The sequence below is a fragment of the Macaca mulatta genome, chromosome 1 (assembly GCF_049350105.2).
Source record: "Macaca mulatta isolate MMU2019108-1 chromosome 1, T2T-MMU8v2.0, whole genome shotgun sequence".
Lineage (NCBI taxonomy): Eukaryota > Metazoa > Chordata > Mammalia > Primates > Cercopithecidae > Macaca > Macaca mulatta.
The window spans coordinates 151,758,744-152,335,459 of record NC_133406.1 but is presented as its reverse complement, the minus strand read 5'-3'; the positions used below and the strand labels follow the sequence as shown (position 1 = coordinate 152,335,459).

General features: G+C 37.8%; 1 protein-coding gene, 2 long non-coding RNA genes, 1 other non-coding gene and 2 pseudogenes across 9 annotated transcripts; 4 read left to right on the top strand and 2 right to left on the bottom strand.

Moving 5' to 3' along the window:
• Positions 1–120,564: 120,564 nt before the first annotated feature.
• Positions 120,565–127,657, bottom strand: LOC144332726 (uncharacterized). The gene is made up of 3 exons (XR_013400763.1): positions 122,382–127,657; positions 122,078–122,264; positions 120,565–120,906 (listed from the first exon to the last, which is right to left on the bottom strand). It is a non-coding gene; the product is annotated as an uncharacterized LOC144332726 (long non-coding RNA).
• Positions 127,658–252,172: 124,515 nt separating this feature from the next.
• Positions 252,173–405,636, bottom strand: LOC106999565 (uncharacterized). Of its 3 annotated transcripts, XR_003721755.2 has the most exons (5): positions 405,396–405,636; positions 281,514–281,721; positions 274,351–274,375; positions 268,764–268,908; positions 252,173–252,547 (listed from the first exon to the last, which is right to left on the bottom strand). It is a non-coding gene; the product is annotated as an uncharacterized LOC106999565 (long non-coding RNA). The 3 variants fall into 3 exon arrangements; XR_003721756.2 differs by lacking the exon at positions 274,351–274,375; XR_003721759.2 differs by lacking the exons at positions 268,764–268,908; positions 274,351–274,375.
• On the top strand, positions 348,316–349,478 carry LOC694503 (COP9 signalosome complex subunit 6 pseudogene; annotated as a pseudogene). The gene has a single exon (XR_009860.5). The product of XR_009860.5 is annotated as a COP9 signalosome complex subunit 6 pseudogene (transcript).
• Positions 404,447–567,263, top strand: PKN2 (protein kinase N2). Of its 3 annotated transcripts, XM_077953236.1 has the most exons (23): positions 404,447–404,858; positions 422,024–422,159; positions 467,840–468,140; positions 488,157–488,311; positions 498,543–498,660; positions 499,309–499,454; positions 499,550–499,763; positions 513,117–513,302; positions 514,616–514,725; positions 534,549–534,692; positions 535,011–535,086; positions 535,662–535,836; positions 536,053–536,179; positions 537,772–537,902; positions 537,988–538,063; positions 538,140–538,231; positions 544,017–544,193; positions 552,739–552,801; positions 555,112–555,188; positions 559,927–560,069; positions 564,214–564,321; positions 564,544–564,624; positions 564,712–567,263. In XM_077953236.1, exons 2-23 carry the CDS (start codon positions 422,136–422,138, stop codon positions 564,913–564,915), a joined length of 2,928 nt encoding a protein of 975 aa, XP_077809362.1. In that variant the 5' UTR covers positions 404,447–404,858; positions 422,024–422,135; the 3' UTR covers positions 564,916–567,263. The 3 variants fall into 3 exon arrangements, with proteins under 3 accessions (XP_077809362.1, XP_077809364.1, XP_014999933.1); XM_077953238.1 differs by lacking the exon at positions 422,024–422,159 and having other exon boundaries at positions 513,117–513,254; XM_015144447.3 differs by lacking the exon at positions 422,024–422,159.
• LOC114674792 (U6 spliceosomal RNA) lies at positions 547,236–547,342 on the top strand. Its single transcript, XR_003725901.1, has one exon. It is a non-coding gene; the product is annotated as a U6 spliceosomal RNA (small nuclear RNA).
• Positions 560,490–560,903, top strand: LOC693632 (elongin C pseudogene; annotated as a pseudogene).
• Positions 567,264–576,716: the final 9,453 nt, after the last annotated feature.

The window sequence follows — 576,716 nt, the reverse complement described above, 5'->3', positions numbered from 1 at the left end:
GGACTGGTCTTGGCTGAAAAGAAAGATATTTACCCAGGTAAAGGAAGAAGAAGAAGATGGATGCAGGTGAGGGTAGGTTTGCAGATTTGCTCACTTAACCCAACTGAGCCAAACTTCCCTGGAGCTGCCCATAGCTAGGAATTTCATTCAAAGAAATGTTGCTCTTATATCCGACACAATCGAAAGGCAATTAAATTTTTTTTGCAGTCTCTAGAAAAATCCTCAGAGGGAATTGCATTAAAACACACAATAAAAACCAAACTTGCCCAGACTTCTCCCTTTCTCCCTCCCGCATCTCTCTCTCCTGTCCCCATGTCTACCTTTTCCTGCCACTCCAAAATCCCAAGAAAATCTCTTACTAAAAACAACACATGGAGTGGATGAAACGATGTCTAGCATTAGTTCTAAAATTTTATGGTTGTATAAATAAAACCTGATATTTAAAACTTCACCTTTTCATTTACAAGAGGCTAGACAAGCTTGGAGGAATTATGAAGGTTACCAGGGTTTGTTGTTTTTTATATAGTTACTAACATGTCACATCATAATACATGTAAAAAAATGAAGGTGGAAAATTCCAAAATTGCAAGGCAAGTAGAGTGGGGGAAAAGACTTTGGATAAGGCAAGAGGAGGAGGAAGAAGACTAGAGAAAAGTAGGAGAATCAGGGCCAGTACTGCCAAGCCCAGAGGAGAAATTAGAGATGTAGAATGAGGCATAACATCTGTTCTGTTCCAAGCAAATTTGTTTCCAAATTCACCTCCTCTTTATTCCTTGCCTCATCCAGGACCTATCTCCTTTTTATTTGAAATCACAAAAACAGTAAAGCTTTCTCATCAAATGGTGAGACCATTCTTATACCACAACCCAAAGAAAATGGGTGCACATGGGCACATAGGATGATAACAATAGAACCATGGATTTCTAAATGTTTCTTAATTCAGGGAGAAAGAAGCAAAGGGAGGAAGTAGAATAACCTATCTCTTAAACTGTTTGTTTGAAAATAATACACAGAAAGAGAAAAACAATCCTCAACTAAGAACTGCCTTTCTTGCCATCTGCTTAATCTAAACATTAGCATATCACATATCTGAGTGAACTCAAATTGCACTGAAATTGGAGTGCTCTGTTCCACTTTTTTAGACCCTTGATAGGAGAGTCAAGTGAGAATTTTCTATGGGATTATATGGGTGTTACAGGCTCCCAACATATGCATTTAGGGCCACATTTTCAGTCCAGCCTTAACTCATCATACTAGGACCAGAGGCAAAATTGTGCCTGGCTTAATTAGCACAAGTACTAATCAAGTACTAATGAAATTTGCCCATAAGCATTTTCTCAGACTAAGGCACAAGTAGTGCACACAATTTCTGTATGTATCACTTAGCTTGTCAGCACAAAAGGGGGAAAGAAATGAACAATTCCTCCCTAAAATTTGCTTCAGGCTAACCACAGGCAAACATCATTTCTACCCAGAAGTAACACATTAGTTTCATCAGTGTAAACTCGGCAAATCCTAAATCTGCAAACTGCATCTCAATTTGCCACATTAGGTAACACATTCATAAAAATATAGACTGGGTGCGGTGGCTCATGCCTGTAATCCCAGCACTTTGGGAGGCCAAGGAGGGTGAATCATGAGGTCAAGAGAATGAGACCATCCTGGCCAACACAGTGAAATCTCATCTCTACTAAAAATACAAAAATTAGCTGGGTGTGGTGGTGCACACCTGTAGTCCCAGCTACTTGGGAGGCTGAGGCAGGTGAATTGCTTGAACCCAGGAATTGGAGGTTGCAGTGAGCCAAGATCATGCCAGTGCACTCCAGTCTGGCAACAGAGTGAGACTCCGTCTCAAAAAATAAATATGTGTATATGTGTATACACACACACACACACACACACACAGAATGTTTTGAATGAAGATGCTTCATTCTTAAAGATTAGCTATTTAAGGCCTAAATTTGGAAATGAGTATAATCTTCAATATACCTTAAAATATATAAGACGTCTTTCAAACTGAAATGTCAGTTGTTAAGAGGGCACAATGATGCTGGACAACAGATCTATTTGTTTAAACTCAGAATAGTGACAAAAAAAAGAGACCCAATTTTCTCTCTTCCATCACCAATAAACCTTTAGTCTTCTTCTTGTTGTGTTTTAAGTACACTATTAAGACCTGTCCAAGCATAAGCATTTATTTACAACATAAATATTAAACTAAGGAAGATTATTTCAATCTATCAATTAAATCATACTAATCAGAGATGCAGCGAGCACATTGAAATAAGTATCTACATAATCAAGCTTTGCACATAGGAACCATTTTGCTCTGTTTACTTCACAGTACTTTCCACCAAATAAAATTCTGGGTCATCCCATTTTGGAGGCACAAGAAAAAACAGTGATTAATCCTCAAGAGCAAGGTCACGTTAAAAATCAGGGAGAAAATCAAGAGAGGACTGCACGAGGACCAAATGCTGTCATCTCTTCTGCCCACGAAACTACACTCCTTCCTCAAAGGGCTGTTACATTTCTGGAGGGAAAGAATCTCACCTTTAAGAAGCTGAAACTTACCCACTTGAACAGGTGCAAGGACCAGATGACCAGTTGTTCCCTTTATGGACTATCGACAAACATCACTTAAAAAAATAATAATCATTGGCAAGTGCTAAAAACCATCCAATTCACACAATGTCCTCATAAAATGAAATTCAGGAGAGAGGAGAGAAAACAATCCAGAATCAGAGTAACCTTGGATGCAACCAAACTGTCACCTGTGGTCCCATGCAGCAAAAGCCTCCCACACAGCTTCGTGAGTTACGGACAACAGATTAATTACAACATTGACTTCTGTTGCTGTTTCAGAATCATGTTGTCTGAGTATTATGTTAGTCTCATTTTTCTATTTGTAAACAGATCTAACTTATCTCTATAGAACAGCAGAAGAGGAAAAAAAAGGTTTTCTTGCCATTAGTGAGTTTTATTTTTCTTGATTATATAAAGGTTTGTGAACTATAAAGAGTACAAATTTAACATGCTGTAAAAGCAACAAGAAAAATTCACGCAGACCACAGACATGAACAAAATTCAAGCCCTGGCATTCTTCTCAGGAATCAAGGGCCCCATCTGCTGATGTTTAAATGTACTACAGTAGCAAACGGACTTTAAAAAAAATTTTTTTTAAACTTACTGAACAAAAATACAATAAAGAGCCTGAAGCTGCAGAATCTTAGCAGCAGAAGGCACCTTTAGAAGTTAGAGAACCTCCCCCTGATCCAACACTTCTCACCCTCTTCTGTACTGCTGCATAGCTGTATGGAAGTCATTTGAAGCAGATAGTAGTTTATTTTTAATTTTCTTAGCTCTCAGGAAAAAAGTGCCAAGCACTGCTTTCCCTGGCCACCACCTCTCTACTGACAGACCTTTGGCTGAAGCGAGTTCTCTAGTCCCTGTTACTGACGACTCTTGTTTTGAAGTGACTGGATGGTTAGGGTCTTAATACTGGGTTTTGATGCTGCCCATTTTGATGATGATAAAGAGGAAGACATTCCCATTACTTCTCAGCCTGGCCTCCAACATGGGATAGTATTGGGGTTCTTTCTCTGAAGTTTGTTTGGTTTATGACCATTTTTGCAACTAAGCGAGTATGTGAAGCATAAGAGAAAGACCCTAGATGGGTTAGATTAATGCAGTTTAGGGGTCTAGTCCATCTTTGTTAATACTCACTACTGTCCTGTCTAGTGCTCCTCTCTTCACCTTAAAAATAAGGTGTCAGATTGCATGCCCTTTAAATGGATAAAGTTTCTTTCCTCCTAGCTCTGTAATTCACTGTAGCATCCATATAGCACATTGCATACATGAGATACTCAGTAAAAAGCTGATGAACAGACACATTTTCAGTCAAAACTATTTGTTGGCAATTATCCTTTTTATTTAATCTAGCCATTCTGAGTTCCTTATACCCTTTTATATTTCGAATCTAATAATACTTGCAGTGAACATTTATGCTTGGAAAACCAGACCCCTTTAACCTTTATTTAGAAAACTACCCCCAATATCTCTGGGAGCAAGTATCTCTTCTCCATTATGAACAGTCCAGTGGGACCATCAGTCAATGTTCTCTGAGCTCTCCTAGCTGAACTGTGAGCACATGAACCAAATTTGGCCAACTCTCTCCACTGTGACTTTGACTCTTGTGCACAGTAAAACAAGAATGGAAAAGCAATGAGGTTAGGTCATTCTGGCAGTATAATCTGAAATGCCTGTCAAATGGTTCCTATTACCTCAACCCCTAGACCCCAGTAGCTGACCTAGTTCCTGTCCTACTTCTGTGATGAATTCTCCAGCCTTTCCTTCAGGAAACTGAAGCATCAGGCGCAGCTACCCTCTAGGCCTCCCAAAACATTCATTTCCTGCTTAAGTAAATGTGATAGACATTAGCTGATTGTCTCTCCCACATACAAACCACCTCCCTCCCTTGCTTTCTTCCTAACAAAGCTCTAGACATCTAGTCATGCAATTGGTGTGGAATTGACTTCATGTCTGTCTCTAGGAGCAGATCTGGATTGGCTCAAGCTAATTATCATGTCCTCTTCCCTTGGCCACAGCAAATGGTTTTAAGTGGACATATAACTGAATTTGGGCCCATCAAATATAGGGCATGTTTGCTGGGAATTCTAGGAAAGACGTTACTTCTATCATCAATGGGAATTATTTAAAAATAATCAGACATGGACATGAAGCCCTGGTTGTGTCAGCATCTACCTCACTATCACAGGAGAAACCAGTCTTAGGATGAGCCCAACATTGTGAAAACTACAGGGGAAGGAAAGAAACCACATCCCTGGAGATACTGTAAACAGCCTGAAGCCTGAACCTTTTAGCTATATGAGGCAGTAGATTTCCTTTGTTGTTTAAGGCATTTTGATAGAATTTTCTATTACTTATGAGTGAAATCATCCTAAATAATATCCAGGGTCTATTTCTGTTGATAAAAACCAAAGAACTTTAACAGATACACTATTCAATCGGGAATACGACATCCTAGGAAGAAGATGAACCACTACTGTTCTTACATGCTATACTTTTATTTAGGTATTTCAATATCATACTTGCTTTTATATTTACGTTGTTGAATCTGTTCAATCTATAGTCCACTCTAACCCATATTTTTCTGTCATTCTTACCTAAAGCAAATCAATCATTTATTCTATTCTCTTGGTAGTTTGTCTTCTTTTTTTCCTTTGTTTACTAACATGAATATTTTCTCACTTACTTTATTTTCCTAAACACATCTTCAATTTATCAAAGTTCTTTACAGGTAGTAAGCAAATTTTGCTAAGTTATTTAACAAAGTCTGCCATACAGTAGGCATTTTTTTTTTCAAAGAATGGATAACGTGTTTATGTTTATTCATCTTTTTCCAAACTACCCTTTCCTATTAGTTTAATGAATACCCTCCGATTATATCATCAGGGTCAATGGGAATAAATTTTACTGAAGGTGCAGCAAGTTTTATGTTGGGATCACACTGGGCTCCCAACATTAGGCTGGAACTGACTGCTGGAACACCAGGTAGTGCAGTCATCTGTGATTGGATGACTGAAGCTAAATCTCTTTTGGGATGAACCTTTGGTTATCCCCTTTTGCACCTGCCCCCACCTATTCCATTTCCAACTGTGCTTTTTCTCAGTAATATAGAGAAAAGCTGGATAGACCACTTCATGGATTAAGATGCCATTTATTTCTCTTCCTCTTCATCTCGGTCATTGACTTCTTTCATACTTAATTCCCAGGTACTCCCAACATAACATCTCTCTATTTCAATTTCCACCCATCACATTCCCCCAGAATTACTTTCCTTTATTTCTTTCCCGTCTCAAGTAACAATACTACCTCCACCAACTTTGTCAAACTAAAACCCAGACTTTTCTCTCCTCTTCACCTTGCACATCTTAATGAGTCACCAAGTAGAATCAATTTTACTCAAGAAATATTGCTTTAACATAATACTTTCTTTCTAATCCTATTGCACCTTCCAGTTGGGATCCTTTCATCTCTTACCTGAACTATCCTCCTACCTGTTGTCTCTGCCTCCAGTCTTGCCATGTTTATGTACATCTGCCATCTGCCACCAGGATGGTGCATCTCAATTATAAACATAACCTAGTCACTCCCCTGTATAAGGTAATGTTTTCATATTACTTTCCCTATGCATTCTAACATAGATCCTGTCTTGCTCTATTCTTCCCTCCCTCCACTCTGTACTTAGCAATTCAAGTTTCAGAAATATTTATTAAACCATATATGATTCAGTCGATGAAACATATTTCTTTCTGTCCTTATTTCTTACTGTGGTGTTTTCTCTGCCTAACACAGTTCTCCACTTCTTCACTGGATCAAACTCTACTCAACCTCAAGGGTAATCTTCCCCAAGAGGTCTGCTCTGACTAGCCCCAGACTCAACCAAGTGATCCAACTCTGAGTCCTTAAAGAGTTCTGTGCACCATCCCATCCTAGCACTTACAAGGTAAATTTGAACTAGACATATCAACACAGTGCCTGTTCTATGCCTCCTTTGATAGCCTCTGATGAACAGACAGTACTTAGACATGTTTTTACTATGTGATGTTGCCCTCCTTTCACAATTTACTGAGTTAGGGATGGGTATGGAGTGTCTAAGGGCATCCATGGTTGCTTTGAAAAAACATGGGCTGGGCCAATTCACTCATCTTTCTAAGTATTTTGAACCAAGAGATGCAGAGACAAAATTAGAATCAGGGGCAAATTTTAAAAGCCAATTATTAGAGAAAACTTATAATTCATCTCTCACAATAACAAGTTTTAATAGCAGAGAAACCCAAGTAAGCAGAAGGTAAGAGACACAGAAACAAAGAGAACATCCTGAAGACTCAGGAACCTCTGCTCTGAAACTACTGACAGCCTGAATCAAGAACTAACCTGCATTTCCGCTCTTCTTTAAGTCAAGAGGCTCATATTTCCCTGGATTGTTGTGTTTTATCTTCTTATAATAATCTCTATAAAAGTCTCTCTAGCACACAATGAAGTTTGAACTGAGTCTTATCTCCAGTATGTAAGAGGTTAATCAAAACAGAATTGAATTTTCCTCTTTTCTCATCAGTCTTTACCACTAGACAAAGAGCTTCCAATGGGTAAGGGACATAAGTATTCAGAAGATAGTAAATACTGAATAAAATGGATACCTAAACCCATGAATGAGAAACCGAATGGGAGGAGGGCCAAAGGGAACAGATGATGGAGATATACTATGTGTAAACTTATGTTAAGAGAATTTATGCAAAACAATAAGAGAATATATACTTGTCTCATCAATTACTGAAACATATTTCATTCTTAACTGATAATTATTCAAAGGAAAATTTTCTATACTACTCTCTGTCTTATAAAAAATAAGACTGGAAATTTGATGCTAGGCATAATTCTCAATTACACTTTTATAAATTAATATTACAAGGACTTAATGATCCCCTACTATGTGCTTAGCACATTGCTCCATGCAATGAAAGATACAAAACAAAAAGTGTGAAATTCTTAATCTCAAGAACCTTATCTTCACCATCTATTCTTTACAAAGCTTCCTTATTCCCCACTCTTTGATCTTCACCAAGTATTTTGAAACTAATTATCCTGCACCTTCCTCATAATAAAGGCTTCTTTAAAAATTGAGTATTTTTTAAAATGCCACAAGTTCTAGCTTCTTGCCCCAGTTAATCTAGTAAAGGCACAGTGAAATATTATCAACAGGAGGCTTCATTTTTTTGACTGCTTCAGCCACAATAAAGAGATTATGAAAATTCTAAATGCCTTGCAACTTAAAGCATATAAACTCTATTTTTCAAACTATATGAATAGCTAGAAGAAGCAGCTAAGAGTAAAGGCAAGCAGGGAATTGTAGAATAAAACTTTCATAAAGTCTCTGAGATGTCTAGTGAGGAAGTCTCAGGGCTGACTGTTAGGATGATTTAAAACCTTAAACACCATTTTGTTGACACATAATTCTTTTATATATTTTCAGTATATAAATTGTGAGCTACTCTAAAGGAAACACAGTTTTTCACAGCAAAAACAAAGAAAAAAAGCCTCTAACTCTTATTACATTTTAAGCACTAGATAACTTTGTGAGCAGGTAACCAAGTTTATAAAATCATGTAAATCAGCAGCACTCTGTGAATCGGTGTGGCAGAAAGCATTTCATATGCTGACTTTCTATTGACACATATCTAATCATGTTCACATTTAATATTTTTTCTTGTGGTTGCTAATGTACCTAAAAATATATAGAAACATGAAAACCAACAGATTCCATGGCTACAAATTAGATAGTTACTAATGCACATAGGGCTTGTTTTTTGTGTTTCTGATTTTTTTCTTTGGGCCCAGAAAAGTTTTGAACAACAGCGAATGGGTTTTTGCTCCTTTGAAGGAAGCCTGTCTGACTCATGACACTATCTCTACTAAATGTAATATCAGGAAAGAGGTGGAATTTTTTTCTTTATTAAATTGGGAAAAGAATTCATGCTCAATATACATTTGCTGAATGAATATTGAATAAATAAATGAAACATGAAAGTAGTAGTCAGGGATCAATGGGAGAGTGTGGAGGAAACTGGGGCCAAAGCATTTTTTGCCAGATTTTCTGAAATTTCTTATGCTCAGGCTGCATCTAGGTTGGCTATCGTCACGGTATTTTGTACCGTGAGAAAAGAACAATCAGTCTCTCCTAAGATTAGATAAGGTTGTTTTGAGAAATCAGATGACCATAAGCACTTATTAATCCCTTCATTCATTTATTCAACAAATATTTGTCAAGCTCCTACTGTGTCCTGGGCACAGTTCTAGGTGTTGGGAATACAGCATTGAATAAGAAAAAAACTGTCACACTTGGGAAGCTTACATTCTCGTGGGTGAAACAGACAATAAACAAAGAAACAGGTAGCTCCCTAACTTAGACATAATGCTATGAATAAAAATGAAGCAGGGAAAGGGGGCAGAGTAACGCGAGCTATTATTTTAGGTAGAGTGGCCAGGGAGACCAATGGTCCGAATGAAGTGAGAGAAGAAGCCCTATGAGCATCTGTGTGAACTGCAGAAAGGACTGCAGAAGGTCTGTACAGGAAGCATGTGAGATGTGCTCCAGTAACAGCAAGGGGCTGGCAAGAAGGAGGTGGTAACACACTCAGATTTTATGCTAAGTGTGTTGGGAAACCATTGCAATAGGTACTCAGACACTACCTTTTTTAAGCTAGGCTTTACAAACTTGAGAATTAATAGTCTGGGATACTTATACCACAACAAAGGCTCATGAGATCAACCTCAGGTTCACAACAATTTTTCAATCAAGTCTCCAAATGCAATTCCAAACTCTGCACTTGAGGGAAGGTAGACATTGTTATTTAACTATAGCAATCAATCAAAGATGTAGCAACCCTAATGATGAACCTTAAAAACCGACTGACAGCTTCCCATCAATAATAGTTATTTTCAGGAGACAATTAAAGGTGAGCATCAGGAACAAACCATTGACCATCCCAGTTAACAGATGTCCACATGGGAACCAGGCTTTGCCAATGCCAGGTCAACACATATTTAGAGCCTAGGGTTATCACAACTTCTAACTTGGAATAATTTTTCAGACCTAGTTCAAAAGAGCATAAATCTGATGATAAATTTTTGAAAATTTATTTTTGAAAATAGTATTTTATTGTTGACAGTAGGCTATTGTTAGCAATAGGTTAACAGTTGTTTAAAAATATTCCCGAAGATCAGAGGCCTAGTACAATAAAATGTTACTTCTTGCCTTCATCACAGTCCAGGTTGGGAGCGAGTGCCTTGGCTTCATGCAGTCCTCCAGTGACCAGGGTCATTACGTCTCATGATTCCCCTCCTCTAGGTCCTCAGAATCCTTTCCATTCAACCAGAGGTTGGGTAAGTGAAAATGTGTACAAGGTTTTCATTCTACTTTCACACCAGCATCAGGGCACCTCACCCCCTAGATTTTTTTTCCCAACTTCACTGGTCATTCCTGCTTGGTGTCCTTTGCTGGAGCCTCTTCTCTTGAGTCTCCTCTTGGTAACATAACATAATACCTCATGGCTTTAAATAACACCTTTATGTTAAAACCTCCAATCTTACATCTCTATTTGGATCTCCCTCTCCAAACTCCAGACTTGTATATATCTACCTGCCTGTTTAACACCTTTGCCCAGATTATAACAAACATTCAACACCAAATTCAAAGCTGAGCTCAAGAGCTTCCTCCAGTATCTGTTCTACTTGCAGCCTTATGCATATCAGTTGATAACTACTTTCTTCCAGTTACTCAGGCAAAGTCTTTGCAGTCATCCTGGATTCCTTTCTTTCTTACCTTCCTGCTGCTCTAGCTTCAAAATACATCCAGAATTTATGACTTCTTACCTCCTGTACTGCCACAACCTGGTCCTGGCCACCAGCAGTTCTTGTCTTATCATTAAAATAGTCTCCAACAGGTTTCCTATATTCTACTCTTGAACCTCTAGTCTTTTCTAACACAGCAGTCAGAGTGATCCCTTTGAAAGGATGAGTTAGATTATATCCCTCTCTTGCTCAAAACCCTGCAATGGTTTCTCATTTCCCATTTCACTCAGAGTAAAAGCCAGAGTCATTTCAATGCCTATATGGCTCAATGCTGTCTGGCCTTCCTCTAAGCAATCTGTCATGAGAGAGAGTCTCATTCTGCTTCAGACAGACTGAGTTTTGTTACCGGTTTTAGAACATACCAGGCACATTCTGGTCTCAGTGCCTTTACTCTGCTGAGAATGCTCTTTTCTTGATATCTACCTGATTCATCCCTTCGCTTCCTTCAAGTCTTTCCTCAAATTATACTTCTCAGTAAAGGTAATCCTGCCCATGCTATTTCATGCTGAATCTTGCCTCCCGCCTACCTTAGCACAGTACCCCCTGAAGCACTGTACTAATCTATATTTTATTTTGTACACTGTACTTACCACTGTATAGCATGCTGTACAATTTCTTTTTATTATGTTTATTTTCTGTTACCCTACCTAGGATTTAAGCTCCTCAAGTGCAGAGATTTATGCCTGTCTTGATCAAAGATGGGAAGATGGGAAGATGGGAATCAAAGATGATTCCCACTTACCTAGATCAACAAGTGGGCATATAGTATTAATAAATTTTCTTTTGGATGAAAGAAGAAATGAACATAATAGTAGGAGTTAGAAAAAAACTATTTAGAAAAATTCTCCTGATACTCTTGGTACCTGATCCTCTGCTCTTATCTGTAGTAGCTTTTGTTTCCTGGATGAGTCATATCCATGGACTTAGGATTTCTAGTTCCCATTAGATCCAACTCTTGGTAATTTTATGCTGTATCTGGAGCAGTACAGCATGAGTTGTTAGGGTGTGGGTCTGTAAGCCAGATATGCCTGAACTCCATTCCTGGATCTACCACTTTGGGCAAGTCCTTTCCACTTTTTAGTCCTTAGTTTCCTCAATAGTAAAATGGCAATGATGGTAGTACCTATCTCACAATATTTTGTGAGAAACAAATAATATTATAAGTGTTGTGACTAGACTGTCTTAACAGTGTTTGCATTTAATAACTGTTAGCAACTGTTAACTATTGCCTTTAAATGGATATTTTTAAATGTGCTAACCAGGTGGCCGACCCACAACGCTCCCCTTGACCAGGACAAGGTTAATACCTGATCACATAGCCTCCACCTCTCTCAAGTTGTCACACATGGACTTGGTCCTGACATATTCAAGAAAACAGCTTGTATTTATAAGAAGAATCCACATTTATAAATAATCTAATTTATATTCCATTGAACTATATAAAATTACTGTATTTTTTAGCAAAAAATAGATGTCAAATGTTAGTAATTTCATATGGTTTGACCTAATGTTTCAGTTTGATTAGAGCACAATTTTTCAATGTGTCAAGCAAGTGTTAGTTGAGCTTAGTTCTAGTTGTGAAGTTGCAATTTGAGATAGAAATAATATTGAAGTTACAGAGCTACATCCTAAGACCTCAGAAAACATGGAATATTTGTCTCCTTTGTTTTTCACTCCTTTCTGGGGCTTGAATCCTGCCCTGCTCTGAAGAAGTTTGTCTGTCTCTTTTTACCTTTTCTAGTTCCCCTCAACCCCTCCATAAGTACTCAGCCTTCCCCATGATATGTCAGGGTTCTCCAGAGAAACAGATTGATAGGTAGGCAGGTAGGTGATAGATAGATGGTACATAGATAGATAGATAGATAGATAGATAGATAGATAGATAGATAGACAGACAGACAGACAGACAGACAGAGAAAGAGACAGACAGAAAGACAAAGAAAGAAAAAGAAAGAAAGAGAGAAAGAAAAGAAAGAAAAGAAAGAAAAGAAAGAAAGAAAGAAAAGAAAGAAAGAAAGAAAGAAAGAAAGAAAGAAAGAAAGAAAGAAAGAAAGAAAGGAAGGAAGAAAGGAAGGAGGAAGGAAGGAAGGAAGGAAGGAAGGAAGGAAGGAAGGAAGGAAGGAAGGAAGGAAGGAAGGAAGGAAAGAGAGAGAAAGAAAAAATATAGAAGATAGATGATAGGTAGATGATAGAAGATCGATCGATTGATCGATAGATAGATAGATTGATTGATTAGTGGGGCTCAGGCAGGCTGGCACTGCTTCTCCTGGGAAGGGAATGAGTTGACAGGTGTGCATCAAGATGTCTCTGATTGGCCTTACTTTTTTGTACCATACCTGCTACCTGGCTTCCTACCTCACCAAAACGTATGTCCTGTATGTCTTGAAATTTATCTACCCCACATTATTTCAAGGGTTGCAGACATTTATTAGTGGACTCATCTATCTATCTATCTATCTATCTATCTATCTATCTATCCATCCATCCATCCATCCATCTATCTCTATATTTATATCTATATCTATATCCATATCATATTGGTTCTTTATTGGTTCTATATATCTATATTTTTATCTAGCTAGCTAGCTACAGAGAGAGATGGATATTTTAAGGAATTGGCTCACTCAGTGAGCTGATAAGCCTGAAATCCATACGGAAAGACGGCAGGCTAGAAATTCAGGTAAGAGTTGATATTGCAGTTTAAAATCAAATTCCACAGGGTAGGGCAAGTAGGCTGGAAATGCAGTAGGATTTCTGTACTTTAGTCTTTATTGTAGATTGTTATGGTTGAATTTTGTCACCTAAAAGTTCATATGCTGAAGTCTTAACCCCCAGTACCTCAGAATGTGGCCTTGTTTGGAAATGGATTTGGTGCAGATGTAATTAGTTAAGACAAGATACTACTGGAATTGGGTGGGACCTTACCCCAATGTCTAGTACCTTTATAAAAAGAACACCATGTAAAAAGATAGGTATGCATACAGGGAGAACGCAATGTGAAAAATCGGAATTACACTGCCACAAACCAAGGAATTACCAGAAACTAGAAGAGAAATCTCAAACAGATCTTTCTCTAACACCTCCAAAGAAAGCATGGCTGACATCTGGATCTTGGACTTCTAGCTTCCAGAATGTTAAAAAATAAACTTCCATTGCTTAAGCCACACAACCAGTAGTATTCTGTCATGGTAGTCTTAGCAAACTAATACACCCACTGACCCAAAACTATGTTGGGTTCCTCCTTGTCCTTCTCTTTTAGTTTTTAATGAGTCACTATATCCAGTCCAATCTAACATTAAAAACATCTCTCTAGTTTCTTCTCTCCCTTTATTTCAGGCCTGTATCATCTCTCACCTTATATAATAGTCTCCTAAGTGGGTCTTCTTGGTTCAGCTTCTTCTTTTCCCCAGTCGCCTTTCCCTACTGTTTCCATAGATCTCTACTTACAACAGAAACCTAATTGTATCCCTATCTGGCTGGAAACCTCCACTGACTCTACCTCATGAGATGCTAATGATGGATTCCTGATCATGGCACCCCAAAGTCTTCATAATCTGGACCCAAACTTGCTTTCAAGCTTTATCTCTCTACTTTGTTTCTTTATACTGTACATTTTAACCAACAAAACTCCTTTTTTTTAATAGACTGTGACCTTACATGTCACCAGCTGTACTGACTGACCCCTTCACTCTGCTGTAACCCAGATTCCCTGTTCTTTGATTTAATGCCTTTTCCAAATGGCTGCACCACCATTGTCCAATACCATGCTTCTCTTCCCATCCCAAGTTTAAATCAGCATGGTTATCAGGGATAGAGAAGTTCAGCCTTAGTTCACAACTCCAAAAATAATGTACAAGGAGTGATAAAAGGTATAGAATCCAGAGAAGAATAGAAGGAAAAAAGTGAGTGGGAGACAATGAAATAGAAGAGTTTAGAGTTGATCTCTGGCATAGAAACAGCTTCACAGCTTCTTGAATTAACTGTTTTTCTGTTAGTTTGGAATTCCTTGGAGATGTGTCTCAATATCTCTTCGTATAGCCTTGCGCACAGGAATCTTAGAAAGGCTGCAGTTGCACATTGTGTACAAGGCTCAACTCCAATATCCAAAATACACTGGCTTGTTCAAGCACAATAAATAACAAAGGAAGACAATACTATATGGAATAAAAGTTGTTGCAATGCAGTTGATAGATGTGCTAAGACTACACACTTGCTAAATTTTACTTACCAGATGCTTAGGAAAGAGAAAATTCTAATTCCAACTGGTCAGTGGTCAGAAGGTAATATTCAAAACATCCTACCACATGGATAAACAAGAAAATAATTAGAAATCAAAATGTTAGAGAATTCTGCAGTGAGCATGAATGTAATCCACAGGATAAACAACACTTGGATGACATTTGACTGAATAAATTAAAACCCAAAGTAATTTGAATAAAAATTCAAGACATGTATCAGAGAAGTTCAGGACAGGAGACAAAAAATGAAATCTTCCTCTTGCCATTCGAGCTCTGTTGGACTTTATAGGTAAGCCTGGAAAGAGTGGTCAAAGGACTTCTTTTTTTTTTTTTTTTTGTATTATCCTACAGTACTGTGGGATAAACTTCAGTGTAGCAATGCCATAACTTGACTCAAGAAATCCATTAAGCTAAAATGTGTACATTCAAGATAATGTGTGGGTGAAATTACCATACTCATAGCAAATAAAAAGTCAATCCAAACCATCCACCTTGTCTCATGTTTCCTTGAAACAAGATTAATAATAACAAATTAAAGACATTCCACTGGCCTTTCATTACTCTCTGTAAAACAGCATCAATAACCAGCTACCCAGTTATGGTGCTGGACATCTGACTGTCACATGCACTAATGTGTGCACGAACACACACACACACACAAAGTGATGGTTTTCTCTAGATAATAAGGGCTTTAATTTCACAAGGTTTACAGAATCGACTCTATTGTTGATCTTATTACCCTGCAGCAAATATTTTCTGCAACTGAATTAGTTGTACGAAATTTGCGCAGTTTGAGTTTTTGTACTTTAGGTTTACAGAAAATATCAGTCATTGGCAAATCTGATTCTCCACATTGAAAATATTTACTGCCACTTGCGCACATAAAAAAGTAGGTTTCTGCTTCCAGGAGACTTAAAAAGTACCTAAACTTATGGTTATATCACCACAAGTCTCAGGAGTTCAGCTTGCCCCAAATCTCCTCATTCATGTTATTGCTGCACTTGGTATTTAGAGGGAGAAAAAAAAAAGCCCACAGATACTCAGAATTCTGATTGGAGAGAACACAGGATAAAAGGTTTGTCCTGGTGACCAGTAAAGATGCAGCAACTTAATGATTGTACAGAGTGAGCAAGGCCACTGCCTAATATATCAAATCCATCAAGAAAAATAATTACATCCATATCAATTATTGGTCTATTAGAAATAAAGACCTGGTGGAAGGACACTATCCAAAGGTGATTGTCTAATGCTTTCAAAATAAATGTCTTATCTCTGCCTTGGCATTTTCTGTACCATCAAAAGGCCATTATCCCATGACAGTTCCATTCCACCGACATTAACATTAGATACCAATTCTTTCTAAAGGCTCTTCACAACGCTTTGTCTCATTTGGTGGGTTTGCCAAATGTTCTTCACATTTCATTAATAAATTGACCCACACAAATCCCTTAGGACTCTAGGGGAAATTAAGTTTCATTCTTTTTTCTTCTTCTACCCTAATTAATACTATTAAGAATGAAAAGATGTTATCAATAGATCAATCAAGTCTAGTAAATTAGGAAGCACAGTTTAAATGAAATAACATTAAACAGCAAAGCTATGCTAATAAATATAGCTATATGCCATTTGTAGTTACACTTGGGGTTATATATCAATTGTTACACACACACGCACAAATCCTCAAAGACAAGTGTTATTTGCCCAGTTAACTAAGTGCTGAAGTCAGAATCTAGGTCTGTTTGACTTTAAAGTCTGGGCTTATAAACATTATGCTTTATAGCCTTTTAGGTAGTATATTTGAGGACTGTCTCAAGGACTGACTTCAGGCAGATCACATGGGCACTCCATGCCCCAGTTTTCCTACGAATGAAAGTGAAAATAGATTGATCTATCTCATAGTACCTCCTTAGATTATCTTAACCTTTTAGGTGATTTGGAAGACTAAACCATATTTTTAGTGACAAAAAATAAAACTATGTCTTTATATAAGAGAGTCATATTAATAAATTTTACTAGATCACGTTATTTTCTAGTTTCTGTCTTTTCAATTGCTCCAGGTGAATGTTAACTAGTGACTTATAAAACTACAATACAGATCCCCATCCTCTGTAAAGAAGCCTAGACAAGTCAGTTCTAATAAAATACTAGAGTTATGCGTGGTAATGACATTGCAAGCCTTGATTCTCAAGTTCATTAAATGTTCTACATGTTCATAACTTGATCTTTCACTTGATTTTACTTTTTTAATAGGAAAATGCATCTTAATTCCCTTGGATTTATACATCTGGAATAGCTAACTCATTGTCTATGATAACCTTCGAACTGTTCAGATAAAAGAAAGTTGTAACAAAGTAATTAGAAACCCCAGAGAGGCTCCACATATGAATTTTTGTCAGTAGCCCCAAACCAAGAAGAAAATCAGCTGCTGGTACATCTCTGCCCAGATCCAGGCCTGACTTTCCACAAGTGTACTCAAAGATCAGAGGGTAAGGAAAGATTAGCAGAGAATTGGCCTGAATGGAGAAAAACTTTTCCTTGAGCTTTTACAGAGCCATACAAATCAGTTTTCCCTATTGACAGATAATAATGACAGACTAAGGAAGGTAAGAATCAACAGCATTTATGAGTTAAAAGGAACTGTGAGAACCTATCATCCTACTGCCTTCTAGCAAGTGAGTGTCAAGATAATTCAAGGCAAGTGAGGAAATCTGACCTTTTAAAAATGGAACATTTATACAGGGATGTTGTCCAGTAATGGGGAAAGGAAACGACCAGAGAAAACTTTACTGAGATGTTCAAAGGCAGACTAAGGGTCCCTTCTGTCTCCCCTGCTCCTCTCTGGGTAACAGCCTGAAACATCAAAATGGTCCTTCCCGGGGTGAAGTAGATGACCCTAGTGTCAACCTCTCCATTTCCCAATGTGCTCCATCATTGCCTCACACCATGGTAACCACAGCCTCACAGCACGTTCAGTCTAGATATTTCTGCAATGTCATTTAAATATAGTATCAGCGTTGTTCTTTTTCTTCTTAACATTTATAATTTGAAAATATTGAGTCCATTGCTCAGTATGATTTTATTAAATTTTTGGAATCAAGAATCTTTTATGAATATATTTAAAATATGCTTTCTATTATGATATCAATAAAAAAGTATGCTTTGATTCTAAGAAATTGATTTATGGATAGCTCTAGTCATTCACTTGTGGCATAGTTTGAGGAATCCTGCACAATTCAATACTTAGAGTGTTTGAATATAACAGGATGATAGAGCAGTGGAGGCAAGAATCATTTTTAAAATAAGATCAAGGAGAGGTGAGGCTAATTCTCATAGTGTGAAGAGTTAATCAGTTAAAAATGGAAGATAAGAGCCTTAGATTGAATAATAGATTCTCCTATGGATGGGGAGAAAAAGAAAGTAAACAGAAAGAGGAAGTTAGTGGTTGGATGAAGAAGAAACTATTTATTGGATTACATTTATATTCCAAGACTTGTGTTTCAAGCCACTTCGAGTAAAGTTTTGTACAAATTATTTTTGGCATATGCCCATAAAACTTAGGTGAAAGAAAACTAAACTGTCAAATTGCAATAAAGCTCTGGTTTGACAATTTAAGACAAAGATATCCAGAGTGAAGGTTGCTTTTCAATCCTTTAATCATCTGTTGTGTCCTGACATTCTAGGGGTCTCAGAAGAGTGCATGACAAATAATGCTCCATATGTGCAGCTAAAACTATCCCCAACAAGGGTAACTGACAACTGAAGCACCCTGGCTCTAAGTGATTAATATCAACATACTAGAGCCATCCTTTCAATGACCTACGTGATGGATAAAGTCACACACAAAAATAAAACCCACAGCTGGTTTCATCGTGTGACCTAAAGAGGCCGCGTTGATCTCCACCCTCCTGGGGGGGGAAATGCTCACAGTTCATTCACTGTACAACTTTATCTGGAGGTCTGTGCTCACAGTTGTTGATTATCTGCCCATGAATTATCCAAACCAGAGTCCAGCACATCCCCACTCTCTCTCTCCCTCTCCTTTCCAGGGCACAATTAGTGATCTAATCATACTAACTACTTTTTTTTTTTTTTTTTTTAAATTGGAGAGAAAAATGAACTTGCTAAAGCAGCTTGTAGTATAGTCTAAAATCACACATAAGTGAGTTTCTGTGTTTCTGGATTTTCTGTGCCCTTCCAAATGCAGAGATAATGGGAAAATGATGCTACACAGGCCCCTTTCAGCAGAGTTTTACTGTGCTTGGTTTCTCATAAAACACACACATACTGAAATATACATCACTTTTTTTTTTTTTTTTTTTTTTTTTTGGAGATGGAGTCTTGCTCTGTCATCCAGGCTACAGTGCAGTGGCATGATCTCAGCTCACTGCAACTTCCGCCTCCTGGGTTCAAGCGATTCTCCTGCCTCAGCCTCCCCAGCAGCTGGGACTACAAGCATGCACCACCATGCCCAGATAATTTTTGTATTTTTAGTAGAGACAGGGTTTCACCATACTGGCCAGGCTGGTCTTGAACTACTGACCTCGTGATCCACCCACCTCGGCCTCACAAGGTGCTGGGATTACAGGTGTGAGCCACTGTGTCCAGCCTATATATCACTTTTATCAACCCTTCTCCCATATATACTGTAGACAGCTGAGTAGCTGAGCAGCATAACACACTGCATGAGCTCTGAGAACATTTTAATATAAACAGGAAAGAAAGTTGGAAATTTTTCATCCATGTACGTGAAAATAAGTGGATTTTGGTATTTGTGCATAGATTCATATTCTCATGATCAGAGTAAATTATAAATGTTTTTGTGGTTAAAAACACTAATACTTTTCTTTGCTAGATATCTGTAAGCACTCTATGTATACAGTATGCTTGCTGTATTGAGTTTTGTTTTAAATATTGGATCATGAAAGGGTAGATTCTCCCCTAGATCCATATTGGGAATCTGTGTATGTGTGCGCGTGCGTGCGCATGCGGAATTTCTACAATGACATAATTTTTTTTTTCAAATTTAAATGCATCATCAATCAGTATAAGAAATTATTCCAAACAAGTTAAAATACATTCAAGTCCTTACGGGAAAATGTTTTAAAAGAAAGTTGTGCTTATTTAATGAGAGCAATGTTTTGCTACAAAGGGAATCATTTTTATGCTTCAACAACCAAATATTTTCTGTTCTACGCATTTGTGACATGAATGTACAATTTGGGGCAGTTATTCTGAGTCAAGTCCCTAATATTCAGCATTGTTCCTGCGCCTATCATACCGCACCCTTTCTTAATCATACTGTATGTAGTTGCTCATATAAATTCTGTAACTGAAAAAGGGAAGGAAGAAATGTAACAGAAAATTTCTTGCCAGATGGAGAAAATTGAAACATTACCCTTGTTTCTTTGCCAGCACAGATCCATTTTGACAAGCTGGAAATGATTTATGGGGAAAAAAATGTATTTACACTGGCAGAGATGTTATTAATTGCCATACAATGTTCACATTTTTGCATTGTTTTGTATATGATTACTTACTAGATTTAAATATACAGTCCAAATACGTGGCTTTTTTTGCATGCTGATTATTATATGACAGACAAACTTACAATACATGATGCATGCTATAAATTTCATTTAAACCTTCACAGACAACACCGCAGGAAAGACATGTAGCAGAAAGCTACAAAGAGTGTTCAAAGGAAATGCACCATTACTATATGTGTGTTCATTTACACAGACGCACACACATGATGCAAATGGTTTTGAAGGACTATATACAGTATATGGGAGTTGATGAATGAAAAAAAAACTCTTGATGGATAAAGATATTACTTTTATTACTTTTCAGAGTAACTGTTGCTATACGTAACTACTAACAAAGGTCCCAAAATGTGTGAAAATGAAAATATTAAAGCAATATATAATTTCCAAGTTGACAATTTTGCATCATAAAAGACTTCCAGATGTACTAACTTATACAGCAGAAGTTTAGAAGGCTATTTTTTTTAGGTACGTTATTTTAAGCAGTTTAAAAATAATAATATATTTGGAGGGAAATTTCCCTCTCATGTACACATGTGGTTACAGGAAAAAGAAAAATTGGGCTATTTAGTGAGAATAAAAGTGGTTGCAGTAATGACAAGTCGATTAATTTCAGAAATTGGCCATTAGTTGCCTACCTGTTTATTGCTCTTACAATATTGTCACTTTTTTACACTAATACAGATGAATATATTTATTACTACTTGCAATTTCAGATTTTAATCTTATATGAGAAAGATGTTCTTCTATAACAGCTATTTTGTCCAGGAAGCATTTATAATGTATCTATGTCCATTGAGCACATTTAAAAATACCCTTATTTGTAGTTGTAGAAATTCATTTTGAAGATCTTAATTTAAAGCAGTCATATCAGCATTCCTATAAGTGTTTGTATACAGCTGTCCCTCAGGTTTAATGTTTTAGTAGCACAGTCTCTCTGCAATTAGTTTTATGCTCCTTAAATGTAAATCAGATGTAAGTCTCTAAAACACTCCCTTCTCTATAGTGTTTTGCAGAGTGTTCCCATTGTATTAGGTTACTCTAGGAGGCAAATAACTCTAAATATGAAACAAAACCATGTGATGTGCCAAAACTACAATTTAGTTGTTTATGATTTATCCAATTCCATTTTTGCTTGGGAAAATGGATTCAATATGTCTATTTGAAATTAGTGCATAAATAAGAGCTTATTGTGAATGATTAATGAGTGTAGTCCTGCTTACATAAGATTAATTCCCCTCAAGGTCAATCTAGCCTACTGTGAATTTGGGCATTTGCCCAGGGACCCCTTGTGGGTGGTCTTCACTTTTCCAAGATGGGACACCCAATAGGAAAGCAGGGACATCCAGCTGCCAAATGTCACATTCAAACTAGTTCTTCCACTTTATCTTTCCTAGAAACTTCCATAAGTTTCAACTCCAAAGGGTCTTCGTAGGATTTATTTGCTGCATACTCCTGCATATGTAATCATCAGCTCAAAAAACTTTGATTGAGCATCTACTTTATATCCGGCACTCTGCTAAGCATCACTGGGTGGCAGAAATTAGAATAAAAATCACTGTTGCTGCTGTTTTAATGAGTTAATAAATACAAAGCATTTAGAGCACTGTCTGGCATACAGTAAGTACTCATTAATATGTACTACTACTTTCATCCAGAATGCATTTGCTTTATGGTAAGATCCTTTTAACCAAGAGGAATTGGAGAAGCAATAACAGTTCTAAGTAAAGTATAAAATTATAGTGTATATTTGGATGTTTTTAACTCAACTATGAAGTCCCTGACACCAGGAATGATATATATTCTTCTCTATAGCCCCAGATACTAGCAAAGTGCTGGTATTTAGTAGGTACTCAATAATTACTTCTTGAACTAAACTGAATTCATTAAACTTCTGAAAAACTTTTGAATTTGAGGGTTATTACTCAAATGTCCTTCTAATTCCTGAACCAGAGTCTTCAATCCTGACCATTTAGGGTTGATTGAACAAACATATAATTCCGTGGAAGAGGAGCTTTTTTCCATCTTAAGATGGCTCCAGGGGCAACAGCAAGAGTGGGGGAACTTACACAGGTTGGAGATGGGGCAAGGACACAGACATGGCTATGTGAGGAGTGGTGTCAAGACAGAAAACAGCAACAGTAACTGAGGAATAGGAAATCTCCACATCTGGGACTGTGAAAAGAAACTGACCTGCATGTTCCAGTAACATGTTGGGAAGACCAGAAGTGGACATTTGTCAATTGTGTGTTAGCCCACCCAGCATGCAAACACCTTCCCTGTTTAAGAGTAATTCCAAAAGAGGTGGGAATCAGGGGCAAAGAGAGAAACAACATTCCTTTCCTCTCTTCCCAGGCACTGAGTTGTAGGCATGATATTGGGGCTTGCTATGGAGATGAAAGGGCCAAGGGCTGCTATTGGCAGTGGTTGTGGGTGAAGAGCCCAGAGACCAGGGGCAAGTGGCCACTGGCAGCAGCTTTAGTAGTAGCTTCCCAAGTTGACTATTTCTGTGGTATTTTTCTGTAAAATTTGCTGCCAAATATGCTTTGGCTTCTGCCTATTTTGTGGGCCTGGTTCTCAAGACTTCCTGGCTAAAGAAATCCCTTATATTTCCCCCATACATTGCTTTTTTGCTTCAGTTAAACAGTCAATTTCCCGTTTACAACCAAGAACCCTGATTTGTACAAGGTCAAGGCCAAATGAAATACATAGTTGTCACTCAAACTCTTGACTGCCCATGTCTGGGATCCTGTGATACTTCCTGACTATGCGACCTTGGGCATGCTACATGTTCCCAGGTGTATCAGTTCATTCTCACACTGCTATAAAGAAATGCCTGAAATTGGACAATTTATAAAGAAACGAGGTTTAATTGGCTCATGATTCCTTGGGCTATACAGAAAGCATGGCTGGGGATGCCTCAGAAAACTTGCAGTCACAGCCGAAGGGGAAGGCGGCAGGTCGTACATAGCTAAGCAGGGGGAAGAGAGTGAAGAGGGAGATGATACACACTTTTAAACAACCAGATCTCATGAGAATTCACTCACAATCACGAGAACAGCCAATCGCCTCACACCATGCCCCTTTTCCAGCACTGGGGATTACAATTTGACATGACATTTGGATGGTGTATTAGTCTGTTTTCATGCTGCTATGAAAAAACACCTGAGACTGGGTAATTTGTAAAGGAAAGAGGTTTAATTGACTCAGAGTTCTGCATGGCTGAGAAGGCCTCAGGAAACTTACAATCATAGAGTAAGGTACCTCTTCACAGGGCAGCAGGAGAGAGAGTGATAGCAAGCAGGGAAAATACCAGATGCTTATAAAACCATCAGATCTTGTGAGAACTCACTCACTATCACAAGGACAGCACTGGGGAAAGAGCCCCCATGATCCAATCATTTCCCACCAGGTCCCTCCCATGACGGTGGGGATTATGGGAACTACAATTCAAGATAAGATTTGGGTGGGGACACAGCCAAACCATGTCAGGTAAGGGCACAAATGAATAGTGATGGCAACTATCTCAGAGCTTTGAAACAAGATTAAATTAGATAATAAACATGAAGTACTTAAAAGAGTTCACAGTACATAGTCCTCAACATAGTTTGCCTATTATCATTGGCTATAAGTGAAGCAAAGCTAACAAATGAGTCTCTGAGCCCTTGTGGCAATAATGTTATCCTGCTTATGTTGCACATCTCACTACTATATCTCCACACCAATGGAAATCATTTAATCATATTTAAGCCGTTTCTCTGATGCATCACACATAAAGAATACAATTTTAAGGAATGGTTTTTATAAACACATGCGTCATTTTCTCCCGTGTTTGATTTTACACATTGTCAAAGAAATAGAAATAAAAGTTGACTTTTGTTTTTTGTCCTTTCATGCTCTTACAACTTATAATTAGACTACAGATTTAGATGAGAGGAAAAAAAACTAGTCCTATATTTCTATGTCTCTTCACAAAGTCCAGCACATAATGGGTGCTAAGTATCTGCACATTAATTGATAGCCAGCATTTAATTTGATTACTAGAGCCATCTGGGCCACTACATGGTATAGTTTGCAACCAACCATCTGGAACCTAGTCCCCATTAGTTAGGACCAGTGACACAAACCACAAAGCCACCCAGATATATGAAGGTATGGCTTGTAATGCCTGCCTAACTAAAGAGAGGGGATCCAATTCAGCCTTCTTCTCTCTAAGTCCCTTGCACTACCTTACACGGTTAAATAAACTGGCTTTCTGGAACAGAGCAGGCTACGTATCCTAACAGTTTTCCTAAGGAGTTTCCAGGCCAGCGCTCCACGTATCCAGGTTGTGGGCAGCTGTAAGATTTGCTCTTCTGAGCCCCTCAAGAAACATTGGAATGATGAGCTTCAGTATCATTTTTTCTCCTTGGGGAGAATACTGTCACTGATTCCTCTCAGCATACACTTTATTATTGTCTATGTTCCCAAAGGCACTTGAGAATATGTGATTAAAGGAATTCCCTACTGTCATAAATACAATAAATCTAACTGGCTTTATTATCTAGCACGGTTTTTTTTTCTCTTTCAATCTAATGCTTCCTGGCTAAAGCTGAAGTCACTTACCAAATCAAGTATCTCTAACTCAACCTTACTTTTTTGATGCTGAATTGAAGGTGTGTAGGTCAAGTGTCAAGTTGCCAGTATACTGGCTGTCTCCAGATCTGGTTTTTAAAAAAAAAGACTTGTATGTTTTGGATATTTTAGGATAGATGATAGATAATAAAAAACTATAAATTTCTCCCATACATGTGTGCACCACCCTTCTCTTTGCAGCATACTTTGCTTGCAGGGTTCTCTGCTGCTCCTACCATTAAGAGGTCAAGTTCTTTTCCCTAACCTTTGAATCAAGGTTGAGCTTATAACTTATCCTGACCAATAGATTGAGGCAGGATAATAGTGTGCCAGCTCCAAACCAAGGTCTCCAGAAGCTGTGAAGCTTCTGCTTTCACTCTGTTGAGGTGATGCTGCCACCTTGTAAAGAGCCTAGGCTAACGTTTTTAAGGATAAGAGGCCACATGGAGTGAAAATGAGCTACTTAAGCTGAGAATTATTTCACCAAACACTTGACAGTGAGAACCAATTGCTAGACACGTGAGTGAGGCCATGGGAAGCCATCCAGCCGCAAATGAGTTGCCATGTCTGACTACAACCTCATGAATGACTCCACATGAGACCTGCAGACGAACCAGAGCTGAACCTAGTCAAAACTACATACCCATAGATTCATGAATAAATAAAAGTATTGTTGTTTTAAGCCGTTAATTTTGGGGGTGGTTTGTTATGTAGCAATAGATAAGTGAGTCTGTGAGTATTCAATACAGGTTTATTCAATGAATAAATAAGTGACTTCATTAGGTAAGAAAAGAATGGGGAATCTCATGATATGATTGCAACCCCTTATCCTTGTGGCCAGTCCAGCACATTAGCAGAACAGGTCAGCACCTATTTGGTGTGGCAACTTTGTCTGTACTTCTTTTTTTTTTTTTTTTTTTTTTTTTTTTTTGAGACGGAGTCTCACGCTGTTGCCCAGGCTGGAGTGCAGTGGCGCGATCTCGGCTCACTGCAAGCTCCGCCTCCCGGGTTCCCGCCATTCTCCTGCCTCAGCCTCCTGAGTAGCTGGGACTACAGGCGCCCGCCACCGCGCCCGGCTAATTTTTTTTTTGTATTTTTAGTAGAGACGGGGTTTCACTGTGGTCTCGATCTCCTGACCTTGTGATCCGCCCGCCTCGGCCTCCCAAAGTGCTGGGATTACAGGCTTGAGCCACCGCGCCCGGCCCTCTGTACTTCTTTATGGTAATGATCACACAGACCTCAAGAGACTAATTTCCTACATGCCCAGAAATTCTAGCAGAGTCTTAAATACAGTCATTAGATTTGCCTTCTAGTCCAAAATCTGTCACTTTTCAAGATAGATGGCTTTTGGAACATTCATGACCCCTCTGAATAAAATAAACAAACCTCCCAGTTTGCCTAGGACAATTCCAGTTTAATGCCCCTTTCACTCTCAAAATACCTGGTTCAGACCAGAAATTATATGGTCACTTTATCTCTGAGTCTCAGCTTCTTATAAATCGGAAACAATGTTAAGCAGAAATGTAGTAGGATTGTTTTCAGAAGTAAACAAAATAGCACCTGTGTAGGTAATAAAGCACTATATAAAAATAGTAAGGAACTACCTATTAATAGTACTGATAAATATTTTTGAAAAAATTATGGCTTAGAAGAGAAATTAAAATGAATTACCTCCCAAATGGTTTCTTCCCACCTGCTATGATTGTAACAGTAACTATAACCATATATTGAATGCCTACTAGGTTCCAGACACTGAAGGAAGCACGTTATGTGTTACGTAAGTGCCCCATCACTTGACCCACTAGTGAATATAAACCAATAATATTCCTAGCAACCAGTTCAATTTCTCTCCCAACTTGTGTCTGGCTTCTGTGCAAAAAGAAAAAAGAAGTCACATCATTTGGCTAGACATTTATTTCAAAACCACCAAATATTATGTAGTGGTTAAGAAATTCCCCAAATACATTTTGACAGAAAACAAATATACCTAGACTTCACATAATCATGGGAGAACATTTTTATCACTCATCCTGATAAATACTCTTATATGTACATCACCTCATTCATCTACAAATTCTTATTATTATCCCTATTTTGTAAATAAGGACTCTTGTGGCCTACAAAAGTTAGACAACGTACTCAAAGTCACTCATCTAGTAAGCAATGAATTCAAACCAAGATCTATCTAATTCCAGAGTTCCGCTCTTAAATTTTCAAGTCCAACATTAGATTACCTTTTGTGGTAGATGACAAATGTAGGGCCACTGCAAAAAAAAAAAAAAAAAAAAAAAAAAAAAAAAAAAAAAAAAAATTTCACTTATTTTAATCCTATTAGGGATAAGCAGATTGGGTTAAATGCTAGCACATTAGAGCCCTGAGGTTTTCAGATGTAAATCAGTAAGTTTAATTGGAATGTTGGATGAGGGGTAAGGAAATCAATAGGCAAAGTATTCAGATGGAGAGAAAGAAGTGGGACAAAAGAAAGGGGGTACGCAAAGGGGAAACCAAGGCAGGAAACAGTGGGGTAGGAAATCCTATGGCTGTTGGGTCAAAGAAAGTCAGCCCTGGGCAATGAGACTTCTCGGGTAGCTACCAGTTTGGAACAAGGTCTAAAAATGGGAGGAATGAGATCCTCAAAACTTAATTTTTTTGCTCTGTTGACAGGGACTAGCACAACCTTCATTTTTATAAAAAGAAGCTCTGTTTTAGGTCTAATTCATAGGCAGAAACACTAATGTCCTCCCATTATTCATTGATGGGTACTTTATACTTGTTTTACTGTTGCTTAATAAATAAATTAGAACATAAACTTGTTCAACAGCCAGTCATTAGTGCAGTTATATCTACTGTTCAGAAAACTGAAGGGCTATTGACTCTGCTCAGTTTAATGAAGGAAAATGAGTCACAAGAGATCTAGGCAGGAATGACTCATAGCTACACCAGCAGCCTTCTCTCCATTGTAAACTACTTTACATCATTTGTAGTCAGCAAGAAGCTAAAAGAATGTTGATGTTTCTTTCCTGAATGGTTAACTTCCTAAGTTCAGACAGACTGAAATTGTGGATAACAGGAAGTCAACATTTCTATGGCAAAGGAACAATTACATAAAAAGCTAGCAGGCAGTCAGATATCTCATCAGCCTTTTAGAAACTGAGTGTAGTGCTGTCCTAAGGAGGCAGGAGAAGATCTTATAGGATGAATCTCCTAATTACAAAGTCCTTCTGATATGGTAATTATCGGAAGGGAGAACTCCGCAAAATCAACAAAACACATAACTGAATTCTACTTTAGAATAATGTTACCACAAAACTCACAAGTAGTTTTTTGGTTTGTCATGAGAACAGTTTTTTTTTTCTCTTTTGTATGCCTCAGCCTTGAAATAGACATGCCACTGATACAGTTATAGATGTTATTAATAGGGACAAAAAGAAAATTTGCCATTTTTCAAGAGAAAATTTTCTCTTAGAAGCAATGATCTGAGTAGACACTGATGGGATGGCCTAGCAATAGGATTCTGCAAGCCAAGACTATGGAAGGAGGCAGATTCTTATGAAAAAGCATTGTGGCCACCAAGGGATAAAATGATCCATAAATTATATACAATTCTTGAATTTAATAAACAAAAGAAGTATACATGGAAATAGTCAAAGCCCACATGGTTCTGAGAGTGGATATTTAGAGACTCAGAAATAGAATTAAAGTAAATTACCGTGGGCAATACCACATCTCTATTACTCTTGGCTTCCCCTTGATCTCAGCTTTACCGAGGCCACCTTGGGGAATGTTTGGAACTCAGATTAGAATTTAATGTTCAAAGAATGATACACAACCAAATTGTAAATAAATGCAATAAAACTTTCTCAAAATTTTCCTGAAGACAGAAGCTTCTATTTAAGGTAAATACCTTCCATTTTAAAATTATGGAGCTGGCATAATGGTGAGAAAAATAGAGATGTCCCTTATACTAAAGATACTTAAAGTTTAGTAGGGGATACCAACAAGCAAACAGGTACGTAATATACATTTATGAAGATCGCTACGATGACATCTATGCTAGGAACTGCACAGAATGCTATGAGAAAGTATAGGAAGAGCTCCTAACACAGATTTGAAGAGTCAGGAGGGCCTTGTTGTATTAGTCAGAGTTCTCCAGAGGAATAAAACCAATAGGATGTGTATATATAGATTTATTTTAGGAAATTGGTTCACATTATTGTAGAGGCTCAGCAAGTCCAAAATCTGATGGGATGGGTGAGAAGGCTAGAGACTAAAGAAAGAGTTGTATTTTAAGTCCAAGGACAGCAGAACCACTTCTTGATAAGGAGAGGTCATTGCTCTATTCAGGCCTTCAACCGACTGAATGAGGGTTACACACATCATGGAAGGCAATCTGCTTTACTCAAAGTCCACCAATTTAAATGTCAATTTCATCCAAAAAACACCTTCATAGAAATATCCAGAATCAGGTTTGACCAAATATGTGGACACTGTGGCCCACCTAAATTGACACATTAAATTAACCATTATACTTCCTAAATATATGGTCTCTACAGCGAGACTAGAAGGATGAATAAGAGTTGATCATGTAAAGGCAGAATAATGGGGAGATGGAGAGAAAGCCTCAGGCAGAGCTAAGAGCATGAGCGAAGGCCCACAATGTGGTATTACCAAGTTCAAGCAGGGCAAGGGTTTTTGTCTGTTTTGATCACTGCTGTATCTTTAGCATGATCAACCATGCCTGGCCTATGACAGAGGCTTAATGAGTATTTGTGGAATGATTCAGAGTTAAAGGGTGAAAACAAACCATGTTAGACAGTATAGATTCATCTTACAAGCATGGGAAGTCATTGGTGTTTTTTAAGCAAAAAGTTTGCATTTTTAAAAACTCAAAATTATTATCAAATGCTAATCATAGCATGATATTGTATTCATCTGAGTCACAATATAGGAACTAGATTTAATAGGCCACACAGTCTGTTTTTTTCTAGAGTGCTTTGGCTTTTCAATGTTTTTATTGATAACCTTTTGTTGTTGTTGTTGTTGTTGTTATTGTTGTTAGAGACAGGTTCCCTCTCCATCACCCAGGCTGAAGTGCAATGGTACGTTTACAGCTCACTCACTGCGGCCTCGAACTCCTAGTCTCAGGCAATCCTCCCACCCAACCTCTTGAGTAGCTGTGACTACAGGTGTGCACCACCCTGCCTAGCTAATAACTTTTTGATAATACAGAATTTTAAACAGTAAAATCTGAGCATTATAATACATTGAGAATGGAGCTTCAAGCAGATTTGATAAGGATCAGCATGCCATAATGGTGATTTTTTTACTGGTATGACGATAATAATATGGCCTTGCATTTGCTCATAGAAATGCTTTTTCATTTTCAAAGTGCTTTTCAATCATTAATTAATACTTATAATGCTGCTTTTAGAACTTTCATTGTATCACTCATCATATTGGTATAAAATGGTTAAGGCAGGAAACACACACACACACACACACACACACACACACACACGGACGGACGGAACAGCTTCTCTATAATAGTAGTGAGATACAAATGCTTTATTTTGTCACCAATTAATATCTATTTTTGTCTTTCCTTTTCCTGAAAGCTGTTCCCTCTAGACTCAAACTACTAAGGTCAACAAGTAAAACTGTAGAGAAAAGTGAAAATGGGACAGAGAACCAAATGTTCTTCTCTTTCTTCCCTCTTTATCCAAACTCCACTTTTGTGTGTCAAAATGACTTAGGAAAGATTTTTTTAATAACATGAAGGGGAGAAAGGATAAAAAGGCAATAAAGGACAGTAGTAACTAGGGAGAAAGGAGCCACTTGAAAGACAGATCTATAAGGGCAAAAACAATTAAACTGGTTCAGGATCCTAAGAGATATCTTTGTCTCTTTAGAGTGAAAGCAGAAATTTTGTGTTATGGACTGAATTGTGCCTGACCACACCCCATCCATTCGTATGTGGAAGCCTTAACCCCAGTAGCCCAAAATGTGATATTTGGAGATAGGGCCTTTACAGAGGTAATTAGGTTGAATGAGAGCATATAGGTGGGCCTTCATTCAATAGGACCATTGTCTGTATGAGAAGAGGAGATTAGGACTCAGGCACAAAGGGAAGACAATGTGAAAACAATTGAAAATACCCTCTGTAAGCCAAGGAGAGAGGCCTTAGAGGAAACCAACTATGCCAACACCTTCATCTTGGACTTCTAGCCCCCAGAACTATAAGGAAATAAATTTCTGTTGTTTAAATCTTTGCTGTGACAGCCCTGGCAAACTAACAAACTTTGCATATAGTGATAAACTTGTTTCATTATTAGAACAAAGATCTTTTCCAAAGAAGTTCCAGTTGTATCTGTAACAAGTCCTCTAGTAAAGTTATTGTGTTGACCGGTATAATCAAACATTGATTTATTGTTCTAACTGCCCAGAATCCTCCAGTTAGATCCAAGCTGACATTTTCATGGAAAGAATAAACCAAGAATTGGATTAGTTTAAGTCCATTGGATTTTCAGAAATAATTTCAATATTACTCAAGTATGTTAATAATGGTGTTTTTCCCCTTGTTTTGCTCCAATCTATGGGTGGCCCTATGTCTATGTGAAGAACAGAGCTGCAACGCAACTGTCTTTGATGGGTATTTCTGTACATTTATGAATACATGCATATATAATTTTATAGTTTACAAAGTTCTAATGATCCATTATCTCACTTGATCTTCACAACAATACCGAGATAAATCAAGGAAGATGTTATAGCCTTTTTGTTTAACTGATGAGAAAAAAGTTCAGAGAGGATAAGTCACTTGCCCAATATCACACAGCTTGTAGAATCACTGTACTCTGCTACATGCTGACCAAATCGATTTACTTTTCCTCCCGGACCAGATGTTCACAAATTATGGCTCACTGGCCAAATCCAGCTTGCCACTTCTTGTTGGGAATGAAGATTTGTTAGAACCCAGACACACTCATTTATTTACATATTGTCAGGGACTGCTTTCATGCTACCACAGCAGAGCTGAGGAATTGAAGCAGGGGCTGTATTGTCCGAAAAGCCTAAAATATTTCCCATCTGGCCCTTTAAAGAAAAGGTTTGCCAATCCCTATTTTAGACACACAACCAAGCTACATTTCCCTGAAATCTCTTTTGCAATCTTTTTCCTCTGGGGCATAGGCAGAGGACCCAGTGGAAGATTCTAAGGCCGTAGAGAAAACTCAGAGCCTCTAGATGGAAGACAGTGTAGAGTGGCATAGAGCAGAGCCCCATAGCAATACAGGATTGGTCTAGGACCTGCATGAGAATAAACCTTAATTGTATTAAGCCACTGAGGTTTGGAGGTTTTAACAGCAATTAATTTATCCTAAGACAAAAGCAGAACTTGTATCTTTTTATTCAAAATCTGGAACTGTTCCCCTGCTTGAACTAAAGAAAGTAGCCAGAAATGAAAAGGAATACGGAACCAAGAACAGAGTCTAGAGCTCAGGACATCACACTGATCCCTCTTAGAGTAACCTTACAGCAGGAAGAGGCAAATGGGTTTCATCTCACCTCTCTATTCTCACAGTAGCTGACTCAGGTGCTTCTTCTGAAAGCAAAGCTTCAGAGGCCACCTCCAGGCTCCAAAGAAAGCGGCGGCAATGCCAATTAACAACGCCTACCATGGGATTGGAATTTTGGAGTGGATGTTGCCATCCACACCTCTGCTATTCTCCTGAATAATGAGAAAGCATTTTCTACCTTAAGGGTATGAAAGGAACAGCTTTCAATATGAGCTGCACTGTCAAATATGCTGCTACTAATTAACAGAATTAGAGGCATATCCTAAACACCAATTTCAAGTGATTCGGCATGGTGAGGAGCAGTGTTTAAATCAGAGAATTAAAAACTAAAAATAAAAAACATAAGACCACATAAACTGAATGTCACCAAATAATAAATACTAGACCTTACACCAGAAGTTTGGCTCCATCTTTCTTTCAAGTCACTTATTTGTCACATAGAGATTTCTCCCAACTATCTTCCCACATTAAGTGGGAAGGTTTATTATTATTATTTACTTTCCTAAGCTTTTCTGCATTTAGCTGGGAAAGTGTGGAAAGGGAGATTCTCATGGGGAAAAAATCCATTTGATCTGGAACAAGACACAATTAAGAAAAAGAAAAAAATGATCTTTATTTCTTCTGCCACTTGGAGTTAGTCCTCAAGCAAGCCGTGAATCTCAAAATTCTGCTCAAGTCTTCCGTGTTTCCTCCAGCTTGCTCCTGCCAGTGAATGCAGACGTCCTCGGAAATACGGTCTGCTCTGAAGTTTCATTATATGTCTTTCATGAGTATTTACTTTCAAGGCAATTATAGTAAATAGAAATGAGGAGGCAATATGCAATTTCCCCCGACCCTTCTTTCCCTTATTTTGGTAACCACCATTGGAGGTCATTCTCCTGTTGCTGACAAATTTTCCATCCTGTTTTCCAGCGTATTATTTTTATATATTTACCAGGTTGCTTACAGGCACTGCAGCACCAGTGAAAGGTTTGTGGTAAGTGGTTCCTGCTCGAGTGAATTACCCAGCTTTCATGAACAGCCATGCAGAAGCAAAGCAGGCAGAAAAATAATGAATACATTTTAACCACAGCAGTCTCCCCAGCTATGAGCGTCTCACCACCATACAATTTCCCCACGAGGAAAGACAAGATTGCACTGTCATTAGAATAGGTAATCATTAGATTTATCTTTTATATAATTTGTAACATCTTAAACTATTCTATGTAGCCTCATTACTGCCAAGAGTCCTCTTTAACTGAGATGATAAGTAAATAAACTAGAAATTACACACCAACAAGAACCTAGAATATGTTGTTTTAGTGTATGTCTGAGAGCTCCCTTCAGCAAACCTAATCTGCACAGCAGTTACCATTATTTCTACCTCAATGAGCATCTCCTAATTGCTGTGTTATTGCTTGTGAAGAATATATTATTAAAGTCCACAACTCATGACTTGTTGCACATCTATCCATGAAAACACTTTCATTTCATCAGCTGTTAATCGGTTTCAAATGGGATGATCGGCAGAAGGGTCCCCCCACCCCGAATGCCTGTTCATTACCATTTCCTAATGCCAATGTATCCTTCTAAAGTCAAGATGCATTCATAATTTATTCAGAGACCTGAAGACTTTTATTAAACCAAATCTATTTAATTCTCCATGAATCAGCTCAAGATGATTTTGGTGGCTTTTTATAATGAACAACAATTAGAAACTCCAAGGACTCAGAACCCACTTTTAGTTGTTAATGTTTTATGCTCTGCTGTTGGTCTGTTGCCAGATAATGATCCACAGAGCATTAAAATTTTGTATTAATATTATCTTTACAAATGTGATATTGCTCAGTGGAAGATGAGGTTTCCATAGGCTTCTTTCTGTTTGTGTTAGGTGGTTGTCAGAAATTTTATATTAGTTAGATATTTGAGGCTGAAATATTGGACTCCGAGTCAGGGATTTAAAAATCTTGACCCTTTTCCTTCCTTTACTATAGGATAGTCTGGAGTAGGTCATTCACATCTGTTCATTTTCAATCATAATTAAGTCAAAACAGCCTTGTGGCCTCTGAATGAATTTAAGAAGGGTAACAAATTTTAAAAATAGATTTCATTCTTTAATAACCAAATAATAGCTTCCTTAATGATTGAAAACAATATGGGTCAAGGACCATACTTAAGTATCAATCAATAAATATACACAGATAACATATATTCTTCTAAGAGTGGGAAGTTAGTACATTTTCATTCACTTGTGACAGAGATTTGGAAAGATGATCATCAACACTCAACAAATTTCTCCCAGCATACCTGATTCCAGTAAGAATTTGACTTTTCAAGGACCCTAGAGGTCATCATAATGACCTGGTCAGAACTCAAATAAAATATTTATAAGAGTTGAAAAGCAGAAGTAACCAAAGTTCTCTTTGACTGAATGCTGTACTTTAGGAAGAACATACCTGGGGTGGAAAAAGACCAGGCTGACACCCACGTAGCCGGTCAGATTCGCCAAATCAGCCAGTACAGTTATATGAGCCAGTGATCCATTCTTACTCCAAAAACTTCAAAAGGATGGCACCACTCTATTATCCATGAGATTTTGGATGAGTCTGGTTTGAGAATGAGTGACAGAGATGCTGCCAAGCCACGCCACCCCACCTCTCCCATAACATTCCTATTCCCACCTAGAGCCTGGCCAACCCGATAGCTACAAAAGTCAGATTGGCTTTATTCTAAAAATTCAAGCTCTTTAAAAATAACACTGGACTATTAAGGAGAAGATTACCCTAGGCCAGAATGCAAGGGGGGAAATCTTGTAGTATTTACTAGGCTAACCTTTGCTTTAGTGTTTTGCCTTTAGCCTTTTCCAAATGTCACCCACACGAAACAAACATAAGAACTCTGCCTTTGGATTTTCCACAGAGAAAATATTAAAGACATCATCTATGTCACCAGAGCATATGGTCAGAGGGATGAGATCTGTAATCAGATTACCCAGATTCAAATTCTGCCTCAACCATGTACCACCTGGATGACCTGGTACAATATTTAGCTTCAGTTTTCTTATCTGTAATGGTATAGACATAATCATAATTCCGACTTCGTAGACCTCTTGAAGGAATTAAATTAACTATTTTATGTAAAGCCCTTAGAACAGTACCTAGTAACTAAGAAGTGCTCAATAAATGTTAGTCATTTTCATTCAATGGACAGAGGCTTACCAAGTACCCACCGTAGCTTAGACATTATTTAGGCACTAGAGATTTAGCACAATTGACAAAAATTTCCATCTTCTTGAGTTTCATTTCAGACTCTAGATAAATAAGTATATGTAATATAAAATTGATACTATATGACTTAGGAGCAATGGAAAAGAAATTAAGATGGTAGGAATACAGGCAATTCTGAAGTTGTTATTTTTAATATAATGAAAGGAAGCCTAACCGAGAAGGTGACATTTTAGTGCAGGCCTGATGGAAACAAAAGAGTGAGCCAAAAAGATATCTGGAGGAAAAGTGGTTTGTGCAGAGGAAACAGCAAGTGCAAAAGCCCAGAGGCAGAGCGTGCTTAACGTGTTTAAAAAATAGCACAATAAATATTAGCTACTCAGACCTGCTGAATCTTTAAGGCGTTGCATCTCTGGAATCTGCATTATAACAAATGCTTTAGGCATTATTGGTAAGTACATGCTGATCTGATTGATCCCTTTTTATTCTACACAGATCTGTGAGTCTTCATCATTCCATCGCTGACTTGCAGCTGCCCTATAGACAGATGAACTTGGAATCTGCTTTGGAGAGAGATGCAGTGGTTGATAAAAGCCAGAAAGCACGCTGGCATACATTTACATTGGATGAAATACCAATTCCATTTAGCTACAGTATGAGATGCTTCTTTTATTTGCATGGGAGATCAACCATATAAGGCATAATAACTTCTTTCAGAAGTTCATTGCTAGTCCCATACTAGCTTATCCCAGCAGGAATGGCTGGCAGCTCTTCATGCAGTAAGTGGAAAGCTATAGTCTGTCAAAGCATCAAGCGCTAATGAAATAAACAAAAACTTTTCTTACCTGAGGCAGGTGCCAAAGCCTGCTACTCTAAGTGCCCCCACTGGACACAATTTAGACTTGCTTTCAAATGTTAAAAACAAATAGGTTCTCCTAAGTGCAATTAAAACTAAGCCACACATCGAATCTATTGATACTGATGGAGCTATTTTGATTCCAAGGCTCTTAAGAGTGGTTCCTGAGACTATCACATAATTTGGCAATTATTGTTTTATGCTAATATATGACAAGGAATTTCAAAAACAGTCATGAGCTTCCTAGACTTTTATAATAACCTTGAATCAACAGTGAGTATTTCTCCAAAGAACAAAGTAGTTACCATGCCATTATAGCACAATATGATTTAATTTAAATGATTAAATATACTGGTTTAATAAGATGTATTTCCATATTAAAAATACTTTATATCCCCTCCTGTTTCATAGTTCCTTTTCCCACCTCAGAGTAAAAGTATAATTCCCACCCACGCCAATTATTTCACTATTTCTTTTGACTTAAGGGTTGTATTGGAGAGGTTTCTTCCTATCTAGTTTTTTAAGCCAATCTAAAAAGGCTCCTCACGAGTATCTGCAGTTCTTACCACCAACAATTTACACTGTGGGCAAAAGAAACTTCTATGGCAAGATGAAAGAGGGTACTGAGTCATCCTGACTATATCTATAATCATCCTATCTACAGGCATCCTAAAGAAATAACCATAAATGTTTGTAGATTTAGGAATACCCTTAACAACAGTGTTCATCATATCTAAAAAATGCCAATTATTATGCATCCCAGCCCCACGTGGATACCTCTATTTAACTTAGATTATTAGTACCTAACAGAATGAAAGGCCAGCAATGTTTGGCCAGGAGAGAAGAGTTAAGAATATGAGATAGGATACTTTCTAGCAGGGCAACATGGTGGAAGAAAATTGGCAACGGAAGAGCATAAAATCATTAGGCTCCTAAACCTAATGGATAGTGTTTAGGAAGATGCTGAGAGACGATGGCCCATAAAGAAGAGAGAAGAAGATATTTAAGACAGGTTTTACCTACTGCCTTCTCCCCAACCATGGAAGAATTCAGGGTGCTTTGCACAACATTCAAGGCCTTTAGGTTTTTTCTCTAGTCCTTCACCTAACCCAATTTTCTCTCTTCACCCAGTCTTTGTATTTCTTCTTAAGTTCCCAAACCCTAAGCAAGTGCTGAAAATGTATCCTTCAAGCCCAGATACGGCAAATACTCCCAGTCCCAAGCTAGACCACTAAACAGACCGCACTTCCTAATCATTCTCAACACATACTCCAATCAGCCACTAATGATTTATCATTATTGACTGGTAAGAGAAAGCTATTTATTTGTAATTTTAACCCTGGCCCAACTAGTAGTCATGACAACCTCTGTTGTTCATGCTGCCCAGTGATAGAGACTAAAAATGATATCATGTTATGAGAATGGATCATAATTTAGTTAACAAATTCTCTGTTGAACATACAGTTGCTTCCATTTTTCATAACATGATCAAAAAACTTTTGCAATGAACATATTTCTAAAATATAGAAGAATATAAGCTGCATAAGATAAGTTAGTTGGGTCTGTTTTGCTCATCTAACACAAGGCCTAGCACTTAATAGATGCTTACTAAGGATTTCATGACTGACAACTGATAGAGGGAAAGAAAGACCTTTGAGAAACACTGCAATCCAACAACTCATTAATATGTAGGAGCACAGATGAAAGAGAAGTTAATTTTACTTATGAAGAATTAGAAGATGATACAGAGAAGAACGTTTGAGCTGGATATTAAAGGATAAATAGAAATTAAATAGAACAGGAAAATGTGGAGGCAAGCATTCCAGATAGAGCAGCAAGAAATAAAAATAAAGATGTAGAAGTACATTAGCTTTTGAAAAATTCTGAATCAGTGTTATGTATGTTTTGGAGCAATGATATAAATCCAGAAGACTAATAGCCTAAGACTAGATTTTGAAAGATCTTGTATACATGCTAAGAAATTTGGACTTAATCTTATAAAAAAGGGAGATGAGCAGAGATGGGTTCTTTAGACACAGGTATCATACTTTCTTTTTTTTTTTTTTGAGACGGAGTCTCGCTCTGTGGCCCAGGCTGGAGTGCAGTGGCCGGATCTCAGCTCACTGCAAGCTCCGCCTCCCGGGTTTACGCCATTCTCCTGCCTCAGCCTCCCGAGTAGCTGGGACTACAGGCGCCCGCCACCTCGCCCGGCTAGTTTTTTTTTTTTTTGTATTTTTAGTAGAGACGGGGTTTCACCATGTTAGCCAGGATGGTCTCGATCTCCTGACCTTGTGATCCGCCCGTCTCGGCCTCCCAAAGTGCTGGGATTACAGGCTTGAGCCACCGCGCCCGGCCTAGGTATCATACTTTCAAGCATTTCTCCTTAAGATTAAACAGTTAAGTGTGTAAATATATTTATTAGAAATGTTTAAACAAAATTTATTATAATATTTAAAACTAAATGTAAATGACCATTAAAGGGGTAAAGTTAAATGAATGATGGTCCATATATAAAATTTAACCACTAAAAACAATGATGATCTTTAGTTATCGTTATGGAAAGCATGTCCACACTATATCGAGGGAGAAAAGAAGGTTACAAAATATGCGAGCATGATCTCTGTTTTTTTCTGTTTTAAGTGACATATGTATAGAAAAGACTCTGGAAGGATAGACACCAAAATATTAGCAATGGCTATTTCTGGATAGCATGATTGGGGGAAATTTTTATTCTATGTACTATTTTTTACATTTTACTGCCTATTTTTTACATTGTAGATGTATTATTTTTTAAAATCAGAAAAACAGTGACTTTTTAGAAAGAAGTCAATTTTATAGGTAAGTTTACTTACCAAATAAGATTTACTTCATCTTTCTCTTTGTTTCTGTGTCTCTGATTCTCTCTTTCTCTGTTAGGTCATACATGTCTAGATCTATCTTCATAGTCATCTTCACCCTAGTTAGGAACACTTGGGCTCAATATACTTCATTGTTCCTAAATGTCTGAATGGTACTGCAAGAAGCTTGGCAGGAAAATAGTATTCAACATGCTGAATAATAATTGTGATTATGGAACTACAGGTCCAGTTGAAACCTGGTAAGAGTATTAAATGTGAAAAAGCAGTCGTTACAGGCCACAAGGCATTGCAAAGACACGTGAAGGAAAGTAAAAGGCAGTCTAAATAAGGACCTAACTTAGCAGAGCAGTTGTGGTGGGAAAGAGACTTTCACAGCCCAAAAACTGGTTGTATAAAACTGCAACAGCTGTAGACCACAGTCAGAAAATGAAGAGATCAGATGTGTCAACTCTTCAGGGGCCAATTAAAGTCTTCACAAAGATAAAAGTAAATTCTAGCCATAAACTGGGTCTATCCTGACTCTCTTACAGCTTACAGGTAAGAGAAGGAACCCAAGTAGTTCTGATGACACAGCTGAAATGCAAATTGTGGCAAGAGAGAACATATAAATATATACTTCTCCATTTTTTTTTTTTTTTTTTTTTTTTTTTTGAGATGGAGTCTCACTCTGTTGCCCAGGCTGGAGTACAGTGGCACGATCTCAGCTCACTGCAACCTCTGCCTCCAGGGTTCAGGCAATTCTCGTGCCTCAGCCTCCCAAGTAACCTGGATTACAGGCGCCCACCACACACCCAGTTAATTTTTGTATGTTTTAGTAGAGATGGGATATTGCCATGTTGGCCAGGCTGTTCATGAGCTCCCGACCTCAGGTGATCCACCCACTTCGGCATCCCAAAGTGCTGGGATTACAGGCGTGCGCCACTGTTCCTGGCCTATTTCTCCAATTTAAAATATGTGATTTATAGGCTAGGAAAATGAATGTAGATAATTCTCACCCAGAAAGAAACAGAAAAGAAAGCAAAATATTTAGAGAATACTTTCATTTTATTTTAAAATGTACATGTAATAAGTATGTATGACACTTGTTTTATTATTGCTAATAATATTTATACAATGAAAAGGCATTTATAGTTCACTACTATATCCTCAGTGACTAGAATAGTGTTGGGAACACAGTAGGTGCTCAATAAATATTTATATTATTAATTTTCTACTAACGAATTTTAGAAGGAAGTTATACAATTGGTTTAGACAATAAATCAGAGAATTCAGGAATAATAATTCTGGTGAAATATATTAAATTCTTAATAAAGACATGAGGTATGATAATTAATAAGTCATTTATATTTGGTGCTCAAAAGTAATGCTCTCAAAGGGCCCTCCTGCTTTAAGCATTCTATGATATTAGGCAGAATGAAATTGGAAAGCTTGAGCTTGGAAATCAAACATTAGAATCCTGGGTCATCATTTAATGTTGTGACTTTGAGTAAATTACTTGTTCTATTACCAAGATCCTTACTTATCTCATCTTTAAAATGAGGACAGTAATAAAATCTGCCCAACTCATCACATATATTTATTTTATAATGTGTTAAAATTCTAAATAAGGGTTATTTTGTGGTAGAAGAATATTTTTTTTTTGGACAACTAATTTACGTTTTTATTTATATTTGACACAATAAGGTCTTGATAATTGAGTGACTGCATTCTATTAAGCACATTGCAAACATTACCTCTTTACTTCAAAGTGTAGGCAATATCTTAATTTTATGGAAAAGGAACTGATGTTCAGAGAGGTGCAGTAACTTGCCCAAGGTCACACGACCAAGAACTGGTGAAGTCGTTCAGTTAGTACTGAACCACATCATAAGCTTACCTTAACTAACTACGTTTTCAACAACCCTGTTTCCAAATAAGTTTACATCCTGAGGTACTGAAAGTTGGACTTCAACATATCCTTTTAGGGGAATACAACTCAACCCGTAAAAAATGGTTATCCTCAACAATTCAGGTTATTGAACATGAATCAAATGAAACACGTTATAAAATGGACAAGTTTTAAAACAGAGTCACAGGGAAAGAATATCTATAGAAGTCTAAACTCCTATCAGTATCCATCGTTCAGCAAAAGTAAATATTTAAAATCCTACAGGAGCAAGGTTAAGAAGGAAATTTAAAATGAATTAGCACCCAGAAAAGCTCATAATTGTATTCACTCTATGTAAAAAGCATCTTAAAAAAAAAAAAAGAAAGAAAGAAACTGTAAAAGTTACTAGACCTGTTTGTATTCAAACGAGCAGTTTAATTACCAGAGGAGACAGAGATCTAACCCCATATATATCTACCCATACAAATCATTCTCAATATTACTTTCCAGAGAATTGAAATCTGGAGGAGAGAAACTCCCTCATTCTGTCATCAATGTCTGCTGATTTCGGTGAAGCATAAAGGCGCCCAGGCACAGGAAGGTAAGTGGTAGGAGTAGAAGCCTTGTCATTACCCAGCAGTATGGATCGTGTTATTGTGTCTGACCCTGAGTTCTGCATGGTCACCCACCTCTGCATTGAGTACCCAGGGGATAATTCATCATAAATGAAAATGTTCTTGGTAAAGGTGGGGGGAGGAGTCACTGGTCATGGCTAGAGCTGGGATTTATGGCATTATAATAAGTTAATTAACTGCTGCACTCATTGCATTTTAAAGAATGAGAATAGCATCTAAACGCACATGCTTATTAGAAAAGATATCTTAAGGCATACCAAATGCTTGTTAAGGAAGGTGTCTCAAGATGAATTAAAATATAGTTTTATGAGGTCTAGCCCTACACATTAATCATAAGAACTAGAGAATTACAGACTAATAGTGCCATAAAGATTTGATTGGGTTACATTTGTGGGCATATGCTGAAATTGCCAGTTCTGAAAAATACAGGAAATACTAATAGGAATAAGTTGATTTTATTCCAAAATAACCAATGCTCCTGGATATTTGGGGAGATTCTAAAACTAGTGAATAGGATGTTAATAAATGGGGAGAAAAATCTTGATTTATTGTTTTGAGGTGTTTCAATATAGTCACAGAAAATCATTCCAAAAATAAATTTATCCAAAAACAATTTTATAAAAACCATGATACAGAAAAAAAAGAAGGGCAAAAAGGTCAGAGAACACAAACAACTAAAAATCTAATGAAGAGAAAAAGGTAAAATGTTACAATTTTTTAAAGTGAGAAATGAAACGCAACAAATAGAGAAGACTTCAGAGTTCAACATGGTTGTATGTTAATAAATTTCAAAACACCAACACATTTAATGCTTTATGTAAACTAAAATATATCAAAATTAGCACAACATGTTAAAAATTAAAATAAATTGAGAAAGTTATCCAAAGGTTACATCCATGTCCCTAGAAAAGGAACTTAGTGACATCATAGATTTACTAGTAAACGCCTTCAAATTCCTTCAGACTTTCAAGGAACAGATCTTTCCCACATTATATGTTCTGTGAGAAAACAGGAAATGATTAAAGGTAATCCAGGTCATTCTAAGAAACATACCCTAATTTTCACATACTTAACAGAAATACAAGGAAAAAACATAGAACTGAAATGTCAATAAAGGAATTAGAAACTTAAATAAAATGCCAGCAAATAACTCAATAATATAGTAAAAGTTAATCTTTTACTTCTAATCAAATTATGTTTATTATAGGAATCCAGGAATAGCCCCAAATTAGAAAACCTACTAATATAGAATATCAGCAGACTTAAATTCAAATCAATTACAAAAAGTAATCATCTCAAACGTGGATATATCTTCTAAACTTCTTAAAGTAAGATACATGATTCAAACCATCAGCCAACATTTTACTTAACGGTGACAAAATAAATAATTCTCATTAAAATATGATTAAAATACAGATACATAAAATTACTGTCATTTAATATTGATATCATTAATAACAATCTGACATTCATTAAGTTCTTATAATATGCCAGGCCCTGGCTAATGAATATACATGTTATTTATTTTATATCATTTCAAAAAGTTGAGACATAAAACATGAAATTAGAAACATAAAAGAAATAAAATATGATTATAGGTGACTTGGTTTTAGAACATAAAAACCAAAAGAAATCAAGTGAAAAGCTGTTTGAATTCATTAGCAGTTGCTATAACAGACAAAACATTTTCTTACACACCAAACAAGGCAATAGAACAAAGTAAACTAAAAAGAGATCTCATTTATAATCACAAAGTAAAATTTAAATTATCACAAGAAATGATGTGTTATGTGATAAGTGCAATACTTTACTGAGAGACATAAAAAATGAATAAAAGAGGCATATTAGTTTATTTTCATACTGCTATAAAGAACTACTGACACAGGGTAATTTATAAAGGAAAGAGGTTTAATTGACTCACAGTTCAGCATGGCTGGACAAGTCCTCAGGAAACTTACAATCATGGTGGAAGGCAAAGGGAAAGCAAGACACCTTCTTCACAAGGCCGCAGGAAGAAAAAGTGCCGAGCGAAGGGGGAAGAGCCCCTTATAAAACCATCAAATCTCGTGAGATCTTACTATCATGAGACCCGCATGGGGGAAACTGCCCCCATGATTCAATTACCTCCACCTGGTCTCTCGCTTGACACGTGGGGATGATGGGGATAACAATTCAAGATGCGATTGGGTGGAGACACAAAGCCTAACCATATCAAGAAGAGACCTGACATTCCTAAATGCGAAGACTAATTTTTATAAAATGTGAGGTTTTGCTCTCAAAATGTTTAGTGTATTTGTTAAAATTCTAATTCAAATTCTAATGAAATTTTTTCCTAAAATTGACCAAATAATTTTAAAGTTGATTTGAAAGTATAAACAGGAGAATAATAATTGTTTTAAAGAAGAACTAATTTTAACAGAATATTAAAACACATAAAGCTAAAATAATCAGGCCTTGTTTGCAAGCATAAGAAAAATCAGATCACTAGAGAAGAATAGCCCACTAAAACGTAACCCATTGTACATACACAGTCAGTATTTGAGTAGGCCTGTGTGACATATTTAACAAAAAATAATCCTAGCTTACTTACATGAGGAACATAACATTTAATCTCATTTAAGCCTCTTAAGAGAGAAGGACTTTCTAAAGCAAAAGTCAACAGGAAGAGAGAAAGGGGCAGTAAATAGAGGAAAAGCACTGGAAATTTTTATAAACTGAAAGAATTATTTAAAAGAAAGAAAAAAAGAAGGAAGGGAGGGTAAAGGGAAGAGGAGGGAAAGGGGGAAGAAAGAGGAGGAGAAAGGAAGGAAGGAAGTGGAGGGTAGGAAAGTGAAGAAACTAAAACCATAGCAAAGTAAAAGAATACATTTAACTATACAAAAAGCAAAAACTGTACTAGAAAACTAAAAGGCAAATTAAAAGATAACACATCTCAGTGAAAAAATAGTAGAAAACACATTAATTTAAAGGGATGTCTTTACTTTCTGTAGAGTTCATATAGATTGATACACATCCCTAGGATAAATAGGAGCTTAGAGGCCACCCCCAAGAGATTCAACTCAAATACTCCAAGTGCCCAGGTGAGCCAAGTAAAGAGGCAAGCAGGTAGGCAAAGAGCCCAAGCACACGTGTGACAGATAGGAGCTGGCGAGCCAGGTGGGGTGGTGGCAGGATCCTAGCAGAGTGTTCTCCTGCTGAAATGTGGGCGCGGTATTATCAGATCTTCTGCTCTTTTCAGGAGAAACCAAAACTTCAGATTTTTAGAAGACTGACCAATTTGTTCAGCAACGTGCTGACAAAACAATGCAAGCACAGTGAGCTACATGTCATATAATCTACCAGTTTACAACCCCTAACTCACACAATTAATGGGGAAATAATAGTAAAAATACTTTGAAAGTGAGTTGAAGATCAACTATTCATCTTGTTTGTTAGCTAGTCATATTGCTCTCATTTGTATCGGGAATCTTCAGGATGTAAGGAATTTCAAAACCAGGCAAGAAGTAGTAAAGACAGCCTCTGCTTGCTGTCCCATTTTAATATCCACTGGCTCAACCTCTCACCACTAGGCCCTACCATGACCATCCCTAGGCTGTAGCTACCCTCAGGTACCTGCAGGTAGCCAAACACTCACATTCTTTTGTCCCTGTGGTTGTTTCTTCCTAGAATTTTCTTTACTCTTGATAAAGAAAATCTTATTTACTCTTTAAAGCTTAGTTCAAATGTTACTCCACTGTAAAACCCCAGGCAGAATTAACCATCAAATCAACACATCTGTTGAGTATCTGCTCTTAATCAGGCAGTGGGGACTACAGCAGCAAACAAGACAATCATCTCTGCCTTCGTGGAGCTTGCACTCTACTTTCCCATAGCCGTTAGTTTCTGAGTTACAGTCCTTGGCATGTTCCTGTTTATAATTGTTCACTGCCACCCCCTACTCCCCCAGGTCTGTGAGCTTTTTCAGAGGAAGAATGTGTGCTCCTGTAGTCCATACTCTGTATTCCCAATTTCAGGGTTTATAAACTGTTTGTGTACACAGTACACATTCAATATATGCTTGTTAAATGTAGGAGGGGAACTATCCTGTTATGAAAAAAACCACCACCATGATTATGAAATCCTAAACTTTTTATGAAAAAACAAAAAACTCAAACTAGGGTAAAATGTTTAAAGGTAATTTAGAAGTCAGTACTATTCATTACAATTTCCTCGTACTCAGTGCTACACTGCTACATTCTGCTTTCCCTAAAGAAATGACAAAAACACTGAAACATTAATCAATCCAGATATCTGCTAATCACTCTTACAGTTAGTTTGAGCAACAGAAAAGGAGTCAGTATACTTAAATTAACCCTGCAGAGATGTATTAGCATAGAAATCCAACACAAATCTGTTTTGACATCTGGAGTTCGGTGCAGTAACTGTACCCAAAACGGACTCATATTGGGCATGTCCTCTGAAAGCATCTGCAAAATCGTTTCTTCTGGTGTCAAGCCACAAAAGATTCCTACCACAGAAATTGTCCTGAGTCCATGGATAAGGTCTACAGTTTGGGCTAAAACAAACAAACAGAAAAAGTTAATGATCAAGACAGGAAGTGAGAGTGCTGAATTTATAACTACATTCAATGCTGTTCTGGCTGTGAGCTTTACATAACAGAGTTGGGCTTGTTAAAATAAGAAACCATATAAGATGCATGTAAAGACAGGCATTTGTGCTCTGTAGGCATTATTATGTACTTACCAAGCTCTCCCTATGTCTACATGTCTGTCTCTCTCAGTGGACTGAAAATTCTCTGAAGGTGAGAAGACACAGAACATCATACACCTTATAGTGCCTTGACCAATGACTTGCATTTACTAGGTGTGCAGTGAAAAGTATTTTCACTATTAGAATATGTATTATATTTTATTATATAACATGGAATATAAACACTGTATGTTTGAAAATATACCATGCAACATTACAATATTTTCCATGTTTGACATTTAAATAATATGTATCTATCGTAAATCCCAATATAAAATATAGAGGATGAAAAGAAGACAGAAGTCAGAGGGCTCAAACAGAGGAAAAAAAAACAGTAAATGAGTTCCCCACTTAGGCTAGAATCTTTTTCTCCATAGATCGCCCTTAAAGGACGAACTAAACCTGGTGTGCTGTGAGATATCTCATGCTGAACACTAAAATCATTAGGAGCCACAGCAAAACTGAGTTACGTATTCTGACTGAATGCAATAAAATTGCTCTTAAATATAATCGTTCAAAGATAAGAACTGGCTCATTGTTGGGAGCAATAATCATTCATAATACACATTATTCAATCGTTCATTTGTCAAATATTTTTGAGTGCTGGTATTGTAGGACAGTAAAGAGCCATCATTAGGGTTATAAGCATAAGTAAGACATTGTTCCTGTCCCCAGGAAGATTTATAGGCTGAAGGAGGAGACAGAATGGACATAGCTGGAGTATCAATTCCTTTTGTTAGCCAGTTGTGTAGAAAGTTGTTGACTCCGTGGCATTTACCAGGTACTATCCACATTTGTTTCTATACTTCTCTGTGTGAGAAGGTCAAATCAGAGAAATGGCTAACATCTCAAGACTATATGAAGTACTACATGAAGTAGTCATGAAGAGTTTGAAGAATCCATAGACATAATTTAGTTTCTCTCTTACATGTTAAAAAAGAAATTCCATAAATGTTAAGTGCCTTCTTCAAAATTATATGCAACTTAGCAACAAATCTGAGAGAAGAACATAAGTTTCCAGCCCTTCTTCTAACACAATACTATGCATACCTTTTATAGCAAGGTATTACATTTATACAGAAAATCCAAATGGTTTCTTATTTTAACAAGCCCAGCTCTGTTATGTTCTTGCCTTTCAATTGACTTTTAGCAATTCTAGCTCAGCGATAGTCTCATGACCCCCAACAACAAAATGCACACCTCTTTATACATATTTTATAATTTGTTTGAAGTTGCACTTTACAAGGTGTCGAAGTTTTTCTCTGGTATCCTGATTTTAGTTAATAGCAGTAAAACAACAACAAGAGCAAAAATAAAATAAAATAACAGTGCTTGATCTAGACCTGTTTAGTGTACCAAGGAAAAAAATGCACCAAGGCTGGAGGCACATGAAAACATGTCAATCAGATGTAATTGCTCTCCAAGAGAAACACTTTTTAGGCAAGTAAAAAAGAACTCATCCTCAACAGAAGGCTTTGTAGCAGCAACTAATCTACTAATGACAAGCTCCGTGTGTTATTCTCATGCTTGTTTTTCAAGATTCAACATCTGAAACATGACAGAAAAGGACAATCTGACCAAGTCATGGCTCTTAAACAATTATAAAAAGTATATGGGAGGCACTTTTGGATACTATCTACACACATATACACATATAATAATGACATTTCATTATATCATTAACAATTGCTGAAAATCCAAACAGCTTTTAAGTATTTCATAGTTTCTCATATAGTGCAGACAAATATCAGAACTCTGGCACATTTAAAAAAGCCTCTACATTTTTGCACAATAACTCTTAAAGATACTCAATAGGCCAGATTTGGCCTGAAGACAGTGAAGCCTCCATCCCAGGGAGTAGTATTTGAAGGCTATATTTGGCTGGATGCATATAAAGACAGCTTTAAAGTTCTATGTTTTTTTTCACTATTGCAGAGTCTACGTCAATGGACACTTAACAACCCCTGTAACAAAGAGCAAAGGGCAACTGCTAACTCCAAAAAGAAAGGCACAGAGTCTATTATCAACCCTTACATTCATTACCCAAACACTGAGGTGTCCTATTTTTAACAGCACCAGAATTGGAGTATTCGCTAGCTAGAAGGTATGAGTTAAAGATAAAATAAAACAAAACAACAATAAAAATAACAAATCCTATAGTAAGTCTTAGCCAAACACTCCATTGTAATCTGCACTTAAATTTGTTAAAGTTGGATGCTACCTATTAAGACACTGACATTTTCTGAGATGCCATATTGGGGAAAGCCCATAAACTATCTCTACCTAAAACTCATTCTAAGTTTTAAAATAATTGATTTTCAGTTTTAATATAACTATGCACATGGGAAAAAGCACATATAGTCAGAATCTGATGGAGATTGGGTGGGCAAATTTATTAGATAATTGTTTATAATTTGGGGTACAGAATGGCCATATTTCACTAGTGATCATGTTATGGTGACTTAAGATAGAGCCAGACTCTACCCTCTCTTTTCTCTTCCTACACTATCCTCTGAGTCTGATTTCCAGGTTGTAGGTACAGTGTCTAAGAGACAGAGCAGCCAGCTTTGCCCATGTGGACTGTTTATAAGAATGTTAGGTTGGTGTGATGGACACTATGATGTACTGCCCAGATTCCCCTTCAAGGAAGGACTTGTTATACTAACTGCTGAGATCCCTGGTAGCCAATAGCCTTTGATGTCAGCTCCTTTGCGGACTGCCTTAGGTATAAAGAGGCATCCACAGTCCCACCTTCCCAAGGCAGGCCACACCTAATAATTGATTGATACAGGGATATAAAAGCCTGGTGGTCTCAGTTTACCCCAGGAAAACCCTGAAGATCCATTCTATCTCCAGAACCCCCCATGGAGTCAGCCCATGTTGTCATGGGCCTGCACCCTAGCCCAACTTCTTCCTCTGTCCGTCTTGCTTCTTTATTTTTCCTTACACAGCTGTGGATCCCATGGGCACTCATTAATAAACATTCTTCACACAAAATTTGACTCAGAGGCTGCTTCCTGGGGCACCTGACCTGAGACAATAGAGTTCTGTTCTCCATTCTTAACATTCTAGGTTCTGTAGAATGAGAATCTCTGCTTAGGACTCTAGATCTGACTCCTGCTGCAGCTTCATTTACCAGGGAAGATTTGCACTTGGATGTAATGAGGAGACTCTAGCTATTAATAAAAATTATATCTCACGTCCCTTTTGGATATTGCTATTATGCCATGGACCACATGTCACTGGAGCAGATTAGGAGTGGGTGATAGAATTCAAACATCAAAATCCCACCCCATAGCTCTAATAAGGCCTATTCCTGGAGTCAACTGGAAAGTAAGAGTACGAGTCTCCAGAAATGTCAAGCCTTCTTCAAATCATTTAAATTTGCCCTCTTGAGATTCCTCATTTCCATGACAACTAACTATAAGGGGAAGGGTTAGTGAACAGTTTGCAAAATGCAGAAAAGTTTTGGAGACTGAGGGATTTAGGAATTAAATTAAATTAGCTTAATTAAGGTGAGTTTTTTATTGTTTAATAAATGGAAACAACGTGAATCTGGAAGAGTGTTTTTTTCTACTCATTCTCACCAAAAGGAGCAATAGATACCCAGTTTTCAAAAGACCAGTCTTCAGGGAAATCTTAATTTAACTTTTAGAACATTATGAGAACATTCACATTTTAGTGCATACTAATGGTCTGGGATTTGTAGGCAGAGGGAAATGACACAAAATTAATTCACACTCCAAGTGAATGGTACCATGATCTAATATTTAAGTAAACTACTATCTTTGTGCTGCCAAAGAAAGTTTAACACTTAAATTTCTGAATTCTACCTACATGAAACTATAAAATTATACTCCTTTTTCTAATGTTATCATATTATGAATCTGCAAAAACTCTATGCACAAAAAATGAAAGGGCAATTATCTTGTAAACCCACAAGAATAGCAATCAGAATCCCTTATATTTTGATCTAGACACCTGATGTAGTCATCTGAACATTTTCCCCCATCACTATACAAATGTAATGTTTTTGTGAGGCAATTCAGTAATTTTATCCACATTTACAGAAGAGAAAACCAAAATTGAATTTAAATTACTTGTCCAATAAAATGACCAACCGGAAGGCTACCATGAAGACTTAGAATCACAAACTCCCATCAGCTTATAGGGCAACCTGGCTTCTCCCCCTTTTTGGAGTTATATTTGAGAAATTAATATCTTTGGCATCAAAGATACTGGCCCTGCTCAAAATCCAACAAACATTGTTTAATACAACCTGACAGCTGACATTTCTGTTCCTTAAAAAAGAATTGATGTTTCGGGAAAATACTAAGAGAGGCATTTTAATTATTCCTAGCATCTCCAGGTTGGCCTGTGTCCACCACCAACTCATTTGGGCCATCAAAGCAGGTATGGCTAACTTTCCAGCCTCAGTTCTTACCTATAACAATGTTCACCCTTGCTAAATTTGCCTGAAATGACCTGTGCTTTACTTTTACTATGTATTTGCTCACTCTATCACCCTTTTTTATAAAATAATACAAGTTTACATTTCAGCAGCAATTTACACAGCAGCTTTACAAATACTATATTTTACAAATGCCATATAGAGTCTCTCCTCACTGATCTGGTCTTAAACAACAAGGAAGCGTGTATACATTTCTTATGTGTGCTATGAACATTTATTAAAAAGTAAATCCTTATTATTACATAATATATTCATAAGTAAAGCAGTAAGCACCTAGAGAGTCAGAAGGCCATATGCTTCATTTTATACCCTGAGTTCAGAACAGTGTCTTATAAAAACTAACATCTCAAAATGCATCTTCTGTTTTGATCTTGTTGATATTTGATCTTGTTTTGATCTTGTGAAATTCTAATTTCACATCAATTTCTTTTCTGAAAAATAAATTTAAATGCTTATTTAAATAAAAATGAAGTTAGCATTCTTATTAAAACCATAAACTGAAAGTGTTTTGCTGAACAAACTTAAATGCAAAGGGATTATCTTGTTATGAACATAAATTATTTTAAGCCCTTAGATCATTTAAACCCTTACATTTTCTTTTAGTTTTTAATCAGCTGCTAATAAGTACACAGTTGTTGAATTTGGGTTAAGGTAACAGACTAGGCTATTGAATTTGCTTTCTGCCCCTTCCAAGATTCCACTGAATTAAAGCATTTAAAAAATCCAGAAGAGAAATAGATATATAACAGAAATGAGACTTAGGAGTGAAGGGGACCCATGACTGAGATACTTTAATTTCTGGAGTAGGGAAGCAGGCAGTTGGACGAAGCAAAGCAAGTCTCAGCCTTCACAGTTATAAAAGAAAACTTCTGTGAAGGTGGAAGCCAATCTCCACCTGAACATCACGGAGGCCCTGGACTCAAGGTTAGCAGAGTAAGGTGTGGGGAGGGGGTTGAAGTCATGTACTAGTTGAATATTTACACATGGGACATCTGTAACTTATCACAATACGCCTCCTTCGTCTCTAACAACAAAGCTCCGGGCAAAACTCCCGAGGACTTAAAAAATCAGAGGCTAAAAATAGACTCTGAGAAAGTAGACCACAAAAAAAAAAAAAAAGCATAGTAGATAAAAGGAAAAAGGCATAGAAAATGAATTTATGATTAACGCATCCAGCTAATGTAGTCTCAGGAAAAGACAATGAAGTAAAATGGAGAAAATATAATTATAAGAAGAGAATTTCCTAACACTGAGGAAAACAAAATGTCTTCAGATTGAAAAGATCCCCTGAATGGGTACAAGAAGACAAATTTTGAGGGAAAATCTTTTCATCTCTGAATTAAATACTCCCCTATAATCAAATTTGAAAGAATAATAGACATTTTCCAAGATATAAGGATTCAGAAATTTTATCTATCATACATATTCTTTTTCAAGAAATTCACTTAGGATCTACCTCCCAAAAAGGAAGAAATATATAACAGGCAAAGCAGAAAAGCACAGGTCCAACCAAGGAGATCATTCAGAAGTCTTAGGATTGTGACTGCACATTAACCCACCCAGCCTGACACAGCACAGAAGACTCTACAAAGTGTCTTAGGGAAAAAAGGATCTTGATAGAAGAGAATGTGTAATTTAAGCAGGAGAATTTAAGCAGGAGAAAAAAAAAAATTTATTTTATTCAAATAAATCAGAATAAAAAGAAACACAATTTAAAAATTCAGGTGCCTACCAGTAACTTTCCAAGTATGATGCAAACTAAAGTAAGTTAAAAACTGAAGCAGTTGATAGCACTCTAGAAAAAAGACTCTATTTGTATTTAAAACAGGAAGAATGTTCTTGTGTCTAGAGTAACCCGCTTGGTACTGCAGAGAAGGAAATGTCATGCCCTAGTGGCACCAGCATTAAACAATAGCATCATAATGCGAATGCTGTTCATTGCTTTTCAACTGTTTTATATTTAGCCCACAAACAATCAAATACTTGGTTGTGACTATAGGACAGAATATATTGTTGGTAGTCTTGACAATGTAAAAATAAAAATAAAGCTGACAGCAAATGGTATTTGAAAGAGGAGAAGAGGAGATGGAAAGAGTAGAAATAAAAATATTTTCTTCCAACTTTGAGAGTCAACAGATAATAGAGGAAATTGATGCATCAAAAAAATAAGTGTTTAAGGATATCATTTAAAATTACTGAGATAACCAATGTAAGAAGTAAAAATTATATAAATGTAAATAATTAGAAGATAAGTGGTCTAAATGAGTCAGGTGCTCATCTTTCATATATGAGAGCTAACAGATATTGTTAAAAGCTTATAAATCATAAAACAGAAGCACAAATACATGATCCAGTCTTCTAAAAGTAAGTACCAAAAGAAGACACACAGTTAAAAGCAATTGACTTGAGATTGGGATTTAGGGAAAGGAGAGCATTGATGGGAGACTGGAATACTTGTACGATTTATTGCCACATGCATATATTTGATGCAAATGATAAAAAACAATGAATTGAAGGCAAGTGTTAAGTTCCAAAGAAGAAGTAAATGACTTTGGGGGCAGCAGTCTTACTCTCTTGCAGGTAGGCCATCTCTGTTTCCTCCTTTTCCTCAGCCACTGTGCACATGTTCTGCATTCTCTTGCCATCTAGCACCTCAGCCCTTCAGTGTCTGCTCTGAGTTCTCTTTCTGCTTTGACTCAGAATCACTTCTAATTGGGAAACTTACAATATCCCTGTGACACCCCTGCCTTTCTCTAACATCCTACACTTCTTCCCTTCACATTCAATGGAATGTGACTTCGAATATGATATGATGACACAGAACATCTGAATAGGCAAAATGTCTTGGTGCTGTAAGTGATGATGGGAGAATATTCTCTCATGAACATATATGAATCTGGACTCTTGATTGCAAGTAACAGAAATCAAATTCAAACTAGTTAACAAGATAAAGGAGACATGATTGACTCTAGCACTCCAAGGAAGAGTTATGATCAAATTGCAGGAAGGCGTACAGGTAGGCCTCAAAGAAAGAATGGTACCAGGGCTTCAAGCACTGCACTGCTACGATTCCCTTTCTCCACCATCACCTGATTTTTCTCTGCATACCAACTTTATCACCCTTACTGAAGACCAGAGTCCTCTACATGGTGGCAAACACAGGGCATGTGTGGCAGCTCTCAATCCTCATAACAGCCAGCATTTCCATCCTCAGGCCTAGTTTACAAAATCTCAGAGAACAACATTAATGGGCCCACTTTAGGTCAGGTGCTCAACTCAGGACCGATTAACTATGATCAATGAATACTACAACTGAACACATTGGGTCATGCACCACATTCCCTCACCTCCACTGACCAATCAACTGTGGTCAGGGACACAGTGTTATGCAAGAACAAGACACATCCTGCTGGAAATATATGGTTAGGCTAGAGAAAAAAAGAAGTATTAAAAGAAGAGAGACACTATTCCAGGAAGTGGTATTGGGAGACAGAGGTACTAAACAGATAAAACAATACATGTTCACATATAGGAGATAAAATTGCTTCAAATAAATTATCTGGTGCATGGTAACTATGAAAAAAACTGTCAACTTTCTTAGCATTAAAACTGTTTCAAAGAAATTATCTGGCTCATGGTAACTGTGCAAAAAATATTAACTTTCTCAGCATTGAGGCTTTATTATTGAGAAACAAGAGTTAAGGCATTAATTAGAACTTACCTATCAAAAAAGCTAACAAATGGGAGAAAGGATGATTATTTATAGTTTCAACAATTATGTAACTTTTGCCCACCACTCCATTAAAACAGCTGCATTTGAATATCCTCAAATCTGACAAAATTTTGTCCTTTGGGCAAACATGTATTTTCCAAACAGTTACAACTTAATTGGATATATGTGTGATAATAAATAAGAAAGGTGATAAAGCTAAATGCTTTGATTTAAAAGCAATGTTTAGGGATTAAAAAATAAAATAAATAATTATAAATAATAAAACAAGTTTTCCTCTGTGACTCTAAAAGTAATTCCAAAGAAGGGAATGCAAAAAATCATTTTTGGAGCAAGAGAAGTATTTTTTGTTTTTTTTTTTTACATTTACTTATTTATGCATTTATTTTATTTCAATGGTTTCGTGGGTACAGGTGATTTTTGGTTATACAGATAAGTTCTTTAGTGGTGAATTCTGAGATTTTGGAGCACCCATCTCCCATGCAGTGTACACTGCACCCAATATGTAGTCTTTTCTCATTCACCCACCTCCCATGCTTACCCCAAGTCCCCAAAGTCCATTATATCATTCTTACGCCTTTGCATCCTCATAGCTCAGCTGCCACTTATAAGTGAGAACACATACTCTTTGGTTTTCAATTCCTGAGTTACTTCACTTAGAATAATGGTCTCCAACTCCAAGCAGGCTGCTGCAAATACCATTATTTCATTTCATTTTATGGCTGAGTAGTATTCCATGGTGCATATATACATTTTCTTTATCCACTCGTTCATTGATGAGCATTTAGGTTGGTTTCATATCTTTGCAATTTTGCAGCAATAAACATGGGTGCAAGTGTCTTTTTGACATAGTGACTTCTTTTCCTTTGGGTAGATACCCGGTAGTGAGATTGCTCTATCAAATGGTATATCTACTTTTGGTTCCTTAAGGAATCTCCATACTGTTTTCCATAGCGGTTGTACTAGTTTACATTTCCACCAGCAGTGGAAAAGTGTTCCCTTTTCACCACATCCAGGCCAACATCTATTATTTTTTTATTTTTAAATTCTGGCCATTCTTGCGGGAGTAAGGTGGTAGTGGTAGGTATCTCATTATGGTTTTCATTTGCGTTTCTCTAATAATTAGTACTGTTGAGTATTTTGTATATGTTTGTTGGCTGTTTGTATATCTTCTTTTGGGAATTGTCTATTCATGGCATTTGCCCATTTTTTAATGGGATTATTTTTTTTTTCTGGCTGATTTGTTTAAGTTCCTTGTAGATTCTGGATTAGTCCTTTGTCAAATGCATAGCTTACAAATATTTTCTCCCACTGTGTGAGGTGTCTGTTTTCTCTGCTGATTATTTATTTTGCTGTGCAGAATCTTTTCAGTTTAATTAGGTTCCATTTATTTATTTTTGTTTTTGTTGCATTGATTTTGGGTTTCTTAGTCATGAATTCTTTGCCTAAGCCAATGTCTAGAAGAGATTTTCTGATGTTATCTTCCAGAATTTTTATGGTTTCAAGTATTAGATTTAAGTCTTTGCTCCATCTTGAGTAGATTTTTGTATAAGGTGAGACATGAAGATCCAGTTTCATTCTCCTGCATGTAGCTTGCCAATTTACCTAGCACTATTTATTGAATAGGGTGTCCTTTCCCCACATTATATTTCATATGCTTTGTAAAAGATCAGTTGGCTATAAGGATTTGGCTTTATTACTGGGTTCTCCATTCTATTCCATTGGTCTATGTGCCTATTTTTATACCAGTACCATGCTGTTTTGTTAGCTATAGCCTTGTAGTATAATTTGAAATCAGGTAATGTGATGCCTCCAGCTTTGTTCTTTTTGCTTAGTATTGGATTTAGGGAAAGGAGAGCATTGATAGAAGACTGATATATTTGTATTATTTATTGTAGTCTTTTCTCTTTTACTCATCTCCCATGCTTACCCTCAAGTCCTCAAAGTCCATTATATCATTCTGATATATGTAGCCACCTGTAATGAGTTACTTGAAATAAATAGATCACTAAAAGACATGTGTTTATTAGACTTACCCTGTCAGGGTTTGAGAAGCTCTTTCTATACTATTTTCTATACAGATAAATAGTTTAGGTTTAGCAAGCTGTACTGTCTCTATCAGGGCTATTCAACTCTGCCATTGTTACTTGAAAACAGCCATACACAATTAGGAAATTAATGGGTACGGCTGCTGTGTTCCAATAAAACTTTATTTACAAAACCAGCATATTCCTCAGGGTTCTCTAGAAAAAGGAATCAATGGCATAGATAAATATTAGGTTCGTGCAAAAGTAATTGCAGCTTTTGCCATTATTTTCAATGGCAAAAAAACGCAATTACTTTTGCACCAACTTTTAATAGAGAGAGTGATAGAAGAAATGTATTATATGCATGGGCTTATGTGGTTATGAAGGCTGAGAAGTCCCACGATATGCCATCTGCAAGATGAAGGCCCAGGAAAGCCGGTGGTACAATTCAAGTCCAAAGACCTAAGAACCAGGAAAGCTGATGTAACTCTCGGTCTGAGACCAAAGACCTGAGAACCAGAGGGGCCACTGGTAGGATTCCCCAGAGTTCAAAGGCTTGAGAACTAGATTTCCACAATCTGCCATCTACAAACTGGAGAAGCAAGATAGTTGGTATGTAATTCAGTCTAAGTCTGAAGGCCTGAGAGGATGGTGATGATATAAGTCCTGGTCTGAGTCTGATAGCCTAAGAACCAGGAGCACCAGTGTTTGAGGGCAGAAGGTAGATGTCCCAGCTCAAGCAAAGAGAGAAACTTCCCCTTTTTTCTGTACTTCTGTTCTATTTAGGCCCTCCATGTGTTGAATGGTACTGCACACTTTGGTGAGGGCTGATTTTCTTTACTCAATCTACTTATTCAACGCTAATCTCTTCTGGAAACACCTCACAGGCACACCGAGAAATAATGCTTCACCAGCTCTCTGGGCATCCCTTAGCCCTGTGAAATGCATATGTAAAATTCGTCATCAGGCTGTTGGATTTGGTCAGCTATTGTTCTGTGCTCTATACTAAGCAAATATTCATCACCTCCATTCTTTCACTGTCTTCCTTCATATACCTTACCTATTATATTCATCCTCTTTTAAAGCATAAATGGGATGCTTGAAAACAGTCTCACAAATTTTCACTGATAAATTCTAGTTCTGATCATGACAGAACAGACTGTATCAGATCAACTCTTCTGCAAGAATACCTATAACACTAGATATACTATAGAACACAGCTGTTTGAAGTTAATACACAGGAACCAAAGTAGCCAGGACTGGAAGGGTTCATATAGTAGAGAAAAGGGAAGCACATGGAGGAAAGCTGCACCTGTTCCTTCAATTTCTCACTTCAGTGAATTTTTCCCTTCACAGCCTAGCACATAGAGGCCAAGCTGAAGAAAGTAGCACAGAGCTTTTGGGATTTTTAGAGGCAAGGCGAAGATTCTTGAGTCAGTCAAGGCTTAGAGAACAAAATCCCAGAGAAAATGGAACTTTCTGCAAAACAGTCTGTATAGTTTTTGCTCTTGAATTGTTTGCTGAATCCCATGTGGCAAAGGACCGAGAAGCTCAGAAACCAACTTCCGGCTTGAAAACAGCACCTTATAAGGCAAATATTTAGCCAAGAACTAAAAGACAAGGCCTTTAACTTCAACATACCATCTCATTGAAAAGTACCTAGCATCGGCACATGAAATGGCATTGAAACAACAACCCAAAAGAAATTAATGCAGAAATGAAACACAGGCACGGATGAAACAACAACATCTTCAGGGCTCTTTAGCCCGTGATTCAACAGCATCATACTTTTAAGCCTCTGTGATTTCTGTTCCATCAAATTCTCTTTATCATTTCCTAGATGGGTCCCATTAATTTTAATAAATCCTTGTCCTACAGAAAGTTCAACTTCTTTGCCTATCTCCAAAAAAAAAAAAAATGCTTTAAGACTAGTCTCATCTTGAAATTCTTCAAAAGTATAACAGTCATTGACAAACTGAGGTATACTAATATACTATTCACATTTGTGTTTGCAATCTCACACAAGAAAGCATCAAGATGCTTTTTGGCTTTGTAGATATCATAGTCCTTTTAAAACTTTCCATTATTTGCATTTGTTAACTTGATTTAAGCATCTTCTCATACATTGTGTAGAAACAAAACAAACTCATTACATAATATTTTAAACAATATGGAAAATGTTGAAAAATTTTTTAAACTCATTTAGTATCCACCACTCAGTAATAATTATCCTTAATATCTGAAAAAATTAAGATAGATGGATTGATGGATAGTGTGGTAGGTAGAATAATGACCCCCTAAAGACGTCCACACCCCAATTCCTGTTGATATATTACCTTATATGTCAGAAGGGACTTTGGAGAGATGATTAAGATTATGAACATTGAGACGGCAAGATTATTCTGAATTAATCACCTGAGTCCTTAAAAGCAGAGAATAGTTCCAGATTTTTATCAAAGTGATGCAACATTGGAAGAAGAATTAGACAGATATAATGTGAGGACTTGCCCTGCCTTCTCTGGCTCTGAAGATGAAGAAAGGAGGCCATAAGCCAAGGAAAGCAGGTGGCTTCTAGAAGCTGGGAATGGCCGTTAGTTTATATACAGCAAGAAAACAAGGCCTTCAGTCCTACAAATGAAAGAAACTGGATTCTATCAACAACTCCAAAGACAGGAAAATGATTCACCCCTCCAGCCTCCAGAAAAGAACACATTTCTGCTAACACCTTGATTTTATCCCAGTGAGATCCATATTAGGCTTCTGACCTATAGAATTATAGTTTTGGTAATTTGTTATGGCAGCAGTAGAAAACTAATATATATAGAAAAATATATAGATGCAGGGCTTTCAGAAAAAGACTCATTGTAAATTGAATAATATCACTTATTTATTATATCACATTTTAGAAAAACTAGTTTATTAAATATTATATGAATTTACTAGAAACTAAAAATTAAAATTGAACAATTCCTTTATAAGAGATTTGCTTCTTTAAAAATCACCTATTTTTAAAGATTATGAAAAAAATCTTGAAGTGTTGGAGTCACTTTAAAAAAAAAAAACTTTCTGCTCTATTGTCCTTAACATATGAGGAAATCAGCATACTCTCACTTCCTCCCATTCTCTTCCTCATCTCTAAATTGTATTTACTGTATTATTTAATTTACTACATCAGAGTTTATAACATTTATATTTTTTCTCCAAGAGTTTTTGAGTTGTTATTTCTATGATTCAGTGCTCAACACCAATCCTTTTTACGATAGCTTCTTTATTCATGGGTTTTACGATTTTGATTCATTTTTGGTTGTATGGAAAAAATAGCTATCTAACACTTTTTTACTGAAGGCTCTTGAGTGGTGTGTTCCCTGAGTTCTCACAGACAATGAATGCTTTAAACTTTGAGCTTGAAGGATAAGATGGTTTGGTATAAAATTCCTTGATTATATTTTATTTCCTTGAGAAGATTGGCAGATACTGCACTGCTTCCCTATGACACTAGATGTTGCTATGAAGAGATTGCGGCTAACCAAGTATTACCTTCGTCTATAATTTTATTGTTCAATGTTTCCTCTCCTGATAGAAAAGCATTCTTCCTTTACCTCTGAAGTTCTCTGGAATATATCTTTGTGTGGATAGTTTTACATGAATCATTTTGTAAGATAGGGTGAACACTGTTTATCTGTACATCCGGTCTTATTTCAAAAGATTTATCGGCTATTATATCTTTTTGTATTTTTTCTGTGCCCCTTTTCTAGTTTTTTCTTCATTAACTAGAGTTGTGTTTCGGTCATATTGACTAATTTTTTCTTTCTTAAACAGCTTTCATCTCTATAATATTTTTATTTTTCTCTTTCATTTCTTTCCTGATAACTGCAACCTCTCTTCTCAGCTTCTGCTGTTTTAGGTTGTTTTTTCCCCTTGAAAACTAGCATTTTTTTTGAGACTTTTTTTGAATAGAGATCAAGCGGCCTACATTTTCTTAAAACTGAAATTTTTGCCTTTCACTATTTAATTACTGCTGCCCTATATTTTTTCATTTGCCCTCTTATTATTTTTTTTCTATTTTGTCATGTAGTTTATGTTTGTAGGCCCCATGCTAGTTCCTCTGTGATTATTACCCATCTTAAAATGTAGCTAGCTATTTATGGAAGAAGAGCTTCCAATAGCCGTGAGGAAATGAAAAGCGTTAAGTCAAGACAGTCAGTAACTTCTATGGGATGTGTGTCTTAAACACTATCCTAACAAGTCTGTTATTGCCTCAAAAAAATAGCAAAGAGATAAGCAAAAGGACTTGCTGCCCTTGAGCACATTAAAAAAAAATAGTACCTTTCAATGACATTTTTAAAAATAGGTTGAAATGAAGCCTAAAATGAAAAGACTTTGGGGTTGGTCTTCTTATTGTACAATTGAAATGTCAATGTTCAAGCTGTGCTGGCTCATCAAACTGTACCAGATCCCCTTTACAGTTCTTTGCACCACCCCTCCTTTACCTGACAGCATCACTTCTTTACTATAGAGGGTTAAAAAATGAAGAATAAGAGGGTTTGTTGACCTGTGCCTCTCAGTACCATCTCCCCACTTCTTTCTTGGCCCACTCATACTCCTAAATCTCATCTGTGATGCAAAGATCCTTATAAAAGATCATTTCAGTAAAAAGACACTTACTATTAGGGAAACAATAGGTTCTGCTTGGGGTTCACAGTGGCATTCATGGGCTCTCAGCCTCTTCCTCAACTCTCTTTCAGACTACACATTAGAGCGGTATGCTTATGTATGCAAGTTTTCAGTTATAGCTGATATTTTGCTTTTTTATATGGAGTGTCTTTTTCTAGTTTAAATTCTTATAGTTTTTATTGGTGGGTTTTGAGGGAAAGAAATAGAAAAAAATGCTTTTACTTAGTCATTTTGAACCATCACTCTCAGATAATATTTCTTAAACCAAAAATAAATGAAACCCTTGGCTATAGAATTGGGGTAGAATCTGGACATATGTAAATAGCCTAGATATTAGAATGATAATCATTAAATGACAAAATGGAAAGAAGTCAAATGCCCATGGGAATTATCAGAACAAAGAAGTTTTTAAAATGCAGCATATTCAGGTTACAGCATTTTTTTCATCTGAGGAATGATGTGGTGGGAAAAACAATCTTCAAAAACAGTAAGTATAATTTACACTCTTGATTTAGCTTTTTAAACAGCAGATAGATCTCCAGTAATACTCTGAAGGGGCCTTAGACTTGCTGCACAAAAAGCATGAGGGGTTTCAGCTGCAGTTTCAGATCATTTCCATCAAATAGGAGTGTGAGTTGGCCCATCACAGCTTTAAACCTTGTTTATATCATATTTTTCAGGCATCTTATTCTAAAATAGATCAATTTCATCTATGTTGAAGATCCATTGAAGCAAATAAACCTTTTCGTGATAATCACGGCAAGGGTAATAGGGAACTTCTCAGCAGTAACATTTCTACCTTCAGCGTGCTGACCACTCACTTTGATGTTGTGCAGATTGGAGAAAGTTCCATCTGGGGCTTGATGAAAGTTTCATCAGTGTTCCACTATGCTTAGCTTTTAGGTTCTCAAATTCTTAACCTTCCATTGAATTTACATTAAGATAATGTGCACTCAGAATTTACTTTGATCCTCTAGTCACACACTCAAAAGGTTTTCCACCAATCACATTTTTTTCATCTCTTGTTAATTATAGTTGAATATATATGTGCTGTACATTTTTGCATTATGACTGATTCACTCTGTATTTCCGAATTTTCTCACTGTCAAATGATTAATTCACAACGCATTACAATTCTTATCATTGCCTCACCCCTTTCCACTTTTTAATTATCTGAACTCTGTTTGCATCATAACCTATACCTCTCCTTACTAGAATTTTCAACATTGCAATTATTGTTATGTTGTGATTAATAATATTCCCCAAACTCCTCAAAACTAAAGATCACTGTAAACATGTAGGCCTACACAAATGACAATGACAGGATAACATGCTTTTTGTTGTCAATACCACACCTGCTGGTTTAGGATTGTGTGCACTAGTACACAGGTGTCTTGGTCAAGGGTTTGTGAAAATATACCTTTTTGAGCCTTGAAAGACACATTTGGTAATTCTGCTAAGTTACTAGCTGATTTAATAATGCTGCTTTTCTGGGTCAGTGATCTCAATTAGAAATATGAGCAACTGGTGTGGGGGTGCGGTGGCTCACGCCTATAATCCCAGCACGTTGGGAGGCCCAAGCAGGTGGATTCACTTGAGGTCAGGAGTTCAAGACCAGCCTGGCCAACGTGGTGAAACCCCATCTCTACTAAAAATGCAAAAATTAGCCAGTCGTGATGGTGCATGCCTATAATCCTAGCTACTGGGGAAGCTGAAGCAGGAGAATCTCTTGGATCCAGGAGGCAGAGGCTGCAGTAAGCTGAGATCGTACCACTGCACTCCAGCCAGGGTGACAAAGCAAGACTCCATCTCAAAAAAAAAAAAAAAAAAAAAGAAAGAAAGAAAAGAAAAGAAAAGAAAAAGAAAAGAAAAGAAAACATGAGCAACTATTGCTATGTTCCTGAAAGAATTAGAATATTTGGCTAAAAATGGAGTCTACTGGCATTACAATAGTTTTATTTGTACCTCAGCTTTCACATAAGGAAAATCTTGACCTCTTACTCTAAGGAGATAGATCTTATTTTAATGATTACCTAACTCTCTTCCACATGGCAGCATCCTCTCCTTTAAAAGTTTGGAGATGTGCTGCTTAATACTCTTCAAGTTAGGCAGCAGATTGTTACATTTTTATTTCCATCTGCATAAATGTGAAGGTTACCTGTGGAGAAGCCCTCGGTATCACTGACATTTAGAGAGAAAGCCTACACTATTCATTCACTTCCCATTCACTAAACGATTAAGCTAGAGGATTCAAAACATATACTTCCCCATTTCCCTCTTCTTATCCCGGCACCTTACACAAGGCAAAAAAAAAAAGACATAGTCAAATATTTTTATGGAAAGAAAGAGGGCATTATTTGGTATTTGTAGCTATCATGCAATATAATGACATTAAAATCTTCTAATTCTCTGCTTGGGCTCCAAAATGTTGGCCTCGGAATTAATAAGAATCTATTTATTACCAGCATTTATCCACAAGGTCCTTGGAAATCCCACAGTATTCGCTTCTGATAGGTCTATTACAGCTGTGAAAAATGAAAATACATGTATCATGACTTCATTTATTCCTTCTCAAATACACATTTTCCAGATGGAATTCTATGGTTTGGTTTTCTTAGAGGAAAAGAAATGTGACCTATAGTATGATTGCTGTTATTCAGAATATCATTGAAATACATTTAACTAGGCATCTACTGTTTGGGGAATTTGCAGTGATTGAGTTTCAGTTCATTACTTTCGGGGCTACGGTGCTATTGTCAAGGCCTCAAAATCAGTGAGATGGCCTAAACCCAGGTCAGAGAGGCTACAATAGCACAAAGGCAATTATGCTGCAAGAAAAATGTTGTCCACTAATCAGCTGGCAATCAATTACTAAGAAGAGAAGATAAGCCTCTCCCCACTCCAGCTCTTCAGTATTAATAGTGCCATCGTGTAATGACTTTAGACTTGCGCAGGTGCACGAAAGGACAGACTCTATAGCACACTGCATCGAAGATTAATGAGTTCTGTCAATTTGCCCAGCAGACATCTGATTCTCCAGCTTTCTGTAGCTACTAGTTTTACACTTGCCTCAGGGTTTTTCCCCCTGAAAAAAATTAGCTAGTAATTTAAATACATTCAATAAGCGTACATCTTTATGGCAGGAAAAAACAGCCTAATTTTGCAATGAAGTACAAACCAAAAAGACTCTTCATCTGAATATTAACACAGCAAGTGGTTTATAATGGCAGTATTCTTTTAGTCATACTTTATTTTTAGTTGTCGCAATTAGTGATGTACAGGATTCGGAGGCTATATAAACCCCTCAAAGTGGAATCATGTAAATCCAACATCCCTGATATTCTCCATTCCCCTGCTGAAAAGGAAACTACTGTGAGAGCTTCAGTAAGTTATGGAACTGTTTTAAAGCCTCCTGCAATACAAATGGTTTGACTAAGGAGGAGACTTTGAGCCCACTGATTTTCTGGGTAAAAGCCATTGAAACCTTCCCCACACCCCCACCTCGAAGGAAAATGCAGCACTGGCCCAGAGAGCTTGGTCACCCAGGCCTATACATTTATGTCAGAACAGGAATTGCCTATAAACTGAAATGAATATCAGGAAATTTGCTGTTGCTCTAAATTGATATTTTATAACCCAACTACTGTAAAATCTCATAATCTTTAAATACACGAGGTCAATGTTCTAAATGGCTATTTTATGATGCTCCCTAAAGCCTGTGATTTGTTTCTCGTGAGGACCTAAGTCTTCCTAGTTCATGGCTCTCCCTCAATTGCTCTTTCAATGAGTGTATGAATAAAAGGAGAAAAGCCTTTGACTCAGAAACATTATTTGTTCTTTTACCTTCCTACCTACATTCAATGTCACAATCACCCATCCATGAAATATTTTTGCAGAGTACATTGATTGGATATTAGATTTTGCTAATTAATTCTTTGTATGAATGTCTTCTGATGCAATGTTATCAACCGTTTCCAGTAAAAATAAATAAATAAACAAACAAAGACATTTTTTAAAAAGGAAAAAAAACCAGCCCACTATAACTTGATTTTCATATAAATGGACTTAAGCCTCCCCAAATGTTATAGTTACATTGATCATTGATCCATGTTTGATAGCTGATGCTGTTTAAATTATTATTTTTTAGAGTAAGAAACAATGGAGTAGGAAATATTTTGATCTGGAGAAACTATTCCTAGGAAGATACCATTACCTGTGCTTCCTTGAAAAAATAAAAAGTCTCACGTTCTCAAGCCACTAATCTTCAAAGTTAGAAACATTTTGAAACCCACATCAGTCACAGATTTTTCATCCAAAAGAAATGAGAGACACATAATTGAAGCCATGACCTCGTATGAGTCAACAAGGACTAATGTCACCTCACCTCCACTATAAAAAGATCTTAGCTGCTTGAATTTTGCTCTGCATAGTTTTATCTGCGTCAATATCTGTTTATCCATCCAGGATATGAAAATGAGATTATTTTTCCCAAATATCTACTACCTTTGAATGAAGCCTTTGGCAGGCCTTTCATATGGCTCACCTATAGGAGGGCTCTGCCCAGAGCTGAGAGCTGTTCTGCCTGGAGACATAATTCTGGGAGCCTAACCCTGATGCATGGGAACGAGGCTGCTATTTGGAGTGCTCCTACAGGTATCAAAGACAGAGCTAATCTCAGTCACATTTAATCACACATTGAAGTATATGCTTATGTATGTATATGTTACCAAGTTCTTAAATAGCATCTGACTACTAATTTTGGGTCAAAATTAATGGGATACTTTAGAAACCAATACCTAAGATCTATTTGGATGTTCTGGCTAAAAAATAGAACCGTGTGAATTGAATGGATATGCAAGGAAATTTAACAATGCTATGCACAATACTAGCACTCTGGTCCAAAAAACCATCTAGGTTCATTAGTCTCTTAATATCACTGTTTCAGGATTGGATATTATTGTCTGATCCTCAGGTGTGTACTAATCATTATTATTAGATTTTTTAAAAAGACAACTCTTATAGAGATAAAAAAAAAAAAAAAAAAAAACTCTGGACCCCTGCAAACTCAGACTATGGAGGGCAGAAGAAAAACTGAATTTTATTTCAAAATATCTTTAAGGAGCAGGGGTCAGAAACTTAAATAAATATAAGCAGAAGAAAAGGTCATAGAAGAACAGGGTGATTTCCTATCTCTGCCCCACACCAGTCCTGGGCTGTGTTTTATCCAGATGGTTTTCAGTCATCAGGCAGAGCACTTCTCAGGTAGGGGCTGCCTTTAACTGGAAAGGGCCTACTATGACAGTCAATGCCAGCCTGTCCCTTTGATGCACATCCTGCAGGTGGCTGCATGATTACGCTTAGAGGTAAGCCTGGTGTCCACTTAAACATAAGGATATTTCCTGTAGACACGGATCTCAGTTTATTTCAGCCAAGAAAGCGATTTAATTAGCCTGCCATGAAATAAAATGGCTGATAGAAACAAACACCTTGTCTCTGTTTCCCACTCTGTGAAACCAATCACCTCTTCGAAAGCATCTATTCAGAACTTACCTAGTATACATGCTAGGATAAATTCCCAAAGCAGGGCACATTTGAAATGTAGGCCTCAGAACGATTTTCCAGCCCATCATCAGATACTCTGAAACATCAGAAATATCAGAAACACCCTCATTAAATACTCCAACTATGAAACCATTTAACTTTATAAAATAAAATTTTATATTTAAATTCAAAGAAAAGCCTAAAAGCTTTTTCAACTTTTAAAATAATGATAACTAACAGTGCTCATTAAAGTCAGACACTGTTCCAAGTGCTTTACATGTGCTAACGCTTTTAGTCCTCCTGACAACTTTATAACATAGGTACTATTATCGTCCCCTTTTTACAGATGAGGAAACTAAACTGGAGAAAGTTTTAGTCATTTGCACAAGGTCAAACAGTTGATACATAGCAAATCCAGGGAATTTCTCTTCGGTCTATGCCTTTTTTTTTTTTTTTTTTTTTAACCACTACATTATGTGTAGAAATTTGAAATGATCATCCTACAATGAAAGACAAAAACCATAGAAATATTTTTTAAATTGTATGAAATAATAGACAATAATGAGCATAGCACATAATTGGGCAATAGGGTGATAGAGCTATTTAATCAACCTAACATATCAAAACTCCCCATTTGTAAGTCCAAGCCTGAGTCAATTAAATTTCCTGAATTCACTCGAGTTTCTTTTCAGTGTTCATCTTGGACGTCCATTTTTCATGCAATGAATTTTTGTGGTGAACTGGTGCTGTGCCTCCTGGGATTTCAGCCACATGACATACAGATATTGGACTTTTTCTGGAAGAGCATATATGAGAATCAGCTTGGATGGAAGATCATCTCTTTCTTAGAGGACCTACTAAGGACTGCAGAAAGTCCTCAACACCTTCCAGTACTCCCACATTGCCTACATGTTCTCCCTCTAATGCCCCAGGCTTGGTAGGCTTTGGATGGAGTATCAAGATACACTGGCAACAATTCAAGTAACTGCCTTGATATATCATTTTGGTAATAGGCTCAGCTACACATAACAGAAATTGAATTTATGGTGGGTAAACCAAACAAAAGTTGTCTTTTTTTTTCATACAATAAGAGATCACAAAGTTGACGGTCCAGGGCTGGCGTGGCAGTAGCATGACATCATTGGTGCAACAGCTTTCTTCTCTCTTCACTACATGTTAGGGATGTGGACCCACTCTGCACAACCTTAGACACTATGATTTGGATACAGACAGGATGAAGGGAGAAGAGCGAGGTGAAAAGAATGTGCCAGCTGAGCCTGGCTGTTATCTAAGGAACTTCCCTGAGACTCCTGCTCTAAGATTTCTGTTTATATCTCATTGTCCAAAACTGCATCACATTGTCGTCCTCAGTCGACAAAGAAGTCTGGGAAATGTGTTTTTAGTTGGGCATTTTGCCACCAGGAAAAATAATTTCGATTATGACAGCAATAAAGAAGAAAAGAATAGAATTAGGTAGTCAACTCTCAGTCTGCCACACTCACATTAGTCATGGATGGAAGAATCCTCACATTGCTGCATCTCGCCCCTACTTAACCAATTCCGCAATTTAGAATCTGTCATCTGCAGCTCAGATATGTAAGAATACTTTTGGTTACAAGTAAAAAAAATAATTCAAAGTAGCTTACATGTAAAAGGAAATGTAATAAATTTATATAACTTAAAAGTATAGAGTATATTGGCATCAGCTACAGCTAAATCCAGGAGCTTAAACAGTCTCGCAGAGCCCTTCGCCTCTACTTCCTCTTTCTCCTCTTCTTCCTCTTAGATAAGCTTTCTCTATGTAGTACAGGAAATGGCTTCTGGTCATCTTCTCCTATAAACTTAGCTTTCCCAGTGGAAAGATGATTGTGTATTGTGTATAGTACTGAGGTTCCAAAGATAAATAAAATAGTATCCTACATTTAAGAAGTTCATAAGTCAACGGAAAAGCTTTAATTTTCTTGATTGAATCAACTTATGTGAAATAACGTATTATACCCTACTTACTTTAAGTATTTTTTAAAATTTATCTGTCATCCCTAGTCTGTACTAGTATCCATCGCTGTCAGATAAATATCCCTTCAACTCTAAAGTCCTAAGACTGGATATCATGTCCCAAAGTGTATTCTAAAAGCAGAAGTTCCAGCATGCTACGTAGAAAAATACCTAAACAAGTGTCAGAAATCACGCATGCTACATCTTATTCTTACCAACTGTAAATGTTCACTAGCATGTTAAAGATTCCAGAAGGTCCTAAACTAAGAATGTCTGTATAATTTATATAATCTAGCATTTTCCAAATTGTAGCACACAATAGTGTTGTTGTTGTTGTTGTACTTGAATAGAAGAAACTCAGCCCTACAAAACTAGTCTTTGGATTTGAAAGAAATTTTAAAAGTCCCAAAATAAATGAGAATTATAATGTACATTTTATAATATGTCACACAGTATGCCACAGTAAAGACATAATTCCACGTTCATGTCATAATATGCATCATAACTACACCAAAGGTAAACAGTGACCAAAGGAGTGAAAATAGGAGAGAAAAGTTCACTTTTGTATGTACTGGGAGAATGAGTTATTTCTTTTGGAAGCAATTCTGTCTTCCAACAGGAATCTAAGTGCATTTTGACAGGAGAATGCTGAATGGTTCATGTTGTTTACTTAATTATACACTGAAATACCTGGGAATGAAATACGTCTTTTTATGTGCAACATACCTAATGCAGCAGTGTCTAGGTTGAAACTACATTGTGCTCTTTGTGTCTGGCATGTTGCTCAGTGGCTTGCACATTAATAGGTTCCCTGTGTACTTCAAACTGACAATAACCATAAGCCTCAGCAACATCTAAACTCGTCTAGCTTCCCTCCATTGCTACACTTTCTACTTCCCTACATTCATGCCACCGTGTAAGCCATTTCTGCTATGTCAATGCCCTATTCTGAGGCTGATGCAGTGACCCCCAACTCAAATCCTACTTCCTCTGTGAAGTCATCCCTGACCATAATATTGGTTAATATTTACTGGGCACTTACCATGTGCCATGCTATAAGTGCTTTGTACACATAATTCATTTCATCCTCACACATCTTGAAGTCCAATGAGGTCAATTTGATCATTTTCTCCATTTTATGTGAGTCCTAGCCATCACATCCTGGTCACTTCCTTTTCTAATTGAAAATTAAAGCACTATTTTAGAAAACTTCCATTGACGTGTGTGTCTATAGATAGGACAGGAACTGTTCACATCCCTTGACCATTTGACACAGCACTAGTTGCAGGTGTTTTGTGGCAGATTGTAAATATAAAAGGTTATATAGAGTGTATTGAACTAAGGCTGCCTCTGCCTCTGTTGAGGGATATGTTAGGTTGTTAAAATCAAGTAAATAGAAGCTTACTGGGACACATGGACATTGAACATCATCATAATCTAACCACACTCTAAGCTGTCCAAAGTCTGAATCAGATGTTTTATATATATATAAAGTCTGTTATATAAAAAGAAAGAGGCAGGAATCCATTCACTGAAACCGATATTGTGCCTTTAAAAAGTATTTGATTTGAGCATTTAAAATGCTGTGCTCCACTGCTGGTTTAATTTTTATAAATGTTCTCTCCCTTATAGATCTTCTCAATAGCCACATCAGAGGAGTGTGAAGCAAGAATAAGCTCCTCATTCAGGCACTCAGTACACTCCTGCTTGATTGGAATGGATATTGTACATAATATGTCCCTACAGATGTTTCCTCCAGTGGGGCACATTGAATTTCATTTAAATGCCAAGGCACAAAATCTAAAACAATGTGACTTTAACAAAAAATCTGATGAGGAATTTGATGAGAAAATGGCAAGAATTCCTGTGGCATTTGGGTAACAATTTCAAGCCTTCATTTTAATAGAATAAACAGGATCATATTTCATTCAAATCTGGCAATGAGATGAGCTTTGGGTATTACATTGATATAAACCAATAAAGAATTTGCAAATTTGAAGCACTAATTAACAGACACAATATTAAATGAAAAAAGTTTGCTCCAGGGGCAAATATATTTTGAAGACTTTAAACTTTTATTAAAAGACATTTTTGAATCACTTCTTTGGTAGTTTATGCTTTTGCTGGTTTTTACAAAATACAGGAGTACTGTGACATTTTCAAACTGATACCTTTAATATGGCATCTGACATTCCTTTCTTTTTTACCTTTTTGAGGCAATACATCAATGTCACAATGTTTTGAAATGTAGAGAAAAATAAGCCAAAACATGAACCCAATATCACAGAATAGTCAAAATAAGTTTCATTTAAGATATTCTGTCAGTGTTTAGAGTTCAATAAACTACAGATGTTCAAATTGACCATAGTAGGTACATCCCAGAACAATTATCAAAGCTACTTCCAGGGTATAACAAATCAGGCCAACTACCTCAAGAGTAGGGTGAGTGCTCAGAATGATGGTCAGAAGGGCAGAAGCACAGGGTTCTACTACCTTGTCCTGGAAGAGACCTCAAGATTTTACTCATGTAGTCAGGTGATAATTTCACCACCACCACCAGTGTGCCAATGGCATCCACCCACACATCACATGAATGCCTTTGTGCCTTGCTGTATCCTAGATGTCTCTGGGATGCTAACATGAGCCTAATTTCACCGGGGCAAATATGTGAAGGGACGTAAAGGGATGGGTGTAAGGAGATACGGTGGATTTAACTCGAGTCTTGCAAGCAGGTAATACTTCTTAAATGAATCATCTATTAATTTTTAATTCTACATGAATAAAGTTATTTCATGTTAGTTCTAGAGGAAGAACTCTCTGAAGGCTTTGCTTACTGGTCACAAGTGCACTACAGAAAGAGAATTTTCTCTACCTAATTGCAATTCTGCACAGTTGCTTTCTTGAGACTACAATATCTAAGACATATGTATCTAAAGACTCATACTTCAGAAAATAGGAATGTCAGCCAGAATGTTAAAGTATCAAATATACGAGATCAACCTTCACCTAAGGTGATGTGGTCTGGCTGTGTGTGTGCATGTGTGTGTGTCTTTTGCTGTGTGTGTGTGTACATATATACATACACACACACACACACACATATATATATATATTTTGAAACGGAGCCTCGCTCTGTTGCCCAAGCTCCACCTCCGAGGTTCACGCCATTCTCCTGCCTCAGCCTCCCGAATAGCTGGGACTACAAGCACCCACCACCACGCCTGGCTAATTTTTTGTATTTTTAGTAGAGACGGGGTTTCACCATGTTGGCCAGGATGGTCTCGATCTCCTGACCTCGTGATCCTCCCGCCTCGGCCTCCCAAAGTGCTGGGATTACAGGCATAAGCCACTGCACCCGGCCTGCTGTGTATATTTTTAAGTAGTTATTTTATCCTAAACATGTATTCAGCAGAAGTCAGCTGGTGTTAATATTACCTGTACCAACAATTCTGCAATTTGTGCCTCACTTACAGGTTTTCACAGAGAATTAATTTGTTTGCATTATGTCTAAATATATTTTCCTTCTAAGGAAGGAAAAGGAAGGGGGATTGAGATAGTACAAGGAGCTTTGTATACACTTGATTGTCACAACCACCCCACAAGCAAGATACTACCGCATCTACATCACAGATGAGGAATGTAAGACCCAGAAAGGTTAAGCAACTGGCCCAAGATCACACAACCAACAAATGAAGGAGCCAGCATTTCAAATCAACCCAAGCTTTTTCCCGCTATACCTGAGCACTGGTAAAATTGGTTGAAAAGTGAAAGATTTAATCCAATTAGTTAAACCATCAAAAAACTAATTTTACTTAACTCATTTTCACTCAGAAGAAATTTAAGAATGTCTGTGTTTCACAGAAATTGTGAGCCAGCTTTTCAGCAGAAAGCTTAGGAACAAATTTGTACTCGCCCACCCACCCTCTTTGATGCATCATGTTATCAATTAGAACCTTATTCCTAGCTCCATTTCACCTGACCTTTTTTACTATTTTGCCAATTTGTCGTATTTTACACACTGTTAGCCATAAGAAATGCTTTCTGGAATAAACATGCTATAAATAAATAAGCAACTAAATACCTTTTCTTGTAATGCATTAATCGGTCATTGGGTGGAACTTAAATGGTCGGCCAGTGTTTTGAGTACCATGTTCCCTCCTCCCCCTCAGTTTTTAATTTAAGGGATATTTCATTGGCCTGTCTACATTGTTCTTAACATAAACTAATGAGATTATCCTTTTAAAGGCTGGAATGGAATTCTGCCAGTTGCTGAGTATGTCTATTCTATTATGAATTCCAGAACTGGGGAAATAATCACAGGATGAGTTCGTGAACACACTGCACCCACTGTGAGACAGACCTGAGCTAAAATTCCATCAATCACCTGACCTACATAAGCTTCTACTCTAACTGGTAAACTGCAGTGATGTTTGGGGTCTCCTGAAATTAGTGTTGTTTCACAGCCAAAGCCCAGCAGTCACCCAAAACCATGATAATTTTCTTTTTCTCAATTTGCAGTAACCCTGGTAAAAGGAGATAGATCCCCTTGGGGAAGGCTAAAAGAAAGGCCAACAGTCTAAATTTTGGGCAGTGTATCCAGGTTCTTCCTCACAGGAATGTGGCCTCCCCCTCATTTAAAGGATTCTGTTTCTGTAAACTGGTTCAAGACTGGGAACTGATTGAGGGACTGTGACTCTATGTTTTGATTATTTTCATTTGATTTCTGTTCACTTGACCTTGAACTCTCCCACTTATACAAGTCAAGTAAGAATTCGGTAGACTGCCACCTATGTCACTGCTAGGGACACCATGAGCAACTGGCCAACGCCACATACAATTTTCTGCAAGTCAGACTCTTCTGATAACTGCTTTGACTCCAGTGTCCATTATGGTAACCACACCCATTTTGCCTTTGGTGATTAAGTGCCACCACATGGCCCCTGCCGCTCTGGGACCCAATGATCCCCACTGCATTTATGTTTTCAATTCAGGGGCAGCAGCTCCCACTATAATTTCTGATTTAAAGGTAAGAATGACCACAGACTCTTCAAGGATGCTGGGGCTCCCTTCACTAATTTGTTTCTCACAATGGTATGAAAGATATGTCTTCCGGACCTTCCCAGGATGGGTAAGCAGAACTAATGTGATAAATCCCCCTCTAACATGCCAGAGTGGTACAAGGAAATGTGCGAGTATACAGACCAGAGAGCATGGGACAGAGGATGGCATTTTAAAATTAAAACAAACAGAACTCACAGGTAAAGTTTTTAACAATAAAGCGCTTTCATCCTCACTGTACTAATTCTATCAAACCACAGTCACAAACCACAAAACATAAGAACTCAGCTTTTCCTTTTGATTGAATATAGTCTTTCCAAGTTTGGGACATCTCAGTGCCCTTCACACTGATTCTCCCTGTCTTCCACAGAGAGTGACACAAGTCCTCTCCCACTACCATTTTGTAGCAAGAGTTCAGCACGTACAAATATAAATGAGCTACAACTCCCAGATGAAGGGCTTGATTGTCTTCTTAGACACTGGCATGAATCAAAGCAAAAAGGAGAGGAAAGTGTTAAAGTCCAGCATTGATACTATCAACAAATTTTGAAGAAAATGCAATTCTATGTTTAAAATGTCATGAACTATGAAATTAATTGAACCAGAATACAAAAATACAAAAAAATTATAAAATTTTTACCCAAATACCCATTCTAATAGTTTAGCCTAGCCACTTCAGTATACAGAGTAATGCAGAGCTATTTTTTAAAAAATTAAACTTGTAAACCTTCACATAAAAAAATCATCTGGGAAAATGATTTGCATATTCTACAATTTAAGTGCTAAGACTGCAATGGCTTTGCCTCCTAGGCTAGTGCATTTGAAATATAAACATATTTCAACTTAACTTAGTGAATACTGTTTACATCTGCATTCTGATAACATATAAGGCTATTTTCCTTGGAATTTTTTGGAAACATTTGGTTTTACATAATGAAAAAAGGAAACCAAAGGGTTTTTTTCCTTCACTTATAGATAGACATAGGTTTATGAATATTAGTTTCTATGAGTCACTCTATATCGTTTGACAAAGGTCAAATTTTGAATATTAAACATTATTTTTTAAATTCCAATTAATATCTACCAATGAATATACCAGATTTATTTTAATTATGTATTTATGTTATGTAATTATGCATTGATGACCCACTAGACCTGTGGTCCCCAGACTTTTTGGCACCAGGGACCTGTTTGGTGGAAGACAATTTTCCCATGGACTTGGGCTGGGGGTGAGCAGTCATTAGATTCTCTTATGGAGTGCGCAACATAGATCCCCCACATGCACAATAGGGTTTGCACTCCTATGAGAATCTGATCTGACAGGAGGCGGACCTCAGGCAGTAATGCGAGCAATGGGGAGCAGCTGTAAATACAGATGACGCTTCATTGGCTTGCCCACTGCTCACCTCCTGCTGTGCGTCCTGGTTCCTAACAAGCCAGGGACCAGCAGCAGGCCATGGCCCAGGGGTTGAGGACCCCTGCATTCGACTGCAAGTTTTTTGAAGACAGAGATTCTGTCTTCTCAGTTTCTCACATCCCAATGACTAGCACCATCCCTAGTATGAATCTCTACAGTCGGAGTGTTTTCCAGCTCAGGACCTCCATGTGAACATTTTTCTTCAGTTCTTACAGTGGGATGGAAAGCAATTCAGTGAATTAGAATTTACATTAAAAAACTGGCCACAGTGCAGTCTAGCTAGCAAGCTGGCTGATCCCTTCTCTGAAACTGCAACCACTGTTAGTATGATGAAAATAATACTTTATAGTAATCAAATCCTAGAAAATCTCCATTTCCATTTAATATAGAGACCAGTGCAGTAGTCTGGGAGCAGTTCTGGAAATACTGCTACTGCCTCTGTGATCTAATCAGTCAATGCCATCCCCAACTTCATACCTTTTTTAAAAAACCCCTAGTGCACAAAATTTAGTTATACGCTTTAGTTTATGACTCACTGTTATCATCTATCTGTACAAAAAGCCTCTCGTTTTATTTCCTTTTCACCCACTATATATATATATGTATATAACCCATATTAGACATATATGTCCCTAGACACACAAATTTCCTTGAAAAGTAGTGTTGCATAGTGTAAATAAATTTAAAACGGTTTTATTATACATTAACATCAAGTTATTAATTGTACTGATAATCACATGTTCTTTCTTATATGTTCACTAAATATTTTTTTTTAGTTCTATTCAGTTTGCCGGGTATAAATATAATGTATGATTTCTGGCTTCTGCATTCCATCATATGTATACACCACAATTTTCTTATCCACATTTTTAATATATCCTAATCTTTACTACTTCAAATAATCCTGAAATGAACATATATTTCCACTTGTAGGTTTTTTTGTACATGCCTCGTTTCACGGAATACTTCCAGATTTCCCTTCAAGATGGCTGCACTGGTTTATATTTCCATCAGCAGTTCATAAAAGTTCTCATTTCTCCATGTCCTTGCCAACACTTGATATTATAAACTTTTTAATCCTTGCCAATTTGATAGATATAAAATGATATATCACAGTTATAGGCTCAACATCATTTCATATAATTAATTGGCTTTTTAAAAATTTCTCCTTTTTGGAAGTGCTGATTATATATTTTTTCCTTTTGGATCCTGTATTTGTGATAGTTATTTGTAGTAGTTTATTACATAATCTAGATTTCTCTTTCAGTTTTAGATATTATAATAACTTTTCTCAATCTGTAATATGTCTTTAATTTAGCTATGGTATTCTTAATTAACAAAAACATCTTTAATTTTGATTTTGTCAAACCCATAAGATTTTCCCCTTTGATTTGTCACAGCTTACCACAAAACCATAGACAAAAATGGAACCAAGAGATCAATGGAAAATATGTACTTGTCTCTCTCTGCACTGGTTCCATTTTTGGCAAATGGTTCCATGGTTTTGCGATATGCTTTCCAATCTGATAGGGTATACTCCCTGAATTAGTAAGAGTTCGACAGAGAAACAGAGCCAATAAGATGTATAGAGATATACATAAAGGGAGATTTACCCTACGAATTGGCCCATGCAGTTATATAGGCCAAGGAGTCCTACAACATGCCAACTGCAAGATGGAGACACAGGAAAACTGTTGGTTTAATTAAGCTTGAGCCCAAAGGCCTAAGAACCAGGAAAGCGAATGATGTAACTCTTAACTGAAAATGAAGGACCTGAGAATCAAAGGGGGCACTGGTGTGAGTCTCCAGAGTCTTAAGGCCAAGAGATTTTTTGTGCAAGAGCAGAAGAAGATAAATGTCCCACCTCAAGGAGAGGGTCAGTTTGCCCTTCTACTCTTGTTCTATTCAGGCCTTCAATGGATTGGGTAATGCCTGCCCACATTGGTGAGGGTGGACCTTCTTTACTCATTCTACCAATTCAAATGGTAGTGTCTTCCAGAAACACCCTCATAGACACACCCCAAAATAACGTTTCACCAGCTATCTGGGCATCCCTTAGCTTACTGAAGTTGACACACAAAATTAACCATCATACCCTCCCCAACTTTTCTCTTAGTTTTTAAAATTGTTTAGTTAACTTATTTTTTTCCCCATATAAATTGTGACTTGTGTCTTATTTTCTAGTTAGAGGTTGCTACACTGAAGGGATGCTGCTGATTTTTGTTGCAATGATTGCAGGCATTCTAGTCTTGCTCCCATTCTCAAAAGGAAACTGTTTAATATTTTTCCAAGGAACATGATACTTGCTGTATTTTTTCAGTGGATAGACTTTATTAATTTAACACATTTTCTTCTATTCTTATTTTTTGATAGATTTATTCAATAAGTATTGAGAACTTACTGTGTAATAGTCACTCTTCTAGGACCGGCAGATACAACAGTGAACAAAACAGACATAAATCCTTGCACTCAAAGATCTTATGGTAAGAGAAAGAAACAAACAAACCAAGATAATTAAGTCACATAGTAAAATATACTAGATGCTAAAGTAGCACAGTTTCTGGGCCCTTCCCACAAATCCAATCCCACTTAAAAAGAAATCACAATATTGAAAAAACCACTAGGGCATTGCTGGGAAAGGGAATATTATGTTGAACTTGTTCATGTGGAATATCAGCATTAGCCTGAGGCAGGAGGCCAATGGGTAGGACTATAGAATAAGAAGATAAAAGAGAGAGGACTCTCCTGGGGTTCTGTTCTTGCTTTTCCTCCCATTTTGCTTCTGCCTATCCTCATTGCTCCCATATCTGCAGGACTCAGACTTCTTGTCCAGGTATTCTCAGAGGTTAAGTCAGAGCAAGATAAAAGTCTTGTGCTTGTGAGCCACTGTAAGAAACAGGTGAGAACCTCAAACAAGTGGCTTCTCACTCTTACCCCTCTAAACCCTCAGAGCTGGTAAATTATAATCTATGCATATCTCTTACTGAAGCTGCTTCTTCCTGGAGTGCAAGGTGTGAAGATCTGATCTAACTAAGGAATTGCTTAGTAGGCTATAGTTTTCTGGTGTCTGGTCTCTTCACCCCACATCTCTCACACACACACACACACACAAAGACACACACTCACACACACATACACACTGACATCTTTGGGGCTGATCTTAACAAGAGCCTGGCCTTTCTCTATTGGTATTATGTAACAGCATAGCTGGTACTTCCAGATGAAAAGAACCGGCAGGCCCAGATAACAAGACAATTAAGGAGCACAGCTATTTCAATTACTGCAATACAGATACAAAGAGAAGGAGAAATATTAGAATAGACAAACCAAGATTTTGATATTGAAAAACATGTTAAAATACATAAAGGAAGATATTAGTAGTACAGAGCAAAAATATTTAAAAAGTGGCAAGAAGGGAGGCGCTGACAGTTTCAAATAGGGTGTCCAGGAATGGATTCACTAGAAAGGTAACATTTCTCCTTCAAAAGACTCCTAGATTGAGGACTCCTAGATTCAAGTTACAAAATCAAGATACACAAATCAATAGCACTGCTATACACCAACAACGACCAAGCTGATAATCAAATCAAGAACTCAATCCCTTTTACAATAGCTGCAAATAAAATCAAATACCTAGAAATGTATCTAACCAAGGAAGTGAAAAATCTTTACAAGGAGAACTACATAACACTGCTGAAAGAAATCATAGATGACAAAAGTGGAAATGCATCCCATGCTCATGGATTGGCAGAATCAATATTGTGAAAATGACCATACTGCCCAAAGCAATCTATAATTCAATACAATTCCTATCAAAATACCAATATCATTTTTCACAGAATTAGAAAATACAAACCTAAAATTAATATAGACCCAAAACACAACCCAAATAACCAAAGCGATCCTAAGCAAAAAGATCAAATCTGGAGGCATCACTTTACCTGACTTCAAAATTATACTACAAGGCTATAGTAACCTAAACAGCATGGTACTGGTATAGTAACCTAAACAGCATGGTATCGGTACAGACCAATGGAACAGAATAGAAAACCCAGAAATAAGGCCAAATACAACCAACTGATCTTCAATAAAGCATACAAAAACCTAAAATTGGAGAAAGAACACTTTATTCAATAAATGGTTCTGGGAAAACTGGTTAGCCACATGTAGAAGAATGAAACTGGACCCCTATTTCTCACCATATACAAAAATCAACTCAAGATAGATTGAAGACTTAAATATAAGACCTGAAACATAAAAATTCCAGAAGAAAACGTAGGAAAAACTCTCCTGGACATTGGCCTAGGCAAAGAGTTTATAACAAGGACCCCAAAAGCAAATGCAACAACAACAACAAAAATAAATAAATGGGACCTAGTTAAACTAAAAAGCTCTGCACAGCAAAAGAAATAATGATCAGAGTAAACAGACAACCCACAGAATGGGAGAAAATATTTACACACTATGCATCTGATGAAGGATTAATGTCCTGAATCTATAAGGAACTCAGACAGATCAGCACGAAATAAAACAAATAATCCCATTAAAAAGTGGGCAAATGACATGAGTACACATTTCTCAAAAAAAGATATACAAATGGCCAACGAACATGAAAAAAATGTTGAATATCACCATGGAATCATCAGGGAAATGCAAATTAAAACTTCAATGAGATATCACTTTACCCCAACCAGAGTCATCATTATTAAAAAGGCAAAAAACAGTAATGTTGGTGTGGATGTGTTGATAAAAGAACATTTACTTATATACTGTCTGTAGGAACCTAAATTAGTACAACCTCTATGGAAAACAGTACAGAGATTTCTTAAAGAACTAAAAGTAGATCTACCATTTGATCCAGCAATCCCACTACTCAAAGGAAAATAAGTCATTATGTCAAAAAGACACCTGCACACATGTTTACTGCAGCAAAATTCACAACTGCAAAGATATGGAACCAACTTAAGTGCCCATCAACTGATGATTGCATAAAGAAAATGTGGTATACATATACCATGGAATACTACTCAGCCATAAAAAAGAACAATATAATGTTTTGCAGCAACTTGGCTAGAACTGGAAGCCATTATTCTAAGTGAAGTAACTCAGGAATGAAAAACCAGATATCATATGTTCTCACTTATAGGTTGGAGCTAAGTGGGTACACCAAGGCATACAGAGCATCCCATGCTCATGGATTGGCAGAATCAATTGGCAGTATAATGGACATTGGAGATTCAGAAGGGGGCAGGGTGGAAGGGGGGTGAGAGATTAAAAACTACATATTGGGTACAATGTATACTACTTGGGTGATGGATGCACTAAAATCTCAGACTTCACCACTATACAATTCATTTAAGTAACCAAAAACCCACTTGTACCCACAAAGCTATTGAAATAAAAATTTTTAAAAGACCAGAATAAATGGAGGAAGTTTGTTGTGTGGATATCTGGTAGGAGAGTAACGCAATCCATGCTGGTGAAAGTCAAGTGTTGAGTGGGAGGAAGACAGGGGAGAAAGTGGTAGAACATGAGGCCCATAAAGTAAGAAGGCAGACCACAGGGGTCTTAGAGGCCATCGTCCAAACTTCGTTTTATGTTTCTTTAATTTTTTAAATTTTCACTTTTTTGAAAACATAGTAGGTATGTATATTTATGGGGTATGTAAGATATCTTGATGCTGGCAAACATTGTATAATAATCCCATCCAGCTAAATTGAGTACCCATCTCCACAGCAAGTATTCATCATGTCTTTGTGTTACAAACATTCCAATTGTACTTGCTTTTATTCTGAGGAGTAAAGAAAGCTGTTGGCGTGTTTTGAGCCAAGGAGTAGCATGATCTAACTTACGTTTTAACAGGATGATTCTGTTAAAAATAGAAGGTAGAGGAGATTGATAACAGAAAGTTGATAACAGAAAGACTGTCTAACAGACTACTCCAGGTGAAACAAGGGCAACGTGGGCTGCAGTGGTCACAGCAGAGGTGTCCAGAAATGGTCAGATTCTGGATGGAATCGATGAAAAGACTGGACATTTACTGAGTAAGGGAACACTAAGAAAGAATCAGGTTTTGGACAAAATACCAGTAACTCATTTCTGGATATGTTAATTCTGAGAATGCTTATAAAACATCCAAATGTAGATGTCAATTACACAGATGGATATAGAAATTTTGTAGTTCAGATGGAACATCTGAATTAGATATAAAAGTTTTGGAAGTAATATGATATTAAAGAACTTAAAGATTCCTTAATGTGATGAATTAAATGGATAGATTATCTGAGTTTAAACAATCATTTTATTCCTGGGATTAAAAACTACTTGGTCATGACATATTAGTTTTAATATAATATAATATTCAGTTAGCTAATATTTTATATGGGATATTTGCATCTATGTCCATGAATGATCTTGGCTTATTAGTCTCTTTCCTTGATCTCTCTTTATCAAGTGTTGGTAACTAGGTTTTAGTTACTGAATAAAAGGAATCTGGAAGCTTTTCCTCTTTTGCTATATTCTAGAACAACTTGTATAAGATAGAGTCCAGGCTGTATGGGCCAAAAAAAGAACTTGGGTTTTATTCTAAATATGACTTGAAGGCATTGAAGGGTTTTGATTAAAAAAATGACAAAATTAAATTTGACTAATGAGATTAATTTGACTATGAGGTGGAGAATAAATTAGAGGGAGCTATTGCAATAATCCAGGTGAGAGATGATGATGCCTTAGACCAGAATGATAGTAGAGAAGATGGAAGTAAGTAGATAGATTTACAATATAATTCAGAGAATATGATTGGTGACTGTGTATGTACACTTGAGTTTTAAAAGAAGAAGTGGGGTTGGGCGCGGTGGCTCACACCTGTAATCCCAGCACTTTGGGAGGCTGAGGCGGGTGGATCACAAGGTCAGGAGCTCGAGTCCAGCCTGACCAACATGGTGAAACCCCATCTCTACTAAAAATACAAAAATTAGCTGGGCGTGGAGGCGTGTGCCTGTAATCCCAGCTACTCAGGAGGCTGAGGCAGGAGAATTGCTCGAACCTGGGAGGCAGAGGTTGCAGTGAGCTGAGATCGCACCATTGCACTCCAGCCTGGGCGACAGGGTGAGACTCCCTCTCAAGGAAAAAAAAAAAAAAAAAAAAAAGTGGCAACTATTGGACTTCTTAAAATCCAAGATAATCATGTGAGAGCAAAACAATGATGTCTAGCTGCAGCAGACACATGACATCTTTATCTACCCCTCCTCCAACTATAAATTATATGTAATGATATTAAAATTGGCATTAACCTGACTAGGATTGATCACAAATCTCCCAATAATATAGTGAGAAGATATGTTTAAGTCCACTTTACATTATCACCAAGTGCACATAACAATTTCAAAAAATTCTTGACTGAAATTTTTAAATTAAAAAAATTCTGTTTACTTTTTTCAAGCAGGAAGATCCAGCTATCAATCCCGGATAAGGATTCCCAAACTTTTGAGGATGGCAAAGAGTGTAACAATGCCAACCACCAGAAATAGGAGCCCACAGACCTCAGCCTACTGCATCACCCATGGGCACAGAGTTACCAAGAAGAACACACAGGCACTGGTTAAAACAAAGCTTTGCTCATGCAAAGAAGAAAAAACACAGCAAGATCAGCATCTGTGGGGTGCACTAGTCTCCCATGACAAACAGACACCTCCCAAGGTACTGGGATGTACTGCACGCCACCCATCTCATCATGCTGGTGAAGACCTCGTTTTTTTTTTTTTTTTTTTTTTTTTCCTGGGGCAGAAAGAGCAGTAAGGCAGATATAGGTGCCATATGACACACACACTTATGCACTGCAGATAAGTTCGCTGTGTAACCAGAACATGGAAAGATTTTCTCATAGTAAGGAAGAGTCTGGAACCAAGCAGCAGCACCACCCCAGCCTCTACATAAGAGGGTATGTCCAGGCCCAGAGCACTGATTGGGCAATCCTGGGGTGGGGCAACGGATGGCACAATGGCTGATTTCTCAACAATTTTTATAACAAGCCCCTATTTATTCTAACTTTTCCATTCTCAAGTACTTTTTTACATGCGCATTACAAGGACTGCTGATAGGAAATCACAAAACGCCATTGAGAAAATGCTATCCTAGTGTGTTGTGTGCTGACTTCAGATTTTCTAATCCATCCTTCTTCTCCAACACATGTCATATTGATTAAGAAAAAATACTGATTTTGCAAATAGTATAAAATAATTGCTATACCGCTTTGTAAAGCATCACAAATAAACCTATCACAGATAATCAAAGGTAGAAAATGTTCAGAAAACCTCATTGAAAACAAATATATTTATAAAAAAAAGTTTTCAACCTTTCAAAAGCAGTAGGTGGGTTATGGAATTCCACCATCTCAAGTAATTTCAGACTCTGTTTGGAGATGACATTGCTTAAATTTTTACCACTATTGCACATACCCGTAACACATATTTGAACCAGAGCAGACTTTATATCTGCTAAAATCTTCTCTCAAACTTAAGAGCTTATTGTCACTCATCCTCAGAGGACTAGTCACTTTTATGAGTTTACATATACATATCATATCTTATTTAATAAGCTCTATCAATTTAAGACAATCAACAAAACTTATATCAAAATACAGACAGGCCAAAAATCTAATATATTACCAGAGACATCATCCATGAAAATGGATTGAAAAGGTCAAAAGGAATTTACTGCAGGCTTTCTTTAAGCACTATATTTGTTGAGAAAAGCAGTCTATGTATTTGTGAGAAAGAATAAGAGGTCTAATTCCCAAGTACATAAAACTAACATAATTCAACTACATGGTTTCTGAAAACATACTGAGAAAAATAGGACCTAGACTTATAAAAAGCAAGATACACTGCTCCTAAAAACATGCTATCAGAATATGTAACCCAATTAGGCACCGTAATCTCCTGTTTACTGGTATAATTTGGGGGGGAAACAAAGTTACTAAGATGACATTTATTTTTCAATTACACTCTTCCCACATTTGAGGCTACGTACGTTTCTCTCACTTTAATGTGGTTGTTTAGGGCAGAGAATCTGATATACTAGAAATAAGATGAATCCGAAAGTTGCAAGACTTGAGTTGGATCCCCAAATCTGGGACTTGTTACATTCCAAAATTTAGGCAAGTCACTGAATCTGTTTTCTTCTCTGTTAATGGGGTAGCCATTATACCTGCTTTCCAAGATTTTAAATGAGAAGAGATCCGAGAAATGAATGTGTAAACTTTAGAGTGCTCTATAAATACTGATTATTATTATTGCATATTCTTGAATCCCCCAGCGTGAAACACGCTACTCTGAATATTAATAGTATTCAACACTTGCTTATTGAGTGCAACACACTCAATTGAAATGGTGAATTAATCTTATACGGTCAGAATTAGGAAGCTTACTCTTCATGAGACACATTTCAAAAGCAGAGAAAACTCGAATTGTGAAGCAAGCCTAGTTTTCCTTAAAATATACAGTATGTTTAATGACCTCAAACTGTCCCTCTGGCATCCAAAAGCTTATTACTTCCCTGATTTAACCCAAACCTCTCTTTTATCCTTATTATCTACTTCTCAATAATCTTTTTCCCTAAAACGTGAACTGTCGGCTAGCCAACTGGGTACACTAAGCTTTGCCAATAGGGAAGAAAGGAGTCATGGATCAATGACACCTCCCTTCCTGCAATTTTCTCAACATTTCCCTTTGTGTGTTCATCAATTAATTTCTCATAAATCCTGAGGCCTACCCTAATTGACATTAAAAGCCTGCCTTATGAACAACATTTAAAATACATATTCAGTTATTATATTTAATGAATATTGCGGTAGCCTTCTAAGTTTCCATAATTGTTATGAAAATTCAAGGTTCTACCTGGCCAAATTTGGCCAATACACTAGTAGCACACTGACAACCAGTTGACTACCTAACTTTTATGCTCTGTTTCTTTTTGTTTGTTTGTTTTGTTTTTGTTTTTCGAGACAGAGTTTCGCTCTTGTTGCCCAGGCTGGAGTGCAATGGCGCGATCTCGGCCCACTGCAACCTCCACCTCCCAGGTTCAAGCGATTCTCCTGCCTCAGCCTCCTGAATAGCTGGGATTACAGGCATCTGCCACCACGCCTGGCTAATTTTGTATTTTTAGTAGAGACAGGGTTTCTCTATGTTGGTCAGGCTGGTCTCGAACTCCTGACCTCAGGTGATCTGCCCGCCTTGGCTTCCCAAAGTGCTGGGATGATAGGCGTGAGCCACCGTGCCCAGCCGCTGTGTTTCTTTTTTCATTATAAATTCTGATTTTAAGGCATTCCTTTACTGTTATAGCTGAGCATAAGCTGTTAAAAGTAACCATGCCAGTTCTTGAGTGCTTTGCCACTTAGAAACTTCTTCTGCCAGATATTTTTAAGTCATAACTCTATGTTTGGCCTTCCATAAAGCCCCAGGGTATGAACACAGGTCTGCCAAGCTCTTTGCTACTTTATAGTGAGGGTGAGCTTTGTTCCAGTGTACAAATAAATACTCCTCATTTCCATCTGAAGCCTCATCAGAATGGCCTTTATTGTCCATACTTCTATCTGCATTTTGGTCATGACAACCAAACTTTCCCTTGTCCTTTTGTCTTCTTCCGAGCCTTCACCAGAATCTCCCTTAATGCTTCATTCACTGTCACTGCAGTAGTCTTTTTCTAGCCTCCTCCTCCAAACTCTTCCAACCTCTGTCCACTCCCAGTTTCAAGGCCTCTTCACATTTTCAGATGTCTGTATAGCAAGAGCCCCATTGCTCAGTATCAACTTTTTGTCTTAGTCCATTTAGTGTTGCTATTCATATAACAGAATACCTAAGGCTGGGTAATTTATAAAGAAAAGAGGATTAATTAGCTCATAGTTCTTCAGGCTGGGAAATTTAAGGGCATGGCTGAGCTTCCAGCCAGGGCTTTCATGCTGAATCATAAGATGGCGGAGATCAAAGGGCAAGCAGACACGTGCAAAGAGGCAAAATTCGAGGGGCATCCTGGTTTTGTAACAACTCATTCTCATCAGATCTAATCCATTCCCTTGAGAACTAATTCAGTCTCACCAGAGTGAGAACTCACTGACTACCGTGAGAACAGCACCAAGCCATTCATGAGGGATTCCATTAGGTCTCACCTCCCAGCAGCACCACATTGGGGATAAAATTTTAACACAGGTGTTGGTGGAGACAAACTTAAACCATAGATACCCACACACGCACACACAACCACATTTATAACCACCAATGTGAATAATACTCTTTACAATTTATGCAGTGCACAACCTGCAAAGCCACATATGGTAATAACCTCTTCCTCATAAGTAAGACTTACCTTGCCTTTTAAGGCTTTCAATACATATCTATGATCATTATTATTAACACTATCTATAGTAATGCCCAACCTATATGTCCTTGATACAAAAAGCCTATAACTGATATTGCCATTCCCAGACAATAATATAACATCACTACAATAAAGTTCTACTGTACCATTATTTTGCACTTTGTAAATAAGCAAAGTGAACAATAGGAGCACAAATGGTTTTCTAAGTACTTTTCAATATTTTGGAGTCTGGTAAAATTTCTAGTCAGTTAAAAATGTTTGCACTGGCCAATATGTATCTACCAATGCCACCCAAAATTTTTCTTTATTTTTTTGAGACAGAGTTTCCCTCTGTCACCCAGACTGAAGTGCAGTGGTGTGATCTCAGCTCACTGCAACCTCTGCCTCCCAGGTTCAAGTGATTCTCCTTCTTCAGCTTCCCGAGTAGCTGGAATTATAGGCACCTGCCAACCACACCCAGCTGATTTTTGTATTTTTAGTAGAGATGGGGTTTCACCATGTTGGCCAGGCTGGTCTTGAACCCCTGATCTCAAGTTATCCTCCCTCCTCAGCCACCCAAAGTGCTGGGATTACAACATGAGCCACTGCACTCAGCCTCATATTTCTTACCTTAATGAAAAACCAGCATATGGCTACAGCAAAGTCTACTTGTGGTTCAAATCTGGACTTAGATTTCCAGGAAAAGCAAGTACAAAAGAAATATTGAGGGGTAAGAAAATATATTTAAACTACATTAGGTTCTTTTGTTGAACTGAAATTAAAACTTCCTAAAACTGCTGAAAGAAATCATAGATGACACAAACAAATGGAAACACATACCATGCTCATGGATGGATAGAATCAATATTGTAAAAATGACCATACTGCCAAAAGCAATCTACAAATTAAACACAATCCCCATTAAAATACCACCATCATTCTTCACAGAATTAGAAAAAGCAAATTCATATGGAACCAAAAAAGAACCCACATAGCCAAAGCAAGACTAAGGAGAAAGAACAAATCTGGAGGCATCAAACTACCTGATTTCAAACTATACTATAAGGCCATAGTCACCAAAACAGCATGGTATTGACATAAAAATAGGCACATAGACCAATGGAACAGAATAGAGAACCCAGAAATAAACCCAAATACAGCCAACTGATCTTTGACAAAGCAAACAAAAACATAAAGTGGGGAAAGGACACCCTTTTTAACAAATGGTGCTGGGATAATTGGCTAGCCAAATGTAGGAGAATGAAACTGGATCCTCATCTCTCACCTTATACAAAAATAAACTCAAGATGATTAAAGACTTAAACCTAAGATCTGAAACTATAAAAATTCTAGAAGATAACATCAAAAAACCCTTCTAGACATTGGCTTAGGCAAGGATTTTATGACCAAGAACCCAAAAGCAAACGCAATAAAAACAAAACAAATACAATAAAAAAAAAATTAGCTGGGACCTAATTAAAGAGCTTTTGTATGGCAAAAGGAACAGTCAGCAGAGTAAACAGACAACCCACAGATTGGGAGAAAATCTTCACAATCTATACATCCAACAAAGGACTAATATCCAGAATCTACAACAAACTCAAACAAATCACTAAGAAAAAAACAATCGTATCAAAAAGTAGGCTAAGGACATGAATAGACAATTCTCAAAAGAAGATATACAAATGGCCAATAATCATATGAAAAAATGCTCAACATCACTAATGACCAGGGAAATGCAAATCAAAACCACAGTGTGATACCACCTTACTCCTGCAAGAATGGCCATAATCAAAAAATCAAAAAACAGTAGATGTAGGCATGGATGTGGTGATCAGGAAACACTCCCTCTACACTGCTGGTGGGAATGTAAACTAGTACAGCCACTATGGAAAACAGTGTGGAGATTCCTTAAAGAACTAAAAGTAGAACTATCATTTGATCAGCAATTCCACTACTGGGTGTCTACCCAGAGGAAAAGAAACCATTATCTGAAAAAGACACTTGCACACGTATTTTATAGCAGCACAATTCACAATTGCAAAATCATGGAACCAACTCAAATGCCCAACAATCAACCAGTGGATAAAGAAACTGTGGTGTGTGTGTGTTTGTGTGTGTGTGTGTGTGTGTGTGTGTAGACAGACAGACAGACACATGTATATGATGGAATACTACACAGCCAGAAAAAAGAATGAATTAACAGCATTTGCAGTGACCTGGATGAGTTTGGAGCCTATTATTCTAAGTGAAGTAACTCAGGAATGGAAAACCAAACATCGTATGTTCTCACTGATATGTGGGAGCTAAGCTTTGAGGACACAAAGGCATAAGAATGATACAGTGGACTTCAGGGATTTATGAGGAAGACTGGGAGGGAGGCGAGGGATAAAAGACTACAAATATGGGGCAGTGTATACTGCTTGGGTGATGGGTGCACCAAAATCTCACAAATCACCACTAAAGAACTTACTCATGTAACCAAATACCACCTGTACCCCAATAACTTACAGAAAAAAAAACTTTTGATGTTTTAAATAAAACTTCCTTAGAAAGTTAAAATTTGCCTATTTGGTTTGGTTTTGTTGATTTGATTTGCTTGTGAGGTAGAGGAGGGTTGTTATGGATTTGGAACAGGTGACAAGAACCTTTAGTTTTTAAACAGAATGGGTTTATATATTATTATTAATTTGTATATAGAAGGGCTAAAGAAACCTTAGCTTAGCTGTTGAGCTCCAGTCACATGGTCATACGCTAGTCTAAAAGTATTTTCATTCAGATTAAATGTAGGGGAAAATAACATATTTATAAATGGAAAAAAGAAATAGTTTATAATTAAGCAGAACTGAATGTTCTGACAGACAATATGCAAGGAATAAAAATGAAAAACATCTCGGTCCTTCTTTTGCTCTCTTGATCTAATACATCTCTCCTTGATGAGCTGGTCTGACCACAGCTGGGCTTTATATTTCTGTAATTAGCACAGCAGAAGCCCAACTAGGGCACGGCTTTTCTTCTTCTATTGTTTGCACACTGGGGGGCAGAATTTTAAATGTCAGGATTCTAAATGCTTCTCGTTATAAAGTGGCCCACTAGCTCCTCAAAACCAGTTTGAAAACCATTCAAGAATCATTGCATTGGGCCCCATATCACACATTAGATAGGTATTCTACCAGCAGGGACCTCCAAAGGGCTTGGCAGTTTTCTTAGGCTGGAAAAATCTAAGAATGAAAACAAATGAACTTTTTAGATTGCTTTGTGGAAAGCTCTGATGTAAATTTAGGTGTACGGGCCCAACCCTTTGATTTCCTTTTTATGTCATTTCATTGAAGGAGAGATGCTTTCTTTTAAATCCGCAAAGAAAGCTGGTGTGTGGGGAAGGCGGAAGGCAGTCGGGTGGGGGGGGAGAGGTAATTGTGACCTTTTATTGAAAGTTTCATAATGCCTTGACACCAATTTTCATACCTACTGACTGACAACTAGATTTCCTAAGTCAGTAAATAAGCTAAGAAGAAAGAGTTTGGGCTCTTGTTTTCCTGACAGTCATATAATATGTAGAACCAGTAAAACACCAGGCATTGGTTTTATATCATTAGAAAATTACTGGCTATCCTGACACCTGAAAGTTTTATATAGTCCTAATTACTGGAGTGTAGTGTGGCAGGAAACTAAATCAACCCTTCCATTTTTCTCTCCCTGGGAGGTTCCAACACCTGGACATAAAACTGAGGATTAACTTAAAGGGAAAGAAACCCAATGTTGCTTAGATTATTTGAAAGTCTACACAACTTGGGCTGGGCACAGTGGCTCATGCCTGTAATCCCAGCACTTTGGGAGGCTGAGATGGGTGGATCACAAGGTCAGCAGATTGAGACCATCCTGGCTAACACGGTGAAACCCCATCTCTACTAAAAAAAAATACAAAAAAAAATAACTGGGCCTGGGGGCAGGCACCTGTAGTCCCAGCTACTCGGGAGGTTGAGGCAGGAGAATGGCGTGAACCTGGGAGGTGGAGATTGCAGTGAGACCAGATAGTGCCACTGCACTCCAGCCTGGGCAACAGAGCAAGACTCCGTCTCGGGGAAAAAAAAAAAAAAAGGAAACCACACACTTGAACACCACACACTTTCGTCTACTTCCTTATTTTTTTAAGTTAGATCAAACTCTAGAAACCATGATGAAAACACAAGAGTTATTATTGTTCTGGGAGCTGTGCAGACCAGCCTTGTCCAAGACTCTGTGACTCATTAGCATGTAACATGGTATAAACCTCAGTACAAACCAAACAATAAGACCACAGGTTCATAACATAAAGGGCAAGAGTTGGAGTGATGGGGAGAAGGAGGGTGGAGAGTAACAGTACCATGTAGGACTCAGTTTTTCATCCCTAATAGGTAACGCTCCCATCCCCAAATTAAGAACCATCACACTAGATAAAATTTCCCAGACACTCCTCTACTTTTCTTCTACCTAGAAAGGGAAGAACTTGGTGTCACCACCACTAGGACAGTCTTGATAGAAAGGAATAATCATATCTAGCAGGAACCATTCTACTGATGAATAGTATTTTCATCCTCACATTTCAGTTGTCTAGTTAAGTAACTAAGTGCTTACCTATGCAGCAGTTTTTTCATTTTTAGAGAATGAAATGGAGTAGACAGTTTAAGGAGAGAGAAGAGAAATTAAAGAGTAGTGTCTTGTACTCACTTGGTTCTACTCCATTCTTAACAGTAATGCCCATCACCCCTTCATGAATTTCCATAATTTTGCTTTAAATCAACATATTATTTGGTCTACAATAGAAAGGACACTGTGGATAGTCACAACACAATTTATGTATTTGGATTCATTACCTTTCCTTCCTAGCTGTAAAATACGTATATGTTTATCTATTAATATATGTATGTTTGTTCATGTGTGTGTATGCAAAGTGTTCAAAGTATACATCGGTACCTGTATAAGCATAATATTCAACAGTATAGCTCAGTGCTGTCCATTAGAATTTTCTATGATTATGAAGATGTTCTGTGTCTCTACTGTCCAATATGGTAGCCCCTAGCCATGTGTGGCTATTGAACACTTGAAGTGTGGCTAATATGACTGAAAAATTACATTTTTACTTAATTTAAGTAAAAATAGTCACACATGACTAGTGGCTACCATATTGGACAGAGGAGATAAAGATGATCAATATCTTTACTAGATATGATACTAACATGTATGTGTGTATGTGTGTGTTCTGATTGTTCACACATCAGTCTCCTATACATAGAACAGTAATCCTGGCATATACTAATTGTCTTAGTCTGTTTGGGCTGCTATAATAAAATACCATAAGCTGGGTGGCTTATGTTTTGGAAGCTGGGACATTCATTCAGTGTGCCAACAGTTTCAGTGCCTGATGTGGGACCTTAACCTGATTTTGGCGAAGACTTCTCACTTTGTCTTCACATAGTAGAAGAAGCAAAAGAGCTTCCTTGGGCCCATTTTGTGAAGACATTAATCCCATTCATGAGGATTCTACCCTCATAACCCAGCTACTTCCCAAAAGCCCCCACCTCCTAATACCATCACCTTGGGGGTTAGGATTTCCACATGAATTTTGACAAGACACAAGAATTCAGACCATTGCATTCCACCTCTGGCCTCTGAAACTCATGTCCTTCTCACACACAAAGTAAACTAATTTCATCCCAACAGCCCCCAAAGTCTTAACTCATTCCAGTATCAACACAAAATTTTAATGTCCAGAGTCTCATCTAAATATCATCAAAATCAGATATGGATGGAACTCGAATTACTAATCATTCTGAAGCAAGTTGCTCTCTAGTTGTGAACCTGTGAGATCTAACATGTTATGTGCCTCTAAAATATAATGGTGGGAAAAGTATAGGATAGACATTCTCATACCAAAAGGGGGAAATAGAGAAGACAGTGTTAACCGTTCCCTAGTAAGATCAAGACCTTAACGTTTAACAGTAATCTTCTTTGACTTGAAGCTTTGCCTTCCATGCCCACTGGAGTAGAGGTTCTACTTCTGCAGTATTACTGGGCAGAGAATAGGCCCCCAAGACCCAAGAAAGCCCTGCATCCATGGCTTTGGGCAGCCCTGTCCTCTCTACAGCTCTCACAGGTTGAAGTCTCCTGCCTGTAGCACTCTTGAACTGGAATTACATGCCAATGGCTCTATCACTCTTGGGTTACAGGGGTAGCCTTGCTCCCAAAGTTCTATTGAGCATTGCCCTAGTGGAAACTCTCTGTTGTGGCCTCACCCCTTAAGCAGTCCTCTGCCTAAGGCTCATGCCTGAGGCTCCAGGTGACTCAAGCCTTGGAAATCTAGGTGGTGGTAGCCACACACACCCCATGGCTTCCGCACTCTGAGAGCAGCAGAGGTAGACCTGAACTGACACTGCCATGCTTTATCATCTGTGCCCTCTGGAGAGGCAACAACCAAGGCCAGTGCTGCACCTAAGTCTACTGGGGCCAAACCTGGAAGAAATGAAGAGCTCCAGCGTGGCACAAGAATTTGGAGAGTAGAGCCATGTGGCAGCCTGAGGCAGCTTGCTCTGAAGTCCCCCCAAATGCCTTCAATCTTTCCTTTGAAATCATTCTGCCCTCAAGGCCTTGGCACTATAGGAGCATTATGGTGTTAATGTTTGTTCCCTCCCAAACTCCTGTTAAAATTTAATGGCTATTATAACAGTATTAAGAAGTGAGATCGGCCGGGCGCGGTGGCTCAAGCCTGTAATCCCAGCACTTTGGGAGGCCGAGACGGGCGGATCACGAGGTCGGGAGATCGAGACCATCCTGGCTAACACGGTGAAACCCCGTCTCTACTAAAAAAATACAAAAAACTAGCCGGGCGAGGTGGCGGGCGCCTGTAGTCCCAGCTACTCGGGAGGCTGAGGCAGCAGAATGGCGTGAACCGGAGAGGCGGAGCTTGCAGTGAGCTGAGATCCGGCCACTGCACTCCAGCCTGGGCGACAGAGCGAGACTCCGTCTCAAAAAAAAAAAAAAAAAAAAAAAGAAGTGAGATCTTTAAGAGGTGATTAGGCCATGAGGGCTCTGCCTTCATGAATGGATTAATGCCATTATCATAAGAGTGGGTTCATTATCACTGGAGTGAGTTCCTTACAAAGAAATTAATTCAGCCCCTTTCTCTCTTTCTTGCTCTCTGCCCTTCCACCTCCCACTATGGGATGCGTCAATAAGAAGACCCTCACTAGATGCTGGCACCTTGGTCTGGGAGTTCCCAGCCTCTAGAACTGTGAGAAAATACATTTCTATTCTTTATAAATTACCCAGTCTGAGATCTTCTGTTACAGCAACACAAAGTGAACTAAGACAGGGCCTGTTATGACAGCAGCACCAGTGATCCCTGAAATGTCTTTAGGGCATTATTCCATTGTCTTGATGAATACTACCAGACCCATCCATATTAATCTCCTTATCAAATGGTCTCCTGGTCAAACCCTTGTGTTCTTTCCCAAACATACTTTCTCATATTTTACAATATGGACAGACTGAGAATTGTCAATATCTTATAGTTCTGCTTCCCTTTTGATTAAAATTCTATCTTTAAATCATTTATCTTTTCATATTTCACTATAAGCATTCAAGAGAAACTATTCTACACCTTCAACACATTGCTTAGAAATTTCTTCAGCCAAGCATCCTATTTCATGACTCACAAGTTCTACCTCCCACAAAACACTAAGGCATGAATACAATTTAGGCAAAGTTCTTGCCACTTTATAATATAAAGATCTCCTTTCCTCTGGTTTCTAATAATATGTTCCTCACTTCTGTCTAAGACTTCATCACAATGGCCTTTACCATCCATATTTCTATCAACATTCTGTTCATGACCACTTAGATAGTCTTTAAGAAGATTGAGGGTTTTTTCTAGAGCTCTTCACTTCTTCTGAGCCCTTATAAGAATTACCCTTTCTGGTCCATTCGTGACAATGCAGGCTTTTTCTAACATGCACCTAAAAACTTTTTCAGCCTCTCCCCATTATCCAGTTCTACAACCACTTCCACATTATAGATACTCATCACAGCAGCACCTCACTCTCAGTACTCTTTCTGTTTTAGTCAGTTCAAGCTACTGTAAAAAAAAAAAAAAACATAGACTAGGTGGCTTATTAACAAAAGAATTTTTTTCTCACAGTTCTGGATGCTGAGATGTCCAAATCGAGTCACAAGCAGATCTGGTCTGGTATGGCCTGCTTTCTCATAGATGGTGCCTTTTCACTGTGTCCTCACATGATAGAAAGGGCAAGGCAGCTCTCTGGGTTTTTTTTTTTTTACAAGGATATAAATCTCATTCATGAGGGCTCTGCCCTCATGATCAAATCACCCCTCAAAGGCCCTACCTTCCAATACCATCACTTTGGGAGTTAGAATTTCAACATATGAATTTATAGAAAACACTAATATTCAGATGATAGCAGTAATATGTGATATTATAAAATAATATCATATCATATGAATGGATGAGTCTTAACTAGCTCATTGTAAGCAACAAGATATGAATTCATTTAGGAAGCCAGTATTCCAGTGACCTCCAAGGTTATCCTAGAGGATTGCCATTCCATTTAACTATAATTAAAAAGCATAGGGGAGGTTGTATCCAGGGCTTTTATGGGTCAGGCCTGGAAATAGGACACTTCCACTTATGTTCTATTGACTAGATTCAGTCACATGTGCATCTATCATCAAAGAAGGCCAGAAATATAACAGTACATTCAAAAAAAGGGAAAATAGATGTTGGTCACCAGCTAATAGTATATTCTACCACAACTGATTGTATTTTTCTTTCTATACTTCTATATTTTGCAAATCTTCAATAAAAGCATGTATCTCCCCGAAACCAGAGAAATACAAAGTATGTTTTATCTTTGAAAGGAATACTGAATATCTTTCCATAAGAAGATCACGCTAATCATTATTTAAAATTGAAATACACATTATAGGTCCTTCAAAATGATTACTCTGGGACCACAGGCTTTACTTACAGAAGATATAAGAAATTAAGTCTGAAAAAAACATTAGACATTACCTTCTCTTTGTCTATTTATATAGTGAGTGTGCATACATTCACACTCACTATATAAATAGATATACAGTATATCTGTGTTATTTTCACAAATGTGCTATATATCTATTTTTAACACCTTTGGGTGCAATATCACCATGAGATAAGAAATATGAGTCCAGAAAAGTTAAATTCATTCACAAAAGTCACAAAACCAATTAATTCATCAATCAGAAAGGATACCCAGTTGTCCTGAGTACCAATCCAGTGATATTTTACTATACTATATGCATGTTAGTATTCCAATTATCCACAATGTATAAAGGAAAAGGAAAAAAAAAAGCAGTGTCTTATAATGATATAGACGCTGGTTGGAGGTATTTCGTTTGCTTGCTTTTTGGCTTGTTTATTTTATTTTTCTTTTAGATTTTTTTTTCCTGTGTCATAAATAACACAGGCAGAGCTATATCTAGATTTTCAATAACCATCGTTTGTAAAATGCTATGAAAGAAGAAATGAAAATCAAACCAAAGTGAAACTCACACCCAGTCATCTATCTAATGATCTGATGACTAATTCAGTTCACAAAATGTTTCCTCTCTCTACACTTCTTTCAGTGATAAAGAATGGTGAGGACCAGAAAGGGTGGTCTAGCTATGCCTTCTCAATACAAATTCAAGACTTGTTTCTTTTTAAAAGTGTCTCAATGTTGCCAGTACCAATGGGATCAAGATGGCTTACTTTTCTAAGGAAATTGCATTCCTTAGAAAACCTCTCCAACCAAGCACTAGCCAATGGAAAAAAGTAAAATACAACCTCACCTCACAAGCACCTACCTGAAACATGCTCTGTGTTGAGACAAAAGACAAGAGGCAAATGTGTGCTACACTCAAAATGCTTTCCAATTCTATGAAAGTAATTTTTAGAGTGACTTTAAAATACTGTATACAGGAAAGATGATAGTACTGCTATATACATTAGAATAATTTAACTAGAACAAAGTTAATGGTCCTAATGTTTCATCTGGTTGATAATAATGACATTTTTATCAGATTTTATTGTAGAATATTATAATTGTATTTGGGAAAGAGAAGAAACTGCCAAATATCAGAATTATTTAAAGTCTTTCAAAGTACCTCCAGAAATAACCATAATTCAATGTTTTCTTTTTGTAACGCTCATTCTTAAATGGTAAGAAAAGTTATGTTCTTTCCTTTTAGTAGGACAGGTAAAATTGTCACTTAGAACATGAAGTCACTAAATTTGTTTTTTAAAAGGATCGTCTCTTAGATTCTATAACTAGTATTCTAGATAATTTTTTTCTACCTTTTCAATTAAAAAAAAAAATCTGGCTAAAATTACTCTCTCTGACCTTTACATTAATATTCCTGCCTAATAAAGAGTTTGGGGAATCCTAAAGACTCATCTGGAAATGATAGAATTTCTGTTTTTGTCTTTCTTCCCTGGACACTAATGGCTTTTTGTCAGTCCTCTTCACTCAGTGTATGACACGTGAAGCCATTCCATTTTAGTTGTCCATTAACTTCAAGCATAGTGACAAGAACAAAGCAACCCCCTAAAGAAACTGAGCTCAAACCCTCATATTAAATTTCCCCAATTCCTTAGCTTATAAGGTGCTGTTTTCAATTGTCAATAATGTTCATAAGAGTAAGCGATATCCATTACTAATTAAAACAAGCTGTTTAAACAAACACAAAAGGTCACCAAGCCTGTAGATCAACATATCCATTCTATTGTTTGGTTTCTTGGTGCATTACTATCTGATGATTTATTTCTATCTTCTGTTCACCTATTTTTCTAAGTAACAAATATAGAGAATAAACACGCAGAAAGCAACCTTCCACAATAGGTGCCATGAGGCCCAGGGCTCCAATGTGGCACTGGATATTGTTTCCTTAAGATCAGTAATGTGCATCATATCACTGCAAATGAAAGCAAAGAAATTTTCATTTATTTTTTCTGAGTTTGTAGGGATCAAAGGCATAAACTACAGGGAAAATGCAGTTTTTATTAGGAAAAGTGACACCTGCGGTTTTCTGCAAGATTTTTAAACAACCTTTTATCTATATGGATGTGCTATTAAGGCACAAATAAAATGTAATACCTTGTCTGCCATCCTGAACAATGGCTTATTTTTAAAGTTTTCTTTATTTTTATGCCACTAAGTCCTCTACAAAATATTTTGAAAGTATTTGCTCAATCTTTGCTTGAACTCTGACATTGGAAACTGACTTTTCTTTTAAAATTGTATTCCATGACAGTATATTAATTACATAGAGGGTATAATCTCTGAATTAATATCAAACCAATTGCTTAAGCCAGTATAAAAGTCAGATAGACTTTTTAAGCTACTTACTATTAAGTTGTGTAATTCAGTTATTATAATCATTTCCAAATTATCAACAGAAGTGGAAGGTAAGAATAATTTAAATGAACAAAACCCAGCACTAATTCCCAGACCTCACTTTAGTCAACATTATCAACATTGTCCTCCAAAGCTTTTATCCAAAATGCTAATGCACAATTGTGTTGTTAATTTACAGATTTTTAACTCATCTTATTTAATTCTTTTTGGACACAAACTCTAGCAGATGAATTAATTTTTAAGAAAGGAAGAGTGAAAAATAATATTTGATGCTCATCTACTACATCTCTGAATGATAAACTCTTTACATACATCATCTCATTTAACTCTTACGCCAGTTCTATGAGTCTGGTAATACTGTCCACAATTTACAAATTAGGTACTAAAGCTCAAAGAGTTTATATAACTTACTTAAGGTCATCCAGCCAGTAAGGAACAGAGTCCATGCCGAGACTACATTCATATAATCAAGCCCAGCAGCCCTAGGAAGGCTAAATTCAATGTGATACTTTTATTTTAGCAAAATATAAGACATTCTGAGTTTGAAAGTTTTAAATAGTGTTTAGTTGTAATACATAATGGAGTTGCCCTATTCCATTCTGACTCTATGATTACACATATTGTGACTTTGCTTCCAACTTTGCAGCATGGTAGTTCTTTGGTGCATGGAAGTACTTCATTAGTTTCCATATGGTAAAAACAGTACAGCTGTTTAGTAATGTTGACTTGGTTGTTCAACGCAATTTTTTCAGATGTTTGTATCTTGAGTGTTCAAACATTTAGACCTTTGAAAATGTTTTTCTTTGTCATATTCTGAGATTCTGCAAACTTATACCCATCACTTAAACTGTATTCAACCATATTCTTATTTTCACAGCCTGCACAATTAAAAAGCAGGCACACTTTTTGGTACATACAACACTGTGAAAAATAAGCAGCCTCAAAGGTAGAGCCTGCAGGACGGTGCACTGAAAATTAAATTTGATACTTTTCCTGCTCATCTAAGTATTTGCCAGTTAAAAAGCTATCGTATCAAGTATAAACTGTGCCAAAATGAACAAGTTTTCCCAACTTCTGAACCTGCTTTATACATCACCATTTTGTTTTGACAAATTAAGTTTAAAACATTTTGAGTGATTAGAAGAATGAGAAACTGTACTAAATATTTCCATACTTTCAAAACATTTAAGCTTCATAGATATTCAAAATAACTTAAAAATAGAATGTATGATTTAAGTATAAAGAAATCAAATTACTGAATTAAATGTCCTTAAATAACCTTAGTTTCTGAAGCACAATGCAAAATATATTTTCAACTTTTTTACATTTTCTGGAACACAAAACATTATAAAAGGAACTGGAAGTACTTTTAATAACAACAAAACAGTTTATCTAGGTTACTATTGTCATGCAATTTCTCCATTGTCATGAATTTTTCTTTTCCTTCCCACTTAACTGGATATTAACATCTTCACCAAAGCCTTAAGAAAATTCCAAGGAAATGAAATTCAAATCCATTGATTCACGCTGTATCTTTGCTATTCTTGTAAAAGATTTGATGGGGAAAAAGGCTTAAACTGCAGAGTAGAGCATCATTTGATGATTTGTAAGACTGAATTTCTTCAGGTAATTAAGAGCTAGCTATAGACCACTTTACCCCAGATACTATTAGAAAGAAAGAAACTCCAGTGTGACATGCTTTGTGAACATTTTTGAGAACATGCTTTGTGACATGTATAATTGTTCATTAAACCCTAAGAAAATAAAAGGACTTCATTACACAACCACCTCTGAATGTCAGTCTTCCTAAAGAACTTCCCAAAGAACATAAGAGGCCTAGTTTAATATCCCGGCTCTCCTACCTTTTATATGACCTTAGACCATAGAATAATCATTTAACATTTCCAGAACTCAATTTCTTCACACATAAAGTTGAGATAATAATACAGTAATGTATTTCAAGAATTAAATAACACACTTAAAGCATCCAGCTCAGTACCTGGCAATCAAAAGGTATTTAATAAATGCCAAGGATAATTCTAATAATGCAATTATTCTAATAAAATGTGTGAGTCAGTGAACATGATCCAAAGACTTTATTCTTATCCACCTTAATTCCCATAAAAATGATCTAAGTAAGAAATTCTACCAGATTGCACTGCACAGGAGGACAACCCAGAGGGAAAAAATAGGATTCAGACATACTACATTGACAATTTTTTATTTTTACCACAAGCTTGTATGTACACATTCATGGATTTGTGGTCAAGTCAAGGACAGAACAGGGTAAGTATATTTTGACTGACCCCGTTTTTAATGAAAAATCAAATGGCCATTTTATTATGCAGAATATCTTCAGTGGCAAGGTTTACAAACTTGGTGGTCAGTTATTAATTTAACAGCACATAATAGCCACATATGTGGCTCTGTGGAGATCACCAAGTCATAAAAAATGTTACATATTAGCACATATTATGAGAAAAGTGATAAAAGTGAGTGATTCCTGTGTTTTGCAGAATGGATTGAAAAATATAGGATTAACTAAATATTAGATATAGGTAATTTTAGTGGGATTAATGAGAAAAAATTCAACTATATAATATAATAATATAATAATGGACATTTTATTTCATAGCAGGGAAGGCTGAAGTGAGAAACAGAAAGAAAACAAAATGAAAAATTTTATGACTGGTGATTTCAAGAGAATAAAAATTTATATGTGTTCGCAATGCCATTTTCTGTAGCCATATGTAATACTTGACTTTAATAAGACGTTGCATTTGATATCAACAAAAATGTATAGCTAATTACTATATACTTAAAAATAAGCAGGTATGATTAATGCAGAATTTCACAGTACAAATATTATAAACATAATATGCCATATATACTTACAAAGAGCCCTTCATGATGCTTGCAATCAAATTTCCTCACCCTGTTTCTTATTCACAGTAGTTAGACTCCAAAGGCCATTTTATTTTGAACTTTCCCTGTCCCTTTTAGTTTAAGTTGTCAATGGTTCTATAAATACAATTCTCTGGTCGGGCATGATGACTCACACCTGTAATCCTAGCACTTTGGGAGGCCAAGGGGTTCAAGACCAGCTTGGCCAACATGGTGAAATCCCATCTATACTAAATATATATATATATAAATTAGCTGGGCATAGTGGCACATGCCTGTAATCCCAGGTACTCAGGAGGCTGAGGCAGGAGAATCGCTTGAACCTGGGAGGTGGAGGTTGCAGTGAGCTGAGATCTCACCACTGCCCTCCAGCCTGGGCAAGAGAGTGATACTGCGTCTAAAAAATTTAAAAATAAATAAATAAATACAATTATCTTAAAAACTTTGTAGGTGCTCTACAAATCTTATTAAGGTTCACTCTATGAGACAAAAGCCATACCCACAAATCTTGTTGAAATAAGTCCTTCTGTGCCTTAGGCTTACTGTAATGCTGCTACAGAAAAGTACCCTAAAAATTCTTAGGGCCTCTGTTGTGTAATAAAACAGTTTTACAAATAATGCTTTTAAAGTCTTTATGGGAACTTTTTTCTGTTAAAGGCACTACCTTAAATCTTTTGGAGGCGTTTACAATGATTTTATAGGCACCTACTTGGGTTCATCTTTAGACTATGGTTTTCCCGACAATACCTGGATATAATATTTTCTCAGAAGCCTTTTCTTATTTTTAGCATTATTTACCATTTGGAGAGCATAAGAATAAGAAATAATGTTACTTTTTGAATGCAGCCCCTTACTATTTAACTGAGCTTCTTGGAATTTATATTGCTTTTCTTGCATTTTACTATAAGTGCAAGAAATGATCAGGTGGCACTTCAACACTCTGCCTGTAAATCTCCTTAGTTCGACTGTCCAGTTTATTAAGCACATTTTCCATTTTTAATGTTGCCACAGTGATACCATTGATGAACTTTCTATCACCATGTAGCAAGAATTCCTTTTACTCCAGCTTACAACCACATTTTTCTTACTTGCTTTAAGCCCTCACCAATAGCCTCCTCAAAGGCTTCCCCTAACAATTCCTTCAAGGCCCTTCAACTTCCACTCGCCATTGCTCAGTCCCAAGCAACTGACACATTTTTAGTTTTTCCATTCAGCAAAACCCCACTTCTGGTACCAGAATTTGTATCGATTACTACAGTTGTGCAACAGGTTTCCCTAAAACACACTGACTTACTACCACGATAATAATTTATTCTGTCTTACGATTTCTGTAGATTATGAATTCAGAAAGATCTCAGGTGGAAAGTAATCATTTGCAGTCTCTCATGGGACTTCAGTCAGGTGTTCCCTGGGGATTCAGTCATCAAATTTTTTATTGAAAAGGAAGGACAACTCAGGAGGTAGAACCAAGGGCCCAGAGGCCAAAGTGAATTATTCCCAGGCAGTAGGACTGAGCATTAATCAAGGGACTGGCAACATGTGCCTAACTAGGTTTCAGAATGCTTTGGAACAGTGATTTTTATGTGCCTCTCTTTTTCCTAATTTGTACAGGAGACTCTACAGTGGTTACCCTTGTGTGGAACACCATTGTAAGGTGGTTAGATGGGGAATCAGATAAAATATTGCTCTTATTTCATGTCTTCAAAAAAGTACCACACTTGAGGAGAATTCGTTGTGGAGCCTTATTCACCAGTGGATCTGATTTAGATGACAAGATCCTGGACCTAGAGCTTGAGCTGATGCTGTAAGACAGTAGTCCCCAAACTATTTGGCACCAGGGACCAGTTTCATGGAAGATAATTTTTACACAGACCAGGGAGGGGATGGTTTCAGGATGGTTCAAGTGCATTACATTTATTGTGTCCTTTATTTCTATTAATATTCCATTCTAATATATAACAAAGTAATTATACAGCTCACCATAATGTATAATCAGTGGGAGCCCTGAGCTTGTTTTCCCACAACTAGAGAGTCCCATCTGGGTGATGGGAGACAGTGACAATCATCAGGCATTAGATTCTCATAAGGAGCATGCAACCTATATGCCCACATGTGCAGTTCACAATAGGGTTCACACTGCTATGAGAATCTAATGCCACTGCTGATCTGACAGGAGGTGAAGCTCAGGGAGTAATTCAAGTGATGGGGAGTGGCTGTAAATACAGATGAAGCTTTACTTGCTCACCTGACACTCACCACCTGCTATGTGGCCCGGTTCATAACAAGCCACTGACCAGTACCAGTGTGTGGCCCCAGGGTTGGAGACCCCTGCTGTGAGAGATTAGATATTTTTGGAGCCTTGAAAGGGAGGCCGTATATTGCATCTGGGTGAGATGTGAATTATCAGGGGCCTGAGAGAAGACTATCATTGCTAACCCCAAAGATCCTTTACTTCTAGTGTACATGTCCTCATGTATTACCCTCCCACACTGAATTAGGGCTGGCCTATAGGACCAATGGAAAGGACAGAACTGATTATGTGTAACTTCCAAAGCTAGATCATAAAATATAATTCAGCTTCTGCCTTACCCTCTTGGATCTCTCACTCTAGAGCAGTGGTGTCCAATGTTTTGGCTTCCCTCAACCACACTGGAAAAAAAAGAATTATCTTGGGCCATACATAAAATACACTAACGATAACTGATGGACCAAAAAAAAAAAAAAAAACTTACAAAAAAAATCCTAATGTTTTAAGAAAGTTTTATGAATTTGTGTTGGGCTGCATTCAAAAGTTGTCCTGGGCCACATGTGTCTCATGAGCCATGGGTTGGACAGGCTTGCTCTAGAGGAAGCCAGTCACCATCTCATGAGGGCATCCAAGCAGCCCTGTGGGGAGGGAGGTCCACATGCATAGAAACTAAGGCTCATGGCCAAATGTCAGCTCCGGTGATTAAGCCACCTTGAAATTGGACCCCCTGGTTAAATTAAGCCCTCAGAGCACCTCAATCCTAGCCAACATCTGACTGCAGTTGCTTGAGAGATCCCAAATGACAGCTACCCACCTGAGCCCTTCCCACATTTCCAACTCACAGAAAACACGACAGATAATAAATGACTGTGGTTGTTTTGAGTAACTAAGTTTCAGGACAATTCGTTACACAGTGATAGGAACCTATACAGAAATATAAGATAAATCAAATATTGAAAATAGATAATTACTCAAAAGTAAAATTATAATAAAGAAAACATTATATTTTATAGCAGGTAAGCTACATTGAGCAAAACGGAAAATATAACATGAGGAAAGACATTGTGAATGAAGAGAGGAAAATGTATGTGTACTTTGCAATGTACTTTGAGTAATAAGATATAATTTGGGACATTAATAAAACTGTATATAAGTTAACTCGAAAAATACATGCGATAATTGCATACTAGATGTTAGCAAGTATAGTTAACCTAGAATTTCATAGTACAAACATTGTAAATATGTTAAAGTCATACATAATAACAAAGTGAACAGAATTCATTTTTTAAATGTGTCTAGAAATGCATAATTCACAAATAGAGACCTTATGTAATTTCAGAATGCAAGCTAAGTTAATCTTATTTATCATTTTATTTGGGGGATAGGAAGTTATTTTTTATTATTATTTAGGAATCCATTTCTACAACTGTCATGAAGGCCAGACTGAGTTAACAGTGACGAGCTCTAGAGGTAACTACATCCCACTATGAATTTTCTGGTTACAATCTCTGTCTTCTCTAATGATCTCAACTGAAAACTCAGACTCAGGAGGCCTCAATCTCTTCCCTTCTATTGTTGGCAAATGACAAAGCCCAATATGTAGGAGGCCTTTTTTGGAGAAGACAAACCCTACACTTTGCTTTATGAGGCAGATAGCAGACCCAAACCACGGACAGGTGGGGACTGTGCAGGCTTCAATTAACCTTATTTATTATTTTAACAAAATTTAAAATACAACAGAATTTCTTTTAAACAAACTGGTATTTACACAACATCAAAAGTATGTTTACTTTTATTTTGCCTGCAACAGGCAATATGTATTAACCTATCCAACTTTACATATAAACTAATTGTAATTATTACAATCCATATAATTTAGAAGATTTTAAAAAAGGTTACACCCAAGCAACACCTTTCCATATGGCCAATTAGTACAGTCATAAAATGCAGCAAATATATGATGCTGTATTGAACATCTGTGTTGGTTATCCTATGGGAATTTTTAATAAAGGACCAAGCAGCATATTGATGTTAATTCTACATTACCGGGACTTTAAATAAAAAACTAAAATAAATAGCATCCATTAAACTGATCATACTGTTGTAACTCAAATTGTGTTTATTATGCTAATGGAACATGAAATTAAGAAAAAGACCTTTATGCCAGTGGAATTAATTAATGAGCTTTATGAAGGCATTGGGATGTAATTTATTTCTAGATAAGTAAGTCTAATTTGCAGTTCCATGGGTCTCTGCAATGCTGATTGTAATAGTTATTCCTGCAGATGTGCTGCTCACAGCATGTCTTTCCATTAGAACTGAACACCTCATTATATAAACTGTACCTAATTAAACATAATACAGTGGTGACTTGTTAAACTGGCCTTTTTAAGTCAGCAGCTGCCTAAGCTAATAATACTGTACACAAGATTTATATCATCTTCCCTAGAATACTGATATTAAAATATACTGCCCAAGGGATTGATAACTAATTTACCAGTATGTAGCAGGTACATTTCTGATTCTGTGATAAGAGATTAAAGACCAGCAGTCCATAAAAATAAAATGAATTCAAATCCATTTGGAACTTAAGAGTACTTGGGAAACTTTATTAAAACTATATACTTTTAAAAAATCAATAAAATAGTCATGAAAAGAAAGTGGACAATAAAAGTAAAAAATATAAATAAATAAATGTGAAAGATCTGGAAGTCCTTTAGGTATTTTTCCAAGGGCATATAAAATTTTTTCAGACTTGACATGTTGAAATTACATTTGTCACTTATTGTCATATCTGGATTGGAAATATACAATCCCTATCTTTATGACATTTGCTACTAGGGATAAGGTAAATACTTATACTACCAGACTTACCCTACTTAGATTAGGTTTTGAACTAATATTCTTAACAAATACTATACTACTCTTTCTTTTTCTAATTTTTGGCTGGTAAGATGAAAATGCAGTAATATAAAGTAAGACATATACAGCAATATCCATGCTAATTCATGTTCTTCTCCAATTCCACATTGACCTGATTATACCTATTCATCCTTCGACACTCAATTCGGGCCTCAAGTGCTCTGAAAAGTTGTCTGTGACTCATCCAGTCTGTTTTAGGTGTCTCTTGTTTTATCTCTTAACTACCCAGTGCTTTTTCCTGATTATTGCAGAGATAATGCTACAGTGTAGAAGTCCAGAATGTATGTCTGTCTCCTCACGCCTACCTATCAACAACTTATGGGACAAGGGCTATCTATAATTTATCACTGCAACCCAAGTCCAACTGGAACATTGTGGTGCCTAATAAATACTAGTTGACTGAATGATTCAAACAATCCTCAACTTGTGACTTTGCTGTTAATAACTTCTACATCCAACTCCAACAACTTTCTAGGAAGTTAGTGGGTTGCTTGGTAAATATTTGTGAATTTAATCCATTAATGGACATTATTAAAGCCAAAGTCTACTTAACTTATGAGTCAAATACTAATTCAACATCAAATTTAGAGATTCCACACTTCCTTCAACTTGGTAATTCTAGATTGTATCTTTCTGGTCCCCAACAGCCATCTCCATTTAAAATACATATTATTTGGGTCTTGAGATAATTTCATTTTAGCAGTCTCAAATACCATCTACAAGAAATTTTGAAAAGTGCCCATATGGCCACTTTGAAACATTTAAACATAGGCATAGTAAGTTTGGATAATTATAAATTGATATTTAGTTGCAGTATATAGTAGAAGGCACCATAATCCCTGCTGTTAGCTCCTCCTGAAATATTTGTGAGCTCTGCTACTCTCTTTTCAGGTTATCAAAGGGCATTAAACCAAGGCAAATACACACAGACGCACGCACACACACACACACACACAGGCTAGCTGAAGACCTTTGGCACACATTAACTGACTGAAAAAGATGAACTAGGCAAACCAGATTTCATTTTGGAGAACACTGAAAAAACAAACATGGTTAGTCACTTAGAAATGAAGCTGAAGTGAAAATATTCACAAAACTGTGTAAGTTCCATGGCAGGCCAAAGTTATTTAGAAGCTAAACACATGAAAGAAGAGAAAAGGCAAAGAGGAAAAGAACAGAAAAGGTGAGGAAAACTTGATCAGTCAAGAATACAGTTGCTCAATTGGAAGTAGATATGCTACAAGGAACTACTGAGACTTCCTGCCATTACATCAATTTACACAGGAAAAAGTCTCCTTTTCTTGAGACAACCTAAGTGGACCTCTGTTTTTATACAGCCAAAGAAACAAATTCAAATGCATCGCTAAAGGGGAGGCATATAAATTACATAATACATGTAAATGAAGATAATGCTAGCTATTGTAACAAGCTAAGCTCAAAACTTCAACAGCAGTTCTATTAAGTAGCTGTTCTATTAAAAAGTAGTCTCACAGAAACCATTGCTTCCAAAGCATTTGCAATGATTGGACTAGAAGTGTTTGTTTCAATATGAAATGAAGATATTGACTATACCAAGAAAAAGTGATAATTCTATCAAAGACACAGGGGATAGGGAGGATGGCAGGGAGAAGAGAGATTGATTTTTAAGTTCGATTTGTTTTTAAATAAAATTCCCATCTTACAATGACTTGGGAAGGTAGGTTGTGAAATTTGATGAATGTGAAAACTTGACTGAATGCAACTGACACCAGCAGAAGGTAAGCTTCATATTCCAGATACTGAAGGAATGCAGTTTAATTGTAGACACTCTTGCTACCAGTTCTTTTCTTCACTGTTCTGTTTATCTGCCTTAGAGAAGAGGTAACAGGGCATAATACATGAAGTCAGAGACAAGATTTAATCCAGTCTTAATAATTATGTAACTTTTAGCAAGCTTTTTGAATATGTCTGGGCCTCAGTTTCTACATCTGAAAATGAGATAACATCTACCTTCCAACTATTGTGTAAACTAAGGGGACAATATATATAAAGCTCCTATCACCTGGTAGACTATAGATCTTTATTTTAAAGGGCATGACTAGTTCAGTTTTGAAATGTAACCTGAGTACGGCACTATTATTTTGATAACGTGTTATATCTAGATTCCTAGACGGATCAAAATTGTTCTCCTGCTTTCCAAAATAACTGAGGCCTCAAATTGTGGATATGCCAACTACTCTTAGATTAAAAACACAACTCTTCAAATTGTGAGCTCACCCCTGGGTTATACAGGCACCAAACTAACAGTTTAAATTATTGTCCCAATCTATCTCTATCCATGATCCATTCAGTAGAATATTAACCCCCTATTCTGAATTTAAAAAGACAAACATATGGTAATTATAATCCAAACTTTCCCCAAGCCTCTCCAAACTGCAGCTAACGATGTTATCTGAAAAGCAGCCACCCAAATTTCATGGTCACCTTTGCATAATGCTGGAACTCAGGATCCAGTCAGTCTCAAGACATTTCTAGGAGTACTGGGGTATTGTCTCATATGTTCTCACAAATGACATGTCTTGGATTTACAGTCTGCCTTCTCCATGCCCTCTTCCTCCCAAAAGCACTTCTGAATTTTTAAAGCTCAGGAAATCACTTGAGGACAATTTTGCCTGTATTGCTTCTATTTCCCTCCTTAGAAACAAAGATTCTCTGCCTAGGATGCTGTCTCCAGTGTACTCAAAACTACAAATGCAAAAGTGTTCAAGTAAGACTATGTTTTCTTCAACTCTTACTACACTGAAAACTTGTTAGCTTTCATAGAAATGGAGAGAATACCTTCTCTTCCAGAATTCCATCATCTAGGTCCCACAACAGCACATCTTCTGCTTCACAACTTAGAGTCTAAGAGGAAACTGTGCTTAATATTCCTAAGTTTCTCCACCCTTCTTCTCCCATTTTACTTCCAACAGAAGTACCATGTATATCTCTTTTGTTCATACAGATCAACTCATACAAATAAATATAAATGTAGAGATATTTTAGGTTTGGTTCCAGACCACCTTAATAAAGTGAATATCAAAATAAAATGAGTCCCAAAATTTGTGGAGGTTTTGGCATATAAATCATATTTACACTGTACTGTAGCCTCTTAAGTATGCAATAGCATTATGTCTAAAAATATGTATATACTTTAATTAAAAATACTTTATTATTAATAAGTGTTAACAATCATCTCAGCCCTCAGTGGTCATAATCATTTTGCAAATGAAGGATCTTGCCTCAATATTAATGGTGCTGACTGATCAGGGTGGTGGTTGCTGAAGGTTGGGGTGCCTGTGGCAATTTCTTAAAATAAAACAACAATGAAGTTTGCTGTATCAATTGACTCTTCTTTTCATGAAAGATTTCTCTGTAGCACACAATGTTGTTTGATATAATTTAACCCACAGAAGAACTTCTATCACTTGAGGTCAGGAGTTTGAGAACAGCCTGACCAACATGGTGAAACACCGTCTCTACTAAAAAAAATACAAAATTAGCTGGGTTTTTTTTAGCATGGTGGTGCATGCCTGTAATTCCCGCTACTTGGGAGGCTGAGGCAAGAGAATCACTTGAACCCAGGAGGCAGAGGTTGCAGTGAGTCACAATCATGCCATTGCACCCCCGCCTGGGCAACAAGAGCGAAACTCTATCTCAAAAAACAAAAATTTTTTTTTAATCAATCCTCTCAAATCCTGTCGCTGCTTTATCAACTAAGTTTATGTAATCTTCTAAATCCTTTGTTGTCATCTCGACAATGTTCACAGAATCTTCCCCAGGAGTAGATACCATCTCAAGAAACCACTTCCTTTGCTCATCCATAACAAGCAATTCCTTGTCCATTAAAGTTTGATCACAAGATTGCAGCAATTCAGCCACATATTCAGGCTCCACTTCTAATGCTAGTTATCTTGCTATTTCTACCACATCTGCAGTTGCTTCCTTCACTGAACTCTGAAACTGCTCAAAGTCATCTACAAAGATTGGAATCAACTTTTTCAAAATTCCTGTTAATGATAATATTTTGATCTCCTCCCTTGAATCACAAAAATTCTTAATGGCATCTAAGATGGTGAAACTTTCCAGAAGGTTTTCAATTTACTTTGCCTAGATTCATCAAAGTAATTACTATCTATGGTACTTATAGCCTTATGAAATATATTTCTTAAATAATAAGACCTGAAAGTCAAAATTACTCCATGATCCATGGGCTTCAGAATAGATATTGTGTTGACAGGCATGAAAACAACATTAATCTCCTTTTATTATACATCTTCATCAGAGCTCTTGAATGACCGGGTACATTGTCAATGGGCAGTCATATTTTGAGAAAATCTTTCTTTCTGAGCAGTAGGTCTCAACAGTGACCTTAAAATATTCAGTAAACCATGCTATAAACAGATGTGCTGCCATCTACACTTTGTTATTCCATTTTCAGAGTACAGGCAAAGTTGATTTAGCATAATTCTTAAGGGCCCAAGGACTTTTTGAAAGATAGGTTAGCACTGGCTTAACATTAAAGTCACCAGCTGCATCTTGTTAGCTGCACCAGCTAACGAGAAATTCAGCCTGTTCTTTGAAGATTTGAAGCCAGGCATTGGCTTCTCCTTTTTAGCTATGAGAGTTCCAAATGGCATCTTCTTCTAATATAAGGTTGTTTCATCTCCATTAAAAATCCATTATTTAGTATATCCAACTTCATCAATTTTCTTAGGTAGATCTTCTGAATAACTTGTTGCAGCTTCTACATTAGCACTTGTTGTTTCACCTTGCACTTTTATGTTCTAGAGATGGTTTCTTTCCTTAAACCTTATAAACCAACCTCTGCTAGCATCAAACTTTTGTTCTGTAGCTTCCTCACTTCTCTCATCCGTTATAGAATTAAAGAGAGTTAGGGCTTTGTTTTGAATTAGGTCTTGCCTTAAAGGAATGTTGTGGCTAGTTTGATCATCTATCCAGACAACTATAACTTTCTCCATATCAACAATAAGCTTGTTCCACTTTATTTTCATTTGTGTGTTCACTGGAGTAGCATTTTTAATTTCCTTCAAAAACTTGACTCTTGCATTCACAACTTGGCTAACTGTTTGGCACAAGAGGTCCAGCTTTCAGCCTATTTTAGCTTTTGATATGCCTTCCTCACTAAGCTTATTTCTAGCCTTTGATTTAAAGTAAGAGATATGCAATTCTTCCTTTCACTTAAACACTGACAGGCCATTGTAGGGTTATTAATTGGTCTAATTTCAATATTGTTGTATCTCAGAAAATACACAGGACTGACAAGAGGGACATATATGGGAAAATGGTTTGTCAATAGAGCAGTTAGAACACATACAACATTTATAAATTCGTTCACCATCTTGTATGAGCACAGTTCATGGTGCCCCAAAACAATTACAATAGTAGCAATAAAGATCATTGATCACAGCTCACCATCACAGGTTTACCAATAATGAAAAAGTTTGAGATAAAAATTATGAGAATTACTATCATGGAATAAAGAGATGCAAAGTGAGCTCATGCTGTTGAAGAAATGAGGCAGATAGATTTGCTCGATTCAGGATTGCCACAAACCTTCAATTTGTAAAAAGTAAAGCAAAGCACAGTAAAATGAGATATGCCTGTACAAAGAAAGAACCTTAAAAGCACCAAGAGAAGTGATTCATCATATACAAGTGATCCTCAATAAGATTATCATCAGAGTTCTCATCAGACACTTGAGTGGCCATAAGGTAGTGGGCCAATATATTCAAAGTGCTAAAGGAAAAAAAACTGTCAACAAAAATCCCATATTCAGAAAAATTGTTCTTTAAAAGTAAGAGAGAAATTAAGAAACTCCCAGATAAATAAAACCAGAAAAGAGTTTATTAAGACTAAATCTGCCCTGCAAGAAAAGTCCTACAGGGTGAGATGAAAAAACACCAGACAATAACTCAAAACTGTATGAAGGAATAAAGATCTTAATAAAGGTAAATGCGTATGAAATTATAAAAGCTAGTTATATTCTAAAAATGGTTTGCAACTCCATTTCTTATTTTCTACATGATTTAAGACATTGTATCTTAAATCTTTAATTTAGAACTTTTTAATTTAAAAAGTTTTACTCTAAAACTTTTTGAAAGTTATTCATCTAGGCCAGACACAGAAGCTCACCCCTATAATCTCAGCAATCTGGGAGGCCAAGGTTGGAGCATTGCTTGAGCCCAGGAGCTCCAGATCAGCCTAGGCAACATAGTGAGACCTCGTCTCTACAAAAAAATTTTTAAATTAGCCAGATATAGTGGCATGTGCCTGTAGTCCCTGCTACTCAGGAGGCTGAAATGGGGGAATCATTTGAGTCTGACAGGTCAAACCTGTAGTGAGCAGACATTAGGCCATTGTACTCCAGCCTTGGTAACAGAGCAAGACCCTGTCTCAAAAAAAAATTTTCTTCATCTAAAAACTAGTATTATTTTATAACTTTGGTTTATAACTCCACCCATTGTTTTCTACATAATTCAAGAAAATCACACATTTAAAATAATTAATGGCTTATTTGGGGGGCACACAATGTACAAAGATGTAATTTTGTTACATCAAAAACTGAAAGAGGTGTGACAGAGCTATAAAGAAGCAGAGTTTTTGTGTGTTAGTAAAGTTAATCTGGTAGAAATTCAAATTAGAGTATTATAAATTTAGGGAGTTAATTGTAATCCCCATGGTAACTACAAAGAACATAAAGCTATAGATTATACACAAAAGGAAATAGGAAAAGAATTTAAACATTTCACTATATAAGAAAACTAAACACAAAGTCATGCAGGAAATTGGAGATAAAAAACTATAAATCATATAGAAAACAAATAACAAAATAACAGAAGTAAGTCTCCTCTTATCAGTAATTACTTTAAATATAAATGGATTAAATCTTCAATCAAAAGACAAAGATGGGCAGAGTGAATTTAAAAAAAGTTGATAGAACTGTCTACAATAAATTCATTTTAGATCCAAAACCACAAAGTAATTGACAGTGAAAGAATGAAAGCATATTTTATGTAAATAGTAACCAAAAAAAAAGCATGATGGCTATATTAAGGTTAGACAAAATAGACATTTAATCAAAATAGGTGACAAGAGACAAAGAAGAATATTATATATTAATACAAAATTCAATATCACAAAAAACCATAAGCATTTACACACCAAATGACACACCATTAAAAAGAATAAAGTAAAAACTGACAGGATTGAAGGGAGAAATAAACAGTTCTGCAATAATAGTTGGAGATTTTAATGTCCTACTTTCAATAATAGATATAACAACCAGACAGATAATAAGTAAGGAAAAAGAAGTCTTAACACAATAAACCAACTAGATCTAACAAATAATATAGAACACTCTACCCAATGACAACAGCATACACATTCTTTTCAAGTGCATATGGCAAATTTTTCAGGATAGACCATATATTATACCACAAATTAAATCTCAATAGATTTTAAAGTGTAGATACCATAGAACGTACCTCCTTTGAGCACATTGGGGTGAAATTTGCCATCAGTAACAGAGAACAGCAGAAATTCAACAAATTTGTGGAAATTTAATATTCCACTGTTAAACAAACAATGGATCAAATAAGTAATCACAAATGAAATTAGAAAATACTTGGAAATAAATGAAAATGAAAGCACAACATACAAAAACTTATGGGATATAATGAAATTAGTGCAAAGAAATAAATATGCAGCTATAAATTCTAACATTAAAAAATAAGAAAGTTTAGGAGATGGGTATACTAAAAGTCCAGATTCCAAAACTCTGCAAAAGAGTTGCAGAGTTGAAATGCATGTAAGAAATCTGCATTTGTACTTCCTAAATCTATAAAAATTTAAAAAATTAAAACAAAATAAAAATAAAAAACAAGAAGAATCTAAAACCAACAGCCTAACTTTACAAGTTAAAGAACTATATAAAGAAGATCAAGCTAAACTCAAAGGTAGTAGAATGAAGGAAAATAGATATTAGAGTACAGATAAATGAAATAGAAAAAGAGTAAAGAAAATCAATGAAACCAAAAGTCAATTCTTGGAAAAGATCAACAAAATTGACAAATGTTTAACTAGAAGCACTAAGAATAAAAAAGAGAAGACTCCATTTAATGAAATCAGAAATGAAAGTTGAGACATTACTACTGATTCTACAGAAGTTAAAAGAATAAGAGAGTGCTATGAAAATTGTACACTAATAAATTAGACAATCTACATAAAATGAAAAATTCGTAGAAAGACAAAACCTACGAAGTGAAATAAAAAAGAAATGGAAAACCTGAATAGACCTATAACGGGTAAGAAGATTGAATTAGAATAAAAAATATTTCAACCCAAACAAACAAAGCAACAACAAAAAACCCCTGGACATGATGGCTTCACTGATGAATTCTACCAAACGTTTAAAGAAGAATGCCAGTACTTGTTAAACTTTTCCTCCAATAAATTGAAGAAGAAAAAACATTTTCTAGTTCATTCTATAAGATCAAAATTCTGTGAGAATATTTTATGAGATCTCTGATGCTGATGCCAAAGACACAACAAGAAAAGAAAACTATTGACTGATATCCCTTATGAACATTGAGTCAAAAATTCTCAATAAAATACTAGCAAATTGAATTCAGCAACATATTTGAAGGATTACAATCTATGAACAAGTGGTATTTATTCCTGGTGTGCAAGAATGATTCAACTTAATAAATCAATCAGTGTAATACACCATGATAACAGAATGAAGGGAAAAAAATATGATCATCTCAATTAATGCAGAAAAAGCATTTGGCAAAATTCAACAATCTTTCATGATAAAAACCCTCAATAAGCTAGGAATAGAAACTACTTCAACATAATAGAAGTTATATATGTAAAAGCCCAGAGTAAACATCATACTCAACAGAGAAAGTCTGAAAGCTCATAATAGTGAAAGACTGAAAGCTTTTCCTCTAATATCAGGAACATGACAAGGATGCCCGTTTTCACCTATTCTATCTTATTTTTTTCTTGCCTTATTTTCCAGATGAATGAAGCAAATGTGACACATATGCACAATGGAGTAATATTCAGCCACGAGCAAGAATGACAGTCATTTGCAACAACATGGATGAAACTGAAGATCACTATGTTAACTGAAATATGCCAGACACAGAAAAACAAATATCACATGTTCTAACTTATTTGTGGAATCAAAAAATCAAAACAATTAGACTCATGGACATAGAGAGTTGAAAGATGGTTACCAGAGGCTGGAAAGGGTAGTGGGAAGCTGGTAGTGGGAGGTGGGGGTGATTAATGGGTACAAAAAAATAGTTAGAAAGAATGAAAAAGACCTACTATTTGATAGCACAACAGGGTAACTATAATCAATAATAACTTAGTTGTACATTATAAAATAACTTGAAGATTGTAACTGGGTTGTTTATAACTCAAAGGATAAATGCTTGAGAAGATGGATATCCCACTGTCTATGATGTGTTTATTTCATATTGCATGCCTGAATGAAAACACCGCATGTACCCCATAATTATATACACCTACCGTGTAGCCACAGAAATTAAAAATATAAACATTTAAAAATAAAAAATAAAAAAGATCCACATTGGATAGAAAAAAGTAAAATTACCTCTGTTTGCACATGATATGATCTTATATGTAGAAAACGCTAAAGATTCCTCACCAAGAAACTGTTAAAACTAATAAGTGAACTTATCAAATTAGCAAGATGTAAAGTCAATGCACAGTAATCAGTAGCATTCCTATACATTAATAATTAACAACCTAAAATAATTAGGAAAATTCCATTTATGATAACATCAAAAATAATAAAATACTTAGAAATTAATTTAATCGAGGAGAAAGACTTGCCTGATAAAAACTATAAAACACTGCTAAAATAAATTTTAAAATAGATAGCTGAAAATGCATCTCATGTTCAAGGGTTGGAAGAATTAATATTGCTAAGATGTCAGTACTACTGATGGATGCAGGAAGCAGATAAAGGAGGGTCCCCAGAGAATCTTCAACCTGCCCCAATATCAGGAGCCTACACCCTCTATCAGTGTGTCCTGGATGTGAGACATGGAGTCAAAGGTTATTATTTTGGAGCTTTGAGATTTAGTGACTGCCCTGCTGGGTTTTGGACTTGTATGGCTCCTGTAGTGCCTTTATTTTGGCCAATTTCTCCCCTTTGAAACAGGAATGTTTACTCAATGCTTGTACCCCCATGGTATCTTGGAGGTAACTAACTTGATTTTCATTTTACAGGTTGATAAGTGGAAGGAACTTCCTTGTCTAAGTCTACTTTGGACTCTGGACTTTTGAGTTAACACTGGAATGGGTTAAGATTTTGTGGAATTATTGGGAAAGTATGATTGCATTTTGAAATTTGAGAAGGACATGAGATTTTGGAGAGGCCAGGAACAAAATGATATAGTTTGGATGTATATCCCTGCCCATATCTCATGTTGAAACATAATCCCCAGTGTTAGAGTTGAAGCTTTGTATTAGTCCGATTTCACATCACCATAAAGGTACTACCTTAGACTGGGTGATTTATAAACAAAAGAGGATTAATTGACTCACAGTTCTGCATAGGTGGAGAGGCCTCAGGAAACTTTCAATCATGGCAGAAGGCAAAGGGGAAGCAAGACATGTCTTACATGATGGCAGGAGGAGCAAGAGCATAGAAGTGCCACACTTTAAAACAGTCAGCTCTTATGAGAACTCACTAATTATCACAAGAACAGAATTGGGGGAAACTGCTTCCATGATCCAATCACCTCCCACCAGAACCCTCCCTTGACATGTGGGGATTACAATTCCAGATGAGATTGCAGTGGGAATACAGAGCCAAACCATATCAGGCTTGGTGGAAGGTGATTGGATAATGGGGACGGTTTTCTAATAAACGGTTTAGCATCGTTTTTTTGGTGCTGTCCTCATGATAGTGAGTGAATTCTCATGAGATCCAGTCCTTTAAAGATGTGTGGCACCTTTCTCTATTCTCTCTTGCTCCTGCTCTGGCCACATGGTGTGTCTGCTCCCCCTTCATCTTCCAGTATGATTGCAAGTTTCCTGAGGCCTTCCCAGAAGCTGAGCAGATGCCAGCATCATGCTTTCTGTACAGCCTACAGAACTGTGAGCCAGTTAAATGTCTTTTCTTTGTAAATTACCCAGCCTCAGTAATTTTTAAAAGGCAAGAACAGCCTAAAATACTAACCAAAGTAATCTACAGATTCAATGCAATACCCATCAAAATCTCAATGATGTTTAGCACAAATATCAAAAATCCAAAATTTATTTGGAATCTCAAGGGATGCAGATTAGCAAAAACGATCTTGAAAAAGAAGAATAAAGCTGGAGAACTCATACTTCACGATTTAAAACTTACTACAATACTACAGTAATCAAAAGAGTGTAATGTCTCCATAAAGAAAGATTTATAGACCAATGGAATAGAAGGGAGAACAAAAAAATAAAACCTTACATATATAGTCAGTCATTTTTGACAATAATGTCAAAATCACTCAATGTGGAAAGACCAGTCTTTTCAGCAAATGGTACTAAGAAAACTCAATATTCACTGCAAATAATAAAATTAGACCTTTACCCAATACCATATGCAAAAATTAACTCAAAATGTATTAAAGACCTAAGTGTAAAATCTAAAACTGTAAAACTTTTAGAAGAAAAGATAGGACAAAAGTTTTATGCCATTGGATTTAGCAATGACTTTGAATATGAAAGGCATAGACAACAAAAACAAAAATTGATAAATTGAACTCCATGAAGTGTAAAATGTTTTGAGTGTCAAAAAATACTATCAACAGTGTAAAAACGCAACCCACAGAATGGGAGAAAATATTTGAAAATCATATGTCTGATAAGGAATTAACACCCAAAATATAGAGAGAACTTCTAAAACTCAGTAATAACAAAAACAAACATCTAGATTCAAAAATGGGCAAAGGGCTTCAATAGGCATCTCTCCAAAGAACATACACAAATGGCTAAAAATGACACGAGAAGATATGACTAATCATTAACAGTAAAGCAAATCAAAACTATGAGACACCACATCACATGCATTCAGGTTTTATATTTGCTACTCACAAAAATAAAATAAACTAACAAGTGTTGGAGAAAATGTGGAGTAATTGGAACCCTTACACACTGTTGATGGGAATGTAAAATGATTCAGCCACTATAAAAAAAAAAAAAGATAGCGGTTTCTTAAAAAACTAAAAATAGGGGAGAAGCTTCAAATGGCTGAAAACAAGCATCTCTTACTCACCTCCTCTACTAAAAACTAAAATAGTGAGTAATTACAGTTCAAATAGATCAGCCAAGAGAGAACACTGGAGTTGAATAGAAAGGTGCCAGGAAACACCCAAAGCAAGGAAGAAAGGAAAATGAGGCAGCCTGCTTGGCCAGGATCAGCTAAGAGCCCAGAGAGACTCTGCAGTATTGGGAAACGGTGAGAGACCCCTAGTGATCTACACTCCAACCATAGACCTCTGCAATCCTAGCCACAGGAGAGCACTTAGACCCTTGTGGGCCCTGAAACAGACAAGACACAGAGAGCTGTCTGGAGACTACATGACAGCACTGCCTCAGGGAAGGAGCTTGCACTGGGTCCCACACTTTTCTGAGTCCTAAGCAGCAGCCCCGTGTGCTATTTTGAGAGCCCAGCCCACAACAGAATATGCACTGTTCTGGGGCCCAGTGGCACCACAGCTGAGGCATGAGCAAAGTGCAGGCTGCTGCAAGGGCTGAAACACAAGCAAAGCATGGACTGCCACCACTGGTACTGAGGCATGAGCAAGGCAGAGGCTGCTCTATCCAAGGCTGAGGCACAAAAGGGGTGTATGTTTCCCACTCAGCAGCACAGGCTGCCACCACTGAGGGTAGTCTGCCCTCCCTAGTGGCAAGGCCAGAGCACAGTCTCTGCTGCCCCAAGCCCAAATATTCTGCTGGGGGTCTGGGAACTGCCTCACTGCTACCTACAATGACAGGTGCTTGCATACACCACAAAGAGGCTTGAATACAAGCCTGCTCAGCCTAGCTCACCCTCACCTGTGCCAGATCAGGTAGTCCAGAGACCTGGAGATTGTCCAGCCCAGTCCAAAACTGTTGGCACCTGAGCATTCTTTCCAGGTACCTGAGGTTGGGCCTATCCACCCTGCCACTACCACCATAGCTGGCACCTACCTGCACACACCACCTATGGGCCTGGAGACTGGCCTGCCCAACTCATCAAAACCACTGCCAAAACCAATGTACACCATTCAGAACCAGAGAGTAACCCCACCTCTACTATTGCTATCGTCCATGCCACATGCCTTTCTGGAGGCCTAAAAACCCTCCCACCTACCCAGCCTGCCACTGCCACTGACAGCATCTGAACAAGCCACCTAGAAGCCCAAGAATGGGCCTGCCTATAGCCACTGATACCAATGCCAGTATATGCTGCCTGGGAGCAAAGAACAGGAACAATCCGTCCACCATTCCTAGCAATGCGGTGTGAAGACAGGCCCACCTGGCACTCCACTTCCCATCAAAATTTTACCACAACCTTGACTAATAAGCATAGCCTAAATCACCAAGGAAATTATAGACATCACTAATGCTATTCACAGTTGAAGAAATAATGCAGAGAAAATGCTACTGCACAACTCAGAGCCAAAACCAATGTACTCTACCCTACTAACACCATAGACAAATCATTAGGAAAAGTCTTCCCCTATGAAACCAAATTTTTTTTAAAAATGGGAGAAGTGATTGTTACACCAAATTCACAGACATCAATGTAAGGACATGAAAAAACAAAACAGCAAAAAAATTACACCTCCAAAGGAACACAATAATTATTCAGCAACAGATCTCCATCGAAAAGAAATTTTTGAAATCCCAGAAAAAATTCAAAATATTGGTTCTAAAGCTCAGTGAGATAAAACAGAATTCTAAAAGACAATACAAACAAATTAGAAAAATAATTCAGGATACGAATTTCTAATTTAACAAAAAGACAGGTATTTTTAAAGAATCAAACAGAAATTCTGGAACTAAAGAATTTATTGAAAGAAATACAAAATTCATGTAAAAGCTTCAACGATAGATTAGATCAAGTAGAAGAAAGAATAAATCTTTTGAAATAGTTCAGTGATATAAAAAATAGATTTAAAATGAATAGAAAACAATAAGCAAAGCATTTATGACATATGGTATATTATAAAGTAACCCAATATACAAATTTTTGGTGTCCCAGAATGCAAAGAGAAAATGAAAAAGTTAGAAAACATATTTAATAAAATAATAGATTAAAACTTCCCAAGTTTAGCAAGAGATATAGACATCAAGATACAGGAGGCTCAAAGACTCCCAAATAGATACAATGCAAAAAGATCTTCTCCACAGCATCTATACCTGTCAAAATTATTCTTCATAAATGGAGGATAAATACAGTCCTTCTCAGACAGGCAAAAGCTGGGGGACTTCATCATCACTAGAACAGCCCTATCATAAATCTGTAATGGACAAAATGGGTAGAGTAAGATAGTAGAATAGATAGCCCCACTGATTGTCCTCCCAGCCCTGCACCACCACCCCCACACCCCGCCAATGATAGGAATATCAAATTCAAAAACCACCATCATAAGCACCATCGTAAGAGATAAAAATCAGGTAAGCACTCGTAGTACCTGGTTTTAACTTCGTATCACTGAAAGAAGTGATGAAAAGGGCAGAAAATACAGTCTTGAAATGCCATTGCCACCCCTCTCCCATCCCCCTACAACAGACACATGGCACAAAGAGATCTGTGTGTTGGGAGCGGGAGAGCTCAGTGACTACAAGACTGCATTGAATTCAGTGCTGCTCTGTCACAGTGGAAAGCAAAACATGCTGAAATCAGCTGACACCTGCCCATGCCGAAAGCATTCAGATCAGCCCTAGCCAGAGGGTAATTACCCATTGCAGTAGTTGAAACTTGAGTTCTGGGAAAACTGAGGGCTGAAGTGTTATGGGGTCCTAAATCAACTTGAAAGCCAGTCTAGACCACAAGGACTGCAACTCTCCTACTGGGTCCAGAGACAGTGGACTTAATGGGGCTTGTGACTTATTGAGACACCAGCTGGGGAAGTTAAGTGAGTGGTTGTGCCACCACTCCCACAATCCCAGGCAACACATCTCATGGCTGCAAAAGAGATTATTTCCTTCAGCTCAAGGAGAGGGAAGAGTAAAGAAGCCTTTTGTCTTGCATATTGGATACCAGCTCAGCCATAGTAGGATATGGCTCTGGCCAGAGTTGTGAGGCCCCCATTCCAGGCCCTAGCTCCTGGACAGCATTTCTAGATACACCCTGGGCCAGAAGAAAATTCACTACCTAGAAGAGAAGGACCCAGTGCTGACAGGATCCATCACCTTCTGACTAAAGAGCCCTTGAGCCCTAAACACCAGTAGTGATATTCAGGTAGTATGTCGTGGGTCTTGGGTGAAACTGCAAGACACGCTGGCTTCAGGTGTGACCCAGCATATTCTTAACTGTGGTGGCTACAATGAGGGATACCTTCTGCTTGATACAAGCAAAGAGAAAAGTAAAGGAGGCTTTGTCTTCCACCTTAGGTACCAACTTGGCCACAATGGGGCAGAGAATTAAGTGGGCTTTTGGGATCCCTGATTTCAGTACTTGGCTCTTACATGGTATTTCTGGAGCTTCCGTGGGCCAAACGGGAGTCAACTGCCATGAAGAATGAGTCCCAGACCTAGCGGCATTCACCACAAGCTGACTGAAAAGCCTGTGGGCATCAAGTGAACATTGGTGATAGCCTGGCAGTACTCCCAATGGGACGTTAGTGATGCTGGCTATGGAGTGAGGCTCCTCTGCCTGTGGAAAGGGGTGGAAAGAGTGGGAAGAATTACATCTTATGGTTTAAGAACCAGCTCAAGCACAGTAGAATAGAACATCAAGTAGATTTCTAAGATTTTTAACTCCAGTCCCTACCTCCTAGAAGCATCCCTGGGCCCAAGTGGGGCCTGGGGGAACATGCTGCCTTGAAGAGAAGGATACAAATCTGGCTGGCTTCACCACTTGCTGATTGCAGAGGCCTAGGCCTTGAAGGAACATGGGTGGTAGACAGGTAGTGGTTACAGCGGGCTTTGAGTGAAATCCATTGCTGTGCTGGTGTCAGGTTTGACCCAGTGCAGTCCCAGTAGTAGTGGCCAAAGGGTGCTTGTGTCACATTGTGTCCAGAATTGGTGGGTTCTTGGTCTCACTGACTTCAAGAATGAAGCCACGGACCCTCACAGTGAGTGTTACAGTTCTTAAAAATGGTGTGTTGGAGTTTGTTCCTTCAGATGTTCAGATGTGACTGGAGTTTCTTCCTTCTGGTGGGTGTGTGGTCTCGCTGACTTCAGGAGTGAAGCTGCAGACCTTCACAGTGAGTGTTACAGCTCTTAAAGGCCGCACGTCTGGAGTTGTTCGTTCCTTACAGTGGGTTCGTGGTCTTGCTGGCCTCAGGAGTGAAGCTGCAGATCTTCACGGTGTGTTACAGTTCATAAAGGTGGCGCATCCAGAGTTGTTCGTTCCTCCCATCTGGAGTTGTTCGTCCCTCCCAGTGGGTTCATGGTCTCACTGACTTCAGGAGTGAAGCTGCAGACCTTCACGGTGAGTGTTACAGCTCATAAAGGCAGTGCGGACCCAAAGAGTGACCAGTAGCAGATTTATTGAGAAGAGTGAAAGAGCAAAGATTCCACAGTGTGGAAGGGGACCTGAACAGGTTGCTGCTACTGGCTTGACTGGCCTGCTTTTATTCCCTTATTGGGCCCTGCCCACATCCTGCTGATTGGTCCATTTTATAGAGTCCTGATTGATCCGTTTTGACAGAGGGCTCATCGGTGCATTTACAAACCTTTAGTTAGACACAGAGTGCTGATTGGTGTGTTTACACTCCTTTAGCTAGACACAAAAGTTCTCCAAGTCCCCACTTGATTAACTAGACACAGAGCGCTGATTGATGGGTTTACAAACCTTTAACTAGACACAGAGTGCAGATTGGTGCATTTACAATCCTTTAGCTAGACAGAAAAGTTCTCCAAGTCCCCACCCGACCCAGAAGACCAGCCAGCTTCACCCCTCAATCCACCCTCTAAACAGGACACCCCAACTGCTGTTGGGAATTTGGCCAATGACCACTCTAGCTACTTCCTGCTGGATGGGGCGAAGAAGGGGCCCTGCAGTTGTAGTGTCCTCCAGTGTAGGCCAGTGGAAGGGCCAGCAGGTCAGTCCAGGGGTCCTCGGTAGAAGTTGTTAGTTGAACTCATTTGGGGTTCTGTTTGTAAGACCATCTGTAGCTTGATGGCCTTGATTCTAGAGGAAACGAATTTGACAAGAAGGTTAAAAATACAGGGCCCCAAAGGCGAGTAACAGCAAGATAGCTGCCATGGGACCTATAAAGGGGAGAAACCATGTTTCCCAACTCCAGAGGTTGGTATAAGATTTCGAAAGGCGTTGTCTGATTTCAGAAGGTTTTTCCTGTAAACACCGGGCGGCATCTTGTACTATCCCTGACTGGCTAGTGTAAAAACAACACTCTTCCCCTAAGAAGGTGCAGCGTCCTCCTGTCTCAGCAGTGAGGAGGTCTAGGCCTCGGGGGTTTTGGAGAGGCACTGCTGCCAAAGAGTCTATTTGAGATTGTAGAGTAAGGATAGATTTTGTTATTTCTTATAAACTGTCTGAGAAATCCTTTGACTGTGTGTGGTAATAGGCTAATGCATGTTACACTGTTAACTTTCAGCAAACTTTACTTTTGTTGAAAACCTTATAAGTTTGGGATTTTAATTTTTCTTTGCTATTAATAAAACCTTGTTCAGTCCATATTAACTTAGAATTGGTATAGATGACTCCTTCCTGATTCTGTAAGTACTTTAAGATTTGGCTGAGTGCAAACAACTCCCATGTTTGAGCAAACCAATTATAAGGCAATTTTCCTAACTGCTTTTATAAGAGTTCCCCTATCACTTACTGAAGACCCATTGTGTCTTCTTCCTTAATCACCCAGGCCCACCTGGGAGGACCTATCTGTCTCCTGTCCTGAAGGGACTTCCTCCTTTGTCTGGTCGGACCTTCAGATTTAGATCCCCTGTTAGGAAACCTGATGAGTTAAGGATTTTTGATAGGAAGGCTACGTGTTGTCAGTGGCCTTAGTGCTTTTGGGCTATGCCCTTGTTTACACTGACAACAAGGTGGTATTGGAGTGTTATAGGGTTATGGAGAAGACCTTCAATTATCAATTATACGTTTTAAATTTACCCTGGCTTTTAAACGAATAGGGTACACTGTTTTTTCTTTACTACTTTCATCTCTCTTTCTCTTTGACTTCTTCTTTGTCTCTCTCTTTCTCTCTTTCTGACTCCCTCTTTGTCTCTTCCTCTCCTTCCTTCTTTGACTTTCTGTATCTTCTTCTGTCTGCCTTTGTCTGTTTCTTCCTCTCTCTCTCTGACTTCCTGTCTCTTTCTCTTTCCTTGACTTTCTGTGTCTCTCTTTCTCTCTCTCTGACTCCCTCTTTGTCTCTGTCTTTCTTTCTCTCTTTGACTTTCTGTCTCTTCCTCTCTCTGTCTCTCTCTTTGACTTTCTGTCTCTCTGTCTCTTCTTCTCTCCTTCTCTTTGACTTCCTCTCTCTCTCTTTCTCTCTCTCTCTGTCTCCTCCTCTCTCTCTCTCTCGCTCTCTCTCTCTGACTTTCTCTTTCTCTCTTTCCTTCTGTCTTTGACTTTGTCTCTCTCTTTCTCTCTGCTGGTCTTTCCCTGTCTCTGCCAGCTGCTTATGCTGCTGTTCTCCCCTCTCCTTCCCCTTTTTGATGGCTTTGGCAATGTAAGACTGCCACCCCCTTGGGTTTTTGCACTGAGTGCAGTAACTCCATGATTTCCTTGTGATATTTAATGGGGGTTCCCCCAGAGGTTAGGAACTCCCTTTCTTTCCATATTGCAGCATGGGCATGTAGGATTAGATAAGCATACTTGCTATCTGTATACACATTTATTATTCTTCCCTTTCCCAGTTCTAAAGCTCAGGTAAGTGCCACTAGTTCTGCTAACTGGGAGCTGGTCCCTGGGGGAAGAGGCTTACTTTCAAGTATGGTTACATCACTAACTATGGCATAACCTGCCCTTCATATCCCATTCTCCACAAATGAACTTCCATCAGTACATAAGTTAAGGTCAGGATTAGCTAAGGGGACTTCTAAGAGATCATCTCGGGTGGCACAAGCCTGAACTATAATTTGTTGGCAGTTACGCTCGATTGGTTCCCCATCCTCTGGGAGAAGAGTGGCAGGGTTGCTGGCCATGCATGTACATATTTGAAGCACAGTCCCTCAAGGAGTAGCGCCTGGTATCTAAGTAGGCAGTTGTCTGATATCCATAAACTTCCTTTGCCACCTAGTATGCCATTTACATCATGAGTAGTCCAGACAGTGATATCCTTTCCTTCTATTATTTTGATAGCCTCTGACACTAAGACAGCCACCGCCGCAACTATCCTTAAACAGTGAGGCCAGCCTGTTACTACTACATCAATTTCCTTACTTAGGTATGCCACTGGTTGTGGGGTTGTCCCACGAGTCTGAGTAAGGACTCCAAGAGCTATCCCTGCTCTCTGTGATGTATAAAGAGAAGTTTTGTCCTGTGGGAAGGCTTAAAGCTGGAGCTTGTACTAGGGCCTTCTTTAAGATTTTGAAGGCTGTTTCTGCTCCTGATTCCCATTCTACTAGATGAGTATTAGCCCTCTGGGTCTCCTTGATAGAGTATAGAGGGGCCTTGCTATCTCGCTGTATCTGGGGATCCATAGTTGGCAAAAGCCAGTGATTCCAAGAAACCCCCACAACTGTTTTAATGTCTTAGGGCGAGGATAAGCCAGTATAGACTGTATTCATTCCTTGCTGAGGTCCCTGGTCCCTCTGGCTAAGATTAGGCCTAGATATTTGACCTGCTATAGGCAAAGCTGGGCCTTCGACCTACATGCATTGTACCCTTGATTAGCTAGAAAGTTCAAGAGATCTAGCATAGACTGCTGGCATAAGGCTTCTGAACTGGTAGCCAAAAGGAAATCATCCACATTTTGAAGGACCAGAGTGCCTGGACTTGAGAAGTGGCCTAGATCTTGAGCCAGTGCCTGACCAGAGAGATGAGGGCTATCCCTAAACCCTTGGGGCAAGACCATCCACGTAAGTTGGGATGTGTGGTCTGAGCGATTCTCAAAGGCAAAGAGAAACTGGGAGTCAGAGTGCAGGGGAATACAGAAGGAGGCACCCTTGAGGTCCAGAACAGTGAACCATTCTGCTTCCTCTGGTATTTGACAGAGCAGGGTATAGGGGTTGGGTAGAAATAGATATACAGAAATTACTGCCTCTTGATGAGTCTAAGATCTTGCACTAGTGTCCACTGACCATTTGGTTTTTGTACTCCTAGAATTGGGGTGTCACAGGGACTGTTGCATTTCCTTACTAAGCCTTGAGCTTTTAAATGTTTAACAGTATCCTGTAATCCTTTATGAGCTTCAGGCCTTAAGGTATATTGCCTTTGATAAGGAAAAGTGGTGGGGTCTTTTAGCCTGATTTGGACCGGGCAGGCATTTTTTGCCCTTCCAAATTGTCCTTCCAATGCCCAGACTTCAGGGTTGATTCCCTCCTCAAGTAGGGGACAACAAATGGGTAACTTGTTCCCCATATTCATGTAGATAATAGCTCCAGCTTTGACAAATATATACCTCCCTAATAAGGGTGTGGGACTTTCAGGCATAACAAGAAAGGCATGTGAAAAGAGCAAGGTCTCCCAATTACAACTGAGGAGGAGGGAGAAATACCTGGTTACAGGCTGTACCAGAATTCCACAGATGGTAATGGACCTTGAGGACAGTCGTCCAGGACAGGAGATTAATACTGAGAAGGCCACACCAGTGTCCAGGAGAAAGTCAATTTCCTGGCCCACAGTGGTTCAATGTACCTGGAGCTCAGTGAGGGTGATGACATGAGCTGGTGCTTGCTCAGGGCACCCTCAGTCCAGTTGTTGGATCATCTGGTTGAGGGTTTCTGACCCAGAGAACCTTTGTCCTCTGGGGCAGTGCACCTTCCAGTGATTGCCTTGGCATAGCAGACATGGATGAGAGGGCGGCTTGTTTTTCACTGGACAACCTTTTTTTAAAGTGTCCTTGTAAACCACACTGATAACAAGCCCTACAGGGTGATTGGCCTGCTCCATTTTCTGTCTTCTCTGAACCACCAAGGTTTGTTAGTCTGGAGGGCATGACTAAGGCTGCGGCCTTTCTCTGATCTCACTTTTCCTTTTGGGCCTGTTCCTCTTGGTCCCTATTATAGAACACTGAGGTTTCCAGGTTTAATAATGCCTCCAGATTTTGTTCAGGGCCCAGGGCTTGCTTTTGGAGCTTTCTCCTAATATCTGTGGCTGATTGGGTAATAAATATATCTTTTAGAATCAAATGACCCTCGAGTGATTCAGGTGACAGGGGAGTCTATTTCCTTAAGGCCTCCTGTGATCGCTCAAGGAAGGCAGAAGGATTTTCTTCCTTTCCTTGAGTTATGGTGGACATCTTTGAATAATTCATGGGCTTCTTCCTAATTCTCCTTAGTCCTTCTAAAACACTGGTCAACAGATGTTTACGAATCCAGTCCCCATGATCTGAGTCAAGGATCCCCAGTGGGGATCCATACTGGGGTTGACTTGCTGACTGGGAGGGAATTTGTCCCTTTCTTCGGCTGTCATTCTATCATTCACTTGACTAAGATACCAGGTATCTCCAAACTCTCGGGCTGCAGTCAAAGCCGCATTCTTTTCATTAAAGGCCAGGGTTTGATCTAACAATAGCATGACATCTCTCCAAGCGAGGTTGAAGGTTTGCCCTAGACCCTGTAGGATATCTATGTACCTATCAGGATCATCTGAAAAATTCCCCAGGTCTGCTTTGATCTGCTTTAAATCAGAGAGGGAGAAGGGGACATGTACCCGGGTTGGGCCAAATTCCCCTCTCCCTACAGCTTTAAGGGGACATAACCGATAGCCCGGGGATTTTTGTGGTCCTTTGGAGATATTTCGCTTATTTCTTTCTGGGTGGGGGAGATTAGAGGAGGTTTATCATTAATAGGAAGGGGAATTAGAGGGAGGCTGGGATATGGGGGTAAACTGAGAGGTCCTCCTATGGGATGTAAATCGAAAGCTTTGCATAGTTGTGTATTCTCCTTCAATGAAAAGAAAGCTTGGACATAAGGTATTTCACTCCATTTGCCTTCCCTCTTACAGAAAACGTCAAGCTTCAGGATAGTATTGTAATTTGTACTTCCCTCAGGTAGCCATTTTTCCTGATCAGAGAGAGAATATTGGAGCCAGGCCATACTGCAGAAAAAAAATGAGCCACCTCTTTTTCAGGGTTTGCAGGTCAAATTGGTCCCAATGGCTTAGGATGCGTTTCAAAGGTGAGTCTGTTGATGCCTGAGTGTTTCTCATCTGGAAGACAAAACCGCCCATGGTTTTGGTTTGTTTTTTTTCTCCCCCTGCCCAAGAACCCACAACAGTCCCTGGACCCTGCTGATCGGAATAGTTGCGCTCACTGACGCAGCAGCAGAAACACTAGTTTTCCTCCCAGACCACAAGGAGGACTGAGGAAGGTCAGATTTAGTGGCCCTTACTAACACATTCTTGAAAACCTGCACCCTTGCCTGTCCTCCTAGACCACAAAGAAGACAGAGAAAAATTGGATTTAGTGGCCCTTACTGACACACTCTCAAAAACCTGTTAGAGTCCTAAGCATTCTCCTGTTAGTATTGGGACTTTACCTGTGTCCTATAAAGATATTATGCCCCAAAAATGAAGTGGAGGGCTATACCCTGAGGGAGGAAAGGGATCTCTAGCATTGGAAGAGTGACACCTTTTGTCCTCGTTTATATGAATAGGAAGGATACAATTTCTGAGGCTCCCCATATCCTAGCTTCAGGAATAGCTTTTGTTAGGCCTGCTTGTCTGAGGAGGGATCCTAAAATTCCAGATAGTCCCCCTACGATGGGGCTTTGGGCAAAAATTATGTTTTTCTGGTTGGTGAGCTAAAGAAGGGTGCCTAAAGAAGGTAACAGAGTCCTGGAGTTTATACTAGAAATCATTCTTATAGGAGAAACTAGAAAAGCACCAGAGACAGGGAGTGCTTTTTAGAAGAGGGACTAGCCTCAGAGAAGAGAGGCGAGAGGAAGTCTGTCTGACAGGCATTAGGACCCAGGAGGCAAGGGTCAGGATAGATAGAATAGATGGGTGAGTCTCGCTTGGGCGACATGACTTTCAGAGTTCTGCTCATGGCTGCAGGGCCAACCAACTTGTTGGGACTCTAGAACTGAATGGCTTTCCTCTCTGTTGACCCTTGGCTCAACCCAGAAGTACAAGAAAAGCAGAAGCTGGTTCTGGGCAAATCAACGCTCCCAACTCCGAAGAGTCGGGGATTGTTAGAGAGCCCTTTCTCAGAAAGTCTGACACTCCTCATGTCTTTAGTGTGGCGGCCATGTTAGTCTCTTTTAACCAGCTAACAGGTGCCCAGTATTTAGCTCCCAAATTCTAAGGAAAAATAGGACAAATAGCAAGCGAAAGGGGTCCAATGGTACTCACCGCTTGGCGATAGGTGATAGTCTCACCACTTGGCGATAGGTGATGGTCCCATCTGGGTCACCAAAATGTGCCCAGAATTGGTGGGTTCTTGGTCTCACTGACTTTAAGAATGAAGCCTCGGACCCTCGCAGTGAGTGTTACAGTTCTTAAAGATGGTGTGTCGGAGTTTGTTCCTTCAGATGTTCAGATGTGTCTGGAGTTTCTTCCTTCTGGTGGGTTCATGATCTCGCTGACTTCAGGACTGAAGCTGCAGACCTTCATGGTGAGTGTTACAGCTCTTAAAGGCGGTTCATCTAGAGTTGTTCATTCCTTCTGGTGGGTTTGTGGTCTCACTGGCCTCAGGAGTGAAGCTGCAGACCTTTGTGGTGAGTGTTAATAGTTCACAAAGGTGGTGCATCCGGTGTTGTTCGTTCCTCCCGTCTGGAGTTGTTCATCCCTCCTGGTGGGTTTGTGGTCTTGCTAGCTTCAGGAGTGAAGCTACAGACCTTCACAGTGAGTGTTACAGCTCATAAAGGCAGTGTGAACCCAAAGAGTAAGCAGCAGCAAGATTTATTGCGAAGAGCGAAAGAACAAAGCTTCCACAGCCTGGAAGGGGACCCAAGCGGATTGCCACTGCTGGCTCGGGTGGCCTGCTTTTATTCCCTTATTTGGTCCCACCCACATCCTGCTGATTGGTCCATTTTACAGAGAGCTGATTGGTCCATTTAACAGAATGCTGCTTCATTCATTTTATAGAGTGTTGATTGGTCCATTTTACAGAGTGCTGATTGGTTCGTTTTGACAGAGAGCTGATTGGTGCATTTACAAACCTTTAGCTAGACACAGAGTGTTGATTGGTGTGTTTACAGTCCTTTAGTTAGACAGAAAAGTTCTCCGAGTCCCCACCCGACCCAGAAGCCCAACTGGCTTCACCTTTCAACATCACCACAAGCCACAAGTGGCTCAGCATGAACAAGGAGACACCATTTGTTCGGGGGAAAGTAAGGAAAGAAAACAAGAGTCACTGCCTCTTCATGAAAATCCAGATAATTATTCCAGACTTTATCCAAGACCACCAAGGTGGTACTTCTACAAGTCTGCAAGAACCACCATGTTACTGGGATTTGGTGCCCCCTAATGCAGACACAGCTTAGATCACAACACCCAAATCCTTTCAAATATCTGGAAAGCCTTCCCATAAAGGAAGGGTACAAACAAGTGCAGACTGCAAAGACTAAAATAAATACCTGTCTCTTCAATGCCAAGACACTGGTGAACATCAGCAAGCATAAACAACATCCAGGAATACAAGACCTCACCAAACAAACTAAATAAAGAAGCAGAGATCAATCCTGGAGAAACAAAGATCCTGACCTTTCAGACAGATAATTCAAAATATATGTTGAGGAAACTCAAAGAAAGTCAAGACAACACAAAGGAGTAATTCAGAAATCTCTCAGATAAATTTAATTAAGGAAACTGAAATAATTAAAAAGAAGCAGAAATTATGGAGCTGAAAAATGCAACTGACACACTGAAGAATGCATAAGATTATCTTAATAGCAGAAATGATCAAGCAGAAGAAAAAATTAGTGAGCTTGAAGACAGGCTATTTGAAAATACAGTTAGAGCAGACAAAAGGATAAAGAATAAAAAAGAATGAAGCACACCTAAAACACCTAGAAAATAACCTTAAAAGGGCAAACCTAAAATGTATTGGCCTTAAAGAGGAGATAGAGAAAGACATTGAGGTAGAAGGTTTATTCACAGGGATAATAACAAAGAACATCCCAAACCTACAGAAGAATATCAGTATTCAAGCAGATGAAGGTTATAGAACACTAAGTAGATTTAACCCAAAGAAGACTACCTCAAGACATTTAATAATCAAACCAGCAAAAACCAAGGATTCTAATAGCAGCAAGATAAAAGAACAAATAATATACAAAGGAGTTCTAATACATCAGGCAGCAGACTTTTCAGTGGAAACCTTACAGGCCAGGAAAGAGTGCTGATGATATAACCTTATATCTAGAAAAACCTAAAGACATCCTCCCCCCAAGAAAAAACTTATATTTGATAAATGAACTCAGTAAAGTTTCCAGATACAAAGTCAACATACCAAAATCAGTATGATTTCTATACACCAACAATTAAGTAACCAAGAAAGAAATCAAGAAGACAATCCCATATAAAAGAGTTACCAAAAAATGTACCTCGGAATAAGTTTAACTAAGGATGTAAAAGACCTCTACAAGGAAACGTACAACACACTGATGAAAAAAAATTGAAGACAACACAAACAAATAGAAAGACATTTCATGCTTATGGATTGGAATAATTAATATTAAAATAACTATATTGCCCAAAGCAATCTATAGATTCAATGTAATCCCTATGAAAATACTAACCTCATTGTTTACAGAAATAGAAAAACATATCCCAAAATGTTTACTGAACCAAAAAAGAGCCAAAATAGCCAAAGTAGTCCTGAGCAAAAAGAACAAAGCTAGAGGCATCACAATTATTTACCCTATATACAAACCTATAGTAACTAAAACAGCATAGTATTGGTATAAAAACAGACACATGGACCAATGGAACAGAATAGAGAATCCAGAAATAAGTCCGCATATTTACTGTCAACTGGTTTTCTAAAAAAAATGCCAAGAACATACACTGGGAAAAAGACAACTTTTTCAATAAATAGAGATGGGAAAAATTAGATATCCATATCCAAAAGAATGAAACTGAACCCTTATCTTTCATCATACACAAAAAATCAACTCAAGATGGATTAAAAACTTAAACACAAAACCCAAAACGATTAAAATACTAGAAGAAAACTAGGGAAAACACTTCAGGAGATTGGTTTAGGCTAAGACTTCAAAAGCACAGACAGCGAAAACAAAAACAGACAAACAGGACTATATATATCAAACTAAAAAGTTTCTGCATAGCAAAGGAAACAATCAACATAGAGAAGAGACAGTCTGTTGAATGGAAGAAAATATTTGTAAACTATTTCTCTGACAAGGAGCTAATATTCAAAATATACAAGGAACTAAAAGAATTCCACAGTAAATAATAATGATTCCTGTTTTTAAAAAAGTGGGTAAAAGCTGGGCATGGTAGCTTATGCCTGTAATCCTAGCTACTTGGAAGGATGAGGCAGGAGGACTGTGAGGCTGGGAGTTAAAGACCAGCATGTGCAACAGAGCAAGAAACTGTCAGTAAAGAAAAACAAATTAAATTATCTAGGCATGGTGGTGTGCACCTGTAGTCCCAGCTACTCAGGAGGCTGAAGTAGGAAGATCACTTGAACCCAGGAGTTTGAGGCTGCAGTGAGCTATGATTGTGCCATTGCACTCCACCCTGGGCAACACAGCAATATCCTGTCTCAAAAAAAGTGGAGAAAAGACAAAAATAGACATTTCTCAAAAGAAAACACACAAATGGCCAACAGATATATGAAAAATTGTTCAACATCACTAATCATCAGAGAAATGCAAATCTAAACCACAATGAGATATCATGTTATCCCAATTACAATGGTTACTATCGAAAAAAAAAAAAAAATGGGCCAGGCACAGTGGCTCACTCCTGTAATCCCAGCACTTTGGGAGGCCGAGGACGGTGGATCGCTCAAGGTCAGGAGTTCAAGACCAGCTTGGTCAACATGGCGAAACCCCATCTCTACTAAAAATACAAAAATTAGCCAGGCGTGGTGGCATGCGCGTCTAATCCCAGCTACTTGAGAGGCTGAGGTAGAATTGTTTGAACCCAGGAGGCGGGAGTTGCAATGAGCCTAGCTCGCACTGTTGCACTCCAGCCTAGGCAACAAGAGTGAAACTCCATCTCAGAAACAACAATAACAACAAAAGAATAAAATACCAGGTGCTGGTGAGGATGTGGCGAAAAGGGAACTCTTATATACTGTTGGTAGGAATGTAAATTAGTACAGCAAAGGGGTATGTTGTATGTTTATTGGTCTATTCATAATAGCAAATATATAGAATCAACCTAAGTGTTTATCAATGGGTGAATGGATAAAGAAAATGTGGTATATATACATAATGGGATATGATTTGGCCATAACAAAGAATGAAGTCATGTCATTTGCAGCAACATGGATACAACTAAAGGTCATTGTGTTAAATGAAATAAGCTAAACACAAAAAGATAAATTTTGCATGTTCTCACTCATATATGGGAGCTAAAACAGTTTACCTTATGGAAGCAGAAAATGGAATAACTAGTACCAATAGTCATTCCACTATAGTTAGCAACAATGTATCATATATTTCAAAGTAGCTTGAAGAGAGAACTTGAAATATTCCCAACACAAATAAATGACAAATACTCAAGGTGATGGATACCCTAAATGCCCTGACTTGATCATTATACCTTCTATGCATGCAGCAAAATATCATATGCATCCCATCCATATGTAAAATATCATGTATCAATTTTTAATTACTATGCACTCCAGTGATTTCACTTCTGGATACATACTCAAAAGAATTGAAAGCAAGGTCTCAAAGAGATATCTGTACACCTGTGTTCATAGCAGCATGTTTTACAATAGCTAACAACATGGAAGCAATCCAGGTTTCCATCAACAGCTAAATGGATAAGCAAAATATAGTGTATACCTATAGAGTGGAATAATATTTAGCCTTAAAAAGGAAGAAAAATCTAATATATGCTACAACACCAATGAACCTGAGGACATTATGCTAAGTGAAATAAGCCAGTCACAAAAAGATAAATACTGTGTAATTCCACCTACCTGAGACAATTAGTGTAGTCAAATTTTTAGAGACAGAAAGTAGAATGATGATTGCCAAGGGCTGAGGGAGAAGGACAAAGGAGAGATGTTGTTTAATGGGTATAGAGTTTCAGTTTTACAAGATGTAAAGAGTTCTGGAGATTGATGATGGTGATGGCTGCTTAACATTATGGATATAATTAATTCCATTGAACTGTACATGTGAAATGGTTAAGATCATAAATTTTGTTATGTGTATTTAACACAATTTTTTAAGATTGAAAATAATAAATAAAATCACAACTGAAGGTAATAAGTTCTTATTTCAGTGCTTGAAAGTGGATTACTACTATCCTGAATCTATCCATTTCTCTCCAATTCCAGTTCCATTGCCACCATTTTTGCCTAAGCCAGCCTTATTTCCCATCTGGACTACTGTAATAGCCTCCAACTTGGTGACCTGCAACCTTCTCTGTATTTCTATTTTCTTTTCACCTAGCCAACTCCCATGTATTTTTTGAGCTTCAATGGAAATGTCAATATCTCAAAACCTTTCCTGACCACTCTTGTTGTAGATAAATTATGACCCATGTGGCAGGTAGAATAATGACCTCCCCTACCCAAAATGCTCTAATCTGTGGAAAGTGGATCATGTTCCATTACATGGAAAAGAAGGAAACAAAATTGCAAATGAAAGCAAGATTGCCAACCAACTGACCTTAAAATAGATTATCCCGGACTATCCAGGTGGGTACAATGTAATCACTCAGCTGCGGAAAAGGCAGCAGAAGAGGATCAGAGTAAATATGAAAATAACTCTGCCCACCGTTAACTTTGAAGATGAATGAACAGGGTCACAAGCCAAGCAATGCACATGACCTCTAAAAGGCGGAATGAACAAAAAAACAGTTTTTCCCCCAGATCCTCCAGACACTGTGATTTTAGCCCAGTGAGCCCCACTTTGGGTTTCTAATGTCCAGAACTTTAAGATAATAAATGTATATTCTTTTAAGCCATAAAGTTTGTGGCAGTTTGTTACAGCAGCACTTGAAAACTATCACATCCCTTTAGTATAAATTATCATAGGACAACTTTGAGTGAACTTGTTCAAATTGTAAATTACACTACTTATTTGGTCAATATCTCTATGCTTACAAAGTGTATTTCCACTCTGTCCTGCTCATAACTGGCTTAGGACATTGCCTGGTACATAGTAGGCTCTCTACAAATATTCGTAGAGTGAATGAACTGTATTGTAGCAAAATATTCTGACCCCATACAACCAAAACAATTGCACTCCAAGAAATGTACAATCCAGCCCAAAAACTGAAGTTCCTGTGGCTAAATGATGTGTGTGAGTCTGTACGTATTTTTTATTAATCACTTTAAAAACAGAAATACTTCAATTTATAACTATTAAGACAATGCAACAATGAGTGAGAAATATTTAGGAAAGGCAAAGAAGATCCAATATACATATACGTCACCAAAGAATATGATCAAAGCAGAGGAACAGAACAAATACTATAAGCTATAACTAAAAATTTATTTAAAAATATTGAAACTATATCTTGAAAGAATACACTATGACATCTGAAGATGTCAACTTAGAACAACCTTAGGTATTATTAGTAATTATGAAATATTTTAATTCTATCCATCTCTATGTCCTTTAGAAACATCATCCTTAGGGTGGAATAAAAGAAATAAATACAAATATAAGAAAAACTGTGTGTGGAGGTGGAGAAAGATGGTGAAATAGAAAGTTCCACTGATTGTCCCCCTAACAAGGACAGCAATTTAACAACTATCTACACAAAACAACAACAACAAAAAAAACACCTTCATAAGAACTAAAAATCAGGTGAGCCCCTCATAGTGCGTGGTTTTAACTTTACATTGGTAAAAGAGGCACTAAAAACAGTAGAAAAAATAGTCTTGACTCACCAATGACACCCCTCTCACCCCAGCAGTGGTGGCTTGGTGCAGAAAGGGTCTCTGGATGCTGAGGGAGGGAGAACACAGCAATTGTGAGGCATCAAACTCAGTGCTGTCTTGTTAGAGCAGAAAGGAAAACCAGACCAAACACACCTGACACCCATCCAAGGAGGGAGCATTTAAAACAGTCCAAAACAGTGGGAAATCACTGATCCTAGCAATCCAAACTGGAGTTCTCACAAACCTGGCCACTGCAGGCTAAACTGCTCTGGGTCTCTAAGTTAACTTGAAAGGTAGTCTAGGCCATAAGGACTGCAACTCTTACCTGAGTCCTAGTGCTAAACTGGGCTCAGAGACAGTATACTGGTATGTGTGTGTTGGCTGGGGCTAGGGGTCGGTAAGGGGATACAACCTATTAAAACATCAGCTGGAATAGCTAAGGGAGTGCTGGCACCACCCCTCACCTAACCCCACGCTGCACAACTACAGTCTTCAAAAGAGACCCCTTCCTTCCACTTAAGGAGAGGAGAGGGAAGAGTGGGGAGGACTTTATCTTGCATCTTGGATATCAGTTCAGCCACCACAGGACAGGGCACTGATCATACTTGTGAGGCCCTCATTCCAGGGCCTAGCTCCCAGAAAACATTTCCGGACCACATTGGGTCAGAAGGGAACCTGCTGCCTTGAAGGGAGGGACCTAGTTCTGGCAGCATTCATCAACTGCTGAATAAACTGAAGAACCTATGGGCCCTGAATAACCAGGAGTGATATCCAGGTACTATGTCAAGGGCCTTGGGTGACCCTCTGAGACATGCTGGCTTCAGGTGAGACTCAACACATAACCAGTTGTGGTGGCTATGGGATGAAATTCCTTCTGCTTGAGAAAAGTAGAGAGAAAAATAAAGTGGACTTCGTTTTGCACTTTACGTACCAGCATGGCCATAGGTGGGTAGAGAACCAAGTGAGCCCTTGAGGCTCCCAATTCCAGGACCTGCACCTTGGATGGCATCTCTGGACCTGCCCTGAGCCAGAGAGGAGCCCACTGCCCTGAAGGGTGAGGCCAGCCAGGCAACATTCACCACAAGCTGACTTAAGAGCCCTTAAAGAGAACATCAGCAGTAGTCTGGCAGTATTCCCCAGGGCCTATGGTAGCAGTGGCTACAAGATGAGGCTTCTCTGTCTTTGGAAAGGGAAGGGAAGAGTGGGAAGAGCTGTGCTTCATGGTTTGAGTGCCAATTCAGCCACAGTACAATAAAACACCAGGTAGACTAGGGTTTTTTTTCTCTAGTCCCTAACTCCTATAGCACCCCTGGACCTGCTTGGGACCTGGAGGAACACACCACCATGAAGGGAGGGGCACAGCGTGGCTGGCTTTCTCAGGGCCTTCAGTAAACATAGGCAGTAGCTAGGGAGTAGTTACAGCAGGTCTTGGGGAAGATCCATGCTGTGCTGGCTTCAGGTCTCACCCAGCACAGTTATAGTGGTGGTAGCCACAGGGGTGCTTGTGTCACTCAGCCCCCAGCTGTAGGTGACTCAGCACAGATAGAGAGAGAGACTCTATGTTTGGGACAAAGCAAAGGAAGAGAACAAGGGTCTCTCCCTGGTAATCCAGAGAATTCTCCCAGATCTTGTCAAAGACCATCAAGGTGTTACCTCTATGAATCTGAAAGAACCATAGTGTTACTGGGTTTGAGGTGCCCCCTAAAGTAGATATAGCTAGATTACAATACCCAAGACTTCAAATATCTAGAAATCTTTCCCAAAAAGGACAGATACAAAAAAGCCCAGACAGTGAAGACTACATAAATACCTAACTCTTCAATGCCCAGACACCAACAAACATCTACTAACATCAACACCATCCAGGACAACATGACTTCACCAAATAAATTAAATGAGCCACCAGGGACCAATCCTGGAGAAACAGACATATCTGTACTTTCAGAGAGAATTCAAAATAGCTTTATTTAGGAAACTCAAAGAAATTGAAGAAAACACAGAGAAGAAATTCAGATTTACATCAGATAAATTTAACAAAGACAATGAAATAATTAAAAAGAAAAAAGCAGAAATTCTGGAGCTGGAAAATGTAATTAATATACTAAAGAGAACATCAGAGTCTCATAAAAGCAGAATTGATCAAGCAGAAGAAAGATGCAGTGAGCTTGAAGACAGGGTATCTGAAAATACACAGAGTAAACAAAAGAGAAAACCATTAAAAACAACGAAGCACACCTACAGGATCTAGAAAATAGCCTCAAAAAGGCAAATCTAAGAGTTTTTGGCCTTAAAGTGGAAGTAGAGAAAGAAATAGAGGTAGAAAATTTTTTCAAAGGGATAACAGAGGACTTTCCAAACCTAGAGAAACAAATCAATATCCAAGTAGAAGAATGTTACAGAACACTAAGCAGATTTAACCCAAAGAAGACTACCTCAAAGCATTTAATGATCAAACTATCAAAAAACACGGATGAAGAAGGAATCCTAAAAGCAGCAAGAGAAAGAAAACAAATAATATACAATGGAGCTCCAATACGTCTGGCAGCAGACTCTTCAGTGGAAATCTTGCAGGCCAGGAGAGAGCGGCATGACATATTTAAGGTGCTGAAGGAAAGAACTTTTACCCTAAAGTAGCATATTTGGTGAAAATATCCTTCACACATGAAAGAGAAATAAAAACTTTCCCAGAAAAACTAAAGCTGAGGGATTTCATCAACCCCAGACCTGTTCTACAAGAAATGCTAAAGGGAGTGCATCAATCAGCAAGAAAGAATGTTAATGAGTTGTAGGCAATCACCTGAAGGTACAGAGCTCATGGATAACAGTAGTACACAGAAAAACACAGAATACGATAACACTGTGCCTGTGGTGTATAAACTATTCTTATCCTAAGTAGAAAGACTAAATGATGAATGAATCAAAGATAATAACTACAACAACTTTTCAAGACATAAACAGTACAATAAGATATAAACAGAGACAACAAAATGTTAAAAAGCATAGGACAAAGTTAAGGCATAGAGTTTTATTAGTTTTCTTTCTGCTTGTTTGTTTATGCAAACAGTGTTGAGTTGTTATCAAGTTAAAATAATGGGTTATAAATATTTGCAAGCTTCAAGATAACCTCAAATCAAATAACACCCAATGGATACACAAAAAATAAAAAGCAAGAAACTAAATCATATCACCAGAGAAAATTACTTTCATTAAAGGAAGAAAGGAAAAAAGAAAGAAGGAAGAGAAGACTACAAAACAACAAGAAAACAAATAACAAAATGGCAGGAGTAAGTCCTTACTTATCAATAATAACATTGAATGTAAATGTACTAAAATCTCCAATCAAAACAATAAACATACTTCACTTATAAAATCACATATAGACTGAAAATAAAGAGATGGAAAAAGATAGCCCATGTCAAGGGAAACCAAAAGAGCAAGAGTCACTATACTTATATCTGACAAAATAGATTTCAAGACAAAAACTATAAAAAGAGACAAAAAAAGGTCATTATATCCAGTCAATCCAGCAATAGAATATGACAAGTTTAAATATATATATGCACCCAACACTGGAGCACCCAAATATATAAAACAAGTATTATTAGAGCTAAGAAAGAGACAAGCCCCAATACAATAATAGCTGGAGATTTTAACACCCCACTTTCAGTATTGGATAGCTCCTCCAGACAAAAACTAACAAAGAAACATTGGACTTAAATCTGTACTATAGAGCGAATGGATCTAATAGATATTTACAAAACATTTCATCCAACAACTGCAGAATCCACATTCTTTCCCTCAGCACATGGATTATTATAAAGGATGGATTATATGTTAGATCACAAAACAAGTCTTAAAACATTCAGAAAATTGAAATAATATCAAGCATCTTCTCTGACCACAATGAAATAAAACTAGAAATTAATAACACGCAGAATTTTGGAAACTATACAAATACATGGAAATTAACAATATGCTCCTGAATGGCAATGGGTCAATGAAGAAATTAAGAATAAAATTGAAAATTTTATTTAAGCAAATGATAATGGAAACACAATGTACCAAAACCTATTGGATACAGTGAAAACATACCAAGAGGGAAGCTTGTAGCCATAAGTGCCTCCGAAGTTCAAATAAACAATCTAATGATACCTCTTAAAGAACCAGGAAAGCACGGGAAAGCAACCACAAAATTAGTAGAATAAAGGAAATAATAAAGATCTGAGCAGAAATAAATGAAATTGGAATGAAGAAATCAACACAAAAGATCAATGAAAATAAAAAAACAGGTTTTTTGAAAAGTTAAACAAAATTGATATATCTTCAGCCATACTTAGAAGAAAAGATTGAAGATACAAATAAAATCAGAAATGAAAAAGGAAACATTACCACTGATACTGCAGAAACTCAAAGCATTATTAGTGGCTACCATAAGCAACTATGTGCCAATAAATTGGAAAATCTAGAAGAAATGAACAAATTCCTAGACATATACAACCTACAAATACTGAACAATGAAGAAACCCAAAACCTGAATAGATCAACATCAAATAATGAGATTGATGCCATAATAAAAATATCTCTCAGTAAAGAAAAGTCCAAGACTTGATGGCTTCACTGCTGAATTCTACCCAAACATTTACAGAAGAACTAATACCAATCCTATTCAAACTATTCCAAAAAATAGAGGAGGTGAGAATAGTTTTAAACTCATTCCATAAGGCCAGTATTACCTTGATACCAAAACCAGACAAAGACACATAAAAAAATGAAAACTACAGCCCAATATATCTGAAGAATATTGATGCAAACATCCTCCACAAAATACTAGCAAACCTAACTTAATACATTAGAAAGATCATCATCATGACGAAGTGGGATCCATTCCTGGAATGGTTCAACATATACAAATCAATCAATGTGATACATCATATCAACAAAATGAAGGATAAAAACCATATGATCATTTCAATTGATGCTGAAAAATCATTTGATAAGACTCAACATCCCTTTATGATAAGAACGCTCAAAAAATGGGTATGGAAGGAACATACCTCAACATAATAAAAGCCATATACAACAGGCCCATGGGTAGTATCATAAGGAATGGGGAAAAATTGAAAGCCTTTTTTCTAAGATCTGAAACACGACAAGTATGCACACTTTCACCAATGTTATTCAACATAATACTGGAAGTCCTAGGTAGAGCAATCAGACAAGAGAAAGATATAAAGGGCATCCAAACTGAAATGGAAGAAGTAAAATTATCCTTGTTTACAGACGATAGAATCCTACATTTGGAAAAACAAGATTCCAGAGAAAAACTATTAGAACATATAAACAAATTTGGTAAAATTGCAGGATAAAAAATCAACATACAAAAATCAGTAGCATTGCAATTTGCCAACAGTGAAAAATCTTAAAAAGAAATAAAAAAGTAATCCCAAATACAATAGCCACAAATAAAATTAAATACCTAGGTATTAACCAAAGAAGTGAAAGATATCTACAATCAAAAGTACAAAACAATGATGAAAGAAATTGAAGAGGACCACCAAAAATGAAAAATATTCCATTTTCATAAATTAGAATAATTTGTATTTTTAAAATGTCCATACTACAGAAAGCAATCTACGGATTCTGTGTAATCCCTATCAAAATACCAATGACATTCTTCAAAGTAATAGAAAAAAAAATCCTAAAATTTATATGGAACCGCAAAAGATCCAGAATAGTCAAAGCTATCCTTAAGCAAAAAGAACAAAACTGGAAGAATCACTTTACCTGATTTCAAATTATACTACAGAGCTATAGTAACCAAAACAGCATGGCACTGGCCAAAAACAGACATGTTGACCAACTGAATGGACTAGAGAACTCAGAAACAAAACCTTACACCTATGGTGAACTCATTTTCAGCACAGGTGTTAAGAACATAAATTGCAGAAAAGACAGTCTTTTCAATAAATGGTGCTGGGAAAACTAGATATCCATATGCAGAAGAATGAAACTAGATCCCTATCTCTTGTCATATACAAAAATAATATCAAAGTGGATTAAAGACTTAAACCTAAGACCTCTAACTATGAAACTACTACAAGAAAATATTGGGGAACCACTTTAGGACATTGGTTTGGGCAAAAATTCCTTGAGCAATACCCCACAAGCACAGGCAACCAAAGCAAAATTGGACAAATGGAATCACATCAGGTTAAAAAGCTTCTGCACAGCAAAGGAAACAACAAAATTACAAGACAATCCACAGGATGGAGAAAATATTCACAAACTACCCATTTGACAAGAGATTAATAACCAGAATATATAAGGAGTTCAAATAACACTACAGGAAAAAAATCTAATAATCCAATCAAGGATCAAAATATTTGAATAGGCATTTCTCAAAGGAAGACATACAAATGGCAAATAGGCACATGAAAAGGCATTGAACATCATTTATCATCACAGAAATGCAAACCAAAACTACAAAGAAGTATCATCTCAACCCAGTTAAAATGGCTTTTATTCAAAAGTCAGACAATTACAAATGCTAACGAGGATGTATAGCAAAGGGAAGCTTCATACACTGTTGGTAGGAATTTAACTTAGTACAACCACTATGGAAAAGAGTTGGGAGGTTCCTCAAAAAAACTAAAAATTGAGCTACCATATGATTCAGCAATCTCACTGCTGGGTATATACTGAAAAGAAAGGAAATCAGTGTATTGAAAAGATATCTACATTCCCATGTTTGCTACAGCACAGTTCACAATAGCTAAGATTTGAAAGCAACCTAAGTGTCCATCAGCAAATGAATAGAAAAGAAAATGTAACACATATACACAATGCAGTACTATTCAGCCTCAAAAAAAAAATTAGATCCTATCATTTACAACAACATGGATGGAACTGGAAATCATTATGTTAAGAGAAATAAACCAGACACAGAAAAACAAACATTGCATGTTCTCACTTATTTGCGGGATCTAAAAATCAAAACAATTGAACTCATGGACATAGAGCATAGAAGGATGGTTACCAGAGGCTGGGAAGGGTAGTGGAAGGCAGGGGGAAGGGGGGAAGTGGAGATGGTAAATAGATACAAAAAATAAAAATGAATAAGACCTACTATTTGATAGTACAACAGGGTAAATGTAGTCAATAATAACTTAATTATACATTCTTAAATAACCAAAAGAGTGTAATTGGATTGTTTGTAACACAAAGTATAAATGTTTGAGGGGATGGATACCCCCGTGGTCTATGATGTGCTTATTTCACATTGCATGCCTGTATCAAAACATCTTATGTACCCCATAAATATACATACCTACTATGTACTAGCAAAAAAGTAAAAATAAAAATAAAAGAAAAACAGAGTAAGAAAAAGCCTTTTAGTTCTGAATTTGAATTGAAATTATCAGTATAAACTCATGAGGCATTTAAATGCTAAAGGTAGATATACATGCATACATTTCCTAGATCAGTCCACTAAAATGTCTAGAAACTATGGCCAATCCAGAATCAATGAGCACCCCTGGGGCCCAGACTGGTGTCACCATATAATTTCCCTTTAAAATAAACCATAACCTTTTAAAGAAATGGCTAATTTCAGGCCAGGGACAATAAATGTACAAGACTGACCTGGAATATCTTTACATACCAGATAGCAAGAAAATTGTCAAAGACTATCAGGGTGTTATCAAAAACAAAATAAAACTCAGGAGACAACTTAAAAATGGAATCCAACAGTTCCAAGATAGAAAATTTTGAGCTTTAATAATGCTAATATTGCAATGGATTGAAATCCATAAATTATGCTTAAATTCATCCATGAGTTAACAATAATATTTATGAACAAAAACACACATTTTATCACCATCTGGGAATGACAAGTAATTGATTCATTGTCTTGAAAACTGAACAAACAAAGGGAAAAGACCAAGAATTTATCCTGTTTTCTCTATGTGAACTGTACCAATGGGTAATCAAACAGTATATAAGGGGAAGTATATTTTTATAAAATTATTACAGCTAATAAGTATAAGCAACTTGAAAAAATTAGAATACAACCCTGTATAATGAATTAAGAGATCCAGGTATAAGCATCAACAGCTGTTAATAACAATAGCCAAAAAAGAGCAAAAACCAGATATCATGTCTCCTGATAAAAGAATATAATAGCACCTATAATACAGACAAAAGATTAAACCTCAATATCAATCAGTCTCTTGATCCAAATTCCAATTTGCAGGAAATGTAAAGGATAGGGTGTCACATAGACCTGTTTCATAAGTATGTAATCAAGAAACTCTGCCCGTGGGAAATTCTCCAAGCCCAGTTCTTTGAAAGATGGGAGAGAGATAGGGATGGGGAGAGACAGAGGGAGAGAGATAGAGAGAGAGGAGAGGGTGAAAGAAAGAGGGAGAGAGGGAGAGAGGGGGGAGAAAAGAAGAAGAAGAAGAAGAAGAGGAGGAGGAGGAGGAGGAGAAGGAGGAGGAAGTAGAAGAAGGAGGAAAGAAGAAGAAGGAGGAGGAGGAGCAGCAGGAGGAGGAAGAGGAGGAAAGAAGAAAGAAGAAGAGGAGGAGAAGAAGGGGAAGGAGGGGAGGAGGGAGCGGAGGGGGAGGAGGAGGAGAAGAAGAGGGAGGAGGGGAAGAAGGGGGAGACGATGAAGGAGGAGGAGGGGGAGGAGGAGGAGGGGAGGGAGGAGAAGGAGGAAGAAAGAGAAGGAAAAAGAAAAGGAGGGAAGAAGGAAAAAGAAGAGGAAGAAGAAGAAGAAAGAGAAAAGGAGGAGGAGGAAGAAGAGGAAGAGAAGGAAAAGAAGAAGGAGAAGGAAGAGACAAATTACAAAATTTTAATTGCAGAATAAAAGTGACATAAAAGGCATATCTTTTTTTTAATGGGCAAGACTAAACTGTAGTGTTTAAGGAAGCGCAGTTGTGTAATAAACCATAAAGACTTCAAAAAAAGTGATGACTGCAGAAGCCAGGAAAATAACTACTTTTGGAAGGAGGATGAGACTGTGATGAGGAGAAAGTATTGGGGTTTCTGTAAATGTTCCAATTTCTTTGTCCCAGATGGTGGTTACAATAATGTTCACCTTATGATAATTTGCTAATTATGTATTTTAGTGTGGTTTCTTATACCTGCATTTTATTTTACAATAAAAAGATTTAAAAATACTCATGCTCTTTTTAAGAACACAGACAACAAAGAAATAGAGAAGCAACTTTTTAATCCCTGAATGGGTTAGGCAGGTATCTTGCAAGACATCAATTATGACCAAAAGCTAGTAAGAAAACTACCTAAAGAAAAATTCTGCCTAGCCCCATGACGTTATTCTGGAATAAATACCTCAGACTTTGGGAAACACATTGTTGCATCCATTTATGTCTAATATCTTGCACTGATGGGTAGATACATGGGAAGAATAACCTAGCAGGTAGAATGTGACATTTTTCCAAATGATCGTGGTCATTTTGCCTGGTAGGTGAAGAAAAAAAAAGATAAAATAAACCTAACCTAAGGCAAGCAGAAGGAAACAAATAATAATGATAAGAGCAGAAATTAGTTAAGCCAATGGAAAAATATGGAAAATCAATGAAACAAAGAGCTGGGTCTTAGAAAAGATCCAAAAAATTGACACACTTTTTCAAGACTGATAAAAATTACCAGTACCAATGATTAAACAGGGGATATGACTTACAGACTTTGCAGACATCAAAAGGACAGTAAGAAAATACTATGAACAACCCCACTCACATTGATGCAATAATTTACAAAAAGGGACTAATTCCTCAAAAACACAAGCAACAAAATTGACCCAATATAAAATAGACAATTTGAATAGCCCTATAACTATTAAGACAATCGCATTCATCACTGGAGAATTTCACCAAATATTTCAAGAAAACTAATGTCAATTCTATGCAATACCTTTCATAATATATGAGACGAGGGTACACTTCTACATTCATTTGATAAAGCAAGTGCTACCCTGATACAAAAAACAAACTAAAACAGCAGAAGAGCAAACAAAGAAATTACACACCAATATCCTCAAAAATACAGATACAGAAATTCTTTTTTCTTTTATTATACTTTAAGTTCCAGGGTACATATGTACAATGCACAGGTTTGTTATATATGTATACATGTGCCATGTTGGTGTGCTGCACCCATTAACTCATCATTTACATTAGGTATATCTCCTAATGCTATCCCTCCCCCCTCCTCCCTCCCCACAATAGGACCCTGTGTGTGATGCTCCCCTTCCTCTGTCCAAGTGATCTCATTATTCAATTCCCACCTATGAGTGAGAACATGCAGTATTTGGTTTTCTGTTCTTGCGATAGTTTGCTGAGAATGATGGTTTCCAGCTGCATCCATGTCCCTACAAAGGACACAAACTCATCCTTTTTTATGGCTACATAGTATTCCATGGTGTATACGTGCCACATTTTCTTAATCCAGTCTGTCACTGATGGACATTTGGGTTGATTCCAAGTCTTTGCTATTGTGAATAGTGCCGCAATAAACATACGTGTGCAAGTGTCTTTATAGCAGTATGACTTATAATCATTTGGGTATATTCCTAGTAATGGGATGGCTGGGTCAAATGGTATTCCTCGTTTTAGATCCTTGAGGAATCACCACACTGTCTTCCACAATGGTTGAACTAGTTTACAGTCCCACCAACAGTGTAAAAGTGTTCCTATTTCCCCACATCCTCTCCAGCACCTGTTGTTTCCTGATTTTTTAATGATTGCCATTCTAACTGGTGTGAAATGGTATCTCATTGTGGTTTTGATTTGCATTTCTCTGATGGCCAGTGATGACGAGCATTTTTTCATGTGTCTGTTGGCTGTATGAATGTCTTCTTTTGAGAAATGTCTGTTCATATTCTTTGCCCACTTTTTGATGGGGTTGTTTGGTTTTTTCTTGTAAATTTGATTGAGTTCTTTATAGGTTCTGGATATTAGCCCTTTGTCAGATGAGTAGATTGCAAAAATTTTCTCCCATTCTGTAGGTTGCCTTTTCACTCTGATGGTAGTTTCTTTTGCTGTGCAGAAGCTCTTTAGTTTAATTAGATCCCATTGGTAAATTTTGGCTTTTGTTGCCGTTGCTTTTGGTGTTTTAGACATGAAGTCCTTGCCCATGCCTATATCCTGAATGGTATTACCTAGGTTTTCTTCCAGGGTTTTTATGATATTAGCTGTAACATTTAAGTCTCTAATCCATCTTGAATTAATTTTTGTATAAGGAGTAAGGAAAGGATCCAGTTTCAGCTTTCTACTTATGGCTAGCCAATTTTCCCAGCACCATTTATTAAATAGGTAATCCTTTCCCCATTTCTTGTTTTTGTCAGGTTTGTCAAAGATCAGACGGCTGTAGATGTGTGTTATTATTTCTGAGGGCTCTGTTCTGTTCCATTGCAAGAGAAAGAAATAAAGGGTATTCAGTTAGGAAAAGAAGAAGTCAAATCGTCCCTGTTTGCAGATGACACGATTGTATATTTAGAAAACCCCATTGTCTCAGCCCAAAATCTCCTTAAGCTGATAAGCAACTTCAGCAAAGTCTCAGGATACAAAATTAATGCGCAAAAATCACAAGCATTCTTATACACCAGTAACAGACAAACAGAGAGCCAAATCATGAATGAACTCCCATTCACAATTGCTTCAAAGAGAATAAAATACCTAGGAATCCAACTTACAAGGGATGTAAAGGACCTCTTCAAGGAGAACTACAAACCACTGCTCAGCGAAATAAAAGAGGACACAAACAAATGGAAGAACATACCATGCTCATGGATAGGAAGAATCAATATTGTGAAAATGGCCATACTGCCCAAGGTAATTTATAGATTCAATGCCATCCCCATTAAACTACCAATGACTTTCCTCACAGAATTGGAAAAAACTGCTTTAAAGTTCACGTGGAACCAAAAAAGACGCCACATTGCCAAGACAATCCTAAGCCAAAAGAACAAAGCTGGAGGCATCACGCTACCTGACTTCAAACTATACTACAAGGCTACAGTAATGAAAACAGCATGGTACTGGTACTGATACAGAAATTCTTAACAAAATATTACCAAATAGAATTTAACAATATGTAAAAACAATTATACATTATAACAAAGTGGGGTTTATTTCGGGGATGCAAGGCTGGTTCAATATTCAACAAATCAATCAGAGTATTCTACCACATTAACAAGTTAAAGAAAAATTGCACATTATTATATCAATCAATGCAGAAAAGGCATTTGACAAAATTCATTTATGACAAAACCTGTAAGAAAAATAGGAATAGAGGAGAACTTCCTCAACTTTATCCACAAAGAGCATCTACTAAAAAGCATATAGTCTATATTACATTTGACAGTGAGAGACTGAATGCTTTCCCTCTAAAATCAGGAGCAAGGCAAGGATGTTCATTCTCACCACTCTTATTCAACATAGTACTGAAAGCTCTAGACAGTGCAATAAGGCAAGAAAACAAAATAAAAGGCATACATATTGGAAAGGAAGAAATAAAATTAGCCCTATTTGCACATGACATGATTGTCTACAAAGAAAATCTCAAGAAATTTACAAAACCTCCCAGAACTAACATGTGAGCTCAGAAAGCTCACAGGATACAAGATAAACATACAAAAAAATCAATTGTATGTCTATAATAAATAGTAATGAACATGTCAACACTATAATTGAAGTACAATACCACTTAATTGATCAAAAAATGAAATATTTAGGAATAAATCTAAGAAAATATGTATAGGACTATATGTTGAAAACTTCAAAACCCTGATAAAACAAACCAAAGAAAATCTTAAAAAAATGGAGCAATATACCATGTTTATGTACAGGAAAACTCGACAAATTAATATATAGGTTGAACACAGTTCTTATCAGACCCCTAGCAAGATTTTTTGTACATATAGAAAAGAGCTTTCTAAAATTTACATGGAAAGGCAAAGAAATAGAACAGCTAAAACAATTTTCTAAAAAAAAAAAAAAAAAAAAGAGCAAAGTGGGAAGAATCAATATAACCAATTTCAAGACTTTTATTATATAGCTATAGTAATCAAATTGAATGAACCTGCCTCACTGTTACTCTGATCTTTCCTATTTCAAGAAATGGCAACCATTTCTGATTAAAGTGACTTCTCCTTATTACATGTATTTCTAATAGACATTAATAGCACATTACACATATTAGATCCATTAAGTGAAACACACATCAGCAAATTTGTGTGCTGCATGACTCGAATGGAGCAGACACGATAGCACACTTGATTAAAATACTGGGTAAAAGTGCTTGTATCCAAGAAATCTCTAGTACAGCTTTCATTTAGTTTATGTATATATAAATTATATTAACTGCTTTGGTTTCTAAGTGTTTACGTGTGATGCTACAGTGATTTTCAGCAGCATGTACCTCTACTACATTTTTCATGCCACTACAGACTAGATATGTCTTCAAAACATAAATTTAACAGCAGAATTTTATCTAATCTTCTGGCTGCTATCTATAAACCAAACACTTCAATAATGTTTTCTACATTCAAACAAAACTACTACAGTTTTTGCATTGGAAATCTTAAAGACAAAACTAGGCTTTAATTGCATTCTTGCTGATCCTGATTATTTGAAAAGCATACCAAAGTTTACTTATAGTAAATGCTTAAATTTTATTTTATTTGCATTTGTTTTAAGGCCAGAGATTTATTGAAACAATATCAAAAAAAACATTTTTAAACTTTAGTAAATACAGTATCTCATTTTATAAAGCAAAATACTCAAAATTTGTGCCAGTTTTCCTGTGGTTTGTAAAATCTGGTGTACAGTATGTTTGGTGAGTAAAGCCAAATCATTGGGACAGAAAATACAGTCCCAAGCTAATACATCACTTTACCATCTAGCATTTATCAAACACATAGGAGGAAGCAGGAAAACAGTGCTAGGCATGTTTTACATTTTAAGGTAGCAAATAGATTGAAACATTCTCTTAAAGTTAGCTATCTTTCTCTGAAATAAACAAATTCTCATTTAAAAAAAACAAAAATAGGAAATTTCTTGAAAATGACATGAAAGCAATTGCAAGAGAGGTCTATCTGTGATGATTTTCTGTTTCCTGAATAGGGAAAAGTGGAACATATTCCTACTGTCACAATCCCTTTTAGCTATGTGACTTCAGTCACACATATATTTAAAAAACAGAATTTCAAACACTTAGTTAAGCCTTACAACACGAGCCTAAGCCCATGGCATTCTTACTCCCTGATTTTTTTCATGCCAGGACATTATTTGAAATACATTGTTTGACCTAGTTACAGACATTCTGATGGGCAGCACTAGGAGGTTGTCAAGTTTATTATTTCTCCCTTTTTTCCTAAGACATTTTATGTTTATTTCCTTCTGATTTCCAAAAGTCACCTTTTTGCAAGAGACTACAATTTCCTCTGTTAATCGTATGTGTGTGTATGTTTGTTTGTTTGTTTGTTTGTTTATTTTTGAGGCAGAGTGTCACTCTGTCACCATGCTGTAGTGCAGTGGCACAATCTCAGCTCACTGCAACCTCTGCCTCCCGCGTTCAAGCGATTTTCCTGCCTCAGCCTCCCCAGTAGCTGGGACTACAAACATGTGCCACCATGCCCAGCTAATTTTTTATTTTTAGTAGAGATGACATTTCACCCTTAGCCAGGATGGTCTCAATCTCTTGACCTCAAGATCCACCTGCCTCGGCCTCCCAAAGTGCTGGGATTACAGGCGTGAGCCACCGCACCAGATCAATTCTGTATATTTTTAACTAAACTCACAAACTTACTGTTCCAAGTAACTTGTAACACTGATCAGCATGTTATGAAGTCATTAGATGTATATTGAAACCTGTTTCTAACTTGAGTTGTCATCTTGTAATAATCAGATAACTAAACTCAATACATAATCTAATGATCACACTCATTTTATAAATTCATCTAGCCTAAACGTTGGCTATGAGTCACTCTCTACTTGTCAAGACACACTGATTAAAGTAAGAAGGATATCATATGTGACAAGGAATGTGTCTAAATATAAAATATTCACTGTTTTATATTATCAGGTATGATTCTTCACCAAAATCAGCAAAGCCTGCCTGAATTTAATTCCCCTGAGGGCAAGATCTTTATCTCATTCACCACTCTATCCCCAGCACCTAAAACAGAGTCTGGCACATATCAAGGGTTCATTACATATGCACTAGTTAAATGACTTACTAGCGAATTAATAAATGAAATCCATGTATAACTGTATCGATAATGTCTCATGTAAATACTTAAAACTTTAACGCATAGAGAGACAGCATAGAATGGCTGTGAGTTTTAAAAATTTTGTAAATACCCAGAGTGAGTGAAAATGTAGAAAAATAAAACAGGAGCTATCATCTGCTGCTGGTGAAAATGTAAATTGATAAATTTGTGGAGGATAATTTATAATATATGCCGTATATTTACATCCAAAAACTATGCTTACAAATATATCTTAAGAAAATGATCAGATAAAGATTTATTGACAAAGATAGGATAATTTTTATAATAATAATAAAAGTAAAATGTTCTATATATCCAAAATAATGGAGTGGTTAGTTAAATTATGGCATACCCAAAGAATGGAATATTATGCAGCTAGTAAAAATTGTCATTCAATGAAATTAAAAAGATGTTCCAGAGATACCACCAATTTTTTGAATTCTATATGCATATTCATAAAAAAGAGTGGAAAACACATCAAAATACTAAGTAATTTGTTGTTTCTTGATGGAATTACAGATGATATGTATTTTCAGTATTTTTGTAATTGCTCTTTTCAATATTTTCTAAATTTTCTACAATGAAAAAATATTTACTTTTAGGATAAGATTATTTTAATAAAAATAATTTAAAATCAAAATACAAAGGAAAAAAACTAGTATTAAAACCAGAAAGACCTAGGTTTGAAATTAGGCTTGGGCACAACTTCCTCAACCTCCTCATCCTGTTGCTTCGTGCATATAATGCTGGCTACATGGCAGGGCTTAGCATGGTGCTGTGCACATAGTAGATAATCAATAAATGATGCCCCAGAATAACTACATTCAGTTAATAATAGACATAAGGATTTATAAATGAAGACTATGAAATATATTTTTGCAAAAATTTCCCTTTTAATACCTTTATCCTTACCAAAAACTTATTTCATTGCCTGTTGCAAGGGTCAGTTCAAAAAACAATTAATTACATACGGAAGGATTATATGAAGTTACGATCACAGCAATTACTAATGTAGTTCACCAATATATTTTTGAGCATATTGCTCGAATGCTTAAAATGTGACTTTTTAAAAAAAAATCTATCTAAAACATTTTATAACTGGCTAGCTTTTATGACAATTTAAATTTTTCCATATGGCCAACAGCTGACAGTATTATGCCAGCTTTAATGTTCCTCTCTTTTTTTATATAAATATGCACTTTCAAAAGCAGATTTAAATTATTGAGAACCATGAATTTTTATAGAGTTCGTGTTGACATAGGACTTTGTAATACTTAAACTAAACCTTTATGGTATATCGTTTACGTCATTTTTCTCCATTGCACACACGAAGCTTTAACTCTATGCGATTGTTAAAGAAGTGGGTTTAAATTCTCTTTAACATGATTGATTCTTCTATAACAAATGTGCTAACAGCCTACATCAATATGGGCTTTTGACCTTTGAAGATCCAGACTTAGAGTTTGAATATCTACATTTGGGTCTTAACCTCATCACTTCTAACTTAGTTTTAGCATGAGGATCAAATAAGCTCAAACACAAGCGAGCACTCTGTCAATGGTAAAAGCATATCTATGGTCTCTTGGCCCCAGCTCTGCATGAAATTGTGGTTCTGTACTCATGCGAGCTTGGGTAACTATTTCCATGTTGGAGAAACACAGGTACATTAGCTCAAATAACCTGTCATTCTCAAGGTTAGAGAAGTGTTTGATGCACAGTGGCAGAAATATCTCAGAATTGCCTGGAGAATGTTATCAGAATAAACATGCAGTCTCATTCCCCTCCACCTCCCACAACTAGCCATCAGATCTGAACTCACCCTTGAGGTGAAAATATATTGTTGAAGTGAGGAAATGAAACCTGTTTTTCAAAAGCATCTTAAGGGTTTCTGATAATATGGTTATGCCATGAGTACTAAGGATGATAATTTCTACATTAACATATGGTCTTGACTTTATAATTCCATTATTTTACATACTGTTTTGAGTAATATCTATTAATCCCCCACAAAATTTGGAATTGTGATTCTTTCTCAATTCTGTTTTTTCTACCCACTTCTTTCTTCTTCACTTCATTGAGGCTTCTAGGACAAAATATAACCAGTATTCACTTTCTGATGTAGTGAGACGTATTTTCACCAAAATGACAGATGGGATGTTCAGATGAGAGTAATTGCAATGTCTTGAACGTAGTATGAAATAGATAATAATTTAATACGATTTACTTGATATTTTAAAACAACAACTTTACTGAGATATAATTCACACACTATTTCACCCATTTAAATTATACCGTTCAGGGACTTTTGGTATATTCAGAGTTTTGTGATCACCACAATCAATTTTAGCACATTTCAGCATCTCCAAATAAAACCCTGTATCCATTAGTTATCACTTTCCATTTCCCCTCAACCTCCACATCTGTGTACACGTTTCTGTTTGCACATATATTTTAAATCCCTGCGGGCAATTGCCTCAGAATAGGATGCTGGGTCACATGGTAACTCTATATTTAACCTTTTGAGGAACTGTCAGATTGTTTTGACAGCCATTGTGACTACTAATTCCTACTAATATAATTGTTGCAGGAAAATCTATATAAAAATGATAACTGGAATGTAAGTCTCTGAAAATAAAATCCCCACTAAAGCTGCATGATTTTACATTCCCTCTAGCAAAGTATGAGGATTTCACGTTCTCCACATTCTCATCAACACTTGTTATTGTATGTCCTTTTTATTATAGTCATCGGAGTGAGTATAAAGTGGTCTCTCATTGTGGTTTTGATTTGCATTTCCCTAATGGCTAAGAATGCTGAGTATCTTTTGGGGTTTTTATTGGCCATCTCTATACCATTTTTGGAGAAGTGTCTATTCAGAATCTTTGCCCCATCTTCAGTTGGATTATGTCCTTTTATTATTGAGTTGTAAGAGTACTTCATATATTCCAGATACAAGTCTCCTATCAGATATTTGCTTTTTAGCTCCCATCTGTGTGTCGTCTTTTCACTTTCTTGATGGTATCCTTTAAGCACAAAAGTTTTAAATTTTTAATGACGTCCAATTTATCTATTTTCTCTTTTGTTGCTTGTGCTTTTGGTGTCATAATTAAGATGTCTTTGCCTAACCCAAGGTCACAAGATTTACTTCTCTGTCTTCTTCTAACAGTTTATAGTTTTGCTCTTATACTGAGGTCTATGATGCATTCTGAGTTATTGTTTTTCAAAAGTAGGTCCTTTTACTTATAAAGTCATTAAAATACATTGATTTGTGTAAATGTGATCAACAGAGATTATGTCCCATTTCACAGGATTAACAACCGGGAAGAGGAAAAAAAATGCAATCCAAAAACATGCTATGAAAGAGCATTTCCAATTTATGAAGTCCCTGAAGGATATTCTGTATCCTCAATGTCATGAACATTAACTCAATCCACTCATTGAGGCTGATTCTTAATATGTGTTTTGGCAGGGACTTCTTTGGGTTTTCCTATTTGCGGTCAGCTCAGCCTCTTGAATTTGATTGTCTTTTGTAGGTTTTTGTAGGTTTGTAGGTTTTGTGGGTTTTGTGGGTTTGTCTTCTGTCAAACTTTCGAAGTGTTCAGCTCTTATTACATATCTTCAAATACTTTTTCAACCCCATGGTTTTTCTCCTCTCCTTCTAGGACTTGGTTGATATGATTATTAGATCATTTTTTACAGTTACACAGGTCCCTGAGGCTCTGTTCACTATTTCTAATCTATCTTTTCTCTGTTATTTAGATAGGATGATTTCTATTGTTCTATTTTCAAGTTTGCTAATTTTTCTCTTTGTCTTTTCCATTCTACTGTTGAGCCGATCCAATGAGTTTTTAATTTTATTTACTGTATTTTTCAGTTCTAACATTTACTTTTGGTTCTTCTTTATATCTCCTATTTTTCTGCTGATACTTTCCATTTTTTTCATTTGTTTCAAGTGTGTTTATAGTTGCTCACTGAAGCATTTTTATGATGGCTGCTATAAAATCCCTGTCAGATCATCCCAACATCTATGCCATGTTGGTGTTGTCTTCTGCTCATAATCTTTTATCACTCAAATTTAGGTTTTCCTGGCTCTTAGTATGACAAGTGATTTTTACTGTATTCTGGACATCATGTTTATTATCTTATTAGACTTTGTATCTTATTTAAATCTTATGTTTTAACAAGTTTCCTCTAACACAACAATACAGGGGAAGAGGATGCTGCCTCATTTCTGCTGAATGGCAGTGGAAGTTCAGATTCCATTCATACCACCATGGAAAGAGACTGGCTCATGACCTCTGGGAAAAGATGCAAATCCTACTTTCTACACCCTGACACACCCCGGTAACCAGTGGAAGAGGTACCCCATTACCTCCAGGTCAGGGTGGAAGTCCAGGCTTCCCACTCAACCTTTGCTGACACGGGTGGAAATAGGACCACCATTTTTTCTGTGATGTATGGATAAAGTAGGGGGGCAAATTTCTAAAATTTTTCTGTTTTGCTAGAATGAGCTTTTCCTAGTTCTTTGGCTAAATAGACAAAACTTTTATTGGAGCTTTTCTTGTTTGTTTGCACTTTTGGCATTTCTATGCTACTGCCTTCTGGGATGTATGTGGCAAAAATAAAACTCAAGGAGTTCACTGAGATGTTGTTCCTCAGGTTCCAAGGTCCCTAATTCATCTGTCTTCTCCCCATTCTTCAGAGTTTGCTTGTGTTTATTTTATGCATAATGTTCATAATTTGTAATAGCACTTAGCAGAAGGAATAGAGAAGTGTGTGTATCTTATCTTTTTCAGAACCAGAATTTAATATATTTGATGTGAATGTTCTCTATATGTTTATTATTTCTCCAAAAATTTTTGTGGTCTGATATTATTGTGATTTCACTCATTCAGGGCTCACTTAGAAATGTTTTTCATTATTACTATATCTTTGCATATTTCTCTGAGAATTTTTCATTTTATCATTAAAATTTTCATAATCTCCAAAGCATATCCAATTGCATTTTTGCCACAGACCTATGCTTCTGGGAAGGTATAACATCCACAGCCACAAAACCCAATTTTAACGAAAGTACAAAGGTAGTATATGATCATTCCACATGGGTGAAGGATAAGATGCTACTCATCATATCTTGCATAGACTTTTTCCAAATGCACACGACCAGAGCTTGATTATTCTCTTAATTTAAGCCTCACCTGAACAGATGTTCCTAGTTGATTTTCTTCTACTTGTGCACTGATAGTCTCATTTATTCTGATTATCGTTTTGTGTTTTTATTGAGCATGATCTTCTATTTGCTCATTTTCATTCCCCATTTCATTCCTCCATCATCTTTCACACAGTTTGCTTTTCATGTCTGAAAAAGCCAATAATACCCACAAATCTGCTGTGGCTCAGATGCTCACTACAAAAGTCTTTTCCTTTTCAGTCCATCTCCTGAAGATATTTTCCTGGCAGGCAATAAAACAACTTTAGAGAAATAATGTCGCATTTACTTCTCTCCACTTAATTTGCTTTTTTAATTCTTTCTCATCTTGGGAATTTGTATGGAAGAAAAACTTCATTGTTTTGAGCCTGTCTCATGAACTAAACATAACCTTTGACAACATTTCAGTGATACAATGCTCATTTGGAAATTTTACTAAAAATGTAAAACCTGTTTGGTGCGGCATGCTTTGCTAACCATTGTTACTTTCACATCTGCAATATTTTGAGACAAAGGATGATAAAATCCAAGTAATCTTGTCCCTGACTGTTCTTTTGGTTAGCAAAGGGGTTTCATAAAACTTAGTAGGAGGTAATATAAATTCACACAAGTAAACTAACACAAGCTGATTTGAAGTCTCCATACCACCACTCCTTTTATTTTCTCCAATCACCTAGGAAAGGGTAAAACAACTAAAAAACAAACAGAATCATCAAGCCTGCTACATTGTTTTTTCCTGTTCTTGGCATGAATAGAATTGCTACTGAAATCCTCTTGGCTCTTATGATGTCATTATAGAAATGTCCTCTCACAGATCATTCCCATTTGTCTCCTTCCCTGCCTGCTCTGTAGTTGGAATAATTCTTTTCAAAAATAATTTATAAATTATTTTGTATGACACCAGTGACATTTATTACAGGCATCAAGTTCAGCAAAAAATAACAAAGTATTTCTACTTAATTCTTTTATCAAATTCTAAGGGCTATGGTAAGAATTTAGAAGTCATGTCACTTAGTATCTAACAGTGAGGAGAACAGTTTTGTTCCCAGTCAGATGAGTTAACTTGGAAGGCATTGGTCAACAAGAAGTCTGCCAGAAAAAAAGAATTGTGGCATTGAACAGAGAAGTTCGAGACAGAGGCCAAAGAGTAACCACAGTACAGTTAGTTGATTTGATTTGTTGTCATTCTTTCCTTTAATTTTAGAAAGTGGTTATTTTCCATTATTTCTTTAAAATTGTTTTCCTTGGGTTTTTTTTTTTTTTTTTTTTTGCAAATTGTTTTATCACATGGGTAAAAATGATTATTTGATTAAATCTAACTCTTCAACCTTAATTATTATCTAACTGGTATACCATTATATATACACTAGGATTACATTTGAAAGGTAGGTCAAAGCCATGTCCAATTTTCCTAACTGTACTGCACACCATAAAGTTTTAATGTAATGCAAGTATTTCCCCAAGTACTTTTCTCCACTGGAATTACATCAGAAGAATTTATCATAATAGGATGTGTTTGTAGAACTCAGCATCTCTGTAAGACAACGGGATTCCTTTTCCTCCATCTTTGCCTCCACTCATTTGAGAGCATTTTCAAAATCATAGAGATCAGTCTCTGCTTTAGTTTCATTGATTTTACCCAATGTAAGAAAAACACAATTGTTTCATAAAACTGGGATATCACTCTCTTATTAACTTCCACACTTACTATGTTTATATCTGTAGCTGTAAAACTGGCCATACCATGTTTTAGATGTAGTGATGCTCAACCTCAAAGAAGAAAATATTCCAAGATCTGTATTAAATGACATCTTAAATTGAACTATTTTTAATTGAACTATTTTAACTCAGGTATCAACATTAATTATTAATATATTATGGGTGTTGTGGGTTAACTAAAGAAAAAATTATTTGGGCAGAAATGAAGCTCTTCCGTGGTCCTCACAAATGGGAAAGGATTCTGAAACCGATTAGCAGGAATCTTCTACATGCTGGAGTCTTGAGGAATGAATGAGAGAGATATCACTTGGAAAGGTAACAAAGATCACTAATGAGTGAAGGCTCTACTAAAGTCATCTGAAGCACCCTGTTCAAAGGGATCTCTAGCCTAACTGAAGAGATAACATTGTACCATCATGTAAACTGGCCTTTGACAATTACTAAGAATTCTCCATTGTACCAACCCCACACTGGCACCTGCTCTTGAGGTCCTTCTCTTCTTGCAAAGTGGGAAACGAGGAATTATTCATTCCTCATGCTTAATGCATTCATATTAATTCTTCATATGCTATTCGAACACTTTCATGTGGATAGTACCTTGAGGTTTTTGATGTTTATGTTTGGGCATTTTCATGTCTCCTGGCCCACATATTCCCTTTTCTTTGTCCATCTGCCTTTATTTCTCCCACCGTATCTATCTATATCTTGCAAAGAAAAGGGACTTTTAACATTTTCGCTTGCAGTACTCTTTCCCTAGAATCGGTGCCAACAAATTACAACCATTGACGGGCCCTGGTGTGCTCATACGCTTCTGTACATCACCACTAGAAACAGTAAGAGACGACAAGCAACTGCAGATTGAGCATCTAGTGTGGATATATAGAGCTAACATCCACCACTTGGCAAGCTGTGTTCAGGGAGGCTTACTTAGCTCTCATTCCGGGATTATTATAAAAATAAATCTTTTAACATTTGTTTGGGATTAAAAGTGAGGGAATCTAGACTCACATTTTAAAATGCACATCCTGATGAATAATAAATACACTTAGTAAATATACATTAAGGGAGAATTATATTTTCTGCAGCTTGTTGTGTTTCACTGAAGGCATTCTCCACATAACAATGAATTAACAGAACCCAAATATCACACCAAGATTGGAGTAGGACGTGTCTAACTTGTACCATACCTTAGAAATTAAAAAAAAAAAATGCCTAAAACAAGAGCAGACCAAAATGAAGGGGATGCGAGGTATTTATGAGAGGGAAGAGGAGAGGCCTACAAGGCATTCCAGGGCAACAGACAGGAGGCTGTCTGGGCTGTGCTGGAAAGAGCACCAAGATCAGAGCAAACAACATGAGTTCCAGTCTTACCTTGGCCACCAATCCTTTGCCTTGGAGTCCTCTGCTGCAAAAGGGAATTAGAATGCCTGTGAGGATCATAAGACCTCATGGATACAGAATGACATGCAAACTATGTGACTGACACATGTATTTGACAACCATAAAAGAAGGATAGAGATCCTACAATTTCAGGATCAAGAGAACATCTAAGAAAAAGAATCTGTCAAGTTAGCCATAAACAAATCCGTAAAATTAACTTTTGACCCCTTTAGCTTCTCCTGTTTTCCTATATTCATCTCCACTAGTCCTTCCCTTTCAACCCCTCCGTGATGGTCTGCTCATGCTGCCCATTAGTCTTCCCCTCGTCCACACTCCCCTACCCAGCCTTGTCTGTTGAACAACCCTATCTCCAACTGACCATATGCGAGTTTAATTGTCCTGTAGTACTCTCTTTTCTCTGGACCCCATTCTCTGTTAATGCAAATCTGATGAACACATGGGCTCAGGAGTTAGCGAATCTAGGTTCAAACCACAACTCTTCTTCGTGTCAACAATAAAACTTGGCAAAATAAAATAAATAAAATAAAATAAAATAACGTCCTATGTGCCTTTGTCTCCCCATCTGTAACCTAACAATAATAATAGTACTGGCCTCATCGCACTCATCTGAGGTTAAATGAGATAATAAAGGTAAAGCCTCTAGCGCAGTAACTGGCACATAAATCGTCAGTGAGTGTTAGGTATTATTGGGGCTCATTGTTACTGACCGATATCAGTTTAATGTCCCCCCCTCCAAAGCAACTCTTGATTTTATCAGTAGCCTTAATATTAAAGGACAGCATAATTGTGTGATTTTTAAATGCCATGACAAGGTGCGGATTCTTGATGGCAGGGGACACAGTGCCCTTGGACCAGGCTACCAAGGATCCTGCATTGCAGTGCAGGATATTCCATCACACTAGACCAGCCCTGCTCGCTGTGGCCGCTACCCTGTAGTGTCTCCTTCATTTGCACAACAACAGAAAATGCAGGAACCCGCACCAGAAGACAGACGGGAATATTGGGATATCGTTTACTCGGAGGCCTTGTCAAATGATCTGCTCTTTATCCAGAACTGGGTAAATAGAAATAATTTTGCAGAAACAAGTAAACACTGTACTGTGCAGTGATTTCACAAACAACTATTTAATAGTCCATTACCAGCTTTTCCAGGCAAACAATCACCAAACCTCCTTTTTCCTGGAAAGGGCCGTCATCGGCCTTGTTTACGGCTTGGTAGGGAGAAGGTGTTGGGAAAGCAGGGGGTACAAAAGAGGTGACACTAAAATTACTTGTCCCTCTTTGAAGCTTTTCAGGTAAGCTGTGTCCAGACTCAAGGACACTGTGTTAAGGCTAACTCCTGTGTCGCCCCTGAAAAGCCCTGGGAATTTTAATTGAAATTACTTTTCAGCACTGGCACTCTGCCTTATTTGCAATTTGTATTATGAAGGACAATGCTAAAGAAGGGTGACTTTTTTTGAAATACGGACTCCAAAACTGTATGTTGGCAACCCTCTCCTCCTCACCTAAGAAATAAACACAAGATTCCTTTTTTCCTTTTCTCACTAAAGGACAGTAAACATCTTTGGTGATCGATATTCAAAAGCCAACTAAAACTGCATGGCAAGCTGGAGTGGGAGAAGGTCCCCTAAGTAGAAAGCTATTCATGGAAATGGAAACAAGCAGAAGAACAAACAGAAAAATCTCCATGTTTTCATCCTACATTTCAAAGCTGCATTGAAACTGCAGTTCTTCCCGTCACAAGGCATTTCCTAAAAATTCATGAAACTCTTTAAAACAGGAAGTTCACACTTTTATTTTTTCAGTATGATTCTTCCTCCTCAGTTCTACTTTAGCTCATTTACTCACTTAACAGAATAATTTTTAAACTAAAAACTGATACTTACCATAAATATCTTTCCTGCAAAGCACCCCCAACCTCACCCCAGAGCAGCCCTCTCCCTTGTGAGGTTTTCCAAACTGGTGTCCTGCTGCTTTCCTGCGACTTAGGACTGGTATTCCCTAGAAGGTAATACCAGATGAACAAGATGTAGCATTTCAAAAATGCAACCAAGTGAGAGAATATGTAATGCTTAGCTAATTATGAAATATGATGGCATCTTAGGGGAAAAAATATCAAATCCTGCTATTGAATAGAAGCAATCTCAATAAACCTCCAACTTCTTAATGTAGGAACATGGAAACCCTTTGCTCAGGGCCCAGATACGTGCCAGAGATAATACGCCAAGAGAATAATTATTTCCCCGTGATGGGCTTCTCTGATTATCTATCCCATTATGAATCAAGCCCTTGAAAATCCAAAGGTAAGCAGCAGTTAAACAGCTATAAACAGTGGTTAATGAGAATTTTGAGGAAATATGATGAGGTGACAACACTGTGAAACCCACTGCAGAAATGAGTTCCTAAGTCTGAAAAATATATGGTTTCCTGAACTTCAGACCCTGTATGCCCTCTTTCCTTTTCCTTCTTTCTCCCATTCTGCATCCATCCTTCCAGTTTATTTTTCTTTCTCCCTGCTTCCCCTGTCTCTTTTTCTCTTCCCATCTTTGTCTCCTCACTTTCCCTCTATCTCCACATCTTACCACTTCACTCTCCCAAAGACTTGTCACGATATTCACATGGGCATTTACCATAAGCATAGTTGATTCCTTGTTGGTATTTTTTAAATCAAAGTTAACTCTTTCATACCACCCTCTTTCTGTGTCCAAAATAAAACCAAGTTAAGATGCTTAATATTTTCATATGATATCCCTGTTTATTTGAAAGTCATTAGCCACTGATGGGGTGGGGGTAGGGGAGGCAGAATAAAATTAATGACTCTAACTCTCAAAAAATACTAAAGCTCTAAGAACCTCTTTGAATTAGGTTCATTTTGGTCCATCTGCCTGTTTCTCAACTTTTTTTTAATTTGCTCATCATAAATTTATTGAGTACTTAATGTTTGCCAGGAAGTTTAAGCATACAAACAATAGGTTGGTGGAAAGATTATAAGGGGGAAGATTTTCATATGTTTTTACTTTTTCTTCCAAAATGTATTCCTTATCTTTTCTTTGCAAGAAAACCAGTACAGAAAAAAATCGAAGGGCAAGAACACACACACACACCCCACGTACAAATCATACATACCAAACACATCACACACCCAATACACACCACACACACCACACGCATCACACACCAAAAACACACCACATGCATCACACACCAAAAACACACCACACACACCACACACATCGCACACCAAAAACACACCACACACATCACACACCAAAAACACACCACACACACCACACACATCACACATCAAAAACACACCACACACATCACACACCAAAAACACACCACACACACCACACACCAAAAACACACCACACACATCACACACCAAAAACACACCACACACACCACACACATCACACATCAAAAACACACCACACACATCACACACCAAAAACACACCACACACATCACACACCAAAAACACACCACACACATCACACACCAAAAACACACCACACACACCACACACCAAAAACACACCACACACATCACACACCAAAAACACACCACACACACCACAACAAATCATACATACCAAACACATCACACACCAAAAACACACCACGCACACCACACGCATCACACACCAAAAACACACCACACACACCACACGCAGCACACACCAAAAACACACCACACACACCACACACCAAAAACACACCACACACATCACATGCATCACACACCAAAAACACACCACACACACCACATGCGTCACACACCAAAAACACACCACACACATCACACACCAAAAACACACCACACACATCACATGCATCACACACCAAAAACACACCACACACACCACATGCATCACACACCAAAAACACACCACGCACACCACACACATCACACACCAAAAACACACACACCATATACACACACTGTACACCACACACACATCACACACCACACACCATACACCCCATACAGACCCTACACACCATGCACATACCACATACCACACACACCTTACACACCACACACCATACACCACACACACACCATACCCCCACTGCACACCACATACCTCACACACACACACACCACATCCCAAACATACCACATACAGCACACACATACCATACTCACCACACACCCCACACACACCACACACCAAACACACACTATACACCACACACCACACACACCATACACACACCCCATGCACACACCAGACACCACACATACCACATGCCCCATGCACACACCACACACCACATACACCACACACACCACACCACACATCACACCACACACACACAGAAGTCAAGCATGTATGAACTTCTACTTTCCTCTGCTCCCCAGTTCCTGCCTCTATGTAGACTTCACCCTGAAATATGACTCCCTCTAGGCACACTGAAGGGGAAAAATATAGGGCAGAGATAGTACCCAGAGGCCAAATTCACTTTGAGCAGGAAATGCAGATGGTGGTACTCTAAGAGACATGGAATATATGACCACATGCTCTGCAGGGGAGATGCCATTCTCTCAGCTGAGTTTCCAAGGTGAAACACTTGGCTCAGCAGGGATGCAGCAGGTCCTGACCCAGCTCTCTGACTGGGATAGCCGTGCCCTTTCCATTCTTCTCCAGCGCTGCCATCTAGGGCTTGACAAACTCTAGCTGATTCTTTAACACTCAGGTTACATTTCTTTCCTACTTGAGTGATCCTACCCTTTCTTTCCTCAGAGCCCTGTCTCCATTATAACACTTATTATTATATTGATGATAAATATTTCCTTCTCTGTCACCTTAACCACTCATACATGAACTGCTTGAGGCCACAGTAGCCCTCCTGGCCATGTTTGTAGCTCTCAAGATCCTTCAGATGGTGCCTTACAAAAACTGATTGGATAAATGTTGGTTTCATCTAATTAAATTAACCATGGAAGTACAATACATAATGCTGGGTTTAGAAAAGCTGTCTTATTCTATAAGAATAAGTGGCAAAGCAGTTAGATTATCACAGAAAGAAAAGAGACACAAAGTCCAAATATCACTTACACTGCCTCAAACTGAGAGCGCAGGTCAACAGAAATGATCTTTCAAGAGGAACCTGTAAGAGATGCAAACACAAAGACAAGAGAACCCAGTGGGTGGATTTGGGGTTGCAAAGCTGATAAATAAGGCAGAAAATGTGTATTGTTCAAGACTGACAAGACGACTGCTAAAGTCCTCAGAAGAAAAGTAGTGAAGAGATGTTCTCTCATCAGTGGTCCCCAGCTAATGTCCATCAGTGGGGTTCTAACATTACACCTGACTCACTGGCCATCTAAAAGCCCCATAATTTCAGATTCAAGTTGCCCTTACACACATTGAGAATTTTTTCGAGCAGTTGTTTTCATTCAGCTTACGGTGACAGGTGCGGAAGAAAATCCTTACTCTTTTACCCTTAACTGAAGCTTGAGCAGATCTTTAAATCAGTGTCTCTGAATTGCATCAACCATAAATAATAAACATAACCTTCACTCTCAAGTGATATCACATCTCTTAAGACTTTTGTTTAATTTTCTACCACTTCCTTTAACATATTCTTTACACCAATTTTTTAACATGTTGAACTCTTATCATTGAAATTATGTAATTGTGTCTGAAATTTTTTATCTTAATTGGAAGAAAATGTCATTGGTCTTGTCTGTAATGCTTTTATGTATGCTACTTTAATATTTACCTTAGTTTTCTTACACAGAGGATTGAAAACTCAATTTTATAGGTCTGAAAGGAAGAAAATAGACTTAGTAAGCTAACTTATTTAGAATGGTGGGGAAATGTGGTATTCTGATTAACTCAATGTTCTAATTAACCGAGCAACTCTGCTCACCAAAAAATTGAAGGCTGATTTTTTAAAACTTGGATATGATACTCCAAGACATAATATACGACTTTATCTGTTTTGATTTCATTGGGGTATTGAGCTCTTACAGTCGTTCATTACAAACTTTACAAATTCTTACTATATAGTGTTTCCGAGGTAGAAGTTGTAAAATTCTAGCCATTATCTGTGAACAGAAGGGGCAGAGGTGATTTTAACAAACCAAGGGTTCAAATTATAGGCAAAGCTCGGGATAGACAGTTTATTTCAGGAACCTCCTTCCCACCTTCATCAGTGTCTTCATTCCTCATTCTCTTTTCGTTCTCCCATTCCATCCTCCAAATTCCTCTAACCTCCTTTACATTCCAGCTAATAACTGCTGAAGTACTAAGCAATACTAAGATACTAGTTAATAAGGGATGAAAATGAGATAATTATGATTCAAGGAATATCTGTACTCAGTGAAGCTACTTAAACAGGCCCTCCAAACTGAAAGGTTAAATGACTTATCCTCGATACAAAAAAGACTTAGGGGTCTCCTGACCCTCGGCCTCATAATTCAACCGCCCAACATTTCCTGGGACAAAACTTCAGCCCCATCCACAGGATTTTCCTCCTACCTGGTGAAGCCTTCCTTGCATCCACCCTACCCCATCCTACCACCGCCTTCTTCACTTTGGTAAGCTGCCTTTGGAGGTAGGGCTCAAGGAATCACTGCACGGAGAAGTTTTCCTAGTCTCCTGGTCCGCCTTAGACACCCCCTCAGTGTGGCCCCCCAGTGCTCTGTGCGCACATTAGAACATTTGCTATTTCATACAATAATAAGTATTTTCCCCCGCTAGCTGCACTGTAACCTCCTTACCAGACTTATCAGTCTTCATATTTTCAACATCCAGCAAATTGTCTGGTGCCCTCAGCCCATTAAGGTTGAACAAATGAAAGATGGCAATGAAATGAAAGGGGTTTGGGACACCCACATCTCAGTAGAGGTGGGATTAAAAAAAAATGAAAATAGTAATTTTAAATGTTGCCAACCCCCACCATTAAAGATAGAACTTCATATGCACAGAGCGTATAGCACTATAGTGTTTCTTGCTTTTTTTTTATTTAAAAACTCTCTGATACTAGCCTATTAACTTTTCATTTGTTCCTCTCTCACTAAAGCAGAGCACAAAACAATCCCATTTATTTAGGCTTCCCAATTGTCTGAGATGCAGATAAATAGGCTTACCGCGTTTGTGTGTGCTTTTATGCACTTTAATCAATATATTTCCGAGTTTGAACAAGACAATAAATTAATTCCTGTCTTTTTTAAACTAGTTTCTACTTACTCAAAGATGTCACTACATAACTTGGAGTGAAAAACTTGAATAGTGAAAGAGAATTTCTTGGTCCAGAAGTTAGTATACCTGCAAGTTTTAGACCTGTCTCTGTCTCTGGCTGACTCTGTGGCCTTGGAAAAATTACATAACATTCATGGACCTCAGTTTCCTCATCTATAAAACCATCTCTAAAACACAGGAGTTGAACCAGGTTATTTTTTAGAGCACTGTCCATTTTTAAATTATATTATTATATAAGTCTTTAATTCTAACATAGAGCAGGTAGACTCTGAAAAGTACCGGAAATAATGACACTGTACTGTCACACAAGGAAGATAATCTCCATCACATGCATTTCAATTTAAAATTCACAGCAAAGTCGAATTTGCACGCACTATGTCTGAGTGGCCAAGAGTATAGAACAAGTATGTGAAAGGAGCAGGAAGCAGGCAGAGGGGACCCATGCACTCTGCGAAACAGTACACAGCCTAAATGTATTTTCTCTCACTGATGTATTTTAAATTTGCGACTATGAATATACCACAGTGAACAGCTTGAAGTTCTTTGGAACAAACATCTTCTAAGGTCACTCCTGAAGGAACTGCAATAATAACATTTGGCATATGCAGATAGAGTGCTTTGCAGACTGGAGCATGGAGAATTATGCTCGGCATGTTCCAGAAAAGATGATCTATGATTCAGGTGAAAAAAATGTCAGGTACATTTTTGACAGTGGCAGCAAACCCAAACAGTGTAACCAAACAATCAATATGAACGCCCTCATTAAAATCCCCCAGTAGCTGCGAGTTTGATTTTCAGCAGGGTCTGGACAGGAATAATAGATTTGGTGGCCTGGAGGAACATTAGAGGTTTTAATAAAAGGAACTTAAAATTACCATTGTTGGTCCTGGTTCCAAGGAAGCCCTGGCTGGGTGTCTGTAACAACACAGGATGAACCTAATTCCTTGCCTCTCGTATTCTTGCTATTCAGCTTAAAATGCCATTTTATGTACAGCCTGATAATTTCTCCTCAAAAATAAATTCATAAAAATTGCTTTAAAATTCCTGATCAATGTTTTCAGTTCACATAGATATTAAACCGAATTTCCTAAAGCCTGAAAAGCTAATTATGCATTCAATTAGAGTTTCTTAATAAAGATTAAAACTCTGAAGTCTATTACAAGCCCATATTTAATTCAACTGCCATTTCATCCACGCCATGGAAGTGTAAGTGGTAACAATGAATATAAATTATAATACACGCCATAGAAAGAATGCTATTTGTCCAAGTACGTTACTATAAAGAATTAAATTTTGCTATCAGTTCCATGATCTAGTTAAAATTGGTATTCTTTATTTGGTCTTTCAATGTAGTCCAATTTCCTACTTTGAAAAACAAATTCTGGGGAATAAAGAAAAGAGATTAATTTATCATTAAGACTCTGCTTAATTGAAGTCAATTCCGAACAAACTTGAATTCAATTTCTGCTCATTAAATTGAATGTGCTCTGCGTTCCTCTCTGCATTGCTTTGAGCAAGCAGCTGAGAACAAGGGACTAACATCAAAATTATTAAATTGAGGAGATTTTATTTGGTCTTCACATGCCAGAGCCGCTTTGATGAGGAGCTGTTTTGGCACTGAAAGGAAAGAAGAGCAGCTGGAGGAAAAATCAAATGAAACTAAGCCTTGGAAAATTGAAGAAAACGCAAGCTTAATAATATTTAATAATTAAATTTCCACAAACAATAGCGGCAAATGAAGTAATCTGCAAAGTCTGTGAACTCATTTGCATAATTGATGCCGGTCCCCTGTAAATGAATAATGAAGATAATAAAAGATGTTGCTAAAAATGGGCACAATAACAGCAAATTTCATCAAGCCGCGCTCTCTGATTAATCTGCTCTTGCAAATCAGCAGCGAGAGGGGAGCGCGTGATTAACCGCGCCGAGGACTGCAGCAGGCGGCGGCGCTGCCCTTTCTCTGCGTGTCTCTGGGCGCGTCCTGCCCGCTCCCTATGCCGCCCGCGCTCCTCTCGCCGCAGCTGCCGCTGGGGCTGCCGCGGGCGCCGCTCAGCCGGAGCGCGCCTCCGCCCGGCCCGCCCGCGCCCCGCAGTAGCGCGCTCGCTCCTTAACCACTTCGCCGCTGCCTTTCGTCGGGGCCGCGTGCAGGGCGACGGCCGCCCAGCGCCCCTGGCGCTCGCAGATCTCCAGCCGGGGCTCCCGGCCCGCGCCTCCGTGGCGGGAGGCCCAGGATTGCGCCACCAGCCCGGGCTCACTTCTTTGACGCCGAATAAACTGACAAAACAATTAGCTGGCCGGCTGGGGAAGGTGGTGGGTGACCCAAATGCCAGTCGGCTGCGTGTCCCCGCGCTTAAATGAGTTTGGGATTCTGGGCAGTTGGGAGTTTCTTTTCAGGAAGAGAGGTGAGAGGTGCCGGGGAGGCCCACGCGGGCAGCCACTCTTGGAGAAATGGGGAATGGCGCTGTAAAAGCCCAGGCCCTCCTCCTCCTCCTTTCTCCCTATCACACAAAAAGAATGGGCCTTGAAAGGGATGAGTTTATTATGCACTTTTAAATGCCTATTCAGAAAAGAACAAGAGGCAAAATAAAAATGCTTCCCATCCCACCAATTCCCTTTCCTCGAAGAAAAAAGGAAAGAGAAAGCAAACCACAAAGGTAAGCTGGGTATTTCAGATTTTGTGTCTTTTTCTTTTTTTTTTTTTTTTTGGAATCAAAATAACATTTTCCAGTTTGCTACTTACATTTTCGAGTGTATTTTTCTCAGGGCTAACTCTAGGGGTAATAAAATCTCTGGAAGCTATTATGCCCAAATACGTTTTAAGCAGGAGTTTGTGAAAGCAACTTTGCTGCGTGCAAACCTGAGACGATGAAACTGAAAATACTTCGAAAAACACAAGATCCTCTTCCAATCGAGGCGCCGCACTTTGCCAGCTCTCTAGGATAAAGTCTCAGGAAAATGAAATTGTTGATAAACCATAGTTCCAGACTGTTACTTACTTCACGGCCCTCAGGCTGCAATCAATCATAGCTCGGGCCTAACAGGACTGACTCGGGCTTTTCATTTGTTTATAGTGTGTGCAATGTTTTATGCTTCAAATGCATCATGTCAACTATGCAAAATGATGCATAATTTTTGTTTGCATCCTGGATCCACCTCCACAATGGTTTTTGTTTAAAATAAAGGTCATGATTATTTCCCATTATTACAGAATGGAAACCGATCCTAGACATCTATGAAACATAACTTAAAAATTCCGCTACTGAGTTGGGAAAAGCAGAGACTTCATGTTTACTTCATTGGCAAAGTCCAATTGAATCTACTTAACTCGACTAGCTTTAATCCAATCTAATAAACCATGAGCTTGCTCCTGTGTCAAAAAAAAAAAAAAAAAAAAAAGCCAATATGCTGCCCTGAGCCTGTGAAAGTTGTCAGAAACAAAATGGAGTCACTTGTGTTAAAAAATTAATTAATTAATTAAAAGAACCCTGACAAATATAGCTGCAGAAGGCTATGAAAAAAAAGGTTCTCATGCATAAATGCCTGATAACAAAAATTATCACAAAAGACCCTGCAAAAACCACAGTCCTTGCTCAAAGACCATTACAGCCTTACACGAAAAATACTTCAGCAAGAACATCCATCCAGCGACTGCCTATCCAACCTTAGACTGGCATCACCCTTGTTATTGTTATGGATCTCTATAGCCAAGGATAATTATCTCAAAACAATGATATAATTAATCTTCATTTTTCCTTTAAAAGCCTTTGTCTTTCTTTACCTCCTTGCATGCCTGTAGTTTACTATGGCATGTGTATTCCCATTCCAATGCTCTGTTCCCAAGTAAATATCATTTCCTTTTAGACAGCCTCTCTCTGTTACTTAGGCCAATAGCCCCAAATTCCATCTTTCTCATTGCCATGTCATCAAATAAACCTGTGATTTTCTTGTTTTTGCTAAGCAAATGGCTTGTGTTGTGGTTAGTGTCCCTAGTGTAACAATCACTTTGTGTTTTCCTGACTCCCCTAAGTACAAAGAAATAGGAACCCCCGCACTTTACGTGGGGAAAAAAACAGAGACTAAGAGAAATTAATTAACTGCCCACTCTCACATGGGCCTACCGCCATCTTCCAGGTCTCTTTCTTTCCAGACCGGTGGTCTCTCCCCACCTCCAGCCACTTATGAACAGCAAAGGAAGGAAACGGGAACAGGACTCAACAGCAACATTCCAGGAAAATGAATAGAAGTGGGAAGGGTTCGAAATGATAAATCCAGGAGATAGAACAAGTTTCAAAGAACAGGAGTCTGATGGTAATAGGGAAGCCAGGGGAAGGGCAGAGGTTGTGCAGAAGAAGAATCTGGCAAAATAAGGACTGTGGAGAGAAAGTAAGTGTTTTTTAAGATGTCTTAAACATGGGATCAAAATTATACCATGAGAAGAAAGAAAAAGTCCCTGTGAGTGTTTGTAGACAGACAAAAGGACAGGACGTGAAGAAGGGCCTGTGAGAGAATTGGTATCTGAAAGATTCTTTATGTGCAACACTTCTGAGGAACAAAGGGTGACAAACTGCCTCATGAGAATGAACTACCGAAAGGACGGAGAGACACAAGGAATGGCTGCAGTCAAGGTGAATTGTAGGCTGTTGTGAGAGTTTCATCCCAGGGGCATGATGAGAATGCCAGGGCCTGATGCACGTCAACGGTGCTTCATCTGCTCAGAGACAGAGTGTCCTAAAACCAGTCAGACCCTAGGTGGAGAAGTATGCCACCCAATGTCACCTAGCAGTTCAATGCCAGGTAGAGAAAATTCAGGCTTTCTGATCCCACGTCTACTGCAAGCCCATGGAATATGCCACTTTCCTGGTTAGGATTTGGAATTGGTCATTGGGAAGAGCTCCGAAGAGAAACTCTGAGAATTGTTGATTTCCATTTCGAATCCCCCTAATGTATAAAATAAGAATGTGTTCCTCAGCTTATTAACTTTTATGAAAGAAAGGAATGATCTTTGTTGTTACTTGAAAATAGCCACATTTGGAAAGGTCTAGGCTACCCAAATGTAATAAAAATAAATTTTAGTGCAATTGGTCAGTCTTGAAAGCTAATTGAACAGTCATGCTTTATTCTAAGTATTCCTGGCTACCACTAAAGTGAAGGAAAAGTAAGTAAGTGTTTATTGCCAACTCCTTGGGTTTTTTTCTATTTTAAATTTGTTTGTTTTGTTTTTAAATAAGACTGACCAGTTTGGGCAAGGGCCTAATGCTCTCTCAGCAGGTAAATTTTCCAACAATGTTTCTGAAACCCTGGGTTCTGGGATGCTGTGTGGGTCTCCATCACTTGCAAACGCTGTCCTTATGGAGACAAATCCAGCTGAATTCTGTATGGGTACAAAATATTATGTTCTGGTTGACCGGATACCATGGTTAACTGATAGCGACAACATACATCATAAACCATTGTCTGATTCTTAAAAAATTCAAAGATTATTCAAGGAGTGTTAGATGCTGGCTCATCTTACACAGAGCACCAGGCAGAACTTGTTGGTAATCTGACAAATGAAAGTACTCCTATCCTATGATGTTCAGTTTGTTTATAGACTGAATTTGCACATAATCGAGAGTTATTTCCTCACAAATAATTTATCTCTAATGAATAATGATGTCTTTGTTGTGAACTTATGGTCCAAATAGCAAGTTTCCCCTAGTCATAATTATCTACAACTATTACGTTTTCCCATTCAATTAAACTTTTCTTACAGAAACAGAAAATTTTATTAAACTACTCAGAAATGATTAAGAAATTAGCATATAAACTAAAGAAGGCAATATTTAAGTAGGATACCCACAAGCCATTTAAAGCATAATTTATAGATATATAGACACTTTAAATGAGTAAAGATTTTCCCCTACTGGTTATTCGTTCTTTTTCGTGATAATTTTGCCATCTATGCTCCTCCCAAGCTAAAGCACAAATTATTTATCTTCCCTGATTTGTTCAGGATTTCCCAGGATTTATTTACCACCCGCTAAAAGCAAGTGTCAAAACCCCTGCATCTGCCCCGTTATTTACCCTTCCCTCTAACTGGAAAACCATAAAGAAAATGAATTAAAAGAAAAGCTTGCAATTCTAAATTCTACTCTTTCTTTTTTCCTATCACACCAGATTTGATTCAATCAATGTGTACTCAGCATCCACCATGTGACAGACACTCAGAAAACAGGTGAATAAATATGGGCCCTGCCCTCCAGGAGTTTCCCCCCACCTGGGTACCTATATGTACACAGATAACGTATATGTAATGTAGTAAATGCAGTATCGGAGCCTCAAAATTCTGGAATGGTGTCATGAGAAGAAAAATGGGAAAATTATGTGGTAGCTTAATTCATGACCTCCTTGTTAACTTTGTGGTGATTTTTTCCAACCACAAATCCTATAATCCCTCACCTTCAACAGGTGTGAAGATGCTCACTTATTAACAGTTCTAGGAGGCTATTGACAATCACAGACTTCATTCTAGATTGTCCCACAGAATGACTTTTTCATCTAGCACACCTTGTTCAGCATTCTCCTATACAATGTTGATTTGTTAAGTTGCTATATACTGTATATTGGAAATATTTAGATATGTATCTATGTATACCTAAATATCTACATGTTTCACTCTGGATATTAAATTACAAGTTTCACCGTGGCTTGAGATGCTATTAAGAAACCAAATATTAAAATTATCAGGCAATTAGTAATTGGTGGAAATTCTTGGACTTTGTGATTGGCATTATAAACATCATTGTAGCCTGAGAGGATTGTCCAACAAACGTATGATCAATAGCTGCCGGAAACTACAGCTGGAGTGTGTTATAACTTTAAGGGATATGAAGAAAATGTAAAAGTGACTGCCAAAGTAGAGTGCCACGAACCTGTATCTGCAGAGACAATGCTCTAACAAACCTGTGTGCCAGACTCTATTGCCTTCACCTGTAAGAGGAACCCTACTAAAATGGCTTAACCAAATAAGGATTTGTTTTTCTTTTAAGGGGAGGCATGCAAGGGCTAGTTTAGCAGCTCCACAATTCCATCAGCGACCTAATTTTCTCTTTCTTGTTCATCATCCTTACCATGTAGCTTTTTTCCTTATAGTCATAAGATGGATGCTTTACCTCCATGCATTTTTCTGCATTCTAAGCAGAAAGAATAAAGAAGGGGAAAAGATGTGTGTGATCTGAGTTTGTTCCTTTTTATAGGAAAATAATAGCTTGCCCAGGGCCTCACCCAGTAAAGTTTTACATACCAATTATTGGGTAAACTAGATCACACAGCCTTAACTGTAAAAGAACCTGGGGAAGTGAGAAATTTTAACTGGGCACGTAGTTGTCCCAGACAAATCCAGGTAAGGAAAAAAGGGGAAACGGATATTGGTAAAGAACCAGTGTTGATTCAATTAGTGTTTCCAGTTCTTATAAGTATCCCCCTGACACAAACTAGTGTGTACAACTATCTTGTATTTAAATTCCATGTACTGCTGTTGTAAAATAAAGATTCTAAATAATTTTCATCATATCTTCACTTATCATCACTTTCACATATCATCACTTTCCTTGGGCAGAAGGTAATGTTTTTGTAAATGTATCAAGTGGCCTGACCATTTTTGAAGGCTTGTCAATACAGCCAATATTAGTATAACTAAATATACACACACACACACACACATATATATGTAAGTTTAAACATATATATTTAAACTTTATTCTGGATCTTGATCTCACACTATGCTACATTTTTTGAAGGAGTTTGTGTCCATCCTACTGCCAGAAGTTTGTTGGCTAATTTAGAATAAATGAATGAATAACATTAAGAAATGGCTTAATACACAAGACAGGTAGGAAAGTAGTTAAGTAACTGCAGGATTGTGATGTGGGTCAGCAAAAGAAGTAGAAGGGTAAGGTGGACGATGTATGCTTATCACTCTATATCTGTCTCATTAAAAAGCATTCAGTACCACATGCACATAGCGCAGTTGTCAAAATAAAAGAGATGTTTTACTTGAGTGAACTCTTGATTTTATTAATTCTGTTGGCTATATATATATATATTTTTTTTGAGATGGAGTTTCACTCTTGTTGCCCAGGCTGGATGCAATGGCGCGATCTCAGCTCAACTGCAACCTCCACCTCCCAGGTTCAAGTGATTCTCCTGCCTCCTTGTCTCAAGTAGCTGGGATTACAGGCGCCTGCCACCATGCCTGGCTAATTTTTTGTACTTTTAGTAGAGATGGAGTCTCACCATGTTGGCCCGGCTGGTCTCAAACTCCTGACCTCAGGTGATTCACCCGCCTCGGCCTCCCAAAGTGCTGGGATTATAGGCATGAGCCACCGCACCCGGTCTGTTAGCTATTTTTTAAACTATTTTTCCACTTAGCAGTACCTCAACCAGAGTGGAGGTGGAGGAAGATAAAGCCCAAACTTGTACAAAAGTTGGGTTGAATAAATGCTTTTTGACGCTAATTATCATTTAACCAGCTCAAACCAGTCAACCTAATTATGTTATCAGCTCCAGTTAAAGGTTTGCTGAGGGAAGAGATTGAAGCTATTTGTTAAATGAGGTTTATGTTTGTCTGTGGATTTCAATTATCCATGCTGTTTCTAGCCCCTCTTTCCAGTGAATTATCAAGAGTTGGATGAATCGCAAAGTATTGTTTTGGAGCATGACTTGGTTACTATCTGTCAGAAATGATAATTAGTATCAAAAAGCATTTATTCAACCCAACTTTTGTACAAGGCACTGTATTAGCTCGTAGCAGTGGGGGCATTTGGAAAAAGCAATGAATGGTATAGCAGCCTCTTCCCAGATGCACATTTTCTTAGAAAAGGCAAGTAATGAGTATATAAGTCTATAACCTTCAACATGATGGGAGGAATGAGTACAAGTATTTTTTCCTCAATAATTAGATTCACATTCTTAAGAGTCTGGCTGAAGGCATCAGCAGACATATATCATCTCATCCAGTTATCCTAAAAGGGAAGTTTGAATGTTCAGTTTACACAAATGTGTTGACTTAGGTTTTGCAAATGAGGGACTTTTTTAAACATCTCATGCTATCCTCCACATTAGGCTCTGCTCTCCAACTTCCTTTAATTGTAGTGCAAAGACACTTAGCTCTGCTAATTACTATGATTTTAGGCAAGTCACTCAGTCTTTCCGAACTTCCTTCCCTTCCTTCGTCTTTAAAATGGGGACAACAAAATCTATGCCATGGGGTTGTTAAGGGGAAGAATAAAGTCACTTTAGATATAAAATCATTTGGTAAAATGTAATGTGTTATACTAATATAAGGTATTATTGTTTTGTTAATCTGAAAATAATATTGAGGAACCTTTGTCTAGTGTTGACATCATTGAGCATTTGAATGACTTTGAGCTTTGAATAATTTTGTTGAAGTAACACATGGTCTGCTCTCAAAGACCGGTCAGTGATGGCCAGCTCACTGGAAAATCTCTGGTTTTTGAAGTAAAGCCAAGGGAGTATATAATACACTTCTACTTCAGAAATCCTGCCAATGGTAATCCTCCTTTGGAAGTAGTCACAAACCATTTTTCAAGATTGCTGAAATAAATGGTTCTTGGGATTCAGAAAGAACTGATAGGCAAGCAGACATGGTCATCCTCTATGTAGCATAGAGTGCTATTAATATCTATGAAATCTGTTAAAAGAAACATTTGCTTTTTACATGCATTTGCCCTTTTAAGGAATATAACAAAATTAAGAATTGGTGTGTTTGTTAGTCTTCACAAATTTCTACCACCCCAAAAGCTGGTTATTGTTTTCTCCTTTATAACCTAAGTTTCAGTTTTGCCCAACTCAAGGGCTCTCCAATGATGAATATCCCAAGTAATTATTACCTAATATTTTGTATTAAATCGTCCATTTTCTTTCAACTCTTTAGTTGTTACCACAATAAATCCTCTCAAGTGCCCAATTTTTGTATCAAGTATATACAATTTTACGAACATAATTAGATTAAAGGCATTTTTAATTCTTTCTAAACTTCTGCTCAATTCTGGTGATTTGTAATGGTAGGTTCATGCTGAATAACATCAGATATTGTGCTAAACTGTTTTTTCATACATGCTTCCAAATATTTGTGGGTAGTTTCTAAAATGGGTTCTAAGCAGGGTCTTAGAGAAGAAAAGGTGTCCTTAGCATCTCTCCTCAGCTAATGTAGCCAAGTACATTCCACAACTCTCCCAATCAGTATATTAAGCAGATGTGGTCTTTGTCCACCTAGTAAGTTGCATTAGACCTTTCAACACACTGCAGTCTTTTTATCACTCAGCTGCCAAGTTCCCTAGGGTAATCATAGACAGCTTGTCAATTTAATTGCAAAGAAACAGGCTTTCTCGTGACCATTCCAATTTTAGCTGCTACTTTAAATTGTACATGATAGTTCTTCCATGCTGTCTGCCCTTTAAAGAGTGTGGACCTCTGCAAGCCTCTTAATGGCGATGGGAAGAAGAGGCAAGGCTGAAATTTTGGCTTATTGATAAAGCCTATAACATGCCTTTTATTAAGTTGCTGCTTTAGGAGAAGAAGCTTTTTCTCGAGCTCTGTATGTTGTCGCTACATAGCCAAAGCTAAATTATTTTTTCTTTTAAATGTTCCACTTTCATGCACATTTTCCTCCTTTCTGGGTGATAGAGGATTCTTAGGCCATCTGGATTCTGAAACATCTGGACACTGAATTTCTGCAGAGAATTGGAAGGAAGAGACAATCAGTGGTACAGGGTGTCTCCAGAGAGATTTAAATCAATGATGATATTTTGGTTGTATCCCTTTTGGAAAGTTAACACAAAAAGTGAAAGGAAAAAACAACACATTACATGAACTCAGTGTTCTAGGAATACCAAGAGTACACTGCATAAGAAGTTTGGACTTTTAGATATGAATATAAGTCAGTAACTAAATACATCTTTATATTATATATCACTCCTAGAATCTCCCCCTATTTTTTCAATTGTTATGGAATTTGGATTTAATTTATTTAGACATATTTTTAATAGTTCTAGATTTAGATGGTGCATCATTTGAACATTACTTATTTTACCTTAAACTGAGTATAATTCAATTCACTTTTATTAAGCATCTATGACTTGAAACTCATAAAACTATCATATTAAAAATATTATATTCGACTAGATAGAAAGATTAGACATAGACACCACTTGGGTAAACCAAGAAGAGTTACTTTCAAAGATGTACAGAAGAAAATAAGTGCAAAAGGAATAAACAATATTTCCCAGGACAGCTGGAGTTGTGAGCTTCTGGACCCAAAACTCAAAGATCCAAGAGGATAACATATGAGTGAGAGTGAGACCCAGTGTGTCTTACTGGGACTTTATCGACTGACCCCCCACAAGCTCAGCTTTGTGTGTGTGTGTGTGTGTGTGTGTGTGTTCACACACATGCATAAGGACCTACAAAGAGGCTGCTCTGGCAATGTGCAGGGGACCACCTCTTCTAGGCCATCAATCTCAGTAGCATACCACGTATAATATGACTACACAGTTCAGTACAGTCTGGTCAGGCATGAGCACAGTGCTTATGTATCACCCTCAGCCTTTCCCTGCTAATACAGCCCGGTCTAGTCCTCCCTGAAATTAGAGCTGCAGAGCCAGAACAAGGGTCGATTGCCCAGATTGCCCAGTGAGCACAGGCCCTTAGTCCAGTCTTAAAGCTGCTCCTTTAAGTCCACAAAGGTACTAGACTTACCGTGCGGACAACTGGGAGGAAATGTTTAGATCATGTGATTTTATTTTCTCATGTTATTGAAAAAAATTCTTCTTTCCTTTCACTGTATTTTCTCTGGTAAATATTTGAGCTCTTAATAGATTTTCTTTCCTGAAAAAAATTAAAATTGTTACAGAGTACACTTAAAGAGATGTGAGTTTGAAGCAACTAACCGGTACTTTTCATGCAGTTTTCCGGAAGTATGTGAGGTTCTTCTACATATTAAAAATAAAAAAAAACTTCAGTGAAAGGTGACTTCTATGAAACCAGAACAGTTCAAAAGATTAAAAAATCCAACAGCGTAATTTTATGTGACAACTATTTTTTTTTAAATCAAATGTACCCACATTTAAATAAAGTAACTCTTTGAAATAAGTGACTATAGACTTATTCTCTGGTTTCTGCCAATTCATTGTGTCCTTAATTTCCTCTAACTGCATCTTCACTGAGCGCCACAATGAAGTACAATATTAGATGTTCACTTGTATGATACCACTCTTGTATGAAGAGAATGAATAAAAAATGAAGTTCTTAGCTGTGATCTATTTCAGATTAGCCATTTTCATTTATAAAATTGTTTATTTTACTTTGTCAGCTTGAAGGTCAATCTAACTTTAAATTGCATATTGCAGAATTTCAACAAAGATCTGAGATCCATCTCTGCTTTCTTTAAGACTAAAGGTGAAAAGCTGATTCTTAACCGGAATATTAGGCAGAGCTTTATGAAATGGACCAGATCATATTGATATAAGACTTGCAAAGGCACTTCACTTTGAAACCAAAACATCAGGGCCTAGCCAGGACTACAGATGGCATCAGAATTAGCAAATATTAGCTATGGACATTAACCCAGGGCAAACTATAAGAGCAAGTTCAAGGGAATACTTGCTGCATGCTAAGGAAAGAATAAACAATAACAATCATAATACATACCATTTTTTCAATACTTACTATGTATTAGGCACTATTCTAAGCATTTTAATAGAGTTTCTCACTATATCTCCACAACAGCTCTTTGAGGTAGGTATATTGCATCATATGTTACAGATGAAGAAGCTGAAGGATCAGGAGGTTAAGAATCTTGGCCAAGATCACACAGCAAGTACATGATGGAGCAAGGATTTAAAGCCAGGCAGAAAGACTCCAAAGTCCATATTCTGAATGATGAGGCTATGTGCATATGCAGTGAGATGGATACTAGGAAAGTCATAACTCAGTATGCTCCAGTATTGACATACATTAAAAAAGGAACAGCTCCTCCTAAGTAGCAAACTTGCATCATCACACCTTACTATAATTATGTAGTTCAAACCTGCCCCACTTAATTGTAAGCTTCACATAGGTGGAGACCGTGTCTGTTTTGTTCAGGACAGTAATGCAAGTGCATGGCACATTACCTGTCACACTGTAGCTTTTTGATTAATATTTATTGAAAGTGAGGGGCTGCCTATTCCTTACAGTGGCTTTAAATAAGGCCACAAATTCTAGTAAAAAAGACATGGGATTTGGACACAAATAACTTAGGCTCTAGTCTTAATACTGATACTGCAGCATTCTAGTTCTGTGGTCTTAGCCAAGCCACTAAACCTCTGGAGTCTCTATTGTATCATCTGATCAGTAAACACAATGAAGACCAACATATTTCTTTAAAAAGTTTTGGGTGCCACACAAATTAACATTGTTATAGGTTCTTCTATTTGATGATAAAATACCTAAAAAGATAAATACACATGAGGAGGCCAAATCTTTTTTTGTAGATTCTGAGGACAGGAACACAGAATAGGAAGTCACAAAATGCTAAATGCTCATTTCACTGAAAAGGCCCTATGTCCTCAAGCTTAGCCTATATAGGCCTGGTTGGTTTTCTTGTTACATGTCTTTCTTGTGCTGAAAGAAACTACAGGCTGAGTATGCCTCTGGGATTAAAGTATTTCTTAACTGATTCAGGTCATCAAGCCTTCTGCCCCTTAACACAGTCTGGCTATTTAAAAATTTTAAAACGTACCCCAAATTCTTTGCCTAGAGCTTAACTCCCTAAAGGCATCTTATAATTTTACTGAAGTAGGTCTCAACATTCCAACCATGCTTCCTGAAGATACAGTCTCCTTTATTTGGGAAGCAGTCTTTTGTCTCTAGTAAGGAAATAGTTTTGCTTTTTGGTTACACATTTTCTTTTTCTGAAAGGACCAAGCTCAGAAACTACTGAGAGATAAAATCATAGATGCCCTATTTCATATGAAGTGAACCCAGATTTATTTTTTCCTTGATGGGAATTTTAGTAATACCCACAGAATACATAGCTTTCCTAAATCAGTCAGTTATGAAAAAGAAGTATGACTGTATTCGGCAGGTAAAATGTTGTTATAATCCCTTCATAAGTAGAGTTACTTAGTAAAATAGTTTTATCGTTTTAACCCTACCTTACACAATTAGTAGTCCATTCAGCTCTAGTTGAAACCCACAACTTTTAAAATATATTTTTTAACTACTCTGTAACAAAAATAATGAGGCCAGGCATGGTGGCTTACGCCTGTAATCCCAGCACTTTGGGAGGCCGAGGCAGGTAGATGACCTGAGGTTAGGAGTTCGAGACCAGCCTGGCCAACATGGTGAAACCCCGTGTCTACTAAAAATGCAGAAATTAGCTGGGTGTGGGAGCGGGTGCCTGTAATCCCAGCTACTCAAAAAACTTAGGTAGTAGAATCATTTGAACCCAGGAGGTGGAGATTGCAGTGAGCCAAGATCGTGCCATTGCACTCCAAGAGTGAAACTCCATCTCAAAAATAATAATAATAATAATAATGAATAATGAACAATTATTTGTTCTTAAGTATAATAATAACTGACATTTTTATGATCATAGTATTGTTAAATTCTTAAAACAGATTTTTTTAGTTGAAAACACATCTTCAAAGGTAACCTGTCCAGGGATTTTTAACTTGGGGTTCATGTATAACATTTTTAAAGTCTTCAAATTTGGATAAAAACAAATTTTTATCATTTTAGTAACTTCTAACTAAAATTTTGCATTTTCTTCCATTATGAATGTTAAGAATCAATCACAATAGTATTAGCAATACCTGTAATTTGTCACCAATAAAAATCACAGAAATTTTCTAATTCTATTACAGTTACTACAAATATCTCAAAATATCAGTTTTATCCATCATTATATCAAAATTATGGTGGTTATTAGAGCAACCACTAGAGCATGTTATTTAATGTATTAATAATAAAGAAACTCATCTGTTTCTGTATCACAGTGTTTTAACAGTTTGCCAACTGCTTTTACATATAATTAGTTTTCTTTATAATCCTATGTAATGTATATGTTTGTAAACTTTGTTCTGAGAGGGACTCCACAGGTTTTACCAAACTGCCAAAGGGTCTTTGGCACCAAAAAACATCATGAACTCCTGTTTTAAAACTTACAGTATGGTGTGAACTGAATTATCTCCCCTCAAAAAGCAATGTATATGTTGAAGCCCTAACCCCCAATGTGATTGTTTTGGAGATAGGGCCTTTAAAGAAGAAATTAAGGTTAAATGAGATCATAAGCCTATGAAGCCCTGAATCAATAGAATTAGTGTCCTTACAAGAAGAGAAGCCTGAGACCTCACTCCCTCTCTCTGCCATCTCAGAACACAGGGCCAGGGCCCATTGTCTGCAAACCAGGCAGAGATCCCTCACCAGAACCTAACCATGCTGGCACCCTGATCTTGGACTTCCAGCCTCCAAAACTGAGAAATAACTCTCTGTTGTTTAAGCCACCCAGTGTATGGTACTCTCTTATGGCAGCCTAAGCTGATGGATAACAAAATAATACTAGCTTTTTTCTTTCTTTTTTTTGTTTTTGTTTTTGTCTTTGACATTTTTTTTAAGACAGGGTTCTGACTATGTTGCCCAGGCTGGAGTGCAATGGCTATTCACAGATGCAATCCCACAGGAGTTTTCCCACTCAGCACAGGAGTTTTCACCTGTACCATTTCTGACCTGGGCTGGTTCACCCCTCCTTGGGCAACCTGGTGGTCCCCTACTCTCAGGTGGTTGCCATATTGATGTCAAACTTAGTGCAGACACGCAATTGGAATAGCACACTACATCCCAGAATTCCTGGACTCAAGCAGTCCTCCCACCTCAGTCACCTGAATTGCTGGGGCTACACTTGCCGGCTACCTTTTTCCTTTTTGAAGGCTCTCTAGCTTCTCCCTTTAGTTGAAAATGTGGGTGCTATTGGAGAATTTTCTCTACTTCAGTATTTAAGACCTGGAACCACTTTGAAGCCCAAAGTCTTGTGAGTTGTTATGTAAATAAATATCATAAAAAGGAACTAACCTATTAGACAAGAATACAGAACATTTTAAATACAGTTGCCCTTTGTCTGAGACTTAAGTGACAATTGCTACAACTGCTTTCAGATTCTGCTTCTGTCAGCAATATTGTTTTCTTTTACAAGTCCTCTGTGATCCAACTGCTTTATAAGATACTCAACAACTCCAGGTATACACAGTGACTTTGCAGGGGACACCATGATTTGCCCAATTAGGCAACTGAGTATCCTGATTGCAGGTGGCTAATGGTGAAAGGGATTTTTGTGAGGGACCCATATTCCTACATCAACACTTATAACCTACTTCAGGAAGCACACCATACCATTTCTGGTTAACCTTAAAACAATCACATTAAAATAAAGAGGACTGTCAGTAGAGCAATTTTATAAACAGCTAAAATTAAACAGAGCAAGACTGGCAATGCTAATGCATAAGCAAAGAACTGACTTCCTGCATTTCATCGAGAATTCCTGATAGCAAACTGCAGTATGTTTATTATACATTAATTCAACACAGCATTCAAAATGAATTTACGCCCTGGCTTAAGGGTGCTATATTGATACTAAATATTATTTATTATCTTAATATTAGTAACCATACTAAAAAAAATCATGTTAACAATTCAGTGTTTAAAAAGCTAAGGATACCATAGCTCCACTTACCAACCAACTGCTCTTGCCTTAATTTATGCAAGTGTAGCCTATAGCTAAAAGCTTTGTATATTTGTTTCCCCATGGTATTAGTGCTCAAAAATAGGACACTCTTTCAAGGACACCTTATAAACACAGAACTATAATTTATTTGGCAAATTAAAGCTCATATAAAATGTGCACACTGAGGTACAGATTAACATATTTAATTTCAATATTACCTGCAAACCTATTTCTTTCCCATACACTGTTCTAATTAGTCATATAAAATCGAGTCTGTGTATCATAAGCAATTATTTTAGTGTAAGTAGAAACTGGATCTGAAATATACTGTAAAAAGATAACATTTTTATGGAAAATAATATATCCATTTGTATCTAGAAAACTGTTCTAGTTAAATAGCATGAGAATGTTGAGCATTCAAAAACCTGATTGTGGTAAAAGTTGAGATTTTGATTTAATAACAGAATAATATGCAATCATGGTAATATACTAATATTTATATTTTGATGATAGTTCCAGGTTTCCAAATCCCTGCTAACCATTATATTCACTTTGTGTAGTGGCATTTTTCTTATTATGAATATTCACTCCCCCATAGTTGAACATGCAAATTGTGAATACTTTATTTAGCAAATGATCCTTTTCCTATTAAACCTATACTAGGAGTATAGTGGTGTACATAGCAAGCTTCCATAGCATTAGAATAGTTATAAATAGGCATTCATGAAAGATTGTGCCCAAAAGTAAATCAAAGCTATCACTTTAGTGGCAGGATTGTTAGGCTTTCTGAAAGTTGCCGTAAACTGACATAAAGACATCACCACTTAAGGATTTTTGAAAAGGTCAAAATTAAATTGAAACCACTGGACTAGGGATGATCTAACACCTTGGACTATATGGTCCTCGTTCTTAGATCTCAGCTCAAATGTATCCTCACCAGATAAACCTGCACTGATCCCCCAATCCCATGTGGCCTCCCTTCTCCAGCCCAACCCAGGACTTCTACATCCGCTTGTGTGGTACTTTTATAGGACAAATCAAATTTATTTCCTCATTCATCATTTTTCCCCACTAGAGTAAACTCCATGAGGGCAGGGATCAGTCAAGCATTGAGCACTGTTCCTGGCACAAGCAGGAAAAGCTCAATTACCATTTTCGAATGAATGAGTATCTTTGTCTGTTTGGGTGGCTATAACAAAATACCATAAATTGGTTGACTTATAAACAACAGAAGTGTATCTCTCACAGTTCTAGAGGCTGGGAAGTCCAAGATCAAGGTGCTAGCAGGTTCAGTGTCTGTTGAAGACCCACTTTCTTTCATAGATGGTGCCTTATCACTGTCCTTACATAGTGGAAGGGTCAAACAAGCTCCCTTGGGTTTCATAGGGACACTAATCCCATTCATGAAATCTCCACCCTCATGACTAATCACCTCTCAAAGGCCCCACCTCCTAATGCCATCACCTTGAGGGTTAGGATTTCCACATATGAATTTTAGGAGGACACAAAACATTTAGGCTGTAACAATAAGCTAATGTGCATTTTCTTCAAGATGTTTCTGGAGGATTATTTTGTATTTTGTTGTCAAGAAATCTCAGACTTCTTAACAAATTTTCAAATATCCCCTTCAATTCAGAATTAGCTGTCCATTATATTCACAAAAACATGTCCATCCCTGTTTCATGTACCCTCTCAAGAAGGTGAGACTCTGTCTTATATGTTTAAATGCATAGTGTGTGTCAAAGCAGGTACATTGCTTGAGCCCAGGAATTTGAGACCAGTCTGGGCAACATGGTGAAAATCTGTCTCTACAAAAAATACAAAATTTCAGCCAGGCATGGTGGCACACACCTGTAGTCCCAGCTACTTGCAAGGCTGAGGTGGAAGAATCACCAGAGCCCAGGAGGTCAAAGCTGCAGTGAGCATAAATCATGCCACTGCACTCCAGCCTGGAAAATCAGAGTAAGACCCTGTCTCAGTAATAATAACAATAATAATAACAAATGCATAGTGTGTGGGGAAAGCCCATGGATCTTCATGAATGATACACTACTGCTTTTATGGCTATTCCTCATCATCCCAAGTCATTCTTCCTACAAAATATTGCAGACCTCCAGATATCACTTCTCCTACCTCTCATATACACTGCTCTCCCACACTTCTGGAATGGTTTTCTAGTTTGGGGCTGTTATGGGCTGAACCATGTTCCCAAAAAATGTATATGTTGAAGTCCTCTAACCATCAGTACCTCATAAAGCAACTCAAATTGGAAATAGATTCTTTGAAAAGGTAATTAAAACGAGGTCAGAAGTGTGGGCCTTAATACAATATGACTGGCTCCGTATAAGAAGAGATGAGGACATAGACACATAGAAAGAGAAGACCATGTGAAGACTCAGGGAGAAGGCAGTCATCTGCAAGGCAAAGAGAGGAGCCCCAGAAGAAGCCAACCCTGCTGACCCCTTGACCTCAGATTTCTACCTTGCAGGATTGTGAGAAAATTAATTTCCGTTGTTTAAGTCACAGAGTCTGTGGTACTTTGTTATGGCATCCCTAGAAAACCAATACAGGGGCAGTTTTAACTAATAAGTCAACCTCCAAAACACACTAAGATTCAACATAGTTGTTCATCTTACACATCGTCAACCTTTGGTCTGTCCATCCTCCAAAGACCTTCAGAAAAGGTAAGCCCAGAAAAATCCATTCTAACACCTTATAATGTCAAAAAATTCTTCCTCCTACCCCTTCTAAATCCTTAGTAGGAGTCTTTTCCTCTTGGATTCTCGGGGTAGATAGAAAACAGCTTGTCACCACTCATTAACTATGACCTCTTCTAACATTTCGACACAGGACAAACAGGACCAGCCACCTGGTCTTTTCCTTATCACTCATTATTTTACATGCCTGGTTCTATTCTTTTATCCAGTTTTAAAAAGGCTTTCACAACTCTCAATATGAGGGTTACACCATACTTGGTTTCTATTATCCTCTTCAGCCTCTTATGTTTCTTTCATATTTTTAAAAATAAAATTACTGTAATATTAAATATTACTCACAGTTCTACCTTGTTTTGATTGAAATCATTGATACCTCATAAGCCCACTTTGCAACTTTGCCATTCATCCTGCTTTTTCCCACATCTTTAACATAAATTTTTAGCAGAAACTTCCATTACACTGTCCTTGAAACACTTTATTATCAAGTTCTTTCCAGAGAAAGGATTTTAATTCATTGCTTCATAGTCTTTTTCTTCTTAGTATTTTGAAAGGCTTCATAGAGTTCAAAATCTTCACATGGCCATTGCTTGATCTGGCCCTACCTTTCTCTTCAACTTCATGCCACATCACCCTCCTCCTGGCACACAAAGTTCTTGCCACACTTACCCGCACTGTGTTCATCAAACACACCCCATCCTGCCCTAGGTAATTTGCTCATGCTACCTCTCTGCCCTCACTCTCCTTCACTCAACCTCTCTCCTCCCTTTTTCAGACTAACTCCTTCCTATGTATCCTTGAAAGAGCCACATCCTATGAGTGGCTCACCTTGAGCTTCTTTTACCCCCTACCTCCATGAGGTTTTCCTTTATAGCATTTTGTCACAATTGCAATCACATGTTTATTTCTGTATGTGTGTGTTTAACATGTACGGCAGGAAGAGACCTTGGGTCCTTGGTCCTTTTGTTCTGTCCATGCTTAATCCCTTGGCAGTTTCATTGGTCTTTGGACTTTAGATACCATCAACATGCTGACAATTCTCAGATGCACTCCAGACTTCTCTCCCAAACTTCAGGTTCATACATCTAACTGCCTGCTCAACAGTTGACCTCAATATACATATAGAACTATCAAACTTCACATGTCCACCTCTAAACTCCTGTCCTTCCCCCTGCCAAACCTGCTCTGCCTGCAGACTTCCCTCGTTTCAATTGATGATATCTCCATTCTTCCAGGTGCTCGTGAAACCAAAAAACCTCAGAGTCCCCCACATGTCTTTCTCTCATACCTTAAACCAATTTCTCAGGAAGTTCTGTTGGCTCTGCCTTCAAAATAAGTTCAAAATGTGGCCATTTCTCACTATTTCCACTGCCCCTTCCTTGTTCTGAGCCACCATCACCCCTTTCTTGGGTTACTGCCTTGGTCTCCTGACTGGGCTCTCGGCTACCCCTGCCCTTTGCACTCTTATCTTGACACAGCAGCTGGGTGTGACTTTTAAAACCTAAGTCAGGTTTTTAAACACACTTAGGTTGCATCACTTCTCTGCTCAAAATCCTGCAGTGGCTCCCCATTTCCCTTTGAGGAAAGAGCAAAAACCTTACAATGGCACACATTATCTGTCCAACCTTCTCTCTTCTCTCTGCTCCAACTGCACCAGCCACCTTGCATTTCCTTAAACTGCCAGCCATGCTCATTGCTTGAGACTTTGCACTGGCTCTTTCCTCATCTAGAATGCTCTTCACCCAGATATCCCCACGATTAAGCCTTCAACTTCTTCAAAGCTTTGCTCAAAAGTCAGCTTCTCAATGAAGCCAACACCAAATATTCTATTTGTGATATTCTATCTAGCAATGCTCCCCATTCCATATCCCCCTCACTCCATTCTACTTATTTTTCTATACTAATTATCAGCTTCTCATATCCTATATAATTTTTACCTTTTTTACGTTATTATTTATTATCTGTACTTCCCACTAGAGTGTCATCTTTATGAGGTCATTGATATATCTGAAGTAGCTGAAATATAACAGACTCCCATCTATTTGTGAAATGAACATAGAGGAACTTCCTATACAAACTGCAGTTTATAAGAGTTTACAGGGTTCTTTTAAAGATAAATGAAATAGTGTATGTGAAAAGGCTTTGTAAGCTAAAGTCTCCTTTGACAAATACCTAAATCTTTATTCTTTCCACAGAAGTTACCCGTATTACCAGTGGTGTATTTTTTTCACTTAGCTATGTAAATATACTCAGGAAAATATCGTATTATTTTATATGAGCTTTTTAAAATAGTGAATGGCATCATAATATTAAAAACAAAAACACTTTGTGATATGTAAAGTTCTGTCTGTGTGTGAGATTATTATTACTTGGGAGTAGGAATTAAGGGACTCAAAACAGATGACAAATTACACAGTTTTCCAGTAACTGTGTACCCTAACTTCAGAATTACCCTGAATATCCCTCTTTGGAGAATGGAGTGCCTTGTAAAATTAGAAATAAACGCAATTTCCTTAAGTTTGAGGCAAAGATTGGGAAGATAAAATTAACTTTCCTAAGAGATAGTCTATTTCGTTTGCCATTCTCCGTGTGTTCTGAAGGATTCTGGTAAGATTTATATTCAATTTCTGGAAAAAAAATGCTGAGAGTTATACATTCAGAACATCACAAAACAAGATATTTTCTCAGTCTTCTAGACAGTCAATTCTTGTATCTACTTTTAGATTCTGATGTCAAAGTTGATGTAAATTATAATTCATTGCTACTTGTTTCTAAAACATTTGACTATTTCTAAACTACCTCACTGAATATTTTACCTTTATTTTCCATGTATGATAACATATAGCATTAACTTCAACATTTTCTTGCATGAATAACATTAGTTGGCTTTTTTTTAATGCTTTTTGCCTATTGAACGCTGCTTATTACCTTAAAGGTAGATTATGCCACTTTCTCTTTTAAAGACCTTGTCTTATTATTGTTTATATACTTTTGCCAATTTTTATATAATTTTGAGGTCTCCATCAATATTTTTAAATTAATTATGATTTCTAAACAAGTTAAAATAGGCCTATAATCGTTCATTGTAGTTTAACCCAATACATCTAGCAAGTAAAATTGAAGGATTGAGTCAATGAAGCCATACTGGGATATCACTGCCAATTTAGCTATCAAAAGTAATCCATTATGATGTAGTTTATTATAAAGTACATTTTACACATTAATTATTAATCCACAGTGCAAAGCTTTTACCAAAAGCCTGTCCTTGATTGCTTTGTTTTCCCATACTTAAGCAGTTAGATTCCACAGTTTTGTAATCTAAGATTAGTATTCGGCGCCTTGATCAAATTCCCAGAGTTCTGTAATGTCTCCCTTTATTGCCAGTAAATCCAGATGGAAGCTGCTTTTAGTGTGGTTATTAAGTGTGAGTTTATTAATGTTATCTATTAAGCCCACACTACACATTGCTCATATAAGAACTTTCAGAATCACACGTGATAAATGCACCATGCAAGTCTAAAAGGTTTAAGAACAAAATTAAGACTTTAATATATAAATTAGAACACTGTTGGTGCTCAAAAGCACCTTGGACATGGGGTTCTGACTCATTAATTATATATTAGAGTGGAGCCTCTCATCAATAAAGTTTCTTAAACTATAAGCACAAGTTTCCAAAATGGACCTTAACTAAAACTCAAGGAAAAGGAGAGAAATTAAGGAAGTCAGAAAAATATTAGTTCCTCACATGGGATTTAGAATGAGGGATGGATGGGGCCCCTGTGTCAGGTGGCAAATTTATATTTGTCCACTGTCCGGAGGCCACTTATGCCAAGCTGTGGGAATCATCTGGTTTTGTCAAGAATTTCTACACGAGACTAACATAAAATTAATACTAGCACATCCTACATAGTTGCCCAGAAAATAACTGTCACAGAGGGAAGCATGTAGTCGCCAACTGTTGATCCTTTCACTATAGACCTGGAAAAAGTCACCCTGTTTACATCTCAAACACTTAACCGACATACTAAGAAAAAAAATAAATAAAATCAACAGTAGATGGAGTGTTTATTACATTTTAATGTCCCTAGAATTCTTCTGATTTTATTTCTTTGAATTGTTTTACCTTAAAAATCAAGTTCATTTAAATAGCTAGGAAAGACAGTGACCATTATTGTTGCAGAGATCCTGGAATGAAGTCCTGACATGTGCACTCACTGCAAAATCAAACTTGCCTAGAACTCCGTCTCATGGGTGGTGGTACTGGAGATCAGTCCACCCCAACTCTTCTGCATTCCTCCTCAGGAAGACTCTGAGCTCAGTGGAGATCAAGGACCCCTGTGTCCACCCAGGCAGTGTGGGAAAGGGTCAAGGAGGAACAGAGTCAGGCTGACTTCCCTGCCTAGGGACAAGGGCTGGAGGAGAGACTGGTTTTTAGAATAGCGCGATATGGAACAACAAGATGGTCCTCTGCCTGCACCCCACCTCCTTGCTAGAGTCCACAGCCAAAGGCACAGATATGAGACACCCATAATAACCAATGAGTGGAATAAAACCCTGTGTTATTGAAGGCTCTGTAAGAAACAGAGCCCAAGCCAAATGTGTTTTGTGGCCTTGACACAAGTGAGAGGAAGGTGTGCATCCACTTTGACAGGGACTGGGGCTGCATGGGTATGCAGCTATGGCAACACCTAAAGTGATAGTGGTGTCACGGTCCCATCCGTATTTGGGAACAGGAAGAGATAATGTCATAACATTGCCACACAGAAGATTCTTTTCCCTTACCCCTATCCCTACTCAGAGACTTCTTGCAAAAGTCAGAAAGGATTTAGGACATGGGTGAAAGAGATTAAACCAAAATTTACCCTCTGACTCTTACTGGGGCCCTATTACACACCCTTGATTGTTTGCCATAGAACATTCGAATTGCATTTCTCTTTCCTCCTCTGAACATGTAGCATTCATTAGCGGCATCTAAAGTAGCAGAGAATTCAACCTGAAATGTGGAATCCAAACAGAATCCCCATACTTAAACAACAAGCTGCTCTGAGAAACGTTCTATGAATGATTGTGGTGCATGATGCTACAGCAAGTCATTTGCTTAATGTGCAGTCAAAATAAAATGTTGGGATGACTGGCTTTTAAATTTACCTCCATTTTTTGCTTCTTCTTTGTCTAGTCTTTGTCACTTCTTAAAAGTGCTTAGGTAAGGAATCATTAATCTAAAAAGAGTAAAGATTTGTTACTTTCCTTGCTGTTTGTCTGCAGTATTCACCCCCAAATCTACAAGTCAAAATAACTCTGGGCAGCTGTAGGTGACCTCTCGGGCCATCACAAGAGTAAAATGAGGCCCTCTCTTTTTATTGCAATGGAACTCAAGATATGACAGTTGAACCAATGCCTCACCATAAAGTGCAAGGGGAGTGACAGAAAGAGTGACAGACAAATTAAAGAGTAAGTAGTGTTTAGCAATTTGGGGTGGCAGCACTAAAAATTTTTAGTGCCAGGCCGGTTTAGAAATGACAGTATGCAGCTGAGAACAAGGCAGCTTACCCATTATAAAGAGGAATTTGTGTGCGAACTTAGAAACAGCAGTCCTCAAAACTGGAAAAAAAAAAAATCTTTACATGTTATTTAAGTAGCTGCCTATTAAACTTTTATATAGTTTTCATATTGCCTATTGCCACTTTACATCATTAACCCAATGTTTGAATCATGGCTTTCAGACAGATTTTTGGATTTTTGTCTCATTGTTCCTATAGAGATGTCACTAGAAATTGGATTTAGCATCCATTTGTTGTTCTCAGTGTCATTTTTCCAACCAATGGACTGTGCTATTAGAGACACCAGCTTCCTACTAAAAAAAAAAAAAAGGCATTAAGGGACTCTTTAGTAAGGTTCTCTGTGCTTATGGTAACAAATGACACCAAAACTTGTATTAATCTCACTATGGATAATCATTTATTGAGCGCTTACTATGTACTAGAAATCATGCTAAGTACTTTGTACTCATCATCTGTCTCTAACATATATAATGGACACTCAATAAATGTGTGTTGGTGGAAGACAGGAAGGAAGAAGGAGGGAGAAAGGGAAGAAAGGAAGAAAGTTTCATTATCACTTATACTGAGCACTTTCCTATAAGTCATTTTGAGAACTAGTTGAACAGGTAGAAATATTCCTTTCTTCATTGGGATTTATTGAGGCAGGTCCCAAACCAGGCTGAAACACACCCAAATTACCTTTTGATTTTTGCACTTACTGTCTTCCATCATAAATAACTCTGGTGCCAACAACTTAGACTAATAACTCAGAAGTAAATAAGTAAACAAAACTGAGTTTTCCTCACTTCAGAGAAACTCTGAAATGAATCCAGTTACCATAACCTCCTTGGTTCCCCTTTACAATTTTCACCCCAAAGAATTGAAGCCAAGAGGCAACCCCTAAGGTGTAAACAACTAGAGATTACTCATAGATGGTATAAACAGAAGATGAGGGCAAAGTCCAGGCCAGGACCCAGTTGTCATCTAAAGAGACAGATCATTCCCAAAGCCTGCCCAAACATTCATCACAAACAGGTTTGGGAATGTTTTATATGGCTGTGAGCCAGGTTTTTGCCTTGTCCATATTCCAAAAAGTTGATCCATCCCAGTGCCATAAACTTTCAAATAACAATAAAAATGATTTGATTATAAGATGGAAGGGGGAAAATAATGACGAGCCTTCCAATGACTCAAACAGAGCCTGAGTCATCGGGGTCAAGGAGAAACTACACATATTACAGATTGAATTTCAACAGGCTATATGGGATCATTATGACTAAAGATGAAGCTGGAATTATACTGCCTCCAGCACCAAAGTGTTGTACATACTTACCCTTCAGGGTTCTTGTTTGTTTGTCTTTTTTGTTTTTGTTTTTTGTTTTTTCTGTTTGTTTGTTTTTATTTGTCGTTGTTGTTTTTGAGACGGGGTCTCACTAAATTGCCCCAACTGGAATGCAGTGATGTGATCACGTCTCACACTGGAATTCAGTGGCGTGATCACATCTCACCACAGCCTTGACCTCCTGGGCGCCAGTTTTTGTTTTTTGTTTTTTCCTATGCTGGCGTTTCACTTAAAAGCACAGAATAACTGTGCTCTGTATACTACAAAATGAAACATATGCCCTTTTATTTCTATTGTTTTTGAGGTATCTGGTGAGGAATATTAATGTTAACTATTATCGATCATGTTATTATTACTATTAATACCACCTTTAAGCTAGTTCTTACATCCATATATTTTCACCTGCCAAACAATAAAGGCAAACAGCCATTCCTGTGTTTTTTTGTTTGTTTGTTTCTTGCTTTGCCCTCAGCCCAGGCTGTGTTCCAAACAAGTTTCCACTCAACTCCTAACCCATAGCCTGAACTTTCATTTGCTACTCCATTCCTATCCTTTCCGGCTTGATCCTGGAAAACAACATATGAGTATCTCAGCAGACGCAAAAAAAAAAAAAAAAAAAGTATTTAGTACTCATTCAGAATGTAATTTGAAAACTCACTAAAATTATGACTAGAAATAACTTTTCTTAACCTGAGAAATGATAACACCCTAGCCTGTAGCAATCACATTTAATGATAAAATGATAGAATATTTTTCATTTAAATCACAAGCAAAACGAGGTGCTCATTATCTTACTATCACTGCTGCTATTCAACATTATATTGAAAGTCTTACAACAATAACAAGGCTTATCCTACAATAATAAGGTAAGAAATTGAAATAAAATATATAAAATCAGAAAAGACAACATTACCTTTTCTATACAATGTGATTATCTAAACAGTATATTCAAGATAGTCTGCAAACTATTGAAACCAATAGGAGTTCAGCAAAATTGCTAAATAAAAGTCACTTGATTGGATTACACACTGAATTCTTACTGTAGAACAGGCATAGTTTTAAGGATTTTCCATATATTTTTGACTAATAATATTAACTAATCTAATACAACAGTCCTTGAAAATAATACAGTTATTATCAGAGTAATTGATACAATTATGTCAGAGAAAACTTAAGCAAAGGAAGGTTAAGCAACTTGCTGTTATAGGTTGAACTGTGCTCCCCAAAAAGACATTTTGAAGCTAACCTTCAGTGCTTGTGAGTATGCCCTTATCAAATATCAGATCTTTGCAGATATAATCAAGTTAAGGTGAGGTCATTTTAGGGTATGCCCTAATATAATATGACTGATGTCCTTGTAAGAGGAGGGAAATTTAGGCACAGACACACACCGGAGAACATCATGTGACAACAAAGGCAGAAATTGGAGTTATGCAGCTACAAGCCAAGGGAAACCAAAGATTGCTGGCAACCATTAGATGCTAGGAAGAAAAAAAGGAGGGATTTCCTACAGTTTCTAGATGGAGATGGCCTTGCTGACACCTTAATTTCAGACCTCTAGCATCCGGAACTGTGAGACAATACATTTCTGCTGTTTTAAGTCACCCAGTTTGTGGCACTTTGTCATGACAACTCTAGGAAACTAACAAGCTTGTCATGGGTCACACAGCTAGTAAAATGACAGAGCCAGGACATAGGATCAGCCCACCAACATTAACAGTCTGCACATCAGTTACAACCAAATTAGAAAATAGAGCATCAAACAGATACTATTCACAGTTACATAACTACAAAGTGATATAAACAAATAAATCTAATAAATAACATTCAGGATACGGTCCATTCTCATTATTTGTAGTGATTATGTTCCATAAAGTTGCCACACACAGTGAAGTAGCAAAAACTGAACTATTGCTCCTAGGGGAAATACAGGATTAGGTTCCTGTGAACCTCTGGCTACAACATTTTCGTCAACCAATCAATACATAAGCTTGTTTTATGTGTGTTTCTGTTTAAAGACTCCTTATTTAATAAATATTGTTGGTTCATTAACATTGAAGTCACAGCCAACAGCACTATAGCCCAGGCTTGAACAAAGCTTATTTAACACATGTATTTTTCCTGTAAGGCACAACACAACTGCCTTGCACTGAGAAACACAGACAGCAGATCAGCACAATGCTTGGGGGGCATTTTAAACAGCAAAATCACCAATGAAAAACATAAAAGTGTGAAAAACATGGTACTATTAGACACAAAAAGGATATGCTTTCATTATGACAGCAGAAACAAGAAGGCAGAGCGCCACCTTTTTGGAACTCGGCTGAGAACGTACATGTGTGCCAGACACTCAAATATTTCAGCACTCTACTCATGTCAGTGAATGACCATGAAAGCACAGCAAGTATTGACTTGGAGGTTGCAAATAAGTTTTAGGAAGTAGGCAAATTCACAAATATGGAATCTTTGAATAATGAGGACTAATTGTATTTATGGAGAAAATTACAAAACCTCATGAAAAGACAAAAAAAAAGAGATCTTAATAAATGGAGATGGCATATGGTCATTAATAGGAAGGTTCAACTTTTAAGATGTCAATTCTACCACAAATTAATCCCAGCAAAATCCCTGAGAGTATTTTTGCAGAATTTGACAAGCTGATCCTAAAATTCATGGGGAAAAGTAAAGAGCCAAGAATCAGTAAAATAACTCTGAAAATTGAGGCGCAGAGATTTATTCTACCAAATATGACAACTTAGAATAAAGCTATATTAATTAAAATAGTGTGATTGTAAAAACAAGGCAAGAAAAATAGAATACGGGAACAGAAGAGGGAGACCAGAAACTGACATAAACCTGTATAAAAATGTTGTGTATGTCTGAGATGGTGTTAAAAATCAATGGATAGGCCGGGCACGGTGGCTAAAGCCTGTAATCCCAGCACTTTGGGAGGCCGAGGCTGGTGAATCACCTGAGGTCTGGAGTTCAAGAGCAGCCTGGCCAACATGGTGAAACCCTGTCTCTACCAAAATACAAAAATTAGGCAGGTGTTGGTGGTGGGTGCCTGTAATCCCAGCTAATTGGGAGGCTGAGGCATGAGAATCGCTTGAACCCCAGAAGCGGAAGTTGCAGTGAGCCGAGATCATGCCACTAAACTCCAGCCTGGGTGACAGAGCAAGACTCCGTTTCAAAAAGGAAAAAAAAAAATCAAGGGATAAAAATTATTCAGAAAACATGATCAAGAGAAGTAAATTAACCATATGGAAAAAAAGATAGATCCCTACCTCATGTTATGTCAAAAAATAAATCTAGGGAAAACAGTGAGAGACCCAGATGTAAAAAAAATTTAGAAAAAATAGAGAATATACCTTAATGATTTCTAGGAAGTAATTAATCCACTTAGTAGGACAGAATAAAGCACAAACCATACAGGAAAATATGAATAAATTTGACATTACATTTTCTAAACTTTTGTTCAATAAAAGATATCACACAGTGTTAAAATGCAATCCGTGGCTAAGATAAAATATTCACAATGCACATTAACAAAAAGTTAATATAAAAACTTCATATAGAAATTCTACAAATGAACAAGAAAATGACAAAAATTGATTAGAGAAATAGACAAAGGATACAAACATATAAAAGATACTAAACAACTAAACAACAACAGTTATCGGATAGATGCAAAAAATTATTAAATTTCATTTTATACTCATTTGATTGGCAAAAATTACAAAGTCAGATAATCACATATGTTGGTAAAAATGTGAAAGAACAAGAACTTTCAACACTGCTGGTAGAAATTGAATTGGCAGAGACATATTGAAAAGCAATTTGGTAATACCTACTAAAGTGAAAGCTGTGTATATCCTTACACTCTGCAATTCTTCTTCTTGGTGTAGCCCCTGAGGAGGCTTTTCCACATGTGCACAAGAAGACATGTACAGGAATGTATACGGCAGCATGATTGGTAATAGCAAAACATCTAGAAATTATTTAAATATCTACCAACAGTAGATTTGATTAATTATGGTCATAGCCACACAATAAGATACCATAAAGGAGCTCAAATGGATGGATCCAAATAATGATAATAATAAGAAAAATGTGTAAGAATTCTCTTTACATAAAGTTTAAAATAAAGTAAAATCACATGGTATTTGTGTGTGTGTGTGTGTGTGTGTGTCATAATAGTATAAAACTTTCATGGGAATAATAAACATTATTAGGATAGTAGATTTTTCCAGGAGATGACACAATATTGAAGAGGGCTAGTCAATTAATATACTATTTATTACTATTTTTAAATCTTTAGAAAGTATGGTAAAACATTAAGAGTGGCTACAAGAGAGACTAGGTGGGTGTTTGCTGTAGTCTCTATAACTTTCTGGTGAATAATTGCAATATTCCATTTAAATAAAAAATGTTAAAGTGTGTTAAAGTCAGAAGGAGCTCATCAGTTTAAGTCCTAAATTCAGCACTTGCTGTTAAAATTTAGAGCCTTCCATCAAGTTCTATAAATAAGATAATAGAATGTAGGAATTATACTTAATCCTCTAATTACTCTCAGCTTTAATCAAGCCTTTATTAACATAATGTGTCTAGCTTGGGGTCTTAAAACCTGAGAGGGGATTTAGGGAAGAGTAATCAAAACAATGAAAAATAAGTAGGTGATATAAGGAAAGGCAATAGGAACTGGGATAATTCAGACTAGTGAAGGAATGCAAAGGGTAAAATATGTTGAGGTGAATGCACAGTTTGTTTCTTTTATATTCATGTCTATTCCTTAGTTAAGGCCTTACTAAAACTAGCTGTTCTGGCTGTCTATTGCTATGTAACAAATCACTCCAAAATACAGTGGCTTAAAATAATATTAAGCATTGATTTTGCTCATGAATCTTTAATTGGGTCAGGACTTCAGCTGGGGACAGCTCTTTGCTGATCCATATGGCATCAGTTGCAACAGCTCAGCTAAGGCTGGAAGATCCACTTTCACAATGATTCTCACATGCTTGCAAAATGGTACTACTGGCTGAAGCTATGCCAGGACTGTGCCCATGATCCTCAGCTCTACTCTTTGTGGGTCTCTCCACGGGTTTCTTGGACTTCCTCCCAGCATGATGTCTGGGTTCCAAAAAGGAACATCCCACGGGGAAAGTGCATGACATTTTTATATCCCAACCTTAGAAGTCACAGAGCAACACTTTTACCAAACTTATTGGTTAGGGTAGTCACAAATTGCTTCCCACTCAGTTTCAAGGGAAGGGGACATACAAGCCAACTCTTAATGGAGGAGTGACAAAGCTATAGAATAACTTTGGATATGGAGATAGTACTCCATCCATCTTTGTAATAAATACAGTTAGCCACACCAACATCCTTCCTGAAATATTTCTCCAGGTCAATCTGTTTTTCTTACTGCTGCCAAAACAGAGATCTTGTCACACCATTCTCTTGTTCTTAACAACGAGGGAGTCTGTCCTCTGCTCTTTATCCCCACAAAACCAGATTTATTCTGTGGAACTGCAAGTCTTCATGTAGTCAAAAGGTATATAATACTTCATGGAATCAAAAAGGTATATAATAAAACTTTTTACAGTTTTCTTGAAACATTCATTTCTATGACCAAAACTTAGAAAAGGCTCACCAAAAATATTAATGTTTTTGGATGCATTTCTACTTGAATTTTATCTGAAATAATGTGACAGCACATTCATATTTCATGTAACCTGGTGTCAAGACCATGTACAGACATATCAGCAACCTAGGTGAATTTGGAAGAATTCACATAACAATATTTCTGCCATCCTCTAGACAGTCAAGCGAATGTAACTCACAAATCAAATCAGATTTTAAAATCCTTTTTAACCCAGAGAACTGTAAGTGAGGCCTTGGAAAGTTTTCCTTTAAAGTTCTTCCTTTAAGTTACTTAATGTGGAATATTCAGCACAATAGTCAAAAGTGACAGTATTTGTCAATACAAGGATATGAAGATACGCTTTGGATATGAAGATGGTGTTGCATCCATCTTTGTAATAAATACAGTTTGCCACACCAACATCCTTCCTGAAATATTTCTCCAGGTCAATCTGTTATTCTGTTAGTTGGCTACACCATTAGGTTTCCACTTTCTCCCTATTCATCATTAAATAATTGTCTTCTTTTTTCACTAAACATGGAAAATTGACTACCATTTTTCACCAAAACATGCCCTACCCTTTCTGTATTGCTTAATTTGTTAGTTGTTAAGCACACTACCAGAATGGATACCAGCAAAAACTGATCAGTATGTGAGATTACTTTGCCCCAGTACCAATTTGACTAAGATGGTTCTTGAACTCTACCTTCATTAGGTTGAACCAGACTAAATTGCTGATAGTCTACCAGTTTGGACCAAGAAAATATGGAAATTTCAAATGGTTCAATTTATATGTGTTGATCAGATTGAGAAATTTCCTTGCAAACCCCAAGAATTCAGGGAGTTGATTCAAAGTCAGTCTAGGATGAACTCTAACTGAAGAATCAAACTGTTTTTTCTTATGCATAATGTTTGATATAAAAGCCCACAAAAGTGGTACCACTGGCTCAAGTTAGTCAACCAGTTGTTGAGTCCTCTATGTGGACAGACTACCCACAGGATAAAGTAAATCCAAAATCCTTGCTTCTCTGGACTGGGTGGTTTTTTTGTGTGTTTTGTTTGTTTGTTTGTTTGTTTTGTTTTTTCCCCAGTTACTGCGTAAATTAGTCAATACAACTTAAGTATGACAGCATGTAAGAGGAGGTTTAATATTATTGGATAAAGACTTTGGATTTTTAATAGACCAAATTTAACTGGAATGGTTGAAGATTTTTGTTTCCTATACTGTGAAATGAAATGGAGAAACAAATCCGGATTGCCCCCAGAAGTTAGAAGTAATGAAAAGAATCCTTAAGCAATACTTAATAAGTGCTTAATACTATAATCATGATCCATAAAATAGAGATCCACAAAAGATATGACCAAAATTATTGGCAGTTATTAGTAGTATAACATAATAATAAGGCTGTGGTAGAGTTTAGAAGGTAACTGCCAATTTCAACTGCTACAAAAAAACCACATGCTAAGAAAATAAAAATCAAAGAGATGTATAATTTAAAAACACATTAACCTTATTTGATAATCTTTGGGGATAAACAAAGGATTAGGATAAAGCTCTTGTGAGTGTTTTGGGGGAGTACAAAGTTTACCAGAATGGCTACATGTTTCCAATTAAGTTTTGGAATTTTTTTGTCTTAAAAGACATAAAAAGCCCCAGTTCTACTTAGTGTGCTCCAGGTTGAGTGATGTAACAATTAAAGGATAAATATTATGTTGAATCTAATATGCAAAATATATTACTCTGAACTTAAAGTGCAATAAGTAGTTGATAGCATGGCCTTCTGGATCTGGGAGGAGGATAAACTGTTTTGTACACTCAGCCATCCAATTCCATCCCGAAATTCTTTTCTCCAGTCACAACAGTACTTGGCCAGAGACAGAAATATGAGGACAAATTCACACCTCTTATTTTTTCACATGTGGTGACAAGAACCTCATGATCACTAACTCATTACATTTGAATCTGTACTGCTCATATTATATATAGTTTTTCCTATGTTATCTTTAAGTAACACATTTAGCAGCATTTCTGAAAGTGTGCTCCACACAGGTCCAGCTCCACAAGATGTTAATAAGTTTATTATGATATGAAAGAGTTTCATATTGCTGCCAGGTTAAACATATTTACTGCAGTTCTCATCAAAACTTCTTACAGGCTGGGTGCAGCAGCTCACACCTCTAATCCCAGCACTTTGGAAGGCCGAGGGTGGATCACCAGAGGTCAGGTGTTAGAGACCAGCCTGGCCAATATGGTGAAACATTGTCTCTACTAAAAATACAAAAAAAAAAAAAAAAATTAGCTCAGCTTGGTGGCGGGCACCTGTAATCCCAGCTACCTGGGGGGCTGAGGCAGGAGAATCGCTTGAACCCGGGAGACAGAGGTTTCAGTGAGCCGAGATCGCGCCACTGCACTCCATCCTGGGTGACAGAGCAAGACTCCTCTCAAAAAAGAAACACTTTTTATGTATAAGTACACATTATAAATCTCCTAGGGTGTATATAGTATGTATCATTTCCAAAAGTTACTTCAATCACAGAAAACATTTTGCAAAAATATCTCAACAAACTAGAACATACATTGTGAAACTCCAATTTAAGGCATTTCTGATAATATTTTCTTGATATCAATGTAAATTATAAGTTTCTTTTTTATTTTAATTTAAACTCACAGATATCTAACTATAGGTTTCTTAATGATAGCTCTCATATCCAAGCTTTTTAATCTCCCTCAGATTCTAATGACTTCTAAATATTTATTTATGAGTTTATTTATTCAATAAATATTTATTAAATGCTTACTATGTTCCAAGCATTAAGTGTAGACTTTGGAAACATGGAAATGAACAATTTAAAAATGTCCCTTTCCTTATAGAACTTACATTATAGTTAGGGGAGGTGCCAGTTTACACATAAAAAAGTAAGTGCTAATGAACAAAAATAAAAAACAGGATAATGAACTAGACAGTTTCCTGGAGTAATTGTAACATTTTGGAAGGATTATCAACATGGTTTTTCTGATAAAGTAACATTTGAACTTAAGGGGTATTAAATGGATTTTTTCCTTCCCTATTTCTTTCATTCTTTGTTTTATTTTTAATCAAAATAATACATGCATATAGTACAAAATAAAAATATACCAAAAAGTTTATAATAAAAAAATTACTGCCCCAACTCTCTTCATCCTAGCCCCAATTCCTGAAACAGCCTCTTTTAATAGTTTCTGACTTTTATTTTTCTGACCATGACAGAAGACAAAAATAGAAGACATAGTGGCAGTTGGGAGGGCAATAAAATGGGAAGATCCTGGACCCCTCAATGATTTTCAAGCCACCATACCAGCCCTGAAGTTTCTACTTTAATGTGAGAGAGGAATACTTCTTTCTTGGGTCTATGTTTTTTGGAGATATCTGTCACTTGTAGCCAAACTCTAACTGATACAGGATTAGATATCATAACCCCTGGCAATTAAAAGGAAAATATTCCAAGCATCCAAGTCAAATGTATTATTTTTTCTGTATCTACAGTAATTGCTGAAAATCATGCTACACTTTCGTTTGCTTCATATCTGAATCGTAACTTTCCTATACAGTTGTTTCTCCTTTTCTAATTCTCTTTTCTGTTTCCTTATAAAGGAATAAACATGCCTGCTTCACCCTGTTGTTCATGGCAACAGCTTTTTTTTTTTTCCCTAGAAACAGAATCAGGCTTTATTTTTGTTATTTTTAATACAGGTATTGTATTATAGACAGCTGTTAGTCTCGCGATTCAGTATGGCCGATACACAGAAATTAAAGTAGAAACGAAATGAGGGCACACTCGCTCCTGTCCTCTGGTTGGCGCCCTCCAACCCTTGAAAGAACTGTCCTCCCGGTCTTCATATCTTTTCCCTGTTGCAAAAGGCAAAAAACCAAAATGCCACTCCAAAGAAAAATCCCAGATGCTCTCTCCCTAGCAGTCAGTGGGACGAAGCGAGACACTGTTACCTTGGGTGGGATGGAGAAGCCACCAGGTCCATACCACGGAGACCGCGGTGGGATGGAGAAGCCACTAGGTCCGTACCGCAGAGACCACGTGCACCACCACTGGAGCCAAACCCTGTTCATGGCCAGCAAAACTCGCCACCAGGCGAGACCAGAGTGTGTTATCCACCAGCAATCCCCGAGGTCCAACGCCACACAAGTCAGGCAGCCCTGAGACAGCAGAAGGAACCCTGTCCTCTGGGGATGTTGGTTCCAGAGGAGAAGGCCAGAGGACAGTCTCTTCAGAGAGGAGCTCACCAGGGAAAGAGGTTCCTGAGGAGGCGTGCAAAGGTCAAGGGAGCCACCCTTGCCACCTGTCCCAGGGCTTACTGCTGACTCCACTGTCCTTGGAGTGCTGGAGTCTCTACACCACTACTGCTTGGGGGCTGGTCCCAGCACACTTCACCTCTGAGGTCTCAGAGGCTCTCCTCTAAGTCTTTACAAGCAGCGTCTTGAGAGGTAGACAGTTTCCCTTCCTCACTTTTAAAGACCACAGTCTCTGCCTTGGCATATACAGTGAGGCTGAGCATTTCCTTCATTCCTCCATTCATCAGTGTCTCCGTTTCCTTGTCTGTACTTTCTGCATCCTCCTCTCCGTCGGAGCTGGCTTCCATGGCCACACTGCCCGGTGCTTCTGGCTGAGCTGCCAGGGCAACTGCAATGGGCAGCAGCTTTTAATCCATTCTATCTAATCTTTAGAATCGGTTCCTTTCTTCTACTTGAGTCACGCTTCGAGGGGGCTTCTGAAGCTTCTAGCACAACTGCCATGCTACAGTGTCTTTCCCTTGGACTCTTGGTTCCGTGCCACAGTTTCTTTTATGCCCCATTTTTTTTTTCTTTCACGGATCTTACCTTCATCATTCCGGAGTATACCATAAAGTATTTTTCTTTTTTTTTTTTTTTTTTTTTTTTTTTTTGAGACAGAATCTCTCTCTGTCGCCCAGGCTAGAGGGCAGTGGCACAATCTTGGCCCACTGCAATCTCCACCTCCTGGGTTCAAGCAATTCTCTTGCCTCAGCCTCCTGAGTAGGTGGGACTACAGGCGCACGCCACCACGTCTGGCTAATTTTTTATTTTCAGTAGAGATGCGGTTTTGCTATGTTGGCCAGGTTGGTCTCGAACTCCTGACCTCAGGTGATCCGCCCGCCTCAGCCTTCCAAAGTGTTGGGATTACAGGTGTGAGCCACCGTGCCTGGCCACCATAAAGTATTTTTCTAAGTAAAAGTGCCTGCAAGTAAATGTTCCAAGTCCAAGTGCTTGTATATTTGAAAAAGTCTGCTTTTCCTTCATACTTTGGCTGTAATTTTTTCTCAGAACATTGCAGGTTGTGTTGCCTTCAAGATCTCATACATTTGAGATTGCTGAATGTTAGGCTGATCCTTGTTCCTTTTGTTTGTAGCCTGTATTTTCTTTCTGGAAACTTCTCAGACTCAGTATCTGAAGTTCCATGATGCTATCTAGATGTAGGTCTTTTGCACTGCTGAGCTTAATACCTTGGAGTTGGTGGGCGGGGTAGTGGGTGGGGGTTCAAAAACAAAAACTTGTCTCTTTCTATTCAGCTCTGGAAATGTTTCTTCTACTGTTTAATGATTTTCTTCTTGCTGTCCTGTCTTTCCAGTACACCTATTAGTTAAGGTAAAATCTGGATGGATTCACTGTATTTGACAACTCTGAGCAGCTGAAGCTTCTGGCAGATCAGTTCTTTGCATTGTTGTAGTCCCTGCCTGAGTGTCCTGGGCTGACATCATCTTCTCAATTTAAAAAAAAGAAAAAGTCCATCCACAAGCTTATGTTCTCCTTCCATCCTCTAGAAATATGTTGAAATACCTCATCCACAGATGGCATCCCTCTCTTTCTCTTAGTTTATTCCTTTGTATATCCTATATTTTCTTTTCCAACCTTTGTGTTCTGTCTGCCATCTTGCCAGAACATTGAAGTTTACCTTGGGTGACACAGTTGAAATAAAACTGCTGCACCAATTTCTCAGCAGTGCTATTTTTAAATATAAGAATATGTTATACAACTTAAGTAACATCAAAACACACGTTTAAATATCTAAGTATTTTATCATTGTAAAGATAGGATACAAAGAGCAAAATACATTCGTTTTCTTTTCTTAAAAAAAGTAATAGAGTACTATTTTTCTTCTGTTATTTTTCACTTTCCTCCTGAACTCACATAGTTTTAAAAACATTTTTTTTTTCATTTAAGTGCTATCTTAAAAGCTTCTTTGTACAAAAACTTAAATGATTTTCTGTAGAGATTTTCCATGTGTCCTTGGACCAATATCTGATACTTTAAAGACATGTTACCCAACATGATATTAACGTATTATTATTATACAAGTTGTAATAGCAGGACATTGATTTTTTCTGCCAAAGGAGAGGTAGAAGGGTTATGTGTTGATATGGTCTGGCTGCGTCCCCACCCAAATCTCATCTTGAATTGTAGTTCCCGTAATCCCCATCTCTCCAGGAAGGGAACTTGTGGGAGGTGATTAGATCATGGGGGCAGTTCCCCTATGTTGTTCTCATGACAGTGAGTGAGTGCATCTGATGGTTTAACAAGGGGTTCTTCCCTGCTTCACTCTGCACTTATCTCCTGCTGCCATGTGAAGAAGAATGTGTTTGCTTCCCCTTCCACCATGATTGTAAGTTTCCTGAGGCCTCCCCTCAACCATGCAGAACTGTCAGCTAAACCTCTTTCTTTTATAAATTACCCAGTCTTGGGCAGTTCTTTATAGCAGCATGAGAATGGACTAATACATGTGCCTACATACTCTTGGCTATAAATAAAGTTCTATAGTAACATTTCTTCAAATAAGTAGGCTTCTAGTGAACCCAAAAATATGTAAGCAAAACATAAATTTATAAATTTGTGACTCTCCTATCTAGTTGTTTATTGATGACTGAAATATATTTATTCAATAAATATTTGTGCTGAGCACTATATTTCGCCCAAGATACATAGTAAACAATACATCATATGCTTGAAAAACTATTGGGCCTAATAAAGGGATGCAAATTAGGAAACAGCAAATTTTCAAAAATGTGATCAATGATCCTGTGGAGTAAATATACAATGCTACTAAAGCATATCAAAAGGAGAATGAACCTTGTGGAGGAGGAGGGGGCCAGTTTAGGTGAGAGATGGCTTCTCAAGTAGGTGACTCCTGAGCTGAGACTCAAAAGATGGGCATGAATTATCCAGGGAAGGAATTGGGGTCCTGGGAGATAAAAGGAACATTCCATGCAACCAGAATATATGTGTGAAGGCCTGGAGGCAGGACCAGTCATGAACCAAAGTCACAAGCAAAGATGGCGAGAGATGAAGCTAGAGAAAGGAGCAAGAGCTAGATTCAAAAGTTACCAGGATACCCTATCAAGAAATGTGGACTTTCTTCTGAAACATAAAGAACTATGCTCAGCATAAGAGCAATTCCTTCATACTCTCTTCAAGGAAGTTCTGGGTTTTTTAATAAATGAGGTAATAATATTACAAACTTTCATTGTGAATTTATCATGTCCAAGATACTAGATTTAGCAGGTAGGACTTAAAGGCATTTAACTTCAAGAATCAGTGTGAAGATAGGTTAGAATATTTGAGATGCTATGTATTCTGATAAGAGGGGAACATACACAGGAGAGAGCTGAGTGATGCAAAACTGAAAAGTTATGCTACAGCCTAATGCTATAGTAGGAATTTGGACTTTAACTAACAAAGATGCTATCCAAAATTTTGAGTAGGGAAGAGGCATAATTACATGTGTGTTTTACCCAAAATGAGTATTTCCACTCTTTATTTTACTGCATACATCAGGAAGTATATTACTTGGCTTGAAGCAACTTCAGCTTCATTTCTCTTTTAGTTAATTAGGGACCTAGGTTATCTAAATGAGTCACTATGGTTTGTTTTAAATATTGATGTTGGAGACTGCTGCTCAGCATTCTCTTCAGATTCAATCAAACTGAACATTTGTTCAACTTGCCCTCAAGGATCTCATCGTCTAAAGTTAAAACCAAAAGTAGCCCTATAAGCCCCCAATATATTTCTCTGTTATCATTCAGTGATAGTGAAGTTGAACAGGCACCAAATCTTATGATAATCTCATGAGTTTTTCTGCATTTTCTCCATCCCCTTCGTGGGGCTTCTCATTTAGTGATTCAAGTTAATTTGGAGAGAGTGGTTTAAGTCAACCCATAATCTTTCTTCCATGGAAACTATCAAGAAGTCATTTGTGTTCTGGAAACTAAAAAAGGGTTTCTATTGCCCTTTCTATCTTCTCAGGAATAGGGGTAGATCCAAGTCGTGTGGATATGCAGTTTATTCATTGAGAAGGAGAAAAATCCTTTAAGAAAAAAGGAACACAAAATTACACATACAAATACCTAGCTTTTCTTCTTGGAAGAACTTGAAAGGGATACTTATAAATAAAGGGCTAAGCTCTATTAGCTTAATGGCAAATACCCTTCTCATAGGTATCCAATATATAAATATGCAATACACTTTTAAGAGTTACCAATAAAATTTACACCTACACTGGCCATTTTGGATATAAGAAATATGTCAAAAATATGGAGGTCCTTTAAAGATTCCTGCTTTTTGTTATAATCAGCCTACTTTTGCCAAAACCTTGACTGTCACAGGGAGAAACTCTCATCTGAATATGCAATCAACAAGAAAATACTTGTGGATTGCCGACCTCTCTCCCTCTCTTGCTTTGAACTGTTTTACTAGTCCTAAATTCCAGTCCCCAACACTTAAAACTCACAATGAATCCTTGCTTCATATCTGGCCTTTCCACAATGTCCACCCAGAGAGTGAGGCCATTTTCAAATGCTGGCAGCCATATAGCTAATAAGGTAGAAGAGATGTGTTCCATCAGGTAGAAAAAAAAAAAAAAAAAAAAAACAGGAAAAAAAGAATAATAATAAAGCTGTTTGGGTCAGCGTCCTTAAGTTTGTTCCTGAGGCTAATGTTGCCTGCTGCATTTAGCAGCTTAGTTCCGTGGAAATGAGTGGTACGACTCTGCAGATAAAAGGCTGTAGACCTCTGGAATACAAGCAAGTAGCTCCTCATTATACAAATAGAAGCAACTCAACTATGCATGCCCTCAAACTGAGCTCAGTGTTCTGCTGCATTTCAAAAATATCCATCTGTTCCAAGAGAAGAAACAGGAAGTTTTGTTAATTATCTCTCACAACCCACTAGTTAGTTTCCAGAAAAATCACTAAAGCCATCTTTCCTGAATAAATTTAACAAGTAAGTTACAAGATGCAACGCAGTAGATAAACCTTACATTACTCCTTTTAAATGAACTGAATCTATCAGTTGGCCAATTTCACACTCACTGCCTGTATGTCCCTTTTCGTGTCCTCAGGATTCAATAGACATAGTTTCTGTACACAACTTTTTTATGTAACAATATTGATTAATAAAGCAATATCACACTAGTTACATGCAAAATACTAGATATTACACAACTGCTTGAGAGATATTTTCTGATGTATTTGCTTTAAGCACAACTTTGCTTCCAGATTCCATTAAAATCTTACAAATGTTCACAGTATTAGACAAAATAGATTAATAGGAATTTTTTCTTGGTTATTAGCTAATTTAAATAGGTACCTCTAAAACTTCTTCCTCAGTCCAATTATGTTGTCTTAACAAAGATTCCATGCCAGAGTGCTAAGGATATTAAGGATACACATGCCCAGTTGGACTATTGCCATCATTCTATAAATCATTGCCAATTATGCCAATAAAGCATCCTGAGCAATGATTGATTTCTTAGTTATGCAGTCAGCTGTTCTTCAACACTTTGTTTTCCTTGAAATGTCTCAATCATGGCCCAGTTTCCTGAAACCATGATGGTTTACATTCCTCCAAAAGAGACATTTGTACACATCTGTTGGTAAGTAAAAAAGAGTTTAGAAATTCAGTGAAACCTCATTAATTCCATCTAACTGTTGGGAAAGATAATTCAAGTTCATGAAAATTCTGGATTTTGATTTTATAGAAATGCAAGGTAGGCTTTTTTTGTCTACTTTTTATATCTGTTAACAACCCAAATTTGTCTAACAAAGAATCACTTTTTGAAGTGCTCAGAGTGTATGGCAAATTTTTAAAATGTAATAAATATTTAGCATTATCATAACAATCTGTTAACTTGGGTCATTTCTTCACTAGCAAATAGAGACCTATCTTTGAAATCTGAATCAATCAGCCCTTTAATTTTTTACTAGCATTAATTACTTGCCAAAATTCAAATATGCTTTTGATAAAATATCCTGGATCAAGGCTGGATATTTGATATTTATTAAGACATCAATCACGAGACACAACTGGAAAGCAAAGTGATAGAATGGAAAGCCTATAGACCTTTAAGCCAAACAGAACAGGGTTCAAATCTCAGCTGTACCACTCACTTACTCTATAGGATTTATCTGTTAATTCAGCCAATAAATATATAATGTACAGGTACTCAGGGCAGCAGATACAGTGATGGTTTCAACACTAAGGTCCCTACGTCCCAAAGGTTAAATCCTCTCGGTAAGGAGAAGAAAATAATCAAATAAAAAACCAAAAGATTTTCAGATAATGTTAAGGCTGTAAAGAGTTAACAGAGTGAGGGTTACAATGGTATATAGCATGTTAAGGTGGTTAGAGAAAGCTCGAAGAGCCGGTGATGTCCCATTTGAGATGGAAATAACACAGAGGGCCAGTTATGCAAAGGCTGGGAGGGGGCAGGGTGTTCAAAGCAAAGAGAACAGTACAGTGGTCCAAAGTTGGAACAAGTGTGGTGTGTTTAAAGAAAAGAAAGAGGCCATTGCACTTGCTCTCTCTGAGAGACAAAGATCTTCATATGTAAGGTGGGATTAACAATAGCAGGACCATTATTACATATTTTATTTGCAAAGTACCTCAGCAGTGCCTAGCACATTTTAGACACTCAAAGAAAGTATATATTAACATGATAATGAATGTTTGGAGTGCTGGTATCCTGTGACCAATCTAATATCTACAAAACCAAAAAATGCTACCTACTCAGAACATGAATGATTTATTGACCAAACATGTCAGTTTATGCCTTTAATCCCAGCACTTTGGGAGGCCAAGGAGGGCAGATCACTTGAGGTCAGGTGTACGAGACCAGCCTGGCCAACATAGTGAAACCCCGTGTCTACTAAAAATACAAAAATTAGCCAGGCATGGTGGCGGGCACCTGTAATCCCAGCTACTCTGGAGGCTGAGGCTGGAGAATCACTTGAACCTGGGGGCGGAGGTTGTAGTGAGCCGAGATCATGCCACTTCACTCCACCCTGGGTGACAGAGCGAGACTCTGTCTCAAAAAAAAAAAAAAAAAAGAATCATGAATGATTTCCAAATAATGCCAGTGAACTATATTCATCTAAAATGCCAAAGCTGAGTATTGTTTTATCACCTTTTAGAAGTGTACATTCATATTTACTTCTAAACATCTACAAGTATATCATTTTGGTCTGCCATGTTCAAAACGTTTTAATAAAAACCAGCACTGAAAAGTGGCTCACAAACCTTGTGGATGTGTGAAAAAAAATTGATATTGATAAAGTGGCAATGTGTCACCGTGGGTCATTTATAAATATGCATGATCTCTGAATTGTCAATACAAAAATGTTTAAACATATAGACTGTGTCCGAATTGTCATACCACTGCAACTCAAATTAAGTGTTCATAATGTACTTTCTAAAGTACCAGTCTAAACCTGTTAATTATCCTAACCATAATCAAATTCATAAGCAGCCCTTTTAACATTTAACTTTAAATCACCTCTGGGCGATAACTGACTCAGTCATACTACTTCATAATCATTGCCCTAATATTTACTAAGGCCTAAGCTACTTAATTCTTCCAAACAACAAAAATGTCTACACATCAAGAGAGCTACTTTCAAATACAATTCAGATCAAACAGACAAAACCTTGGAATTGTAGAAGAGAAAAAACAAATGCTTTCTAATTCAGTGAGAAATATTAAAAATTAAAAGAAGCCGTCTTCTTTATTTTAAAAACGCTATTTGTCCACAGGTAAAATGAAAACTTGCCAATGTCGATTACCTTCTCTCCCTGGATTCTTTGTGATCCACAAGCCACAGAAAAAAAATAAATCATCTCACTTTTACTTAGACATCTTTATTCTAAAATCAGAAATCGGAAAAAGAAAACAAATTTGAATAAAGTAAATAAAGTAGTATGGGATTGTAATACAAAATATAGAAGAGATATCTGTGAGTCCATACTAATGTGAATAAATGATTGAATACATAAATGGGCAAGAAGAAACAAATCTCCCACACAGAAGAATTCCAGATAATTTACGTAGATACTCTGCCTGCAAGGGAATGAAGCAAAACTCCCCACTCAGGTGTTAGCTAAGGAAGTGGCTTTCTTCTAAACAGCACAGTAAGGAAACAGATAAAAACTAGACCATGGAGAAACCTGACAACCCACCCCCCTCAGCCAGGTGATCAGGTTTGCCATCAACAGTGATAAGGCATGCTGACAATTATGCACCTTGACATGAGATGATGCTCTGAGAAATGATGCTTTCAGAATGGTACTTTACTTCTTCTCAAAAACCCATAATCTCCATCTAATCATGAGAAATACATGGGACAAATTCCAATTGAGGGTCATTCTACAAAATATCTGACCAGTACTCCTCAAAACTGTCAGGAACATTAAAAAACAAAGTCTGAGAAAGAGTTACAGCCAAGAGGGATCTAAGAAGACATAACAACTCATGTAATATATCCTGGATGGGATTTGGGAACACAAAAAGGAAAAGACATTGGGTTAAAACAAGAGATATGAATAACGTATGGACTTAGTTTTAAAAAAAGGAAACAATGTACATTTACAAGTCTCCTGAATCCTTTGAAATGAGCCTAAGTGAACCAGGAGTAAAATAGACTATTTTCATTAATTGCTTTTCTTTTTTTCTAGCATAGGTTATTAGTTAACTCAGAATAAAATATTATCAGTAACCAAAAGGCAGCATCTGAAGAAAGCATCGAAGTTGTCAACACTATGTCCTCAAGGTGTTTTAAAAGTTTACTGACTTAAATAACAATGGTAATCTATTTGGAAGTGCAGGGGGAAAAAAGCTCAGGAATCTCAGCTACCACCTAGGAATTGCTCTGCTTCTGCAGACTTCTTGCTAATATGAGCCCTTATGGAGAAATAACAATATTAAATATTGGCAGACTTTTATTTAGCACTTACTATGTACCAGGAACAATTATAAGCCCTTGTACATGTCAACTCACTTAAATCTCACATTATCATCATTATTATTATTCCCGTTTTACTAATGAGGAAATTGAGGCACTAAGAGGTTAAGTAACCTGCCCAGTAACCCAACTAGTAAGTAACACAGCCAGATTGTGAGCTCAGGCAGTCTGGCTCCAGAGCAGGTACATCAGTTTCCTAAATGGGCTCATCCCATCCCCTCCACTTTCTCTTAAGGATTTCATCTGAGCTGGTGGATGTCTGCCTGCCTCCTTTGTCCCATGCTGAGTGCTCTCCTTGTCAGCCACCATCACCAACTTTGGGGAAACCTAACAGGATTTCTGAGTATGCAGATCAGTTTCTTGTCTGTAGCAAGTTAGTTATCCAAGAAACAGATTCTGACGTGGAGTTTAGCATGTGTGCTGTTTATGAAGGAGTGTGCGAGGGACCAATGCCTGTGGAAGGGAAAGGTGGAAAGCAGGGGCGCAGGGGAGAAGTCAATCAGTTATACAGGCCCAAACAACAATCTCAGCCAACTTCAAAGGGGGCTCTGGGTCTGAAATGGCCTTTGGAGTTACCTCCAGGTGGGACAAGACGGCCGGGCCTTCATAAATAGGATGATGAATTACCTGATCATGCTACCTAAGACCCACCCCAATCAGCATAGAGCAAACGCTTCAGTTCCCTCAGCAGCCATGCCTATTCTAAAACATGTGTCATGGGCTCCTGGTGGATAATTTTGCTGAAGCAAGGCCCATTTGGAGTAAGTTATAATCAGAGTGATTTCTCCCTTTGTACCTAAGTATCAAGCATGGAATTTGAAATTCCACCATTAGCAATTTTTTTTTCTATTTTAAAGTTTTTTTAATCATCAAAACATTTTTTCTAAATTGCAGATATCCCTCCAAAGAGGAAATTTAAACCATTTTCAGCTAATATTAGTGGCCTTTAACGGATCGTAGCTGAGAGCAAAGAAGAGAACACTCTGAAAGAGAAATGGGGCACTAAAAGAAGAAGTAAGAGTGTGCCAAAGATAAATACTATCTTCCTTCACAGCTCTGCTGAGAGTCAGTTCTGCCCCTGGGTTTCCACAAAGAGGCTACTCTCTTCTCGTTTCTGATTTATCATTTTAGCGCCCTCAGGCTTCTAGAAAATAACATAAAGACATTTCATAAAGTGTCATATGATTCATAATTGCATTATGGTGCTTAAGATAAAATCTATTTCTCTGAAACTAATTTCTTCCCAGTTGGACAATGTTTATTCCCACTTGGGTCTCCTGATTTCTGTTGCATAATGCCGGGAGGAAAATGCCTAGAGATATCTTTGAGACAAACTTTAGTCCTAGTCGATCATGGGCTTCCACAAATATAACTGAAGATTTAATATGTACCCTTATATTTACAGATGTCAGTGCAAGTTGAAGAAGATGTGAAAATTACTAGAAACCAATTTACAGCAGCTGGAGCAAATTAGGGCTCATTGCAAACTTTAAAAAAAAAAGGAAGTAATGAAACAACCAGCTCTAGGCAAACCATATGTGCCAGCCCAAATCTTTATTAATGGAAGTATAGCTACATATTAAAGGAAATTTAGTTCCTACAGCAAATCTCAATAGTGATATGCAAAGATTGTAATTCTTTATTCTCAAGGTGTGTTATCGAAAATATGTACAGTGATCTAGAGGCAGTTTTTATAGTGGCCTTATACAGTACTCACATGTTTGAAAGACCTCCACATTCTTCATTACACTGCCCAAAAACTACTATTTTTTTTTTTAATTTGGGAAAAGATTACATTTAATTTGCCTTGGAATTGGAAAACTTAATTACCTACAAAGAACATTCAAAGTAGTTGGCACATATATCTGGACGACAACCAAGATTTATAGCAATTACCAAAAAGGACTAAAGCTTAAAATACTGGTAATAGGTCAAAAACCACATTCTTCTTATGTTAGTAATAACCTGTATGGGGTCACAATTTGCATATATATGACAAGATGTTGGCTAGAGAATGTGGCATCTCTGAACACAAATGAAGATCCAAAGGAATTTTCCTGTTCAGAAGGCACCAAAAAATGACCCTTCAAATGAGCAAATCGTGCACAAGCTCTATCTGTGCACAACAGTGGCACAAAAAGATTATACAGCATGCCATAAAAGTCAGCTTGACCCCATCAAGTTTCAGTGAGTTTCATTGTGACTCATAAGCCTTGCTCAACTCCCAGAACTGATCCACTCGTTTCAGACATTCTCCATCCCCAAATACTCACATTTTGCAGAGTTGGTCCAGTGTTAAAGAAAAAAATCATGAAACTATCACTGTGGATTAGAATTGAGTCAAGGCCTAACACATCTTGTCCTCATTAATGCAATTGCCTTCTGATTCTCAATCCCGTGCACATGCCTAATTTCCTCTGGTTAAACCTTTTAGCTCTCTAGCTGGCTGTTCTATATGCAAAAATAAAGACAAATTGATGAATGTCTCTTAAACTTATCCTGCCATTGATTCTACTTACATTTAAAACATTTTTTTATCTATAGTTTACTGTTATCATATATAAAAATACCATTAATATAATATTGAAAAAGATACATATTATACAATTATCTCTGCTGTTATGAGCTACTATTCTGAGTAAAAATTACATTGTAATTCTTATAATAATACCTTATATATTAGTAATAATAGTTCTATGCTTTTTTAAATCTACCATAGTTGAAGTATACCTGTTGATATTCCTTATTATTACCTATGATTTAGGGTGAAACATAATCAGAGTTTGCTCTATGATTTGCTTTTTAAAGAGGAATCAGCTGGTCTTTGATTCCCCTGACTGCTGGTGATCAAGGTTGCTCTTAAACACTTGAAGATACTGGCACAAAATCCACCAATCACTAATCATCCATATACATGTCTCTCTGGAACACTCCATTACCGAGGCAGTAAAAAATGATGGTGCTTTTGAGTACAGCATCAGTATTTATATACTGTAGATAGTTTTACAGTTGAACATGTTATTATGTTTATGCTTAGCAGTTATAGCAATGTTCCCTGTTTAGTGATGACATACTATGGGAGAGTACTCTTATGGTAAACTGACTAGAAATAATTCACACACTATCATCATCATGAGATGGACAGCCTGACACTAAAAATCCTATTAGCTACAACATTAAATTATCCTTTGTATATTTCTTACTTCAAGATTAAGATACTCCAAGGTCAACTAATTCAAAGATAGACTGCCTCACAATTATGCTACTATTTTTTCCTATTTAAAACGTTGAATCTCCATGTGTGGTTTTAATTATTTTGCATTATTAAATGCTCAACATGTACTGTATGTAAATTCTGACTGCTGCAGAAGTTTCTACTAGGAAATTATATGATCAGGTGATTATGTGGTCAGTATACTGATCTCATGGTATACTGACCACATAATCACCTGGTCATATAATTTCGTTAGTAGGTCCCTTGCAAAGTTCTCTCAATTTCTGCATTTCTCTCAATGTGTGTGGTACAGAATTCTTTCAACACATGGTATGCACCTATCAGAAGTTTCACTACTCTGTTTTATTAAAAGCATGGAGGGTGTGATTTCCAATCCTTTATAATTTCCGGATTTACTAATTAAATTGCTTCAATCGTGTCAAAGGCACTTTTTATCACGTAGAATATTAAAATCAGCCCTTTTTGGAGAACAAAGTCAATCAGAAAAACTCTAAAAGCATGAAAAAGTGTTTCCTGTGTTCAGATGACTTAAAAGGAGCTCAAAGGAAATTCACCAAATTTAAATAAAAATTCATTATCCTAAAGAAAATAAGCCTGCAAATTAAAGCCAAAGCAGCCAGCACCCTGAAAAGAAGCCTATGGTAAAAGACAGCCCTCCCTACAAGGAACACACTCTTCTACTCTTCTTATTCTCTGTATGCATGCCCCTACATTTATATATGCAGAGTAAGTTATTTATCTGATGTGATCAGCAAGTGAGATGCCTTGATTGATGTGTTTGACCAGGAAGACAGGAATTAAACATTTTTAAGCACTTGTATGTGGCAAGCATGGTCCACTGTATTTCATATCATTCAGTCCTCACAATATCCTGCAAGGTAGGTATTGTTATACCCATTTCTCAGATGCAAAAACTGAGTGGAGAGACGTTACCTAACTTTTCTGAAGTTACTTGGCTAGCCAATAAAAAGCTGTGATTTAAATCAAATTAATTCCAAAGCTCCTACTCTTATAAATTCACCATGCTGAATATATATATCACAATATATACAAATTAATAGTTTCTGGAGAATTCGAATATGATACAAATACATTTGGAACATGAGAAACATAATTTATTCTCTTTGAAGATCCAGAAAACATTTTTTGCCATGCCCTAGGGTCATCATTATACACATTAATTATCCTTTCATTATCAATATATCAGAAGTGTCTATTATCAGAGACTTATGATTAATGATTAATGTAATAACAAAGAATATATCTGTACATGTACATTATATCTATGGGAACATGACAAATTTCAGACTTCCATGACATCTAAGCAACCATTTCATGATTGAACATTAAAGCGTGATTTTTTATTAAGCATAATTTTACAGGGCTGTTTGCACATTGCCCTCACATGAACCTTTTAGAACAGAACTTATTCAGTGCATAAGAGTGTGACATGCTCATCTTCATACTTACCCTTTAAACTCCAGGGCACACAGGGTCCAAGCCTAACATTCAAATCCCCAAAGAGCTACTACTTTTAATTACTAATTAGGCATGAACTGGAGTAACCCCTGTCACCTGCCAAAGGAAAAGATGCTTTCATTTGTTTTTCCAAATCCTCAAACTAAAGATAACCCTAAACAAAGTCACTTACATCACATGACCACTATAGGGCCAAACACTGTTTAGCTCCTCTAGGCAGAATTTGGATTTTTAAAGAAATTTTTAATGACGGAATATTTTCCTGGCTCAAAACGTAGATTATCTAATGGTAACTTTTCTATCCTGGACTACGAATTAAGGAGAGATATGGAAGACGTGAGGTGCCTCCTTAGCAATTCATTACCTTCCTAGCTGCTTACCCTACTAGGCTGACCATGATTTTCCCCACCCTAAAGGTGAATCTCAGTGGACACTCTCATCCTATGCCAAATACAAAATTGTAATCATTTTTCTGTTTCAGTCTTTGTATTTCTGCATTGCTATGGAGTGTTAGACTGGGCAAGCTGAAGAAAGGTAAAAATAAATGTGTGTGTGTGTGTGTTTATCCATGCATATCCAAAGTTTAAATGAACCTAGATCTATTGATGTTTTCTGCACAAGTTCCATTTTAAATGATACAGATACATGCCATAGATAGAAAATCTTCTTCAGATGACTTAGCTAAGAATATGATGAATAAACCCTTTCTGATTTATAGGAACTTCCTGAAAGTTCTCCTATTTGATATGTTGCAAAAACTAGGAAATATGCAGCTGTTAATATCAGAGAAGGAGATAGTCTGGGAAAAATCCCGTGGTCAGATTTATTAGTGGTCTAGGAGGTGCAGAGAAAGCAAACAAACTTTACGTTTTGCATATAACATGAAGCTTAGGATATATTTCAAACTTTCAAGGGCTAGTGATATTTGGGAAAGAAGTGTACGAATTTAGAAAAACAAAAATGGTATATAAGTTTGCTAGAGTTGCCATAACACAGTACCACAGACTGGGTGGATTAAACAACAGAAATTTATTTGCTTATAATTCTGGAGGCTAAACATCTGAGATCAAGGTGTCAGTAGAGTTGGTTTCTTCTGGGGTTCTTCTCCTTGGCTTGTAGATGACTGCCTTCTCCCTGAGTCTTCACATGGTCTTCCCTCTGTACATGTCTGTGTCTAAATTTCTTCTTCTTCAAAGGACACCAGTCATATTGGATTAGAGCCGATCCGAATACCTCATTTTAACTCAGTTACCTCTTCCTATCGCCATATAGTCACATTCTGAGATACTGAGGGTTAGGATTTCAACAAAGAAGTTTTAAAATAAACTCAGTCCATAACAGAAGGAGGTAGCAAATATAATCTCATTCCAAGACTGTCTGTGCCCTCAGATGATTTCTGTTATGAATGATGCAGCTTGAAGACCCACTGCAGAAGGTGAAATCAAGGCATGAGGTATAGATACCAAAGATGTTGCCATAGTTGCATGGACAAAGACAATATTAAAAGTAACCTGAGTAGATGGGGCAATCATTTCATAACAAAAGCTTTTAGTAATAATTATAAGCTTTGATATCAATTTTATACATATTAAGAGAAAAGAAAGCACATACAATCTATTCAAAATTTGATTCTTATGTTCCCGTATAATTGCGGATACTTTCATCCATCCATTTTATTCAATGTTTATTATTAATAGTAAAGCCTACTACATGCCATGCTGTTAGCAAAGCCCACATAATAGCCAGTGTTTTGTTTTCTGGTGAATAATAGCTATCAAAAGTCAGCCCTTTGGCAAGTCAGTTAACCTAGATTTCCTTTTAATTGCTGGGTTATTTCTTCTAGTTTCTAGAAAGACTGGGAAACATAAATTGTAGTGAGTTTTCAAATGTTTAACATATGTAAGAAACAATTACACATACATGTGTATACCATCGTGCTTTGTAGTCAAAAGTACCATATCTGAAGTGAATATTTCCCAGGTGCTTTCATGTGTTTGGAATAGTAATTATTAATGGGTGTCCTTTTCTCAGTGACAATATTTGGGTTAGCAACAGTTACCAATGAGATCTGGAGGCCTGGCTGGTGCCATGAAATTTACACTCAGATTGTGCCACTTAAGGACTCCAAGGATTCATATCTGACTTTTCCCTTAGCTCTGGATTTGAATGGCATTTCTAAGGAAAATAACAAAAAGATGTCTATAAATCAGGCATTCCCCCTTAGGTTTATCCTTCCCCTAAAAGAAGTGATAAACAGACAGTCATGAGTCAGTGAGGTCCTTCCAGGCTACTAATTGGTTGCCAGCAAGTTTTCAGGTAGTTAAATCCAATTTTCAAAATGTCATCTTCAAACACCAAAGCTTGGTAGGGAAATTGCAAAACCCACAAAGGGAGAAATCACTGTAACACAGGTTGTCTCTGTTCATTCTTAATGGACTCCTATTACTCGAATAGACCCATGTGACTTGGAAAGTCTTTGTCTGCATGAAATTGCAGAGTGGTTTGAATATAGCACAGATGCCATGGAAAGCAAAAATGGACATTTTTTCAAATTGAAAACATGTAATGGTTGCCTAGTACAGAGATAAAAACTTGGCTGATGAAGTATCCCAAATTGACTTGTAAACTCCAGAAAACAAACAACTTTTCATTATACATCTCATTTCTCATCTCCAAGCTTTGGCAGGGAACATTCTTACTTTGGAGAGCTGGTCTGATGAAGAATGCTTTTACTGCTCCATTTCATGAAAACCACTGTTTGTGTCTCTGAGTTCAATAAAAAGTCAAAATTAGCAAGACAGCAGGAAGAGTTAACATGCAAGAAGGTTCCAAAGATCCTCTAGATATTATTAATCAGTCAGAAGACAGCATCGCCTGTTTTTCATAAAATCTCTTTCTTATAAGTGAAGCAAGCCTGGCATTGCCAACAAATGTCAATGCCATACAGAGAGAGTAGATAAATTTAGAGTGAATGATTTTCCAGTTAAATAGGGACCAACAGTGAGTTAACAGTGTGCATAAAACAATTTGCACACAGTTTGGAATATGACAATGGTAATTGTTCTTATGTTGAAAACGAATCTTTTATGATGTGTGCTGTGGCAAAGCAGGGCATGTCCTACCTAATATAGCCCTTCCCACATCCACACAGTACCAGGAAGACCATTCTATATTTGTAACTCTTGCCCAGCTTACCTAAGAGAGTGGCACATTTAAAGGCATGATTAGATACAGGAGTTTTTAAACCCTTATTTTGAGCTGGAAATACAGTGTTCAATACCAGACATTTGAAAGCAGCAAAAGAATGGAATGTCCTTTCATCTTCAGCTGGTGGTTGATGTTTCTGTTATCTGGAACTTCTGAAGCTGTTTTAATCATGCTAGAGCACTGACTTTCAACCTGGCTCCACAGTGGGACCACCTGGGGAGCTTTAATAAACTGGTATCTGGGACCTACCTCCAGAGATTCTGATTTAAGTGATCTGGGGTGTGGCCAGGCACTGGGATTTTTAAAAGCTCCCCAGGTGTTTCTAAAGAGCAGACAAGGTTCAGAAAGACTGTTTTTTAAAAAAGAAGAAAACTATTAGATGACACTTTGTCATTTATAGCTACAAAAGTTAAATCTACCTAAATAGTTCATATCTCATTTTTACCAGCATCACGACAATCAACCAAATCATCACATAAAATGTGGAATAATAGAATATTTTAAGTATAAGGGACCCAAGAGACCATTTTAGTCCAGGTATTCTCAACCAGGAGTCCCTGGCCTCCTAGAAGTCCCTTAGGGAGTGTGTGAACCCCCTGAAATTGCAAGTATGTGCATTTTTCTGAGAATAGATTCTATCACTTTCTAAAAGGAGGGCCTGGCCCCAAAAAGGTTAAAAAAAACACTTACATGGTCTAAGTTCCTCAATTTGCAGACAAAGAAATGAAAGACCAACATGAAAACAGAAAATAATATATTTCTCACCACCCCCTCCAGGACATCTAACAACGAAGCCCATTATGGCCAGTATGCTTTTACACAAAACTGATTAAAATTCCCCCCACAAAAATGAAGCCCAAATAGACTGATGTTTTGACTAGATCAAGATTTTGGCCAGATAAATCAAGTTTTCAGAACTGCAGAAATAGTAATATTTTTTAAGAAGACTTTCCTAAACTTCACCGAGAAGAAGTTGGCAGAATGAACCTCCTATGTAAGAACTTTCCCCACAAAACTTACTTATCAGATTAAATATAAAGTCAGGAAATGAGCAAATATTAGCCAAGCCCAAGCAGAGATTATCCAGTGTTCCCAAGGTAGTGTTGGAACCTTAATTTGATTTCCTCAAAGTTTGTATCATGTTTAATTTATATTGTCCCACTACCTAGTTATTATCGCCAACCTTAAGAATTACTCTAATATCTTATTTCTCTTCTGATTTTTGGCCTATGATAGAATTTCATAGAAGTTCCCTCTGGCAAAGTGTGAACAAATACAACAGGATAATCAGGTACAAGTTAGTAAATTCAGAAGGCCAGAGTGAAGCCTGTGTCCAGTCGATTCCCACAGAAATTATGATATAGCTTTGACTATGATAGACTAAAATTAGTGTGGATTTTGGGAGTCAAACTAACTAATTTGCATTTGTAGAATAAGATTAATTACACCTCCCTCATAGGTTGATGTGTTCATGTAAATACTTAATATACCTAATGTAGAGGCTTGAAAATAATATTAAATATAATACTAAAATGTGATTCACCTCTTACTATCTTCTAAGGTTTGTGTTCTTTCTCCTAGATCAAGTAACTTTTCTATTCCTCTTTCTCACCTGAGCACTGCTAAGTAAAGATGAACATTGAAAAAAAAAAAAAAAAAAATTATCCCGAAGCAAGATGGCCAAGTAGGAACAGCTCCAGTCTCCAGCTCCCAGCGCGAGTGACACAGAAGACGGGTGATTTCTGCATTTTCAACTGAAGTACCAGGTTCGTCTCACGGGGGAGTGCCAGACAATCAGTGCTGGTCAGCTGGTGCAGCCCGACCAGGGAGAGCTGAAGCAGGGCGAGGCATTGTCTCACCTGGGAAGCCCAAGGGGAAAGGGAATCCCTTTTCCTAGCCAGGGGAACTGAGACACACAACACCTGGAAAATCAGGTAACTCCCACCCTAATACTGCGCTTTACCAAGGGTCTTAGCAAACGGCACACCAGGAGATTATATCCCACACCTGGCCCAGAAGGTCCCATGCCCACAGAGCCTCCCTCATTGCTAGCACAGCAGTCTGCGATCTAAGGGCAAGGCAGCAGCAAGCCTGGGGGAGGGGCGCCCGCCATTGCTGAGGCTTAAGCAGGTAAACAAAGCCGCTGGGAAGCTCGAACTGGGTGGAGCCCACAGCAGCTCAAAGAGACCTGCCTGTCTCTGTAGACTCCACCTCTGGGGACAGGGCATAGCTAAACAAAAAGCAGCAGAAACCTCTTCAGATGCAAATGACCCTGTCTGACCGCTTTGAATAGAGCAGTGGATCTCCCAACATGGAGGTTGAGATCTGAGAATGGACAGACTGCCTGCTCAAGTGGGTCCCTGACCCCTGAGTAGCCTAACTGGGAGACATCCCCCACTAGGTGCAGATCGACATCTCACACCTCACACGGTGGGGTACACCCATGAGACAAAGCTTTCAGAGCAAGACTCAGACAGGAACACTCGCTGTTCAGTAATATTCTATCTTCTGCAGCCTCTGCCGCTGATACCCAGGCAAACAGGGTCTGGAGTGGACCTCAAGCAATCTCCAACAGACCTACAGCTGAGGGTCCTGACTGTGAGAAGGAAAACTAACAAACAGAAAGGACACCCACACCAAAACCCCATCAGTACATCACCATCATCAAAGACCAAAGGCATATAAAACCACAAAGATGGGGAAAAAGCAGGGCAGAAAAGCTGGAAATTCAAAAAATAAGAGCGCATCTCCCCCTCCAAAGGAACGCAGCTCATCGCCAGCAATGGATCAAAGTTGGACGGAGAATGACTTTGACGAGTTGAGAGAAGACAGCTTCAGTCCATCAAACTTCTCAGAGCTAAAGGAGGAATTACATACCCAGCGCAAAGAAACTAAAAATCTTGAAAAAAGAATGGAAGAATGGATAACTAGAATAATCAATGCAGAGAAGGCCATAAATGAACTGACAGAGATAAAAACCACGACACGAGAAATATGTGACAAAGGCACAAGCTTCAGTAACCGACTCGATCAACTGGAAGAAAGAGTATCAGCGACTGAGGATCAAATGAATGAAATGAAGCAAGAAGTCTAAAGAAAAAAGAGGAAAATGAAATGAACAAAGCCTTCAAGAAGTATGGGATTATGTGGAAAGACCAAATCTACGTCTGATTGGGGTGCCTGAAAGTGAGGGGGGAAAAAGGAACCAAGTTGGAAAACACTCTTCAGGATATCATCCAGGAGAACTTCCACAACCTAGTAAGGCAGGCCAACATTCAAATTCAGGAAATACAGAGAACACCACAAAGATACTCCTCAAGAAGAGCAACTCCAAGACACATAATTGTCAGATTCACCAAAGTTGAAATGAAGGAAAAAATGTTAAGGGCAGCCAGAGAGAAAGGTCAGGTTATGCACAAAGGGAAGCCCATCAGACTAACAGCAGATCTCTCAGCAGAAACTCTCCAAGCCAGAAGAGAGTGGGGGCCAATATTCAACATTCTTAAATAAAAGAATTTTCAACCCAGAATTTCATATCCAGCCAAACTAAGTTTCATAAGTGAAGGAGAAATAAAATCCTTTACAGACAAGCAAATGCTGAGAGATTTTGTCACCACCAGGCCTGCCCTACAAGAGACCCTGAAGGAAGCACTAAACATGGAAAGGAACAACCGGTACCAGCCATTACAAAAACATGCCAAAATGTAAAGAGCATCGATGCTAGGAATAAGCTGCATCAACTAACGAGCAAAATAACCAGCTAATATCACAATGACAGGATCAAGTTCACACATAACAATATTAACCTTAAATGTAAATGGACTAAATGCTTCAATTAAAAGACACAGACTGGCAAATTGGATAAAGAGTCAAGACCCATCAGTTTGGGTGAGTCTTCAGGAGACCCATCTCACATGCAGACACACATAGGCTCATAATAAAGGGATGGAGGAAGATTTACCAAGCAAATGGAGAACAAAAAAAGCAAGGGTTGCAATCCTAGTCTCTGATAAAACAGACTTTAAATCATCAAAGATCAAGAGACAAAGAAGGCCATTACATAATGGCAAAGGGATCAATTCAGCAGGAAGAGCTAACTATCCTAAATATATATGCACCCAATACAGGAGCACCCAGATTCATAAAGCAAGTCCTTAGAGACTTACAAAGAGACTTAGACTCCCATACAATAATAATAGGAGACTTCAACACCCCACTGTCAACATTAGACAGATCAATGAGACAGAAAGTTAACAAGGATATCCAGGAATTGAACTCAACTCTGCACTATGCAGACCTAATAGACATCTACAGAACTCTCCACCCTAAATCAACAGAATATACATTCTTCTCAGCACCACATCACACTTATTCCAAAATTGACCACATAATTGGAAGTAAAGCACTCCTCAGCAAATGTACAAGAACAGAAATTATAACAAACTGTCTCTCAGACCACAGTGCAATCAAACTAGAACTCAGGATTAAGAAACTCAATCAAAACCGCTCAACTACATGGAAACTGAACAACCTGCTCCTGAATGACTACTGGGTACATAATGAAATGAAGGCAGAAATAAAGATGTTCTTTGAAACCAATGAGAACAAAGATACAACATACCAGAATCTCTGGGACACATTTAAAGCAGTGTGTAGAGGGAAATTTATAGCACTAAATGCCCACAAGAAAAAGCAGGAAAGATCTAAAATTGACACTCTAACATCACAATTAAAAGAACTAGAGAAGCAAGAGCAAACACATTCAAAAGCTAGCAGAAGGCAAGAAATAACTAAGATGAGAGCAGAACTGAAGGAGATAGAGACACAAAAAACCCTCCAAAAAATCAATGAATCCAGGAGTTGGTTTTTTGAAAAGATCAACAAAATTGACAGACTGCTAGCAAGACTAATAAAGAAGAAAAGAGAGAAGAATCAAATAGACGCAATTAAAAATGATAAAGGGGATATCACCACCGACCCCACAGAAATACAAACTACCATCAGAGAATACTATAAACACCTCTACGCAAATAAACTAGAAAATCTAGAAGAAGCCGGGCGCGGTGGCTCAAGCCTGTAATCCCAGCACTTTGGGAGGCCGAGACGGGCGGATCACGAGGTCAGGAGATCGAGACCATCCTGGCTAACACGGTGAAACCCCGTCTCTACTAAAAAACACAAAAAACTAGCCGGGCGAGGTGGCGGGTGCCTGTAGTCCCAGCTACTCGGGAGGCTGAGGCAGGAGAATGGCGTGAACCCGGGAGGCGGAGCTTGCAGTGAGCTGAGATCCGGCCACTGCACTCCAGCCCGGGCGGCAGAGACTCCGTCTCAAAAAAAAAAAAAAAAAAAGAAAATCTAGAAGAAATGGATAATTTCCTGGACACTTACACTCTTCCAAGACTAAACCAGGAAGAAGTTGAATCCCTGAATAGACCAATAGCAGGCTCTGAAATTGAGGCAATAATTACTAGCCTACCAACCAAAAAAAGTCCAGGACCAGATGGATTCACAGCTGAATTCTACCAGAGGTACAAGGAGGAGCTGGTACCATTCCTTCTGAAACTATTCCAATCAATAGAAAAAGAGGGAATCCTCCCTAACTCATTTTATGAGGCCAACATCATCCTGATACCAAAGCCTGGCAGAAACACAACAAAAAAAGAGAATTTTAGACCAATATCCCTGATGAACATTGATGCAAATATCCTCAACAAAATACTGGCAAACCAAATCCAGCAGCACATCAAAAAGCTTATCCACCATGATCAAGTGGGCTTCATCCCTGGGATGCAAGGTTGGTTCAACATATGCAAATCAATAAACGTAATCCAGCATATAAACAGAACCAAAGACAAAAACCACATGATTATCTCAATAGACGCAGAAAAGGTCTTTGACAAAATTCAACAGCCCTTCATGTTAAAAACTCTCAATAAATTCGGTATTGATGGAACGTATCTCAAAATAATAAGAGCTATTTATGACAAACCCACAGCCAATATCATACTGAATGGGCAAAAACTGGAAGCATTCCCTTTGAAAACTGGCAAAAGACAGGGATGCCTTCTCTCACCACTCCTATTCAACATAGTGTTGGAAGTTCTGGCTAGGGCAATCAGGCAAGAGAAAGAAATAAAGGGTATTCAGTTAGGAAAGAAGAAGTCAAATTGTCCCTTTTTGCAGATGACATGATTGTATATTTAGAAAATCCCATCATCTCAGCCCAAAATCTCCTTAAGCTGATAAGCAACTTCAGCAAAGTCTCAGGATACAAAATTAATGTGCAAAAATCACAAGCATTCTTATACACCAGTAACAGACAAACAGAGAGCCAAATCAGGAATGAAATTATATTCACAAATGCTTCAAAGAGAATAAAATACTTAGGAATCCAACTTACAAGGGATGTAAAGGACCTCTTCAAGGAGAACTACAAACCACTGCTCAGTGAAATAAAAGAGGACACAAACAAATGGAAGAACATACCATGCTCATGGATAGGAAGAATCAATATCATGAAAATGGCAATATGGCCCAAGGTAATTTATAGATTCAGTGCCATCCCCATCAAGCTACCAATGACTTTCTTCACAGAATTGGAAAAAACTGCTTTAAAGTTCATATGGAACCAAAAAAGAGCCCGCATTGCCAAGACAATCCTAAGTCAAAAGAACAAAGCTGGAGGCATCACGCTACCTGACTTCAAACTATACTACAAGGCTACAGTAACCAAAACAGCATGGTACTGGTACCAAAACAGAGATATAGACCAATAGAACAGAACAGAGTCCTCAGAAATAATACCACATATCTACAGCCATCTGATCTTTGACAAACATGAGAAAAACAAGAAATGGGGAAAGGATTCCCTATTTAATAAATGGTGCTGGGAAAATTGGCTAGCCATAATTAGAAAGCTGAAACTGGATCCTTTCCTTACTCCTTATACTAAAATTAATTCAAGATGCACTAGAGACTTATATTAGTTAGAACTAATACCATAAAAACCCTGGAAGAAAACCTAGGTAATACCATTCAGGACATAGGCATGGGCAAGGACTTCATGTCTAAAACACCAAAAGCAACGGCAACAAAAGCCATAATTGACAAATGGGATCTAATTAAACTAAAGAGCTTCTGCACAGCAAAAGAAACTACCATCAGAGTGAACAGGCAACCTACAGAATGGGAGAAAATTTTTGCAATCTACTCATCTGACAAAGGGCTAATATCCAGAACCTACAAAGAACTCAAACAAATTTACAAGAAAAAAACAAACAACCCCATCAAAAAGTGGGCAAGGGATATGAACAGACATTTCTCAAAAGAAGACATGCATACAGCCAACAGACACATGAAAAAATGCTCATCATCACCTGCCATCAGAGAAATGCAAATCAAAACCACAATGAGATACCATCTCAGACCAGTTAGAATGGCAATCATTAAAAAGTCAGGAAACAACAGGTGCTGGAGAGGATGTGGAGAAATAGGAACACTTTTACACTGTAGGTGGGATTGTAAACTGGTTCAACCATTGTGGAAAACAGTATGGCGATTCCTCAAGGATCTAGAACTAGAAATACCATATGACCCAGCCATCCCATTACTGGGTATATACCCAAAGGATTATAAATCATGCTGCTATAAAGACACATGCACACGTATGTTTGTTGCAGCACTATTCACAATAGCAAAGACTTGGAATCAACCCAAATGTCCATCAGTGACAGACTGGATTAAGAAAATGTGGCACGTATACACCATGGAATACTATGTAGCCATAAAAAAGGATGAGTTTGTGTCCTTTGTAGGGACATGGATGCAGCTGGAAACCATCATTCTCAGCAAACTATCGCAAGAACAGAAAACCAAACACTGCATGTTCTCACTCATAGGTGGGAATTGAACAATGAGATCACTTGGACTCTGGAAGGGGAACATCACACACCAGGGCCTATTATAGGGAGGGGGGAGAGGGGAGGGATGGCATTGGGAGTTATACCTGATGTAAATGACAAGTTGATGGGTGCTGACGAGTTGAAGGTTGTAGCACACAAACATGGCACAGGTATACATATGTAACAAACCTGCACGTTGTACACATGTACCCTAGAACTTAAAGTATAATAATTAAAAAAAAAAAATTCTAAATCACGGCAGGCTCACTTAAATGGTCTTTGAGTTCTTAATTGTTTTTCAGGTAGATTTTACATTTATTCACTGAAGCTTTTAAAGTCCAGAGCAGAAAACATTTAATTAATGAATAAAAGATGTAGAATAATTTTCTTCCCATGTGCTTTGAACTCTTACCCCGATTACAATACTAGGCCAAAAATTAATATCATGAATTGAAAAGAAGAAAGAGATATACAGAAAAGAGCCAAATCTAAAAAAGAAGAAAGAGGAGAAGAAAGAAAGAAGAAAGAGGAAAAGAAAGAAAGAAAGAAAGAAAGAAAGAAAGAAAGAAAGAAAGAAAGAAAGAAAGAAAGAAAGAAAGAAAGAAAGAAAGAAAGAAAAGCAGGCAGGAAGGAAGGAAGGAAGGAAGGAAGGAGAAAAAAAGAAAGAAAAGAAAGAGAAAGAAAGAAAGAAAAAAGAAGGAGGAGGAGGAAGATGAAAACAAAGATGAAGACCAAGAAGAAGGAAGGAAGGAAGGAAGGAAGGAAGGAAGGAAGGAAGGAAGGAAGGAAGGAAGGAAGGAAGGAAGGAAGGAAGGAAGGAGAAACAGAGAGAGATCGAGAAAGAAAGAAAGAAAGAAAGAAAGAAAGAAAGAAAGAAAGAAAGAAAGAAAGAAAGAAAGAAAGAAAGAAAGAAAGAAAGAGAAGGAAAGGAAGAGAAGGAAAGGAAGAAAGAAGGAAAAGAAGGAAGGAAGGGGAGGAGGAGAAGGAGAGAAGGAGGGAAGAGAGGAAAGAAGAGAAGAAGGAGAGAGAGAAAAAAATAGAAAGGAAGGAAAAAGAGAGAGAAGTATTTTGGCACCTACTCTCAGTTCTGGGCTGAGGTTTTAACTGAGACTAGGTGCCATGTATTCACTTATTCATTAAATGTTCTTTGAACACCAAATCAACATGAAGCCAGAATTATGTTAGACTGAGGGTGGGGTGAGGTGTCTGATGGATATTTTACAGGACATCATTTCAGCCTTTGGGAGTTCATTTTACTGTAACATAAAACTGCTTGGTAAAAATGTAAGGATATATATTTTTTATTTAATGAATGATATAAATATTAAATGCTATAATTATTCATAAAAAGAGAAGAGAGACTTAGAACAACTGCGGAAGGCAGGCATTGAACTAAGACAGGAGTGACTCGACTATTTCAATCTAGAGGATATAAACTCTGGTGCAACTGGAGAAAGCAAGTATTGAACAGATACCTAAAGTACTAGAAGATGTAAATCTCTTAAGTCGAGATTCTAAGCAGGTGGGCTAAAATCCTAGGGTTGAGGCTTGTTCATGGGGCATTAAAGAAACTAATCTCTACCAGATGGTGTTTTGGAGTCCTAAGGGATAAGATAGTTAAAAGACTTGAATGTCATGACTATGAGATGTAGCCCTTGGACATTTTCTAAGCTTCATAAGCACATTCAGGACATAAGGAAGAAATAATTAATAGTAGAAACAAAATTCTTCAGAAGTTCCTTAAGAATGTAAAGAAAAACAAAATAAAGAACAACCAAAATAACGGCCCATATTTAAGTTTTCTTCTACTTTTTCATATATGGCCATTTTCCAATAATTTGCAAAAATGCTTCAGAACTTCAAATAAACCTTGGACTACAGACATTAGCCTATGTCTCAGTTTGGTGCTCCCAACCTTGGTATATCGGTACCGCTCAGAATTCAACTGATACCCAAGACACGTCATGTGGACATATTTGTGTCATCTTTTCATTTCTCTATCATTTTTAAAGTGGGAGACCTGGCTGGGTGCAGTGGCTCATGCTAGCACTTTGGGAGGTCAAGGTCGGCAGATCACAAGGTCAGGAGTTCGAGACCAGCCTGACGGAGTTTAGTAGAAACTCCGTCTCTACTAAAAGTACAAAAATTAGCCAGGTGTGGTGGCGCGCACTTGTAGTCCCAGCTACTCAGGAGGCTGAGGCAGGAGAATGTCTTGAACCTGAGAGGCGGAGGTTGCAATGAGCTAGATCACGTCATTGCACTCTAGCCTGGGTGATAGAGCGAGACTCCATCTCAAAATAAAAATAAAATGAGAGACCTAAAATTGTTTGCCAAAACACACAACATTTTTTTTTCTAATTTTACATTGTTCCTCTTGCCAACAAAAGCAACTGTTTTTTCACTATACTCTCCATAGTTCTTAGGGAATGACCATACTTTCTTGGTGACTCTTATTCCTGAATTCTCTATATTAACAACTCTCTAGGCCACAGCCGTGACTCAGGCCGCAGAATACGATTTTTTGCCTAGAATACTTTTAAGGGCTCGTTTACACTTTTAACAGTAAGACTTAACATGAATGATTCCTAGGTTTGCAGAGGAAAAGGGACAAAACATCATTTTTCTCTCAGCCTCAAGCTTCGTGTTGGCTGCCAAGGGACACTGGCCCTACTCAGTTTCCCTTGGAACTCCATGTAAACAACTTGAAGCCAGGGGGAATCAACTAATTCTAGCTAGTAAGATCAAGGGTTTTGTCCTTGCTCTGGGAATGCTAGCCTGCTCTGGTTATAATCTTACAAAGATGAGCTGATAGATCCAATATTATTATATGAGTGCCTGCTTCTTCCTTATGGGTGGGGAAAAAATCAGGGAGGAGGAACAAAAAAATAAAAATAAAATAAAATAAAAAGCAGGAGTGAATAAGCAGAAACAAAGTTAAATATGAAGAAAAAAGAACAAATGAGAAGACAAGTAAATACAAAATTATAACTAAATTTTAAAAGAAATGAAAAGAAAGGTTGAAATGGAAATAATGTCGCTCCTAGCAGTATTAAGCACTATTACTTTCTTCTCCTACTTAAACCACCATTGGCACCTTTGCAAAAGTTGCTATCCTTTCCAAAGTTAAATGTAATTTATCTTAAAGGCACCTTACTGGTTAATACATCTTTACAATAAACACTCTGCAAAGTGTAAAAAAACTGAAGAAATAAATTGAAGTGGCTTTTAGTAGTGGCTGGGGGTACCAGATTGACAGCTTTGGAAACTGATGACTTCTTTTTCTCCCAAGAATAGATACAGCCTGATAAACAGAGGTGTAAGATTCCCCCAACGCTTCTCCAATAAGCCTTCACCCTGACAAAGTAATGGCTGCAAGGAAGAAAGAACAAGTCACCTTTTCCAGCCAGTTCTCTGCAGATACTGCTCAGGAACTGCCATTTAGCACCAAGGTGATAGGAGTATTTTCCTGACTACCAGCAAAACAGAGACAACTCACTTATTTCACTTGGAACAGTGAACAGTCAAATCAGATAGTGATAACTTTTAACTACCCTGAACTCTGCTGGATTCAAAGCACTGAACTTAAAGTGAAAGTTAACTTGAGTTTCCCATTTCAGTTTCCCACATCCATCTAGTTCCCTAACAGTCCCCAGCACTAAATCAGGTAATGCAGTATAGTGTAGCTATTTTATCTGGTTCTCCCAAAGTTATTTGAAATGAGTACCCTGCCATCCATGAAATCAAATGAATCTCAGGGACATTTCCATTTATGTGGTGTGAGGGGGATCTTTCAAAAGAGAAAGGAAAAGCATAAAAAAGGATGGAATGTTTCCAAGAGAATAAGTAACATGTATTTTCCTTTCCAAAAGAAAAGCAGAAACTATGTATGAAAAATTGAGGTGCATAAGTTAAAGTGGAGTCTTAACATTATTTATTTACGTGCCTAACTTAAGAACCACTAAAGTCATCTTCATCACATAACCCTAAAATGAGCAGAGACCAGTATAACATGACTATCAGATTATCTTCAGTAGATGTTAGAAAACATATGCTTTATCTTGTACTTTTCCTAAACAATCACGCATAGCTTTCTTTTGTTCCAGGAGTCATTCAAGCATATAAGAGCTCCATTAAGTTGAAACCTCTTGTATCTGGTTATTTTCCTGGAGTTGTAAACCTGCTGCCACCAAGTTGGTAATTTTCTTATGTTAACAGCAAGAATGGAAAAAAAAAATGCCAGCTAGAAAAGAGCTATTCGATCTTCAGTCTTTCTTCCATTAACTCTTATTAACAGTTTGCATTTTTTTTAAGGTCTCACTCTGTTGCCCAGGCTGGAGTGCAATGTTGCAATTACAACTCACTAAAGGCTGGAACTCCTGGGGTCAAGTGATTCTCCCACATCAGCCTCCCTAGTAGCTAAGATTGCAGGCACGCACCATCATGCCTGGCTAATTTTTTTTGGTTTTTTGTAGAGATGAGGGTCTCCCTATGTTGCCCAGGCTAGTCTCAAACTCCTGGCCTCAAGCAATCCTCCCACCTCAGCTTCCCAAAGCACTGGGTTTATAGGCTCGAGCCACTACATCTGACTGAATTTATTTTTAAAACAATTTTAAACTCTTACAATGTTTTCAAGGTAGAAAGCACTCACCCATCAGTCTGCAGTTCTCACTTATTGTTCCCTTAACTATTTTAATTCCTCTTCCTGGCACTCTTCGCTCCTTGCATCTCAGAGCAAATCTCCAAATTTCTGTGCCGCATGGGCCTTCAACTGGTTTTCCTACACATTTCAAACCTTGTCTTGTCTTTGCTCATCTGTTAATTCATTCATTCCTTTATTCATTCATTTACTTAACAGACATTTACCTAACATTTCCTGAGTCTTCCCTTGTCCTACGTACATGTGGAATCAAATCCAAGAATAAATATTGTGCAGTGGAAAAGGCAGTATAACAAAAGTCCTGAACTCTAGTGTCATTGCTATCATTCATCAATTATGCGACCTTCAGCAGGTCACTTTTTTCCTCTATATACCTGTAACAATAGGAGTTTGGTTATGTCATATCTAAGATCCCTTATAGCTCTGAAATCCTACAATTTTATCACCACCCCAGTAGCTCAGTGCAAACAAATTCATGCATCTGTGTTAATAACTTTGAGGTACCCATTCCAAAATGTTTACATTTTCAATGGCTGAATTATAAGGGCTCTCCAAAGGGAAGTTAAAAAATCCTAACTGATATTTTTGGCATGTTAGCAGGCTAATGGAGGAGTTTTTGAGAAGAGCAAATTTCATTGAGGAGGTTAGTCTTACCTACTAGTGCATTTGCTGTCTACAATTCATCTCTTTTCATTCTCCCCTTTACCCACTTCAAGTAGGCTGTTACTTCCACACGTCCAATGAAACTACTGCCATCAAGGTCACCAAGTGACTTTGAGAGTTAAACCCAGTAGTCAATTGTTATTCCTCATTATATGTGCCCTGTCTTCAGCATTTGACATATTTGATCACCTCCTCCTTAATATACTTTCTTCATTTACCATCTGTGACTCACACACTTCTCTACCTACTGATCACTCCTCAGTTTGCTTTGCTAGTTCTTCCTCTTCACTACTTCCTCTTCACTTAGTGTTGGTGTGCCTCAAGTACTGAGTTTTGGGTCCTATTCTCTATCTGAACGTAATTCCTTATTAATCTTACCCAACTCTTTGGCTTTAAACTCCATCTATGTGCCAAATACTCTCACATTTATGTCTCTAGCCAAGACACTTTCCTGAACTCAAGACTTGCACATCCAGATGACTAGCAGACCCCTAAAAAAAGGACTCATGACATTATTGCCCAAACCTAATCCAACTAGTTCAGCTGATAGAAGCTCCATATTTTCAGATATTTTACCAAAAAAGAAATATTTGGGCACATCCTTGGCCCCTTTATTTCTCTCATATCCTACATCTAATCCATTAGGACATTGGCTCTAGGTTAAAAATATATCAGAATTTAATCACTTCTCAAGTCTAATGCCACCCTCCTGCTATGCACCATTACTGTCTCTCCCCTGGAGAGCTGTAATAGCTTTCTAAGAGGTGTCTCTGTTTCTTCTATCCTTGCTCCCTTAGAATTTGTAATCAACACGGAAGTCAGAGTGGTCTTTTAAAGACACTAACTCAAATCCTCTGATGGACCACCAGAGTCTTCACAATAGCCCATGAGGCCTTACATCATCTGGCCCTCCATACTCTTCTGATTTCATCTCTTACTCTCCACTTTGCTCCCTCCGCTACAGTCACACAGGCCTCCTTACCTCAAATATGAGAGGCATGGCTTTGGTGCTAGCTCTCTTTCTGCCTGCATATATTTGCATGACTAACTCCCTCACCTTCGTCAAGTTTTTGCTCAGTTCTCATCTTTCCAATGAATCCTATCCTGATCATCCTATTTAATCTGCAAACTGCCCCCCAAGCATTCCTCATCCCTGTGAGCCTGATTTACCCTTTTGTCCTATAGCGGTTATCACCTTCCAATGTTGTACATAACTTACCTGTTATATTTATTGCTTATTTTCTGTCTCCTCATGCTAGAATGTAAGCCACAGGAGGGCAGGAATCTTTTTTTCTTTGTTTGTTCATTGATGTCTTCCAAGTACCTGGGAACTATCCCAGGCACCTTGTAAGTGCTTAATATTTATTAAATGGATTAATAAATCAATCAGCAAATGGATGAATGGGGCATGGTCCTGTAGGTATCAGATTATCACCAACAACATGAGAAGCTACATATGAAATGTGTAAAGCCTCACTTTAATTATCTAATCAATGCCCAATCGTGCTGCTGCTTTTTGATTGTTCCTGATGGAGAGATGGTCTTTGGAGTTCATGTCTTTCCATTGTGGAAACTCTTGACCTTTCACCCATCAGAACCTCAAAACAAAACATACCTTGGGTTGGAAAGATATAAAGAGCTCTAGACCTATCCCGGGTGATTTACAATAAAGCCTATAAAATAATTACCTCACATTTCTGCTATAAGACATGTAAATGAGAAGAGTAGTATCTAACAGTTATTGAGCTCTATATGCCAGACATTATCCTGAGGTTTAACAAGTATAAATTCGTTTCTTCCTTGCAACAACACCTAACTCCTGACCTCACATCTCTAGCTTAATTATTGGGTGAGTTCCTTCTGGACAACACTCAGAAAGTAACAAAAAAGTGCAATGGGTCAGAAGGGATGACTTGAAACTAAGGAAGTAAACCATAGCCCTTAACATTTCTAAAGAAAAATGTTATCTCTGTCAAACACAGCTGCCATATCTCCATGAAGCCATGTTGAGGAAATATTTATGTTGACACACTGAAGGTCAAATATTCAAGGGTAATTAGATCTCTCCAAGGTGAATTATGGAGATGACCTAGTTAGAAATAAATATAGAATTTTTGCTGTCCAGTCATAAGTCAGTACTAGCCCGCCCAATGCACTTAAGCACGTTTATAAGTATTTTTGCTCATAGTTTAATTAATTATTTTATATATTTCCTATTACTAGTCTTTTACAAAAATGATTAGCATGACAAAAAATTTTACTAGCTTGACCATACTCATCTCAGTATCATTTCAAAGAGCTTTTTATTATCCTACTTTCCCATCTCCATAAACCCAAGAAAGAACTCTTATTTTAACTAACATTCTTGCAGTCACCCTCTACCTGCTAATCATGTTCATCTTCTGAAAGTTGAAGACCTTCATTTCCCCAGTTAGCTTCATCAGTTCACCCAGCATACATTTATTAAATGCCTATTGAATTGCAGGCATAGTCCTAACCACAAAGAAGCATAACCCACAGTCTCTCAATCAGAGAACTTAGTGTCTAATAGTAAAGGGGAAACCAATACAGTGAAAAAAGTTTCACATACAAACCTGAATGTCCATAAAAAGAGGACTAGATAAATAAGATATTTATGTTCATGAAATGGAATATTACACGGCACTTAAAATGAATTTAAATGAATAAATTAGATTTAAATGTATTAATATTACTCTCTTAAAAATTGAGTAAAAAACAAGTTTTCAAAATGCAAATGCAGTAATTACACGATTCTCTTACAAAATGTCATTTTGTATCACAAATATGAGAATATATAACAAAAAATGAAAAACATAGACTTGAAGGTTAGGCACCAAATTCAAATTAGTTGTTGCTACAGGGGAGGCAGGAGGCAAGTGGAATTGAAACGTGTATAAAGTAGACTTCAACTTGATCAGTAGGGAGCTAATTCTTTATATAAAGAAAAATACTTAAAGCCAGTATTTTTTAAATGGTAAATTGTGTCATTTGGGGGTAGTAGTTTACATAGTGCTTTCCTATAACTTTTTTTCCAAATGTCTTACAAATGTATAAATGAGAGAAAGAGAGAGAGCTCACCCTCAAAATACTACTCACAGTAGAAGGAAGTCCCAAAGGCTACAGGGATTGGGTCAGTTAGGTTGGCAGGTGCCACATGAGCAGCGCAGTAAGAAGGGCTGAGAAGTTACACTGGGGAGAGACTAGAAGCTGGGAATGCTCCTGGAAGCCTCCCTAAGAATGCTAGACTTGAGCCAAGCATGAAGGATGACTAAAAGCTGCACAGGCTGAGATGAGCAAAGAAGGTATTCCAAGAAGGAGAAACAGCCAATACAGGAAAGAATATGGAGCATTTTGCAGAGATGGAGCCTCAAGACACAGTCGAGAGTCTGCATTTTAATTTTGCTATTTACTAGCTTGGTGACTGTGGGAGGGTCACCTGATCTCTCTGAAATTGCTTCTCCAACTTGAACGTGGGGTAATACTATATTCTTGGCTGCGTTGTTGCACAGGCTAGAGAAAATGTAAACAAAGATGCTGAACAAAGAGTAACACAGTAATTGCTCAGAAATTAAGATAATGATTAAGGATTATTAGCTGGGACTAAGACTCAGGTCTCCTGATTTCCTGAGTTAATGATCTTTTCATAACAGCACACTGCTGATTTTGTAATTAGCATTATTCTAATTTCATGTGGCCAAAAGTTTCACAATAATATACAAAGGGACCTCAGTGGAGTACTGGGCAATTCACTGAATCTGATATGAAATACCTCTCTTTTCTCACCTGCTCAACAGCTCCAGACTCTGTCATTTACTCAAGACTGTTAGTTGTTCCCTGAGGCCTAATATATCTGATTATTTGATATGTCCTATCTATGACCTTGAAACAATCAAAGCTGAAACTTTTGGTAAATTGGCTTTCCAGTTATTGAGCCAGCTGCTGGCTGAAATTTGGAATACCAAATTTGTCTCACCCAGGAAGTTAAAATAGGAGTGTTACATGTTGAATTAACTGGCTTTCATTTGCTTAACAGAAAACATAAGTATGCACAACTTTAGTCACATTGCTGTTATTGATCAAGCATTCGCAGAGCTCCTCAACAGACTCTAACATACTTTTCATGTTATTCAATTTGTTATGAAAATAAGTTTAAATAGCTTTAAAACAAAAAGGGGGAAAAGAAACTTCTGAGACTGAAAATGCCATGTTGTGTGAATAGTACATACTATTCTGAAAGTCCTTACGACTCTTTGGTGAGATCCAATTATCAGTAAAGGAAGGCTACATCCACATGATTCTCAAACATGACACTTCCTCCAAAGCAGACTGATGGTCCCTTGCCACTCTACTGAGCCAGCTGCAGCATGTTCTAAGCCCAATTTGGGCAATTAAGTTATTTTTCTCAATGAGGTTTTAGCAACCATTATCACTATCCCAGAAAGTGGTCCTTTCTTAGAGATAAATTGCAATGGAAAACTATGCTTCTCTCTCAGCACGTATTTCCAAATTTCACTGCTCTGCATGGAGGAAAAGAAGCATATGTTGCTTCTCAACATCACTCACTTTAAATAACTGAGAAAGATGGGGTTGTTTCAGCCACAGGAGCAATTGACATGTACCATCCAGAAATCTTTGGTCTGACAGCCTCAGCTAAATACGCCACAAATTTGCATTGATAACACTTTGTTTTTGTGCTCCATACCTCTGCCACTACTACCACCCCCACCGCCACCAACCCTTCCAGATGATTTCAGGGCTCTTTCATCTTCCATCCCCCTCCATACCTTTTCCTTCTCCCAAAGAACAAAGAAACAACTCGGTGATTTTTATCAAGGTTAATTAATAATAGGTACTAAAGGTACAAATTTTATCACATTGTTTTTGGTTTGCAGTAGGGTTGTCAAAGAAGGAATTTGAAATGAACTAAGACAACATGTCAGCTCTTCAGGAAAAACATGCACAAAACCGCAGCCAGTGTTGGTTCTAGTAGTTGGCATTTGGATCTACAGTCTAGGCAAGGGATCCAGACAGAAGATAGGCCAGGATTCAGCAATTCTCTTAACACGATGTCCTTCCAAAGCACACTAGAGGACAAAGAGGGGTGGTAAATTGCCTTCCTCTAACTGTTCTAAAGAGAGATATAACCCATCCCTGAGATTATTGGTCTAGTGTCTTCTCTGGTTATACAACCTCCCAACAATTACAGGTAAGAAATAAATGAAGATAGGAAAAGCCTCAATTTTCTTTTCATTTTCTACTTTTGAAAAATTCTAAAATTAAAGGAATCTTTTTTCTTTAAGAGAAGTAGAGACCGATAGACACAGTACATCTAATGATGCTTTGAAGGTAACATTTTGGTGTTCATCCCCAAAGACAGGCTGGTGTAGAAATCTATGGGACTTCGATTAGCCATCACAGTTTTTCATTTTATTTTTTGATTAACTTTTTCATGCATAGCTGAAAAACACTAAACAGAATGAAAGGCAAGTGACTGTAATTAGACTAGATTGCCCAAGGCCAGAGAAAAAGAGAGGCAAATCCTGTAATTCAGCTCCTAAGTAACATCCTCCACATGATAGAGTTGCATCATACATTTTTAAATCAGGCTTTTAAAGTTTTGCATGCATACATTGAAATGGAAAAGTGTTTCTGTTGGGAAAATATAATTTGCATCAAGGTTTTCATTGTCTCTTAAATACACCTTTCCTCCAAATTTTAAAACGTATAGTACATAGAGGTATGTTGAGGCAGGAAGAAAGGAAAAATAAGAAAATTTGAAAAAGGATAATAAAAGTTACATCTGTGAATGTAGTTTTTCAAAAACACTATTCATTAGTATACAGATTAAAATATAAAATAGACTAAGTCCTATTCTCTGGGTTGGCAAATAAAAAACTAAATGTTATATGTTTATTATGTGGAAGACTAAGTGTTATATGTACATTATGTGGGTTACATACCCATATTAAAAACACCTGATTTAAACAAAATATGCTTTAATTTTGCAAAGGTTTTCATGTTATCTTTATGGTCAAGACATAAAAATGTAGACTAAATGGTAGAATAACCGAACGAATGTTCACTATCACTATGCCAAGGCAGTGATAGCAGATCAGTGTCATCCTGGAGTAAGGTTTCTCATGGGTGACATAGCTCTCGACATTTATACTATCCGCATATGTAAAATAATAAGCTTAGATAATTAGTAACAAGTGCACAAAGGGAGAGGAATATCTGAGATGGCAAAATGACTGTATTAAGATTGCTGAAGGACACAAGAGGCTAGAAGTATAGGACAAAACTAACAAAATATAATTTAGTGAGGATAAAAGTATAAATCTACATTGGGATCAAATGCACAGGCACAAAATTAGAAAATGATAGATAACCAGAGCCAGGGTCCTTATGAAAAAAAGGCCCAAACATAAAATTAGAGAATACCTATGCTTTGAATCAGCTTAATTCCCTTGTTTCCCTCTGTTTTCCCATCTGAAAACTGGCCATAACACTATCTGCCTCTCAGGGTTGCCAGGCAGTTTAAATGAAATAACCTATGAGTTAGTCTTACAGCAGTCCATGTGCACAGAGGTATTCTGAGCCCACACACTGTGTCACATCCAGTCAAGCATTATAATGCCTCCACTTGCTCCGTGCTGATCAAGTCAATGGAATAAAACTAAAATCAGATCTAGGGGCCTCATTTTTAGAATAACGGAGAAAAGTCAGAAAACATCTATTGAGCATCCACTTACTTGTCTAACATCAGGCTCTGGGGATACTCAGGTGAAGCCATGGTCTCTGCTCTCAAAGAGTTCTCAATCCAGAATCAAATGATGGGATACTTCATCTAGAAAAAGGTGGCCAGTGTGTTGATGGCTCAGTAAGCAAAGTCCATGAGAAATAGTTGTCTGAATATTCGTACATCACCCATTGCATCTAACCTAATATTTGCTCTTTGAAGCTACTCAGTAAACACTTTTTGAATGAATGATTTCAGTTTCACCTGAAAATGAGAAAAGTTAGAAAAAAAATGGGAAAGTTTTCTTTAATTTTTTGAAATTCTAACTTAAAAGAGAATATATGTATATTTGCAGCTCCGGAAAGCAGAACTGAAGCAAAGGGTTCAGAGGACAGGGAGGCAAATGGATCCTGCTCTTTTATGTTTGTTACTATGTTAAGGAAACTGATTATATTAGAAAACTAATGTTTATTTATGGTTCTTAATGGCCATATCATTGTTGCTTTGCCTCCGGGCCTATTGACTAGAATCAAGGTAAAAAGAACACTCCTGAGTTTTCAATCCAGGTTGCATATAGAAGCAAAACCAAAGACTTAACACAAAAGGGAAGTAAAACTGTGAAAAGTCCATTTCCAAAATTAACAAATAGAGAAAGCCTGAAAACCACACACCCCAGGGCTCCATTACATCTTCAAGTAAAACCAGGATCTAACTTTTGGCTCAGAAGTTTCCATCCCAGGCCACTTCAGCCGCACAATATTTCAATTCTATTATTTAAGGAATGGTTTGAAATATCCCCCAATTCAGCTTAACACCTCCCATAGCACATTTCTGCAGAACATAAGCGCACTGCCAAATAGCCAGCCCTGCCGCAAACACAGGTAGAGTAGCTGGGCCAACAGGAGAGGTTACATTTGTTTGGCAACTTCCTCCAGGCTATTAGAACTGAGACTGCAAGAAGCTAAAATGAGAAGTGCCTCGCCACTTTTACAGTAAACGAAACAGAATAATAGCAAAGAGCATGACTCAGGTCCCAGTCAAAAGCAAAGCAGGAGCAGTGATGTGCCCACCCCCTGGATGTTCCAGCCCCTCAGCAGGTCACACGCTGAAATGCTTTCTGAGGTCCATGGCTATAACTTGAACCTGTGACCCTCTGAATGAACGCCAGTACCCAGACCAGCATGTCACAAATAGCTACTTCAATCCACCTCCCCAGCCTACATTTAATTAAGTGAACATGATGAAAAATAAATGAGGTTGTACTTAAGTCTTCAAAGGCCTCCTAACCTTACCTTTCCAGGGGATTTTTGGCTAGTTGGCTCTACTCTCCTGCTACCTCCATTTGCCACAAGTTGTTATATTACATTTAGGCTCAAATCTGCTCAGGCTATAATCCGCAATCCATCTTTCATTTAACTTCTAAATGTTAAGAGAAATGGAAACCTCATCAGCAAACATTGTGACAGTTATCTTTTTAACTGTCATTTATATAAACTTAGGCACATCCCATTCTAAATCACACTCAGATGAATCAGTTGTTCAAATATAAACATATTTAGCAGAATTCTGTCATTTCCTCATATGTATATTCATTTGCGAATGACTCACTTCATACATCTTCATAAACCTGCGAAACTATCTTTTGAGTTATTCACAGATTCAGGTGATGATGCTGGCAGAGTCAAAAGCTGACAATGTATGCAGGGCCAGCACTGGGAAAAAAGTAGCCAAAAGTCATAGCTCTGGGATCACTTTAATCTGTCTTTGGGTACAAGAAATGTCACAGAGGTTCACCTGAAATGAAATTATCCCTTTCTCTTAGTTTGTTTCATACCACCTAATCCTCTAACTCTTTATTAAACATTATCTTTCCCATCTGCTCTAGTGAATGTTCAACACCTTGTGGACCAACTCCGGCCTGATTGGTTTTTATGGGCAGCATGAGCTCAGTTTTATGCACATACTTAGGATTATCTCAAGGACAAAGAGGATGAACAATCCATTAACTGTAATAAGCAACTGCACATCTCAAGGTAGCTACAGCATATATTTGATTTCAAAAGAAAAGACTGAATTAAAATATGTCTGTCCAGAAATGTCTAACCTCCAACACACAGAAACAGCATTTTCTGTTCTCCATGCTCTGGTAAGCGGTGCCACTAGAAATCACATCTCAGTCCCCTTCAATCAGACTTTCCAGCTCTTAAATCTTATTTTAAGATCTGACACTAGAGCAAGAAAAAGATCCTTTTGAAACTACTCTTCCTGATTATCTCTGGGCAAAGCGTGTAGAGCATGTGTGGACACACAACACTTTTTTTTTTTAAAGGAAAATGCATTGTTATTGCTTTGTGTAGAAAACTTAAATTCTTCACTTTAGAATTACATGTGTACCCATTGCTTAAATTTGTGAAATATAAATCATGGAAATTTAGCCAAATACACAGTGTTATCTGAGAAAGCCAATCTATATTGCTAGCCTGTGTTAATTACAGACATTAGAACCACATTACTATTATTTATTTCAATATTTAATTCACTCTAAAGAAATCCACTAAGACCTCATTTCCCTACTTCCTAATTTAAATGTGAACATTATTGAAAAAGTCTTTGCTTACTTCTTTTCATTAGAATTCCTTATAAATGCTCATCTTCTTGCATCTGTTTTATTGATGAGCTCAGTTTGATTTTTTGGCTAAACTTTCAAACAAAGGTACCTTGCTTTTGCTGTTACTATAAAGTTTTATGATCCTGTAATAACAACAATTATGATGACATCTGATCACACTATATACCTTAATGACCAGACATATCTGACCACGTATCTTCACAGTTTACTGATCTCATTGATGAGCAATGTCAGGCTTCCTTCTTGCAACTTGTATCTGAAGATAATTAAAAGCTAGCTTATTTTTTTAGCAGTTTGAAGTTTGTTTTTCAGTGAATTGGTAATATCGCATACTGCACAAAGAGAGAATGTACCAGTCACCTGCTCAGCTTTACGGCACAGAAAGTGTGAAAAACGGGTACAGGAGTTAACGTACTCAGAGTGACAGCTCTCGAGATCTTGTATGTGCTTCTTTATTCGTTACTTTTTCTAAGGAAACAATACTAAAATGCAGAGCTGAGTGTCATCTTCCAATTTCAGTTCAGACCCTTACTTAATAGGTCAAAGTCAAAGTAAAACCAAAGTGAAGAACTAGACAGGGCATTGAACTGGGCACAAGCTATCTTGAAGAATGCACAAGCCAGGGGTGGTGGCCTCTGGGGATAGAAGAGGAGGAGTAGAAGTGAGAAGGAGAACTACTTTTCACTGGGTTCTCTTTTGTTACAGTTGAACATTTTACTTGATACCCACATTACTTTAATAACAAGAACAACAATGATAACAACTTAGAGATAACTAAATCATGTTTTCCCCCTCCCAGTGCTGTAACAACCCACACCCATCCCAAAGGTCTGCCCTGGTGAAATGGTGCAGTAGCAAAGGTTGTGTTCCAGAGTCCCAGACCCTCACTCTTTGCTCCTGCTGCCTCATGGGGATCCCTCTTCACCCCTGTCCTCTCAACCTCAGCCAGTATCCTCAGGTTTCATCCGGTCGGAGCAAGTTTCCAAGAAACTATCTGATCTACTGAACATAAATAAATAACAATGGTTTTGCTTTTATACATAGACATCAAAAAACAGTGTCAGATTGAAACAGTCCCTTCAAAACCTCATTGTGAGAACACTGAAAACAAATTCGCCTGTATTAAATAATCAGTTGGAGAAGATGATTATGCGTGTTTTCTGTTCAGGGGAAGAGGAGTATCTAGGCAGGGAAGTGAAGGACAGCTGAGATCACGGACACAAGGGTTAGCAAGTTTATGGGATCCTGTGCTAGACACCAGCCCACTAGGTACCAGGTTGGGAGTGACCCAACACATCTCTGGATGGAAGGCTGAGAGAACAATATCCTGGCCCCCAGCCCCTCCTGACATTGCTGGTGTCTGCTTGAACCCTAAGCACAATGATATACATAAAACACTGACACTAGATATCTTCAAGGAAATGGTACAGCCATTTCATCAAGCAGGACCCTGGACTAGTGAAAATGTGCTCTGCAAGGTTTTTTGAATGCTTTCCATGAGGTTGCTCTAAGCTTAGACTGATGTTACTACTTCTCTGCGTTCTCAATGCCCCATTTTTGATACTGCTGTGAACACAAATTTTCTTCTTCTATTCACATATACATGCATTAGAACACAGTAAGACAAAAGATTGCCTACTTTGAGAATTAAATTTTTCACCTTTAGGTGGTTAGTAAGGCCAAACTCATTAATCTTTTCCTATTTGCTGTATTCTGCAGTATAATTACATGGCAACAACCAGTGAAATTGCTGGTGAAAGGCCTGTGTTATCACTCCAGGGCTATTCTGCGTGTCTATGTCATTCTGTAAAAAGGTGGCATCAGAATACTGGCTCCCATTACTAAACAATTTTAGTAAGCATCTACTTTAAGATATCTGGTTTTGTGTCCATCTGGGAAATTATTACATTAACATTAAGCATCATGCTGTTTTGCAAAATGTGAACATACTTAATACCACTGAACTGTATACTTAAAAATAGTTAAGATCATAAATTTCATATTATGTATTTTTACCACAATAATATTTTTTTAAAGATTAAGCATCACTGATTTTCCCCCAAGTTAGAAACATGTTTATTGTTTTTGCTACATTTAGAGTAATGAATATCTGCTTTATGAAATCTAACACCAGAAAACAGTACAAAGCTATAAATGAAAGAACTTTTCATAATCTTCCCTGACCAGGATATTCACTCTTAGCTGTTTTGTATATACTTTTGGAGATACCTGTTTTCTACAACCTTAATGAGAGCTTATAGCGTGCAGCATCAGACTGTTTTTGTTTCAAGCGACAAAATCTAACTCAAACTAGCTGGAAAATGAAATATCTCACATAACTAACTCCACGTACACATCTAGCTAACTTCAGGCATAGGTTGATCCAGACTCAGATGATATCACCAGGATTTGGTTTCTATCCATCTCTCACCTGGGCCATTCTCAGACTCCACGTGGTAACCTCCAGCAGCTCCAGGCTCACAGCCCTTTGAATTACATTCCAGCAACAAAAGGCAGAGAATCTCTTCCTGCTAATTCTTAAACAAGTCTTATGATTTGTATAGTCCAAACATGTTTCAGACCAATCAACATGACCAGGAAAATGAAATATTCTGATTGGCCAGGTTTGAGTCTCACGGCACCCGTAGAGCCAGCTGTCAAGTCACCTCCTTCCTAAAAAACTGACTTATAGGGGATGCCCCCAGAAAATCAGGGACTATTAACAGAAGGGTCAATGAATGCTGATAAGCAAAAACAACAAATGTCCCCAATGTGTTTTCTTCTTTCATCTTTGGCATCAGGGCCAGCTACATAATTTGTGGGGCCCAGTGCAAAAGGAAAATATGGGCCTTCTTGTTCAAAAGTCAGTAAAAGAAAAAAAAAAAAGGTGCTAAGTCTACTAATTCCATCTTTCTGCAGCCTCTTCTTCAACTTATCATGGTTTTTTTTTTTTTGCGCTATATAACGTAAAGAAAAAATCTAAATTTGACTTATTAGCATGAACTTTACCATTCATCATTCTGTTGTTTTTAAATCCAAATATGAAGTTTTTAATTCATATGTGAAATCAATTACAATTCATATTTTGTAGTTCATGAATGCACATGTATTTCATTCTTAGCAGAACTCAACTGTTTTCATTTCACTTTCTGATGTGTGCATCTTCTACAACACTTCCTACCTTCAGCTTACTGATGAGTAAAGTACGACTTAAAGAAAAAGTAATTACATGTTGCCTTTCTTTCCCTTTACTTCTTTGTCATCATTTTTAGCATAAGTACTTGTCAAATACACAGAAGTACAAGTATGAAAGGATATGATAGGGTTTCTTGAACATTCTTGTTTCTTAGAATGTCGTTGTCTTCTTTCTTATTCAAAGCAAGTTCTGGTTTGAGTGAACAAAGTGGCCTCTTGGGGCTGTCAGGGACCCCATTTGCTGAATAATAGATGGAGCTCCCTTACCTTTTATTCACTTTGACCTCCCACGCATCGTGGGTCCATGGGAATTCTGTGCCCACGGACATCGAAAATGCTATGTGCAAATGGGGTGGCAAAGAATGGCAGACATGCATATTGCATGTGTCTTCTCTGCTCATGCGCATGCTCCATTGTCCCATCAGACTACTCTAACAAAACATGACTTCAAGATAGAATTCTTAAGAATTTCAAGACAGTGACAATTGATCATTAAACCAAGCATGGGGCCCTTCTGAGCACAGGGCTCTTTGCGACTCTGCACAGTTCACACACCCATGAAGCTGACCCTGGGTCTCAATAAACTAAACCAAACTATTCAAAAAACCAAAAGTGACTGAAAAGTTCTGCAAAAAGACTGAGATATGGTTAAGGAAACCCCCTTCTCAGAAAGAAAGGGCATTCTACAGAGAGCAGTGACAGTTATTAAGGTTAAAAAAAAAAAAAAAAAAACAAAAAACAGGAATCATTTCAAGTGTCTGCCCTACAATTTATGACTACTCAATTCAACCTATCACACATGTAAAACTCATTCATTTTTAATGGTTTTATAGTATTCCATTGTCTGATTGCACTACAGTTTAACAGTCCCATATTAACATTTAAGCTCTTTCCCATTTTTAGTAGGACTTTCATGACTATTCTTGAACATTTACTTGATTATTTTCTTAAGATAAATTTATAAGAGTAGAATTGCCGAGTCAAACAAGATGCATGTTTTAAATTTTTATACTCATTGCCAAACTGCCTTTTAAAATGGCATACTAGTTCACTAGTGCTATAGCAGTGTATGAGAAAGCCTATTTCTTCATACTCAGCACTGGATATTACCATTCTTTTTCATCTTTGCCAATCTGAATGATGAAAAATGATATTTCTGCACATTTATTGAACTATGGATGAGGATGAGCATTCTTTTTATGGTTATCGTTCAACTTCATTTTTAACGTTTCTGAACATTCAAACTCTACTGAAGGCCCCTATCCCATTCTCTATGACAGATGAAAGAAAAAAAAAATGAATTGAAGCAATATGTTATTATTTCCTACCAAAATGAGTGCTAATAATAACAGCAAATATTTATTAAGTGCTTACTATATACCAAGCACTTTATATACATTTTTCTTTAAATTCTCACAATCTCACTGAATTGAAAAAATCTTGAGGATGATTATTATCCCCATCTTATAGAGGAAAAAAACAGCTATTTGGAAAGCTTAACTAATGTATGTGGCAGAGTAAGGACTCCGTGGGAACATAGATCTACCTGAAACCAAAGTCTGCTATATGACTATGCTTTTAAATTCAATCTGATGTTTTTAATTTTCATATTAATATGGCAAGCAGTCCTGCATCTGGTTGAATTAGAGCATAAAATAATCCTTAGCCACAGAATGACATTGTCTAATACCTAGCAAACCCTGAGGATATTAACCAAAAGGAAGAATGTTACCCAAACTCTATCTGTCTGGCCAGGAGCTGAAAGCAACTAGGAAAGCTGAGTGTGCATCACTCATCTTGAAGCCTCATAAAAGAAGGGAAATTGTATTTGCAAGTCCAATTTCTGAATGTTTGAGGAAGCCTCGCAGGAACACTGCAGTGAGGAGTTAAAATGAAGGCCCTGAGAGGGAATGTGGATAATATAGTGTGTGGGGCTCTCTACTGCAGGGTATGTAAATACTTTATGCACTAATTCAATTACATTTTCAGATTATGCAGAAAGACTGATTTAAGCAACAGTTCACACCGCTGCCCCATCACCCATGCATGCATGCAGGAGAACAGAGTTAAGAGACCTGGGTCGACCTTAACTCTGTATTTCTTGACTTTTATGGGCATAAGTTGGAACTTTAATGTTTTATTAATGTCGAGTTTTTGGAGTTGGTATTCAAAATGTTTCAAGCAAAGATATGACAGATCTCAAATACCTGGAACCTGTTCACATTGGCAGGTAGTAAAAAAAAGTCCACTATCTTAGACAAATTATCGACCGAAGAACTCAGTGGGATTATTTTGCTTAAATTATTGTATAAAGGATTAAGACCCCACAAAAAGTGAAAATATTTTACTTGCAATTATTTCTATATTGGCATGGATAATGCATATACTTAGGAACTTTCGAAAGTCCCTGTTCCAATGTATAACTAAATACATTCTTAAATTGATCATCTTCAGCGAATGGGCAATAAGGAACTATAAATATGATTTACTCAAAGCACAAAGGAAATGAGCTAATCCTTGCAAATGCCTCAAAAAGTCAAGAAATTATTGTGTCTTCCTTTTTATTCGTACCCTATATTGATTTATGCAAGAAGTCCCTTCCAAAACCTTAAGGCGCTGATTGTATTTATTATTTTCTAGGAGAAAATTCAAAGATGAGCCAAGGTTGCAATTTTCAGTAATAAAAACTTTTCTGTCAGACTGGTTCTCTTCTATTTCAAAAGGTTTATCCTCTGGAAAACAGTGAGATTTATGTAATAATTTTCTGAGGGAAGAGGGTGGAGTTACATTGAGAGTTTATTTCAGCTTTTTTGCATCTGAATAAATAAATGTATTTGGTGACATGTATTTTCCTTGAAAATATTATTTAATGACAGATTCCCTTTTGAAAGGCCAAGGATCGATGTGCTATAAAAATTTTAATCAGATTGTTACCATTAACGAGTGTTAACACATTTTCTCAGTGTTACTTGTGTTTTTGCCAACGTTTATATGGCTTGCTTTACCTCTTTCCCAGTTCATTTGCAATTTTCACAGGTTTTATTAGGGAGATTTTTATTTTTCCAGAAACCGAAGATTTTAGGTTACGTGTTTCCATATTCATAAATGTCTTAACTATGAAGAATAAAGTGAAAAAAGATTTAAACAGGGCAAAAACACTGCTTATAAAACAGTCATTCAGGAATAATCATATCAACTAAAGCAACTGCTTGTGCAAAGACAAAGGGGGCCAAATCCTGTCCTTGGATGTGCACACACAGCTCCTATTAGCCGTTGAAAACAGCTACGTGAGTGTAGCCAAGGACAGTGTTTAGCCCAATTTGGTCTAATTTATCCAGACCACTGCAGTCATGAAAGGTAAAGACAGATTATAAGACATTTTGCATGTCAGTACAGTAGTATGCTTTGTGTTTTTCCAATCCCCAGGGTTTCCTTGATCAGGCCAAATGTCAGTGACTGCATCTGAGAAGTTTGAAAAGTATAGAGAGCAAATTTATATGCTTTGCAATGCTGCCTGCCATAGTTGGCAGCCCTATCTCAGAGGATGCCTTTCTTTCAGTGTTAGGGGCCAAACTGTAGCAAATTAAATTTACCAAAAAGAAACAGACTCAGTCATATGCAAACAAAGTAAATGCTAAAACAGAAATAGAAGAACATTTGTTTTAAACAATTTTTTAAGATACCAATCAAGAGATATTGAACTAATGTGTTTTACTCAAGAATGGGGCCATAAGTCGTAGGACTGGCTTTGTATAAGCCAGTGCTTAGAAGATTGGTGAAAGAGTCATCAATTCCCTGCCAAATTGGTGCCTCTGTGCACTATATGTATCTTGAATATCAAATAACCTATCTTTCTTATACAATATTATAGAAGTTATCTGATAATGGGACCACCATCCCCCTATTTTTTCTTTCACTGACATTTCACAGAGAAAAAGAAAAAAATGATTTGGCAAACTCCTTTGCAAATCCATGTCAAACAGCACACTGCCAAATATGTTCCTTTTATTGAATTTAATGGATACCCAGGGATATTTGCTCTTGTGGTGGACACTTTTTTGACACTTCTTATTCACTGGCAACTTTTGAATGCTTCTTGTCTGCTTCATGTGTCTGGTAACCCAATCCAGGGCTTTTTAGATGAGTAAAATTCCTATTGATGTCAACAAAATACTTGACATGAGTATAAGATGTATCACTAAGGCCATCTCAAAACTTTTGGGGACATGTCAAGAACAGATTAAGGGAGAAAGAGAGATTTATGAGTAATTTGTCAAATTTCACAAAATGTAAGCTGATATTTTATGTAAATGTTATACCATTCTCTAAAGAAAGAAACATTTCAAATTCCATAAATCTGACATGCTGATGGAATGTGTGTATGTGCGTGTGTGTGTGTGTGTGTGTGTGTGTGTGTGTGTGTAGGGAAGGGGGGAATACACACATGTGTGCATCACACAATTATATTATGTGCTCAGACCTGTCAGGTTTAATCTATAGCAGTAGTTCTGCAAATGGCTTAACAAACTAAAAAAAAAAATAAAGAAAGAACAAAAATGTTTAAACTTTTGGCCAAAATAAAGCAACTGAATGTGGTTTTAAATTGCCCACACTATGCTGTGTTCTTCTCTGGAGATGACAATGAATTCAACATGCCCATAAAATTCCAGAGGAGGTGTGGATTAATAATGATGTTGGAAGCATGGTGGGTAAGAGGTTTGGGGAGACTGCAGTAAAAATATCAAGCTATATCCTTCCTTTCCTACATAGTTCTTTTCTCTTTTTTTGCCCTTGAATTTGCAAAAGTTGATTGCAAAAGTCTGCTCCTGGTTTTAAGGCTGAAGTTGGTCATCCAGACCATGGATAACTGCAAGACAAAGGTCTGTGATGCAGAGCTTATGAAACAGGAACCAAAATCAACGCAGATGATACACTGGGAATTTCATACTCCAAAGGCACAGGGAATTAGACACAGTTTCAGGCAGTAAAGGGTTAACAATTCAAAGTTAAACCAAAGAAGGCTGAGAGTTCAAGAAATTGGGTTGTCTGAGGAAGGGTGCTTGCCTCCTCTGAGACATCAGCCATTAGCATCATCCCAAATAATTGTTCATTCACTGTTTCTGCTTTTTGCTGGACTTGTGTAGCCCTGGAACTACAGGCAGAAAAGGAATGAAAGGATTCTTCTGCTTGGTACAAGGACAATTGTGTTAACATTATCAGGTCATTTTGATGGTGCCACTCTAACAAACTGAACAATTCAGCACTCTGAGGCAGTCCCCTAAAGGTCTCATCACGTAGAAGATCTAATTACAGTGGCAAATTACATGACAAGGAATATGGACACCTGGAATTTTCTTTCTCCACTCTGTGGCTTGCAAACTTTTTGCCAGTTTCTCAATCTGTGCATTGAAGTTAACAATAATTAATGTACTAAAGCATCTTGAGCTTCAGGGGGAAAGTTTGAGAATTATGTAGATAGAAGTGCTATTGTTTATAAAAACAACAATAATAGCAATACTAGCTTCCACAGATTAAACACAAACCATATGCTCAATAGCGTACTAGATAGTTCACACATCATCTCATATTCATAAAAATTCTAGGAAGTGGGTTTATTATCCAAGTCATACAGATTTTTTAAAATTACAGGTTCAGAGAGAGTAAAAAATTTTCCCCACTTCATACAAGTAATTCAAGGTATAAGCAGAGTTGTTACATTTGCATAAAAACTGGACTCCAGGTTTGTGCTTATCAACTCCTGGGTTAATATGGAACCAGGGTCAAATCCTTACCAAGAAAAAGATTGATTTTTATTTGTATGTCCACCCTTTCCAAAAGTCATCAGAAAGATTCCTGGTTCCACAAATACAAATTTGTCTGTTACCTTTTCTCAGTACCCTTGTGATTACAAGTGCTTTCTTCTCCTTATAACATTAGGTGTCATGGATATCTTCGTTTCTGTTTTTGTTTCTCTAAAAAATAAGAAGAAATGGATAAATACTCACAATATGTTTGTATCCACAAATGAAGCTGAATTGAAATTGGTAATAAATGGTCTCTCAAATATTGTTTTCATTTGCTAGTGCTATACCTAATGACTGACAATTTCCTCATCTTTATTCTCAAACAAGCTCAATGGCACTGGTGTTCTGAGCATTGTATGAAAGAAAGACAAGTCTGAATTTTTTTTTATTTGACTGGTAAACTGATTTTACAAGATTGGCAATTTGTATTCACATCCTGATATTCTTTGGGAACTCATCAGGGCCTCAGTACACCAAACAAGGTGATAATACAAAAGCAAAGAACATTAACTATTTCTTGTGTCACCAAATGTTCCCAATAATCTACACATCAAACTAGGACTTTGACAGTTGAATTTTTAAAGTCATCCTTGAAACATTTTCTTTAGGCATTTTTGTCCTTATGCTAAACTTTTTGAAAAAAGAAAACTCACTAATGTTTAATCAGAATATTTTTCCAACTCTGTCTGTCTCTACGACCTACATCCCTGCTAGGTCATATTGGTCAAGGCCATCTCTCCTGTGGAGTCTCTCCTTCAGCCCTCCAAGGCTGCTGTGTTAGGCCATTCTTGCATGGCTATAAAGAAATACCTGAAGCTGAGCAATTTGTAAAGACGTTTAATTGGCTCATGGTTCTTTAGGGTGTACAGGTGTGGTATGAGCATCTGCTCAGCTTCTGGCCTCAGGAAGCTTACAATCATGGCAGAAGGTGAAAGGGGAGCAGACATATCATATGGCAAGAGAAAGAGCAAGAGAGAGAGAGAGGAGGGGGTCAGGCTCTTTTAAACAAATGGCTTTTGCATGAACTCACTCATTACCAAAGGGATGGCCTTCAGCCATTCATTAAGGATCCACCCCATGATTCAAACCTCTGCCCCATGATCTGCTCCACCTCCAACCTTAGGGATCACATTCCAACATGAGATATGGAGGGGCAAACATCCAAACTATATCAGCTGCCTCTCAGGAAAAGAGAAAAATTGGTATCTGAAGCTCTCTGAGCATATGAGAAGAGCATTTGGTTCATATGAGAAGAGATCACCACCCCCATCTCTCCTCTTTTTGCCATTTTACTCCTTTGTCTGCCAAAGTACACAGCAACAAGAAGTTCCAAGAAGACAGGAACCTGGCATGCCTTATCCAACATCATATTCCTAGTGCACAGAATAGTGTCTGAGAACCTGACAGATGCTCATTAAATATGTATTAAATAAATAAAAAGTCATATCTGAATATGGGGGCTATCAAGGAATTTTAATTATCCAAAATGAAAAGTTTTGATTCTCCATTCCTCAGGATCAGAAATTACAAGGGCTTGGTATGATTACAACAGGTTCACACTGCCTCCTCTCTCCTTCCTCAGAGCTAAAAATCTGTCTCTATAATTGTTTCTGGTCACAAAATTATATTCGTATATTTTGCATCATTGGGACATTATTATCTGGGCATCTTGGCTAGTGAAAACTGATCCTTTACCCATTCAACATAGTAGGTTCGGGTAGAAGGGTGGAAAGGTTAAAAAACAAATCTAAAAACTCAGTATGTAACAAATGATAGATATGATAAGATTATAGGACACTTTCTGGAAAAAGTCATGGCCAACACTACTGATTAATTTACAATATGACATTATAGGGGTGTCTAATTTATTATATAACTTTTCCCAATTTAAAATAGGAATGTATTAAATAGAGTTTCTAAAATGTTCCATTCTAGTCTCCAGACTGTGAATATGACAAAATATCATGCCCATAAATATATTACATCACATGGCAAAAGGAGCTTTGCAGATGTAATTTAGGTTGCTAATCAGTTGACTCTAAAATTTGGAGATCACCCTGGATTATACCAGTGGTCCCAATGTAATCATATGAGTCCTAAAAATCTGAGAGCAAGGTCAAAGGGTGAAATCTGAGAGAATCAAAACAAGACTTGCCATGGCTGGTTTGAAGAGGGAGGAGGCCAGGTGAAGAGAAATTTGAGTGGTCTTTAGCAGCTAACAGCAGCCCCCAATTGACAGCCAGCAAGGACAGAGGGACTTCCATCCTACAACTGCAAGGAACTAAATTTTGCCAACAGCCAAACAACCTTAGAATGGAACCTTCCCAGAGCTTCCATATAAGAGCCTAGCTCAGCCAATATCTTGATTTCAGGTTTGTGATACACTGAACATAGAACGCAGTCAAGCTATCCTGGACTTTTAACCTGTAGAAACTGTGAAATAATAAATTGTGTTGCATTAAGCCTCTAAGTTTGTGGTAATTTTTACAGTAGCAATAGAAAGCTAATAAAGGGATGACAGAGTATCTGGCTTCATATTATTAAAAATAAATATTTATAAAGAGCTTAAACATAAGAATAAATTTTTACTTGCACTTTTTTTTTTTTTAAGGTTCAAACTGGGAAACATTCTTTATGGTTCTATAATGAATGGAAGGGTGAGAGGGGTGGAAGATAATTTGACAGAGGTATACACTACAAATTAATATCAAACATTACCCAGGGAAGTTGAGTCACTCAGTCAACCAGCCTTGATTGTTTATCTGTTATCCACAAAGCATCAAGCTGAGCAATAGAGATAGAGATTAATCAAATAGAGTCCTAGTTATAGACCCTATACTATAACAGAAAAATAACATAAAATGCGAGAAATGCTATCATTTTTATGGATAAGTGTGACACAATGGGATAGAAAGGAACTGAAGATAATTGAAAGGGATAGCTCAATCCATTACCAAGTCTTTTCCATTATTGTTCTTTGATATCACTAAAACCCACCATTTATTTTTACCTCCATATATCCATATTACCACTCTACGGGATCAGACCAAGGCCATCTTGCCTAGATTTCTGCCACAACGTTTTAACCCAACTTCCTGCCACCATTCTTACCATCACCAAATTCATTAGCGCAGCAACCAGAGTGATATTTCCAGAATGTGATTGTGATGATGTTACTCCTCTGTATAATATTAACATTTTTCAGTAGTTTCTCATTGCCTTTATACAATTTCCAAACTCTTTAAAAATGGCTCATGTGGCCTCCCATGACCTGGTCCCTGCCTCCTGTCCAGGCCCATTTCTTACAATACACACCCTAACCGCCGTGCTCCAATCACACTGAACTCCTTGGAGTTATCTGAACATTCCTGTCCTCTCTCCTTTGAATTTTGGCAGAATTTCTCCTTCTTCCTGGAACTCTCACCCTTGGTCCCACATGACCTAGATATTTCCTAATCATCTCTCAAGCTTCTGTCTAAAAATAAGTCCTCTTTGACCCCCACAAGCATAGGAGTGAGTGTTTTCCGTGTGTAGACTTTACATCATGAATTGTATTTGCCTATTTACTTGTCTTTCTTCTACCCTACATTGTAATATCTGTGGGGGCAGAGACCATGTTCCATTCCCCTTTGTATCTCAAGACTTGGAGTAGTAGATAATCAGTAAAATTATGCATACTGATAGATGTGCTGGAAGCCAACAGTTGGAAAATATCAAAAAGTCAGAAGTAGTTGATAGTGTTAAAAGATGAGACAATATTGAAAATTGGAAAAGGGCCACTTGGCCTAGTGTTGGCCAGTGGGCTGTTGGATCTAGCATTAGGAAGTCATCTTGCTTGTGGGGGTCAAAGAGGACTTACTAGTCATCTTAGCAAGACCAGCTTCAATTGGATAAGAAGTGAGTGGGAGCTGAGGAAACGAGGACAGTGCTTTTGTAGAGAACAGAAAGAGTACTCCAAAGCACAACTTTAAAAGGCTTCATAGTTCAGAAAAATGTCTAAAATCCCATTTCCTGGCAGAAAGGGCCAAACTTTGGCCCAAAAACTAAGGTTGAGACATAGTTTAAATGAGGAGTATATGAAAGTTACAATCGAGGAAACCATAAAACCAAAAATTGAGTATCCAGAAACAGCTCTCTGAAGACAGGGTGTAAAACCAAGCAATAGAGAACAAAGATTATGAGCTAGGAGAGAAAAGAAAAGGACAGGACATGAGCTCCTAGGTGATTACCGGGAATAGGTGTGGCCTTCTTTAACTAACTCCCAATGCATGGTGAGTGGGGAGGAGGATGGTAAGCAAAAGAAGGCTGGCTGCACACAAAAGGCCAAGGTAGATAAGATGAGAGTTGGGAGGAGGTTGAAGCAATAGGAGATGGGGAAGACTAGATTTGATCATGTCTGCAGGCTGAAGAGAGGGATTCAGAGACAAAAGAAAGAAAAAAAATGTACATCTAGGGAGGAGGTCACAGGAGATGAAATCCAATGAACCCAAAAAGTTAATAGTGGGATGAAAGAAAAACCCTCTTACTTTAAGACTGAAGAAGAAATATTAAAAGATGTGTGCTTCTTGGCCAGGCGTGGTGGCTCACACCTATCATCCCAGCACTTCGGGAGGCCGAGGCTGGCAGATCACTTGAGGTCAGGTGTTCAAGACAAGCCTGGCCAACATGGTGAAACCCCATCTCTACTAAAAATACAAAAATTAGCTGGGCGTGGTGGCGCATGCCTATAATCCCAGCTACTCCGGAGGCTGAGGCAGGAGAATCGCTGGAACCAGGGAGGTGGAGCTGAGATCGCGCCATTGTACTCCAGCCTGGGCAACAAGAGCAAAACTCCATCTCAAAGAAAAAAAAAAAAGATGTGTGCTTCTGTAGGCGAGTCTGTGGGTGGAAGAGAAGGGAGTCCAAGGAGACAGCTTGGAGCTGCTATAGTCTTTGTAAATTATGAAGTAAGGGTAAAGGCTGAGAGTGAGGGGCATGAGAAGAATGGCATGAGTTTAAAGGTTTCAAACAGCTGCCTCAAGAGGAACTCGAGAGGAAGTCCTTTGGGGACAAGTGAGAGGATTGCCAAGCTGCATTGAGAGCCCAGCCAAAGTTACATAATTAAAGAATAATGATTATATTTCCTGAATCTTAATTTCCATACACATCTAGAAAACGTTGCCCTGCTTGCATATATCGCTGCTTTCACAAAAGAAGCTAACTTTGAGAGAAAGAAAATCCAATCTAATTTTTAAAATAATTTCTTTTGTAAAATGGTTTTGCAAGTGTCCGTGGTTAATTTCCAAATACTGGAAAGTCAACAATTTTTGTAAATCACAACCACGTGTGTTTTATGCTTTTATGTGTTTCTACCTTTTCACATTTGGTTTAAAAAAAAAAAATTACAGGTGGGGGTAAAAACATCAGCCAACAGGGTTTTGTGGATCACACAGCCCCATGCAATTAAGGCGCCATTGTTAATTTTCAAATTGTCATAATCCATTTGAGAATTTAAGACAATTCAAAAAACAATTATGAGTGAATGAAAAGTGAATTGGGCAATCAACTGAGATGAAATTCAGCCCAGAGAAACAAAACGTTGAGGAAAAAAAATCCTAGATTATGGGAAGAATGAAAGGCATATGGAAGTGACTGATTGTGTGGGGATGGTCTTTAAAGGCCAAGGTTACTTGACAAGAAGGTGGTAGGGGTTTGTTTTACACTGAATGGGATTTAGCTGTTTCGTTAAGTGCAGCAGATTTGGCTTTTTCATTTTTAAGTTGCATAATAAAAATGTTTAAGCCTACCCAGATGCACATAGATATAGCTGTATGTTGTTTACCTAAGACTATCATATAGCAGCAAATAAACAAAACCAGTCCCCACAGACATTACGGAGCAGCTTGCCACAAAACAGAATTTCAATTGCTTGTTCCGATTCTATGAGGGAAGATTAATTTGTGATGCATCTAAATGAATTATTTTACCCTAAATCTACAAGTTGAAATTACCATGCCCTATAATTTTTAATTTTTGAACTTGAAATAATGTAGGTAAGAGGATCATCTTCATCTTCAAACAACCTAAAAACACTCTGGCATACTCTGTGGAAGGGCACACTAATGTGTTCCAAATTAATGTTTTAAAATTCCTGTTCCCTGAAATTTTACATTCCACACAAGCAAATAGGCCCATGGAGAGGAGTCAAATATTATTACATGATGGCTCCTGTCCTTTTAAATTCTTCTTGCTAAACCTCCATTTTCCTCTAAGCCATTTCCTCCTCGTCCAATCATCATTCTACGCCTTTTTTAAGGCATCAGCCAAGATTCGACAGATGCTTTCCTTCATAAGTCACAAACCATCATGATTTTTCTCATGGTTTAAATTCCCTCCGAACTCATTCATTCATTCACCTACTCATTCATGCATCGTTGTGCACCTACCATATGGGACCTCCATAGCATCAAGTTCAGTGTTCTCCATGCAAAGTGCATTTATTCTATGACTCCTTAGGGTCCTGGACCTATGCTAGGCACCATAAAACTTATAGGAAGAAGTAAGTATATGCAATGATTTGTTTCTTTCAAAAAGACTTAAAGCAACCAGCTGTCAAAAACAAACTATAGTACAGTAACATGACATACAAAATAAAAGAAAAAAAGTCAAGCAATAAAAGAGAAGAAGAAATTTATATCAAAACTCCCTGCTGAATTTCTGGCAGTTACAAAGGGGAAATCAAATGGATCACGAAGCCCTCATTCTCTAGTAAAAAAAAAAAAAAAAAAAAAATACTATTTCTTTTAAAAAGATGGTAAGTTGAGCAGGAATAACAAAAACATGGCAATGCTGGTACTGCTAATGCCACAGCCTCAGAATCATTCTTTACAGAGCATACCAGTGAGCAACTACTAATTCATCAGAGATGCCACTCAAAAAACAAATTCTTCTCATTATCCCTTGTATAAATGAAGTTTTTCCCTCAAGAATTTTGTCATTTGAAAATGATAATAAAGCATGCATACCTGTAAAAATTGGAGAACATTTTAGAGCTAAACTGTGTGATGCTAGTTAATTATTTCTGATACTTCTTTGTACCCCTGCTAGCAATGAATGTATTCCTTGCCCATGGTGGCCACATAAAAATCATTGCCAGGTTAACTTATAACGCAACATTATTTCAGAGACAGAGGACTCTGGTAGTGAGAAATCTTCCTTGCAGAGGAAGAATGGAAACCGAGCCTAAAAAGATGAGCGTTTGTTGAATGAGCGAACTAAGATCTTGAATCAGTTAACTTTTTAGAAGAGATTGTTTTTAAAATCATAATAACTAAACTTTGAATCTGTACTCTTGCATAGCGACTTCTCCATCTAAGGTGCATTTTCCCAATAATTATTTGTTCATTTTATACTGAACCCTGCTTTCTTCTGCTTTCAGACTGTAATACGTTAAAAATCCACAGCTACCAACTCAATGTGTTGGCCTTTATAGCCACACAAGAAAGTAGGGGACAGCTTGTTGATGCCCTCCGCATTGTCTTCTTGAGATCCACAAGAGTTTTGTGTCATCTAAGGTTAAGAGTTCAAGGAGTAAAAGACCATTTTAATTGCATCAATAATCCACTCAACAGCACCTACTGGATTTGTCTACTAAATTAGCCTTGGTTTTCATCCCAAAAAAGAAAAAAAAATTTCGTTCTCATTTCCTTCCTGTTGCTGGTAGAGGTTACAATATGCAAAAGCATATATGCTGTAGACCCCCCCAAATCAGTAAGTACTCAAAATTGTGTGCAAAATATGAATAAAATATTGATTTCATTAAAAATGTTAAGGACTACTTAATTCAAAAACATTTTATATGTTTGCATATTTATTTCTAAATTTGCATATTTGTTTGCATATAACTTGTAAAGATGAATGTTAATTATACTTTAAAATCATTTATAAATTGTAACTAAGAATGTTGTATGAATTTTTTAAACTGCCAAATTCTCAAGTACCACTAATTATAAAGTGTCATGTAAAGTACACTGGAGCAGACTTCATATTGAAAAAATATTGAGATCTTGACAAATAGAAAAGCAAAATTATTAACTGCGCTTGCTGATTAAATGATACCTCAGGCAAGTGAAACTTAAGTGACACTTTATGCTTTTCCAAAGCATCCATTTACCGCCACTGAATTATGACAAGAAACTCATGCTCCTAACCAGACAAATATTTTACCTGATGCCTCCACATTATCCCATGTTTAAATGTGAGCTTCTGAGAATTATTCCATATTTTTGTTGTAAATATTCTGAAAATGACAAAGAATAAGTAAACAGGAATCATAATAAGCAGTAAAGCTACTTCAGCAGCACCCTGTGTCAAATGAGGTGAGCTGAGGCGATTTGACTGTGCACTAATTGGATTTGTAAAATGATTCAGAGTAATTTAAAAAGCATTTACACAAGGTCAGATCTGAACTGGTTTCTAAAAAGAACCATAGAGAAGAATGAAATGTCCAAGTAATTACACTGGACATGTAGATCTAACACTGTATCTATTAAATTGGGCATGAAATTGGACTTTTTTTAAAGTACAGTAGGTCTTACACTATAAATCTCTAGACATTTTTCTATATTTTTGATAAAATGTTTAATTATACTAAGTACAGATATGTCATAGAAAGGAACTATTGCTCATGTACTATTTTTCCTAAATTAGCAACTACTGTAAGCTAATTTCTTTCTTAAATTTTGTACAGTTGTGGCATATTGAAAATTAGCTGACTTGGTTTCAGCTTATTCCAGTATCTACAGTCTTGCCAATAGAAAGAGACACTGTTATCACTTTCTCCTCCACCACCACCATGCCCCTTGTCTCTCTTAGTTTAGGGTTGATTTGTAAATGTCTTACTATATAAAATAATTAATGCTAAATTATTCCATGTTGTTATGTTATCAGTGTCCTATCTGAATCCATACTAATATAATTAGAGATAAAGTCGACACTGAAATAACAAGTAGCTCTTAAAGTTCCATGCATGTTAAGTGGCACTTACTGTGCTGGCAGAACAGAATTTAGATCTCGAAAATAATTTGATATTAAAAGACAAAAGTAAACAAATTAGACTGTAAGTTTGTTTTTTCCCCCTGGGTATTAATCAGCCCCGGTAAACCTTGTATTGTACTCTTCAAATCTGCATTAATCAGAATTTAGGTTTTGAAAGTCAAAAGGAAAAAAATTGTCTCCCTCTGGTGGGGAATATAACAAGTTTTTCTTTCCTTTTTTTCTTGCAGTCAATTTCAGCTAAGTTTCATGATGCTTTAGAAGAGTACACTTGGATAATCAGTTTATCATCTTTTGAACAGATTTTGCTCTCTTTTGACATGCTCAACACTCAGAAAATCCAGATTCAAAAGTCATTTTTACTGCTTTTACTTTTTTTCCTGAATAAAAGGATAAAAGAAGGAAAATAGAAAGCCAATGTCAAGAAGTAGGAAAGTTCTGTTTTACATGAAATACTCAGCTCTAAATGGACTGGGGATAAAAATTTTATTTTAGAATCTGTCAGTTTTGAACTTACACCCCTGAATAAGCTGTTTCAGAAAAGGAAAGTCCTGGAAGACCACCCCACACTCCCTTCACCCAGATCGTCTGTCAAGAGTTCCCTGGCTTCTCTCCTTTCTCTGTAAGGCTAAAACACTGTCCCGTGACCTCCACTGTATCACCTATTGCTTACGTTGCAATTCTTGTTTCTTGTCAATATCTTCAGTAAGACTATGAGCCTCTCAAAGAGAGAGATCCTGCCTCATACATCTCCAAGTCACTAGTATTTAGCTTGGTCTTCAGCACAAAGAAGAACTTACCTCTGTGCCGGGCAGTGTGCAAAGCTTTCAGCATACAACCATGGAGAAGATACATCTGTTTCCTGCCTTCATGAAACTATAATCTAATGGGAAAAAATGGGTTGATCTGGAGTACATTTTACCATAGAAAGAATATATTAAATAGCAACTACTAACCCATAAAAGCCTATACAGTTTATATTTGACTTTGAAATGAGTTAAAATTTCCCTTTAGGCAGATTCATCCCTTAAAAGTTCTACAGAGTCATTCTCATTGTGATGTGTAGAAAGAATTTTGAACTAGAAGTTTTTATGTCTGGAACCATTCAGTGAACAAACATGTACTGAGTATCTACCATGTGTCAGGCACTGTGCTAAGCCATGGAAACACATTCTGGTCAGGAAAGCCGGGTAATAAATAAGTAAACACATTTATTAAAGCTGAGCATAGCTTGTAATTTGTGCTGAAGGAAAAAAAATAAGGTGACAGAGGATGGAGTATATCAATTGGTGTTCGAGCAGGAAACAGATTTTATACTCAATGAGGTAATTGATGAGAGTTTAATAAAGGGACTTTGTAAAATTTGTGGACAGTATTAAGGTAAACCAGTAAGGGAAAGCAAAACACCTTAGAACTAGTAAAAGTGGAAAGTCACTACTACCCGTAGGCCTCAGTAGAGAGGGAAAGGAGCAGTTACTAGAACACAAAGAAAAAACTATAGCTAAAGGAAAGGATCTTCCAACAAGAACTCTGGTTTTCAGCATCAAACACAGCCACCAGTGACTTGCAGTCCAGGCCTGGAGGGTCATAAATCCATTGATCTCTCTCTCCTCTGAGAGTACCCTGCCAAGTCTCCCGCTGGTCAAACTCAACCAGAAGCCAGAAGGCAATGGAGCTTTCTGTTGCTTTCCTTAAAGGTCAGCTTCCTGTCACAGGTAGAAAAAGGCTCTAAAGAGTGGCAAATGGAGAACAGTGGCACAGAGAGTTATTAAGTCATCCAGTGCTGGAAGACGTGATATCAGAGTCAAAATCCACATAAAATTTTGTTAATGGGGACCAGAGCAAGTAGAGATTTTGAAACAGGAAAAGTCTTGGTGGTTCAACTCTACAACTAACTAGAAACGTAATGTTGTACGAGTCACTTCACATTTTGGGCTGTATCAGTAAAATGAACAGATTGTACTATGACGAACTCTAAGCTCCCTTTCATCTTGAACGATGTGGAATTCCCTTTGAATTTCATGACTCTACTTCCTCTTAATATCCCCTCCCATGATTGCTTCAATAATATGAGGATACATTGAATGTTTACAAATTAGGGCCTCACTAGATTTTCTGAGAGTTGACAGTCCCACAAGTAAAGAAGAAGGGAAATGAAAAAAACCTGCCTAGACTTATCCTACTCACAGAGTTTGCAGCAAATCTTTGCCTATGTGTGAAAGCATATGAAGAGACCTGGCTCATGACATACCCAAAGCTGACACATCTTCATAGAAAATGGTTTAATTGAAATTATCCCGAGAACATGATTTACTCCTTTTGAAAATTTCACCAGAGTTCTTCCATTGTCAATTAAAACCTTTTACAAACCACATTTTAAAGCTGGTGAAAGAAAGGTCAAATGACATGCATTATCTTTCTCTTGCAACTAATATACATACATCAGGGTTTATTGTGACAGTCACAAGTGAAGTACACTAAATTAAATTATTATTCCCATCTTAACTGACTCACTGGGTAGAAATAAGTTCACATGCCAATATAGGGGCTGATCTTGGTCCACATGACTGTACTATTGGGATATAAATTATCACAATATTTGTGTACTAACTGGATGAAAAGTGTAAACTTTTTCTTTTTCTTTCTTTTTTTTTTTTAAACTTTTTTCTTGCTTTCATGGGGACTGGCCTATACATGGAATTCTATGTAATGGGTCAGAATGCAATAGTAGAAGGGGTAGACATTTCTCAACCCAAAAACTGTTAATTCATTCTCTTATTCATTCATTCCAAATTGACTTACTAAATGCCAGTCACCAATGTTTGTGTAATAGATGGTAAAGAAGAGCTAGTACTCATGGAGCTGATCAGTAGGAGCTGCCACCACCAGATGTCCCTAACTCCACCCCTCACCAATAATCCTCTCTGAGTATGGAAACACCTTTTTAACCTTAAAAGGTTTCATATTCACCACATTTGTACAAAAATAGGTACGTTTTAGTGTCTGTTAACTGAAAAAATACTTAATGACACATATGACAGTAAATTCAGTAATCCTTTCAATAAACATATTTATCCATCATAAGAATCTCTACGTATATTTGAAAGGAAGTAGTGCATTCATTCAGGAAACACTGTTTTGCCCATTGACAACATATCATGTGCTTATGGAACTGCAGACCTTTTGCCATGGAGCCTAACCCCTCCCCAGAAGTCTACAGACGTCAGGTACAGATACTGTGCTGAAGTCTGTGATGACCTAAAACCAGGCTGTGACCTCCACAGGCCCAATGCACTTGCCGTATTATGCCATAAGAATGATGCCATGTTCATACAATGTTAACTCTGTCAGTTTCTAGCAATGCTATTTTCTTGCCCCCAAAATCTCATAGTTTATATGAAAATAGTTTTCAGATGTTTTAGTCATATCCTGTTTCACACCGCACCACCTTTTGCCCCAGACACAACTGCATGTTGGCAGAAGGAAAGCTGAACTCTTCAAAGAAACTCCACCTTCTTACCATAAGGATGATGGTTTTTAGACAAAAGTTGTGTTTCGGATTCTCTTGTTACCTAATATCATCCCTGCCCTCAAAAGACACTTCTCGATCACTCAGCTAGATTGACTTCTATCAGGTCCACCTCACTAAACGTCCAAATGTGCCAGTAAATGTCCAAATCCCAAAAGAAAACATAACTTGACCTGATGCTTAGCATGACTACACCATGCTAAACGATAGGTAACAAGTATCAAATAGTTGTATAGCCAGTGTGCTGAGAGACAAGAGAGAAATTGTCGCTAATTCTGCTGGGGGAAGAGTTCCCAGAAAGTGCATTTGACTTGGGCCTTAAAGAGTAAGTATACTTTTTTCTTTTTCTTTTTCTTTTTCTTTTATTATTATACTTTAAGGTCCAGGGTACATGTATACTTTTAACACATTGTGGAGATAGAAGAGTCATCCAGGGGAAACACTTCTAGGGAAAAATGAGAATAGAGGAACACAACAAGCTGTCTAGGGACTCGGTTTTTTATTTTAGGCAATAATTACTGGCTTAGGCAGTTTAAGAAGTCAGTGTTGACCATTGCTTGGTAGACGGAGAAGAGCACACCAGTGAAGGAAAACAACATCCCCAAAGAGCAGATGAAAAAAAAAAGATAAATGCCACAGTGAAGACAGAACCCAGAAATAATCTTTTCCTCCTTCAAACCCTTTGGTACTTTTCATTCCACTCACATGGCACTTATCACAGATTACTTTGCCATCCAGTCCTTTATGTTCTTTTATTTTTTCCTCTAGTGGATTGTAATTGAATTCACACAAGGGGCAGCAATGTGATAGAGTGTAAATAGCAGAGGATTTGTAACCAGACAGTCATGTTCAAATCCTAGCTTCAACACTCCATGTGTATCACCTCAGACAGGTCTCTCAACCTCTCTTGGTTTTCATTCTTTATAAAATATGGATGATAATGCATATTTATGACAAAATGACAAAACAACTCTTGGGGTTGTTTTTAAGAGTAAGTGAATAAAATAAGGCATACGAAGTCTAGCATACAGGAGACACGCAACAAATATATTTCTTCCCCAATCTTATCTCCATGTGAGAAAATGATTATCTTCACATCTTTCTCATAGTTGGTGCTCATTATGGGCTAACAGCAAAGTAGTTGTGTTATAGTATTGCATTCCACATCACCCAGATTATACTGCCTTAAATAATTTGGATTGGTTTGTAGTCTACATGAAGTTTACTCCAAAAATCATTTATGAATCACCTTCAATAACTGGCACTGCTAGTGCCTAGGGCCATAAAATATGTTCAACAGGGGTCTTGCACTCTGAGTGAGTTATTTCTTTGGTGACTTATCCCTATAGAAAGACTTAAGGAAATTAACCAATCATATGGTGAATGGGGTCACTAAACCGGAGTAATACAATAATATATTCTTAGAGTCAGGTAACTCCTTCATGAGAATGCTTGATAATGCTATGAGGGCTTTAGACAAAAACTAATACTACAGCTAAAATCAAGACTCTTACCAGAAGAAAATATCTGGGGAGAAAATGTTGCATTCTACACTCACAAAACTGTGTTTGATCTTATTAGTGGATTGGTCCTTTGAGTATGATTGATGGATAGATTTAAAACTGGTTCAGTGGTGTAATAAAATTCCTGTTTACACACTTTTGTGTAACCTCAGGAGCTGGGAAATCACCACCCCAGGTTGTGATCCAAGATGAGATTATTTAAGGTAGCACCATGCATGATAGAAGCCTAAAGGAAAGAGGCTCAGTGAGGAACAGGTCAGACAGTGGCCACAAGTCATCTCCCAAGGACAGAATGTCCCACTATCATAGATAGAGCAGTACTAAATGTGGCAGTACTTGTGGACAAACACAATAATCCAAAGATGCAGAAGAACAGGAAGAGATAAGAAAACTCAAGCATACCTTAGATAATCAAGACTAAGAGGCTGCTTAATTAGAATTTAATTGGAGTGGCTCAAAAATAAACTGTAAATAGGTCCAGTTTAGGGAGAAACCTTATCCCTAATCACATTGCCATTGTGACTATGCTCTGTTCTCTCTCCTTTACTCCACTCTCTAGCATCTTGACCCAATCCCTTATCCCTTTCTATATTTGTAAGGAGAGAATATTTATCAAGCCCCTCATATTTGCTGGACACTGTGCAAGGCATTCACACATGGTATCTATTTCATATTACAATTACCCTAAGAATTCAGTGGTAGTATTAACCCCATTTCGCGGATGAGGAACTCAAGACTTAGAAAAGTAAGGACCTGCCCATATTTATACATAGCTAAGTAGAAGAGCTGAAATATGAACTCAGGTCTGTCTGATGACAAAGTCTGTGCTTCTTAGACTGGTCAAGTTTCATATGTTACTCCTCTAACCAGTACTTATATTTTATACATTGATAAGTACTTGTTAAATTTTAATTTATTATATACTATCAAAAAAAATTTTTAAATCATTTTAGACTCAAAGAAATACATTTCTAATGGTAAGATTTCAGCTGAGGTCCAGCGATAACTGGAAGCCAGGGAGATAAAATAAGCAGTAGAAAATCATCCTAGTTGAACTCAAATTATATCCCATGGGTGGCTAAAGCAGCCAAGTCATAGGGCTAGATGTGAGTCAGAAAGAAAATGTTTTTGAACTTGCAACAGAGCTTCAAAGTGGTATGGTTGAAGGAGAGTGATAAGGTCGAACAAAAACTGCCTCCAACTTAACCTCAAGAAATGGGAAAAAAAATGGGAATACACTTCAGAATGGGGATAAGAGCTGGATATACTAGTACTAAGCTTCCCTCCTTCCTAAAATACATTCTATGACTTTACTATTCATGAGTATAAATGTTGTCTAGGCTATTCCCAGTTTAAAAAAAAAAAAAAAAAAAAAGCAAATGGCCATATCCTTTTCAGCATTTTAATGTTGAGCTATTATAATCTCACATTCCAGTGGCCTTCTAACTGCATGGTTATAGTCTCCTTACACTTACTCTGAAATTGTTTTTCCATTGTTATCTTACATTATAGTCGCATCGTAATGTCATGTTTAAAGGTTCCCCATACACTTGTAATGAAATCGTTTTGCAGTTCAGAATGGCATCATATTGGCACTTTAAGCAGGGTATCCATCACCCTGTATTGATAGTTTTCACAACAAAACACCCTATTTTAGTGACTGTGAAAGCAAATAGCTGTTGCCAGTGATCTGTTCTTCCATTTCAAACTTAAATGGTCTCATCTGTTTTATTTTACCTTGCAATTTTCACACCCACTGTGGTATAGGCCAAATTTATACTAGTTGCTTTCAAATGAGGACTGTCATTCATTGGCTCATAAATGTTTATATGACAAGCCACTTATCTGTTTTGGTTTGGCCTTTTTGCAACAGATAACTCCTTACAGTCTGATAATCAATACACTTTGGCCACTTTATTAGTAAAGTTAATGTAGATAAGTCTTCTGCTAATCAAAATTTAGAGGCAAATTATTTGCTAAAGTTTTCAAATCAAACAAACTGAATATCTAAAAGCAATGTGTGCAACTACGAAAATTTTATAACACACTAACACCAAAGAAAGAATTCTACTTCCAAATGGTCACACATGAAAAATTTGAGTGGTAATTTGAGGCAAAATTTAATGAAAGACAAGAAATTTAAGAAGAATAAGTGTCATATTATAATTATTATATTAAAACAGACACTTTTTATTTAATTTTTTTAAAACATCATCATCACCTCTTGTTGGTTAAACTTTGAGAGATTAACAATTTGGTTCGAGTCTCCACTTCAGAAATTAAATGTTACCTTACTCACACTTGGAAGTAGGCCAGGATGGGTGCAAGTCTCCTGACAACAGGCTTTGTTTTCGAGATCTTTCTATTCTCTGATACTAAAGGGGCTATTATTGCCTCCAACACAATTCCTCTACAGCTGTTTTGACAGTTCTTCACAGGTCCAGCTAGAAGTTGGAGGAGCAAAAGAGAAAACAAAAGTGATAAATTCTTGTAAGAAAAGATTTCTGCTAGCATTTTCAAACTCAAATTTGATATTCAGTTGGAGCTGGGGGCAAAGTTTCAGATAAGCCTTTATTGTATATAAAACTACTTCTCTGTCTTTGGGAGTTAACACTGATAATGAGGATGATGCAGCTAGCAAATCAGTTACATCCAAGTGTTAAAGACCATATATCACTTGTTTTGGGTGTTTTTGCTTGAGCTAATGCTCAAATATGTTTTCTGTCAGGAAACAAGTGGCAGTAGCTGCAGCAATGATATTGGTTCTTGGATAACCCAAGGTGCCCCAAGAAATGATAATAATTTCTTTAAAATCTCCTCCCCAAATTTGAATGCACTTTATTTAAAAGCTAAATATATGCTCTCCACAAGAGACTATGGCATGAGGTGAAAAGCCTAATTAAATACAAAATAGGATTAAGAATCACTCCACAGTGCCCAGTCCAAATGCTACCATCTCAGTGTGAAGGTCCCCTGACTTTCATTTCAAAATTGCATTTAAAATAAACCAAAGACAAAAATTCTTATTTGAATGACCACACATGAAAAACTTGAGTGCAGTTTTAAAATATAAGCCTAATTATAGGCAGCTGAGTACTGCCTGAGGAAAAAAAAAATCATATAACCTTGTAGAAGGGCCTAACTATACATTCATAGTGTCTGAATTTCTCTTCCCTCTGGCTCTAAGAGCATTTTAACTGCTTATAATCAGCATCCTCCTCTACTCCTGAAAGTAACTGGTAGTTCCAGACTTTCTTCAGTCTCCACAGAGGCTCAGCCCTGCCCCTCTCATTCATAGCAGTTAATACTGCTTCCCTCTTCATCAGGAAAATTGAATTCATTGGTGTGATCCCAACATCCAGCTTTCTATCTCATTGTACCCACTACAACCTACAAGTGTATCTATGGCCACACACATTGACACTTTTCTTCAAGTCTCAGAGAAAAAGGTGAGTTTTCCTTTGTTTAAGACCCATCTTCTTCCTCTGGGTTGAGGAATCATTTAATCAGGTGAACCTCTCTTACATACATCTCAAGCCAGTCTGTCTCTCTCTCTCTCCTACTGTCTCCTTTTCAGCATATAAACATCTTCAAGCTGCTCCCATCAGTGGAAAAAGATTATCCCTCAATTCTCTATCTCCCTTAGCCCCATATCTGCCCCAAATTATGGTCTAGCTTCTCTCCCCACTCCACCATATCTCCAGCTAAACTTTTCAAAACATCAGCATCCATCATTTTCATTCCAGCTCCATTGCAATGTCCTCTACAGCTTCCTTTCTACTGAAATGTTCCTTATTTCAGTAGTCATCTTTCGGTATTTCACTAGTTACACTGAATTCTGTTAATAATTATCTCCTCCTTAATGAAACTCTATTCTACCTCGACTTCAATTCAACCATCCTTTCCTGATTTTCTCCAATCCACTCACTATTTCTTCTCTCCTTTTGACATCGGCTCATCTTCCTCTACCTACCCCTTCAGTGGTGTTTCTTCACCTTCTAAATACTGTTCCTCCTTTACCCTCATAAAACTTCTTTCATCCTTGTGACTCTAAATACCACATAAAAGTGGATGTGTCCTTTACCTCCAACACTGATTTCTCTCCTGATTTTTCTATTCATATATATAACTGCCCACTAAACAACTCTACCCGAATGTCCTGTAGACATCATAAACTTAGCATATCCAAAGTGGCATTTATCATCTTCTCCCAAACTCATCTCTTCTTGCTATATCCTCTTTCTAAATTAATATCACCTCTATCCCCTGAGACATCCAAACCAGAAACTTAGGAATCATCCTTGACTGGCTACTTCATTCTCTACATTAACCAAGCATTTCTGACTTAGTCAATTAAAATGTTATTGAATATCATACTCTCCTCTCCATCCCTACTGCTTCTCCCTTAGTGAAAGCCCTGGTGATCAGAAGCTAGTCTCTTCAACAGTCTCTGTATCTGTCTGCCTTTATTTGGTCTTGCTGCCTTCAAACAATCTTCTGCAAAACCACCAGACTGATATACCTAAAGGCCTAACCATATCATTTCCCTTCTTAGAAACCCTTTAGTTACTTCTCTCCACAGTTTTCCAAGCTCCTTCACATTGCATACTTTACCTTAAAGAGCTCTCTGCCCCTACTGATCTCTCCAGCTTCATCTCTCACTTCTTCCTGACTCATGTTGTATGATCTAGAAACACTTCAAAATTTCTCACAAATACTACTCTTCTTCACACATCCATGACTTCACATGGACTCAAGGGAAGATATGTGGGGTCCTTCTCTAGTTTGACTTTGATCTATCAGTCAAACTGTGGGTATTTCTCGGCCTTTTTTGGATTACATACTCAAATTCCCTCAGTTAAAGCAGCTTTATGGTAACATAACTGGGGAAATAAGAGACAGGAAATCACACAAAAGCAACACAGAGCCAGACCTAAGGGAGCACTGGAATATCATTCTAAATACAACATTAACTCTAGTAGGGCAGGAGCAGTGGGGAGCACTCCATGGCCACTCACAGTTTCCCCTCCAGAAGTATCTATTCATGGCTCAATTGTTCTACCATTAAGGTGGTCCAGCTGTTCATAGTGGTTCTGCTTTACTGGTTTGGGCACAATTGATTTATTTACCATCACCACACTGTGGCTTTTCTCTATTCTCTTTTCTAGTTCATGGATGTTTATTGTCTTCTCTCTGCATGTCTTTCTGTTTTACCTCATACCTGCCTTATCATTTTATGTATGACCAGAATTTAAATTTTCCCTAAGAGAGGATCAGATTAGTTGGTCAGATACCATGTGTATAGATATTGTAGGTACCTCTTTGAGAAGCATTATCCCTCGAAGTGTCCTTGTCCTGAGTGTGAGTTTCATATAGAGAAATTATGAAGATTTTTGAAAAATCTGCTACCAAGAAGACTTTGATATAAGTGCACTCTGAGATCCCTCAAGAGAAGGTAATATAACTGGCAGAAACTTTTTATGACTTGTAAGTTCCCTTTTTAGACAAGATTGGGCACATTTAGGGTGATGTGGTCTTAGATGTAAGTTCACTGTTTAAATTCTTACAGTTACACCATCATAACACTCACCTTTTACTGAGCAATGGTTAGGTGACAAACACTTCAAATACATTATTTTAATTCTTATGAAAACACTGGAAGTCAGTCACTATTCACACCTTACTGAAAATCAACAAGGAAAATTAGTATGTTCAAGGTTGCCCAAGTGACCTAATAAGTGATAAAAGAATTCTAATCCAAAACTTCCTGGTTCCAAGGACTTCCTGGTTCCAAGGAATTCCTGGTTCCAATTAGACTTCCTGTCTAATCCTATTCCTTCTGTACCTTTGCTACATCTAGACTATATTTCTTCATGCTCTTGTCTGTAATTTACTACAGAACGCTCTATAATACTAACTACTTTATAGCTTTTCTTATTCTTCAGCCTTGTCTTTGTTCAATACAAGAACAAAGTTGCAGCTTTTGACACATGATGTCCTAGTCTCATTGTGTCGAATATATGTGAGAACTTTTTCTCCAAATTTCTGTCTGTATCATTCTCAGTCAAAAATTGATCAAAGTTTAAAAATTGACAGTATGATGTCCTCATTAGTCCAGCTCTTCTCTCATTGAGAAGATGGCTTCAATATAGATGTAGCCCAGCAGCATTTTTTTCTTTAGTATGTGGCTGCACATTAAATATACAAATATGCTGACATCTAAGTAATTTTAAAGGGAGAGAAACGAATGTGGTGTTTTAACTTTTGTTGACTCAGTAAAGAGGCTGGGAGTGTTCATATTTTAAATAAATGTATATAAAATAAAAATGTACATTTCAATGAAGTAACAAAAATGTGTGCTACAGTGGAAATACAAATATCCTTTTCTTTCTGAGTGGAGTTTTCAAAACTGAAGAGCTTAAGACCATGAACAACTACACACACCCCAGCTTATCTTAGTTCAAATACCACTCAGCGGTGCTGAGTTGAGAGAAATCCTTTGTGACATCAGGATGTTACACAACTAAACATGACTTCCAACATTTTATTTCTATCGTTCTTTTCAAATTGCATTCACGGCCACAACTGCTCTCTTCTAATAAAGGTGAGAGCAATAGCATTTCTTCTTTTAGAATAGCAATGATATTACCAAAGAAAAATAATCAAAGTTGGCAAATTTATTTTGGAATTCTCAATGGAAACCAACGTTCATTTAACTTGTCTCATAGCTCGCATCCCCCAAATCATCACCCGGGAATAGTAGCTTACAAATTTTAACATTAAATAAACGTAAAGCATTAGAACTGATGCAAAGTACTATTATTTTGACATACTGTAATTTGAAAAGGGTAAATCAATTTAAACCATTTTTGTTTAAAATCAGCTCCTAAGGCTATAAACTCATAGTGGTTGCCAAGTTTCAACCCAAAGTGAATGTTAAGGTCTATGTTATTAACCCTTGAAAAATGAGCTCCATCATGGAAACAATGACAGACCTGGGCACTACCAGGTGCAGCTGCTGAAACTGACAGTCAGTCAAGTAAGAGTAATGCATGGTTTCTTCATATGCAAATCATATAATATGTGCTTACCTTTAAAGAGCAATGTCAGATTATTGTAAAAGTGTTTAGATATAAATACCTTTTCTTAAGAAACCAAATTCATTTATACTGAACTCTCTATGGCTGACATAGCATGATAAATCACCTCATTACACAGGAAGCCATAAATATGGCTATTGAGGATGAGTGTGATTGTAAATGAGACTGCTGGAATTCTACTGTGTTTTGCAATGACCCTCAATAAAAAGATACCTGTAGATCATGGTAAGTTTCCCTTGGAAATAGTGCCCCACACTTACAATGTTATCCAAATAAGTTTTCTGATCCTTGGGGTTTGTTTCTTAAAATAACACTATTAGGGTATATTTTTCATGGCAATGTCCATGAGTTAAACAACCATAAACCTTCTAAACATGTTGCAACACATTAGTAAATACAAATTGATGAGTTTATATCCTGGGAAAAGTCACAAAGTAGCCTTCTGGGGTGCTAAGGATATTCTAAATCTTAATCTGATGGTCATTCCAAGGAGTATGTCTGTTAGTTCATTTTCATACTGCTATAAAGAACTACCCAAGACTAGGTAATTTATAAAGGAAAGAGGTTTAACTGACTGACAGTTCAGCATGGCTGAGGAGGCCTCAGGAGACTTACAATCTTGGCAGAAGGTGAAGGAGAAGTAAGGTAGCTTCTTCACAAGGTGGCAGGAAGGAAAACTGCTGAGCAAAGAGGGAAAAGCCCCTTATAAAACCATCAGATCTTGTGAGAACTCACTCATTATCATGAGAACAGCACAGGGGAGATGGCCCCCCAAGATTCAATTACCTCCACTTGGTCTCTTCCTTGACACCTGGGGATTAAGGAGATTATGGGAATTACAATTCAAGATGAGATTTGGGTTCCCACGCAAAGCCTAACCATATCAATGTGTGTGTATATATGTGTGTGTATAATAACAGAGCTGTACACTTAAGATTTGTGCACTTTATGCAGATTATTTTGCAATTCTTTACAAAAAGTTAAAAAGCAAAACAAAGCAAAAACATTCTGACATCCGTAAGTCATTTTTTAAATAACAACTTAGAACAAGAACTGCTAATGTGAACTTTAAGTATCACCTCCCAAATTGGAAGCCCATGTCCTATTCTCCAGTCCTTGCCTCCCAAATCCTTTTATATTCTTCATGTAAAAAAAATGTCAAGGTAGAACTCTTCCTGGGGTGAATTTACTATTCAAGTCTGGAAACATTCAGGCTAAAGTGAGATTTCCAAAAAAGATTGTAATGCCTTTATAGAGAAGAAGTAAGATGAGAAGTCGTCCAGACAGCTGGCAGAAAAAAAGGACAGAGAGAAGGAAGATGTAAAGTGTTCTGAAATATATACAGAGCTGAAGATCAAAGATCCCTAGTATGTCCATCCAAGGGAGTCCCCACAGGTTTCTTGATCCTCAGTTCATCATTCCCACCATTATTCATATTCTTATAAACCTCTCACATCCAGCTCACTTCCCTCTCACCTGCTCAATCACCAGGTAAAGGACAAAAGGAACTACAAAGTCCCCAGCTGTGCTGTCTGCCAAAGACAATAGGTGCTGTAACAATAGCTCAGGCTCATGTTTAAAAATCAGAACGTCCATTTGATTTTCAATTTATCTTTACATTAGAAACTTTTCTGGCTCTTGGTACAGAAAACCCAAAGCATATCCGATATCTGTGCTTATGCAATACACAGACACCTGAGTATATGGTAAAGGTAGTTTTTGTAGCACATGTTGCTCCTTATTTAATTCATTTAGCCTGACAGAGTTCATAAAAATGAATGCAACAATAGTAATATTTCATTTAGGTCCACTGGCATTTCTCATGATGTACATTAAAAAGATGTAATACATATTATAAATGTGAGAGCAGATGTATACACAGACATGCTTTTCACTCCAAGGTACATTAATAGAATGATAAATTCCATGCATTAAATCTATAAGAACCAAAATACTCCGAGTTAAGACATCTGTACAGAATTAGGTGCCAAATGAAATGTCACAATCAAATAAAACATTTCTTTATGAGAATCATAGGGTTTTTTTTTTTTTAGAGCTAGAAAGAACCTTTGAAATCATTCAGTACAACTTGCTCATTGACAGACATCTAACCTGAGTTTTTAAAAAATTAAATGACTTAAACAAGCCTACACAGCAAGTTAGTGAAAAGGCCATAACTAGAATCTTCCTTCTCCAGGTGCAGTGCTCCTTCTACCACATCATTAGCAGTAACGGCTTATGAAGAAAAAAATGCACAAGATGTGCTCATTTTAGTGTGTCAACGGATGCTTTTTGTGATGCATGCTCATAATTTCTCACACTTCTGCTAACTTGATCAATCTTCCCTCTTCTTGAAGACTGGAACAGGAATCAAACTGGATTCTTTAGACCCTAGAGCACATAGGGCAAATTGAATGGACCCTGTGGGCACTCAGTTGGTTGGTGATGGAGTCAAACATTGGTCATTTATATTCTACATGGGTATTCACAAAGTGTCTACTTATCCAAACAAACAAGATCAAAATTGTATTTAATATAAAACCTGCATCCTAACTAGACCAACCTAATCTGAGAACTGAAATTTTAAAAAAGTATTACAATTTAAAATGTCTCAACATAGAGCTCAGAACCAAAGCAGACAGAAGCCATGGCAGCAGGGAATGAAAAGGAATAACAATTTAAGTCCCAGAGCACACTGGGTCCACCAAAAAGGTTTCAAAATCACAAATTTAAAAGATTGTTAAGACATAGTCTAATTTCTGAAAAGTATATGAAAATTTCAACTGCAATACTTCACCTGATATCTGACACGCGATTACCAAAGACCTAAACTGAAGGCCAGAGAAAACACTAAAACAAACACCCAGCATTGCTGTTGCCCAATTTGGCTTTGAGAAATTATATTTGAGTAACACAAACTTCAGTTTACCCTTCTATGCAGCAGCATAAGTCAGAAACTGTGCCTGTGTCTCAGCTGAAATGTGACATGAAGCTAAGTACGAAGCAGCCAAATCCAGTTTAGACGATGCAGTCTTAGAACAACTCTGACCACAAGGACAGTGAAATATTGCAATAGTAGCAGGTTGCTAACTAATACAAATGATTGGAAGACTCCGTGTAAATGTTTGAATTCAGAAAATTATCAAGGAAGCAAAAAAGACCAAGAAATTAAGGTTAACACAAGCTGTCTTTTGTTCTTTTATAGAAATGTGTGGATGGAAACCATTAACAGCACTGCCTTGGACACTAGTAAAATTCCTGCAGAGTGTTTTATAAAGGCAATGAACTTGTATGTGCCTCACTGAACAGACCTGCTATTAAATCTTCCCTAAGAAATGGGATGAGATTGCTGGGGTGTTTTGTGAGCAGTGTGAGCTTTGCCCGTACATAGCCAGGAATTTTAATCACTGATCCCCAAATTATGATTTCCCTAAGTGAAATAAAATAGAAACCAATCCAGTACACACTCTACATCATCAATTTTTAATCTACCTCATTTTAAAGATTTCTCTTGTTAGAAGTAGATTTGGGGGAAAGGAGTAAAGTAGAAATCTCAAATGACAAATATCCAGCCTTGACAACCCAGTCACAAACAAATTAAATGTCCATCTCTGTCACAGCTGGCAACCCCAGCCTGGCCTGAGGGAAATCCTCCATGTTGTTTAGAGCAAATGTATTGGAGGTTAATCAAAATCTAATGAATCCCTTAGGCAAATAGCTCCTTAGTCCACATCTGTAAGAACCGTCCTAGTTTGGAGGAGGTATATACCAGTTGTTTTCTGGGATAACAATTGTTGTATAAATAAGAGAACTGGACACCCCCAGGAAAACATTTCAGCTATGTCTGTTATCCAAATCTACGTCTTCACCCACCAAAGTGTCAAGGTAATTCATCTGTTGATCTGTCTAACAATACATTTTATTACTGACATGTAGGGAGAGAAAAGACCAGAAGGAGGAAAGTTGTCAGGGCAAGGGAAGAGGCAATTTTTGACTTCTAAACAAAGCTTGTCTGTAATTATTTGGTCTGATCAACCCCTCCAGTTTATTTTGAATTTTCTAAAAGTACAAAAAAAAAAAAAGATGCTTATAAGGGTGAATTTGGAACATTAATCAGAGGAAAACAAGGGACATGAAAAGGGCAAGGAAATAAGAAAAAGGTACCAAGAAAGTTATCATCAGCAGTAATCATATTTGTCCTGAACCCTGGTTCTTTTCAGAACTGCTTACAGTGCTGAAAAACGAGCCCTTTCAATAAAAAAAAATAAAACCTGTAATAACTACATCAGACATTTTTCTTGGGCTTCCAAGATTCCAGTGCACATTATCTCTAAATCTCATTATTGCCTGGCAAGGAAGGGGTCATTATCCCCATTTTGTAGATGATGAAACTGAATTTCGGAGAGATTTGAACCTTGCCAAGCACAGAGCCGATAAGTAGCAAATAAAAATTCCTACCCACGGCTTGAGCTGTTTTTACCTCACCAAGATCAAATTCTCTCCTTTCTGCCCCTCTCTCTTTCTGGTCTTCTCAATGGTTTTCTCTCTCAGGGAAGTCCTATTGTTTATAGTTCCAAATCTAAAGCAAATTAAAAGCTGCCTCATACCAAAAGGCTACTCCAAAGCATGTAATCAGCAAGACAGGTAAAATCACTTGGTTCTATTATGTTGCAGATTATATAATTAGTCAAAGCAAAATGGGGCAAAGAAATGTGGGAGCAAACAGGTTTAGGGCTACACTTCCCTTATGTATATTCAACCTTTGCACAAAGACTTATTGTTCCCGCCTTTCTTAGCAGACTCGAAAGTGCTGGGTTCCAATGCCATTTTAAGGTTTACAATCCCTGGAAGGGCACACATGAAAATAAGGCAGCAACCATATGGTTCCAGTTTCCTCCTCTGCCCCCACAAAGAAGCCTACTACACACCTCTAATTAAAGGATAAACATTCACACTAGAAACTGTAATTAAAGGATTTATGCACACCTAGGATCCTCTTGACAACACACTCATTCATATTAGTATGTAAAAGTTTTATTTACTCCCATGCGAACTTACAATTGTAATGCGGTTTTATGGTCCATCCCAAAGGCATAACTTGAAGGGGCTGGGGACGCCTTTGAAAAAAGAAAAGAAAAGAAAAAAAAAAAACTAGAAATCTAACTTTTGATTGAAATGATGACTTTTTTGCTGGGTGTGGTGGCTCACGCCTATAATCCCAGCACTTTGGGAGGCCAAGGTAGTCGGATCACCTGAGGTCAGCAGTTCAAGACCAGCCTAGTCAACATGGTGAAACCCTGTCTCTACTAAAAATACAAAAAAAAAAAAAAATTGGCCAGGCATGGTGGCACATGTCTGTAAACCCAGTTACTCAGGAGGCTGAGGCAGGAGAATCGCTTGAACCCAGGAGGCGGAGGTTGCAGTGAGTGGAGATGGCACCACTGCACTCCAGTGGGCAAAAGGGTGAGACTCCCTCTCAGAAAAAAAAAAAAAAAAGAAAAAAAAAAACATGAAGAAATGATGACTTTTTAAAACTTTTTGAAATCTCTCTGAGAACTGTATTTAGTAATCTTGCTAGGAGCCATTTTGGTGTCCACATACTAGCCCCCTTAGGGACAACATGTCATTTAGTGTCAAAATATTATGGGAGCAAGAGCCTAGAAGTTGGAGTCAGAAATGCAATAGCTTTGAATTCTGGCTTTGATTCTTTCTAGGTGCTGACTTGTGGTATATTTAAATTCCTTGAGTCTCAATTTCCTCATAGAGTAAGATCAATATATGTTTCACAGGGTAGTTGTGGGGATTGAATGAGGTAAAGTACATAAAGCCCAACAGAATACCTTGGCACATATCAGGGTGAAAAGCTGCTCTGTTCTATATTTCTTTCTCTAAATTCTAGTAACAGATTCATTCAGCCAGTGTTTCAACAAGTGCTTTTTGTGCTTTTCGAGGTAAAAAGCACAAATCTAAGATTTTAGGCACTAAAAGGGGTAAGTTATTATCTTTTCTTATTCTTAAAGAACTTATAGATTAGTGGAGGACTTACTTACACATTACGTACAGGTATATAAGAAATTTTATCTTAGGCACAATGTGATAAGTAAAACTAATAATTAATATTTATTTAACTCTTTCATTATGCCAAATACTGTGATTTATACCATTTAGTTTAATGCCTATAACCTTAGTGCTATAGGCGGTATTAGTAAAGTTCTGTGAAAGCCCAGAGAAAGAAATTATTAATACCAAGAAAGGAAACTCTGAAGGCTCTTCTAGAGTATTTGTGATATTTAAATTAGGTTTTCAAAGATGAGCAGGATTTTAACAGCCTGAGATATTTAATTGTCTAGGAGGAAAAGGCCAGGCACAGTGCCTCACACCTATAATCACAACACTTTGGGAGGCTGAGGCAGGAGAATTGCTTGAGGCCAGGAGTTTGAGCCAGGCTGAGCAACATAGTGAGATCCCTATCATCTCTACCAAAAAATAAAAAAGAATTTTTTTTAATTAGCCAGGCATGGTGTCACATGCCTGTAATCCTAGTTACTTGGAAGACTGATAGCTGGAGCTCAAGAGTTGAGGTTACAGGCAGCTATGATAATACCACTGCACTCCAGCCTGCATGACATAGTGAGACCCAGTTTCAAAAAAAAAAAAAAAAAGAGAGAGAGAAGTGGAGGAAACAGAAACAGCAAATGTAAAGATCATGAAAGCATTCAGTTCAGTATTTCTAGAAAACACAAGTATCCCATAGTAGCCACTGGACTAGAAGATGAAGCTGTAAAGTTAGGATGGAGATAAATGGTAGAGACCACAGAGACCATGCTAAGGACTGGATCATTTCCCTATGAATCACCCAATCAGATCTATGTTTTAAGAAGACCATAGGAGTGAATGCAACAGATTAGAAAGAGGAATAACTGGATATAGAGAGTCCAATTCTGGGCCTGGAAATAAAAGTCCAACAAGTACATATGTTCACTACTATCCCTGCCAACGAGTTAAGGTAAATGCAGTTCTTTCCAGCGGCATCAGTCTATGTAGGGGAGAATAAAGATTCAACCTGAATTTGTGGCTGTCACTGTCTTCCAGGAAGATTGGACTCCTGGCAGCCTGAACTGTGGATTGAAGGGGTCTTCACGTGGGAAATTCAACAGGCTAAGAAAAAGTTGTTTAATAAAATTTAGGAACCAGAGAGGAGATATAAGCCAAGTCTAGGCCTCAGGAAGATTCATACCGGAATTTTTTTTTTTACGTAACTGGGCCTTTTGTAGCTACACATCACACTCATAAAAATTCAATCACCAGTAATGCATCAACTCCAAAACAATGACTTGATAGCCTTTTTTCTTCTTTTTTGCAGTGGGTGGAAGGATAGTTTTTTGATTTTTGTTTTTGCGGGGGTTTTTTTTACATTTAATGTTCCTCAGCCTCTCAAGGAAAGGATTTTTATCCTCATCCTTGTTTCCTAAGCCCCTACACAGGACATGGAACATAGAGGATACTGCATAATTTAATAAATGTTTAATTATTTGATCAATTAATTCAAGTTAGAAGGCCATAATAGGCTAAACCAGACTTCAGCTGGTTCTAGTTATGTGGATCAATGTGAGAGCCACTTCTTTAGCATTTTAGACAAAGTGGCTCCATAAGGACCTTAGGTCCACTTCCAGGCCATCCTTGCATTTGTAAAAAGAAGGTTTCTAGGAGAAGGTTGTTTCCACTTCCCCCAAGCTCTGTAATATGTATAAGACCGCACAAAATGCAATAGAATTTTTTCCCTAAATAGATATTTATTCTACTCTTCAGAACCTTGTAAGCATGGAGTATTAGCATTTTTGTGAATTGGTCTCCCCTGAACAGATAAATGCCTGATATATGCTAATATATATGATTTATGTATCTTTTTAGATAGACAAGCCTATACAAGAAGTCTAGAAGTTACAAACCTTCATTTTCTTCCTTGAGTCTTCTACCAGTCTGTAACTGAGTCCTCCTTGTCTGGTCTCTGTCTGTCTTCACCTTTTATTTATCCCTGCTCTTTCTGCAGTGTCTCAGCTCTTTCTTGCTGGCCTTGGACATGGATTTTCAGCCAAATGGTTCCATCCAGTTTTCTCTCCAATGGAGCTGTGTATGACTTGTACAGCTACAGGGTAACTGAGAAAATAAAGGAAAATGATCATTCCTTGTCCGACTCAAAATTAAATATGTAAAAGACAAATATTTCTTTTGTCTGGTTGCATATTCAAGCAGATTCTATTGATATGCTTATGGAGTTGTTCTGATTTCTTTATTTTTCCAAAGAATCTTTTCTGTCATCCTTGATAGGTATGTGCCAGAACTCCAGAGAGTATGGTTAGAACCCTGACCCCCCCAAAAAAAGAGGTGGAGGAGACAATCCTGTCTTGATACAATGCCATAAAGATATAAAGTAGGAAAAATTTTAAAAATTAATTTTCATGACATTGAGATTTTTCATATTTAAAAATTATACATCTATTTAACAAATACTTCTTAATGACTCTACTATGAAGCTAACTTCAACCAGCTGGGACATAACATGAACAATGCTGACAGGCTGCAGTTGAAAACATGAGCCCCAACAAGCCTTAATTCCCATGAAAGAGTACAAATTATTACGAACATAATCCAGATGCAAAAAAGGGCTGGCAAACAGAGAACTTTGGATAAATTATGTTCCATTAAACATGCCATTACTTTTAATGCTGTACTTACTGGACACTTTGTAGACCTTTTTTTTTTTTTTTTGTTTGACAGAGGATGATTACAGAATTATCTTCATTTTTGAAAGAACAAAACCAGAAAAAATGAAGTTAAACTTCAACTTAAAAGATTAGATCAAGCACAAAATTGTTTCATGGCCAAATTTGAGGGGTCTTGTTTAAGATTAAGATGAGGAGAGGGGCGACTCACAGAGAGAAAGGATTTCAGGTCTTGCCAACATTTAAATCTTGTATAACACAAGTTGGGGATTAGTCACAAGAAACAACAGAAGGAAAGCAGTTCATTGTATACACCAGTCTTTTGCACAGTTCATCCCCACTAATTAAAACACCTTTCCCACTTGGCAAACTACTGTTCAACTCTCAAAACCCAAATCAGTTGTCGCCTTCTCTAGGAGGCCTTCCCTACTCCCACCCCAGTTGAAGTTAATCCTGCCCTTCTCTGTATCATTCTCTAGTGTGTACATAATTCTATTATTGTGCTTAATTATATTTATTTGTTCATATATCAGCTTCTCTACTCAAAATATTAATTCCTTGAAAGCAGGCCAATATCTTATTGATCTTTGAAAAAGCAGAGTATCAGAAACAAAATAGGCACATTATTCACTTTATGCAACTAAAGAAGTAAGGACTAACTGTGCAAAATTGCTAAGCAGTTCTTGAAACGTATTTTGCACAGCCGAGAAATCAAACAACATTCAGTCTTCAGCACCTTTGCCCTTCTTTGGCAATTTCTTTCACTCCCTTGATTTCAGCTGTTCTCATTATGATTACCAAATCTGCATTTTCATTCTTGAACTTTTGTCCAGATTCTAGATTCACTTTCGCTGCCTGCTGAACATTTCCACATGAAAAGCTCATGAATACCTCAACTTTCAATATACCCAAAAAGAATTTATTAGTCCTCTGTCACAAATTTACCCTTCTTGCTGTGTTCTCTGTATTGGTTCATTGCTTCACCATCATCCCTGTATGACAAGTTAAGCACTTAGAATCAGCTTTTCTCCTCACTTTTGCATCCCCCACCCTATTCTCACTTTGCCAAGTCCTTTCAGTCTGCCTATCTATAGTCTTTTGCTTACCTCTTCTCTTTTCCACTTGTACTGAATTAGTTCAAGCTCTCAATATATTTCTCCTGACCAATGTAATAAGCTGCTAAGAGGCTTCCTGCTTCAAGCCTTTTTAACACAACTCCCATTATGCTGCAAATTACTTCCCTAAAACAACGTATTTATGTCAGTTTCCTGCTCAAAGACAACACTGATGGCTCTTCACTGGTGCAATTCCTCCTTCTGGCCTGCCAAGGCCTCTGAGAGAGCCCCATGATCTCCCCTTTTCCTATGCATCCGTCATTTTTTCATACTGCCCCACACAGTGCACACTCCATTCACACAGCCTCTAGACATACCTCTTTACTCCTCAAACACGCCCTCTGCTGCCCCATCCCCAACAACGTTGTTCTACCATACTGGGAAGGTCCTCCCCTCTCACACTTCTCTATTTCCCTATCAATGTCCTATTCATCCTCTAGGCGAGTGGTTCTAAACCTGTACTCCATAGACGCCCAAGGGTCCAGAGGTAAAATTAAGAGATTTGTGATTTGGATGGGAGAAAAATTACATTTCCATTTCCAATAATTCCTAATTGAAATGTAGTATTTCTTTTTACTGTGAATCTAGGCAACAAACAATAAAAATATTAGAAGTACATAAGACTTTCTCACAAATAGAAATCACAGATATATCCATATCACATTATAGTCATTACAGATATCTTGAATTATTACATATGCTCATTACTACTTTAAAATCACAATAGTTATTACACCTGCAAATGAAATTTTTTATTTAATGCCTTAGTAAAGAAGTGTACTTATTATTATATCACAATTTTTTAATATTTCAATAGCTATTTTGATACAGTTGGTTTCAATTTTAATCCTTTCTCTTTCATTTTATATATTCCAAACATTATTTTGAGAACAGGTCATTAGACACAATAATGGTTAAGGATGACCGTCTAGGTTTATCCTAAACTCTACCACAAGATGTTTTCCCACACCTCACCCCTACCCCACACAGTATAAATTAATATCTTCTTCTACCTGATTCCATCAACTAGTTGAAACTCCTCCTGAGGCTCTCAGGAGGCCTGCCTTCTGCCTGTCTTTTTTTGTAGTTATTTATTAGTCATTTACTAGGCTTTGAGATCCTGGGGATAGGAACATTTATTTCCTGTTTTTAAGTAGCCCGTGGTGATTGTGTTCATGGTGGGTGATGAACCTGAGTTGTGCTGAACACATTTCTTTTTCACGGAATGTTTTAGGTTAATGGAAATCAAATCAAGAAAATAAACATGTTGCTAACGTATTCTGGTGGGTGAAGCAAGTTTGTCAACTTATAACACAAACTGAACTGCTCTATTCTCCTACCTGATTTCTGTGTCTCAAAACAAGACAGGAAAAAAAAGGCAAGGATGAAAAAGGTGACCGTAGAATTCTACCTTTGATAATCCAGACACATGACATTGAATAATTTATTTAAATATATATATATATATCTTTAGGTATATATGACTATATATACATATACTGCCTATCAATGGTTTGGCATGGAGTGTATAGTGTATAGTGTATACACAATATATTAAATATATATTATTTTATTTATAGTTCCATCACACAAGTAACAGTTTAAACAAGTTGGAAAGAACATGTGGAATACTGACCAATCAAAAAACATCCATGCTTCAGGGTCAACAAAGGTATTTTCGAAACAATGATTTTTATTATTACTTGCTATTGCATAACATAAGGTCTTTGTATGAGGATATAAAACAGTTCCTTCAATGAAGGTATTTGATGTTCATTGATACCCAAATCCATAATCTTAATGGTATGGTTTAAAGAAATAATGTAACATAACACATGCATGGAGTACTCATCTCTGAACAATTAACAGAGATTGATAAAAATCAACACCACATAAACACCCTTTTGACAATGAGCCTCATTATATGACGCATAGGAGAAACAGAAGTTGTGAATGATAAAGACGATATAAAAGAAAATGCTGCAAGAGATTCAATTTAATACAAAGATGAATATTACAAATACACGTTTAACTGAATAATCAAATATTTAGTCATTCTTTTATATTATTCCCACTAAAAAACTAAGACATAACAAATGGCCCCAAAACCATCTGCTAGGAACATCCATTTGCATGCTAATTTTTTATAATTCATAGTTTGAAGATTTGTGCAAGCTTCCTATTCTCCTTCTTTAAATTTTGGCCATTTCTGTGTTCCCTGACTCATTCCTACTTCTTACAACAGGCAAAGGAATTACCAATATTGGTAGTAGTAATAATAATAATAATGTTCTGTAGCTTTTAATGTTTTAGCTACTAATATTTCATGTTAATTCTCATAAGAACACTCTAAGGAAAACAGGACAGGTATTGCACTAAATATATAGATAAAGGGACTAAAGCTCATGGAAGTTAAGTAATTTGCTCAAGTTCCCACAGCCTGTGAATAATGAATAACTGAGTCAAAACATGTATCCAGGCCTACTAAGTCTGAATGCAGTTCTCTTTCTGTTTCCATTCTACCCAAGGAAGGGTTAAAGATCATATAACTCCATCTGGGTGATTTCCGAATCTAATTTCAGCTCTTTACCAATCATTGTGGTTAAAGGAATGATTTACCACAGATATACAGTAGGCACTTGGTTATTTGTTCATTTAATTATGCAACAAATACTTTTTTTAGCACCTCACATTTGCAAAGCCTATAAAATCGATTGGCAGATCCAGTTGCCCGTAAGCACTTAGAGTATTTACATTACAAGGAAACAACTTAGCCTGGCATATTTTTAACTTTTCAGGATAGTTTTCAAAGGGGAGTCAACATGGACAACAACTTATTAGTCATTCTTGTACCCATCCTAATTGTTAAGAGGAGGAAGGCAGAGAAGGACACTGTGTGGAAAATGAAAGGCTGTCATAGTGAACACTGTAGTACATCACCCAGATACCACCTCACCCAAGGTGATTCTCCCTCCCCAGGAGCAACCTACATCCAACGACTAATCTACGCATGGGTGCAAAGTCCAAGCCTCATTGCGGAGCCAACAGTGCCCCCCTCATGCGTAGACCATCCCAGCCCCTGAACTCAAACTGACTGTCCAATCCTGCTTCCTCACTCTGTCATAGACATTAATCTCACGGGACAAGAAAGAAAGTTCTTAAATGGGATTTTGAGCCAAATTGCCAACTGACCAGTTGTTGTTGATCTCCTCACTTACGGTAGATGGAGCATAAATGGCCCCTGACATGTGTCAGTGGTGCTATTGTTAAAATTTCCACCACTGGAGAACTGAAATGGTAATCCACCGAAAGAAAATGACTGGTAGGTGTAATGCCTCATGCACTTGAGAAATATGGGAGAAATGGCAAGTGTAAGGATAGTGAAGGCTATTTCTTGGGGCAATCAGTGATTTTGGAGAAAGATAATGAAAGGCTGAAGGTGATTAATCAGCAATTGAAGGCTAATTATCAAAGTCGGAGCACCTCAATCCTGCATATAAAGAGTCTCATCTCCTTCAGTCAAGGGACAAAAAGCTGAGGATCAGAACCTGAACTTTACAAGTAGCAGAGTTGAATTCTTGTTTCCTCCAAGTCACTATGCCAAGGCCAAGATTCTGATTTGGAAGAAATGAGACCCTGAGATATGGAATAGCATATCTTTGAAAATCATGAATCACCAAGTTCTCCTGAACTCTCTGGACTTCCAGAAGTAACCCACTCCTCCCTATAAAAATCTAGCATTTCCCCTCTGCTTGAAGATGATATACAGGCTCCGTCCTTGCAAGACAGCATGGATCCCCTCAGAACATTCCCCCAACTTGTCTCCCTGGCTATTCAATGATTATCTAGTATTAAGTCACAACAAAACATAGTTGATGTTGAGCTGGGCCTGCTGAGCAGAAAGAGACGGTATCTGCAAAGAGCTGCAGAATCTAGACAACATGTACCAATAGGAGGCAAGAAAGTACATATAGGCTTGGATGCTGAGAGTGCTGGATCAAAGGAGGTAGAACATGCAGTTGGATAAATGAAAAGTTACTTATTTTGAAGCCCTCGTTAGGATTATACATCCTGGTAAAGACCCTGAAAATTCGTATTAGCACACTACTAGGATGATCTTTTGAACTTTAGAGAAAACAAAATCTAGTAAAGAATGCTCCAATTGCCATGGCAGATGGTAGAAGAGGGATCAAAGGACTTAGAAAAATGGGTATACTAGCATACATATACTAAGTAAGGCCAGAAAAACCACCAGCTGGCTTTGGCCTGCTGCAAGGCCCAGAGGACTCCGTTTACCAAAACAATAAGAAATGCACTAGCAACAGGGACACCAGCACCACTGAGAAGTTCAGTAGTGGCTGTGTTCTGTTGGCCAGGGCTGACAGAAATAAATTCCATTATAAAACTGGGCCCCTTGATAGCAGACTGGATGATAAAATCCTAAAATAATGGAGACCAGGTAGTGGAACATAGCCATCAGAAGTAAGGTGAACACTCAAGATTGGAATGGCAGGCTGGAGGGTCTGACTCACAGAGCGCTATGGAGATCATTAATAGAATATAGCATTCCTAAGGGAAATATAAATGGGATGGCAACAAGGGTACTGCTCAATTCACATAATCAAAAGAAATCAGAGATGGATGATCGGGAGGCTGTGGGTACATAAGAAGGCCAATCCTTTGCCCAGTTTCTGTACCTGAGCCAGTTTTGAGGCCCAGAACTGACTGACTGAAGGAGATGCTGGGTCCCCAGGAGGAAGGCTCTGCAACACCATGCAAGTATACATGGTAATGATTCCCCAGTCCAAAAGGGACCTATAGCCATTTACTCAGGCAACCATATACTGGGGACAGGGTAATTTCAAATATTTTGAAGACTGTTGGACCCAGGGTCCATGCTGACATTTATACCTAAGAACTCAAAGCATCAGTCACTACCCTCTATTAGAGTGGAGACATGGTTTGAAAAAAAAAAAAGACTCCAGCTCACAGACGGTCCACTGAATCCACAGACTCTCCCAGTGGGTACTCCAATTGGAGAAGACTTTTTTGGTAGTTGCACAACCTTAGCATTAGTTTCTTGGCCAGCCAAGAAAGTAAATCAAAAACAATATTGCATCTTGAGGAAACTGAAAGATGTTTGTGCCACCCTTAAAGACCTAACGGACTTAGGGGTGGTGTCACCACCTAATTTCCATTCAATTTACCAGTCTAGCCCCTGAAAAATCAGGTAGATCCTGAAGGATAACTGTAAACTCAATCAAGTACTAGCCCTCATTGCAGCTACTGTGCCAGGTGCTACAGCAGATTTACAGCCTCTAGTACATGATGTGCAGCCATTGATCTGGCTTATGCATTCTTTTCATCTCTATCAGAAATAGTTCTCACAACAGTGTACATGCACAACCTTGCCCAAGAGCTAACTTAACTCCCTTACTCTATACAACAATGTGGTATAAAGAGACCTGGATCATGCTGCTGTGTTGTAGAGCATCACATTGGTCTGCTATATCAATGATATGCAAATTGGGCCAGAATATCAAGAAGTAACAAGCATGTTGGAAGCTTTAGTAAAATAAATAACACGTTGGCTTTCCATGCTGACTGTGCTCCAACAAACATGGCAAACATTCTTAAAACCCACCCGACATTCTGTAAGAAGTATGGCAAGCACCAACCCCACAAAGTGATACAGTACAAGAAGGGCAAGGATTCTCCTTATGCCCAGGAAAAGTGACATTATGACAGGCAGCAGAGTGGCTATGGTGGGCAGACTAAGCTGGTTTTCTAGAAAAAGGCTAAAAGTGCAAAGAAGATTGTGCTGAGGCTTCAGTATGTTGAGACCAGCTGCAGATCTAAGAGAATGCTGGTTGTGAAGAGATGCAAGCATTTTGAACTGGGAGGAAATAAGAAAACAAAGGGCCAGGTGATATCCAGTTCTAAGAATCATCTTTTGTTTTATTATGAAGAAAATACAATTTTGATATTATGTTAAAAACAAATGTATCACTCTAATGGGCAAAGGGAAGCCCTACAAAGATTAAAAGGTCTGCAACATCAGTAAAATATTGGGGGGGGTCCAATGACCTGGGATCATTCTGGGACATCCTCTTAAAATGAAAGAAGAAATTGCATCTCCTGCCTCCCACCACAAAGAAAGAAGTAAAATGTCTGGCTGGCTTCTTGAGTTCTGGAGGAAGCATATTCTACACTTGAGAATATTACTCTAACCTATTTACCAGAAAGCACAAAAGGCTGACAATTTTAAAGGCAACCCAGTGCTGGAAAGTGTTCTGCAGCAAGTCCAGGTCATGATACAAACAGTCCTGCCACTTGGGCAATAGAACACAACAGACTCTATGGGCTTACAGGTATTTGTGATGGGAAGAAACACTGTGTGGAGCTAACAGCAAGCCATAATATGGGAATCACAATTAAGAATTCTAGCATTTGGCCGGGCCTGGTGTCTCACATCTGTAATCCCAGCACTTTGGGAGGCCAAGGCGGACGGATCACGAGGTCAGGTTCGAGACCGGCCTGACCAACATGGTGAAACCCTGTTTCTACTAAAAATTCAAAAACTAGCTGGGTGTGGTGGCAGGCACCTGTAATCCCAGCTACTCATGAGGCTAAGGCAGGAGAATTGCTTGAACCCGGGAGGCAGAGGTTGCAGTGAGCCAAGATCGTGCCACTGCACTCCAGTCTGGGCAACAGAGCGAGACTTCATCTCAAAAAAAGAGAAAAGAATCCTAGCATTCTACAAAGGCAGGCAAATCACAAAGTCAAGAGAGCAAGACCACCCTGGCCAACATGGTGAAACCCCATTTCTACTAAAAATACAAAAATTAGCTGAGTGTAGTGGCGGGTGCCTATAGTCCCAGCTACTCGGGAGGCTGAAGCAGGGGAATGGCTTGAACCCGGGAGGCGGAGGTTGCAGTGAACCAAGATCGCGCCACTGCACTCTAGCCTGGGCGACAGAGGGAGACTCTGTCTCAAAAAAAAAAAAAAAAAAAAAAAAATTCCCTAGCATTCTAGAGCAAAGGCATACCACCAGCAGTGGAAAATTAGGTACCTTCCAAAAAACACAGCTTTTGACATGCTACTGGGCCCTGGTGGAAATGAAAGCATGGTCCACAAAACAGTAAATAACCATGCTGTCAGAACTGTCCATCATGAGCTGGATTCTGTCCAGTCTCAAGACCAGCTGCAGCAGTGGGATACATCCCAGTAATCTTTCTTAAAAGTTTTCACCCAGAAAAGAAACCCACCAAAAACCTGAAGGAGTTGTTCCCAGAACTTTTACCGGCAAATGGATCTGAGCAGCACAAGCAGTAAACTTTAATAGACATTTAATGCACTGTCCAGATCACCCCTTCGCTTCAGGCCAGAAACACTCATTCCCCCAGCTACCATGAGTATTAGTGACGGACAGTTCACAGCTGTTCCTCAATATCGTTCCTCAAGATACTGCCCTCAGCTAATGACAGCCACCTCTTCCAATGTCATGCTCCCTTCCCAGGGCAACTGGTATCAAATGACTGATCAATACAGGGCTACAAAGGCTCACTGCCTTTGGCGCAGGGCCATTTTAGCTCCATAGTTCCTGAGAGTCAGCTGAGATATCTGTTGTGACTACAATACAGTTCAAATTTTCTCTCTCAATCATCCTGCCTTCTTTATTCCCTTTAGGTGTTGATCCAAGAACATTCCCTAGTAAACTTTCTGCATGCTAATCTCTGAACTTTCTTCCCAGAGAATCTGACCTGTAACAACTGTACCTAGAGTGGCCAATCTTTCCTTGATATACTCTTTTTACAACAAAGGCTTTTTTTAGATATGGGATCTCACTATGTTGCCCAGACTGAAGTGTAATGGCTATTCACAGGTGCAATCATAGCTCACTATAGCCTCAAATTCCTGGGCTCAACTGATTCTCCTGCCTCAGCCTCCCAAGTAGCTGGGACTACAGGCACGTGTCACCACACCTGGATGCAAAGGCTTTTTATAAACTGAGATTTTATAACTTTGAAAAACAAAACTCACATGGCTGCCCTAATGTTTAATCCACAATTTCAATTTCCAAGTTGTCTTTCAAAAACTTACGTTAAAACTAAAAAGTCATCTAGACCATATAAATACCTATACTCTGTATCTTTGTAGTTATTTACTTAAACAGCTGTTTTATTACTTTGTAAACATATTTTCCCATTCTATGAAATCAACATTATTGTTAAATTTTATATCTTTCTTCTTTCATAAAATGATAAAAATTCATTGCCTACTATTTCATTCAGTTTCTACTGAGAAATAATTACAAATTCTTAAAACTTCACATCATCAATATTATCAATCTACTGCCTTATAAACTTGGAAGAACTACTGAACCAGGAATCTAGACTTCTTAGTTTAGCTTTTTTATGTGACTTTGTATTACTTACTTTATTTATTAATTTAACAAATATGGTACAGTGCTTGGGAGTGTTTCAGAAATTGCACTCAATTCTGAGCAGAAAGAATAAGGAAGACAGGCAGCCCCAATCCTCATGAAGATTAGAACCTAATGGTGAAAGCAGACATTAAACAAGTCATGATATAAATAATTGTTTGACTAACAATTGTGATAGGTGTTCCGAGGAGTAAAGCCACAGTGTCATGAGTATGTAGAACAGAAGGCCCTAACCTAGCCTAGGGTGCCTGAAATTCCTTGAGGAAATGGCATTTAAGTTGAGATATAAAGAACAGATGAAACTTAACAAGATGAAAAGGGGGAGAGAGATTTATAGACAGAAAGAACTTTATACTTGAAAATTCCAAAAAGGGAAGACACTTAGTATGTTCGTAGAACTAAAGGAAGGCTACATAGTAAGAGAAAAGTAGAGACACAGGGAGCAGGCCATATCACACGGGGCCTTGCACATCAGAAGGACAGTTTTGAACTTTATCCTAGGTGCAGCAAGAAGCCATTTCAGAGTTTTAGGCAGGAAAAAGACATAGATTTCCTTATATGCATAATATTAATAATACCATCTGTCTGCTTACCTTATCAGTTGCTAAGAAGATCAATAAGATATTGGATGTGAAAAAAAAAAATCACTGGAGGGCAGAGCAGGATGGCTGAATAGAAGCCTTCACCAATCATCCCCCACTCAGGAACACCAAATTTAACAACTATCTACACACGAAAAAGCACCTTCTTAAGAACAAAAAGGCACATGAGCAATCACAGCACCTGGTTTTAATTTCATGTGGCTGAAAGAGGCACTGAAGAGAGTAGAAAAGATAGTCTTGAATCACCAATGCCACCTCTCCCCATCCCCTGGCAGCAGCCATGTGGCACAGAGAATTCATGCATTTGGGGCAGGGAGATCGCCCAGTGATTGTGGGAATCTGCACTGGATTCAGTATTGGGGAAAACCCCACCCCCGATATTCAACGTGGGTTCTTTTCTATTTCCCTAAGCATCGGCTGGTCTGAGAAACAAAGGGAAAGAGTACAAGAGAGAGAAATTTTAAAGCTGGGTGTCCAGGGGAGACATCACATGTCAGCAGGTCCCGTGATGCTCCCTGAGCCATAAAACCAGCAAGTTTTTATTAGCAATTTTCAAAAGCAGAGTGTACGAATAGGGTGTGGGTCACAGAGATCACATGTTTCACAAGGTAATAAAATATCACAAAGCAAATGGAGGCAGGGCGAGATCACAGGACCACAGGAAGGGGCGAAATTAAAATTGCTAATGAAGTTTTGGGCACGCATTGTCATTGATAACACCTTATCAGGAGATAGGGTTTGAGAGCAGACAACGGGTCTGACCAAAATTTATTACGCGGGAATTTCCTCATCCTAATAAGCCTGGGAGAGCTATAGGAGACCAGGGCTTATTTCATCCCTTTGTCTTCGACCATAAAAGACAGCAGCACCCAAAGGGGCCATTTCAGAGGCCTACCCTCAGGGACCATTCTCTTTCTCAGGGATGTTCCTTGCTGAGAAAAAGAATTCAGCAATATTTCTGCTATTTGCTTTGAAAGAAGAGAAATATGGCTCGGTTTCTCCCAGCTCACTGGCAGTCAGAGCTTAAGGTTATCTCCCTTGTTCCCTGAACATTGCTATTATCCTGTTGTTTTTTCAAGGCGTCCAGACTTCATATTGTTCAAGTACACATGCTCTACAAACAATTTGTGCAGTTAATGCAATCATCACAGGGTCCTGAGGCAACATACATCCTCCTCAGCTTACAAAGATGATGGGATTAAGAGATTAAAGTAAAGACAGGCTTAGGAAATCACAAGGGTATTGACTGGGGAAGTGATAAGTGTCCATGAAATCTTCACAATTTATGTTTAGAGATTGCAGTAAAGACAGGTGTAAGAAAGTATAAAGGTATTAATTTGGGGAACTAATAAATCTCCACGAAATCGTCACAATTTATGTTCTTCTGCCATGGCTTCAGCCGGTCCCTCCATTCGGGGTCCCTGACTTCCCGCAACAACTCAGTGCTGCCGTGTCATGGCAGAAAGCAAAACCAGGCTAAACTCAGCTGATGCCCACCAATGGAGGGACTATGTAAACCAACCCCAGCAAGAGAAGAATTGTCCATCCTAGTTGTTGGAAATTAAGTTTTGACAAGCCTCACCACCACAAGCTAAACTGCTCTGGGGTTCTAAATAAATCTGAAAGGCAATCTTGGCCACAGGGACTGCAGTTCCTAGGCAACTATTAGTGTGCTGGGCTCAGAGCCAGGGGATGTTGGGCACATGCAGACTAGTGAGACACCAACCAGGGCAGCTAAGGAAGAGCCTGCACCAACCCTCCCACAACCCAAGGCAGTCCAGCTTGCAGCAATAAAAGTAACTTCTTCCTTCTACTGCCAGAGGAGAGGGAACAGTAAAGAGGAGTTTTGCATCCCAGATATCAACTCAGCCACAGTAGGACAGGGCACAAGGCAGAGTTGTGAGGTCCCCATTTCAGGCCCTAGCTTTCAGACAACATACCTAGACACAGTTTGCACCAGAAGGGAACCTATTGCCTTGAAGGGAAGGACCCAGGCCTGGCAGCATTGTCACCTGCTGACCACAGAGCTCTTGGGCTCTGAAGAATGAGCAGCAATACCCAGGTCATACACTTTGGGTGAGACTCTGAGCTCTACTGGCTTCAGGTGAAACCCAGCACATTCCCAGATATGGTGGCTATAATGAAAGACTCCTTCTGTTTGATAAAAGCAGACAGAAAAGCAAAGGGAACTTTGTCTTGCACCGTAAGTAACAACTGAGCCACAGTGGGGTAGAGCACCAAGCAGTCTCTTGGGGTCCCTGATACCAGCTATTGGCTCTTGGATGGCATTTTATGTCCTGGGCTAGAGGGGAAACTACTGCCCTGAAGGCATCTCTAGGTCCACCCCACCCAGGGCCTGGGGGAACTCGTGGCTCTGAAGGGAAGGGTACAAGCCTGTCTAGCTTTGCCACCTGCTGATTGTAGAGCCCTAAAGCTTTGAGCAAATATAGGTGATAGCCATGTAATGGTTACAGCGGGCCTTGGGCAAGACCCAGTGCTATGCTGGCTTAAGGTCTGACCCAGCATAGTCCCAATGGTAGTGGCTACATGGCTGTTCATGTCAACCCACCCCAGCTCCAGGTGGCTCAGCACAGAGAGACAGAGAGAGAGAAAGAGAGAGAGAGAGAGAGACTCTGTTTGGGAGAAAGTAAGGGAAGAGAACAAGAGTCTCTTCCTGGTAATTGAGAGAATTCTTCCAGACCTTATCCAAAACCACCAAGGCAGTACCTCTATGAGTCTGCAAGAACTACAGTATTACTGGCCTTGGGGTGCCCCTAATACAGATATTATATCACAACACCCAAGTCCCTTTGAATACCTGGAAAACCTTCCTAAGAAGGACAGGCATGAACAAGTCCAGACAGTGAAGACTAGAGTAAACACATAATTCTTCAACTCCCAGACACCAATTAACATCCACAAGCATCAAGACTATCCAGGAAAACATAGCCTCACCAAACAAACTAAATAAAGAACCAAAGACCAACCTGGAGAAACATGTGACTGTTCAGACAAAGAATTCAAAATCTGTTTTGAGGAAATTCAAAGAAATTCAAGATAACACAGAAGGAATTCAGATTATATCAGATAAATTTAACAAAGAGATTGAAATAATTTCAAAGAATCAAACAGAAATTTTGGAGTTGAAAAATGCAGTTGGCATACTGAAAAACACATCAGAGTCTCTTTATAGCAGAACTGGTCCAAGAGAAGAAAGAATTAGTGAGCTTGAAGACATGCTATTTGAAAACATACAGTTAGAAGAGACAAAAGCAAAAAGAATGAAGCATACCTTGAAGACCTAGAGAATAACCTCAAAGGGTAAATCTAAGAGTTACTGGCCTTAAAGAGGAGATAAAGACAGAGATAGAGGTAGAAAGTTTATTCAGAGAAACAATAATGGGGCTGGGCATGATGGCTCATGCCTGTAATCCCAGCACTTTGGGAGGCTGAGGCAGGTAGATCACATGAGGTCAGGAGTTCAAGACCAGCCTGGCCGACATGGTGAAACCCCATCCTTATGAAAAAAATACAAAAATTAGCCAGGCGAGGTGGTGTGCTCCTGTAATCCCAGTTACTCAGGAGGCTGAGGCATGAGAATCATTTGAACCCAGGAGATGGAGGTTGCAATGAGATGAGATTGTGCCACTGCACTCCAGTCTGGGAGACAGAATCAGACCCTGTCTCAAAAACAACAACAACAACAAAAGAAATAATAAAGGAGAACTTTCCAAATCTAGGGAAATATATCAATATGCAAGTGCAAGAAAGTTATAGAACACCAAGTAGCTTTAACTCAAATAAGACTACATCAAAGCATTTAATAATCAAACTCCTGAAGATCAAGCATAAAAAAGATAGCCTAAAAGCAGCAAGAGAAAAGAAATAAATGACATACAATGGAGCTCCAATATATCTGGCAGCAGACTTTTCAGTATAAACTTCACAGGCCAGAAGAGAGTGGCATAACATACTTAAAGTGCTGAAGGAAAAAAAAACGTTTACACTAGAATAATATATACAGCAGAAATATCCTTCAAACATAAAGGAGAAATAAAGACTTTCCCAAACAAACAAAAGTTGAAGTGTTTCATCAACACCAGACTTGCCCTACAAGAAATGCTAAAGGAATTTCTTCAACCAGAAAGGAAAGGATATTAATGAGCAATAAGACATTATCTGAAGATACTAAATTCATTGGTCATTGTAAGCACAGAAAAACACAAATAATGTAACACTGTTAACTGTGGTATGTAAATTACTCATGTCTTATGTAGAAAGACTAAATATGAACCAATCAAAAATAATAACTACAACAACTTTTCAACGTATAGACATTACAATAAGATATAAATAGACACAAGGAAAAGTTAAAAAGCAGCGGGGATGGAGTTAGAGTGTAGAGTTTTTATTACTTTTCTTTTTCCTTGTTTGTTTGTGCAGGCAGTGTTAAGTTGTCATTAGTTTAAAATAATGGGTTATAAGATAGTATTTGCAAGCCTTACGCTAACCTCAAATCAAAAAACTTACAACAGATACACAAAAACAAAAGATTAAATCATACCACCAGAGAAAGTCGCCTTCACTGAAAGGAAAACAGGAAGGAAGGAAAGAAGAAAAAGACCAGAAAACAAATAACAAAATGGCAGGAGTAAGTCCTTCTTATCAATAATAACACTGAATGTAAATACACTAAACTCTCCAATCAAAAGACATAGAGTGGCTGAATGGATTTTCTTAAAAAATTTACCAAGGAAAATTTGCCAAGCAAATGGAAAGGAAAAAAAAAAAAAAAAAAAAAAAAAAAAAAAAAAAAAAAAACAGGGGTTGCAACCCTAGTCTCTGACAAAACGGATTTTAAACCAACAAAGACCAAAATAGATAAAGATGGGCATTACATAATGGTAAAGGGACCAATTCAACAAGAAGAGCTAACTATCCTAAATATATATGCACCCAATACAGGAGCACCCAGATGCATAAAACAAGTTCTTAGAGACCTACAAAGAGACTTAGACTCCCACACAATAATAGTGGGAGACTTTAACACCCCACTGTCAATATTAAACAGATCAACAAGACAGAAAATTAACAACGATGTTCAAGACTTGAACTCAGCTCTGGATCAAGTGGATCTAATAGACATCTACAGAACTCTCCATGCCAAATCAACAGAATGCACATTTTTCTTAGTGCCACATGGCACCTATTCCAAAATCGACCACATAATTGGAAGTAAAACACTCCTCAGCAAATGCAAAAGAACTGAAATCATAACAAAAAGTCTCTCAGACAACAGTGCAATCAAATTAAAACTCGGGATTAAGAAACTCACTCAAAACCACACAACTGCATGGAAATGTAACAATCTTCTCTTGAATGACTCCTGAGTAAATAATGAAATTAAAGCAGAAATCAAAAAGTCCTTTGAAACTAGTGAGAACAAGAAACAATGTACCAGAATCTCTGGGACCCAGCTAAAGCAGTGTTACAAGGGAAACTTATAGCACTAAATACCTACATCAGAAAACTAGAAAGATCTTAAATCAACACCCTAACATCAAAATTAAAAGAGCTAGAGAAGCAAAGCAAACAAATCGAAAAGCTAGCAGAAGACAAGAAATAACTAAGATCAGAGCAGAACTGAAAGAGATAAAGATAGGAAAAGCCCTTCAAAAAAAATCAATGAATCCAGGAGTTGGTTTTTTGAAAAAAATATCAAAGTAGATAGACTGCTAGCTAGATTAATAAAGAAGAAAAGAGAGAAGAATCAAATAGACACAATAAAAAAAATGATAAAGAAGACATCACCACTGACCCCACATACAAACTACCATCAGAGAATACTATAAACACCTCTGTGCAAATCAACTAGAAAATCTAGAAGATTTTTTCATGTGTCTGTTGGCTGTATGCATGTCTTCTTTTGAGAAATGTCTGTCCATATCCCTTGCCCACTTTTTGATGGGGTTATTTGTTTTTTTCTTGTAAATTTGTTTGAGTTCTTTGTAGGTTCTGGATATTAGTCCTTTGTCAGATGAGTAGATTGCAAAAATATTCTCCCATTCTGTAGGTTGCCTTTTCACTCTGATGGTAGTTTCTTTTGCTGTGCAGAAGCTCTTTAGTTTAATTAGATCCCATTTGTCAATTATGGCTTTTGTTGCCGTTGCTTTTGGTGTTTTAGACATGAAGTCCTTGCCCATGCCTATGTCCTGAATGGTATTACCTAGGTTTTCTTCTAGGGTTTTTATGGTATTAGGTCTAACATTTAAGTCTCTAATGCATCTTGAATTAATTTTCGTATAAGGAGTAAGGAAAGGATTCACTTTCAGCTTTCTACTTATGGCTAGCCAATTTTCCCAGCACCATTTATTAAATAGGGAATCCTTTCCCCATTTCTTGTTTTTCTCAGGTCTGTCAAAGATCAGATGGCTGTAGATGTGTGGTATTATTTATGAGGACTCTGTTCTGTTCCATTAGTCTATATCTCTGTTTTGGTACCAGTACCATGCTGTTTTGGTTACTGTAGCCTTGTAGTATAGTTTGAAGTCAGGTAGCGTGATGCCTCCAGCTTTGTTCTTTTGATTTAGGATTGTCTTGGCAATGCGGGCTCTTTTTTGGTTCCATATGAACTTTAAAGTAGTTTTTTTCCAATTCTGTGAAGAAACTCATTGGTAGCTTGATGGGGATGGCATTGAATCTATAAATTACCTTGGGCAGTATGGCCATTTTCACGATATTGATTCTTCCTATCCATGAACATGGTATGTTCTTCCATTTGTTTGTGTCCTCTTTTATTTCACTGAGCAGTCATTTGTAGTTCTCCTTGAAGAGGTCCTTTACATCCCTTGTAAGTTGGATTCCTAGGTATTTTATTCTCTTTGAAGCAATTGTGAATGGAAGTTCATTCATGATTTGGCTCTCTGTTTGTCTGTTACCGGTGTATAAGAATGCTTGTGATTTTTGCACATTAATTTTGTATCCTGAGACTGCTGAAGTTGCTTATCAGCTTAGGGAGAATTTGGGCTGAGATGATGGGGTTTTCTAAATATACAATCATGTCATCTGCAAAAAGGGACAATTTGACTTCTACTTTTCCTAACTGAATACCCTTGATTTCTTTCTCTTGCCTGATTGCCATCAGAGAAATGCAAATCAAAACCACAATGAGATACCATCTCACACCAGTTAGAATGACAATCATTAAAAAGTCAGGAAACAACAGGTGCTGGAGAGGATGTGGAGAAATAGGAACACTTTTACACTGTTGGTGGGATTGTAAACTAGTTCAACCATTGTGGAAAACCGTATGACGATTCCTCAAGGATCTAGAACTAGAAGTACCATATGACCCAGCCATCCCATTACTGGGTATATACCCAAAGGATTATAAATCATGCTGCTATAAAGACACATGCACACGTATGTTCATTGCGGCACTATTCACAATAGCAAAGACTTAGAATCAACCCAAATGTCCACCAGTGACAGACTGGATTAAGAAAATGTGGCACATATACACCATGGAATACTATGTAGCCATAAAAAAGGATGAGTTTGTGTCCTTTGTAGGGACATGGATGCAGCTGGAAACCATCATTCTCAGCAAACTATCGCAAGAACAGAAAACCAAACACTGCATGTTCTCACTCATAGGTGGGAACTGAACAATGAGATCACTTGGACTTGGGAAGCGGAACATCACACATCAGAGCCTATTATGGGGAGGGGGGAGGCGGGAGGGATTGCACTGGGAGTTATACCTGATGTAAATGACGAGTTGATGGGTGCTGACGAGTTGATGGGTGCAGCACACCAACATGGTACAAGTATACATATGTAACAAACCTGCACGTTATGCACATGTACCCTAGAACTTAAAGTATAATAATAATAAAAAATGCAAAAATTTTAAAAAAAGAAAGAAAAGAAAATCTAGAAGAAATGGATAAATTCCTGGACACATACACCCTCCCAAGACTAAGGCAGGAAGAAGTTGAATCCCTGAATAGACCAATAATAAGCTCTGAAGTTGAGGCAGTGATTAATAGCCTACCAACCAAAAAAAAACCCCAGAACCGGATGGATTCACAGTCAAATTCTACCAAGGTACAAAGAGGAGCTAGTACTATTCCTTCTGAAACTATCCCAAACAATTGAAAAGGAGGGACTCCTTGCTAACACATTTCATGAAGCCAGCATCATCCTGATACCAAAACCTGGCAAAGACACAACAAAAAAAGAAAGCTTCAGGCCAATATCTGTGGTGAACATCAATGCAGAAATCCTCAACAAAATACTGGCAAACTGAATCCAACAGCACATCAAAAAGTTTATCCACCATGATCAAGTCGGCTTCATCCTTGGGATGCAAAGCTGGTTCAACTTACACAAATCAATAAACATAATCCATGACATAAACAGAACCACTGACAAAGACCACATGATTATCTCAATAGATGCAGAAAAAGGCTTTGATAAAATTTAACATCCTTTCATGTTAAAAACTCTCAACAAATTAGGTATTAATGGAACATATCTCAAAACAATAAGAACCATTTATGACAAACCCACAGCCAATATCATACTGAATGGGCAAAAGCTGGAAGCATTCTTTTTGAAAACCAGCACAAGAAAAGGACGCCCCCTCTCAATACTCCTATTCAACATAGTATTGGAAATTCTGACCAGGGCAATCAGGCAAGAGAAAGAAATAAAGTGTATTCAAATAGGAAGAGAGGAAGTTAAGTTGTCTCTGTTTGCAGATGACATGATTGAGAATTTAGAAAACCCCATTATCTCAGCCCAATATACAAAATCACAAGCATTCCTATACACCAACGATAGACAAGCAAACAGCCAAATCATGAATGAACTCCCATTAACAATTCCCATTCCCATTCACAATTGCTACAAAGAGAATAAAATACCTAGGAATACAGCTAACAAGGGATGTAAAAGACCTCTTCAAGGAGAATTGACAACACTGCTCAAGGAAATAAGAGAGAACACAAACAAATGGAAAAATATTCCATCCTCCTTGATAGAAAGAATCAATATCGTGAAAATGGCCATACTACCCAAAGTAATTTATAGATTCAATGCTACTCCCATCAAACTACCATTGGCATTATTCACAGAACTAGAAAAAAGTACTTTAAATTTCATATGGAACCAAAAAAGAGCCTGTATAGTCAAGGCAATCCTAAGCAAAAAGAACAAAGCTGGAGGCATCATGCTACCTGACTTCAAACTATACTACAAGGCCACAGTAACCAAAACAGCATGGTTCTGGTACCAAAACAGACATATAGACCAATGGAACAGAACAGATACCTCACACATCTACAACCATCTGATCTTTGACAAACCTGACAAAAACAAGCAATAGGTAAATGATTCCCTGTTTAGTAAATGGTGTGAGGAAAATGGCTAGGCATACGCAGAAAATTGAAACTGGACCCTTCCTTACACCTTATACAAAAATTAACTCAAGATGAATTAAAGACTTAAATGTAAAACCCAAAACCATAAAAGGCCTAGAAGAAAACCTAGGCAATACCATTCAGGACATAGGCATAGGCAAAGACTACATGATGAAAACACCAAAAGCAATTACAACAAAAGCCAAAATTGACAAATGGGATCTAATTAAACTAAAGAGCTTCTGCGCAGCAAAAGAAACTATCATCAGAGTGAATAAGCAACCTACAGAATGGAAGAAAATTTTTGCAATCTACCCATCTGACAAATTCTCATATCCAGAATCTACAAGGAACTTAAACAAATTCACAAGAAAAAAACAACCTCTTCAAAAAAGTGGGCAAAGGATATGAACAGACACTTCTCAAAAGAAGACATTTATGTGGCCAATAAACATATGAAAAAAAGTTCAACATCACTGATTAGAGAAATGCAAATCAAAACCACAGTGAGATACCATCTCACGCCAGTCAGAATAGTGATTATTAAAAAGTCAAGAAACAATAGATGCTGGCAAGGCTGTGGAGAAAAGGATGCTTTTACACTGTTGGTGGGAATGTAAATTAGTTCAACTATTGTAGATGACAGTGTGGCAATTCCTCAGGGATTTAGAGCCAGAACTACCATTTGATCCAGCAGCCCCATTACTGGGTATATACCTAAAGGATTATAAATCATTCTACTATAAAGACACCTTCACACATATGTTTATTGCAGCACTATTTACAATAACAAAGACAAGGAACCAATCCAAATGCCCAACAATGATACACTAGATAAAGAAAATGTGATATATACGTACAACATGGAATACTATGCAGCCTTAAAAAGGAATGAGATCATGTCCTTTACAGGGACATGGATGAAGCTGGAAACCATCATCCTCAGCAATGTTCTCACTTATAAGTGGGAACTGAACAATGAGAACACGTGGACACAGGGAGAGGAACAACACATACCAGGGCCAGTCGGGGTGGGGGACAAGGGGAGGAAGAGTATTAGGACAAATAGCTAATAGATGATAATTTCACACATGCCGCAAACCACCATGGCACACGTATACCTATGTAACAAACCCACACATTCTGTACTTGTACACCAGTACTTAAAGTAAAATAATAATAATAATAAACAAGCCTCCATGATCTGTTGCACACAAGAAACGCGCTTCACCTATAAAGACACACATAGACTGAAAGTAAAGAGATGTAAAAAGATATTCCATGTCAATAGAAACCAAAAAAGAGTAATGGTAGTTATACCTACATCAGACAAAATAGATTTTGAGACAAAAACCATAAGAGACAAAGAATGTCATTATATGATTACTAAGGGGTCAATCAGCAAGAGGATGTAACAACTATAGGAATACCCAGATATATAAAATAAGTATTATTAGAGCTAGAGGAAGAGATAGACCCCAATACAATAATTCCTGGAGATGTCAACACCTCAATTTCAGATCTTTCAGACAGAAAATCAACAAAGAAAAATTGAACTTAATCTGCATTACAGACCAAGTGAACCTAGTAGATATTTACAGAACATTTCATCTCATGGCTACCGAACGCACATTCTTCTCAGTAGATGGATCATTCTCAAGGATAACCATATGCTAGGTCACAGTACAAGTCTTAAAACATTCAAGAAATTGAAATAACATCAAGTATATTCTCTTCCCTAACCTAAGAATAAAACTAGGAATCAATACCAAGAGGAATTCTGAAAACTATAAAAACACATTGAAATTAAATAATATGCTTCTGAATGACTAGTGGGTCAATAAAGAAATTAAGAAGAAAATTGACAAATTTCTTGAAACAAATGATAATGGAAACACACCATACCAAACCCTATGGGATACAGCAAAAGCAGTACTAAAAAGGAAATTTATAGTCATAGGTGTCTACATCAAAAAAGAAAAGAGTGGGGCAGTGGCACATGCCTGCAGTCCCAGCACTTTGGGAGGCCAAGGCAGGCATATTGCTCAAACTCAGGAGTTCGAGACCAGCCTGAGCAGCATGGTAAAATCCTGTCTGTACAAATACAAAACAATTAGCCAAGCACAGAGGTGCACACCTGTAGTCCCAGCTACTCAGGAGACTGAGGTGGGAGGATTGCTTGAACCTGGGAGGTCAAGGCTCCAGTAAGCCAAGATCATGCCACTGCACTCCAGCCTGGGCAACAAAATGAGAACTTGCCTCAATAAAAATAAAAAATAAAAAAATAAAAACTTCAATAAATAACCTAATGATGCATTTAAAGAACTAGAAAAGCAAGAGTAAACCAAACTCAAAATTAGTAGGAAAAAAAGATATAATAAACATCAAAGCAGGAATAAACAAAATTGGAACAAAGAAAACAATACAAAAAATCAACAAAATAAAAAGTTGGTTTTTTGGAAATATAAAAAAATTGACAAACCTTTAGCCAGACTAAGAAAGAAGAGAGAAGACCCATATACATAAAATCAGAGATAAAAAAGGAGACATTGCAAACAATACCACAGAAACTCAAAGGATCATTAATAGCTACTATGAGCAGCTATATTCCAATAAATTGAAAAATCCAGAATAAACAAATTCCTAGGCACATACAACCTATCCAGATTGAACCATAGGCTGGGTATGGTGACTCATGCCTCTAATTGCAGCACTTTGGGAGATCAAAACAGGCAGATTGCTTGAGCCCAGAAGTATGAGACCAGCCAGAGCAACATGGCAAAACCCCATACAAAAATTAGCCAGGTATGGCGGCATGTGTTTGTAGTCCCAGCTACTCAGGAGGCTGAGGCGGGAGGACCACCTGTGTCCAGGAGGACAAGGCTACAGGGAGCCGTGATCACACCGTTGTACTCCAGCCTGGGCAATAGAGTGAGATCCTGTCTCAAAAAAACAAAAAGAAATTTTTTAAAAAGATTGAACAATGAAGAAATCCAAAACCTGAACAAACCAATAACAAGAAACAAGATGAAAGTCATAATAAAAGGTCTCTCAGCAAAGTCTGGGGCCCAATGGCTTCACTGTTGAATTCTACTAAGCCTTTAAAGAACTAATACCAACCCCACTCAAACTATTCCAAAACAATAGAGGAGAGGATACTTCCAAACTCATTCTACAAAGTCAGTATTACCTTGATATCAAAACGAGACAAAGACACATCAAAAAAAGAAAACTACAGGACAATTTCCCTAATGGATGTTGATCCAAAAATCCTCAACAAAATACGAGTGAAGTAAATGCAACAGTACATTAAAAAGATCATTCATTATGACCAAGTGGGATTTATCCCAGGGATGCAAGGATGGCCGAACATACGCAAATCAATCAATGTGATACATCAATCATATCAACAGAATGGAGGACAAAAACCATGTGACAATCTCAATTGATGCTGAAAAAGAAATTTGGATATTTTAACAATATTGATTCTCCCAATCCATGAACATGGAATATTGTTCCATTTTTATGTCCTCTTTAATTTCTTTCATCAATATTTTATAGTTTCATTGTAGAGATCTTTCACTTCTTTGATTAAATTCATTCCTAGGTATTTTATTGTATTTGTTGCTATTATAAATGAGATTACCTTTGTGATTTCTTTTTCAGATTGTTCATTATTCACAGATAGAAATGCCACTGACTTTGTATCCTGCAACTTTACTTAATTTGTTTGTCAGTTCTATTAGTTTTACTGTGGAGTCTTTAGGTTTTTCCAAATATAAGATCATATGATCTGCAAACAAGAATAATTTGACTTCTTTCTTTCCAATTTTGATGCCCTTAATTTCTTTCTCTTATCTCATTGCTCTATCTAGGACTTCCAATACTATGTTGAGTAACAGTGGTGACAGTGGTCATCCTTGTCATGTTCCAGATCTTAGAGAAAAGCCTTTCAGTTTTTTCCCCATTTGGTATGGTGCTAGCTGTGGATGTGTCAAATATGGCTTTTAATATGTTGAGGTATGTTGCTTCTATACCCATATTGTTAAAATATCCATGCTACCTAAAGCAATCTACAGATTCAGTGAAATCCCTATCAAAATATCAATGACATTCTTTAAAGAAATAGAAAAAGCAACCCTAAAATTTATGTGGAACCACAGAAGACCCAGAATAGCCAAAGGTATCCTAAGCAAAAAGAAAAAAATTGGAGGAATCACATTACCTGACTTCAAATTACACTACAGAGCTATGGTAAGTAAAACAGCATGGTACTGGCATAAAAACTGACACATAGACCAAGAGAACAGAATAAAGAACTCAAAAGTAAATCCACACATCTACAGTTAACTCATTTTTGAAAAAGTTTCCAGGAACATACACAATAAACAGACATTTATTAAAGGATATTCTCTTCAATAAATACTTCTGGAAAAACTGAATATCCATATGCAGAAGAATGAAACTAGACCGCTATCTCTCGTCATATACAAAAATCAAATCTAAATTGATTAAAGACATAATTCTGAGACCTCAAACTATGAAACTACAAAGGAAAACTTTGGGGAGGCCAGGAGCAGTGGCTCACACATATAATCCCAGCACTTTGGGAGGCTAAGGTGGGAAGATCACCTAAGGTCAGTCAGGAGTTCAAGACCCACCTGGCCAACATAGTGAAACCCCATCTCTACTAAAAATACAAAAATTAGCCAGGTGTGGTGGCGGGTGCCTGTAATCTCAGCTACTCACGAGACTGAAGAGGGAGAATTGCTTGAATCCAGGAGGTGGAGGCTCCAGTGCCGAGATCGAGCCATTGCATTCCAGCCTGGGTGACAGAGTGAGACTCCGTCTCAGAAAAAAAAAAGAAAAAGAAAAAAAAAAGAAATGAAAAGAAAAAGAAAACATTGGAGAAACTCTCTAGGACATTACAGTGGGCAAAGATTTCTTGAGTAATACCCCACAAGCACCGGCAAACAAAGCAAAAATGAATAAATGGGATCACACCAAGTTAGAAAGCTTCTGCACAACAAAGGCAACAATCAGCAAAGTGAAAAGACAACCCACAGAATGGGAAAAAATATTTGCAAACTACTCATCTGACAAGGGATTAATAACCAGAGTATATAAGGAGCTCATACAACTCTATAAGAAAAAAAATTGAATAATTCAATTAAAAAATTGGCACAAGATCTGAATAGGCATTTCCCAAAAGAAGACATAAAAATGGCAAGCAGGTTTGTGAAAAGGTGATCAATGTCATTGATCACCAGAGAAATGCAAATCAAAACTACAATGAAATAACATTTCACTTCAGTTAAATTTGTGGATATCCAAAAGTAAAGCAATAATGAATGCTGGCAAAGATATGAAAAAAGAGAACCCCTGTACACTGTTGTTGGGAATGCAAATTAATACAACCACTATAACAAACAGTTTGGAGATTCCTCAGAAAACTGAAAATAGGCTACCATATAATCCAGCAATATCACTACTAGGTATATACCCAAAAGACAGAAAATCAGTATATCAAAAAGATATCTGCACTCCCACATTTATTGCAGCACTATTCACAACAGCCAAGATTTGGAAGCAACCTAATTGTCCATCAACAAATGAGAGGACAAAGAAACGTGATACATATACACAATGGAGTACTATTCAGCCATTAAAAACAATGAGATCCTGTCATTTGCAACAACATGGATGGAACTGAAGATCATTATGTTAAGTGAAAGAAGCACTTAAGTGGAGATGGTTAATGGGTACAAAAATAGAAAGAATGAATAAGAACTAGTATTAGATAGCACAACAGGGTGACTATAGTCAATAATAATTTAATTGTACATTTTAAAATAACTAAAAAAGTCTAATCGGATTGTTGTTAACACAAAGGATAAATGCTTAAGGTGATGGATAACTCATTTACTCTGATGTGATTATAACACATTGTATGCCTGTATCAAAATATCTCATGTACCCTATAAATATATATACCTACTATGTATCCATGAAAATTAAAAATTATAAAAGATAATAGATGTAAATGTACTTTATAAAATATGAGTTTTTCTACAACAAAAGACCTTATTATTGTCAACCGTGTCATGTAGTTAATTAGATGGTTAGTTTCAACACCCAAGCAAAAGCATAATTGCATAATTCATATTTTGACCAAATAAATAAAGAAAACAAGCTCATTAAAAGACATTTTTAAATATATTCTCTGAACCCCAATTGCAACAGCAAGTTCTCTCATTCTAAAACCAGCTGCTTCTTCAAGCTGATTAAAACACAATGAAATATAACTAAGTATTCCAGCCATACCCTTGTATTATGTATGCTTTACGTACAATGTCATGTTATGTCATTCCATTGTATCATAATTTGGGGACAAAAGCTGTAAAGTATATCTATATAAAATCAGTTCATCTTCTTCACACAAATGACCATTTTCAGGAGGATTCCATTTTTTCGTGATTAAGAAACAGAAACCTCTAAGATACTTTTGACACATGCAAAAGTAATAGAAACAATAGAGGGAACACTGAAATTAGGCAGCCTATGGTCTATCAACCAAAAAAGGAGCATGGAACAACTTAAATAATAATAGTAATAATAATGTCAACTCTTTACTGAGCATATACCATGAGCCAGACATTTGTGTTAAATTGTTTGCTTGTACTGCCTCTTTGATTCTTCACAACCATCCTATCAGGAAGGTATTTAATTATCAGCCCAATTTTATAAATAATGAAGTCACAAAAAAAGGAGTTAAGTAAGTTGCCAGGGTCACGAAGCTAATAAGAAACAAAGGAATTATTAGAATTCAATTCTGCCAGACTCCAGAGCCCATGGACTCACTTACACTTACTTGGTTGCCACCATCTATTGTAAGAAACACCATCTCCAGCTGCCATCCCTCCATACATATGAATTAATCTAAATATGCAGAGTTTATTTGTCACCAAATTAATATTATATGTGGAAAAATCTCACTTTCTTTCAAGTTCCATCTATTCAATTATTCAGAATACATATAGATAGATCATTTATAACCACTTAACTCTCTCTAGGTTACTTGTATAGAACTACTGAATCCAGCAGGAAGTTTTTAAAGCTAAAATGTTTAAATTCTTCTTCTAATGGGGAAAATGGTATTTCAGTATTTTTCATGTGACAAATGCTTCACATACTTTATCTCACTTAATTCTCAAACACAGTAAAGTAGGTATTAATACCTCAATTTGCTTATGATTAAGCTGAAGTTCAAGCCCAGGATCACACTATAAGAGGCAGAACCATCATTTGAACGCACGCCCTAACTAGGCTCCAAAACCCACTCCCTAACTAGGCCACCCTGCTTAAACTAAGAATTAAATGTGGGAAAATAGACAAATACAGCGAGATTATATGTGCTTGCCATATGCAATACCAATGCAATGTACAACACAGACAAGAGAAACACAGAAAATACAATTTCAAGATCAATGGAAAAGATGGATATCTTTCTTGGTGCTTCTTAGTCCTTCAAAAAATATTTCACAGTACTAAACTAGGGTCAAAGGGGCCTCATAAAAGCAGTGAAAGAGGGTTCTTTGTTCTTCAGTTCCTCATACAATGGTATGAGTCACTATTTCCTTTTGAAATGCAGGAAATATCCCCATCTTGTGGGATTTTAGGGTATTGCTGTAACAGACCATTTTGACCATATTACATTTTTGCAACCACAGGCTTTATTGCTTAATAGAAGAGTCCATTATATATGTTCTGGTTGTTTCAAAGCCAGATAACAAAGGATTTACATTATACAAATGTGGAGATGTTCCATCACATTTGCATTTCTGAATAAGAAGAGAATTTCATCCTACCACACCCCTATATGCAACATATTTCTTAAGGACAAGAACCAACGCATGAACCAGGTAGTGTTGGTTAATACTGAGTGTCAACTTGATTGGATTGAAGGATGCAAAGTATTGATCCTGGGTGTGTTTGTGAGGCTATTGCCAAAGGAGATTAACATTTGAGTCAGTGAGCTGGGGAAGGCAGACCCACCCTTAATCTGGGTGGGCACAATCTAATAAGCTGCCAGTAAATATCAAGCAGGCAGAAAAATGTGAAAAGGCAAGACTGGCCTAGGCTCCCAGTCTACATCTCTCTCCTGTGCTGGATTCTTCCTGCCCTTGAACATCAGAATCCAAGTTCTTCAGATTTGGAACTTGGACTGGTTTAATTGCTCCTCAGCTTGCAGATGGCTTATTGTGGGATTGTGGAAACTTGTGATTGTGTGAGTTAACACTACTTAATAAACTCCCCTTCACACATATATATATATATGAGTTTATAATATAATAGGACAGTAGATAAGACTATAAGGAGATAAGACTATAAGGAGACTATAAGGAGATAAGATATAAGGATATATATATCCTATTAGTTCTGTCCCTGTAGAGAATCCTGACCAATATAGGTTTTGGTACCAGCAGTGGTTCTAGAGGAACAGAATATTAAGGATGGAGTTCTTTAGTTGATTTTGGGGTTTCTGGAGTTGGCTGCTTAATATGATTACACCCAAAAATGCTAAGGACTCTACTTCTAATAGAGAACACTGATAGCCCTTGGCGTGAACTGTTTAGAGAGTTATCCAAAATAAATGCACTTGACACTCTTGATTCACTGCTTGTGAGAGGCAAGGAGTTTAGTGACTCTATACATAATAACTTTGACCATATATGGAGAACCAAGGAACATAATGAAGCTGGTTTGTTGTTCCTAAATTCACTGGACAAAGTGATGAAATAAAATAATGAACTTAGGGATTCAGAGATTCTAACTTCCAACTTCAGAAGCAGATACTAAGCCTCAAATATTCTAAGATTGTCAGAGTGTTGTCTCCTGTAGAGAAAGAGCTGAAACTGTGGAAAATCAGACCCAAGCTCTTATCATGTGAGTGGCTGACCTGCAATGAAAGGTGCATGCACAGCCTCACCAGGTGTCTACTGTTAAAGTGAGGGTATTGATTGGAAAAGAATAGGATCATGCTACTTAGAATAGGGATGTGTGGGAGGACCCTGATGAAGCTGGGGACACCGAGCTGGTAAACTCTGATGAACCTTCCTTTCCAGAAGAAACAGCTTCTTCATCCCCAGTAGTGGCAAAATCCCCTCCTCAACCCACACTGCCTTCAGCCTTTCCACCTTTGTTTGAGGAGATAAACCCTCTTCTGCCTGAGGCAATAGTGATGGCCTACCCTGAGGCAGTTGCCAGGCAAGATAATGTTGATTCTCCTCAGAAGCCACCCCCAACGCCCCTGTTTGCTTCTAGACCTATAACTAGACTAAAGTCCCAGCGGGCCCCTACAGATGAGGTTGAGAGTGTGACCCATGAGGAGGTGTACTACACTCAAAAAGAACTGCTTGATTTTTCTAATTTATATAAACAAAAATCTGGAAAGCAAGCATGAGAATGGATATTAAAGATGTAGGATAATGGTAAAAGGAACATAAAGTAGGAGCAGGCTGAATGTATTGATTTGGGCCCACTAAATAGGGATTTTGCATTTAATGTTGCAGCTCAGGGAGTTAAAAAAAGTTCTGATAGTTTATTTGCTTGGTTAGCTGAAATATGGATTAAAAGATGGCCCACTGTGAGCAAGCTGGAAATGCCTGATCTCCACTGGATTAGTGTAGAGGAAGGGATCCAAAGGCTTAGGGAAATTGGGATGGTGGAGTGGCTTAGTCACTTTAGACCTACTCATCCCAGATGGGAGGGTCCAGAAGATAAACCCTTGACCAATGCTTTGTGAAATAGATCTATGAGGGCAGCACCTACAATTTTGAAAGTTGTGTAATTGCTTTTCTCTGCATATCAGATCTAACAGTGGGAACCACAGTCACTCAACTACAAAATTTAAATACAATGGGAATAATCGGACCCCAAGGTGGCAGGGGCCAAGGTGGCAGGGGCCAAGTGATTCATACTCAATCATCAAAGGCAAGGTGAGTGTAGCTACCAATAATGGACAGCAGAGGCAAAGTGGCAATCAGAATAGCTTGAATTATGTAGAGCTCTGGCATTGGCTAATTAATCACAGTGTTCCTAGAAGTGAAATTGATAGGAAGCCTACTGCATTCCTGCTTAATTTATATAAGCAGAAAATTTCCAGGTTGAATGGATAAAAGACTAATTTGAATTATAAAAAGAGAGAGTCATGGCCCCTCAATCCATTTCCAGACTTGAGCCAGTTTATAGACCCAGAGCCCCTTGAATGAAAGGGAGGCCGGGTCCCCTTAAGGAAGGACTCCATTACATTAATGACAATTTATGCCATTAATCTTTCTCCTATCCTTCCCCAAGGAGACCTCTGGCCTTTTACCAGGGTAACTGTGCATTGGGGAAAGGGAAATGATCAGACATTTCTGAGACTACTGGACACTGGCTCTGAGCTGACGTTGATTCCAGGAGACCCAAAACGTCATTGTGGTCCACCAGTTAAAGAAGAGGCTTATGGAGGTCAGGTAATTAATGGAGTTTTAGCTCAGGTCTGACTTACAATGGGTCCAGTAGGTCCCCAGACTCATCCTATAGTCATTTCTCCAGTGCCAGAATGCATAATTGGCATAAACGTACTTAGCAGATGGCAGAACCCCCATGTTGGCTTCCTGACTGGTAGAGTGAGGGCTATCATGGTGGGAATGGCCAAATGAAAGCCATTAGAGCTTCCTCTACCTAGAAGAATAGTAAATCAAAAACAATATTGCATCCCTGGAGAGAAGGCGGAGATTCGTGCCACCATCGAGGACTTAAAAGACACAGGGTTGGTAATTCCCACCACATCCCCATTCAACTCTCCTATTTGGCCCGTGCAGAAGATAGATGGATCTTGGAGAATGACAGTGGATTGTCACAGGCTTAACCAAGCAGTGACTTCAATTGCAGCTGCTGTACCAGATGTGGTTTCATTGCTTGAGCAGATTAACATATCTCCTGGTACCTGGTATGCAGCCAACTTGGCAAATGCATTTCTCCATTCCTAGAAGCAATTTGCCTTCAGCTAGCAAGGCCAGCAATATACCTTTAGTGTCCTACCTCAGAGGTATATCAACTCTCCGGCTTTGTGTCATAATCTTATTCAGAGAGACCTTGATAGCTTTTCACTTCCACACTGGTCCATTACATTGATGACATTATGCTGATTGGATCCAGTGAGCAAGAACCAGCAAACACACTGAACTTATTGGTGAGACATTTGCATGCCAGAGGATGGGAAATAAATCCAACTAAAATTCAGGGAACTTCTACCTCAGTAAAATTTCCAGGGGTCCACTGGTGTGGGTCCTGTCGAGATATTCCTTCTAAGGTGAAGGATAAGTTGCTGCATTTGGTCCTTCTTATAACCAAGTAAGAGGTACAACGCCTAGTGGACCTATTTGGATTTTGCAGGCAACACACTCCTGATTGGGGTGTGTTACTCCCATTTATCAAGTGACCCCAAAAGCTGCCAGTTTTGAGTGGGGTCCAAAACAGGAGAAGGCTCTGCAACAGGTCCAGGCTGCTGTGCAAGCTCCTCTGCCACTTGGACCATGTGACCCAGCAGATCCAATGGTGCTTGAGGTGTCAGTGGCAGATAGAGATGCTGTATGGAGCAGGGCCCCATAGATGAATCACAACAGATACTTCTAAGATTTTGGAGCAAGGCCCTGCCAGCTTCTGCAGATAATTACTCTCTTTGAGAGACAGCTCTTGGCCTATTACTGGGCTTTGGTGAAAACTGAATGTTTGACTATGGGTCATCAAGTCGCCATGTGAGCTGAACTGCCTATCATCAACTGGGTGCTCTCTGACCCATCTAGCCATAAAGGGGGTCGTGCACAGCAGCATTCCATCATCAGATGGAAGTGGTATATGCGTGACTAGGCTAGAGTAGGTCCCGAAGGCACAAGTAAGTTACATGAGGAAGTGGCTCAAATGCCCATGATCTCCACTCCTGCCACCTGCCTTCTCTCCCCTAACCTGCAATGATGGCCTCATGGGGAGTTCCCTATGATCAGTTGACAGAAGAAGAGAAGACTAGGACCTGGTTCACAGATGGTTCTGCATGATATGCAGTCACCACCCAATACAGCACTACAACCCCTCTCTAGGACATCCTTGAAAAACAGCGTGAAAGGAAAGCTTCCTAGTGGGCAGAACTTCGAGCAGTGCATATGCTTGTGCACTTTGCATGGAAGGAGAAATGGTCAGATGTGCAATTACATACTGATTCATGGGCTATAGCCAATGGTTTAGCTGAATGGTCAGGAACTTGGAGGCAGCATGATTGGAAAATTTGTGGGGAAGAGGTAGGTGGATGGACCTCTCTGAGTGTTCAAAAACTGTGAAGATATTTGAATCCCACGTGACTGCTCACCAACGGGTGACTTCAACAGAGAAGGATTTTAATAGTCAAGTGGCTAGGATGACCCATTCTGTGGACACCACTCAGCCACTTTCCCCAGCCATCCCTGTCATCACCCAATGGGCCCACGAAATAAGTGGCCACAGTGGCAGTGATAGAGGTTAAGCATGGGCTCAGCAACATGGACTTCCATTTACCAAGGCTGACCTGGCTACAGCCACTGCTGAGTGCCCAATTTGCCAGCAGCAGAGACCAACACTGAGCCTTCCATATGGCACCATTCCCAGGGGGATCAACCTGGTGGCAGGTTGATTATATTGGGCCTCTTTCATCATGTAAAGGGCTGAGGTTTGTCCTCAATGGAATAGACACTCCAGATATGAGTTTGCCTATCCTACATGCAGTGCTCCTGCCAAGAGTACCATCTACGAATTCATAGAATGCCTTACCCACCCATCATGGTATTCCACACAGCATTGCCTCTGACCAAGGCACTCACTGTACAGCTAAAGAAGTGGAGCAGTGGGCTCATGCTCATGGGATTCATTGGTCTTACCATGTTCCCCATCATCCTGAAGCAGCTGGATTGACAGAACTGTGGAATGGCCTTTTGAAGTAACAATTATAATGCCAAATAGGTGACAATACTTTGCAGGGCTGGGGTTCTCCAGAAGGCCATGTATCTTCTGAATCAGCATCCAATATACGGTACTGTTTCTCCCATAGCCAGATTCACAGATCCAGGAATCAAGGGGTGGAAGTGGTACCATTCACCATTACCCCTAGTGATCCACTAGTAAAATTTTTGCTTCCTGTTCCTGTGACATCACATTCTGCTGGCCTAAAGATCTTAGTTCCAGAGGGAGGAACGCTGCCACCAGGAGACACAACGACGAATCCATGAAACTGGAAGTTAAGATTGCCACCTCGACATTTTGTGCTCCTCCTACCTTTAAGTCAACAGGCTAAGAAGGGAGTTACAGTGTTGGCTGAGATGACTGACCCCGACTATCAAGATGAAATCAGTCTACTACTCCACAACGGAGCTAAGGAAGAGTATGCATGGAACATAGGAGATCCATCAGGGCATCTCTTAGCATTACTATGCCCTGTGATTAAAGTCAGTGGGAAACTATAACAGCCCAATCCAGGCAGTACAACAAATGACCCAGATCCTTCAGGAATGAAGATTTGGGTCACTCCACCAGGAACAAAACCACAACCCGCTGAGGTGCTTGCTGAAGGCAAAGGGAATACAAAATGGGTAGTAGAAGTTAGTCATCAATACCAGCTACGACCATGTCACCAGCTGCAGAAACGAGGACATTGTCATGAGTATTTCCATGTTTGTGCATGTATACACTTGTACTAAGAAAATATCTTCATTTTATTTCCTTTTTCCTTTATCATGTGACATAAAATTTATTGACTTCATATCAGTATTTAAGTATTGTTAAATTTATGACTAGCATTTGGGTTGGGAATTAGTGTGTTTCCAGTTGTACAAAGGATAGTTGTATTACGTTAGGTGTAATTATGACCTTATTATTGTCCTTATTTGAAGATTATGTATGATCTCAGGAGATGTGCATGGGTTCAAGTTGACAAAAGGCGGACTTGTGATGGTTAATACTGAGAGTCAACTTGATTAGATTGAAGGATACAAAGTATTGATCCTGGGTGTGTCTGTGAGGGTGTTGCCAAAGGAGATTAACATTTGATTCAGTGAGCTGGGGAAGGCAGATCCACCCTTAATTTGTGGACACCATCTAATCAACTGCCAGCAAATATAAAGCAGGCAGCAAAACACGAAAAGCAAGACTGGCCTAGGCTCCCAGTCTACATCTTTCTCCCGTGCTGGATGCTTCCTGCCCTCGAACATCAGACTCCAAGTTCTTCAGTTTTGGGACTGATTTCATTGCTCATCAACTTGCAGATGGTCTATTGTGGGATTGTGGGACCTTGTGATCATGTGAGTTAATACTATTTAATAAATTCCTCTTCATACATATGTGTGTGTGTGTGTATGTGTGTGCATATATATATATATATAGAGAGAGAGAGAGAGAGAGAGAGTTCTGTCCCTTTAGAGAATGCTGACCAATACAGAGGTCTTACCCATCTGCAGCACCTAGCACAGCACCTGACACATAGTAGATGCTACATTTAATGAGCCAGTTAAAAAGCTTTAATAATATAAATTTGTATTGAATCATATATCCAAGTAATAAGTGGTTGAGCATGGCAGAACAATATTTTATCAACTCCAAAATTTAAAGAATCTTTAAAACATTTTGTATCCAGCTAACCTGAATTTCAAATTTTAAAAAAAACTAAAGTAACCATTTGTAGTAGATAAGTAATTATTCCTTTTGTGGACAAGTAGGAATAGATATAGAAAATACTCAACATTTTCTGTTGAAATTATTCTCATGAAATGAATCCAAGCTAGGATATTCCTTCCTGCTGATTCCTTAACAGAAATTTCAATAAAAAGCTCTGACTAACATTCAGGAACCCCTATAATTTCAGCATCTAGTTATGTTGGTGGTGGCCTAGGTAGCCTGGACGATATTTCAGCTTCTCACTAACTGTCCATCACACCACCATCAGATGATAGGTGCATGTCTTCTCAAAGTACTGCCACACCTTTATACCAGCTCTTTCTCATTTTTGTTAAGCATGCAAACAATTACTAAATTACTACATTATATTGGCATCATATTCTCAGCAAGTTATTTGGGGGCCCAAGTGGTATTTTGTGCTACCATATATATTTCAGCAACATGTGATTTTCCTCTTTTAGTGACTGCATAATATTTTTAAAAGATATCACAGAAGAGATCACTATGATATTATGATAGAAAAGTTTTTTGGTCAAAAGAGAAAAATCACTGCAAAAGTGAATTCAACATTTGTTGAAAACAAAACAAAAAGTAATTATGAAAATAAGGGCATTTTATATTGAAGTTATACTGGAAGCACAGTTTCACAAACTAAAAATCCTATGTCAGGCTGGGCACGGTGACTCATGCCTGTAATCCCAGCACTTTGGGAGGCTGAGGCAGGCAGAACTCCTGAGTCAGGAGTTCGAGACCAGCCTGGCCAACAAGGCGAAACCACGTCTCTACTAAAAATACAAAAAAAAAAAAAAATCAGTCAGATGTGGTGGTGAGTGCCTGTAGTCCGAGCTACTCAGGAGGCTGAGGCAGAAGAATCACTTGAACCGGGGAGGAGTAGGTTATAGTGAGCCGAGATCGTGCCACTGCACTCCAGCCTGCGTGACCGAGTGAAACTCCATCTCTAAAATAAAATAAAATAAAAAATTAAAATCCTATGTCAAATGTTAACCTTACAGCCTGGACAATATGGGAAAATGCTGTATCTACTAAAAATACAAAAATTTAATGGGTGTGGTGGCACTCTCCTGTGGTCCCAGCTACTCAGGAGGCTGAGGTACTACCCGGGGAAGTACAGACTGCAGTGAGCTGTGATTGCACCACTAAACACCAGCTTGGGTGACAGAGTGTGAGCCTATCTAAAAAAAAACAAAAGTTAACCCTAAATATGCATGTCCTTCAAATTAATTGTTAACAAGTGCTCTATTAAGTAATGTCAAGTGATTGCTTTTATGCTGTTAATGTCCAAGCATGAGCACCTTGAAAGTTAAATGATGTTTTAGATCATAATTCCATTAATATGTAATAGCATTAAAATCATGGACACAAAAATGCAAGAATAGAAGTTATCATGGCCTATGCCGTACTAAATAGAACTATTAATAAATAATATTTATTTATCTTATTCTATTATGTACACTATAGAGTAAGTACATATATGTATATGAAATATACATATTGATTTAATAATAAATGCACAACTTGAAAATATGTTGGAAATTGATTTAGGGTGTTCTCTTTTAAAAGTTTAGTATAAAATACTTTTAAAAGACTGAAGAGCTTATTGCAACAGAAGAACACTTACTGAAACATGCATTTTTAACACCAGGGCAGAGCAGACAGCCTCGATTAGGAAAGCTAGAGGATATTTCATTTGATTGCTCAAAAAGATGAAAAGGCAAGAAAGAAAAAGGATGAAACAATTTCAGATGCTTTCAATGCATTTATCAAATCAGAATGAACTGCTTTTGACTGTGGATGGAATAAGTCAGAAGGCATTCACTAAACGAAAAGGCAAGAACTTCTTTTCCACTGTGACTAATTCAACTTAATGAATTATTTTTTTAAAAAAAAACCTACATATATGAGATATAAGAAGAAAAGGGAAGATGATAGAAAGGCAAGTAACAGCTAGTACATTTTATGAGAAGACAATAGCCACAATTTTGAACCGATTAAAGTTAGAATTTCTCCCTGACCTTGAATTTGACAAAACTAAATATAAAGGCCAACCTTATAAAAGAACTTCAATTATAAGAGGTTATCTAAAGAGCACTTAAACTGGTTTTCAAGATGAAATACTAACCGAAGTTTGTATTTATTTCATAAACAACCATGTTAACCTTGCTATTTGCACTGCCAATGACATCTTCCCAAGACTATAGAATCCCTATGCCATAAATCTTTACTAGATAAGCAGCTCATTCCTTGTTTGTCAAAGTGTGGTAGGAAGTTGCACCAGGAAAATAATACAGAAATGAATCAAATGCAATACTGTATATTACAAAAACAAAATATATTACAGTACATGCCATATACTTGGTAATAATCCTTTATCCCCTAGAAACAAAACTGATATCACAGTAACCAACACTTATACATCTGAGAATGGTCTTAAGAGCTAATAAAAGATAATATGGTATTAATAATCCCTTGCATGTGTTCATTGTTTTTTAGTTCACAAACCTCTCTTGCCAGGGTTCTGTCAATTGAACTTGCCCTGTGAGACAAGTAGAGCATCTGAGACTTAGAGAAGTGACCTGATTTGCCCAAGGTCATATGACTAAGAAGAGGCAAACTTAGAACTCAAGCACAGTGTAGGTTTTCCTGGACAACTGAACTATTTCTCTGAAGTTATTGCTTCTCTTCAGGGATAGGAGACATGCAAAAAGAGAATATTGCAATGACAACACTCATAAGATTTTAATTGATCTGCTTACAAATAAACAGAAAGCCACAATTCTTTCAGCATTTAAAATTTTTTCAAATGATCTTCCACAGATTTAAGGTTTTAATCAAGCAATATTAAATAGAATTTCTAATACAGTAGAAGTCTTTTTATCAAATGCCATCAGGGTCACTATTAGGTCGTTAATGGAAGAGGTCAAAGTACAAAATCTTTAAAATATAATAAATACTGCATTTTATTTTGCTTGAAAACATTAACGTATGTTTATTCACTAATTTTTTTTTTTTTTCCTTTTTAAGACAAGAGTCTCACTCTGTCACTCAGGCTGGAATGTAGTGGCGCAATCTTGGCTCACTGCAGCCTCCGCCTTCCCTCCTCCTGGGTTTAAGTGATTCTCCTGCCTCAGCTTCCTGAGTAGCTGCGATTACAGGCGTATGCCACCAAACCCGGCTAATTTTTGTATTTTTAGTAGAGATGGGGTTTCACTATGTTGGCCAAGCTGGTCTCGAACTCCTAACCTCAAGCAATCCACCTGCCTCAGCCTCCCAAAGTGCTAAGATTACAGGCGTGAGCTACCGCACCCGGCCTATTCACTAATTTTTTTTTAATATAGAGCCAAATACTTGTGTTTGAGAATGGGCCCAGTAACTGCTATCCTAAATGTCTGTCTTATAACAACCTATCCATAATTAATCATACACATTTTCCAGTTTCAATTTACTTAGTTTGAAGCTAGAACTTAATTAACTGAGGAGAAACTGCCTAATCTCAAAGTATCTCCCCTAAGAAAGCATATTAACAAAAAAGATAAAGATAACTTTTACAGTAAAGAAACCCAGCAGATACCAAGTAATAACATCACCAGTAATAAGATACATCAATACCATAAACCCCTTGATATGATACACTATGAATGGCAGAATGTCACTTCTATGGTTTTCTTGTCCAAAGTGCATGGCCTCATTTCAATTATGAGAAAACATTACACAAGCCGAAATTGAGGGACATTCTGTAAGATAACTGATCAATTCTTTTTAAAGTATCCAGATCACGAAAGACAAAAATTAAGCAACAGTGACAAAATAAAGAAGATAAAGAAGAAATAGCCACTAACTAACGCACTGGGGGATCCTGGATTGGATCCTGAAACAGAAAAAAGAAATTAGCGGAAAACCTCGTGACATTTGAATAAGGTTTATTTAGCAGTATTGCACCAATATTAATTTCCTGGTTTTGTTAATTGTACTGTGGTTACATGAGATTAATACATTGGAGGAAGCTGGCTAAGGGACATACAAGAACTCTGTATGCTATTTTTTAAGTAAATTTTCTGCAAGTATAAAAGTAGTTCAAAATAAAAAGGTAAAACAACTAACAAACAAAAATTCTAGCAAAGCAATGAGACTTTAAACCAGTAATATCACCAAAATCCCAACAGGAAAAAGAGCTTATTTCCAGCAGGAATAAGCGAGTCATAAAAGAAAAAAACAAATGGCCAGTAACAAACACATAGAAAGAAGGTTCCAAATCAGTAATTAACCAAAGAAACACAAATATAAATGACAAGATATTTGCATTTCTATTCCTTCAATGAAGAATTTGCATTTCTTCGTTTTGTTTTACGAATACTATTCAGTGGGTGTAGATATAGGGAGAAAAGCATGCAAAACCACTCAGGTGGGAGTGTAAATTGATATAAACTTATTTGGGGGAAATTTTTAAAATTTAAATGTGTATATCCTTGGGACTAGCATTTCCCCTTCTAAGAATTCATTTTGAAAACATAAATCAGTCAAGAATACAAAGGATGTTCATTGCAATGGTATTCATAATCATGAAAATTCTTAAACAACCTAAATATTTACCAGTAGGAAAAGGTTAATTATGATGTACGCACATAATTAAATATTATACAATAATTTTAAAATAGTATATAGATTAATATTCATTGACATAAATAGATATATATGATTATTATGTATAATATGGTTATGAAAGAACATTTATAGTAAATAACAATTACAGTACAAATTATAGTATAAAATATAGTACCTATAAATACATAGAAAAATGTGGAAAAATATGTATATGTATGTGTGCATGTTTTTTTCCTGATTTATTTTTATTTTCCTTTTTCCAATTTGTCTCTTCTAATTTTCTACAATTAATATGTATTACTTTTGCAACACGATTTTTTAAATTAATGCCCCACCCAAATTTTATTTACTTCTCAGGGACCTCAGATTGTGCAAAGGTCACAATCTCCATTTACCCAAAGATTGAAAAACCACCTATGGCATATGACTGCACTTTCAGGAATTGTCACTAGATGGTACACTGTTTCTCTAGCAGATGTTCAAGACCTTTTAAGTTAGCCATATGTACTTACTGCTGTGACTCTAGAGACAATAACTTAATTCAATAGTTTTTTCATGTAAAAATTATTTCACCTTCCCCCACATCACTAACAACTTAATAGCCAATTGTTTCACTGCCTAACTATAGGCACTCAAGAAATGTTTATTGGGCAGATAAGGCATAATTAAAAATAGAAGCTGGGTGCAGTGGCTCATGCCTGTAATCTCAGCAATTTGAGATACGAAAGCAGGCGGATCGCTTGAGCTCAGGAGTTCGAGACCAGCCTGGGCAATATGGTGAAATCCCGTCTCTACAAAACAAATTTAAAAATCAGTCGGGCGTGGTGGTACACGCCTGTAGTCCCAGCTATTCCAGAGGCTGAGGTGGGAAGATCACTTGTGGCCGGGAGGTCGAGGCTGCAGTGAGCCGTGACTGTACCACTGTACTCCAGCCTGGGTGACACAGCAAGACCCTGTCTCAAAAATAAAATAAAAATAGAAATGGCTAAAGCATCAAAAATTGAGCAGCTTCTTCAATTATTTTGTCAACTTTCTAAACGAAGTTAAATAGGTTTGATGGGTGCCTTTTTTATACAATACTCTGCATTGTGAATCTACAAAAACAAAATGGAATCAACATTTATTGAACATACTTGAATCCCTTTTCTTATAAAGCATCTTTGAAGGAATGACATTCCAAGGAATACGATTTGGAAAATCTTGTCCTCAACGCTTTTCCATCTTGTTGAATGTAATCACCTTAGTGTCAAGTCATCTAAAGTTCCAGTCTTCTTTACTCTTCATTATGGACTTCATCTTTGCTGCATTCATATTCCCCAGGACTATCAAGTCCCATGTTGGCACTTGCTATTATGTTACTAGCCGGGTGCTGAAGTCTGTCAAATGTGGACTCTCTACACTTAAAGCACTTCTCTCCTGGTAGTGCCAGTTTCTTCACAGGTGTTGATTAAATAGATTCCGTTCCTATTCACACCTGATTCCAGTCTGAACTAAACTCAGTTCAAAGCCAAGAACATGCCTACTCTCCAGCCTCTAGTTCATGTGAGACATTAAAATCTCATTTCCCTGCAATGCTTGTGAAATAGAGCTGAGTGAGTTACTATGCACTCATTAAGTCAAACTTTGAAAATGTCTCCATTATCTAAAGAAAATAAAAAGTCAACCGGATACATAGACACAGTCGTATTACACTAAGAAATGGTCTAAAGAAGCAACTATTATTATCTATTATCCAGGTACCTGTTTGTCTCTTCCACGTGACTGTGAGCCCCTTGGGAATAGGAACCACGTATAGTTCACCTCAACTCCCCCAGTAACTAGCATGGTATCTGGAACATTACAGGCTTTAACAAATGTTTAAAGAATAAATAAATTAACAAATGAGTGAATGAGTAGAGTAATATGTTTATTAGTAAATACTAGAAGGAACTAGTTCTAATAAATCACATTTGAAAGAAGTTCTAATAATATCACATTTTAAAATCCTGTATTAATATATGTTCCAACAATATCATAGTTAGTTCTTATAATATCTAGTTCTAATAATAGAATGAGATAGTTCTATTAGTTTTAATACTATCACATTTTAAAACCCTGTATTAATATATGTTAATATAAAAATTGCTTTCTCATTCATTTATTCTTTCAAAAAACAGTAAAGTACATACTGTATTTCAGACACTGTGCTAAGGATATAAAGATGAATTAGAAATAATTTTGTCTTCAAGAAGTATAGTATAGTGAATAACTTACATGTATTTAATGTTTCTTCATGTACCATCATACTTGATACTCAGAATAATTCAATGAGGCTGATGTCTTTACTGTCCACACTTAATTATTTTTGTTTTTTGTTTTTGTTTTTTGCTTGTTTTTGAGATAAGGTCTCACTCTGTCGCCCAGGCTGGAGTGCAGTAGTGTGACCGCAGCTCACTGCAGCCTCGACTTCCTAGGCTCCAGCAATCCTCCCGTCTGACTCTCTCAAGTAGCTGGGACTACAGGAGTGCATCACCACACCCAGCTAATGTTTTTATTTTTTGTAGAGACGGAGTTTCTCCATGTAGCCCAGGCTGGTCTCGAACTCCTGGGCTCAGGTGATTCTCCTGCATGGGACTCCCAAAGTGCTGAGATTACAAGTATAGGCCAGGCACGGTGGCTCACGCCTGTAATTCCAGCACTTTGGGAGGCTGAGGCCGGCAGATCACCTGAGGTCAGGAGTTCAAGACCAGCCTGGCAAGCATGGTGAAATCCCACCTCTACTAAAAATTCAAAACTTAGCCAGGCGTGGTGGCAGGCGCCTGTAATCCCAGCTACTCAGGAGGCTGAGGCAGGAGAATTGCTTGAACCTGGGAGGTGGAGGTTGCAGTGAGCCAAGATCACGCCATTGCACTCCAGCCTGAGGGACAAGAGTGAGACTTCGTCTCAAAAAAAAAAAAAAAAAACAAAAAAAACACCAAGTATGACTCACCATGCCCGGCCTACTTTTTAAACTTTTAAAAGTAATATGGAGGTACAAAGGAATTCTTATAAAATTGGTGTAGGTATAAAGTATAACACGCTCCTGTGTAGATGTCCCCAACTTAAGAACAAGGACATTTAAGTCCTCTGTGTCCCTTTTCATTTCCCCTAAGAAACACTTTCCTGGATTTTCTCTTTATCCTTCCCTCATTTTTATTTACATTTAACCATGTTTGTTTTGCTAAGCAAGATATGTGGTTTTGCATATTTTTGTACTTTGTTCAAATGGAAACATGCTGGAAACTTACTCTTTCTGCTCAACATTATAGTTTTGCCTTGCATAGTCTTAATCCACATGGATTTGGTTTTTTATATATAGTGTGAGATAAGGTTCCAATTTCAGTTTTTTTAATTCACGCAACCACACAACCAGTTGTTCCAATGCCACTTATTAAAAATGTCATCTTTTTCTAAACAATTTGCAGTGTCATCTCAGTCATGAATAAAATTTCCTTTTTTGTATTGGTCTATTTCTGGGCTCTCTTTTCTCCTTTGTTGGTCAATTTGTACAGTTTTGCATCTTATTCCAGACTCTGTGAAGAAATAGAGCTTTATAATAAATTCTTAATTTTGATAAGCAAGTTATCCTATTCTGTACTGCTTCTTCAGAAATGCCTTGTTTACTCTTAATCATTTGTACTTGGATATAAATTTTAAAATCAGTTTGTCATATCTCCTTTATACATATAATTGAGTGGAACCTCAAAGTGACTCATAATGAACCTATTTTGAACCCATTCCTTCTAACTCCCAAATCCAAGTCCCCTTTTTCTCTTTTCTTTTTCTTTTTCTTTTTTTTTTTTTTTTTGGAGACAAGTTCTCATTTTGTCATCCAGGCTGGAGTGCAGTGGTACAATCATAGCTCACTGTATCTTCAACATCCTCAGCTCAAGCAATCTTTCCTCAGCCTCCCCAGTAGCTGGAATTTCAGATACACACCACTGTGCCCAGCTAATGTTTTTTATTTTTTATAGAGACAGAGTCTCACTTTGTTGCCCAAACTGTTCTCAAACTCCTGGCTTCAAGCAATCCTGCCGCTTTGGTCTCCCAAAGTGCTGGGATTACAGGCGTGAGCCACCATGCCCAGCCTCCAAGACTCCTTCTGTGTAGCACTCAGCATTTCAGGGGAGAATACTTTTTAATATCCCCATCAAAAAATAAACTCATACAGCTACTTCAGAGTATTCTGCAACTAATTCATCAGAAGATCCACCAAAATGTAATGTTCTTTAAGGGATTCCACGGGACTATGCTGAAGTTCTTTAATGGATAATTATTGCAAGGCTGCTAGATGTTTGTTCAACATCCAATTTTTCTCCCATTGTTCCTCAGTGATACAACCTTCATTTTATTGGGGCAAGAGGGCAAAGTTGCCCAGCTAATAAATACTAAATTTCCCAGCCACCTTTATAGATACAGGTATCCATGTCTCACTGTTCTGCCCGAGGAGATATAAGCAGGTGTTTGGAGGCAGGAAAAAGGAAAATTCCTCAAAGAGGGAGGGGGCAGACTCGGCGACAGGCCCTTTGTGCCCTTTGGGTCCTTTGTGCCCTTTGTTCTTTCTCCTTCGTGCATCCTAAACTGCACCCATAATGGCAAGTGTTGCAGCAGCCACTTGCATTTGACCACAAGCGGAAGGCCAAGAGAAACTGCAAAGATCTGAGAGATATGCTCTCCTTGAGCCTCTATACCATCCTTGTATACCATTCTTTCAGACTTTTCATTTTATTTAAGAAAAATAAACCTCTATTTGACTCAAGACACTGCTATTTGGGTTTTCTATTACAAACAGCCAAATTTAGTATCTACTGACAAAGAATCAAATAGCACATTTGCTCTAAAATTAAATCTGCTTACAGTTACCTCTTCCATGGTATATAGTACAGAATTTTTAAAGCTCCAACCCAGCCATTAAGTCAAAGTTATTTTCCAGGGCACAAAGTGAGCTCCACCTACAGTACTACTCATATTCATGCTCGAATGGGTTGGGCACCTGTTACAGTGAAAATATATGCCCCTTGGCCAGGTGCGGTGACTCATGCTTGTAATCCCAGCACTTTGGGAGGCCAAGGTGGGTGGATCATTTGAGGTCAGGAGTTCAAGAATATATGACCCATATAAACTGGCACTCTTACCCACTTCAACTTCCTTCATGCTGGTGTTTGACGTATATAACTCTACTTTAACAAGTACATATTAACACTTCAAGTCCATTTTAAAAGATTAAGGCCGGGTGCAGTGGCTCATTCCTGTAATCCTAGCACTTTGGGATGCTGAGGAAGGTGGATCACTCGAGACCAGCCAAGTCAACATGGCAAAACTCCATCTCTGCTAAAAATACAAAAAAATTAGCCTGGCACGGTGGCGGGCACCTGTAATCCCAGCTACTCAGGAGGCTGAGGCACAAGAATCACTTGAACCTGGGAGGCAGAGGTTGCGGTTAGCCAAGCACACCACTGCATTCAGCCTGGGTGATAGAGCAAGACTATGTCTTTAAAAAAAAAAAAAAAAATCATTAACTCTTAGAGGAAGGCAGAATGGTAGAAGCATTTAGCTCAACTTCCCTTTCAATGTATGCAAGCATGGATGTTTGATAGTCTACAGACACTGACCATCTGGCAAGACATCATGCTAAAGGTTGTAAGGGGTTCAGAGATTAAGACATAGTCCCTGGTTTGAAAGAGTTTATAATCAAGCAAAGAAAACAGGCTCACTTGATGATTCCACCTTCTGAGGTTGAGACTCAAATTCTTGGAATAAGAGATTGAGGGCCAAGGTCAATGGGAACCTGTACATTTCTACCATCTACCATGGGCCCAGAAAAAAAGAATTGTGGCAACATTGTATTGATCTCAGATGCCACAGGGCATCTGTTTTTTAAATTTTATGTATAGGATCTCTGTTCTTTTTTTATTCCTATTTGCCTTATTTTACATAATGTGTACTTCCATTAAATCTAGACGTCCCAACTCCTTTTGAAAAATTTAAAAAGTATATATAAACTAATTTATAGGTCGAGATGGGAGGATTGCTTGAACCCAAGAGTCTCAAGCAGCAGTGAGCTATGATCACACCACTGCACTCCAGCCTGGGCAACAGAGCAAGGCCCTGTCTCAAAATAAATAAAATGTCATAAACTATGAGATACAGTGGGAAGATTATCAAAACAAGTCATAAATATTGGTTCTAAGACTCATTGGCTCTGTGATCTTTGGCAAGTGGTTTAAACTCTCTAAACACCATGTGTTCCCCCACAACCTGAGGTTATACCCATTTACCATGCAGAGTGTTTGTGAGGTTCAAATGATAAAAGCGTATGTGGGCCGGGCGCGGTGGCTCAAGCCTGTAATCCCAGCACTTTGGGAGGCCGAGACGGGCGGATCACGAGGTCAGGCGATCGAGACCATCCTGGCTAACACGGTGAAACCCCGTCTCTACTAAAAAAAAAATACAAAAAACTAGCCGGGCGAGGTGGTGGGCGCCTATAGTCCCAGCTACTCGGGAGGCTGAGGCAGGAGAATGGCGTAAAACCGGGAGGCGGAGCTTGCAGTGAGCTGAGATCCGGCCACTGCACTCCAGCCTGGGCAACAGAGCGAGACTCCGTCTCAAAAAAAAAAAGTGTATGTGATTTGACAAAAAAACAATTCATTGCATGCCTACCATGAACAAGCACCCTTCTAGTCTCAGTGAATAGAATACACTCTGCATTCATGTACCTATAATATAGTAGGTAATAAAAGACACGTAACATCAATAGTGAAAGTGCTAAGAAGAAAAATAAAGTATGTAGTTATCATTACCATTAAAGATAGGGAATTAGAGAGGATGTAAAGAAAAATTGAAAGTCTCCAGGGTCAACTTTCCCTTTAGCATAATGAGTTTAGGCTGCTCTGAGACGTTTTACATTATGAGCAGAAGGTGCCTTTTGTGATAGGCTTGCCGGGCAGGAGTATCATTTGAACAGAGTCCTGAATGAACAGGGAGATGGACAATATAGATATCTGGAGAAAGGCTATTTAAGCAAAGAGAAAAAGAGGCAAAGGCCTAGAGACTGGAGCATGTTTGACCATTCGAGAACCCAGCAGATAGATACTCAGGATATGATAGTTCCTTTGCAGCAGGGATATTTCCAGCTGCCCATTCTGCAACAAAGTTGTACCACCCCTTCATCTCCTTCAGTCTGAACTCTGGACAATACCACAGTCTATCTCTTTCTTTGAAATTCTCATACTACCAGCACTCTCGCTCTCTTCTTCTCTTTTAGCTTAAGCTAAATGCTTAAAGTGTCCTCTTTTTGAAAGTTAACATATACTAAGAGCCAGATATGTGTTGAGCACTTTACTAAACAATTTTAGTATCTTAACTTATTTGATCCTCACAAAAATCCTAGATAGTTATTATTGTGTTCCAAATGTGGAAACAGATTAAAAAGTTGAATATGGTCAAGTTCACCCAGCTAAGTTGAAACTTCAGCCCAAACCATCTCGTATATATGTCCATCAGATTAGCCACTATCCTATGCTACTTTCTTGTCAACCAAAAGATACTGCAGACCTATTGATGAAGAAGTTTGGAATAGTCTCTGTTGAGGAAAAATCCATTGTCCTAAAGGAGGGATTTGCAATTCCAGCCTTCTAGAACTCTGGAATGCTCACAGTCATTCATTCATTCAACATGTATTAAGCACTAATTATGTGCAAGGAATGTGCCAGGTTCAGGGTATAGGGCATGCAGCTAAGAAAAGCCCCTGTCCCAATGAGTCAAAGGTATATCAAAATGCTGTAAGTGAAATTTGCTTGCTGTACTTTAAGAGTGGGGGGAAGGTATATAAATAGAATAATAAAATAATTATAATAAACTGTTACCACTAGGGTATCTCAATTGCAAAGGTAAGTTGAAAATCACCTCTCTAAAGAAGAGGGAAAGTCTAAAGGAATCTGCCTGCATCATAATCAAGTCCCATTTGCTATATCCCAAAGGAGTCTCTTTATACTAGATTTTCAAGTATCCATCATAAGAGTTAAAAGTTACTAGGTCCGGCCGGGCGCGGTGGCTCAAGCCTGTAATCCCAGCACTTTGGGAGGCCGAGGCGGGCGGATCACGAGGTCAGGAGATCGAGACCATCCTGGCTAACACGGTGAAACCCCGTCTCTACTAAAAATACAAAAAGAAATTAGCCGGGCGCGGTTGTGGGCGCCTGTAGTCCCAGCTACTCGGGAGGCTGAGGCAGGAGAATGGCGTGAACCCGGGAGGCGGAGCTTGCAGTGAGCCGAGATCGCGCCACTGCACTCCAGTCTGGGCGACAGAGCGAGACTCCGTCTCAAAAAAAAAAAAAAAAAAAAAAGTTACTAGGTCCAAATGTGTTCTTTATTGTTTGAGGGCTTTCATCTACGTGCATTTTTACTACCGGGGGTTTGAGAGGCTGCAAACTAAATTTCATAAACCATGAAAACTTATAATGCTATTAACTTAAGATGAGCATAATCTTTCATTTCCTATCTCCTTCAACCTTATTGGAGCTTCACCTTTCATCTTTCCTGTATGCACACTGGTTTCTGTGCACCTATGTGGGTGAAGTGCAACAAGACTGTATTGATACTGTTCATATGCTCTACAGTATCCTGTTTTTCACCTACAGAGTGCTGGCTGGCAAACCCAAGGAGCACTCAGAATATCACACTCTGTTAGGCACCAGTGAATTTTATGAAGTTTAAATGGTCTCTACTGACTCTGGGGGATAAAATCCTAGCTAACACAATCAGCACTGTGGAATCGAATTTTCAGTGATGATAGAAATGTTCCACATCTGTGTTGTCCAATACAGTAGCCACTAGCAATGGCAATAGAGCATTGGAAATGTGGCTAATGTAACCAAGAAAGTAAATTTTTAATTTCATTTAATCTTGATGAATTTAAAATTTAAAACTCACATTTGGCTGATAGCTACTATATTGATAGCAGCAGCCACATAACAAAGATTTCTCATTATTTTTAAATATTCCTTTCTTTTTTTTCTTTCTTTTTTTTTTTTTTTTTTTTTTGATGGAGTCTCCCTCTGTCACCCAGACTGGAGTGCAGTGGTATGATCTCGGCTCACTCCAACCTCCACGTGCCGGGTTCAAGCAACTCTTCTGCCTCAGTCTCCTGGGCAGCTGGGATTGCAGGTGCGCACCGCCACGCCTGGCTAATCTTTATATTTTTAGTAGAGATGGGGTTTCACCATGTTGGCTGAGCTGATCTTGAATTCCTGACCTCGTGATCTGCCCACCTTGGTCTCCCAAAGTGCTGGGATTATAGGCATGAGCCACCACGCCCAGCCATTTTTAAATATTCTTAATGGCATTAAAGCTGCTACAATTCTTCTTTGTTGATTTTTCTTTTTAATTTTATTTTTAATTGACAAATAATAACTGTATAGATTCATAATATACAATGTGGTACTTTGATATCTGGTTATATTGTGGAATGATTAAATCAAGCTAATTAACAAGTCTCACCTCACATACTAATTTTTTGCAATGAAAATATTTAAAATCTACTTTTTCAGAAAATTTCAAATATACCATGCTAAAATTCTTAAACTGACTTTTTTTCATAAAACAATAATTTTATAATTCTATTTTAGGGCTTCTACTGCTAAGTGATTGATTTGTTGCAAAATGACATTTTCTTATTAAACAACAATTGCACATTTTATGGCTTATCTCACCAATGCCACAGAGCTAAATGCCTTACTTTAAAATGTTTACATTTACTAATGCAAGATTTGGGGGCATGTAGATTTTAGTATTTAAGATAAGGTTTCACCTAAATGGCAGAGAAAAGCATTTCAGTCCATTGACAGATGAAGGAATATACAAATCCATTAGTGTATACATAGAATAAAATATTATTCATCCTTTAAAAAGAAGAAAATTCTGATACATGCTGCAACCTGGATGTACTTTGAAGACATTTTGCTAAGTGAAACAAGCCAGTCACAAAAGGACAAATGCCATATGATTCCACTTATATGAGGTGCCTAGAGTAGTCAAATTCATAGAGACCTAAAGTAGAATGGTGATTGAGCCTAAACTGGATCTCTACATGTTTGGACTGGTCAAGAAAGTTTATGGGATATTACAGCTGAATTCTATTTACATATGGGACTGAGAAATCTGAAAAACAAGTCTAGTAGGAGAAATGTCAAGCACATAAGCTTGATTCAATAACAATTTCTCAGTAATCAGAGAATGGAAGAATGATTTCGAGTACAACAAGGCTTGTGCTATTCAGAATTGTCTTCCATCCCAACACCCACGGGCTTGCTGTGAAGTTCTAAAGAGAAAATGAGCTATGTGTAAAAGCTAAACTCACTAAAATGTCTATAAGATGTGAGAAACCCTCCTTAGCACTGCATCGGGACCAAAGACTAGGGGTGGGGAGAGACTTATAACAGGAAGGTTGGTAGCTCTAGTTGTTACCAATGACTTTAGTGTCAATGACAAACAAAAGGCTACACCATAGCTTTGGAAAGAAATCTTCCATAGTGACTAGAAATTGCACTTGACAGAAATGGCCATCAATTTCTGGCAATTGTGAGGTTGGACTAGACTCCAAGCACAGTGCAACCATCTCATGGAAAAGTGGCCAGACTATTCTCCATGCAAGTCTCAGTCCTCACTTCTCCTCACTGGGCAGGGCTGCCTGACCTGGCACTCCAGCACAACCACCCTGCTCCTGCTTGATCCCCTCAGTCAGAGGCAGCCAAGCATTTCTCCAAGGCAGAAATCCATAGTCAATCCGCAACCCCTCCACCACTGTTCTTGCAGCGGTACCACTCTAACAGCCCACTTTTGCCATCAAAAGTGGACACCGGTGAAAATGTCATTTGTAAGACACCTAAATATAGTTTCACGAGTTTTTGAGGTTCCCATAGTTGAAATCTAAAAGGATGTTTACAAATATGAAATGCACCCTAAAGAGTTTCGGAAGTATTTGGGGGTAAGTTTGTGTAATCCTGAAGGTGGATAAAGGAAAAACGTGAAAAAATATTATCTGTTATCATCGTTGTGTTCCTGGGTTATATCAACTCAGGCACTGGAAATGACATACTTACATTTGAACATGGTGACATAAACTGTTAGTGGTCTCATTCTTGATAGGACAAAGTTATCAAGAAAAACATAAAAGGGAGGTTGGCCAAGATGACAAACTAGAAACAGTTAGTGTGCGCAGCTCTCATGGACAGAAATGGAAGGGGTGAGTAAATGCAGCACCTTCAACTGAAACACCCAGATACATGCACTGGGACTCATCAAGGAAACAGCTTGACCCACAGAGAACAGAGAAAGGCAAGGCAGGATGGCTGCCCACCTGGGAGCAATGCAGAGCGAGGGGTGCCTCCCCTGCCCAGAAAAGCTATACTGGAAAATCGGAGGTGACTAGGGACTGGAGTAGACCCCCAGCATACTGCAGCAGCCCTATGGAAAAGTGGCCAGACTGTTCATTATGTGGGTTCCCAGTCCCATATCTCCTCACTGGGTAGATCCTCCAGGCCTGGGTCTCCAGTCGCCCCCTCCTAGGGCTATCGAGCCAGTAGTAGCTCTGCAACTCCCTGGGACAGAGCTCCCAGTGGGAGAGACAAGTTGCCATCTTTGCTGTCTTGGAGCCTTGGCCCTTGTCGTCTCCAGGCTCCAGAGAGTCCACAGGGACCAGGGGCTGGTCTGGACCCCCAGCACAGTGCAACCATCTCACGGAAAAGTGGACAGACTGTTCTCAACACAGGTCCCAGTCCTCACTTCTCCTCACTGGGCAGGAGTGCCTGACCTGGTACTTAAGCACAACCACACTGCTCCTGCTTGATCACCTCAATCAGAGGCAGCCCAGCATTCCTCCAAGGAGGAAATCGCCCTAACAGCTCTCAGGCTGGGAAAGGAACAAAGGGTCTAGTCACTATGCTGGCACCTCCAGCACAGCATAGCCACCATACACAGAGGAGTCCAGCCCTTCGTCCCTGGCAACCCCTGACTCCCAGTCTTTACCAGGCAGGGCTCCCGGCTCATGACCACAGAACAATCACCCCACCCACAGCTGAACATACCCACTGGTGGTGGCCCAGAGTTTTTCTGGGAAGAGACTTTCAGAGGCATCCAACAACCCATCTACCAATGCCACAGCAACAGTTCTATCCCTTCTGCTCTTGGTCTGGGGAAGAAACAAAGAGCCTGAAGACTACACCCAAGCTTACAGGACGCCACAGTCACCATATGGAGAGGAGACCAGTCTCCCCTCCCAGTGAGCCTTTGACACCCTTCCCTTGACAGCAGCTCTGCATTTCTCAGAGGCGGAGCTCTGAGAAGTAATTGAAAGGCCTCCTGCCACTGCCTCTGCAGTGGTACTACCCCTGCTACCCTCAGACCAACAAAGGAGAAAAGACTCTAAGTGCATTATCCTTACCTCCAGCAAGCTGCAGTCAACGCAAGGAAAGGAGGCCAGTCCATCCGCCACCCTCTCCTCCTCTGCTCATCACCAGGCAGGGAATCCCTGGCTTGGGCCCACATCACAGACCCCCCATAGTGATTGCACTGAGTGGCTTGCTGACTGCATCTCTCTGGGGGGAAGCCCCCAGGAGACAAGCAAAAGGTCCTCAGCCACAACTACTACTTGGGTCCTTTCCTCTGCTGCCTCTAAGTTGGGGAGGAAACATAAACCCTGAGATCATCCCAGAAATAAGGTGAGCAGGTGAGCAGTCGGGAGTGACAAGCCATGATCTACAGCCAACAATCAAGTGGGAGAGAAGCCCAGACTTACAGAGCATTGACAGGGAGAATGGCTACAACTATGAGGAAATGTAGGGGACCCGCACAACTGAACAAGAGCCTACCTAGCAACTAACCACTACCCCTAAGCACCACCTACTAAATCACAGCCCAAAGCTTCAACACCAAAAATACGTTGCTAACATACACCTCTGTGAAACTAAAGAGAAGAAGTCAGCTACAAATAAAGACCCTACACAAAGCCTCAGCCCTGGGAAAACATCTAGAAAAGAAATCTATTGGCAGTACTCAATCTATAATGTAGTTAAAGGGACACCCACACGCAGAGATGAGAAAGAACCAATGCAAGAACTCCAGCAACTCAAATGGCCAGAGTATCCCATGTCCTCCAAATGACTTCACTAGTTCTCCAACAGGGGTTCTGTATTAGTCTGTTTTCACACTGCTATAAATAACTACCAACACTGTGTCATTTATAAAGAAAAAAGGTTTAATTGACTCACAGTTCTGCATGGCTGTGGAGGCCTCAGGAAACTTACAGTCATGGTAGAAGGAGAAGGAAAAGCAAGCACCTTCCTACAAGGCAGCAGGAGAGACAGAGGGCAAGCGAGGGAAGAGCCAAACACTTTTAAAGCATCAGGTCTCCTGAGAATTCACTCACTATCATGAGAAAAACATGGGGGAAACCACCCCCATGATCCAGTCATCTTCCACCAGGTCCATCCCTCAACATGTGGGGATTACAATTCAAGATGAGATTTGGATGGGGACACAGAGCCAAACCATATTATTCCACCCTTACCCCCTCCCAAATCTCATGTTCTTTTCACATTTCAAAACCAATCATGCCTTCCCAACAGTCCCTCAAAGTCTTAACTCATTCCAGCATTAACTCAAAAGTCCAAGTCCAAAGTTTCGTCTAAGACAAGGCAAGTCACTTTCACTGATAAGCCTGTAAAATCAAAAACGATTTAGTTACTTCCAAGATAAAATAGGGATACAGGCATTGGGTAAATATTCCCATTCCAAATGGGAGAAATTGACCAAAAGAGCACAGGCCCCATGCATGTCTGAAACCCAGCAGAGCAGTCATTAAATATTAAAGTTCTGAAATTATCTCCTTTGACTCCATGCCTCACATCCAGGGCACACTGATGCAAAGTGTGGGTTTCCAGGGCCATAGGCAGCTCTGTCCCTGTGGCTCTGCAGCGTACAACTGCTTTCACAAGCTGGCATTGAGTGCCTGCAGCTTTTCCAGATGTATAGTGCAAGTTGTCAGTTGATCTATGATTCTGGAGTCTGAAGGGCAGTGACCCTCTTTTCATAGCTCCACTAGGCAGTGCCCCAGTGGGGACTCTGTGTGGGGACTCCAACCCCACATTTTCCCTCTGCATTGCCCTAATAGAGGTTCTCCCTGAGGGGTCCACCCCTGAAGTAGACTTCTGCCCGGACATCAAGGCACTTCCATGCATCCCCTGAAATCTAGATGGAGGTTCCCAACCCTAAACTCTTATATTCTGCGCACGCACAAGTCCAACACCACCTGCAAGCCACCAAGGCTTGGGTCTTGCACCCTCTAAAGCAACAGCCTGAGCTGTACCTTGGCCCCTGTCATCCACAGCTGGAGCTGGAACTCCTGGGACACATGGCACGATGTCTCAAGGTTGCACAGAGCAGCAGGGCCTTGTGCCTGGTGCAAAAATAACTATTTTTCCTTCCCAGGCCACCAGGCCTGTGATGAGAGGGTCTGCTATGAAGATCTCTGAAATACCCTGGAGACATTTTTCCCATTGTCTTGGCTATTAACATTGGCTCCTGGTTACTTATTCAAATTTCTGCAGTTGGCTAGAATTTCTCCCCAGAAAATGGGTTTTTCTTTCTATCACATGGTCAGGCTGCAAATTTTCAAAACTTTTATGTTCTGCTTCCCTTTTCGACATGAGTTCCAATTTCAGACCATCCCTTTGTGAACACATATGACTGAACACTTTCAGAAAAAGCCAGATTACACCTTGAATGCTTTGCTGCTTAGAAATTTACTCTGCCAGATACCCTAAATCATCTCTCTTAAGTTCAAAATTCCACAGATCTCTAGGGCTAGAGCAAAATGTTGCCAGTCCTTTGCTAAATAATAGCAAGGGTGACCTTTACTCCAGTTCCCAGTAAGTTCCTCTTTCCCATCTGAGACCACGTCAGCCTAGACTTCATTGTTCATATCACTGTGAGCATTTTGGTCAAAACCATTCAACAAGTCTCCAGGAAATTCCAAACTTTCCCATATCTTCCTACCTTCTTCTGAACCCTCCAAACTGTTCCAACCTCTGCCCATTACCAAGTTCAAAGTTGCTTCCACATTTATAGCAGTGCCCCACTCCCAGTACCAATTTTCTGTATTTGTCTGTTTCCACCCTGCTATAAATAACTACCCAACACTGGGTGGTTTATTTAAAAAAAAAAAAAAAAGAGGTTTAACTGACTTACAGTTCCACATGGCTGGGAGGCCTCAGGAAACTTACAATCATGGCAGAAGGAGAAGGAAAAGTAAGCACCATCTTGCAAGCAGCAGGAGAGAGAGGGAGAGAGTGAGGGAGGGGGGCTGCCAACAACTTTTAAAGCATCAGATCTCATGAGAATAAACACACTATCATGAGAATACACACACTATCATGAGAACAGCACATGGGGGAACCACCCCCATAATCCAATCACTTCCCACAGGTCCCCCCACTCAACATATGGAGATTACATTTCAAGATAACATTTGGATGGAGACACAAAGCCAAATCATATCAGGTTCTTAACCAGGCTAAGTTGGTAGAAATGACAGAAATAAAATTCAGAACATGGATAGGAATAAAGATCATTAAGCTTCAGGAGAATGGCAGAACCCAACCCAAGAAAACTAAGAATCACAATAAAAGGACACAGGAGCTAAATAGCCAGTATAAAAAAGTACCTAACTGATCTAATAGAGCTGGAAAAACACACCACAAGAATTTCACAACGTAATCACAAGTATTACCAGCAGAATAGACCAAACTGAGGAATCTCAGAACTGGAAGACTGGCTCTCTGAAATAAGACAGTCAGACAACAATAAGAAAAAAGAATAAAAAGGAATGAACAAAACCTCCAAGAAATACGGGATTACGTAAAGAGGCCAAATCTATGAATCACTGGCATCCCTGAAAGGGATGGGGAGAAAGCAAACAACTTGGAAATCATATTTTAAGGTATCGTCCATGAAAACTTCCCCAACTTTGCTAGAGAGGCTAAGAGTCAAATATAGAGAACCCCTGAAAGATTCTACACAGTAAGATCATCCCCAAGGCACATAATCATCACATTTTCCAAGGCCAAAATGAAAGAAAGAATATTAAAGGCAGGTAGAGAGAAAGGGCAGGTCATCTACAAAGGGAACCCCACCAGGCTAATAGCAGATCTCTTAGCAGAAACTCTATAAGCCCAAAGAGATTGGGGGCCTATATTCAACATTCTTGAAGAAAAAAAAAATCTTCCACCAATAATTTTGTATCCAGTCAAACTAATTTTCCTAAGCAAAGAAATGAGATCCTTTTCAGGTAACCAAATGCTGATGAAATTCATTGCCAACAGAACCTCCTTACAAGAGATCTTGAAAGGAGCACTAAATATGGAAAGGAAAGACCATTACCAGCCAATACAAAAACACACTTAAGTAAACGGACCAGTACTGTAAAGCAACCACACAAACAAGTCGGCATAATAACCAGCTAACAGCACAATGACAGGATCAAAGTCATACATATCAATACTAACCTCGAATGTAAATGGGTCAAGTATTGCCATTTAAAAGGCAGAGAATGGAAAGCTGGATTGAAAAAAAAAAAAAAAGCAAGGCCTGGCCGGGCGCTGTGGGGACACGCCTGTAATCCTAGCACTTTGGGAGGCTAAGGAGGGTGGATCATGAGGTCAGGAGATCAAGACCACCCTGGCTAACATGGTGAAACCCCATCTCTACTAAAAAAAAATACAAAAAATTAGCCGGGCATGGTGGCGGGTGCCTATAGTCCCAGCTAGTGGGAGGCTGAGGCAGGAGAATAGCGTGAACCTGGGAGGCGGAGCTTGCAGTGAGCGGAGATGTACCACTGCACTCCAGCCTGGGTGACACAGCAAGACTCCGTTTCAAAATTAAAAAAAGACCCAATGGTATGCTGTCTTTAAGAGACTCACCTCACATGCAATGACACTGGAAATAAAGGGATAGAGAAAAATCTACTAAGCAAATGGAAATCAGAAAAGAGCAGGAATTGCATTCCTAATCTCAAAAACCAACAAAGATCAAAAAAGACAAAGAAGGGTATTACATAATGGTAAAGGGTTCAACTCAACAAGAAGACCCAACTATCCTAAATATATATGCACCCAACACAGGAGCATCCAGATTCATTAAGCAAGTTCTTAGAGACCTTCAAAGAGGCTTAGCCTCCCAAACAATAATAGTGGGAGATTTCAACACTCCACTGACAGTATTATACAAATGATTGAAGTAGAAAATTAACAAAGATATTAACAACCTGAACTCAGCACTGGGCCAAATGGATCTGATAGACATCTATGGAACTCTTTACCCCAAAACAACAGAATATACATTTTTATCATTGCCACATAGCACTTACTCTAAAACTGACCACACAATAAAACATAAAACCATCCTCAGGTAATGCAAAAGAACTGAAATCATACCAAACACACTCTTGGACCATAAGACAATAAAGATAGAAGTCCAGACTAACAAAGAACATTCTAAACCATGCAATTAAGGAAAATTAACCTGCTCCTGAATAATTTTTGCATAAATAATGAAATTAAGATAGAAATCAAGAAGATCGTTGAAAATAATGAGAACAAAGATACAACATACCAGAATCTCTGGACACAGCTAAGGCAGTTAGTGTTAAGAGGGAAATTTATAGCACCAAATGCCCACACCAAAAAGTTACAAAGATCTCAAATTAACAACCTAACATCACAACTGAAAGAACCAGAGAAGCAAGAGCAAACAAACCCCAATGCTAGCAGAAGACAAGAAATAACCAAAATCAGGCTGACCTGAAGAAATTGAGATGTGAAAAACTGTTCAAATATTAATAAATCCAGGAGTTGTTTTTTTTTTAAACAAGTAAAATAGATAAGCTGCTAGGTAGACTAAAGAACAAAAGAGAGAAGATACAAATAAACACAACTAGAAACAACAAAGGGGATATTACCACTAACCCCACAAAAATAAATATAACCATCAGAAACTACTGTGAACACCTCTATGCACACAAACTAGAAAATCTAGAAGACACAGATAAACTCCTGGACACATACACCCTCTCAAGACTGAACCAGGAAGATATTGATCCCCTGAACAGACCCGTAATGAACTCCAAAATTGATTCAGTAATAAATAGCCTACCAGCCTAAGAAAGCCCAGGACCAGATGGATTCACAGCCACATTCTAACAGATGTAAAAGAAAAGCTGATACCATTTCTACTGAAATTATTCCAAAAAACCGAGGAGGAGGGGGCCCTCCCAAACTCATTCTGTGATGCCAGCATCATTCTGATACCAGAACCTGGCAGAGACAAAACAAAAAAAGGAAACTTCAGGCCAATATCCTTGATGAACATTGATACAAAAATTTTCAACAAAATGCTTGCAAACTGTATTCAGCAGCACGTCAAAAAGCTAATCCACCATGATCAAGTAGGCTTCACCCCAATATGCAAGTTTGTTTCAACATAGGTGAATCAATAAATGTAACTCATCACATAAATAGAACTAAAGACAAAAACCGTATGATTATCTCAATAAAGGCAGAAAAAGGCTTTCAATAAAATTCAACATTCCTTCATGTTAAAAACTCTCAATAGGCCAGGCAGAGAGGCTCACGCCTGTGATCCCAGCACTTTGGGAGGCCAAAGAAGGGTGATCACTTGAGGTCAGGAGTTTAAGACCAGCCTGGCCAACATGGTGAACCCCCATCTCTACTAGAATACAAAAATTAGCTGGGCATTGTGGCACATGCTTGTAATCCCAGCTACTCAGGAGGCTGAGGCACAAGAATCACTTGAACCTTGGAGGCAGATGTTGCAGTGAGCCAAGATCACACCATTGCACTCCAGCCTGGATGACAGAGTGAGAAAAAACAAAAAACAAAAAAAACCTCCACCTCAATAAATACCTTCAAAAGGTATTGAAGGAACATACCTCGAAAGAGAAAGTCATATATGGCATACCCACAGCCAACATAATACTAAATGGTGAAATGCTGGAAGCATTCCCCTTAAAAACTGGCCCAAGACAAGGATGTCCTCTCTTACCACTACTATTCAACACAGCATTGGAAGTCCTGGCCACAGCAATCAGGAACCAGAAAGAAATAAAACGAATCCATATAGGAAGAGAGGATGTCAAATTATCCCTGTTTACAGATGACATGATTCTATATCTAGAAAACTCCATAGTCTCAGCCCAAAAGCTCCTTTAGCTGATAAACTCCAGCAAAGTTTCAGGTTACAAAATCAACATATAAAAATCACTAGCATTCCTATACACCAAGAACAGCCAAGTTGAGAGCCAAATCAGGAACAAAATCCCATTCACAATTGCCACATGAGAATAAAATACCTACGAATACAGCTAACCAGGAAACAGCAAGTTGAAAAATTTCTACAATGAGAATTACAAAACACTGCTCAAAGAAGTCAGAGATGACACAAACAAATGGAAAAACATTCCATGTTCATGAAGAGGAAGAATCGGTATCATTAAAATGGCCATACTACCCAAAGCAATTTACAGATTCAGTGCTATTCCTATCAAACCACCAATGAAATTCTTCAAAGAACTAAAAACAAACAAACAAAAAAACAAAAACTATTTTAAAATTTACATGGAATAACAAAAGAGCACAAATAGCCAAGGCAATCTTCAGCAAAAAGAATAAAAGTGAAGACATTGCGTTACCCAGTCTCAAACTATACTACAGGGCTACGGTAACAAAAACAGCATGGTTCTGGTACAAAAACAGGCACATAGACAAAATGAACAGAACAGGGAGCTCAGAAATAATGCTGCAAACCTACAACCATCTGATCTTCTTCAAAGCTGATCAAAACAAGCAATGGGAAAAGTGCTCCCTATTCAATAAATGGTGCTGGGATAACTGGCTACCCATATCTGCAAGAAGGGAAACTGGATCCCTTGCACCATATACAAAAATCAACTCCACATGGATTAAAGACATAAATATAAAACCCAAAACTGTAAAAACCATGGAAGACAACCTGGGTAATACCATTCTGGACATAGGAATGGCAAGATTTAATGGTGAAGACACCAAACGCAATCACAACAAAAGCAAAAATTGACAAATGGGATCTAACTAAACTTAAGAGCTTCTGTGCAGCAAATGGACTATCAACAGAGTAAACAGACATCTTACAGAATGGGAGAAAATATTTGCAAAAGCCTAATATCCAGCATCTGTAAGGAACTTAAACAAATTACAAGAAAAAAAAAATATTCCATTAAAAAGTGGGTAAAGGGTGTGAACAGACACTTTCCAAAAGACATAGGCAGGGGACAGTGACTCACACCTGTAATCCCAGCAATTTGGGAGGCCCAGGCGGGTGGATCATTTGAGGTCAGGAGTTCCAGACCAGCCTGGCCAACATGGTGAAACCGCGTCTCTACTAAAAATACAAAAATTAGCTGGTCATGGTGGTACATGCCTGTAGTCCCAGCTACTTGGGAGGTGAAGACAGGAGAATCGCCTAAGTCTGGGAGGTGGAGGTTGCAGTGAGCTGAGATCATGCCACTGTACTCCAGCCTAAGTGACAGAGTAAAACTCTATCTTAAAAAAAAAAAAAAAGACATATATGTGGCCAACAAACATGAAAAGAAGCTCAATATCACTGATCATTAGAGAAATGTAAATCAAAACCATCAGTTTTGATTGGTGAGATACCATCTCCTACCAGTCAGAATGGCTATTAAAAAGTGAAAAAAATAACAGATGCTAGGGAGGTTGCAGAGAAAGGGGAACACTTATACACTGTTGGTGGGAGTGTAAATTAGTTCTACCATTGTGGAAAGCAGTGTGGGAATTCCTCAAAGAGTTAAAAACAGAACTACCTTGCGACCCAGCAATCCAATTACTGGGTATATACCCAAACAATACAAATCATTCGGCTGGGCGCGGTGGCTCAAGCCTGTAATCCCAGCACTTTGGGAGGCCGAGACGGGCGGATCACGAGGTCAGGAGATCGAGACCATCCTGGCTAACACGGTGAAACCCCGCCTCTACTAAAAAATGCAAAAAACTAGCTGGGCGAGGTGGCGGGCACCTGTAGTCCCAGCTACATGGGAGGCTGAGGCAGAAGAATGGTGAAAACCTGGGAGGCAGAGCTTGCAGTGAGCTGAGATCTGGCCACTGCACTCCAGCCCGGGTGACAGAGCAAGACTCCGTCTCAAAAAAAAAAAAAAAAAAAAAGAATACAAATCATACAAATCATTCTACCATAAAGACACATGTATGCATATGCTCACTGCAACTTCACAATAGCAAAGACTTAGAATCAATCTAAATGCCCATCAATGACAGATTGAAAAAAGAATATGTGATACATATATACCACGGAATACTATGCAGCCATAAGAAAGAATGAGATTATATCTTTTGTGGGATATAGATGGAGCTAGAGGCCATCATCCTTAGCAAACTAACACAGGAACAGAAAACCAAACAACACATGTTCTCACTTACAAGTGGAAGCTAAATGATAAGAACTCATGAACACAAAGAGGATAACAACTGACACTAAGGCCTACTTGAGGCTCGAGGGTGGGAGGAGGGAGAGGGTGAGAAAAAAATATCTATTGGTACCAGGCTTAGTACCTCGATAATGAAATAATTTGTAAAACAAACTCCTGTGACACGAGTTTGCCTATATAATAAACCTACACATGTACCTCTAAACCTAAAATAAAAGTTTAAACATTTAAAAATAAAAATAAAAGGACTGCATTTCCCAGTCTCCTTTGCAGTTATGTATGACCATGTGACTCAGATCTAGTCAAAGAAGACAAGCAGAAGTAAAATATGCCTCCCAGGGGACACTAGACAATGTCTGGAGTCATTTTTCATTGTCACAACTGGGGACAGGGAGGTGACATTCCTGGCACCTATCAAGTAGAGGCCAGGGATGCTGCTAAACATCCTATAATGCACAGGACATCTCCCACAACAAAGAATTATCTGGTCGAAAATATCAGTAGTCTGATGGTCAGAAACCCTGACTTAAAAGGGAAAGATACGTCCACTCCCTTCTTTTTCCCTTCTGTCAGGTTGGAATTGGGACATAGGAGTGATCCATATTGGGCCACAGAGAGAGAAGCAACATCCTGGAGATGACAGAGCAAAACAGCAGGCTGGTGCCTCATAACTTCATAGTGCAGAGTCACCCTATCATCTCAGGCTTTAAATGGGAGTGAAATAAACTTCTATCTTGTCTAATCTACTGGTATTTTGAGTCTCTATTTTATGCACCTGAAGCTATATCCTAACCAACAGAGAAGCTAAACTTGACTAAGAGTCCTTTCAGGTGGACTGCCAAAAAAGAATGGATTTAAAAATCACAGGGGACAGAAATCTCTTCTTTACTATTTAGCCTCCATTTCCCCATGTATCTAATAGCAGAACTTCCTTTACGGAAATCCTCCCAGCCTTCTTCCCTGCCATGTTGTTTGGATGGGAATGACTCCGATAACCACCCCCACAGTGGACCGTGATTGACTTAAGCAAAACCAAAACTCTTTGGCCATGGTAACTGACTCTGAGAAAGACTTGCACTGTTCCACTGGATCTTTCAGATGAAGATGTGGCACTTGGAAATGCTGCAGCCATCTTGTCTCATTAGGGAAGCAGCCCAATGATAAAGCTGGCATCACAAAGGAAGAAAGAGTTGAAAGATGATGAGAACCCCATCATTTGATCCCCCAGATCAAACTGCATCTATGATAAGCCCTTCCTCTGGCTCTTTCAAATACATGAGCCAATAAATGTTTTACTTACACAATTTTTTTTTTTTTTTGAGACGGAGTCTCCCTCTGTCACCCAGGCTGGAGTGCAGTGGCACGATCTTGGCTCACTGCAACCTCTGCCTCCAGGGTTCAAGCGATTCTCCCACCTCAGCCTCCCGAGTAGCTGGGATTACAGGCACGCTCCACCACACCTGGTTAATTTTTGTATTTTTAGTAGAAACGGGGTTTCACCATGTTAGCCAGGCTGCTCCCGATCTCCTGACCTCGTACTTACACAAATTTTTGTTAGGTATTCTGTCAGTTGCAACTGAAAGAATCCTAACAGGTACAGAGAGTTTTATGGTTTAAAAAAAAAAAAAAATCTGACAGGAGAAGGATCTGACAGAAGAAGTTTCACTTCTAGGACCTTTATATTTCGCTCAAGGATTAGGACATCATCTGCAAGATTCCTGTGGCAAGAAAACAATGAGAATAGAAGTTCTGCCATTGTCTGATATATATGTGCTAGGGGAAGTGGATGTCAAGAGATTCAAATCGTTCATATTTCTTAGTATAATATATATCCCTTAGACTTTAGAAGTAGCATTTTTTTTTTTTTTTTTTTTTGAGACGGAGTCTCGCTCTGTCGCCCAGGCTGGAGTGCAGTGGCGCGATCTCGGCTCACTGCAAGCTCCACCTCCCGGGTTCACGCCATTCTCCTGCCTCAGCCTCCCGGGTAGCTGGGACTACAGGTGCCTGCCACCACGCCCAGCTAATTTTTTTGTATTTTTAGTAGAGATGGGGTTTCACTGTGTTAGCCAGGATGGTCTCGATCTCCTGACCTCGTGATCCGCCCACCTCGGCCTCCCAAAGTGCTGGTATTACAGGCGTGAGCCACCGTGCCCGGCCAGAAGTAGCATTATTGCTCTCACACAATACACCAGCTTCTCATCACCATACTTAACTTACCCGGTATTCAAATCATCAAGCTGGAGGGGGATTCTACTTTTCCTTCCTGTTGTTTTTCTCAGTAATTCATTGTTAGCGAAGGCCAGATATGTCTAGCAATTATTATGATTATATTCAATTGCTCAGTTTCCTTAGGAATCCATCATAAACTATCAGTTCTAGATACACAGAAATTTGCATTAATGTTTCTTAAACTTCCACTTCACTTGCCTGTTTCTTATTCCTGGGTTTCATATTGCTATCTTTCTTAACCATTGCCCCGGAATCTAGTTTGTGCTGAACTAGATACCAGCTTCAAAGGAATTCTCAGAAACAACACATGCTTTCAAGACTCAAAGCAATATTACTCTGATAGAATGTCAGAAAGGAGCTATGGCAGATGATGTTGGCAAATGTTTTCAGGCTAGAGGTCGTCTTCACTATTCAAATCAGATGACAAATACATTTGTCTCAATGACAATTAGAAGTTTTAGTTATTTTTGTCCTGTATTTTATAAGTAATATTCAGCCTCTGTGGTTGTTCTTGATCTTATATTTTATTGATCTTGTATTATAGTCGATTTTTTTTTGAGACAGAGTCTCGCTCTGTCATCCAGATTGGAGTGCAGTGGTGCGATCTTGGTTCACTACAACCTCCGCCTCCCAGGTTCAAGCGATTCTCCTGCCTCAGCCTCCCGAGTAGCTGGGACTACAGGTGCCCGCTACCACACCCAGCTAATTTTTGTAATTTTAGTAGATACAGGGTTTCACCATATTGGCCAGGCTGGTCTCAAACTCCTGAGTTTGTGATCTGCCCACCTTAGCCTCCCAAAGTGCTGGGATTACAGCTGTGAGCCACCATGCCTGGCTGATGCTCCTGATTTTAATGTATGAAGACCATGTTACCCCAGATCTAACTTGCATGCAATTTAATAGCTGTGTAACCCAGGAAAACATATCTAACCTCTCTGTGCCCTAATTTCCTTCTCTTTAAAATGAAAAGAAATGCAAATTATGGTATTGCATATTCTGATAATTGCCATATTTCAATTCAAAGTATAATGCCTTAAACACCAACAATTCTGAAATATTAGGAATCCACTACACAAATGATTGCTTGCAAAAAAAAAAAAAAAAAAAAACAAGAAAGGAAGGAAGGAAGGGAGGGAGGGAGGGAGGGAGGGAGGGGGGGAAGGGAGGGAGGGAGGGGGGGGAGGGAGGGAGGGAAGGAAGGGAAGGGATTAATTGCTAAGACTTGAGGCCAGAGTTGCAAATGGATAAACTTTACACATTTCACACATCAGATATTCTATGAAACTAGCTACTACATTGTCCATAAGCAATTCAAGTGAAGATTTCTAACCTAGCAGAACATCTACCTTGAGATATCTGTTGAACTACACTAACTCTTGCCTCAGGGCCTTTGGACGCAATGTTCCGTTTACTTTGAATATTCTAGCACCTCTTGTTGCCCTCCTATTACCCATATATACCATAAGACCTGAAATATTTCCTACAGTTTCCCATGGCAATGAAAGGATCAGCTGTCAGTCTACATACCACCTTTTGTGGAAAATCTTCATACCACCTTTTGTGGAAAATCTTCCCTAACCCCCACCCGCCCTACCCAATCCAACCATACCACAGTTCCCTATTCTTCCCAGTTATAGCCATTACCAATATGGATTTAAATTTTCTATTTACTATTTACTTACACAGAGTATAAGTTCCAGAAAGACATATCTGTTGTTTGCAGATATGAAGTGCTCAATAAACACTTGTTGAAAGAAGGGAGGGAAAGAAACATAGTTGGATAGTTGGATAGTAGGAAGGATTAATAGATAGGTATGGTTAGTCTCTTCATGGATGTCCTTTGCAAATCTGAAAGCTGACAGACCCACCTACGATTGCAAGGCATTTTTAGTTTTTCAAAGTATTTCACATCCATGATTTTATAATACCTTTCTGAGTGAATAAAGAAACAAGAGAAGATCTTGCTCTTAAAATATGAGTATAAAGACTGTTAAAAGATTAGAAAGTGCAGAGTTTAAAGTGACATAAGAAAACCTAACTAGAGGGGAAATCTGTTTCTGAAATCTCACTCTGTACTCTTTTTGTTCATCTACACTATTCTCAAGGTGATATTGGCAATATTTTCAGGCAAAGTCTTCTTAATCACTCAAATCAGATGATGAATATGTTCATCTCAATGATAAATGTTTTAGCTGCCTTGTTGTCCTGTATTTTATAGGTACTACTCCACCTCTGTGGTTGAAGATCAAGGGCTCAAGTACTGAGAAAGGCCACCAAGAACCCAAGCAGTGTGACTCTTTTTTTTTTTTTTTTTTTTTTTGAGACAGAGTCTTGCTCTGTCGCCCAGGCTAGAGTGCAGTGGCGCCATCTCAGCTCACTGCAAGCTCCGCCTCCCAGGTTCACACCATTCTCTTGCCTCAACCTCCTGAGTAGCTGGGACTACAGGCCCCTGCCACCATGCCCAGCTAATTTTTTTGTATTTTTAGTAGAGACAGGGTTTCACCATGTTAGTCAGGATGGTCTCGATCTCCTGACCTCGTGATCCGCCCGCCTCAGCCTCCGAAAGTGCCAAGATTACAGGCGTGAGTCACTGCACCTGGCCTAGCAGTGTGACTCTTAATACAAAAAACAATAAATTAATCTACTGCCATCCTAAAATCTTCAAACGTTTGCATTAGTAAGAATAAAGATACACTCAACTATGTTATCAAAAAAATTAAGTTAATTGAATATGACCCACCTGCAAACTAATATGATTGTGTGTACTGTGCACAATGGTCATGTGTTTTGCATATTGTTGTTTTCAAGGGGACTATGATTGCAATTTTGATTAATTGGACTAGTTCTTGAACTTAGGATCAAACTGAAAGCTGTATAATTCTTAGGCCCATTTAATGTCCTTTACATACTTTCATTGGAGGTCTTGAAAATCATTTTCAAAAACTGAAATTAGTTTTTGTCCTAATCCCCTAGAGACCAATGCAGTGAAATTCATCATGCCATGATGATTCAAAATGCTGAAATGACTCATGATATAATTAGAGATTTTTTTTATCCAAGTCAAACCTATGAACTACATCTAAAACTGGTTCACTTTAAAGTATCCCAAACAAACTTAGCAGCTTATACAAAGACATAGTAGGAGAGAACAAGGAATACTATGGGAACTGCAGGAAAACCAATGTGGCGAAAACACATGTAACAAAACGAAGAAACTTTTACTCTTTTGGCAACTAGTACAAGAATTCCTCTAAGAATATAACACCATATTTTAAAGAAATATTTTAGGGGCGCGGGGAAAATGGCGGCGGCGGCGGCGGCTGCAGCTACAAACGGGACCAGAGGGAGCAGCGGGATGGAGGTGGATGCAGCAGTAGTTCCCAGCGTGATGCCCTCTGGAGTGACTGGGAGTGTTTCCGTCGCTCTCCATCCCCTTGTCATTCTCAACATCTCTGACTACTGGATCTGCATGCGCTCCCAGGAGGGGCGGCCTGTGCAAGTGACTGGGGCTTTGATTGGCAAGCAGGAAGGCCGAAATATCGAGGTGATGAACTACTTTGAGCTGCTGTCCCACACCGTGGAAGAGAAGATTATCATTGACAAGGAATATTATTACACCAAGGAGGAGCAGTTTAAACAGGTGTTCAAGGAGCTGGAGTTTCTGGGTTAGTATACCACAGGGGGGCCACCTGACCCCTCGGACATCCACGTCCATAAGCAGGTGTGTGAGATCATCGAGAGCCCCCTCTTTCTGAAGCTGAACCCTATGACCAAGCACACAGATCTTCCTGTCAGCGTTTTTGAGTCTGCCATCGATATAATCAAGGGAGAGGCCACAATGCTGTTTGCTGAGCTGACCTACACTCTGGCCACAGAGGAAGCGGGAACGCATTGGTGTAGACCACGTAGCCCGAATGACAGCAACAGGCAGTGGAGAGAACTCCACTGTGGCCGAACACCTGATAGCACAGCACAGCGCCATCAAGATGCTGCACAGCCGCGTCAAGCTCATCTTGGAGTATGTCAAGGCCTCTGAAGCAGGAGAGGTCCCCTTTAATCATGAGATCCTGCGGGAGGCCTATGCTCTGTGTCACTGCCTTCCGGTGCTCAGCACAGACAAGTTCAAGACAGATTTTTATGATCAATGCAACGACGTGGGGCTCATGGCCTACCTCGGCACCATCACCAAAACGTGTAACACCATGAACCAGTTTGTGAACAAGTTCAACGTCCTCTACGATCGACAAGGCATAGGCAGGCGAATGCGCAGGCTCTTCTTCTGATGAGGGTACTTGAAGGGGTGATGGACAGGGGTCAGGCAACTGTACCAAAGGGGAGGGCGCTACACTTCATTGAGAGAAATCGCTGTCATTAATAATAAAGGGGAGCAGCCCCTGAGCACCCCTAAAAAATTTTAAAAAAAGAAATACTTTAATAAACTACATGGGATGAGAGACAAGATCTTAAGGGACATAGTCAAGCTAAAAATAATGGTAACTAAACAAGAATGGAATCTGGAAGTAGAAGAACACTTTGTTTTGGTGAGCCCTTTGATGGAGTTGGGTAAAGCCAAATTGCTCAGTACAATAAAGAGATGAATGTAAAAAACTTGGAGTGAGGATAGGGGCTGGATGCAAAAAGGCTGTATGCCTTGGGAAGAAGATAAAGACAAAAACAGTCCTTGAAGTGCCACAGCTAAGAAAAAGCTTTGGGGGAAAAAAATCTCAAATGGTTATTACTATACCAAGTATAATAAAATATCTCCCTCATCTCACCATAAATTCCCTATTTCTCACTAAGACTTTTATAAATGTGGGTTTGGGAAAGATAATGTGATGACATGCAAGAGTTCTATGTCTATGAGGGTGTAATATTTTTAAAAATAATGGACAGGGAACAGCTGGCATCTGAGCTTACATACAGTGTATGAGGAAAGTGATAAGGGATGAGTCTGGAGGAATGAGCAGGACAATTTTATGAGGGGCTATGAGAGCAATCTTAAAAATTGTGCACCTTATCCTAGGGCAAATAGGAAACAGTTAAAAATATTTAAGGAGGGGAACAACATCATCAGGTTTATAATTTTAAAATAATATTCTGGCCAGGTGCTGCAGTGGCTCACACCTTTGGGAGGCCAAGGCGGGTGGATCATCTGAGGTCAGGAGTTCAAGACCAGCCTGGCCAACATGGTGAAACCCTTTCTCTACTAATAATACAAAGAGTATCTGTGCGTGGTGGTGCATGCCTGCAATCCCAGCCACTCAGGAGGCTGAGGCAGGAGAATCTATTGAACCCAGGAGGCAGAAGTTGCAGTGAGCCAAGATCACAGCCATTGCACTCCAGCCTGGGCAACAAGAGTAAAACTCCATCTCAAAAATAAATAAATAAAATAAAAATTAAAAAAATAAAAGAATCTTCTGGCAGCAATTCAGAGAATGGGTTGGAGGAAGCAATGTTAGAGGCAGAAGGAAAGTTTGCAGCAATCCAGGTAAGAAATATTAATAGCCTGAACTGGTACAATAGCGATAGATATGGAGAGAAATAGACAAACTAGACATATTTAAAAGTTATAACAAATAAGTCTTAGTAATTGATTGGATGTGGAAAACAGACTGACCAATCTTCCTCATATTTTCAGAACTAAGGGGATTCTACAACGTGGCAGTTCCAGTTTAAAAGTGGAGACAGCTCTGAACAAACCATTCCAGTTTGCATGGAACTGAGGGATTCCACATGTTAGAACCAGAAAAGTCCTGAGAAAACTGGGACCCAGTTTCTGGCTTAGGAATGAAGGCATCAGTCCATGAGATAGGAAAGGCAGCAACAGGAACAGATTCAGGTGGGAAGAGGATGCTGAGTTTCACTTTTGAACATGTTCAGTTTCAGGAGCCAATAGCACTCCAAGAATAAATATCCAGTAGGCAAATTGTTTTAAGAATTTGATACTCAAGAGGGAAAGTTAGATCTAAAATATAGTTTTGAAAGTTATCAGCACTTGAGGCTATGTATGCGAATGAACAAGATTGTCCACGGATAGGTTATACAGATATTAGGGAGGGAAAGAGAGGGACGGCAAGCAAAGGGGAGGGGAGGGGAGGGGAGAAAAGGGGACTGAGAACAGAATTCTAGTAAATATCGATACTTATAAGATATGTAAAGGTGACTGAAATGGAGCAGCTAAAATGGCAAGATAAAAACCAAGAGTACATTGTCTGGAAGTCAGGGCAAGATAATATTTGAAGAAGGAGGCGAGGTCAGTGTCAAGTGCTACAGAAAAACTAGGTAAGATAAAGGCTGAAAATTATCCTTTGGATTTAAGATCAAAAAAAAAATCATGCCGGGCGCGGTGGCTCAAGCCTGTAATCCCAGCACTTTGGGAGGCCGAGACGGGCGGATCACTAGGTCAGGAGATCGAGACCATCCTGGCGAACACGGTGAAACCCCGTCTCTACTAAAAAATACAAAAAACTAGCCGGGCGAGGTGGCAGGCGCCTGTAGTCCCAGCTACTCGGGAGGCTGAGGCAGGAGAATGGCGTAAACCCGGGGGGCGGAGCTTGCAGTGAGCTGAGATCCGGCCACTGCACTCCAGCCTGGGCGACAGAGCGAGACTGTCTCAAAAAAAAAAAAAAAAAAAAAAAATCATTATTGATCTTAGTGAAGCAGTTTCAGAGAAATGGTAGAGAGAAGCAAGACTGAGGAATGAATGGCAGATAAGAAAACAAAGATAGGGAGATAAGGATAAAGATACCTCTTTTGGAAAGTTTCAAAGGAGGTGAGATATAAGGAGAGTCCAAGGAGAGATGTAGCATTGAGGGAAAGTTTTTTATAATAATTATCTTAGCACAGGATCTCTAGGAAACAGAGCCTGAAGCAGGATTAAAACACTGTTCTTTTTCTGTGAGATTCAAGCCCAGGGAAGTGAGGGTGAGGAAAGGGCAAAATTGAACAAGATGAGATGCAAAGCTGTGTTGAAGCACTGATTGCCTCTTCATAATGAGCCACGAAGCAACAGAACAGGTTGTTCATCACACGTATTTGCCAGTCTTTTTGAGGGACCATGAGAAGAAATTTCACCTCAGAGTAGTGTGCGGAGAGGAGATGAACTGAGAATTTACCTTATCGTTTCCTACTCTGGAATCTCATTGGTCAAGGCTCATCTCATAGTTTGTTTTGCTTTTCTAATTTCTTGAGGTGAATCATTAGGTGGTTTATGTGAAATCATTCTGTTTTAATGTAACTATGTTTTAACGTTTCCTCCTAGTACTACTGCTTTCCATATGCCCATAGATTTGGTATGCTGTGTTTCTGTTTTCATTCGTTTCCAAACATGTTTTAACTTCCATCTTGATTTTTTCATTTGCCCATTGGTTGTTCAGGAGCATGTTGTTTAATTTCCATGTATTTATACAGTTTCCTACGTTCTTGTTGATTTCTAGTTTTATTGTATAAGGTCAGAAAATATACTCGATATGATCTCAATTTTTAAAAATTTGTTGAGACTTGTTTCATGGCCTACCATATGATCTGTGTTGAAGAACAGTCCATGTGTTGTTGTGAAGAATGTGTATTCTGGTCAGCTGCAGTGGCTCGTGTCTGTAATCCCAACACTTTGGAAAGCTGAAATGAGAGGTTGCTTGTGCCCAGGAGTTTGAGACCAGCCCGGGTAACATGAGGAGATCCCATCTCTAATCTCTATAAAATTTTTTTAATTAGCTAGGCATGATGGTCCACACCTGTAACCTCTAGCTACTCAGGAGGCTCAGGCTGTTATTGCGCCAATACACTGCAGCCTGGGTGAGTGACAGTGAGATCCTGTCTAAAGAAAAAAAAAAAAAAAAAGAATGTGCAGCTGTTAGATAAAACGTTGTTCTGTAACTGCTTGTTAGGTCCATTTGATCTATAGTACAGTTTAAATCCAATGTTTCTCCATTGATTTTCTGTCTAGATGATCTACCCAACACTGAGAATGGGGTGCTGAAAGTTTCCAACTATTATTGTACTACAGTCTGTCTCCTCCTTTAGCTGAAATAATATATGGTTTATAGTCTGGATCCTCTGGTATTGGGTGCATGTATATTTACAATTGGTATGTCCTCTTGCAAAATTGATATTTTTATCATTATTTAATGATCATCTCTTTTTACAGTTTCAACTTAAAGTCTATTTTATCTGATATAAGTACAGCTGCTCCTGCTTGGTTTAGTTTCCATTTGTGTAAAATGTCTTTTGCCATCTCTTCAATCTTTTTCTTTTCTTTCTTTCTTTCTTTCTTTCTTTCCCTTCTTTCTTTCCTTTCTTTATTTTATTATTTTTTCTCTCTTTTTTGAGATTGGGTCTTGCTCTGTTGCCCAGGCTGGAGTGCATTGGTGCAATCACAGCTCACTGTAGCCTCTACGTCCCCAAGCTCAGGCAATCCTTTCACCTCAGCCTCCCAAGCAGCTGGGACTACAGGTGTGCACCACCACACCCGGCTAATTTTTTCATTTTTTTTATAGAGATAGGGTTTTGTCATGTTGCCCAGTCTGGTCTCAAACTCCTGGGCCCAAATGATTTGCCCACCTCATCCCTTTGCTTTATATGTGTGTCTTTACAGGTGAAGTGAATTTCTTGTAGGCAGTATATAGTTAAGTCATTTTTTAAATCTGTTCAGCCACGCTGTATCTTTTAATTGGGGAATTTAATCTATTTACACTCAAGGTTATTATTGATAGGTAAGGACTTACTCCTGTCATTTTGTTATTTTTGGGTTGTTTTGTAGATCTTTCATTCCTTTTTTCCTCTCTTATTGTTTATCTTTGTGACTTGATGGTTTCCTGTAGTGATAAGGTTTGATTCCTTTCTTTTTCTCCTTTATGTACTTGCTCTACTAGTGAGTTTACATTTTTGTGTATTTTAATGATGGTAGTTATTATCATTTTGTTTCTCAATGTAGGACTCCCTTAAGTATTTCTTGTAAGGCTGTTGTAGTGTAATAAATTTCTTCAGTTTTTGCTTGTCTAGGAACATTATTTCTCCCACATTTTTGAAAAACAGCTTTGCTGGCAGTTGTTTTTTTTTTCTTTCAGCACTTTGAATATGTTATCCCATTCTCACCTAGCCTATTAGTTTGATTCTAAAAACACTTGCTGTTAGTCTAATGGAAATTTCCTTATATGTGTGACTTGACACTTGTGTCTTGCTGTTTTTTAAATCTTCGCTTTGTGTTTGACTTTTGACAGTTTGAGTATTCTGTGCCTCGGCAAGGACCTTTACGGGATTCAATCTATTTGGTACCTTTTGAGCTTCATAGATCTGGATGTCTATATATCTGATAATACTTGGGAAGTTTTTAGCTATTATTTCATTACATATGTTTTTCTATGCTTCTTCCCATCTCCTCTCTTCTGGAACTGCCATAATGTGAACAATTTGTTTGCTTATTGGTGTCCAGTAAGTACCAAGGCTTTCTTCTTCATTCTTTTTAATTCTTTTTTTTTTTTTCTTTTTGTCTAACTGGTTTATTACAAAAGAGCTTTCCTCAAATTCAGAGATTTTTTCTCTTCCGTTTGGTCTAGTCTATGAGGAAGCTCTTGGTTGTATTTGTTATTTCATTCATTGAATTATTTAGTTCCATGATTTGTTTGATTGTTTTTTATGATCTCTACTTCTTTGTTGGACTTCTCATTCTGATCATGAATTGTCTTCCTGATTTTGTTGAATTGTCTATCTGTATTCTCTTTCAGTTTCCTTAGTATCATTAATTTAAATTCCTTTGCAGGCATTTCATAGATTTCATTTTCTCGAAATCTATGAAATTACCAGAGAATTAATGTGTTCCTTTGGAAGTGTCATATTTTCTTATTTTTTCATATATTATATGTCCCAATGTTAATAGGTACATCTGGAGGAACAGTCACCACTTCCAATTTTATGGAGCAGCTTTCAGAGGAAAAGATTTTTTTCCTGTAGATGGGTCCCATAATGTCGGTTGTATACACTCAGGTGTTTTGGCTTTGGTTCTGGACGGGTGCAGTAGTATAGTCTCCATGTGATTGCTTCGGTTGTAATCAACAGCAGGAATGTCTACAAGTGCCTTAGTGGCCTAGATTATGGGTGTTTGTGGAGGCAGTGGTGTGGCTTTGCTTGGGGCAGGGCTGCTGAGAGGGCCAGTTATCAGGTCCTAGGGTGGCACATGCTGGACATAGTGGCTCTGCCAGTTGCACGGGCAATGATGGCAGAGGCAGCAGGCACTGGATGTGTCAATCCTTAGTCACCAGGGAGTACACATGTACTTGATGGCTTGGGCACTTGTGGGGGCAGGGTCACCAGTGGCAGCAGGTGCTGGGCCAGCTGGTCCTCAGTCAACGGGGAGCATGTATGGTGTATGGTGGCTCCAGGACTGGGAAGGCAAAGTCACTAGTGGCAGTGGGCACCAGGTGGGCTGGTCCTATGTCCTTGGAGGAACCACTTAGATACCGCTTTAGTATGTATCTCAGTTTTACCTATCTATGGCATGCCTGTCTAGTGTTCAGGGTACTGCTGCAACAATTGACTTAGTGCAGACACAACCTTATTCTATCTTCCTTTATGCCATGCTGCACACTTCTCACCTGTTACCCTAGCATTTCTGTATTGGTTTCAAGGAACAAATGCTACAGTACCCTACTTGCCACTTATATGTGCATTCCCTATAAGTGACAGGGGTTACCACATGGGGTGAGTCTTTGACATTGTTTTCTATCCACCAACTCCATACTTTCAGGGCTAGGTACCAAAGGACATTTTCATAGGTATACACCTCTACCCCTGCATCTTCTGTTACATTGCCAGGTAGACTGTTAAAGTAGGCACATTAGTAATGCTGGAAGCCACTCCCACACTGATATAGTTTACTATACACTGTAATGACCATAAACTACATAAATATACCCAACTAAATGATTTGCCAATTCAACTTCCTCTTAGCTAGATCCCCAAAACACCTCCAATGTCACCAAACTCAAGGGTAAATATAAAGGAAGAGAAGTATATTAGTTAGGGTTCTCCAGAGAAGCCCGTGTGTGTGTGTGTGTGTGTGTGTGTGTGTGTGTGTGTGTGTGTGTAGAAAGAAAGTATGAGAGATTGTAAGTGCTTATGTAGTGATGGAGGTCACGTGATTATGTGTCATGTGATTGTGGAGGCTCTAAAGTCCCAATGTCTGCTTTCTGAAAGTTGGTGATTCAAAAAAAGACAATAATGTAGTTCCAATTCAAGTCTGAAGCCTGAGAACCGTGAGCACTTATACGGTAAGTTCCACTTTGAGGGCAGGGGAACACTGGTGTGCCAGCTCAAGCAGTCAGTCAGAGAGAGAGAATTCTCCTTTGCTCTACCTTTTATAAGCCCTCAATGGATTGGATGATGCCCACTTATATTGGAGAGGGCCAGTTGCTTTACTCAGTCCACCAATTTAAATGCTAAATACTCTAGAAACACACGCACAGACACACCTAGATATAATACTTAACCAGATGATGTGGTTTGGCTCTGTATCCCCACCCAAATCTCATCTTGTGGCTCTCATAATTCCCATGTGTTGTGGGAGGGACCTAGTGGGAGATGGCTGAATCATGGGGAGAGGTCTTTCCCGTGCTCTTCTTATGATATTGGATGGGTCTCACAAGATCTGATGGCTTCTGCACAAGTTCTCTTCTCTTGTCTGCCACCATGTGAGATGTGCCTTTCACCTTCCACCATGATTATGAGGCCTCCCCAGATATGTAGAACTGTAAGTCCAATAAACCTCTTTCTTTTGTAAATTGCCCAGTCTCAGGTATGTCTTTATCAGCTGTGTGAAAATGGACTAATACACCAGATATCTGGCCACCCCAGGGCCCTGTCAAGTTGACACGTAAAATTAACCCTCACAAGTCCATTTTCTTATCAGGTTGACATCCATGCACATTTCCTTAAACCATACTTAATTGCCAAATAAAGATAATTTAAAAGGCATAACTCCACCTAACATGATACAACAACCCTATATATAGCCAAAACCTCACTGACCCTTCCCCAGGAGTGGAGTTAAAGCCCTTGAGTAATTTGAGTAATGTTTATTCTTCTTTTTGACATCTCATAACTTAAATACTATGATGAAATATTAACAATATTTAGATACTGTTAAATAAAGCCAATACATCCTAGTTATAAATATGTGTATATGTATAAATATGTATTAAACATAGACTTTTTCTTTTTCTCTTAATCCCTTGTCATATAACAAAATAAAAAGGAAATGCTCATGACAATTACCATCTTCCTTTCTGTAACTAATTACATGGTCATAGGTTTTTGTTGTTGCTGTTGTTGTTGTTGTTGTTGTTTTGAGACAGGGTCTCGCTCTCTCACCCAGGCTGGCGTGCAGTGGCACATCTTGGCTCACTGCAAGCTCCACCTCCTGGGTTCATGTCATTCTCCTGTCTCAGCCTCCCCAGTACCTGGGACTACAGGAGTACGCTGCTACACCCAGTTAATTTTTTGTATTTTTAGTAGAGACAAGGTTTCGCCGTGTTAGCCAGGATGGTCTCGATCTCCTGACCTCGTGATCCACCTGCCTCGGCCTCCCAAAGTGTTGGGATTACAGGCGTGAGCTGGATTACCGCGCCCGGCTGGTCATATGTATCTTTAACTACATTTTTCTGCTACCATTTGCCTTTAGAAAAAAATCTTCGCTGGTCATGGTTGTTTACCTGGTGGTAAAGAACTCAGTGTTCATTTATGCTGCTAACAGATTGCACATTCAGCAGTTGCCATAACCAGGTCAGCCTTGGTGAGTTGAAGTGCATGTTGCTGGGCCCATGCATACCTTCCATCCCTGCCACCATGGTGAATTTATCCATGAGTCCACTGGACAATGGCAGGGGTATCCGGGGAAAGAGACTGACTAGTATCTACAGAATGGGTCATTCTATCCATTTGATTATTAGAATCCTCTTTTGCTAGTGCGAAAGAACCCAAACTTTCATTCCTGAAGGGTCTGGGCCATTAGTAGTTCAGTTAAATTAGGTTGTTACAGTTTTTCATTGACCTTAATCACAGGGCATGGTAATACTACAAAATTCCCTGAGGGATCTCCTGTATTCCACACATAGTCTTCCCTATCTCCTTTGTGGAGTAGTAGTCAAAGTTCTTCCTTGGTTAGTTAGGATCAATTACCCTAGCCAGCACAGTAACTGCCTTTTTTGCCTGTTGATTCAGAGGCATGAGAAGTGCCAATGTGGCCAGGTGACATTCTTAACTTCCAGGTCAATGGAATCATTGTTGTGCCTTTTCTGGGAGCATGCCTCTCTTTGGAACTAGAACCCCTAGGCCAACAGAGCCTAAGGTCATAGAAACAGGAGGCAAAATTTTGCTAATGTGTCATTAGGGATAATAGTGTCTGGTGTTATTCCCATTTCCACCCATTGCTTCTGGGACCCACAAATCTTGGCTAAGGGAAAAAGAGCACTATATATTGGATGCTGATTCAGAGAATATACATCCTTCATATACAGCCTTCTAGAGAAACTTGTCTCAGTTTTGCAAGGTATTGCCATTAGCTGGTGCTGGAACTGAGTGTCCAAAAGATCATTCCATTGTTCTGTCAAGCTAAATGCTTTAGGATGGTGGATAACATGGTAAGACCAGTGAACTGCGTGAGCACAGAACAATTGCAATACTTCATTTGTTGTGAAGTGAGTTCCTTGATTAAAAACAATGCAGTGTGAAATACCACGACAGCAGATAAGGCGTTTTGTGAGTTCACAGATAGTAATTTGACAGAAGCATTGCATGCAGAGAAGGCAAATCTGTATCCTGTCAGAGTCTATTCCAATAAGAACTAAATGCTGCTCTTTTACGCTGGAAGTGGTCCAATGTCATTAACCTGCCACCAGGTAGCTAACTGATCACTCCAGGAATTGTTGCCATATCAAGTACTCAGTGTTCATTTATGCTGCTAGCAGATTGGACATTCAGCAGTGGCCACAACCGGGTCACCCTTGGTGAGTTGAAATTCATGTTGCTGAGCCCATGCATACCCTCCATCCTTGCCACCCTAGTCAATTTATCCATGAGTCCATTGGAAAATGGCAGGGGTGGCTGGGAAAAAAGACTTACTGGTATCCACAAAATGGGTCATTGTGTCCATTTGCTTATTAAAATCCTCTTTTGCCTAGGTCACCCTTCGATGAGCATTCACATGAGACACAAATATCTTCATGTTGTTTGCACAATGTTGAGATGACTATCTACAAATCTCTTCCCCCAAATTTTCTTGTCACCAATTTTCCAATCATGTTCCTCACAACCCCCTGATCATCCAGCAAAACTATTGGCCACAGCCTATAAATCAGCATATAATCACACGTCGGGCCACTTCCTCCAAGTGAACAACTTGGTGCACTGCTTGATGTTCTTCCCACAGGGAGGATTTCCCTTCACTGTCCATCACGGATATCTCAGGGAAGGGTTGTAGTGCTGCAGCTGTCCACTTCCAGGTAGTGCCTGCATATCATGCAGAACCATATGTAAACAAGGCCTAATTCTTTTCTTCTTCTGTCAGTTAATAATAGGGTACTACTCTCTGCAAGGTCATAGGTGCAGGCTGGAAGACAGAAAGGAGTGTAACCGGAGTAGGAACTATGGGCATTTGGGCCACTTTGTCAGGTAACTTACTTGTGCCTTTAGGGTCTGCTCAGGCCCAATCAATATATACCAGTTCCATTTGATAATGAAATGTTGCTGTGCATGCCTTACTTTATGGCTTGGTAGGTGAGATAACACCCAGTTTTTGATGGACACCTCAGATCACATAGTAGTTCAATAACTTGGCCCATAGTTAAGCATTTAATCTCTACTGAGGCCAGACAGCAGACCAAAAGTGATTTCTCAAAAGAAGAGTGGTTATCTGAGAATGATGGCAGGGCCTTGCTCTGAAATCCTAAAGTACTGAGCTGCAATTTATCTATAAGGGTCTGCCAAAGACTTCAAACAACGTCCCTATCTTCCACCAACACTTCAAACACATTGGATCTGCTGGATCATATGGCCCAAGTGCCAGAGAAACTTGCAAACTAGCCTGGATCTATTGCAGAATCTTGTTTTGTTCTGGCCCCACTCAAAACTTGCAGCTTTCCAGCTCACCCAGGAGTAACACCTGAATGAGAAATATGTTGCCTCCAAAATACAGAGAGTCCCACTAGAGGGGGAGGTGCCACATACTTTAAACAACCAGATTGCATAAGAACTCACTATTGTGATGACAGAACCAAGACGGAGATGGTGTTAAACCATGAGAAACTGCCCCCATGATCCAATCACTTCCTACCAGGTGCCACCTCCAGCCTTGAAGATTACAATTTCACCTGAAATTTGGATGGGGACACAGATCCATATCATATCACTCTCCCTTTCCAATCAATGCTCTGACTTTAACAACAGACACTCTACAAAGCTGGGAGTTCAAATTGTCTTGTAATTCAGCCAGTCACAGGATAGAGGTTCTGGGTTTGATTTTCAATAATCTCAGCCCTGCCAATATAGGAGATAAGGCTGTCCTTTGGGGCACATATGGAAGCTTTCAGGTCATTTATGCAGTACTTGAGCTGGTAATTCAAATGCCTGACCTCATCGTTTTCTTTCCCCAGTTTATCTAGTGACATTAGAAGCAATCAGCCAATCTCATTATACTCATTAGTTTGCCAAAAATATTCAAAAGTAGCACATACACAGTCACCGAAACCCTTGCATTTTATAAGTAGTTGATTAGGAGTATCCAATGGTGATATTTTAGGTATCTTTATTGCTAGACCTTGTTATGAACTATCAGTTCTCTCTTTACTTCTGGAAATAAAGTTATTAGCACCTTTAAATCTAATCAGATTAGACAGCCAATTCCAGAAATCCTCAGACTAATTTACAAAATCCATTTTTTAAAATTCTGTTCCTCTAAAAACACTCTCAGTACCAAAATCTGTACTAGTTAGGGATCTCCAAAGGAGCAGAACCAACAGGACATACACACACATATATATAGGAATACATACAGACAAGTACCCCAAATATTCATAAGTATATATATACATATATATACAGAGAGAAAGAAAGAAAGAAAGAAAGAAAGAAAGAAAGAAAGAAAGAAAGAAAGAAAGAAAGAAAGAAAGAAAGAAAGAAAGAAAGAGAAAAGAAAGAAAGCTGGAAAGGAGTTATAACTAGTTGGGTTGGTTCACACAATTATGGAGCCTAAGAAGTTTCAAGATCTGCAGTTGACAAGATGGAGACCCAGGAAAATTGTGTAGTTCCAGTCCAAAACCCAGTAGGCTTAAGATCTATGAAGATCCAGTTCTTTAGTTTCATTCTGAAGGCAGGAAAAGACAGATGTTCCAGTCCAAGAAGTCATACCGAACTTTCCTCGCACTTAAGGAATGGTCAGATTTTTTTGTTCTATTCAGGACTTCAACTGATTAAATGAGGGCCACTTACATTAGGAAAAGCAATCTGCTTTACTCAGGCTACCAACTCAAATGTCAATACCATCCACAAACCAGGCCAGCCACAGTGGCTCACACCTGTAATCACAATACTTTGGGAGGCCAAGGCAGAAGGATAACTTGAAGCCAGGAGTTGGATACCAATCTGGAAAACATAGTGAGACCCCATCTCCAAAAAAATAAAAATTAAATTAAAAAATTTAAAATGTCAGCAACATCCTCATAGACATATCCAGAATAATGTTTGACAAAATATCTGGGTATCCCATGGCCCAGTCAAGTTGACACATAAAATTAATCATCAGTGGAAGTCAAACCAGAATGACCTAGTGATCTTAATAAATTGCAGTTAACTTATCTTACTTTTTCAAATATCATTTATACGTATGACCATATGAGCATACTAAAAGGCCCATGCAAGTGAGAAGCCCAGTTTATTCATCAGTTTCAAAGCACTGGTAAGCAACCTAGATGGTGAACTTACATAAACGCATATCCCCAATACACGCTGTCAAAAGAAAGCACCACCAACACCACCAGACAGCACTTTACTCAGGTAAAGCAGTTTTGTCCAATATTCCCAATCCTTGTGATAGTCCATCCCAAGAATCATTGCTGTGGCCCCAGAGCCTATGACTGCCATATCCATGTGGATCATGGGAATGGATATTTGACTATTTTAACTGTTCTTCATTTTGTATAATCCATCAAAGCAATTCCCTCCATTCCACTTGAAATAAATAGCACCTCTTGAGGTTTTGGACAATACTATATTCCTTATCTTTATCAGAAAAAAATAGCAACAAAAGATAACTTCATTGTCCCTCGAGACTGTAACTGGTTGAATAATTTTCTGCTACACCATGGGATACATTTCAGTCCTTTCAACTGTTTAGTTAAGCCTTATTTTATTCTTAAAGCAAAATAATTCATCATTTTATATCTTTCTTTTTCAAGAAATAAGCATATACTATTTCCACAGGATCAGTTACCACAGTACCTGAAGTTTTGGTTCCCAAGATGCAAAGTCCTATATGAATCAGTACCAAGTACAGCATTAAACTAGGAAAGTCTTACTTTCTGAAGGTTTCCAAGGGTCCTAACTAAACTCATGGAGGAAGTTGGGACAGGGATATGTTTTTTTATTTATATACGTTAAGGAGGACTAGAGGGAGATTTTTTCCTTGTTCTTTTTGTTTGTTTGTTTGTTTGTTTGTTTTTGAGACAGAGTCTCGCTCTGTTACCCAGGCTGTAGTATAGTGCTGTGATCTTGGCTCGCTGCAGCCGCCACCTCCAGGCTCAAGTGATTCTCCTGCCTCAGCCTCCCCAGTAGCTGGGATTACAGACGTGCACCATCACTCCCAGCTGATTTTTGTATTTTTAGTAGACATGGGTTTTCACCATGTTGGCCAAGCTGGTCTTGAACTCTTGACCTCAGGTAATCCGCCTGCCTCGGCCTCCCAAAGTGCTGGGATTACAAGTGTAAACCACCGCACCTGGCCATTTTTTTTTCCTTTTAAATTTCACCGGATTGGCCGGGGGCGGTGGTTTACACCTATAATCCCAACACTTTGGGAGGCCGAGCTAGGTGGATTGTTTGACTTGAGGAGTTCTAGACCAGCCAGGCAACATGACAAAAACCCTTCTGCAAAAAATTAGCCAGGTGTAGTGGTGTGTGCCTGTAGTTCCAGCTACACAAGAGGCTGAGGTGGGAAGATCACCCAGGAGGCAGAGGCTGCAGTGAGCCTTGATCATACCGCTTTGCTCTAGCTTGGGCAACAGATTGAGACTCTGTCTCAAAAAAAAGAAAGAAAGAAAAATCCACTAGATGGAGATGTTGATGACCTAGTTATCCCAGGAGCTCTGTAAGAAAAGTCAAAAACTCTGAATTGCAAAAAAAAAAAAAAAAAAAAACAAAAAACAAAAAACAAGCAAACAAACAAACTCTGAATTGCTTTCTAACCCTCATATTCCCACTAGTAAGTGTGATCTAGAAAACAATAAAAAAGGATTACAAGATAAAGTCTCTTGAGGAGATTCCAATCCAAGACACAAAATAATCTCTCTTTTAATCCTCTGTAATCTGTATAATAAAACCTTCTCCCTTTGTCAACAATGTTTTCATCCCAGAGGAAAGTACTACCTACGGCATTGAAATATTGTCATCCTCTTTTCCCCTTTATGCTCCAGAATCTTAAGAAAAAAAAATATTACAAATTGAATGTGTATGAAATGCAAAAAGAAGGGTAGAAGTGTAATATAATAAAGGTAGTATGTCAGACTCACATAGAGGCACCAAAAAAATGAACTTTTTTTTTGATGAAAAACTCTCAAAACTAGATTCCAATCTTCTTTTCTCTTTCTCTAAGCTCTTCTAATTGGCTTGCCAAATTAACCAATGTTCTCCATTTTCTCTCTAAAATATAAGACTTAAGTCCAAGTACACTGAATAGTTTATATCATATTAATCCTGGTTAGTAGGCTATATTCCACTACATCCCCATACTTCTCTTTCCATTGGCTAGGCTGTATGCTTATCAATAATTACTTCTAGGTACATTTTCACTATTCTAATTGCTTTTTTGAGGTAAAAATTTTGTAAACTGATGAAGCATGTATGAGAAAAGAAAGTTGTGTTTATAAAACTTAAGCTAAATGCTTTGATGAAGTCTAGGTAAAAGCAGTGGCTAAAAAATTTGCTGTCAAAGTAAGTGTAGGTGAGACAAGCATAAAAGAATGGGGAAAAGCATTACAAATCTCAGTGAATATTATATTAAGATTGCAAGACAGAGTCTCACTGCTGCACAGGCTGGAAAGCAGTGGCCCGATCTTGGCTCACTGCAACCTCTGCCTCCCTGGTTCAAGTTTTTCTCACGCCTTAGCCTCCTGAGTAGCTAGGATAACAAGTGTGCACCACTACAGCCAGCTAATTTTTTGTATTTTTAGTAGAGACAGGGGTTTCACTATTTTGGCCAGGCTGATCTCGAACTCCTGGCCTCAAGTGATCCAACCGCCTCAGCCTCCCAAAGTCCTGGAATTACAGGCATGAGCTACTGCACCTGGCCTGCTTTACAAATATTAAAGTTTTGTTCAGCTTTCAAGAAACCAAAACTAAAATTGTAGGCAACGCATCATGGTTATGATTGAACCAAAAAAGACAACTTAGAACATCAATAACTGTATCCACATTAAAAAAAAAAATTAAACAAGGCCTTAACCCAACTTCAAAATAGGGCTGTATGCATGTACACTTTCAGGTGTTCATCTAAAATAAAATGTTAATGTAACATTTGGAATGATTCCCCACTTTGACTTTTTAAACTATCTGTTAACAATTCTCAAGAGCCTTTCACTACACACCATTTACATGCTCATCCTCCAAATGTTATGTTCATTAATTTTTCAATGTCTACTTAATGAACTCTAAACTTTGTGGTCTAGCAAATCCACACATTTTTACCTAACTCCATGTTCTATTTTTATTTTTTATTCATATACCTTATCTTTAGTCCAATTAGACTCATTCTCTGAGCACATGCTTTAATTTTAAGTTCATGTTATACTATTTAGGAAAGGAAGGAAGGAAGGAAGGAAGGAAGGAAGGAAGGAAGGAAGGAAGGAAGGAAGGAAGGAAGGAAGGAAGGGAGGGAGGGAGGGAGGGAGGGAGGGACCTGGATGGGCCTTTGGAGAATAGGATGAGGAGGCTCCAGTTATAGGTTGAGGCAGCAGCAATGTCATCTCATCATGGGTGGGATAGTTGCAAAGCGAATTAGGAAAAACTAAAGGACTCTGGGCTGGGAAGGAAAAGACAGGACCCTCTATTAGTTGACCATCAGTTGAGTCCCAACCAAGAGGTTCTAGAACAACCAACTACGTGATTTCAAAACAATTTCCAAAATAACAAATCTTGAAGACTTGAATCTCTTCACTTCTCACATTCCTGATTCAAGAGGGAATAGTTAATTTGATTATTTTTCCACTTTGGGCATTACTTTTCTGCCCCTAATTTTATTTTTTTATCCATTTTATACAGTTTTCCTAAAAATCGACAGTGTCCCAAAGGAACGGAAAGCTTATGTCCATGCAAAAAAGCTGCACAGGGACATTTATAGCAGCTTTATTCATAATTGCCCAAACTTGGAAGCAACCAAGAAGTTCTCCGATAGGTGAATGGATAAATGAACTGTGGTACCTCCAAACAATGAAATAATGTTCAATACTAAAAAGAAATGAGACATTAAGTTATGAAAAGACATGGAGGAAATTTAAATGCATATTACTAAGTGAAAGAAAAAATCTGAAAAGTTACATGCTGTTTGATTACAACTATGTAACATTCTGGAAAGGGCAAAACTATGGAGACAGTAAAAATATCAGTAGTTGCCAAGGGTTGAGGGGAGGGAAGGAGGAATAAGCAAAACACAGGATTTTTAGGACAGTGAAATATTCTATAGGATACTATAATAGTGGATACATGTCATTATACATTTGTTCAAACTTACAGAATGTACAACACCAAGAGTGAACCCCCATGTAAACTATGAATTTGGGGTGATACTTATGTCAAGGCAGGTCTGTCAGTTGTAAGAAATGTACCATGCTGGTGGGAGATATGGATAACGGCGGAGGCTGTGCAAGTGGGGGCAGAGGGTACATGGGAAATTTCCGTATCTTACTCTCAGCTTTGCTTGAACCTAAAACTGCTTTTTAAGAAGTCTTTTTTTTTTTTTCAAATGACAGTGTTATAAAAATTTCTAAGCTAGAAAAGACTTTGAGTGATTATCTTCCATCTCCCTATTTTAGACAGCATCACAATAACATCATCCCAGGCAGATGAAGAGCTATTACTTTTCAAACCTCCAGAAGAGAAGATTCTACAACCTCCCAACGTTAACAACTCTCACTGTCAGGAAATGCTTCCATCTGTAATCTAAATCTCTCATGCTGCTGTTCAAATCAGTTTTCACTCTGCAGAGCTGAGTTGATATTGAGAACAGCTGGTCTTCAGTTTCTACGTAGAAATTCTTCATTTGTTACCACTGTAATGTAATGAGATTATATTTTCTGTGTAGCTTTGATTTAGTTTTTAGCTTACATCCTTGTCCAAGCTGATTAACCCCATTTCCCCAACCTACACAAAGAGTTCATTTGTACCCTTATCTGTACTCCCACATCACTTTGCAAGTATCTCTACTTTAGTATTATCACAACTTAATGGAATTGTAGGTAGGTGTGACTATCCTCACACCTCCTTCTATCTTATTCGTGTGCCTGTCTCTGTAACTGATATGTAATAGGCCCTCAATAAATGACTGTCAAATGAATGAATGAATGAAATAGCACCCAGATAAACCATTTTCTTCTGACTATTCAGCCATGGATGTGGGTATCCTCTGTCAGGTAAGTTTCTCTTGATAACAAGTAACAACAACTAACTCTACTAGTTTTGAAAAAAACAGAGAATGTACTGGAAGAATACTAGAACAGCTTACAGGATCAAAGGAAAACTTGGATCAGAAAGGTTAGGAACTAGGGTGTTTGCTCTGCAGGAGGTTGTGGGCCTTCTTTCCAGCGTTTTACAATGTGTCTCAACCGCCAACGACTTTCAAATTATGCTGTTTCTCTTCTTGCAACACTTCCAGTACACAAAAGAGACAAACTGATTGGCCCAGCTTAGGTCAGGTGACAGACCTGAGCCAATTAGTCATGGTCCAGGGAATAAAGATGGCTAATGTAGACACAGCTATCAGGGCAAAGGTCATCAGAGGACATGTCTGTGCATGATGGCAGCTCCTCAGAAAAGGGGAACCCTGCATTGTAGAGCCACCTCAAGAGACGACTACTACAAACAAGCACTGAGCCCTTGAGCCCATTGTCATTGTTGAGTTTTGAGAGGACATCACAGAGCTAAATAAACAAGGTAATTAAACATATTTTCTCTCTTCTTCTTCTTTTTTTTTTTTTTGGTTCTGTTATTTATCTTTAGGCCCTCTGGTACGAAAATTTAAGAAGACAAAAACCTATCTTACTTAGTTAAAATATAAATTTCCTTGGAACTAGACATTTAGAGATCAGTACTTGAGCTAGTGATAAATACTATCACAAGATTTACAGCACACGGAAAACTCTTTCAGAAATTCAGTACATTTTACACATCATTGAATTAGTAGCAGACACATGCCTAAGCTACTGAATCGCAAAGAGCAAAAAGATGGAGGTGTTGCATGGCCTAATACCCTGCCAATAGGCTCAGCATGTCTGCAGTATCCTGTCCTGAAGTTCCTCATGAGTACATATGCCAAGAAGACACTATAAAAGGAGAGGAGGAACAATTGGTCAGCTATGTAATAATAATACTTTGCAATGATTTAGAAGTTTTCAGTTTAATTCAAATTGTTTCACATCTCTTGTCTGATTTTGTAATTGAGTTAAACACCTACGATAGATTAAAATAGCCACAAAAGAAATTCTTTGCAGCTCTTTCCATGAAGAGGAGGAGTCAATTTTCCCACCCCATGAATGTGAGCTGATAGAGACTTGGTTTGACTGAATGAAAGAAAATGACTGTGTGTGAATTCCAAGCCTAGGCCTTGAGAGACCTCATGAACAAGCAAATTAAAAAAAAATAAGAAACCATGTGGAGACACTTAAATTTGAAGGCGTTTGTTGCATTGAAGTAGATAATCTATACATCACCCAAATGCAGTGGCCCATTGCCTTTTATTTAGTTTGGCACAAAACTATAATCTTCTTTCAAAAAACTTTTGTTTGGCATCTCTATATATCTCTCTCTATTCATCTATCTGTCTGTGAATCCCCCAAGTTTATAGGCAAAGCAAGCTTGGTTTCCTAACATTTTGGAAAAAAATTCACACTTAGAATTTGGCTAATCCAGAAATGCTATTCTCCAGGTTAAGACATTCAGGCAGTCTATAAAATCTTCCTAAATGTAAGATCATTTTCAAAATTCTTGCTATTTTTTTTTTTGCATCATTTACTGAGAGAATTAAACTTATGTTTTATGTGTTTCCAGTTCTGTTCTCCTGTGTGAGTTACCTGAAAGTTAACAGGGTAGTTATAATCTACGGGCCATCTCCCTGGATGTGGAGATTTGGCTCTACTTCACTTCATCTTCTCTGACTTCCTGATTTGAAGATCTGTCACAGGCCCCTGCTGTGAGATCTTCTTTATTCTGTTTTCCTTTTATCTTTACCCAGAGACTTCCAAGAATTCTTCTTTGTTCCTCCCATTTCCATAGTTACTTTGGTATTTGAATATCTTCCTATGCTTCATCCTGCTAGAGTTTACGGATGCTTGGTTTGAATATAGGATGGGAGCTGGGATACTTAATAATTAGCACAGAAGCCAGCCTAGAAATTCCCACAGCTGGCTGTATCATACACCCCTCTGTACTCATTATTTTTACTATGGTTTTGGTAATATTACACTTCACAAAAACTAAACAAGCCACAGTTTCTTGACTAAAGGAAATCATATTCATCTTACATGACTCCCCCATTTAATTTATTTTTAATCTAATACAGTTATTGTTCTTATGTCAGTTTCCTGTTCTGATTTTCTTTTCTCCCATGATAATATTTGGTTTTCTATACCTCATTATTCTATTCCCCTTCCCCTAAATCTAGCATCTCTTTTTACTCTGAAAAAGGATTGTGATCATTCTGATAAACAGCAGGCAAAAAATCCTAAACCCTTTGGAATAAGAGTTAAAACATATTATTTTAAGAGATGTCTTCAGTCTATACGATTTCTCCAGGCACCAACACACCATAGAACCAGCTGCCTGAATTCACAGTCACTACCTGCCACTCTAAAAGAAACAATGATGCCCTGGAATGAAAGGAGGGAGGGGCTTCACGAGAAAATTGGGACACTATTGATGAAAAACATCAAAAAGAAATTCTTCTAATTCACTTTAAATGGAGTTTACATTGGAAAAAAATAAAGACAGTGGAGCATTTGATCCCATTCATCAAAAAGCACTTACTGAGCACCTTGGTAATACAGGTTACATCTGCATGCCTCAATTTCCAGCGTGCTTACATAAATTATCTCATATGTGAGGTAGGTAGGCAGATAATCAATGAGTTATTGTCTATGAAACACTTTAACTGAATACACAATATAAACATTAAGAAAAAAATATTTCTATTTTACACATAAGCAAATGGGGTCTCAAAGAAGTGGAGAGACCTGCCTAATCTGACAGGCCTGGTGTCTTGACTACCACAAAGCTTTGCATCACACTGCTTTTCTGTGAGTCTCCTATGTGCAAAGCAGAGGGATATGTGGAAACTTCTGATTTGAAAGGGTTTACAAATCAGTTATGGAGAAATGACATACACATAAAAGAATAACATCATGATGATAGTGAAGATGATGATGATAGTTGACACTTTTATGGTACTTATCCTGGGCTAGGCATTGTTATACATGCAGTGACCCATTTAATTCTCTTAGCAATCTTTCAAAATAGGCATCATGAGATAATTAAGGCACAGAGAGATTTAGTTACTTGCCCGAAGTCACCGCGATAGTGTGTGGTAGGATTGAAATCATTTGAAGTCAGCTGCCTGGCTCCAGGGGCTATGTTTGACTACTATACTCTACTGCCTTTCTATAAAACAGTATATGGAATACATCCTATATTCATGATCTAATTAGTGTGCTAGAATGTCAGGGAGATTTATATTGGGGAAAAAAAAAGACAAGCATTTGTCTCACCAAAAAACTAGTATAGAACAGAAATTTGGGGAAAGATTTATTTAACCAGAAGAAGCTAAGGAAATATGAAATGTAAAAAAGAAAAAGAAAATCTCTGCTCAGTGTTTTCAGGAACTACTCATGGAACCAGTGTGACTAAAAGAGAGGATTTGTGTGGTGGCATAATGGATATTAAGACTGGTGTGTTAAGTATGAATAAATTGTGACTTGTCTGCAATGAAAAGCTAAGTCTAGACTCAGTAATAAATAATGGGAAACCCCAAAGGCTAAAGTCCTCAAAAATTTGTTTTCCTGTGATAAACATATTAGGGAGAGGAAGGCATAAAACTGAGGAGAGCAGTTAAGCAACGACTGCACTGGTCCCTGTGGCATGAGGTCACGGGTGGCTTAGGCTAGAGTGACGTGGACAGGGAAGGGAAGGATAGCGAGGATATAACCGACATTACTCACTGAGGATTAACAGGACCTGGCGACTGACAGGAAGAGGAAAACAAGGGATTTCCAAGGTGACTCGAAGCTTCCAAGCTTGCATGAATAAGAAAATAACAATGCCATTTATAGAAACCCGGAGGTCCAGAAGGGAGCTGATTTGGAGACATTCAGATTTGAACATACTAAATTTAGGGTGACAGGATATCATCTAAGTTGAAAGGCTGAGAGTTAACAAATATTTATTGAACCCCTACATTGTATTAAGACAACGTACTAGAGCCTGGGGATACTGCTGTGGCAAGACAAGGCCCCTCCCATCATGAAGCATGGAGTCAGACAACTAGAGGATTATGTAGATTAGAAGAAAGCCAATCTGCTAGACTTGGTGGCTAGAACGGGAATGGTGGTGTATATCCTCTCTCTCTCTCTCTCTGTTTCAGTGGGGCTCTTTTTATATTTAACCTTCTAAGTGATTCAATGATTTATATTCAGTCTCTCGCCCCATTGAATGAATTACTATGCACAGTTGTTTTTCTTCACAGATAATTAAAATAAAAAATGCTTATTTAGGAAACCTAAGGAGACAGGGAGGTATTCCAAGTCAAGCACTTGCTTGAGTTTGCTAACAGTAGGAATTATCAAGTTCCCAGTCAAGAGACAGCATCAAAAAGAAGAAAAAAAAACTGCACAACAACCTATTTGCTGATGGGGAAGCCTCTGCTCCTCATATGCACATGCATCCCCTAGACTGATGACAACTATTTGCAGCTCATGCTTGTCCCTGTCATTGGGCCTGGAGCTTACTTAGTTTCAGAGTAGAGGAACCAGGGCCTCCACTGTTTTTAGTGTATAGGTGCCCAAGGGCTAGATATGGCCTACGGGCCTATTCTGTGTGGCCTATATAAGATTCTTTCTTTGAGACAATACTTAAATTTCAGGTGTGGAATTCAGAGGTTACACATAAAACTCAAGATTTCCAGCTGCTCTTGAAAAATCAGAATGTATGTCAACATTGGATCTGCTTTTCTGCTGACAATTTTGGGTTGGAGTTAAGTTAGAACTGCTCCCATGTAGACACAGTCCATACCCCTCATACAACAAATACTTGGTATACCTCACTCCTGATGTTCTCTGTATGACTCCCATAGTATTTGAACTTGCAACCTCTCAAATGTGTAGTTCTCTAGGGAAGTTCAGCAAACGTGCTTGCCTGGCAAGAGATAGTAGACCAAAAAACTATAGCTGCATCCAACATATTAAGAGGAATAAAAAAATGAAGGCACTCTCCAATAACAAATAGGGGGCTCTTTCAGAAGAAAGATGCTTTGGTCATTAGCAAATGACACTCTGGGCATGTAATTTATATTTTCTGAAACTCAACTTCCTGATTTGTAAATTGAAACTAATAGGGATCCAGCAATCCCACTACTTGTTATGTACCCAAAGGAAATGAAATCAGTATATTGAAGGGCTAGTTGCACTTCCATGTTCATTGCAGTATTATTTATAATAGCTAAGATAGGGAATAAGCCTAAGAAATATCTGTATTCCCATGTTCACTGAAGCATTGTTTATAATAACTAAAAGAATCAGCCTAAATGTCCATCAACAGATGAATATACCAAAAAAATGTGGTACATATACACAATGTAATCCTATTCAGCCTTTTAAAAGAAGGAAATCCTGTCATTTGCCACAACATGGAAAAATAAACCTGGAGAACATTAAGTGAAATAAGCCAGGCAATCAGAGACAAATAGCATATGATCTCATATGTAGAATGTAAAAAAGTTGAAATCATAGAAGTAGACAGTGTAATGGTGGTTACCAAAGGCTGGGGGTAGGGAGTAGTGGGGAAGATGTTAGTCAAAGGATATAAAATTTCAGTTAGACAGCAGGAATAAGTTCAGAAGATTTATTGTACAATATGATGACTATAGTTAATAACAAAGTATTGTATTCTTGAAAATTGCTTAAAGGGTAGCTTTTAAGTGTTCTCACCACACACACACAAAGAATGTGTGATGTAATGCATATGTTAATTAGCTTGATTTAGTCATTTCAATGTATACATATTTCAGAATGATGTTGTACATGATAAATACATAGTTTTTGTCAATTAAAATGTTTTTAAAAGAAACTTACAGGATTTCCCCCCCACCCTAAAAATTGCCATTAAATGAGATCATGCTACATGAAATCCTTACTACAGTGCCTGGCATTTATGATTGCTAAGTAAATAAAAATAATTGTTGTAATTGTAGGTATACTTTTCAGAGACAATCACAAACTTCAGGTGCAAATGCAAGCTGGTTTTAATTTTTTGTTGTTGTTTGTTTGTTTTTGTTTGTTTTCAAGACTAAGTCTCACTCTGTCTCCCAGGCTGAAGTGCAGTAGTGCGATCTTGGCTCACTGCAACCTCTGCTTCCCGGGCTCAAGCAATTCTCTGCCTCAGCCTCCTGAGTAGCTGGGATTACAGGTACCCACCACCATGGCCAGCTAATTTTTGTATTTTTAGTAGAGACGGGGTTTCACCATCTTGTCCAGGGTGGTCTTGAACTCCTGACCTTGTGATCTGCCCACCTTGACCTCTCAAAGTGCTGGGATTACAGGCGTGAGCCAATGGCTGCAAGCTGGGTTTTCTGTATACTTCACTCATGTGTGTCTATTGAGCACCTACTATAACTCCATGCAAGGCATTCGAAACACGTATAGAACAAACATACTTCATGTCCTTGACATGACCAGGGAACCTTGAGTTTCCCTGGTAAGAATTGAAAAGGTTAGAGAAAAGTGTATGAATAGGAGAAAAGAGTTTCTGAAGTCAACAGTACCATCTAAGAAGAAAAACTGGAAGTAAAAGGCTGGGAAGAGGCAAAGAAAATTCAAGACCAGAGTCAAGAAAAGAGTATAGGCCGGGCGCGGTGGCTCACACCTGTAATCCCAACACTTTGAGAGGCAGAGACAGGTGGATCACCTGAGGTCAGGCATTCAAGAACCAGCCTGGCCAACATGGTGAAACTCCGTCTCTACAAAAACACAAAAATTAGCTGCACATGATGGCGGGTGCCTGTAATCCCAGATACTCTGGAGACTGAGGCGAGAGAATCACTTGAATGTGGGAGGCAGAGGTTGCAGTGAGCTGAGATCATGCCATTGCACTCCAGCCTGGACAACAGAGCAAGACTCCATCTCGAAAAAGAAAAAGAAAGAAAAAAGTATATAGAAAGATATCACAAAAAGATGAAAGGCAAAGAGTAAGTCTCTTCCTATGTTGAATTTGGATACAATATTTCATCCTCCACAGAATAATGACCATCCACAAATAATGACTCTGTAACAAGTAACGCTTACACAGTACTTACTACACGCCACACAGTATTCCGGCTATTAATACTTTAGACATATTAGTTCATATAATTTGCAGAACAACTTTTAAGATAGGTTCTTTTATTTAGCTTTTATAAGTGCATAAAAACTGGCTCATAGAAGTCAATAATTTGCCCAAAGTTATTCAACTAACAAATTGGTAGAGATAAGCTTCAAAACTAGGAATTCTGGCTCCACAGTCAGTGTTTTTAAGCACTTTCAGATATGTACAAGGTAACTTGCAATTAGATCCTGGAAAAAAAGGTATTTTCATGGCTCACACCCTTCCAAAAAATGTAGTCTAACGTGCTCAACCCAGCATGCTATTTTCTCCAGATTCTAATGGAATCTGTCATTCCATGTTTTCTGATCGAACTTTTGCTTTGCTGTCAGAAAAGACTAAAATCAAATCATGGTTTTGAAGTACTGAGGAGGAAATAAACAGACGTCGGGGCATGCCCAGGAGCAAGCACACTATTTCTGCTTTCCAGTGAGTGCTGAAATTCTGAGAAAGAGAGCTGAATTTGGAAAAGGAATGACTGACCATATCAATAATGTTTACGTCGGGCATGGTGGCAGGTGCCTGTAGTCCCAGCTACTCGGGAGGCTGAGATGGGAAGACTGTGTGAGCCCAGAAGTTTGAGTCCAGCCTGGGCAACACAGGGAGACCCCATTTCTAAAATAATAACAATAATGTGTAAAAAAATCAATGTGGTAGAATGGGATTTGGACTGCTGTCTCTCCTAGGGTGGGAACACTTCACTGAGTCAGAGAAGCAGGAGATTCCCAATGTCTTGACAAACTGTCTGAGTACTTGGCACAGTTCAATTACATACCAAAAAAAAAAATCACAAATACAGAAAATGAAGTCAATAACGATACTAGAAATTTTTTTATTGGAGTACTTATTCTGTGTCAGGTGCAATTCCAAGTGCCTTCCAGGCAGTATCTAACTTTATAACTCTGTGAGAGAGGTAGTAGTATTTTCATTTCATAAATGAAGAAACCAAGGCACAAAGGTCACACAGCTAATCAGCACTTTCCAGAATTTGAACTCAAGTAGCCTGGCTTAGAGCCCATTGTTAACCACAGCAACATATTCCATTCAGGTAAACATGTAATCTTGATTTCTAAATATCTTTTGGCTAGGTTGATATTTTTATACAACTTAGAACATTTCTCAGGCCTTATTAAGGCCTGAATCAAAAAGCCCATGATCTTAACTGTAGAGGGGTTGATCTCCCTATTAACATTTCTCTCCTATTAACTCGGGCTAGGCCTAAACTTTCAGGGTGATATATAATTTTAGGTTGAGTATAGATACAGATATAAATGTTGAAGCTCGTTCCTAGACTGATTGAGAAAGAAATAATTGTATGAAATTTGAGTTGGTTACAGATGTGTCTTTACGTTTATTTAGATTCATTAAGTAGTGGTTTTCTTTTCATGTTGGGTAAATTTTGTTATTTTAAGTGGCAAAATAAGATAGTAAGTCCATTAAATACTTTTTTTCTACCTACCAGAACAAAATTTGAATAGAATCTTCAACATGAAAAACTAAAATCTTTTCACTAAAGTCATATAACAGTTCACCACTAGATGGAGCAACTAAATTTTAAATTTTTTCGTTCACGGCAAACCTTTAAGCTTGTTTTGAATTTAGTCCTGATTTTAGGTCACTTATTTAACTGCTCCCTTTTCTTTTTCTTTTATCAGATGTTCAGAAGCATATTATAATCTCTAATACAGAAAATGTAATAAAAACAATGCCACTATTAGTGCCTTGAATGCTTGTAAACAAAGTTTACTGAGACAAAAGTAACCTAAAAAAGATTGACCATAGGCAAATAAAAGTTCAGGAATTAAAGCAAAATAAAAAATTTTAACTTAAATGAATTTTAACATGTTTAACAATGATATTCACTGCTTTCCTGTCTGCAATCTACTATCTCACAATGTTACCCATCCAGTTAAACCAAGCAAAAAGACCTCTTACCTACCAGAACAAGTATCACACAGCTTGTGAATATATAGCCTTGTGCACATATGATTTCATGCATGCACCAAACAATACAAGTCCTGGCTGAAAGACTCAGGATGATGTTTAATAGTGTGACACAAGAAACACAACAGTTTAGGCTTAGTGATTCCTGTGCAATTCAGGGAGTTTTTATAGATCATGTGTATTATTCTCTTTCCACTGAAAACCAAAGCAATCATTCATTCATTTAATAAGTATTTATTGAGAGACTTCTATGTGCTGAGCCTCATAATCTTCAGTCACTTTCATCACAGAGACAAAAGATATTGTCTCAGAATTAGTTCAAGGTTGATCATGCCCTGAAATTTGCAGCCTTGCATAGGTCTGCTGGGGACCAACAAGGAGGAAGGATAGCTAGAATTAATAACTGCTGAAGCTTGTGAAAATCAGGATGACGAAAGAAAAGAATCTACACTGAACGATGACAGAGATGTTTCCTTTATCCTCTATTGACTAAAGTTGACACCAGTTGCTATCCATAGAACATTAGAAATCAACATGAGAACCACACAGAACATTATTTAAAATTTATTCTGAGCATCACTGTATTTAATATAGCTACTTGCAAGTTATATGCTCATATTTCAGGCCAAGTCATTTTCATCTTTTTGTCACTTTTTGTCACTATTATAAAGACTTAAATTAATACTACTTTGTATAACATTAAAATTATTTGTCTAGGCCAGGCATGGTGGCTCACACCTGTAATCCCAGCACTTTGGGAGGCCAAGGCGGGTGGACCACGAGTTCAGGAGATCGAGACCATCCTGGCTAAAACGGTGAAACCCCGTCTCTACTAAAAATACAAAAACAAAATTAGCTGGGCGAGGTGGCGGGCGCGCCTGTAGTTCCAGCTACTCAGGAGGCTGAGGAAGGAGAATGGCGTGAACCCAGGAGGCGGAGCTTGCACTGAGCAGAGATCATGCCACTGCTCTCCAGCCTGGGCAACAGAGCGAGACTCTCTTTCAAAACAAAAACAAACAAACAAAAAATAATTTGTCTAGACTGATAATTGGGGTCAAGATTCTGTTAATCAGAAGGACTGGTGAGGTGAGCAGCATTTAAAAAAAAAAAAAAAAAAAGAAGGTTCTTCATTAAAGCTTTTTCCTGCCTGAATGGGACAGCCACATTAATGCTCAAACACTTTACTAATTAGGCTTTTTTGTTATGCACTCAAAGACTATGCAATTTTATCTTATTTATTTTTTAAAATTAATTATTACTTTTTTCTTTCAAGACAGAGAGTCTGTCTGTCACCCAGGCAGGAGTGCAGTGGCACAATCTTAGCTCACTGCAGCCTCCAACTCCTGGCCTCAAGTGATCCTTCTACCTTAGTCTCCTGAGTAGCTGTGACTACAAGTACATGCCACAACACTTGGCTGAATTTGTATCTTATTTAGAGTTCAAAGGAGTTGATTGTCTGTTTTCCAAGTCCTTAGGAGATTCAAAACAACAAATGAGAAAGAGGATGACAATAACAGACATTTATTGAGCACCTATTATTTTCAGGGCATTGTTTTAAGCATTTTATTTCCCTTAATCTTCATAGCAACCTTAAGACATAGGTACTATTATTTTCTGCCACTTCATACATGAGAAAACTGAAGAGCAGAAAGGTTAAGTAACTTCCCCACAGTTACATGGCTTTTTTTTTAAAATTAATTAATTTATTATTATTATTATACTTTAAGTTCTAGGGTACATGTGCATAACGTGCAGGTTTGTTACATATGTATACTTGTGCCATGTTGCTGTGCTGCACCCATCAACTCGTCAGCACCCATCAACTTGTCATTTACATCAGGTATAACTCCCAATGCAATCCCTCCCCCCTCCCCCCTCCCCATGATAGGCCCCGGTGTGTGATGTTCCCCTTCCCGAGTCCAAGTGATCTCATTGTTCAGTTCCCATCTATGAGTGAGAACATGCGGTGTTTGGTTTTCTGTTCTTGTGATAGTTTGCTAAGAATGATGGTTTCCAGCTGCATCCATGTCCCTACAAAGGACACAAACTCATCCTTTTTTATGGCTTCATAGTATTCCATGGTGTATATGTGCCACATTTTCTTAATCCAGTCTGTCACTGATGGACATTTGGGTTGATTCCAAGTCTTTGCTATTGTGAATAGTGCCGCAATAAATATACGTGTGCATGTGTCTTTATGGCAGATCTGAGATTTCCACCCAAACAGCCTGGCTCCAGACTCACTGTGAAAACCACTACCTATACTATGAAGAAAGACTTAACTGGCAGACTCATAGACAGCAGCAAGAAATGATCATTACTAACCTGACAGCAAGGAAGAGATGAAACATGAAGAACAGCTAAAGGAATTCAAAGTGCACAGCAACCTAGGGTCATTTTAAACACCAGTAAACTGCTCTTTAAATACATGTTTTTCCAGATTTTCTAGGACAATTCATATTTTACATATTTCTATAACCCCTACAAAGACACTCAAAAATTTCCCGCTGTTTTTCTGTTTTCAACTCAGAAAATATAGTTATTACCCAAAGCTTACTCGGCATGTAGGACAGTCTAGCAATGATTACAATGCAGCTCAGATACTATGAGAGTCTATGTGTGAATCCAACTGCATCCTGGTAGGAAACATCATGGATTCCTAAGTTCTCTGAGAGTCATTTGTGTGCCTCTCCTCCCCAAACTAGGGACCCTGAGATAATAGCCCTGCTTTCTCCTAACAAGAGGCTGGAGTCTAAAGAGTACACGCAGATAGCCTCCACTAAGGGGAAGGCTTATAGAGAAGATACTATTATCTTGCTAAGATGGCAGGGCATGTGCGCCACCGGACCAGGTGAACTAGAGTTACTGGATTTGTGGGTATGCATAGCATACTAAGGAGTCAGTCCTCACAGACAGTAATGTGGCTTAGACCCGATCATATGTCTCAGAAGAGGAAAGGTAAAAGCTGTGAAAACACAGTCCCACTCCTACAAGACAAGCGGAAGCATGAGAACATTGGTATACTACTGTCTGGATTCACTGGGATCAACACCCTGAGCCAACTTTTCAGGGTGAGTCCCCCTTTCTCGTAAGACAGAAAGAACTAGAGAGCCTTTGGGGAGCTGTATAAACTCTCTAGAGAAAGACAAATAGTTCAGTATACAAATGATGCCAAGATAATGGGGTGGGTACATGCATGGGTCGAGGTTTTATGATCCCTAAAGCCAATATAATTTAGGAATACATTTTTTAAGAAAACTCAAAACGATGAATACAAGCAATTAGGTTCAAAAATGAAAACTCATAGACAAGGAGAAAAGAAATCACAACAAATTACAAGTCTTGAAAAACTGATATTTACCACAAGCATCCAGAAAAATAACATAATATTTTACTAATTAATTTTAAAACATAATCTGCAATGCTTTTTTCCATATTTTAGGACTGTTATCACATTTGGAAAATATTGTAAGATTTCAGGAAAATTCAAGTTTTCTTGGCAAGGACTAAAGAATTCTTTGAATTCACAACACTCTAATCGTATTGCTGGGATCTTAGAAGCAGCCCAGACAGGTGGTGAGCCTAAAAACTTAAGCTTTGATAACTTCATGATAAACCCACTTCTCTGTGAGCAGACAATTTCCAATGCAGATTTCAGAACCAGTAGAAAGCTCAGTAGTGAATATTTCTGTGTGGGCAACAGAAGCTAGCTGCCTACCGGAAGACTTCCACAGATAGCCATTTGGAGACTTTGGGAATCACTTCATGTCTCAACAAAGTAAGCCACACAGTATCAGCAGCAATTCAGAGGCTTTAGCTGGGTGAATAAATCTCTTCATCTGCAAAGTAAAAGAGGAACTGCATGAATTTAGACGATGTCAGTCAGTAGTGAGAGTGGCCTGAGATGCTACAGAGTGCTACCCAGAGGGAAAGCATACACTCAAATGCAGAAGATGGGAAGAGTGCATCATCGTTGGTGGTTTTCAAAAATCACTACTTTACTTCATTTAGAAAAGACCTAGATACACAGTGCTGTAATTGATGGTATTTAGGGGCTACACCTGACAACAATGTTTAGGCTTTGAAATCAAGTAGATTTAGATTTCATCACCCAGTTTCAAAATTTATTAACTCATGCTAGTCTTGTTTCATCTGTACCCTCAAACCATACACAATCCCCTTCACCTCCAAGCAATTTTAAAACAAACTCTGGACATCATTTACTGCTCAATCATAAGTATTCTAGACTGTATCTCTAAAAGAAAGGACTCTAGAAAATATTAACCATAATATCACTATCACACTTTTGAAATTAATACTAACTCTATCATATCAAGAAATGTGCAGTTATATACTTTCTTCTAGTGATGCAAAAACTGAAAAAAAAAATCCTCCAATAAACTGACAAGTGAAAATATTATATTTAAATCTCAGTTTTGATGAGTATGTGACCATGGCAAATTCAAATAATCCTTCTGGACCTTGATTTACCCCTCAAAAATGAATAAAATGCCTGACCCACTTAGTTCTAAATCTCTCATCATTGTTTGCAAATAGCAGGTTACTCAGCTTTTCTAAGCTTTCATATCTCAATGATTGACAAAATGAGAATAATACCTACCTTATAAAGTTGTTATGAATATTAAAGAAGATAAAACGTGTGAAGTGCCTGGCATAAAAGTATCACTCAAAAAAAAGTTAGTTATCTTTTCTTTTGAATCCCAAACTTAACTTGAACCAATACTGCTATATGTAGTTGTGTATAATCTATGCTCTGATTTTCTCCCTCATGAGAACCTGGCAAAGTAAACAACTCACTTTGTGTGTAATACAAGGATCAGAGAGATTTATTGACTTGCCCAAAGTGCACAGCTGTTGAATGGCTGGACAGAATTTGCATTGAAAGCTCCTTACTTCCCCTGTTCTTCTTAACCTGTGATATCCAAAGAAATTTAATGTGTGCTTGGAATATTCTGTTCAGAGACAGGGAGATATAATCACCTCAAGGAAAAATTTCATTTAGGTTATTTAAAAAATTTTTTTGAAACTTGTAGAAAATCAAACTACCTTAAGAATTATTTCTTGGGTGTTCAGTATGCCAGAAAGTTTCAGTTTTACTCTCTCCCAAAAAAAGTCATGTAAAGGTTTTTTAAAAACGAACCATATTGAAGCTAAAATGTCCAATTTGTTATGTAAAGTTTGACCTTTTAATGCCAAGTGTTTATTGACCTTCAATAAATAATCACATTTAAAATCTGTCAATGAGAGTTTGCAATGATTTTTAAATACTAAACAAAAATGGCCATATTTTCTCATAAAATGAAATTAGAAAATATTACCTAGAAAAAACACTGTAGCTTGACCAAATGCTAATTGCAATCAGTGTTCCTATTGTAACTTGGGTTGCAGGTGGTGTAATACTCACCAAGCTTTCTTGATTTTGGTCTATTTAGAAAGCCAAAGTCACAAAGTGGCTATGGCTTCCCAGCAGCAGGTCCTCCAGCAGCAGCACAGACTCTTCAGACTCTGGCATTCATTTCCTTAACTCACTCACTTTAAGGCCTTCTGGGTGAATGCTAGGTCTTTCTCAGCTACAAAATCTATTTTTAAAACTTTCTTTTTATCTCAGTGGTTTTGTATTTTTTTTCCTTTGTAATGAATCTCACATTTCCTCTTAAGATTGTTTCTAGGTATTTTACGTGGTTTGTTGCTATGTGGGTGAAATTCTCTTCCTTGAATTTTCTTACAGGTATTTGTTGGTATATAAGTAAATTTTCATGGGCCTAGGGTTTAATATTCCTGTGAGACCTGTACGAGAAGATAGAAGTGATGCCCCCAAACATCTCCGGTCACGGGTAACCATTAACTGTAATGGTTGGGATTCACAATGACTTTAGACAATTAGAGAAATGTTCAAAACAAAGAATATAGTATTGGCCGGGCGCGGTGGCTCAAGCCTGTAATCCCAGCACTTTGGGAGGCCGAGACGGGCGGATCACGAGGTCAGGAGTTCGAGACCATCCTGGCTAACACGGTGAAACCCCTTCTCTACTAAAAAAAATACAAAAAACTAGCCGGGCGAGGTGACGGGCGCCTGTAGTCCCAGCTACTTGGGAGGCTGAGGCAGGAGAATGGCGTAAACCCGGGAGGCGGAGCTTGCAGTGAGCTGAGATCCGGCCACTGTACTCCAGCCCCGGCGACAGAGCAAGACTCCGTCTCAAAAAAAAAAAAAAAAAAAAAAAAAAAAAAAAAAAAAAAAGGATATAGTATTGAGTGGTGGCAGGTATGACAGAAAACAACAACAAAACAGATTATCAAAAAGAAAAGAATAATTAGCTGACCATGAGTGAGCACAAGGCACTGCACTTTTTTCTGACTGATAAAATTGAAATCTGGAGTATAAGGACCATCAAGCAAGCTTCCTTGTGTTTTCAGTGACAGTGAAACCTCTAACACGACACCCTCTAACTCTGACAACCACCACTTGAAAAGAAATATAGAGATCTTAGAACCTAAGTGATACGAACACTGTAAAAATGAGTATAAGTGTTTAAAAAAAAAAAAAAGATTAGAAGATGGACTTACAAAAAGGATAAAGGAAATGTCCTTTAATGCCCAACATTGTCCATGTACACTGACAACAAAACAAGATGAAACAGCCTTAACCCACGACATGAAGTCATGCCTTCAAGGTCAGTGTTTTCAGACAGCAGGTTTATTAATCATTAAAACAAACTGACACATGAGGTTGTGGCAGTGTTATTAATTTTTTAATGTGCTACTGGATTCTAAGAATGCGGACAACTTAAGTGATCTCAGGCTGTTTTTAAAGATCCTAGTGGCTAAGCTATTCACAGCTAAGAAAGTAAATCAGTCACCTTACTTCTGAATGCAAACAAAAGGACTTTATAGTGGCTGGGAAAAATCAGAACCTTTTTTACAGTGCTTAGTGGAAGAGGGACACAGGATGTTTACACCCAGCAACCTTCCAGGCCTAGTCTCTGGTGCCTGCTGTGCTTTATAAAGGATAGATAAGAAGCAACTTGGAAATAAGGTAGGATCTTGTAGGATCAAATACAAACGTATCTCTTAACTAGCCCAAAGAATAAGCAAGGAAGAGACTTTCAGCAGCTGAGAAATAAACCTTTAGGATTTTCAGATGGATGCTGGTATAGAGGGATAAATTAACTTAAAGAGATTTTGGATCAAAGGACTTGCATTAAGGTTAGTGTAATCTCTTAAAGAAAATATTAAGAATGCGTCAGGAAAGACAACTGCAGTGAAAAGTAGATTTTTTTTTTTTTTAATGATATATTCAGCATTGAGATGTTGCCCCTTGAACTGCCCAGGGTCAGTACTGAAAAGTGAAATCAGATCACAAATGGCCTTGTGTGCCATGCAAATGAATTGGACCTTATCTGGCAGGTAATGAGGAACTATCTTAGGAGTGGCAAAATCTGATTTGCATTTTGAATTTATTTTCAATAGTAATGTGAATGATGGACTACAGAAAGCTTGAGACTAGAGACAGGGAAGCCTTCTAGGAGGCATTTTAAAAGCCCAGAAGAGATGATAAACCTCTAAGGGAAGGCCTTATGGCAATGGCAATAAGGCTTATGAGAAAAAAAACAATCCGAGCAAGAGATGTTTGAAAAGTAGGTTCAACAACACGACTACGTGTCTAATTAGATGAGAAACATAGACATGAGGACCACTCTGAGTTTTCTGGCTTGATTAGACAGGTGATTCATAGTACAATTAACTTAAGTAGATAATGTAGAAGTAAAAGCAGATTTCGGGAAAACAATAATAATGAGTTTAGTTGAAGATACATGCATAGGGTCTGAGCCACAAACACTCAATTGTTCTTCAGAAACATTATGTTGTTAGGACAAAGAGTTGAGCAATATAGACATCCTTGTGTAGGTGATAAGCTAATTAATAGGAGCTGCTGAGTTGCCCCACGTGTGGAATCACTTCCCACTCAATACACCTGAGTCCTACATCATAGTCTATTGATAAGTGTGGCAATGTAGTCATTTTAAAGGGATGTGTTCTCAACATTCTCACCTTCCAGTGTAAAGAAGCATATTAAGTGACAGAATCCCTGAGAATGGCAATACTTAAGACGCTACTGCTTAAACTTGAGTGTATAAGAACCCCTCGTGAACTTGTTAAAGGGCAGAATGAGGTGGCTCATGCCTGTAATCCCAGTACTTCAGGAGGCTAAGGCATGAGGATCTCTGGAGGTCAGAAGTTCAAGACCAGCCTGGGCAGTATAGTAAGCTCTCCATCTCTACATGGGGTAAAAAAAAAGAAGGTGCTTATGCCCATCCCCAAAGACTAAGTTAGTGGTCTGAGTGGGGCTCAGGAACCTGCATGTTGAAAAAGCAACTCCAGTTATTTCTTATAAACACAGAAGTTTGTGACATTCCTTGGAAGATCTAATTAAAAGGAAAAAATATACTAGTCAGAATTTTGCATATGTGAATTTTGCCTTTAAAATGACCATGCGTTTAACTCGTGTCAGGTTATTTCTTTTGGTTTTAAAGTTCATGATACTAGTCAAAATCTATCAATTATTTCTCCTGGAAAAGTTTGTAACAAGTAAATCTGTCTGCCTTGAGTCATACAGCATATTTCCCTTTCCCTAGGCTTAACAAAGAAGAAAATAATCTAAATTTAAAATAAAACAAGTGGTGAAGAGCAACTGGTTTATGAAATTTGAAAGTGACTAGTTTAAAATTTTAGACTCATTATGCTTAATGGACAGGGTCCTAGACTGAAATTCAGAAAACCTGCATTAGTACTAACCTTTAGCTACTCTTTTGACATTTCTAGGCCTTCATTTTCCCATTTATCTCAAGAAAGTCTTGAGCTGGAAATCACTATTATTAAGTGATTAATCTCTATTATTAAGATTCTGGATAATATTGCATGTTAGATTGAGCCAAATGAAAATGATATTTAGCCATTTTTGACCTACAAAAAAAATGGTAATTTCATATGGTTCAATATACATAGGATGAAGCTGACCTATTTGGCGTGATCAGTCTGGGGCTCTATATCTTTATACATCACAATTGGCTTGCCTTATTTTTCTCCAACTACAATACTCTTCCTCCATGGCCATAAACAGACCACACTCACTTTCCATTCTTCTACTCCGAAATTTGAAAGGACAATAACCCTTTTTACCTCTAAATTGAAAAATTCTCCAGGACTAAAATTGGAATAGTTTGGAGTACTATTATGGGCTTGAAATGGATCATTTTCATACTCCAGTGACCAGAAGCATAGAATAGTATGAATGGCAGCATTTGGTCCCCTAAAGGAGGTGTGGTGCTGAGCAGACAAACCAATAGATAGCCTCTATATCTCTGTATGTCTCTGGGTGTGTAGTGATTTAAAATATACTTTACTCATAGAAGGGAAGCATTGTGACTAGACTAAACTAAAACAGAAGGAAGAAGATTTGGATTCAAAATCTTTGTGACTTGGAAAGTCATTTTCCTCTTTTAAATCTATTTTCTCATCTGAAAAATGTATTATAAATACCTCAAAGGGCTATTATAGTATTATACAAAATCATGTGTATGAAACTACTTTGGAATTTGTAAAGTACTACAGAAGTTAAGGAATCTTTCACTCAGTAAGCATCTATTGAGTGTCTACTGTGGGGCTGTAGACTTTATTAGGTTTTGGAAATACAGAGATGAATATACAATGAATACAATATGATATTTTTGCCCTCTGTAACATCATATAGGATCTGGATAACATCTAGTATAAAAATAAGCTCAGTGCATCTTAATTTTTTTAATTCTTAAAATAAACCAAATACTTAAGAACTGAGTAAGAAGGTATACTCATTTAACAAATGCCAGGATAGTCTATATATTATAGAATAGAGATATTACTCAAAATCTGAGCATAAAATTGCATCTTTAAAGCAAATCTTTCACTCATTTTACCTCTATCCTTTTCACAAGGCTATATTTTATTCTGCTCACCTCCTCAACAAATGATTTCTTCCTAAGATTAACACTGATGGCCCCTGTCTGGCTTCTTTCCTCAAAAGTGATCCTGTGGCTAATTCTCTGTGGAATGTTTCTCATCCTTCTATACACACATAACCCTGAATACAGCAATTCTTACCACAAGTCTCCCTCCCATGCTATCTCATCTCAATTTCCCAAAGAAGCCAATTTTGAACCTCACTCATGTTCGTTTTTATTTTTATATCTTTTCTTATCTTGGCACAATTCTCTTATTAAATTACGTGGTCCTACCTGAACTAATGCTTTGGGAAGGCATTAATAAAACCGAGACTTGTCTACTATGAAATGATCTTGTAGTTCCCCAGCCATTCTGAATCTAAAATTATCCCTTATCATTTGTGTCAGTCAAACTGATTTCTCTGATAGTGGTTTACATTTCTATCATCCTGACCCATATTTGCAAATATGACATTTTAAAATTTTTAACAAGATTAAACAACAAATTATAAGAGACTTTCAGGAACTTCTTGCAAAAAAAAATACTTGCTTGCCTAGGCATACAAGTTTATATGCCAATTACACATTTATTCAGTCTAAACTGGTTACATTATAGTAAGTTCCTGTCTCTGCCGGAACTGTATAAAATTCCCAGACCTGAGGCTACCTTAGTGGTCACAATGCCGTTACTTATTGCTGGTATTTTTACCTATTGCTTATAGTTTTGTCATGGGTTCCTAACCCACTCCTACTGAAATTCTTTGCCTGCATTTTTTTGTTCATTTTTTTCTTCAGCAACTATTTGCTGAAGGTCTACTATATGCCAGGTCCTAGTCTTGACTGGGTGGGTACAAAATTAATAAGGTGCAGTCTTTGCCCTCAAGGCCCTACAAAGGAGTAGAGGAGATGGAGAACTCGAAAGATAATTGCAATACAGGAGATGCAATCGATTATGGAAAGTATAGTTTTTGTCTGCCTCCTCCCAGTTCTTTCAGGAAATAATTCATCTACTCAATTGAAAGGCCAATGTCTGAAAGGCCAATCATACTAGTTCAGGGATGGGCATGTACCTGTCCCAGGCCCATCCAATGACCCAGAACTTTCAGCTAGAGGTATAAGGGAGGAGTATCCTGGTATTGCTTTAGGATCACAAGCTCCAAGTATAGAGCCTGAAGCATGCAGATGTTGTCACTATTCATGTGAAGTGCCAAATGAAAAGTTGCTGGTGGCACTTTTCCAACCACGTGGAGAGATTCTATTCAAGAGAGATAGAAGCTAGCATGCTAGGAGCAGCAGAGGCAAGTAAGACCTGAAAGACAGAAAGAGCCCTGCTGATCCTTGGGTCTGAAATGCTGAAGCTACCGCTTCCCTGGACTTACCAATTTTGTGTGGAGGTAGTAGTCCTGGTTTGGTATGGTCCACAATTATCAGAGATCTAAGTTTCTCCTGTCTTTCCACTCTGCCATCCCTAGCACTGAATTCCATCCCATGTAGCAACTTCGTTTCTGAGATAAAGCTTGTCTCAGTCTACTCAGGTTGCTATAATATCATAAACTGGGTGCTCCCAAACAGAATAAATTAATTTCTCATAGTTCTGGAGGCTGGGAAGTTCAAGATCAAGGAGCCAGTAGGTTCAGTGTCTGCTGAAGGCCAGTTTTCTGGTTCATAAATGGCCCCTTCTCATTATGTTCTCACGTGGTGGATGATATGATAGGTCTCTCTTGGGCTTCTTCTAAGGGCACTAATCTTATTCATGAGGGGATACTCTCATGACCTAATCACCTCCCAAAGGCCCCACCTTCTACTACCATCACCTTGTGGGGTAGAATTTCAACACTGGAATTTGTCAGGGAGGGGAACAAAATTCAGGCCATAGCAGGGCTGTACCATATTCTGGAGTCCCTATCATCCCTTAATATCTCCCAGACAGAGTTCAGTGTCAGTTGTCATTTATCCTCAAGCTTACAATATTGTTTTTCTTATATCCTGCACTTCACTCACATACATAATCCACCTACCTTATAGAGACTTTCCGAGTATGGTCTCTGATGAAAAGAAGGGGGATCTCTATTTAAATGTACCTTTGCGAGGTTAAGTAAGAAGTCTAACCTCTCCTTTCTTGTAAAGCTTTTGAAAAAAATAAAAGTAAACTCACTATTTTGGCAATGTTCTCAACTCCATGGTCATAGGAAAATAGTATATTTACCTGTTGTGAAGAATATGAGGTATATCCTAAGTAACACTTCTTCCTAGAAATAGATGTGCTTCTAACGTTTTCTAAAGTGCTCTTCTTTGTAAGAGATTTAAGGTCATCCCAATGATGAGATCATTCTCTCTCTGTCTCTCTCTCTCTCACACACACACATTCGTGAATCCTTTATAGAATGGGGGAAAAAGGCTCAGAACTACAGATTCATTCACATAATGTGAAGCCTATTTAAGTATACGTGTCACACATTTGAACTTCATCTTTTACGTGTAGCAACAGCAGATGTTGAAAGTGTAACCCCAATGCAGATAGACATTATGGTAAAGCTTTGAACAGGATAGGGAGTAGAGACTTATTGTCATCACTAAATATGCAAATGATTTCACCATTCATGTGAAGTGCTAAATGAGATTAATTTGTTGGTCAACTGGGGCCCTGTGTGTACTTTAGTATATATCAGTAGTCTCTTGGGAAAGGATGTTCCACCTTATGATTACAAAGAGAAGACTGAGGTTACATTTAGGGGATTAGGAATCATGGGTGGGAAGAGAGAACGATCTGTCTCTGAGATCATGGCTCATTCCTCTGGTAATTCAGGAGTGAGCTTCAAAACAAAGGCAATCTAAGGCTAAGAGTGAATTACAAATCAGTTGTATTGCCAGAGAAGTAGTCTCTGCTATGAGATGTGGTAAATAGAAAAACAAGGAATCTAGACTAGTGTAGGTGCTAGCTCCAAATGACTGGAAAACAAGAAAACCAGCCATGAAAAAGAAAAAAAATGCTGTAGAGAACTTACTGAAGAATTTGATGTTGTCAACAGTGAGCAGGTACCAGCAGCAGAAAATAGTACAATTGATTTTGCAGCAATAGCTCATCCAAACATCCTAAGTGATGTGGGAGAATACTTAGTACATTGTGAGCCTATGAAATATATTGAGGGCCTTAACTGGGGATGTGGCAGTAGAAAAAACAAGGGATGGATGTAAGAAACATTAATAAAGTAATAAACAGAAAAGACTTGCAATCAACAGTGGGTGAGGTAAAAAAAAAAAAAGAGTAGAGAGATAGGAGTCGAAAATCACTTAATTATTTTAGGTCTGGATAACTAGAAGAATGAAGATACTTTTCATAGAAATAAGGAAACTTGAAAGGGGAGACTTGCTTAAAGGTGATGTGTTCGGCTCTAAAAAATTTGAGTTTGAGGTGAAAGTGAAATGTGTAAGTGGAAATATTCAGACTATTCAATGTGAGGTTGAAGATAACAAGACAAGTCAAGGATAGAATTCTAAATTTGGGAGTTAGAGGAAGCTGGAAGAGTAGATGAGATCACCAAGGGAGGTGCTGAGATTCAAAGATGTGTGAGGCTGTCTTTTCCTTTGTTTTTACTTATTAATCTTAAATATGTAGATGGAAGATATACAATTATTGCCTTGAACTGGTGATCATTTATTGCCTACAATTGAGACACAATGCACCCAGGGATACTTGGTTTGAATTTGAATTTTGGAATTAGATTAGCTCAATTAAGAAATTTAAATACACAAAGTGAGACTATTTGAATAACAGAAAGTTGCTCCTAACTCTGTCATAGTGTTATAAACTAAATCTATTGCGAGGTACATTAAAATTTCAGAGTGCCAGCCAATACTGAAAGAATATGCAGTCTTCAAATAACATTTTTTTCCCTTAAATCTATTCACAGTATGTTTTTTAAAGAAGAATTTCAAGATCATTTCTGCATTTTCTGTTTTTTAGTTTTAAGTTAGACAAATGAGATATGTTTTTTCACATACAGTGTTAAATGATCTAGGAACACTGTGTAACCCAAAATACCTATGCAAATGCTTAATTGTATAAAGAACATTATGCAAATGTTTAACTGAATAAGGAATAAGATGTCATTATTAATAATGACTTGTGAATGTAATTAGAAATGAGTAATTAGGAAAACACCACAGTAATAAAGGGTGTATTTCAAAAGTAGTACACTGGGGATATGAGAATATGCCTTTTATATGTCCTTTACATGCCAGTAGAACATACATGTGGTGTTCCTGCCTAAGCACATGATTTGAAGTGAAAAGGTAGGGATAAAAGGGTCATAATGATCTCCTAACTCCTTTGAGTAGTTTTAACATAAAATACTATATTTACTTTGGAAAAGTTTTTAGAAAAAAAATTTTTATATAAAAATTTTATATATAAAATAGATACTCTATCTATTACACAGATTTGAATAGACTAGGGAATCAAGTAAAATATAATTCTATTTTGTTAATTTTGTTCTGCCTCAACCTATTAATCAATGGATTTCAGAGTTCATAGTTGCATAAGCGAGTGTTTGCATTGAGAGAACATAGACTCTAGTAGAGCCAGGCAATTTTGAGTTCTGGTTTTGCCTCCTGCATCTGTGAAGCTATGGGCAGTTCACTTAACCCTGCTAAGTCTCGGTTTCCTCACCTATAAAAGATAAGTACTAATAGTACTTACTTCGTAGGGTCATTGGGAGGATAAACTATAAAGCATTTAGAACAGTATTTGGCATAAATGTTTACTATATTATTATTATTGACATGAGAAATGTATTTGACCCATGTAAACACACACACACACATGCAACACATACAAGTTATCTTTTGTCATATGTAATGGTTGGGCCAATAAGTATACTAACCAAGGCAAATAGGTAGACAGAATCATCACTTCGGTCTCAGGCAGTTGAACTTAGAGCTGGTATAGGCTCCTCTGGAAAGAGGTAAAATTGAATGTGTTTTATTTAACTTCTAAATTCTACTGTTATTTCATTCTCCTTATCTCTTTGTTCTTTACTGTTTTACTGTTTGTGGTCTCATTAAACAGATGCCAATACAGCGAAACAGAGATATACTAAGTAGTGTATTAGGTAAAAATAACAACAGTAGAATTGTAGGGGCAATTTTACCTAAAGTTACAGCTCAAATCTTAATACTCTTGACTGCCTGCCTGAAATGAAAATAAAAATGTTTCTGTACTTTGGCTTATCATATTTTATTTTCTGTACCTTGGCTGATTCACAAGACAATTCAAATTAAGAAACAAATGGGACTCTAATGCAATCCCTTGATATTTAAGAAAATTGGATTTGGATTACATGTAAACAAATTGACAATTCCTGGACAGAGATTTGAAGTCATCCAGTTAATCTAATACATACTTATATCTGCAAATTATTTCTCCTATTTTCAATTGCTAAACGTAAAACTCAGCTATTCTATTTTCAAAGTTGATAGTGGAGAGCTCTCTGTATCCATGAATTTCCTATCTTTGAATTCGACCAACATCAGATTGAAAACATTTAAAAAATGGATGGTTGCATATGTACTGAACAGGTACAGACATTTTTACTTGTCATTATTCCCTGAACAGTACAGTATAACAATTAATTTACACAGCATTTACATTTTATTAGGTATTCTAAGTAATCTAGAGATAATTTAAAATATACAGGGTAGGGTATATGCAAATACTATGCCATTTTACACAAGGGATTTGAGCATCTGTGGATTTGGATACGAGGGGGTGGTCCTGAAAACAATCACTCATGAACAACTGTATATAGATTTGACAAAAGGGAGAATTTTAAGACTGTAACTGATAAGGAAGATATGGATTATTGAGGGAGGATATTAAAGTTAGAATTGTTTTGGGGGGATGAGTTAGGTTCAAAACACACAAGAATTACAGATTTCAGAAGTATATAGAGATAGAGAAAAAAATTCAAACCATAAAAAGAGTGGATGCTGTAGCTTGCGGAATATTACCCTTATTCTACACATCTTCACCAATCTGTTGAAAGTAATTTCTAACCACATGGGCTAGAGAAGGAGGTAAGTAGAGGAGAGCAGGAGAAAAAAATGATGGTATGCTGAAAAACATACTTTGCCAATTATAGATGTAACTATGATTTGTGTACAAGCTATATCTATCCAAAAGACCACGTCAATATCACAGCAAGTGTAGAGGGAATGAATATATAGAAAATCTTCACCATAACACCTCAAATCTCTGCCAGGAATGTCCTGAATTTCATCCATTAATACTGCCTTAGGCAAAGGATGTCCTGTAAACACTGCATACCAAACAAATCAAATCTAACACTTTGTGTACGCTTTTTATTTTCATAAAAGTCTTTATAGCTTCTGGCTTCATTTACCTTTCAAATAAAAACAAATGAGTTGAGTTTATCATTATAACTAAGAAATTTAAATTCTTTCAGCATTTAAGTGATAGGAAAAGGCCCAAATTGAGATCAACTTTCAGCATGGTACCTAGGGTAAGTAAAACAGGTACTAATGAAAAATGATTAATTCAGAGCTGCCATAACTAAAATGTTAGCCTACATCACGAATCAGTTGGAAGAGAAAAATGCATTTGAAGGTTAATGGTTTTAGAAAGATAGTTCAAAAGTGAAAAATTGAGTTAGGCTACAAAAAATTATTTGCTTTATTATTATTCTATTACTACACTACTCACACAATGCCAAGCCAAGAGGTTGAAATATAAGAAAATCTGGCTAATCAACAGTTATTTTAAACAAACGTAAGTGAACTTTAACATTGTACAGTTATACCCACACGATGTCTACATGGTGAGTTTCGACATATTAGTCATAGCCTAAATAACATCTTTAAAAATAACTGACGTAAAATAAGAATGAGGATTTACTTTCCCTTATTTTGATAAACCTGTGTCCATTTTCCTTTATCTTTATTCACATATTGATAAATATAGTGAATTTCAAATTTAAACATGGTTTGATCAGTATTAAAGATTATTGTATAGTTCATTAATGTAACATATTTTATTAACTCAGTGCAAAAAATATATTTGGAATGTTGGCCTCGTGAAGATGGCATGCATTTTTTAGGCATATAATTACTCCAAATACAGAGTTTATCAGCATGAGAAAACAGTGAAAAAATGATGTTAATAATATAGGTAGGATATATTAATGAAAAATTTATGGTAAGACAAATGTAACCCAGAATAAATTTAAAAGCAAGTCCTATTCTTTTGGGTAAAAGCCCTTACAATATGTTTATACCTACAATAGGTGATATAATATCATTATATCTACAATACTTCAGATTTAATACAAACTCAACTTATAAGCTTGATCATTTTCATTGTTTTAATAGTTCTTAGCTTTCCATTCTTAGCTCATAAGAAAATAGGAAGTATCTTTCTCTGAAGCAAGTGAACTCATGAGAAAAGTCTTGAATTTTCAAGTTATAGATTAAGTGTTCACATTGTTTGCAACTAAGTCACAGTTAAATTGCTTCAGAAATGTTTAGCAGATTGCTGTTTAGCAGGATAACACAGTTTGAACCATAGTTTCTTCAATACATCTTGCTGGGAGCTTATTTCATTCAAATGATGAAGGCAGCTGAAGCATGATATTTGAATCAGCCACATTTTGCTCTAATAAAGGAGAATTTTAGGAAGCTCTAGTTGTGATAGGCAACAAAGTAAAGCAATTGAAATGTGGATCTTATATTTTATACAATTCAGACTGCTTGCATATGTGTGTGTAGTGATAAGATACTTTAAAAATAAAATTTCTTTTGGCAAGAGGCTTACAGTTAAACTGTAAAAGCAATACACAGATCATGTGAATTACCAGCATATAAAAATAAATATGCAAATGACTGTAATACTGCCAAAATAGCATCTTTGATAGGAAACCCTTCATAAGAATCTTTATAAAGTGACATATTTTAAAATCGTTTTTATATTTTATAAGTACTTACAACTAGCAGTTGTTACTTTTAATTAGAAAACACACATTTTTCAGCCACACCTGAATAAGTAGTATGTATGCACATAAAGAATAGATATATATACACACTTCTATTATAAATTTTAAAAATCATCAAACAAGTTCTTATCAAGCACTTTCTACTCATATTAAACTTTATATTTTACTGGATGCTGTGAAGATTACAGAAGTAATATTGTTTTCACTCAAGAAGCTCAAAATCTACATGGGAAACACAGGACTGAATGTAACTGGGCCCTAATGTGTGTATGCAGGTATAATCCCAGTAAATTTTAGATACTCCATAAATTTTGTGAAATGAGTGAATGAATTATAAAAGCTAAACTGGTTTTTCGTTTTGTTTTGTTTTGTTTTTGAGATGGATTCTCAGTCTCTCTTCCAGGCTGGAGTGCAGTGGTGTGATCTAGGCTCCCTGCAACCTCTGCCTCCCAGGTTCAAGTGATTCTCCTGGCTCAGACTCCTGAGTAGCTGGGACTACAGGTGTGTGCCACCATGCCGGCTATTTTTTTTTTTTTTTTTTTTTTTTTTTGTATTTTTAGTAGAGACAGGGTTTCACCATGTTGGCCAGGCTGGTCTCAAACTCCTGACTTAAGGTGATCTGCTTGCTTCGCCCTCCTAAAGTGCTGGTATTACAGGTGTGAGTCACTCCTCCTGGCCAAGCTAACCTGTTTTTAATCACTCACTTTAGATAACTTAAATATTTCAAAAAATTCTATCATGGGAAATTTGAGAAGAGGGCCTATTTAAATATCTGACTTGGAATGTATGTTCTAGTTAAATATTGCCATGTATTTATTGCCATGTATATCTATTATTCTGTCTCCCCAACCCCCAACCAAACCAACCAACCGACCGTTTTATTATGCTTACAAATTCTATGATTTGGGAGTTTGTAAAGGGCATAGTGGGGATTGTCTCTTTCCATGATGTCTAGGACCTCAAATAGGATTCTTCTAACAGCTGGAAGCAACTTGAACTGATGGGGGCTGGAAGAGCTGACAATGGAAGATCTCTTACCAAGAAGAAAATAGGTCTTTACTCTCCTGTCTGGTGACTGGGCTGGGATGATTTGAAGGCTAGGCTCAGCTGGGACTATCGACCACAACACCTATATATATGGCTTTTCCATGAAGCTTTGACTTCTTACAGAACGGTGGCTGGGTTCTAAGAAGGTTCAAGCTAGGAGGGAGTTTTCTAAGAATTTGCTGTCTTTTTTTTTTTTATAACTGATACAAATAATACATTTTCTCTGAAGCTCGCATTTTAAAGCCTGAGAAGTAGAATGCTTTACCAATGGCAAAAATCAATGACTCAAATACCTATGAAGTGGATACTGTGAATTGTCCGTCAAACTCCACCCTGTCCCTGTTCTTAAGGAAGAGTTGTAGCAAGGTCCGTAACACACAGTTAGAGATGACATTTCTCATCCTCATTTGAAGGTAGGTGTGGCCACGTGACATTCTCAGACTGGAATATGAACAGAAATGTGTAATTTTTAGCCTGGGCCTCAAGACATTAGATATATGATCCTACAAGCTCCTTTTTCCTTCACATGAGGTAGATCATGGAGTTCCTTGACCCAGCTTCAACCATGCAGCTGAGAATAATGCCATAGTGGATGATAATAATTTAGAAAGTGCACAGCAATAAGAGAAAAAAACCTGGGTTCCTGGTACAGTCTTTGTGAGAAAGAAGCAAATTTCAGTGTTCTTTAAGCCATAGTATTTTGGGTCCTCTTTGATAGAAAAGTTTATGTTTACTCTAATTCAGATAGTACATACACATGATTGAATGATAGCTGGATGTTGAAGAAATGATGGTAGGGAAAGCAAGCTCCCCGTTTTCCACCTCCCCGAACCAAACCCTTTAAAATGTTTGCTATGGTCAATATTTTTGTATCTATTGACTTTTATTGCTATTTTTAAGTTGCAGAAGACATTTCTAATAAAGGAAGCACTAGTAGTAAAATGGTCATGTTTATCACGTAAATTTTTTCATACTTATATTCCTTTTCCATTTTGACATGGCCGGCCAAATTTTCCCACACATAGCACCAACATTTCACTTGAAAGGCCAAGAAGCTTGTACTTCAGCTCATAGAACTTCAGAAGCTTGTATTTTGGCACCATAGATCTTAAACTCTGGAAGCACAGAGAACACATTACCATATTTACAAGTAGAAAAATATTACTAATCCAGAATCATCAGAGGTAGCCTTATAGATTAGAGCAGCAGCTCTCAAAGTGTGGTCTGAGGACCACTAAAAAACCGTTTCAGAAAGTCTGTAAGGTTAAACCTATTTTCGTAATAATATTAAGATGTCGACAGTCGGAGGCGGAGGCTCGCGCCTGTAATCCTAGCACTCTGGAAGGCTGAGGCAGGCGGATTACCTGAGGTCAGTTTGAGACCAGCCTGGCCAACATGGTGAAACCCTGTCTCTACTAAAAATACAAAAATTAACTGGACGTGGTGGCGCATGCCTGTAATCCCAGTTACTCGGGAGGCTAAAATAGGAGAATCACTTGAACCCGGGAGGCGGAGGTTGCAGTGAGCCGAGATTATGCCACTGCACTCCAGCCTGGGCGACAGAGCAAGACTCCGTCTCAAAAATAAATAAATTAATTAATTAAGATATCACTTGTCTTTTTCACTTGTATTCTCCCATAGGGGTACAGTGGAATTTTTCAGAGGTTGTGTGACATAGAATGAGGCCATCACTCTGATGGCTAACGAAATGTGAGCTGGTATATTCTGGTTTTTAAAATTCTTCAGTTTTAACTTCTAATACAGTGAACATCACAATATATAGCCCACATAAAAACTCTTTAGGGTCTTCAGTAATTTTCAAAGCGTATAAAGAGATCCTTAGTGTCTTTGTTTGGGTTACTGTAATAAACCATAGACTGGATGGCTTATGACTAAAACAAATTTATTTCACACAGTTCTGGATCTAAAAGTCTGAGATCAGGGTGCAGCACGGTCAGGTTCTGGTGAGGGCCCTCTTCCACGCTGTAGACTGCTGACTTCTCATTGCATCCGCACATGGCAGAAAGAGAGCAGGAGAACTCTCTGGAGACTCTTTTATAAGGGCACTAATCTCATCCATGGGGTCTTCACCCTCATGACCTAATTACCTCCCAATGGCCCCCACCTCCTAATATTATCACATTGAAGGTTAGGATTTCAATATATGAATTTGGAGAGGACAATATTCAATATGTAACACCAAGGGTAAGAATAAAAAGTTCAACTTCTCAATAGTGATTAAAGCACAGTTTCTTTTCATTACTTCAAATACATACAACTCAGACAGTTAGCATTCATTCAGTTGATTATGTACCAAGTCAGAAAAAATGGTATTTTCTGGTACCCCTTTCAAAAGAACAGTTTATATTTTGAAGAAACGTCCAAATAATCTTATTTGGGATAACAGATAAGAATCAGAAAAACCTGAGTATGATCAAACTGTAGCAGGGAAAGGAGCAGGATTCGCTTGTTAATTTATTGTGGGTGGAAAAAGAGCAATGGACCCAACATCGGGGTGAAAGCCATCAGATCCTGTAGTGTGATCCCTCTTAAATGTCTGGTACAAAGTTAATGAACTCATGAAATGCTTAAGGACAGAGGGTTTGGGTAGTTAAAAGTTATAGGCTGAGCTTCTGGTCCCTATCAATATAGGCATAGTCAAAGAACAAAGGTGATAGAGGAGTGTTGTGGGAATATATGTGGAGGGAGAGAGAGGCAGGAAAGTATTTGTGAATAACCTTTCAGGGTTCAAATGGACTAGGAGAAAAGAGGCTCTTGACTTTAAAGGCTATGAAACTGGGCCTTCAAGGCAAGCTTACCTAATTTTCTGAGGGCCATGCAGTCCCTAGCTAACAACCTAAATTTCTGTAATACATACAGAAATGCACATATATATATACACACACAAATATTTACGACATAAGAGATACTATACTAGGCTATCTAAGACACATGGGCCTTTTCTAGCAGCTTAAAGTTTAGTGTGAGAGCAAGACTGTATCCAATAACTGTGTAGAGAAAAAACTGCCCAAATAGATGTATAAACAAACTACTATGGGAAGGTTCATATGAGATCTAATATGTACTCATTGTTTATAATTTGTACATTTGCTGGTGTCAGGATCCTTTGGGAACAATAAGCAGAATGGGTAGAGACGGAGTCACTGGAAGAAGAGATAACACCAGTTAAACTGTGTTGCTGGTCCTACTTACTTGTATCCTGTAGGCAGAACTGTGGTGTCATGCTTTCTCTGATGGTTATCTCCTTGGCTTAATAGCCTAGTTATGGCTGTTTGCTTAAGCACACACACGCACAACCACACGCAAGCTTAAGCAGGAAGGGAAATTCATGAGGAGAATACAAGGAACCCAAGAACAAAGAAGAGAGTAGCTGGACTTCCTGGAAGACTGGAGCCAGCAACTATTTAGACATCGAGAACCAAACCTGCTATATTTCCTCTGCCATCCTGCGACCACATATTCTCATCTCTGCTTCTCTGAACATGACTAGATTCTCCTATCTATTAAATCTATTGACTTCTCTCCATTTCTACTGCCATGACCCGACTTTAAAGTACTACCCACCCCTTTTCTGCCTAGAAAACTAACACAGCCCCCTAATTTTTCTCTCCAAATTGACTCTTGGCCATTTCAAAACTGTTTTCCTCATTACAGCCATTTTGACTTGTTTAAAATGAAAAATTCATTCAATGGTATTTCCATTACTGCTATGATAAACATCAAAATCTTTTTAAAATTTTATTTTTTGAGAGAGGGTCTTGCTGTGTTGCCAAGACTGGTCTCTAACTCCAAGCCTCAAATGATCCTCCTCCCTTAGCCTCCTGAGTTGCTGGGATTACAGGAACAAGCCACCCTCCCTGGCTTTCAAAATCTTAAACATGGAACTGGATTGCTATTCACCCATATTCAGTACCCTTCATTGTGGTACCGCTGTCTGTGCCCCCTTGTTGCTCTCAGGCATGGCAAAGGTTTGGCTGTTGAAAAGAGAAAAAAAATGTGAGCCTATACTTTAAGAACCATGCTTTACCACTTTTCCTTCTGCCATGACAATGATGTTAGATTGCTCAGTCAGCCTCAGTCCAGAGTGAAGATGACATGGAGCAGAGCCATGTTAAGCATGCAGGATGGGAGGTAAATAAACCTTCTTGTAGACTACTGACAAGCTTTTGGAGTATTTTGTTACACAGCATAACCTATCCTATACATAGGATAACCTATAGCATAGCCTATCCTGATACATATGGTCTACACACTCTTACTTATTCCCCCATCTCTTTGCTATAACCTACTTAACCTTGCAGTAATTACAATAAAGTTTCCCCCACCCACATTAGAACTATTTATCTATGTTATTCTCTCTCTCTGGAAGGCTGTTTACACCTTCCCCCCCCCCCCCCCCCCAGTTAACATTTACACACTTATGAGAACTCAGTTTAAGTGTGAAGTACTTAGGAAAAGATTCTCTGCCCTATGTTTAAAGTATTATGAATTTACCTTATCATTGTACCTGTTTTACCAAACTACAAGTTCCATGACAAAAGCGACCAGGTGGCCGGGCGCGGTGGCTCACGCCTATAATCCCAGCACTTTGGGAGGCCGAGACGGGCAGATCACGAGGTCAGGAGATCGAGACCATCCTGGCTAACCCGGTGAAACCCCGTCTCTACTAAAAAATACAAAAACTAGCCGGGCGAGGTGGCGGGCGCCTGTAGTCCCAGCTACTCGGGAGGCTGAGGCAGGAGAATGGCGGGAACCCGGGAGGCGGAGCTTGCAGTGAGCTGAGATCTGGCCACTGCACTCCAGCCTGGGCGACACAGCGAGACTCCGTCTCAAAAAAAAAAAAATTAAAAAAAAAAAAAAAAAGCGACCAGGTATGCTGCGGTAATCATTATATTCCCAGTGATAGGAAGAATTAAATTTTTTTCTCGTTCCAAAGAGCAGTTTTTCTGCATCGTTGTGTACCTGGCAGAAAATGGCTATCCAATCCATAGAACAACACCTTGCCACTCTAGACTGCCAATTGATCAGCATTCCAATGATCTGTTTCCAAAGTCTTAGAGGGAAAATCTGATCAGCTAAACCTGGATATGGTCTATCAGTGATCTAATCATAGTTTACTGGAAGAGGTATGTTAAGCAGAGTCAACATGGCTTCAGAGGTATCTCTGGGAATAGGAGGAATTCTCAGTCAAGTGGATGTGGACTGAGCTGACATTCTAAAAAGCAGCTACTGTAGTCACTATAGCTGACTACTCTTCTGTGTTCTTGACTTTATCTTAAGAACCCTGTTCTCAAAATTATCTTCAGAGCTCATACAAGAGAATGATTTCTATAAGGCGGTTTCTTAAGAAAAGGGTGGTGACCAAGTAATTCTTATTCTGTCCTCTGGAGTTTTGCCTTTCCTTAGGCACTCTTACTTTGATTACCACTGCTACTTCATTCTAATCTTTTGGAAGCAGGGGTGGGCTTTTTCTTCTAACACGAACATAGAAAACAACAACAACGAAAGGAAAACAAAACTCTCGTATTGATTCTCCGTCATACTGTAGGGACAAGTTTGAATTTGCACAGTTTACAAATATTAAGGAAGAGCAACAGGGAAATACACAACGGAAGGCAATAAAAAATGTGACTCACAAAATAAAGGTTTCTGGCCCTTTCCCTGGATATATGGTTCCTGTCTCATTTCACTTGAAATTTAAGGAAAAAGAGGGCCCATATTATCAGAATATCTGTTTCAAAAACACAGAAAAAGAAAAAAAAACAACAATTGTTAGCTTTTCTAGAATTTTTCCTGTAACATCTCATCTTTAAGAAAAAAAGATAACACTTTCTATTCAGTCTAGATTTTTGGTCATTTCTACTTCTTAAAGACCTTTAAAATATTTATGAAAAATTTAAAAAGGTACCCGCATAACTAGTGATACAATCCAGATAATTTTAAGGACTTTGCCCTCTTAAATGGATGCTAAAAAAACTCTTCTTTTTTTTTTTTTTTTATTGTTAACGTAAATTAGACCACAACTTCAGAACTATATTGAGGATTCCCTAAACACATTTGTAAACAGGGGCCCAATACAACCCATCTGAATCAAGCTGGTATGTGTTTCTATTAAAACTTTTTCAAGTGTGCTGCAGTCTGGTAAGTATGATCCATGTCCTATTACATTTTTTCCCCCTCAACAGAGAATGTTACCTGGGTAGTAAATTTCAGCTTAAATGAAACTAATTTGCTGTCTAAATCATCACATATTTCAGATTATCAAGTAGTTTTAATATTGTTGGCCTCCATTTTGTACTACTTTCCCTAGCACGGCTAATCTCAGAAATAATTCCATAACTTTTAAAACTTTGTATATTTGTTGCTTAAATTTATAGGTGAAATGTAAAATTATTATTCCTTATCAACAGTGGTGTGTACCTATAGTCCCAGCTATTTGGGAGGATGAGTCAGGAGGATCCCTTGTGCCCAGGAATTTGAGGTTGTGGTGAGCTATGATCATGCCACTGCAGTCAAGCCTGGGCAAAAGAGCAAGACTGTCTCAAAAAAATTTTTTTTAATTATTAACATTGTTTTAACATTAGAAGTATGTAAAATTTAAAGTCTTTTTCTATGGTAAAAATTTAAGAGAGTCTAATGCTTTCAGTTTAATATCAATTTAAAGTTATTATAGTGGCATGGTGAAGGTTAAAATAAGCATGAATGGCAATTAGGAGACTTAGGTAATAGTCCCCACCTCTGCCACTAAGTAATACTGTTGTCTTGTTCCTAAATAGCTAAGGAAGCTATTTGTTATTTTTTTCCTACCTATAATAGGAGTTAAGCTAAGTATTTCAAGTCACTTCTAGTTCTAAAATTACATGATGCTGAAATGTGAACATTTATATCTAAATTAATTTTTACAAAGACTGCTCATTGACTGTATTTCTAAGCCCTTGCACAGTTAACTTAGTTCCACCATTATTAATCACCTTCTATGTGTATGACAGCCATCTCAAATCCATTCTGCAGTAAGCTGTGACAAAAATCTGTAGGCCGGGCACGGTGGCTCATGCCTGTAATCCCAGCACTTTGGGAGGCCGAAGCGGGCAGATCACGAGGTCAAGAGATCGATACCATCCTGACCAACATGGTGAAACCCCGTCTCTACTAAAAATACAAAAATTAGCCAGGCGTGGTGGCACGTGCCTGTGGTCCCAGCTACTCAGGAGGCTGGGGCAGGAGAATCACTTGAACCTGGGAGGCGGAGGTTGCAGTGAGCTGAGATGGCACCACTGCACTCCAGCCTCGTGGCATAGCGAGACTCCGTCTCAAAAATAAATAAATAAATCTGTGTGCATTCAATGCCCCTGAATTGTACACTTAAAATGGTTACAATAAATTTGATTATGCATTTTACCACAATAAAACATGCACACACACACACACACACACACACACAAAAGCATGCAGTGCTCCCCTAACACTTTGTATCTATTACTTAAAATTATTGTTGTTTAGATGTAAGTTGGCTTCCCCAAAGAATTCTCCAGTCACTCCAAGGATAAGGACCTCTTTTTTTTTTTTTTTTGAGGCAGAGTCTCACTCCAACCTCTGCCTCCTAGATTCAAGCAATTCTCCTGCCTCAGCCTCCGGAGTAGCTGGGATTACAAGGCGCACGCCACCATGCCCAGCTAGTTTTTGTATTTTTAGTAGAGACAGAGTTTCACCATGTTGGCCAGGCTGGTCTCGAACTCCCGACCTCAGATTATCCGCCTGCCTTGGCCTCCCAAAGTCCTGGGATTATAGGCGTGAACCACCGCACCTGGCCGGATAAGAACTCTTAATCCTTGCTGTAACTCCAAAGCCTAGGACACCATCTGGCTTCTAGTTACCAGGAAAGGTAATCACATCCTGGCCTTTCCAAGTGTTCTTTCACGTAAATTTAATTATCACTTTCAACCAAGGCAATATATTAGATATATAAATAGTTGTAAGACTTGTGAAGTACACACCAGAAAAATTCTTTATCACACACATATGAGTTAGAATTCAGAAACTGTGGCCACAGAACTCCAGATCTTCAATAGATGTTTGCTGAATTGATATATGAGAGTTGAGAAGGCAAAAGGATAAACATAATTCCTTGCATCAGCCCAACAGATTTACACGGAGCGTGTGACCAGTACGTAATATTACGCTTCCTAAGAATTATGTCAACGAATGTCCTTCCTAAGTAGCAACCTACCTAAATAACCCTTACCACTTTCTCCAGGTAGTTTTTAACAAAGGAATTGCACCGCAGCTTCAAAAAATTGAAAGTTACGTGTTTACCTATCCATTCACTGCTCAGACAAAACAAAAACAAAAGCTACCTGTGGGAGACTTCTAAATTCCTTAATACTACAGTGTCATTAAAAACAAACACCTAGATTTACTCTACTTAGCTATATGTTACTAAGTAGTCAGGTTAGCTTTAATGCTTACCACGACAAGGAGAGTTGGCTTTTTTCCTTTCCCGAGGGTAATCCCGTCCCACCTCCTCCCTCTTTAAATAAAGTTAAAACAATCCAAAAAACCAGCTAATTCTCAGCTCTAGAGTTCTCCAGCGCAAGAAACAGTAGTTCAGCTTCAAGAAAAAGGCATCTTAAAGGCTGTGCATTAAAAGTTGCCAGGGATCCAGCCGCTTACATTTCATGAAAAGTACAGACCAGACCCGTTTAGCAAGCTGCGCACCTTAACTGGTCCAGAAGGCGCGCTGTGGGCTGGGGAAGAGGGTGAGCAAAAGGCAAGATTATTAGTTTGGGTTGATGGGGATGGCCGGGCAAGGGAAGAACAGAGGAGTAATCTGTAAGATCTGAGTTCCGAAGCTTTTTGGGTTGTGGAGGTTACAAAAGTGCCTGTTAAAGTTAGGCCCAAGCTTCGGCAAGGTAGAACTGGGGGGAAAAAAAAAGAAAAAGAAAAAAAATAAAAAAAAAATAAAAAACCTAAAAAAACAACAGCGAGCAGGCTCCCGAGTTCTAGTGTTCACAGTGAGGCCGTTAACGCAGCAGGAAAGTAGGCGTGTGTTTTCTTCCTCTTCCCGCCTCCCCAGAGACTCCAGCCCAGTCCTTTCCCCTCATTTTCACCCCAGCCGAGTCCAATGGCTGCCCTCGCCGCGGAGTCGGGTCGGAAGCCGCCCCGCCCCCTCGCCTTGCTAGCCCTGGGGAACCCCTCTGCCCCACCTTCCCAGCCCGATGAGAGGCAGTGACTGCCGCCGTCACGTGTGCTGGCAGCCGCCAAGTGAGGCCGCTTTTGCGACGCGGTGACAGCCAAATGGTGCGACAGGAGGAGCTGCAGCCGCGGCCGCAGCGCCCCGCACGGAGAGACTTGAGGCGGCTCCTGGCGTCGCCCAGAGGGAGCGACTAGGCGAACAGTCCGGTGCGGGCGGCGGCGGCGGCGGGCGGGCGGCGAGAGGAAGCCCGCTACGAGTGCCCTCGCACCCCCGCCGCTCTCGATGAACCGGACGGAATAAGCCGCGCCTCCAGCAGGGGCTGCGCCTCCATGAATCCCTAGTTTTTGTGTGTTTTTTTCTTTCTCTCCCCGTTCCTCACCCCCCACCCTGAGCCCCGTCCCGCCTTCTCCCTTTGCCAGCGGCGGCCGCCTCCAGGTGCGGAGTCCATACCGGAGCGCAATGGCGTCCAACCCCGAACGGGGGGAGATTATGCTCACGGAACTGCAGGTAAGGGCCGCGGCCCTGGCGAGAGTCGCTGGCTGAGTAGACAGGGAAAGAGCCCCGCGCGGCGTCGGGGACCAAGGAAAGCCCTGCGGCCGCCGCGCCCCTAGCCCGCTAAGTGCGGAAAGTCCGGGATGTCACTCGGGAACTGCTTCCCTCGGGGAACCGCTTCCCTCGGGAGCCAGACCCTCTCCCCCGCCAAAGCCCTGGCCTGCCACCGCTTTGCTTTGATTCTGCCTACCAGAGGGAACCCCATCTCTGCAGCCCTGCTGCAGCTGGAGCCTGCTCTCGCCCGGTCCCTGGAGAGGCCGGCCCGTCGCCCCCTCCCGCGGTGTCAGAGCTGCCCGCGAACGCCCCTGTCGCCCCCTCCCTTCGCGCGGCTGGGCCCCGCCCCGCCTTTCCTCCGTACTCGGCTCCTTAAACTCTTTTGAATGACTCCCAAGCTGTTTTCTTGTCCCTCCCCCTCCCCTCAGACTCCGCACAAAGAGCGCCCCCATAACTTCCAGCCCCTAGACAAGTTTTTTTTAAAAAAACGAGTCTCACCAAATGCTTGCTTCACTTCGCCAGCCCTCTTCAGGTGACAGAATTTCTTTCCTCTATTTTGAGAGTTATCTTTTTCTTTTCCTTTTTTTTTTTTTTTTTTTAAACTAAGTGATAGATACACGGTGCCTTTCTCGGCTACCCCTGCCCAGATCCGGAAGCTCAGATGCTGATGCTTTTCAGACTTTCATTTTCCCTCTCATTTGAGCACCAGAGAAAGAGCTATATAAGTTGTTTACTAATGAGAAAGGGAAAACTTGGGCACCACATGTCTGCAAAAGATAAGAGCAAAATAGATCGCTTAGTTAAGTCCATGTCGAGTAGCAGTATTATTATTTTCCCATTTCCAGCTAAATATTTGATGATGTAGGCACGATTTTCGTTTTTAGATCTCTATGGTGTACATGGGGACTTAAGCTACCCTGTCGGGTTTTTCATTACTTGGCAGTGTTCCAGAAGTGTTTACATCTGAATTTTAACAAAGATGTTAAAATTTCATGTTTTTTTGACTTAAAAGTTATTTTGCTTTATTTTAATATAGTTATCTTTTAGCTACTCGAAGATTGTAGATGGGAATTAGGGAAAAAAATAGCATGCTTGCATGTCTTTTTGTGTGTTGGACAGTTAATTTTTTTAAAGAAAGACTAAATCTAGAAATTCTGAAACAGTTGATTCTTGATGTCAAAATTAAGTATTGCAACTGCATCTAAATTTCTTGTTTAAATACACTTTTTAAGAAATCTCTTTATAAGTTTGGTTTCTTGTGCAGTCAGACGTAAGGTTGAAAACGTTGGTATAATAGTTGATATTCCTCCACAAAAATAGAGATTGTAACAATGTATACCAATGCAGTGTTGCACATTTAGAATCCTTTGGTAATGCAAAGCTGAATTTCATATCATTGAAAATGTTGCTATGTAATATTTTAATTACAGTTAGCCTTTTATAAGCAGATCGTACAGCATACCACATTTGCTAAATGAATGTAATTTACTATTTTATTAATAGTAAATAATTTGCATCAGCTTTTAAAATGGAGATGATGTGAGGCAAGTGAGAAATACTTTACATTACCTGGTCTTGAACCATGAGAAACATACTTTGGTTTTGATTGAGAAGGATGATAGGGTCAGTTTTCTTTTGAATTGAGCAGTGTTCGAGTTATAATATATTTGGCATTGTTACTTGTATTTTATAGAAAGTTGGCATAAAAGACACCTACTTTGGCACTGGAACTGAAAATTATATTTTCATGTGTATTAAAATACAACATTTAGGATCTTTTAATTAAAAAGATCAATTTTGGTAATAACAAGGAAGCAAGCAAAGAAGGAAGAAATTTTCAATATGATGACTTAGAAATACGACCAAAATAGAGGAACACCTAAAGTTAAGCTTCTAGATAAACTGAAATATAACCCCTTCCAGAAAAAAGAATAGTTTTTATTAAGTGTTACCTTATAGGTTGTCATATATCCAAGTCATTTTCTTGGTTTATTTGACTCCCAGTTTTGATAAAAGTTATTGCATTTAAACTTTATCGTGTTTATTAAAATTTTTGAGAATATTACTTACATCAACACTAAAGATAGTCATAAAGTTTGCTTCACCAAATACTTCCATCCGTTCAAACATTTTATTTCATTGGGTCCTGAAACTTAGTGTACAGTAACCAAGTATTTATTAAACTTTCGTTTCAAGAATCAGTTTTTTTAAAAGCTTCTAAATTGTTTAAACTTAGACTGAAATACTGTTTAATATGACATTCTTAATTCTTTTCTGCCATACAGATTTTAAGTATTTAAGAAATTCTGTAGCCAGTTTTAAGATGTATTTAATGGTTAAAACTGTTACTTTGCTATGTATCCTGTCTCAGGAATACTTGTTTTACTCTGAAAGTTACATATTACAACCTACCTTTAATGAAATTGATATTTATTTAGAAATATATCCAGCTTTTCATTATTTTTTCAAATTGTAGAATTTGAAATACTCCACTGCTTGAGCTGGAATTAGCTTTTGGTCGTGGAAAGGCAAAGTAAGAAAATCTGAAACGACAGTATTCTGTCCTGTTAATTACTGTAATAGCATGGAGTAATGTTTTTAAGTATTGGTAGTAATTCAGGAGGCTTATTCAACAAGGAAGCGTTAATAAACTATGTAAACTTTGGTGGCTAGAGGTTTCAAGGTATAAGGAAGAATATTTACCGTAATAAAAATAAAAATTGGCTGTTTAAAATGGCCAATTTCTGATTTTTATCTCATAACTAATTTGTTGTGTTGTATTCTCTTTATTTTTTATTTGAAGTATAGCAGAAAACTTAGACATTTTTGCAATGCCAAAGAAGCTAAAGTTTATTTTCAAGGAACCTGGATTAATGAAAACTGTAAAGAATCTTAAAATGAAAGTGTTGGCTACAATGATAATTTTGTAGAATGCAGACCAAATATTGAGCAGTGTGCTAATAAAGCTATCTTGTTGATTATTGGAGATTCATTTTCTTCATCAAAATGCCCAATAAAGTGTTGGTCTGGGAATTTTAAATTCCATTCTCAGCAGATTTTATTTAGATAGAGGTAACTTGCTCAAGTGGAAAGTTGAGATAGTTACCCTTAAATTACGGGGGTTAATTTCACCAAACAGTTATGTAGTATCTACCAAAGCTATGTTGGAGGATATAAAGATGACAAGATAGGTTTTTGCTTTCCAGAAGAGAGTATAGATAATTGTACTAGAGGATAATTATAAGAGAGTACAAACAACATTTTAAAAATTATTTGCTACATATCAGACATTGTACTTAGTATCCTATACACCTCATTTGATCTTTACAGCGATCCAATAAGGTAGGTGTTATTTTCATGTTGTGGATCAGGAAACTTAAGTTCAAGAATATTAAGTAAATTGCTTATGGTTACATTGTGTGTCTGAGTTTGAACCCAGGTCTATATGTTTCCCATTACACTATTTCTTTTTTTTTTTTTTGAGATGGAGTCTCGCACTGTCACCCAGGCTAGAGTGCAGTGGTGCGATCTCTGCTCACTGCAATCTCCGCCTCCTAGGTTCAAGCGATTCTCCTGCCTCAGCCTCCCGAGTAGCTGGGATTACAGGCACCTGCCACCACGCCTGGCTAATTTTTTGTATTTTTAGTAGAGACGGGGTTTCACTGTGTTGGCCAGGCTGGTCTTGAACTCCTGACCTCATGATCTGCCTGCCTCGGCCTCCCAGAGCGCTGGGATTACAGGTGTGAGCCCCTGTGCCCGGCCCCACTGTACCATTCTTTAAATTGCCACAGTTCTGGGGAACTATAAATATTTTGCATCTAATGTTATAGTGGTGTGAACTTTCTACAGATTGGCCAAAAATGTAATTTACCAACATTAACTTAACTTGTTAGCTCCATCTGTAACAAGGAAAAATGATTTCTACATTCAACTTGGTAGTCTATAATGTAGCAGTGTTTTATTATTGTAAATACGGTCTAATATTTCACAAAGAATCATAGTACAAATAATCTTTTTACAGGATTTCTTCATTAAGAATTACTGTTTCTCATGAAAGGTGTCACATGCTTGCCCAAAACTTCCCAAAAGATTTGACATTACTCTGTAGACTGTCTGTGCTTTGCTTTAAAATTTTATACTCATATGTAACCTAGCTCTGTGTTTGACACTTAGTAGGAGCACAATACATTGATGAGAAGGCTCCATTTGTCACCTAGGATGAGGGATGTCTAGATTATTTTAAGAGAAGTTCATTATAATCTTTGACATATGAAATTACGTAGTTTTCTTTAATTTACGTTTCTAATCCCTTTTCCCAAAAATATTCCCTTTAAAAGTACTAAACGGATTTCTATAATAGTTACATCGTTCTTCCATATAGCACACTGGTAGTTTACTCATTTAATGGAAAATTAGAAGGTGGTGTCTAATTTTGCAGTGACACTGGAAAGTGGAAGGTCTGAGTTGGGAGGATTACAATTTTAGGGTGGTTTGGGGGATGTTAGTATGAGAAGGTAAGCCGGGTAGTTAAGACAGACTTTACATTGTTTTCAAATTAGAAATGTAATGCACATGTATTACAGAAAATCCAGAAAATGTGGAAAAGCACAAAAGAAAATAAAAGTTGCTCATAGTTCTGTCACTTAAAGACTGACAGACTTTTCCCACCTAAAAGTCCCATGGCCGTAGAGTCCATTTTTTCTTTTTTTTCATCTCATTTTACTTACTAGAATTTTGAAGAACAATGAAGCTCAGAGAGTTTTAAGATAGAAATCACAGTAGTTTAAAAAATTTTTTCTTGCCTCTGGTTCTAGATGAGTGGATCTAATTAGCTTTTTTTTTTTTTTTTTTTTTTTTTACTTTTTAAATCTCAGAATATTTCAATTATGAGTCACTGCTTTATTAAGAAAAAAAGTGCAGGCTGGGCGCGGTGGCTCACACCTGTAATTCCAGTGCTGTGGGAGGCTGAGACAGGTGGATCATGTGAGGTCAGGAGTTCGAGACCAACATGGCCAACATGGTGAACCCCTGTCTACTAAAAATACAAAAATTAGCCCGGTGTGGTGATATGCGCCTGTAGTCCCAGCTACTGGGGAGGCTGAGGCACAGGAATCGCTTGAACTTGGTAGGTGGAGGTTGCAGTGAGCCGAGATCATGTGGCTGCACCTCCAGCCTTGGTGATAGAGTGAGACCCTGTCTCAAAGAAAAGTGCAGTAGTATGGATTTAGTAATAGACAGTAATGAAGTATAGCAACAGTTTCTTTGAATATATCAATACCGTGTGTTTTTTCAGCTTAGGTTTGATGCTGCTCTTATAGACTACCACGATGTTTGTAAATTGCAGCGCATACTTTACTGAATTAAACTTGCTAAATAACTTTCTAAATATTTCTTGACTACCAAGTAAAAGTCTTGGTGTTAAACTAGTGTTACTAAATGATGGCTCTACCATGGTGGTTTTTTATTTATTTATTTTTTTTTTTGGTCATCTGTCATTAGTATTATAGAGATTAGGTCTAGTGTCTTGCAATTCCTACCATTTACATAGTGTTGAAATAGGGAGAAGTAGGGACACCTTCTAGACATCATCTCTTTATCCCAGAACTTAGCATCTGATTCCTTGGGCTCTCTTATTTCTGCTTTTTGAATTTGGCAGTGGTAAATTTTCATGCCATTCGTCAGAAGTATGTTTACTTTTAAACAAATAGAGTAGTAGTTTGTAAACATCACCTAAAATAATGTTACTTCCATATCATAAATGGTATTTGAATAAAACAGTTAATTATACATTATTCCCTCATAAAATACAGTGTGCTGATAATTGTCAAATGTCTATATTATTTCAAAAACCAGTTTTACTCTAGAGTATATGACATTTAATATGATTAACTTTTGATATACAGCAGAGTTCAAACTTGACAGCAAAGTTGAAAACTGGTTAAAAGCTTCAAAAAGATTTAAAATTGAGAGTGGGAAAAATATACTAATGAAAAAGTAATTCCTTAATAAAACAGAAATAGAGAACCTTTATCTTGATGCATGTCTAGCTTCTCTTAATTTTATCTGATGACATCTTGTTTGAAACTAGCTCTGTTACCATACTTGGCTTTTTTTGCAATCACAAAAATGAAATTTGTGTGACATTATATACATAAATATTGCCTGTAAAAAATGAAGATCAGGAAAGCATCGGACAGTGTACTTGATGACAGTAAACACCTTAGATGTGAAGGTAGTGTTGAAGTGCCTCATAAAGATGAGTGGATATACAAGACTTATATAATACTGTTAGGATTTATCTCTTTTGGAAATTTGACAGTGACTTATCAAATTGGTGAAAGTTTTACTGCCCTAGCTCATATATACCTTAATTTAATGGAATGTAGTTATGACAAAATTTGGAATTTATTTTTGATTATAGAATACATACCACACAATACATGTGCTGAAAGTTTTATATATATATATTTTTTATTTTTGAGACAGGATCTTGCTGTGTCACCTAGCTTGAAGTGCAGTGATGTGATCTCGGCTCACTGCAACCTCTGCTTCCTGGGCTCAAGTGATTTGCCCACCTTAGCCTCCCGAGTAGCTGGTACTACAGGTGTGAGCCACCATGCATGGCTGATTTTTATATTTTTTTGGAGAGACAGGGTTTTGCCATGTTGCCCAGGTTGGTTTTGAACTGCTGGACTCCAGCGATCCACCTGCCTTGGCCTCCCAAAGTGCCTGGATTACAGATGTGAGCTACTGTACCTGGCCTGAGTATCGTATATTTTATACATTAATCATGTCGTTTTCCCTTCCCTGTAGTTGCTACCTTAGGGATTCTCTAAGGAGATGTTTGTTCTCCCTGTTTCAGAATTGTCATTGAACAAATTTTATGCAACTTTTGGATTTTTAAAAAATGTATTAAACATCAGGCACACTGCTTGGATTAATCATCTGTCTATCAAACATTTTAATAAGTACTCATGGACCACCACTCCCCCTCTCTCAAAACAAGCTAGGAGCTTTAACCTACCTATAGTTTTCCTCTATTCTATCCCTCTATTTCCACCTTCTTGTCATCTAGGTCATCATTTTTGAGTCCTGTGTTCATTCTCTTCCTTATATAGTAGTCCCTCCTTATCCACGGTTTCAGTTACCCATGGTCAACTGTAGTCCAAAAATAGGTGAGTACAGTATAGTACTATAAGATATTTATAAGTACTAAGATACTTTGAGAGAGACCACACTCATAACTGTAATTACAGTATAGTTATAATTGTTCTATTTTATTATTAGTTGATTAACGCTTACTGTGCCTAATTTATAAATTAAACTTTAGCATCAGTGTGCATGTTAAAGGAAAAGTGTATATACAGTTAAGTACTGTTCATGGTTTTAGGCATTTACTGAGGGTCTCTCGGTGGATAAAAGGAGACTACTGTGTATAGGTTAGTTGGACATGTAAATCTAAACGTCTTTTAGTTGTTTGTATAGAATTGTGAATATAATCTTTTTGAACTTGATTTTTCACCTATTATAAATAAGATTGATCCACATTTTTGCATGGTGCTATAGTCATTCATTTAAATTGCTGTATAATATTTCATTGAGTGAAATATTCATTAACTCTCCTTTGGTGGATGTTTGGATATTTATCCACTCTCCCTTGTTGGGCAGTTATTTTCTGTTTTTTGTTTTGTTTTGTTTGTAATTATAAGCAAAGATCCTATGGACAGTCTGTGCATGTTTCCTACTGTGTATGTGCCACAGTTTCTATTATACACCTGGAGGTAGCATTGCTACCTCATAGGGTAGGTGAATGTTCAACTTAAGAGATGATGCAGAACTTTCAATATGGTTGCACCAATTTATATTCATATTAGCAGTATATGAAATAAAAGATCCTTTGGTTATCCATCCTCTCCTACACTTGATATTCTCTTCTTAAGTTTTACACATCAAAAGGGTGTAAAATGTTGCCTTATTTTTTATCTTGATGCACATTTTCCTGGTTGTCACTGATGTAGAACACTTCTTTTTAAGTTTGCCGGCCTTTCTCATGTGGCTTCTTCAGTGAAATTCCTATTTATGTCTCTTGCCTATTTTTGTTTTTCTTATTGGTTTATAAGAGTTCTTTATATTGCTTATGTTAATCCTGTGTGTACATTGTGAATGTCTTTCAGTTCCTAACTTTTTCACTTTCTTTTATTGGGGTTGTGTGGGAGGGACAGTTTTAAATGCTTTTACCTTCTTTGGCAAATACTTAGAATAATTTACATCATTATCATCAACAGGCTTGCATTTACTATCTATTGTACATTTGGAGTAGAAAGGGTAAAGTTATATTAATAGTTTATGGCCTGGGGATTTGTAAACTATCCAAATGAACAACTATAGGAAGTTGTATAAAATAGTGTATTGCTTCACACATACTAGGCGCTCAAATGCTAGGTTAATTTAGTTAACGAGTAAATTCAGAAGCAAAGAAATAGCAAAAATTATACAGTTCATCAATTGCTTATTTTCCAATTCCATATCTCTCCGTTGCAAACTAATTATTAGTCATTAATAATATTTTATTCTTTTGTTTAAAGGGCAGTATATTCCGTAAGATTATGTGAGCAGTTATTTAGGTATTTTCATAGCTTGCCATTAAAATGCTGGAGTTGATCAGATTTAATACTGGATATAAAGCAAAATATTAATCGTCTGCACAGTTTACTAGTATTTACAAACTCAGAATCCTAAATACAGTTTTTGTCATTGCTGTGCATCTTTCGATAAAAAAAATTCTTAAGTCAAATTTGTCCATTATTTATCATACAGTAAGTCCTCACTTGATGTCATTGATTGGTTCTTGGGAACTGACTTTAAGCAAAACAACGTATAATGAAACCAGTTTCTTTTTTCTCATCAATGTTATAAGGAAGTGATATTATAAACAAAGAAACATTAGCCAGAAGTGGTGATGCACACCTGTAGTCCCAGCTACTTGGGAGGTGGAGGTGAGAGGATGACTTGAGACCAAGAGTTAAGGCTGCAGTAAGCTGGAATCAGGTCATTGCACTCTAACCTGGGGAGCATAGTGAGACCCTGTCTCAAAGAAAAGAAATGATATTGACAAAACAGCTTTATTAAAGGACCTGCAGCACATTGTTACTCTTAAAGTCACAGTTCCAAGAACCCATCAACAGTGTTAAGTGAGGACTTACTGTAATTGCTTTTCATGCCCTTTTAAATAAATTATTCCCTATCCTGGGTTTAAAAGATAGTCACACAAGTTTGCTGCTAAGAATTTTGCAGTTTTATTTTTTAGATTTAAGTCAGCTTATCTGGAGTTGTTGTTTTTTAATAGACTTCATTTATTTAAAGCAGTTTTAGGTCCACAGCAAAATTGAGAGAAAGGTCTAGAGATTTCTCAAAAACCTGCGTCCCTACATATGTATGTATACATTATCGACATCCCCCACAAGAGTACATTTGTTACAGTTGATGAACCTTTATTGACACATCATCATCATCCAGAGCCCAGAGTGCACACATCTTGATGTTGTGCATTCTATGGGTTTGTACAAATGTATAATGACGTGTATCCAGCCTTATAGTATCATACAGAATAGTATCACTGCACTAAGCTTATTCTCTGTGCTCTACCTATTCATCCTTCCCTCTCCTACATCCCCTGGCAACCACTGATCTTTTTACAATTTCCATAGTTTTGCCTTTGGGAAAATCTCTTGCAGTTGGAATCATACAATGTGTAGCCATTTTACATTGGTTTCTTTCACTTAGAAATAAGCATTTAATTTTCCTCCACGTCTTTTCATAACTTGATAGCTTATTTCTTTTTAGTGCTGAATAATATCCCATTGTCTGTGTGTACCCCAGTTTATTCATTCACCTACTGAAGGACATCTTGCTTGCTTCTAAGTTTTGGCAGTTATGAATAAAATGCTATAAACATCCTATGTAAGTTTTTGTGTGAACGCAACTTTTCAGCTCCTTCGGTTAAATACCAGGGTGTCCAATTGTACGGTAAGAATAGATTTGTAAGAAACTCCCAAACTGCCCTCCAAAGTGGCTGAACTATTTTGTATTCCCGACAATAAGAGTTTTTGTTGTTCCACACCATCTCTAGTATTTGGTGTTGTCAGTGTTCTGGATTTTGGTTATTCTAATAAGTATATCGTGGCATCTCATTGCTGTTTATTTAATAGCTTTGATTTTTGAATATGGAGATAGGTCTGAGTTATTTTAATGTTTAAAAACATTATTTTGAAATGTCTACCAGACTTCTTTATAATGCAAATTTAAAATAGAGCACTTTTCAGCTTTTAGGATAGAAACATCTGCAAATAGCTTTATTAGCCTAACTCTGACTTGCAAATTTGATAAATTTTTGCCAGTTAGAGTTACATCATGCTAGGTTATGTATTGAACTGTACCTGAACTTATCCTTACCTAGCTCAGTAATACCTCACTTTTTCCTTATTATATCAATTTGTGGTTCTTTTGTTTTTTTTTTTTAATTTTATCTCCTGAAGCTTTGGGTCAGTAAAGGTCATCCTTGTCTTAGCTCTTGTTGACACCCATCCCATTCTCCAGTTGTGGCTCATACTTTTAATGTTGTTTTCTGTCATCCAACCTACTCCTGCTCCTTTCTTCTCAGCATATCACTCATCTCTATGTAGTGAGTGATATGTGCTCTTCAACCATGTGAGTTTCCTCAAGTTTTCTTGTCTTTACTTTCAAATTTCTTGGAATTTTAGCCATCCTTTTTATTTCTACTGAATTTTAAGAAAAAAATGCTTCTTCTTGCTAAGGTTATACTTTCCTGGACTTTTGCTTGCTCTGGAATATCATGTTTTACTCTTTTGCAGGATGGGGCTTTTCATTATCCACTAGCTTTTGGCTTAAAAATAAGTTCACATCTCATGTTTTTATTATACTCTTTAACACTGTTGTACCCTCAAATTTCTTTCTTTTTATAAGAAATTTCTTAGTTGCCTTGTCTACCATTTATTTAACTTACTCATATATGACTTCTGTCTCAGTTATTCTGTTGAAATAGTTTTCTTAAAGGTATCATGACATTCTGTTGCTTCTAGTCTTGAGAGGAAATTGGTACTTCCTGAAACTAATGTTAATTAAACTTTGAAGACCCTGCACAATATTGGTTACTTTTCTGTCATCATACCTGCCTCTGTTTGTTACTACTGCTTTTGTTTGGTAACTCCTTTTCTACCTTAAATGTTCCACCTATTTCTAGCCTATTTTTCTTTTAATTTATCCTTCAGATTAACCACCAGAATCTGATTAACCACCAAAACCTTGTTTAGTAACAGTTGTGGAAAATAGAAAACCACTTAAATTAGCTTAAGCAGAAATTGGATTTTTTGGAAAGCTATGGGGACGTTATCAGTTAAGGGTAAGACGTATAGCCAGATCCCATGGGTACTAAACGGGAAACTGGATGCTTTCTTTTTAGGGCTACATGTTCTCTTTTCTTTAAGTATGTGTACTGCTTTGTATCTCTGTTTACTGGTTCTCTTTGCTCTCTTCCCTGTGGTCCCCGAGTGGCACTCCTAACTTCTAAATTTACATTAATTCTACAAGTTCAGGGCACATAGACCACAGCTGACTGACTGAGTTGCTATATGTCACAATTCTAACTTCTTAGATGAGAAAATCTGAGTGGCCTTAGTCAGTGGAACATATGTCCCTGATCCATCTAACTATGGCAATCGAGGGATGAGATTCTCTGGTATCAGTATGGCTTCAAGAAACCTCTTGTGAGGTTGGGACAGACTATTTTCCTTTTTTTTTTTTTTTTTGCGACGGAGTCTCGCTCTGTCGCCCAGGCTGGAGTGCAGTGGCCAGATCTCAGCTCACTGCAAGCTCCGCCTCCCGGGTTCACGCCATTCTCCTGCCTCAGCCTCCGGAGTAGCTGGGACTACAGACGCCCGCCACCACGCCCGGCTAATTTCTTTTTGTATTTTTAGTAGAGACGGGGTTTCACCGTGTTAGCCAGGATGGTCTCGATCTCCTGACCTCGTGATCCGTCCGCCTCGGCCTCCCAGAGTGCTGGGATTACAGGCTTGAGCCACCGCGCCCGGCGGGACAGACTATTTTCTGAAAAGGGATTCTAGATTGAGAATTCTAGGGATTCTCCTGCTTGAAAGTTTCAGCAACTTTCCATCAATTATAGAATAAAATATATTTATACTTCTCATCATCTGACCCCAATGTTTTCTGATTTTTCTCCCTATTTATCTTACATTCTAGAATATTAAACTATTTACATTTCTCTGAACCATACTCCCTATCTTTGCAAATGCTGATTCTGACTTTAAGAATACTAATATTGCTTGTCTGAACAGCATTTGACAAATTGGACGATCCTTAAAATTCTGATAAGAAAATCATATTTATTGAATATATGAATATGTTTATATCTAATAAAAGTTTTACTGAAGATATATTTTTGATTAATAAATTTAGGGAATTGGTCATGCAGCATTTTGATACATTTGCAAATTAGCCTCCAATTTTACAGCTCTTGTTATTGAACATATCACTTAATATGATAATTGTTACATGTCTCTATTACTTTCAAGACAGGAACTAGGTCTTACTCCTCTTTATGTCCCTAGCAACTGACATATAGCTTATGCTTAATAAATGTGTGAATAAATAAATGAACAGATTTAAAAAAGAATTATATGACCAGCTAACCCGGTGAAACCCTGTCTCTACTAAAAAATACAAAAAACTAGCCGGGCGAGGTGGCGAGCGCCTGTAGTCACAGCTACTTGGGAGGCTGAGGCAGGAAAATGGCATGAACCCGGGAGGCGGAGCTTGCAGTGAGCTGAGATCCGGCCACTGCACTCCAGCCTGGGTGACAGAGCGAGACTCTGTCTCATTTAAAAAAAAAAAAAAAAAAAAAAAAAGAATTATATGACCAATCTGCCAGACCTGACTTCTCTAAATTTCCAAAAGCTATTCTTCCCCTGGCTGCTAGAAATCTGCTAGTCACTTTTATTTGACTATTGTTGCTTCAGCCCCTTCAGTTGTTTCTTCTACTTCTGTATCTTGAATTCGTTCATTCCTTTGCCATTGTCTAAGTATGGGCCTTCATTATCATTTGGATGATCATAATATCTTGATATTTTACCTCTACCTCTTTTGTCTTATTCTGCTTTTATTTAAACTATGTACAATTGCCAGATTCAGAATTTGTCCCTAGCATTCAGTGACTCTTTAATTCTTGTGGGATATAGTCCTAATTCCTTAGCTAGGCAATCCAAGCTGTCTTTGTTGTAGCCCCAAAATACTTTTCATTCTTAAGTCTTACTCATGTAAGCAGCTTACATTTTCAGGCATGCTATGATTAGTGATTTTTCCTCACCTGTATTTTTACTACATTCTATCAACTGGAATACTTCTTTAAGGCCAAATTCAAATTTTGCTTATTTATTTTTTTTCTTATTTTCCCCTACTCATGTCCAGTCTCTCCTCAAAACTTAAGGATATTTTCTATCTCATGACATTTATTATATATTGCATTGTACTGTAGTTGTTTATATCCTGCCTCATTTTCTCTTCTAGGCTTAATGCTTAAAATCTTTGAAGGAAAGGACTATGTTTTTTATCTTCATCTTTTATCCCTTTAGCCCTTTAGTCCTGAAGAAAGTAACTTGCACATAGCAGTGTTGAGACTCAGAAAACAATACTCTACAATGAAGCTCTTAGAAGTAGTCTCAGAAACAAAAGGGCTGTTTTATTTTTTAATCTTTTTTCGTCCTCTTGTCTCTCAGTTTCATTTTTCCTCCAAGGCTAGCCAGATAAATAAGAATCCATCTTTTTAAAGGTGGATCATAGAAACCAGAACCACCACCTCCCTTTTCTTTCTTCCCCAGCAGAAGCAAGCTTTATTTAGCACTGACCTTGAAAGAGATTCACCCAAGGACCCCCCCATACAGTGAACAATGACTCATGCATAAACAATGTCCTCAACAACAGTTTTACAGTAAACAAGAAAATATTGTTTATGGTGGTTTTAATACCAAATGTTAGCATTTAGTGATGTCAATTCTGGAAGGACCTAGATTTCACCAAGTACTTCGTTATATAATCTTTTAGAGGCATCAAAGACAGTATTCATAGACTCCTACATTGCCTAACTTTTTAAAAAATTTTGAAAATAATCCGTATATACATATGCACAGATAAATCAAAAGATACTGAAATGTATAAAATTAGAAGTAAAGATCTCTTCATTAGTACTTTCTCTTCAGTTAGTCCTACCCCCCAGAAGTAGTCACATTGCCCTTTATTATTTCTGGAATTGATGTTATAATTCTAAATTTTTGATTTATCAATTTTAGACCATATGCATTAACCCAGTAATTTATAAGTGGTTTACAAAAGACATTTAACCAAATTCTGTTTTTCTTTCTTCATTTCCTAAATGTGTTAGTTACATTATTATTTTTAGTTTTTTTCTGGTAGTTTCCTTTACAACTATGTTTTGATTTGTAGAGCCACAGCATCTATTAACTCTGCACAAAAATGAGAGTTTCAGTACACTTCCACTATTCACTTCCCTTGCACTGATTTTATTATTGTATTGTATTGTATTGTATTGTATTGTTTTTACATTGACAAGGTTTATATTTCTATTATATTCTTTCCTTCCTTCCTTTCCTGTTTCTCTCTTTTTCTCCCTGACCCCTCTTCTGCATAGTTCCTACAACATCTTTCTTAAACACTTCACGAACATAGGTTGGATCACCTGGACTGTTTTCTATGTCTTTAAACTTACCTTCGTATTTCCTATTTCTTTAAATTTTCTCTGTTTGGGGAGATTGCCTCTATTTTTCTTTCTGTTCACTAACTTCAGATGTATATATTTTATTGTGCAGCCCATTCACTGCCTTTGTGCAAATGTATTTTTAATTACATAAATATCTTGTTTTCTTTTTTGCATATAGGCTAGAATTATTTAATGTAATTTAAATTTTCTTCCCTTTTTTAAAAATTTCCAACTTTCAAGTTCTGGGGTGCATTAAGCCCAGCATCCATTAGCTAGTCTTCCTGATGCTCTCCCTGCCCTCATCCCCACCCTCCAGTAGGCCCCAGTGTGTATTGTTCCCCTCGATGAGTCCATGTGTTCTCATCGTTCAGCTCCCACTTAGAAGTGAGAACACAGCAGTATTTGGTTTTTTGTTCTTGCTTTAATTTGCTGAGAATAATGGCTTACAGCTCCATCCATGTCCCTGCAAAGGACATGACCTTGTTCCTTTTATTTATTTTTATTTTTTTGAGATGGAGTCTCGCTCTGTCGCCCAGGCTATAGTGCAGTGGCACAATCTTTGCTCACTGCAACCTCTGCCTCCTGGGTTCAAGCGATTATCCTGCCTCAGCTTTCCGAGTAGCTGGGTTTACAGGTATGTGCCACCACACCCAGCTAATTTTTGTATTTTTAGTAAAGACAGGGTTTCACTGTGTTGGCCAGGCTGGTCTTGAACTCCCAACCTCAGGTTATCCACCCTCCTTGGCCTCCCAAAGTGCTGGGATTACAGGCATGAGCCACTGCACCTGGCTGATCTCGTTCTTTTTCATGGCTGCATAGTATTCCATGGTGTATATGTACTACATTAACTAGTCTGTCATTGATGGGCGTTTAGGTGGATTCCATGTCTTTGCTATTGTGAATAGTGCTACAGTGAACATACACATGCATGTATCTTTATAATAGAACCAGTTATATTCCTTAGGGCGTATACCCAGTAATGGGATTTCTGGTTGAATGGTATTTCTGCCTCTAGGTCTTTGAGGAATCGCCACACTGTCTTCCACAATGCAGAACCCCTTTTAAAAAGTCGGTCATAAAACATAAGAATATTATTCTAACTTTTCCTTCTTCCCTTTTTTTTTTGTGTGTGTGTGTAACACCGGTCACAAAAAAAATTACCTGACCTGCTTTGTTTGACCATAGATCATGAGATCCCTATTTTAGAACCCTTCTCCATACCTGAAAGTAAAGAATACATACTCAGAGAGGCACACAAACACAAAAAAATGAGACAGGTCTTGCATGGTTTCCCACTCAGTCTATTAACATTAGATCTCAGTCTATTAACATTAGATCATTCCCTTTTTGTCCAATCACGTTTCTGCATGGCTGTCCGTACTTTGTTGAACCTGTGTGTAAAAAAGGACAATTTCCCCTGTATTTTTGGCTCTTCATTCTGAAGGCTTTTGTGTCACATAAAACTATGATGAAATAAATCTGTATGCCTTTTCTTCTATTTATCTGCCTCTTTTCAGTGATTTTCAACAAACCTTCCGAGGACAAAGGAAGTGGTCCCTTCTCTCTGACAGTGGCTGCTGATTAATGTTTGTTAAATAAATAACAGTCTCATGTCTGAAAATCTTCCATTTTTAATTCATTACTTAAACTTTTTCTGCTTTTGTTTTGGTATTTATGAGGGAGCAGAACTGCAGTATATCATTTTTCCCTTGGCAGGTACATAATTTTATTACCGTAAGTCGTATAATAATTGAATTCCCACATCTCAGACTGAGAATTTTTACCAACAGAAGGAGCTGTCACCAGACACAACAGAAGTAGGTAATAATAGTAATGTTTATTATGAAAAACAAATGATAATGAATACATATTGATGTTACTTAATCATTAAAACAGCTCAGTCGAGGCCGGGTGCAGTGGCTCATGCCTCTAATCCCAGCACTTTTGGAGGCCGAGGTGGGTGGATCACGTGAGGTCAGGAGTTTGACCCAGCCTGCCCAACATAGTGAAACCCCGTCTCTACTAAAAATACAAAAATTAGCCGGGCATGGTGGCAGGCACCTGTAATCCCAGCTACTCGGGAGGCTGAGGCAAGAGAATGGCTTGAATCCGGGAGGCGGAGGTTGCAGTGAGCCAAGATCACGCCACTGCACTCCAGCCTGGGCAACAGAGTGAGACTCTATCTCAAACACAACTCAGCTGAAGTAAGGCTCTTACCTCTACAGGCAAGAGAGCTGAAGATTAAAGAAGTTAAACTTTCTTTTTTCTTCTTCTTTCTTTAATTTTTTTTTTTTTTTTTTTTTTTTTTTTTTTGAGACAGTCTTGCTGTGTTGCCCAGGCTGGAGTGCAGTGGTACAATCTCAGCTTGCTGAAACCTCCACCTCCTGGCTTCAAGCAATTCTCATGTCTTGGCTTCCCGAGTAGATGCAAGTATGGGTGCGCACCACCATGCCTGGGTAATATTTTGCATTTTCAGTAGAGATGGGGTTTCGCCATGTTGCCCAGGCTAATACCGAACTCCTGAGCTCAGGCAGTCTACCCACCTTGGCCTCCCAAAGTGCTAGGATTACAGATGTGAGCCAGCGCACCTACATCAGAAACTAAACTTCCTTTTAAGTTAAATAACTTCTCCGTGGTCACGGAACTGGCTTGAACCAAGATACATATCCAAGATCTCTCTGTCTTGAGAACACAAATTCCTCTTAACCCTTATACTCTATTGCCTTTTTGGCATTTTGGAGCATTTTGTTCTGTCACTTTTCTCCATCCCTCATTCCTACCTCAGTAACCACATCCTATCTCCTGTCTCCTCAGGTTATTACCCTGGCCTTCACTGTGTGCAGCATTCCTTATTTTATATCTTGCCTTCTCCCTCAACAGTGCCAGTACTTGCTTTTTCACCAGAACCATTCTCAATGACTGGCCAGTTGATCTGAAGGACAAATTCATGCTGAAATCTTAGCTTCAAGTTTTAGATATGATAGGCTCAAACCCACAATTTTGTACCTTATGGGAATTCCAAATCTCCCCAAGAATTCTGTGTTTCTGGGGCAGGAGGCTGTAAGTTCTTATGGCAACCCCTGCTTCCTAGGTTTCTGTTTCTACACGTTTATAAACACATAACTGGTTTCAACAAGGATGCCCACAGTTCACTCAATGCTTCTCCCCATGGAATACCTAGTTCACTCTTCTTTATGTTCATATTTGTGCAACCCTTTCTTCCTTTTGTGCCCTAGAAACTCCAAATTCTTCTTTCCCTCTAAGGAAGAACAGTTCCCTCGAATTCCTCCTCTCAGACTACATAACCAAATTTATCGAGTGTTCAGCAAACAGAAGGAAACTTTAAAATGTTGATATAAAGTTGCCAAACCTTTATACCAACACATACAGAATATATAGTCATACAACATTATTCTTAGTGTGAAAATACCATCATGAGCAGCACTGATTCATGACCTGGTGGTTGTAAAATGCCTAAGCATTAACATCTCCCCTCATTTTTAAAAAAAATTTTTTAGACAGTAACTCCCTCTGTTGCCCAAGCCTGAGTGCAGTGGCAAAGTTACAGCTCACTTCAGCCTCAGGCGTGTGACACCACACCCAGCTAATTAAAAAAAATTTTTTTTTTAGAGATGGTGTCTCCCTATGTTGCGCAGGCTGGTGTTGATCTCCTGGGTTCAAGTGATCCTCCGTCCTTGGCCTCCCTAAGTGTTGGGATTACAGGCATGAACCACTGTGCCAAGCCCATTTCTGCCTCTCAACTTCTTTTCTTCATAGATATTAAAATGTGTATTTTTTAAAAATGACAAGAATTGATAGTAATATCCTAACTGGCAAAATTTTTAAAAAAGTAACCTTACATATATTTTCCAAATTTCCTTTTGGAATCTGATTAGTAATTTCAAAGCCTAGTTGAAATCATTCGTCTACTAAATAATTCAAGTTTTTTTGTTTGTTTTTGTTTTTGTTTTTGTTTTTGTTGAGAGGGAGTCTTGGTCTGTCGTCCAGGCTGGAGTGCAGTGGCGAGATCTCGGCTCACTGCAACCTCCGCTTCCAGGTTCAAGCGATTCTCTTGCCTCAGCCTTCTGAGTAGCTGGGATTACAGATGCACGCCACCACGCCTGGCTAATTCTTGTATTTTTAGTAGAGATGGGGTTTCACCATGTTAGGTTGGTCTTGAACTCCTGACGTCTTGATCCGCCTGCCTCGACCTCCCAAAGTGCTGGGATTATAGGCATGAGTCACTGTGGCTGACCTCAAGTTTTTTTTTTTTTTTTTTTGAGACGGAGTTTTGCTCTTGTTGCCCAGGCTGGAGTGCAATGGCTCAATCTCGGCTCACCACAACGTCTGCCTCCCAGGTTTAAGTGATTCTTCTGCCTCAGCCTCCCTAGTAGCTGGGATTACAGACATGTGCCATCATGCCCGGATAATTTTGTATTTTTAGTAGAGAAGGGGTTTCTCCATGCTGGTCAGGCTGGTCTCGAACTCCCGACCTCAGGTGATCTGCCCATCTCGGCCTCCCAAAGTGCTGGGATTACAGGCACAAGCCACTGCACCCGGCGGCCTCAAGTTTTAAAATCATACAGACCTAGGTTTAAATCCTATACTTGACACCCATTAGCTCTCTATGTATTATTTAGCTACATGAGGCACATCATTTTTTTAATAAAAATGAGGATAAATTCTGGCTCAAAAGACTATTATAAGTATTAAAAAATGATGTATATAAAGTGCCTGGTTATAGGAGACACTAAGTAATTCTTCCTTGTCTGGTTTAAATTTTAAGATTACTTCATTTTTTTTTTCAATACTTAATTTTTATAGTGGACAGGCTGGCCTGAGTTGGAAATTAAACACCTAGAGAACTGCTCATACTTCTTAGGTTCACTTCCCCCCCTGCTTTTTTTCCTCTTCTGCTTCATAGAGGGGACAGTAAGAATAACTTTCTTAAGGTGTAAATATTTCCATGATTATCATAATTTAAAATAATATGTTGAGATTATATGCAAGAATAAAGAAATCATAGGTTGATATATGATTATCTTCTAGGATTGAGTTTTTATATAAGAATCTATGGTGTGTTATTTGTGCATTATGCATTATAAATATTGAGCTATTATATCACCATTCAGTAACTTCATGGAGCAACTTAAAAAAATTCGGATCCTTATTTTGTCCTCTCAGAGGCTTTGGACGTTTTGTAAATTTGAACTAAGATTATATATCTGCAGAGCCAAAAACCTGTACTTTTCAATTATAGAAAAACAGATTTTTGGCAATACACTTCTGAATATTAGTAAATAATATCAACAGTGTAATTGCATATGCTTGAGCTTTGATTTGCGAATTATAGCAAGTGTCCAATTGTTTGTTGCTATTGCTTAGCATAATTTAATTTCCATTTTGTTGCTATGGAAACCTTATCTTTGGATTCCAGCATCAGGAGAATGTTCATTTTACTCTAAATTTTTGTTTTGGTGTATGTTTTCATTGTGTGGGAACCTCATAGAAGCCCTACAAAAATTCTACACTAAATTTTGGTTCATCCTTATAGTAAGTATCAACCTTATAGTAAGGATTTTCTTATAATCAATGGAGAACTTTAAATTTCAGATCTAAAACAACATTCTTGCTTTACCAAATCTCTAAAGATGGTGGACCTTTCTTCTTGTTTTCTTTGAGGTTTGCAACGATGGTGGATTATTATTTTATCATAGTACAGTGCTAATTATAGAGAAGGAACTGATATTGATTATAAAGGTATCTTAAACAAAATAAAAACTATGTTAAAATATAAATAGTATTACTAATAAGATCATTGTTTGTAGAGCATTTTTGAGTTATTAAGCACTTTTTCATGTAATTATTTCAATGTATGTATGTATGTATTTATGTATGTATGTATTTTGAGACAGTCTCACTCTGTCACCCAGGCTGGAGTGCAGTGATGTGATCTTGACTCACTTTAACCTCCACTTTCTGGTTCAAGCGATTCTAGTGCCTCAGCCTCGGGAGTAGCTGCTGGGACTACCAGAGCGTACCACCATGCCTGGCTAATTTTTGTATTTTTAGTAGAGACGGGTTTTCACCAAGTTGACCAGGCTGGTCTTGAACTTCTGGCTTAAAATGATCCACCTGCCTCAGCCTCCCAAAGTGCCGAGATTAGAGGCATGAGTCACTGTGCCCAGTCATTTTACTTTATTTTTATTTTTTAATTTTTTTTAGTTTTTGTTTTTGTTTTTGAGGTGGAGTCTCGCTGTGTCTCCCAGGCTGGAGTGCAGTGGCGCAATCTCGGCTCACTGGAAGCTCCGCCTCCCGGGTTCACGCCATTCTCCTGCCTCAGCCTCCCGAGTAGCTGTGACTACAGGCGCCTGCCACCACGCCCGGCTAATTTTTTCTATTTTTAGTAGAGTCGGGGTTTCACGGTGTTAGCCAGGATGGTCTTGATCTCCTGACCTCGTGATCTGGCCACCTTGGCCTCCCAATGTGCTGGGATTAGAGGCGTGAGCCACCGCACCTGGCCCTACTTTATTTTTAAAATGACCTGTTGAGTTAGGGATGGAAAGTGTTATTGTACCCAATATACAGATGTTCATGTTTCCTCAGCTAGTGTCTGCTTTAATCTGAATGCTTATCTTCTGACTCCTATCCCTCATTTTAGTTCTCTACACAGTTCTAGTATTGTCAGCTCTAATCGCTGTCCACATTTTAAGTGCTCAGTACCCGCATATGGGCAGTGGCTGCCATCCTGGACAGCATTGACATCAGACATTTTGATCACCTTAAAAGTTCTGTTGAACAGCTCTGGATAAGGAATACATAGGTCGATTTTAATACCTTGAATTTAGAGAACACAGAAAAGTTCATTGTGATAGATTATAGAAAGCTGTTTTTTTTAAGTGTACCTTTAAAACATGTTTTCAAAGCTATGTTAAAAGCAATTGTGAAAAATTTTTTTCCAAGAGAACCAATAATAAACTACACAAAGGAATATATGATTTGCAGCATAGTTGTGGGTTTTTATGGCAGTATCAAAATTCTTTGGCATACTTAATAGTAACGTGAAAACATTGTAGAGGTGTAGTGATTCCAGCAGCAGTATTGTGTAACTTCTGGAAAGTTTATCATGGTTTACAGTTATGTAAAATTTAAAAATCTTTAAATTATTGGCTGGGTGTGGTGGTTCACACCTGTAATCCCAGCACATTGGAAGGCTGAGGTGGGCAGATCACTGGAGGCCAGGAGTTCAAGATCAGTCTGACCAACATGGCGAAACCTCATCTCTACTAAACATATAAAAATTAGCCAGGCTTGCAGTCCAAGCTACTTGGGAGTCTGAGGCAGGATAATCCCTTGAACCTGAGAGGTGGGGGTTACTTGCAGTGAGCCGAGATCACCCTACTGCACTCCATCCTGGGCCACAGAGTGAGACTCTGTCTCCAAAAAAAAAAAAATATATATATATATATATTAAGTTATTACTAATGAAGTTGAGTGATGTTTTCAATTAAAATCAGTTAAATTATATGTAAGTTAAAAGAGACCAAAAATGTTACCCGCAGTAGAGACTTGCAAAGTAAATATTGTAGATCTGTGAGGTAGTTCAGTGCACTAAAAAAAATATATTTATGGCTTTAAAGGAATAATATACCTTTAATATTTTTCTGATATTAAATTTTATTTGTACTTATTTTCAATTTATGGCTGTTTGTGGGGGTAAAGAACTTATAGTGATAAATTGCTTTAAATAAAAAAGATTTTTTGAAGCCTTAGAGAGTAAATTCATTTTATCATCCCTTTTCACTCGATAACTTTCCTAAAGTATTTTGTGGTAATATGTTAACACTCCTAGTAATTATAGCAGTTGGAAACCAAATACATTTAGATTTCTGAGGAAAAGGATGATCTCTTTTGTTATTTACATTGATTTTTACCCTCCTTTCTTGCGCATGCATTTATTTCATATTAATAGTGGCATTCTTGTGTCTTATCCCCGGTATTTCCTTTACAGCTTGAGAGCTACACTTTTATTAAGCCCTTCTACTAGAGTTAGCCTTATCTTTTAAGGAAGTTAAAATAATTGTATACAGTTCCTTTTTTTGAGTTTTGTTTTTCTGGTTGCTTAATATGAGACTTGCTCAAGGCCAGCTCTATTGTCAGGGCCTATAAAAATGAAACAAAACAAAAAACAACAAAGTGTTAAGTATTCTGACTTTATTTTGTCTAGCCTTGTGACTTCTTAAAAGAGCTCCAATTTACTCTTTACAGTTAGATCCCATAAAGCCCAGCTCTTGGGTATGGTGTAGTAATGTGTAATAATACAATTTGATTTATTTTGAGATTACTGTAACTGGGTTTTGTTTTATTGTTTTTTCAATAAATTTGATTTTCCATCTCTGAGAAGCATCTATTTTATTTATTGATGACTGTAGATTTCTAGTTAGCTGTTATATCAGAAGTACTTATTTGACTGAATTGTGACGCTTTTAAAATATATATAATTTTAAATTGTAAATTTTAACTATTTTTAAGTGTACACTTCAGTGGCGTTAAGTACATTCACAGTTCTGTACAGTTTTCATTACTGTCTGCAGAATTCTTTTCATCCTGTAAAACTAAAACTCTACTCCTCTTCCCTCAGCTCCTGGCAATTACCGTTTTAGTTTATGTCTTTGAATTTGAGTAGGTACCTCATAAGTGGAATTATACAGTGTTTGTCCCTTTGTGACTGGCTTAATTCATGTGGCTCAGAATCCTTAAGGTTTATCTATGTTGTAGCATGTGTCAGAATTTTTTTTTAATGCTGAGTAATCCATCGTATGTATATACCACATTTTGTTTTCTATTCATCTGTCACTGGACACTTGGGTTGCCTTCTATGTTGTTTCTTTTAATAAATACAGCACTGTTGGAGGTTATCATACCTCGTCATGATCATTTGATAGTCTATAATTGTGTTTTCAGTGATAGCCACTAGCTATGTGTAGCTGTTCAATTCTAAATTAATTAAATTAAACTGAAAATTCAATCCTTTGGTCACTATCCACATGTTAAGTGCTCAGTAGCCATATATGGCTGGTGGTTGCCATATCAGACAGCATTGACGCAGAACGTTTTGATCATCTTAGAAAGTTCTGTTGAACAACTCTGGATAAGGAATACAGAGGTATATTGTTTAATATCTTGAATTTAGAGATGACAGAAAAGTCCCTTAGAAATTAATTATGTTTAAAGAATGCATTTTTTGCAGTGAGTCCAGAGGTTTTTGTTTACATCCTGAAGAGAAAGTGTTAAAATACTTTCTACTGGATGAGTTTTAAATAAACCTGGTTTTCAAGTGGAGTAAATGATAGGGTCTTAGAAGTTTAATACATTAAAAAGTTATAAACTGTCATTCGAAGATTCAGAGAAAAAGATAAGAGTTTGGAGTAATATTTTATATAATTCTCTTAGTTAAGGGTATATATATTAAATTACTTTTTTTTTTTAGGAGGTGAAGTGTAATTGATCTCAGGTGTAGAAAACAGCAAATGATGATTAGCAGTAATTTGTCCAGTTTTTTTGTGTGTTAATCTTAAAACATCTTATCCTAGAAATTCTGTACCCTTGAGCATTTTTACTGTTACTGAGATTAGATGAAGTATTGTTTTGCTGACAGCATCCAATGCCATCTTTAGGGAATTAGAGGGGCAGGGTGTGTGTGTGGTGTGTGTGTGGTGTGTCTAGTTTCCTTTGTTAGTATGGATTGTGTGTTTTAATACTAGTTGACCTATTAAAAGACTTTTCATGGCTCATGCCTGTAATCCCAGCACTTTGGGGGGTGGAGGTGGGTGGTTTACTTGAGGTCAGGAGTTTGAGATCTGCCTGGCAAACTATCTCTACTAAAAATACAAAAATTAGCCAGGCATGGTGGTGTGCACTTGTGATCCCAGCTACTTAGGAAGCTGAGGCAGGAGAATCGCTTGAACCTGAGAGGCAGAGGTTGCAGTGAGCCGAGATCGTGCGCTGCACTCCATCCTGGGCAACAGAGCAAGCCTCCATCTCAAAAAACAAAAACAAAAGAAAATTAAATTACTTTTCAGAAAATAATATATTTTTTAAATGCTTCAAGTTTTTAAAATTGCCGGCTATATGTAAAAATTATTTTAATTTGCTGAATAATCGCTCAAGCTTGAGAACTTATTTAAATCTAGCATTTGAAAATAATTTTACAAACTTATTACTTCCTTGAGCATGTTCCTTGAAAGATTTAAGCCAAAAGAATAAAATCCCTTATTTCTAAGAATATCATTTATCTATTTTTTTAAGAGTAGGAAGAAATTTATCCAATTTCATTTTTATCTATCTGATGAATTTCACCATATCTACACTTTTGGCTGTTACTTACTAATTTAAAAGCAATTTCCAGGCATAAAAAATATTAAGGAATAAAACCCTAGACTGTTGTTTGTCCCATATTCTGACCCTGTGGAAAGAGAAAGGAATGATATTGATAATAAGCACCTGTGCAGTAGGTATCCTTTTCAGCTTAATTATAGGAGTTGAGATAAATAAGGATACCAGTTCATAGTTTTAGCTCTTTGCAAAATGCAAAACAGAAACTTTTGTTTTTCTATTACTAACTTGGCCTAATATAGTTAAAATTGCTCAGCTGGTGTACTAATGAGGAGTGGCTGAAGCTGCTAATTTTTGAGTTTGAAAATTTTCAAAATCTAGTACATGTAGGTACCAAAAGGAAAATTATTCCCAGACTACAGACTTTCTACTATACAAATAGCAGAAATAAATAACAAAGATTGAGTTCACGAAAGTTACCAAACGAGATTTTCACAGTTCACTACTTGAATATTAACATTTTGTTTTTATCTGATACTTGCAGCAAGTTTTTTTTTTTTCCCCATATCTAGGCAAGAATGTAATCACAGTCATGCCTCACATAACATCTCTTCAGTTAACAGCAGACTGCACATATGACATTGGTCCCATAAGATTATAATAATGTATTTTTACTGTACTTTTTCAGTGTTTAGAAATGTTTAGATACACATTACAGTTTCCTACAGTAACATAGTGTAATGGTCTATAGCCTAGGAGCCATAGACTGTACTATATAGCCCAGATGTATGGTAGGCTATGCCATCTAGATTTGTGTAAATACACTTGATGAATAAAACTATGAAACTTCCTAATGACTCATTTCTCAAAATGTATCTCATGCCCTAGTTGTTAAGGGACTCATGACTAATTAATTCAGTCAATGTGAATACCTATTATCTACCTGCTACTGTAATCAAATATGAGCAAGTGAATTGTGGTAGTAATTGTCATGAAGTTAAAATAGACTCATTCATTCTCTTCATTTCAGTAGTCCCCAGCTAAACTTCTTACTAATTTCAAAGGTTGCATTATTAAGATAATAACTCAACTGTGTTAATAATGCAAATGTGTTTTTGAGAGTTACTCTGAAAGGCCATAAATTCCTTTTTTTTTTTTGAGACAGAGTCTCGCTCTGTTGCCTAGGCTGGCGTGCAGTGACGTGATCCGGACTCACTGCAAGCTCCGCCTCCTGGGTTCACGCCATTCTCCTGCCTCAGGCTCCCAAGTAGCTGGGACTACAGGTGCCCGCCGCCACATCCGGCTAATTTTTTTTTTGTATTTTTTATAGAGACAGGGTTTCACCATGTTAGCCAGGATGGTCTCGATCTCCTGACCTCATGATCCATCCACCTCGGCCTACTAAAGTGCTGGGATTACAGGTGTGAGCTACCGCGCCCAGCCGAAAGGCCATAAATTCTTATCATTTAGACTACTAGACACCAAATGAATTTTTTTTATTTTTTATTTTATTTTATTTATTTTTTTTGAGACAAGGTCTCACTTTGTCACCAAGGCTGGAGTGCAGTGGCACGATTTCAGCTCACTGCAGCCTTGACCTCCTGGGCTTAAGTGATCCTCCCGCCTTAGCCTCCCAAGTAGCTGGAACTACAGGTGCACACCACCATACCCAGCTAATTTTTTTTTTTTTTTTTTTTTTTTGAGATGGAGTCTTGTTCTGTCACCCAGGCTGGAGTACAGTGGCGCAGTCTTGGCTTTACTGCAACCTCCGCCTCCTGGGTTCAAGTGATTCTTCTGTCTCAGCCTCCTGAGTAGCTGGGACTGCAGGTGCGTGCCACCATGCCTGGCTAATTTTTGTATTTTTGATAGAGACGGGGGTTTCACCATATTGGCCAGACTGGTCTTGAACTCCTGACCATGTGATCCACCTGCGTCAGCTTCCCAAAGTGTTGGGATTACAGGTGTGAGCCACTGCGCCCAGCCAATTTTTGTATTTTTTAGTAGAGATGGGGTTTCACTATGCTGCCTGGGTTGGTCTTGAACTCCTGAGCTCAAGCGATCTCCTGCCAAGTGCTGAGATTATAGGTGTGTGCCTGGCCCAAATGATAATTTTTTATTTAGAACCTTTGTTTTGTATTAAAAAAAGCAGTTTACTTAATGGCCTGCATTATTAAAAGGCATTATGTATCAAAACAGAGCCATACTATTTTAAGTATACTACTTATGTTTTCATAAAACTTATCTGAATTAATCTTTATATTACTTAGCAAAACATTTAAGTGTCCATACAGTAGTAAGCCAAGGTCACAGCTAACTTGTCCTCAGGGTATCTAAGTAAGTAACATAAATTAGTGAAGCAGGTAAGTACAAGTGATATACATAATTGTGGGAATGACTGTGAGTCTGGGAACTGGTAAGTACATATAAAAGAAGCAGGTGGCAACCACTTTTTAGCTGTGGTCATTCGTTGCCATGCTATTGCCTTTTATTGGGGGATGGTCTTCCCAATGCCAAAATATTGGCTCAATTTTATAAAATATTACTGACTAAACAGGACATGTCTGTAGGGCTGTCTCTACCACTACAGTAATTTGTCTTTATTAAATCAAATATTTAAGTGCCTACCATATTCATGTACTATGTTAAGAACTATGTAGTATACACAAACTTTGGACCTGGCTCCTGCCTTTTATAATTGTTGAATAATATTTCCTACAATGATAGAACTGTTACAGATCCATTTGGTAACCATCCAGTATGGTAGCCACTAGCAACACGTGGCTAGCTACACTTAAATTGTGGCTAAGTATACCTGAGGAACTGACATTTTAATTAAATTTAAATTTAAATGTGTACAGCCACATGTGGCTAATGACTACTGAACTGGACGGTGGTACTCTAGAAACTAAATTCAGTTGCTGGGACAAATATGAAAAGTCAAAGTTTAAATTACATTTGGATAGCAATAGAAGAGATGGCTCAAAGTCACACACAATTAATTTCTAAGTGAATTGTACAACAGTTGTTGTAGGACTTTAGAGGAGGGAGTGGTCATTTGTTTTGTTTTGTTTTTTGTTTTTTTTGAGACAGAGTCTCACTCTGTAGCCCAAGCTGGAATGCAGTGGCGCAATCTGGGCTCACTGCAAACCTCCACCTCCCAGGCTCAAGCGATTCTCCTGCCTGAGCCTCCCGAGTAGCTGGGACTACAGGCGTATGCCACCACGCCCAGCTAATTTTTTGTATTTTAGTACAGATAGGGTTTCACCATGTTGCCGAAGGTGGTCTCGAACTCTTGAGCCCAGGCAATCTGCTGGCCTTGGCCTCTAAAAGTGCTGGGATTACAGACATGAGCAACTGTGCCCAGATTGGGCGCAGTTTTTATTTTAAGATAAGCTTAAAATGGGATGGTTGGAATTTTCTAACAGGAAAAGATGTTTAAGGGAGGGTAGGATAATAGGAACCAAATGCATGCAAGCAGAAAAATTAAAGAAAATTTTCTATTTTTCATTCAGAAGACTGCTCCAAATTATGTCCTTGTTATTTTTTCCTGCTTTGACAGGCAAATTATTTAATAACTAAATTTGGCCTTGATGTATTTGTTGGTTCTAAACTTTAGTCAGAAGCTTGAGAAGGAAGGCTTTGTGTTATTTTTATTCTTTGAGATCAACAGTGAAAAAGATGTAAAGAATGTAAACAAAGAATTGTTTTATTTTATCCCATATTTATTCTGTTTTACTTGGAATAATGCAGATTTCACTACTTAAAAAAGCTTTTTAGTCAGTTATGTGTTTTCTTTCTAGTATGATGAAAGATAATTTAAGTCAAGGAACTATAGAGAAAAGTAAATGAAAACTTTCAACTGCACATGTTTCATGAGGTGTTCTAGTTTCAGTTGAAAACTCTTTTTCTGTGTAATAGTTTCATCTTTGGGAGAATTAGATTTAATTTGCAACATTGTGTTTGAAGTATTTCATATTCTGTTGCGTGCTTAAAGAGGTAAATTTATTGTTATGGACAGGGAAGTCTTTAATGATGCAGTGATATTTTGTGTAAACTTTTTTTTTAATGAATTAAAATATACTAAAGTCCCCATTAAAGTGTCTCCTTATGAGAGAGCATTTCCCTGATGATCTTATTATATAAAAGTAGCAGTACTTCTGATTCTACCTTCCAGCACTCCCTGTCCCTTTTCTGCTTTCTTGGCTTATTCCATAGGTTCAATAAAATGCAGCAGTTATTTGTGTAAATGATACTTAATGTGCACTAAATAAATAGCCTTGCCTAACCTTCTTCATTCATGCTGAGCAACCATTTTTTTTTTTAATGTATAGTGAGAGATCCTTTTAAATTGGTGGTGATTTGTTTTATGTTAATTCTCTGACAAATTTTCATATATTACAATAAAGTCTAAAGCGTGCAGATATTTTTGTGATACAAAGCATACAGATATTTTTATGATGTAAAAGCACGATCTTATTAATAGACATTTTAATTACTGTTTATTAAATAACTTCCATATATCAAACATGTGCTGGTTTTATTTTATAATCTTAAGAGATACTGGTTTATTTTTGTTATTTATATATTTTTAAAGTGAGGCGTAGAGAGATAAAGTTACTTGCCTATGTTACATAGCAAGTTAGCCCAACTGGCATTTGAAACTAGGTCTGTCTAAATGCAGGCTAATCTTTTCTGTGGGGATTTTGTATTTTAATATTTCAAATAATTTTAGGGGTTTATTGATATATTTTGTAATAAGCATTTATTTGCCTCCCATCACATAATGTGACTTGGTTTATAGAATGACATTTTACTATAGAGTTCTAGGAACAATGTGGTAAAAAGCAAAGGCTACTTAGTTTATAGTTCCATGAAGTATTGAGATGGGCATATATCAGTTTAGCTTAATCTCATTTTACAGGTTAGAAAAATAAGACCCAGAGAGGGTTAAGGGATTTACTATCATTAAGTAGAGGAATTGAGTCTGGAACCAAGATATCCTAACTCTAATAGAAGATAATTTTTGATGAACATCCTTGGTATTAGTAAAGGGAGACTAATCCTGTGTACAGAAAAGGAATAAGAGATTTAAAAAGGCTTTTTTTTTTTAACGTCTTTATTTAAAGAGAGATAATTGACGTAAAGTTCGCACATTTAAATTATGCAATTTGATAAGTTTAACATGCTGATAATAACTGTAAAACTGTCAGTGCAAACAATATAATGAACATATTTATTACCCCAAAAGTTTCTTTGTGTCTCTTTCTAATCTCCTCCTGTCATTATTCCCCTTCTCCCAGTCCCTACTTTCTGTCACTGTAGATGAATTTGCCTTTTGTGAAGTTTTTATATAGGAAGAATTATACAGTGTGTACTTTGGAGAGGGGGAGCATGGCATCTTTCATTCAAATTGTGATTTTGATATTTCACCATGCTGCAGTATGTATCGTTAGTTCAATCATTTTTGTTGTTGAGTAGTATTTCATTATATGGATATATAATACCATAATTTATCTTTACCTGTTGATGGATATTTGGGTTATTGCCAGGTTTGAGATATTACAAATAAAGAAGTTTTAGTAGACTTAAGCTTTCATTATTCTTGGGTAAATTGCCTAAGAGAAAAATGGCTAAAGCATATAGCAGGTACATGTTTAAGTTTTTAATGATTTTCCAAAGTAGCTGTATCATTTTACTTTTCCACTAGTAGTGTTTAAGAGTTCTGGTTGTTAACCAGGTGTGGTGTTTTGCACATGTGGTCTCAGCCACTTGGGAAGCTGAGGCAGGATGATTAATTGCAGTGAGATGTGATTGTGCCTGCACACTCCAGCAAGACCCTGTCTCAAAAAAAAAAAAAAGAAAGAAAGAAAAAAGAGTTCCAGTTGCTCTACATTCTTACCAATACTTGGTACAGTTAATAGTTTTAATTTTAGCTATTCTAGTAGATTTGTAGTGACATCTCACTGGTTTTAATTTGCATATTTGCCTTTACTTAATGATGTTGAACCATCATGATCTTATCTGCTATCTATATATCTTCTTTGGTGAAGTATCTATTCAAATCTTTTCTCCATTTTTAAAAATTGAGTTTTCATATTGAATGTTGAGAATATTTATTCTGAATTTAATACCTTTATTAGATGTGCGAATAGCAAATATTTTCAATTCTGTAGCTTTTTTTTTTTTTAACAGTATCTTTCCAGGAGCAGAAGTTCTTAATTCTGATGGATCCAGTTTATCAACATTTTTCTTTTTCATACTGTGTTTTTGGTTTGGTATCCAAGATAAAGCTATTCTCCTGTTTTCTTCTAGAATTTTAGTTTTAGGTTTTACATTTAGTTTTATGATCCATTGTGAGGTAATTTTTGTTTATGGTGGTAGGTATAGATCAAAGTTCATATTTTTCATATGGGCATATATTTGTTTCAGCAACATTTATTTAAAAAATATATTCTTGGCTAGGCACGGTGACTCGCACCTGTAATCCCAGCACTTTGGGAGGCTGAGGCAGGCGGATTACGAGGTCAGAAGATCGAGACCATCCTGGCTAACACAGTGAAACCTCGTCTCTACTAAAAATACAAAAAAAAAATTAGCTGTAGTCCCAGCTACTGGAAAGGCTGAGGCAGGAGAATGGCTTGAACCCGGGAGGCAGAGCTTGCGGTGAGCAGAGATCGCACCACTGCATTCCAGCCTGGGTGCCTTAGAGTGAGACTCCGTCGCCAAAAAAAAAAAAGTGTGTGTGTGTGTATGTGTGTGTGTGTGTGTGTGTGTATTCTTTCTCCACTGAATTGCCTTTATATCTTTGTCAAAAAATCAGTTGTTCCTATATGTGTGGGACAGTTTCTGCTCTGTCCTGATCCATTGCTATGTTTATTATTACTATTTTTTGCCAGTCCCATGCTATATTTATTTTTATTTTTTTTGCCAGTCCCATGCTGTTTTGATTATTGGTGCTTTTTTATAAGTCTTAAAATCTGGCAGTATTAGTCTTCCAACTTGACTCTCCTTTTTCTAATTTGTTTTGACTATCTAGGTTCTATTTCCATATAATTTTTAAAACCGGCTTGCCAATTTGTAGAAAAAGTCTGTAGGGATTTTTGAATGGGGTTGCATTGAATCTTAGATTAACCTGAGGAGAACTGACTTCCTAACAATATTAAGTTGTCTGTTATATGATGTACAAAGTATGTCTTTCTATTTCTTTAGATTTCCTCTAATTTCTTTCAGCAGTATTTTGTAGTATTCATTGTATGGGTCTTGTACGTCTTTTGTTAGATATCACTGTAAGTACGACCTGTTTTTGATGCCATTTTAAATGGTATTTTAAAAGTTTCTTGGCCGGGCGCGGTGGCTCAAGCCTGTAATCCCAGCACTTTGGGAGGCCGAGACGGGCGGATCACGAGGTCAGGAGATCGAGACCATCCTGGCGAACACGGTGAAACCCCGTCTCTACTAAAAAATACAAAAAACTAGCCGGGCGAGGTGGCGGACGCCTGTAGTCCCGGCTACTCGGGAGGCTGAGGCAGGAGAATGGCGTAAACCCGGGAGGCGGAGCTTGCAGTGAGCTGAGATCTGGCCACTGCACTCCATCCTGGGCGACAGAGCCAGACTCCATCTCAAAAAAAAAAAAAAAAAAGTTTCTTTTTCTGATCATTCCTAGTATATAGAAGTACAACTGATTTTTGCATGTAGATCTTGTGTCCTGAACTTTGCTGACATTTATTTATTCTAGTAGCTTTTTTTTATAGTTTCCATAGTGTTTTTATGTAACAATAATGCTGTCTTTGCTTAAAGAGTTTTACTTCTTTGTAATCTGGAGTGCCTTTTATTTATTTATTTTTCTTGTTTGGTTGTACTGGCTATGACCTCCAATACGGTGTAGAAGTGGTGATAGTAGCCATCCTTATTTTGTTCCTGATATTAGGGGGAAAGCATGCAAGTCTTAAGTAATTAATGTAAGATTAGTTGTATGAGTTTTGTATTTGCCTTTTAATTACATTGGGGATGTTTGCTTCCTTTCCTGCTTAATGTTTATATGAGGGAGGAAATGTTGGATTTGTATCTAATTATTTTTTGTTTCTATTGAGACAACAATGGTTTTCCTTCTTTTTTTAGCATCATTGCACAATTTTTGATATGTTTTCATTTTCAAACAGTTCAGAATATGTGCTGATTTCTCTTTGACCCATAGGGTAATGAGCAGTACATCAGTTTCCAATTTGTGGACATTTGTTCAGATAGCTTCCTTTTATTCCTTTCTAATTTAGTTCCATTTTGGTCAAAGAACACCTCATTTTTTTCTCATCCCTAGTCTCACTGTCTTTATGTTTTGTCAGATATTTTGGGAACTGTTGTATATATCTTGTCTGTTTTCGGTTTTGTTTTGTTTCAGCTGGGAGGGTAAATCTGCCCACGGCTACTTAACCTTGGTCAGAAGTAGCAGTCTCCTCTCATACACTTTTTTTTTTTTTAAATTAGGAAATATTTCAAACATGTACCAAAGGGCTGAGAACAATTTATATCTCTTTTCCTTGAGTAAATGTTAGTTCTGCAAAATTTACATTGTATTTTTTTTTAAGTGTTTTATAGATGTAAGCCCTACTTTTTTGACATTCTTCATCTTACTGCCTACTACCTTTCCTCGTTGTGCACAGGAAAATGTGGTAGATGAAGTCTTCTTACATTCATTATATTCTTTTACAAGTTTTTTTAAATTTAATTCTTTTCCATATTTATTCAAGGGAGGTACATGTTAATAGATTGGTTTTATCAACAGTGTAGTGTCTCATAGCATTGCATACAGGATAAATCTGTTTTTTTTGTATAGATGGTTATATAATTTGGTTATGATTTTTCTCCTATCACAAACAATGGTATGACAAACGTCTTGCATTTAATATACATGTTTATAGTTTATATGCGTCTAGAAATGGAATTGCTTATTCTGAGTATCTTCAAGTTAGCCATATGTTGATTGCGAAGTTGTTTTCCATATTATAGTTCCTTTTCCTTACAGGTTATATTTTAATATTTTTCCAATCATTTTGGTAAGGAAATATACCTCATTATTTTAATTGTATTTTCCCGATTATAACAGAGGATTGGTATATTTTCATTTGCTTATTTTCCATTCTGGATCCCTTTTCTATGAATTACCCGATGATATTTTTCTAACCAGAATATTGAGAGAACGCAACTCAAATGACATTTTACATTTCTTTATCTCAGAGCACTCTTAGATAATGGTGAAAGTAATCCATGTATAACTTATATTCAAATTAATGTGGTTTTTGGGTCTATAATTGTTCTAGTATTTTTCTTTTGCATTTTTATTTATTTTGTGTATTTGAAGGAAATCCAGCTTATTGGACAGTATTAGTAGTATATGGGAACAAGACTGCTGTTTGGTTTTATTGAGTAGCATCACTAACACTAACGCAGATTGTTAACCTAGAGAAAAAATGTTGAAATTATTCGTTATTAAGGCTTTCCTTAATACATAAATATGTGGTGACATTGTGTAGATGTGCAGTGTTGGCCTGCCTGTTAAACTCTAATATGGTTTTGTGGCTGAACCTGTTAAACTTGTAGTTATTGTATTGTGTGAATAGAAATAAGGAAACTAGTTATGGGTATCAGCTGGTTCTCTATAGGATTTTGTTGTCCAACCCTTGCTCATAATGAAATAAGTCATTTTATAAACTTTATTCCATTTAGTAGTAAAGTATAAGATATTTCAAAGTCTTGTGACTATTTGTGTTTCTTTGGGGTACTGCTTATATCCATGGAAAAAAAAATGGTTCTTTATTTTGGAATATATGATTTGATGATACAATAAGTCATATTTCAACATGACTAATCCTAAATTGTGATTAAAATGTAGTTTTGTTTTATTATAGTCAACATAATGTAGTGCCTCATTGATGAGAAATGAAGTGTATTTTGCAAATAAATTAATCTCAGGCCTTTAAACATATAAAACATTGATTTTTTTTTTCTTTTTAAGTGGGGATGGGGTTTCACCATATTGACCAGGCTGGCCTTGAACTGCTGATCTCAGGTGATCCTCCTGTCTCGGCCTCCCAAAGTGCTGGGATTACAGGCGTGAACCACCATACCCGGCCCCTAAAGCATTGATTTTTAACATTGTTTTTGGAGATTACATTTATGTAATATACGTCACATTTTGCTGCCTGATTTACAGAATATAGGTAGATAATTTGACTTTTTCTTTAGGCAAGTAGCAGTCTTTATTTCTGTATCTAATGGCCTTTGTGGTTAGTGTGATTCTTTTTTTTTTTTCTTTTCTCCCAGTTGTATTTCAACTTTGAGCAGCTGTTTTTCCATTCATTCAGCAAATATTCACTGAGCTCTTGCTATATTCAAAGCATTATTCTGGGGCCTGGTTATATAATAATAATAAAGGTTTTTGTTTTTTGTTTTTTGTTTTTTGTTTTTTTTTTCGAAATGGAGTTTTGTTCTGTCACCCAGGATGGAGTGCAGTGGCATGATCTCGGCTCACTGCAACCTCCGCTTCCTGGGTACAAGTAATTCTCCTGCCTCCGCCTCCCGAGTAGCTAGGATTACAGGTGCACACCATCACATCCCACTAATTTTTATATTTTTAGTAGAGACGGGGTTTCACCATGTTGGCCAGGCTGGTTTCAAACTCCTGACCTCTAGTAATCCACCCATCTCAGCCTCCCAAACTGCTGGGACTACAATGAGCCTCTGCACCCAGCCCATCAAAATATTTAAGAGTAATCAAATACACTTCTTCTCTCATGAACCTTAAAATATGGCAGGGGAAGATAGACGTTAAGTGATGAAGCAAAGATACTGAGACTCCCTGGGGCAAGTGGATCACACGTTGAGAACTGCTGAATTGGGATAATGAAGGGAAAGAAGCATACAATCCCAAATCACCATTAAAGCAAAAGTTGTTTACAGGATTCAAAATGGACATAATATAAACTTAGGGTTAAAATTAGAACCATATTAGAAACATATAGATCATTCTAAAAATGTCACTGAGTAAAAAGATACAGGGTTAAGAAAATTAGTTGTACTTGGCTAGATGTAAACATATCACTTGAACAAAAGAACAGCCTACACGTTATTATTTATTAAAATTGTGTATTATTGCCTCTTATTCCAAGAACTGAAGAAAATTATGCTGGGTCTCCAGTTGAACAGTGCCACTTATCAGTTACACATTCTCCTTCTCCACACACATAGACTTGACTTTGAGAATGTATCAGAGACCTTGCAAAGGGAATGGAAAGTAGATATGTGGTGTTTGGCATCTGATTGGATGTGGAGGGCAAGGGAAGGGACAGGTAAAAAATGATCCTTAGGATTGAAGGTGGGTGGCTAGGGATTTTGGCATCATCGGAAGACATAGGGAGACTAGGAAGACAGATGAAGTGTTTGTTTTCAGGCATGCCGAGTTTGAAATCAATAGACTACCTCAAGTGGTGATGTGTAACAGTTAGAAATGTAAAACTGGTTCTGGGATTCAAGGTGGAGATGCACTTTGGGAAGTCATTAGGTAATATTTGAATCATGATATTAGATAAATTAGAATGTATTAAGTGCCATATTAGTATAGAACATAGGAATGATAAGTTTAAAGAAGAGATTAATTGAAGGAATCTTCCTGGAAGTGGGTTATGATTAAGATCTGTTAGAAACGAGAAAAATTTTCCAGGCCTATTTTTTCTCCTATTTTATACTTAATATATTGAGGAGAAATTTTGCATAAGAACTACTTTTATTATTTCTTTACATTCTATGGTATTTTTATGTTTAAAAGCTATCATAATAATTATTTGAAATTAGTGTAGCTGAATTTATCACTGTTTTAGAAAAGACACAATTGAAACACACAATTTAAGGATTTGCCGTAGATCTTGTAACAAACCAGTTTTCTAAAGCTCATCGTCACAGATCATTACAGAAATGCAAATCAAAACCATAATGAGGTACCATCTAGCACTAGTCAGAATAGCTATTACTAAAAAGTCAAAAAATCACAGATGCTGTCGAGGTTGTGGAGAAAAAGGAATGTTTATACACTGTTGGTGGAAATGTAAATTAGTTCAACCATTGTGGAAGACAGTGTGGCGATTCTTCAAAGACCTAAAGACAGAAATACCATTCAACTAGCAATCCCATTATTTTGTATATACCCAAAGGAATATAAATCACTCTGTTATAAAGACACATTCATGCATATGTTCATTGCAGCACTGTTCACAATAGCAAAGACATGGAATCAACATAAATGCCCATTAGTAATAGACTGGATACAGAAAAGGTAGTACATAGACATCATGGAATACTATGCAACCATAAGAAAGAATGAGATTATGTCTTCTGTGGGTACATGGATGGAACTGAAGGCCTTAGGAAACTAACACAGGAACAGTAAACCAAATACTACGTGTTCTGTCTTATAAGTGGGAGCTAAATCATGAGAACACGTGGACACACAGAGGAGAACAGCAGCCTTTTGGAGGGTGGGGAGTGACGGGAGAGGATCAGGAAAAATAACTAATGAGTACTAGGCTTAATTACCTGGGTGATGAAATAATCTGTACAACAAACCCCCGTGACACGTTTACCTATGTAACAAACCTGCACTTTTACCCTTGAAGTTAAAGAGAGAAATGAAAAAAAAAAGAACTTAAGGTTTTCTTATTTATCATTCTGCTTCCCGCCATTAATATTCCACCTTTGCTTAATCAGTCTGGACAGTTTGGGTTTTGATACATGTTTCTATGTTGGAATTGTGAGAACCTCAGATTTAGTACATGCTGTCAATTGGAGTAGATACGATTTTTAATTATTTTTTATTGAGATGTCATTTTGACCAATAGTAATCCTGGTAGTATTGATTAAATGTGAAATAAGATTGGGCTGAAAAAATTGACTTCATATTAATGAGGTGTTTACATTGTAGACATTAAATCATAGGTATTTAAGTTCTCATTTTGGATATATAATGCATTTTAATGAAATGTATATGTATTTGAAATGTTTGTACAATGCTTATAAAGAAAGTTTACAATTGTAGCTAGAAATGTGATCATTTATATTGCTCAATAAATAGACAGGTAAAATCTCTGGAAGTTTCAACGCTGGAGGGATAAATGATGCTTGGGGAACGGCAGTCAGAATTTCAGGAGGAAGGAACTGTATTTTATGTAATTTTCTTATATTGTCCTCTACAGTTCTAATATAAACATATATCGTTTGATCATAAATTATATTTGGTATGTGTGTGTGAGTGTACGTATATATATATGTCTATATATTGAATTGGCAAGAGAGATAGAAACATTATTTTTAATGTGGGGAAATTAATTTTGACTTTTTTCCCTCTAAGCCTTCAAATTCTAGTGCTAAGGTGAATAAACTTTAGTGATACATTATTGGTTTAAAAAATTATTTTTGTTTTCCATAAGATATTTTAGGAATATATTATGGGCTTAAAAGTCACAACTGTTTTCCAATATGGTATGAATACATTTTTAAAACAAGTTATATTAAATATGTTTCTGTAAACTTAGATCTATGCCACCAACTTATAGAAAGAGTAACTTGCTCTTTATATCACCACTGACTAGAATAGGATGTCACATATAATAGATATTTACTTTTTGCTAAATGAGATAATTTTTTTAGAAAAAAACCTGTATTCTAAGTATAGGACAGATGATTTATCACAGTACCTACATGCCAAAAACTGAATTATAATTTATATCTGATCAGACTATTTTAGGCCACTGTTACCTTTTCCCAGATTTGCTTTTATACTATCTATGGAATATGACTTCTGTAGGAGAAATGTACTTTCAATTATGATTTTCCATACTACAAGATGATTCTGCATACTTGAAGACAGTGAAGCATACTGTATTGTGAATTATTAAGAATGTAATGATGTATGTGATTCTTTCAGACAGAAAATAATTAGGGTGTGTTATAAATTATTAAAAACATTAATATACCATAAAATGTAAAATATTTTAAATTAAGGTTGTAAATGAGAATCCATTTAAGATACTAACTTGTGGGCCGGGCGCGGTGGCTCAAGCCTGTAATCCCAGCACTTTGGGAGGCCGAGACGGGCGGATCACGAGGCCAGGAGATCGAGACCATCCTGGCTAACACAGTGAAACCCCGTCTCTACTAAAAAAATACAAAAAACTAGCCGGGCGAGTTGGCGGGCGCCTATAGTCCCAGCTACTCGGGAGGCTGAGGCAGGAGAATGACGTAAACCCGGGAGGCGGAGCTTGCAGTGAGCTGAGAGCCGGCCACTGTACTCCAGCCCGGGCGACAGAGTGAGACTCCGTCTCAAAAAAAAAAAAAAAAAAAAAAAAAGATACTAACTTGTGAAGATTCCACTTGACTATTACTTAAATGATACATTTGTGACATCTTAGTAGTTTTGTTTATTTTATTTTTTATTATACTTTAAGTTCTAGGGTACATGTGCATAACGTGCAGATTTATTACATACGTATACATGTGCCATGTTGGTGTGCTGTACCCATTAACTCGTCATTTACATTAGGTATATCTCCTAATGCTATCCCTCCCCCCTCCCCCCCACGACAGACCCCAGTGTGTGATGTTCACCACCCTGTGTCCAAGCGTTCTCATTGTTCAATTCCCACCTATGAGTGAGAACATGCGGTGTTTGATTTTCTGTCCTTGCAATAGTGTGCTCAGAATGATGGTTTCCAGCTTCTTCCATATCCCTGCAAAGGACATGAACTCATCCTTTTTTATGGCTGCATAGTATTCCATAGTGTATATGTGTCACACTTTCTTAATCCAGTCTATGATTGATGTACATTTGGGTTGGTTCCAAGTCTTTGCTATTGTGAATAGTGCTGCATTGACAATTCATGTGCATGTGTCTTTATAGCAGCATGATTTATAATCCTTTGGGTATATACCTAGTAATGGGATCTCTGGGTCAAATGGTATTTCTAGTTCTAGATCCTTGAGGAATCGCCACACTGTCTTCCACAATGGTTGAACTAGTTTACACTCCCACCAACAGTGTATAAGTGTTCCTATTTCTCCACATCCTCTCCAGCACTTGTTGTTGCCTGACTTTTTAATGATCGCCAATCTAACTGGTGTGAGATGGTATCTTATTGTGGTTTTGATTTGCATTTCTCTGATGGCCAGTGATGATGAGCATTTTGTCATGTGTTCGTTGGCTGCATAAATGTCTTCTTTTGAGAAGTGTCTGTTCATACCCTTTGCCCATTTTTTGATGGAATTGTTTGATTTTTTTCTTGTAAATTTGTTTAAGTTCTTTGTAGATTCTGGGTATTAGCCCTTTGTCAGATGGATAGATTGCAAAAACTTTCTCCCATTCTGTCAGTTGTATGTTCACTCTGATGATAGTTGCTTTTGCTGTGCAGAAGCTCTTTAGTCTGATTAGATCCCATTTGTCAATTTTGGCTTTTGTTGCCATCGCTTTCGGTGTTTTAGTCATGAAGTCCTTGCCCATGCCTATGTCTTGAATGATATTGCCTAGGTTTTCTTCTAGGGTTTTTATGGTTTTAGGTCTAACATTTAAGTCTTTAATCCATCTTGAATTAATGTTTGTACAAGGTGTAAGGAAGGGATCCAGTTTTAGCTTTCTACATATGGCTAGCCAGTTTTCCCAGCACCATTTATTAAATATGGATTCCTTTCCCCATTTCTTGTTTTTGTTAGGTTTGTCAAAGATCAGATGGTTGTAGATGTGTGGTATTATTTCTGAGGGCTCTGTTCTGTTCCATTGGTCTATATCTGTTTTGGTACCAGTACCATCCCCGTGCCTTGTAGTATAGTTTGAAGTCAGGTAGCATGATGGCTCCAGCTTTGTTCTTTTGACTTAGGATTGTCTTGGCAATGCGGGGTCTTTTTGGTTCCATATGAACTTTAAAGTAGTTTTTTCCAATTCTGTGAAGAAAGTCATTGGTAGCTTGATGGGGATGGCATTGAATCTATAACTTGGGCAGTATGGCCATTTTCACCGTATTGATTCTTCCTATCCAAGAGCATGGAATGTTCTTCCATTTGTTTGTGTCCTCTTTTATTTCATTGAGCAATAAATTCTTTTATTTTATTTCATTGTGTCCTCTTTTATTCATTGTAATTCTTCTTGAAGAGGTCCTTCACATCCCTTGTAAGTTGGATTCCTAGGTATTTTATTCTCTTTGAAGCAATTGTGAAAGGGAGTTCACTCATGATTTGGCTCTCTTTTTGTCTGTTCTTGGTGTATAGGAATGCTTGTGATTTTTGCACATTGATTTTGTATCCTGAGACTTTGCTGAAGTTGCGTGTCAGCTGAAGGAGATTTTGGGCTGAGACGATGGCATTTTCTAAATATACAATCATGTCATCTGTAAACAGGGACAATTTGACTTCCTCTTTTCCTAATTGAATACCCTTTATTTCTTTCTCCTGCCTGATTGTCCTGGCCAGAACTTCCAACACTGTATTGAATAGGAGTGGTGAGAGAGGGCATCCCTGTCTTGTGCCAGTTTTCAAAGGGAATGCTTCCAGTTTTTGCCCATTCAGTATCATATTGGCTGTGGGTTTGTCATAAATAGCTCTTATTGTTTTGAGATACATCCCATCAATACCTAGTTTATTGAGTGTTTTTAGCATGAAGGGCTGTTCAGTTTTGTAGAAGGCCTTTTCTGCATCTATTGAGATAATCGTGGTTTTTGTCTTTGGTTCTGTTTATATGATGGATTATATTTATTGATTTGTGTATGTTGAACCAGTCTTGCATCCCAGGGATGAAGCCCACTTAATCATGGTGGATAAGCTTTTTGATGTGCTACTGGATTTGGTTTGCCAGTAGTTTATTGAGGATATTTGCATCGATGTTCATCAGGGATATTGGTCTAAAATTCCCTTTTTTTGTTGTTGTGTTTCTGCCAGGCTTTGGTATCAGGATGATGCTGGCCTCATAAAATGAGTTAGGGAGAATTCCCTGTTTTTCTATTGATTGGAATCGTTTCAGAAGGAATGGTACGAGCTCCTCTTTGTACCTGTGGTAGAATTTGGCTGTGAATCCATCTGGTCCTGGACTTTTTTTGGTTGGTAGGCTATTAATTATTGCCTCAATTTCAGAGCCTGTTATTGGTCTATTCATGGATTCAACTTCTTCCTGGTTTAGTCTTGGGAGGGTGTGTGTGTCCAGGAATTTATCCATTTCTTCTAGATTTTCTAGTTTATTTGCATAGAGGTGTTTATAGTATTCTGTGATGGTAGTTTGTATTTCTGTGGGATCGGTGGTGATCTCCCCTTTATCATTTTTTACTGCATCTATTTGATTCTTCTCTTTTTTCTTCTTTGTTAGTCTTGGTAGCGGTCTATCAATTTTGTTGATCTTTTCAAAAACCAGCTCCTGGATTCATTGATTTTTTTCAGAGATTTTGTGTCTCTGTCTCCTTCAGTTCTGCTCTGATCTTAGTTATTTCTTGCCTTCTGCTAGCTTTTGAATGTGTTTGCTCTTGCTTCTCTAGTTCTTTTAATTGTGATGTTAGGGTGTCAATTTTAGATCTTTCCTGCTTTGTCTTGTGGGCCTTAGTTCTATAAATTTCCCTCTACATACTGCTTTAAATGTGCCCCAGAGATTGTGCTCCGTTGTGTCTTTTTTCTTATTGGTTTCAAAGAACATCTTTATTTCTGCCTTCATTTCGTTATGTACCCAGTAGTCATTCAGGAGCAGGTTGTTCAGTTTCCATGTATTTGTGTGGTTTTGAGTGAGTTTCTTAATCCTGAGTTCTAGTTTGATTGCACTGTGGTCTGAGAGACAAGTTTGTTAAAATTTCTGTTCTTTTACATTTGCTGAGGACTACTTTATTTCCAACTATGTGGTCAGTTTTGGAATAAGTGGGATGTGGTGCTGAGAAAAAGTATATTCTGTTGATTTGGCGTGAAGACTTCTGTAGATGTCTATTAGGTCCTCTTGGTGCAGAGGTGAGTTCAAGTCCTGGATATCCTTGTTAACTTTCTGTCTTGTTGATCTGTCTAATGTTGACAGTGGGGTGTTAAAGTCTCCCATTATTATTGTGTAGGAGTCTAAGTCTCTTTGTAGGTCTGTAAGGACTTGTTTTATGAATCTGGGTGCTTCTGTATTGGGTGCATATATATTTAGGATAGTTAGCTTTTCTTGTTGAATTGATCCCTTTACTGTTATGTAATGGCCTTCTTTGTCCCTTTTGATCTTTGTTGGTTTAAAGTCTGTTTTATCAGAAAGTAGGATTGTAACCCCTGCTTTTTGTTTGTTTTCCATTTGCTTGGTAGATTTACCTCCATTCCTTCATTTTGAGCCTATATGTGTCTCTGCACATGAGATGGGTCTCCTGAATACAGCACACTGATGTGTCTTGACTCTTTATCCAGTTTGCCAGTCTGTGTCTTTTAATTGGGGCATTTAGCCCATTTACATTTAAGGTTAATATTGTTATATGTGAATTTGATCCCTTCATTATGATGTTAGCTGGTCATTTTGCTTGTTAGTTGATGTAGTTTCTTCCTAGCATCGATGGTCTTTACAATTTGGCATGTTTTTGCAATGGCTGGTACTGGTTGTTCCTTTCCATGTTTAGTGCTTCCTTTAGAAGCTCTTGTAAGGCAGGCCTGATGGTGACAAAATCTGTAAGCATTTGCTTATTTGTAAAGGATTTTATTTCTCCTTCACTTATGAAGCTTAGTTTGGCTGGATATGAAATTCTGGGTAGAAAATTCTTTTCTTTAAGAATGTTGAATATTGGCCCCCACTCTCTTCTGGCTTGTAGAGTTTCTGCCGAGAGATCTGCTATTAGTCTGATGGTCTTCCCTTTGTGGGTAACCTGACCTTTCTCTCTGGCTGCCCTTAACATTTTTTCCTTCATTGGTGAATCTGACAATTATGCTCTTCTCGAGGAGTATCTTTGTAGTGTTCTCTGTATTTCCTGAATTTGAATGTTGGCCTGCCTTGCTAGGTTGGGGAAGTTCTCCTGGATAATATCCTGAAGAGTGTTTTCCTGCTTGGTTCCAGTCTCCCCGTCACTTTCAGGTACACCAGTCAAACGTAGATTTGGTCTTTTCACATAGTCCTGTATTTCTTGGAGGCTTTGTTTGTTTCTTTTTACTCTTTTTTCTCTAAACTTCTCTTCTCACTTCATTTCATTTTATTTTATTTATTTATTATTATTACTATTTTGTATTTTAGTGGAGACGGGGTTTCACCGTGTTAGCCAGGATGGTCTCGATCTCCTGACCTCGTGATCCGCCTGTCTCGGCCTCCCAAAGTGCTGGGATTACAGGCGTGAGCCACCACGCCCGGCTTCTCACTTCATTTCATTCATTTGATCTTCAGTCACTGATATCCTTTCTTCTGCTTAATCGAATCAGCTACTGAAGCTTGTGCATGCGTCAGGTAGTTCTGGTGCCATGGTTTTCAGCTCCATCAAGTCATGTAATGTCTTCTCTATGCTGTTTTTTGTACTTAGCCATTCTTCTAATCTATTTTCAGGATTTTTACTTTCCTTGTGACGGGTCCAAACATCCTCCTTTAGCTCGGAGAAGTTTGTTATTACCAGTCTTCTGAAGCCTACTTCTGTCAACTCGTCAGTCATTCTCCGGCCATCTTTGTTCCGTTGCTGGCAAGGATCTGTGATCCTTTGGAGGAGAAGAGCCACTCTGAATTTTAGAATTTTCAGCTTTTCTGCTCTGGTTTCTCCCCATCTTTGTGGTTAACTGCCTTTGGTCTTTGATCATGGTGACCTACAGATGGAGTTGATGTTGATGCTATTCCTTTCTGTTTGCTAGTTTTCCTTCTTAACAGTCTGGACCCTCAACTGCAGGTCTCTTGGAGTTTGCTGGAGGTGGACTCCAGACCCTGTTTGCCTGGGTATCACCAGTGGAGACTGAAGAATAGCAAATATTGCAGAACAGTAAATGTTGCCGCCTCATCCTTCCTCTGGAAGCTTTGTCTCAGAGGAGCACTTGGCTGCATGAGGTGTCCGTTGGCCACTACTGGGAGGTATCTCCCAGTTAGGCTACTCGGGCTTCAGGGACCCACTTGAGGAGGCAGTCTGTCCATCCTCAGATCTCAAACTCTGTGCTGGAAGAAGCACTGCTGTCTTCAAAGCTGTCAGACAGAGACATTTAAGTCTGCAGAAGTTTCTGCTGCCTTTTGTTCAGCTATGCCCAGCCCCCAGAGGTGGAGTCTACAGAGGCAGGCAGGCCTCGTTCAATAGTTTTGTTTTGATGTATTAAAATTAGTGGAGACCAACTTTACAATGAGAAAAATGAATGAGACTAAAAAAGCTTATGTATTAGGTTGAGTATAAATTTAAATATATCCTAGTATTTCTCATATATTGAAATATACCATGTAACATGGCATTTGAACTGAAAATTTCTTAACATTTTTTCAAGGAAATGTGGTCTCAGAATAAAACAATTTTAAAAGGTTGAGAGGTCTTTGCCTTCACTTGCAGCATCTAAATTCCAGACAGAGGACTATCCTATATTTAATAACCTTCAGGGAATTCTGCAGTGTTTCACAACTACTTCCCCAGTAATGAAATCTAGTATTTGCTATTGGATAGCTTTCGCCTTTTAGTTTTTGTATCATTTCTTCCCTGTTTATTATAAAATATTATAGACATACTGAAGGTACATAGAGAGTAATAAAAACACTGTTGTATTGACCAGCCATCAAATAAATAAATAAATAAACATTACCAGTATAGTTGAATGAAACCTCCTGGATACCTCTCTCTTTCTTACCCTCCCCATTCCTAAACCCCCAGCTACTATGCTGAATGTGGTATTTATCATTTCCACATCAGAAGTTATTTCTTACAAACCCTTATGGTAATTTAAAAATATTTTTTCTTGTGTCATTAGCATATATGAAGACCAATATGATGACAATGGAAAGGTTGCACTTGTTTTCCTACATCACATTTATGTCAAATTGCCAGTAGAATATTTTATTGCTCACCAATTTTTAACTTGTTTCACCGAAGGCATTTGGATCTTTTATTGTTTCTATTTGTAAATATCTTTTACTTATGTTGTACTTAACTAATTAGTTTTATTTCCTCAGGGATGTAGTTTTATATTGTCCATATAGTTTCATTGTTCCTTTCTCTACCTTCCAGCTCGGAGTAACTGACAACTTGCTTTTATTTCTTCAATCTAATGAGTAAAATAAAACATTTAATGAGAAGCACAAATCTAATTCCCTCCCTCCTTCTGTCTCTTCCTATCTGTCCATCCATTCATCCATCTATTTATAATATTAGTTTGGTGGTTGTTTTATTATATACTTAAAACAACAAAGACATCTCTGGGCTTTTGTTTTATAATTTTTTCCTCTTACTATATATTTCTTTATTTAAGCCAAATACTTCTTATCATTATGCTTGAAATAGATATGCTACTGTGTTTTCTATTGTGTCTGTGCTTATTTAAAAAATAATCAACACTCTAGCACATTGCGGATGTTATGATAGATCTATTCTAAATTAAGCATATACATAAAAAATAATTTTAGTTTCATCTTTTCAACATTCTTATGTTTCATCTTTTCAACATTCTTATTCTTACTATCCGTTGGGCACTTTTTGGCTATATTTAGTAATATTGATAATAATGTTGTCTCTCTTGAAAATTGCATAAGTGATAAGTACTAGATACTGTGACTAAAATGTATATAAACTATTTAATCATTTTAATAATTCTTTGAGGTAAGAAAAATCTGAGATTATTGAGTGTGTAGTTTGCCAAAATTCACACAAGTAGTAAGTGATAGAGCTGGAATTTTGAACTAGCAGTCAAAATGTTTTTTGTTTTTTTGTGTGTTTTGTTCGTTTGTTTGTTTTGAGACAAAGTGCTGAGATTACAGGTGTGAGCCACTGTGTCTGAACCCCCTACCCCCCCCCCCGCCTTTTTTTTTTTTTTTTTTTTTGAGACAGTTTTGCTCTGTCACCCAGGCTGGAGTACAGTGGCACAATCCCAGCTCACTGCAATGTCCCCATCCCAGGTTCAAGCAGTTCTTGTGCTTCAGTCTCCCAAGTAGCTGGGATTACAGGCATATGCCTGTAAGTAGTTACTTTTTATTGCTTAGTAGCATGCTGTTTTGTGGATATGCCACAATATGTTTATCCTTTTCCCTATGTACGCGTTGAAGAACATTGGGTTATTTCCAGCTTTGGGGTTAATACAAATGAAGTTATTCTGAGCATTTTTGTATAGTTTTGTTTTCCTTTCTTTAGGGTAAATATCCAAGAATGTAACTGCTAAGTCATGTTAAGTGTTACTGTTTATATATATATGGTATAAAAATATATATATTTAAATTTATAAGAAAATGCCAAACTGTTTTTCATAGTGGCAGTACCATCTTACATTCCGTAGGGCAATGTAAGAGAGATCCAGTTGGTGCTGCATTTTCACAAGAATCTTTGTATTGTCAGTGTTTTTTTTATTTTAGCCACTTTAATAGGTGTTTATTAGACATCTGTTATCGTGGTTTTAACTTGCAGTTGCCTAATAGTTAATGATGTTGGCAATCTTTTTATGTGCTTGTTTGCTGTTGTGTATCCTCTTTGGTGAAGTATCTGTTCAAGCCTGTTTTCTAAATTGGTTGTTTTATTACTGTTGAGTACAGTTATTTATATAGTCCAGATACGAATCTTCTCTTACATATGTGATTTGCAAATATTTTCTTCGATTATGGTGTGCACTTATCAGCACCTTTTGAAGAGCAAAAGTTTTACATTTTGGTAAGTCCAATTGATCTTTTTTGATTGCTTATTTTATGGATCATGCTTTTGGTGTCCTAAGAACTCTTTGCTTAACCCCAGGTTATGATTTTCTCCTACATTTTTTTCTAAAAGATAAAGGAGAAAACACAGATTTTCTCATGGATTTTACATTTAGATCTATGATTCATTTGAGCATATCAATTCTATATATATTTTGTTAGGTTTTAATCTATGTTTTAAGTTTTTAGACAGATTGTAACTGGTATTGTGTTTTTAACTTTGTTGTCTACACGATCATTGTTAGTATATAGAAGAATGATTATTTTTGTGTATAGCTCTTGTATTCTGTGGTTTTGCGAACTCACTTATTGTAGATGTTTTCTAGTACATTCCTTGGGATTTTCTATATACATGACCCTATTATCTGCTAATAGGGGGAATTTTATTTCTTCCTTCCCAGTTTATATGCTTTTTATTAACTTACTGTAGTAGATACAATGTCTAATATTGCATTGAATAAGAGTGCTGAGAGCAGACATCCTTGTCCTAATGCCGATCTTGGGGAAAAGCATTTAGTTTTTCACCATTACATATGATGTTAGCTGTAAGTTTTTTTGTAGATGCTCTTTGTCAAGTTGAAGTTCTATTTCTAGTTTGCTTAGAGTTTTTGCCATGTATAGCTCTTGAAATTTGTTACATAATGTTTCTGCATAAGTTGGCATGATCATGTGATTTTTTTAAATCTTTATTCTCCTGATATATGGTGGATTATATTGGTGGATTTTTGCATATTGAACCAGTCCTATATACTTGGAGTAAACCCTACTGTGTTGTACTGTATAATTCTTTTTCTTCAGTACTCAATTCAATTTGAGTATATTTTATTGAGGATTATTACATCTAAATTCATAGGAGAAATTAGTTTTTGTGTTTATTTCTTCTGTCAGGGTAACACCAACCTTATAAGAGCAATTGGAAGTATTCCCTCTGATTTTCTGGAAAATATTGTATAATACAGGACTATGCAAATTATTTCATATTGGGTGAGTTTTGGTGGTATTTTTTTGGAGAATTGGTTCATTTCATCTAAGTTATTGATTCATACTCTGTATGCTTATGTTTCTTTATATTTCTTTAGGTTTTATGATGCAGGCTGTGATCATGGTGAGCATTTTGTGGGTGCTTACAGAAAATATGTATTACTGTTATTGTTAGGTGAAACATTTCTATAAATGTTACTTAAATTCCCTTTTTGATGGTGGTGTTTAGTTCTTTTGTATTCTTCCTGGTTTTCTATTACTACTTCTGTCTTTCTGAGAGGGATGTTGAAGTCCCCAACTATAATTGTCTGTTTTTCAATTTCTCCTTATAGTTCTGTCAGTTTTTGCTTCCTGTGTTTTGAAGCTGTGTTGTTTCCAGAATTAGTATTGTTATGTCATCTTGGTGGATAGACTTTTTTATCATTTTTAATGACGACTTTTTTTTTCATTTTGTTTGCTTTGAAGTCTGCTTTTTCCTGGTAGTAATATGGATACTTTTTTTTTTAAATTAATGTTTATATGGTATATTATTCCCCATCCTTTTTAGCCTACCTATGTCATGATATTTTGAAACGATGTTCCTTTAGGTAACATATGTTTTGTTTGTTTGTTTTAGTGATGGTGTCTCACTATATTGCCCAGTCTGGTCTTGAACTCCTGAGCTCAAGCAGTCCTTTCACCTTGGCCTCCCAAAATGCTGGGATTACAGGCAGGAGCCACTGCACTTGGCCCAAGGCCATATTTTTTTAATCCACTGCACCAATCTGTGTTTTAAATTTTTGTGTGTAGACCATTTGTATTTAAAGTGATTATTGGTATGTGAGGGCTTAAGTTTGCTATTTTATTGTTTGTTTTCTGTTCATTCCCATTTCCCTTTTCTTGGCTACATATGTATTTTTTTAGTTTTCCATTTTGATTTCTTATAGTACTTCTCTGTATATCACTCTTTTTTTATTTGTTTTGTGGTTCCTTTGGGTATTATAATATGCATGTGTAATTTATCAGATTATTAGTATTGACATTCTCCACATAGGTCAAGTGTAGAAATCTTCCAGTTTACTCTACACTTTTTTCTTCCAACTTGAAAATACTAACCTGGACCACAGACTGGTGCCAAATGGGAAGTCCAGATCCCCACTCAATACCCTCTAACACAGCAAGGTAGGAGGCATCTGAGATGCCTGGCTGGGGTAGGGTTGGTATTCTGTCCTACTGGGCTGCCCTGTTTTGCAGTTATTTGGCTAAAGAAAGAAGGTTTTTCTTGGGACTTTTTTTTTTTTTTTTTTTTTTTAATTCTTTGGTTTTGGGTTACAGACTTCTGGCACAATCCAGAGAAATCTGTTAAAGGAAAACCCAGAGAATTCATATCTTGTCTTCCTCAAGACCTGAAGTTCCTAACTGGTCTGTTTTTTCCTTTCTGCCTTCTCTGCTGTATTAAGTCCAGGGTGTTTAGTTGAATTTACGTGAGCTGGAGTGAAGAGATACAAGCCTATTCAATCTTGTCAAGAACCAGAAATTTTACAGTTCTAATTTTTGTTTTGGTTCTTCAAGCAGGCACATGTTTCTTTTTCTCCTTTTGGATAACTCAGTCATCTCTCAGGTCTCAATAACTACTACTTTCCTGGAGAAGGAAAATAAATACTACTTTTCTTGATATCTTAACCTAAATTACAAGCAGGCTTTTCATTCTTTGCAATTATCAAAATTTTTAATTGTGGTTTGCTTATCTAATGTCTGTCTTCTCACTAGACATACACTCCTGAGTGTAAGGGTTATTTTGTTTTTGTTTTTTAATGGACTTTATTCTTGAACAGGTTTAAATTTACAGAAAAATAGATAACCATGTAATTACTGTACTTTAGTTGATAAAGTTGTTTCCCATGGGGGCATGGGTTAACAATTCTGATCCTTCTATGCATTTTACTGGAACTGAATGATTTAAATGATGTAAATGGATGGTAGATGGTAGGAGCCAGGTTTCTCACTGTTGGAGTTGGGATTTACAGAAAAGCAAAAGGAGGAGGCTGGAATGATCTGTGTTCTGATAGATTCAAGTTGGAGACATCATTATGAACTCATATTTAGCTTAATATAGATCATGTCTTTTTTCCCCCAGCAAGTCTATATCCAATGTCCAGTGATAATGTTATTAACATCCCATCTTTTTTTTTTTTTTTTAGACGGAGTTTCACTCTTGTGCCCAGGCTGGAGTGCAGTGACACGATCTTCGCTCACCACAACTTCCGCCTCCTGGGTTCAAGTGATTCTCCTGCGTTAGCCTACCAAGTAGCTGGGATTACAGGCATATGCCACCATGCCCAGCTAATTTTGTATTTTTAGTAGAGATGGGGTTTCTCCATGTTGGCCAGGCTGGTCTTGAACTTCTGACCTCAGGTGATCCACCCGCCTCGTCCTCCCAGAGTGTTGGGATTACACGCATGAGCCACTGCTCACAGCCAACATCACCATCTTTTAAATTCAGTTGTTACAGTTGTTATCCAGTAGAAGTCCACAGAAAGTAATTGATAATGATTGTATTTGAAAAGACTGCTTAAAGCTATCATCATTTCTTGCCTGGATTAGTACAATAGCCTCTTTATTATGTGTCTGTTGCAGCATAGCAAACTCATCTCAAGAGTCTTTGGGTATACTAGGTGTTTCTTTTCCTGGTCTCAACTGGACTCACTTACGCAGCTGTATTCAGCTGGTGGCTAAGCTGGACTGGAATGCCTACTGTGGCTTCACTCACATGTCTGGTGCCTCGGCTGGAAAGGCTAGAATAGCTGGAAAGCTTTTGTTCTCATACACATGGTCTCTTTCCATATGGTTTCTCTCATCTTCCATGTTGTCTCTCTTTCAAGCAGAATAGTTTGGACTTCTTTACATAGCAGTTGGTTTTTAAGAGCAAAAACAAGCTGTGAGCTCTCTTGAAGCCTGTACTTGGAACTCCTATACATCAGTAGAATATCACTTCAGTCAGAGTCCTCAGAAGACTACCCCAGAGTCAATGTGGAAGGGTATGAATGCAGAGAGGCAGGATTCACTTGAGGCCATTTTGTAACAATCTACCATAGCTTCACAACATGTTTCCCTGCCTTCTTTGAATCTATTATTTCTTAACACAGGTCGGACTATATCATTTCTTTGCTGAAACCCTGCCTTGAGTTTCCATTTCATTCAAAATAAAAACCAAAGTCTTTATATTGGCCTATAGGGCCCTATATGATCTTGCCTTAATCAAATAGGGATTTATTTTCCATCTGAAACAAGAAGTATAAAGGTAGCCAGTCTAGGGCTTGTGTAGCAGTGCCCAGTAAGGCCATCAGGGACCCAGACTCTCTCTCTTTCTGCTCTGCCATCCTTAGTGTATTGGGTTTTGTCCTCTTTGTTTCTCACTGTTACAAGATGACTGCTGTACTTTCAGGCCTTGGGTCTGCATTCCAGGCAAAAAGAAAAGGAGAAGTAAAAGCTTGTATCAAAATCCTCCGCTTAGTTCTCTTTGATGAAAGGTGGTAATATGGTTACTTCTAGCTGCAGGAGAGCCTGGTGAAGTGAGAATTTTAGCTGTACACATTGTTGCATCTAACAAAATGGGAGGTTTTCTTTGTTGTTGTTGTTTTTTAAGTGGGGATAATAGGAGGATGGTATTACATAGGCACCCAGCACTATCTGCTTCAGTACCAACTATGTGCCAGAAACTGTACTGTTGCTATGAAAGCATATTTTTTCAGTGGACATGGACATTATGAGACTTAAAAATAATATGGTCAGGCAGTTATAATAATTCCATTTCACAGATGAGGAAATCGAAGCTTTAGCATGATTGCAGTATCAGAATTTATACATGGTAATTCTGATGCCAAATGCTTCATTTTTTCCATAACATAACATTCTAACTGAGCCTTCTGTTCAAAACAAAGAAACAAAAAACACAATATGGCCTACGTTTGTGTGAAGCCTTTGCTGCTCTTTTAAATTATATTTGGTTTTCTTGTCTGTCTTCTTTAATAAATTGAATATCAGAAAGAAAGAAGGATCAGGTCATTTTTATCTTTATATTTCGTTGCCTAGAACTCAATGCATGTTTTGAATAAATAAATAAAGTTTTTTTTTTTTTTTAAACCCTGTATGATAGGAAAACCAAAAGATAGATGAGCAAACAGGTACAGATAGACAGGATAATATGCTTGAATTGCATAGCCAGTGCACTGGGCTTGTGTTTGAATTGGTTTCTTGCTTTCTAGTTGAGAGCATTCTCCTTTTGAGGCACAGAATGTTGGATTAGGGTGAAATTAGAGAAGAAGAAATATTTTCTGCCAATATCCCTGACTTAAGGCAGGTAATATCTATTAATTAATGCAAATCAGTCTGGTCAAGATGTAGTTCAAATATAGATAAGTGGGTGTTTCAGGGGGCCCCTCTAAGAAGGTGGTATGGAGTAAATAAGAAAGCAATTTACCAGGAGTCAGAAGACTAGTAAGCTGAACCCAGCCAGGTCTCTGACAGTTCATTGCTTAGCTCTTTTAAGCATGCTTTCCCCAAAACTAAAATCAAGAAAGTTAGACTAAATGGTTTTTGAAATTCCTTCTAGCTAACATAGTATATGAATCATTGTATCCAGTGAGTTTTTATGGGTACTCTGACATTTCTTGGCATCTATCAGGTCAGACTGTTTTATATTTCTGAAATGTAGAGTAACAGCTTTTTAACTTCTCTGGGAACTGGACCAATGAGGAGTAAACATCCTCTCCTGTCTCTCCCTAAATGAAGTACTTGGTCACGAGTGATAGTCCATTTTCATTTTGTTCTTTGAATCCGGTCTTATTCTTATTTCAGTGTTTTTCTTAACTTTACTTTGAGTTTGTTGAAGTATATTAAATTGAAAATATCTGTTTATGTTTGGGTCTAAAAATAAGAATTTCATTATTTTATAAAGTAAAAGTTGTATTTACAAAATACATATTATCACATTTGTGTATTTGAAATACTTGACTGGCACATGAGGTAATTTAATTACAATGTACTGTGTAGTCTGTAGTTTGGTCCCTTATAGTAGAAAATTGTGTTGAATGAAAGTGGCAAGGTTAAGTAGCAGATATAATGTAGTATAAGATATGATTATAAGCTTTTACATTTTCCAAAATTGAAATAAAGTTAATATTACTTTTGGTTCTTTTGGTCTCTTTTAAATAATGTCTTTTCCCTTATTAGACAAGATAAAAAAGAAAGTGGAGAAAATTTTATTGCCAAAAAAAAGAGAGAAAACATGGAAAACTTTGAAAAATAAAATAGAAATCCCTCCTAATTTATCTTTCCCTCTACTTTTAAAGTTCTTATTTTTAACATAACTTGAAATAAAAGTATGTTTACACAGCAATGTATCAGCTGCATATACTACTGTTAACTAATCAAGGGCATAAATAAGGAAAACCTTTCTTTATTCCCTAGCCGACTTGAAATTCTTTTGTTATGACACTTAAGTAGCATCCTGAACTTTCTCTTTTCTAAAGTTGGTTTAAAGCCCTGATATTTGTAAGCTTTGTAAGGAAGTCTGTCTGTGCCCAATACAGTGCATTGCACATATTATTGATTAATTTTTAAATGATCGAATTGACCATTTTATATAACAAAAATTTCTGATTTTTATCTTAGGTTAGATTTCTAGAATTAGAATGCTAGGTCAAAGAGAAACACTATTTTTAAATTTCTTGTTTTATATTCCCAACTTTTTAAATGAAGTCTGGTAAGTGGATAAAGAAAATATAGTATATATACACAATGGAATATTATTCAGTCATAAATAATGTAATCTTGTCATTTCAGATGACATGAATGTACCTAGAAGACACTAAGCCAGGCACAGAAAGACATATACTACATGATCTCACTTATCGGTGGAATCTAAACGGTTGTTCTCACCGAGACAGAGAGTAGAATGGTAGTTATGAGAGGACAAGAGGGGAGCGGGGATAAAGGGGTAGGGAAAGATGGGCTAATGGGTACGAAAAAGTTGGGAATATGTAACAAGAAACAAAAATAGTTATTCTCTTTGATAGACATTTAGGTTGATTCCATATCTTGGCTATTGTGAATAATGCTGTAATAAACATAGGAGTGTAGATATCTCTAAAACATACTGATTTCATTTTCTTTGGATATATATACCCAGTAGTGGGATTACTGGATCATATGGTAGTTCTGTTTAAAATATTTTGAGCATCCTTCCATGCTGTTTTCCATAATGGCTGTACATTCCCACCAGCAGTGTATAAGGATTCCCTTTTATCCATACCCTCATCAACACCTGCTATCTTTTGATTTTTTTGAGAGTACCTATTCTAACTAGAGTGAGGTGATATCTCCTTGTAGTTTTGACTTGTATCTTTTGATGATTAGTGATGTTGAACGTTTTTTCTTACACTTGTGGGCTGTTTGTATGTTCTTTTTTGGAGAAATGTCTAGCAGGCCTTTTGCCCATTTTTTGATCAGGTTATTTTTTGTTACTAAGTGCTTGAGTTCTTTATATTTGAGTATTAACCCTTTATCAGTTGTGTAGTTTGTAAATGTATTCTTCCAATCTATGACTGGCATCCTTGCTCTGTTGATTGTCACCTTAATTATGCAGAAGATTTTTAGTTTGATACAATACAATTTGTCTGTACAGGTTAAGTATCCTGTATCTGAAATGCTTACAACCAGAGGATTTTGGATTTGGGATTATTTCAGGTTCCTGAATATTTGCATTATAATTACTGGTTGAGCATTCCAAATTGAAATATTGAAAATTCAAAATGTTCCAGTAAGCATTTAGTTTGAGTATCATGTTGGCAATCAAAAGGTTTCATGACTCACACCTGTAATCCTAACAATTTGCGGGGGTTAAGGCAGGAGGATCACTTGATGCCATCAGTTCAAGACCAGCCTGGGCAACGTAGCAAGACCCTGTCTTTACAAAAAATAAAAATTAGCTAGGCATAGTGGAGCACACCTGTAGTCTTAGCTACTTGGGAGGCTAAGGTGGGAGGATCACTTGAGTCCAGTATTTCAAGGTTGCTAATGAGCAATGATTGTACCACTGCACTCAAGCCTGAGTAACAGAGTAAGACCCTATCTTTAAAAAAAAAAAAAAAAAAAAAAAGATTTTGGAGCATTTTAGAGTCTTGGATTTAGAATGCTCAAACTGTTTTTGCTTTTGTTGCCTGTGCATTTCAGGTTTTGTCCAAAATATACTTGCCTAGACCAGTGACATGGAGCTTTCCCCTATATTTCCCCCATGTTTTCTTCTTGTGATTTTGTAGTTCGGGGTCTTAACATTTAAGTCTTTAATCCATTTTGAGTTGAGTTTTGACTGTGGTGAGAGGTAAGAATCTAATTTCATTCTTCTGATGTGGATATCCAGTTTTCCCAACACCACTTATTGCGCTTTCCCCATTGAGTGTACTTGGCACCTTTGTCAAGAATTAATAAACTGTAGATGGGTGGATTTATTTCTGGGCTGTCTTCTGTTCCATTGATCTCTGTGTCTTTTTTATACCAGTACCATGCTGTTTTGATTACTATAGCTATGTAGTGTGTTTTGAAGTCAAGGAGTATGATGCCTCCAGCTTTGTTCTTTTTGCTCTGGATTGCTTTAGCTGTTTATGGTCTCTAGCTGTCTTTCTTTATGGTTAGGCGATTTTCTCTAGTAATGTGTTTTGGTGGTTTGCCTGTTATTTTTGGTGTATTTCTTACAGGTTTTTGCTTTGCAGTTACCATGAAGCTTATGAAAAAAATCTTAAAATGAGATATTTTAAACTGATAATAACTCAACTTTGATTATAAAGATAGGAAAAGAAATAAAAAACAAGCCCTACATTTTAACTCCATTTTCTCCCACATTTGTAATTTTTGATGTCTCATTTTATATCTTAAATTGCCCGTCTCTTGGCAGATTAAAATTACTGTTTTAATAGTTTTATCTTCAGCCTTCATAATTAAAGATGTAAGTGGTTTATGTACCACATTTATAGTATTACAGTATTCTGTCTTCCAGTATACTTACTAGTGAGTTTTATACCTTTAAGATGTTTTCTTGTTACACGTCAGAGTCCCTTTCTTCATTTGAAGAACTGTTTTTAGCATTTTTTGTTTGCTTGTATGTTTGAGACAGGGTCTCACTCTGTCCTTCAGGCTAGAGGGCAGTGTGTGATCATGGCTCACTGCAGTCTTGATCTTGATCTCCTGGACTTGAATGATCCTCCCACCCCAGCCTCCCAAGTATCTGGAACTACAGCCACACGCCACCACACCCAGCTGATTTTTTAATTTTCATTTTTAGTAGGGTCAAAGTCTTGGTATGCCACCCAAGGCCTTAAGCTCCTGAGCTCAAGCAGTCCTTCCACCTTGGCCACTGAAAGTGCTGAGATTACAGGTGTGAACCATTGTTCCTGGCCTTTTTTTTTTTTTTTTTTTTTTGACATTTCTTGTAAGACATATCTGATGATGATAAATTCTTTTAGCTTTCATTTGTCTGGCAAAGTCTTTATCTCTGCTTTATTTCTAAAGGATAACTGTCCTGGGTACAGTATTCTTGGTTGACATCCCATTTCCCCTCCCCCAACCCAACCTTTTCTTTTCTTTAGCAATTTGAATATATCATCTTACTCATCCTGACTTACAAGGTTTCTGCTGAGAAATCTATTGCTAGACAGATTGGAACTTCCGTATATGTTACTTGCTTCTTTTGTTGCTTTCAAAATCTTTTTGTCTTTGATCTTTGAGAATTTGATTGTAGTATTTCTTGGGGTAGACTTATTTGGGTTGTATCTGATTGGTAACTTTTGACCTTTCTATACCTGGATATTTGTATCTTTCTCTAGTTTTGGGAAGTTTTGTGTTAGTATCTCTTTGAATAAGCTTTCTACCGCTTTGTCATTCTCAATTCCCTCTTGAAGCCCAGTAACCCAAATATTTGCTCTTTTGATACTTTCGCATGGTTATGTAAGTTTTCTTCATTCCCTTTTGCCCTTTTTAAAATTGTTTCTCCTCTAGCTATGTGTTTTCAAACAGCTTGTCTTCAAGCTCAGATTTTTCTATTTGATAGATTCTGCTGTTGATATTCTCTATTGCATTTTTCATTTTGTTCATTGTATTTTTCAACTCCAGGATTTCAGTTTGTTTAATCTCTCAAGTCATCTCTGATAAATTACTGAATTCTTCCCCTGTGTTTTATTGAAGTTCATTGAGTTTCCTTGAAACAGCTATTTTGAATTCTCTGAGACATCACACATTTCCATCACTTGAGGGTTGTTTCCTGGTGCCTTATTTTGTTTGTTTCATGAAATTATGGTTCCTAAATACTTCCTTAAAATTTTTCTTTGAGACAGAGTCTCACTCAATCTGTTGCCCAGACTCAAGTGCAGTGGAGCGATCTTGGCTCACTGCAGCCTCTGCCTCCCAGGTTCAAGCAGTTCTCCAGCCTCAGCCTCCTGAGTAGCTGAGATTACAGGCATGTACTATCACTGCTGGCTAATTTTTATATTTTTAGTAGAGACAGGGTTTTACCATGTTAGACAGACTGGTCTTAAACTCCTGACCTCAGGTGATCCACCTACCTCAGCCTCCCAGTTGTTGGCGTGAGCCACTGGGCCCGATCCCTGAGTATTCTTCATGCCTTTGGCCTGCCACAACATCTGAACATTGAGGGATTAGCTGTTTATTCCCCGTTCACAGTCTGGTGGTGGTTTGTTCCTGTTCTTCCAGAAATTCTAAGCAGGGCAATTATTGTGTTCTCCAAGCCCTTGGCCACTATCACTGTTTCAGCACTAGATGGCACCGTAAGCCCAGGTTTGCAGTGAATTCACAGTTGGTTTGTGTTCTGGCCCAGATCAACTAGGGGAGAGATTGGAGGGTAGTTTGTCTCTCTGGGTGTGTGAGTTTCCACCTGGGGCCAGGACACGTTAGGCACTGTGTCACTCTGCTCAGTGCTTGGGCCTCACCACGGCATGCTCCAAAACAACATTGTGTACCTGTTCGCTTCACCTCCTCACACTGTGCTGCCTGGGGTTGAGGGAAGAGGTGGAGCAGGCAGTATTGTAGCCAGATGGCCACTGTAATGCTAGGTCACGAAAACCACAGCTGCCAAGACAAGCACAGCACAGGGGTATGCTCAAGACCCATGCAACTATGGCCTGCCTGCTGCTGAGGTTTATTTGTGGCTCAAGGCTACTGCAGACATAGTGATGTAGCCCAGAGTCCATTCCACTGAGGCCATGTCTCTCTGCCTGACACTGAAGTGAGTTCAGAGGCACAGTCTTTGGGTGCCAGCTTGGGGTCAGTGGGCCATCAGATTTTGCCCAGTGCGGAGTTTTACCATGGCAGACTTGTCACCAAGTCAAGATCAAAGTCCTGCTTTTATATCCCTCTTTTTCCCCCAGTAGATGTAGTCAGTCTCCAAGCTGTGCTGCCTAGGGTTGGAAGAAGGATAATGGGGTCCCAGTCCTGCCACCAGGACTACTACATCCCTGGGGCACCAGCCAGGCCCATACCACTATAGCCTTCCTGCTGCTGAAGTTCACTCATGGCCTGAGGCTACTGTAGATGCCAGGACACAAGTCTGTCACACTAAGGCCACAGGTTTCCACATAGTAGCAGGATGGGTCCTTGTCTGCGTACCTTGGTCTGTGGTTAAGGGCCATGGGGTTCTGCCTGGTGTTGGGTTTTACCGCGGCAGGCCCAGTACTGAGCAACAAGTCAAAAGTCCTGCAGTCACTTCCTCTCCTTACCCCAAGTGGGCTGTATCTCTCTCTCTGTGTGCTGTGCTTATAGTTGGGGGAGAGGTGATTCAGGCATTGCACCTCTGTCTTTCCTCCCCGCTTCAGTTGATCTTTTCTTAGTAATGCTAAAGCCAGATACAGTAATCTCTGATCTGGTTCCTTGGATCTTGTGAAGTTACTTTCATGCATAGATCACGTTCAAAATGATGTTTCTGTGGGGAGTCAGTCACTTGAGAGTCTTATTCTGCCATCTTGACTCTGCCTCTTCTCCAAATTCTATTTATCAGATAGAGGAAAGCATGAGTTCCTCAGCAGTGACAGGTTTTCCTTAATTCGAAAGGGAGAATATTAAATAACATAATGGACAAGTCATTAAAAAACAAACAAACAAAAAAACTAATCTGGCAAGCATAAGCCCTGCCCTCAAATTGCTCATAGTCTTTGAAGAGTGATCAGATAAAAAAGGGGGTAATTGTTTCAATAAGATACACAATATCAGAGCACACAGAAGAGGCATTCAACTAAATTCTAAAGAAAGGCATTGGACAGGAAATTGTTTCCCAGGAAGAGTTGTTCTTGATCTTTGAAACAAAGTAAAAGTTAACAGGGCCAAGAAGAGACTTGAAAGAGATAAACTGAAGGAGAAAGGAGAGATGGTGCATACCAAAGGTGCAGCATGCTTAGTGGCTGAGCCAAGAGAGATGATTTCTTGAAGTAAAGTTTTATAATTTGATACAATTGGAGTTTAAGGAACAAAGTGCAAAGAAATGGGAGTTGAAGTAGGCAGTAAACGAAACTGTTAGGTATTTCTTCTGGCCTGTCAGAAATAAGGAATAATTTCCTGAGATACTAAGAGTACCATGAACAAAGAAATTTTGCAGACCTCTGGCTTTGTACATAATATTAAAGAACAAATCTGTGAAAGCGGTTCATAAAGTGTTTTCTGATGAATGTGTAAGGATTGAAACAAAAATATTTGGAGGAATGGAACTGGCTTAAACTAAACACTTTTTGCCTCAGTCCACTTCACCTGAAACTAGACAATAGGAATTTGGGATTTTATTCTTTGACAATAGGTATGTGCTAGTGTTTTTAACAACTAGCCAAGGGTAGACACTTAAACTTTGGAAGCCAAATGGATCGTACGACTTATATTCCATTATAAATACTGAAAAATCTAGACAGTATTTTGGCTCAGGTAGAAGATCATTGTTTATCTGTAGAGTGACAGATCAGAAATATAATTTCTAACAGGTGCAGGTGCAGATTACCTATTTTAGGAATTCTTAACCTAGGATCCATGGAACCTGGTAATTATACATAACAACATTAAATTTTCTTTGTACTGTTTTTTGTTTGAGTTTCAAAGGAATTCTTAGCTAGAAACAGGCGGGGCATGTGATTCATGCCTATAAACCCAGCACTTTGGGAGGTCAAGGTGGGAGGATCACTTAGGCCAGGAGTTTGAGATCAGCCTGGACAACATGACAAAATCCCATCTCTACCAAAAAAAAAAAAAAGAGAGAGAGAGAGATGTTTATAGAAATCAACTAATTAACTGCTTCATATTTTGCATAATACACCTGCAGGCATAAGGTAAATTGATATGAGAACAAAGACTAGATCCCATATCACCCATTGGCTCACTTTTTTCACTATTTTGCATGATACATAATTTTTAGAAATTAAGAATGAATGTAGAAAGTATTCACATCAACTTATTTATATGGGTGTGAGGAATTCTCAAAAAATTAAAGAGTATCTTTGAATTAATGAGGTCTGTGATTCAAAGGTACAAAAAGGCTGCAGTGTTTCTTTTTCTTTTCCATGTCCTTCATAAACTCAAGTCCCCTCCCCAGAGGTAACCATTATCTGTGGTTTCTTGTGTTTCAGAATTTAAACATTTTAAATCCAATGGTATTATAGTAATGGACTTTGAAACAGTAAATGATACAGAAATAGCTAGAACATAACTTTGGTTGTTGTAAATGTAGATTAGCTGTGCTTAACTAATTGGATTTTCATTTTAAGGTGACTGTACTGTGTATTGTCTTAGCTTCCATCAATAGAACACAGTTTAGAGGTGTTCTCAAGTAATGATGCTTTTGTAGTGAGTCAACCAAATTACCAATTGGCATACTTAGTCTTGAAATAGACAGATGGCCGTTCATGTCTGTGGATTCTTCATCTGCAGATTCAACCAATTGCAGATTGAAGTATTAGGGAAAAATAACAAATTAACTAAAAATAATACAAATAATACAGCATAGCAACTATTTACTTACCACTTGTATTGTGTATGATAAATAATTAGAGAATAAAGTATGGGGTGTGTATTTAGATTATATGCAAATACTAAACCATTTTATATAAGTGATTTGGGCATCTTTAGATTGTGGTATATAGTGGGATCCTGGAACCAGCCTTCCACACATACCAAATGACAACTGTATAAATGGAGTTCTGAATATAGTTTTCCCAAGCCCTAGTACATTTAATTTTTTAACTAAAAAGTGGTCATAAGGATATCTATTTTGCCAGTATTATTTTTAAGAAGTTTCTTACAGAAGATAAAATTACTCACCTATTGAATTTTTTTATTTGTATAAATTTAAGGGATACAAGTGCAGTTTTGTTACATGAATATATTGTGTAGTGATGAAGTCTGGGCTTTTAGTGTTTACCTATAGAATTTAATAATACTTTTTATTTATTAAGTGACTACAGTGATCCAGTACTTGTATTTAGAACTTCATTTACAGCATTTGTGAATTATCACAATATCTCTAAAAGGTGGCCACTATTATTATTTAGATTTTGTAGACTATTAAAACTGAGTATTTGAAAAGTTAAGTAACTTGCCCAAGGTTCACAGTGTAGGGGCTGGGATCTAACGTGGGTTCTTAAGATACCAAAATCCGCTATCTTTATACAGCCTTTGTGTGTAGATGTGTTGTGTTCACTTTATTTTAATATAAATCTATTTGTCAAGTAATGCTACTTAGTGAGTGGCCAGTGAGTTCTTGAATTTATTATTTTGTGTGGTTATAAAAAAAGTCAATAAGTAGTTGGTCTGTTGCTTATTAAGGAGATAAATATAGTTCACTGTAATGTAATCAAGAAAGACTCCCTTAGGCTGAAAACACTGCATATTTACTGAGCAGCCAACTCTCCTAAACTCCCACGTTTGTATGTTTGTTTTTTTCTGTAGGGGGATTCCCGAAGTCTTCCGTTTTCTGAGAATGTGAGTGCTGTTCAAAAATTAGACTTTTCAGATACAGTGGTGCAACAGAAATTGGATGATATCAAGGATCGAATTAAAAGAGAAATAAGGAAAGAACTGAAAATCAAAGAAGGAGCTGAAAATCTGAGGAAAGTCACAACAGATAAAAAAAGTTTGGCTTATGTAGACAACATTTTGAAAAAATCAAATAAAAAATTAGAAGAACTTCATCACAAGCTACAGGAATTAAATGCACATATTGTTGTATCAGATCCAGAAGATATTACAGGTATAGTAGTGCTTTATTTGATGTTTATATGGTATATTTTTTAAAAAATGTATCTTTTTAGAAAATAGTTTTGGCACATGAATAGTTTTTAGCTTTTCTGAAAGTACACAGACTTTTCTCTTTTGGTTAAGGTCTTATTTATATTCTGTTCAGAAGGGCAGAAGTTGATAGGTATGGAAATTGAAATGTTTAGTTAGAATTTAATAACCCTAATGTATTCTCTCTTACTCTCTGTTGGTAGGACATTACTTAGAGTGAGTCTCATATTGTTTCATACATTAATGTTTCATATTGAGTCAATCACATGCTCTTACCTGATTCATCCTGTAATCAACAGCGCAAGTTTGCCAGCTGACTTAAAACTGTGTTATTTGAACAAGAGATGGTTTTATTCTTTGCAGATATAATTAATCAGACCTATGGCCTTCATTCTTTGTGCTCTAAGCAACTGAATTAACAACTAAACTACTAGGCATAGTGTTCAAAAAGAAAAACACTATATGTGTTCACAAAGAAAAACAATAGAAAAAACTGTTACACGTTACTTTTATTTTAAGTATAGAAAATAAAAGGGAAAATATAACCTATGATTTCAATGTAAAAACATAATTTTTAAACAATAGAATTAATATTTATGTTGGAATTTTTTTAATGGTACAGAAAGTAAAAATTAAAAAAACCACCTCTTTCTTTCTTAGACCGTCTCCTTAAAGGTAACATTACTTTTTGTTGTATATCCTTCCAGATAAAAAAATTCTATGTTTGTGCCAGTATTCACCCACCAGTATGTATAGTCTTTCTTTAACTTTTTATACAAAAACTTATGTAAGATACATTTGGTCTTATCCTTGCAATAATAATTGCAAGGATATTTGCATTTGGTTCAAGGTCTCAAGACATTATCAATCTCTATAACTGTCAATTTTTTTATTTGCAAAGAAAAAGAGTATGAGAGTGTATAGAGTAATATAGCTATAGCATGGTAGAAAATTTAGAAGAACCTGTGTGATTAGCTAATAAATAATAGATGTAAGTAGTTTTGATTTTGATTAAGAAAATACATAAATTTGGCTAAGAACCTTAAATATTTACCATCTCAAAAGTTGCAGAAAACGCTACTGATATTTAGTGTTCTTGTTAAAACTTGGTTTTCAACATCACTTTCAACATCTGGGATTTAGGGCTTTTATTAGGAGGCTCTCTATGTAGAGATTTCAACCTTGTAAGAATAATTGAAACTTTAAAATGAAAGAAGTAATAGGAAACCCAGCTTCTAATTTTAGATTGAAATAATCCCAAAGATGCAAATTAATTTTTTCAGAATCACCAATCTAGTTAAAAAGAACCCTTCAGCTCTTCATCTAGTATTCTTACACACTCAATAATTATGTTATAAATGGAAATAATGTATTACGAAAATGCTGTTTTTAGTAATATTACATAAACTCAGAAATAGCCTGTTCCATGGAACTCTGCCAAAGTAGGGTTTTTTTTGGGTTTTTTTGTTTTGTTTTGTTTTTGCCTGTTACATCTTTAAGAGCAGTCTAAAATAAGAAACAGCACTGGAGCTTTAAACTCTGTTTATTTAGAGAAATTTTCCTCCTCACAGAATACTGATAACTACCTTGTGATTCACTGGAATATAGAAGAGTTTTATCAACACGAGGAGCCCATTTGGTTTCCCCATTCATTTTGTAAAAGTTAACTTTACTGTGGCCGGGCACGGTGGCTCATGCCTGTAATCCTAGCACTTTGGGAAGCCAAGGCAGGCAGATCACTTGAGGCCAGGAGTTCAAGACTAGCCAGGCCAACATGGTGAAACCCTGTCTCTACTAAAAATGTAAAAATTAGTTGACGTGGTGGCGTGTGCCTGTAGTTCCAGCTACTCAGGAGGCTGAGGCCTGAAAATTGCTTGAACCCAGGAAGCGGAGGTTGTGTTGAGCCAAGATCGTGCCACTGCACTCCAGCCTGGGCAACAGAGAGCAATTCTGTCTCAAAAAAAAAAAAAAATTAAGTTTATTGAAGTATAAATTACATATGACAAAATGCACATATTTTAAGTACATGATTTAATGATTTTTAATAAATGTGTGTGTGCACCCAGCTAACCATCTCTACAATCGATCCAGAACATTTTCATCACTTCAGTGGTTCTCGTATATTCCTTCCCAGCTAAACCATGATCCCCAACCCTGGCCATAGGAACCCACTGATCCATCTTCTATCACTTTAGATTGAATTTGTCTTTTCTAGTGTTTTATATAAAGAAATTACCTCCTTTAAGTCCTATCAAATTCCTGATCACCCTTAAAAACCAATTTTTAGGTATTATGATAAAACCTTCCATGACATTTTCTGCTCTATCTTCTCTGTGCTACTTTATCCATTCATTGTTGCATTGTAACGTATTTCTGTACATGTTTATATCACTTACTAAACTGTCTTCTCCTTGAGGGGAGGGACATGTGTTCACTCATCTATTTTAAAGGCTTATTACAGAAACTGAAACATAGTAGGTGTTCACTTGTGAATATTATATCTCAAAATAGAAAAATACCCAGCAAATCCACATCTTATATTAGTCTTTAGAATTAGTATCAAAGCCTAATTATTATGACACTTGAAACATTAAATAACTTAGAAAACAAAGACTTAAGCCAGAAACTTATACTGACCATTTTTAATACTGACATTTCAGATAATTGGAGGGCAGATGATATATGAAATACAACTTTATACTGTGACTTCTTAATACTTCAGTTTGTTTAGACTTGATGAGTTCATCAGATTTTTATTTTATTTTAAAAAATTCTGTTTGCAAATGGCACATTTACACAACTTGGTAATAAGTTATTTTTTTCTTTTTCCCATTTTACTAACTTAACAACATAAAAAGCAACAACCACAACATAGAGGATTAAAATTAATGTCATTAATTTTAGGCCAGTTTGCCATAAAATTTTAGATGTTTTACCTTGCACACTAAGGTAAACTTATTTTAGATTAGGTCTGGCAAGAAGATTCAAGGACATTGTACTTTGCTTTCAGTTCTGAAAGGTATGAGTGGATTTATAACAGAAGTGTTTGACTAATTCCTGTTGTCTTGTGGGTACATAAGCTTAGTAAGCAGGACAAATGACTTAAGGAAAGAGTGACAGAATTTAAATCTGCATTGTATAAGTCATTACTAAGTGGCAGGGGACTTGTTCTTTTTTTTTTTTTTTTTTTTTTAATTGAGATGGAATCTCCCTCCGTCACTAGGCTGGAGTGCAGTGGTGCAATCTCGGCTCACTGCAACCTCCGCCTCCCGCATTCAAGTGATCCTCCTGCCTCAGCCTCCCAAGTAGCTGGTACTACAGGCTCCACGCCACCACCCCCAGCTAATTTTTGTATTTTTAGTAGAGGCAGGGTTTCATCATGTTGGCCAGGATAGTCTTGATCTCTTGACCTTGTGATTCGCCCACCTTGGCTTCCCAAAGTGCTGAGATTACAGGCGTGAGCCAACCCGCCCGGCCAGGGACTTGCTCTTAATTCACCTCTGTAATAATGATCTCTTTGAATCTTTAGTTTATTGTTTGTAAAATAAGGATTTTTATCAGGTGAACTTTTAAACTATAAAACTCTGAAATATTCCTTATTGTAATGTCAAGGTCTGATTGTTTGAGAAAGTTATTTGTATAATAAATGTATTCATTCTTAATAGTAGTAGGAAATGAATTATTTATTTTCTCATCATGCCCATGATACTCTGAGCTTCTTGTTCATCTTCTATATACTTTAAAGATGATCATATGATTTTTGCCCATAAGATTATCCCCATAGGAGCAGAAAAATCATTTAAGAAAATTCAGCATTGTTTCATGATAAAAAATTCTGTGAACAAATTAGGTATAGAAGAAATGTTTCTCAACACAAGAAGATCTATGTATGACAAGCCCACAATTAACATTGTACTTAATGGTGAAAAGCTGAAAGCTTTTCTTCTAAGATCAGGAACAAGATCAGGATGCCCACTCTCAACACTTCTTTTCAGCATAGTCTCTAATCCCTAGCTAGAGCACTTAGGCAAGAAAAAGAAATAAAAGATACACAAATAGGAAAGGAAGAAGTGAAATTGTCTGTTTGTGAACAACACAATCTTACATATATGTATAAAATTCTAACACCATAAAGCTGTTAGATCTAATAAAGGAATTCATTCAAGTTGCAGGATATAAAATCAGCATACAAAAGTCAGTATCATTTCTATATACTAACTATATAATATCAGAACAAAATTAAAACAATCTCATTAATAGCATAAAACATACCTAGTAAATTTAACCAAGAATTGAAAGATCTCTGTATAGAAAACTATAAAACATTGATGAAAGAAATTGAAGATGGTACAAATAAATGGAAAAATCTCCTGTGTTCATGAATTGGAAGAATTAATATTGTTAAAATGTCCAGACTACCCAGTGTGATCTACAGATTCAAGGTAATTTGTATCAAAATCCCAACATCATTCTTCACAGAACTAGAAAAAAAAAAATCCTAAAATTTGTATGGAATCAGAAAAGACTCTGCACCATCTTGAGCAAAAAGAACAAAACTAGAAGCATCACATTACCAAATTGCAAAATATTACAAAGCTATAATAATCCAAACAGCATGGTAATGACATAAAAAATAGACTCATTAACTAATGGAATAGAAAAGAGAGCCCAGAAATAAACCCATGCAATTCAAGTCAATTGATTTTTGACAAATCTGCCGAGAACACATGGTGGGGACTAGAGAGTCTTCAATAAATGGTGTTGGGAAGACTGGATACCCACCTGCAGAAGAATGAAAATGGACCTTTATCTTACCCTTATACGTAATACCTTTATATCTTATACCTTTAAACCTTATACCTTTATACTTTATACCTTTATCTTACCTTATACATTTATAAGACTTAAATGTCAGTCATTAAACTATAAAACTGCTAGAAGAAAATATAGAGGGTAAACTCTTTGACATTGATCAAGGCAGTGATTTCTTGGATAAAAGCAGAGGCAACCAAAGCAAAAACAGATAAATGGGTTTGCATCAAACTGGATACTTCTGTACAGCAAAGGAAACAATTAACAGAGTGAAGAGACAACCCAAAGAATAGGAGAAAATATTTATAAATTGTATATTGGATAAGGGGCCAATAAGGAGCTCAGACTACTGAATTCAAGGAAAAGAAATAATCTTATTTAAAAAATGGACAAAGGACCTGAGTAGACATTTATCAAAAGAAGTCATACAAATGGCCAACAGATAATATGAAAAAATGATCAGTATCTCTAGCCATCAGAGAAATGCAGATTAAAACCACCATGAGATACCACCTCATGCCTATTAGATTGGCTATTGTCAAAAAAATGGAAGATAAGTGTTGGCAAGGATATGGAGAAAAGGAAGCCTGGTGCATTGTTGGTGGTATTGTAAAATTAGTATGGCCACTTGGGAAGATAGTGTGGAGGTTTCTGAGAAAACTAAAAATAGGATTATTATATAATCCAGCAATTCCTCTTCTGGTTATATATTTAAAGAAATTGAAATCAGCATGTCAAAGAGATGTCTGCACTCCTATGTTCATTCCAGCATTATATAGCCAAGATATCCAAACAACTGAAGTGCCCATCAACAGACAAATATATTTTTAAGACATGGTATAAACACAGTACGATATTATTCAGCCTTAAAGATGTAGGAAATTCTGCCATTTGCAACATGAATGAACCTAGAGGACCTTATGCTAAATGAAATAAACCAGACACAGAAAGACAAATAGCTAATGACCTCACTTATGTGTGAAATCTTAAAAAGATAAACTCATCAAAGTAGAAGAGAATGCTGATTACCAGAGGCTTGAGCTGGGGAGGGGGAGGATGGGTAAATGGGAAAGAGGAAGATGTTGGTCACAGGTTAAAAAGTTTTAGACAGGAGGAATAAGTTGTGATCTATTACACAGCATGGTGACTATAGTTAATAGCGATGTATACTTCAAAATAGCTAAAAGAAAGGTTGTTAAATCTCACTGCGAATAAATAAATATTTGAGGTGATAGATACCTTAGCCTAATTTGATCATTCTACAATGTATAAATGTAATGAAACATCACATTGTACCCCATAAATATTTAATTTGTTGATTAGAAATAAAAATAGTTTAAAGGGGTATTGTTGTCATCCTATGTGGAAATTAGAGTGATGGTTAGCTGAGGCTAAATGTACCTTATGAAAAAAGATTACTCATCTCTGTAAAATGGAGTGGTAATCTAAGCCTTAGTTGGAACCTGACACTCATTTGGGAAAGAGTCAGTTTCCTGAATCTTGGTTTCTTTAAGTATATAATCACTGAAGAAGACTATAAGAACATTTTTTTATATTTTATTAAGTATAGATAGTAATTTGGGTAGTGTATAGTCTCTGTTTTCATCTCAGTTTTCTTCTGCCATTCTTATATTTTCAAACTCCACCAAGCTTAGATTGGTTTCTACTTACTAATTTGGTGAATGTTTTCTTTAATATTTAAAATATTCAGAAGGGAAATACTAATTTAGTAATATAATATACCTAATATTATATTGGGATTTTGTGGGGTTAATCTTAGCAAATTCTTCTAAATTCCTAAAATATATCTGTATTGAGGGAACTTTGTTCATGACTAAAGACCAGTTTATGGTCTCGGATGAATAGAAATGAAGATTTAATTTTCTTTTTATCTGTTGCCCTGCCCACTTCAATAGTGTGATCATTAGTAAGTTGCTCTTTTCAACTCCTGGATTTGTTTCCTCATCTTTAAAATCATGAGATTAAATGTATAGATTCCCTAATACTTGAATTCTTTTTATGATGTATTTTCTAAAACAGTTAATATGTAGTAAAATTGTATATATATTTTTAGTATACCTCTCCATGAATTTTAAGATAAATTCATCTAACTGCCACCACATTCAGAAAAAGGAATACTTCCAATGCCCTATAAATCTCCCTCGTATTCTTTCTTTGTAGTCACACCCTTCCTCACCTCTGTATGCCCTGACAACCACTGATCTGTTCTGTCACTATAGTTCTCTTTTGAAGAATGTCATGTACATAGAATTATAAAGTACATAAGTTTCTGAGACTTCTTTCCCTCCGCATATTGCCTTTGAGACTCCTTCAAGTTGTTGTGTGTATCAGTAGTTCATTTTTTTTTTTATTCCTGAGCAATAGTTGATTGTATAAGTGTATTATAATTTATCCATTCACAAAGAACATTAGGGTGGTTTTCCAATTTTTGGCAATTATCAGTAAAGCTGCTATAAATATTCATGTGCAGGTTTTTGTGTGAATAAAGTTTTTGGTTCACTGTAGTAAATACTGAAGAGTAGGATTGCTGAGTCATATGGAAGCATATGTTTAACATTATAAGAAGATGGCTGGGCACAGTGGCTCATGTCTAAAATCTCAGCACTTTGGGAGGTGGAGGTGGGGGAATCATTTGAGCTCAGGAGTTTGAGACCAGTCTGGGCAACATAGTGAGACTTCATCTCCACGAAAAATTTAAAAATTAGTCAAGTATGGTGGTGTGCACCTGTAATCCCAGCTACTTGGGAGGCTGAGGTGGGAGGATTATTTGAGCCTGAGAGTTTGAGGCAACATTGAGCCATGGTCGTGCCACTGCACTCCAGCCTGGGCAACAGAGCAAGACCTGGTCTTTAAAAAGAAAGAAATAAACTGCCAAATATATTCTAGAGTAGTGATATTTTTCATTCCCACCATCAGTGAATGAGAGTTCCAGTTGTTCCACATTCTCTCCAGCACTTGGTATTGTTCATATATTTTTAAACCAGTCTAACAAGTATGTAGTAGTTAATACACATTATCGTCATAGAGGAAATTAAGAAAAATAGAGCAGCACCATCTTAAGGAGAATTTATGAAAGAACAGTGCATGCCCTAGGTACAGAGTTATATGCAGAATGAAGAAGTCTCCTCTAATGATAGGTGCAGTTTTCAAACATTAAGATATTGCAGATAGAGGCAGTTCTGTAATTTTTATACCTAGGTTGCTTGTTTTACCTTAAAAAATTATTCTAACTCAATCACGTGAACCCAGGAGGCGGAGGTTGCAGTGAGCCAAGATTGAGCCATTGCACTCCAGCCCAGGCGACAGTGCGAGACTCCGTCTCAAAAAAAAAAAAAAATTCTAACTCACAGTGTTACCCTTGCCTATTTTTGTAACATATTAAGAAAGCTTAAACCAGAGGTTGTATTAGTTATAAAATATTTAACCAAAATTAGTTCAGTTGGTGATATATGACAAGGGTTATCCCAAGTATATAAAATAGCCAATTAAGCCTCCTTTAATAATTGAGCATTCATTACAACCTGAGCAGGTTCCAGATGGCTATAAAAGGTAAAGTATCTTTCTTTAAATAAGAAAGTTGGACTTTAGGAGATGTATAAAGTTAATGTAATGGTAACACATGGCAAGATTCTGGAGCAGTTTATTTTTAAGATAGTAACTTAGAGACTTACAGGAGAAAGTATGTTAAGAATATAGATAAATAGTAAGCTAGTGATTTTGTTTAATATTGGCCTTATTAATTTAGATTTGGCTAAGTTTATTTCAACTATTAATATCTTTCCCTTTAATTGTTTAATGCAGTAAACAGTGTTTCATAAGCAGACATCCTGGCTATACAAGTACCACTTTATGAATATTGGACATAGAGAGCCAGCTTGCTATAAAATAAAGACTAAAGGTTATATTATCTGAGATATCATCCGGCTGCACTATTAAATGGTTGTGTGGTGTATACCACTTGGAACCTGTCGAGACCTTGGTTTTCTCATTTGTAGAATAAGAGGAACAGACAATATGTACCCTCTCTAGGGTGTTTTGTGAACGCAGTATTTTGATAGCTTGAAGAAAAGCATGAGACATCCAAGGCCATCTAAGTCTGAACATGAAACCCCATTTGGATGTAAAATAAAGTCTGAGGAGGCTTTCCTGGGTCTGGGAAGTAAAGACTCAAGAATTCAACCATATTCCTAATCTCCAAGACAATCAAGGAATCAGGGTAAGGCTAGACCTTAAGTAGTCAGAAGTCCTCTAAGACGGATCAGGATTGCTCCTGTGTTCTAGAACTCTGTTTCATCTTGTAAGCCAACTGCTCAGTTGTGGTTTTAAAGAAAATATGAAAAGCACCAGAAACAGCAATCTATTGCTCTACACATTTTGGGGGAATCTAACAAATTCAGTATTTACTCGTTATTCTGGCATTGGGAAATCTTATCCTTAAGGAAATTTTAATCATACCTTTTTTCTGGTGACTTCCAAAGCTGTATCTCCAGCTAGGCTGTGTTTTCTGGGCTTCATCTGATAGTTTATAGCCACCCTTTTGGATTATTACCTGGATGTCCTGTTGGCTTTGCCTCTCATCATGTCTAAAATTGAACTCTTCCTTTCTTGGACCGCTATCTCTGAATCTTTCTCTGTGTTTTCTGCCCTGTTAGTGGCGTGACCCAGTAATCTATAACTAAAACCTGACTTTTTAAAACCTTTTTCCCCACCTTCAACCTTCATTGTAAGTTTGTAAGTCGCCAAACCTTATAGATTCTACCTCTGATAACAGGACTGAAATCTGTATCTCCTCTCCATCTTTATTGCCACAGAGTACAAATTCAGTATTTCTTTAATTCAACATAAACACTACTGTCAGCATTTTTTAAAATCTAGAATTCAGATTCAGTCCTGCTAGTTACTTGATTTAAACTTTTCAGTGGATCTTCATTTGCTACAGAATACAGTACAAATTTGCAGCACGGTAGAGATGCCTTTCAAATGGTCTGGCATCTGCCTCTATTATTTCAACGTTTTCTGCTACTAATCCCAGCTCTAATTTTTTTCTCCTATCCCTATGTTTTCTCTTTTTTACCTCTTTTTTTTACCTCTCTATACTTATGCACATGTGTGTGTGTAGATTAGCAGAATCTAGGTAATGGGTATATGGGTGCTCACTGTAAAATTCAACTTTGCAGTATGTTTGAAAATGTTCATATATACACACATACACTCTGGTATGTATAGACACACACATATACATACAGGTACATACAAAGTGTCCCTTTTATATATACATACGTTATATTTTTACACACATATACATAAACACACACACACACACCTGACTCTAACCTCTTTGAGAAGAGGAATTTTGCCACCTGTACACAGGGTTGTCCTTTGCATAATACTTGGCAACATATAATATAACTAGTTCCCTGTATTAAGTTCCCTCTGTCCAAAATAACTTGCATAGTTTGTCAACTAGATTCTTCAATGGCAAAACCTTTCTATACTATACAATAAACTTAGAATAATTACATGCTGTTGTTGGCCATGTTCTGTTTATATCGTTTTAGCTTCAATTCCACAAATTAGATCTAAACATTATTGTTCTATATAGTCATTGTTGATTTATAGTTACCCACGTGCTGACCATTTTCTTTGTTCATGCTTCTCAGACATACCTTCTAGAATGATCTTTTCTTGTACTTCCTAAAGTACAGTAGATACTTTAGAAAGACGATTTCCCCTTTATATACAATGCTAAGTTGACATTTATTTTCTTTCAGCACTTAGAAACTATTATTTCGTGGTTGTCTGGATTCTACTCTTGTTGAGGAAACAGCTGCCAGTCTCATGTTTGAAGCCATGTAGATCATCTAGTTTCTATTAAGATATCCTTTGTCTTCAGTGTTCTAGACTTAAAGTATAATGGCATAGATTTCATTTCATTTGATTTGCTTGGGATTTGTTGGGTTTCCTAAATCTGAGATTTATATATTTCATCAATTTATGGGAAATTGTTAGCCTCTGTCCCTTCGATTGTTGTACCTCCTGTTTTCCTTCTACGTAGTTTTTCAGGAACTTTAGATACATATTAATTTCTTCAAATCTATCTCCATTTCTCTAATAGTTTCTTCACCTGTATCAAACTTACTCTTTATCAGATATTGTGTTTCTAATTTTGTTATTACGTATTTTTTTAATGCTAGAGGTTCTATTTTGTTAATCTTGGTAATTTTGATAGTCTCTTGTCCCAGTTGATACCCCTTGCATTTAGCTTTACATATTTAACATACTTATTTCACAGTCTCTATAGGATAAATACAATAAGTGAAATCTTTACAAGGCTAATCCTGTAATTTTTTTCTCATGGTGAATTGTTTTCTGATTGAGATTTGTGATTTGTAATTATGTGCTGGAACTGTCTGTGTTATAATTTGGTGGAATGCAGATTTGCTATATTTTTTTAAAATTTGCCAGTTTTTTATTTATTTTGTTGCCACATAATTGAACACCTACATATTTAGAATTGATGCATATTTCTGATGAATTGAACCTTCTATTATAATGAAATGACTTATCTGTAATCTTTCTGTCTTGAAGTATTTTTTGCCTTAAAGTATCTTTTGTCTGTTATCAATACAGGTTGTGGGTTGAGGTTAGTGATTGTGTGGAATACCTTTCTTCCATTTCCTTACTTTCAGCTTTTCTGTATCATGTTTTAGATATGTTTCTTAAAATAGCATATAGTTGGATTTATTTTATTCATTTGTTTTTACCTAATCTAATAATCTCTTTTACCTGGATCATTTAGCCTATTTAAATGATTGCTGTTACATTTGGGTTTATATTTAGTATCTTATTTTGTGCCTTTAATGTTTCTTTTTCTTTCTTTTCTTGCCATTTTCAGACTATTTTTTAAGAATCAATTATTAAAAGTTTGATTGTTTTGGAAATTGATTCATTTAGATAGTACATCATGCATACTTGTCAAAGGCAGTAGTCTGATTGCTGTTTTTATCTCTTGGACAATTCAAAGGCTTTAGAATGCTTTTATTTACTTATACCCTAGCTTATATTTTACTGTCTTACTAGGTTGGTGCAAAATTAATTGCAGTTTTTGCCATTGTAATTCTATTTTTTAAAAACCCCCTCATGACTTTTTTTATTGGTTTATATGGTGGTCCTTTAAAATCACTCACATCTAAGCCACTTTATCTGTTCTTTGTTATTTCTTTTTTGACCTACCAATTAGAATCACTTTTCTTCTTCCCAGAGTACATCCTTTAGCATTTTTAAATTTTTAATGAGTCTGTGAAAAACTGTTTTCATCTTTGTCTGATAATATTTTTATTTTGTCTTCACTGTTGAAAGATATTTTCATTGGATATATACAACCTTTATTAGTTCATTCTGACACTACTGTAAAGAAATACCCAAGACTGGGTAATTTATGAAGAGCTTTAATTGGCTTATGGTTGCACAGGCTGTACAGGAAGCATGCTGGCATCTGCTAGGCTTCTGGGGAGGCCTCAGAAAACTTTCAATCATGGTGGAAGGCGAAAGGGAAGCAAACACGTCTTACATGGTCAGAGCAGGAGCAAGAGAGAGAGTGGGAGGAGCTACACACTTTTAAAAAACCAGATCTCACTATCGTGAGAACAGCACCAAGGGGATGGTGCTAAACCACTCATTAAAGACCCACACCCATGATCCAGTCATCTCCCACAAGGCCCCACGTTCAATATTGGGGATCCCAGTTTGACATGAGATTGGGGCAGGGACACAGATCCAAACCGTATCACAGTCTAAGGAGGTAGTTGTATCCTTTAACATAAAGAAGCTGTCATTTCACCTTCTTCCACCTTTCAGTGTTGTTGCTGAAAACTGCCATAAATTTAACTGTAATTCCTTTGAAGGTACCCTTTCTCTGACTGCTGTGAACACTTTGTCTTTGATGTTCTGAAGTTTCACCGTGATATGTCCAAGTATGAACTTTTTTTCCCCTATATGTTTGTGCTTGGGGTTGATTGGGTATCCTGAATCTGTGGATTGGCATTTTTATTAGTTCTTAAAAGGTGATAGTCATTATCTCTTTATATATTGTCTTCAAGTCACTATTTTTCTTCTGAAGCACCATAAGATATATTGGAGCTTTTTTTTTCCCCTCTGTGTCTCTTTATGTCTCATTTTTCCTTTCTTTCTCTTTTTAAAAAACTTAGCTATTTTTCAGTATTAATCTGCTATTTTTCTGTGTCTGGTCTGCTGTTAAACTCAGTCATTAAAATAGCTAAGAACACAGCACTCAAGATGCTTGTAGTCTCAGAGGAAAAACAGATGTGAAAACAGATTATAATACTGTGTAGTACACATTTCAATGGAGGGACGAAAGTATACTTTGAAGATATATTAGACTGGAGAATGGTTAGGGAAGGTTTTCTGGAGAAAGTAATGCCTAAACTAACAATAGTATTTAAGAAAGCAATTGCATTTTATTAGAAAGGTTTTGAACACAGAATTTGACAAGGAAAAATAGTAGTGGAGAATTAGCTTGGAGCTAGATAGCATAAGACCTTTAATGCCTAACCGTGAAGTTGGGACTGTATTTGGTAGACATGGCTATTAAAAATATTTTAGTGGAGGAATTAATCTTGTCTACTTTCCATCTTAAAGCACAACAATTTATATTGGCTAAATGTGTGTAAACGTGTGACTTTATGGGCTTATCTCCAGTGCATTGTCTACTGTAACTTACACATGCCTAAAATCTCTTTGATCTAATATGTAAACATTAAAGCAAGTTTATTGAATTTGTATAACATACAGTTTGAATTGTATAATGTTTAGAAGGTTAGAAGCATGCATTATTTCTTATAATACCCCCGAGAAAACTTTTTCAGTAATATTAGCAATATATGTAGCAAATAGAAATTTGTTTTTTGTTGTAATCATGGGGTTTAGTTTCTTTAGCCAGCAAAGTATGTATTTAAGAGCAGATTCACCTCTTTTTAAATGTAAAGGCAGTTGTTAAGAGTAGAAAAATGATAACCATTTTATAAAGTTTTTAATTTTTTTTTTTGAATGGTGAGAGTATTAATGGGGAGTATGAAGTTCTAATTATCCTTGTTTTAAAATATGTTTCACTATGAGAAGAAGAGTTTAAGAAATATACTGGCAACTGTATGTTTTATCGTGCTCAAATTTACTATAAAGTACAAGGAAGAAAATTGGAGAGAAGAAAGGTAGCGTGTAGGAAAGCAGGTTCAAGGGGAAAATAGATGAAATCCAAGGGTGAGGACAGTGTTACTCTGATTTCTAAATGGGAAAAATAGTGAACTTTATAAAGTTTACTTCATATAAGACATATTTAAGGTTAAATTTCTGCCTTGGTGTACACTTTTGTGACCTTTGCAAATAAATTCTCTAAGTTTCAGATTTTTTATTTTTTTATTTTTTTGAGACGGAGTCTTGCTCTGTCATCCAGGCTGGAGTGCAGTGGCGCGCGATCTCCGCTCACTGCAAGCTCCGCCTCCCGGGTTCACGCCATTCTCCCGCCTCAGCCTCCAAGTAGCTGGGACTACAGGCGCCCGCCACCACGCCCGGCTAATTTTTTTTTGTATTTTTAGTAGAGACGGGGTTTCACCGTGTTAGCCAGGATGGTCTCGATCTCCTGACCTCATGATCCGCCCGTCTCAGCCTCCCAAAGTGCTGGGATTACAGGCGTGACCCACCCCGCCCGACCCAGATTTTTTTATTTGTAAAATGAAGTTATATTGCAAACCTTTATGAGTTCTTGGGAAGATTAAATGAGCAGAAATACTGGCTACTTAGCTGAGCCCTGACTTGTAATATTACTGAGCCCTTATTACATTTTAAGCGTCAACCTAAGCACTATATAGGCTTTGTTTTTACAGTAATCCTCAATTTGTGGCTAAGGAAACTGTAGCACAGAGATGTTAAGTAAGTATATAATCAAGACCATACCAATGAGTAGCAACCACAGGATTTTAACCCAGGCGTTCTGACCTCAGAGCCCTGGTTCTTAACCATTTTCTCATTTCTTATATTCCTGTAATCATTATTAAAACTGAGGATATACTTTTCCTTAAGAACAGTGTTATGTAGTATTTTTACAAATTCACAGACTATCAGATCAATGGATATATCTTTTTTTTTTTTTTTTGAGACGGAGTCTTGCTCTGTCACCAGGCTGGAGTGCAGTGGCGCAATCTCGGCTAACAGTAACCTCTGCCTCCTGGGTTCAAGCGATTTGCCTGCTCAGCTTCCTGAATAGCCGGGACTACAGACGTGCACCACCATGCCCACCTAATTTTTGTATTTTTAGTGGAGACGGGGTTTCAGCATGGATGGTCTTGATCTCTTGACCTCGTGATCCACCTGCCTTGGCCTCCCAAAATGCTGGGATTACAGACATAAACCACCGTGCCCAGCCGAATATTTCAATATCTTAGTACAACCTGCTGTAATGTTTAAGAGTCTATTATATAGTATCTCTAACAAATTGTAATCTGTCTTTTGTATAAGTGCTTCCAGGGACGAGACTTTATTACATTTTAAGACAAGCCATTTTATTGTTAGATAACCCAAAACATAAGGAATTTATGTTGTGACAAAAATTTTGCCCTTACTACCTTTTTACTCATTGGTTCTAATTCTCTGTCTTGTGGGGAAGTAGTAAGTGGACAGCTTTCATAGACAAATATTTAAATGTTTAGACAGGAATCATTTTTCCTTCTCATCCTAGGCTAAACACACAATCAACTGTTTTACAGACAACACATTTTCATACTCAACTAAGGGCCTTCTATTCTGAATGCATTCCAGTTCTGTAAAAAATGTGCTTACTATAAGCTATCTTTATATACCAAATTCTGTGTAATTTACACTTCTTACAAGATTCTGATATCATTTATACAAAAAGAAGAAAATTAAAATGTTCCCAGATCTGTTCAGTCATTGTTATAATGTGTAGTTCATTTATGGACTCAACAGAGATACTCTTTCTACGGTGGGTACTGCTGGTTAATATTTATTGCATATTTACTATGTACCACACCTGTTTCTAAGCTCTGTACATATAATTTATTTAATCTTCACTATAATCTTGTGAGGTACATGCTGTTTTCACTATTTAACACATGAAGAAAATAAGGCACAGAACTGTGAAGTACCTTACCCTATATTACATGGTTTGTACTGAATCTCAGTATCAAAACTGAGACTCAAACCTGGGCAGTCTTAACCACTATACTAGATATATACTAAGTTGCTCTTTTGTGATTTGATTTGAAAACTTACCTACATTTTATATCAGTTTTTTTGGGCAGCCCATTTGTAATTTGGGGACTTCAGTTAGAACAGAAACCTTTTCTGAATTAATTGTGTGGCTTTGCCTGTTTCCTGATGTATAAAGTATGGATAATATCTGTCTCAAAAGGTTATTCTAAGGATTTATATGCACACATACACGTGTTCGGGCAGATATCGTTAAAGCACTATTATTTTACATCCTAGCCTAGTATCTCATTTATTTATTTATTTATTTATTTATCTATTTATTTTAGAAACAGCATCTGACTTGGTTGCCCAGGCTGGTCTCAGACTCCTGGCCTTAAGTGATTCTGCTGCCTCAGCCTTAATATCTATATTTTTATATTAATAAATTATAATTGCATGTGTTTGAATTAGTGATTTTTTAAAGGGAATATAAAACTTAATATGAAATACATTCATTAAAATGGTTAGTCACACCATCTTATATTGTAGAGGAGTGAAGGGAACCTTGAAGCACAAAGGTAAAGTAACTTGGAGCTTAGGCAGTTTTCCAGTGATGACCAAGTTACTTATCACCCAGAACAGGGTAGTACCCTAGTCTTCTAGCTTTTTTAGAAGTAAAGGGACCTAGTGTGGATAAAAATACAAATACTAAATTTAAAATATGAAGAATTTTGATTGAAGGTAAGTGTTCCAACCGGCCGGGCGCATACCTGTAATCCCAGCACTTTGGGAGGCTGAGGCAGGTGGATTATGAGGTCAGAAGTTCAAGACCAGCCTGGCCAAGATGGTGAAACCCTGTCTCTACTAAAAATACAAAAAATTAGCCAGGCATGGTGGCAGGCGCCTGTAATACTAGCTACTCGAGAGGCTGAGGCAGAGAATTGCTTGCATCCAGGAGGCGGAGGTTGCAGTGAGCCGAGATCACACCACTGCACTACAACCTGGGCGACAGAGTGAGACTGTCTCAAAAAAAAAAAAAAAAAAAAAAAAAAAAGAAGTGTTTCAATAATAATGGATTATCCAGAATAAGATGGTTCTTTTTGAAGTTTTATTTGTTTTTGCAAAATGAAAATTATTTACTTGGAAAATTATAATTTTCAAAATCTGCAGGCATTGATTTTTTATGCATTAATAGTTCCCATTTTTATTTTATTCTAGGACAAATTTATTTCCATGAAGCTCATCTTTAAATGGCACATGTTTTGAATTTTTAGGGACTTTACTAACACAGAGATTTTGAAAATATTCCCATTCCTAAAATCATAGAAATCTGTAAAGCAACATATTATGCTTTTTTTTTTTTAACTTTTATTTTAAGTTTAAGGGTACCCGTGAAGATTTGTTATATAAGTAAACTTGTGTCTTGGGGGTTTATTATACAGATTATTTTGTCACTCAGATATTAAGCCTAGTACTCAATAGTTGTTTTTCATGTTCCTCTCCCTCCTCCCACCCTCCACACTCCAATAGGCCTCAGTGTCTGTTGTTCTCCTCTATGTGTCCATGTGTTCTCATCATTTAGCTCCCACTTATAAGAAAGAACATGTGGTATTTGGTTTTGTGTTCCTGCATTAGTTTGCTAAGGATAATGGCCTCTAGCTCCATCCATGTTCCTGCAGAGGACATGATCTCTCTCTCTCTCTTTTTTTTTAATGGCTATATAGTAGTCCATGGTGTGTGTGTGTGTGTGTGTGTGTGTGTGTGTGTGTGTGTGTTTATATATATACACACACACACATTTTCTTTATTCAGTCTGTCATTGCTGGGCATTTAGGTTGATTCCATGTCTTTGCTACAATGAATATACACATGTATGTATCCTTATGATAGAACCATTTATATTGCTTTGGGTATATACCCACTAACGGGATTGCTGGGTCGAATGGTATTTCTGTCTTTGGTCTTTGCAGAATCTCCACACTGTCTTCCACAACAGTTGAACTAACTTACACTCCCACAAACAGTGTATAAGCATTGCTTTTTCTCTGCATCCTCAGTAGCCTCTGTAATTTTTTGACTTTTTAATAATAGCCATTCTGAGCCGGGTACAGTGGCTCACGTCTGTAATCCCAGCACTTTGGGAGGCCGCGGCAGGCAGATCAAGAGGTCAGGAGTTCGAGAGCAGCCTGACCAACATGGTGAAACACCGCCTATACTAAAAATACAAAAATAAGCCCGACATGATGGCGTACGCCTGTAATCCCAGCTACTCAGGAGGCTGAGGCAGGAGAATGGCTTGAACCTGGGAGGCAGAGGTTGCAGTGAGCCAAGATGGCGCCACTGCACTCCAGCCTGAGTGACAGAGCAAGACGCCGTCTCAAAAAAAGAAAACAAAAAAAGCCATTCTGACTGGTGTGAGATAGTATCTCATTGTGATTTTGATTTGCATTTCTCTAATGATCAGTGATGTTGAGCTTTTTTTAATGTGCGTGTTGGCCACATGTATGTCTTTTCAAAAGTATCTGTTCATATCCTTTGCCCACTTTTCAGTGTGGTTATTTTTTCCTTGTTAAGTTCATCATGGATGCTGATGTTAGACCTTTGTCAAATGTGTAGTTTGTGCAAATACTTTTTCTCCCATTCTGTAGGTTGTCTCTTTACTCTGTTGATAGTTTCTTTTGCTGTGTAGAACCTCTTTAATTTAATTAGATCCCGTTTGTCAATTTTTGCTTTTGTTGCAATTGCTTCAGAGAATATTATGAACACCTCTATGCATATAAACTAGAAAATCTAGAAGAAATGGATGAATTCCTGGACACATACACCCTCCCAAGACTGAGCCAGGAAGAAATAGAACCCTTGAACTGACTAAAAACAAGTTCCAAAACTGAATAACCTACCGACCAAAAAAGCCCAGAACCAGATGGATTCATAAACAAATTCTACCAGATGTGCAAATAAGAGCTGGTACCATTTCACAGAAACTATCCAAGAAAATTGAGAAGGGACTCCTCCCTAACTTATTCTGCGAAGTTTTGTTTTTGTTTTTTAAATAGAAGCAACACAGTATCCTTTATGAGAGGCTATGAACTTGAATTTTTCATCCCTCTGTAACCTCCTTCTGCCCTGCATCAATTTGATATTGATGGATCAATATTTTTGAAGCATTGCTACACTGTAGATAACCTTAGTTCTCTTTAAAAAGAATTACCTTAATTGAATTTGTATCATGTTTGAATATGCTTTATTCTCCAGCTAATGAGGTTATAGTAGGAAATTTAGTTTAATTATTGAATAAACTAGTCAAGTTGATTTAAAAATAATAGTGTTGGCCGGGCGCGGTGGCTCACGCCTGTAATCCCAGCACTTTGGGAGGCCGAGACGGGCGGATCACAAAGTCAGGAGATCGAGACCATCCTGGCTAACACGGTGAAGCCCCGTCTCTACTAAAAAAATACAAAAATTAGCCGGGCGTGGTGGCAGGCACCTGTAGTCCCAGCTATACAGGAGGCTGAGGCAGGAGAATGGCTTGAACCTGGGAGGCGGAGCTTGCAGTGAGTGGAGATGGCGCCACTGCACTCCAGCCTGGGCAACACAGCGAGACTCCATCTCAAAAAAAATAATAATAATAATAATGGTGTTGGAGAAACCATGGACAATCTTCTAACTGAGTTTCAGACTTAATATAATCACTTTTATGTTTTAAGTGGAATCTACCCTGGGAAGTAGTCTTGCAACTCAAATACTTTTTTTTTTTTTTTTGCATGAATTGGTTGAATTCATGGATTGTCTATAAGCATAAGGAGATTTCATTTAGGCTCATCTCAAAGTTTGAAAAATGCTGTTTATTTGAAAAATATTAACTTCCAATTTTAAGCAGCATTCATTCTAATAAGTAATTTTAACAATATTTTATTTACAGATTGCCCAAGGACTCCAGATACTCCAAATAGTGACCCTCGTTGTTCTACTAGCAACAATAGATTAAAGGCTCTACAAAAACAATTGGATATAGAACTTAAAGTAAAACAAGGTGCAGAGAATATGATACAGATGTATTCAAATGGATCTTCAAAGGTAAGTGTAGTAAATAAATGTAACTACTTAGTCATTATTTGCAGATTCCATAGTTATAAATTTATCTACTCAATAAAATTTATTTGTAACTTCAACATCAGTACTGGTGGCATGGCACTTTGGCAGTCATTTGTGTACATGCCTGGAGCGGGGGAAATTTGAATTATCTGACATGCTTATTTCCAGCTGAGGTCTAACAAGGTGATTTTGCCTTCTTAAGCTATGGTACACTAAAAAGTATCCTTTTTGAGATCTGTTTAGTGCTGTGTTTGTCACATTTTTGTGCTTTTAATTGGTAATTTCACTGTTTAAACACTATATTATGACATCTGAGATCATTTTTACCTCAAAATTTGAAAGAGTAAATAAAAGAATTTGGAAACATGTTTTGTTTCGTGGGTTTTTTTTTTTAAGGTAACATTTTAAAAATTGTTTATTCCTACCAAGACCTAGTTAATCAAAAATTTGACCTTATGGGTAGAGGATACACAGAGCTTTCCATATCTGCAAGTTTTCTGTAAATCTAAAATTATTTAAAAAGAAATTATCTTTAAAAATTTAGTCTATAATGAGTTTTCCACATTATAGACCACTCTCCCAAGTTTTCGGGAGAGGGCAAATGAAAAGATGGTACATTTTGGCATCATCAATAATTGCTTGGCCTAGACCTGTGCATTCTTGGGAATCTGGTATGGGCATATAACTCCTAACTGAAAATCAGTGTTATGTGGAGCAATTCTTAGTAATAAGAACATGTCCTTGTTATTAGGTATAATGCAGCCAAAAAAAAAAAAAAAAAAAAAGAAATTGTTGTGAGCCACTGAACCAGATTATCCTCAAGGTTCTCTTCAGCCTAAGGTTCTATAGTTTTAATAATTTCCAAAAATTCTAAGAAGGATATAAAATTATAAAATATACCTTTTTACTTTCAACTCATGTATTTTAAATATTTTTATCTCTGCAAATCAGTTTTTTATATTTTAATAGATATTTTAAAAATAATTTCATAATAAAAGTTCTTATGTATTTTGTTTGTTTCAGTTTAAAAATAATTTGAAATCAGAGGGAAATTTTTTTTTCTTAGTCGTGCATCCTAGCTATTCACCCCAAATGAAATTTGAGGCTAAGCCTGGTGGCTCACACCTGTATACGTAGCACTCTGGGAGGCTGAGGCAGGAGGATTCCTTGAGGCCAGGAGTTTGAAACCAGCCTGGTCAATATAGCAAGACCCTGTCTCAAAAAAAAAAAAAAAATTGTTTAAAGAGAAAGAAAAAAAGACATTAGGGAAGATATCAAAAAGAAAGAAATGTGTACTTTTCATAAAAAATGTTTTAACGTTAATTATGAGCATTAGATTTTATGTTCAAAAGAATTTTTTGTTACTTTTAGAGAAAGGTATTTGTTCCTATTTACTTATGTGATATTTGATAGGATATTATTTCACTAACTTTGAACATTTCTTATTGGATGATAGAGTTATTGTTTGTGCTGTTATTTTTAGCACTGACATTTAGTTTTAGGGATTTTATATTTTTATAAAATGTTATTTTGACCTTTTTTTTTCTTTGTTCCTGGAACTGCGATTTTAGCACATTATGCTGAGCATTTTCAAATTAACCCAGCTACTACCTTTGGAGTAAAGTTTTTAAATCTGGGGTGGAGGGATTAGTTTGAGGGGTTTATGAACCCTTTGAAGTTATAGGAAAAGCAAGTGTCTGTGTTGATAGTTGTATGGATGAAAGGGCTGTAGGTTACACCTTATTCTCAAAGTGGTATTTAATCCACAAAAGATTACTAACCACTGCTCTAAGTTGAACAGTTATGGACATATTAAAAGTAAAACAAATAGATAACCTAAAACAACCACAGATCCAAAGTGAACAAGGCTGTGAGCATCCTGTTAAAACAGATATGTCAATTTTGCATAGGTTTTTATTTTGAATTAGATTTATTAATTTGAGAGGGACTCAAATGGATGTCCAAAGCCCATTTGCAACTACTATTGTCTCTGAGATAGGCCTGCCAGTTATTTCTGTCTAGATTCCACCTTAACTGTTTTTATTTTTCATCTTTAAACTTCTCAAAGGGTCAGAGTACATCGTTTTAGATTAGGGAAAATTATAAATTTTAATTATGTGGAATATTAATTTATTCACTAAGGATTTAGTTAAAAGTTTGATAGCCATTATGCTAGGCTGTGGGGTATAAGTGTAATAAAGATGGTCCTTATTACATACTAGGTACTCAATAGATAATATCCTGCTTTTAAGAGACCCGCTATCTTAAAACGAGATATATCGTGTGTGAATAGTTACAGTGTGTAACAGTGATTTGTTTGACTGACTTTGGAAGCACAATGGAGAATAATCATTTAACTGCCAGAATGAAATCTTTTAAGTTTTAGTATGATATTTGAAGGATGATTTGGCATTTAATAAAAAATTACTTTTTAGGGATGGTGGTGTGGTTGAATGCAGTATATACACAGTAAGGAACTGTGAAATAGCCTGGCTTATTCTAAGGAATGAAAGTGATTTGGTGTGGCTGTAGCACAAGTTCTTAGCATATTTCTTACCTAACATATCTGAGGGTAGCTAAAATGTACTTCTGATATTAAGAGTTGTCAACTCTAGCAGTCGTTTTCAATTAAAAGCCATAGGGAAACAAATCTGAATCTCCAGAAAGACATTCATTTTGTTTGGGAAAAGTCCTCCAGGTGATTCCATTAGGGCTTCTTTCCCTTCCCCACCAGTGGAGTTTTAAGTGGGTGAGGCATAGTGAGAGATATAACAAAACTGAAAGAAAAGCCAGGTTATATGGTAGTTTGCACAGAATTAAGCAGTTGTGATTATCTTACAAGATAGATGGAGCTGCTGAAAGCAGGGAGCTCCTTTTAGCAGGGAAAATACACAATCAGATTTCAAGTTTAGAAATTTCACATCCATCCGGTCAGGTGTGGTGGCTCACGCCTGTAATCCCAGCACTTTGGGAGGCCAAGGTGGGCGGATCACCCAAGGTTGGGAGTTAGAGAACAGCCTGACTAACATGGATAAAGAAACCCTGTCTCTACTAAAAATACAAAATTAACTGGGCATGGTGTTGCATGCCTGTAATCCTGCTACTTGGGAGGCTGAGGCAAGAGAATCACTTGAACCTGGGAGGTGGAGGTTGTGGTGAGCCGAGATCACGCCATTGCACTCCAGCCTGGGCAACGACAAAAGGAAAACTCCATCTCAAAAAAAAAAAAAAAGTTCACATCCATCCTCCTCAGACTTAAAGAATTAATTAAAGAAGGTCTTATATGCAGGCAGTAAGTTTAAGTAGTGTTTTGCAGTAGTACAGGTTAAATAGCTTCCTTTCTCTTGTAACAGCAGTGAAAACAGTGAAGATAAGAGTCATACTTTTGGTATCTTAGATATGAGGAAGGAGGCAGAGTCAAAGATTGTTCTTAGATTGGTTATGTGGATAGACTGATAAATTATGGTGCCCTTCACAATGACAGAGAATTCATGAGGGGGAGCAAATTTAGGGACAGGGATGATTAATTCAGTTTGGCAGTAAAAATTGTCAGCAGGACTCTGGTTATGGGATTCTACATGATTAAATTATTACCCTTGTGCATGTTATGATCGGAGCTGTCCTTTTTAAATTTGTCAGATATTTTCACCCTCCTGCTTCAGAACCCTCCAGTGGTTTTCCCTCATACTTAAAATCCAAAATTCTTATTCTGACTCTGAAAACCTATAGCTTCTGATCTCATCTTCTAAAACACCTTCATCTCTCATTACTCTCTAGCTACACTAGCTTCTTTTCTATCCCTTAAACATAGCAAGCACACTCTTACCTCAGGGCTTTTGCACTTGCTATATCTTTGCCTAGGTATCTGTTCTCCCAAGTACTTTTGTGGCTTTCTCCCTTCATTAAGTCATCTACTTGGATGCTACCACCTCAGCAAGCTCTTCACTACTTATCCTAAGATAAATAGCAACCTCTGTCTCTTCTTATACCTTTATTGCATTACCACTACCTTAAATTACAATTTATGTGATCAGTTTCTTTACCATCAGTTTTCAGCATTAGAAAATAAATTTCATGGCCGGGCGCGGTGGCTCAAGCCTGTAATCCCAGCACTTTGGGAGGCCGAGGCGGGCGGATCACGAGGTCAGGAGATCGAGACCATCCTGGCTAACACGGTGAAACCCCGTCTCTACTAAAAATACGAAAAGAAATTAGCCGGGCCTGGTGGCGGGCGCCTGTAGTCCCAGCTACTCCGGAGGCTGAGGCAGGAGAATGGCGTGAACCCGGGAGGCGGAGCTTGCAGTGAGCCGAGATCGCGCCACTGCACTCCAGCCTGGGCGACAGAGCGAGACTCCGTCTCAAAAAAAAAAAAAAAAAAAAGAAAAGAAAATAAATTTCATGCAGGCAGAGACATTATCTTGGTTATTACCATATCTTCAATACCTAAAACAATACTACATTGAAGTAATTTGCTACAAATACTCAATAAGTATCTGTTAAAACAATTGATACCACTTCACTGCCCATTCCATTTATCTTCCTCTGGCCCATAATTTACACATTGTTCTTTTTCTTATTTCATACTGTGTGTACTGTAATTATTTTCTTATTATCCCTTTTATGACTAACATGTTTTTATTGTCAGCACAAGGATCTGAGAAATGGGATGCAGTTATTTTACCCCGTTACATAAGTAGTTTAGCTTGCCATTTTCTTATTTGGTAGTGTGGCTTTAAGCAGCATCATTGTTTTTTGTTTTTTGTTTTTTTATCCTTTGAAACTATCTCTGGGGGCTTCATGAGATATGTTAAAGACATACCTCCTGTTTTTTGTTGTTGTTGTTTTGAGACAGAGGCTCGCTCTCTCGCCCAGGCCCAAGTGCAGTGGTGCAATCTCAGCTCACTGCTACCTCCCCCTCCCAAATTCAAGCGATTCTCCTCCCTCAGCCTGCCTCCTGTGTACCCGGAATTATAGGCACACACCACTATGCCTGGCTAATTTTTTGTATGGCTAGTAGAGATGGGGTTTCACCATGTTGGCCAGACTGGTCTCGAACTCCTGACCTCAAGTGATCCCCCTGCCTGGCCCTCCCAAAGTGCTGAGATTACAGTCGTGAGCCACCGTGCCCAGCCATGTCTCCTGTTTATAGAATCACTTGAACCTGGGAGTTTTTGAGACTTCATCTCAAAAAAATAATAAATAATAAAAATAAAGACATGTCTCCTGTATATATATTCAGGTGGTAAACCAAGGTATTTATTAAAATTTGGGGTTCTTACCAGCATCTTGCATTGGTTTTAAGTGTTCCCCAATCCTCCACATATGGATATACCAGACTGTCCATCCAGGTCTCCCCAACCGCCAGTCCTCCAGTTTTGTTTGTTTAAGCTTTGAGATCTAATTTAGATAGAAAAAAGTTGCAGATATTTAGTTATACATTTCGATTAATTTGGATGTTTCTATACATATGTATGCATATGTGATACCACCATGACAACCAGGTTACTTCCAAAAGTACCCTTGGGTTCTTTAGTGGAAGTTTGTTTTTGTTTTTTTTGTTGTTGTTGTTGTCGTTGTAAAAGCACTTAACATGAGAAAATCTCCAGTCTTGACATATTCCACACTTATTTATTATAATGACTCGGGAAGCCTTTCTGGATTCCCTCAACTACAATTGATTCCACCTTTTTTTTTTTTTTGAGACAGGGTTTCACTCTGTCACCCAGGCTGGAGTGCAGTGGGGCAGTCTTGGCTCACTGCAGCCTCCACCTCCCAGATTCAAGTGATTCTCGTGCCTCAGCCTCCTGAGTAGCTGGAATTACAAGTGGGCACTACCATGCCTGGCTAATTTTTTGTATTTTTGGTAGAGGCAGGGTTTCACCATGTTGGCCAGGCTGGTCTTGAACTCCTGACCTCATATGATCCGCCCGCCTCAGCCTCCCAAAGTGCTGGGATTACAGGCGTGAGCCACCATCCCTGGCCTGATTCCATATTTCTTGGGAATTTTCTTCAGCTACTTTTAACTTCCTAGTGCATATAATAATCATTTGTATGTCTTCTAGCAAATTATAAGCTTCATCGGGTAACATTCTGATTGATTAATATTTGTATTTTCACTGGTCTGGCATGTAATTTATGGCTTACTTCCTGTATGTTACTTTAACATAAATACATGATGAAAAAATAAGAATGATTGGCCTATTTATTACCTAGATGGTACTAATAAGAACAATGATTGGCTTTTTTGAAAGTTTTCTGTGTGATGTAATGTGTTGTAATGTCCCTCTGTAACTTGCAAAACAAGATGTTATTTTTTTTGTAAAATAAAAAACATATAATTTGAAAATAGTATAAATGTTTAGTTAGTCTTATAATTGTAAAATATTTATTCCAAATATAATTACCAGCATTATAGAGTACCAATTACTAATAGTTCATTACTTTAGTCTATTAGGTTGAGCCATATAAAATTGCTGTTTTTTTAGTTCAAAATCAGTCAGACATTGGCATTTTCATGTAGTTCAACCTCATATATGTAAAAACTTTCCCAAAGTTTTTATCAACATAAGTCAGATTTCTCCAATATGTAAACCAGTTCATATACTCCAGCCTTATCTCTTCCCTTGTACGTATTATGTGCTCAATAAAAATTCCGTTGAATGCCTGAAAACGTAAAACTGATATGTAATAACTATGTATTGCCTGTGATAGATAATATCCAAAGTCCATTTTAAAAGTTTCATCATATGTTGACATCCTGCAGATCCTCCAGAAATTTCTGTGGGAAAATTCACCGATTTTGAAAATAAAATACAAGTGCTGTTTCTTGCTTGTTGAATTGAAATAGTGAAGAAAGGAGTATTTCCAAAGAAGTAAAATGATGGAACTACTGTCATTTTGCATGACAATAAAATAATAAAAGAAGTAGCTTAATTGAAGAGGGTAATATTATATGGTTTACTTAATATTTATACTTTTACATTAGAACTTCAAGACACTTAATCATTATTTTTATTGTCCTAAAAGAGAACATTTTAATGCCAATTATGTGCTAGACAATATAATTTTAGTTTAATGCTAACAAAAGTTTTATATTGAAGAGAATGGTATCACAATTTACATAGTTTATGCAAGAAACCTAAGGCTTTCAGAAAATAGATAATTTGTCCAAGTTTATATATAATAAGATTTGGGCTCAAGTCTGTCTGACTGCAAAGTACGGTTGTCCCATTAAATTATGAGCTTTGGAATACTTTTACTCTAGTCTGATCTCAAAGAAATTCAGTCATGCATTGCATTACAACAGGGATACATTCTGAAAAAAGCATCAGTGAGTGATTTCATCATTGTGTGGATATCATAGAGTGTACTTACACAATTCTAGAAGGTACTAGACTATATGGTATAGCCTATTGCACTTAGGCTGTAGTAACAGCATGTAACTATACTGAATACTGTAGGCAATTGTAACACAATGGTAAGTACTTGTATATCTAAATATATCTAAACATAGGTATATGTATTCCATTGTTGACCTAAATGTCATTATGCAGCAGTCTGGCCAGAAGCTATTTTCTAAATGACTGACTTTGGGAATATGAAAGAAATAGAAGAAAAATTTATAAATTTCGTAAATATGCAATGTTTTTTCCTCCATGGTATATTAACCTGAGTTTGGTATTCAGCAGAGTATATCTCAGCTCACTTTTATTCCCCTTATCTCCAATCTTTTTCTTCTTTATTCAGTGTCAAATAGTGTGTGTTTGATTTATTGAAATAATACTGCCATCATCAAGCGTGTCTCTTGGGTTCTAAGAGACATGAATCTCCGGGAGGATACAGGTTGATTGTGTGCTATTTTATTTCCAAATTAGTACTGATTGCCTTAGTGATTAAAAATAGAGATGCTTAAATAAAATGCAAAGCTTGTCCTTTCTTATGAGTAAGTACTTTCTAACTTGATGTTTAATCAATTTCTGTGTGTATGTGTGTGTGGATACCAGTCTTTAACAACTGATGCAACTCTAAAAACAGGAGGTGGCATTAACTTCTAATATTTCTTTTTATAATTTCTTAGTTTTCTACAGTTGCTGTAACAAAGTATCACTAATTTAGTGGTATAAAACAACAGAAATGTATTATGTTATAATTTTGTAGTTATTTTGTCTGAAGTGAACCTTACTGAGCTTAAATCAAGGTGTTGGCAGGACTGCATTCCCTTCTGGAGGATGTAGGGCAGAATGTTTCCCTGTTTTTTCCAGCTGCTGGACGCTACTCACACTTCTTGGCTCCTGGCTTCTTCTAAGCCAGCAATAGCAGGTCCAGTTTTTCTCACATCACATCACTCTGACCTTTTCTTCCTCCCTTTTCTACATTTAAGGACCCTTGTGATTACATTGGGCCTATCTGGATAATCAAGGACAGTCTCTGTATTTTAAGGTCAAATGATTAACAACATTAATTCTATTTGCTATCTTAAATCTCCTTTGCCATGTAAGGTAACTTACTAACAAGGTTCTGAGGCTTAGGACATTGACATCTTTGAGTAGGTCATTATTTGGCGTACAGTTCCTTCTGTCACTCACATTCAGTGTTACTGGAACTAAGCAATGGTATGCTATTGCATTGGTTCATTTGTGTTACTGTAAAGGAATATCTGAGACTGAGTAATTTGTAAAGAAAAAGGTTTATTTTTGGCTCACGGTACTACAGACTGTACAAGAAGGATGGTGCTGGCATGTGCTTCTGTTGAGGGCCTCAGGAAGCTTACAGTCATGATGGAAGATGAAGGGCAGCCAACATGTCACCTGGTGAGAGGAAGCAAGAGAGAGAGGAGGAAGTACCAGGCTCTTTTGAACGAACAGCTCAACAACCAACGTGAACTCATAGAATGAGAACGTACTCATACTGTGAGGGTGGCACCAAGCAATTCATGAGGGATCTGTCCCTGTGACCCAAATACCTCCCAGTAGGCCTCGATTCAGACACTGAGGACTTACATTTCAAAATGAGATTTGGAGGGACAAACACCAAATCGTATCAGGCATTAACATTATTTCACTTAATTCAGAGCTTTTATTGAAATCTTAAGAAATGACAGAAGTCTATTCTCCAGCTTTATTAAGAAGGTCTCATTTTTTGACATTAAAGTCTTTCTAGGGACCTTTCTCATTTTCACCAGGGTTGACAAATGCTGTTTTCTACCTCTCTCAGCATAATTAACTGGAACACAAATGCTATCTGATTAGGTTTTTATTTTAGGTTTAATCATGGAGGCATTCATTTCATACTATGTTTCTGAATCTTAGAGTTATTGATCATAGTAAAGAAAAATTCTTTATTTTTTGTGTATAGCAAAAATAAGAAAATTACAAATGTGAATTTGGATTTTGATTTTCTAAAAAATAGTAACAAGATTCAAACCTACAGTATCTGTTAGCAGATAAATGCATTGTGCTGTGTGTGTATATATATATGTATATACATAATGAAATATTGTTCAGCCTTGAAAAAGGGAATACTGCCATATATGACAACATGGGTGAGCCCAGAGGACATTATGCAAAGTGAAATAAGCCAGACACAGGAAGAAAAATACTGCATGATCTCACTTCCCTGTGGAATCCAAAAAAAAGAGCTGAATAAATAGAAACACAGTAGAATACAGTTACCAGCAATAGGGAGGAAGAAGAAATGGGGAGAAGTAGGTCAAAAGGTACATATTTAGAGTTAGGTAGGATGAATAAGTCCAGAGATCTAATATATAGCATGAACTACAGTTAATATTATATACCGAAAATATGCTAAGAGAGTAGATTTTAGATACACGTAATACATATACACATGAAAAGGGGTAACCGTAGAAGTAAATTTGTTTGACTGTAATAATCATTTCACTGTGTGTATGCATACCAAAACATCATGTACACTGCAAGTATATGCAATAAAAAATAAATTTTAAAAACACAGCCATAATAAGATTTACTTCTCTCCCAAACTGTCTTAACTAATGGAGTTGTTTTTCACAATTATCACTCTGTAAGTTTGATGGCTCTTTTTTTGTAAATTTATCAATAAGATATATTATAGCGCTAACAGCATTCTTTTAACTGTTTTTCACTTGCTGATACATCACTTGATCTGTTTAGAAGATATGAAAATGTTTCATTTTCCCCTTTATTTGCTTAATTTTTCAAACTTTTTTTTTTAATAGGATCGGAAACTCCATGGTACAGCTCAGCAACTGCTCCAGGATAGCAAGACAAAAATAGAAGTCATACGAATGCAGATTCTTCAGGCAGTCCAGACTAATGAATTGGCTTTTGATAATGGTGATGGAATAAATTGTCCTCCTTCTTATGAGCATAATGGTGCTAAATAATCTTATGTAGGAACAGGGCAGTGGTTCAAAGTTAAGGAGGAGGAAGCATTATTATTACTATCTTTTTTTTTTTAATCTTGAGTTTTAGACTCTTCACTTGGATAGATGCTTTTAGATATTTGGCCCTTATATTTCAAGAAGATATTGACCTAGAATATATCTCTTCATTTAAATAGATTATCAAATACTTACAATCAGTCTCTATTTTTAAAACAATCTGTTACCTGTTTAAGAGTATGATTTTGTTTTCTTTTGTTTTTTTGGTTTTGTTTTATTTATTTATTTTTAATTCCAGAAGAAATCTTTAACAGCTAGTTGCTAAGAGTAGGAGTAGAAACTTTCAGTCTCCCAGTGTTACAATATTTGGATATCTTTCACCTCTAAAATCTTTTTTCCAGATTTGTAATTTTGATGTATAATGAAAAAAATGAAAGACTGAATTTCAGTATCATATCAAATACTTTTATTTCAGTGTTTATTGATGTAAGGACTAAATTACTGTAATGTCACGGGAATTCATTTCTTTTCATGATTTTAATCACTGCAAATTGGAAAGTCAAATAAATGGTGCAATTAAAATTTCTTTTTTCCCTTCTAGCAAAACCTGTGATAAGTCCTCTTGAACTTCGGATGGAAGAATTAAGGCATCATTTTAGGATAGAGTTTGCAGTAGCAGAAGGTGCAAAGAATGTAATGAAATTACTTGGCTCAGGAAAAGTAACAGACAGAAAAGCACTTTCAGAAGTAATTCTAAATAAAATTTTTATTTGATTTAATAAATACATTATTCAAAGTACGTGATTATTTGAGTGACAACAATTGTCTTTTCCCTGTGCAAGGCTCAAGCAAGATTTAATGAATCAAGTCAGAAGTTGGACCTTTTAAAGTATTCATTAGAGCAGAGATTAAATGAACTTCCCAAGAATCATCCCAAAAGCAGTATTATTATTGAAGAACTGTCACTTGTTGCATCACCAACACTAAGTCCACGTCAAAGTATGATATCTACACAAAATCAATATAGTACACTATCCAAACCAGCAGCATTAACAGGTATGTAGTGTATATCCGTTGTTTGTTGTGTATATTTTTGTCTATAACTGGTTCTGATTTAATAATTGAAAAACTTGTGCATAGATTTTTTTCAATTGTGATAAGATACACATAGAATAAAATTTGTTGTATTAACCATTTTAATTTTATTCAATTTGGAAGCATTTAGTATATTCACAATATTGTGTGACCATCACCACTACCTAGTTTCAAAGCATTTGCATCACCCCAAAAGGAAACGCATACCCGTTAAGCAGTCACTCCTCATTCCCCCTTCCTCCCAGCTGCCAGCAACTACTAATTGTCTGTCTCTACAGATTTGTTTATTCTAGATATTTCATATGATAGAAATTATATAATTTGTGACCTTTTTTGCCTGGCTTCTTTTACTTAGCATATTGTTTTCAAGGTGCATTCATGTTATGTATGAGTACTTCACTCACTTTTAATGTCTGAATAGTATTCCACTTGCGGGAATATTCCAAAATTCAAAACTTTTTGTGCACCCAACATGATGCTCATTGGAGCATTTTGGATTTGGGATTTCAGATTTCCAGATTAGGGATGCTTAATCGGTAAGTATAATATAATATAAACATTCCAAAATCTGAGATATTTCTGGTCCCAAGCATTTCGGATAAGGAATACTCAACCTATATACCATATTTGATTGACCTGTTTGTCAGAGCATATGGGTTCTTTCTACCTTTTGACTGTTGTGAGTAGTGTTGCTATGAACATTTATGTGCAGGTTTTTACTTGAACATCTGTTTTCAATTTGGGGGTATATTCCTAGGAGTATAATTGCTAGGTCATATGGTAGCTATATCTAAGATTTTGAGGAACTGTCAAACTGTTCTTCACAGCATTTACATTATTTTATACTTCTAACAGTAATGTATAAAGTGGGTTTCAGTATCTCCAGATCCTCACCAATAGTTATTTTTCTTTCATTCTTCTTTGATCATGTTCTAATAGGTCCATTATTGGAAGTATGGTAATATGTCTAACTATTTCTGTAGAACCGTCTCTGTTTCTCCCTTCAGTTATGTAAATTTTTGTTTCCTATATTTGTGGGCTCTGTTGCTAGGTCATGTATGTTTATAATTTTTATATCTTTTAGATGGCTTGACTCCTTTACCTTTACCTTAACTCCTTTATAATGTCCTTCTTTCTCTCCTGTAATAATATTTAATTTAAAGTCTGTTTTGTCTGATTTTAGAACAGCTACCCCTACTTTGTTTTGATTTTGTCTTTGGGTTCAAATGAGTGTCTTTTAGATTATATATTATTGTGTCCTGTTTTATAAGATCCATTCTGTCAGTCTGTGCTTTTTTTTTTTTTTTTTAATTCATTTTTACTGGGACAGTCTCACTCTGTCATTATAGCCTCCCACTCCCAGGTTCAAGCAATTCTTGTGCCTCAGCCTCCCGAATTACAGGCATGTGCTACTGCACCTGGCTAGTTTTTGTATTTTTAGTAGAGATGGGATTTCACCATGATGGCCACACTGGTCTCAAACTCCTGGCCTCAAGTGATCTGCCTGCCTTGGCATCCCAAAGTGCTGGGATTACTGGTGTGAGCCACCGCATCTGACCAGTGTCTGCTATTTAATTTAATAGTTTAAGACAATTATCCAGGTGAGGTTGCATGCACCTGTAGTTCCAGCTTCTTGGGAGGCAGAGGCAGGAGAATTGCATGAGCCCAGAAGTTTGAGGCTACAGTGAGTTGTGATTCTATCACTGCACTCCAGCCTGGGTGACCGAGCAAGACTCCATCTCTAAGAAAGAAAGAAAGAAAGAAAGAGAGAGAAACATTTAAAGTAATTACCAATAGGATGTAATAATCCTGGTGGTAACTACTGAGAGGTAGGTTAAATTTAATAGGTTTATAGCACAGTCCCCCACAAAACTGCCATCACTTCATAAGCAAGCAGCAAACTTAGAGTTTCCAAGGCCACATGCACTCCTGACCAACTGTCTACAGATTCCAGAATTTCTACTAGCATCTCAGCTCAGTAATTTGCTGGAACAAATCATAGAACTCAGGGAAGCACTATACTTAGGATTACATTTTTATTATAAAGGATACAAATTAGGACCTTCATGGCTCACTGCAGCGAAAAGAAAATAAACATAAAGGGGAAGATCTTAGAGGATCTCAAACACAAACCTTATGCGTCCTTAGGATATATCACCCTCCTAACACATCAGTGTCTGTCACTGATCAGGAAGTTCACTTGAGCATTGAGTGTGCAGAATTTTCACTGGGGCTTTGTTACATAGGTGTGATTGAGTGAATCATTGGCCACATGATTGAATTCAATCTCCAGCCTTGTGCCCCTCCCTAGGTCAGGAGGTCAGACTGATTGATGTGTGGCTCAAAGCCTCCACCTCCTAAAGATATGATCATTCTTTCTGGCATGGCCAGCCCCCCATCCTGAAACTGTCCAGAGGCCAACCATGAGTCACCTTATCAGGTGTGGTCTGAGGTATCCACTATGAATAACAAAGGCACTCCTATCACTGGGGGACAGTCCAGAGGTTTAGACTTAGAGGCTGTCTTCCAGAAACCAGGGACAAAAACCAGCTAAATTATTATACAACAAAAGGGCTTCTGGCATTTTGCAGGTTTTTTTGTTTTTGTTTTTGTTTTTTGCAAGTGTTTATCTTTTTTTCTCTGAGTTCTATTACTACCTTCTTTTGGTTTTAATTGAATTTTTCTACTGCATTTTTATTTATTTATTTTCGAGACAGGATCTCTGTCTGTTGCCAAGGCTGGAGTAAGGTGGTGTGATCATAGCTCACTGTAACCTCAAACATCTGGGCTCAAGCAGTCCTCCTGCCTCAACCTCCTGAGTAGCTAGGAGTACAGGAACGTGCCACCACACCTAGCTAATTTTTAATTTTTTGCTAGGAGTGGGGTCTCACCGTGTTGCTCAGGCTAGTCTCAAACTCCCAACCTCAAGCAATCTTCCCACCTCAGACTCCCAAAGTGTTGGGATTACAGGCATGAGCCACTATGCCCAGCTTCTACTCTACTTTTCTTATTCTCTTCTTGCTCCCTTTTCTGAGATAAATATATATATTTTTTTTTTCTCCTACCTCAGCCTCCCTAGTAGCTGGGAGTACAGGTGCACACCACTACACTCAGTTTATTTTTTTTGTAGAGACGGGCTTTCTCTATGTTGCCCAGCCTGGTCTTCAACTCCTGGGCTCAAGTGATCTGTCCGCCTTGGCCTCCCAAAGTGCTGGGATTACAGGCATGAGCTACTATGCCTGGTCTTTCACTAAATCTTGAACTCCTCACAACCACTCACCTTACTGCCTCCGTAGTTTTTGCCTTTTCCAGAATGGTCATATAGTTGGAATCTTACAGTATGTAGCCTTTTCACATTGGTTTCTTTCACTTAGTAATACACATTTAAGTTTCCTCCATGTCTTTCCATGGTTTAATAGCTCATTTTTGGTTTTGTGCTGAATAATACTCTATTGTGTGTATGTACCATAATTTATTTATTCATTCATTTACTGAAGGACTTCTTGGTTGCTTCTAGGTTTTGGCAGTTATGTATAAAGCTGTTATAAACATCTGTGTGCAGGTTTATTATTTTCTTAGTGATTACCCCAGTGATTGTAACTAATGTCCTAAATTTATTATTATCCTATCTTTAGTAGCCTACAAAACTCCTTCACTGTGCCCTTGTTATATTGTCACAAACTGTCTTTATGCACCATATACCCATTAACATAGGCTATAAATATTGTTTTATGCATTAGTCTTTTAAATCATAAAGGAAACAAAAGAAGAGTTACTTAAATTATAGAAATACTGGCTTCTGGCCGGGCGCGGTGGCTCATGTCTGTAATCCCAGCACTTTGGGAGGCCGAGGCGGGCGGATCATGAGGTCAGGAGATCGAGACCATCCTGGCTAACACGTTGAAACCCCATCTCTACTAAAAATACAAAAAAAAAAAAAAATTAGCCAGGCGTGGTGGCGGGCGCCTGTAGTCCTAGCTATTCTGGAGGCTGAGGCAGGAGAATGGCGTGAACCCGGGAGACGGAGCTTGCAGTAAGTCAAAATCGCGCCACTGCACTCCAGCCTGGGTGGCAGAGCAAGACTCCATCTCAAAAAAAAAAAAATACTGGCTTCTATATTTACTTATGTAGTTAATTTTACCTGCATTTGTCTTCCTTTCTTCCTTTCTCTCTCCCTTCCTCCTCTCCCTCCCTCCCTCCCTCCCTGCTTCTCTTCCCTCCCTGCCTCCCTTCCCTCCCTCCCCTTCCTGACTGCCCCCCCTTCTCCTCCCACATCCTTCATTTCAATCTAAAAGGCTTTTTTAGCATTTCTTATGGGCGGGTCTCCTAGTGTCTACCTCCCTTAGCTTTTGTTATCTAGGAACCTTTTTATTTTTTTTCTTTTTTGAATGATAGTTTGCTATATATATAGAATTCTTGGCTGGCAATTTTGGTTTTTTCCAGCACTTAAAAAATGTCCAACTGGGCACAGTGGCTCACACCTATAATCCCAGCACTTTGGGAGGCCGAGACGGGTGGATCACTTTAGGTCAGGAGTTTGAGACTAGACCGGCCAGCATGGTGAAACCCCATCTATAGTAAGAATGCAAAAATTAGCCAGGCATGATTATGCCTGTAATCCCAGCTACACAGAAGGCTGAGGGAGGAGAATCGTTTGAACCCGGGAGGCAGAGGTTGCAGTGAGCCGGGTGGTGCCACTGCATTCCAGCCTGGGTGACAGAGTGAGACTCCGTCTCAAACAAAAAAAGTCCTCCTGCTCCCTCCAGGCCTTTATGCTTTGTAATGAGAAATCAACCGTTAATGTTACTGAGGATCCCTTGTAAGTGATGAGTTATTTTTGTCTTGTTGCTTTCAAGATTTTCTTTGTTTTTTCACAGTTTAATTATAATGTGTCTTAGAGTGGATGTTTTTGAATTCTGCTTAGATTCTTTGAGCTTGATGAGTGGGTTCGTGTCTGTCTTCAGATTTGGGAAGTTTCCAATCATTTCTTCAAATGTTCTTTCTTCTCCTTCTGAGATTTTGATTTTTGCCTACATTGGTGTGCTTTATGGTATTTCTCTTAGACTCTTATTTCTTCATTATTTTTTCTTTCTGCTCTTAAGACTAGACAAGTTCAATTGATCTGCCTTCAAGTTGGCTCACTTTTTCTTCTGCCTGCTCAAATCTTGTATCGAACCTCTCTAGTAAATTTTTTTCATTTTTGTTGTTATACTTTTCAATTCCAGAATTTCCGTTTGGTTCTTTTTTATAATTTTTTTTTTTTCCGTATTGATGTTCTCTTACTTGTTGACACATCACTTTTCTTGTTTCCCCTAGATATTTGTCCGTGGTTTCTTTTAGATTTTTGAGCAATTTAATTTAGTAAGTCCAACATCTTGGCTTCCCCAGGGACAGTTTCTGTTAATTTCTTTTTTCTGTGAACTGACCATATTCTGTTACTGTGCTTGCTTCATAATTCAAGTACTTCCTTTCCCTAGTATACTTACTCACAAATCAGATTCTACTCCCAAAGATTTCGTTTTTCTGCTATATGTTGAATGTAGTTGTTTGCTTAGCAACTTTTATAATCTATTTTGTAGAGACTGTCTTCTTTCTCATGTATTATCCCTGAGGTGTCTATTTCATTAATACATTGTAAACCAAAATAAAATTCTAAGCCACCCAACCGAATGCATGGACCCCTCCTCTCAGCCAAAGGCATTCTAAAGTAAACCTGAAACATTAGTTCAGGTCATGCTGGGAATGGGTGGTTGGACATGCCTCATTATGCCTTCCTCCCTTTGGAATTCGGGCATAGCAGACCAGCAGTAACATCAAAACAGAGACCTTAAGACTGACAGAACAGACTTTTTCAGTAGATAAGAAACATTTACAGTCTCTTCTTTCTGAAGCCTGCTGTCCGGAGGTTTCATCTACAAAATGAGAACCTGGGTCTCCACAACCCCTTATCTTAACGACACTCTTGCAATACTCCCTTGTATTGATTCCAGGTCTTTAGATAAAGTCTTTCTATCAATTGCCAATCAGAAAATCTTTGAGTCCACCTGTGACCTGAAAAATCTCCACTTTGAGTTGTCCCTCTTTTCTGGACCCAACTAATGTACATTTTACATGTATTGATAGATGCCTTATGTCTCCCTAAAATATATAAAACCAAGCTGTAACCCGACCACCTTGGGCACGTGTTGTCAGGACCTACTGAGACTATGTCATGTATGTCCTTAATCTTGGCAAAATAAACTTCTAAATTGAGACCTGTCTCAGATATTTTTTGGCTTACTGTGTAGTGGTCATCGGGTGTTTCAACAGACATTTCCTTTAATTCCTGAAGAAGAAAAGATTGCCCAGTCTTTGCAGCTGGGCCCTGTGCTTGAGCACTCACTCAGACACTGTACAACTCTGCATTTGCTTTGTGCAGAGCTTGAGAGTCAATCATAGGTGAGAGCTTAGGGTGTTCTCAGATCTCTTCCGAGGATGCCTCTTCCTTGCACGTAGCCTTCTAGTATCCCAATAATATGTACAAGCATTGCAAAGTCTTTTATTCTCCAAAGCATTTCCTCTGCTAGCTGTTGCTCCCAGGTTCTTTGGCTTTTCTATTGTTTACCCCAACTGATCTTCTTTTTTCCTTAGTTTGCAGAGACTGTTTCATTTGCCTTCCATTGTTTTTGACAGATGCTCTCCACTTAGCTGTTTCTCTGCCTTCAAAGATTTTCTTTCTTTTTTTTTGAGATGGAGTCTCGCTCTGCTGTCCAGGCTGGAGTGCAGTGGCACGATCTCAGCTCACTGCAAGCTCCGCCTCCCGGGTTCATGCCATTCTCCTACCTCAGCCTCCAGAGTAGCTGGGACTACAAGTGCCCACCACCATGCCCGGCTAATTTTTTGTATTTTTAGTAGAGATGGGGTTTCACCGTGTTAGCCAGGATGGTCTCGATCTCCTGACCTCGTGATCCACCCGCCTTGGCCTCCCGAAGTGCTGGGATTACAGGCGTGAGCCACTGTGCCCAGCCAAAGATTTTCTAGTTATGTGAAATAATGGCAAGCTGTTGGTGTTAGTATTTTAAGGAGCCCTCAGACAGGTCAAAGTAGGTGATCACAATTATTTTAGAAAAAGATCTCTGCCCCCTCCTTACAGCAGGCTGCCATCTTCAATACTGCCCCCAAGCTGTTGGGAGTTAAGAGAAGGATGAGGCAAAGGTAAGTGAAAACTCCACAGAGCTCTCCGGAGTGTCACTTGCTTTTTGGATTTTGATTAAACATTTGCTTATTTGTGGTAAACCTTTGAATGTTTTCCAGAGTTGTGATAAACTCAATTCTGAAAGTTTCTGTCAGTTTCTTTTTCTATTTCTGTAAAGAGACTGTCTTTGTACTTTTTTTTTTAGGATTCATTACATATATCTTTTTAAAAAACAATTTCACAAGGCCAGATTTATTAAAGGAATATACTTTATTCTGCAATTATGTCCATCTTAAATACTAGATGCTATGTGATCTGATCTGTACCACATGAGGACTTTCTTACTCCATCATTTTCTCTGACATCACCCACAAAGGCTTCTTTTTTATGGGCCATGTGAATATGACATATTTTTGTTACATGACTTTCCAGAATCATTTAATTTTCTTATGAATATTAATATCAACAAACCTTAAAAATTTTGAAGTTATGAAAGTGTTCTTCAATGTTGCATAGCATACTATCACATTCTGGTTGTTAAGAGTATCATTATTCAGTTTTACTCTGTGTCAAACTTATACATCAAAACAGGAAGGACAAATTTACAGGTAAACTTCGCTGTTGCCACTAATTAGGATCAGTCTAAAGGTGCAGTTCACAAATTGAGTGCTTAAATCTGAGGCAACCTGGGATACCAAAGTGAATTCACAGGGCCACATCAGGATATTTTTTTTTTTTTTTTTTTTTTTTTTTTTTTTTTTTGAGACGGAGTCTCGCTTTGTCGCCCAGGCTGGAGTGCAGTGGCCGGATCTCAGCTCACTGCAAGCTCCGCCTCCCGGGTTTACGCCATTCTCCGGCCTCAGCCTCCCGAGTAGCTGGGACTACAGGCGCCCACCACCTCGCCCGGCTAGTTTTTTTTTTGTATTTTTTAGTAGAGACGGGGTTTCACCATATTAGCCAGGATGGTCTCGATCTCCTGACCTCGTGATCCGCCCGTCTCGGCCTCCCAAAGTGCTGGGATTACAGGCTTGAGCCACCGCGCCCGGCCACATCAGGATATTTTAAGTTTTTGAGGGAAGCACAGCATTAACTTCCTATAGTCACCATTCAGACTACTAGCTCAAGGTAGTTACAGTTTCAGCGTTAGGTGGAGCTACATTCCTTTCAGTGATGTCTTGTATTTATGAAGCTGGGTTTTCCTCGATTGCTGTGATTTTGGTTTTTTTAAAGTGCTATGCGAAATCAGTGTGAAATAGGAAATCAGTGTGGTAGTTTCCAAACTGATTCCAAAGCTTTAGAAGTTATACAGTTTCCAAAAGGAAGTAATCTTGCTTAAGAATGAAAATGCTTTTTCTTTTAGTTATATGTATGTTTTTTCAAATAGCTATTAATTTGTTAGGAAAGCAATCATATCCTATGTTTGGACCTAACTGTTTAATAAGCAGAACTATTAGATATATCTTTGGGCCTTGGGACACAGTTAAAAATAGTTTAAAATATTAGGGCACCATGAACTGAGAAAGCTTGGGAACCTCTGATCTAATTCTTTCATATTTGATACCTATTTATCTTTCCAGTCATATCTCTGTAACTCCTACCATGAATCTTCTGTCACAAACTGGTTGGTGCCACAAACTGGTTTGTGCCCGGTGCCTCCTCTACACTGCTTAAATGTCTTTACCTTAGTATTCATCTTCTTCTTATATGTATTTTTAAATCAAAACTGGAATATAGACCTATAAAGAACAAAGACCTTGTCGTCTACCTACATCATATCCTCGCCTCCAGCATGGGATATTTGATACATTCAACAAGTACTTGGTAAATAGTATCTGACAATTAGGCAAGGACTATACTTCAGGCAAGGACTGTACTTATTGTCTACTAAGTTTCACCACCTTTTGGCTCAATACTGAACACATTGTTGATACTCAAGCACTTCTGAATGATGCATTGATTAAAATATGGTTGTCAAATATTTGGAAATTAACCATATTTCTAGAAAAGTAATAAAGTCACATTTTAGAAACTCAGCTGGAGCTGACTGGAATTGTTTTCCTTTTCTAGTCTCCTGTTCCCTCTTTTCAGTTCCTTCTTCCCCTGTTCGTCATTCCATTACTAAACTTTACTCACAGTTATATAAGTCACCAACCAAAAAAGAAGTATCTTACAATTCTTAAGACATTTAAAAAAAAATTCTTTAAGCTTCTAAGGGACCATAAACTAAATTTTAAGTAACTAGGGAAATAGTACTGACATTAATAGAAGACTCCACATGACGAAAGATGAACATGGATGAATAGTAAGAGCATTTGCTGTTCTTAAGTTTTTACTGCATGCTATTATTTGTGGTTCATCTCATACTCCGGTTTCTTTTGTGGTTGCATGATAATACTACTGAAATTTGCAAATTTGTTGCTACTTCAAATAAGGTAAAGTTGATTTTTTTTGGGGGGGGGCTTCACGTTTTGAGAAATTTACTAGTTTTTATAAGAGGATATTTCTACAGAATTTTAAAAAGTTGCCTAATCATACCACGATGAAATACCAAATTAGTGAAATAGGTATAAAATAGTTTTCCAGAAAGCTGAACGAAAAATGTTAAAGCATTTACTTGTTCTAATGCAATTCATAGTTATTACTTCTGAATACCAACATTTACTTCTTGGATTTGCTTGTTTTGAAAATTTCATACTGTGCTTTATGAATGTAGTTTTAAACTATTTCTAATGTGTTTATATGCAATTGTGTCACCTCATAAAGAAACTTCTAGATGTTTAATAAAGAACTCCCTCTAGATTTTTTTTCCTAAATGAAAGCAGGTGTTGAGCATTGTCATGTTCTGATATACTGAAATTACTAAAATATTTAATAAGCTACCATAGTTTGAAGTAGTAGCCAGATGTTTTCAGTTTCCCCAGGATGCATTTTACAGCTGAGCATTTGCAGTGGAAATTAGCTAAATTTGCCAGTTTAACAACAAAACAAGAAACACAACAAATTTTTTGAACTCAAAATGATATTCTACTTAATGTGTTAATACTATACAGTAAGATAAGATTTCCACAGTCTAACAAAACATTATTGACACTCCACCTCCCAATGTTAATAGCCTTATTGAGATATAGTTTACATACCATAGAATTCATTCATTTTAAATATACAAAGTATTTTTTTTAGTAAATGTATATGCCTATTTCACCATCATCAGTATCCAGTTTATAGAGCAGTTTTATTGCGGAATAATTGACATACAAAAACTATACATATGTTAAGTGTATGGTCTTGCTTTCATTGTTTTGCATAAGAGATCTCCTGCCATCTTAATCTTTGTTCCTCTTTATGTAACATGATTTTTTCTGGCTACTTTTAGTGTTTTTTGTTCATGACTGGTTTGGAGAAATTGGATTATGGTGTGCTTTAGTATGGCTTGCTTCTGTTTCTTTTGTTTAGTGTTCATTGAACTTCTTGTATACTTCTTGGGTTTATAGTTTTCATCAAATGTGGAGAATTCATGGCCTTTTTTTTTTTTTTTTTTTTCCTAATACATTTTGTGTCTCCAATTCTTTCTGCTCTCTCTTCATGAGAAATTTCAATTACACATATATGGCCACTTGAAATTAAACTCACAGTTAATATATGCTCTCTTCTTTTTTTATTCCCAAGTCTTTCCTTAGTGTCTTCTATTTTTGATCATTTCTTTACTATGTCTTCAAGAACAATAATCTTTCTTTTGCAATGTTTAATCTGCCTGCAGTCCCATCCAGTGTATTTTTTTTTTTTTAATCTCAGATGTTGCCGTTTTTTAATCACTAGAAATTTGGTTTAGGTCTTTTTCATTTCTTCCATGTGTCTGTGCCACATTTTCAGTAGATTGACTGTTTTGATGTCCTTGCCTTCTAACCCTAACATTTATGTTAAGCCACTAAGCTTGTAATAATTTGTAATGCAACCATAGAAAACAAATACAGCTGTTAATCTTTGAGTAGATGGCAGACATTGTGAATTTTCCCTTGTTGGATGCTGAGTATTTTTGTATTTCTATAAATATTCTTGAACTTTATACTAGGACACAGTTACTTGGAAACAATATGGCCCTTTTGGGTACTGCTTTAAAGATTTGTTATGTGAAATCATTTAGTTTAGGGGTAATTATTCTCTACTGCTGGGGCAAGACTCTTTTGGATATTTTCTTCAGTACCTCATGAGTTGAGATTTTCAAGCCTGGTTGGTGGTGGCAAACACTATTCCTGCCTTTATGCCCTGAGTATTGTTCTTTCTAACTTTTTCAGTTGGTTCTTTACCCTGCCTCAGATCTTTTCTTCATAGGCAGGTGCTGATTAGTACTTTTTCTTTTTTTGAGACGGAGTCTCGCTTTGTCGCCCAGGCTGGAGTGCAGTGGCGCAATCTCGGCTCACTGCAAGCTCCGCCTCCCGGGTTCACGCCATTCTCCTGCCTCAGCCTCCAAGTAGCTGGGACTACAGGCGCGCACCACCACGCCCGGCTAATTTTTTGTATTTTTAGTAGAGACGGGGTTTCACCATGTTAGCCAGGATGGTCTCGATCTCCTGACCTCGTGATCCGCCCGCCTCGGCCTCCCAAAGTGCTGGGATTACAGGCGTGAGCCACCGCGCCCGATTAGTACTTTGATGAATACTTGAAAACCCTCTGACCATCTCAGGAGTTCTTTCTATGAACAGCTGTCTCCTTTATTCTGCCTTGTGAACTCTAGCTGCTTTGATTTCCTTGTACTCTCATTTCTGTTTCTTCAACTTGGCTCCCCTGAGTTTCCCCCCTCCCTGCGCTGTGTCCTAGAAATTCTTAAGACAGTAAGCTGGAGCAATCTTAGGGCTTATCTCATTTGTTTCCCGTCTCGGGGATCACTATTCTTCATTGCCTGATGTCCAGTGTCTTTAACCCTTTTTATCATATATTTTGTCTGAATTATTATTATTATTATTTTTTTTTTTTGGTATTTTGGATTGGGAGGCTTTGTTACTTACCTGGACAGAAATATATAAGTACTTAAGTATTATTAAAAACAATTTAAAACTTTAAGTAAAATTAAGTAGTTATTTAAATTAATGGGACAACTTTTACCAGAAATACTCCTCCTAAAATGTTATTTAGTGTACAGTATCTAAAATGTTAATACTGAAGCATTATTTAAATTCTAGTATATTGTGCCTAGCCCAAATAATGACAAAGCCATATATCCAGAGGACCTAACGCATAGTTCTTTGTTTTCATTTTGAACATCTTTAGTATTTTTTTGCCTAATAAATTGAAGTTATTTTATGCTTAATTACAACCCATAATTTTTTGGCTAATTAAACTAACAGAATGGAAAGATAATGTCATTTTACATCAAATAGAACACAAATTTATTTAGTTACACAAAAACCTTGTAAAGTTCTTTTCTGTGTTAACTACGTAACTATTAAACGTAGTTCCTTTTCACATAGTGAGACTTCCTTATTTCCAATTTTCATGTACCATTTTAATGGCATATTATTTAGCTTTATGTTTCTCCTCCCATACCTCTACCAACATAGTTTATGTAACTTGTTTTGTTTTATGCCCTACAGACAGACAGCTTTTGGGAGATGCTGTTCTTTTTTTTTTTTTTTTTTTTTTTTTTGGGAGAGAGAGTCTTGGTGGAATACAGTGGCGCAGTCTCAGCTCACTGCACCCTCTGCCTCCTGTGTTCAAGCAATTCTCGTGCCTCAGCCTTCCGGGTAGCTGGGACTACAGGCGCACACTGCCGCATCCAGCTATTTTTTGTATTTTTAGTAGAGACAGAGTCTTACCATGTTGCCCAGGCTGGTCTCAAACTGCTAAATTCAGGCAGTCCACCCACTTCGGCCTCCCGAAGTGCTAGGATTATAGGCAAGAGAGCTACCATGCACAGCCAGGAGGTGCTGTTCTTTTCTATAAAATTTCTTCTAATTGTCTAAGGAATTTGTAATGGTTTCTCTAATTAAAATAGGAAAGATGATAACTACCTCACAAATCCTCTGGGAGAAGAGTTTTTGTTACCAGATTATTTTTTTCTTTTTTTGAATAGATAACAGATTTAGTTTAAGGATTCCATGGATTAAGGATTGATGTTCTTATTTGATATTTATGTATGCTAACAGGTACTTTGGAAGTTCGTCTTATGGGCTGCCAAGATATCCTAGAGAATGTCCCTGGACGGTCAAAAGCAACATCAGTTGCACTGCCTGGTTGGAGTCCAAGTGAAACCAGATCATCTTTCATGAGCAGAACGAGTAAAAGTAAAAGCGGAAGTAGTCGAAATCTTCTAAAAACCGATGACTTGTCCAGTTCAGTAACCAGATTTTTAAAAATCATGTAACAAACTAAAGTGCTTATAGAAGGGATTTCTGAATGGGGATAGAGAAGAATATGAAGTGTTCAAGTTGGACAAAGTACTTTAAAATTATGGTTTTTATGATTTAATTTTAAAATATTAAAAGCTTTGATGACAGGAAACAAAAAGGCAACAAATTCTATTTTGTTAAAAATACATTAGAAAACTGAATGACAAATAACATTAGTTCTTGTGGAAGAATGAACTATTGAGCATCACTCTTATGCCAAACTGAAGGTATACAGAAGCTATGAGACTGGTCCTTCTTGTAGAATCATATCTTGATTCCTTTATTTTTCTTTGTTTTTTGAGACAGCATTTTGCTGTTGCCCAGGCTAGGTACAGTGGTACAATCATGTCTCACTGCAGCCTCAACCTCCTGGGCTTAAGTGATCCTCCTACCTCAGCATCCTAAGTAGCTGGGACTATAGACACGTGCCACCATGCCTGGCTATTTTTTTTTTTTCAGAGACAGGATCTCACTATGTTGCGGAGGCTGGTCTCGAACTCAGGGGCTCTAACTTTCCTTCCACCTCAGCCTCCCAAAGTGCTGGGATTGTAGGTGTGAGCCACCATCTCCAGCCTTGATTCTTTTAATGGTTTACTGACACTTTAATAGTAACATTGAAATTTTGGTAATCTAACTGCTGATCCAGATGTGTTTACTGAGATAATAGCCTGGTAGTCACTGAGATGGGGGATGGTAGGGGTGTCGTTCGAGGAGAGTAAAATGCAAGAGGTTTGGAAAGCACTGGGGAGAAATTCTGAAGTATAAGCATAAACTACATATAGATATATAACAGGGGAAAAGCATGTGACAGTTCAACCTACCGTAGAATACAAAAGTGAATTTGCCTGTGCTTTCCTGTGTATAGAGAGAGGCTTTAAGAAAAATGTGAAAATAAAGAATTGTTTAAGGCAACAAGCTCTGTAAATATCAGATAGAGAAAGAAAAACTGATTGATATTCACACAAACACAGTGTGGCAAACAACTATTTATCTGTTCTTTCAGTCACATGCCAATGTAAACAAAAGAGATAGCAGTCACTATTTGTGTTTTTGTCAAACACAAACAATTTGGGAGTGTTTAGTAGGAGTATATGTATATATAAAACTAGCCATTTAGATTCAAAAGTTTTAATATTGATTATGAAAAACTTTATTTTCAAAGGGTCTTAAGACTTTTATTGCTAATTAAACAGCAGTACTTCTATTTTTTATAAAGGTTTAAGGTTTTTAAGCTAGTTTGTAAATTTTAATTACAGATGATGTCTGTGCTGTTTTGAAGCTTGATAATACTGTGGTTGGCCAAACTAGCTGGAAGCCCATTTCCAATCAATCATGGGACCAGAAGTTTACACTGGAACTAGACAGGGTAAGAGGACTAACATTTTTACTTGAATTTTAATTACATTATAATTCATTTTAAATGTGAGTTATATTTTTAAGAAGGTTTCAACAAGTTGTATTCTTAACAAGAATAAAAATAGAACTTAAGTTGTTTTTTATATTTCTTATTCAATGAGTTATAAAGTCTACCTTAATATAGAGATGAATATCAGATAGCTATAAGATCTTTCATTTGTGTAGTAATTTGAAAATGTTTCATTCATAGCAACCTGAAAGATCAGTAAGGTGTAATATTGAAGCATATAGGTGATCTTAATAATGCACTGTCTAACAACTAAGGCAATTCTTCTGGCTCACCATGTGTAGGATATCTTACTCAAGCTATATTTGAAATGAGCTATTAGGCTTGGTCACCCAGCCTTCTATGTGTTTCAGTGTCTTTCAAGAATAATTTGAATAACTAGAATTCAGTCTGTGGCCATAGAACCCAACAGAGGTTAACTTGGTCCACAGTAGATTTAAATCCATAGTGATAACTTTTAGATTCAAATCCATTCATTGGGTTGTGAGAGGAAAATTACGTAATCGTAATTTTATCTAAAAACTAAGTAAAAGATACTAAACTTTTTTATTATTTGGTATTTAGGTTGATGGTATATGTTATTCTAAAAATTAATTATGTTAATGAAAGCAGATTTACAATGCTTAACGATGTATGCTGTGAAAATGTTTTGGGGATTACTATTCTAAGCCTCTACTTTTAAAACTGGGAAAGCATTAAATTTTAATTATTTCCCAGTTTTAAAAGTAGTGGCTAGAACGGTAATCCCCAAAACATTTTAAAAGCATTCAATGTTTTACCGACTCTAAAGTGGAGTTAAGAATGTAATACTCACAGAACTGTTACAATGAAAAACCAGGGTAGTATATGTAAAATACCTTGCATTGCCTGGTACATTTAAGCCATTCAGGGGTATTCTTTCTTTTAGCCTAGGGTTTGAAGTATGGCTATGAATTTGAATATAATGAAAGTGGATTTGAGAATGGAGAACTAACTGGTTGAATGTCATTTTCTTTCATTTCAGAGCCTATTTAAGGTAATTATCAAGTAATATAGAAAGGAAACTTAAAGAATTGTTATTAGAAGGAAAATGACTAGGAGATTTTTCTTATGAAAAGGTTATTGTTAATAAAGTTTTATATTGAAAAGATAAATTACAAGTAATTCAGAATCTTGCCATTATTTTGTAGTTGAGGAAACCAAGATCCAGGTTAGTTACATACCAATAAATTTCAGGACTGGTACTAGACCTTCAGTGTCTTAACTTTTAATTGGATGCTCTTTTTCTGTCTGGTGATTTGAATGAGATAGAAAGATAACAGTAGCACAGAGGAGGAAACAGCAGAAGATGATGAGTGCCTGGAATAGATAATATGGTTTTAAATTACCTAAACTACAAGCTTAGAACAATAAAAGACTGTGATAACTGTTGTTTGTTCTTTACCTACCATTGTAATGTTCACCTAAAAATGTTTTTCACCTCAGTGGCATCAGGCATTTTTCCCACTTTGGAGTAATGCTCCATTTAAAACTTGGAAAACACTGCATGTTAAGCAGATCCTCTAGGTTCTTGATAGGCTGTTTCTTACCCCTAATTTGATTATAAACTTTTCCTAGGCAGAGACCACATTCCCTGTTAAAATAGCTCCTTCTGTTTACATAGGATATTTTACATTTTCATGTGCTTTCTATTCTTTTATCCCTTATATTTATAGACTATTTATAGAAAATGTTTATAAAATCATGTACCGATGGAAACATTTCAAGCGGTCTTAGTAATAAAAGAAGAAAAAATTTATAGGAAATATTGCTTTAAACTGACATGTTTGTTTCCAGCATTTTGTCTCATGTGTCAACTTTGTCTTCTATGGCATTCCGGAACTCAGTTGTCTGTAATGTTTCGAGATAAAAAATTCATAGTTTTTTTTAGACTTGTAGGATAGTTCTGGAAATGATCTAGATCTAGAATGATCTAGGAAAATTCAAATTATGTTCTGTGGAGCTTCAGTGTTCTGCGGAATTGTCTCAAGAGGCAACACAGTCTTTTTTGTTGTTGTTTTGGGATTTTATGTAAAATATCATTTGGATTTTGCTATTAGAAAAAACATTTTTAAATTGTTGGTATAATTTAGCTCCATTTTACAAACTAAGGAAATTTTGGCCCTCAGGCTAAATAACTAGTCTAGGGTATAATCCAGGATTTTTTTTTTTTTTTTTCCTCGTTCTTGAGATGGAGTTTTGCTCTTATTGCCCAGGCTGGAGTGCAATGGCGCGATCTCAGCTCATCTCTACCTCTGCCTCCCAGGTTCAAGCGCTTCTCCTGCCTCAACCTCCCGAGTAGCTGGGATTACAGGCATGCACCACTCCTGTCTAATTTTGTATTTTTAGGAGAAATGGGGTTTCTCCATGTTGGTCAGGTTGGTCTTGAACTCCTGACCTCAGGTTATCCGCCCACCTCAGCCTCCCAAAGTGCTGGGATTACACTCTTGAGCCTGGCCTAATCCAGTTACACTCTTGAGACTGTGCCTGGCCTAATCCAGGATTATTAATGAAGTCTACTGACTACCAACTCTGTGTTCTTTCTATTCTGTCGGGTTACTCTTTTATATTTTCTTGTAGCTATGCAATTTTTCATTTTCCCTGAATTCCCTCAGCCTTCCTGTTATAAAAAGCTTAAACTCCCATGAGAGATTGAAATAAAAGACAAAATGTTACACTAAGCCCTGTTAACTTTTTGCACCTTTCCTTTAGAGTAACTTTACTAATGTAGTAGTAAAAGTTCTTTATCAATATTAGAAACAGAGAAGAGCCCTGTCCTTAGAAACAAAACTTAGAACAATTTTAATAGATTTCAGTGTTGTTAACAGCAGAGCTGTAGAAAATGTTGACGGATCACTGGGAAAGGAGGGAAGAGAGTATCGAAGCAGTTAAGACAAGTAAAAAGATGGTAGGATTCATGGATTGGGACTAACAGTGGGATTGTCGTATCAGTGGATGTTGAGGTATTAGAGTGAACTAGAATGTTAGGAGATAATGTTCAGAGAGAAGTATGCAGACAGTTGAGATTGTGAAAGGATTATAGTTACTGGTATGACAGTATGATGACAGGAGTGAAAGGGCAAGGTGAGGTAAATAACAAGATTTTAAGAAGTTAGCTGTGTGCAGTAGCTCATGCCTGTAATCCCAGCACTTTGGGGAGGCCAAGGCAAGCGGGTCACCCAAGTTCAGGAGTTCAAGACCAGCCTGACCAACATAGTGAAACCCTATCTCTATTAAAAATACAAAAATTAGCTGGGTGCAGTGGCAGATGCCTGTAATCCCAGCTACTTCGGAGACTGAGGCTGAGGCTCTGCTTGAACCCCCGAAGCGGAGGTTGCAGTGAGCCGAGATCACACCGCTGCACTCCAGCCTGGGCGACAGAGCAAGACTCCATCTCAAAATAATAATAATAATAACAAAATAAGATTATAAGAACCCAAGAGACTTTTCATTTATTTTTTCTAATTTTCAGAAATTTTTGACTCACTACATGAAAGAAGGTTGGAATTTAACTTTTAAACCACCACACTCCTATTCTCATTCTCCCAAATAATTATGTTAAATCAATAATCTAGTGTTTATTATAACTATAAAGATTGTCCATAGATGAACCATGTTCTGTACTGTGATTATATTTCCTTTTTAATACCTTTCCTCCCCTTAGGGCCACTAAATACCTCTTTGTTTTGTTTTGCTTAGTTTTCTGCATACCTATTATTTATCCCCAAAAGCTCCAGAAGGACTCTAAAACAACTGTATGTAAGCAGGTATACTTGGTTATCTATTAGTCCACATTTCTTCCCCATTAGAAACATCCTTTCTAGGGCCTTACATCTTTCTGCTCCAATTTAAATAGTTGCTACACAGCTTTCATCTTGAGACTTTGTTTTACTGTCATCTTGAGAACTGTCTTCTACATTGGATCACTTGAGTCTTGGATCACTCCATCTTCTTGCTTTACTTCCTCGTGTTGGTGAATCATATCCTCTATTTTCATGCTGAGAAAAGGGTGAATGAAATAAAGTTTTAGAGATGATATATGTCTGAAAATATGTATATTCTACTATCATACCTGGGGTATAGAATTCTATTAGGTTGCTGCAAAAGTAATAGCGGTTTTGCTATTACTTTCTATTGCAAAAACCACGATAACTTTTGCACCAACCTAATAGGTTGGAAATTACTTTCATTAATTTTGAGTTGTGTAATTATTATTTAGCCTCAGTATTACAGTCGAGAATTCTGTGTCTCCCTTGATTTTCAGCATTTGATCATGATCTGTTAGATCTGCTAGATCTCTAAAAACTTTTAAGATTTTATCTTTTTTTCCCTGGTATTCTGAAATTTCACAGTAGTGTATCTTACTAGGGTATCTTTCATTCTTTTTGGTGGATATTGTTTGGCACTTTCAGTTTGAAAGCTTATTTGTTTCAGATCCATGAAACAAAAAAAAAATGGAAAGCTTATTTTTTTTTTCAGAAAGCTTATTTGTTTCCTTGACTTACTTATTTGATAATTTTCTCATCTCCATTTTTAGTGTTTTCTCTTGGTAATTAAACCTCTTAGATTAATCCTGTGATTTTCTTTTTTTGTGGTTTCTCTGTCTTTTTTTCCACTTTCTAGGAAATTTTTACAACTGAAAAATTTACATTTGATGTCATATTTTTAATTTTTAAAAGTTCATTTTTGTTCTTTAGTTTTTGAAAAACATCCTGTTTTTCTCTCATGGAGATAATATCATCTCTTAAAACTGAGAATATGTTTTAAATTTTTTTCTTGAATTGTCTATACTACTTCTGAGATCTCTTTTAAGATCTCTGTTTGTCATATTGTATATTTGGGCAAATGTGTGGCCATCCATGGCTTTCTTAAGAATGAGACACTAAAGTAACCAATTTAAAGCTGTGTGTGGGCCGGTTGTGGTGGTTCATGCCTGTAAACCCAGCACTTTGGGAGGCCGAAGTGGGCAGATCACTAGATCAGGTGTTTGAGACTAGCCTGGGCAGCACAGCAAGACTTTATATCTATTCTATAAATAAATGCAAACAAAAAAGAAAACAATTTTAAAAATAATGAAATTTTAAGAAAAATTTTTAAAAAGAAATGCAAAAGAATGCAAAAGTGCCAGAGGTATTCCTTGCATAAAGGACCCTAAGGCCTGGTAGGTTAAAAATAAATTGTTTGAGATAAAATAAAAAACTATTACATTGTATTTCAGAAGCTTAGGGAATAATAATTCTACCAACATGAGCTTGCATCCAAAATTTTAAAATATATGAGGATATAGCCACCATGACCAAGCAGAAGCAGATAATGGGATTATTAAATATATAATATAAAATATTTTAAAGTTTGTGTTTAAATATTTAAATGATTATAGTATTTAAAGAATAGAAGAATTTGAAAACATGAGCAAAGGATAGGTAATGAGCCAAAAAGACAAAGCAGAGTTTTAAAATAAATAAATAAAATGAAATTATAGATGTCTGAAATTTGCTTCAAATAATTATGGGGGAAAGGTGGAGATGAAACATTATTGACCTTTATTGATAAATTGTTGATGCCGATAACAAAGAGAACCAAGTAGAAGTAAAAAATAGGAAACACAACTTCTGAAATGGAAAACTAAGAGCATATGTTAAAGAAGAGAGAGTTAGTGGCCTGAAAGAGCTAAAGAAGTTGCCCAGAATACAACACAAAAAGACAAAGAGATGAAAAATATGAAAGAAAGGTTAAGAAACATGAAGGATAAACTAAGAATGACTAACACGTGGAGTGGAGTTCCAGAAGTAGGGATTAGAAGGAATGGGGCAGAGGCCATGTCTGAAGGAATAATAGCCAGTAATTTCTAGAATGATGACAACCATGAGTCCTCAGATTTGAAAACATAAGTTCCTATAAGGATGCATAAAAAGATAGCTGCATCTAAAAAACCCTGGGGGAAAAATGTGGGCTGGATTTAAAGGATGCCTTTGTAGAAGAGATGGATGTTTAACTTGCCCTTGATGAGAAGAGAAAATTTGGACTGGTATGGGGGAAAGAATAGTAGGAAAATCTTATATAACAATATAGGTTTGAGTTGGAGAATAAGATATAAGATTAGAAATAGAAAGTATATATGTAAAGACATGGAGGCAGAAAAGTATACAATAGGTTTGGAATAATTAGGAGTTTTTGGAACTTGTTATATGATGTGGATTGACATAGGAAGCAGTTGTGCATAGTTGATACAGCATAGTAGTTTCTATCGTAGTTGTTTGTGTCTTTCCTATAAAGGGAGCAGAGGCAGTAACCCACATCTATAGCAGGCTGACTTTTCCTGGCAAGATCATGGCCTTATATTCTCCATTATCTCTGTCTCCTACTTTTCTCTCTGTATTTCTCATCCTCCCAAATGATCCCAAAGTTTCCCTCTTTTTGTCACATTTGTTCCAGCTGGAGAATCACTCTCATTGGACTGCTGAACTGAAAACATATATTATTGTTTCTTGAGGTGGTGGTTTTCTGTTTTTCCCCAGTGGATTCCAGTCTCCTTCCTTCCCCGTCCTACCCTGTTTGTGGGCTGATGACTACAAAGTTTACTCAGATGACTTGGCTATGACTTAGAATGAGAGACACTGTTAGGAGATGCAAGAGCAAGAGGAAAGGAAAGTCGCAGTGTGTATTTCCCTTTCTCCTTCCTTGCCTTGCCTTGCTTTTCACAACAGCATTCATCTATGGCCACAACTCCTGTTGGATAGTTCCTTTTTCAAAATTTAGTCTAAATCAGATTCTGGCAATGATTAATAGTTCCTCTTGCCCCCTCAGGTGAAGAGTGATAATGGATTTCTACTGTTGCTTGTCCTCAGATTCTTTTCATTCCTTGTCGGTTTAACTTTTGTCACATCTCCATAAGTAGCCAATTTTAAAAACTCTATTTACTTAAACTCTTTCAGTGTACTCTCTGCATGCTGCTAGGACGCTAACTGATAAATTTCCAAAGCCTATGTTGTCCTCAGAAGCACATTGAAGACCAGTGAGTATCATCTCACATTTGCAGAAATCTCACCTTTCTTCAGCTCTTGAATTTTCCAGGCATTGAGTTTATTCTCTTTTTAAGTGGCAACAGAAAGCTTTTTTGAGCTTTCTTTTCTTTTTGGCAGTGGAGCCTGGTTCACATTTTCTTCTTTTGCCCTTTTCATTTCAGTAGTAGAGCCCAGCTCTCCATTACTTCTATCAAAGTTCCTAAACTTTCTCAGTTCAGTGTCCTCAGTGTCCTTGTAATGTTTCTGCAGTGTGTCCCTAGACCTAAAGAAATACCCAACAGTTCCATGTATTAAGAAGGGCTTACTAGTTAGTATTTAAGTCTTAAAACAGGTGTTTTTGAAAAATACAAATACTGAGAGAAAACATAATATTTTTATTCCATCAGTACATACTTAAAATTAACTAATGGGACATGTCTGCCTGTTCTCACTATGTAACTTCCCAAACCATGGGATCATAAGGATAACTGCAATCTATTCTCTTCTTCCACAATGATTCCTCATAGGAAGTTGCTTTTTATTATTGTTGAAAACCCACCTTAGCAAAGATATTGTTGGAACCGAACTGTCAATTCCCTCCTGGGCAGGGGTCGCCGCGAAGGATCACCGACACGAGATTCACAGCAGAGAGTTATTTATTACTAGCGCGCTAGGGTCCCAAGCTCTAAGTTGGCCCTGGGACCCCGAGTGCTTGTTACAGGTTGTTTATATAGGCAAACACAAGTTCAAACACAGCTTAAGGCGCGAAATTCAAACAAAGCTTTAGGCGCGTGGTAATTGGGTCTAGCTATGGCCTGAGCAAGGTGTCTTGTTCTAATTGGTTAGAGCAGGACCTTATGAGGTTTTTTCTTGGAGTTGCTGATTCCGGGAACTTCGAGGCAGGGTGGGACCCTATCGAGGCAGGGTGGTACCCTATCCAGAGCCACCTGGTGTTAATTTTTTCTATATGAGGCCTAGTTTCTAAATTTTATGAGGCCTAGTTTCATTCCCTCCTCTTTTTGTGTCAGAGGCTCAATCTTGAGCCTCTTCTTCAGTCCTGAGGGTCTAGTATTGTTGGGTCAGAACCATAGCATGTACTATGTTTAATCTATTTTTAATAAGGGTGAGTAAGCGGTTGAGTATGCATGGCCCGAAAGTCAGGATGAGCGTGAGCAGGATGAGGGGTCCTAAGATGGTGGAGATTAGGGTGCTAAGCCAAGGGGATTGGTTGTACCAATTTTCAAACTAATTTTGCTGAGATTCTCTCTCTTTTTTTCTCTTGTCTAATCTTTCTCTCAGTTTTGCCATAGAATCTTTAACTACTCCTGAATGATCTGCATAAAAACAACATTGCTCTTTCAGGGCTGCCCAGAGCCCGCCCTCTTTCAGAAAGACAATTTCTAGTCCTCGTCGGTTTTGTAATACAACTTCAGACAGAGAAGTCAAGGACTCTTCAAGTTTTGTGATGGATTGTTCTATGGCTCTAAGGTCTTCATCTATGGCTACTCTAAGTTGTTGCAGATGATGGTTACCATGCACTAGGGCTGCTGTCCCGGTCCCAACTCCAGCCGCTACCCCAATTCCTAACATTACGGCGAGGGTGAGGGAGATAGGTTCTTTCTTTGGTCTAGTATGAGTTTTTTGCTCATACCGGAGATCAAAGGAGTCTCCAGAGTGATAGTATACTCGGGGAACAACTTGTACCAACACGCAATAGTGGGTGCCACTGCTAAAAACGGCTGTGGATATACAGGGGGTGAGCCCAGTGTTGCAAGCCCACCAGTCCGTCTCGGAGGGGACCAAATAGTGATTGGAGCTGGGTACTGTCAAGGTTACATTACAAAGATGCTGATGACTAGGGGGCACCTGGCCTATGCAGGTTCCTGACCCAGAAACTTCAGCCAGGGTTAGTTTTCTTTGTTGTCCCCATGCGCATCCAGTAGGATTGGCGGAGTTAGTGAAATTATTAGTGGAGGCAATGCCTTCATAGTAAGGGGGGCCTGTTGCCAGACATAGCCAGCAAGAGGATGTAAATTCTGGCTTTGGTTTAAAGCGAAGTAGGAGCCCTTTATGAGATTTAGGAGCCTGTCACCTATTCCCAGGTCAAGGGGCCCGCAGGTGACGTTTTGGGCTGAAGGGGTGTATTTAGAGGAGGTGGAGATTAGAGGCGGGGAAGTGCTTTTAGGAGCTCTTAGTTGGGGCTCTCTTGGTGCAGGAACCAGGGGCTTCCTTGTTTCTGATAAAACTTGGTTTGGTCCTACTGCGACAGGGGCTGTGATAGGGTTGACTATTAATTTGATTTGGATAGGGATTCCATACAGTGGCTTTTGGTATAAATATAGGCCCCATATTAACCCGGATATCTAACGGTTATCAGATTTTGCTGCATCTTCAAACTTGGTGCGGACCAGATTGCAAGTTTTTGAATATCGGGTTCTGGTGCAGCGCTGGACAAAGGACATGGTTATGTACCAGGGTTTCGTGGCCCATTTCCATTCTCCATCATTAGTAGTTATACAGGACCAACTAGCGCAAAACAGGGCATCTATTTCTCCACAAGTTTTTTTCATTTCTCCTGTCCTGAATCCGGGACAGGCATAGAACCCGTTCCGGCTTACGGACACCCTTCTAGCCTGTTTTCTCCATTCTCCCCCTTCCATGTCATCTATTTTTGCTATTTTGTCTAGGTTGAAATAGAGGTCAGGGAACCAAGTCCCCACAGGAGCAATTTTTGAGGTTTTATCTAAGACCTCATGAGTACTAAAATCAATCACCTGCCAGGTCAGGTTATATGGCCGGTGGGGGTTATTACTGCCAGCGACGCAGGGAAGGAGGGCTAGTAACAAGCAAGGGGCTAGATACGAGAGAGTCTTATCTTGAGCGGGTCCTCGGAGCGTCGGAGTCTCCATGTCTCAGGTGGTGTTGGTCCAGGCGTCCCTGGAGCAGCCTTGGCGTGGGATGCGTGGATCCAAGTGGAGATTCCGTCAACCTTTATGGCTGTGGGTGTGGTCAGGAGAACAATGTAGGGTCCTTTCCACCGAGGCTCTAGTCCTTGAGTGCGATGCCGTCTAACGTAGACAGAGTCTCCCACCTGGAAGGGGTGACTGGTCTGTGGATGTCCTGGTTGGTACAGTTCTGCCAAGGGGGTCCAGATTTGGGCCTGTACTGCTTGGAGTCCTTTTAGCCGGGCCTGTAGGTCAGTCTTAGGATCGGAGGGGGAGAAGGAATTAAGCAAGGTTGACAAAGGGGGAGGTCCTCCGTAGAGGATTTCATATGGAGTGAGCCCAAAACGGTTAGGTGTATTCCGGGCCCTTAACAGAGCTAAGGATAGGAGGCGTCTCCAATCTTTTAAACCAGTCTCTAAGGTCAATTTAGTAAGGGTCTCTTTTATTGTTCTATTCATTCTTTCTACCTGTCCTGAGCTCTGGGGTCTATAGGCACAATGTAATTTCCAATTAATCCCCAATATCCTGGCGAGCCCCTGACTTACCTGAGAAACGAAGGCCGGCCCGTTATCTGACCCAATTACCTTGGGAAGTCCGAATCTAGGAAAGATTTCTTCCAAAATTTTCTTGGCTACTATGTGTGCCGTTTCTTGCTGGGTGGGGTAGGCTTCTACCCATCCTGAAAAGGTATCTACAAACACCAGTAAGTACTTATATCCAGCATAGTGAGGTTTTACTTCAGTGAAGTCTATTTCCCAATAGACTCCTGGGCGGTTACCACGAGTTCGTTTCCCTTCTGGCACTCGGGTAGCCCCAGCGTTTACCTGCTGACAGACCTTACAGGCAGATGTCACTTGTTCTACGAGGGTACTTGCCTTTGGGATTAGAAAGTCAGTTTTTTCAATCAGTAATTTTAGCTTTCGATTACTCAAGTGTGTCCAGGCATGCATCTGCTGGATCATTGCCAGGGCCTCCTTTTGGGGAAGGACTATTTTCCCTCCTTTTTCCCAGTTTTTAGTGTCTTTGTTTTCTATAGCCCCTATGGCCTTTGCTTCTTCCTGGTCTTCTGGGGTATAAGTATGTTCAATAGTTATGTGGCTGGTTTCGTCAGGTTCTGTGGCTAGGGTCAGTACTTCCACCATGGCGGCTTACCTGGCTACTTGGTCAGCCTGTCTGTTTCCTACTGCGAATGGATCCTGTCCTTTCTGATGCCCGGGGCAGTGAATTATAGCCACTTCTTGAGGAAGAAAAAGGGCTTTCAATAAGGCAATTATTTCAGCTTTGTTCTTGATTTCCTTTCCTTCTGAGGTCAGGAGACCTCTTCTTTCATAGATACTTCCATGAGTATGAGCCGTTGCAAAGGCATACCGGCTATCAGTATAAATGTTAGCTTTTTTCTCCTTCGACAGCTCTAGGGCCTTGGTTAGTGCTATTAACTCAGCCTTCTGTGCAGACGTGCCAGGAGGTAGTGATTGTGCCCAAATGGTGTTGTGGCCATCTACTACCGCCGCTCCCGCCCTCCGGGTACCTGAGTCAAGGTAACTGCTGCCGTCTGTGTACCAGGTGTGATCCGCGTCTGGGAGTTCTTGGTCTTTAAGGTCTTCCCGTGTTCCATGGGTCTCAGCCAGTACTTGCCGACAATCGTGTGGGCTTGGTTGGTCTTCCGGTACCGGCAGCAGCGTAGCAGGGTTTAGGGTGACCGGAGGGCCAAACTGGACGCGGTCCGTGTCCAGTAGGAGGGCCTGGTAGTGGGTTAGGCGTGCGTTGGTTATCCACCGGTCCGGGGGCTGCCGCACTATGGCCTCTAGAGCATGTGGGGTAATAATAGTCAGTCGCTGCCCAAGGGTTAACTTAGCAGAGTCCTTGACCAGCATAGCGGTGGCTGCCATGATACGGAGACACGGGGGCCAGCCGGCCGCCACAGGGTCTAGCTTCTTAGACAGGTATGCTACCGGTCTTTTCCAAGGCCCTAATTTTTGGGTCAAGACCCCTTTGGCAATTCCTTGCCTTTCGTCCAGGAAGAGGGTAAAGGGCTTTGAGGTGTCCGGTAACCCAAGGGCCGGGGCACACAAGAGTGCTTGTTTTAGTGCCTCAAAAGCCAATTGATGCTCTGTCTGCCAGGTGAAAGGGGTGCTCTCCTTGGTGAGTGCATAAAGGGGGGCGGCCAGTTCAGCAAAACCGGGTATCCACAAGCGACAGAACCCAGCAGTTCCCAAGAATTCACGTACCTCCCTGGGATTTCGTGGTGGTGGAAGGCGAGCCACTGTCTCTATGCGCCCAGGGGTGAGCCACCTTTTCCCTTCACTCAGGATATACCCCAGATATGTTACCTTGGTCTGACAGAGCTGTGCCTTCTTGGCGGATGCCCGGTATCCTTTTTTACCCAGTGCCTGGAGTAGATGCCTGGTACCTTGTATACAGATTTCCTTTGTAGGATCAGCCAAGAGGAGATCATCCACATACTGGAGTAGAGTCACTTCTGGATTTTGGGTCCGGAAGTCGGTCAGGTCTCGATGAAGAGCCTCATCGAAGAGAGTGGGAGAGTTCTTGAATCCTTGGGGAAGCTGGGTCCAGGTCAATTGGCCCGAAATTCCTTTCTCAGGATTCTTCCACTCAAAGGCAAAGAGTTCTTGGCTTTGGGGGGCCAGAGGTAAACAGAAGAAAGCATCTTTTAAATCTAATACTGTATACCAGTCATAGCCTGGTTTTAAGGTGCTGAGTAAGTTGTAAGGATTGGGGACCGTGGGATGGATGTCCATGGTTCTTTTGTTGATTTCTCTCAAGTCTTGGACAGGCCTGTAATCCTGAATACCAGGCTTTTTTACTGGCAGAAGAGGAGTGTTCCAGGGCGAGCGACAAGGTCGCAACACTCCGAGTTCTAGAAATTTGTTAATGTGCTGCCGAATTCCTATATGAGCCTCTCAGCTCATGGGATATTGCTTGATAGACACGGGCACCGCCGTGGGCTTTAGATCAATTATGATTGGGGCTTGATACTTAGCTAGCCCGAGTCCTCCCGTTTCCGCCCAAGCTTGGGGAAAATCTTGCAACCAAATATCAGGGAGGCTAGTGATAACCGGAGCGTCGAAAAGCCGATGCTCATCTTGCAGAGACACAGTTAAGATTTGGATGGGCTGACCGTCCCGATTTAATACCTGGGCCCCTGTCTCGGAGAAATGGATTTGGGCTCCGAGCTTGGTCAGAAGATCTCGCCCTAGGAGGGGGTAGGGGCATTCAGGTACCACCAAGAAGGAATGTGTCACCATTCCTTGTCCAAGGTTAACTGTCCGGTGGTTAGTCCACTTGTGCAATTTTCCCCCTGTTGCCCCCTGGACCCAGGATGTGCGGGAAGACAGGGGCCCATCTGCCTTTGTCAAAACTGAATGTTGGGCGCCTGTGTCCACCAAGAAGGTGGTGGGTTGCCCCCCTACAGAGAGAGTTAGCCGGGGCTCGGCGGGGGGCTCCAGAGCTTTGACACCCCTATTCGCTATCTTCACCTAGGGTGAGGACAGCGGCAGGTTTCTTTTGGTCTTTAGGACGCTTGGGGCAATCTTTAATCCAATGTCCCTGTTCTTTGCAGTAGGCACACTGGTCTTTTTCCACTTTTGGCCGCCTCCGCTTCTCTCCCTCTCTCCCTGGTCCTTTCTCTCTCACAACTGCCGCCAGGATTTTTGTTAAATGCTTATCCCTCACTCGGTCCCTATGATCTTCTCGCTCCATCTGTTCCTTCGCTAACCTGGCTTCCCTTTCCTCAGGGGTTTCTCTCTTATTATACACTTTTTCTGCCTCCCTAACCAATTCCTGTAATCCATAGGTTTGGATTCCATCTAGCCTTTGGAGTTTTCCTTTTATATCTAATGCAGCTTGGTCTATGAATGCCATAGCTACGGTAGCCTTATGTTCTAGGGCCTCTGGATCGAATGGGGTATACATTCGGAATCCTTCCAGAAGCCTTTCCATGAAGGCTGCCGGGCTTTCATCCCTTTCCTGAGTTATGGTCCTTACCTTGGCCAAATTTGTGGGGCTCTTTCCTGCCCCTTTGAGACCCGCCAACAGAGCCTGGCGATAGATTCGGAGACTCTCCCTACCTGGTGCCGTTTCATAGTCCCAGTCTGGGCGGGTGAGGGGAAATCCCTCGTCTATTTCATTGGGAAGTTGGGTTGGGAGGCCTCCTGGTCCTGGCACATTTTTCCGGGCCTCCAGGAGGACTCGCTGCCTTTCTTCAGTGGTTAGGAGGACCTGCAAAAGTTGCTGGCAATTATCCTAGGTGGGCTGGTGGGTGAGGAGAATGGATTCTATTAATGAGGTTAGGGCCTGAGAGTCTTGGGAAAAGGAAGGGTTATGGGTCTTCCAGTTATAGAGGTCAGAGGCAGAGAAGGGCCAGTACTGGACTGTGTGACTGACAGTATGGAGGGGAAAAAGGGAGGATTGCTAAGTGGAAGGGCCTTCTGGGTCCTCAGTCCGCCGCAAGCGGAGACGAGGAGGTGTCGGCGGCGGCGTCCGAGGGGTGAGTTTGGGCGGGGCTGGAGGAGGAGACGGGGTGGAGGGAGGGGCCGAGGGAGAAGTTGGAGAAAGGGTAGGGGTCGAGGCGGTAGAGGAAAGAGCTGGGGACAAGACAGGGGGCAAGGGTGAAGCGTAAGGTGGAGGTCCCCGAAGGGGGTTTTGAGGTGGAGGAGGCAGGGGGTCGAGAAGGAGGAGGTCCCTCTGGGGTTCATCTGGGAGGACTGGCTTATGCGGGTCCGGATTCCGATTCTTTGGGGCTTCTAAGGCAAGGAGGGTAGATTGGGATGGGGAAGGGGAATGGAGGAAGGGTTTCACCCAAGAGGGAGGATTTCGGACCAGATCCTCCCAAATAATTATGTAGGCCACCAGGTCCGGGTGTCCGAGTGGCCCAGGATCCATCACTGTTGCTTTAACCTGTAAGATAATTGGGAGGTCAAATGTTCCGTCCCAGGGCCACCCAACATGGAGGGTAGGCCACTTGGACGAGCAGAATTTTCGCCATCATCCCTTACGGACTTCTCTGGAGAGGTTGTGGGCTCGAGCCCGAACGTCAGGGAAGTGAGTCAGGGTCAGAGACAAAGGAGTCGTCAACGTCTGTCTTATTTCGTCCACGTATAACAAGGACAAAACAAAAGTAACAAAAACAAAGACCAGACAAGTAAGGAGAAGCCGCGCGGCCAGAGAGTAGCGCCACAAGATTACAAAATATTCAGACGGCAGGGGCGACCTGCCTACAGATTTGAGGAGGCTGACCGAGTCATCAGCCTTCTCCCAGACTACCGCCAGGGCGTCCCCCAAGGCGTGAGTGGGAAGGTGCCGGACACGTCTGTCCCCCTTCCCCACTTAATTCAGAAGGAGTACTCCCCAGAGTTCAGAGTTAGCCGGCAAGACAGACAGAACGAAACGAAAGTACCTGGTAGGTCCGTTCAGTCAGCAGTCCGTGGCCCGGGCCAGATAGGTCTCCGCCGGATGGGTTGGGAGTCCTCGGATGACCCCACTTCCCGGCCAACGCACCAAATGTTGGAACCGAACTGTCGATTCCCTCCTGGGCAGGGGTCGCCGCGAAGGATCACCGACACGAGATTCACAGCAGAGAGTTATTTATTACTAGCGCGCTAGGGTCCCAAGCTCTAAGTTGGCCCTGGGACCCCGAGTGCTTGTTACAGGTTGTTTATATAGGCAAACACAAGTTCAAACACAGCTTAAGGCGCGAAATTCAAACAAAGCTTTAGGCGCGTGGTAATTGGGTCTAGCTATGGCCTGAGCAAGGTGTCTTGTTCTAATTGGTTAGAGCAGGACCTTATGAGGTTTTTTCTTGGAGTTGCTGATTCCGGGAACTTCGAGGCAGGGTGGGACCCTATCGAGGCAGGGTGGTACCCTATCCAGAGCCACCTGGTGTTAATTTTTTCTATATGAGGCCTAGTTTCTAAATTTTATGAGGCCTAGTTTCAATATGACATCACCGGAAGAAATATGGAGTATTCTAATGTTGAAACTATGAACTACCTTGTGCTAGTAGTTCTCACAGTGTCCCATAGATGTTGCTGTGTTTCCTATGAAAAGTGAAAATACTCTCTGGCACCCCAGGGCTCCTCAGCGAACAATTTGGGAACCTCAGCATTCTTTGTGCTAATTCTTTTGTGATAGATGTGTACTGTTCTTTTTTCATTGCACCACATGTTTTAATTTGTTGCTTTCCACCACACATAAGGCTGATGCAGTGTCTCTTACCTTGTTTGTTTACTTTCAGATCTTAGACTTCAGATAAGACACGCAGATTCCTTAGGTCTACACCAAGCAGTTTTCTTTTTGATCCTAGATTCAATTCATAATAAGACAAAATGAAACACAAGTTGGGACAGTACCTATCTCAACTCATACTGCTCAGCTTTTTTTGGTGGTAGTTTTACTCCATCTAGAATATTGTTGCTCCTAGACTTTGAAATTATCTAACAGCACGCCCTTGCCTTATAGAACTGACCTGCTTCATCTAGAAAATTGCCAGCATACCAGCAATCACACTTGCATTTTAAATTCTAAACGTTGGGCCGGGCACAGTGGCTCACGCCTGTAATCCCAGCACTTTGGGAGGCCAAGGCAGGTGGATCACCTGAGGTCAGGAGTTTGAGACCAGCCTAGCCTACATGGCAAAACCCAGTCTCTACTAAAAATACAAAAATTAGCCGTGTGTGGTGGCGGGTGCCTGTAATCTCAGCTACTTGGGAGGCTGAGGCAGGAGAATCACTTGAAGCTGGGAGGCGGAGGTTGCAGTGAGCTGAGATTGCATCGTTACACTCCAGCCTGGGCAGCGAGTGAAACAAAAAACAAAAAATAATAAAAAATAAATTATAAACATTAGTGACATCTTATGTAGAAGCTTTAGTCTATCTATATGGTACCTTGTTTTTCAGATACCATGTGACTGGTTTACTTATTCAAACCATGCTGGATGTTAGAATTTAAAGTGGGATTGGACACAAATGATGGAGTACTGACATAAAATATCTCTAGATCACAGCCACTCTCCCACTTATGTTTTGAAGAAAGTAACGCTCACTGGGAACAGTGCAAAGTAACAAAAAGTGAAGAGCTTTGTATGTAAAATGTTAGAAACAGATAATCGGTGCCGTGAAGAAAACTCAGCATGGAGACAAAGGATCTCTCAGCAAGGCCATCTTTACTTTCTGCAGAAAGGGTGCCCCTCGCAGATGGGACAATGGCAAGAGCACACCAGAACAAAGGAAAAGCAGACATATATATATATATCCCTTATGCATTTGAGTCATCCTCACTGCTGTGTCCTGCATCCGTTGGCTGGAGCTGGACCTCACAGTCTTAAACTGATTACCGATTTGCTAATAACCTAAAACTTTCCTAAATAGGTAAGTGCAAAGGAGAACAAAGAGGAAGAAGAAGTTGCTTCTGAAAGGTTTAAGGAAGCAACAACATTTCCAAATAAGGAAGGGGCATAAGCTATGAACTAAGACTTGCCTGGGCCTGTCCAGACATGCCTGAGTAAGCCAAAGCAACTAACTGGGCTAAAGTGTAATAACTAATAGTTGATAGGAGGCTTTAGAGTAAGGAGTGATTATTCCTAGTGTCTTTTATTTTTAACCCAAGATGAGCTTTGAAGAGGAACTTTTCTACTTTCTACATAAAACTTCAATGTATAATTCTAGGAAAGCTAGCTTAAGGTCTATGAGGTGACTTATCCTAAATCTCAGATCATTTTAATTTTTATTTTTCTGAGACAGGGTCTTGCTGTGTTGCCCAGGCTGGAGTGTAGTGGCATGATCTTGACTTACTGCAACCTCTGCCTCCCGGGTTTAAGTGATTTTCATGCCTTAGCCTCCCAAGAGGCTGAGACCACAGGCACATGGCACCACACCTGGCTAGCTTTTGTATTTTTAGTAGAAATGGGGTCTCACCATGTTGGCCAGGCTAGTCTCGAACCCCTGACCTCAAGTAATTCACCCACCTCAGCCTCCCAAAGTGCTGGGATTACAGGCATAAGCCACCTTGCCCAGCCTGAAATGTACTTTAGTTTGAAGCATGGAATGAAGATACAGAGGAAAGAAAAATTAGTCAATATGTTAATTTTACCAGAGCGTCTGTAATAAATAGCAAATGAGGTGATTGGATCTTCTCTTATTCACAGTAAGACAAAATCTTACCATTTCAGCCAGTGTAAAAGTGTAATAAGAACTTCTAACAAGTACTAATTCTGTCTCTAGCATATGTGCATCTTGCATCTTCCCGATTCATAACGAGTCTTCCTTGCAACAGTGGAAGAAGGCAGGAGAAAGTAGACCTCTCTTCCTCCAATCTAAAAAAATGGAGTCTAAATTACCAATCCTGACATGATTCTTCCAGTTTATTTCCCAAAATAGCTGCTTCCAAAATACTTACACTTCTAACTTGAATAGAATATTACAGCCTTAGTACCCCATCCCTTCTGTATGCCATTTGCTAGTCTTAAAATAATTATATTCTCCTCATACTTCTTTCATGACAATTCTCTCCCATATTAATTATGAGTCAGAGAGAAGAAATGAGGTGGGAGTCCCTGAGATCACATTCTCACTGCCATAGATGTACTTTTCTAATTGTTTTCCTGTTTGGCTATAAAACCCTCTGGCCCATTGTGTTTTGATTCATTTCTTTTCATGTTGCATTTTTTATAGGTGTTTTTCGTGTTCATTAGCATCAACTAGATTTATAATTTAAGGTCAATAGATTTTTTTTACTGTATATACCAAGACCTTACATAATAAGATGCATAAGTTTATAAATTGAAATTTGTTATATAAAGTAAGTAATTTACTGCTTTGTAGAGCCTTAAAAGGAGAAACATTTATCTCTTTATGTGGATGGTGTACAGAAGCCTAAAAAACAAAATAATAGAAAAGTCCAGTACTTTATGATTAAAATATATATACATTAAAACATATAGGTAGTGGTCAGTATATGGATTGACCCCAGCTTAGGAACTATGTTCTACAGGTGCATTTAAACACTGATTATTAAAACCTTAAATATATTTCCCCACATGAGCATTTTCAATGTCTACTGTGTATTCTCTCATATAGCTTTGGTATAATTAACTTGTCCCTGGTTTTTGAACATTCAAATTCTTGCTAATTTGCTTTTTAAATTATGTTTTATTGTTATAATAAGCGAATATCTTTGTGTATAAAGCTTGGTCTGAATTTCCCCTTTCTGCCCTACGTACACAAAATGGGTCTTGCTACCCAGTGGTATTTTGAAAATTAAATGACCTAATATTCTTAAAGTGCTTATTAGCACAATATGTGGCACATTGTGAGTACAGAATAAATGCTATTTGCAGAACTTTTTCTGACTCAGCAATGAGACAAAGAAATAAAAAGGTTTCAAATGAGTTCTTTGAAGCAAGCAAGCATTGGGGTAGTAACATAGCATGTGATGACAAACAGAGGAGGGAAATCCAAAAGATTGAAGCTGTAAGAGAAGGAGTTTTGGTGGTTATTCATATGTACTGGTTGTTCCCAGTTGTGTATTCTTTAAGTATACTTTAGGAATACCTTAGCTGGAAAGTGTCACAGTGTAAGTTTTGTTCCTTTGAATTAAAATGTGTAAGTTTGATAAAGTAATATACAGTTGAGAAACATTACAAATCTCTTTAAAACAGTGTGACCTTTGTGTCTGTAATTTTTGTTCATTGTATTTGTATTTCATATTTTTGTGATATTTTATTCAAGTGTGTGTCCAATGATGTCTTTTCTGTTTTCTTTATTATTTTTTTTAATTATCCTAGTCACGTGAACTGGAAATTTCAGTTTATTGGCGTGATTGGCGGTCTCTGTGTGCTGTAAAATTTCTGAGGTTAGAAGATTTTTTAGACAACCAGCGGCATGGCATGTGTCTCTATTTGGAACCACAGGGTACTTTATTTGCAGAGGTAATAAATGTATTTTATTAATGTGCATAACTACAATTGAAATTACGTATGTAGGCAGCATAATATAGAAGTGGAAAGAGTGTTAGGCTGAGAGACAGATGACTTGAGTTTTGGCTGAGCTATGCCACTGAATAGGTATGTGACCTTGAGACAAACCAATTATTCTTTCTATGTCTGTTTTCTCAGCTAGAAAATGAGGGGCTGGACTAAACTATAACTAAGATTCTCTTAAGCTTTCAAATTTTATAAGTTTAGTGGATTTCATGAACCATAAATCCAATGCTATTTTCATGTCAACTTGAATTTTCTTCACTGCAGGTTACCTTTTTTAACCCAGTTATTGAAAGAAGACCAAAACTTCAAAGACAAAAGAAAATTTTTTCAAAGCAACAAGGTAATTACTAACAATCAAATACATAGCATTTTGATATTTTCTTAAACATCTAATTACCATTTTAAAAGTAATAGCCATCTGTGGTTTTTTTTGTTGTTGTTTATTCATTTATTTCTAATTTCTTATTAAGGAATATTGTAAATGTATCCACAAGTGAAGAGACTAGTGAAATGTACAATCATCCAATTTCAACAATAGTCAACTCATTTTATTTTATCCATATGCCATCCTCTCACTACTTTCTCAAATTTGAAGCAAACCCAGACATCCTACTGATTTATTCATAAATATTATAGTTTAGATCTGTAAAAGATAAGATTTCTTTTTAAAACCTTAATCACATATTACTACTAGACTTAAAGAGAAAAAAAAATTTCTTACCTATTTATTTTTAAAACTACTTATGCTATTTTGCACCAGCCTTTACTAGCAAATAGTAAAAAACTAGTTTTTTTAAGTGACAAATTTTGTTTGTTCTTCATAGATTATAAACTGACGAGTAAGAATTTTTAAATTATGACTTTTGGTTATACATAAATTACTTGTTCTATTTTTGTTATTTTCAATATATACAGGCAAAACATTTCTCAGAGCTCCTCAAATGAATATTAATATTGCCACTTGGGGAAGGCTAGTAAGAAGAGCTATTCCTACAGTAAATCATTCTGGCACCTTCAGCCCTCAAGCTCCTGTGCCTACTACAGTGCCAGTGGTTGATGTACGCATCCCTGAACTAGCACCTCCAGCTAGGTATGTGTCTGAGATTTTAAGCATCTTATGCAAAGTTATTGGGACAATTACGTACCGATTATAGCAGGTGTACTGAGTCTTGTTTTTTTCCCCAAGTAGTATTTTGAAAGTAGTGTTCTGTGTACTTAAAAAGTAAATTGTTTGCTTTAATTTTAAAGTGGTTTAAAATACAGACTTTCTATTACTGTTTTGGTGAGTTACTTTATCTTCTATAAGTGATTCTACAGTAACCAAATTGGACTTTGATCTTGAGCCTGAACCTCCTCCAGCCCCACCACGAGCTTCTTCCCTTGGAGAAATAGATGAATCTTCTGAATTAAGAGTTTTGGATACACCAGGACAGGCAAGCCATTTTAAACCTTGCATAATTCCTTTTCACCGAATGAATTAGCAGTGAAAGCATCATAGTGAATAAGGCGTGTATTTCCATTTAAAATTGCCACTGTGAATTTATTGTTTTTTGTTTGTTTTTTGTTTTTGTTTTTTGAGACGGAGTTTCACTCTTGTTGCTCAGGCTGGAGTGCAATGGCATGATCTTGGCTTACTGCAGCCTCTGCCTCCCAGGTTCAAGTCATCCTCCTGCAAGCAATTCTCCTATCTCAGCCTCCCAAGTAACTAGGGTTACAGGCACATGCCACCATGACCAGCTAATTTTTGTATTTTTAGTAGAGATGGGGTTTCATCATATTGGTCAGGCTGGTCCTGACCTCAAGTGATCTGCCCGCCTCTGCCTTCCAAAGTGCTGGCATTACAGGCATGAGCCACTGCGCCCAGCCGAATTTGTGTTTCTTATGGTCTAGTCTCAGCTAAATTAGACTGAGTTGATAGGAGATAACCAACTTCTTAATGTTGGCATGAAATTGTCGTTAGCCTCTGGATGCTCATGGTCCAGAAGAGATAGAATAAGCTGCTTAAGCTATAGGTAACATAGGAGTGAGTTTGATACTACATGACATACTGCCTGAAATACTATTCTTCTTCTAGCATGATTAACATACATAATAATGTGTTAGTTTTTTGTTGTTTTGGTTTTGTTTTGTTTTGGTTTGGTTTTAAGATAGAGTTTTGCTCTTGTTGCCCAGGCTGGAGTGCAATGGCACTATCTTGGCTCACTGCAACCTCCACCTCCTGGGTTCAAGTGATTCCCCTGCCTCAGCCTCCCAAGTAGCTGGGATTACAGGCATGCACCACCACGCCGGCTAGTTTTGTATTTTTAGTGGAGACAGGGTTTCTCCATGTTGGTGAGGCTGGTCACGAACTCCTGACCTCAGGTGAGCCGCCCGCCTTGGCCCCCAAAGTGCTGAGATTACAACCATGAGCCACCGCGCCCAGCCCAGTTTTTCAACTTTTTTTTTTTTTTTTTTTTTTTGAGACGGAGTCTTGCTCTGTCGCCCAGGCTGGGGTGCAGTGGCCGGATCTCAGCTCACTGCAAGCTCCGCCTCCTGGGTTTACCTGCCTCAGCTTCCCGAGTAGCTGAGACTACAGGCACCTGCCACCTCGCCTGGCTAGTTTTTTGTATTTTTTAGTAGAGATGGGGTTTCACCGTGCACCGTGTTAGCCAGGATGGTCTCGATCTCTTGACCTCGTGATCCGTCCGTCTCAGCCTCCCAAAGTGCTGGGATTACAGGCTTGAGCCACCGCACCCGGCTCAAATTTTTTTAGATAAGTTTAATATAAAAGTAATGGCTCCAGCTACTTGGGAGGCTGAGGTAGGAGGATTGCTTGAGGCCAGGAATTCAAGAGCTCTCTAGGCAAACATAGTGAGACCCACCTCTAAAAAAAGAAAAAAAAATTTTGAAGAATGAGTATCTGAATTTTACTTTTCACTCCAACATTTATATTGACTTTTGAAATGTTTTTCCTTAGTTTTATTATTACCAAATAAGTTGTTTTCTGGGTGTTTCTATGGTTTAATGTGTATTTAATATTTTACAGGATTCAGAGACTGTTTTTGATATTGAGAATGACAGAAATAGTATACTTCCAAAATCTCAATCTGAATACAAGCCTGATACTCCTCAGTCAGGCCTAGAATATAGTGGTATTCAAGAACTTGAGGATAAAAGGTAAAGAATATATACCAAGTTTTGCTACTACATGTTTGGTACCATAATTTGTTGTCTTATTATTAATTGACACTTCTCTTTTCAGATCTCAGCAAAGGTTTCAGTTTAATCTACAAGATTTCAGGTGTTGTGCTGTCTTGGGAAGAGGACATTTTGGAAAGGTAATCTTTTTGGAATTTTTTGGAATATCTACAACATTAACTCAAATGGAAAATAATTATTTTAATTTTATTTCAGGTGCTTTTAGCTGAATATAAACACACAAATGAGATGTTTGCTATAAAAGCCTTAAAGAAAGGTGATATTGTGGCTCGAGATGAAGTAGACAGGTTAGTTTTTAAAAATGAAATTGTTTATTTTTCTGAATTTGTAAGTTAAGAGAAATGATGTATATATTACAACAGCAAAATTATCACGATTTTACAGTAATATGTGAAGAAATTAAATATAATGTATCTATATTTGACATAAGGTAGACATTAGTTTTTCTTTTTTGCCCCTTCCTTTTTACCCTTCCTGTGACAATTAACTGGTTAATGGATACCAAAAAAGATAGTGAAATGTTTAAACTAATTCTGTTAAGGTTTTTATATATGAAAATGTTAAAGTGTTTATATGGAATAGAAACTGTTATTCATCTGTTGTTTGGTGGGGCTATATTTCATTCTATCTTAATGGAAATGATAAAAAGTCATTTACAAATAATCTACAGTTAATGGAATGTTTTAAAGTATTTTACAAAGCAGAATATGTTATCTTATTTTTTCCCTCTATTTTTCTTAAAAACATGTTTTTTGACCCTAACGTCTGGGTCTAATTAAGTTGTAGATACATCTTTTTGTACAATTATTTATTTATTTATTTATTTAAGACAGAGTCTCATTTCTCCCAGACTGCAGTGCAGTGGTGCCATCTTGGCTCACTGCAACCTCCACCTCCCTGGTTCAGGCACTTCCCCTGCCTCAGTCTCCCAAGTAGCTGGGACTACAGGCGCGTGCCACCATACCTGGCTATTTTTTTGTATTTTTTACAAAATATATTAGTAGAGATGGGGTTTCACCATGTTAGCCAGAATGGTCTCAATCTCCTGACCTCATGATCTGCCAGCCTCGGCCTCCCAAAGTGCTGGGATTACAGGCGTGACCCACTGCGCCCGGCCTCATAATTATTAAAATGCAAGGATTTGGGGGGTTAAGATTGTAATTCACTCAGAGAATATACTTTAAGAAATGACTGTCTTAATACAGAATAATTAAATATGGACATTATTGTGTAAAAATGGCATATTTATCACAGAAAAAGGCTTTCATTGGACATTTTTCTTACACCACTAGGAAGCATATATCAATATTAATGGTAGACAGCTCTGCACAATGAAGAGAGCCCTGGGCTATGACTGAGAAGGCTGACGTTTCTAGTCCTCATTGCTCCTCCTTAGTAAGGATTTGACCCTAGGGCATTTCACTGAACATCTTTAAGCCCCAGTTAACTCATATATTTAAAAATATATTTGTTTTGGTAATACTTGCCTTACTGAGTTGTACTGATACATAGAGATGCCAAATTGCAACTTTTAATTTTTTTTCCCACCATATGGGTAGTTCTTAGAATAAGGAAAGGCCTCAAAAGATTGAGATTTGTTTTTTTATGTTAAATAAACTTTTCCTTTTGGATTTTCCTATTTGTTTTTCACCGTTGTTTCTTTTCACTGTTTCTCATACACCTCAATCACATCAAAATCAATGCTTTCTTGATATCTAATACTAAAGAGCTTGCTGGATATTTATAAAATATTCCGAGCACCATATTACATGTTTAGAATTATTTTTATGTTACACAAGCAGATAATTAAAGCAAGTCTGTGATCCCACCAAAGCAAGTCTTTGATTCTAAGGCTGTTTATAATTGGACTAACAGAAGGGTCAAATGTTTCCTTCCCTGAAGGAATATTTGCTTTTCTCCAGATTCTTAAATGGTAAATTCATTTATTTTCTAAAATAATAGGGAACTGTTTACTACTTCTATTAATCTTGATTTATGTGGCTTTCTGCTACCTTGTTACAACTTTGTGCTAAATCTTTGTAGGAGAAATGCTTTCTAATTAAATCTACAGAAAATTCGGATCACAGGATGGTGCTGTAGCCAGAATCTAGGCCATTAGTAATCTCAACTGAAAATTAATCCAGTCTTGTGTAGAGACAGGGTCTCACTGTGTCACCCACACTGGAGTGCAGTGGCATGAGCCTAGTTCACTGCAGCCTTGAGTTCTTGGGCTCAAGCCATCCTCCTGCCTCAGCTTCCCATTGGGACCACAGGTGCATACAACTGATCCATCTGCATTTCTTTCCCCCATAGAGTCAGGGTCTCCCTATGTTGTCCAGGCTGGTCTCAAACTCCTGGCTTCAGGCGATCCTCCTTGGCCTCCCGAAGTGTGGGATTATAGGTGTAAACCACCACACCCATTCTTAACTTAAATCTCTACTTTTCAGTAACATGAAAATTTAAAAATCTCAAGTAGAACTGGTATAAAAAGAGAGAAAAGAAAAATCCAAGAGTGAGAAATGAAACACACTCTTAGAGAAATTTGAGTAATGAAGATATGAAAAAGGAGTACTTTTAAATTTCTAGCATATCTGAAAGAAGGCGAGAAAAAAAAATTAGTTTATAAGGTTTTTTTTTTTAAGAGTAGCTTTTTTATTTTATTTTATTTTATTTATTTATTTTTGAGATGGAGATTTGCTGTTGTTGCCCAAGCTGAAGTGCAATGGCGTGATCTCGGCTCACTGCAACCTCCGCCTATCAGGTTCAAGCGATTCTTGGAGCTGCCTCAGCCTCCTCAGTAGCTGGGATTAACAGGCGTGCACCACCATGCCCTGCTAATTTTTTGTATTTTTAGTAGAAGCGGGGTTTCACCATGTTAGCCAGGCTGGTCTCAAACTCCTGACCTCTGGTCATCTGCCCACCTCAGCCTCCCAAGGTGCTGGGATTACAGGCATGAGCCACTGCACCCGGCCAAGACTAGCATTTTTTAAAAGTAATATATTTCATTACTTGCAAGTATAAATGGTAAATAACTTAAACTAAACTTATTATAACTGAGCAGAATTTTAAATATTTACTTTCCACTTCCTAGCTTATCTTTTTAAGCCACGGAATTTAGTGTCATTGTTTATTTTTTAATAGATGTTCCTAGAATACTTTATGTATATATTTTTTGAGACAGAGTCTCACTCTGTTGTCCAGGCTGGAGTGCAGTGGAGTGATCTCGGCTCACTACAACTTACGCCTCCAGGTTCAGGCGATTCTCCTTGCTCAGCCTCCCCAGTAGCCAGGATTACAGGTGTGCACCACCACGCCCAGTTCATTTTTGTATTTTCAGTACAGACAGGGTTTCACCATGTTGACCAGGCTGGTCTGCAACTCCTGACCTCCGGTGATCCATCTCCCTCAGCCTCCCAAAGTGCTGGGATTACAGGCATGAGCCACTGTGCCTGGCCTACTTTATGATTCTTAATGACAGTTCTCATAGTCTAAATTTTCTTTCTATAGTCTGTATTATATTATTTTACTTTGAAATTATAAATCATAGAAAATTTCAAATCAGCCTCTTTTTAAGTGAACACAAATTATGGATTTTAAAATAAAGTGTTAGATAATTTATGAACAAAGATCATATTCTGTGTACCTACCATGAGTAAAACACTCTTAAGTCCTGTCTGCCCTTCAATTGCTGAGTAAGGATATTACGTTTATGTTATTGGAATGCCTCCTCACTCAGCTTCCTTTTCTTACCAATTTATATTTCAACACAACAGAATAGGGTTGGAAGTATATTTTTGTGTTTGTAGAAGAAAGCACAGCTAACCAGCTTATGTAGGATTCAATTCTAAGACCTTGGTTTTATTAATGATGTTTTCCCCTGACTAAAATGACTATTTATGTAAGTTTTCAGGTTTCTAACTTATCTAAAAATGTAATGAATTTTGAAGGAAGTACACAAAACATGTTAGGAACTAGTAACTTAGGGAAACAAGACATAAATACATTATGTAATAAAGGTGACTAGATAGAGTCCAGCTTAAAATAAGCAATACAAACAATAGCAGTTCTTAGGAGGAAATCAGTGTACTGGTGTACTACTACACCATAGTACATATAGTGTACTACTCCCTGGGCGTGCTACTAATCTTCCCTATTTTATTAAACAGCAATACCAGTTGCTCAAGCCAGACACGGTCATTCTTGATGCTCTTTTCCCCTTACCTACAACACTCAAACTATTAGCAAATCTAGTCAACTTCACCTCTAGAATATATCCCAAATCATAGAAAGCATAAAACCAATAGTAAATCTCTGTTGTATTTACTCTTAAATTTTCATTCCACATCTATAATCTGATGAAGCAGCAACTGACATTTGTGTTGCACTTTTCACTTTGACACCTTTGTTTGATTCTTGTCATCACTATTAGAAATATTTAGAGCGAGATTTAGGTAGAGTCTTATAAAAGAGGTGGGATTTTTGCTGGGTTTTGGTAGACAAGTTATTTGGGAATAAGGAGAGAAGAGTGATGACAATTTATAGGGAAATATTCTGAACAGGATGAATAAGGTTTAAAGTTTTACATAAAGTTGGACTGTTGCATGGACTTTTAGGGACAAGACACAATTTAGATAATGTGAGACAAGTTGAAGATTCGTATGCAGTAGCTTTTTCGTGTACTATAAAATGCATAAAATTAAAATTATTGTGTCAATTTGGACCTATAGCCTTGCTCCTTTGTCTCATTGTTCAAAGACATCTATACAGATGTATCATCATTATTGTAATTCAAATAATTCCTGTGAATCGCATTAAAATAATTTCAAGGGGTAGTCCAGCCAGTGGGTCTCAAATATTTTGTACCATTTATATGTTCCACCCAGTTCTAACATCTGTTCAGTTGAGAACAGTTGTTTCATTCATAAGTTCACCCATAATGAATTAGTGAGTCACCCATAAATAAAAACTAGGGACAGGCGCTGGCATGGTGGTTCATACCTGTAATCTCAGTACTTTGGGAGGCCAAGGCAGGAGGATTGCTTGAGACCAGAAGTTCAAGACAAGCCTGGGCAACATAGTGAGACCCTGTCCCTATCAAAAAATAAAAGCCAGGCATGGTAGTATGTGCCTGTAGTACCAGCTACTCAGGAAGCTGAGGCAGGAGGTTCACTTGAGCCCAAGAGTTCAAGGTTACAGTGAGCCATGATCATGTCACTGCACTCCAGCTCCTGAAAGACAGAGCAAGATCCTATCTCAAAAAAACACACAACTGTAGATAATGAAGAGAACATACTTGTCATCTACTTAAGCCCAAAACATCTTAGTTTTGTCTTATTTCATCTGATTATTTTATCTACATTTAGCCAAAATTCAGATTGGCTTAATAAAGCAGATGTATTAGAATACGTCTTACAGATCTTGTCCAAAGCAATTTTTAAGTACATTATTTTCTAGTAAATTTAAATGACAAAAATAAAAACTATTAACTTTTTAATCTTCTATGAGTTTATTTATAATAGTGCCTTAATTTGTAGTAACATTTAGACACTTTGTCATGTATCGTCTTTATTTTCTAGTCTTTTAAATTAAAATTTTATGCAGCATATCTGTACATCTCAACTTCATATCAATTTTATATGATAAAAAAATTTAATACTATAGCTTGTGAATTATAGATACTGTCCTTGAAATTACCTTCACCACAAACTTTAAATTTTTCATAGTATGCTTTAAATTGCTAAATTCTCTGACCAATTCCTGAATAATTTTCATAATTCACCCTTAATTAAGCCTTTTAAAAAATTAACTATAACCACTAACCATATATGTGCTATAGACTATCAATGTGAACGCTATAATCTTTTAAAGTTTCTATTAATATATTTCAACTAAACTTATGTATTTTAGGTAGATCAGTTTTCATAGCACATATAGCAAAACTAAGACACATGTTAGGGTTTTTAAGTTATAGCTAAAATTGTGCTTATTTTTAAGTTTAGTAATTTATAAAGGATGTTATTTCCAACTAGAATTATTTTTAATCTGCTTATTTTTAAATATTTTCTTTTACAGCTTGATGTGTGAAAAAAGAATTTTTGAAACTGTGAATAGTGTAAGGCATCCCTTTTTGGTGAACCTTTTTGCATGTTTCCAAACCAAAGAGCATGTTTGCTTTGTAATGGAATATGCTGCCGGTGGGGACCTAATGATGCACATTCATACTGATGTCTTTTCAGAACCAAGAGCTGTGTGAGTATGCTTTAGACATTTATCTGAGTTTTTCCATGACTGATTTAATGTGGGAAGGAAAAGAGATTCTTTGAATTTTAGATTTTTTTCCTAACAGAAAATAGATCTCTGCAAGAAATATTAGAACTCCTTACTTACTTTTTTGCCATATACTTTTTGTATGTATTCTGTTGTCTGTGTTGAAAATGTCATGGATTATCCTAAACCACAATTAATTCTTTAGATAAACAATGTAGATTCATTTTAGTAAAATTTCTTTTTGTGCTACTAGATTTTCTCACTAGAGAATGCCATTCAGAATTACAGCTTTAAAGACAGATTATACTCAAAATGCACTGTTAAGTTTTTGAAAAGAAAGTACAGAAGAGTCTATCATATATTTATATAAAATGTTTGTATTTGCCTTTCTAAAGAGTAATTTAAAAGAATATCAAGTATTTGCGTCCTTGTGCTTAAAATCTCTCTGAACAAATGTAAAAGAAACTGGTTATGTGTGTTGCCTCCAGACAAAGGGATAAAGAGCAGACTTTTCATTGTAAACTTTTTGTAGTTTTTGAAGTCAAGGTTTGGCTTATTCAAATACATAAGAATAATAGTAAACACTTGAAATTATATATGCATGTATGTATATTTTCCCTGTTAGTATCTTAATTTTATAGCTGTTAAATGGTGGAGCTAAGATTTGAACCTAGGAAAGTGCTATTAATACCTACACCCTGCATGCTGGTGTTTACCAAATTTGTGTTTCCAGCCCCATCCTTTTACCTAAACTTCCAACTCTAATAATATTCAGTGGTCAGCTAGTTTTCCATTTGCGTGGCTAAGTATCTTATTTAACAACTTAAACTGAACTGATTTTTTCCATTTTTCTATCTACCTCATCTACTACACTCCAGGCCTGCTACTCTTAATCTTCCCTATTTTATTAACCAGATTCAAGCCAGAACACAAGAAGTCATTCTTGATGCTCTTTTTCCCTTAACTTCAGCACTCAAACTATTAGCAAGTCCAGTCAACTCCACCTGTAGAATATATCCCAAATCATAGGAAGCATAAATCTAGTAGTAAATCTCTATTATATTTACTCTTTAGTTTTCATTCCACATCTATAATCTGATGAAATAGCAACTGACATCCGTGTTGTACTTTCACTTTGATTCCTCCATTTGATTCTTGTCATAACCATTAGAGGTATTTAAAGCAGATAATTGTAATACTGTCATAACCTTGAAGTTTCAGATGAGGGAAATAGGGATTAATTCGAATGGGTACTGAAGCATTTTAAAAGGAGGCAAAAGCCAGAAAGTAATAGAAGGCTACGAATAATTCATTCCCTCAATAAGGCAGAGCATTACGATTAAGCCTAGCCCATGCTGCCATGGGAATTTGCTTTTATTTTTTATGCTTGTTTTTGTTTTTAAAATAATATATAAATGTAGTTTGCCTTAAGAAGCTGTTATTTTTGCTGAGAATATAAATTATATACAAATAAAACCATAAAGTTCAGTGAAAATGCAAGAATACAATGCTACATTACAGAACTCCAAATCTGAAGTACCTCCCTTTATCGTTCAGTTCTCAGATCAAATGTCATTTCTTTAAAGGTAATTTTCTGAGTACCCTAGCTATAATATCACATCACTAACCAATTCAATTCACTCTATTTTCTGTATTATCTTTTTCATATCATTTTATTTCTACATGAAATCTGATTTATTTTTAAAATTTTTATTGTCTGTCTTATTTCACTTAAAAGAGAGGAGCAAGGACCATATCTGTCCTGTTTATTAGTGAAATGCCTAAAAGAACAGCTGGAACATATTAGGCAATCAGTGAATTTTTATTGATTGAAACCATAGAATCAAAATAGCTTGATTTCTAGCTTTGTTGTTTTGTAGTCTAACTTTAGACAAATTACGTTTTCTGAGCTTCATTATCTGCTTCTGTAAAATATTTATCTTAAGGCTTGATTGAAGATTAAGTAAGCTAATAAATGAAAATAACTGACACAATACCTAACAGGAGCATTCAATAAAATACATATTTTACATAGTATACCCAATTAATCAAGGCAGTCTGTTTACAAAGAAAGAAATCAGTGGGAAGCCATGGCTCACGCCTGTAATCCCAGCACTTTGGGAGGCAGAGGCGGGCAGATCACTTAGCAGATCACTTAAGCTCAGGAGCTCTAGACCAGCCTGGCCAACGTGGTGAAACCCTGTCTATACTAAAAATACAAAAATTAGCTGGGCATGGTGGCAGGCGCCTATAATCCCAGCTATTTGGGAAACTGAGGCAGAAGACTCACTTGAACCCCAGAGGCAGAGGTTGCAGTGAGCCAAGGTCACATCACTGCACTCCATCCTGGGTGACAGAGTGAGACCCCCCAAATTAAAAAAAAGAGAGAGAAATCAATATATTTTTATAATTGTTACAGTATTGTTTCGCCACTAAAATAAGTTTGCTAAGAAAATTATGTTTAACGATCTTAAGCAATTTTTTTTTTTTTTGAGGCAGTCTTGCTCTGTCGCCCAGGCTGGAGTGCAGTGGCATGATCTTGGCTCACTGCAACCTCTGCCACCCATGTTCAAGAGATTATCCTGCCTCAGCCTCCCAAATAGCTGGGACTACAGGCGTGTGCCACCACGCCCAGCTAATTTTTGTATTTTTAGTAGAGATGGGGTTTCACTGTGTTGGCCAGGCTGGTCTCATACTCCTGACCTCAGGTGATCTGCCTCCCTCTGCCTCCCTCAGCCTCCCAAAGTGCTGGGATTACAGGCGTGAGCCACCATGCCTGGCCATCTTAAGCAATTTTAAGCTCACATTTATTTTAACAAACTTCAGTAGATCCTTTAAACTTCTGGTAAGTTATATAATTTTTAATGTATAATCAAGTAAGTATTTCTAAGTAGTTGCATTTTATTTTTGTTTTTGTTTTTTATTTCTGTGTTGGGGAGTCTAAGCCCTGATGAAACTGCCTGGCAGACCCTGACCACCACACGCCTCCCCCACCCAAGCCCCACGTTTAAAAATTATAGACCCGTGCTCTCTTCAGCAGCGCATATACTAAAATTGGAACGATATAGAGAAGATTAGCATGGCCCCTGCATAAGGATGACACGCAAATTCATGAGGCATTCCATATTTTTCTGAAATTGAGGCAGTAATTAATAGCCTACCAACAAAAAAAGCCCAGGACCAGATGGATTCACAGCCAGATTCTACCACAGGTACAAAGAGGAACTGGTACCATTCCTTCTGAAACTATTCCAAACAATAGAAAAAGAGGGAATCATCCCGAACTCATTTTATGAGTTCGGGATCATCCTGTTACCAAAACCTGGCAGAGACACAACAACAACAAAAAAATTCCAGGGCAATATCCCTGATGAACATCGATGCGAAAATCCTCAGTAAAATACTGGCAAACCAAATCCAGCAGCACATCAAAAAGCTTACCCACCACGATCAAGTCAGCTTCCTCCGTGGGATGCAAGGCTGGTTCAGCACATGCAAACCAATAAACGTAATCCGTCACATAAACAGAACCAATGACAAAAACCACATGATTATCTCAATAGATGTAAAAAAAGGCCTTCGGTAGGCAGGGGGTGGCAGTGAACAGAGATCTCGCCACTGCACTCCAGCCTGGCGATAGAACAAGACTCTGTCTCAAAAAAAAAAAAAAAAGGCTGGGTGCGGTGGCTCACACCTGTAATTCCAGCACTTTAGGAGGCCGAGGCGGGCAGATCACCAGGTTGGGATATCGAGACCAGCCTGACCAACATGGCGAAATACCGTCTCTACTAAAAACACAAAAAAATTAGCTGGGTGTGGTGGCGCATGCCTGCAGTGTCAGCTGCTTGGGAGGCAGGAGAATCGCTTGAACCATGGAGGCGGAGGTTGCAATGAGCCAAGATCCGCCATTGCACTCCATCCTGGGCAACAAAGCGAGACTCCATCTCAAAAAAAAAAAAAAAGAAAAGAAAAGGCCTTAGATAAAATTCAATAACCCTTCATGTTAAAAACTCAATAAACTAGGTGTTGATGGGACGTATCTCAAAATAATAAGAGCTATTTATGACCGACCCACAGCCAGTATCATACTGAATAGGTGAAAGCTGGAAGCATTCCCTTTGAAAACTGGCACAAGACAAGGATGCCCTCTCTCACCACTCCTATTCAACATAGTATTGGAAGTTCTGGCCAGAGTAGTCAGGCAAGAGAAAGAAAGAAAGTTTATTAAAATAGGAAGAAAGGAAGTCACATTGTCTCTGTTTGGAGATGACATGATTGTATATTTAGAAAACCCCATTGTCTCAGCCCAAAATCTCCTTAAGCTGATAAGCAACTTCAGCAAAGTCTCAGGATACAAAATCAATGTGCAAAAATCACAAGCATCCCTAAACACCAATAATAGACAGCTGAATCATGAATAAACTCCCATTCACAGTTGCTACAAAGAGAATAAAATACCTAGGAATACAACTTACAAGGGATGTGAAGGACCTCTTCAAGGAGAACTACAAACCACTGCCCCGGGAAATAAGAGAGGACACAAACAAATGGAAAAACATTCCACGCTCATGGATAGGAAGAATCAATATCATGAAAATGGCCACACTGCCCAAAGTAATTTATAGATTCAATCCCCATTAACCTGCCATTGACTCTCTTCCCAGAATTAGAAAAAACTACTTTAGGCTGGGTGTGGTGGCTCACGCCTGTAATCCCAGTACTTTGGGAGGTTGAGGCGGATGGATCACTTGAGGTCAGGAGTTTGAAAGTAGCCTGACCAATATGGTGAAACTCCATCTCTACTAAAAATACACAAATTAGGGGTGGTGGTACATGCCTGTAATCCCAGCTACTCGGGAGTCTGAGTCAGGAGAATTGCTTGAACCCGGGAGGTGGAGGTTGCAGTGAGCAAAGATCGCACCACTGCACTCCAGCCTGGGCGACAGAGTGAGACTCCATCTCAAAAAAAAGAAAAAAAAAAAAACTACTTTAAATTTCATATGGAACCAAAAAAGAGCCTGTATAGCCAAGACAATGCTAAGCAAAAAGAGCAAAGTTGGAGGCATCACGCTACCTGACTTCAAACTGTACTACAAGACTGCAGTAACCAAAATACCATTGTACTGGTACCAAAACAGATATATAGACCAATGGAACAAAACAGAGGCCTCAGAAATAACACCACGCATCTACAACCATCTCATCTTTGAGAAACCTAACAAAAACAAGTAATAGGGAAAGGATTCCCTATTTAATAAATGATGTTGGAAAAACTAGCCATATGTGGCCATATGTAGCCACATGTGGGGAACTGAAACTGGAACCCTTCCTTACACCTTATACAAAAGTTAACCGAAGATGGATTAAAGACTTAAACATAAGACTCAAAACCATAAAAACCCTAGAAGAAAACCTAGGCAGCACCATTCAGGACATAGGCACGGGCAAAGACTTCATGACTAAAACACCAAAAGCATTGGCAACAGCCAAAATTGACAAATGTGATCTGATTAAACTAAAGAGCTTCTGCACAGCAAAAGAAACTGTCATCAGAGTGAACAGGCAACCTACAGAATGGGAGAAAAATTTTGCAATCTATCCATCTGACAAAGGGCTAATATCCAGAATCTGCAAGGAACTTAAACAAATTTACAAGAGAAAAAACAACCCCATCAAAAAGTAGGCGAAAGATATGAACAGACACTTCTCAAGACATTTATCCAAAAAAACATGAAAAAAAGCTCATCATCACTGGTCATTAGAGAAATGCAAATCAAAACCACAATGAGATGCCATCTCACACCAGTTAGAATGGCGATCATTAAAAAGTCAGGAAACAACAGATGCTGAAGAGGATGTGGAGAAATAGGAACACTTTTACACTGTTGGTGGGAGTGTAAATTAGTTCAACCATTGTGGAACACAGTGTAGTGATTCCTCAAGAATCTAGAACTAGAAATACCATTTGACCCAGCCATCCCATTACTGGGTATATACCCAAAGGATTATAAATCATTCTGTAAAGACACATGCACACGTATGTTTATGGGAACACTGTTCACAATAGCAAGGACTTGGAACCAACCCAAAGGCCCATCAATTATAGACTTCATAAAGAAAATGTGGCACATATATACCATGAAATACTATGCAGCAATAAAAAACGATGAGTTCATATCCTTTTCAGGACATGGATGAAGCTGGAAACCATCATTCTCAGGAAACTAACACAGAAAACTAAACACCACATGTTCTCACTTATAAATGGGAGTTGAAGAATGAGAACACATGGACACAGGGAGGGGAACATCACACACGGGGGCCTATCAGAGTTCGGGGGATAGGGGAGGGATAGCATTAGGAGAAATTCCTAATGCAGATGATGGGTTGATGGGTGCAGCAAACCACCATGGCACATGTATACCTATGTAACAAACCTGCACGTTATGCACATGTATCCCAGAACTTAAAGTATAATTTAAAAGTAAATAGGCCGGGTGTGGTGGCTCACGCCTGTAATCCCAGCACTTTGGGAGGCCGAGGCGGGTGGATCACGAGGTCAGGAGATCCAGACCATCCTGGCTAACACGGTGAAAGCCCGTCTCTACTAAAAATACAAAAAATTAGCCGGGCGTGGTGGTGCGTGCCTGTAGTCCCAGCTACTCGGAGGCTGAGGCAGGAGAATGAATGGCGTGAACCCGGGAGGCGGAGCTTGCAGTGAGTGGAGATTGCGCCACTGCACTGCAGCCTGGGCGACAAAGCAAGACACTGTCTCAAAAAAAAAAAAAAAAAAGTAAATAAACAGATCTTTTCAGAAACAAAAAAAAAAATACATACATACATATATATATATAAAAATAAAAATGCCGGGCACAGTGGCTCACGCCTGTAATCACAGCACTTTGGGAGGCGGAGGCGGGCGGATCACCTGAGGTCAGAAGTTTAAGACCAGCCTGACCACGTTGAGAAGCCCTGTCACTACTGAAAATACAAAATTAACCGGGCGTGGTGGCACATGCCTATATTCCCAGGTACTCGAGAGGCTGAGGCAAGAGAGTCGCTTGAACTCGGGAGGCGGAGGTTGCGGTGAACTGAGATTGCACCATTGCACTCCAGCCTGGGCAACAAGAGCAAAACTCCATCTCAAGAAACAAAATAAATAAATAAAAATTATTGACCCATTTTTAATAAAAATAGGCAAATATAAAACATAGTTATATTATCTACATGTGAATGTAAATATATTCTGAAAGTTTGGAATAATGTTAAAGTGACAAGAATTATTATCCGTATGAACTGCAGTGGAATGAGGTGAGATGGAGATAGATGGATGAAATAGTGTACTTTGGAGAGAAGCGTATTACATGTTTTATAGAGAAAATACTCATATTATTACTTTTATAATTAAAAACTAATTATCCTAAGTGTTTATAGGCTGAAGACATTTGCATTTTTAAATCTATTCATTTATTTCCTCGTTCAATAAGCCTATCATGTATATCAGGCATTATGCTATGAACTTAGGATAAAAACTGAAAAAGACAAACATGGTCCTGTGCCTCAAGAATTATTATTCTCTCTCGGCCCGGGTTTTCTGAGATCCAAACCCATATACCCAGCTTTTATATATCATCACCTACCCCACAGACAAAGTCAACCTGTCAAATGCCAAACCTAGTTTTGTCACAAAACCTTGGCCACCTCTGTTTCTTTTATCCATTCATTCTACTAAGATGGAAACCTTGAAAGTTACCTGTAGCTCTTCCCTCTTCCTTATCCTGTAATGGGATAGCACCTTCTGTCATGCTAATTTTTAAGTTCTTGTGAATCTGTATCTCTGTTGCCACTACAGTAGATGTTCTCATGATCTTTTCATCTAAATTATGATAAAAGCCTTATCTGTTCTTTTTTCCTCTGGATCTCTACCTACTTCTCCATCCTTCGCATTGCTACCAGAAAACAAATGCCATCATTCTCCTCTGATTAAAATGGTTTGATTCTCTGTCACTAAGAGAAAAAATTTCAGTATCCATAATATGACATTCAGGGTCCTTCACCCAGGTTATCTTTCCAGCTTAATCTCCTACTTCTTCCCCAGATACACCCATCCTTTTCTTCATCCACACCAGACTTACTTGTTATCAAACGTGTTAACGCCTTTTGCACCTCTATTTCTTTTTTCTCTCAGGTAAGTATTTTTTCCCCCACAAAACTTCTGCCTGTCACACTGTCCTTTGTCCTTATGGTATATTGTAATTCCTCCTGCAAAACCAGATCAAATGTCCCCTCTGAGGTTCTCAGTGACTCCACTAGGCAAAGTTAATGGCTTTAATTGTCAAAACTATACTTTTCTCATTTTTAAATTTTACCCCTAATATCTAGCACAATGTGTGATACATAGTGGGGACTAAAAAAAAAATTTGTGAAATAAATTAATGATAGGTCTGCTTTGAAGTATAAACATATAAGCTGGGATTCAAGAGCAATAAAATTTATTAAACTCCTATTGATTTAATTCTTCAAACAGATTTTATGCTGCTTGTGTAGTTCTTGGGTTGCAGTATTTACATGAACACAAAATTGTTTATAGGTAAGTTAATTTTTAATTTTTTCTAATGGCTTGCTTTGGTGTGATTTAGAATTAAAGATAGTGTTTTGTGTTTCTTAAACGTTTTATGTTTAACCAGCTTCTTAGTTTTCTCCTTCATCTGATAAGTCAAACCCCAATTTTGAAAGACATGTGGTTAGCACTATGATTATATGATGAACTTTTTGTTTCCTAATCCATAGCACATTTTCTAATTAAAATAGTCAAATTATGGGTTGGTCTATGATAGTGCATTTCTCAACAATATTCATCCTAGTGAATATTTAGCATTCAAACAACTCATTGCAAAAAACCTCCATAGACCAATACTGCTAAAAACGTGTCCGTGATGAGACAAGTAGCTTGTGTTAGAGTGTAAAACATCACACTGCTTCCCTCATTACGAAGCCTTATTGTCAACTGAACTAAATAGTATATTGGTGATGTAGCTGATCTCTGTAATTTGTGGCCCAGCAGCTAGTCTGTGAACCACACTTTGACTAGCACTCACTGCCCAAGACCAAGCAGATATGAGAAGACTAGTCAGAATTAGAAGACTATAAACATTGGATTATTTAAGTTTTTTTTTTTTTCTTTTTTTTTTTTTTTTTTTTTTTGAGACAGAGTTTCACTCTTGTCGCCCAGGCTGGAGAGCAATGCACGATCTCGGCTCATGGCAACCTCTGCCTCCCGGGTTCAAGCGATTCTCCTTCCTCAGCCTCCTGAGTACCTGGAATTACAGGTGCCCAACACCATGCCCAGCTAACTTTTATATTTTTAGTATAGACAGAGTTTCACCATGTTGGCCAGGCTGGTCTTGAAACTCCTGACCTCAGGTGACTACCCGCCTCAGCCTCCCAAAGTACTAAGATTACAGTTGTGAGCCGCCGCACCCAGTCAGGTAAGGTTCTAATGATGTTTTCATGATTAAGTTCTGTTTTACCTAACGGATAAAATATTTCCTGGGCTCGGTGGCTCAAACGTGTAACCCCAGTATTTGGGGAGGCCAAGGTGGGAGGATTGCTTCGGTCTAGGAGTTTGAGACCAGCCTGGGCAACATAGTGGTATTCTGTCTCTACAAAAAAAATCTAAAAATCAGCGAGGAGTGATGATATCTGCCTGTATCTGGGCTACTCAGGAGGCTGAGGTGGGGGAATTGCTTGAGCCTGGGAGGTCAAGGCTGCAGTGAGCCATGATTATGCCACTGTACCCCACTTAGACAACAGAGCGAGTACCTTGTATCACAAAAAGAAAAAATAAATTGAACAAAATGGATAAAATATTGTCAGTTTGCCTAATTTGTAATCAACTAGTATGGATGGATAGCTTTCTCTCATTCTTTCAGAAGATGAAACCTGCCCTCTGATGCCTTATTAATACTGTTAGCTTTACAGTTCTTTCTTATGGATGGCATATAAGCAAACTTTAAAACTAGATTAAGTTGGCCAGACGCAGTGGCTCACGCCTGTAATCCCAGCACTTTTGAAGGCCGAGGCAGGTGGATCACCTGAGGTCAGGAGTTCGAGACCAGCCTGGCCAACATGGTGAAAACCCATCTGTACTACAAATAAAAAAAAAAAAAATTAGCCAGACTTGGTGGTGGGCACCTGTAGTCCCAGCTACTTGGGAGTCTGAGGCACAAGAATTGCTTGAACCTGGAAAGTAGAGGTTGCAGTGAGCCGAGATCATGCCAGTGCACACCAGCCTGGGTGACAGAGCGAGACTCTGTCTTTAAAAAAAGAAAAAAAAAAAGGGCTGGGTGTGGTGTCTCATGCCTGTAATCCCAGCACTTGGGGAGGCCAAGGCCAGCGGATCACAAGGTCAGGAGTTCAAGACCAGCCTGGCCAACATAGTGAAACCCCCTCTCTAATAAAAATACAAAAATTAGCCAGGTGTGGTGGCACACGCCTGTAGTCCCAGCTACTTGGAAGGCTGAGGTAGGAGAATCGCTTATACCTGGGAGGCAGAGGTTGCAGTGAGCCAAGACCATGCCATTGCACTCCAGCCTGGGTGACAAAGTGAGACTCCGTCTCAAAAGAAAAAAAAAAAAAGTGGATTAAATTAGATTATCACAAATAAATTAAATACATTCTTTTTTATGTAACAGGAGAATAATTTCTCATAAGCTACCTTATATAGAGCAATAAGCTTACTAAAAGGAAGAAAACAATGTGATATAGTATTTAAATCTCAAATCATAACTTGGAAATCCCATTTTTAATAAAGAGAAAGTACAGTTCCAGTTGAAATTATTTTTTTAACTGTATAACCTACTGATTTTTTTTTCATGCTGTATCTTTTTATCCTGAACAGAGATTTGAAATTGGATAACTTATTGCTAGATACAGAGGGCTTTGTGAAAATTGCTGATTTTGGTCTTTGCAAAGAAGGTAATCGAATGTTTTTAAGTTTCTTTTCTGATAAATTACTGTTTCTTTGTGCATCAGTAGTTTTCAAGTTTGTCTATGGAAAACAAACTGTACTTTTAACTTTATTCTTCTTTAAGACATTGTAGATATAATGAAGACATTGCTTATATAACCTAATTATCACATTAAGAATTTGTTCTATGAATACGAATAAGGTTAGATGTATAGAAATCATAGTAAGCTTCTCTGCATGATTAATAATTTTGTCACTACTTTAAGGAAGTATTGCTTAAGCACCAAAATCATTTATTCCAGTGAGACTGTACACAGTGAATTTCATAGGCCTGATAATTTACTTCCAGCTTCTTAAAACTGGAAACATTTAAAAATAGAAAATAAATTGAGATAGGTATCTCAAGTATGTTTTTTGTATATTCAAAAGTAAGTAAGTAAATTGGGGAAATTTGAATCAGGTAACATAAGAAAGGATAAAGATCATGGGCTTAGGAACCAAACAGTTCTAGGTTTGAATCATGGCTTTGCCACTATTTGCTGTTTGTCTTTGGAAAACTTAGTTTTAATCTCTTTGAGTCTTACTTCTCCAACCATAAAAAAATGGACATGGTTCTTTCTGTTTACTAGTACTAACATTGCCTATCTCCCTCTGCACTGCTGGCTTCTGTTTGCTGTTTAGCTTTGTTTCCATAGTACATTAACACAGGGAATGGTACATCTTAAGTATTCAGTGAGTGTTTGATTAATAAGTAGCTGGATGAATAAATGAATGAACTCTGTAGATATATGCCCATCACATACCCACTGACATAATTGCTGAATCAAGTCAGTTTTTTTCTTTAACTGGGCTTCTTTTTATTGGACACTGTTGATCTAAACGCTTTTGTTTCTCAGCATCTCTCCTTAGCCGGCTGCTCTTCACTGCGGTTTTTTGACTAGCAGCTATATCCTAATGACTCTCAAATCTATTATTTCCTTTCATATGGATTCCAAAGGTATATATTCAACTATCTACTAGACAGCTCTGCCTGAACAGTGAAGAGACACCTCAAACACTACCCAAACAAAAATCACTTATTTTCCTCAGGTAGTCTGGTTGTTGGTACCACAATCCCCTCAGTCTTCAATCTGAAAGCAAGGAATTATCTTGTGTTCTATCCTGTTCTCTACTTTCCATATGTAGTTATTCAAAAAATTCTACTGCCACTTAACCTCCTGAATATTTCTGAAATCTATCATTTCCAGTCAACTCCTGCTAGCCATCATCTTGTTTTGACAAGACAGGTATAATAATCTCCTAATTGTTCCTATTTCTAGTCTTTTTCTATCCCAAATCAACCTGCCATGTAATTGCTGAATTGTTTAAGGAGTCCATATAAATACAGATCAGACCATGGCACACACCTGCTGAAAACTCTTCAGTGGCTAGGATAAGGTGACATAGAGTGCCCTTCCTGATCTGCCTGCCTGCCTTCCTCTCTGGCCTCATCTCTTGCTGCTCTGTGTTTAGTACTTTTTGCTCCAGCAACAATGAATTGCTTATAGTCTGTGTCCCTCTAGCACTGTCACCCATCCCAACTCTATTTGCTGACTAACATCTGCACATCCTTCTCATTCAACTCAAGTGTAACCTCTACAGGCAAATTACCAGAGATTGCCTTTTACTACCCCAACTCCCAACTCTGCTTTAGGAGCCCTTCTTCACTATTCTGCATTATCTTGCTCTTCCCTTGTTATTATAAAATTATCAATAAATATCCATTTTCCTCCAGTCTCCTGTAAACCCCTTAAAGAACCGTGTCTAACTCTCATTTTTGTGTTCCCGCTACTTGGCACAGGTGCCTAGAACATAAAAGGTACAGAAAATATGTGTGTTGAATAACGAGACTTATTAATGCATTATCATAAAAACATATTTAGTAGATTATAATAATATAGCTAACAACTTTTGAGTGCTTACCGTATGCCAAGAATTTTGCAAAATGCTTCATCATATGCATATCTCCTGTAATTCATAACAATCATATGAAGGTAGATAGTTTTTTTGAAGGAAATATTTAATTTTTTTTTTTTTTTTTTTTTTTTTGAGACAGAGTCTCGCTCTGCCGCCCAGGCTGGAGTGCAGTGGCCCGATCTCAGCTCACTGCAAGCTCCGCCTCCCGGGTTCACGCCATTCTCCTGCCTCAGCCTCCCGAGTAGCTGGGACTACAGGCGCCCGCCACCTCGCCCGGCTAGTTTTTTGTATTTTTTAGTAGAGACGGGGTTTCACCGTGTTAGCCAGGATGGTCTCGATCTCCTGACCTTGTGATCCGCCCGTCTCGGCCTCCCAAAGTGCTGGGATTACAGGCTTGAGCCACCGCGCCCGGCTTAATTTTTTATTTTATTTTTATTTGTATAAATTTATGGGGTACAAGTGCAATTTTGTTACATGCATAAATTGCGTAGTGGTGAAATCAGGGCTTTTAGGATATTCATCACCCAAATAACATACACTGTACCCATTAAGTAATTTCTCATCATCCACCCCACTCCCACCTCCTTACCCTTCTGAGTCTTCCTTGTCTTATCATTCCACACTGGTAGATGGTATTATTAACCCTTGTACACAGATGAAGAAACCTAGGCTTTGATGTTAGACAACTTTCTCAACCTCTCACAGTTAACAAATGACAGAACTGGAACTTAAACCAGGTATTTATTAATCTAGAGCCTGATATTAACCACTTCCATGGAGCTTTACCAGTCTGTAAGAAACATAAGTTCCATTTCTTTGTTAATTAACTTTTTCCTAGTTTTGGCCAAGTTACTAAAAGGCTGGTGCAGAACTCATATAGATATTAATACTATATCACGGTTTTTTAAAATAATATTTTATTGAAGAAAATAAAAATCATTATGATAGTGTTAAAGAAATTTTGCCAAAAAAAATTTCCCCACTCCAGTGTGCTAATGTATCTAATTGTGCCCTTCAAGTCTTGGTTCATAGACATACAAATTCATTTCTATTTTGTAGTCTCTATATATGCATACCTAATTATTCTTAATTTAGAATTGAGAGCTTTTCTTTAAAATTCTTAATGCTTGTAATCCCAGCACTTTGGGAGGCCAAGGCAGGCGGATCACGAGGTCAGGAGATCGAGATCATCCTGGCTAATACGGTGAAACCCCATCTCAACTGAAAATATAAAAAATTAGCTGGGTGTGGTAGCAGGCACCTGTAGTCCCAGCTACTCGGGAGGCTGAGGCAGGAGAATGGCGTGAACCCGGGAGGCAGAGCTTGCAGTGAGCTGAGATTGCATCACTGTACTCCAGCCTGGGCAACAGAGTGAGACTCCGTCTCAAAGAAAAAAAGATGACACTTATGACAAGTTTTTAACACTTTGGAATACATGGAGACAGTATCTTCAATATGTAGACTATTTGATTAACGTATTAATAAATTATGAGGAACATATATTTAAAAACTAGTTAGCTAAAATGTTAATACAGGCTGAGTATCCCTTATCCAAAATGCTTAGAATGAGAAGTGTTTTGAATTTCAGATTTATTTGGATTTTGGAATATTTGCATATATACATAATGACATATCTTGAGGCTAAGACCCAAGTCTAAACACAAAATTTATGTATGTTTCATATATACCTTATATATAGCCTGAAAGTAAATTTATATTTATATAATAATATAAAAATTTATATTATTTTTAATAATTTTGTCCATGAAACTAATCTTGTGTTAAGTACTTGTGGAATTCTCTATGGCATCATGTTGGTGCCCAAAAAGTTTCAGATTTTGAAGCATTTTAGATTTTGGATTTTTGGATTAGGGTTGTTCAACCTGTACTCACCCTCCCTTCCCTTTCCTTCCTTCCTTCTTTTCTTTTCTTTTCTTTTTTCTTTCCCTCCCTCCCTCCCTTCCTTCCTTCCTTCCTTCCTTTCTGCATATATATATATATATATAGATATATATATTTTGTTTTTTGAGACAGAGTTTTGCTCTTGTCACCCAGGCTGGAGTGCAATGGCACAATCTCGGCTCACTGCAACCTCCGCCTCCCAGGTTCAAGCAGTTCTCCTGCCTCAGCCTCCCAAGTAGCAGAGATTACAGGCAGGAGCCACCATGCCTGGCTAATTTTTTTTTTTTTTTTTTTTTTTTTTTTTTTTTTTTTTGGAGAGACGGGTTTCACCATGTAGGCCAGGCTGGTCTTGAACTCCTGACCCCAGGTGATCCACCCACCTCAGCCTCCCAAAATGCTGTGATTACAAGCATGAGCCACCGCTCACAGCCCTATCTCTCTGTATTATATGACACATTTGGTTAGCTCCTGATTATCCAAGGGTTTGATTTTTGGTATTTTCCAAACTGTTATTTTTTTATAATGTTGTTCTTATAGTAAAGTAAATAAACTTATTTAAGATTGAATTGGAAAGATGATAGAACTTCACAATCAGTTCATTTTGTTGTAATTTCTTAGCTCCCTTGTAATGACAAGAAGAAAAATTAACTGAAAAGAAACATGGATATCTTATTTCTATTTACCCATTAATTAGATAGTATAGTTGCTATTACAGTTTTTGCTGTACCAGTCCTTATTGTTTTCTTGAAATATCTTAAATATGTCTGAATTTGTTCGCCATGCACAAATGTGCAACTTTAATTTTGCCTCCCAAAGATAGCTTTGATTTTTTTTATATACTAGATTTATTTTCTTTGCTAACAAATGTTTAAATTTTATCTTTTCCAGGAATGGGATATGGAGATAGAACAAGCACATTTTGTGGCACTCCTGAATTTCTTGCCCCAGAAGTATTAACAGAAACTTCTTATACAAGGGCTGTAGATTGGTGGGGCCTTGGCGTACTTATATATGAAATGCTTGTTGGTGAGGTAAGCAGTGTAAAATAGGTAAGAGAAAAGAGGAAGGATGATTGAAATAATAAAGCATGTCATTTATAAAACCACCTAATACTGTCTTCAGTATGAGTGGAATTTAAGTTTTATAAATATTTATAGTATACTAGTAGTCAGCTATCTTTCTATAATACCTTCAATAAAGATTTTTATGTGGTTTGCAGAATGCATTATCAGTGCTTTGAAAATAGTTCCTTGTATTTCAGTGTTGTGCTTTGAATGTGTTTTCTGATTTTAAGACATAGTCATTTTATAGGGAATGGAATAACAAAGACTAATTAAAAAAATGTACTCTGTACCTGTAAAGAAAAGCCCACTATAGATTGGTCAGAAATAAATGTTACCTTCGACTTCCTCTAGACGGAAGTGAGCAACACACACTGCATCCTTGCTTCACCAGGAAACAGCTGAAGTTCCTGGGGAAGCAAAGCAGAATTTCATAGGAACAAAATGAATGGAGAGGAGAAAAGCTATGGTGGCTGTGAAGGCCCTGATGCCATGTATGTCAGATTGATATCATCCGATGGCCATGAATTTGTTGTAAAAACAGAACGTGCATTAACATCAGGCATGATAAAAGCCATGTTGAGTGGCCCAGGTCAGTTTGCTGAGAATGAAACCAATGAGGTCAGTTTTAGAGAGATACCTTCACATGTGCTATCAAAAATATGCATGTATTTTATGTACAAGGTTCGCTACACTAACAGCTCCACTGAGATTCCTGAATTCCCAGTTGCACCTGAAGTTGCAATAGATCTGCTGTTGGCTGTGAACTTCCTAGATTGTTAAATAAAATATAATTTTAAAAAATGAAAGAAATGTTACTTTCAAAAATGGTAGAGTTGAAAAGATTAGCATTTTTTCCTACTGTTTTCTGTCGATTAACTTAAATTTCTGAGGATAATTGAGTTGTACACAGAAATTATTACCATTAGGAAACAGTGAATTATGTTAAATAAGGCAATAATAGGAGACTAATAATGTATTATATTATAAACTGTTAGAAATGTTGAATTGGGGTGAAATTGGGAAAGAGTAAATCTTTTAATAAGTAGTTAAAGATTACTTGAAGGGACTTAAACTGGAGATGCAAGAAAAATTATTTTAAGGGATTGGTTCATTATTCTGCAGTTTCCCCATGTCAGCAACCTCCCTTGTACACTTACAAGTTTGAAGAAGTTAGTGGCTAAATGAATGAATTATCAAATTGAGTATCAGAAATTTCTAAAGTTTTGTTCTATGCTTGTCATTTATTGGCACTTACCCCAACAAACAAATGGTTTTAGTTTCTCCGGATGGATAGCCCCTATTGGTGTGTCAGTTTGAAGTGGATTCTTTGGAAAAGGAGGAGAAGTATGGCTAATTAAAATAAAATTTATCATGTCCTAAGCTAAGCACTGTTCTGTGTGCCTTAAATATTCATTCATTTAATTTTGCAACAGCCTTTGATAAGCTCCGTACTGATCTTATGCCCATTTTCAGAGGTGTAAATAGAGACACAAAGAGATTAATGACTTGCTTAAGGTCACACAGCTCTCATATGGTAGAGCTGGAAATTTTAACCTTGTCACTCTGGCTCCAGAACATATCTCTAAAGCATTATGCTTTGCTGCTCCAGGATAGGATCTTCAATTCATCCAGCCTTGTTTCTGTTCTTAAGACTAGTGGTCCAGATCTGAATTTTTCACCTCTATTTAGAAAAGCTGTTGTGCAGTGTTTAGGTTGGAAAGATTTATTTTAGCTCCAGTCCACAGTGGCTTTTACTGTCTGAGAGTGCCAGAAGTTCTCATAAAATAGTTAATCTTCTGTAAGCTCTGGCATACTTGAACTTCTCCCCACCCCCTTCCTTTATTTTAAAAGTAACATTTTGGGGTTTGTTGTTTTTTTGTTTGTTTGTTTGTTTTGTTTAGTGTAATATTCAAGTAAGTATGAAGTTTATGAGATTCAATTATGTGCTTGCTTAAAATTTACTCTCCATATTAGAGATGACATATGGAAAATATGAGTTATTACAAAATACTGTAGAATTAATCACCAGCTGAATCTACTCCCTCCCATTATAAAGCCACTGGAGGGTTTGACAGAAAACAAGGAAGCTCCTGTTTCATATTTTTTAAGAGAGCTAATTGATTGAGCTCTTAATTACCTAGAAGATAAAAGACAGTGGATCTGGCTATTTCTTAGTTGTTTCTTGCAATTTCTTTTTAGTATCTCCATAAGAGGGTAGCTGGGAAAAGAACTAAACTTAAAACTCATCAGTCTACTTCATAATTTTATAGCATTAATGAAACGCTAGTGGTAACTCCTTTTTAACTATGATGAACGTAAGGTGTGGCTAAAGTTTATGTCAGATTTCTCTATTATTACAAATAATTGTAAACTCGCTGGATATATCATACATGCTCAAATTTGTATACTTCTACTAGTTTTGATTACTGGAAAGACTCCAGGAATAAACAAATATCCCAAGTCCCCTTTTTCCTGCCTCAGATGGGAGTGAAGATAACGGAGAGATTGAATGTAATGCTGGACATGGTTTTAGATACTATCAGTGTTGATATCTGAACAGACTATTGGTTTCTTTTAAATGTGCTTAAAACACATTTGTTAGCTTTCTGTTGTTAGCCCTGTTTGCTTACAATCTATTTGAGAAAAAAGATACTACACGTTTTAACAAATGTATAGATACTTCTTTGCTATTCAGACTTGGAGAGTGAGTTTTCAAGTAAAAATTGTTCAAGCAGAAGACAAAAGTGCTCTCTTTGTATTATCCATTGAAATTCCCATTGAGAATCCTAGTAAAATAAAATTTTCTCCTGACTTACTGATTCAGTCCCCAAAAGAAATTAGATTGTCCATGTAGTACATTTGATTTATGTATTTTGAGTGCACTACATTGTCCCATGTAGTATATTTGATTTATGTATTTTGAGTGAGTGAATGAACAAACTAAGGTTTTGGTAACTGAAAGCTTTGAAATTTTCTTAGCTATGAGCAAGATTAGAAGCTCAGCCTTAAGAAGCTGGATTCTGAATTTATTTTCACAGATTCCTTAAAGATTGCTCACTTTCCCTGGATATTGCTTTCTGCTTATTATTCTTTAAAACTTAATTGGAAGCAAGCAGCCAAATCAAATCTAACGAGGCTAAGTAAGCCTATATTTCAATAGCCAGTGAGAAAATAAGGTTAAAGATACTGATTCATTTCAGTGATTTTAAGGAATTAAATGATATTTAGACATTCGTGTCCTGATTTTTAAAATGAGTGAGTGATGTTTAAGCCATCTGAAATTCTGAGGCAGGCAGTCACATCTGATAGACACGTTTTCAGCATAGTTGAAAGTTTATCTCTTTGTGAATCAAATTGTCATACTGAATATAATGTAACTACTTTTTTATGTCTCAGGGTCATTATGAAAAATGATTTTAATACTGTGCTTATTGAAATGCCCTAAAACTTTTTGTGTTTAGAGCATTAAAAATGCATGTCAATGTGTGCTTTTTGGGTTCCTTTCAGTCTAATTTTGTTGGCAGCTGCTTAGTACGGTCATTATGCCTACTAATCTCTAATTGCGTTTTACCACCATTAATTTACTATTGACTTTAAAATCCAAAGCACATTTATATCTGATGTATTTCCGCAGATTGCTTTCCTTTACTATAACATTTATTACCATATTAACCTTATCCATTTTCTTCTGTCTTTCCACAAGCTTGAGGTTCTTCAGGATTCTGTTATCTAAATATTCCCTACTTTCTGTTAGACACTCTAAAAATTGACTGGCCAAATAGGTGATTGAGTGAATGAAATAAAATGGACTGGAGTGGAATGAAATGAAATGAAAAGCCATATCATATATGAGATAGACAAGTTTTTTTAACGGTCTATAAAATTTAAAGATTTCAGAAAGAGTATATGGTATATTCCCTCTGTAATAGATACATATCTATTGTCACTTCTTATAGTTCTTTTGTTGTTGTTGTTGTTTTGGTAGGCATGGGTTTGTTGTTTGTTTGTTTTTTTCTTTTTCACTGCCTGGATCTTGGTTATACTTTGAATAGGTGATAAGATTTTACTGCCTTAAAACTTGCTTTAACTTACTTAAAGGTATTTCTTCTAGTCTCCCTTTCCTGGTGATGATGAAGAGGAAGTTTTTGACAGTATTGTAAATGATGAAGTAAGGTATCCAAGGTTCTTATCTACAGAAGCCATTTCTATAATGAGAAGGGTAAGAATTAAATTAAGGATAAGAATTTTTTTAAGACTACTTTAATTTTTTATATTAAAGAAAATTTCCCAGTAGAACTTTAGAAGTTGTTTTTCAGTTAATAAATGTTGCATGGCTCAGACAAAAACAGACAAAATATATCTGAGTTTTTAAAAATAATCTTTATCAGTGAATTTTATTCTATTGATTTTATTTTAACTTTTTTATTTTACATTGTGCTAGCTGTTAAGAAGAAATCCTGAGCGGCGCCTTGGGGCTAGCGAGAAAGATGCAGAGGATGTAAAAAAGCACCCATTTTTCCGGGTAAGTGTGACTATTTAAAATTTTTTATTAAACTACAGCAATTAGATGTAACAAACTAAACTAGTCATTTTGTATTTTATGATCCAGCTAATTGATTGGAGCGCTTTGATGGACAAAAAAGTAAAGCCACCATTTATACCTACCATAAGAGGACGAGAAGATGTTAGTAATTTTGATGATGAATTTACCTCAGAAGCACCTATTCTGACTCCACCTCGAGAACCTAGGATACTTTCGGAAGAGGAGCAGGAAATGTTCAGAGATTTTGACTACATTGCTGATTGGTGTTAAGTTGCTAGACACTGCGAAATCAAGCTGACTGACTCACAAGAAGACCTCTTAAAAATAGCAACCCTTCATTTGCTCTCTGTGCCACCAATAGCTTCTGAGTTTTTTGTTTTTTTTTTTAATTGAAACACGTGAAGATTTGTTGAAAAGTACCATTCTAATACTTCTTGAAAAGTGGCTTCTCATTGTACTTCAGCGTAAATATGAGCACTGGAAACAGTTTCATGGAGTTTGAGTGAACATCGGCTATGAAAATCCATCACAAATACTTTTGGATCAATAGTCTATTTTTAAAAAGAAAAAAAAACCACTTTTTTTATAGTCCCTAGCTTTGCCATATGCCCACCTTAAGTGGAAGGAAAATTAATCACTTAACTATGTTTTACAAAAAGTAAAAAAGGGCTTGGAATGCTATTACTGTTCACACAAAGTATGATTCTGTTTGAATAAGACAAATGCTCTTTTTTTTAAAGACATTACTGTAATATCAAAAAACGTAGCAGTTTGTATACAATTTGGGGCTTAATCTTTTAAAAAAACAGAATGAATTGATGTCTTATTTTATAAATGTTCTATATTTATTAGGAGAAAACTTTATATTGCCTTATTTTTATCAACCATGTAACAGAGGCTTATAGCTTTCCAGCAGAGCTGCTTGCCAAACAATTTTGTTTTTATTAAACAGTGCTGAAACAAACAAGATCAGCATTTACTTAAGATGTTAAGAATGAGGACTTTAATCAGCTGAACCAAGATATTGTTACCTGTATGCATTCCCAAAGTCTAGATGCTCGGTATGTTCAGTCATATCTTCCAGAATCAGTGAACCGATTACCCCTTTTTTGATACTCACTCTACATCTGCCAACCTAGTTCACCTTGGTTTTGTGTCTGCTGTAGAAGGGAACTATACCTTGGTTAAACCGTAGAGATTATCATTGTATACATGCTGTGAACATGTATATGTGCAAGTTTTAATGTATTCTATGTTGTAGGCTTATTATTTAATTTTACCACTTCATCACTTTTGTACAGTGGCCAAGCAGACACCTCAAACTCCAGCATTTACATTAAGTGCATTTGTATATTTTAGGCCACTGGATCCAGATTTTATATTGGCAGTTACTGAGGGCAAAAGCAATATATTGTAACAGAATGTATAAATATTTTTGATAAAACAGTCTATATTTTATAAAAAAATTAATTATAACACTAAAGCTGTACCTCAAAAGTCTCAAAAATAATTTGATCAAATATTTTATACAACTCTTCAAAGGATCCGTCTGTGGCTTTTTATACTCTTCTAGGATTGTCTTTTTGCAAACCATGACTTTCCATTTGCCTGTAGTTTTTTGTTTGTTTTGGTTTGGTTTGATTTTATATTTTTTTCTCCTAATCTATGACTTTATTGTTTTTTCTTAGTTTAGTAATAGCATCTTTGATCCTGTGCTTAGCATGTTAGGGTCATTATACCTCAGGAATAGCAAGCTGTTAAGTAACCATACTGAATTAACTATTTAATCACAGTGAGCTCATCTCTTAAAAATTGTTCAGGTGTAAATCTTATGAGAAACATGAAGAAGCACACTGATTTATGGAGAGTTGAGCTAAAAACATTTATAAATATTTGCTGGGATGTTTTAGCATCTTTTCATTGTACTCTGAGAACAATTAAAATTGTCCAGAGATCATTTATATTACCTTCCAAATTGTTAATTACCCAAGATCCTTTGGGAGAAAATCTTAATAGAAAGGGGGAACAATATGTGGTTTAAAGTTATTGTTAAATGCCAGTTAACTTCCTTGGCAAAGGACAGTAGAGGAACTTAGCTTAATTGTCTGGCTTTAATTTAAACAGTGTTAATACAACATTAAAATAAAACACTAAATACTTTTGAGGTACAGTCTGCTCACTTTTTTGGTTCTCAAATAGCAAAGAAAGTAATGTCTAAAACAGGCTTTTAGCATTAAAAACTGACATAACATTTTGTAACTACACAGTGTACAGAATTTTTTTTTAATTGAAGTCAATCACTAAAAAAATTAGAGGGCAGGGTCTATTTACACAATTAAGCTGAAGAAAGCACTAATTTTTTGTAGTTTAAAAAATATATATATTTTAGTCAGATTTAAAATTTTAAGCTTTATAGAGTGTAAATATATTTTGCTATTACTGTATGTGTATGTGACTGCTCAAGCACTTTGTAAAGAAATTAGGATATTTTAGAATGGTACACTATGCATTCAAATGAAATGTGCCTTTCACTATGTCATTCTAAGAAAACAAGTGTTTTGCAGTCATAAATTATCACAAGTGCACAAATTAAAGTCTATTTAGATTGAAATTTGTAACTTTGGTTTTAAGTATTCTTTTTAGAAACTTCCTAATGACTAAAATATACTTTAACTTTTCTGTGTTCAAAATCTCAAAGACTAATTAACTTGAGTAAACGTTCTTGCAAGTACTTTTTGTCCTAGGGAAGACTTAAAACCATGAACATTCAGAGCAAATTGTCCACTTCACTGGGAATAATGGGAAAAGTTTGTATTCTGCTCCTGTAAGGTCAGTAGCATCTTTTATTTGAAACATATTTAAGGACTGCTTACTGTGTATAGATACTGAGAATAGGAAGGTTTTTTTTAAAGCAACAAAATGTTGATGAATGAAGAACAACAGCCTGCTTTAATATTAAGATGCAAGCACCAGTATTGTATATACTTTTCTCTTGTCTGAGGTTAACTTACTTTAATTTAGGAACTGGCTTCTCAGAAAAGCAAATGAATAAAACAGAATACTAGTCATTTTATAGTAATCTTATTTAAAAATTACAAATGGAATATTTTAGAAATATAAAATGATGCATGCTCTCCTTGTAACACAAATTGAGGACATAATGGAAATTGCAATCATATATTGACTTGGTAAATCTGCCGTATAGATTAAAGTCTAACAAGATTTTTGCAAGTACTACCAGTATTCCCAAAGCTACTGGAGTAAATATGAAAAATCCAAATAAGCAAATACTAATCCACAGATCATAATCTTAATTTAAATTTAGAATTCTTACTTACTTTCCAGCCATCTTTTGAGGTCTAGGGTTTTTCTGAGATACTGGCTTTATACATTAGTATAATGGGTAGAGGCTTTAAAGTTATTAAAAATAATAGTATACATATGCGTATAAAATTAGTGGAAGACCATCAATAAGATATGTAATTTGAGGTTTTGCCAATCTCATTAAAGGTAAGAGTGGTCTGTGGCAACCCTTCACCCCAAAACAAGCAAATAAACTTGAGCAGAGTCTGAACAAGTTAGGGCCTCAGCACCTAAGAGTTAGAGTGGGAGTGCTGAAGCACAAAAGTAGGAATATTGAGAGAACTGGAAGCTGAGTCTACAGAGTATGGCAGAGCAGCAGGAAGTTGGAAAAGGTAGGAGTCACAATGGCAAGGAGCTGGTTTTGAAAATTCAGGCACCCAAGAGAAGTGGGGTTACCAAGGATAGATTTCTCTAACAACACAATTTTGAGGATAACAAACCTTGCAATAGCATCAGGACTTATGTTCTGTGCTTAAATCCTGTAGACGACTTCAAATTTTAGTTTGCATGTCACTCTTTCCCTGACAGTGGAAGGAAATATTCTGTGGATGGAAGCTCCTCCAGGATGGGACCATCAGATTTCCACAGATTAAGATCAAGTAATTCACTGTCAGAAATCCCTAAACACTTGTGAGAGACAGCTTGAATAAGAACCAACAGAAACTTTAAATTTAGATATCCCTGTTAGAGATTTCATACATTAGAATTATCAGCCAGGCACAATGGCTTATGCCTATAATTCCAACACTTTGGGAGGCAAAGGCAGGAAGATTGCTTGAGGTTAGGAGTTTGAGACTAGCCTGGGTAACACAGCGAGACCCCATCTCTACAAAAAAAAAAAAAAAAAAAGCACCTAAAAATTAGCCAGGTATGGTGGTGTGCACCTGTAGTCCCAGCTACTTTGGAGACTGAAGTCAGAGGATTGCTTGAGCCCAGGAGGTCAAGGCTACAATGAGCTGTTATGCCACTGCATTGTATTTAGCCTGGGCGACAGAGCAAGTCCCTGTCTTAAAAAAAGAAGAATTACCAGATATAAGTTATAAAATAGCTATATATATTTACATACCTAAAACTATCAGTATAAACATGTAAAATGAATATTTTAACATAATTAAACATTTTTTAAATCCAAAAATGAAAAATGTAGTTGTTCTAATATGAAATTCAGTGGAAAGATTAAACAGCAGATTAGACAGTTGAAGAAAACTGAAGATTGGAAACTGAAAAATCAATCCCAAATGAAGATGGAAAATATAAAAGGGAGATTAAGAGATACCGAAGATGGAATGGAGAATCAAGAGGAAAGAATGAGAGGCAATATTTAAAGACATAATGGCTGCAAGTTTCTCGGAGATGAAAAATATCCAAGCTGTACAGTATTTTCCAAACGGGGTAAATATAAATGTATACATAGAACCATTGTGAAATGGCAGATCACCAAAGACAACATCTTGTTACTATCCAGAGAAAAGGGACTAAATGTCTATAAAGGAAAGACTAACAGCTGACCTCTCAATTGCAACAATGGAAGTAGTGGAATATGACCTTCAGAGTGTTGGGGGAAAAAGGTTAACCTAGAATTACATAAAAATAAAATTATTTTCATAAGAATTACGGCATATAATATTTTTTAAAAGGGGAACGCTTGCTGCTCTAATGGACATTCTGAAGAATGTGCTTGAAGAAGAAGAAGAATGATCCCAGAAGGGTGACACGATAAAAAAAGGTTTGTGATACGTAAAATGGCAAACACCTAGGTAAATCTAAATAAACCAAAGAGATAAAAGAAGGAATTGTTGGATTTTGAGTTTTTTTGTTTTTTCTGAGCACAAATTCTAGATAGCAGTAGCAGGAAAGTCAGGATAGTGAAGACCAGAGCTACACAGTATTGTGTAGTCTTTTTGTTGTTGGAATGTTAAGGTATTAACTTTAGATTTTAGGTTCACTGTAAAATGCCAAGGCTATTCACTGTATAGTGAGTATAAATTCTAAACCAAAAGACAAGATGGTAGAAATGAATCCAAAGCACAATTAATATAAATGGAGCAAACTCACTAGCTAAAAGCAGGATTTATAAGATTAGATTTTAAAAAGAGAAATCTGGTTGTATAATGTTTACAAAAAGATACATCTGAAATAGAAGTATATGGAGAAGCTGACAGTAAAAATATGAGGAAAAATATGATGCAAAATCCACTCAAGCTAAAGCTATGGTAGCTTCACCTTATATCAAAGTAGATTTTAGACACACCATGAAAACCTAAATGTCAACAAGAGTAGAGAGAGTTTCTGTTTCATATCCACCTATGCACATAGCCTAAAGGTAACTTTATAAAATATTTTAAATAATTTTCTATATGAAACAAAGTTTGTGTACATTGAACCTTCAGAAGGCAAAGGTGTCATTATCACAGCCACTCATGTAGACAGTCTCTGGTTGTTTAACATCATTGTCATTCCCGACTTTGAATTTATGCGCTTCGATAAGTAATCATTGTTTTATGTTCATTTACACATAAATACTTAACAGTAAAAAATAGAACATACCATTAATACAGTGAAAAAATGTGTTCAGGATAACTAAGCCACACAAGTAGCATCACCAGAATACCTGCATCATCTGTTAACAGCAACAACAAACAATGGCAGGCTTTCAGTTCATTTTTGATGCTGGTTTTTTTTTTTTTTTTCTTGAGACAGGGTCACCCAGGCTGGAGTATAATGGTGTAATTACAGCTCACGGCAGCCTTGACTTCCAAGGTTGAAGCGATCCTCCCATCTCAGCCTCCTGAGTAGCTGAGACTACAGACGTGCCACAACTGGTCTCAAACTCCTGTGCTCAAGTAATCCTCCCACCTTAACCTCCCAAAGTGCTGAGATTGCAGGTGTGAGCCACTGTGCCCAGCCCTTTGTTTTCATTAAAAGGTTACTGCGAGTGGGGCACAGTGGCTCAAACCTGTAATCCCAGCACTTTGGGAGGCCAAGGCGGGCAGATCACCTGAGGTTGGGAGTTCGAGACCAGCCTGAACAACATGAAGAAACCCCGTCTCTACAAAAAATTAAAAAATTGACCAGGCATGGTGGCACATGCCTTTAATCCCGGCTACTCAGGAGACTGAGGCAGGAGAATCACTTGAACCTGGGAGGCAGAGGTTGCACTCCAACCTGGGCAACAAGAGCGAAACCACCTCAAAAAAAAAAAAAGCTTAGTGTGGCCAGGTGCGGTAGCTCACGCCTGTAATCCCAACACTTTGGGAGGCCAAGGTGGGTGGATGGCTTGAGGTCAGGAGTTCAAGACTAGCCTGACCAACATGATGAAACCTCATTTCTACTAAAAATAGAAAGATTACCTGGGCATGGTGGTATATGCATGTAATCCCAGCTACTGGGGAGGATGAGGCAGCAGAATCGCTTGAACCTGGGAGGCAGAGGTTGTAAAGAGCTGAGATCATACCACTGCACTCTAGTCTGGGTGACAAAGCGAGACTTCATCTCAAAAAAAGAAAGGTTACTGTACACTGTTTTTTTGTTTTTTGTTTTAATTGAAACATCAAAAGCAGTTGAGAGACCAGGAAGCAGGAAGTGAGTCTCTATGGATGATGAGGCAGTCTGCTGGATGGCTTTTCAAATGGTTTTTCCAGCGACATCTGTCACATAACAATGGTTGTCTTAGAAGTCTCTCTTTGATTTTATAAATTGATTTTATTTCCCAAGTCATTTTATGAAATCAGTATAATCTAGATAAAACAGACAAACGTACATTACTAACAAATTTAATTTGTATTGATGCAAAATAATAAAGTATCAGATCAGGTTCAGTGATGTTTGAAAAAGACATCAGGCCGGGCACGGTGGCTCAAGCCTGTAATCCCAGCACTTTGGGAGGCCGAGACAGGTGGATCACAAGGTCAGGAGATCGAGACCATCCTGGCTAATATGGTGAAACCCCGTCTCTACTAAAAATACAAAAAAAACTAGCCGGGCGAGGTGGTGGGTGCCTGTAGTCCCAGCTACTCGGGAGGCTGAGGCAGGAGAATGGCGTAAACCCGGGAGGCGGAGCTTGCAGTGAGCTGAGATCCGGCCACTGCACTCCAGCCTGGGCGACAAAGCGAGACTCCGTCTCAAAAAAAAAAAAAAAAAAAAAAAAAAAAAAAAAAAGACATCAAATTGGGTTTATCCCAGGAATGCAAGGATGGCTTAAAATTAGAAAGTCTGTAGTTGCCATACTAACAGATTGAAGGAGAAAAGGTAGGGAAAAGCTAATCTCATATTTGATTTTAAAAAAAAAATGGAGGCCGGGCATGGTGGCTCATGCCTGTAATCCCAGCACTTTGGGAGGCCATGGCAGGTGGATCACAAGGTCAGGAGATCGAGACCATCGTGGCTAACATAGTGAAATCCCGTCTACTAAAAATACAAAAAAATTAGCTGGGCGTGGTGGCGGGTGCCTGTAGTCCCAGCTACTCGGAAGGCTGAGGCAGGAGAGTGGCATGAATCCGGGAGGCAGAGCTTGCCGTGAGCCAAGATCACGACACTGCACTCCAGCCTGGGTGACAGAGCAAGACTCCGTCTCAAAAAAAAAAAAATTGGGGTGGGAGGTGGATTTCTTTGGCCTGATAAATGTTTTTTATATTTTTTAAAACCAAAAGCTAAAACCAATGACATTTCATATGAGGAAACATTGGAAGCATTCCCTTTAAAATTGAGAATAGGACTAGGATATCTGTCATTACTACTACTTTTCAATATTGTACTTTGCTACTGTACGTGGCATAAGGATTCAAAGGGACAAATAAACTGGCCAGTACTTGCAGATGATGTGATTGCCTACCTAGAAAACTCAAAAGACTGCAATTTGCCAGCAATAATAGTTTACCCAAGATACTGGATTAAGATGAAGACAAAAGTTGATGGTATGTTGATACACCATCAAACAATTACAGGGCATAATATTCAAAAAACAACTTTTACAATGCTAACAAACCAAGTTACCTAAAAATAAATAAAACACAAGACCTGTACAGGAAAAACCTTACTGGGAGACATTAAAGACGAACTAAGTAAACGTAGACATACCCATTTTATGATATGTCAGTTTTCCTGAAATTGGTCTGTAGATTCTCTGCAACCCCAATCAGAAACCCAATAATTTTTTGTGGAACTTTACAAGCTCACTCTGAAGTTCATGTAGAAGAGCAAAGGATTAAGAATAGGAAATTCCTAAAGAAGAAAGGAGAATTTGCCCTACTAGATACCAACACTTAAAAAGGTATGGCAATTATTGTAGTAATTCTATTATGTAACTATATATTAAGTAATTAGATAAAATTATGTAGCTGTAAACATAAGACTTAAAAGGTGTAGTATTGGTGCATATTAGAAATAGGACAAAAGAATCAAGAAACAGGCCCACATGTATCTGGAATTTTAACATGTAGAAGAAGAGACATAATTCAGTGGAGGAAGAAGTGTTATAGAGTTTCCTAACTACATAAATAGAGAGGAAAATTATTCGTGTGGAAATGTAACAACATTGAATTCCTGTGTCACACCATACATAAACATCTCATATTGAACAGGAAGTGTCAAAAGCAAAACATAAATCATTGAGAATATGTTACAAGAAGACACTAAAATGCAAGAAAGATTGATATATCCAACTATAATAAAATTAGGAATTTCTGTTTATCAAAAGACATCATAAAGTTAAAAGATAAGGCACAAACTGGGCCGGACACAGTGGTTCACGCCTGTAATCCCAGCACTTTGGGAAGCCAAGGCAGGTGGATCACGAGGTCAGATGTTCAAGACAAGCCTGGCCAAGATGGTGAAACCCCGTCTCTACTAAAAATACAAAATTTAGCTGGGTGTGGGGGCACACGCCTGTAATCTCAGCTACTTGGGAGGCTGAGGCAGAGGTTGTAGTGAGCCAAGATTGTGCCACTGCACTCCAGACTGGGCGACAGAGTGAGACTCCATCTCAAAAAACAAAAAACACCTAGAACCAGAAATACCATTTGACCCAGCAGTACCATTACTGGATATATATCCAAAGGAATATAAATCTGCTACAAAGATACATGCACGTGTATGTTCATTGCAGCACTATTCAAAATAGCACAGACATGAATCAACCCAAATACCCACCAATGATAGACTGGACAAAGAAAATGTGGTACTTACATACATGAAATATTATGTAGCCAGAAAAAGGAATGAGATCATGCCTTTTGCAGGGACATGGGTGGAGCTGGAAGCCATTATCCTCAGCAAACCAAACACCACTTTTTCACTCATAAGTGAGAGCTGAATGGTGAGAACACAAGGACACAGGGAGGGGAACAACACACACTGGGGCCTGTCAGTAGGAGGTGGAGGTAGAGGTGCAGGAGGAGAGAGGATCAGGAAAAATAGCTAATACATGCTGGGCTTAATACTTAGGTAATGGGTTGATAGGTGCGGCAAATCACCATGGCACACGTTTACCTACGTAACAAACCTGCACATCCTGCACATGTACCCCAGAACTTAAAAAAAAAAAAAAAAAAAAAAACCCAACCACAATGGTAATCAGAGAACTAAAATCAAGACCACACTGAGATACAATTTTGCACCCATTCAATTGACAAAATTTAAATTTTGATATCAAGTGATGGAGTCCAACAATGTGTTCCCTTGAAATTGCTGTGGTGAGTGTAAAGAAGTAACTGCTTTGGAAAAACAATTTGGTATTATAAAGTTTGAACATTTGCATACTTTGGTACCCAGCAATTTCACTTGTATTAAAAAGGAACTGTTACACATGTTCACCAAGTGTCATGAACAAGAATGTTCATAGCACTGTTTGTAGTAGCAAAAACTGGAACTTAAATTCCCATCAGTGGGAGATAATGGCTTAATAAAATATGACATATTTACACCACGAAATATTATAGATCAATGAAAAGTAACTGCAGCTATAGGGAACAATAGAAAAGAACAAAATATGTGAAAAAAGCTAATCACAAAACTACATACAACGTGATATTCTTTTTCAAAGTCTATTACCAAACAAAGTAATAAAACTTTGTTAAGTAAGAGAATGTTAAACAGAAGACGGTGGTTATTTGGTGGGAAGGCAGAAGAATGAGATCCATCGAAGTGCATTGTAGGATTAAAGTTATTGGTAGTAGGGGAAGCCTCCAGTTTGGTGATTTCACTGGTCTTCCCTTTTTCAGCTTTCATTCCCAAACTCGTCCTTATAATCACTCTATTCCATATATCTCAGCTCCCTGCTCCACTCTTATTTCTTTGTGCAACTTTGTTAAAACTTCAAGCCCAACCTCTTTTATTTATTTATTTATTGAGATGGAGTCTTGCTCTGTCACCCAGGTTTGAGTGCAGTGGTGTAATCTTAGCTCACTGCAACCTCTGCCTCCAAGGTTCAAGTGATTCTCCTGCCTCAGCCTCCCGAGTAGCTGGGATTACAGGCGCCTGCCACTATGCCCAGCTAATTTTTGTATTCTTATTAGAGATGGGGTTTCACCATGTTGGCCAGCCTGGTCTTGAACTCCTGACCTCAGGTGATCTGCTGGCCTCAGCCTCCCAAAGTGCTGGGATTACAGGCTTGAGCTACTGTGCCCAGCCCAACCTCTTAAATTCATCTCTGCATCCAAACAACTGTGCTAACTCATCTCACTATTTTGAAGTATTTACTATTTAAACTTTCCTGTGTAGTTGCTCTCAAACTTTAGCATGTATTAGAATCATTCAGAGGACTTGTTAAAACACATCAGCCTCACCCCTAATTTCTGATTCGGTAGATGGGGCCTGAGAATTTACATTTCCGGTAAATTTCCAGGAGATGCTGATGCCTCTGGTTAGTCGTGAAACAAGTCTCCATAAATTAAAAAGACTAAAGTTTTTGTTGTTGTTGTTTGTTTTATGAGACGGAGTCTCACTCTGTTGCCCAGGCTGGAGTGCAGTGGCGCAATCTCGCCTCACTGCAACCTCCACCTCCCGGGTTCAAGTGATTCTTCTGTCTCAGCCTCCCGAGTAGCTGTAACTCAGTAAACTTGGCTCCCTTGTCATGCTCATTCTGAAAGGTAAGATTTGTTAAGAGATGTTTAGTACGTGAGAGGCTAGACCGGTTATACCATTTATATCATTTTTCTTTCTCTTTTGTACACATACACATGACAAGTAGTTGTAGTTGCGTTTGTGTAAATTAAATATGTCCTTGGTATTGTCAAGATTATATAATTTTTTGGAGTAAACTGCAAAACACCCCTCCTCCCTTTAAGGAATCAGCACTGTTTCTCTCCCATGTGTGAACACATGTAACCATAGAGCCAGAAAACCAGGATATCGAGCTCACCTTGGCACCAGACTTTCCTAGTGCACTTTTTTCTTTTTTTTATTTTGAGACCAAGTCTCACTCTGTCACCCAGGCTGGAGTGCAGTGTCGTCTCAGCTCACTGCAACCTCTGCCTCCCAGGCTCAAGCGATTCTCCTGCCTCAGCCTCCCGAGTAGCTGGGATACAGGTGCCCACAACCACACCTGGCTAATTTTTGTATTTTCAGTAGAGACAGGGTTTCACCATGTTGGCCAGGCTGATCTCGAACTCCTGACCTCAAGTGATCTGCCCACCTTGGCCTCCCAAAGTGCTAGGATTACAGACATGAGCCTCTACGCCCGGCCTCCTAGTGCACTTTAAGTGTTCCTACTC

Bases quoted from the DNA above. Each gene is read 5' to 3' on its own strand.
- PKN2 (XM_015144447.3), top strand. From the start codon at position 404,811: ATGGCGTCCAACCCCGAACGGGGGGAGATTATGCTCACGGAACTGCAG. The intron at 513,303-514,615 runs GTTCAGTAACCA...TTTTAATTACAG, and splicing joins AAAAACCGATGACTTGTCCA to ATGATGTCTGTGCTGTTTTG. The intron at 537,903-537,987 runs GTAAAGAATATA...TTCTCTTTTCAG, and splicing joins CAAGAACTTGAGGATAAAAG to ATCTCAGCAAAGGTTTCAGT.